Below are 517,007 nucleotides of genomic sequence, written 5' to 3' on the forward strand. Positions count from 1 at the left end.
CCTTCGATGCAAGGAAAGTCTTCCTCTTGGTGGGATGCACAGGGATAGTTAAGACTGGAGGCAGCAGTGCCAGGTAGAGTGGCTTTCTCATGAGGATCATCAGCATCAGGGGTAACAGCATGGTGACAAGATGAAAAATTAAAGGTATAAGAAATCGAGGGGCTTATTCTAGAGCATTCATGAAATTGCTAAGAATACTGTGAGTCAGGTTAGTTTCTAGCAGTAATAATATGGGCTGATGTTATAATAATTTGGGTTAAAAAAATGAAAGTGTAATCTCATTTTTATGTCATAGGCTTTTTAAGTCATGAGGCTGCCAACATAAAAGACATGCCATTGCTTTAAAAATGTGTTTAACCGCCGGGCACAGTGGCTCACGCCTGTAATCCCAGCACTTTGTGAGGCCGAGGGGGGCAGATCACGAGGTCAGGAGATCGAGACCATCCTGGCTAACACGGTGAAACCCCGTCTCCACTAAAAAATACAAAAAAAAATTAGCCGGGCGTGGTGGCGGGCGCCTGTAGTCCCAGCTACTCAGGAGGCTTAGGCAGGAGAATGGCATCAACCTGGGAGGCGGAGCTTGCAGTGAGCCGAGATCGCGCCACTGCACTCCAGCCTAGGGGACAGAGCGAGATTCCGTCTCAAAAAAAAAAATGTGTTTAACCTGCATTGCCAATGAGTATCGTTAATTGTGTATGTATAATTATTAGGTATAAACACGTATTTCTTATGTATACATATGCACTAGAAATATTCATTGACTGTTTTCCTGCTTTGCCAAATCAGTGACACCCAGTCTCTAGAAGTTATTGTATATGCATACAAAGCACAAACTCACAATAAAATTGTTTTCCAACTCTTTCTAGAAAATGTTTACCAAAAAAATACACTTTTCCTTCTCTACACTCACACGAAAATTAATCGACATGTCATACTGGTAAAATTAAATTTTTGTGCTATCTTTTTTAAGAGGGAGTTTTACATTTAAGTTGTAGCCCTGGGTCAAAGGTAATAAAACGACCAGAGAACACCACATTACTTTGTATCTCTTCTAACACAGCTTTTCGTTCACAGGCTGAGACTGACAGTTTCAAGAAGACAGTGCATCAAAAAAGCTCTTGGAGGAAAATCTCCAGTCTTTCAAACTACACTTTACTGTATTCATTGATTTATGTAATATATAAAGAGATTAATGATAAAAATAATTTGCATATTTTAAATATGTAATAGGGTTTGAGAATATAGCTTCTAAGTTGAATAGTTGTTTGATATTAAGCAACAATTAAAAGCTAGTAAAATGAAAATGAAATTCTCTTTAGGCAACATATATAGGCTTGGGAAGGAGTAACATTATGCATAACCCCATGATTAACCCAAATCTTTTAATATTCATTAAGATTCCCAAACCAGAGCCAAGAATAATTGGTCTATAGTTGCTTCTCCTGGCTATCTTATTATAACATACTGCATTTATCTTCATTTATCTTAAATTCCTGTATTATAGCAGAACTTATAGATATTCCCACTGGGATCCTCAAACTCTTAATTTGTTTACATATTTTGGCTTCTTTCCAGATTTATGTGAATAGTAACTGATCCAAGAAACAAACAGGCGGAAATGTCTTTGAATAACATTCTTTTACCATCGGGTCATACATACCTCCATTCAGTAAAACAGGCAACTGAATTCCTGAACTGGGCAGTTCAATAATACATTTTTGAAACTCAGGTGGGATTAAAGAGAATGGTGCTCTATTCAAACAATAAAAGAAAAAAGAACTATGAACTTAACAAGGTCTTAAAAACACACACAGGATGAAAAAAAAATCCTCCGAACTATTGAAGAAAATTAGGAACACAGATTTTATCGTCTATTTCCTCATCCTCAAAGGGATGTTTTTTATCCACTTAGGCTGAAGAGCTTGCTTTCAACCAAATTAAGAGCTCAGATGTGAAGAATAGGAAAGGAAAAAAAAGGAAATAAAAACCTGACATACCAATAAACCAACCAATTTCAGTTTCAATAGCCCATTTTATAATGAGGTAGAACAAAGAACATAATGGATAGCGCCAAATGGCAAAGCTCCAGAAAACTCATTCAGTTAATCTTACTAGTTGCTTTGCCAAACCTTATCCAAATAACACAATTATTACAGTCTGCAGACTAGTGGAAATTCTTACAAAATTGGCCTCTATCTAGAATCCCAAATCATGTCTCCAACTCGAGTCACAACCATCTCTGCGATTGTCTTGTTGAAGCTTTTGCCTCTGGGCTTAACTGCAATTTTGCAAAATGGAAAATAAGTGAATGCATCCAGGTAAAATTCTGGATATAGATTTAAATCGAGCTTTTTAATCCTTAAGAACAGTCCTTCCTATATGTGATCCAATTCCCTAAAAAATTATTCAAAGTAGATGGACTATTATTGGTCCAAAATTGTCCTATGTTAGAAATGTTAGAATTCCAGTTTGGCTTCCAGTGTGCCCAGCGATCACGAGTTCTTAATCTCTGCATCTGCCTTTTTGCAACTGTCATATCAAAAGGTTGATACAGACCTACCTCGTAGAGATCCTGCAAGGATTAATTAAGATTAAATCGAAAGAAAAAAATGCATTTGACAAGCCAGGCTTCATCAATGCTGCTAAACAGACCCAGATGTTTTAACAACTGTTCAGATTATTTGGTAGCATCCTAAGTAGAGAATTAATTTGCATAATACATCTCAGCTGTGAAGACATTGTTAAATGATTCCAATGTTTCAGATAAGGGAAAACAACCTGGCTCCACTCTGGCCTCTCATCAAACTAGGCACCATTCACCCCAAAATTTTCCTGCTGACCAAACATTGGTAACATATGTGATTAAGAGAATCCCAAGACAAAGAAAGACGTTATACCTTCTCATTCCTAGGCACTTCTCTGAACCTTTCTTTCTCCTGTAAGGATAAAAAGATTTCAACTCTCTTTCATGTCTTGCTGTGGTGCTGAGGCACAAATGGCTACATGCATCTCTTGTCCATCAAGAAAGTGCTTGCTTCCATGTTTTCATCTTCCACTTTCACTATCCAACTGTATCTCATCATTCATTGCCTGAGGAAATCCCAACAACTTCAGAGCTCACAGAGATAGCACTGATAATAATCTTATGTACATTATCAGTCTTCATTGGTTTCACCAGCACATACAGATCCAAGGATGTTCTAAAATATGTCTTTTGGGGATGGAGATGGGGAAAGGAAGAGTACTGAAACACTGAAAAGTAATGGGCTTTACTCATTTTATTTCTCTTGTTATTAAAGAAAAAAAAGGTCTCATCTTTGAGAGTCATTAGTTTAAGGGATCTTAAAAAAGTATGTTTTTAAATATTGCATAGCATACTGCTCACAAATATAGGCTCTGGGGCTCAATAACCAAATTTGAATCTCATTCCTCCCACGTGCTGCTTGGCTAACTCTGAATAAGTTATTCAAAATGTATGTACCTTTGTTTTCACATCTTTTTTTTTTTTTTTTTTTTTTGAGAGAGTCTCGCTCTGTTGCCCAGGCTGGAATGCAGTGGTGCAATCTCGGCTCACTGCAACCTCCGCCTCCCAGGTTCAAGCAATTCTTCTGCCTCAGCCTCCTGGGTAGATGGGATTACAGGCACACACCACCACACCCGGCAAATTTTTGTATTTTTAGTAGAGACGGGGTTTCACCATGTTGGTCAGGCTGGTCTCGAACTCCTGATCTTGTGATCTGCCTGCCTCGGCCTCCCAAAGTGCTGGTATTACAGGCGTGAGCCACTGCGTCCAGCCGGTTTTGACACCTTTTAAATGGTTATAGGTGTACTACCTACCACATAAAGTAATTATGAAGAATACAGAAGTTATGTGCAAGTAAAATACTAAGAACAGTTTTGGGAACATAGTAATCATTCAGCAAGTTTGCTATTTCTATTACTTATTATTTTAAATGCCCATATATTTAACTCAATATAATCTCATATCCAAGAAAGTTTCACCTCTTTCAAAACCTTTTCACAAACACTCAGGTCTATCTTTCTCCTTTAAAAACTATTGAGTAGGAAATGAGTGATCCTCAGAACCTTCTAGTACTTTGGGATCATTGCTCTAACAATTCTTTTATAAGCATTCTGCTTTAGCAAATGTGTGTCTCTGGATATGTCCTAGATTTGTGAAGGCAAATATACCTCACATTGCCAAAGATTTTCTTTTGTTACCAATTGGTGTGCAATAAAACTACTCAAAACTCAGTACTAGCAAAATGTATGAGCATTTATTTGGCTCACACATCTGCTGGAGGTCAACCTAACTGGGCTAGGTGGCTCTGCTGATCTTAGCTGGGCCCTTCATCCATTTATGGGTTATCTGGAGTTCAGCTGATGTTGGCTCTTGACTTCCTTCCGGAGGCAGCAGGCTAGGCTGGGCATGTTCTTCTCATGGTGGTGGGGGTGGAAGCAGGAGAGACAGTAGAAATACAAAAGGTCTCTGCAGGTCTAGTCTCAGTGGCACACTGACATTTCTGACCCACTGTACTGGCCAAAGCAGGTCACATGATGAATACCAAAGTCCTGAACAAATATTTCTCCAGAAGGCAATGGGAAGAAAAGATTATTTCTGAGCAATAATTCAACTCATTACAGAGATTAAGTAATCACAATACTTCTCTCCACTGTGCCCAAGTATAGGTTTTATATCCTTAGCAGCCACTATAATTGCTAACAACTAGGAGAAGAAGAGGAAATCTATTTAAGACTTCTGGTTTCATAATCAAATATATATATATATGGTTATATATATATGTTTATACATGTAATTTTATATATATATGTGAGTACTATAAAATATATATATTTACATACATAGGTATATATGTGTATATATATATATATTTAGAGAATATAGATCTGGACTTCAAATTATATCTTTATATAATATAAACCATCACAACGTTATATTCTGAGAATGTTACATTTAGTGATTCAATTGTGACTGAGTTTGAAAAAACATGTATAAACTAAAAAAAAAGAAAATGCCATTAGATTTTAAATCAATAATTTATTTACATTTTGTTTTGTAAAAACAACATATTTAGAATCTTTATAGTACTTTTCAATGTCACCTTAAAAATATGCATATGCTTCTTACAATTTTGAAACTGAAATTAATAAGAACATATATAAATGCAACTATAATGCCAACCACCACCTACACAGCTACTTCTAGTCCACTGATTTTAAGCCATACTAACAAATCCTATATCAATTAAAATGCTTCATTATTCTGTTTTCAAATTAAACTTTCTAAATAACTTCTATCTTTCTTCTTGCATATGGTTGACATTTTAATTAAGATGTTAGATTTATGCCTCTGTGAATTTGTAGTTTCAACATTAAAACAAAGTCAAATTTACAGATTTTAAGACATTCTGTAATTTGATTTTTATAAGATGATCACTGTATTTACATAAAGTTGAGTTATAAGTTAGGGAAGAAAAAATTTCTGTTAAATTAATGTAAAATACTTACAATAATAACCATAACAATGACTCTGAGAGAATATAGGGAGCTGACTCTTACCTGTAAATGAGTATACTTGCAACAAGTCATCTCAAATTGAGCACTTTTATGAAAAAAAATAGGACCTCTACCAAAATGTCATTAATCAAACCATTACTCACGCTATGATGAACTCCTAAGACGACTAACTTTAATTTGCATTTAACTAACTAGCGTAAGTTTAGAAAGAAAACCATTTTGCAACAAAATTTCCCACAAGTGGAAGCATTTTCAGAAACCTTGAAGCATAATCACTATTATTTTTTAAGAGATTTTGGAAAATAAAGTGAGAATAGACAGCTTTTACTAAAGTAAATTTACAGAAGCAGTGATGAAAATGTAACTGTAAAGTTACCTCTGGATCTCTCTTTTTTTTTTTTTTTTTTTTTTTGAGACGGAGTCTTGCTCTGTTGCCCAGGCTGGAGTGCAGTGGCGCTATGTCGGCTCACTGCAAGCTCCGCCTCCCAGGTTGACGCCATTCTCCTGCCTAAGCCTCCTGAGTAGCTGGGACTACAGGCGCCCGCCACGATGCCTGGCTATTTTTTTTGTATTTTTACTAGAGACGGGGTTTCACCGCATTAGCCAGGATGGTCTGGATCTCCTGACCTCGTAATCTGCCTGCCTCGGCCTCCCAAAGTGCTGGGATTTCAGGCGTGAGCCATCGCGCCCGGCCAGATCTCTTAAACAACAAAATAATTTCTCTTTTGGCCAATACTTCTATTCATTCCCTTAACTTTAGCTACAATTTCTTTATGCTGGGAAGGTGGCTGGAAAGCCAAAAGCTCCAGGACTTTCACCTAGTCCCTGGACATAAGTGTCCCACCCTTCTTGTCCATTTCGCCAATGTTCATTCAGTGCCTCTGGCTTATATATCACGTCTTATATATCAGACGTGGCTTATATATCAGATGTCTTTGCCAGGGGTCATTGTTAGACAGGAATATAAGCTTAACACTTATTATCAGTCTTCCTTATTTTAAGCCCAAACTTTTGTTACTATTCAGTCACATGATTTTGGCAAGGTAACTAAGATCCCTGAGCTCCAATTTCCTCATGAAAATAGTGAAGGATGTGCAGATATATATACATATAAAATACATATACATAAAACATAAAAATACATATATACGTACGTATATACATATATGTGTGTATATACGTACGTATATACATATATGTGTGTATGCGTACGTATATACATATATGTGTGTATGCGTACGTATATACATATATGTGTGTATGCGTACGTATATACATATATGTGTGTATGCGTACGTATATAAATATATGTGTGTATGCGTACGTATATACATACATACATGCATGTACATATATACGTATATATGTATGTACATAATGTGTATATATGTACGTACATACATATATGTGTATATATGTACGTGCATACATATATGTGTATATATGTACGTACATATATACGGGTATATATGTACGTACATACATAGATATGGGTATATATGTACGTACATACATATATATGTATATACATGTAAGTATATACATATATATGGGTATACATGCATGTATATACATATATATGGGTATACATACATGTATATGTATGTATGTATTTTTTTTTCCCAATGCTGTGAATTGCTTTGCCTGCTATGAAGGACCAAATGCTATTTTTTCCAGGCACAACTTAATATTTTATTAACTAAATTATACTAAATGTTACCAGTTGCCTAGGGTAATGTCATAGTAAGTACTCTGAGATAAATTCTTGTCTGCTGTAGGATTCCTTAAGCTGAAGTCTATGTTAACTCAGCCAGCACTCCAGCGATCAGGGTGATTTTGCTGTGCCACAAATATGCCCAGTTTACTGCATTCTTCTTCAAGGCACTTACCCTCTCTTTAAAGCCTTGATAACATTTCCCCTTCTTCCTTTATGAGCACTTTCAAAGTCTTAAACATTTTCACCTGATGACTTCAACAGGTGCATGTTGGGGACTTGGCAGCTGTGGTTTTCGTCACACACACAGCCGACATCTGAACAAAGGCACAGACATTCCTAACCACAATCCACACATTGCTTACCTATTTCCATCCTCAAAAACTTAAATTAATGGATTTTAAATTTCTTAATATTCCTAGAGAGAGAAAAAGGGCAGGCCCAGGAATTTAGATACAAGCCTACATTCAAATAACACATTTCAATTAGGAGAATGTAAAATATAAACTCTCCTACTATATATATACTTGAACACTAGAGGGAAAATCACCCAACATGTTAAATAAAAATTCCACAAGGTAGATATTGTATAGTGTATCTTTAACTGAAAACACTTCATGCAACTTTTATAGTTTCCACGTGCAGCCTAAGCCCTAATCTGTTTCAATAAAATAAATGTATGTTGGCTGGGTATGGTGGCTCACACCTATAATCCCAGCATTTTGGGAGGCCGAGGCAGGCAGATCACTTGAGGTCAGGAGTTCAAGACCAGCCTGGCCTACATGGCGAAAACCCTTCTCTACTAAAAATACAAAAAAAAAAAAAAAAAAAAAAAATTAGCCAGGTGTGGTGGCAGGTGCCTGTAATCCCAGCTACTCGGGAGGCTGAGGGAGGATAATTGCTTAAACCCAGGAGGCAGAGGTTGCAGTCAGCTGAGATTGTGCCACTGCACTCCAGCCTGACAGAGGGCGACTGCATTTCAAAACAATAAAAAATAAAATAAATAGAGTAAGTGTATGTATAGATTAAAAGTCACCTCTAATGAATTAAAGGACACCCATAATTATAACATGCAAGGGAAAATATTAATATTTCAGATGTATATACCAATGAAAACTGGAAATAAGAACTTGATTTTAAAAGGTAGCAGTATCTGAATTGAAATAACTAATTTAACTCTATGATGTACAATAGATTCTCTACCTTATAGAAGATAACTAACCAGGGATTGACCAGAATCACCTACGAAACTTTCCAGACACTTTTAAGTTCATTCAGAAAAACTAGAGACCCTTTAAAATAATGTAAGTCATAATTATAGTTCATAAACCAAAAATAACATACAATTTAAAAACAGAAAAGAAGGAAATGACATCTGTTTTAGGGATCTTGAGTAATATGTGGCAAATGGGGAAAATGCTAGAAACAAACAGTTCCGTTCCCTGGTATCCCACTCACCCTTTTTTATTAAAGTGTAGACATTTTTAACACAAGACAAAAAGACAAAATATCACCTGGTGACAGGACAATTATAGAAGTGAGAATAATTCTGAAGTTTATCCATTAGCTTCATAATAGTGTAAATTATTAATTAACAGTTAGGATAATAACTGAAGTTTTCTAAATTCTCATTCCTTGAAAGAATAGCTCACCCCATCATTATTTCTATTTGACCGTTCATGTCTCTGTGGAAAGATTCATTTGAAGGCTATTATTTTCCACTTATCTACTATTTTTTTCTGGTTCAGGCAATTAATATTTGTCATACACAAAAGTATTCTTTATTTCACAGATATAAACATTAATCTGCTTTATAATCTAAGCATCACATCCTACAAATTATAGAGAAGATATAAAAGACAACTGAAACATTCTACCACACACAGCAGCGGGGGCACAAAGCACAATTAAGATACGCAAATAGATGTTTTAGAAAATAGGTAATTTTTTGTGTTCTTCATGCTATCAGAAGCTGACCAATGAGTCCAGAATTTCTTTCCTTGATTAATGAAGCAATAATGATAGCACCTTGCCTTAAACTCTCCTGTAGCTTCTGATCATCCTGAAAAGAAAGGATAAACCAGTAATATTTTAGAAAAAACATATGCCATGTGTTAAGTTTGATAAAAAGCCACTTTTCAAGATCTGCTGCGGTCTGGATTTGGCATTTTAGAAACTCAGACTCTAGCCACTGTCATGGACACGGTTCCCCGAATAAAGAGGAAATACTTTCACAAACACTTTTCATTATAGACCAAAAAATATTTGCTTAAGATGCAAGGAAAAACACTGACACAATTTCAAATGCTAACAGAAAGAAAAGATTATTTCCCCTTAATCCAATTTCTGACAACCTTTGGCTCTTCACTGAAGTGTGAATATTTCATCAATGATGCAATCCTTTTCTTCATCTTGTTTCTGAGTGTTCTCCAACTTTGTTATGAACTGTTTGTGAGTACCGGTATAGGGGGGAAAACCCTGCTTGCTGTTTGTAAAGTAAGAATCGGGAAAATTCAAGAAATGAGTTATTTTACAAGTTGCTAAAAAGTGGTTTTGCCTTTGAAATCATATTGCCTGTAAGAATCCATTTATTCTAATTATTTATGAGAAGATTATAATGTGAAGGGAAAATAGAAACAGAGCTAATATCTTTCAGGTCTCTGTGTTGTGAATTGTGCTATCTTTTAAAAGAGGGATGTGGTAACCAATCTCTAAACTCCAGAATCATCCTTAATGCCTTATCCCAATATCCAATATATTACTAGGACCTATTGTAGCTCCTTCCTATTGTTTCTTGCATCCATATACATTGAGATAAGGCATTAGCGATAATGCCGCTCAAACTGCCACTGCCAGCATAGCACCTTCTGTCCTCAATTACTGGAATATTCTCACAGATAGTCCCTCTAAAGTCTTGCCCTCTTATACTTCATTTCCCACAGGGAAGTCAAAATACTTATTTTAAAATATAGATCTGATCACATCAGTATCCTGACTAAAATCCTTTGAAGACTACTTTTAAACCTCAGGATAAAGTCTGATCCCATTACCTGGTAATAAAATGTCTCTTATCCTCTCGGCCTCTTCTTGATATTCCCCTAAAATTACTCAATTCTCCAAGCCACATAGAACTGCTTAAGATTGTCCAAACAAGCTGTTTTTCTGAGCTTGAATATCTTTGGGCCAGCTAATTCCTTTGCCAGAAAAGCTTTCCCACACCCTTTCTAGCTTAGCTGACCCTAATTACTCTTCATGGTTCAACCTAGGTATCAGAGATTCTTGAAATCTACCCTGACTCTATCCTCCAGTCCAGTTTGGGTGAAGTGACTCTATGTTTCCACAGCTGTGAATTCCTCTAGCACACCGAATTTTATAGTCTTTTTTAGTTGACCATCTATTTTACCAGATGATGCATTTTTTGATGTAAAGAATTTTTCATTTTATCTATGAATATGGAACACTTTGCTCAATGCCTAACACATGGTAGCACTCCATAAATTATAACAAATTCAAAGCAAAAGAGGTTCTGATTATGATAGACATATCACCCTTTTAGTTGAGCTCAGTTGTTGACACGGACTGCAATTGCTTACCTTCTTCACTCCTATTTGCATATTTAGCCTAAAGCCTGGCAATAGTACAAAATAAATATATTATTGAAGCCTCACCACAACCATTACATGCTCCCACCACCCTATGTCTGGGTTCCTCAGCTATGAGGATGACGGTGAGAGGCCATCTCTGCTTAAAGTGCTCTTTTCTATCAATTTCCTTGATTGTGTTCTGAGGGGTGGAGCTGGAGAAGATCTGCAAGATGCTGAATGTCAGCTACTTCACTTCTTGAAAGCGGGTTTTATACGACATTTTAAAATTGGATTCAAACACCATTTTGGTTTCCAGAATATCACGATACCTAAACCACATCTAAACAAATCAAAAAACTATATATGTTTGGACTTAAAATATGATTGATTTATATGAGAGATTTCATCTGTGTCACATCATTCATAAACATATAAATAAATATTCTAAAATGAGCAAATACAAACCAACTATTGATATGCATTTGTCATTCTTAATGATCAATTAATTATAGTGCTGCAGGGTCTATAACACACATCTATTCCTAAGTCTCATTTATTAAATTGAGACATAACACAGATGATGATAATTAAGGTTCCTCTTTCAAAAATAAACAGAACAAGTCTGTCTCTATCACCCCGTTGAAACCAGTTTATACTTGTTATAATGAAGGCAGCACAGTAACAAATGAAGAAATTAAGGAAAAACTGTTTAGGATCCCAGGGCTAGAAAAATCACATTTCTATATCTTACAATAAATCATCTATGTTCATTTTGATAGCTCCATAATGTACATATTTTTAGTAAAGAATTTAAGATGTCCTTTTAAAGATTAATTTACTTCTTCAATTTTTTACAGGCTTCATTTTCAAAGATTAGAATTGAAGGACAAGAATCTATGTCATTCTACTGAACATTTGTTTTCCCTCTCTGCCTGAACTCATTTGATCATTCTACCCTTATGAAACATGGAAATTTAAAAACTGATTAAGATGGTTAGACACACATATATTCAGGAAACTCTAGTATGTGAAAAGATTAGATAGTCACACAATTCATGGATATCAAACTCATCTCAAAATTTCCTATCTCTAGAACAGTATTAACACAGGAAAAAAATGCAAACCCAATGTATCTTATAAAAGCACTTCTTGCCTCCAGCAAACATACAAAAAAAATGGTTTTAATCCTTGAGGAGAGTGGGGAGCAGAGGTGCAATACAGGAGATCATTTTATTATTCACATACATAAGTGTGTGTGTGTGTATGTGTGTGTGTATATACACATTATTTTGTGAGTTCCAAATATTATATAATAAACATTTAAAATGTTTATTAAACTCAGGTAAGCAGGGTCCATATGAACAGTGAAAAATCATGCTGATAGTATACATTCTTGAAATTATGTGAAAATAGCATTTATGTATTCCTCCCAAAAACCTGTACCTCCAGGCTAATCATGAGGAAGACATCGGAAAAGTTCCTGTTGGAGGGACATTCTACAATATACCTGACAAGTGCTCCTCAAAACTGTACAGGTCATCAAAAAACAAGGAAAGTGTGAGAAACTGTCACAGCCAAGAGGTGTCTGAAGAGAACTAAAAGTAACATGGGGTACTGGAACAGAAAAACACATTAGGTAGAACTATGGAAATCTCACTAAACTATGCACTTTGTTAATAATAATACATCAATGTTGGTACATAAATTGTAACGAACACATATTAATAATGGGAGAACCTGGGTGTGAGTATATGGGAACTCTCTGCGGCATCCTCTGAATTTGTCTGTATATCTATAAACTGAAGCATACTCCTTTCAAAAAGATATTTTTTAATTGATGACTATTTACAAATGTTATGTTCCGGATTACAAAACCTGAGTTACAAAGGCAATTTATTTTTGCACACTGGACCATTTATATATTCCTTGAAAAACGTACAATATTCCTTTAATAAACTATGCAGTTGGGAAGTCAGATTGCTGCTATTTATATACAGCCTTGACAACTTAAGTGATCTTTGAGCAAACAGCTGAAGTTGTACAGCTCTCCATTTTTTTCATCTAAAAATGGGATAACATTTTTTGTGGGAACTTAGATAAGACATGTAAAGCACTGATACCTAGTAAATATTCAATAATAATAGCAGTTAGAATTATTACCTTTATGAAGTAAACTAATTTCAGCTATGATAGAGTAGGGTATATCACCCTCTCACCATATATAGCCATTAAATCTGGAAAACTTATGTGAGAATATTTTTTGCAGGTCTTGGACAGTAACATATGCATGTCTATAATCCTTGAAAGAAGAGCCTCCTAACATTCTCCCCAGCTGTCATGCTGAGAGCTTTTTTCCAATCTACAAAGAAGAGAAACAGAACCCAAGGAGAGCATAGCAATCTCTCTGGGTAGAAAAGACATAGATTAACAATTTAAAGCTGTCAAAGTGGCTTGTATTTCTGCAGGCAGCATGCCTGACAGGAAGGAATTGCTGAGAACTCCTAAAAATCTGCTAAAAATTCCTTCAGTCCTTGGCCAGCTCCTAACTGTGCATGCCCAAGGAGAAACTCAACGAGGCCTAGCAGAGAATAACTGCTGGAAAGTTGGAGAGCTGAGGAGAGATTTTTGAGGCCCCACTGTGCCAAGGAGCAGGAGGTTAAATCTGAGTCCAGCTAGAATGAAGACGCCTTGGTGAACACCCATGGCTTTCAGCTGGGATATCTGAAAAGCCATGACTACAGCCTGGGTATAAGGCAAAACTGAATCCGACCAGCCCTAAGAAAGCTTCAACAACGTCCACAGGATCAAATTGATTCAGCAATACAACTGCTTGCTAGAACAAATTTCATATTCCTTAGAGGACATTAAAATAATCTTGAGCTTTTATAATGTTTTGCACTCAAAGTGTGGTATCAAATATCACTAGATAGGCAAAGAAGCAGAAAGCAAAGATGCAGAAAAAAAAACACCCATAATCAGGAGAAAAAAATAATTTAAGCAGACCCAGAAATGAGACATACATTGGAATCATCATGCAAGGATTTCAAAATAACTATGCCTAAGACACTAAAAAATAGAACTAGAGATAAAAATGTTGATGAAAAATGGAAATTTTCAACATAGAATCTATAATAAAGAGAATTTTACAATTATAAAATGCTTGAAATTAAGAATTAATTGGACTAGTTTTATAATGAATAGGCAGAGCAGAACACAGTACAAGCAATCTTGAAGATAGTAAAAAAAAAATTTGTTTTATCATCTTGTTCACTTCATAACAGTGTCAATTTTGTTTTAGAAAATTTTGTTGCCCAGGGTAGAGTGCAGGTTGCCCAGGTTGATCTCAAACTCCTAGGCTTAAGCAATCCTTCTACCTCATCCTCCCAAAGTACCAGGCTTATAGGTGTGAACTATTACAGCCAGCTTCACTCTTTTTCTTGGTTACAACTATATTATAGCAAAAATAGAGACCAGCTAAAAAGGGGGAAAACAGTATACTCTTCAGTAGTCCGCTTTCTTAACATACTGGGCGGGAAAATATAAACATGTTGACAGAAGTTATTTTTGGATGATGGCTTTATGACAATATTATTTCTTCTTTCTGCTTTGCTATATTTTCAAAACCCCCACAATGAACACATTTTATTCTTGGAGGAAAAACAAATTATTTTAAAATTTAGTTTTAAGACTGTTAAATTCAGGGAGCTAAACTTGATTTGTTGTCATAGAAAATCAATAGTACTGAACGTTGTCCAAATTCCGGGAGCATTTCTCTCCATAAATATTTTCAAAATCTATACAAAGAAAACCTTTTTTGCTTGAAAATTCAAGGCTTCAGTAAAAGGCCCCTAAAGGAATCATATTAATAATTCACAAAGTCTTAGCTTTCTTCTTAGATATTAAGAAAACTATCTAAAAGTAATAACAAAAAAAGTGTACTTAATTTTACCCAGCATGTAACAATTGTTCACTGAGATCTTAAAGAGTTTCATAATAGCTGTGTTTTAAGACTATTAGAAGACAAAAACGCAATATAATATATGCATTTTTAATTTTCTAAATTATCAGACTGAATTATTTAGGATTAAAATTCACCATGAGTTTTACCTAGAAACTTATATTTAGCTATTTCTCTACCACCTATAATTTCAAGTTTAGGATGAAATACACCATGTTTGGGTGAAAGATGCACAAAAGAAGAGCTCTAATTACCATTATCTTTTAAACATACAAGGTAATTCTAAATTTAGTCATAGTAATGAAGTCGTGTCAATAAAGTCCCACATGCCAGTCTTTGTGTGCGTTTGTCTTTTTGTTGTTGACTTGGTTCTTTTGTGATGACTATATCCAGCATCAAGTGAAGTCTTGATGAAACTTTGATGGGACTCCTAAGCCTTTGGCAAACTTGTGGGAAATCAGGAAAAGCAGGAGATTTTCACAGAAGATTGGAAATGACAGTGGCACCTCTATAACTCATAGTGGCTCTTCAGTTACATCCTTCTCCACCTCCCACCTCAAAATTTGAGCAAGGAAAGGCTGAAGTAATGTAAATTACTAATATGTAGCACCTTGCAAGTGTATAAGTGGTCAACTTTATATGATGCCCATGTCCTCAAAAATCCTTACTTACTAACTGTCCCTTTCAATTTTCTCAAAGGATAACTTCGGGAGAAACTATTCCCAGAGTACTTAATATTGACAAGCTTTTTTAAAAAGTATATTTTGAAACAATAAATCCCATAATTGAACTACACACATATCAGCATTTGAATTTAAAAAGTGTAAACAAACTTATAGTAGGCTGTTAGAATCAAATTTATGTGGATTTGGTGGAATGCCATCTCAAAGAATAGCAGGAAAAGCTATGATGTAATTCTCCTCTAAATCTTTATGGACAAGCTGAAAGGAAATCTCTTGGAGATACCTATCCTCTATACACATCACTTCTAAAGAACACAATGTACTCTGCTAAAAGGAAAACTATAAAGTTAAAATGTATGCATATGTATTTAGGCTTTAGATGTCTCAAGAGATTACACAATGTTTCTTTAAGGGTAAACATTTACATTGTCTCAGCAAATTCCATACCTAAAACCTAATTCAATTTCCATGAGTTACAAAATCTCCTGAAATTCAGGTTGCTCATAGTTTGATATTAATACCCTTCTTCCATCCTTGTTTTGGAGAACTTATGCAAAAATTATTATTTAAATGTCACAAAATTTCAAACACTAAACAAAAATGTACTAGCTATATTTACATCTAGTCATAAATATACACATCCCTATCTCTGTACCATATACAATATACAAAAACCACAAGTGTTAGACTTACTAAACCTTCAACAGACTTGTTATAAGATCATTAATATCAAATCAAAATAATTTGAAGCTAAATTTTCTTTTTGTAAACATTTTGCTGATATGGAAGAAAAAACCTAACGGGGGCACACTGTCCCCTAGTGGAGATGAAAATAACTTTTCAGTGTATGTCAATTGCCAAAACTGCAGGAAAAAGCGATCACCTACTGATAGGGTGTGAGAAAAACAAAACAGCCTCCTCCGAATGAGAAACATTTTCCTCTTGCTCCTGTGAGTGATAACAAATGCCTCTCAAAAACTTAGATAATACTAATGAAAATGCACTTGGGTTTACTGATTAACATAATCATCGCACAACAGTTTTAGTCTTTTTTATTTTCTGTGTCTAGAAACAGGGCCTTACAATACAGTAGGAATTCAATAACTGTTTTGGAAAGAGATAATTAAGAAAAAAGGATTGGGAAGCCAGGTGCCATGGCTCAAGCCTGTAGTTCCTGCTACGAAGGTGGCTGAGTGGGGAGGATCACTTGAACCCAGGAGTTCAAGGCCGCAGTGAGCAATGATTGTGCCACTGCACTGCAGCCTAGGTGACAGAGCAAGACCCTATCTCTTTAAAAAGAGGAGAGGGAGAGGGGCAGAAAAAAAAAGGAAAGAAAAAAAGGAAAGGGAAGGAAAAAACAAAGGAAAAAAGGGAAGGGACAGGAAGGGGAGGGAAGGGGAGTGTAGAGGAAGGCAGAGGGAAGGGGAGGGGAGAAGGAAGGGGAGGGAAGGGGAGGGGAGGGAAGGGGAGGGAAAAAGGAGGGAGGGAAAAGGGCAGGAAAAACATAAGGAGAAGGGAAGAGGGAAGGGAAGGGAAGGGAAAAGGGAAGGAAAGAGGGAAGGAGAAGGGAAGGGAAAGGTTGGTCAATAAAATTCAGTAAAACCCTGTAAGGCAGCACCGATACTTTACGGAGCAGGAACAGAGAGTAGGAAAGACACAAACTACAGTGCTCAGAGCCAGATTGCAGTGAGGAAAAATGTAGACAGCCAAAAGGCATCAGACATCTGGCCTGAAGAACAAACAGTTCATTATTGCATCCAATATTTCTAGATCTGGGACTTGTGACACTGTTACATTTTATTTTCTTAAATCAATCATAAAGTAAATTCCACAACTTAATAAAATTGAAAAAGCAGTGTCATATACAACATCCTTTTTAATTAGCAAAAAATGTTTTGATCCTACACAACTCACCCAGCAATTACCAACACCTGCTAGTTTTCTATTGTCATGCTCCAACCACTGTAAGCCTACATTAACACCATCCTATGCCTGGACTCCTCCAGGATGCTCTAACTGGTCACTTCTGTCTGTTTTTGGCTACTGCTCCAACCTCCCTAAAATAGCCACCTTCACTCTATCAAACTCACAATTTTCAGCTACTCCTGTTAGCTTTCAAGGTCATCCACTATCAACCTAATCAACCCTTCTAACTGCAATTCTCTTTCTTTTACTGTTCAGAATCCACTTTTGTTGCCATCCCAGTATAATCATTATTATTTCTGCCCCCAGAAAAATGGTTTCCCAGTAACTGTCTAATTGACATCAATTTTTAAAGACTCAGCTGTAATGACTACCTCTTAAGATGTCATCTATTTTTTATTGCATATCAGTAATTTATGTTATCATAGTTTTTCTCAAAATCCCTAATGTTTTTATTTGGTTTGCAATCTACAGGACTTAATTTCTCAGCTAAATCGTAAGATACTAAAAGATAACTTTTCCAAATTCTAAACTCAAACATAGTACTATGTCCACAGTAGGCACTCGGTAAATATTTATTAGTTAGAATAATTGGCTAATTAACTCTATAAAGAGGTGACCTTTTAGCTTACCTTAAGATATCTTTGAAATATCGAACGTTTTAGGCTGAGACAATGGAGTTTTCTAAATATACAATCATGTCATCTGCAAACAGAGACAATTTGACTTCCTCTCTTCCTATTTGAATATCCTTTATTTCCTTCCCTTGCCTGATTGCCCTGGCCAGAACTTCCAATACTATGTTGAATAGGAGTGGTGAGAGAGGGCATCCTTGTCTTGTGCCAGTTTTCAAAGGGAATGCTTCCAGCTTTTGCCCATTCAGTATGATATTGGCTGTGGGTTTGTCATACGTAGCTCTTATTATTTTGAGATATGTTCCATAAACACCTAGTTTATTGAGTGTTTTTAGCATGAAGGGGTGTTGAATATTATTGAGGGCCTTTTCTGCATCTATTGAGATAATCATGTGGTTTTTGTCATTGGTTCCATTTATGTGATGGATTACATTTATTGATTTGTGTATGTTGAAACAGCCTTGCATCCCAGGGATGAAGCCAATTTGATCATGGTGGATAAGCTTTTTGATGTGCTGCTGGAATTGGCTTGCCAGTATTTTATTGAGGATTTTTGCATCGATGTTCATCAGGGATATTGGCCTGAGACACAACTTTTTTTGTTGTGTCTCTGCCAGGTGTTTGTATCAGGATGATGCTGGCCTCATAAAATCAGTTAGGGAGGAATCTCTCTTTTTCTATTGTTTAGAAGAGTTTCAGAATAAATGGTACCAGCTCCTCTTTGTACCTCTGGTAGAATTCGGCTGTGAATCTGTCTGGTCCTGGGCTTTTTTTGGTTGGTAGGCTACCAATTATTGCCTCAATTTCAGAACTTGCTACTCAGTGATTCAACTACTTCCTGGTTAGTTTAGTCTTGGGAGAGTGTATGTGTCCAGGAATTTATCCATTTCTTCTAGATTTTCTAGTTTATTTGTGTAGGTGTGTTTATAGTATTCTCTGATGGTACTTTATATTTCTTTGGGATCAGTGGTGATATCCCCTTTATCATTTTTTTATTGCATCTATATGATTCTTCTCTCTTTTCTTCTTTATTATTCTGGCTAGTGGTCTATCTAGTTTGTTAATCTTTTAAAAAAAAAACAGCTCCTGGATTGAGCAAAGTCTCGGGATAGAAAATCAATGTGCAAAAATCACAAGCATTCCTATACACCAATAATAGACAGAGAGCCAAATCATGAGTTAACTCTCATTCACAATTGCTTCAAAGAGAATAGAATACAACTCAGAAGGGATGTGAAATACCTCTTCAAGGAGAACTACAATCCACTGCTCACGGAAATAAGAGAGGACACAAACAGATGAAAAAACATTCCATGCTCATGGATAGGAAGAACCAATAACATGAAAATGGCCATATTGCCCAACGTAATTTATAGATTCAGTGCTATCCCCCTCAAGCTACCATTGAATTTTTTCACAGAATTAGAAAAAACTACCTTAAATTTCATATGGAACCAAAAAAGAGCCCATACAGCCAAGACAATCCTAAGCAAAAAGAACAAAGCTGGAGGCATCATGGTACCTGACTTTAAACTATACTACAAGGCTACTGTAACCAAAACAGCATGGTACTGGTACCAAAACAGATATATAGACCAATGGAACAAAACAGAGACCTCAGAAATAACACCACACGTCTACAGCCATCTGATCTTTCACCAACCTGACAAAAACAATCAATGGGGAAAGGATTCCCTATTTAATAAATGGTGTTAGGAAAACTGGCTATCCATATACAGAAAACTGAAACTGGACCCCTTCCTTATACCTTATACAAAAATTAACTCAAGATGGATTAAAAACTTCAACGTAAGACATAAAACCATAAAAATCCTAGAAGAAAACTGAGGCAATACCATTCAGGACACAGGCATGGGCAAAGGCTTCATGACTAAAACACCAAAAGCAATGGCAACCAGAGCCAAAATTGACAAATGGGATCTAATTAACTAAAGCACTTCTGCACAGCAACAGAAATGATCATCAAAATATACAGGCAACCTACAGAATGGGAGAAAATTTTTGCCATCTATCTGTCTGACAAAGGGCTAATATCCAGAATCTACAAGGAACTTAAACAAATTTACAAGAAAAAAAACAAACAACTGCATTAAAACGTGGGCAAAGGATATAAACAGACACTTCTCAACAGAAGACATTTACGTGACCAACAAACATGTGAAAAAAAGCTCATCACTGGTCAGTAGAGAAATGCAAATCAAAACCACAATGAGATGCCATCTCACGCCAGTTAGAATGGCGACCATTAAAAAGTCAGGAAACAACAGATGCTGGAGAGGATGTGGAGAAATAGGAACACTTTTACACTGTTGATGGGTGTGTAAATTAGTTCAACCATTGTGGAAGACAGTGTGGCAATTCCTCAAGGATCTAGAACTAGAAATACCATTTGACCCAGGAATCCCATTATTGGGTATATACCCAAAGGATTATAAATCATTCTACCATAAAGACAGATGCACACATATATTTATTGTAGCACTGTTCACAATAGGAAAGACTTGGAACCAACCCAGATGCCCATCAATTATAGACTGGATAAAGAAAATGTGGCACATGTACACCATGGAATACTATGCAGCCATAAAAAGAATGATATTATGTCCTTTGCAGGGACATGGATGAAGCTGGAAACCATCATTCTCAGCAGACTAACACAGCAAGAGAAAACAAAACACCGCATGTTCTCACTCATAAGTGGGAGTTGAACAATGAGGACACATGGACACAGGAAGGGGAACATCACACATCAGGGCCTGTTGGTGGGTGTGGGACTAGGGGAGGGATAGCATTAGGAGAAATACCTAATATAGATGACGGGTTGATGGGTGCAGCAAACCATCATGACACGTTTATACCTTTGTAACAAACCTCAACATTCTGCACATGTATCCCAGAACTTAAAGTATAATTTTAAAAAAAGAAATATCAAAGGTTTTAGATGAAGGCTACATTGTCATGAAAATAACACCATAAAAATAAAAACCTTATATTTGTACTTGGGAACTGGAAACAGTGTCAAAAACTAGGAATTTGTACTCCATGATTCTTCCTCCTATGAAAAAACACCCAGTCTAAGAAGTAAGTGTAAGGGACACTGATAAATCTATACTAACACACCCAAGTCTGGGGGATAAGGGCAGACAATGAGGCAGGCATTCTCTTAAATGGGGTGGCTGCATAAATAGAAAGCTATATACCAGCTGTTGTTAGGCAATGGATACAATTTCCAGAACATATGATAACTTATAGGAGGGATAGAAAGCTTATCCTAGAGTTACTTCTCTAGTTAATGGTCCAGGTGTCAGTAGAATAATATTGATAATTTCTCAAGAAGCAGAAAGACTGGTTAGATTTGTTCACATAACATTTAGTTTCAAAATTTTAAATTATAAACTTAATGCAAAAAAAAGAATAAAATGGGCCAATTCAAACATACCTTCTTGGCAGAAACATGGGGCAAAGAAAAGGATCATTTAAAGGATATTTTTGACTAGTTAAAAAGACCCCTGGTTAATGACTATTAGGCTTTTGAATATTGGTTAATGGGTAGATAGTTAGTATCCAAAGTGTTAATCTCAAAGTTTCACAGTTGTTTACCATTATGTTAGAAATTATTTCCTTCCAAGAAGGTGGCCATGAATTACAACCTGCAAAAATACTTCTGTTCTGAATAGAGTAGTGCCAATTTTTATCAGCCTTAGTTAGCAAAATCCTAGCCTGGCAAAGCTCCCTCCCAGAATCAAGAGCAGAAGCAATCCTTTCTCAAGGTCACAGATGGTAGAATTATTGCCTATAGAGATTCTTCCCAATAGGGAGGTAGAACAAAAATCAACATATAGATGAAGTCATTCTCCAGGTGGAAAGAACTTTTAAGAATCATTACAATTAAATGTCTCTCTGAAATGATGCTTTTGAGTACAACTAGAAAACATGTTACATATTTTCTGATTTTCAGTCTCAGGAAGACTAAAGAAGATGTTTCAACTATAGAGGTGGGCACAAAGTAGGAATAATCTTGTGTCAGAAGAGTTCATGTGGATATTAAATGTATTTTGAATTAAAAATCTCATTAGAGGCTGGGTGCAGTGGCTCACGCCTGTAATCCCAGCACTCTAGGAGGCCAAGGTGGGCAGATCACGAGGTCAGGGGATCAAGACCAACCTGGTCAACATGATGAAATCCCATCTCTACAAAAAATACAAACAATTAGCCAGGCATGGTGGCGTGCGCCTGTAGTCCCAGCTACTCAGGAGGCTGAGGCAGAAGAATTGCTTGAACCTGGGAGGCGGAGGCTGCAGTGAGCCGAGATCACGCCACTGCACTCCAGCCTGGGCAACAGAGTGAGACTCCATCTCAAAGAAAAAAAAAAAAGAAAAAAAAAATCTTATTAGAGGTAGTGTACAACTTATTTTATCATCAAAACTGTATTATATACATAGAAGACAGACTTGAAATGTCTAGAACTCAGGAGAAAACAGTGAAAACAGTGACAGAAACATCAAGGCATTAATTTAAAATATAAGGGAATCCTGGAGAGAAAACACAACAGATTTTGTGGAAGTCATTATACAGGTGTAGAATAGGTGAGGTCAGCAAGATGGCAAAATGGGAAGTCTTCTCCTCCACCAACCTCCAGAGAAAGTTCAACTAGCAACTATCCGCAGACTGGAAGAATATCTTTTTTTAAACCCCAACACTTGGAAACAAGACTGAGACACCAATGTGGTCCATAGAAACGAATGAAGTTACAATGAGAAAGGTAAGAAGAATGATCTCACTCCAACTATGACATCCCTCATCCTCCTCTAAGATGGCACAATGCCAGATGAAAAGAATTTCCCTGGGTCCCCACAGTTTCTATGAGTTGATGGCAGGGGTGTGAAATAGAGACAGTCATACCCATCCCTACCATTCTGGCATGCTTCCTAGAAAGCCCACTTTGGTTTTATTATTTCATAGAAAACAGTAGTGAAAATGTCATGACTACACCACTTGGGATCAGGTAGAAACAAAGGAGGCAGAGGTCCTAGTGATCATGTCACAGATCTTGGTGGTACCTCTGTGTTCCTACCACTGATGGTATCCAATTGCAGATATCAGTCAACCTCATAACCCACCCACAAAGCTGAGCTGGTTGCCTTCAGAAGCCTGATGGGATGTTCAACAAAACTTGAGTCCTAGACATCGTAAGTCATCCTGCCCAACCTCAGAGACCACCCCAAAGATCCTGTACAGGCAGAAAGGTGCCCACTTCCTTCCATTTCAGAAACAATGAAGAGGCTAAATTGGCTTGACCCAGGAAGCCAAGCAGCACCTCTATGAAGCTAAAAGTCCTACCCAATGACCCCATTCAGGAAAGAAGAATCCTACTTCTTTAGATTTTAGAGAAATGAATGGACTACACCAGTTTGACCCAGAAAGTCAAACAGTGGCTCCAGTAAGCCAATAAGCCCTCCCAACAACTTTGCACAGGCAGGGAGACTTCCACATCTGCACATCTCAGAGAAGTGTAGCCAGCTTGACCCAGAAAGTCAAGCAGTGATTCCACTCACTGTAACCCAAAACTCAGGGGTTCCACCCAGCCTAAAAGCCCACCCAATAACTTTCCCATTTCCAAAAATTTGGAGAACCATAAGAGCTAGACCTGCTTGACCACGGAAGTCAAACAGCCACTCAATTCTGCAAAAAAAACCCATCCTGTGGCTCCACCTTGACAAGTAGTCAATTGTCAACCACGCATTTCTAAAGAGCATAGCCTCTCTTCTGACCTGTGCTGAGCAGCAATTCTGCCTAAACTTGGAGTCCAGCCTGCAGCCTTGCCCAGCTATAGATCCCAAAGAGTTGAATTGGCCATCCAGGGAGTGTATCTTGTGACTAGTCTGACCAGAAGCTACTACAGTATCCAGCCAGAAACTATGCCTAATAGCAGATCCCAGCCACCAGACAGCAGAGCCCAACCAGTAGCCCCACCTGACATTTGAGCAAAAGGTGGTGACTCAGCCAACTGGAGAACTCACAACAAGTTCTACCCGTCTGGGGTTGTTACCAGCTGGCCCTTCCAGAATCACAGTCTAGGCTACATAGTGAAGATCTATCCCTGCTAAAGAACACCTCTTAGGCTAGAAGAGGGGGCTGCTGTCTCAAATGTACAGACAACAATGCAAAGACATAATAATTTAATAATTATGAAGAATAAGGGAATCGTGACACCTCTAAAAGAAAGTAATAAAGCCCCAATAGTCTACCTCAAAGGAATGTACATTTATGAAATGACTGAAGAAGAGAATTCAGAATAATACTCAAAAAAGTTCAGTGAACTATAAGAATATACAGATAGGAAATTTCATGGAATTTGGAAAACAAAGACTTGACAAAGAAATAAAAATAATTTTTAAAAATTAGATAAAAATCCTAGAAATAAAAAATACAGTGACTGATCTGAAAAACTCAAAAGAAACCTTCAACAGCAGACTCAATTAAGCAGAAGAATCAATTAGCTGGAAGACAGAACATTTAAAATTATACAGTTAGTGAAGAAGAACACAAAAGAAGAAAGAAGGCTATAGGAATTAAGGGACAGCAGCAAAGGACCGAACATTCACATAATGGGGAACTGCAGACGGAATAGAAAGCAGAAGGGCCAAAAAAAAACAAAAACATCTTCAAAGAAATAATGGCTGAGAAATGACTTTCTGGGGATGCATGCCAACACCCAAGGACAGAAAGCATAGCGGTCTCTAATCAATGCAACCCAGAAAGAAGTTCATCAAGGCACATAATGAACTATCAAAATCAAAAAATAAATAAAATTCTGAGAGCAGCAAGACATAAGAAACATATCACATACAAAGGAATGACAATGTGACTATAAGCAGATTTCTCAGCAGAAACCTTGTATGCCAGGAGAAAATGGGATGATATATTCAAAGTCTTAAATAAAAAAAAAGACAAACAACAAAGAATACTTTATTCAGCAAAGCTATATTTCAGAAATGAAGGAGAAATAAGAAGTTTCTCATAAAATAAAAGCAAAGGGAGTTCATCACTGGCATACTCATAGGAACTGGTAAAGCAAGTTTTTTAAACTGAAACAAAAAGCTGTTAATTAATAATATGAACTATAAAAAAGCAAAAAAAATCAATTGTATAAGTAAAACAGTCATATTCAGAATACTCTAAAACTGTAATGATGGTAAGACCTAGTATGAGGGTTTTATACTAGTATGAGAGTTTAAAAAAACACTACTAATAAATATAGCTAAAATTGTCAGGGATACATATTATACAATATGAAAATTCTGACATCAAAAATATAAAATGTAGAGGAGAGGATAAGTACAAAGTAGAGTTATATGCAATCAAAGTTAGTTTTTCACTTTGAAATAACTGGAAATAGACAGTTATAAGATGTTCTACATAAGCCTCATGGTAACCACAAAGAAAAAATATTCAGTGGAAATACAAAACAAAAATAAAAGGATTCAAAGCATGCTAGCACAGAAAACCATTAAATCACAAGAGAAGAAAAAAATACAGTATCTACAAAATAACAGAAAACAACAAAAATGGCAGTAGTAAATCCTTACCTATCAATAATTGCCAAGAACATAAATGAATTGAATTCTCTGAGACACAAAGTAACTAAATGTGTAATAAAACAAGATCCAATTATAGGCCTACTAGAGACTTACTTCACTTTTAATGACATACATAGACTGTAAATGAAGGGATGGAAAGGATATTTTTTGCAAAAGGAAACCAAAAGATAGCAACAGTAGCTATACTTAGACAAAATAGACTTTACACCAAATACATCATAAAGAGACAAAGGATATTATAAATAATAAAGGGTCAACATAATATAACAATTATAAATACATATGCACCCAACAACAGAGCACTTAAGTATATGAAACAAATATTAAAGATCTGAAAGGAGATATACATGAGAATACAATAATAGTAGGGGACAACAATATCCCACTTTCAACAATGAAAAGATCATCCAGACAGAAAATTAACAAGGATATATTATACTTGAACAATACTTTAGACCATATGGACCTCACAGACTTATACAGAACATTCTGTCCAACAGCAATAGAATACATATTCTTCTCAAGCAGATGAAATATTCTCCGGGATAGATCTCACATGTTAGAGCACAAAATAAGCCTCAGAAAATTTAAAATACTAAAATTATATTAAGTCTCTTTTCTGACCACATAGTGTAATATATAATTAGACATCAATAACAGGAGAAATGGCAGAAAAATTATAAATGCATGAAAATTAAACAACATGCTACTGAAAGACCAATGAATCAATAAAGAAAAGAAAAATTTGTTAAATATTTTGCGACAAATAGAAATGAGAACACAACAGCAGGCCTTAGGAGAAAGTTTGTAATGATAAATGCCTACATCAAAAAAAGAAAAAAACATTTCAAGTGAACAATCTAGTGTTACATCTCAAGAAACTAGAAAAAGACAAACTCGGCCTTAAGTTAGCAGAAAAAAAGTGGTGATAATAAAGATAAGAGCAAAAGTAAATATAAGAGATTAGAGGACAACATAAAACATAAATAAAACTAAGAGTTGGTCTTTGGGAAAGATAATTAACAAACCTTTAGGCAGAGTAAGAGAAAAGAGAAGACTCAAATAAAATATAAATGAAAAAGGACACATTACAACTGATAACACAAAAATACAAAGGGTAAGAGACTACCTCAAACAATTATAAGTCAATGAATTGAGTAACCCAGAATAAATGCATAAATTCCTAGATACCTACAAACTACCGAAATTGAACCATGAAGAAACGGAAAATAAGAAAAGACCAATAACAAGTAAGGAGAGTGAATCAAGAATAAAAAGTCTCCCACCAAGGAAAAGTCTAGGACCTGAGGGTTTCTTGGCTGAATTCTACCAAATATTTAAAAAACTACAAGAAAATAAACTGTATTACAAAAACATTACACTTACAAGAAAAGAAAATTGCAGACCAATATCTTTCAGGAACATAGATGCCAAAGTCCTCAACAAAATACTAGCAAACCGAACAACAAATTAAAAGGATAATCTACTATGACAGATGCAAGGATGATTCAACATATACAAATCAACAAGTGCTGTACCTCATATTAACAGAATGAAGGAAAAAACCATATAATCTCATCCAGATGCAAAAAAAGCACTTGACAAAATTCAGCATCCTTTCATGTTAAAACTCTCACATTAGGTATAGAATAAACTTACTTCAACACAATAAAGGCCATATATGGGAAACATTATGCCACAGCTAACAGTATAGTTAATGCTGAAGCCTTTCTACTAAGTTCCAAAACAAGACAACATGCCCACACTTACCACTTCTATTTTATAGAATATTGGAAGTCCCTCCCATAGCAACTAGCCAAGAGAAAGAAATAAAAGACATCCAAACAGAAAAGAAGTGAAATTCTCACTGTTTGCGGATGACATGATCTTATATATATATAGAAAGCTGTTAACAGTTGAAAAAAATACACATATACAGTAAGGTTGCAAAATACAAAATCAGTACACAAAACTCAGTAGCATTTTTATATACTAGCAACAAACCTGTGAAAAGGAAATCAAGAGGACAGTCACATTCATGATAGCTGTAAAAATATTTGGGAATAAATTTAATCAACAAGGTAAAGACCTATATAGTGAAAACTGTAAAACACTGATAAAAAAATTGAAGACAACACTAATATATAGAAAGATATCTCATGTTCACATATTGGAAGAATTAGTATTGTTAAAATACCCCTTCTACTCAGAGCAATCTATAAACTTAACACCATTCCTAACAATATTCTAATGTCATTTTTCATACAAATAAAAAATATTGTTAAGTTCATATGGAACTGCAAAAAACCTTGAATAGCCAAGGCAGCCACGAGCGAAAAGAGCCAAGCTGAAGGCATCACAATACCTGATTTCAAACTATACTACAGAGCTATAGTAATCAAAACAGCATGGTACTGGTTAAAAAGAGGGAGAGAGAGACATACACAAACACACACAAAGACCAACAAAACAGAGTAGAAAGCTCAGAAAGGAATACATGCATATACAGTCAATTGATTTTTGACAAAGGTGCCAAGAACACATAATGTGAAACGGATAATTTTTTTCAATAAATGGTGCTGGGAAACCTAGATATCCACATTCAGAAGAATGAAATTGGGCCCTAATCTCACACCATATATAAAAATCAACTTGAAATGCACTAAAGACTTAAATACAAGACCAAAAGCTATAAAACTATTAGAAGAAGACAGAAGAAAAACTGCACAACATGGGCAATGATTTCTCAGATTGGACTACATAAGTACAGGAAACAAAAGCGAAAGTAGACAAGTGTGATTAGATCAAACTCAAAAGGAAGCAACAGTAGGAAGAGACAATCTACAGATTGGGAGAAAATCTGTGCATGCCATATACCCAATAAGAGGTTAATATTTAAAATATTTAAGTAGCTCAAACATTTCAATGGCAAGAAAACAAAGCAAACAATTAAAAAAAAATTAAAAACGGCAAGGGACCTGAATAAACATTTCTCAAAAGAAAAAATACAAACGGCCAACAAGTGTATGAAAAAATGCTTAACATCCGTAATCACTAGAGAAATGCAAATTTAACCTACAATAAGATATCATCTCACACCTGTCAGAATGGCTACTACCAAGAAGATAAAAGATAAGAAATGTTGGCAGGATGTGAAGAAAAAAACTCTTGTGCACTGTTGGTAGGAACATGAATTAGTACACTGTGGGAAACTGTATGGTTGTTTCTCAAAATCTAAAACTAGAAATACCACGTAATTCTGAAATCCCACTTCTGGATATCTACCAAAAGATTTAAAATCAGTTTTTCAAAGAGATGTCTGCACTCACTCCCATGGTCATTGCAGCACTATTCACAATAGCCAAGTTATGGGATTAATATAAGAGTCCATCAACAGATTTATTGTTTAAGAAGATGCAGTACATATACAGAACAGAATACTATCAACCTTTAAAAAAGTAACTGTCATTTGCAACCACATGGATGGAAGTGGAGAACATTATGCTAAATAAAATAAGCCTGACACAGAAGACAAATATCACAGGTCCTTACTTATATATGGAATCTAAACAACTGAATTAGAAGCAGAGTAGAATTGTGGTTCCAAAAGATGGGGTTAGGGGAATGGGGAAATAACAAACACAAGGTATAGAAATCTCAGACACGAGAAATATGTTTTCCTTTTTATTTTTTAGTTCTATTGCAATGTGGTGAATATAGTTAATAATGGGAATATTGTACATTTCAAAACTGCTGAGTAAATTCCAAATGTTCTCACCACAAAAAATTAAGTACTTGAAGAGATGTATATGTTAACTAGATTGATTTAATTATTTCATATTGTATTCATAAATTATAATATCACTTTTTACCCCATAAACTTATATAATTAAAAATTGCCGTGGCTGATGCCTGTAATCCCAGCACTTTGGGAGGCTAAGGCGGGAAGATTGCCTGAGCTCAGGGGTTTGAGACCAGCCTGACCAACATGGTGAAACCCCATCTCTACTAAAAATACAAAAATTAGCCAGGTGTGGTGGCATGTGCCTGTAATCTCAGCTAATCAGGAGGCTGAGGTAGAAGAATTTCTTAAACCTGGGAGGCAGAGGTTGCAGTAAGCCGAGATTGTGCCACTGCACTACATCTTGGGCAACAGAGTGAGATGGTGTCTCTCAAAAGGAAAAAAAAAAAGTCAATTTACTTAAACCTTTTTTTAAGAAACAAAATACCATTAGTTGAACTAAGTTAAGGATCTGCAGATAGATAGCTATCATTTGGGTGCCTTACAAAATTAATAAAAGAACAGCAAAAAAGAAGTCATATTTAGAAGATACCTTCAAATTTAAAGAAAAAATTCAATAACCTCCAGCAGATGATACAGATTGCTTTTAACAGACAAGAATGACTGATGTGTAACTTTTCTAGAATACTAAGTAACAAAAAACAATGGAATATGGGAAAAGTAGTTACCTAAGACTCCTGGCTGTCAGAGAAACAAAAAAAGAGACATTGTACTATGTGCAAGGACTTTGAAAGTAGTGCAATTAATGGAACCTTTCTTGGTAGGGGGGAACTGTTTAGAAACTAGAAACTTAATTTGTCCAATGATGAAATAAGTAAGGTTGTAGGAGCAGGGAGAAGAATGGGAACTCCTTTATTCATTCAATGACTATATTTCAGGAACTTACCTGATGCCAGACTCTAAGCTATATATAAAGATATGAATATATAGACTTTTTTTTCCCCTGATGGAATATGTAGTTAGGCAAGACAGACAAATACATAAATACAGAAATGCATTCATAATAAAAATCTATGAAAAACAGACCCATTAGCATCAAAATAAATACAGCATTAGAATTTTCAGGCACAAAATACCTTTTAAACTACGTAAAATATTTAAATAAATAAATATAAAATCAGGAAAATAAGAAAGCAAGACAAGTCTCTCTCAATGAGAGTCTTGAAACATAAAATAACAAACAGAAATGAGACCTGAAATACAAAAGACAGAATTTTTGTAAATGAAAAGCATTGTTGAACATAAAGAAAAAAGAATCTCAAAAGCAATAGATTAGATTCAGTTGCAGAGAGAATTACTGAAACTGGAGAAATAATTAAGGAAATTACTCAGAATATATATTAGACAATGAAATGGAAAACAGAGTAGGAAGTTAAAAGATTTGGTAGATACAATAAGAATGTCAAATATATATTTAATCAGAATCCCATAAAGGGAGAATAAAAACAACAGGCAAAAAAATAATAATTTATGGTTGTAAATTTTCCACCAACTACAGAACAAAAATTCATCAAGGAAACCTAACGAATTTCAAGGTGGATTAAAAAAATCACAAAAAGTAGATAAATTGTAAGGAAACTGAAATACTAAGTAGAGACAATCTTAAAGCAACTAGAAGGAATACATCAAAACAGACCAACAATTAGCCTGGCAGCGTCTCTCCCAAAAATAATGGTAGCAAGAACACAAGGACAGTATTTTTAAAGTGCTAAAATCAACAGCAAAAACTACACCCCCCTCAACAAAGCTATCAAACTAGAATGTTTACAACACTCCCCCCTCCACACACCAACATTATTTTTCAAGATTAGAAATAAAATACTGCCTCCTTCAAATAAAATATGAAAGTATATCCTTAAAATCCCTTCTTACACTAAAGTCTGTAACTCACATGGAAGGAAAATAATCTCTGAATCAAGGTCTAAAGAGCAGGAAGGCATGGAAAATTTAAAAATGATTTTAAAATAAGTACATAAATCTAAACACAGTAGTCTCTAGAAAATTATAAATAAGTAACATCTAAATATAAAGGATATTTAAAAGAACAAAATCAAAATACTGGGTAAGAACAGTAGCATAAAAGTTAGGAGGTAACTGATCAAACTTGAAATGCTCTAAGATTCATAAAAGTGTTGGGAAAGTAAAATACTGACTTCAGATTTTCAAATAAATGGGCAAAGAAAAATTTTAAGAGACTGCTTAATGTATAAAAATAGGATGTGAAACTTCTAACAAGCAGAGAGAAATTGGAGTAAAAACAAAGGGGATCTCAGGTGGCTAAAGCAAATGGAGACTCTGAATACTTTCTCCAAAAATAGTACTGAACGAGATCAAAGTAGACACGCACACATACACACACACACACACACACACCTTTGATACCATTTAAGACAAAAAAAAATCCCCAAACTTCAAAGTAACTGCAAGTTAAAGAAAATAAGAGAAAACCAGCAAATCTCAATAAGCAATTTCTCCTTCTCCTGTTCTGCCATAAATGTTTGTGTGGCAACTAAGGGCAAACTGAAAAAATATGAAAAGAAAGAAGGGAGCTACTGATGAGTATAAAGTTTATTTAAAATCACCACCAAAAACAGTAATTCTGACTTAAATGTGAAAATACTAAAACGTGTGAATAACCAGCAAGACTTCAAGGAAGGGACTTAAAATTATGCTTGATTTGGCAGACTTCTCCTGGGGAAAACACACACACACAACAAGGGAGAAGAAATATTTGGCAACAGAGTAATGAAGAGGAAAAGAAAAAAAATTAGGTTCCTGAAATATGAAAGACAACCAAACAACTGGAGGACACATAACTCCTTTCTCCACCATTAAATAAGATTAACTAAAGAAGCCAGATTCTGCTACAGTGACAGAAGAGAGCAGCATTGAATTAGGTATCGTGTAAACCCTAGTCAAATCCACAAGAAATTAATAAGAGAGAACTTAATAAATGTATAGTTATTACATAAAATAAAATTCAGTTACCTCAGTTAATGACTCCCCTGCTCTCCAAAAAATAATGAGGCAAAAGACTAAGGTAACACTCCAAACTGAATAGCCTTTGACTATCTGACTTTCAAAACTATGTTAATGTTTCACGCACTCCAAAAAAATAATTAGAATCAAGCAGGATGGGGTAGGGATACTCCAAAATCGATTAACAATATGAAATGAACCAAAATGTACTATAAATAAAGAACCAAACTGAAGAGGGTGGCCCTAACTAAATTTGGAAATTAGTATTTTGATTCAATATTCTAAGACAAAGAACTATATATAAAACTATCATACTCATTAGTACTATTGTTTTCTAAGAGATATGGGTTAGCAATTCTGAAAGTATACTATGTGTATGCTATGTTGAGTAAGATATATGTTAGAGAGATGGATTACATATAAGAAAAAGGAGAGCTAGAAAATTCTATGATGTTGGACTGAAAAATCGAGATATCAACAAATGGTTTCTTTTAGCTAGATTATAAATTACATACGAATACACTCAGTTACAAATGTAGAAATAGGTATAGAAGAGTGTTTCTGTGTCTAGAAATAGATATATTTCCTAGTCCTGTTCACTTTGAAAGGGCTTACAAATTGTGACATGCAAGGTGCAATGAGCACCCTTAGTGCTCAGGATCTTGGTTTCTAAATACCAATTTTTAAAAAAAGAAATTTAGGTTTCTTGGAGAAATTGCTCATTTCAAGCCTGAATGAAGAATAAGATGAGTCTGAAATATCCTTTGGTGCCAGAATGTAGGGACACCCTCAAAATCTGATGAGAACATTGTGAAGGACAACATAAGGCAACATGAAGGAGCTCCCATTCACCACATGTGGGAAAACTGGAGCAACAAAATCATGAGAGTATGGAACAGAATCCATAAAATAAGACTAATACTAATGAGTTCATTCAGATAGATTAGATAGATAGAAAGGGAAAAAGAGCAGAAAGACATAGATGGCACAAAAGGTAAAGATCTTTATTGGAAAATTCCAATTAATACATTTGGAAAGAATGATGGGAATAAAAAACCACTAAGTGACAAGCAACACTATATAAAGGTTTCCAACAAGAATCATTGATGCATGATAAAATTATCGTGTAATGGTATGATTAAAAATCGGGATATTTACATAGTTTCCAAATATTTTACCATAATTATTAATTATAAAGGTAGTAATATATTTTCAGTGGAGAAACCCAGCAGATGCCACTTTAACCAAGTGATCTAGGTTAATATCAGCAGTGAGACAGATATCATGTGATCCCTGATATGATGCACTGAGAAGGATATAACACTAATTCAGTGGTATTCTTGCCTAAATGCATTTATTCATGAGAAAACAGCAGAGAAATCTAAATGAGGGACATTATACAAAACAAATCAGTATTTGCCAAAAGTACAAAGTCATGAAAGACAAAGAAAGAATGAGTGGTCGGGCGCAGTGGCTCACATCTGTAATCCCAGCAATTTAGGAGGCCTAGGCAGGTGGATCACCTGAGGTCAGGCATTCAAGACCAGCCTGGCCAACATGGCGAAACCCCATCTCTACTAAAAATACAAACATTAGCCAGGCCTGGTGGCACTTGCCTGTAATCCCAGCTACTTGGGAAGCTGAGGCAGAATTGCTTGAACCCAGGAGATGGAGGTTGCAGTGAGCCAAGATTGCACCACTGCACCCAGCCTGGGCAATACAGCGAGACTCGGTCGAAAAAAAAAAAAAAAAGGAAAGGAAAGGGAAGGGAAAGGGAAGGGAGAGAGAGAGAGAAACAAACAAACAAACATTCCAGAATAAAGGAGACCAAGAAGACATGACAACAAAATGCAACATGTGTTCCCGGATTGAATCCTGGATCAGAAAAAGCGTATCAGAGGAACAAGAACAAAACATGAATAAGATTTGTAGCTTACATAACCGAGTTAATCAATGTTAACCACCTGACAGGGACTCCGCCCAGGTACCATACAAAGCAATCTGGCTGAAAGTCTTTATGTGTCACTCTAGAGACCATGTTTTCCTGTTTGTTGTAAAGAATCATCATCAGCACTGAAAACCAGGCCCTGCTGCTTTTTTAGCATCTAGAGCTCTCTCAGACCTGGGCTGCAGACTTCCACATGTATTTTTCTGATATAGACCTTATATACAGATTTTTCCCTTAAAAAGATGTCAACTTGGAAAATGATGGATTTTAAAATGGGTTAACCATTAAGAAACATGCTTTCAGTATTCCTTTTGTTGTATCTTCCATGTGAATCGGTTGTTTCTCTCTCTTTATTCCCACTGTGAGCTGGTTTTCATGTCTCAAGTGAAACCAGGTAGTGTGAATCTGTTCCAGGCCAAATCTGCAGCATCAGGGGTGAGTTCTCTTTGGAAGCGACTCTGAACTGAGCACGTAGTCATATCTACATGTGGAACTCTGGGTAGACGAGCCTTCCTTTTCTTTCCTTCAGGCATTTGCTTTTCCTTGTCTTCTGTTACAGAGGCTGAGTGAGGCAGGAGTTCTTTGGCCTCTAGACCTTGGCCAGGCCATCTTGCTGTCAGGAAGGATGGAAGAGCAAGCCTCCCTCCAGCAGCCCTGGCTGGAAACCTCTAGGCTCTGCTGCAAAACTGCACACACCTTGCGGGAGCTACGTGCACCCCAGTACATCATCAGAACCAGGGAGCACATCCTTGCCACTTGGAAGTGGCTTTGGCAGCTTCACAACTTCCTTTCCCTCTTTCTAATCCAGGTTGTACAATCCAAAGAGGAATCCTCTAACATTTCCTACCAACCTCATCTGCATTCCCACCATCTTCCTTGTAAGAAAGGCCTCACGTGTTTGACCAGAATCCATTCATGCTGCAGTTACTCAGGTTACTATTGCCCATACACGTCAGTTCCAGAGTCCTCAGCCTTGCTCCTCCAAATATGCAACATTGCACTTGTGTTATTGTAACTTACTTCCCCACCTTTGAGTCCTAGAGTGACTGTCTCCTAAATGTACCAAGACATGAGTAAGCTTTAAAACATAACAGGTCAGTGTCAAGATGGTAAGAAGCTTCTGTGTTCTAATGTAATTACATATCCCAAAATCATGCCATTAAGATCATCCAACTAACTTCCTTTCCTCAATAAATCTTCATCAGGTTTTTGAATTGGCTCTTAGAATGTATCCATTCATTAAGTACTTACAAGGTCTCGGCTCCATGCCAACCACTGTTCTATATCAACTCTTCATGAATTGGTCTCTGAATCCAGCCAATTTTGGGCGCACCACCCAAGGAGAAGTTTTACTTCTGTCTCTCTGAGGTACAGACTGTGGAAGGTGGTGGTCTTACCAAGATGGGGCCGACTTGTGTAGCCTTTTCTCACAGGGAAGAAAGCCAGCCAACCAAGAACACATCTTACTTGGCCTATGGGACATACTGTGCCTGCACTGCTCCTACACGTGACTGCTGGCATTGAGTTAGACTGATCTGAACCCTAGACAAGGAGCCAGAAAACATGCATCCAAGCCCTGCTACTTAAAAATTGTGCTCTTGAACAGTCACTTAGCATCTCTTCTTTGACTGCTTGTCTTTAAAAGAAAGTACAGAGGCACAAATACCAATCCCAGTGTGTAGCCTGCTTCCTGAGAGTCAGCACAAGTGAGATAATCTGTGAATCAATAAAATGTTGGACAAAGGAAAGAACTAGGACTGCCTGGGATTCCTTTTCATTGATAGTTAAGATGAATTCATGACTGTTAGCTGTGACGTCTGCAGTGTCTGAGGATGACTGGAAACAAAGTTTCCCAAGGCATTGCTTTCTACCATGTCAGCTCTGAAGAAGTTGGCTAAGGAAAACTAAATCTGAAGTATAAATCCTAGCATCATGGAGCTCAAATGGACAAGCTTTTGTTTTTAAGACATTGATTATTCTAACCTAAAGACCTCCTTGGTTTAGGGATACGAAGCCTGGGCAGTAGTTGTGTCCTCAGTGGCCCTTACTCAGCTGAGGGAGAAAGGAGGGAACCTGTGAAAACAGATCAGAGATAGGAGGAGGATGAGGCTGCCCTCATCCTCAGACAACCTCTGCCCCATTCACTCACTTGTTTTGCCCGGTCTCCGAAGGAGTCTTTCTTGGTGCCCCAGCCCCACAGCCAGCTCCATGCTCATTCCTGTCCCCAACTTCCAGCCTTGATTAAAACCCACATTTTCCAACCCTTGACCGTCCTAGATTCATCACTTAACTGCTTGATAAGACTCAAAACAATTTCTAATTACAGGGAAGGCTACTATGTGCACAGATGGTAAGACAAGGACTGTGCCCTCCGTATCATGTGGGTCCTTTGCCCAGCCCTGGGCAGGCACACAGTAGGATCATAGAAAGTGGGTGCTGAATTGAATCACACATCTCATTGGTAGACCATGTTCATTTTCAGTGTTTCCATTAAATCTAAAAATCTGAAAAAAAAATTAAAAAAAATGCAAAACACCAAAATCCTTAAACAGCTAAGAAATAAAAAAACAAACAAAAAAGAAAGCAAAAAATAAGGTGAGATATACAAGTCCAAATAATTTTCCAATTTCAATAAATGTAAACAGACAAAACTTGAAGTGAAAACACAGAGATTGTCAAGATGGATTAAAAACCAAATGTAACTCTATGACCTTTATAACAGTCATACCTAAAACACAAGGACCCAAAAGTCTGAACGTAATTTAAAAGGATATGCCAGACCAGGTTTGCACCAAAAGAAACTTTGGTTCACTATATTCACCAGAAAATATAGACTTCAAAACAAAAAGCAGTATTATAGAGTGTCACTACAAAAGTTATAAAAAGTTTAATTCACCAGAGGCCGGTTTTGGATGTTAGGAGCAATGAAGTATGCTTTGGATAAATCTGAAATGCCAGGAAGACAACTAAGAGAAGGTATCAAGTAGACAGCTGTATATGTTGAGTCTGGAACGTGGAAAAGAGTCATTTGCAAATAAAAGGTGTTTAAATCCTTAGAAGTGTGCAAGAATTCCTAAGGATCACACAGGAGTGTCTTAAGAATCTTCAGCATTTAGGAATCTAGTGGAAGTCAAGCTGGCAAGGAGTGCAACAAGGAACAGACACATTTTATAGAAAGAAATCAGGACACTGTTGTGTAATGGAACCTGAGATTAAAAAGCCATAAAGAAGAAAATGGTACCTTGTTAACCATTAGTATTTACAGAGTATTACTAACAAAGCCCTTCTCCTTGATCAAACTGTAATCAGGCTCCTTTAAGCCCTTCAGGTGTTGACCTTGGTCAGGTCTGTATCATCCGGTTTTATCAGGAATCTTGTTAAATTAATTTAGCAAAAATTCTCCACCCTCAATGTCTTATCAACCTCAATATCTGATCAAATTTCTCATCCCCCACCATCTTCCAGGTGCTATCTCATCACCCTGGTCTGCCTTCAATAAGAATCCCATCAAGTGAGTTTAACCAGAATCACCCCTTACCCCTAATGTTTCTCTTAGTGACTGTAAAACATTAAATCCCATCATTGTACTATATAGATGTCAGTACTTAGAGAAGGGTAAACAAATTTATGGTAGGCTTTTAGAATCAAATTTATGAGGATTTTGTAATTTCTCAAAGAATGATAGAAAAAGCTATAACATCATTGTTCTCCAAATCTTTATTTCCACCCACTGGCTCCTCGTCTTGTTCCTTGGCTATAAATCTCTACTTTTCCTTGCTGTATTCAAAGTTGAGGCCAGTCTCTCTCTCCTACTGCAAAACCTCATTGAAGTCATCCCTTGAATAAAGTCTTCTTTACTATCTTTAACAAGTATTAAAATAATATTTAACATTACAGAAAAAAGAATTGGTTATAAAGAGATAGACAATTGTTCTTAATAGATGATGAAGCAAAGCAACATGACTAATAATTCTGAAAAGATAAGGATTTAAAAAATACATTATTTAAAGTGTATCACAGAACCTGGGAATGTAAAGAGATAATGATAAGGTTGAAAGTGGTACTGGATTTCTCATTTTACACAAAGACAAGCCAATATATATTAAATCATCACTGATCTTAAGAAAAAAATGTACATAGAGAACAAAAACAATCAGCAATAGTATAAAACAAGCTTATGTCTTACAAAATCACTAGGGATAAAAGGTAATAAAATTTGAATAACTTGTCCAAACTCACATAGGTAATGACTGAAAAACTCAGAGTCCAAACCAGAATTGAAATCTAGAGAGTCCGACCACTTCATAGCTACATTAGAAATATACTTATCTGAGAAAACATGCTTTTAAATGATTATTTGAAGTTTAGATTTATTTGTTATTTTATGCAATTTTATATCAAATTTAAAAATAGAATCCCTGTCTTGAGATTTTAAATGATTTGGCAGCAGAAAATTGGCTGTGTGGTCTAATACACATTCACACCTCCATAGCATGTATAACTTGCTTTCAGGAATAACCCCTCCACCTCCCAAAAAATAAAAAAAATTACCTAGTTAATTTATGTTTACAATGTGAATACAGACTAATGAGAGAATCAAATCTCTTGGATCAATAATAATAAAAACCTTAACTTGAAAATTGGGACACTAATGATTCCCGAATTTGCAATATCCAGACAAAAGGTAGAAGTAAGCGTTCTTTTTTAGTGAATATTGATGGAGGAATAAAAAAAGACTTCGTAAAACAGATGTAATGGACATAAAGCAAATATTTATTGAGTCAAAATGTCATTTTCTCTTATAGTTTATATTGTCACACATATGCATTACAAAGGTAAGCAGGAAGCCTTGTCAATTTCAGGAACTGTCATGCCATAAAATGATAAGCCACAGGGAAAAACAAATACCAGAATCAAGTTGCTAAAGCAAAGGCAAAAATAAAAATTTAAACCAAAACATACATTGATTTGACTGTCATGGTTGGTCAGGTTTGGCATGATCCCTGGCAGGATCTGTTTTATATTGAGAAATGATGAACATTTGCTTTCTCTGCCGACATGTTTTCAGTGAGGTGTAGGACATAGGAAACGCTAAGGAACATTTAATTATTGCTCCAGCATTATAATAAACTGAAAGAGATCTGGGGAAAATACAAATAAGCAGCACATTACAAATCTCCTGTGGCACCCTGGAAACCCTACAAAGGAAATGTTAACATGTTTACCATTCACTCAGCCTAGAGCATAATTCTCCAGTTTGCTGGATATACTAATTTCATAAAGAATAATTTAGCTGTTATATAGAACACGCACAATCAAAAGGAAAAGAAGGGCTAGGGCTAACAAAATCTTTCTTCCTTTTAATTGTTTATTCATTCTGATTGGGATTGGAAGGCCTTTAAAAGACAAATATCTGGCAGCTATAAATAATTAAAATACTAGCAAAGAGCAATAATAATTACAAGAAAGAAAGAGTCCATCTTGATTATACACATTTCCAATGAAAAGAATGAGAGACACCACTGAATACTAAACTTAGAAAAGAAAAAAACAATTGATAATCTTTATAAGAACATGTTATAAGACAATTAAAAGTCAACATGTTCATAGGAAGTTCTTATAATTACACACATCATTCTTATAAAAACATACTCCTCTTACAGAATAAAATATTTATTTCTATAACATGAAAAATGAAAGGACAACTTGAACTGAGAAACCTATCCCACTCAGATTTGTTTTGTTTTAATGTCTTACTTGGAAATAAGTCATCATGGCAGGGACAAAAATGAAGTAAAAACATAAACTCATCTAGATTATCTATGAAAACTGTAGCTTACACTGACATTATTTATGCTATTATACTCCTTTTTAAAACAATGGTAAGAGTTTAGGAAGAAAGGGTGGGAGAAGTTTGTCTAATTGGTATGGAAGAAGCCGGAGGGCTTGCTCTTCTTATTTTCAATAATCAAAGCAGGAAGAATATACTAATTTACAATAATTATTTTCAACATGAGGTGATAACTACTTTGTACACCCCTTTATAGCATGTTAACCTTTCTGCCACTCATGAGTTATATGGCATATAGAAGGAATCAAGTAGGTGTTTTCAGAAGGAAGCAAAATAGATTTGTTTAAAAGAATAGTAAAAAGTGTCTTAGTTTTACCTAGGCACATTTTAGGTATGAGGTTATAGGGGCACAAAAGCCGATGCAAAGAACTTTTAATATCTTATAGTTTGGCTGCTTATAATAGGCTTGTTAATCAAAAAAGCTATGAGAAATTATAAATATAATTGATATTTGCTATAGTTTAATATGCTTGAAATTTAAACACCCTAAGACATGACATTAAGCTTATAAGTGCTCATTTTTCTTCCCTTCAAAACAAAATAGTTTTCATTTCCTTAGGTCTAATGTGTTGCTAATTTCCAGGGTACATAAAACAGCAGGAAATCCATTTAACTTGGAGAAGAGGAATATCAAATATAGATAAGCCATAAGAGACTCAAATTTCAGATAAGTCCAAAGGCAAACTATGTTAGAATCATGAGAATTTGTCATGTCAGGAAACAAAATCCAAAAACTCCAGTAACTTAAGTTCTGTCCAGCAACATTCATTTTCACATTAACCACAAGAAGCCAAGGATAGCTTTCAAAAAATAACTATTTTATAGCTCTTAGCAGGGGACCACCCAACATGCTAGGCCACCCAGTAAATAGCATGTAATAGTGATGATAAACTCTAAGATATGGGTTGTATGCCAAATTGTATGGTGCCTAAGAGGCATGGGAAGAGGTCATTACAGCACATTAAACTCTGGAAATCCGTGAGTCGAGGATTTAAGGGAGATTCTAAATTCGTGATTGTTTAACCGCTTTACTTACAACTTTTCATATTTTAGAAAAACAGCTAAACAAACAAAAATATGGAAAGGTTTTCTCCAACACCAGCCATTTTACAAAATAAAATTTCATTTAAAAATGTGAATTAAATTTAACTTAAACAACATTCATCCTATTTCTTAATTGCTACTCATCGCTTTTCAAAACCCACTCAGACATCCATATTGACATTTAAAATAAAATGCCTTAGGTTGATTTCCTATCTTGGCTATTGTGAATAGAGCTGCAATAAACATGGAAGTGCAGATATCCCTATCACATACTCATTTCCCTTCCTTTGGATAAATAACCAGTAGTTGGATTGCTGGATCATATAGGCTCAATTTCTTTCTTTTTTTATTTTTTTTTTGAGGAACCTCCATACTGTTTTCCATAATGGCTGTACCAATTTACATTCCCACCAATGGTGTGTACGAGTTCCATTTTCTCTGCATCCTTGTTATTGTCTTTTTGATAATAGCCATTCTAACTGGGATGAAATAGCTCATTGTGGTTTAGATTTGCTAATGATTAGCAAGTTTGCACATTTTTCCATGTAATTTGTTGGCCATTTGTATTATTTTGAGAAGTGACTTTCAGATTAATTTGTAGTATATATATATGCAATGGGATACTATTTAGCCATAAAAAAAGAATGAAATTCTGTCACTTGTGGATAACATGGATGATCCTGGAGAATATTAAGTGGAATAAGTCAGGCATAAAGAGATAAATGCTACATGTTCTCACTCATATGTGGAAGCTAAATATGTTGATTTCATAGAAATAAAGAGTAGAATAGTGGTTACTAGTGGCTGGGATCTACAAAGGTTGGTTAGTAGATACAAAATTACAGCTAGACAGAGGGAATGAGTTCTAGTGTTCTATAGCACTACAGGGTAACTATAACTAACAATAATCTATTGTATATTTTCAAATAGCTGTAAGAGAGAATTTTGAATATTCCAACACACAAAAAAATGATACATGTTTGAAGTGCTGGATATGCTAATTACCTTGATTTAATTATAACACATTGTATACATGTATCAAAATGTCACATTGTACCCATAAATATGTACAATTAAATGTCAATTAAAATAATTTTAAAATAAAAAAATATATATAATCTCCTATTTTCATTGAGGAGTGGAAAGAGGAAGACAAAAAAGAAAGAATAGCTTTTTTGAAACCAAATCACGCTACTTTAAAACTGTGAATAGGCCAGGTGCAGTGGCTCACGCCTGTAATCCCAGCACTTTGGGAGGCAGAGGTGGGCAGATCACCTGAGGTCAGGAGTTTGAGACCAGCCTGGCCAACATAGTGAACCCCCATCTCTACTAAAAATACAAAAATTAGCCAGGCATGGTGGCGCACGCCTGCAATCCCAGCTACCTGGGAGGCTGAGGCAGAAGAATTGTTGGAACCTGGGAGGCAGAGGCTGCAGTGAGCCGAGATCATACCACTGCACTCCAGCCTGGGTGACAGATGGAGACTGTCTCAAAAAAAAAAAAAAAAAAAAAAAACCAACAACAACTGCAAATAAACACAAAGCAGAATTTTTGTTCCTTTAAATATAATAAGTTCTCAATTTCTCCCTTGCCCCCCAGTCATAAACAGTACCAAGCATAGTCTCTGTCATTTACTATGGGGCCATTTATATAGCATACAATTTATCTAAAAACAGCTTGTTTCTTTAATGCAACCCAATAGAATAGTTTAGAAGCTGACTAAAAATAAATTCAATGAGTCAACTAGAGAGTAATCACCATAAATTTGAAGATAATGTAGGAAAGCTAATAGCCAAGACATGGTATACTCTCAATTGACTAGATCATAAGTAAAATTATAGTAATGGACCCCCCTCGTAAATAAGCAAGTGTCACAAATCCTAAGTATATCTTTGAAAAAGAAATCAATTATTTTTTAATTGTATGAAACAGGTTGTCTAATGGGTGATGAGTTCAAAATTTATCAAAAGGCCAGTATTTTATTGTTGTAAGAATTTATTTTAAAAAATTTTCAAGAAGCTCGATCAAGATGGTAACCTCAGGACACATGCCTTTGTCATTTTAAATCCCTACAAATATGTATTGGTGGTAGCAGTGTTAGATGTACAATAGAAGCTTGCCTACACACACACACACACACACACACACACACACACACACACACACACAAATACATACATAATGATACTAGAAAAGAAAGGTGAATTCTATGATGTGACTAAGAATTGTAGAATTTCTGAGAAATAGAAAAAAATAAAATTAGACTGGAAACAGAAAACACAGACAAAAACATGCACAAGGTAGGGCTCTATAAAAGCCAATACTGGGTTTATTTAAGCTTTGGAGAGGCGGGCAGGAATCAAGAAGCAGAAAAATATCCTGTGCCAGTCTTCGAAGTAAGTACCAATAAAGCTATATTCTTAGCAGTCAATAGGCTCTTCCCCCATTCCCTACCTGCATTAAAGAACTGGCAACAAGTATGTTTATCTACTGTCTAATGAAATCATGTGGGCACTTTGTCCAGAGAAATACCAGTGTCTTAGGTTTCTGGGAAATCCTAGAAGGAAAAAGGATTCCCATATAAAGGAAACAAACTATCAGGATGCAAGGCCCAAATGTCTCACATGTTGTTTGTTCTCTCACCCCAGAACCACTGAGATATACTTTGGCTAATTTCAAAGATTAACAACAATCAAATGTGTATAAAAGGCCAATACCATGAAAGGAAGTCAGTGAATTTAACAAATATTCAAAGAAAGTGTTGGTATTTCAAAAAATTAAAAAATGTTCCTAATATAAGGTCCATATCCAAATGAGAATTAAAAGTCTTTCATGTCTAAAATATCTAGAATTGCATTTGGAGATACTGAAAACTAAAAATATAATCACTGAAAAACTCAATAGAAGACTACATAGCAGAATGAGTACAGGTGAAGATAAAATTAGTGAGCTGGACAACTGACTCCAGGAGTTCTTCCAGAATACAGACAAAAAGGAAGACAGAAATACAGATGACAGATACAAGAGTTCCAAAAATGACTGATAACTTACATGATGTGCTTATGAATGAAAGGAACATCAGAGTTTTGTCATAGAAAAATGAGCAACAAAAGGCAAAGAAATTTGAACTAATGATTGATTCCCAAATTTGTACAAAGAAAAAATAGTATGCTACAAGACTCAGAAGTAAATGCCATTTATACAATGAAAATAATGTGAACAGTGAATACTGTGTTAAGTAAAAGTTGTAATAATATGCAGACAATGTTCTCTCACAGCACTACATTGTGAGAAAGAAGTATGTATACTAGGCTTTCAAGTTTCATTCACATATAAAAATCAATCAATGTGATTTAACACATTATGAAATTAAAAACCAAATAATATAAACTTTTAATTAGATGCCAAAAAGCATTTTGCATTATTCAACAACCATCCCTATGAAAACAAACAAAAACTAAATAAAGGAAAAGAGGGATGAGAATCACTGTTTTATCAAGAGTTTCCCTTAAAGTTAGAGAAAGAAAAATGATGACTGGTGTCACTATTGAATGTATCCTTGTACTTGAGTTGTAGGCTAATGTAACAAGAAAAGAAAAATAAATAAGAAGGTTAAATATTAGAAAATAAGAATTAAATGTAACCTCCTTTTCAAACATAAAAAGGTATAAAATAAGTACTAATAGAGTATAATAAGTAGTTGGGTAAGAAAAAAAATCAACTCACAAAACAATGTGAGCTTTCCTATGTAAAGAGAATAACCTATTATAAACTTTAATGTCCTAAAAATTTCCATTCACAAAATTTGGTAGCTTTGAAAACACTGCAAATAACTAGTTATAAAATATAAAAAATCATAATCACAATAGCCAAAACAAAACAAAAACCCATAAAATAGTCATAATGAAGTATGGAAAGGTGTCAGGTAAAGCATGGATATTGCCAAATTAAAACACATAAATCACCAATAAAAATTAATAATTGCATCTCAAGACAAGTAACCTGACTATAGTTTTGGAGATACAAAAATAATAAATCACAAAAAGCTACTCTAATGGTAAATCTTATTCAGCATTTTAATAGCTAATGTTATTAGTATTCTTACAATGAATTTTTGTTGACTGATTAAACGTCAAATGTTATGTTAATTTTGGTCCCAATTTACACTAAGGAAGTAATTAGTTCATGCAATTTTTGAGGCTGCCATATTCTTTGACTACAGCTACAACGGAATAAATTTTAGTGTTCTCAAGTATTATGTGGGTCTTTGAGAAGTAACCACACTGTCTTCCACAATGGTTGAGCTAATTTTTACTCCCGCCAACAGTGTAAAAGTGAACACACACTGGGCCCTGCTGGAGGGTGGAGGAGGGAGAACACCAGGAAGAACTGAATGTATACTGGGCTTAATACTTAGGTGATGGGATAATCTGTACAGCAAACCACCATGGCACACGTTTACCTATATAGCAAACCTGCATATGTACCCTCAACCTTAAAATAAAACTTGAAAATTAAAATTTAAAAAGTATTACTTGAGAAAAAAAATAAAGATGTAATTTTATAATTTAAAAAAATTCATCTCAACCTCCCCAAATAATACCAGTGATCAAAAGTCCTATTTTTTCTTCTTTTTTCAAAGAAAGGATGCCTGTAGTTAGGGAAATCTGAAGAGTTTTTAAATGAAAAACCTGCTAATCTGGGTTAGAGATAATCTGTGACTTTCAGGTAAGAAGAACATTCAGAGAACATAGGGCTTCTAATAGAAGAAGGATAAACCAGAAGATAGGTAACAAAGCCAAAGAAATAACTTGACAAGAAAGCTGAACTTTGGCCAGAATATAAAACATGGGAGTTATTAGTGATATGAGGTAGAAAGGCAGTGGGTGACAGTAAAAGAATCATCCATACCATTTCCAAGTTGTTGGCCAGATGGAAAAATTTGTCCCTAATAACAAACCACTTCAGTAGAATTCTGTAATGGACAAAGTTAGAAAAAGCCAAATATGTTGCAATTATAACAGATTATGATAATTATGGAAACAGAAAGCAAAGTTACTAGGGCTAAGGTATAAAATGAGTAGAAGAAAAGAAAGAAGAATATAATAACAGAAGCAAATGATCCCAATAACAGAAAATTATTTTTACTTCATGATTAAATGCATAATATATAAATTATTTCAGTCTTACAGTTCTGTTCCAAACAAGAAATGTTGGTATGTATTGCTTCAAGTATTGTAGCTAAATCCTAAGAGTAAAAGCATATGAGCGAAAGATTCAAAATTTCAGTAATCCATCCAATTTTAATTAGTATTATCACACCCACTATTTTCAGGGGAAAATGACATTGATTTCTCTTGCCACATCACACATCATGCTCTCCCTTTCTCTCATCTAACCTAATTAGCTCATTTTCAGTCCTTTGAATTTAACATGTCCTCATGTATGTTGCCTCCTCTCTTGAATGCTCTCTTCTACCTTCAGATCTCTGCTTGGATACAAAAGTTGCTATTCATTCTGTTCCTCTGCCTCAGCAAAGTCTTTCATCTCCTGCCTAGGTCAAATCAATCCTCATTATATCTCTCCTTTTTAGCACATCTGTGTCCCAATTTTTTGTGTTTGGATGGAAAATTTGGTATTCATTCCATTCCTCCTCCTCAAGAAAGTCTTTGATCTCCTGCGTTGGTCAAATCCATCCATCTTAGGCTCTCATTGTCTCTCTCCTTTTTAGCACGTCTTTGTCCCAATTTTATGTGTTAGTGATTCTCTTCTTGCCTGAAGCTTTATGCCACAATACCAGATATCATGTTACATCATCTGTTTTTGCTCAGAATTCCATCCTGAATATGTGTCATGTTACTGAAACCTGAGGAGCTGCTCAGTACATATTTTATTGTCAAGGAGAGGGGAGCTAAGCAAGATTTGTACAGATTTTGAATAAGTAAAAGTATAAGGAATAGAACCTCGGTTTCTGGAACTATTTGTTGCTGAGTTTCTGCAAGTGTTTCAGGATGCAACTTTTTTGTCTTTTCCTTTAATGTTTTCAATTCATCTCCCTTCCTCCCACCTTTTCCTTTCCTCATTGGTATCCAATTATAATGACCAGAAAAGACATTTCTATTTATGGGTTCCAACCCTTCTGACACATAAACATTCCAACTCACAGGATTCATTCTTTCCTGGTTGGTGCCCTAGCTTCACAAGAATGAGGAAGCACACAAATAAATAACTATCGAATTTTTTAAAAACTTGTTCCCATTCTACCTGGGATCATCTCAGATTCCATCCATAGCATGCCTATCACACCCCTCAAGAAAATCCATTGTCCTGACCAAACTCTTGATAGGAGTTATGTGTAAACAATAACACTAGGATGTTAAAAAGAGTACACATTTTATAATTTTTTGTTAATGGGAATAGATGACATTCTGCTTTTTAAAGCAAGACTTCATAATTTGTTTCTTTAATCATACAATACTGGATATTTTCCAGGCAGGAAGAAGTAAGCAAAAGTGAGAACAAAGAGTATCTCTAAATAAAGTCTCCAGAAAATCTTTAGTTATATCACAGAAGCCACGTCAAGCTACAAGGCTGGCTGGGAAATGCTATTCCAAATAAAAACTGAGTTTCTATAGTGAAGAAAAAGAGAATAACCCAGCAGACTGTGTCTTGAGTTTTATTTAATTCTTAAAACAGAATTAAACAATAAAAGGAAAAATTTCATTCCTCTGTTCTATACTATCCATTCCTAAATTGAGGAATGGATTTCCAAAGGGCAAGAGTCAACTCTGTAACACTGACTCCACCCCTCCTTCTGTCAAATTGCAGGATTTGGAAGGCTTCCTGGAATGTTCTCTTTTCCTTTTGTACACTAAGTAGTACATTTATTTATGGCAAGTAATGAGTAATTAGTGTCTATATCCTATTTTTAAAATTAGGTCCAGATGAATATCACTTGGAAAGTATTCCTAGAAGTTTGGGCTTTAAAGATGATGAAGTTTCCTTCTGTAGACTGAATATCTGTGTCCCCCAAAATTCCTGTGTTGAAGCTTCATGCTCAGTGAGATGGTTTTTGGAGGTAAGGCCTTTGGGGGGTGATTAGGTCATAAGGACAGAGCCATCATTACTGGGATTAGTGCCCTTATACAAGTGACCCCAGCAAGTTCCCACACCCTTCCACCATGTGAGGACACACTGAGAAGATGACCATGTATGAACCAGGAGGCAGGCCCTCACCAGACACAGGGTCTGCCAGTACCTTCACCTTGAACTTGCCAGTTTCTACAACTGTGAAAAAACAAATTTATGTTGTTTCTAAAACCACCAAGTCTATTGTACTGTTATAGCAGCCTAAACAGACTAAAAGAAAATTGGCATCACAAAGTGGGGGCTGCTGTAACAAAACCAAAAAAAGTGGAAGAGACTTTGAAACTGGATAATGGGTAGAGACTGAGTTTTGAGGTGCATACAAGAAAAAGCATACATTGCCATGAACAGACCATTAGAGGCAATTTTAGAAGGAAAAGAGGAAAGCTATAGAGAAAGCTTTAATTTTCTTACAGAATAAGTGTTCCTGAATACAATGTTGATAATAATAAGGAAGGGAAAAGTAATTCTAATGAAGTCTGAGATAGAAATTAGAAACATGTTATTGGAAACTGGAGGAAAGGTGATTCTTGTTATAAAGTGGCTGCCCCAGGTACAGCTCCAGTGGGCTGAAATGTGACCTGGGCTCTGGTGGAAGCCCACTTTGGAGTACAAAGCTAGCACATTTTGACAGCCATGTGCAGAGTGCCCAGGTGTCAAGGCTTTCTCCACCTAGATTTTTCTTTTTTGAACAGGGTCTCACTTTATCCCCTAGGTTGGAGTGCAGTAGCACAATCTTGGCTCACTGCAGCCTCAACCTCCTGGGTTCAAGCAATCCTCCTGCCTCAGCCCCCAGGTAACTGGAACTACAGGCCGCACTACCATGCCCAGCTAATTTTTGTAGTTTTTGTAAAGATGGAGTCTCACCATGTTGCCCAGGCTGTTCTCGAGCTCTCGAACTCAAGTGATCTGCCCATCTTGGCCTCTCAAAGTGCAGGTGTGAGTGAGCCACTGCACCCAGCCACCACTTAAATTTCAAAGGTCATCAGGCAGAGCTTCAGGCTTGGGATCCCACCCATGGAGAGTCACGGTATAGGACCGAAGCCAGTAGGGCAAAGCCTAGGCAGTGAACCACTATAGGGGAAGAGGTACTGCAAACAGCTTCCATTAGGGCAATGCCTAGCAGAGATGCAGTGGGTGGGAATACCGAGAGCCTTGGGGAACCACCTCCTGCCTGGCAAAGCTATAGGGGTAAGACTGCCAGCTCCATGGGCCTAGAGAAAAGAATATGGAACCAAAGAGTGATCTTGAGCCTTATGAACTAATGGCATTTGCCTTAGGTTTTGAACTTACATAGGACTGGTTACTCCTTTCTTCTTTTCTATTATCCGCTTTCAGAGTGGTGATGTCCATCGTATGCCTGTAACATTATTGTATTTTGGAAACATATAACATGTTTGTTTCACAGGTTCCCAGCTAGAGAACAATTTGCCTCAGGAGACCTTGACTACAGTGATGAAGACAGGATCTAAACAAATGAGTCTTAGATACATAATGAAGAAAGCATATATAGAATTCTCTCGTTGAAAGAGAATAGAAAGGATTAAGAATGACTCAGGACTTTGTAAAGGGAAAATAGTACTCAAAAAAGTAAAATTAGAGAAGTATATGTTTTAATGAGGTTAGAAAGAGGTAGAAAGTGGAAAAAGAGATTGAGTAAATGATTTCTTCATATGAAACTAAAGTCTATAGTAGGTTTTATAATACCATTGACTCTTGAACCACATAAGCTTGAACTGCATGGGTTTACTTACATGCAAATTTTTAAAAAGGAAATTTACTGAAAATTTTTTTGGAGATTTGCAACAACTTGTAAAAATTGGCAAACATTGTAGCCTAGAAATACCAAAAAAATAAAAAGTTAGGTATGTCATGAATGCACAAAATATATGTAGATGCTAGTCTCTTTCATCATTTACTATAATAAAATATGCCCAAATCTATTGTAAAAAGTTAATATTTGGCTGGGCATGGTGGTTCATGCCTGAAGTCCCAGCACTCTGAGACGCTGAGGTGGGAGGACTGCCTGAGCTCAGGAGTTTGAGACTAGTCTGGGAAACATAGTGAGACCATGTCTCTACAAAAAATACAAAAATTAGTCAGGCATAGTGGCCTGTGTCTGTAGTTCCAGCTACTTGGGATACTGAGGTGGGGGGATCACTTGAGCTTGGGATGTCAAAGCACTTGAGGTCAGGAGTTCAAGACTAGCCTGGACAACATGGTGAAATCCCATCTCTACTAAAAATAAAAAAAAGTTAGTTGGGTATGGTGGTGCATTACTGTAGTCCCAGCTACTTGGGAAACTGATGCATGAGAATTGCTTGAACCCAGGAGGTGGAGGTTGCAGTGAGCTGAAATCACACCACTGCACTCAACCCTGGGTGACAGAGTGAGCATCTGTCTCAAAAAAAAAAAAGGTAAAATTTATCAAAACTCAATGCACACAACCACTTACAGACAATACACAGCACCACTTGCAGTCAAGAGAAATGTAAACAAATTTATAGTATTAAGCTACAACTGCATAAAATTAAGTGTAATACATAGTATACTACTGTAATAATTTCATAGCCACCTCCTGTTGCTATTTCAGTGGGCTCGAATGTTGCAAGTATCTGCTTAAAATGCTGTGTGATGCTAATCATCTCCACATGAGCAGTTCATCTCTCTAGTAAAATGTGTTATGATAGTAAAAAGTGATCTCCCATGGTTCTTAGGTATTTTTCATCATGTTTAGTCTAATACTGTAAACCTTGCATAACACCATGGGAGCCATACAAAGTACCACTGATGATGCTGGAAGTGCTCTCAAAAAGTTAAGAAAAGTCATGGCATTACCAAACAAAAAAGCTGAAATGCTTGATATGTACCACAGATTTAGGTCTGCAGCTGAGGATGCCTTCCATTTCAGAGGATTCATCTTGTAAAGAAAGAGATGAGGTAAACTTACCATATCAACAAATACAGTATTGTAAATGTCCTTATGATTTTCTTAACATCTTCTTAACATCATCCTTATGATTTTCTTTTTTTTTCCGAGATGGAGTCTCGCTCTGTTGCCCAGGCTGGAGTGCAGTGGCGCAATCTCGGCTCACTGTAAGCTCCGCTTCCCGGGTTCACGCCATTCTCCTGCCTCAGCCTCCCGAGCAGCTGGGACTACAGGCGCCCGCCACCACGCCCGGCTAATTTTTTGTATTTTTAGCAGAGACGGGGTTTCACCATGTTAGTCAGGATGGTCTCAATCCCCTGACCTCGTGATCCGCCCGCCTCGGCCCCCTAAAGTGCTGGGATTACAGGCGTGAGACGCCACACACGGACCTTATGATTTTCTTCACATCTTTTCCCTAGCTTACTTTATTGTAAGAATGCAGTATATAATACATACAGCATACAGCAGGGGTCTGCAACCCCCAGGCTACAGACCACTACCAGCCCATAGCCTGTTAGAACCTAATGATAAATGTAATACACTTGAATCATCCTGAAACCATCCTCCCACCGACCTCTGTCCATGGAAAAATTGTCTTCCATGAAACTGGTCCCTGGTGACAAAAAGGTTGGGGATTGCTGGCATACAAAATATGTATTAATCAATTATGTTACCAGTAAGGCATCCGGTCAACAGTAGGTTAGTAGTCAAGTTTTTGGAGAGTCAAAAGTTTTACATACATTTGACTGCATGAGGTTCAATGCCCCAACCCAATGTTGTTCAAGGGTATAATAATCAATAATCAATGATCAAGAACACTTGCTGAAGTTTCAACAGATAAGTAAAAACAAAAATAAGATTAAATGATGACAGAAATGACCTAAAAATATGGGCAACCCTGATATTTCTAAGACTTGCTTTTGTAAATTATAATTGAATCACAGCCAGATCATGTACAAATTTATTAATTGTCAAAATATTAGAAATGCTCCTAAAAAGTGCACACAACTAAATCTAATCATAAAGCAAAGGTAGTGTGAAAAGACTTAAGTGAATACTATGTAATTTTTTTCTGAAAAATACAGAAACATTTTATATTATGATCACTTACTCATATACCTGTTTTGTTGTCTGGATTTTTGTATCATGTTTCCTTTAAGTGGAACACACTATATTAAATTCATAAATAACTAACACTAGGAATCCTTGGCCAATATCTCAAAGCCATATTATTCCAGTATTCCTGGAGGAAGCAATGGGGAAGGATGAATGATATTCTAACTTTTGAAGATCATGTTTACATCAATTGTTACATGCTCTTTGAATTGCTCACAACAAAACAGAAAAACTTTGCAAAGGTTTTTAAAACAGGATTAATCTAAAATGCATAGCCAGAAGGTTTTTAATAAATCTAAGCAAGTATAGTGTCAAGCAAAATGTTAACATATACCTTTTTGAAGACCTCTGCTTGACTGGTCCTTGGATGTTTTGTGGTTAGGTAAGATTTTATTACATAAACTGTATATTGAGCCTTTATGCCTTATAATTATGTTAAGTGTTTTTTTGTGAAAGTTTCTTCAACTTATTTGGAATTTTGCTTCCTCAGCTGGCAGCAATTAGACCCAAAGACCACCAGAAATAATTCTTCAATCCCTTTTGGAATCCACAAACTTGTTATGAACACTTAAAGAAGCAAACAGAAACATTACATTCTGATAAAAAGGCCAGAGGGAAGGTTATTCTTTTCCCTTAAAAAAGAAAAATTATGCTTATAAATGATTCAAAAGCCAAAAAGAAATAATTCTACCAAGGTATGCAACTTTATCTGAAATCAGAGCCACCTTATGCAGAATTCTGTACTTTGAAAATAACAGCTCACACAAATTATTGACTACTTCTTGCCCAGTCAGTACATTCATCTAACAAAGCAATTTCCATATGAGCAACCACAAACAGTTGGGGCTTCAGTTGTTAATCTCCCATGAAAAACTATTTCCATACTATTTTTAACTTGCATATGGTAGTGATTATCTGTTTATCTCTGGAGCATGAAAATTCTTACAGTGTCCTTTATTATGTATTTATGTACCATTTTCCCTTCCATGTCCTTGGCAGATGGAAGATTCACATCTTCCTCCCAGGAACAAAAGTAGAGAGCCATGTTGCTTTCTTTACAATTGGCTTCTATTCTGTCTCCCAAATTCTCACATTATTGGGACTACTTCTTAACAGCTTTTCAATTTTCCCTTCTTAGCTAAAAAGTACAATTGTGTAATACTTGAAACCAACTAATTTGGAAGAGTAGATGAAATGCAAAATGAAGTTCATAATTCACTTTGACCACATAAATATAAAATCAAGTATTACATCTTTTACTACAAATTGGAAATTGATATTTTAAAAGTTTAAAAATCCATTCAAGGTATTTAAATGTAGATCTGAACTAAGATTTCTTGCATGCTTTTTATCAAGTTTGTAAATTAACTCATTTAATATACTTAATAACCATGAGATAAGAACATTGTTTCAGTTTTGTGGATGAGGAAAATAAACTTCACAAAGATTAAGTATCTCATCCAAGTTTAAAAAATAATGGTCCTGAGTATTACAATCAGTTCCATCTGAATTCAGAAAACTATTCTTTTTGTGACAATGTTGTATCCATTTTGAAGTTCAAGAAGGACCCAATTACAAACTAGACTGACTTCAAATACATAGATCCTGAAACAGAGTTACAATACAAATTATTGCCAACAATTGCTAAATATCACACATTCTTAAGGAACTCATAGTTACTGTTGGGCACAAACATCTTTATTTCCAGCTGTCTCCATTACGTTAAGTATGTGGATATAAGATCTTCACTAAGATGATTTCCTGAGAGAAAGAAGGTGCCCACTGTTTATTGGGGTGAGGTGAGAGTAGTAGGAAGTTTATACACATATACACGCATACACAAACATTTTGTACACATAGATCTCTTAAAAATGAGATATGTATCTTTTAAAATTTATGTCTAGATTATGATATCTAAAAGTATTCCCTATATCTGATAGCTTTGAGCTCTATAATGTGGGCCAAGTTTAAACCCATTAAGATAATTTTTTAGAAACTATATTAAAAACAACAAAATCAAGGTCATATTTCAGAAAGTAGAACTGAGATGCTCAACTCTTGCAATCTAATATTTCAACCTTTTTGATGTGGTTAACCACGAGCTATGGGCTCAATATTTGTGTTGCCCAAAATTCATATGTTGAAATCCTAAGCCCCCAGAGGCAGGACCTTTGGAAGGTGATTAGGTTATAAGGGTAGAGACTTCATGAATGGGATTAGTATGCTGCTTAAAGAAGCTCCAGAAAGCTGCCTCGCTTATCTTCCATGTGAGTAAATAGGCAGGAGCCACTGTCTATGAACCAGGAATCAGGTCCTCACCAAACACTGAACATGCCAGTGCTTGACCTTGAACTTCCCAGCTTCCAAAACTACAAGAAATAAATTTCTGTTGTTTATAAGCTACCTAGTGTATAGCTTTCAACAGCCCGAAAAGACTAAGACACCTCAGGAAAGAAGTAGAATAAATGGATGAAGGAAAATATTTTATCTTTATTTGATATATTGCTGTATTTTGAAAATTATTCTCTAAAAAATGGGCTCATGTATTAACTTTTTTAAAAATGATAATAGCAACAAAGGCAGCATTCAAAATTAAACATTCAAAGGAGGGTTGAATTTTAGAGACAGCTACACAAAATCTTTTATTAGCATATGATTAAGAATACTATATAATATTTAAACTGATTTTCAATTATCTGATCCCAACAAGACGTTTAACTTTTCTTTCAATTAGACTGATCCTATATTTTAGTTTTTATTAGAATATCCAATATTTTGATGGTTTTGTTTTTTTCTAAGCATTTCCTACAGAAAACTATCTTGGGAATAAACTTAATAAACAATTCAGCACCAGACTTAAAGACAACTATAACCTTTGCTTTTTTATTACCACAGTGTATGCAGTACACAAACCATGATGAATTGTACAATAAATGCTTGTAATTATAATTTTATACAAAATATGAGCACTGAGTGTTCATTAAACTAGTAATGCTTCATTAAAACCTAAGAAAATGTCCTATAGGAAAATATTTTACAGCATAAGCTTTATTCTTTTTTGAAGTGACAAGAAATAGATAACATAAATATTAAGACAACAATAAAACCAGCATGCTGTGAAAGTCAGCGAAGTTAAAAGATCATAAACTATGTCAACAATTTATATGTACATATATGTGACTTATTTCTCCATCCGAAGGCTTTATAGCTAAAGATATTTATGTGAAAACAAGATAATCATTTCTAAAGAATGTATGCTGTTTACTTACCACCTACAATAATAAAATTTCAGGTAGAACAATTGATTTACAGCTGAATTATCTACAATGCCTCAAGAAGAGAATTTGTCTGTGCAAGGATAGCACTGGCAAAGGTACTACATCTCAAAGTAAAGGGGAAAAGCTAAAATTATCTTTTAGTATGGCCTGTGAAATGTAGAAAATTTGAAATACCTTCAAAAACTGTATACCAAGAATATTTTAGAATCATTTAAAAGCTTTTAAGTGAACATGAGAGGATATCCAAATTATACTGCAAGTCTACATTTACCTATATTAACCTATGTTTCATGTTTTATCTACCATCAATTAGAAGTGAGCTTGTTGTAACTGCAATCCTATACAAGCTCCAAAGCATAAAAACAGGGAAAAAATGTAATTTGATGGCTTTGATATACTTTTCTCATTATATAAAAATGTCTACATCTTATAAAATTAAAGAATAGTGTAATTTTCTTTAAAATTATCTTATACTTTGACCAATGGTAGAGAGTAAGAATGAGTTAAAATAGCTATTAAACATTGTAAAGGGCCCATTTACCCCCCCACACATTATTTTTTTGTCTGTTTGTTTGTTTGTTTTGAGATGGAGTTTCACTCCTGTCGCCCAGGCAAGAGTGCAATGGCACGATCTCGGCTCACTGCAACATCTGCCTCCCAGGTTCAAGCAATTCTCCTGCCTTGGCCTCCTGAGTAGCTGGGATTACAGGTGCCCGCCACCACACCCAGCTAATTTTTGTATTTTTAGTAGATACAGGTTTTCACCATGTTGGTCAGGTTGGTCTCAAACTCCTGACCTCAAGTGATCCACCCACCTCAGCCTCCCAAAGTGCTGGGATTACAGGTATGAGCTACCACGCCTGGCCAATTTACCCCCTTTATGAGCTCACTTCAAATGAGAGAGCCATTAAAACTAATAATTGAGGAAGAGGCAGCGTGGAGTATTTGGAGGAATCCAACGAGGTGGAAACAGTAGTCTAGTCAAAGATCTGAGACTTAAGAACATTGTGACTTTGGGCAAATCATTAAGCTTCTTAATTTTCTTTTTTCCTTTGCACAGCAGAGGTAACAAAACTTGACCTGTACATCCCTGAACCTACCTGTTCATGCCAGAATTTGTCTAAGGTTTAAATGAAAAGTCTAAGAAAGTCCTCATCAAATATAACATTTTATGAAGTTAATTCTCATACACATTTTATGACTGATTCATTTGATATTACGGGGGGTAAAGGTAAATTTAAAACTTTATATAATGAGTTTTTCATATCTAAATAATATTAACACTAAAATATTAGGTTGGTGCAAAAGTTACTGTGGTTTTTGTGATTAATTTTAATGTTAAAAACTGTGATTACTTTTGCACTAACCTAATAATTTAAAATAGAAATGCTATCTAGAAACCAGAAGCTTCTATCTTTCTCTTTCAACTTGATTATACTTGCCTTCAGATCCCTTTTGCCTGGTATATAGTAAACCCAAGAAAAATCGATCAATAAAGGAAGAAAGGAAAAGAAATGTGTCTCTTGAATTACCCAGGCTCAACTCTGCCACATGATTTAAGAATTAACACAATTTAAATATTCCCAACATAGATACTTTATTTCTATTTTTGGTATTTAAAGATTAACCACCTAGAATTCCATCACTTTTCCAGAGCAGATAATCTGCTGCAAGATGCAGAAAAGTATCTTGTTTGATATACTCTATCTAGTTAGCCATACTTCCCACAGACATAATTAAATTTAAGATTACTAGTATCTTGCCACCATTAATATTTCTGTTAAAAAAAAGTCAAGTAAAATTATTCTTTTTGATTAAATATACTCAAAGGAATACTATACAAGATAGAGGAAAAATGAAAATGTAAGTACAATATTTATGTTATTATAAATACTACTGGTTTCTAATTTTTAGTTAATTATTCATTTAGAGACAAGAGTCTCACTCTGTTGCCCAGGCTGGACTGCAGTGGTGTGATCTCAGTTCACTACAATGTCCACCTCCGGGGATCAAGTGATTCTTGTGCCTCAGGCTCCTGAGTAGCTGGGACTACAGGCATGCACCACCATGCCAGGCAATGCCAGGCTAATTTTTTTTTTTTTGTATTTTAGTAGAGATGGGGTTTCACCATGTTGCCCAGGCTGGTCTCAAACTCCTAAGCTCAGGCAATCCACTGGCCTTGGCCTCCCAGAGTGCTAGGATTACAGGTGTGACCCACTGCGCCCAGTCCTATACTACTGATTTTTAAGAAGTATGGCGGTATATGCTTTAGTCATACAAATTATTACACAGACACATATGGATATAACATAAAAAGTTGAATCAACAGAAGCCCCAGATGTGATCTGTGAAATACTTCTGCAGAGCAGTTTGCAAACTATGGCATTATATAATCCTTTTTATCTCAATCTTGTATAGAAAGCCCTTTCTAATTCACAGGAGACTTTCATCAGGTTTGAATTTTTTGCAGACAGCAGTTTCAATGGGTATCAAAAATTCCCCAGCATCTCCTGTATATCTTTTCCAGTAGTCCAGAATGATATTTATAAATTTCTGCCATTTCTTACCAATAAAATACCTTTTAACGGGTCATGAAATACTAAGAACTATTCATTCATTTATTGTTTATCGAACTCTTTTTTGAGCACCCAGTATGCCCCAAGCACTAAGGATAAGCATGGAACATTTCATATGAAAAAGAAACCAAAGCACAACACGTGCTTGTGAATGCCTAAAACTGACTAATGGACCTGATATTAAGAACCTTGCCTAGAGTAAACCTTCCCCACTTGTCTAAGATCTCGTTTCCTGTGTCTTCTTCTTTCCATGTTGATTGGCATCTTGGACCAGAGGTCAAGAAACTATTGCCCTCTGACCAAATCCAGGCTGCCTCCTGTTTTTTATAATTCAAGTGCCATTGGGACACAGCTGTCCATTCATTTATGATTTTTCTATGGCTGCTTTATCACTGCAATTGTATTTGAGCACCCCAAAACCCCTATATCTTCCTAAATCCTTTATAGGAAAAAGAAAACACCAATTTATAAATAAATTATTTTGAAAACTAGGTTTTAATATACACATTCTGAAATATTTAATCAACACTCAGCATCTGATTTGTATATAAATTATCAAGAACCATTTTTTCCATCTATTCTTCTGTAATTTATGCAAATAAACTAAAAAATAGATCCTAATTAAGATAACAGCTGTTCAGAAATTTTGATTTAGTGTTCAACAAAACTAAAAAATCTGAAATATTAAACACAAGATAATTTATGTGAGCTAATATGACTATTAAAACATTTCATTTTAAAGGGCATATCAAGAAGGCATCATATTATTCTATCATTCGCTGTAATTCTTATCCTTCTCAAGCTAGTAATCATCAGTGTGTTAGAAGGATTCTTTAATCACTACATTTGAAACTGCATAAGACAAACTCAAGCCAAACATCTGTATGAGTGATTTTATGCAAGCCTTGATCTTCCACTCAGTATAATATATGCATGTACTCATCTACCAATGTCAAACATTCAACTTGTACATTATTCTTTTTCTGGCTTAAAGAAAAGAGAAGTTTATTTTCAGAGGCTGGGTGTCAAGCGCTCCTGTGGTGCTCCTTGGGTCAGACTGTCCTCTATCCTGTCACCCTACTATCCCAGATCATTGTCCTCACACACACTGTCATAGATGGCCCACCCTCATGGCTGAATTTCAGCCTGTGAGAGAGAGGAAATAGGGGAAGGGGAAGGAGAATCACCTTTCTCTTTAAGAAAACCACCAAGAAATTATACACATTATATGTACACGTGAACAGAATTTAAATCAAATGGCATAGCTAGCTCCACAAGTTCTGTTACCTAAGAGACATAAACAAGAACGGATATAAAGGGGCATCTAAGAGCTCTGCCACAGATACGGACTGGCTTCTACATTTGAACTAAAGCAAAATAATTTTCTTCTTTTCTTTAGTTTTAATTTTAGGTTCAGGGCTACATGTGCAGGTTTGTTACATAGGTAAACTTGTGTCACAGAGGTTTGTTGTACGTTATTTCATCCCCTAGGTACTAAGCCTAGTACTCAATCATTTTTTTCTGCTTCCCTCTCTCTGCCCACCTAACTTGTACATTAATTTAAATAATGGACCACACTTAATGTGAAACAGTTTCCTCTTTCAAGAATAAAGTTCTACATTATTGTATTAAAGAGATTGTGCAGGAAGAGAAAAACTTTATTTACAATTTGAGTTGCTTGGTAATTTGAATATAAATGCTGATAAAACTTTTAGATGTTGAGTTATTCTTGGTCAAATAGATCTTCCAAAGTAGTTCCCACTTCTTTAAGTAAAATCTGTGATAAGGGTTTTCCTAGGTTTGTATTTACACACTATTATTTTAAATTCATTTGGACACTTTCATAGCCTATTGAAAATGCAACACCTAAACTGTAGTATAGATCTGTAATAATTCTCCCCATGAGAATAATATATAATTTAAAATTCTGTCCTGTGTTAAATTCTAATGAGGTATTAATCAATTTTGCATTTTTAGAACACTAATGCGTTATAAAATAAATGGCACAAAGAGTAATGAATCTCAATGCTAGTTCACCTATAACTTACTTTCTTCATGTCCAAATAAAGTTTGTAATAACAATTCACCAAGATGATTTAAAGGTGAATAATAAATGCCAGAAATAAATCAAGAACAAAATAATTATAGTAAAGACTTGTAACTAGGTAGGGTTGGCAGTTTTATACTGTATTCAAAGCTCACAGTTGACAATGTTGGAAAAAGAAAAATATATTTTATCGTCTTGTATTTGGCTGAGTTATTGCAAACAAGGTACTGAGAACAGTTCCTGGCACAGAGTAGGCAGTACCCAAAGTCTGCATCACAATCATTACCACCATCACCATTATTATCACATCTTAGAAATAAAACAAAAACAGAAAACCTCACCTGCAGACAATTTTCCTCTCTGGGAGTGAAGCAGTTGAGAGTACAAGAGATGAGACCATATGTTTCTGGAGATTTACAAGGTGAACATTTCCACCATTCAGGAAAGGTTTATCACAAGACACTCAAGGAATAAAAAACTTACCTTTGGCACAACAATGTCAATATTAAAGTCAGTGGAAATACAGGGCAAAGAAAGGGAGGCAGTGAAATCTATGAAGAGATGTATTTAAGCCAAGGGTAAGTAGGATAATAAGTATCCATAGAGACCAGTTTATGATCACCTGGAATGAGGTACCAACAAGGTCACTGCCTGTACAACTGCTACTCATTCCTCAAAGGAATCCTAAAATGCTGGATACCTAATTCTGACTGAAGAAATATTAATAAAGTCTATTGCTCTCTGACAGGGGAATGATGGAGATATTGGTTTCTGTAGTTATGTATAAAGCACTAGTGTACCAAGTATCACTCTCTCTCAATGGTAGCACAACACATTAGCAATGGAAAGAGCAATGGAATAAGAAGATACGGTTAGATGTTTAAACTGTAAAATGCAGGGCAATTTTCAGAAAAGACACTTCTAGAGGGGTACCATCTGGAAAAGTATGGCAGTTGTCCTGCCAAGTGGTAACCAACACCTCAACTACATTGGTCACAACAAAAACAACAACAAAATAAAAGAAAGGTGGGTAATGTCAAAAAAACGGAATTAGAATCCAGAACATTTGAAGGGGTATATTAACAAGATGGGGGAACAGGAGGTCCTCACGCTGAATTCGTCTACAGAAACAAATATTTGACAGGTATCTACAGACCAAAGTGCCTATGTAAAGCTTTGGAATTCAGGTAGAGGGAAGGAAATTCTAGTGGAGCCAAAGACCCAGGAGGACTGCTTTAAGAAGACAGGCTTATACATTGATGACAAGCCCACAGACCTTGATACCAGCTTCAGAATAGAAACAATGTTGTTCCTGTATGGAGCAGGCTCCAGCCCCACTCCTCCCCAGTCCTGCCAAGAGCCCCTTTCACCAAAAATCCAGGGATGCGCCATGCCCATTCATGCCTGCAGTAACAGGGCCTGCAAACCTTAGGCCCAACTGAAGTTCCTGAAGCAGTACTGTGACCTGACTTCCAGCTCCATTCTACTTCAGTCCAAGGCAGTCCTACCTGTCTAGAGACATGCCCAAGGGAGCTGGGAGAAGTCATATGCAGGAGTTCAGTCAGGGTGGTGGGAAAAGTTGTAAGAAAAAGTTTTAGGGAAAGATGCAAGCCTTCTTGGAAGGCCAGAAGGTTTTGCAAAGCTTCAGGGAAGGATGAGCTGAAGGCAGCTGTTCTTACCCTGGGGCTTAGGGCGTAGGTACAATGGAATGTAGAGGAGTTTATCTAAATAGCTTGTTTACTCAAGTTGTCCTAAAACCGACCTTTGATCATTCACATGCAGGACTGCTCTCTACTGGGTGGGGGGAGTCAATGATATTTATTCCCCACAAATTGTGTTTGCTCCAAGCCTTTGTCATTAAATCTGTACTAAATAAATGCGAGCGGGGCTGGCTGATGGGGGCTGCATTCTCAGCAGCTGCACTCTCTCAGCGGCTGCTGGACTCTCCCGTCAACAGTGCAGAGCTAAGCAGTGTGGTCCTCTAGCTGCGCTGTCAGGTAAAATACCTGTGTCAGTGTACTTCTTTCATCTGTTGCTCGGCCAGACTCTGTGGGACAGACTCGGCAGTGATACCTATAGGCATTCCAGGTAACAGATGTGCCAATCTCAGATCCAACTTTAACCTCTGAAGTAGAACAAGCCTCCAGGCTTATCTTGGCCAGGAGGCTGTTCTACCCACCCAGTTATCCAGCAGGAGTCAAAACCATAAGTGCCCCAGGAATTGGCCTGCCAACCTCAGACCTGACTGCTGTCCCTGAAGCAGCATAGTGACCTAGGCTCCATCCCTGTTCTACCATAGTCTGGAAGCAGTTCTACCTATTTAGGGACATGCCCAGGCAGAAGCATGCTCACAAACCTGAAGGAAGCTACACTAATCTGTGCCCCTAGTAATAGGCCTGCCAAATGCAGATATGAGTGAGGAACCTGGCACAACCATAGGACCCCACTCCATCTCACCCAAGTACAATTCCAGAAACAGTCCTACCAGGTTAGAGAAGGCCTGTACCTGCTGAAAACAGTCTATAAAAAATGAAAGCACAAACACCAGTGCAAGGTTATACAAAACATGAAGAATGAGGCAAATATGACACCATCGAAAGAAATTAATAAACCCTCAGTAACCAATGATAACAAAATGAAAATTCATGAATGACTTGACAAAGAATTCAAAATCTTTAAAAAGCTCAATAAGCTACAAGAGAATGTGGATAAACAACTTAATAAAACTAGGAAAACAAGATATGAGGAGAATTAGAAGTTTAACTTATAAATAAAAACTATCATAAAAAAAAAAACAGAAACCTTGTAGCTGAAGAATATAATCCCTGAAATAAACAAACAGAGATCTTTAACAGCAGACTCCAGCAGAAGAAATAATCAGTGAGCTCAAAGACAAGTCATTTAAAATTACTCACAGGAAAAAAAGAAAAGAAAAAGATTTTTTCTTTTCCAATTTGATTAATGAAACATCATCAAATTAAGCAGCATATTCATTAAGGGAGCACCAAAAGAAGCAGAGAATGAGAAATGGTAATTAGCTTTTTCAAAGAAATAATGACAGAAAACTCCCAATGTCTCGGAAGGGAATTGAACATCCAGCTCTTCAATGTAAAAAGAACCTCAAGTAAGTGGAATTAAGAGGTCTTCACCCAGTCACATTACCATCAAATTGTGAGAAGTCAAAGACAATGAGAGAATTTTGAAAGCAGCAAGAGAAAAGTGAGTAGTTAAATACAAACATCCATATGACTATGACTGGATTTCTCAGCAGAAACCTTTCAAGCCAAGAGAAAACGGGAAAATGTAATCAAAGTACTGAGAAAATAAATTTTTAAACCTCCAACAAACCAAAAAAAAAAAACCTACCAACCAAAAATATTATATGCAGCAAAGCTGTCATTCGAGAGTGGAGAGATAAAGACTTTCCTTTATCTCTTTATCTCTTTATTTGTTCTTTCCAGACAAATAAAAACTGAGGAAGTTCATCACTACTAGACCTGCCTGACAAGAAATGCTAAAGGGAGTTCTCCAACTTGAAACAAAAGACACTAGTTAGCAAGATAAAAACAAATGAAAGTATAAAACTCACTGGTAAAGATAAGTATATAATCAAACTCAGAATATTAATATTGTAATGGTGATAACACAAATCACTTTCAACTACAGTATACAGTTAAAAACAAAAATATTAAAATTAACTATAGCTATAATAATTTGTTAATGGATACAATATATAAAAGATATAAACTGTAACATCAATAACCTAAAATGCATGAGAAGATGTATAAAAGTGTAGAATTTTGTATTAATCCAAAGCGAAATGTTATCTTAAAAGAGACTGTTATACCTATAAGATGTTTTATGTAAGCCTCATGGTAATCACAAAGATAAAATGTATAATAGACACACAAAAGATAAAGAAAAAGGAAGGCAAGCATACCACTATAAAAACTCATCAGATCACAAAGGAAGACAAGTCAGGGAGAGAGGAACAAAGGAATTACAAATCAAGTCAGAAAACAATAGACAAATTGCAGTAGTAAGTTCCTACCAGTCTGTAACAACTTTAAGTGTAAAGAGATTAAATTATCTAATCAAAAGACATAGGGGCTACACAGATTTTAAAAATAAGATCCAATTCTACGCTGCCTGCAAGAAACTCATTTAGGAACTCATTTTCAGGGTGAAAGTGAAAAGATCTGGTAGTTTTGAAAATGGGAGTTCCTCTGCACAAGCTCTCTTGCCTGCCTGCTGCCATGTAAGTTGTGCCTTTGCTCTTCCTTTGCCTTCCACTATGATTGTGAGGCCTCCCCAGCCCTGCAGAGCTGTGAGTCCATTAAACCTCTTTCCTTTATAAATTACTCAGTCTTGGGTATATCTTTATTAGCAACATGAGGATGGACTAATACCCTCACCTTACCTTTCAAAGATGCAAAATCCCTGGCTTCAAGGAACGCATTTCCCTGATGCAGGCCACATGCTTTACCTCTATCCCTTCTATACACTCCCAGGGATTAACCCCCAAAATCAAATCTCCCATCAGTAGCCTGATATAATTATGTGTGGTTATAATACCTTCAGTTTAACTTATCAGTCACAAACAAATCCTTTGTTGAATGCCTCTACCAAGCACAGTCTTCTTATAACTGATGTCATTTATGCACTTACTTATCTTTGTTCAATAAGTAAAATAACTTATTGAAGAAAATCAGTAAGTTCAAGTAAATGAACTTCCTCCCTTTTAAGAAAAATTTGAAAAGGATGTTTTGCTACTTAAAGTAAGTTGTACTCTAAGCTCTTTGAGGAATTAAAACATGTCTGACATTTTCAGTGCCTATCACAAGGTCTTGGCACATATTATGGATTCAAACAATATTTGTTCAAAGGATAAATAAAGGCATATTAACAGGTATCCCAAGCATTCTACCATTTTTATTCTGACTTGCCTAACCTCCTATAAAACTTGATATTCATCCATATTTTATAAATATTCTAGTACCAACTATGTGTCAGGATTTTCATCCTGTTTATTAATACAATGATGATTTGGTTCCTACCCTCATTCTTACAACTTGTAATATTTCAGATTTTTCAGCCTTAACAAATTTGATGTTGAAATATATTCCATGAAGTATTTCTTAATCACCTCAAACTATAATAATCAGTCTCTTCCAGCCCTCAATATTGTCTATCCCTGAACTGCCTCATACAGCTGTTATTTATATACATACCTTATTTCTCCCAATGTAATCTTATATAGGATGTTAAAAATTGTTTTACATATAAACAAACATGTATACATACTATACATATTCATAAAATAATTTCAGCATAACTAGACATAATTTTCTCTTCCTCTTAAAAGTACAACCTCCAATTTCTCAAAAAATCAAAAATACAACTGTGACATGAACTACCAACCACACTACTATTTATCCAAAAGAAAGGAAATCAGTATTGTTAGATATCTGCACTCCTATGTTTAATGCAGCACTATTCACAACAGCTAACATGTGGAAATAACCTAAATGTCCTTCAACAGACGAATGGATAAAAAAATGTGGTACATATACACAATGGAATACTATCCAGCCTTTAAAAAACATTGAAATCCTGTCATTTGCAGAAGCATGGATGAACCTCGAGGACATTATGTTAAGTGAAATAAGTCAGGCACAAAAAAAGGAAAAACTATATGCTCTCACTTGTAAGTGAGAGCTAAAACAATGAGCTCATATAACAAGTAGAGAGTGGAATTTTGGTTATTAGAGGCTAAGGAAGGTAATGGCCAGGGGAAAACAGGGAAATGGTTAATGTATAGAAAATTACAACTAGATGGGAGAATGAGTTCTATAGTAGGGTAAATAGAGTCAATAAGACAGACCAAGTCCGTGATAATATTATGGAATGCATTAGCTATTATAATTTTTGCATATATTTATAAAGTTAGGTGGATTTTAAATGTTCCCAACACAAAGAATAGATAAAAGGCTGAGCTGATGGATATGCTAATTGCCCTGATTTTATCTTTACACATTCTATATGTGTACCAAAATATCACTCTATTTCATAAATATGTACATTATGTATTAACTAAATATGAAGAAACTGTATAAAACCTCCACAAAAACTTACAAAAAATATGTTTTCTACTCTGAAATGTAATTTGTATTTTCATTGAATTTATTTTGTTTTTATCAACAATAAAATATTCATGAATCCTAGCCAATAAACATATTTAGAGTATGATTACAAAGTAAAAGTAGGGTACTATGAATATACATATGGTTTGTTTCACCAAGTCACCATAAGCCAAGTTATTAGTGCTTTGGAAGGAACTGGGTTGACTCAGATTCTATGGATCCCAGGAATCTATATTTTAAAATACTTTTCAGAGGAGCTATAAGTAAACAGTTTTGGCTCCTCTTGGTCAAGTTCACATGTAACAGATTTGAATAGTGAGGACGTTGAAACATTTTCACTTTATCCTGCCACTGCATGGAAAGACAGACCAATTCCATGATAATATTACAGAATGCACTATCTAGAAAAGCGTTCTAGAAAGAAAGGACAGGAAACATGCATATGTCCTTTTCCTGCCATGACCATTAATTTCTCATTACGGTCTGAGAAATTCTAACAATACACATTGGAAACATGAGGAAATGAAGGCCATTATCTTGTACTATTTCTACAAAATTTAGCATTCAAGCATACTATCACTTATATTTAAAGAGATATTATGTAGCATGCCTCTAAGCTAAATTCTGAAGGTAACTAGCAAGTTGATTCATAAAAATTACAGTTAAGTTCTAATTACGTCTATATAATTGATAAAAACTATTGGCCAGGAGCGGGGGCTCACGCCTGTAATCCCAGCAATTTGGGAGGCTGAGGCGAGCAGACTGCCTAAGCTCAGGAGTTTGCGACCAGCCTGGGCAACACGGTGAAACCCCGTCTCTACTAAAATACAAAATATTAGCCGAGCGTGGCAGCGGTCACCTGCAGTCCCAACTACTCGGGAGGCTGAGGCAGGAGAACTGATTGAACTCGGGAGGCGGAAGTTGCAGTGAGCCGAGATCGCACCACTGCACTCCAGCCTGGGTGACACAGCGAGAGTCATTAAAAAAAAAAAAGAGAGAGAAAAGAAAAAAAGAAACTATCATTTACCTCCTGATAGATACAGCTTATTTTTTTAACCTCATTGAGACATTATGTGTACAACGAAACTGGTATTCCTCATTTTACATAGTCATAGTATTTTTGTAAAATCATTACTTAACCCTTTTATTCTTATAATTGAACAAAGATTTTAAATGAGCAAAATGCCTTTGTAATAATGTTAGATTTATCAGAAACTATAACTGAATATTTAGTGGAATAGGATTTATTAGTTTTATTTTTCCTCAATGTAAGAATAATCAGCAACTTTCTTACTTTCTAGTTTTTAAAATTTATTTTAACTATTAAAATATAACATTTCCTGTCTAATTAAGAAGAATAGATATCCTCAACATTAACCGAACAGCTATGCATTGGAAGATGTTAAAGGGATGCTGGGGATAAATCATCATTTTGAGGATGCTAAATGATAGGACTGAATTTGAAAGAAACCCATGACACTTTGAAAATATGAAGCATGGCTTTTTAATGATTGTTTTCATCCCACATCAAAAATGTGATATGAAACAGGAAATCCATGCTATTTTGCTATTTTTAGAATTAAAAAACACTACCACGATATAAGAAAAAATGAGTAAGAGTTAAGCCGATAAGTCAGCAACATTTACTGAGCACCATCTGCTATAAGAAAATATGAAAGATGCCTTGTCTTAGTCCATTTTGTGCTGCTTAACAGAATACCAGAGACTGGGTGATTTATAAAGAAAAAATTATTTCAGTCCTAGGGGCTGGGAAGTCCAGTACTGAGATGCCAGCAACTGGGAAGGGTCTTTTTGCTGTGTCATCCTATGGCAGGAGGGCAAGTGACAGAGTGGGATACCAAACGAGTTTTTTATAAGAAACCCACTCCCATGATAATAAACCCTCTCTGGCAAATGGCATTAATCCATTCATAAGGGTAGCTTTATGGACTAATCACCTATCATTAGGCTCCACCTCCCAATGCTGTTGCATTGAAGATTAAGTTCCCAACATAGGTTTTTTGGAGGACACATTCAAACCATAGCATGCCTGTTTTGCAGTCACTAATTAAAAAATCAAATAGTTTCTTTGTCAGAATTTTGTTAACACACCAGTAGGATTCACTGGTAGACTGATAAAATGAGACAATGTAGATGAGATGGGTACTATGTACCTCAATGACTAAATGAGTCAAAGATAATAAATCATTATTCATTAGTGTGTTGCCTCTTCTAAAGCAGGTAATATTTCAGTTAATGACAAACATAAGACAAAGGAGCTTCAAACTAGAAACCATCACCTGAAATCATCAATTTAGCAAAATCTATTTCTTAGAAAAAGTACTTATTCAAAATTGACCTCAGGCTCAAAATTGAGATAATTATATAAAGGAAATGTAGGTTGTGATGATTTGTTTTTTCAAGCAATAGTAAACAAAGGCACTCTGTTCACAGAGGAGCAGAAATACTATGTTGCCTGTTCCTTGCTACAATCAGAAGATAACACTATAGTTATTATGCCCATCTCAATGATTATTATATTCCTAATTCCAAAACATTCATTGTAGATGGGTAGAAAAACATTTTAAAGTATATTTTAAAAAAATAAAATTGATTATCTTCTTCCTAGACATTTTGAAGTGTATTTCTTCCATACGCTTTCTATTAATATATTTACATTCATGTACATACTTTACAAATTGAAAAAATATTGTACATATTGACTGATCTTCTAGTTTACCATATATTAGTTAGATTATTTTATAAGACTCTATTTTAAGAAAAGTATAACATAAAACATTTTCAACGTAATTTTTCTAGAAAAATACTAGTAAATATTGTAGGAAATTACAATATACTACCATGTCTTGGGTTAAAACTATGTGCAAATTATACACAATAAAGTTATCCCTGACTGAAAACATAGTGAGCAAATAAAAAAATTCACTCCAAAATTTCATGAAATTAAAATTTTAACGAAGTTGAACAACATATTCTTCAAACATTTGAGATTCTGAAGAAACTCAGAATGGCAAAGAATCTATGTCCCATTCCTCCATAAATAATTTTTAAATCACCACAAATAGAGAATGATTATATATAATCAATGTGAATGTGGTAAATAAAAGGAACTCTGCATTTTAAAAGTGTAAGAAAATATGATGGAAATGTGAGACCATGTAATTCTAGCATTTTATGTATAAGCAGATAAGTATTTTACAATCAAGATAAAACTGGGAATAAAATTAACAAATATGTGAGATGTTAATTTGATGTACATTAAATGTGTACAGAGTATTATAAAATATACTTTATATGAATTTATAAGTTACATAAGATAAACGACTTTATTTTAATAGAAAAAAACAGTAATTTTCCATTTGAACTATAACACACTCAAGAAAACGGTAACTACCCCCCAGTGAGGGTATAAAAATGTTATATTGGGACTTCTGTTGGACGAATACTTAATTTGCCTTACTGTGAATTAAAAGTGTCATTCCCATTGTTTAAAAGATTTTCTGCTAATTATCTTATTATTTTCCATAAGTATTTATAAAATGAATTAGTATTAGGACTGAAATGTTGTGAAACTGAGGTTAAAACAACAGAAAATACTTTAATCGCTGTTTTTCTTTTTATAGTTCCTAATAAAGCAATTATATACTGATTTTGCCCTTAGTATTTCAACATGAAAGGCAGGGTCTTGGTTTAAAGTTATGAATATGATTTTAAGATTATTCCCAAAGCCTTTAGGCGGTTCGCAATGTAAAATAGGACTTTTTTTCTGTAGCACCAATACAATGAACTCAAAAATCCTGTAATATATAAAGTTCTCAAAATATCTTAAGAAATGTGAATTTGTTCCATTTTTTCTCTTACATGAGTTTTTAGTTTCTAATGTACACTTCTTAGGGGGCTCAATGTATTTTTCAGAAAGAAAGCCAATGTTGTATGTTGTTCAGCATAAATTTTACTCTGCATATTATGATTAGCCTAACTGTGATATCCTTAATTGATAAAAAATGAATATTTGGGATTTTCTATATTTGGAATTCCAACTTTTAGGGCAAAGAACCATGTTGCTCACAGCTTGTCTTTTATTTATGCTTAGCTTTACATAAAACTAACAATGCCAATTTTGGCTTATCAAATTGAATAAAAATTAAAGATTATTACCCTATCAGAAAGATTCACTGCCAATTTCTTTTCACAATTTATATATAAATTACCTATGAGGTATTTAAACTATTATTATGACATCAACACAACATAAATCAAGGGTCAACAAACCACAATCTGTGAGCAAAGTCTTTCCCTGTGGCTTATTTCTATTCAGCTCATGAGCTAATAACTTTTTTCACATTTCTAAAAGTTTTTTTAAAAAAAGAAATAAGAATATATGATAGAGTATCAGTAGCCTATGAACTCTAAACTATTTACAATATTACCTTTTAGAGAAAAGGCTTGCTTCCCTAGTTTAAATAATTTACTATATATTTTTAATTCAAAAGCTTGAACTAACTTTCAGAATGTATTTACTGAACAAAGCAAAGCAAACTGCAGGTAAACACACAAACATAAATATCTACCAAGTCCTATTTCCTATACTTTTGTCACATGAAGTGACCTAATTTTTTTCAATATATCACATGAAGCAGGCAGGTATTACATAAAATGTTTCACATTAACTTAATATCTCAAATAATCTCATGTCACTGATATCATGAGGTCCATTTTACAAAGAAGGAAACTAAACCTCTGTGAGAGTAACTTTTCTTTAGAAAACTAAACTGTTCACTTTTTTTTTTCATAAGCAGCATTATCTTTCTACCTCTTCCCTTGAGATAAACTTTAGGAAAGGCAGAATCAAGTGTTGTATTTTAATTTTTTAATGAAAATAATTTGTTTTGTGTTTTATGTAGCAGACCATAGACATTTAACTACTTAATCCAAAACTACAATTACAGACTTTCATTAGAAACAAGTGTATCAGGAAAGCCTTTCATTGAACAAATTGTTTGTAATGGCTTGTGGCTCTCAGGTCATCTCGTATGGTCAAGTAAACTACTAATAGGCAGTAGTATTAAATAAATAACCTGACGTTAGCAGCGGTTGTGGCCTGCCTCCCACTCCTTGTAATGTGGTAAACAAAAATGCAGTTTTTGTTTCAAGAAATTTAAATATAAATACATTTATTGAACACTGAGTAAGTTTTCAATTTTTGTTATTTCTTCTTAAAAAATGGGACACATGGGCAGAGCGTGCAGGTTTGTTACAGAGGTATACGTGTGCCACGGTGGTTTGCTGCACTTATTGACCTGTCCTCTAAGTTCCCTTCCTCACCTCCAACCCCCCAACAGACCCTGGTGTGTGTGTTCCCCTCTCTGTGTCCATGTGTTCTCATTGTTCAACTCCCACTTATGAGGAACACTGGGTACATTTTAAGGACTTGATTTCCCTCATGAATTATATGTTAAATGTGAGGAAATGCTTACAGAGAAGAGTATATCATATATACTCCGAGTAATAAAACTAAACTTCTGTTACACAATTCTAAGAATAAAAAATGTGTGCCCAAGTATTAGTTATAAAAGTCATCACTGTTAAATTTATGTCTTCTTGGACTTATTTCCCAGATTAGAAATGAAAATTACATTTGATCTTGTCTTGTTCTTGACTGTACAACAAAACATGAGTCTTTCCAATAGTTATCCTTGATTAATGCTTTTAAATACTATTAATTTTATTTTACAGGTGATTCAATCTTCAAAGTTTGACAAATATCGTCAATATTCAAGATGGGTCTTTTTTTTTTTTTTTTAAGACAGAATCTCACTCTGCTGCCCAGGCTGGAGCGCAGTGGCACAATCTCGACTCACCACAACCTCTGTCCCCCAGGTTCAAGCAATTCTCCTGCCTCACCCTCCCGAGTAGCTGGGACATGCACCACACACCCAGCTAATTTTTTCTTTTTTTTTTTTTTTTTGGATTTTTAGTAGAGACAGGGTTTCACCATGTTGGTTAGGCTGTCTTCAACTCCTGACCTCAAATGATCCGCCTGCCTTGGCCTCCCAAAATGCTGGGATGAGCCAGGGGTTAGCCGCCACCCCAGGCCTCAAAATGAGTCCTTATTACATTTGAATACATCAGTACTGCCACTTTGTCTGTATTGTTTTATTTATTCCTTTTACCACAGCTGTGGGCCAGCTATCAGTGTCATAAATAGTCTACATACATCAATTGTCTTATTTTAGAGGTGCAAAAATTTCTGCATATCATATTCCCCCATATTCAAGCAAGAGATCAGTGGGCTGACATCACTGAACAGGCTACACACTGGTTCAGACATTAACTCTGGTGGGTCTTATTTGCAGTTAATTCATGGACAACATAAGTCTATGCAGGTCCACTTACCCAAGGATGTTTTTTCAATACAAGTTACACCGAGTGAACTCGCCTCTCTTGCCTCCCTTCTGCCTCTGCCACCCAACACAGTAAGACCAACTCTCCTCTTCTGCCCACTCAGCATGAAGATGATGAGGATAAAGACCTTTATGATGATCTGCTTCCATTTGAGGAATACGACATATTTTCTCTTCCTTGTGATTTTCTTAATAACATTTTCTTTAACTTACGTTATTGTAAAAATATAGTATATGACACATATACAAAATATCCATTAATAGACTGTTTGTGTTATCGATAAGGCTTGCATTCAACATTATGCTATTAGTAGTCAAGTTTTGGGGGAGTCCAAAATTTTATGTGGATTTTTAACTGTGCAGTGGGTCAGCACGTCAATTCCCACATTAGTCAAGGGTCAACTGTACAAACTCCTTACTAGGCATGTACAAAAGAAACACAATAATAGAGGGATACTTTCAAATATAACAAACAAGGGTTCCTTAATCTCAGTTTGGGAAGCACTGCTATCCAGGATATGGCAGGGATATAAGGGGAAGTCAACGGGAGGGGTCAGCATAAACAAACATGATTAAGGCCAATATGGATACTGGATACATTTCATGAGGACTACATCTTTTTTATATATATATTAAGCCAACACAAATGCAGCTAAACCCTGTATAGACTTACTGAGTTATTCAAAAGCAAAAAAAAAAAAAAAAAAATACGCTATTTAATTACACTATCTAGAATCTTAAAAAGAAGTGTGTTTGGATAATTGGCCAAGGTTCAGACTTAAAAATAGCTCTAGGGGCAACACTCATTTTATTTCACTTGCTTTAGCTAATAACTGTCACTGTTCTATCTTAGACAAGACTTTCTCAAGTTTTGGCCACACTTCTACTTTGCAGTCAATTTTTGTGTCTGGTACAGACATTGGCAGCTTTTTCAAAGGGCTGTGCCAAAGGGTTAACGTCTTTTCTGATAGTGTTCATGAGTAAAGGGAAGAAAATCTAAATAGGCTCCTAGTCTTAAAGGTCAGGTGGCAGAAATTTTGACCAAACTCAGAATTTCCCTCTGGTGACATCTCTGTAACTTTGCTCCATACTTCTGCCTCTCCCACAGGGACCAGATGCTGGAATTTTATCTATGGCATCTCAGAAGATCAGAGAAAAACTAAAAGACAAGGCACAACTTATAAACAAATTTGTAAAATAATAGGTCTACATCTAAGAAAATTCCATTCTACGTTATGCTGAATATTTTCACCTCCATCAAAATACAGAGGTTTCATGGCAAGAAATCCAGTCTTCATGTTAAACGATCATAATAGCATATCTTAAGAAACCTTTTTGGGGGTCCCATAACCCTAAGAATCTGCTGAAAGCTGTGGATGTTGTTGTGGAAAAGTATTTGCATTAGTAGAGACAATTTTTCATACATTTTAGGGGGCTCATAGATCACCTGAAATCAAGCCAGCAACCCCAGGAAATTTTTGATTCAATATAAATAGCAAAATACAGCTCCAAAGAGGTGACATCTTTTGCCTAACACAGCAGAGCATGTGAGCAGCAATAACATAGTTTTTTTGTTATTGTTGTTTTTTGTTTTTTGTTTTGTTACTCCCAATCTAATGGCCTGAAGAAAGCCCTTAACTTAATTCCTTTGGTAACAAAGACTTCAAAGTAAGTTGCAGGAAGTTTTTCAGAAGGAGAAGAAATATTTATTGTGTTTTTGAGGCATTGGGAAATCTTTCGGAACACAAATGCTGCAATTTTTTTTTTTTTTTTGCCCTAAAGAGCCAAGAAATGAAATTCATAAGCTTATTGCTATTCTGATTTGGAAGGACAAAAGTGAGGAAGATAAGCAACTGGAGTTAAAGAAAGTACCTGGAAGGACATCTGAGAGCTGGGAGAAGGTTCTCATATGGAAACAATATGATTCTGCAACAAGTCCGTATTGATTAGGATAAAACCAAGTCATCCCGAACATTATTGCAATTATATTAACGAAATATTAAATTTCTAAATCAAAAAATGAAAAGTGAAAAATAGCTTTTTTCACTATTTTGAGCTATTACAATTGCATAAAAATTACTGTATCCTGAAATTTGAATTTCATATTTTGAGGTTAATAAATCAGCTAGTATTTTTTTAATAATGATATGCCTTATGTTTAAAAGCTAAGAAAAAAGGGACTATTATATAATTCCATTTGCAAGGACTTTTCCATAGTGACATACATCCCAGAAATACCTTCACCTACTCCAGGGGTTTTAAACTGCCAAATAGGTCCTACTGACTGGCCAGCATAGCACGAAGGTCTACCTTAAACATTCTGCCCCCTCTCTGTCCCTCACTCTACTTAAATCAACTAATTTGCAGTTTCCCATGCCCTTGAACATACCATGCTTGCTTCCTGTTGTGTCACTCTGATTTCCCTTTTTCTAAATGTAGATATTTCTTTTTTTTTTTATTTTTTTTGAGACCGAGTCTCACTCTGTCGCCCAGGCTGGAATAGAGCAGTGCAATCTTGGCCCACTGCAACCTCCACCTCGGGGAATCAAGCGATTCCCCTGCCTCAGCCTCCTGAGTAGCTGGGACTACAGGCACGTGCCACCACGCCCAGCTAATTTTTTTTTTTTTTTTTGTATTTTAGTAGAGACGGGGTTTCACCATGTTGGCCAGGCTGATCTTGATCTCCTGACCTCGTGATCCGCCCACTTCGGCCTCCCAAAGTGCTGGGATTACAGGCGTGAGCCACCGTGCCTGGCCAAATGTAGATATTTCTGTTCATTCTTTACATCCCAGAGTAGGAATCACCTATATTATGAGGCCTTCTCTAAAACATTTTTCCTTTGTACCACCCTTTTATTTCATATATTATACATTATTGTCATTATATACATTTCCCCTTCTGAATTCTGTTTCTAGGAAGTAGGAACCCCGATTCCAAACACAATATGTAGCAGCAAATATTTATGAATAAATTTCTAATGAAATTTCTAATGAAATTTCTAAATGGAATACAGTTACTTTAGGAAAATAACTCAAGATATTAGAAAATATTAATAGAACAGGGACAGGTGGAAATTTTCTACCCACTGGACTTTTACACAATTTTACACTAGTATTCTCTCCCTTAAGAGATGTTTTTTATATCTAAAAGATGCTATATGAACTTCATGTATTGTAATTGAATCTACAACTGCACAGAGTAAACTAGTATATTATTAATGTGACAACCCAAAATTTTACTTTTCAAAAGTATCTTAATGGGTATAAAGATACTCTTAAAACAGCATAGCTTTCCTTATATATCCAATAGTATCTATGCTGGCATTTGTTAGCTATCAGCTAAAGACTTTTCTTCACCCTTCTCCATAACAGTAAAGGGTGGTTGAGACATGGCTGCTGGCTGGGGATTGTACTTCCCAGTCCCCTCTGGCACAAGTGTGGTCATGTAATTAATCCCTCATTGCTAATAGAATCCAAGCAAGAATTATGTGACTAACTTCTTCTTTTGTGTTTTGTTTTTATTTGTTTTTTAGCTATACTTATTTTGCAATTGTCTATAAACCGAACTGATTTCCATAAAATACGTGACAATTTCCATTTAACTTGCCTAAGAGGATATCCGTGGCCAAGGCTTCTGTTCTTTTCACCACCACTTAGAGTGGTTACAACCAATGACTTTGAAAGTTATGCATTAAAAATTGGGAGAGTGGCCGGGTGCGGTGGCTCACACCTGTAATCCCAGCACTTTGGGAGGCTGAGGTGGGCAGATCACCTAAGGTCAGGAGTTTGAGACCAGCCTGGCCAACATGGTGAAATCTTCTCTCTACTAAAAATACACAAATTAGCCCTGGTGTGTGATGTTCCCCTCCCTGCCATATCCTGGATAGCAGTGCTTCCCAAACTGAGATTAAGGAACGCTTGTTTGTTATATTTGAAAGTATCCCTCTATTATTGTGTTCCCCTCCCTGTGCCCATATGTTCTCATTGTTCAACTCCCACTTATGAGGACAGGCGGTGTTTGGTTTTCTGTTCCTGTGTTAGCTTGCTGAGAATGATGGTTTCCACATAGATGGTTTCCAGCTTCATCTATGTCCCTGCAAAGGACATGAACTCATTCCTTTTTATGGCTACATAGTATTCCATGGTATATATGCACAACATTTTCTTTATCCAGTCTATCATTGATGGGCATTTGGGTTGGTTCCAAGTCTTTGCTATTGTGAAAGGTGCTGCAATAAACATAAGTATGCATGTGTCTTCATAGCAGAATAATTTATAATCCTTTGGATATATACACAGTAATGGGATTGCTGGGTCAAATGCTATTTCTACTTTTAGATCCTTGAGGAATCGCCACACTGTTTTCCACAATGGTTGAACTAACTTACACTCCCACCAACAGTGTAAAAGTGTTCCTATTTCTCCACATCCTCTCCAGGATTTGTTGTTTCCTGACGTTTTAATGATCGCCATTCTCATTGTGGTTTTGATTTGCATTTCTATAGTGACCAGTGATGATGAGCACGTTTGTTGGCTGCATAACCGTCTTCTTTTGAAAAGTGTCTGTTCATATCCTTTGCCCACTTTTTGATGTTTTTTTTTCTTGTAAATTTAAGTTCTTTGTAGATTCTGGATATTAGCGCTTTGTCAGATGGATAGATTGCAAAAATCTTCTCCCATTCTGTAGGTTGCCTGTTCACTCTGATGATAGTTTATTTTGCTGTGCAGAAGCTCTTTGGTTTAATTAGATCCCATTTGTCAATATTGGCTTTTCTTGCCATTGCTTTTGGTGTTTTAGTCATGAAGTCTCTGCCTATGCCTATGTCCTGAATAGTACTGCCTAGGTTTTCTTCTAGGGTTTTTATGGCTTTAGGTAGTAACACTTAAATCTTTAATCCATTTTCAGTTAACTTTTGAATAAGGTATAAGGAAGGGGTCCAATTTCAGTTTTCTGCATATGGCTAGCCAGTTTTCCCAACACCATTTATTAAATAGGGAATCCTTTCCCCATTGCTTGTTTTTCTCAGGTTTGTCAAAGATTAGATGGTTGTAGAGGTGTGGTGTTATTTCTGAGGCCTCTGTTCTGTTCCACTGGTCTGTATGTTTTGATAGCAGTACCGTGCTGCTTTTGTTACTGTAGCCTTGTAGTATAGATTGAAGTCAGGTAGCATGATGCCTACAGCTTTGTTCTTTTTGCTTAGGATTTTCTTGGCTACACGAGCTCTTTTTTGGTTCAATATGAAATTTTACGTAGTTTTGTCTAATTCTGTGAAGAAAGTCAGTGGTAGCTTGATGGGAATAGCATTGAGTCTATAAACTACTTTGCGCAGTATGGCCATTTTCACGATATTGATTATTCCTATCAATGAGCACGGAATGTTTTTCCATTTGTTTGTAACCTCTCATTTCTTTGAGCAGTGGCTTGTAGTTCTCCTTGAAGAGGTCCTTCACATCTCTTGTGAGTTGTATTCCTAGGTATTTTATTCTCTTTGCAGCAATTGTGAATGGGAGTTTGCTCATGTTTTGGCTCTCTATTTGTCTATTGTTGATGTATAGGAAAGCTTGTGATTTTTGCACATTGATTTTGTATCCTGAGACTTTGCTGAAATTGCTTATCAGCTTAAGGAGTTTTTGGGCTGAGATAATGGTGTTTTCTCCATTGTCTCATATACAATATACACATACAATCATGTCATCTACAAACAGAGACAATTTGACTTCCTCTCTTCCTATTTAAATACGCTTTATTTCTTTCTCTTGCCTCTTTGCCCTGGCCAGAACTTCCAAAACTATGCTGAATAGGAGTGGTGAGAGAGGGTATCCTTGTCTTCTGCCGGTTTTCAAAAGGAATGCTTCCAGCTTTTGCCCATTCAGTATGATATTGGCTATGGATCTGTCATAAATAGCTCTTATTATTTTGAGATATGTTCCACCAATACCTAGTTTATTGAGTGTTTCTAGCATGAAGAGGTGTTGAATTTTGTCGAAGGCCTTTTCTGCATCTATTGACATAATCATGTGGTTTTTGTCATTGGTTCTGTTTATGTGATGGATTACATTTATTGGTTTGCATATATTGAATCAGCTTTGTATCCCAGGGATGAAGCCAACTTGATCATGGTGGATAAGTTTTTTAATGTGCTGCTGGATTCTGTTTGCCAGTATTTTATTGAGGATTTTTGCATCAATGTTCATCAGGGATATTGGCCTGAAATTTTGTTTTTTTTGTGTGTGTCTCTGCCAAGTTTTAGTATCAAGATGATGCTGGACTCACAAAATCAGTAGGGAGGAGTCCCTCTTTTTCTATTGTTTGGAATGGTTTCAGACAGAATGGTACCAGCTCCTATTTGTACCCCTGGTAGAAATCAGCTGTGACTCCGTCTGGTCCTGGGCTTTTTTTGGTTGGTAGGCTATTAATTACTGCCTCAATTTCAGAAATTGTTATTGGTCTATTTAGGGATTCAATTTCTTCCTGGTTTAGTCTTGGGAGGGTGCTATGTGTCCAGGAATGTATCCGTTTCTTCTAGACTTTCTAGTTTATTTGCATAGAGGAGTTTATAGTATTCTCTGATGGTAGTTTGTATTTCTATAGGATCAGTGGTGATCTCCCCTTTATCATTTTTTATTGTGTCTATTTGATTCTTCTCTTTTCTTCTTTATTGGTATGGCTACTGGTCTATTTTCTTAATCTTTTCCAAAAACCAGCTCCTAGATTCACTGATTTTTTGAAGGGTTTTTCGTGTCTCTCCTTCAGTTCTGTTCTGATCTTAGTCATTTCTTTTGTTCTGCTAGCTTTTGCATTTGTTTGCTCTTGCTTCTCTAGTTCTTTTAATTGTGATATGAGGGTGTCAATTTTAGATCTTTCCTACTTTCTCCTGTGGGCATTCAGTGCTATAAATTTCCCTCTAAACACTGCTTTAGCTGTGTCCCAGATATTCTAGTATGTTGTGTCTTTGCTCTCATTGGTTTCAAAGAACTTACTGATTTCTGCCTTAATTTTGTTATCTACACAGGAGTCATTCAGGAGCAGGTTGTTCAGTTTCCACGTAGTTGTGTGGTTTTGAGTGAGTTTCTTAATCCTGAGTTCTAATTTGATTGCACTGTGGTCTGAGAGATTGTTTGTTATGATTTCCATTCTTTTGCATTTGCTGAGGAGTGTTTTACTTCCAATTATGTGGTCAATTTTAGAATACGTGTGATGTGGTGCTGAGAAGAATGTATATTCTGTTGACTTGGGGTGCAGAGTTCTTTAAATGTCTATCAGGTCTGCTTTGTCCAGAGCTGAGTTTAATTCCTGAATATCCTTGTTAATTTTCTGTCTCATTGATCTGTCTAATATTGACAGTGGGGTGTTAAAGTCTCCCACTATTATTGTGTGGGAGTCTAAGTCTCTTTGTAGGTCTCTAAGAACTTGCTTTATGAATCTGGGTGCTCCTGTATTGGGTGCATATATATTTAGGAGAGTTAGCTCTTCCTGTTGCATTGATCCCTTTACCATTAGGTAATGCCCTTCTTTGTCTTTTTTTTTCTTTTTCTTTTTCTTTCTCTTTTTTTTTTTTTTTTTTGAGACGGAGTCTCGCTCTGTTGCCCAGGCTGGAGTGCAGTGGTGCGATCTCAGCTCACTGCAAGCTCCACCTCCCGGGTTCACACCATTCTCCTGCCTCAGCTTCCCAAGTAGCTGGGACTACAGGCGCCTGCCACCACACTCAGCTAATTTTTTGTATTTTTTAGTAGAGACAGGGTTTCACCATGTTAGCCAGGATGGTCTTGATCTCCTGATCTCGTGATCTGCCTGCCTCAGCCTCCCAAAGTGCTGGGATTACAGGTGGGAGCCACTGCACCTGGGCCGCTTGTCTTTTTTGATCTTTGTTGGTTTAAAGTCTGTTTTATCAGAGACCAGGATTGCAACCCCTGCTTTTTTTTTTTCTTTCCATTTGCTTGGTAAATATTCCTCCATCACTTTATTTTGAGCCTATGTGTGTCTTTGCACATGAGATGGGTCTCCTTAATACAGCACACTGATGGGTCTTGACTCTTTATCCAATTTGCCAGTCTGTGTCTTTTAATTCAGGCATTAATCCTGTTTACATTTAAGGTTAATATTGTTATGTGTGAATTTGATCCTGTCATTATGATACTAGCTGGTTATTTTGCCCATTAGTTGATGCAGTTTCTTCATAGTGTCAATGGTCTTTACATTTTGGTTTGTTTGTGCAGTGGCTGGTACCAGTTTTTCCTTTCCATATTTAGTGCTTCCTTCAGGAGCTCTTGTAAGGCAGGCCTGGTGGTGACAACATCCCTCGGCATTTGCTGGTCTGTAAAGGATTTTATTTCTTCTTCACTTATGAAGCTTTGTTTGGCTGCTTATGAAATTCTGGGTTGAAAATTATTTTCTTTAAGATTGTTGAATGTTGACCCCCACTCTCTTCTGGCTTGTAGAGTTTCTGCTGAGAGATCTGCTGTTAGTCTGATGGGCTTTCCTTTGTGGGTAACCTGACCTTTCTCTCTGGCTTAGCATTTTTTTCTTCATTTCAACCTTGATGAATCTGACAATTACGTGTCTTGGGGTTGCTCTTCTAGAGTATCTTTATGGTGTTCTCCGTATTTCCTGAATCTGGATGTTGGCCTCTCATGTTAGGTTGGGGAAGTTCTCCTGGATAATATCCTGAAATGTGTTTTCCAACTTGGTTCCATTCTCCCCATCACTTTCAGGTACACCAATCAAATGCAGCTTTGATGTTTTCACATAGCCCCATATTTCTTGGAGGCTTTGTTCCTTACTTTTCATTCTTTGTTCTCTAATCTTGTCTTCATGCTTTATTTCATTAAGTTGATCTTCAGTCTCTGATATTCTTTCTTCCACTTGATCCATTTGGCTAAAGATACTTGTGTATGATTCATGAAGTTCTTGTGCTGCGTTTTTCAGCTCCATCAGGTCATTTATGTTCTTCTGTAAACTGGTTATTCTAGCTAGCAGTTCCTCTAACCTTTTTTCAAGGTTCTAAGCTTCCTTGCGTTGAGTTAGAACCTGCTCCTTTAGCTCAGAGGAGTTTATTACCCACCTTCTGAAGCCTACTTCTGTCAGTTCATCAAACTCATTCTCCGTCCAGTTTTGTTCCCTTGCTGGCGAGGAATTGTGATCCTTTGGAGGAGAAGAGGCATTCTGGTTTTCGGACTTTTCAGCCTTTTTGCACTGGTTTTTCCTCATCTTCATGGATATATCTACCTTTGGTTTTTGATGTTGGTGACTTTCGGATGGGGTTTTTGTGTGGTCATCCTTTCTGTTGATGTTGATGCTATTGTTTTCTGTTTGTTAGTTTTCCTTCTAACAGGCCCCTCTTCTGCAGGTCTGCTGGAGCTTGCTGGGAGTCCACTACAGACACTGTTTGCCCACGTATTGCCAGCAGAGGCTGCAGAACAGCAAAGATTGCTACTTGCTCCTTCCTCTGGAAGCTTCTTCCCAGAGGGGCACCTGCCAGATGCCAGCCAGAGCCCTCCTGTAGGAGGTGTATGTCGACTCCTGCTGGGAGGTGTCTCCCTGTCAGGGGCGTCAGGGACCCACTTGAGGAGGCAGTCTGTCCCTTAGCAGAGCTCAAGCATTGTGCTGGGAGATCCGCTGCTACCTTCACAGCTGGCAGGTAGGAACGTTTAAGTCTGCTAAGGTGTGCCCACAGCTGCCCCTTCCCCCTAAAAGTCACCTTTCTTTAATTTTATAAGTCTATTTTCTTACACATTCTCTTCCATACCTAAATTTAATATTTATAATTTTTCTCTACACATCTCTCCCAACCTCCTCCAAGAAAAAAAAAAAACATTTTGGACATTTTAAATTAATATCACCTGTAAATATTTATGATTACATATGATAAAGGAGAAATACTAAGAGATGAAATGATCTGTTTAGATTATAAAACAAGCAAACTAGCAACAATACTAGAAGCTTAATATATTTACATTTGTCTCACAAACTAAACCCAGATACTTAAATTTTGGCATCTGGGAGAAAGCAGCCACATTTATAAAATATGTTCAGTTATCATCAGTTCTAGGAACTAGGTCAATAACAGACACATGTTCTTGTCATTGGAAAATAATATAAGACCATATATGCTTCAGCAGCTATGTCTGTATGGAAACACCACACATGAGGAGAAGTCAACAATTAACTAACTCTCATATATTCATTGTCAGATGGAACCCACATGCAAATGCAAATTCAAAAACAGCCTTTTCCTTATAAAATACTTAGAACAAGATTGTAAAAACACCATAATTCCCTTCTTCCACCTTGCTTTCTCTTTTCTCCCCCACCCACTCCCAGTTACACTGTTATAAAAATTATCAGCACCCAAATATTATAAAAAGGTGACATAGCTTATGTTGGTACAACTGGTCAGATGCACTTCTACAGAGATCATGGCTTGGTGTACTATAACACTTCATAACCCTTTTCAACCTGTAAAATCTTCCGGATGAAAAGACTGTGGAGCTCTAGCTACTTTTTCTTCACTCTTGCTTCACTTGAATAGCTCCAAAAGCCTACATTAAGTTTTCCTTATTTGAAAGAAAGGACAGAATTCCTCTGATCACATTCTGTCTAAACATGAACATTTTATGGCTACCCCTTTATTCCTTACCTCTTAAATGTTATAACACCATTGTTGGTACACAAAGTCAAACCTGTGAGGGTTTTTTTCCAGCAGACTTTGTTAATTACACCAGTTTAACCTGTTTTCATTTGTACAGTCTTAGACTAAAGGTGATGTAGCTGATAAATATTTATTTAAATGGTTCTTTGTGACAGCATTAGGATTAGATAGTTGCATGAAGATTCCTAACACTACTGGTACAGCCTAAACTTTTTTTTTTTTGAGATAGAGTCTTGCTCTGCTGCCCAGGCTAGAGTGCAGTGGCATGATCTCAGCTCACTGCAACCTCTGTCTTCCAGGTTCCAGCGATTCTCCTGCCTCAGCCTCCCAGGTAGCTGGGATTACAGGCTGGCATCACCACGCCCAGCTAATATTTGTATTTTTAGTAGAGACAAGGTTTCACCTTGTTGGCCAGGCTAGTCTCGAACTCCTGACCTCAGGTAATCCACCCCCCTCAATCTCTCAAAATGCTAGGATTACAAGTATGAGTCACCACACCTGGCCAGCCTAAACTACTTTTAACAGGCTATAACGGAAGCACATTCTTAATTCTCATTTGTTATCAATTGGTTAAAAATACATTGTCCTACTCGAGAGTCTCCAGAGCCTTCTTACCAGCTACTGTGCCAAGTGTAAATTCTCCTGATGACTTTTCAGGACTCTTACATCACGATCTTGCCAGGTTTCCACTGCTCTCAATATGAGCCCAGCACTACTCTGTAAAAACATCCTACTTCTGCCTACCCCTTCACCCATGCCAATGCCCTTCTTCTTGCTTTCTTCCTACATAACAATACCATCCTAAGCTTGTGTGCAACCTCTTCAAGAAAGCTTTCCCCTTCTTTTCCAACCTACTTTTTTTTTTTTTTTTGAGATGGAGTCTCGTGCTTTCGCCCAGGCTGGAGTGCAGTGGTGCGATCTCCACTCACTGCAAGCTCTGCCTCCCGGGTTCACACCATTGTCCTGCCTCAGCCTCCCGAGTAGCTGGGACTACAGGGGCCTGCCACCATGCCCGGCTAATTTTTTGTACTTAGTAGAGACGGGGTTTCACCATGTTAGCCAGGATGGTCTCGATCTCCTGATCTCGTGATCAGCCTGCCTCAGCCTCTCAGAGTGCTGGGATTACAGGCGTGAGCCACCGCGCCCAGCCTTTCCAAGCTACTTTCATCACCAACTTCTCCAAATTTGTAAGGCCATAACACAAATTGGCACTTATTTATACACTATTTCCTACCTGTTTGGGTTGAGCTGATCCAATCTTGTCATCTAATTCATAAACTCTGCAAAGCTCAGGAAAAATCTCATACTTTCTTTGGATATTTTCTGTCAGAAGGTGCCTATATATAAGAAGGTGATCAGTACATTCAAATATATTAAGAAATTAAAATATCTGCCCCAGGTTTTCCGAGATGGTCTATCCAGTCTGGAATAAAGGCCTTGGGTCCAAATTGCCAGGTCCATTTCTTATAAATGTGTCTCCATTACCCTGGTCAGTGTAGTACAGTATAAAAGAAATGGGCTTGTGAATATTCCAACTTTCTGCTTATCAGCTGTCTTATTTAGGCACACAAGTCAATCTCTGAGCCACTGACACCTTGGAAAAAAACCAAGGATAATAATATTTACATTTCACGGACTTCTTTGATTTCTTTGAATGTATTATGCATACTCCGCCTCAGGGCTCTTCCCTCTGCCTAAATATTTCTTTCCCATCTATTTACCTAGTTAATCCCTATCAATCTATTCTTAACGAAGTTGTCCTGACTCCTCTCTCATCCCACCCTATTTATCTAATGAACTTCTTTCCTAGTAGAGACTGTAACATGCTAGAAAAAACAGAACACTTTGTCTTATTCCTCATTGTATTATCCTGCGCTCTGTGTAAATACGCAAATACTTGTTACTGAATATTTTTTCCCTTCCCCTTTCTTCTTTTTATGTATGATTTACTTTTAGCCTAAATCCTGTTAAGTGACTTTTCTTATTCTTTGATGTGTTTCTTGGCAATTGATTATGGTCACCAATCACTATGTAATAACTTGATGTATAAAAATGTTTTTAAGTTACATAAGAAAAGTGACAAAATCAGCCAAAAAATACAAACATGGGTCAATATTTCCTTTGTGTGAACTGGCTAAATAGATAATTCATGTTCATTGCCAAGTTAGTTGCTCACTTTGATACCAATAAATACTTCTTACAACTTGGTTTGCTATAAATGTGTTTTTTAAATAGTTAATGTTAAATTAAGTGCATAGGGACATATAAGGAATATGACATATCTGGAATCCTTTATACACAAACCAGTATTAATGGTACTAAATTGAAATAGATTTATATGATGGATAAAACTATTAAATTTATAGTCCATATTTTCATACCTAGCATCAGTGTTTTCAGTCTAATTAAGTCTGAATAAATTAGAACCTAAAATGACATAAGACACTGAGTGAAGTAAAACACACACACACACACACACACACACACACACACACACACACACCATTAACATACCATTGAAGAGAGAATGGACATTGATATTCTCATGGTAACAATACATTTATGGCCAAAACAAGAATTCCAACTCCATTCAACCAGAAATATTAGGGTATCTATCTAGAATTCTAAAAAAGGGAAACTCAATGGCTGTACAAATAAATTGTCTTGTTCAATGTTAGCCAGACTGACGGTTACGTTAACAAATACACATGCTAAAAGAAAAAGAAATGTATACTATATGGCTTTATTTACACAAGCATTAATGAAAGTAAAGTCTCTCAACAAATGAGGTGATGATAACTACTCAAGCAATTACAATTAGATTTGGCTGAGTGTACCTGAAAAACCAATGGTCCCTGAAGGGGCTTCTCAAAATCACAACCCTACACTCTTAAGGAATTGTAGTCAATGTCAAACTCTATGGGAAATTTTGTTAGGAAAGTTTATGAATGTAAGATTTTTAGGAAACTGAAATCCAACTGTAAGAAACAAGAACTTCATTCTCCTTAGCTGGCAGAATTGAAACATCACACCTGTCTTACATAAATAAAAAATATCATGGAAATTACATATTATTTCCACTCCAATACCTAGCTTATATCTTCCAATACCCAGCTTACATCTTCCTTAACCTATAAAAGGTAAGATATAATTAAAAGGGAAGAAAATATGACAGGGGAAGTTTAAAAAGTACATGTACTACACTAATAAATGGAAATTAAGAACAAGAAATGATGAAGTCAAAAAATTGTTCCACTTGAAGAAATAAAAACAGAAAAAGCTCCAGCTATACATTTGTTTACCTTTACATTCTGTCTAATAAAGGCTCACAATTAAACATTGCTAATCATAATCTAAAACTGTGTGCCAGAAAGGTGAATACCAAAATGGAATATTTCTCAAACTGGTGAAGTGATTGTCCTGTTTTATCGTTTTACAACATATTAAGTATTCATAGGAGAATGCTCTTGGACAAGAATGTAGGCAGCTTAAGCATGAAATTGTAAGGCTTTAAATTCAAGAAAAAAATATATGCATTTAATGAGACATTGTCCAGCTAACTCACAGCGTGAGTCTGTTGCCCAGGAATAACTGTACTTGAAATGAAGTTCTTTTTGTGCTATGCTGTATCACCATTTCACTAGTGCCTCTCTCATCGACTATATCAGGAAAGAAAGTCATACACCACTTCTGGACAACTGGCTAAAATGAGGTTATTTCCAACAACAGTTGTTTTGACTACTTAGACAATGGAAAACAATTCCCCTTAGATCCAGAAAACAAGAAGCACTCACTGTATTGAAGGAAAAGGAAGAGGAACACAAATGATAATATTAAACTATAAATAATTTAGATATTCCTGTTGATATAATATACTGAGTTTAGGAAGCTCTATATTTTTCTGTGACCAGCAGCTAGCATTTCTAATTAATCTATTAGGTTGGTGCAAAAGTAATTGCGGTTTTAATACATATTAAAGTGAATTTTTAGGCCCTAAATAAAAGACGATTATAAACAAATAAAATATAGAAGTATAAATCATAATCCAAAAGTAGGATGTGATTTTTTTTAATTTATAGAATTGACTGTCATAGCTCCTTAACAGTGTTATTTGCCCATATTCTTCTGTTTCTCTTCCAAGGGCAGAGAGTAAACGATTACAATTACACATAATTGATCAGCAAATTTAGAAATGAGCTGCCAGAGGAGAAATATTGGAACCCAGTGTGTTCAGAATTGGTGGGCTCTTGGTTTCACTGACTTGCAAGAATTAAGCCGCAGACCCTCGCGGTGAGTGTTACAGTTCTTAAAGATGGTGTGTCTAGAGTTTATTCCTTCTGATGTTCGGAGTTTCTTCCTTCTGGTGGGTTTGTGGTCTCGCTGACTTCAGGAGTGAAGCTGCAGACCTTTGCAGTGAGTATTACAGCTCATAAAACGCAGTGCTGACCCAAAGAGTGAGCAGCAGCAAGATTTATTGCAAAGAGCGAAAGAACAAACCTTTCACAGTGTGGAAGAGAACCCAAGTGGGTTGCCATTGCTGGCTAGGGCAGCTTGCTTTTATTACCTTATCTGTCACACAGGGGGCGGGGGAGAGAGGGAGCAGGCTCGGAGCATGGGCATGGTGGGCTGCAGGTCCCGAGCCCTGCCCTGCAGGGAGGCAGCTGAGGCCCCGTGAGAATTCAAGCGGGGTACAGGTGGGCCAGCAGTGCTGGGGGACCTGGTGCACCCTATGCAGCTACTGGCCCAGGTGCTAAGCCCCTCATTGCGCAGCGCCGGCAGCCGCTCCGAGTGTGGGGGTCCCTTCAGCCCAGGCCCACCCGGAACTTGCACTGGCCTGCGAGCGCCCCGCTTAGCCCCGGTTCCTGCCTGCGCCTCTCCCTCCACACCTCCCCACAAGAAGAGGGAAGCCGGCTCCAGCCTTAGCCAGCCCAGAGAGGGGCTCCCACAGTGCAGCAGCAGGCTGAAGGGCTCCTCAAGCGTGGTCAGAGTGGACGCCAAGGCCAAGGAGGCACTGAGAGCGAGTGAGGGCTGCCAGCACGTTGTTATCTCTCACCAGTATCTTGTGAAAATTATTAAAGGATAGATTTTTGGCAGAAAGACATTATTTTTAAATCTCTTAGTAGAAGCACCTGTATAGCAAACATTTAAAATGTTTCTCCAACCTTTTATGTAACTCAACATTGACTGCTCATCCCTTTATGATTAAAAAGCTAATTCGTATTAAAATTTACACAATAAAATATAAACGTTACTTTTTTTAATACTACTTCTCTTTCTTTTCACCTATCTTGTGTGCTTTTAAATGTATCTTGTTGATTTTTAAACTCAAAATTTTTCCAACTCACTAAATAGGTCTAAAAGTATTTTCCAAGAAAATTTGTTTAGAACAAAGAATGCATTTTCTCTTAAAAATAAGTGCTTTCTCTCAGGCCTGTAATCCCAGCACTTTGGGAGGCCAAGGCGGGTGGATCACGAGGTCAGGAAATCGAGACCATCCTGGCTAACAAGGTGAAACCCCGTCTCTACTAAAACAAAAAACAAACAAACCAAAAAAACAAAAAACAAAAATTAGCTGGGCATGGTGGCGGGTGCCTGTAGTCCCAGCTACTCAGGAGGCTGAGGCAGGAGAACTGCGTGAACCCAGGAGGCGGAGCTTGCAGTGAGCCGAGACTGTGCCACTGCACTCAGCCTGGGCAACAGAGTGAGACTCTGTCTCAAAAATAAGTAAATAAATAAAATAAAAATAAGTGCTTTCTCTCAGAGGTTCTGCACATTGACACTTCCAGTATATATTTTAGCAGGTACACTTGCTCACTGATATCCCTCTTCGACCAATCTTTTTGATAATTGTGATATAAATATTTTCCAGTGGTTTAGACATGTAATAAAGGCAAGCTATCCTACAAGTAGCTATATTTTTCCTCATTTTCTATTGAAAATGTCATTTCAGTTCCCTATGGTTCACCTCAGCTTACGAAAGCACGCTTTCTTTGCTTCCTTCCTCAAACAAGCAATGTGACTGCTGTTCTACCTCCTACACATTCTTTACTTGGTAATTACAAGAAATTCTTTCCCGATTACTTGCCCACCATAGATAAGGCAGTAGAGACACTGCAGAGTTTCCCCTTTGCCATCATACAAGAAGACTGAGCAAAGTACAAACTAAGGAGCTTGGTGTTCATTGTTCTGAAGTTGGGTCTGCATCTAGAGGGGAAAGTGCAGCTATCAGTCAGCTGCTGGGGTGGGCTCCATCCTCACAGCAGGAACAGTCAAAAGCAAAGTGGCATGAGGATTGGGTGGCAAAGGAAAAAATGGTAAAGAGCAGAGGGCCCGTGTGTCCTGCAATACAGGGAGTCTAGAAGGAAATTTCTTGCTGTAGTTACAGTCCAATCAGCCAAGAATATGAGCCTTGAAGAGACAACATTTGGTTATATGTCATGTCTGTCAGGTTATTTAAACAGAGGGTTGCCAGTATTGGAGTACTGAATAAATGCATGCTGATAATATACATGAATAAAGACTTCTTAGTGGGCGTGCTTTTCATAAATTATTCATGTGTGATCATAAATACTCAAACTGTGAAACTACTCTCTCTCCTATGTGATCCTTAAATAGTTCTAGAATAGGCATGTAGGTAATTGACAAGATACTTAACATGGTACTTTCAATCCTAACTCATTTCAGGAACATTTGAATAGGACATGAGGGATCCTGGGGTGGGATAGATCTTTTAAGAAAAATCAATTTAAGTATCAAGAAGCCATCAACACACACAAAATATAATAGGAATGCCTTTCTCCCTAAGAAACTAAAACTGTCTTCTTACATATTAAAATCCATGATACCCATGAAGCATTCCATGAAACATACTTTGTTTTCAACTGGAGAAATCCACAGTTCTCTATAGTTTTATCACTACAATTTTAAATGTGTAGTCAATATTTAACATTTTAAACTAATTTAGACACATATTCTTTCATGGTTAATTAATTTAATGACCTGCTCCAGTGATTATCAAGGTCGTTTCATGTAAGCATTATCTGAGAATCTTGCTGATGCCTGAGTCCTAACCCAGACCAATTCAATGAAAAATTCCAGGGTTAAAGCCCAGATTTCACTAAGTTCATCCAGGTGGTTCTAGTGCAGGCTAGGAGTAAATTCATTAATCAAGTGCCATATCTACCCCTTCTAGGGAATATGCTAATTGGTATTCTGGAAAAAAGTATTCCATTGTTTTATGTTTGAGACCTAAACCTAGAACAATCACTATACTTAATAATATGGCAAGCATTCTTTTAGTGAGAGAGAATATGACAAGTATTGCTACTCTCACCACTACATTTAAGGTAGTTGAGCAAGTCCTAGTCAATGCTATAAGAAAGGAAAATGAAATAACATATGGAACATGTTGAAGGATGAATGAGATTGTTACTCTTTGCAACCTACTACGTGGACCACTTAGAAAAACTAATAAATAAACCGTTAAAACTAATCAGAGAGTATAACAAGATGCCCAATAAAACAGCAATTTATAAGAATCAATGGTACTCTAATTTAGCAATATATATTTATAGAATATGATAAAATGAGAGAGCACTCACAAAAGTAAGAAGCTATGTAGGAATTAGTTAACAAAGTATTCATTGATCCCTACAGAAAAAATGGTTACAAGCCTTTTAAAAGGCATAAGGAACAGAGAATAGATTGAGATATACCACGCCACTGAATAGAATATTAACAGCCATGATCTACAAGTTAAACTGTGCTTGTATATTTAATATAATCTGAATAAAAATGTAAACTGTATTTGTTTAAAAACACTGATTTATAGATGGCATTGAAATAAGTAGCTTACTATATTGAGAAAAAACTGAATTCTTACCTAAAACAACATAAAAATTGGACACCTGATGGGTTAAAATTTCCAAATGTGGAAGGTAAATAAATGATAACATATATAATAATGTAGGAGAATACATTGCCTTTGTGATCTGTGAGGAACAACTTCTTTAAACACTTCAAAAAAAAATTAACTACAAGAAGCCAGACCAAAAAGGCCACAAACTGTATGATTCCATTTACAAGACACATTGCAAACATGCTTTCAGTGCAAATAGGTGATGGCCCAATAGCATCATCCTGATGTAACTCAGAACTGGGCTCTAGAAAAACCTCAAGGATGGGGGGAAAATGCAAGGTTCAGGATTGCCAGTCTTCATTTTATGAAGTCAGGGTCAACAAATCTTTTCGGTAAGAGGTAGATAGTATTTGTGGACCAGATGGTTTGTGTCACAACTACTCAATTTTGCTGTTGTAGCATAAAAGCAGCCCCATAGACAACACAAACGAGATTGGCTGTATTCTAATAAAACTCGTTAGAGAAATAAGCAAATGGCAGACTTGGACCATGGGTGTAGTTTGCTGACCCATGCAAAAAATCCACTTCCAATTAAAGAATAATTACAAATTAATAGTCGCTGGTCTTTTAAGCATATTCATAAGGAAAAAGCATTAAATGATGAAGACAGAGAAACTGAGTTACAGAATTAGAGGAAGTACCCAGTTCTAATTTTTTTTTTGGCAGAAAGTACCTAATCAACTACAAAATACTTAGCTGTCATAATTTCCATTTTTTCAAAGTAGCACATGGATATTTACATGGAATTCTGTAAAGATAAGTCAATGGATTCTGAATTATTTAGAAGAATTATATCTTTCAGTTAATATATTCCAAGCAGAGCTTCAAAGGAACCCTTACATTATTCAGCAAAGAGCTCAATTTAAGATCAAAATAATCTATAATTTCCATCCTACTCTTTGTCAGAGAGAAGGGGTTAAACCACTAACCTGCAGATATTTCCACACATTATTTTCACCAACTAGAAGATATACCTCAGGTCTCCAACTGAGAGAAGGGTAAGATTTTGTTGGTTTTTGAGCAACATCTGGAAATTCGTCATAGTTATACACTCATATGGCTCAGTGGAAATGTACTGTACTTTAGGCAGTCCATGGGAACCAATGAAAATGGTTCTTAGAGGCAAAGTCTTAATATTAAAGTTAAATAAATTTGCACATATACATAAAGTTTTAAAACTGGACAAATTTGAAAGTATGCTGGTTAGAAGACTTAAACTGATCAGCTTTAAACATAATATAAACCCAAATCACAGTACTCTCTAAAGTATTCTACCTTAAAATAAGCAAAATATTAATATTAACTACTATAAATACAGTAGATTAAAAGTCACAATCTCTCACTATACTGTTTGTTTCAGTTAAAGTGATTCCACTTTTAACTACATTTTTATATACATTACTTGTTTTTAAAATAAATAATCTTTCAAGGGAGTGAATATCTATTTTAAGTGCATGCATTATTCCAGCTCACTCTTCATCTCTAATGAAAAAGTTAAAAATGCCAGATGCACAGATTCACACTCTTCTCCATCTTGTGTCGCTGTGACTATAACCACTGAAGGGCCAGAGAACTGTGAGAACAATTTGTTTCTGCACAGAATCTCCACACCTACCTTTGTTTGCTTTGTAAGCTCTCCAGTCTTTCCCCATTATATTATTCTTTTAAGTATATTTCTATGCTAGTCTACAAAGTGGCAATAATGAGAAAACAATGTCTTAATAATTATGCAAATTATGTATTAATTATATAAAAATTTGAAATTTAATTTTACAAATGAAGCAGGGAAAAGGAAAGATAAATTGTGCTTGAAAAAGATTATTATGGAATGCAGAGGCCCAAAGATTTTGGCATTTCTATTGGATCTCTGAGCTTTTATCTGAAATTAAACTGTATAAATGTCTCTCCTATTGATGACATTACTAAGCATTTCAGAAAATGGTGGAAATATTTAGGAGTCATGAATATCTAAATGTAGCCTTAAAAGACACTGGCGAAAAGCTTCTTATTTATTGTGGGAATAGTAGGCCCCTAAATTGCCAATCTTTTTCTCTTATGAAGAACTGTGGTTAGAAGAAGTTACAGATGATACACACCCTGAAGATATTAAGCTCTATATTCCATCTTCTCTACAAACAACCTTAAATCCGACTGCCCTTCAAAGCTACATTGTATTAAGAGAATATGGTTCCAACTATCTTCTTCAGTAATAAAAATGCCATTAAAATAACAAAATATTTAAAGAGAGAAGACCAAATGTCAGTTTAATATCCTAGAGGAAATTATTTTTCCTAAACATTATGCGTCATTCTACACTTAAAATTTGTTGAATGTTTTCTTATCAGTCCCAATGCCTCTGAACTCTGACACCAACCAAAGCGATTCACCAAAGTAGCTACATAGATAGCAAACAAGGACATAAAGAGATGTTCAATCTCGTTAGTAATTTTAGGGAAATACAAATTGAAACCACATGAGGTACCATTACACACCTATGAGAATGGCTAATATAAAAACAAGAATAGTAAGTGCTATTGTAGGCATGAAGCAACTCTCAATTATACATTTCTAGCATAATGCAAAATAGTAAAATTATTCTGAAAAAGTAAAACAGTTTAGGAGTTTTTCTTAAGAGATGGGTTCTCACTATGTTGTTCACACTGTACTCTAACTCCTGGGCTCAAGCAGTCCTCTCACCTCAGCCTCCGCAGTAGCTGGGACTATAGGCATGCACCACCATACCTGGCAAAATTATTCTCCTAAAGTTAAATGTGCACTTTTCATATTATTCTCCACTGACCCTCCCAAGTGCTTACTCTAGAAAAATGGAAACATATGATCATATAAAATATTTAATAACGGAACATGAATGCTGCTACAAGTATTATTTATAGTCACAAAATCTTGAAACAAAATATCCTCCTATGGGTTGAGTAAATCATTATATGGTATATCCATAAGAATACTATTCAGCATTAAGAAAAACCTATTGATATACGCAGCAACACAAATTAAGCTCAAATGCATATGCTAAGTGAAAAAAGTGAGACTCAACTCAGTAAGTTACACATGGTTTCAATGCATTTATATGACATTGTTGAAAAGCCAAAACTATAATGACAGAAGAGAAATCAATAGTTGGCAGGCTTTAGGGGTGGGGAGAAAGTATGACCAAAAAGAAACATGATGACAGAATTTTTGTAGTGGAGGAACTGTTTTGTACCCTAGTTGTGCTGGTGGTTGCTCAATACATTTGTTGAAACTAATGGAATGGTATTCTAGATAGGTAGATTATTATATGTGAGTTTTAAAACTAAAAAAAAGTATTACATATAAAATAACTGAAAAGGAATGAAGTATATAATATGTCCTATTTGATATAAATTCATTAATTCAACTTTTTGTAAAACAGTGCAACATACAGAATCGTAATTTTGTGAAACAGTCACAATCAAGGTTGCGGAGATCAGATAATCAGGTAGGACTAGAGATATTCACCTGGGGGGTCATCTCCATGTAGATGAAGAGAATAAATGTAATAACCCAGAGAACAAAAGAACATACGTATATGTTTCTACCAAACACTATACAAAACTAAAAAGTTTGAAGGAAAATGATTAAAATACCAAGAGGAATTATTTTTATTTTTACTATTTCTAAGGCATCTTGTTATAGTACTAAGAGCAATTAATTGTAGGAAAAAATAATTCTCTAGAAACAAAATATTCTAATTAACATTTTTCTTCACAATTCCAGTTTTCTTTTTAAACGGAAGTACACAGGAGCAAACAGCAATAATTATATACATTATCATTTTATAAAACCAACTATCTTCTTACATAGGCCACCAAATGGATGGCTATTTTCCCTCTGGAATTTCTGTGAGCCTAATATAACCACTGTGGTTCTTCCAAGCTTGAGAATTATTAAGCAAATTCTATTTCTATCTTTCTGTACACCCTCTGTACCAACTTCTTCCAGAAAATCAAGAGGAAGAAGATAGCTTCAATAAAGTATAAACACCAGAGAGATTAATGAAGATTTCTTGGCTGTTGTCTAAAAGAAGGCAAAAAAAAAAAAAGAGAAAAATGGAAAGTTTGACTAGAATTTAAGACACTGGAATATTTTTAAAGGCAACTACGTGGTCTTTTCCTGATTGATAGAGAGTTCTGGATGCTGAATTTACAGGGGGAGTGCTTATTTGTAAGATTCTGGCCCTAGCTCAGTCAGATGTATTGCAGGACAGTGACAGATGGAAATGACATACACAAATGACCATACAGCAATTACTGTGATTCATCTGCTGGCATCTGGAGATTGGTAAAAGTGAGTTATTAGCGATTCCAGTACCATATGAAGTACAGTTGTTGAGCAGAACTTCTAAAGATTTATGTCCATAATGCTTCAGAATTTAAAATAAAGAACTAGTAAAACATTAAGATTAAAGAAACATTTATGCCTGCACAAATTCTTACATGAATTACTGAGAAATGGTGGGATAAACCATGTTGGTTCAGTTTCAAGAAACAAATGTAGTATTTATATATTATTATCAAAAACGTTTTATCCTCTGAACTAAAATCATTTCACTGTATCTCTCTTAGACTGCTTTTAAGTTTCCTTGCTAAATAGGATATTATATATTCAGTTGAGGGCAGACTATCAGTGACTTATTTTTATATCATTATAGCTACCTCAGGATCTTAAGAGTATGGATACATAAAAACATTCAATGAATGTATAGAAGATACATAAATCTACCAAGTCAGACAATAATTAAATGTTAATAGTGTCAACATAAGCATTTTTTAAAAGATAAATCTAGTATACGAACATCATGTATTAATTGTGTCTTTATTATGTTCCTATCCCTGTGTGAAAAACACTGAGTGCACTTCATCGCTTCAGTATCAAACCCCCATAAATTTGGTTGAGGCTCTATTTACTAGCAAGAAATACAAAGACATGGAGAGATAAAGAAATAGAGCAAACTGTGTATGCCTTTGGAGTGTTTCAGGCACACACGAATCTTATCTCAATTTAGACACTGTTGGAAAATCAAATTCTAATTTCATGGTAAAGCAATCAGAAAAGTAATACAGAATAATGAACTAAAATATTTTTACATAATTCAAATATGTCCATATATTTTACAGTTTCCTTAACAAGTATCAAGTATTTTTTGTCCTGCTCTCTGAAACTCTAGCATTGAATTTCTTTTTGTTCTATTCTTCACAGGCATTCTATCCTATAAAAATTTTAAAATGCTGCATTTTTAAAAAGTAGTTCAACTTTATAAATGATAGACAAAATAAAGCCTCTCTAAAGATGTCCATTCTTAAATTCTAGAATCCATGAAAATGTTGTCACGCACAGCAAAAGAAGTTTTGCAGGTATGATTAAGTTAAAGATCTTGAAATGAGAAGGTTATCCTGGATTATCTTTATCTGAGTGGGGCCCAACATAATCACAGGATTCCTTATAAAAGGGAGGTAGATGGGTAAGAGAGAGAGGTGTAACAATGGAGGCAGAGACTGAAGTCTTGTGCTTTGCAGAGAAAAGGGTCACAAGCAAAGTAATGCAGGCAGCCTTCAGAATCCAGGAAAATAAGGTATGGAATCCTCCACTAGAGACTTGAGAAGGAATGCAACCTGGCTGACACCCTGGATTTTAGAACTTGTGACCTCCTAGAACTATAAAATAATAAATCTGTTGTTTGAAGCCACTGGGTTTGTGGCAATTTGTTACAACAGCAACACGAAACTGATACACTGTGGCATACGTTATTTGTGCAGTAAAGAACACCCAAGGGTGTCTGCAGAAGTCTTTTCTTAGTTATAGTCAACAAACCATGATGTTCATTTATGTCAGCAGATGATTTTCCAAAGAATGACCAGCAATAGCAGGAGCATCCATTATATTTTGTTACATTACATTCATTTTAACATGTATTTAATGAAGAAATCTGTTTTCTGAGCATCAGCAATAACATCATAAGGTTGTAAGTCAAGAAAAGGTTTTTTCCTAATTTGCTAGGTTTGTTAGAACTCTATAAGTCACGGAGATAAATAAAATTTTATTTCAGTGGTATGCTATGATGATAATTTTGTATATATTCTTGTACGATACAGACAAGAGGTCCTCAACCCAAGTTGCATGTTAGAATTACCAGGATAATTCTAGAAACAAACTCTGTTGCCCAATCCTACTCTGAGAGATTCTGATTTAATTGGTTTGTGGTGGGACCCAGGCATCAGTATTTGTTAAAAGCCCTTTTGGTAATGCTAATATACAGATAGGGCCGGGAACCAGAAATATAGGTACAATTTAAAAATATATACTACACTATATTTTCCATAACTCTTAATTAGTAACAAAACTTACTTGACGGAGTCAAAATGTTAAGTTATAATACATAATATAAGAAAAGCAACAAATATATTATATGAGTGTATTTGTTACACTTTTTTAATAAGATGCTATCCTTTATAGATAATGTAATGGTAGTTTCATCGATCTAGGCATAAGTGGTTGCTAATTTCTCTAATCTCATTACATGCGCATGTGGCAAGCATTATGTTGTTCATTAATTTCGAAATCATACAATGGAATATATTCATCTAACAATATTTTCTACAATTTTATTCTGGAATTGACTGAGGTTTCACTGTGAAATGCCAATTCTCCAATTGTTACAGTCAGCTTTTTGTCAAGAAAAACAGAAAGCCATAAATTCTATGGTAAATATTTAAGGAAAGAAGTCCTTTATAAAATATAAATATAGCTTATTGGAATTATGTCTACGTATGTTATCTAATGAAAGTCAAAATCGAAACATTCATAAAACTAATATTTTATTGAAAAATATCAAAGCTGTATGTGACTAAGATGGCTGAACTTGCATCTCCAAACTGCTATGGTGCCTTATTCTTGTGCTTTTATATAAAAAGGAAAATCTGTTATGATTGTGTGTTTCACAGAATGGCAAACAGATGTGATATACATGATTAGAAAAGCTACACTGTAATTTTAGGTACAATGTTTGTAAAAAAAGCCATGATATAAAGATGAAGACTTTAAATTGATAATATTTTTTCCTCATAACGTTTTTATCTCTACTACAGTCAAAATTTTTAAAATTCTAATTTTAATTCTATTGAAAATTTTGAAAACACAACTATACGATTAAATAATTTTTATTTTATATGTACCACTGGAATGTGATACAATGTAATTATTTTAAGAAAATGTATTTAGGACTTTTAGGAAAAAAATTATATACTAATTATAAACCTTTGAAAACTACTTCCTTTCCAAATGAATTTAAAATACATCAATATCCATAATCAGTGTTCATTAAAATGTTCTAATAAGATTAGAATCTGTTTTATCATTCATTAGCTATCACCACAATCAAATTGAACAGGTGAAAGAATATTTTCATGATGTTAAACAGGTCAAATTATTGAATTTTGTTACTCTTTACGTGACTCATTTATCAAATCTCCAGCTTCAAGGTATAAACAAAACACATATGTAGTATCGAGTATACCAAAACAAACAAAGACGCAAACCTAATGACATGAAATTGATTATTTTCATTGCTATAATCCTAATCATCCTGTCAGAGCACATTTTTTCCAAAATCACATTCTCTTTGAAAATAACAGAGCACTTTTCTCAACTTAAAAAACAGCATAAATTATTAAATTAATTCAAGGATATTTCACAACATATGTGTAATTATTTCTCTCCACATATATAACAGCCTCTAAGACACTTTTATGCTTTAAAATAGAAATATTTGGTGATATTATAAATACTGAATATGAGAAACAAAAAAGGACTATATTCTTCAACAATTATAAATTGTTTCTTAAATACAATCTTTTAACAGTAAATAGGTTACAGGTTTTTAAGCTGTTTAATATATAGTTCATATATATACATATAAACAATGTAATTAATCTGTAATGAGCAACAGAACCATTATAGCTATATCATCAATATTTATTTCTAAATTTATAAACCTAATATGTAATTGCTAGAAAGGTTAGTAAATATTTACCAGTGAGCAATAAATAAAAACATATGTAATACGTAGTCTGCATTTGCTTTATAAAATATCTCTTTGCATCTGGCTGAAATACGTTGTTTAACATTGTTCTATAACTACCCAACTAATTGATGCCAGGCAGCATTAATAGGGATAAGAAAAATATTTTGTCCTAGAGAAACTATATCAACTATTATATAATTTTAATAGTAATAATTTTACTAATAATTTTAATTAGTAAAGTTTATGAAATATAAAAAGATTTATTAGGAATTTGGGGAGGGCTGGGGATGTTGGTAAATAAGCCACAGTAAAATTCCTTGTTTAACAGAAAATGAATTTTTAAAATCACAAAAATATAGATTGTCACCGTAGTTTGTAAGCATCATTTCAAGAGCATCCTATAATAACATCTTGGTCCATTGTTACAAAGGTGCTTTATATCCAAAGTGTTAAATAAGTGAAGTATTTCATAAATTATCCAAAACAAAACTCCAGTGTTAACCTCAACAAAATCAGTTAAGAACGAGGAACCTAGATAGGTCTGTACAGAGCATCTACACAATCCTCTTATTATAATAAGAGAAACTGGAGCCCAAATAACTGTATTTGTTTTCTTCATAACCAAGTTATCAGCCCTGATTCCCCAATTCTCACTTTGAGGCACTGCTCCCCCACAGCAATTTTAACCAATCAGTTAGAATCCACCCAAAGTTTAATTATGACTTGTGCCAAGTTTGTCATCATCTTACCTTTTTGGATTTCTTTTACCTAACCTGTGCCCCTCCACTTTGAGTGTACCCTCATAGAATGCGCCAATGACGCTGAGTTGAAGTAACAAAAATGCAATTAAGCTACTTTCTGCAAAGGCCCAAGAAAAGTCTATCTGTAAAGACCTTTGCACTTTGAGTAACAGAAAATACTAAATCACAAGGGCTGACTCAAGGCTAAAAATGACTACATCTATTTCAAAATTCAAGTTCTTTACAATCAGAGCACCAGTTTCTCACCTCAAAGATCTGGGGTAACTAAAGACCCCAGGGAACTGTAACTAAATGATAAGGTAGCTAGCTCTTCACATTCACATGTCAATAAGTGGTAGAGAAAAAAAACAAAATAGGAATAATGGCAAAAACAATGCCAGCAAAGGAGTAAATGAAAAGCAATCCAAAGTCATCTCTAGTCCGTAACATGCTCATAGTTGATGTTCCTAACATGGGAAAGTGCAGGTTTCCAGGTCTGGGAAAAGACCATGTTCCTGCATAGCCCAAGTTTCTGCTTTCTGAAGGGCTGTCTCTTGTTTGTTTTCCCCCATGGCCATACTGAGAAAAGTACTGTGGAGAATGCCTTTTCTGGGAGCCACACAGTTATCAGCTCATTTTGTCAGAGATGGAAAGCCTGAGAACTTGCCTTATGGACTGAACAGTCTCAGGCTGTTACCAGGATTAGCATTTCTTTGGATACAGATTTCTCATAAAAATTCAGGAAGCTTCTAGTATGTCTGAATCTAGTCAAATCTATGGCCTTATAACTATAACTAGTGAGTTGCTTTAGAGTCCTTCTAGACTCTGGACACTCTAGTGTTTCACAGGCATAGGGCTCTAAACTTGTCTATTCTACCATCCTCAGTGTAATGGCCTATGGTATAGGCAATTGAAAAGATGACCCCAAATTTCATTTATTACATACAATTCTGCCCCGTTGATAGAACAGAGAATGCTCAAAGGAAGGTGCCTAAGAGAAGCCAATAAGGTTAGGTTTGGTCTTTTCCCTGAAAAGGTTTGGTATTATTTCCTGAAAAATACCCAAACTGATGAACATTGCCAGCACTAATTTTAGTTTAAGGTACAAAATTAAACTGTTTTTCTTTATAAATTACCCAGTCTTGGGTAGTTTTTTTGTTTGTTTTTGAGACAGAGTTTTGCTCTGTCATCCAGGCTGGACTGTAGTGGCGTGAACTCGTCTCACTGCAAGCTCCGCCTCCCTGGTTCAAGCGATTCTCCTGCCTCAGCCTCCTGAGTAGCTGGGACTACAGGCGCACACCACCACGCCCCGCTAATTTTTTGTATTTCTAGTAGAGATGGAGTTTCACCATGTTAGCCAGGATGGTCTCAATCTCCTGACCTCATGATCTGCCCACCTTGGCCTCTCAAAGTGCTGGGATTACAGGCATGAGCCACCACGCCCGGCCTGGTATTTCTTCATAGCAGTATGAAAATGGACTACTACACCAAACATAATCCATTTTTTCAGTAAATTTTTATAAATGCATTTCATGGAAACATACAATATTCTAATTAGCAAAGAAAATATAAAATACTCTCATACTGCTTCTTCTCATATTTCATATTTATTTTGTAGAACAAATCTGCTTTTCATATTTTATTGATATCCCACCTGTCTGACAAGTATCACATTTAGTAAATAAAGTAAATGACTTCACTATGAACTAAATATCTAACATGAATAGAAAGTCATATTATTCTTAATAAAAACTCAGAAGATACTGTTTGAGAAATACATTTTTTGCTGCTTCTCAATGGCAGAGACACCCCAGGGCAATATAATTCAAAGGCACATGCTGTTTATTGAACATTTTATTATAAAACAAATAGAGTTTCCTTGAAAGGCACACAAAGGGAAAGTCCTACAGTGCCTCATCATACTTCCTATAGGCATTCTCAGTAATTTTACTTATGTTATCTTTTGTTTCCTCCAAATGTTTAGGCAGATTGGGTTTTTATAGTTTTGGTATAATTTTGTTTGTTTATTTAACAAATATTTCCCATGTTTCTCATAATCGTCGTTAGTGATTTTTAATAAACTCATACTCTACCACTGAGGGTATACATCAGCTTATTTCACCATTCCTATAGAATCTTTTAAGTGATTTACAATGTTGTTTTGGACATTTTTGTGGATTTTTATGAAAACTTAAATGGGATAGACTGGCAAAAGTAAACTAAGTGGTTCTAGGTACCATAGACTATTTTAAGACAGACATATCTCTCCATGTGTATTAGTCCATTTTCATTCTGCTGATAAAAACATACCCAAGACTGGGAAATTTACAAAAGAAAGAGGTTTAATTGGACTTACAGTTCCACATGGCTAGGGAGGACTCACAATCATGGCAGAAAGTGAAAGGCGTGTCACACATGGCAGCAGACAAGAGAAGAGAGCTTGTGCAGGGAAACTCCCCTTTATAAAACCATTCAGATTTCAGATCTCATGAGACTTATTCACTACCATGAGAACAGTATGGGGGAAACCACCCACATGATTCCATTATCTCCCACCAGGACCCTCCCACAACACTTGGGAATCATGGGAGCTACAATTCAAGATGAGATTTGGGTGGGGGACACAGCCAAACCATATCACCATGGCTCATTTTACTAACCCACACCATCATGTTTATAGTAGTGTTATTATAACAAGGCATAACAACGGTGGTGGCAATAGGCATAGAAAGAAAACTCCAATATTTTTGTGTGTGGCTCCTGCCTGGCTTCTCCTAATCTGGATAACCAAGTTTATACTTTGGATGACCATTTCTTTAGTTTTGTCTGAAGTCAACTGATGATTAAGAGAATAATAGTAATTGCAATATGAGAACCACTTGAAATATGTATTTTATATTCCACTAGGGGTTGAAAGTCAGGCAAAAATAAATTTTCTAGGTATCAAGTTCTAACAGAAATACCACTGTATAATTTAGCAGCATGGTCAGGAGGCACTGATTGGAAAAGTGAACAAGGGAAAAAAGTGGCAGTCAAATAGTGACTTACCTATGATAGAAATGAATAAGGAGGCAACTGTAAAAGAACGTTTACCTAAGAATTCCATTTCTTAGATTTCTGTTTTGCAGAAATAAACACACATAAGCATGACTGTACATATTCACACATCTTAATGTTCAGAGCAGTACCAATAGACCATAATATAGTTTATAGCAGCTAAAATAAATGATAAATTTAGATAAACTGGCATTGAAAGTCCTCCAGGACATACAAATCCATATGCATACATACATATATAGACAGATTTGATAATGCAAGTAAATTTATCTAGGTAGATATCTACTAAAATGTTAGCAGTTACTTTCTTTGGAGGATATTATGGACTGAATGTATGTGCTCCCTATACCCAGTTTAAATATTGAAACCCTAATCCCAATGTATTAGAGTTCAGCTAATCCTATGGTATTTGGAGATGGGTCTTTTGGAAGGTAATTAGGTCAGAAGGGTAGAGTCCTCATGACCTTCCTAAAAGGGAGAATAGTACCCTTGTAAGAGGCTAGAGAGCTAGCTAGCTCTTTTCCGCCACGTGCGTGTACAAGAAGTCAGTCTTAGCAACCTGCAAGAAGGCCCTCACCAGAATCCAACCATGCTGGCACCCTATCTTAGACATCCACCCTCCACAACTGTGAAAGATAATTTTCTGCTGTTTATAAGCCACCTAATCTATGGAAATTTGTTATAGCAACCTAAAATGAGTAAGACAGAGGGGGAATAGAATTGAAAGGAATTTACTGGTTGATACATTTATTATTTTTCAAGAAAAATAAATGTTACAAATGATAGGCTACTTAGTCAAATCAAAATAATAGACTATCAAAAAGAAGTCTTAGCCTCAGGATATAGTACTACACAATTTATATGTTTTAAATAGTTTGAGTCCTGATTTTTTGTAAGCTCAAAAATAGAATTTGTTCCCAGAGTTCCCAAATATACACAGAGGATATAGCAGATATAACAGAGCAAAATCTAGAAAACTCAGAGGAGGAAAAATACCAAGGAGAGGATTTTGTCCCACCATCAATGGATTCAATGCATTCAACGTTTGTTAACCTACGTGGAAAGTTTGCTGAAAGAATCAGACAAGATCTAAGATTAACATTCACATTTTAGGCATATAATTTTAATCTTTGCTCATGTGCAAAGATGAAAATTAAGTATTTAAGTGAAAGTTCCTCTTTCAGATTCATAGTCTCCATTTTAATAATTTTATTTTTATTAAAAGTCTCATGTATGCTTCATGAAAAAGAAAATATTTTTAGTATCCAATATTATTCACTAAAAACTGAAACAAAGATAAGGTTTTCTTTCCTCAAGTATTACCCCCATGATACCTAAATTATTGCCTATCAAAATACTTAGGCCCATTAAGCATATGTACTACATTGTTCCTGTCTGTTCCACTCATATGCATTTAATTAGTCATGGTACACTAAAAACATAAACTCAGTCTTTAGACAAATTTCTAGGGGATTTTCTGTTCCTAAAACTTGAATATTTCTGAATTGTGTAACAATATGTATATTTACAGTTTTCTGTTTAGACAAAAAGACATTTTATTAGCATTTCAATAATCCATGCTAGCACAAGTATCATAACAGAGAAAACAAAGGAACTGGGACATTTTTCGGAATCCTTTTCAAGTCTAACTTTTGCTTGTCAATAAAATATTCTTGCTATTTCATTTTTCTGTTAACCTTAAGAGATCCAAGGCAACTCAAGAGTTTCTCAACAAAGAGCATGTATCGACAATGTGTATAACACAATTATAAATGTCCTGAAGGAAATAAAAATGTAGTAAAAGAAAAACATCGAAGGCTTCATGTGAAGAAAAATGACTGTGACTTTGTAGATCCAAACTCAAATTTGGTAATTTTGAGGGAATATGGGATTGGTAAGAATTAAATAATTCCTTGGGAAAAAGGGAGTTGATGGGGAGGAGACATGGATTTGAGATGATGGGAAGGCAAATCTCCCTTACTGAAGCAGAAGCAGGAATAATGTAACGAAGAGTCTAGAGATTTGTGTGGTTTAAACAGAGAATTACATTGATGATGAATAAAACATCCTTAAAGATTAGGAAGTGCTAATACCCAGGAAGAGTGTTTCAGGCTGTAAGGTGATCTAGTTTGTGGTCTTACATAAATGAGGACCTGAACCAATGCCAGGACAGTTTGTATGAATTTGGGTGAATTTTTTTTTTTTTTTTTTTTTTGAGACGGAGTCCTGTTCTGTCACCCAGGCTGGAGTGCAGTGGTGCGATCTCAGCTCACTGCAAGCTCTGCCTCCTGGGTTCACTAATTTTTTTGTATTTTTAGTAGAGACGGGGTTTCACTGTGTTAGCCAGGATGGTCTCGATTTCCTGACCTCATGATCCACCCACATCGGCCTCCCAAAGGGTGAATTCTTTATTTCAATTCCTAAATAACTTTGTCCTATTTTATAGTCAGAACAACGAGAACAAATGTATGGTGTGAGCAAAGAGATGAGGTGAGGGAGTACATTAAATAGATGACTATTAAATACATAGTTCAATGATAAAGATAGCAGTATAGTTTCAAACCATAATTACTGATTGAAACAGGTGCAAAACTATTTGGAGAGTATTTTTAAACAATGCATCACATAGTATTGTAGTTATTAATATCAAAGACTTAGAAATCAGACTGGCTTGGGATTCTATTCAATGTCTGCCTCTGCTAGCAGTGTGAGATTGGACATACAACAGAAACTCTCAGAGCCTTGTTTTTCTCACCTATAAAATAATAATTCCCCAACATGTCCACTGTAAGCATAATATCAGGTTAACCTAGAGAAGTCAGTTCATTTCAGGAACACAGTAGGCCCTCAGTAAATAATACTCATCAACAACCCAACCTTTCAAAAGCAGTATAATCCATATTAAATGTATTTACTTTTATGTGGCTTTCAAAAGAAATGTGCATATACAATAATTTGAAGAGCAGCATGGGAACTCTGTCATCATTCCAATCCAAATGTATTTTATTAATAACTGACTAGTATACAGCAGGTCTCTAGCTCCTTGAGAAGTTGCTTAACAAGTTCCAAAATATAAAACAGCCATGTTTTCAGCTCTTCTAGTCAGAATAATTGAAAATAACAAAAAACATAGAAGAAAAAAATAACTTAAATGCAGATTGGATGATCCATACTCATGCAAACATTTAGTATGTTCCAACATCATTCGATGTCTCTGAAGACTCTGGTAGATATAAACACACATTAAAAAAAACCTCATGCACATTTCAAAGTTTCCAATTTCCTCTCTCTGATTGTTACATGTAGATCATCAGGACTAGAATAAATCTCAGCAAGAGTGTGACTCAGGCTATCTTACAACCTTCATTGGCAACTGGTATATTAACAAAGGAAGTATTCCCTTAAGCATGAATAAAATTACTGCAACTCTAGCAGTCTGAGGCATCACAGAACTGGGTTGGGCACAGCAGAGCCATTTTGCTGTAACCCAATCTCATTTGATATTCACAGAGCTAAAAAGTACACAAGAAAAATTCAGAATGTACGGTGATTTCTACCCAGATGGCAATATTATCTGGAAAGTGATGGCTGCATATTTACCATTTGACAAGTGAAAAGCATTAGCCAGCAAGCATCTAGATAGTTGAGCAAGAGCTACCACATAGCCACATGTGAGGAAAATCTGAATCAGGAACAAAGCCAAAGGCTAAGTCTTACCAAAGAATGAATATTCATGATGTTGCCAAGTACCACACAGGTTACATTAAATACAACTGTTATAATTTCATACTGTTATTCTGCCTGACAGCAACATCAAAGATCAAAATAGAACATGATATAGGCTAATTCATTGTGAATGTGTATTTAGTTAGTATTAAGAAATGAGTTAGAGACTAGCAGTAATCACAGAGGAATAGTTCTTCTGAGTGGGAAAGAATATTGTACAGAAATAGAATACAGACCACACAGAGAATCCCAGGTGAAAATATCCAAGGTAAATAGCAGGTTTGAGAAATCCTCTACAAATATGTCATTGCTTTAGTCTTTTAAAACTGAATATGTTGATACCCATCTTTCTTTTTCTCAATTCTCTTAACAAGTATTTATCTCAGCTCTAAAAAATCCAATATTAGATAATAGTAGAGGGACATTTACTGATAGTAAATATTTTGAAATCTCTCATACAATAACTCTTTGGTTCACCATAGTCTTACAAGATCAAATTTAAAACTTCAAACACAAAAGGCTACACTTTCAAACATGAGACTACAATGAAAATTCATCCAGATTTACAAGTGTCAAGCCAGCTTGCAGACACATAAACCAGATATCTACTAGCATGTGCCTATACCTGCACAAGTGTCTGCCTTAATTTTTCCCAAGGTTTCATTTGAAGTTGTCCAGGCAGAGCTAAACTAGAAAGCTATTTTCAATTGCTAACTTTTAATAGAAGACAGTTAACTTAAAAACATTGCTTTATTTAATGTGTAATGCACAAAAATTGAGACTTGAAGCTGTTTTAGGTAATAGGAACAAACGAATTAAGTATGGTAAATTAGGTCACCGTGTTACAAAATGAAAAGAGTAACTATAACGTAACAATACGCATTCATCAATAGATTTATTCCATTTGGCTTCGCTGTATAACTGAAAATAAAAAGTAATCTTCCAAACAACACAGGTCTGATTATGCTATTCCTCCCGTTGAATTTTCAAAGATCTCCCTTGTCTTTAGAAAGAGCATATTTTAATGTGGCTTTCGGAACTAGTAATTTTTTTTCAATAGATTTTTTGCAGAACAGGTGGTATTTGGTTACATGAGTAAGTTCTTTAGCGGTGATTTCTGAGATTTTAGTGCACCCATCACCCAAGCAGTGTACACTGCATCCAATGCGTAGTCTTTTATCCCTCATCTCTCTCCCACCCTTTCCCCCAAGTCCCCGAAATCCATTGTATGATTCTTATGCCTTTGCATCCTTATAGCTTAGCTCCCATTTATGAGTGAAAACATGACGTTTGGTTTTCCACTCCCCAGTTTTTTCACATAGAATAATAGTCTCCAGTTCCACCCAGGTTGCCATGAATGCCATTATTTTGTTCCTTTTTATGGCTGAGCAGAATTCCATGGTATGTATGTGTGTATATGTATATATGTCACATTTTCTTTACCCACTCATTGATTGATGGGCATTTGTGCTGGTTCCATAATTGGAAAATTATCCAATTGTTAATTGTGTTGCTATAAACATACACGTGCAAGTATCTTTTTTGTATAATGACTTCTTTTTCTCTGGGTAGATACCCAGGAGTGGGATTTCTGGATTTAATGGCAGATCTACTTTTAGAAGAACCAGCAATCTTACTCTCATAGTGTAAAGCAGAGGTTTGCCGAGTATGTTCTAGAATGAAGACCCCCTTTCAACTTCTGAAATGCTCGCAGACCATACCACTAAGCTGAACTTCCAGGATTTATCAGTTGAAAAATGCGTAATTATGAATTTAGAAATACCTTTAAATTATCTTCATCAGTTATAACACCCATATATTTGAACATAATTATTTATTCCTTACAGAGAATTCTGAGAGTAAAATAGATTTGCAGACTTTGATAATGGTGGTGTGGCTCATGGTGTAGGAAGCACTCCTAAGGTGAAAGAGGAAGGAATTAAGAATTGCCTCGGCACTGTGTTTTTACTGTTGTAGCTCCGAAGGATAGCACAGTGCTTGCACAGAGTGCGCTTGATACTTATTTGCTAAAAGAATGAACTAGTGAATATCAGAGTACTAGTCTTAGCTATATTGGACTTTGAGGCTTTGTACCGGTTGCTTCCTTTAGTGAAATGTGCTACCCCAAGGTATCTGCATGGCTATTTCCCTCAGCTCCTTCAAATATTTGGCTAAATGACATCTTCCTAATGAGGCAAATCCACATCTGGGATCCTCAATGCCTCCTCCCTTACCTTATTCCACTTTATTTTTCCCCCTAGAAGTTATCACAGTAATTCTCTTACCATATAAGTTTCTTTTGTACTATTTTTACTCTGTCTCCCACTTACAGAATGCAAGATGTACAAATGCAGAGATTGTATGATTTGTTCACTGGTGCAGTCCAAGCTTCTAAAACAATGCCTGGCATAGTGAATTTTTTAACGATTTAATCTTTGACAAATCATTCCATCTTGGTGTTTCTGATCTTTCTCTATAAAAAAGGGATGAAGTCTTCCCTGCTCAGCTCAGAGTGGTTCAAAAAACAAGTGGATTTCTCATTAGTAAATGAAATCCAATGATAGTTCTTAAATTTATACTTGTAACTTTTCCACATGGGATGGTGCGGGTGATAAGGTAAGAGAACAGAGGCATCCTCTCTCTGCTAGATGCTTACTGTTTGGGTGGACGTGATAGTTCACCCCTTAAGAATATATATATTCTATTGGTTCTGTGTCTCTGGAGAACCCTGAGTGATATGTAAGGTTCTGAGGCAGCCTAAGTTGTAAAACACAATGTTAGCGACATGGCTGCTTAGAGATGCACAGATAACATGCACAATCTGATGTGATTTCTTAAGGAATCTAGTTTCTACTGAGGTATTATTGACACTACAAATTGCACATTTCAAGTGTAAAGCTTAATGATTTTGACAAATACATACAACTGTATATCTGCCATGCTGATTAAAATGTAGAACATTTCCATCATCTCTCTTGCCCTTTTCCACTATTCTGATTTCTATTACCTTAGTTTTGCCTGTTCTAGAACTTCAAAGGAATAATACAAATCTTTCTTAAATGGTTTCCATCGCTGAACATGTTTGAGATTCAACTTTGTTGTCGTATGTCTGTAGATTTGTTTAACCTCCATATTTGTATTTCTGATCATCTTGAGTTTACTTTTGCATTAGGTGATAGGTAGAGATGGAAGCTCAATACCCTCTAACAAACGTTTCCAATTCTATAACAATTTGCTGAAATGACTTTCCTTTTCCTATTGAATCACCTTGACACCTTTGTCAAAAATCAGTTGTCTATATATGTGTGGGTCTATTTCTAGACTATTTTAATTCCTCTACTTATTTTTCTCACACCAATTCTACACAGTCTTGAATCTGTAGCTTTACAAGTCTTTAAATCAGTTGGTATGAGTCACCTAATTTTTTCATTCTTTTAAAAATTACAGCTATCCTACACTCTTTGCATTTCCATGCAAATTTGAAAATCAGCTTGTCATTTTCAAAAATAAATGCCTGTTGGCATTTTAATTAGACTTGCATTGAATTACAGCTCACTTGGTGGAGAACTGTTATCCTGTCAATCCATGAACATGATATACGTATCCATTTATTTAGGTGTTATTTAATTCCTCTCAATGGTATTTCATACTTTTAAGTATAGAGATCTTGAACATTTCTCTACACTTATATTCCTCTTTTATGTTTTATTATGCTACTATAAGTGAGATTGTTTACCTTTAATTTCCAATATTTGTTTGTAGTATATAAATTTTTTATATTGACCTTATATTTAAGAAAGCAATTTCTCTAAAATTAGTTAACTATGGGACTTTTTCATAAAATTCTTACTAAACACTTGTGAAATTAACATTTTACATAAATTACTTCTAAGGTAAATTTGCTTCAATAAACAAGTCTTCATTTACATTAGTGATACACTCTTGCTCTCAGTCTCCTGTAGTTTAAAAAATATAAATATTGAGATAATAATTTCACCATATTTTAAGTTTCTGCTCATATAAGCTTGGGAAGAAATCAAATAAATACTTAAGTATAAATACCATAAATATAAAAGGGATTAAATGTCAATTTTATCTGTGTGTCTGTGTGTGTGTACATATAGGTATGTATACACACACTCAGGCATATATATAAAAGTCTTTACAAATCAAAGAGACAGCACTGCTTTTGCTGAAGCGGGACAAAAATACCTCAAGGCACAACTCCTCCGTGCGCTTATCCCCTGCAGTGTAAACAGGGCCAATTCAATGGGTATTGTTTCCTTTACTTAGGCAGGATGATTTCCCTCAACTCTTAAGGAATCCAGGACTTTCCAGACCATTTCATCAGCAACCTTCTTCAACCAAATAGCTGTGACTCTCATTTTTTATACATTTTGGCTGATATCACGAAAATTGAAAACACCAATGGTGAAAGTTTACCAGGACCAGACCATTTAATACTTAACATAGAATTAAACACACTTACCTAAGACAAAAAAAATTATTTGCAAAACAGATGAAAAACTAGAGTGACAGATGAGACAAAGAGGCTTTTAAATCACATGAAGATTCCTCTGCTAGTCCCGGAGGAAACCTAATCTAGGCCTTTTAGTCCATATTGTGGGCAGGGGAGAATGTGAACTGAGATTTTAATTCATTAGACATAACACTATTGCCCTAGAACACTGAAAGATAAGGTAGCCTTATACGAGTAGATGAGACATGGTGCCATCTTTGGCTCCCTTATGACCTGAAACCTACTCTGCTTCCTCAGAGCTTTTACACACACAGATACTTTTGTTACCACTTATGTTCCAAGTTTCATACTCCCTTACTTAATATCCATATGCCTTTGTCTCTTAACTGTCCCCTAAATTTGACTATAAAGCCTCTAACAAAGTAGCATGGCAAGAAACTAAAATCTGTCAACACAAAGTTACTAAACATGTATCGGAAAAGAGAAAACCTATGGAAAGTATTTCCCTAGACCCAGAACAATCTGAGTGCCAAAGAAAGCTAACTTTGGATTTACACCTTGTATTATGTTTTATTTTGCTGTATTGCTTTAATGGTAAGATTTTTCTTACACAAACCAATTGAATTGCAGTGTATAAATTATACTCTCAATTAAGGGTCAAGATGGAAGGTAATGAAGACAAAGACCAAACTGAATGATAGAGTAGTAGGATCTATATTAATACTCTGGAAACCTGTGTGAACTTTGGAAATTATGCTCCGGTGAGTTTAAAACCTTGTTTTTGGTCTTTTGGTTTTTTTTTTTCTCTTAACATGAAGAATGTGACATTTGGATGGATATTGTTGGGAGGTGGCTTCTTGGAATCACTAGCATAAGAGAGTGGAGTGGAGACTTTTGCAGCTTGAAACAATTCCCCAGATCATTCTGATAGGTTCCTGCAATACCACCATTATTGCCTCATCCCACCAAGAATCATGGTGGTAATTTTTTTAAAAGCATGAAAAACTCTGTTTACAATGTTCTTTTTATAATATACAATTCAGAGCCCAACCCAAATCAAAGTAAACCACACAATGATGCCTTGAAGCAAAAGTAATTAAGATGTGCAGATAATTAAGGTGGGCATTATCAGAAAAGCAGTGTTACAGCTTTCTAGTTCCCTCTGGAATGTATCCCACCAAGCCAATTCTGGCAGTGAAACAAAGCAAGTGTCAAAGAACTATTCCTCCTAAAACCAAGTATTTCCATTGAGATTTTGCCTTTTTTTAAAAAGGGTTGATATTTAAGTTGACTCACTCTCTTAATACTTCACTGAAAGATCTGCCCCTCTCTTCCTCACACCACTGTAGCTGATTGAGGTAGCCCAGGAAACAATCTATCTGTAACTTAATGATACTGCAGCCAATATTAGATCTAACTGCACTGAGACAGGCATTTCCCAGAAGAGCTGGGAAGGGCCTCAGCTTCCCCCATTTAGAAGTCCTGGGAATCCTTAGCTTCCCTCTGGCCAGAAGATAGAGTCTAAGAAAGTGCAGCAATACCTGAACTAATCAAGCAACTTTAATACCTTCCTCCCCATCTCTGGGGCCAGGCTGTGGCTGCTCCATCAAAAAAAGCTTCTTTCCTTTCATATGACTTCTTCTCAAGGAATCTCATTAGAAGACTCTGATCTCCAAGTGCCCTCTCACCCCTGCACTTCCATTCTTGCCATCATGATTACAGACCATCTGCTCAGGTCCATTTCTTGCTCTGCACTCATCCAGAAGAACTGATAATAAAGACTGTCGTGTTTTCCAAGCACAACCAGGCCAGATTCCTTTGTTCCTCTGCATCCAAAGCTGAGGAAAGGCCCTGCCAACCCCCCTTCCCCACAGCATCCCATCCCCAAAAAGCCAAAGAGAGAAGATGGGACCATAAAATAATCTGGAGATTAATAGAAACAAGTTTGCTTCTTAGGATAAAGTGAAAGCTCACTAAATATTGACAGTGGAACATGGCCTTCATTTTATTTTGTACATGTATATATGTAGTATATGTGTATATACAAACATGTGTATAGAAATATAGAACATATATATGTTGTCTTTTTTACTTTAAGAAGCTCTTCTGCTAAAGCCTCACTGAGCATGTAAGCACAGTGGTGCATCTGAGGTCCTAATCTAGTTCAGTCACTTATTAGCTTATGCATGTGAAGTTAGTTGAGTTTCTGGGCCCGGGTTCCTCACTAGCATATGACAGAGCTAGCAATTCCCACTTCATGTAGCTATCCTAAAGTTTCTATAAGAGTTTATACAAAAGTGCCTGGTGCACACCGTGCTCAAAAAAATATATGTCTTCTTTCCATACTCTATGAATGGCTGATTTTCATGAATACCTTTCATTTAGCAGCTTTACTAGGCTACTTATGTGAAGAAAATAAAATATACAATCAGAAATAGTGAGGTTATCTTCGGCTAGGATGACAGAAGACACACTGTAGATACTAACAAAAGTGCATTCAAGAGAAATGTAGTGTTTCTGAGTAATGTAGCTAGCAAATTCAAAGACAAACAATGTCAGAGAACTTTTAGACTTTCTAGAACACATTATAGTATCTAGAGAAAGACACTCAGGTTTGAAACTTCAGAATTACAGGACTCACTCATAGTCTAAAACAAAAGAACCACCTTCCCTAATTAGGTGAGAAGGCCTATTTCTATCACATCAAACTTTCTGGTCCCAGGAAAGCAATAATCACTCTCAGTTTCATTTTTCCCTAAATAACCAAGATAGTGAAGCCATCTAGATCACTCTTAGAGTTTTGCTGCCGTTTCCATACTAATGTGTTTTCATAACCTAATGAGGTATATTATTTTCATACACAAAATAAGCAAACCCTGTTGATTACTCAAATGCTGACGCTCATGTTTTAGTGAAACACAACAGGTGCTTTGTTCATCTGACAACATGTTGGGAAAAACCCTTAAAAAAAGAAAAAGCTATCTACCCAAACCCAGGTCAAACAGAATAGGGTAAACATGATAAACATGGCACACCTACATCATGAATACACCAGTGTGAACCTGAAGAATGCTGGAGGGCAAGAAGGAAAACCGAGTTATGAAACCAAGCCACACACCTGGGAATCAGGGTGGAGAATGAGGACTAGGTTGATAGGGACACAATGGCTTTCCACTGTGTACAAGTATATGTGATTTAAGTTTAAAACCACGTGAATACACTTTCTCAAAAAATAAGCTAAAAAAGACAAATGTACTTGAAACCCTGAAAAGAATCAGTAAATTTTTTTCTTCTTTTTTGAGTCAGGGTCTCTTCTGTTGTCCAGGCTAGTGTGGTGGTGTAATCAATCATGGCTTACTGCAGCCTCAGATTCCTGGGCTCAAGCGATCCTCTGGCCTCAGCCTCCAGGGTAGCTGGGATGACCGGTATGCACTCCCATACTTGCGCAGCATTTTTTTTTTTTTAAGAAACGGTTTCATCATGTTGCCCTAGCTAATCTGAAACTCCTGGGCTCACGCAATCCTTCCTGCCTCTGCCTCTGCCTCTGAAAATGCTAAGCAAAAATTGGTAAATTCTTTCATCTGAATTTTATATAATATAAAGTAGTAAGAACTGTAGAACTTCCAACACATAATGACTCCATCCAAATCTCTGCACTAGAGGCAATGTGGGGAAAAGCAAGAGAGATCAGATTGTTACTGTGTCTGTGTAGAAAGAAGTAGACATAGGAGACTCCATTTTGTTATGTACTAAGAAAAATTCTTCTGCCTTGAGATTCTGTTAATCTATGACCTTACCCCCAACCCCGTGCTCTCTGAAATGTGTGCTGTGTCAACTCAGAGTTAAATGGATTAAGGGCGGTGCAGGATGTGCTTTGTTAAACAGATGCTTGAAGGCAGCATGCTCCTTAAGAGTCATCACCACTCCCTAATCTCAAGTACCCAGGGACACAAAAACTGCGGAAGGCCGCAGGGACCTCTGCCTAGGAAAGCCAGGTATTGTCCAAGGTTTCTCCCCATGTGATAGTCTGAAATATGGCCTCGTGGGAAGGGAAAGACCTGACCGTCCCCCAGCCCGACACCCGTAAAGGGTCTGTGCTGAGGAGGATTAGTAAAAGAGGAAGGAATGCCTCTTGCAGTTGAGACAAGAGGAAGGCATCTGTCTCCTGCCTGTCCCTGGGCAATGGAATGTCTCGGTATAAAACCCGATTGTATGCTCCATCTACTGAGATAGGGAAAAACCGCCTTAGGGCTGGAGGTGGGACCTGCGGGCAGCAATACTGCTTTGTAAAGCACTGAGATGTTTATATGTATGCATATCTAAAAGCACAGCACTTAATCCTTTACATTGTCTATGATGCCAAGACCTTTGTTCACGTGTTTGTCTGCTGACCCTCTCCCCACAATTGTCTTGTGACCCTGACACATCCCCCTCTTTGAGAAACACCCACAGATGATCAATAAATACTAAGGGAACTCAGAGGCTGGCGGGATCCTCCATATGCTGAACGCTGGTTCCCCGGGTCCCCTTATTTCTTTCTCTATACTTTGTCTCTGTGTCTTTTTCTTTTCCAAATCTCTCGTCCCACCTTACGAGAAACACCCACAGGTGTGTAGGGGCAACCCACCCCTACAGGATGACCGGTATGCACTCCCATACTTGCGCAGCATTTTTTTTTTTTAAGAAACGGTTTCATCATGTTGCCCTAGCTAATCTTAAACTCCTGGGCTCACGCAATCCTTCCTGCCTCTGCCTCTGCCTCTGAAAATGCTAAGCAAAAATTGGTAAATTCTTTCATCTGAATTTTATATAATATAAAGTAGTAAGAACTGTAGAACTTCCAACACATAATGACTCCATCCAAATCTCTGCACTAGAGGCAACCAAACTCCATCAGCAGAATAGGAACCTCTGTTTCCAGCCTCTCTGAGTAAACAGAATCTTAACTTCTTTGATTACCAGCTAACATACACAACTAGCCTAAACACATTCACACTGACCAACCCTTTGTAATTTTTTACTGGAGTGCTGCTCTCTCCCAGACTTCCAATACATTGAGAAGCATTGACCTGGACCCCTGACGGCTAGTTGAGGGGTCTAACTGGACCAGTGGTTCTCAACTCTGGTTGTACATTACAATCACCTGGGGATTTTAAATGTCCTCCCACCTACCCCTTCATGCTCCCTTAAAAATGATCAGTCACTTCTGCAAAACTCAGAAGGAAGCTCCACTCTTTACCCTATCAGTAGTTACTAAATAAAATCTGCTCTCTCCACTTTAATCAATGTCTGCCTTTGTTTATCTTTAATAGTAGTTAATGCCTTTCATATGTGTAAAGGTTATGTCCAAAAACCTTAATTTAAAAAAATCTGTATCAAAGAATAAAATTTTCCCAATAAAATGGATAATAAAAGAATTAAAATATCTAACTGCTTTTCACACACTATTTAGAAGAATTCTAAGTACTAACTCTGCGGGATGAGCCCTCCTCGAAAAAATTAACCCCACAGTCATTTTTTATTACCATCAAAATAAAATTCTCCTGAATCTCATTTCTATGTAGAATCTGCATGTTTCCTGTGCATATGCTCAAACCATAAGTTCACTTAAAAAAAAAATTCAGTAAAGAATTTTCTCTCACTTGAAGTATCTTTACACTGGCTAGAGAATTCACTACAGCAAATTCCTTAATGGTGTTTCTGGTTTCCAGATTTTGTGACTAACATGGACTGAAAAAAATCAGACATTCCACTCTAATTTATTCCAAAATTATTGCCTTCAGATCTGTAAGCTTTTTCTTTTTTTTTTTTTTTTTTTTGAGATGGAGTTTTGCTCTTGTCGCCCAGGCTGGGGTGCAATGGTGCGATCTCAGCTCACTGCAAGCTCTCCCTCCTGGTTTCCAGTGATTCTCCTGCCTCTGCCTGCTGAGTAGCTGGGATTAGAGACAGACAACACCACGCCCAGTTAATTTTTGTGTTTTTAGTAGAGATGGGATTTTACCATGTTGGCCAGGTTGGTCTCAAACTCCTAACCTCAGGTGATCCATCCACCTTGGCCTCCCAAAGTGCTGGAATTAAAGGCGTAAGCCACTCTGCCCGGCCAGATCTGTAGACTTCTAAAAGTGACTTTGCTTCTACGGACGTTACTGCTTTTCTCCAAAAACATAAACTTCAATCACCTCTCAGGAGTTCTTGTGCAAGAAGCAAAGTGGTTATGCTTACATACTAAGTGACTTAGTCTTCATCAAAGTGATTCCATTGGAAAACATTCTCTCACACCAGAAATTGGAAATGTTAGACTACAAACCTCAAATCTATATAGTATTTCAAAAGTTGTATTACACAAAGAGTAGTATTTATTTACAATAATAGTAACATCGACAATGATCATGTGGGAGTACTACATGCATGATCTAAATTAAACTTTCTCTGCAAGGCATTCACATCCTACAAATTCAAAACATTGGAATGACGTGACACATAAAAGTTCAATTAAAAATATATGTTGCTGCCTAATTTGATTTTTAGACATATAATTAATCAAGCTGCAGCTACCTTATAATGTTTTAATATTTTTTACAAGTCAATGAAAATCTGTTTACAAGAAATTTAAAGTCACAAAACTTCTCACAAGGCTTTTTATAAAGTGTAAACATTGTGTACATTTAAATGCTTAGTATTGTGAAAGAGTAATAAATTGGCATATCATCAATTCCCTTAAGCAACAATGCAGACCTAACAGACAATGAATTTTCACACGGTAATGTGGTGAGAAAACATGCAGAAACCTGAAACAAATATCTAATACATAGATATCAAAAACTGTTCTTGCTTAACAGTCTACCACATACACTGAATTCTTCTAATCCAAAAGGAGTCCTATTCTTGTTCATTTATGTTATTTTTTATAGAAGCATTTTTCCTTAATATTTTTGAGCTATGTCTAATAATGAAGAAAATTGCAACACACATATGAATACATAAAAATATCAACTTCACTGCAAGGAAAATAAATTAAAACAATAGTCACATATTTCACAAGATGAAAGGAGAGATCAAGGGTACACACACACACCATTTAGTTTGATTCAATTTCATAAAATATAGCATTTGAAATTTCTAAATTTGTTGCATTTACATTGAAATAAAAACATATAAGCATTGTTCACGACAGGAGACAGACAAATTCCTAGGCAGACAGGGGCAGGTCCCCAGTGAAACTCTACCTTCAAGCCAAGGACAGTCTAAAGCCTGGAAAACCAAGCTACCAGTTACAGATAGAATTCATAAACCAGAGTGAGAACCTCCATCGCAGTCTTACTCTCTCTCAATTTGTTCTTTTTGAACGATGTCTTTTAGCCAATCAAATGGTATCTTTTCCAAGCCCAACCATAAACGAAATGGCACACATTCCCCTATTCTAAGCCCATAAAAACCCTGGACTCAGCCTCACAGATGGCTACCCACTTTTGGGTCCCCTCTTGCTGTCGAGAGCTTTTCTTTCACTCAACAAATTCTACTCTCCCTTACTTTGTCTCCAGTGTCCCTGTATCTTATTCTTCTTGGGTGTGGGAAAAGAACCTGGAACTTGCCGAACCGTGGGAGTGAAAGAGTTGTAACACTCCTGCTCGCTGAGCTGCAGGGCAGTGGGAATTAAAGGGCTGTAACACTCTTGCCCACTAAACTACAGGAGCAAAACAGCTGCAACTGTATGTTGCTTGCATGTGTAAAACTTTTGAGCTCTTAAATAATTGTATTATTTGCAAATAATGACTGATTTGTTTCTTACTTTCCCATCCTTTATTCTTTTACTTCTCTTTCATCTGACTGTGCTAGTTAAAGCACCCAGTACCAGGTTGAATAGAAATGGTGATTATGGCCATTCTTTTCTTGCTCTTCAATTTAAAGGTAATGTTCCTAACACATTAAGTTTGATGTTAGATTTAGATTTTTGGTGTATAACTTTACCAAGACATTATAATTTGCTAAGAGTTTATCATGATTGGTGCTGAATTTAATCACATCTCCTCTCCAACTATAGAGATGATGTCACTAGCTTTTAATTTGAATATATGGTAAATTATTACAGTTGAATTTTTAATAATAAACTATCTCTGAATCCCTGGGATAAATCAGTTTGTACTCATGTTTATGAATGATACTAGCCTACAATTTGTAATTTATTAACTTTTACCGCTATAACTTGAACCTATAAAAACATAAATAATTTAACCACTATTCTGTTCATGTTTTACACACTTTCAGGAATACACTATCTATAGTATAAACAGAAACCAATAGAGTAGTACATTAAATGAAAAAGTACTACTACTCAAATCTATGATGTCCTTATACAGCTTATAAGTGTTTGTTCATATTTGCACATTACATACTGGTCACTCAGCAGTCACTGAGGGCCTACACTAGACCAGGCACCATTCCAGTTCTAGAAATAAAGTGATAAACCAGACAAAAACATCCTGTCTTGTTTGGCCTCCTATTCTAGATAAGGAAGTCAGACAATTAGCATGAATAAGTAAAGGATTTTGTGCCAGATTGTGTTAAATTGTTATAGAGAAAAAGCATGAAGAATGACAGGGAATACTTGAGTGAAAGATGGGCAGGTCATTTCATGCTCAATGCAAACTGAAGCACATCTGGAAAGACACGAATGTGATAAAGGAAGCCAAAGCTAAGCATTATGATGAAAACAGTATAAACAAACTATTTTTTGTGAAAAAGACAATTTTGTCAAGGCTGACAGATATGGTAGAGTAGTAGTTCTCAGCCCAATCCCTCCTAATGCAACAAAAATAAGAAATGATGTCTATGATGTGACCCACCCTTTCCTTCCTTGCCTAGGGAATATACTGGAAAAAAGATGAGACAAATGGGTATTACTATTAGTTATTTTTATTAAAATAAATCCCAAGTTTTAGAATTATTTTTAGTGTATGTAACTTACAGTATATTTCACAAGTGGTTAAAAATAACTAGGTTGGTAATATTTTAAGGGTCTTATCTAGCTGCGCTTTAAGGTCCCCTGAAAATCTGACCCTTTATAATTCCACAGTTAATTAGCAAACAAATATCCACATTTTATATAATTTGGACACAAATCTTTAGTGTCTTTATCTTACTTATTTGCTAAAGAGGAAAGCTGCCAAAAATAATAAACATAATGACCTATTGTTTGGGCGTATCCAGCATCTGTTCCCCATCCTGTGGGGAATGTGCCCCACCCTTATTCTCGTTCATGAAGTTTGGGTGGAGCTGACCTGGATCCAGGTGTGGACAAGTTAACTAGGCCTGAATGATAGAAAGAACACTCACATGGGCCACAGTAGTTGAATCTGAAAATGAAGATATATTTTACAACAGGCTTAATCAGAGTTAGAACTATGGTTTTTAGTGAAAATATTGGGATAGAGGCATTCTCTTTCCACTGAGTTTACAAAACATAAAATATAAAGTGGGAGCAGTATATTTTATAGTACATGCTTGATATTACTTAGAAAACCTCCCGAGAATAAAGAACCAAATTATTGGGTATAGATAGGGATGAGGAAGAGACTGATGAGAGAGGAAATTGCCCTTTTACCATCTGGGTTTGACAAAGCCTGAAGCCATTATCTTAGAATTTTTTCAGTTATATTTTTAAACCACTCTGTGTTGTGTTTCTGACATTTGCCATTAAGAAGTCCCAACTGATAAACCAATTAGCTCATCAATTAATTCAATTGGCTTAAAAACCACTCTGCCTGGATCCTCCTCCAGTAAATTTAGCTGAAACTGACATGCATGGCTGCATTTTAAATCATCATAAAATTTTATTCAGGAAGCAAAATACTGGAATCCATATAGCAACAAATCTACATAAAGATTTGACACACGTATTAATTCATGTTACAAAAACAAAGATCACTATATTCAAAATTTTAAGGATACTGGTTAAAAATTGAGATGAAATTTAAAAATTGCGTATCTATGTTATTTAGCAAACTGTGGTGAACATGTATTTCCTAGCTCATTAAAAATTGTCACTCTAATCACCTAAGTTATAATTTTGCAATTTACACATTTTAGTCTACATTTTCCTTTTTAAATTTTTAAATGAATTTGGCATGTTGGACAAAAAATTTTTACACACTTCCATCTACAATGTCATAAGCATCAGAAAACTATATGACAATTGAATTGAGGAAAGGTTAATCTGAATCAAATTAATATCCAAACAATATAAACCAATTAAAATTCTGAGATTTTGCAGCAATATGAGTAGGACTGGAGGCCATCATCTTAAGTGAAACAACTCAAACAGACACTCAAATACCAAGTTTTCAGTTATTAGTGGGAGCTAAATAACGTGTACACATGAACAAAGAGGGGAATGATAGACATTGGAGACTTGGAAGCAGGGAAGTGGGGTAAGGGGGAAATTGATGAGAAACGACATAATGGGCAGAATGTACACTATTCAGATGGTAGATACACTAAAAGCCAAGACTTCACCACTACACAACATACGCATGTAACAAAATTGCACTTGTTCTCCCTTAAATTTATACAACAAAAAAAACAAAACTGAGAAGGCACAGAGTCAGCAATCATTTAGCCACCATACCTAAGTCAAACTTTGGAATTTTGAGTCAAACTACAGAATTTTGAGATAATTCATTCAAGTTTAGCACCAAGTAAAACTGAAAAGTCATATAGAGATAGTTCCCTGTCTTCATAAGCTTTGATAAAGCCAAGGCATCTGTAACAGTAGAATCAAATGTAGTAACTTCTGTGACTTTCCTAAGATTTTTTAAAAATCATAACTTGGTAACGTTTTGGATTCTTACTGATTATTTTTCTTTACTGTATATTTTACATCAGAGAATTCATAATTCAAAGACCTAGAGGAGATATCTCTCCACGATTCTTAACACATATGCTTTCTTATTAAGCCCCAAATACAGACCAGCTGAAAAGATCTTTAATCTCAATGCAATATACACAGCACTTGGCAAGACAGAGGCTTGCAAACAACTGTCCCACAGGCAGCAGAAGGCAAAACAGCTATTCACCATTACTTATGTTCTTGAATTCACAACAACGGCCACATTTGCTATTGCTCAGCTAACCTCACAGGCCTGAGGAGATAATTAAACTCTAAATAACAAAAGGCATGCATTTTTAACACCCAATTAACCTGATGTAACCCTGATTTACATGACTTGAGAAAGTTACTGGTGAAGAAAATCCATGTTCTCATGATGTTGCTGGCAAAGCCTGGTGTTCTCAATTCATTAGAAAAACTGAAATTATGATATAGAAGGTACAACTGTAAAAAATACGAATGAGACTCTGAAATTATATTGGCCAGGTCACTTGTTAAAAATTACACCCCCCACACCAGTTGTGTTTATGCAGTTGCTTAAACTGGTAATTTTTAGGCTAAATACGATACCTTCATTATTAAAATTGCTACCAAAGTTCAGAAAGATTTGCCACTGAATGTTTTAATGTTTGCTCTATAATCAGCATGCTTTAGAAACCTTATGTAACCATTTTCATCTAAAAAGTCAGACTCAAGGATCATGCTTATTCCTTTCTCCATGGGCTAGAACTGGGAAGTGAGTAACTAGATTTGAGCAACTTCTTATCTAGGGGCTTTGGCTTATTTCCTCTTACTACAGTGAGAAAATTACAAGCAAATGTCTGCTAATGCTGGACTTTTTTAAACTATAAAAGAAAAAAAAAAAGATGATCCTCCCTAAAGAGCCAAAATCCTTTAATATCATCAAAACATCTTAAATACGAAGCCAGAAATTTAATAAAGGGATAAGAGAATTAAGGTGGTGAATATGGCACAATTAAATGTAAATCTTAGTAATATTTAATAAAACATATTATTCCTACTTAAAATTAAAAACCAAACAGATCAAGTCAGAATCCAAGATACCTAACCAGTAGACAAGCAAGAAATGACCTGACTCTTCACTGAAAGGCAACTAGAAATAAATAGTATAATGCAGATAGGTGTATTCTAAAACCACAAATGCATACCTTCATACATTAAAAAATTGTATGTGGCTTAAGATTTAGTGACTGGTATATTTTCACAGAAGCATATCCCCAGTGGAGGGTCAAAATATTTTTTTTGTTACCTTACTTTACAGTAAGAATGGAGCATAAGGTTGGCTCAGACCAATGATGTAAATACATACCAGTAGGTAATATATAGTTTAGTGGTCCATATTTTAATACATTTTATATTGTGCTGATTTCAGCTTGCAAGCCTATGAACAAAATTAAACTTCCTTTACTTGCGTCCTAACTTCAATACTTCTAATACAAAAGTATTTGTGGTAAACAAAAAAAAGCAGTATGTTCAATAGTGAACTTTTAGTTTCTTGTGTTTCTGAACCCCTCTTTTGAAAGATTTGTCTGTACATAAGATCTGTGGCCTAATTATTTTTATTGTGACTTAGAAAGTTTTGAGCCATAAGTACAAATTCTGAACCTTTTTTTAAAAAAGAACATAGTAAAAATTAAATGATTACAAGGTAAAATTTTAGCTGAAAAAAGTGGCAAATTCTCTGTGGTACTCTTTTTGAACACTATTTCTTTATATTCCTCCTTACAAAGTGTTTTAGAATGATACAGTGATTACAAACATACATATAAACAATGATAAAAGCATAACAATCATGAATAGTGTCTGTGTGAAACATCTGTGTTTTTCCTGTCCATTAAAATCCAGAGTCTAAAAGGAATTACTGTAGATATGTTTATTATTAAACCAACTCATTTCTAAACAGCATTAGCACATTGTCACTTTCCATTCAGTAAGAGGAAGTTTGAATCTTAATTAAAGTATACTTCCTTACCAGTTGTCAAAGGTGAGTAATGAGATGGATGAAAAACTAATAAATCTTGCTATTTTCTATAAACAAAACCAAATGCCAAACATTACACACCTTTCTGATTCTCCGTGAAGAAAGTCCTTTTATAATCCCATTGTGATCAAAATCAGAAACATTGATAGGATTCTCAGAGACTATAAACACATGACCTTATTTTGCAAACTATTCTCTTTACTGAGTGGGAAAGAAAGTAAGGGATTTTGCATATGACCAAATTCTACCACTCTTCCACTCTCATTCCTGGAAAATGGTTCTTGGACAGATAGCTCCTGATTTTGGAAATCACTTACCTTTGCTCTAAAATGATATACAGCATCTATTAGGCAATACGCTGCAAATGTTTCAAAGCATTCAGTCTTATTGTCACTGACTTAGAATGTCAAATCTTTAAAATTAGGTTGACTTCACATTTCTCCTACCTAGTTTCATTTCCTACCCTTCATGCTTTCAAGTCCTCAAGCATGAACGTGATGCTCTCCAATGGATTCCGTTAAACACTGCAATTTCACAGTTCCTTGTACAGCTGCTTATGCAGTTTGGATAATTAGTGTTGCATAAAGTGAAAACAAACAAAGATATCTCCCTCACTCACATATTATTCAAGGAAAGTCTACATAAAACTGCTGCAAGCAGGATACACACATTTTATTTCAATGCACTAAAATAATGCCATGTACATTAGAAAACACTCAGTTTTGCAAAGCCTAATTATTCAGTTTGTTCTTTTAGACTATTTGTCATGCCATTATTTCTTCACTATTTCATTACTCAAAATATCAGAAACTGGACAAAGACTAAAATCAAATCCCATTTTAAATTTTTCATTGATATAAGTAATAGAGCAGGAGTTTTACTGAGTAAATAGTTATAGGAAATCAGATCAATATCAATGAAGTATATCAGTGTTTTCCGTAAGTCCACAACATGTTTTCCTGAAGACTACCAGTAGGATTCCACTTGTCAAATTGCCTTCTTTTTGTTTCTATTCCTCTTGACTTAATATACAACTATCCCCTGGAAATACCTTTCTACAACCTCTGAGACACAGCACCTTTTGTATTACATGCTTTTACTGTATGCATCTCAACTTTCTCAATTGCAACAACACTATTTTCTAGCAATTATTTTGTAACACTGACTTCACTAACCTGAATCAAAATAATATAGCCTACCTATGCACCCCCATTAATATGATGCTTTAATTAAAACATAAAACTCATAAAGTGTCAAAAATAATTCCTTTTGTTATGACATGAGTTGGGATGGTGAGGAAGTCTCACAAAAACAAGGGATAAGGGATAATTTTTTAAAAATAACTTATACCTCTATTTTTGCCAGTTTAATATGTCTTAAGTAAAGCTCCAATCTCCTCTATTTACATACTTAACACTACTTTCATTGATTTTGCAGTGTTCTATACTGAATCTCCTTTCAAATACATGAGTTGGAAAAACAATACATTAGGTAAAAAAAATTGCAGTCTGTAATTTCATAATTTCAAGATAAAGCATTTAATTTTCTCACTTCATAAAGATCTTCTAAATTATGGTGTCTCTATGGAACCTCCCTTTATGACACACAGAAGCTGCCCTGCACCAGGTGAGAGAGCATGGCAGGCGGGGTGAACATTAGCCGTCCTCTTCTCAACTCCTCCTATACTATTGTGTGTCCCACCCTTATCAAAGAAGGCTATCTTTGGCTAATTCATCTTAAAAATTTGGTAGAACAAGGTAGAGAATAAGTGTATATCACCCATTCTTCATATGTATGCCTGGGTAATTTTGAAGGATATCATCTCCAGGTATATGAATTCCTTGAGGACTGAAACCTTGTTGGAAGTTCATACTACCCCTTAGTGGCTGGCACATTATGTTGTATATAATGACATTGGGCACTTAGAAAATAAGCTGGATGTTTGGACTTAGAATGAATAGAAAGATTTGAGTCTTTCCATGCCAATAGCATTCCCACAAACGTGGTGAACATTCCTAAAATCCACCAAATTTTCTGTGAGAAGTGTGGCAAGCACCAACCCCATGAAGTGACACAGGGCAAGAAGGGCAAGGATTTTCTGTATGCCCAGGGGAAGTGGTGTTATGACAGATAGCAGGGTGGCTCTGGTGGGCAGACTAAGCCAATTATCCAGAAAAAGCTAAAACTACAAAGAAGATTGTGCTAAGGCTTAGTGCATTAAGCCCAGACCAACCGCAGATCTAAGAGAATGCTAGCTATCAAAAGATGCAAGCATTTTGAACTGGAAGGTGGTAAGAAGAGACACGGCCAAGTAATACGGTTCTAAGTGTCTTTTTTTTTTTTTTTTTGAGACGAGTCTCGCTCTGTTGCCCAGGCTGGAGGGCAGTGGCAATCTCGGCTCACTGCAGCCTCTACTTCCCAGGGATTCAAGTGATTGTCTTGCTTCAGCCTCCCCAGTAGCTGGGATTACAGGTGCTCCCCACCACAATCGGCTAATTTTTGTACGTTTAGTAGAGACGGGGTTTCACAATGTTGGCCAGATTGGTCTCGAACTCCTGACCTCAGGTGATCTGCAAGCCTCAGCTTCCCAAAGTGTTGGGATTGCAGGCGTGAGCCATGGCGCCCAGCCCTAAGTGTCATCTTTTGTTTTATTATGAATAAAATAAAATCTTGAGTTTACATTCACACAAAAAAAGAAAGATTCACACAAAAAAAGAAAGCAAATCTAAAACACAAAATTTTAGGTTGTACCATCTGAAATACAACCACTACAGAATGAGATCTTTTAGGAATGTATATAAGAACACGCTACTAAACAAAATATTCATTTCATTAGATTTTTTAAAAATTTAAGTTTGGTATCTAAAAGCATATGGCCATTTTATAATCAAATACAGAAAGACAAATTTTAGTAACTTGAGAATGGCCACAAGGTTACTGAAGAACAAGAACTTAAAGCTATGGCTGAAGATGCCCATTTCAATATTACATCCACATTTTTTTCACTTACATGCAATTTCCCTCTCTTTAATAAAAATTAGAAAATGATATAATTGCACCAATGGGTTTGATATGGATCTGATCCAAATCAAGCTCTTTAAAAACAATTTTACAGATAATGTAAAAATAAGTTTTGCCTTTCTAACACCCTATGCCCTCTTCCAGATATTATCACTCTACATGCAATAAAAAAGCATATACATATATACATGTGTGTATGGATAGATACATGTATATAATTTGTATGCTTTTTTATATTTAAACATGTCTAGCCCTATTCACCCTATAAATCCCTTAATCTTAATGGGGGTGAGTAGCAAGAAATACTTAGCCTACAATATCTGCACTCCAGTGTTAGTGTGGTAGGCAGCATTTGATATGGTTCCCAATGATAACCCTTGTGTAGTCACCTCCCCTGAGTGTGGGTGGAGCATAGTGATTTGCCTCTGGCGAACCCAGTACAGCAAAGGGGATGGGATGTCAGTCGCTGATGTCACAGAAGACTGTGACTTCCATCTTCTGGTTCTCTCTTGCATTCTATGATGTTTCCAGACACTCTGTGCAAAGAACAGAGGCAAGCCTCCAGCCAGGAGCTCATGAAATCATGAACTGAGGCCTCAGTGCAATAGCTCATGAGGAAATGAATTATTTCAACAGCCAGGTGAGTGAGCTACTTGGGAAAATTTCCAGGAGAGCTTTGAGATGGTTGCATCCTTGATGGAGACCCAGAGCTTGAGGACCCACAGAAACTGCGAGATAATAAATGTTGGGTTATATAGTAATAGCTAACAAATGCACTGTTTAAAGAAATTCGCTCATTAAAAATTTCCATGGCAGTACCCTCCTTAAGTTAGAGGATGCTTCTCTTCATTTACATACAGAAAGTAGCTTCTTTTATCCAGAAAAAAAAAAAAGGAAAGATCTGGGTGCAAACATACTGTCAGATAGAAATAAAACCTACTGTTCAATACATCAGTAGGGTGACAATAGTTAACAATCTACTGTACATTTCAAAATAGCTAGAAGAGCATAACTAAAATGTTCCTAGCACAAAGAAAAGATAAATATTCAAGGTGATGAATATCCTGATTACCCCAATTTTATTTTTACACATGATGTGAATGGATCAAATTACCAAATGTACCCTGAAAATACGTGCATTTTGTATTGACAAAAAAATCTGTAGCAGAAGGTGTGTGTTTAATATTGCATTTCATTTACATATATCTAAGTAAAACAAGCTTACCGCCATTCTCTAATGAGTCTGCCAAGTAAGCTAACCAAACTCTATAAAAACAATTTTTTTCAAAATTACAAATTTTTGAAAACATATTTTATGACCTTTGTATTTTCCCAAAGAATGACTAAGTCTAAACAATAAAAGTCAAAACAATATTGAAAGTGAAAAATATCTGGTCTCATAAACATTCCCACATCAAAAAAGCCTGATTACTTTGAAGAGGGTATTATGGGTTTCTGTAAACAGATTTGGTGTTGCATGTTTGGTACGTCTGCCATATGATTCGGTGCCATGGAAAGTTTTGTGTGTTTAGTAAATAATTCCCATTTAAATTCCAAGTAATTGTTCATTGCAGAAAGTTGAACTTCTAAGTCTAACCTCACCCATGATTACCATAAAAAAAAACAGTGTTCTGCTAACCGACAGCATACACCCATTTGTTCTCCAAAGGATCATGCATACTTAAAGGATGATTCCTCTATCTAGTGGACACAGAGTAAATGCGGACCTTTGAGATGAAAAAATGGATGTCAGTGGTACCCTATACATTCAGATCTTTAGGACCAAAGCTGTAATAGAAAACTGTTCCTATATCATTATCAGTTGACCTAAGGTAATTACAAGGAGTTTCACAATCAAGAATGTTTCTTGGATGTCCTTTACAGTGCACAGAAAACCTTCAAAGCCCAGACAATAGAGAAGAACAATTGTACTTACGTCATCGAGTAGAGCAATATGGTTTATACTTGTGATACAAGACCAATACATACAGCTTTATATAATTTAATTTTGTTACCAAAAATATTTATTTTATTGTTCTATATCCTATTTTGGAGATTTTTATAATAATTCTCACAAATCTTTTACAAATTTTTTTTTAAAAAAACAAAAATGTAGAGAACTGCTTTGGTAACTTTCTTATTTGTATGTCTCCTAGATCTGCAGTCGTAGGAACAAAAGAAAACGTAGAATTCAGGCTAAGGGAGAGGGTAAGAGAGTGCCTCTGCTTTATCCCATGGCTTCTCCGTGGCTTGGTTTTTGCAGGTCTGCCAATTAGTGCCATCCTTTCCAATGTCCCCATCCAATTAAAATACTGACTAAGCTACATTGCTTTCAAAAGTTCTATTTCCCACTATATTATAAGTAAGTGAAATGACAGTTTAGTGGGGAAGAAATAAGAGAAAATGATGGGCTAAAACGATACACACTCCTTACCATGCTGCCACATTTAATATGCTCCTCAGCCTTCTTCTGATGGATCCTAACTCCCCCACTGTCTTCCACTGTACTTTGATCAAGACGTCTGACAAAAGAACAGTTCCCTCTCTGAACTCTACTAAAATATACACACCGTAATGAATAATTTCTCCAGGAAAAGAAAGGAAATAATAGTTCAGGTGAAGTTTGTGGTCACATATGGAAAGGAAAGAAAAACCAGGCTCAGTTCCAGAATGTCTGTGTGTCAGAGTGAGATATGTATGTATAACGCATCTCTGGACACAGCCAGCACCACCATCCTCTGTCTCCGCTTTCTCATCCAACATAGGCTTTAATGTGGAAGTTCTGACATCTGCATTTTACAAATGAAGAACCTGGGGCCTATAAAACTTACACTGCTTGTCCGAGGTGATATAACTAGTTTTTCCAGTGTGGAGGGCAACAGACACTAGCTCAGTGAAAGAAACAATCAGTTATAATAGTTTATGGGAAACTTTTAAACTTTGAACCTATGTGCTTCTATTGCTAAATCCCTAAGCATATAAAATGCACAGGTTAAAGATAAAACTGCTTACAGCACTTTAGATATTTTACAGGCTTTAAAATTTTTACTGTCACAGAAGTTCACATGCAAAATTGAAAAATATATAGTTGCAAATATTTGCATTAAAAAGTCATTATAGAGGTATTTTCACATTTCAACAAAATTAAGACTACACACTCTAAGCTATTGGCTTGAACTATTCATGCCAGAAACATTCTGTCTCTGTAAGTTCACTGCTAGATCATCAAATACAGATTTTTAGGTGATTAGTACAGGTTCCTCAAATATAATTTTGTATCATGGATCTTAATGATGACTTGCACAGCAAAGTTTGCTTAATAATGAAAAGTGAATAATATTTTACACATAGAATTATTTAAGATTATACTTTAAAGGGACTTAGTCTAATTTAATTTTGTTACCAAAAAATTTCATTTTATTGTTCCATATCCTGTTTTGGGGACTTATTTATAATAATTCTCAACAATCTTTTACAAATTTTTTTTTAAAAAACAAAAATTTGGCCAGGCGCGGTGGCTCACACCTGTAATCCCAGCACTTTGGGAGGCTGAGGTGGGTGGATCACCTGAGATCAGAATTTCAAGACCAGCCGGGTCAACATGGTGAAACCCTGTCTCTACTACATATACAAAATTTAACTGGGCATGGTGGCGGGCACCCATAATCCCAGCTACTTGAGAGGCTGTGGCAGGAGAATTGCTTGAACCCAGGAGGTGGAGGTTGCAATGAGCCGAGATTGTGCCATTGCGCTCCAGCCTGGGCAACAAGAGAAAAACTTCGGCTCAAAAAAAAAAAAAAATTACAGAACTGCTTTGGTAACTTTCTTATTTGTCCCTTAGTCTATTTTAAGTATTAAACTATGAAAGCTCATTTTAATTATCCATAGTCATGTCTATAGGATTATTTTAGAAAGAGAGATAAGGCCTGGTTTAAATTCGTTCAACAAATTGTGAAAGCAAGCTTTATGTTACACTTCTAATCTAGAGCAAAAATTTTAAAACATTCCAAATTATTTTACATGAGTTACTGAGCATTGGATAAAGTCAGAAAACTTTATACTACGTATAAATGGCCAAGCCAATAATATAATCCATAAGTCTACATTTAAGCTATCTACAAAGAGGTTATTTTAAGTGATAAATTTTCTTTTTGAGTTTGCATGTTAAATCTGAATTTCAAGTAAACATCAAAGGTTTTTTTAATTCAAGTATGCTCCATGTAACATTTGGGACATACGCTAAAAATTATTGTTTATGTGAAATTCAAATTTAACTAGGCATCATATATATAACCTGGCAACATTACACTTTACTGGAAAGTCAACTACAGTGCAGTGCATACAGACCCTTTTGCCCTAGCCAAATGAGAGTTCCAGGGATTATTTACACTCTCCATTTTCTGATTGAGATTTGCCTCAATAAACTCTACTTTCTAACTGCACTATGTGACAATAGTAGTGTTTGTCCATGACTCCTTTAGACAACATGAGAAAAAGAACAGATTTTTCCCACTGTAATAATCTGAGTACAAACAAAAAAGATTTTTTTTTTGAGACAGGGCCTCACTCTTTTTCCCAGACTGGTGTGCAGGGGCGGCAACCTCTGCTCACTGCAACCTCCGCCTCCGCCTCCCAGATTCAAGTGATTCTCCCACCTCAGCCTCCCAGGTAGCTGGGACTACAGGCACCCACAACCATGCCTGGCTAATTTTTTAACTTTTTTGTAGAGACAAGGGTTTCACCGTGTTGGCCAGGCTGGTCTTGAACTCCTAACCTCAAGTGATCCGCCCGCCCATCTTGGCCTCCCAAAGTGTTAGGATTACAGGCGTGAGCCACCACAAAGAGAGAATATTACTGACCATGGATACAGATCTGAGTTCTGTTACTCTACCCGTTATCTGTCCTCGGGCAAATATATGTAACTCCTTGGGCCTTGGCTGTCCTGACTTCAGTAGCCTCCTACAGCATTAACATTTTGCAATTCCATTATCCTACGTGAACTAAAATTTGCCTAGTTCTTGATAACTGAGGTCATGCTTGCATATTTTGGAAGCAGAGGAAACAACAACCTTTAAGTTAAAACAAAACCAAGGGATTAGCTAAAAGATGGTCCTTATATTTAATTAAAATGTATAGTTTCAGAAGAAATGTTACCCACAGGTTAAAAATGCAGCCGAAATAATTTCATAAACAATAGCTGTTATTTGCCACCCACAAATAAGTTTAAATACCTGTCATTCACTGGACATTCAGTACCAAATTACTTTTGAGACCACTAAAAATAGCAGTGGACCGTTCAACTTGCTAGACTCTTGTATGGTACCTCCAAGAAACTCTAAAGTAGTCACAAATCCAATGAAAGCTATCTATGCACAAAGGACAAATCCACAGATTCTCCAAATTTTTAACCCTAATTCTATTTCTTAATAGATTTTCCAAATTCTTTGTTTTAAATAGCATTTCTCTGCACAAAGAATCTGTAATGGTAGCTCATTGTGCTTTCAGTGTAACTAACATGCAGCTATTAAAGACAGTGACAATGAATGCATTTCTTTAGTTAAGTACCATGCCCTCTTATAATCTGAATGCCAGGCAGTGCTTTCAAATGATTAAATAACCTGTTTAGGGAGATAAACAATTGACTACCAATATCTTTAACATAACATAAAAGTAAATAATCTTAAATTACACCAGTGGACAAGGAATCTGGCTTTGTAGGGTTGCCACGTAAATATAAGAATTTTATTAGATTTGAAATTCAAATTTCATATTTGGAACAAACTTAACAAAAAGTATTATATATTTGAAATTCAATTTTAACTGGGAAAATCATACTTTTATTTGATAAACCTGACAGTTCTATTTGGGATACCTAATATGAGATGTTTGCTCATTAGCATTTCCCCAATGCTAATAGTTTTATTGGTTTCTATTTTTTTCCTAGAGGCAAGAGGTTCTACTATTATAGCACACACATAGATGAGTAACTTTCCAGCTGTAATTTCACTTATCAATAATATCCTCCTGCTTTTAACAAATCAGATACCTACCATTAAAACTAGTCTACAGAACATACATTCGGAAGATAAACATTTTACCTACCTGTGGGTAAGATATGAGAAGCCCATATAACAAAATATTTCTTTCTTTTACTTCCTTTGCAAATTCTCTAATCTGCATTAGGTTTTCCATTTTCTGACTGGGAGGTACTAATTTAAAATCAAGAAAATGAACCTGCAAAATATAAAAGACAGTATTTAGAATATCATTCCCTTCAACTTTCTCTGGAGGGAAAAAACATTAAAGAAGCTCAAAACCCATATGATTACAATATTGCAATAATCTTTATTAACTTTTGTTAATCTCTAGTTATGCTTCAAGCCATACTTAAGATCGATGAATCCTCCTTTATAAACACAGATGTAGTAAACACTCAGAGAAAACGAGGTTGAAAAACCAAATGCTGGGGAGGAGCCAAGATGGCCGAGTAGGAACAGCTCCGGTCTACAGCTCCCAGCGTGAGCGACGCAGAAGACGGGTGATTTCTGCATTTCCATCTGAGGTACCGGGTTCATCTCACTAGGGAGCGCCAGACAGTGGGCGCAGGTCAGTGGGTGCGCGCACCGTGCGTGAGCGGAAGCAGGGCAAGGCATTGCCTCACTTGGGAAGCGCAAGGGGTCAGGGAGTTCCTTTTCCGAGTCAAAGAAAGGGGTGACAGACGCACCTGGAAAATCGGGTCACTCCCACCCGAATATTGCGCTTTTCGGACCAGCTTAAAAAACGGCGCACCACGAGATTATATCCTGCAACTGGCTCTGAGGGTCCTACGCCCACGGAGTCTCACTGATTGCTAGCACAGCAGTCTGAGATCAAACTGCAAGGCGGCAGCGAGGCCGGGGGAGGGGCGCCCGCCATTGCCCAGGCTTGCTTAGGTAAACAAAGCAGCCGGGAAGCTCCAACTGGGTGGAGCCCACCACAGCTCAAGGAGGCCTGCCTGCCTCTGTAGGCTTCACCTCTGGGGGCAGGGCACAGACAAACAAAAAGACAGCAGTAACGTCTGCAGACTTAAATGTCCCTGTCTGACAGCTTTGAAGAGAGCAGTGGTTCTCCCAGCACGCAGCTGGAGATCTGAGAACGGGCAGACTGCCTCCTCAAGTGGGTCCCTGACCCCTGACCCCCGAGCAGCCTAACTGGGAGGCACCCCCCAGCAGGGGCACACTGACACCTCACACGGCAGGGTATTCCAACAGACCTGCAGCTGAGGGTCCTGTCTGTTAGAAGGAAAACTAACAAACAGAAAGGACATCCACACCAAAAACCCATCTGTACATCACCATCATCAAACACCAAAAGTAGATAAAACCACAAAGATGGGGAAAAGACAGAACAGAAAAACTGGAAACTCTAAAACGCAGAGCACCTCTCCTCCTCCAAAGGAACGCAGTTCCTCACCAGCAACGGAACAAAGCTGGATGGAGAATGACTTTGACGAGCTGAGAGAAGAAGGCTTCAGACGATCAAATTACTCTGAGCTACGGGAGGACATTCAAACCAAAGGCAAAGAAGTTGAAAACTTTGAAAAAAATTTAGAAGAATGTATAACTAGAATAACCAATACAGAGAAGTGCTTAAAGGAGCTGATGGAGCTGAAAGCCAAGGCTCGAGAACTACGTGAAGAATGCAGAAGCCTCAGGAGCCGATGCGATCAACTGGAAGAAAGGGTATCAGCAATGGAAGATGAAATGAATGAAATGAAGCGAGAAGGGAAGTTTAGAGAAAAAAGAATAAAAAGAAATGAGCAAAGCCTCCAAGAAATATGGGACTATGTGAAAAGACCAAATCTACGTCTGATTGGTGTACCTGAAAGTGACGGGGAGAATGGAACCAAGTTGGAAAAAACTCTGCAGGATATTATCCAGGAGAATTTCCCCAATCTAGCAAGGCAGGCCAACGTTCAGATTCAGGAAATACAGAGAACGCCACAAAGATACTCCTCGAGAAGAGCAACTCCAAGACACATAATTGTCAGATTCACCAAAGATGAAATGAAGGAAAAAATGTTAAGGGCAGCCAGAGAGAAAGGTCGGGTTACCCTCAAAGGGAAGCCCATCAGACTAACAGCAGATCTCTCCGCAGAAACCCTACAAGCCAGAAGACAGTGGGGGCCAATATTCAACATTCTTAAAGAAAAGAAATTTCAACCCAGAATTTCATATCCAGCCAAACTAAGCTTCATAAGTGAAGGAGAAATAAAATACTTTACAGACAAGCAAATGCTGAGAGATTTTGTCACCACCAGGCCTGCCCTACAAGAGCTCCTGAAGGAAGCGCTAAACATGGAAAGGAACAACCGGTACCAGCCGCTGCAAAATCATGCCAAAATGTAAAGACCATCGAGACTAGGAAGAAACTGCATCAACTAACGAGCAAAATCACCAACTAACATCATAATGACAGGATCAAATTCACACATAACAATATTAACTTTAAATGTAAATGGACTAAATGCTCCAATTAAAAGACACAGACTGGCAAATTGGATAAAGAGTCAAGACCCATCAGTGTGCTGTATTCAGGAAACCCATCTCACGTGCAGAGACACACATAGGCTCAAAATAAAAGGATGGAGGAAGATCTACCAAGCAAATGGAAAACAAAAAAAGGCAGGGGTTGCAATCCTAGTCTCTGATAAAACAGACTTTAAACCAACAAAGATCAAAAGAGACAAAGAAGGCCATTACATAATGGTAAAGGGATCAATTCAACAAGAAGAGCTAACTATCCTAAATATATATGCACCCAATACAGGAGCACCCAGATTCATAAAGCAAGTCCTGAGTGACCTACAAAGAGACTTAGACTCCCACACATTAATAATGGGAGACTTTAACACCCCACTGTCAACATTAGACAGATCAACGAGACAGAAAGTCAACAAGGATACTCAGGAATTGAACTCAGCTCTGCACCAAGCAGACCTAATAGACATCTATAGAACTCTCCACCCCAAATCAACAGAATATACATTTTTTTCAGCACCACACCAAACCTATTCCAAAATTTACCACATACTTGGAAGTAAGGCTCTCCTCAGCAAATGTAAAAGAACAGAAATTATAACGAATTATCTCTCAGACCACAGTGCAATCAAACTAGAACTCAGGATTAAGAATCTCACTCAAAACCGCTCAACTACATGGAAACTGAACAACCTGCTCCTGAATGACTACTGGATACATAACGAAATGAAGGCAGAAATAAAGATGTTCTTTGAAATCAATGAGAACAAAGACACAACATACCAGAATCTCTGGGACGCATTCAAAGCAGTGTGTAGAGGGAAATTTATAGCACTAAATGCCCACAAGAGAAAGCAGGAAAGATCCAAAATTGACACCCTAACATCACAATTAAAAGAACTAGAAAAGCAAGAGCAAACACATTCAAAAGCTAGCAGAAGGCAAGAAATAACTAAAATCAGAGCAGAACTGAAGGAAATAGAGACACAAAAAACCCTTCAAAAAATTAATGAATCCAGGAGCTGGTTTTTTGAAAGGATCAACAAAATTGATAGACCGCTAGCAAGACTAATAAAGAAGAAAAGAGAGAAGAATCAAAGAGATGCAATAAAAAATGATAAAGGGGATATCACCACCCATCCCACAGAAATACAAACTACCATCAGAGAATACTACAAACACCTCTACGCAAATAAACTAGAAAATCTAGAAGAAATGGATAAATTCCTCGACACATACACTCTCCCAAGACTAAACCAGGAAGAAGTTGAATCTCTGAATAGACCAATAACAGGAGCTGAAATTCTGGCAATAATCAATAGTTTACCAACCAAAAAGAGTCCAGGACCAGATGGATTCACAGCCAAATTCTATCAGAGGTACAAGGAGGAACTGGTACCATTCCTTCTGAAACTATTCCAATCAACAGAAAAAGAGGGAATCCTCCCTAACTCATTTTATGAGGCCAACATCATTCTGATACCAAAGCCGGGCAGAGACACAACCAAAAAAGAGAATTTTAGACCAATATCCTTGATGAACATTGATGCAAAAATCCTCAATAAAATACTGGCAAAACAAATCCAGCAGCACATCAAAAAGCTTATCCACCATGATCAAGTGGGCTTCATCCCTGGGATGCAAGGCTGGTTCAATATACGCAAATCAATAAATGTAATCCAGCATATAAACAGAGCCAAAGACAAAAACCACATGATTATCTCAATAGATGCAGAAAAAGCCTTTGACAAAATTCAACAACCCTTCATGCTAAAAACTCTCAATAAATTAGGTATTGATGGGACGTATTTCAAAATAATAAGAGCTATCTATGACAAACCCACAGCCAATATCATACTGAATGCGCAAAAACTGGAAGCATTCCCTTTGAAAACTGGCACAAGACAGGGATGCCCTCTCTCACCACTCCTATTCAACATAGTGTTGGAAGTTCTGGCCAGGGCAATTAGGCAGGAGAAGGAAATAAAGGGTATTCAATTAGGAAAAGAGGAAGTCAAATTGTCCCTGTTTGCAGATGACATGATTGTATATCTAGAAAACCCCATTGTCTCAGCCCAAAATCTCCTTAAGCTGATAAGCAACTTCAGCAAAGTCTCAGGATACAAAATCAATGTACAAAAATCACAAGCATTCTTATACACCAATAACAGACAAACAGAGAGCCAAATCATGAGTGAACTCCCATTCACAATTGCTTCAAAGAGAATAAAATACCTAGGAATCCAACTTACAAGGGATGTGAAGGACCTCTTCAAGGACAACTACAAACCACTGCTCAGGGAAATAAAAGAGGATACAAACAAATGGAAGAACATTCCATGCTCATGGGTAGGAAGAATCAAAATCGTGAAAACGGCCATACTGCCCAAGGTAATTTACAGATTCAATGCCATCCCCATCAAGCTACCAGTGACTTTCTTCACAGAATTGGAAAAAACTACTTTAAAGTTCATATGGAACCAAAAAAGAGCCCGCATCACCAAGGCAATCCTAAGCCAAAAGAACAAAGCTGGAGGCATCACACTACCTGACTTCAAACTATACTACAAGGCTACAGTAACCAAAACAGCATGGTACTGGTACCAAAACAGAGAAATCGATCAATGGAACAGAACAGAGCCCTCAGAAATAACGCCACATATCTACAACTATCTAATCTTTGACAAACCTGAGAAAAACAAGCAATGGGGAAAGGATTCCCTATTTAATAAATGGGGCTGGGAAAACTGGCTAGCCATATGTAGAAAGCTGAAACTGGATGCCTTCCTTACACCTTATACAAAAATCAATTCAAGATGGATTAAAGACTTAAACGTTAGACCTAAAACCATAAAAACCCTAGAAGAAAACCTAGGCATCACCATTCAGGACATAGGCATGGGCAAGGACTTCATGTCCAAAACACCAACAGCAATGGCAACAAAAGCCAAAATTGACAAATGGGATCTGATCAAACTAAAGAGCTTCTGCACAGCAAAAGAAACTACCATCAGAGTGAACAGGCAACCTACAAAATGGGAGAAGATTTTCACAACCTACTCATCTGACAAAGGGCTAATATCCAGAATCTACAATGAACTCAAACAAATTTACAAGAAAAAAACAAACAACCCCATCAGAAAGTGGGCGAAGGACATGAACAGACACTTCTCAAAAGAAGACATTTATGCAGCCAAAAAACACATGAAAAAATGCTCATTATCACTGGCCATCAGAGAAATGCAAATCAAAACCACAATGAGATACCATCTCACACCAGTTAGAATGGCGATCATTAAAAAGTCAGGAAACAACAGGTGCTGGAGAGGATGTGGAGAAATAGGAACACTTTTACACTGTTGGTGGGACTGTAAACTAGTTCAACCATTGTGGAAGTCAGTGTGGCGATTCCTCAGGGATCTAGAACTAGAAATACCATTTGACCCAGCCATCCCATTACTGGGTACATACCCAAAGGACTATAAATCTTGCTGCTATAAAGACACATGCACACGTATGTTTATTGTGGCATTATTCACAATAGCAAAGACTTGGAACCAACCCAAATGTCCAACAATGATAGACTGGATTAAGAAAATGTGGCACATATACACCATGGAATACTATGCAGCCATAAAAAATGATGAGTTCATGTCCTTTGTAGGGGCATAGATGAAATTGGAAATCATCATTCTCAGTAAACTGTTGCAAGAACAAAAAACCAAACCGCATATTCTCACTCATAGGTGGGAATTGAACAATGAGATCACATGGACACAGGAAGGGGAATATCACACTCTGGGGACTGTGTTGCGGTGGGGGGAGGGGGGAGGGATAGCATTGGGAGATATACCTAATGCTAGATGACGAGTTAGTGGGTGCAGCGCACCAGCATGGCACATGTATACATATGTAACTAACCTGCACAATGTGCACATGTACCCTAAAACTTAAAGTATAATTAAAAAAAAAAAAGAAAAAAAGAAAAACCAAATGCTAATATTCTATTTCGCTTACAGTCAAATACATAAAGTATGTGCATTTTCATCAAATCATTCAACTTAATCGTAATTTTTAACTGGGTGAGATAGAAATACAGTATTACATCTACTAAGAAATTAATAATACAAATAAAATTCAAGAAGAGTGATTATCCAGTTAAGTAAATTAAGTTTTTTAAAAGAATCTCTTTCAATGTGATCAATAATTGTCGTCTCTAACATATAATTATTTCTTAAACTAAGAGGGCTTTTATAGAGACTATTTTTAAGCAGTTAGGTTTTTCCTGAAAGTATTCTACTGATCATTTTTAAAACATTTTAAAAATTTTTACTGATACATAATACTTCTACATATTTATGGGGTACTGTGATATTTTGTTACATGCATAGAATGTGTATTGATCAAGTCAGTATATCTAGGCTGACCATCATCTTGAACGTTTATCATTTCTATGTTTTAGGAACATTTAAAGTCCTCTTTTCTAACTATTTTTAAATACACAATACATTAACTCTTGTCAATCTTGGCCAGGCATGGTGGCTCATTCCTGTAATCCCAGCAGTTTGAGAGGCTGAGGCAGGCAGATCACTTGAGCCTAGAAGTTTGAGAACAGCCTGGGCAACAAGGCGAAATGCTGTCTCTACAAAAAATAGAAAAGTTAGCCAGGCATGGTGGCATGCGCCTGTAACTCACTACATACCCACATGCCAGCTGGACTAAGGAACAATGCCGCTGCTTAATGTTAAAAGTCTCAACATACTATTTAACTTTTTGAACTACAGAATTACCTTTGTTACTTAGATGCCATCTACAAACTGACTTATTTCTATGTTATCCCATCAAACCAACTACTTAAATTACAGGAAAACTTTAAGACATTAAAGAAACATAGGAGAAGTATTTACAAATTCTTTTCATGAATTAACTTAAACACAGATACAGAACTCAACCTTATGAAATGCATAATTAGGTTAACAAAATTCAAGCATGAAGAAGTAGATGCATCTCAAAATTCTCTTTACCAGATGCAAAGGCGTGATGATGACATGAAAACAGAAGACAATCTCCTGCAGATGTTCTTCCTAATACCATGAAACTTAAGCATATACTTTACATAGTGCTACTAAGTTTGAACTTCTAAAATATACCAACTACTTAGGTGTTCTAGGAAAAAAATTCAGTTGGTACAAAATCACAATTTTAATTTAAAAAAACAGAGCTGTTTTATATAACCACAGCAGAGGGTTGCAAAATGGTAACTCAAGAGAAATGTAAATGTTTTTGCCTTAATAAAATAAACTTACAGCCTGGACAGGCTTGCATCCATTTAAATACAGCCAAACATTTCATATAGGTTGAGTACTGCAGATTTGCTTATAGATACACATCAAGTAGATTTTTTTTTGTCTTTTTGTACCATTCACTAATTCACTAAATAGAATTACAGTAAAACAGTATTTCCCATGCAGTGTGACATTTCTAACAGTTCTTTCTCACATATACATAAAAAAGATAAGCCTATCCTTCTGCCCCCCACAAAAAAGAATATCTAATTTCATTTTAATGAAAGGTAGCACATTTACTCATATAAACTGGTAAACTGCTTAAACATTTAACATGTGGTTAGCCTCATGGCTTTGTGGGTGGGCGAGGTTTCCGGCTCTCGGTGTTTGGAAAAGGCTCCTCTGTGCATTTTGTGTCTTTACACTCAGCTCTACGCAAGCTTTATGTTTGTCTAGAATTCATTTAATATATTCCTGGTCCCAGATGAATTCCAGTTAACTTTTTATATTTTAAAATGGGATTTTTTACTTCTGAGAACGGATACATTAATTAAAGGACTATAAGTAAGTATCCTGCACGATGGTCTTTAAAACCCCACATTTAACACTTTCGTCTCATTGCAGAGTCTATGTTCACAATAAAAGGCATGCGAAGGGAGTCAGGATTGGTGGTATGAGGGGAAATAGTCTCTGTTTATTTCACTAAGAACCAAAGCTTAAGTATATACCTAAATAATGCACTGCTTAATGCCCACCAAAGTGGAAGGAAGGATGGTCAAAATGAAACTTCTTATTATGAGTTAGAAAGAATTGGTAGATAAACCAGAGAGATTCTTTGAATCTACATAATAGCTGCAAAATTATCAACATGTACATAAAAAAGTAAATTGTGTTAATAAAACCCAAAATCTTCAAAACATCACTTTTCAAAAGAAATATAATGAATCTAAAAACTGATGACACCAGCCGATACTAAACAGGTCAAAGTAATATTTGATCTGAAGGATTAGAAAAGATTTTAGAAAAACTATCTTATTTCAACTATTTAAGAATTAGATTCCATTAATTAATTTAATAAGCTACGCTTAAAATAAGCTTCTAATAGTGAACCACTTCATTGTAGAACAAAATTAAATCAGAGTCATCATCAAAGTCAACTCATAATTCTGATGAATAGAAACTAAATTATAAACTATCATGGAAACTCAAAGCAAATGTTTAGCAAGTCACTGGTAAATCTTCACAAAATAAAATACAGGCAAAACTAAATGGAGAAATAATGGCATTTAACAAAAGGTAGTAAACAAAACACATTGCATTAAAACATTAACCATACAAAATATTTAAATGTTTCTTTTGATTCAAAGAATTAAAAAGTAAATGAGTTTCATAATATCAGTACAAATGTTACATAAGTATACACTGTTTCAAATCCTTATTCAAAAGATCAAAGTAATGAAACCAGAAACTCACATTTTAAACAGTTAATAGGAAAACCTAACTTCAAAAGTATTTTAAGTCATAAAATAAATAGTTTTTCAAATTATTTTACAAGGTGGTCTCTCTTACAAGAACATACTTTAACACTGTTGTATTATGGCACAATTATCTCAACATTACATACATCTACAATTACCTTAATTAACATCTGTAACAAATTTTAGAATCAAAAGTTAAGAACAATCCCACTGATTAATATAAAGCATTGATTTGTTTAGCTAACTATAAAACATAATTCTATGTTCATTTACTTTCTCCAAGAAAACTGTCAGAATATAAATCACCAAAGTTACCAAAAAAAGCAGGTATATGCTTCTCCAAAATTTATCCGAGTTTACAATATCATATTTTAGTGAATTGTCAAAATTTCATTTTACATTATAAAAACTAATACTGCTTAAGCATCAATCTATAATTATTATTAAGGTTCTCTGCAGGCCATGTAGGCATGCATTACTTGTCATTTTTTTAAAAAAATACTAAACAGTTTTACAGTTTACTTCATAAATAAAGAGGACTTCTGCATTTAGGCCAACTACTACAAGTCCATCATGCTACTTCTCATCTATAAGAATTGATTCTGTTTTATGTACCTACTTTTGCAAGTTTTTTAAAAATAAATATATTTAATGTGTTCCAAAGGCAAAGTAATCTTAAAAAAACTTTTTAGAAGATGAGGTATTCAGAATACACAGAAAAAAAAATATTCAAAAACATGACCAAGATGCCTGTAAGGCAGGTATACACTGTATCCAAGTCATATTAGAAAAGCCTCCACCAATTCATCCTGTGCCTTCTCTTAGGTGCAAACCAAATCATTAAAAGTCTTGGTAATTAGTAATTATTTAATAATCTCAGGAACAATGTTTTGGCAAAATAATCTTAGGTTTCTTTGAGCCCAGGAAATAGATAATCTAATAATCAAAATCAATGTAGATATATAAGATTAACATCTTATACATATTTATTCTGAATTTGTCATTAAAAATGTGAAAATATATGAAGAACTGTGCTAAGAAATGTAAAAAGAATGACCATAGACAAAAAATATAATAACAAGAAGTTACAGTTACAGTGCTTCCAATGAAAAACTGGAAGGTCACTTTTGCTTTACTTTGTTGGGATATTCTGGATTAAAATAAAATGCCAACTTAACATTTTATTTTGAACAGATTTTTTTTTCCATGAAGGTACATCATGTGATAGAGCAGACCCAATTCAATGGTCGGCCAAATAAAACACAGTCTACAAGTGCACTGTACACTTGAGTAGACATTAGCCATATACTGTTACATTTAAATTCAAATTTATTAGTATTAAAAATAAAACTCAGGTCATCAGTTTAGCTATATTTCAAGAGGTCATAGCCTCAGTTAGATAGTGGCTACCACATATAAAAGAAATACAACTTTTTGTTAATTTTCACATAGGCAGATAAGATTGATAAGTTTACACAACGTGATGTTCTGAAGCATACATTAGTTATGGAATGACTAAATCTATACAATATACATATGTATGGCCTCATAGTTATCAGTTTTGTGGTAATATTTTATATCCTCTCAGAGTTTTTCAAGAACGTATTAATTGTAGTCAGACTGTACAATCAATCTTTTATTCCTCATTGAAGTGAAATTTTATAATCTTTGACATTTCCCTAACCCTCTACTATCTGCTGCCATAGTATCAACTCTTTCAGATTCCACATGAGCAACATCATTCAGTATTTGTCTTTCTGTGCCTGGCTTACTTCACTTAATATAATGTCCTCCAGATTCAGCCACGTTGTTGCAAATGCCAGGATTTCCTTCTTTTTCATGGCCAAAGAGTATTTAATTGTGTTTGTATCACATTTTCTTTATCTATCCATTTGTGGACACTTAGGTTGATTCCATATCCTAGCTATTGTGAAAAATGCTGCAATGAACATAAGAGTACAGATGTCTCTTTGAAATAATGATTTCATTTCCTTTGTATATGTAGCTAGTAGTGGGGTTGGTAGATGATACATTAGTTCTATTTTTAATTTGTTAGGAATCTCCATACTGCTTTCTATAATGGCTGTGGTAATTCACATTCCCACTAACAAGGGAATGTATGGGTTCCCTTTTCTCCATATTCTTGTCAACACTTATCTTTGTCCTTTTCATAACAGCCATTCTAATAGGCATGAGGTGATATCTCATTGTGGTTGTGATTTACACTTCCCTGATGATTAGTGATATTATTTTTTCATATACCTATTGGCCATCTATTTCCTTTTCAGACACGTCTATTCAGGTCTTCTACTGTTTTGTTAATATCTTGTTTTCTTGATATAGAGCCAAGTTTTTTTACATAATTCTGATATTAAGCCCTTATGAGATGTATCGTTTGCATATGAGATGTATGTATAGTTCGCATATGAGATGTATGGTTCCTCTCATTCTGTAAGTTGTCTCTTCATTTTTCCTCAGCTGTGCAGAAGCTTTTAAGTTTGATGTGACACCAATTTGTCTATTTTTGCTTTCGTAGCCATTACTCTTGGAGTCATACTAATAAGTCATTGCCCAGATCAATGTCATAAGGATTTTCTCCTATGTATCTTCTAGTAGTTTCATAGATTCTAATCTTACATTTAAATCCCTAATCCATTTGGAGTGGTTTTTGTATATGGTGTGAGATAAGGGTCTAATTCCATTCTTCTGTGTGTGGATATTCAGTTATCCCAACAACATTTATTGAAGAGATTGTGCATTCTCTATTGTGTGTTCTAGGAAATTTTGTCTAAATCCGTTGGCTATAAACATGGGATTTATGGGCATTCTATAACGTTCCATTTGTCTATGTGTATTTATATACCAGTACTATGTTGTTTTGGTTACTGTATCTTTGTAGTATATTTTGAAGTCAGGTAATGTGATTCCCTCCAGCTTTGTTCTTTTTCCTCAACACGGTTTTGACTATTCAGGGTCTAGCAAAAGATTTTCCAATTTTTTTAGCCCTTCAAAAAAACTCACTCTTAGTTTCGTAGATCTATTCTACCATTTTCCCACTATTTCATTCATTTCTGCTCTATATTGTTTCCTTCCTTCTCCTAACTTCAGGCTTAGTTTGTTGTGTTTTCTAGTTCCTTCAAGTGAAAAGTAGGTGAAATGAAATATTTCTTCATTTTTGATGTAGGTGTATGTTGCTATCAACTTCCCTGTTAGAACTGCTTTTACTGTATCCCATAGATTTTGGTATGTTAGGTTTCCATTTGTTAGTCTCAAGGAATTTTTTAATTATAACTTTAAATTCTTCATTGACCCTCTGGTTGGTCAGGAGGATGTTTAATTTCCATGTATTTGTGAATTCTCCAAAGTCCTCCAGTTCCTCATTTCTAGTTTCATATTTTGTAGTCAGAAAATATTATTTGGTATAATTTCAATCTTAAGTATTTTAACACTTGTTTCATAGCCTAACATGATTTACCCTGGAGAATATTCCATGTGCAGTTGAGAAGAGTGTGTACTCCTCAGCTGTTCAACTCTTGGACTGAATATCCTATGTATGTCTGTTATGTCTATTTGATCAAGAGCATAGTTTAAGTCCAACATTCCCTTATTGGTTTTCTGGTTAACCTGCTCATTGCTGGTAGCAGATGTTAAAGTACCCTACAATTATTGCATTGCAGTTTTTCTCTCCCTTCAGATCTATTAATATTTGCTTCATATTATATATTTAGGTATTCCAACATTGGTTGCATATATCACAACTGTCCTATCTTCTTACTTGATCCCTTTGACATTATATAATGACTTTTTATATTTATTTGCTAAAAGTATATTTTACCTCATGAATACAGCTACTCCTACTTTTTTGTTGTTGTTTCAATTTGTATGGGACATCTTTTTCTATCCCTTCACTTTCAGTTTGTGTGTGTCCTTACAGGTAAAATTAGTCTCTCTTTGGCAGCATATTGTTGGATTTTTAAAAATCTATTAAGCTACTTTATGTCTTTTGATTGGAAAAATATACTTACATTCAAGATAATTATTGATAGGTACAGACTTACAACTGCCATTTTTGTGCATTGTTTTCTAGTTGTTTTGCCAATTTTTGTTCCTTTCTTCCTCTATCTTCCTTTGTGGCCAAGTAAATTTTTTTAGTGTTATGTTTTTAATTTCTTGCTTTTTATTTTCTGTGTATCTAATATAAGTTTTTGCTTTGTGGTTACCATGATGCTTACAAAAACCACATTAAATTGTTTTAAGGTGATGAACACTTTGATTTTAACAACAAAAACACTACACATTTACTTCACTCACTCCTCCATATTTAGTATTTTTCATGTCACAATTTTCATATTGCATATCCTTAAATTTGTTACTATTTTTAATAGGTTTGCCTTTTTGCCTTCAAACTAGTGATAAAAATGATTTACACACAACCATTACAGCATGAGTATAGTGGATTTCACTGTATACTTTTACCAATAAGTTTTATATTTTCAAATGTTTTCATATTATTCATTAGTGTTGTGCTTTTTTTGGCTGAAAGGATTCCCATTAGCATTTCTTGTGTATCAGGTCTGGTGGTGATATACTCCCTCAGCTTTTGTTTGTCCAGGAAAGTATTCATCTTTTCTTCATTTCTGAAGGACACCTTTGCTGGGTACACTATTCTTGGCTGACAGTTTTTTTTCCCCCTTTTCAGCATTTTAAATATATCCTTTTGTTTTTTCCTGGCCTACAAGATTTCTGCCAAAAAGTCTGCTGCTAGCTATATTTGAATTCCTTTATGTTATCTGCTTCCTTTCTCTTGCTGCTTTCAGGATCTTCTTAGTCTTTGATTTTTGATAGCATTATTATAATATGTCTTGGAGAGTCACCTTATTTGGTTTAAATTTGATTGGAGACCTTTGACATTTCTGTACCTGGATATTTACACTGTTCTCCAAAATTAAAAACAATTGTTACTATTTAAGTAAGCTTTCTGTCTTTTTCTCCTTCTTTAATGCCTGTGACTCAAAGATTGGCTCTTTGGATGCTGTACCATAAACCCTATAACCTTTCTTCATTCCTTTATTTCTTTCTTCTTCTATTTATTTCAAAATAACCTGTCTTCAAGTTCAGGTTCTTTCTTGTGCTTGGCCAATTCTGCTGTTGATGCACTCTATTGCATTTTTCATTCCCTACATTGTATTTTCACCTCCAGGATTTGATTTTTTGAAAATTGTTTCATGCATCATCTAGTAGAAGCTAAAAATATTATTTCCATCTGATTATATTTCACATTCTGGTCACTGTTTTCTTCATTGTGTTGAATTGTTTCTCTGTATTTTCTTCAAGTTTGCTGAGCTTCCTTAAAGTTTTGAATTCTTTGTCAGAAAGCTCACATGTCTCCATTTCTTTAGGGTCAGTCACTTGTACCACATTTTTTTCATATGGTCATGTAATGTTTTCTTGATTGTTCTTGATGCTTTTGGTCATTTGTCAATGTCTGCACATTTGAAGAAGTAGATACTTATCCAAGTCTTCACAGATAGGGATTTGGCTTTGCCTGGTATAGCTCTGTAGCAGGTGTGACAATGCCAGAAGCCTGGGGCTCACTACATCAGTTGTTGCACTGGAACTGGCCAGAAGCGAGGGGCCACCTGCTGCTGCTGAGTGCTGTTCAGAGGACTGACACAAGTCTGGTGGTGGTATAAGATGGAGATTGAGTTTACCAAGAAAGACTGAAGCCTGGGGCTCTGGGGTCCCACCTAGTGCTGCAGCTGGTCTAGAGGCTCAGTCTGCAGTTACTGGCTTGAAATACAAAGCTGTGGGGATCACCCTGGTGTTGAGTATTATTGTGGTGGGCCAAGTGTTGGGGTTCAAGGTAAAATCTTATGCTCACTTCCTTCTTTTTCCCTAAGTGAACAATGTCTCTTCCCTATTCCATGCTGCCAGAGTTGGGGAGGAGTAACACAGGTAACAAACTGTCCTTCCTACTGTCTTCAATGCATATTTTCTTACTACCATGCTACAGCTAGGTACTGAAATCTCTCACTTGGTTTCTTTAGCCCTTGTGAACGTATTTTCACATGTGGATAGTTGTTCAAATTGATGTTTCTGGTGGTGGGGTGACAATCAGTGGATAATCCTGCTTTGTCATCTTGTTCCACCCATCCAGAACATGTTATCATGGTAAAAAGTGTTAATGGAAAGGGCTTGTCTAAACAAAAGCAGTGCTTATATATTATGATTTGTGGTCATATATCCCATTAAATATTTTTGATCATTAATTTACACATCCATACTGCAAAGGAATTTTTATTCCTACCTAACGTTACTACTTAAAATCCCACTGTGAAAAATTAGATCTTGAACAGGCAAAATTACACAGTCTAAGCTAAAACAGACTGAACTTTTTCTTATTTACATAAAAAAATTTCCAAAAATGTGGATGAATATTAAATGTGTAAAAATTAAACACTCAAAATTTAGATGAATCCAGTTTCTGTTTCTACCCAAGGGGGGAGTACTAGGGATGAAATTGTCTTTCTACCTCAACCAACTTTTAAAAAGCAAACTATATAAAACAATGTTTTTTAAAGACATTATACATGATACAATGAAGAAATAATCCCTAAGAGACACAAAACAAAGTGAGCTGTACATGTACCCCATCCTACTGCCCGCAAGAGAGTTTCAGGACATGGTACATGGAGGAATCCAGATTTCATTTCTTTTAATTGAGAGATGAAGTTAAGAATCTGGGGAGACCAAGGTAGACAGAATAGAGTCACAGGTAGAGTACCAGAGAGGAGAGAGCTTCACAGTGAGAGAGCTCTATAGAACATCAGAATATCTTCCTCATACAGACAGCAGAGAACTGATCTGTGCACCTATGTGAGAAAATTAGTCAAAGGCCTAGAAGGAACAGTACTCAATGCACACACAGGGTTGGAAAAATTGGCAATAGCCATGAGCCATACTAGAAAACTTCATAATTAATATGGTTTAAATTTCCCTACCAAAACTCACATTAAAACCTAATTGCCACTGTAACAGTATTAAGAGATAGGGCCTTTAAGAGGTGATAAGGTCATGAGCGCTTATGAAGGGACTAATGCCTTTATCATGGGAATGGATTAGTTACTGCAGAAATGTGTTCTTGACAAAAAGAATGAGTTCAGCCCACTTCTCTCTGCCATGTGCACTTGTTCTCACCTTCTGCCCTTCCACTAAGGGATGATCTTCACCAATTGTCAGTAGCATGCTCTTGGACTTGCCAGTCTCCAGAATCATGAGCCAAATAAATCACTTTTCTTTATAAATTGCCCAGTTCATGTTATTCTAACACCAGAAAACACAGTAAGTAAGACAATAATTTACAGGGCATTAGGTTGAGTATAAAGAAGGGTCTTCCCTCAGTTGTGGGAAATAATTATCTCTACACTAAATATACTAGTCCTGCTGAAAGATCAAAAAAACAAGACCTAAATGGATCAAACTGTTTTTAATTACTTACATCTGGAACAAAGCTCATATTTATAAGAATACAAAAACATCCATCACCTAAGATAAAATTCACAATGTCTAATAGCTTAAATACCAAACCTTTTAAAAAGCAGAAAATATGGCCGATTATGAGGAGAAAAATCAAACAAAACCAACCCAACTGACACCAATATTAGAACTAAGAACATTAAAACAGTTATTAAAACTATGTTCCATTTGTTCAAAAACTATAGGAAAGACTGAACATATTAAGCACAGATGTAAAATAGACCTAACTCTAACTTCAAGAGATGAAAACTAAAACATGTGATATTTTTAAAACCCCCACTAGAAATAATTAACAGAAAATTTGATATTAAAGATTAGTAAACTTGAAGACACAGCCATAAAAACGATTTTAAATTAAACAGCAAAAAAAAAGAAGGCAAAAAGAGGAAATTAAACAGACCACCAGTGAGATATGGATCATATTTAGTCAGCCTAATAAACAGGTAATAAGAGTTGCCAGTAAGTTGGGAAAACAACAGAAAAACATTTGAATAATTAATGCTGAAGACATTCCTAATTGAATGAAAATGTTAAAACCACATATCAACACATCTTAAGTATGCACGCAAAAAAGAAAAATCTTAGGCAAAGAAAGGAGGAAGACACTGTGACCCATAATGAGGAGATACATACTTCCTTTCAATCTAACCCAGAACTGATAGGCATCAGAATCTTCAAAGATATTATAATGGTTTTTGTAATTAAATCACATATATTCAAGAATTAGAGAATATATTAAAAAGGACCTAAATCAAACTTCTAGAGAGGAAAACTACAGTGACTAATACAAAAAATACTGTTGTTTAAAATTCAATGCATGTCTGCACACATAAGACAGTACAATGATGTATACCATCTCAGCACATGGATGCTGAGCTCAATTAAATGGCCAGCCAGAGCAAGGGAGCATCTGTTTGGCACATGCTTTCATAATCGGGTACAATCGTAATGCACATTTGAAGAAGCAGATACTTATCCCAGTCTTCACAGATGGGGATTTGGCTTTGCAACAATAAATGAATGAGTGAAATATCAAATTCTGTTGACATACTGTAATATTAGCATTTATTTTAAGTTTGAAGGTAACTTTTGTTCTACTTTATATTTATGACAAGGGTAGAGGCTATTCACTTTCAGGCTGCTGGGTCCGTTTAATTGAAAATGATCAACTGCAAGAAAAAATGCTTCTGTACCTGTTAATATTATCAGTATTTAATAGGGCAGCCAGTTTACTATATAATCCAAATAAAAGGAGACAGGAAAAAAGAACAATTATCACTCATAATATTTTATTTCAAACTTTTGTTTTCAACTTAACATTTCTAAATGTTGCACATATAAACTAAAACAGCAATTTAGTGTTCATAATGTAATTTTTGGTTTACTTAATATAGTAGCGATCCATTTAAAATTTATTCTGGGTTAAATAAAGGATGCTATCTCCAACAAAAAGTTTGAATACCACTCCCCAAATTTAATTTTTAAGAGGAAAATGAAGTCCCATTTAGAAATGAGAAATACTTCAAAGGTTAATACTACTGTTCAGGACACATACAGAAAACAATTTAAAATAAGACATAAGCAGTCATTTATTGACACAATAAGATGCTTCATAAAAACTAAAAGCAGGCACTTGTAAGTTAGACAATTTTGAAATAAAAAACGTTTTTCTAAAAGGCAAAATGAAAAATTTTTTAATTGAATTCTACTAAAAAGATCAAGATAGTAAAATGCATGAAGTTTAAACTTATATACTGTAAATGTCATAAAAACTCACAACTACTATTATTCTCCTTAATAGAATGTAGCCATTACTTGAGTTGCAATTTTTATTATTTCCTCATATCTGCCTCCTTCTTTTCTGCAAGTCATCACAAAGCACCTCGTTGTAGAAGACAGCACTAGAACAGGGTACGATAGGAGACAACATAACTTGGAACATCAAGTCATGTTCAAATGAACAAATGTTTCTGAATATCTACACATGCTGACTTCTCAAAGGAGAAGGGATATGAGCACAAAGGTATTAGGGAAGGATTGCAAGAGGAAATGTCACTCAAATTTTTAAGGAGAGTTTGGCAAGTAAACAATTAAAAAAAGAAGGTGTTTCAGGTAGAAAGAAAAACTCATGCAGGAAACACATCTAAGTCAGGTCACAGGGTACATGTGGAGAACTATAAATAACTTAGTATTTCCAGAGGGCAAACTACTCAATAAGGAAATGAGAAAGACAGAACAGTAGAATTAGGGAAGAGCCAGACCAGGCCAAGGCTTTATGATCTGAGTTTTGTCCATTAAGAGATGAGAAGCATCTGAAAGTTTTCAATAAGGAGAGTAACTTGGTAAATTTATACTAGCAAAATCTCTCACGGTGGCTATGGTAAGCTCATTTGGAAACAAAAGAGAGAAGTTGAGATGAATAGTTCAGAGAAGGAAAAAGACTTTCAAACATTTAAACTGCATGCATTTGAACATTTCTATCAAAACTTTGAGATAGGATGACATGTAGGGATAAAAACACGTAAGTCAGTGTATGAGTAATACTTTAAATCGTGAGGCTTCATGACCCAGAGAGTGCATGTCTGTTAAAGAAATGCCTAACACATGCAGGATAAAGGTACTAATAACTGTGGCAAACTAGGTCATTTCAGATTGAAAATCTATATCAAAAATCAGCAAAGTATGGGTCAAGCCTGGTCTGCTGCCTATTTTGTAATACAGTATTCCTGGAATACAGCCATACCCATTCTTTTACATATTGTCTATGACTGCTTTGACATGAAAACAGCAGAGTTGATAGTTGTGACAAAGACTGTGTAGACAGGCCACAAAGCCTAAAATATTTACTATCTGTTTCTTTACAGGAAAAAATTGCCTATTCCTAAAGTAAAAGAAGGTATCTTAGAGCCAGGCAAAGAAAGGGCTTGAGTTACTTCTTTAAAATGAGAGCATTCTACTAAATGATTTTCAAGATCCTTTTCCCTTGTAACAAAATAGGTTTGTACTATTCGAAAAGGGCAAGCATTGGCATTACTCATGAACATTATGTGATACAGTGAAATGATCACTAGGCTTAATTTTGAACTGGGGATAATGCTATCTGTGATAATCAACTCTCAGGGTTGCTCTGAAGACTAAAGCCCTGGGATCATTCATTTTAAAAGAAAAGAACGGTGACTCATCATTTCAAGCTTTTCAGTAAGTGTCTGTTATTACTAACATTAACCTAATTATACTAATAATATACATTAGCAGGCCACATTTGCTGGGAGGGCTCTGGAAATTATAAATGTATTTGAAGTTCCATCTCATATCAATGGTAAGAGCAAGAAACACAAGCTCATAGTTGGATTTTTGATAGTTGAGGAAACAACTCAGAACTCAGTCATTCTATAAATACATTAACTAAGAAAATTTAAATCTAGAGGCCTCTCACTATATTCTCGAAGTGGAAATACTACTCAGTAGGCAGAGGAGTCATGCTGGTGACTTTAGCCTGTCCTACTGTTCCCAAATAAGTTTTTCAGTATTGACTCTGGGACTACCTTGACAACACTTGCTACATTCCACCTTAGCAAGTAAAAGTAGAATTAAGCTTAAGTATTGAGCATTTAAGTAAAATTAAGTTCCATAATTCCATAAAACAAAATCTCTGGTACCCAGAAAATTGAATCATATTATACTTTTCAAAAGTATCACACTTAAACTTATTGCTAACAGGATTCAAGCCAAAAAAATCTGAATCTAGAAGTTTCTGGCACTGATTCCATTAGCTTTCTATACTTTCCATACAAGAACAGTTCAGGCTTTCCAAAACCTGCAAAAGTAATCTATTTTTAGGTGGCTACAGATCTTAATCCTAAGGCAACAGCATATAAGCCTGGTAATATTCTTACCATCTTCCTGTCTGCCAATAATTCAACCAATAGAAAAGGTTTTTTTCTGTTTTTATTTTTCAGAATATGAAGTATTACAGTAAAAAGGATTTCACTAAAAAAAATCATCTACCATACAGACACTATAGAAGGCTTGGAAAAGACATTGTAATATAAAAGATATATTTTAAATTGTGTCTATCCCTGGAACTCTATTAAAATTCAATATTAAGAAAGTCACAAAGGAGTCTAACTTGCCTTTCAAAGTAAGCTTTAAGAGCTTTCGTGCGCGCGCACACACACACACACACACACAAACTTTTGAATATGAATAAAATCTTTTTAATTATACTTTGCCAAAAAATCTGGGATCTTCATCTGCCTATTCAACCTTAAAAAACAAACCACAAAGTTCCCTCTCTAATCTTCCGTATCTTACTATCATTCGCCAAGTTTTATGAGACATAAAATTAGAGGTTATACTTCTTTTCTCTCATTTATTTAAGCTTCAATTCTTAATGCTTTAATCTCTTAAATGTATCTTGATTTCATTTTGTTCACTCCCACTAAAACTATCTGCCTTTGTTTTGCCTGCTATAACACATACCATCGACCAGATGGCTTATTAACACCAGAAATTTATTTCTCACAGTTCTGGAAGTTGGAAGTACAAGATCAGATTGCCAGCATCATCAGGTACTCATGAGGGCCGTCTTCCAGCTTGCAGACTGCCAACTTCTCATTGTGTCCTCAGGTGGTGAGAACAAACCCTGACTCTTCTTAAAATGGCATTAATCTCATTGATGAGGGCTCTACTCTCAAGATCTAATCACCTCCCAAAGGACCCACCTCCTAATACCATCATTATGGGGGTTAACCATATAAATTTTGAGGGGACACAAACATTCAGTCCAATACACTAACCTAGTCCTCACTACCACTATTATTTCTTGTACTATTGTACTGCAGTAGCCTCCCAACTAAACCACAAATTTTTCTGCTTATTTTAATCTACTTTCTGTCCTGCATCCAGGATGTATAAAATGGAAATCTGATCACATCAATTAATACTAGGCAGTGCTGCTTTATAGACTTCAAACTTAGAAGGCCCAGCTCAAACTCAACACTTTACAATCTGCCATTCCTTCAGTTTCAGACACACTCAGTGGCTCTTTCTAATTCCAACCACTCTATGTGCTTCTTTGTCCATATAGAAATGCCAGTCCTCTCACTCCTCACAGAGTTGGACCCTGCTCAGTCTTCCAAATCTTGGCTTCCTCTCACATCCTTAAGATGACTTCTCCAGGCTAAATTGCCTCTTTTTCAAGCACACCTAGCTAAATTTCTCAAACCTTAGATGGTAGATAGAAGGGAAAGGGACCAGGGAATTTGTCAACTCCCAGTCACTAAAGTACTTTCCTGGCTAACTCTGGTCATTTTAAGTAAACTCTTATTATGAATCCTTATTTTAGAAAAAAACAGACCAATACAATTATTTCCTTAATATATAATAACCTGGAAAATTAGCTTATATAGAATATTTCAGAAATCTAAAGTAAGATGCTGTTTTTTTAAAAAAGATTATATTATCAAATAAGCTCCATGTAGGCCAAAATATCTATCGCACAGACATTAAATCAATACTATGTGAATCCATATTAAGTAATCTATTAGGTAAGGGAGAGAATAAGATCATTCCCTGCCAAGTGCTAACTGGATAGTATATATAAAATAAGTTTAAAATGAATTGGTAAGAAGAAACAGTGTGAGCATTACTCAATATGGAGTCATTCTCAGATGGAAGGGCTTGGATAGACATGAAAGGATAGATTCACTGATGAAAAAATATTTTGTAACAGTTACTAAGCAGAAAGAAAAAACAATGAAACACAAAAATGGAAAATTTAGACTTAATCTGTAAAAATTGGACATAAAAAAGGAGGATAAGAAATGGACAAATACAAGAGAAAACATCAAAATAACCTATGAGTCTTGTGATAAGAATTAACATAGAAGGTCTCAAAAATGGCTTGAAATAGGAATACCATATCACCTGATTCATGTTTAACATGACTGTTAAAACCTAAATTATTCTGCTAAATCTACACATTAAAATCATGCATAAGAGCATATGAAAGCAAAAAGACTTCACAGCATGTTCTAGTATAGAAAATATTTTTAGAAAAAGAAGCCATTTAGGTCTGGGCACAGTGGCTCATGCCTGTAATCCCAGCACTCTGGGAGGCCAAGGTGGGTGGATCACTTGAAGTCAGGAGTTCGAGACCAGCCTGGCCAAAATGGTGAAACCCCGTCTCTACTAAAAACACAAAAAATTAGCCAGGTGTGGTGGCAGGTGACTATAATCCTAGTTACTCAGGAGGTGGAGGCAGGAGAATTGCTTGAACTGTGAGGCAGAGGTTGCAGTGAACTGAGATCATGCCACTGCATTCCAGCCTGAGCCACAGAGCAAGACTCTGTCTCAAAAAAAAAAAAAAAAAAAAGCCATTTAGATGCCATCAAAGGCATCCCACTCTGTTTACAGATCAGGATTTTGAACTAAATTCAAAAACATTAAGTAACTTGGACAGGTTAAGAGACACTTGTTATTTGAAGACCTAGTACTTGTGCCTTAAATCTTAACTCTAGATTTGGTATCCTTACCATGCTCATTTTACAAGTTACATTTATACATGAAGTAATGCTCTTTTAAATATTATAATAACAAAGCCATATTAAAAGGCATACTTAAATTGCATTAAGTTTAGGTATTAATTACAAAATATAACCATTAACTTTAATAAATGATATTGAAAATACAATATTTGGTTCCATCTTTGTAAAGAAATAGCATGTGAGAATTAAAGCTAAAGTCTATTTCCATTATTTAAATAGAAGTCAATAGCAAAAAAAAAAAAAAAAAAAAAAAAACTAGTGAGAGAAGTTGCCAGGCATCTTTTTAAAAAACTGAATGACCACATAAATTGTTCAAATTTCTTACCTAGGGCTACGATCAATGTGAAATGCCTAACAAAGTCTAGTTTCATTTATTTTGCCTCCTGTGCATTTCATCTTAAATGTTATAAACTGATTTACTAGAATAGCACTGGAAAATAAATTCACAATCTTGCCAATCTCAGTCATCTGACCAACTTGACAAAACTACTTAAAATAGGGAAATAAATAGCAATGCCAAACTCTATGCTTAATCAAGAAAAATTTACTCATAAAACTTAGACAAAGTCCTCTGGAATTCATTTTATTCACACATTGCTTCAGAATTCCATTCTATCTGAAAATAACTTACCATTAAAAGAATGAATACTAGCGAGGTATGCCCTATGAGAATCATTTCTTTACACATCAGTTACATGTCCATCACAACTAATCTCAGGGAGTATTCTATATCCCATAACACAAACTTTCCATTAACCATTTAGTCATAAGCAAAGATCTCCTAAAAGTTACAACAACACCGTCAATTCTTTCTATTCAACATCTCCTACTAGAATGATTTCATCATTCCTCATTTTTGTGTTAGAAATGAATCCATTCATGACTGCAACTAGATAAAGGTTCCAAAGGTATTTTTAACCAGTATTTATTTAGGTTTTCTCATTGATTTAGGCAGGAAATACCTGAGACTTACTACATCAGCAGAAAACGCATGAAAAAATTTATAGAATTTATACAAGTAATTGTATTTCTGCCACTGGAGCAGTGTACAACTATGAAAGAGAAAATTTTAATATCTCTTAAGTGCCAACATAAAAATTCAGTATATAATAAAGCTATAGTTTTTCTGATTAAAAAAAAATTGGAAGAATCCATAGGCTACAGTAGCAATAAGGTTGAGACAGGAATGGAACAGGGATTTGGACTGGCCTGCTCTTAAAGTCAATCATTGGTTATTACACATACACACACACACACACACACACACACACATTCACACACACACTATTCATTTAAAAATGTAAACTATCAGGGACCTGAAACAGATAATAAAAAGTAAACCCAATATGGATGCAGTGAGAACTAAAATAGCCAGCTCTTTTGTTTGATATGAACTTGTGCCTTGAAAACACATTTTCCTAGTCTAGTAATAATAGAGTTAACAGAGGAATAAGCAGGTAAGTAAAAGATGAGAAAGATATGTCTGGGATCTGGTATTAAATTTAACAGCATCATCGATTTTTATAACAAATTCAGTAAGGCTCAGTACCCTCTATGAAGCTAAAGTAAGAAGCCATTAGCACACAGAAGGAATCACTATGTTTTTTAAATTGTCATTTTTTATTAAGAAGGAATATTAAACACATATATGTGTGTATATTTTTACTTTTTCCATGCTATTACTTAGCACATTCATGAGAACATAAAAATAACAAGTATATATGATACACAGTAATACACTAGATTGATTCAGTTGCTGGCTCTGCCACTGGTGAGCTTTGGAACATTCTGGAAACAATTTACATCTGTGACAGTTTCTCCAGATGTGAAAATATCAAGTGTAAATGGATGATGACTTTCTTTTCTTTTCTTTTTTTAATTTGCTGACCTGTTCAAATACTAAATATTTTCAAGTATTTTAAAGATAATTTATTGTAATGTCAATAAACTACTTCCTAATAACTAGAACTCAATTCAATACTTTTGAAGGTTATGTTTCTCACAGTATTAAAATTCCCCCTGGTAATTTATGCTTTTAGCTAAAGTAAATTCATGAGATTTTTAACTCTCATAAAACACCAATAAAATCATTGTATATACAAGCAGAGAAAAGCAAAGCTCTCATGTAATTATCTAGATAATTACAGTAAAACTTTTGCTATGGAAAATGCGATTAACTATTTTATCAAGTAAAATTAAAGAGTGTGCTTTATATTTTGAACTTAGATTTGTTGCCAATTTCTTCCCACTTTTAACAATTAAACACTTATTTGGTACATATTATATGAACTTGCTGTGTTTCTTTAAAAAAGCTTTAAATAACAAAATATTGCCCACTATTTTATCCAATAGTAGAAAAGGATATTTTGGGAAAACCTTGCCAGAACCAAATACATAAGGAACTTTATTTTACTTTTTGGATGTGGGAAGGTATTATTTGTGGTTTTACATAATACCGCTAAAAAACACATATAGTTCGTTTTTTTCTCCTGAAATCTCCTTTATCACTGGGTAAAAAAACAGCTCTCTGATCACTAACTTGTAAGCAAGGAACCCAGCCTACAGTTCAGATTCTTACGGCCTATAAATCTTGTTTAATGTAGTTAAAAATCTATTCTTTTTTTTTTTTTTTTTTTTTTGTTGGGGGGAGATAGAGTCTCGCTCTGTCACCCAGGCTGGAATGCAGTGGTGCGATCTCGGTTCACTGCCCCCCGGGTTCCAGCGATTCTTCTGCCTCCGCCTTCTGAGTAGCTGGGATGGAACTACAGGCACCCGCCACCACACCCGGCTAATTTTTTGTATTTTTAGTAGAGATGGGATTTTACCATGTTAGCCAAGATGGTCTCAATCTCCTGACCTCGTGATCTGCCCACCTCTGCCTCCCAAAGTGTTGGGATTACAGGCTTGAGACACCGCGCCCAGCCAAATCTAATCTTTTTAAAGTGATTTTTACATGAGAAATTTTATGAATTTACCTTTTAGTACTGCAACACATTTACTATATTACTTCCTTTTTCTAAGAATGTTTTCATCATTACTTAATGAACAAAAACACTTAAGAGTAGAAAACAGAGAACTGGATATGTCCCATGTTCATATCATATCTTTTGTGACAGGTCACCACCCAAAAAACTTTTAGAAAATCCTTTTGGAAAAATGCAATCTGACAGAGGTGGTAGCAATACTACACACCCCCGTAAATGCAACGAACAGAAGGCTAACAATAACTTCAGTCAAATCAGGGCAAAAATTGAGCTCCTCGACAACAGAGTATAGACTAAGCATTTAGAAAAATCACATATGAAAAAAGTTTCAAACATAATTCTGATAGAATTTTATTTTTACAAAAGAAAGTGCTGGTTTGTAGCATTAGATTTTTCTTCTTAAGACATAAGGGATCTAAACTTGTAAAATTCCGTTATGCTGACCAGTCTCCAATTAAAAAAAAATTTTTTTCACCTAAGCAGGGATATTCTCTTAGTATAAGATGTGGTGTTATCAGGCAAGTATTTCTAAAAGCTCACAGTTAAAAGACTGCATAGAATCATAATGTCATACTAACATACAGATTCATTAAGAACAGAACATTTATAATATGACCCACACGACAATTTCAGGCCACTTAATGCTGAAATCTGCTTTACTTCAAGTAATCAATATCACCACCAGTCTCTAAATGGTTTGGGTCTGTGTTCCCACCCAAATCTCATTTCAAATTGTAATTCCCACATGTCAAAGGCGGGACCTATAATCCTGATGTGTCAAGGGAGGGAGGCAATTGAAACATGGGGGTGGTTTCCCCCATGCTGTTCTCGTGATAGTGAGTTCTCCTGAGATCTGATTGTTTTGTAAGTGTTTGGAAGTTCCTCCTTCATTCTTCTCTCACCTGTCGCCTTTTGAAGAAGGTGCCTGCTTCTCCTTCCACCATGATTGTAAGTTTCCTGAAGCCTCCCCAGCCATGTGGAACTGTGAGAATTAAACCTCCTTTGTTTACAGGTTGTCCTGTCTAGAGTAGTATCTTTATAGCAGTGTGAAAACAGACTAACAGATGATGGTAAAAATCTGTAGAATTCTGAGAACTCAATATAATTACAATAAAATAAAGTTACATCTAGCAAAACATAAGTATTTTATTAAGTTGGTCAAAGTAATATTGGCAGACTCCTTAAATCATGCTAAATAGCATAGAAATGAGAACTTCTCAAAAGAAGACTACATGAAACATATAAAAATAAAGGAGAATAATGACTGAAGAGATGGTCCAAAAATATTTCTAATATCAAAGGATTAATAATGAATATTTTTAGAAATCTAGAAGTACCCTAAAAATATTTTAGAAAAAATAACCACCTCAAAGCTGGGTGCAGTGGCTACGTCTGTAATCCCAACACTTTGGGAGGCCAAGGTGGAAAGATTGCTTGAGCTCAGGAGTTTAAGACCAGATTGGGCAGCACAACAAGACCTCATCTCTACCAAAAATTAAAAAAATTAGCCAGGCATAGTGGTGTGCACCTGTACTCCCAGCTACTTAGGAGGCTGAGGCAGGAGGATCACTTGAGCCTGGGAGATGGAGGCTTCATTGAGCTATGATCACAGTATACTCCAGCTTAGACAATAGAGTGAGATCCTGTCTCAGTCAATCAATCAACCAATAACCACTTGAAATGAAGCATATCACAGCATACTATTATATAATGTCTACAAGATTATACAAAAAGCTTAATTTTGCAAACATAACCTAAAGGATTTTAAGAAGATAAGACTATTTTAATAAGTATCTTAGTTCTTTTAAAAACAAAGTCTCAATTTTTTTTTTCTGCTCTTCATGGTGAAAATTTGTTCCCTTCTGTAAGTGGATCTTAGAATAGTAGCCTCTTACTAGTGCCAATTTATCTTAGCTAACAAAAATTTCCCACGTTAAATAATCTCTAGCCCATTTCACCTTTCATTAGAGACAAAAAGTTGATCTTCATGTAGTCAAGATCTCTGCAGAACCTAAAAATAAAATCCAATTATGCTAGATACCAATGTACCAACAACCAAGCACCATTAACTATCCACTCACTGCTTAACTTCTTCCAGGAGAAATAATATAGATGAGGTTCAAAGTTACATGACCCTTTAGAATATCTATTGAATGACAGATACCAGGGAATTCCAAAGTATTTTTATATACTTGAGAACGTAAGAGACAATGGAGGTTTCATCAGTATTGTATGCTGAAACAAATTTCTACCACTTAAACCTAACCCAATGTTGTTTTTGCCAAATGCCCACCTAAGTTGACATTCAGCCTCATTTTTCTTTAAATATCTGTTCTTGTAGAGTAAAAAGTGATGACGCTGCAAATGACAACCTTAACTAGTCTCTCCATTGAAAAGCCTCATAAATGTCTAATAGCCACAATTTTACTTGGCTACTTCAGATGGACTGAAATTGGAACTTGAAGACCCTTGTATAAGAAAAAGAACCGTTGTAAACCATTGCAAATCTCAGCCAAGACAAAATGGCCTTTAAACATTTACAATAAATGCACTGAATATCTGTGGAATCACATAACTCAAAAATAAGAACAGACATATTTTTCTATAACTTTGATATCATTTTGTAATATATTTTCTGATGAATAAAACCTACTTGTTTAGGGAAGCAAGTGATCACACTCCTTTTGACCATTCTTTTCAAATTTTAAAGTTTTTTAACAAAAGTCTTACATTTAAAAAAAAAAAAAAGCTTGTGGTAGGGCCTCTTTCTTGGTTTAATCTTCCAGAAAAGTTAATTCAGACAGAATGACAGAGAACACTATAGCCTCTGAAGTGCCTGATAGGCAATTTTCCAATTACAAACATATGTATACATGTCTGCATATGAATTTGCACATGCAAACACTCTATGTATGTATGTGTATCAGTAGTTTTCCCTCTTACTAATGAGCAAACTGTGATATATCTAGATTTAAGACTTTCATTTTACTCTTTTATAATTATCATATTTTCCATACATCTATTAATTTGGTGCACATTTGAAATGTTCTGCCAAATTTTCATTAATAGGAAAACTGAAATTGCTTTCTGGCCATTTTTGGTGAAGGTGGTATCAGAAGGAAAAAGGATGAAGCCTGATCAGTCATATTCACAATCACTGACAGGACAATTCAAACACCCAGACACTATTCACTTGCCTCTCCATCCAAGAAGCCAGCATTACTTACTGTACCCTTTCTAGTGATTTGCTCCATCCTATGGATACAGATTCTAGACATAATCTAGTGACACATTTTTCTATTAAGGTAATAATGCTCATAATATCACCACACTAAGTCAGCCTATGCAATGGGAAAGTAACAAGCATACCTCAAAAATATTGGGAGTTTCCCTCCAGACTACTGGAGCCAATAAAGCAAATATCACAATGAAATGAGTCACAAGAAATTTTTTATTTCCCATGTCATATAAAAGTCATATTTACATTATACTATCATCCGTTACGTGCACAATAGCATTATGACCAAACAATAATATACATATCTTAAATTAAAACTGTGTATTGCTAAAAATCCTAATGAACATTTGAGCCTTCAGCGAGTCCTAATCTTTTTGCTTGCATAATGGCTCCTGACTGTTCACGGTGGTGGTTGCTCAAGGTTGGGTGGATGTGGCAACTTCTTAAAATAAGACAACAACATAGTTCGCTGCCTAGAGTGATCCTTCTTTTCATAAAAAAAATTTCTCTGTAGAATGGGATACTGTTTGATAGCATTTGACCCACAACAGACTTTCTTTCAAAGTTGGACTTAATCTTCTCAAACCCTGCCACTGCTTTATCAACTAAGTTTATATAATATTGTAAATCCTTTATTGTCATTCCAACAACGTTCACAGTATCTTCACCCGAAGTAGATTCCATCTCAAGAAACCACTTTCTCTTTGCTCACCCATAAGAAGCAACTCCTCATCCATCTAAGTTTTATGAAATTGCAGCAATTCAGTCATATATTCAGACTCTACTTCTATTCTCTTGCTATTGCCACCACATCAGCAGTTACTTCCCCTGTTGAAGTCACATCGCTCCAAGTCTTCCATGAGGTTTGGATTATGACCCCCCATGAATCACGAATGTTCCTAACGGCAACTAACAGGGTGAATCCTTTCCAGAAGGTTTTCAATTTACTTTGCTCAGATCCATCAGAGGAATCTATCTAGGGCAGTGATAGCCTTACACAAGGTATTTCTTCAAAAATAAGACATGAAAATCTAAATGACTCCTTGATTTATAAGCTGACGAATAAATGTTGTGTTAGCAGATATAAAGTAACATTAATTTTTTTATACTCCATCAAAGATCTTGGGTAACTAGGTACATTGTCAATAAGCAGTAATATTTTGAAAGGAATCTTTCTTTGTGAGCATTAAGTCTCAAAAGTGGGCTTAAAATATTCAGTAAACCATGCTGTAAGCAGATGTGCTGTCATCCAGGTTTTGTTCTTCCATTTATAGAGCACAGACAGAGAGTAGACTTAGCATAATTCTTAAGGGTCCTAGGATTTTCAGAATGGTAAGTGAGCACTGCCTTCAACTGAAAGTCACTAGCTGCATTAGCTCCTAATAAGTGTCAGTCTATCATTTGAAGCTAGGCATTGACTTCTCTGTCCATAAAAGCCCTACCTGGCATGTTCTTCCAATAGAAGGCTGTCTCATCTACATTGAAAAATCTGTCATTTAGCATTGCTATGTTCATCAATTATCTCAGCTAGATCTTCTGGATAACTTAGCGCAGCCTCAACATCAGCACTTGCTGCTTGACCTTGCACTTTTCTGTTATGAAGACAATTCTGTCTTTTTAAACCACATGAATAAACTGCTAGCTTCAAACTCTTCTTCTGTAACTTCTTCACTTTCTGCAGCCTTCACAGAATTGAAGGGAATTAGGGCCTTCCTCTAAATTAGGCTTTGTATCTTTTGATTGAAAGTGACTGACACAGGACTCTTCCTTTCACTTGAACACACAGGGGTCATTGTAGGGTTATTAATTGGCCTGATTTCAGTATTGTTTTGTTTCAGGGAATAGGGAATCTCAAAGAGAAGGAGAGAGATGAGGAAAACAGTCAAAAGAGCAATCAGAACACACACAACATTTATCAGTTAAGCTTGCCACCTTATACAGATATGATTTGCAGTGTTCCAACACAATAATAGTAATATAAGAGATCACTGATCATAGACTACCCATAGCAGATATAATAAAGATGAAACAGTTTAAAATATTGTGAGAATTAGCAAAATGTGATAGAGACAGGAAGTGAGCACACACTGTGGGAAAAATGGTACCAATAGACTTGCCAGACACAGGGTTGCCAAAAAACTTCAATTTGTAAAACATGTATCTTCAGAGTGAAATAAACTGAAGTATGCCTACGTTCAAGTATTATAAAGGGATAATGTTCTGATTTAAAATAAACATTGTACAATATTTTAGCATACAGACTTTTAATTCTATTTTAAAACTAGTTGTGAGAGACATGTACACCCTAACTAAAGGGTTATCTTTTCTCTTAGCTTGGTACAGGAACAACAGAGAGCCAGACAATTCTGCCATTCACTGGGACACACGAGATGGAACTCAATAGAAGTCAAGAGAAAACTAAATTCAAATATTTACAGAGGCAATAAAAAAGCCTAGGATTGAGACACAATAGCAATGAACAGAAGAACTAACAGTTCAAAACTGAGGGCTAAGCGCAGTGGCTCATGACCGTAATCCCAGCACTTTGGAAGGCAGGAGTATTGCTTGAGGCCAGGAGTTCATGAACAGCCTGAGCAACAAAGTGAGACCCCATCTCTACAAAAAATAGAAAAAAAAATTAGCCAAATGTGGCGGCATACACCTGTAGCCTCAGCTACTCAAGTGGCTGAGCTGGAGGGATCACTTGAGCCCAAAAGGCTGAGTCTGCAGTGAGCCATAATCATGTCACTGCAATCCAGCCTGGGCAAAAGAGTGAGACTCTAACTCAAAAAGTAATTATAAGAGAGCCTATGTGCCTGTCTTTGTGCATTTGGTGGAGGGGGACAGAGAGAGAAACATAAAAGGAAAACTCACAGGTGGCAGATTCCGATTTGGGTGCCTGTAGAGCCACAGCTGTACTACCATTAAGAAAAGAAGTCAACTTACAGAGAATGCGCTTCTGTGATATATCTGATAGGCTAAATTTGAAAGGGGAGTACTCCAATGGAAGTACCTAATAAAATATTGGGAAATAGTGAGACAACTCAAGATGGCTGAATAGGAACAGCTCCCGTCTGCAGCTCCCAGCAAGATCCACGCGGAAGGCAGGTGATTTCTGCACTTCCAACTGAGGTACCTAGTTCATCTCATTGGGACTGGTTGGACAGTGGGTGCAGCCCACAGAGGGCGAGCTGAAGAAGGGTGGGGCGTCGCCTCACCTGGGAAGTGCAAGGGGTCAGGGGATTTCCCTTTCCTAGCCAAGGGAAGCCATGACAGACTGTACTTGGAGGAACAGTATACTCTTGCCCAGATACTGTGCTTTTCCCAAGGTCTTTGCAACTGGCAGACCCAGAGATTCCCTCCAATGTTTGGCTCAGTGGGACCCATACCCACAGAGCCCAGCAAGCTAAGATCTATTGGCTTGAAATTCTCGCTGCTAGTACAGCAGTCTGAGATCGACCTGGGATGCTTGAGTTTGGTGCTGGGAGGGGGCGTCCACCATTGCTGAGGCTTAAGTAGGCGGTTTTATGCTTACAGTGTAAACAAAGGCACTGGGTGGTTCGAACTGGATGCAACCCACCAGAGCTCAGTGAGGCTGACCGCCTCTCTAGATTCTGCCTCTCTAGATTCCACCTCTCTGGGCAGGGCATCTCTGAACAAAAGGCAGCAGCCCCAGTCAGGGGCTTATAGATAAAACCCCCATCTCCCTGGGACAGAGCACCTGGGGGAAGGGGCAGCTGTGGGCGCAGCTTCAGCAAACTTAAACGTCCCCGCCTGATGGCTCTGAAGAGAGCAGTGGTTCTCCCAGCCCAGCATTCGAGCTCTAATAATGGACCGACTGCCTGCTCAAGTGGGTCCCTGACACCCGCGTAGCCTGACTGGGAGATACCTCCCAGTAGGGGCTGATGGACATCTCATACAGGAGAGCTCTGGCTGGCATCTGGTGGGTGCCCCTCTGGGACAAAGCTTCCAGAGGAAGGATCAGACAGCAATAGTTGCTGTTCTGCAGCCTCTGCTGATCATAGCCAGGCAAACAAGGTCTGAAGTGGACTTCCAGCAAACTCCAACAAACCTGCAGCTAAGGGGCCTGATTGTTAGAAGGAAAACTAACAAACAGAAAGGATAGCATCAACATCAACAAAAAGGACATCCACACAAAAACCCCATCCGGAGGTCACCAACATCAAAGACCAAAGGTAGATAAAACCACAAAGATGGGGAGAAACCAGTGCAGAAAGGCTGAAAAGTCCAAAAACCAGAATGCCTCTTCTCCTTCAAAGGATCACAACTCCTCGCCAGCAAGGGAACAAAACTGGATGGAGAATGAGTTTGACAAACTGACAGAAGTAGGCTTCAGAAGGTGGGTCATAACAAACTCCTCCGAGCTAAGGGAGCATGTTCTAACCCAACACAAGGAAGCTAAGAACCTTTAAAAAAGGTTAGACAAATAGCTAACTAGAATAACCAGTGTAGAGAAGAATATAAAAGACCTGGTACAGCTGAAAAATGCAGCACAAGAACTTCGTGAAGCATACACAAGTTTCCACAGCTGAATCGATCAGGCAGAAGAAAGTATATCAGTGATTACTTAATGAAATAAAGCGAGAAGACAAGATTAGAGAAAACAGAGTGAAAAGAAATGAACAAAGCCTCCAAGAAATACGAGACTATGTGAAAAGACCAAATCTATGTTTGATTGGTGTACCTGAAAGTGACGGGGAGAATGACACCAAGTTGGAAAACACTCTGCAGGATATTAATCAGGAGAATTTCTGCAACCTAGCAAGGCAGGCCAACATTCAAATTCAGGAAATACAGAGACCACCACAAACGTATTCCTCGAAAAGAGCAACCCCAAGACACAGAATCGTCAGACTGATCAAGGTTGAAATGAAGGAAAAAAGGTTAAGGGTAGCTGGAGAGAAAGGTCAGGTTACCCACAAAGGGAAGCCCATCAGGCTAACAGCAGCTCTCTCAGCAGAAACTCTACAAGCCAGAAGAGAGTGGGGGCCAATATTCAACATTCTTAAAGAAAAGAATTTTCAACCCAGAATTTCATATCCAGCCAAACTAAGCTTCATAAGTCAAGGAGAAATAAAATCCTTTACAGGCAAGCAAATGCTGAGAGAGTCTGTCACCACCAGGCCTGCCTTACAAGAGCTCCTGAAGGAAGCACTAAACATGGAAAGGAACAACTGGTTACCAGCCATTGCAAAAACATGCCAAATTGTAAAGACCATTGATGCTATAAAGAAACTGCATCAACTAACGGGCAAAATAACCAGCCAGAATCATAACGATAGGATCAAATTCACACATAACAATATTAACCTTAAATGTAAATGGAATAAATGTCCAATTTAAAAGACACAGACTGGCAAATTGGATAAACAGTCAAGAACCATCAGTGTGCTACATTCAGGAGACCCATCTCACATGCAAAGACATACATACACTCAAAATAAAAGGATAGATGAAGATTTACCAAGAAAATGGAAAGCAAAAAAAAAAGCAGGGGTTGCAATCCTAGTCTCTGATAAAATAGATTTTAAACCAACAAAGATAAAAAAATACAAGGAAGGGCATTACCTATGGTAAAGGGATCAATGCAACAAGAAGAGCTAACTATCCTAAATATATATACACCCAATACAGGAGCACCCAGATTAATAAAGCAAGTTCTTAGAGACCTACAAAGAGAATTAGACTCCCACCCAATAATAGGGGGAGACTTTAACACCCCACTGTCAATATTAGACAGTTCAACGAGACAGAAAATTAACAAGGATAATGAGGACTTGAACTCAGCTCTGATACAAATGGACCTAATAGAAATCTACAGAACTCTCCACCCCAAATCAAGAGAATATACCTTCCTCTCAGCACCACATCACACTTACTCTAAAATTGACCACATAATTGGAAGTAAAACACTCCTCAGCAAATGTAAAAGAATGGAGATCATAACAAACCATCTCTCAGACCACAACGAAATCAAATTAGAACTCAGGATTAAGAAACTCACTCAAAACTGTACAACTACATGGAAACTGAACAACCTACTCCTGAATGACTACTGGGTAAATAACAAAATGAAGACAGAAATAAAGATGTTCTTTGAAACCAATGGGAACCAAGACACAACATACCAGAATCTCTGGGACATATTTAAAGCAGTGTGTAGAGGGAAATTTATAGTACTAAATACCCACAAGAGAAAGCAGGAAAGATCTAAAATTGATACTCCAACATCACAATGAAAAGAACTAGAGGAGCAAGAGCAAACAAATTCAAAATCTACCAGAAGACAAGAAATAATTAAGATCAGAGCAGAACTGAAGGAGATAGAGACACAGAAAACCCTTCAAAAAAATCAGTGAGTCCAGGAGATGACATTTTGAAAAGATTGAGAAAATAGACAGACCGCTAGCCAGACTAATAAAAAAGAAAAGAGAGAAGAATCAAATAGACACAATAAAAAATGATAGAGAGCATATCACGACTGCATCAGCATCATCCTGATACCAAAACCTGACAGAGACTCAACAAAAAGAAAATTTTAAGCCAATATCCCTGTTGAACATCGATGTGAAAATCCTGAATAAAATACTGGCAAACGATATCCAGCAGCACATCAAAAAGCCTATCCACTGCAATCAAGTCGGCTTCATCCCTGGGATGCAAGGCTGGGTCAACATATGCAAATCAATAAATGTAACCCATCACATAAACAGAACCAACAACAAAAATCACATGATTGTCTCAACAGATGCAGAAAAGGCCTTTGACAAAATTCACAAGCCCTTCATGCTAAAAACTCTCAATAAACTAAGTATTGACGGAACGTATCTCAAAATAATAAGAGCTATTTATGACAAACCCACAGCCAATATCATACTGAATGGGCAAAAACTGGAAGCATTCCCTTTGAAAACTAGCACAAGACTCAGTTTGCCAGTATTTTATTGAGGATTTTTGCATCGTTGTTCATCACGGATATTGGTCTAAATTTCTCTTTTTTTGTTGTATCTCTGCCAGGCTTTGGTATCAGGATGATGCTGGCCTCATAAAATGAGTTAGAGAGGATTCCCTCATTTTCTATTGATTGGAATAGTTTCAGAAGGAATGGTACCAGCTCCTCTTTGTACCTCTGGTAGAATTCGGCTGTGAATCGGTCTGGTCCTGGATTTTTTTTGGTTGGTAAGCTATTAATTATTGCCTCAATTTCAGACTCTGTTATTGGTCTATTCAGGGATTCAACTTCTTCCTGCTTTAGCCTTGGGAGGGTGTATGTGTTCAAGAATTTATCCATTCCTTCTAGTTTTGTAGTTTATTTGAGTAGAGGTGTTCATAGTATTCTCTGATGGTAGTTTGTATTTCTGTGGGATCGCTGGTGATATCCCCTTTATCATTTTTAATTGCTTCTATTTGATTCTTCTCTCTTTTCTTCTTTATTAGTCTTGCTAGTGGTCTATCTATTTTGTTGATCTTTTCAAAAAACCAGCTCCTGGATTCATTGATTTTTTGAAGGGATTTTTGTGTCTCTATCTCCTTCAGTTCTGCTCTGATCTTAATTATTTCTTGCCTTCTGCTAGCTTTTGAATGTGTTTGCTCAAGCTTCTCTAGTTCTTTTAATTGTGATGTTAGGGTGTCAATTTTAGATCTTTCCTGCTTTCTCTTGTGGGCATTTAGTGCTATAAATTTCCCTCTACACACTGCTTTAAATGTGTCCCAGATATTCTGGCATGCGGTGTCTTTGTTCTCATTGATTTCAAAGAACATCTGTATTTCTGCCTTCATTTTGTTATTCACCCAGCAGTCATTCAGGAGCAGGTTGTTCAGTTTCCATGTAGTTGTACAGTTTTGAATGGGTTTCTTAATCCTGAGTTCTAATTTGATTGCACTGTGGTCTGAGAGACAGACTGTTACGATTTCTGTTCTTTTACATTTGCTGAGGAGTACTTTACTTCCAACTATATGGTCAATTTTGGAATAAGTGTGATGTGGTGCTGAAAAGGATGTATATTCTGTTGATTTGGGGTGGAGAGTTCTGTAGATGTCTATTAGGTCCGCTTGGTGCAGAGATGAGTTCAAGTTAGGCAATACCATTCAGGACATAGGCATGGGCAAAGACTTCATGACTAAAACACCAAAGCAATGGCAACGAAAGCCAAAATTGACAAACGGGATCTAATTAAACTAAAGAGCTTCTGCACAGCAAAAGAAACTACCATCAGAGTGAACAGGCAACCTACAGAACGGGAGAAAATTTTTGCAATCTACCCATCTGACAAAGAGCTAATATCCGGACTCTACCAAGAAGTTAAACAAATTTACAAGAAAAAAACAAACAACCCCATCAAAAAGTGGGCAAAGGATAGGTACAGACACTTCTCAAAAGAAGATATTTATGCAGCCAACAGACACATGAAAAAATGCTCATCATCACCGGCCATCAGAGAAATGCAAATCAAAACCACAATGAGATACCATCTCACAGCAGTTAGAATGGCGATCATTAAAAAGTCAGGAAACAACAGATGCCGGAGAGGATGTGGAGAAATAGGAACACTTTTACACTGTTGGTGGGACTGTAAACTAGTTCAACCATTGTGGAAGACAGTGTGGCAATTCCTCAAGGATCTAGAACCAGAAATACCATTTAACCCAGAGATCCCATTACTGGGTATATACCCAAAAGATTATAAATCATGCTACTATAAAGACGCATGCACACCTATGTTTATTGCGGCACTATTCACAATAGCAAAGACCTGGAACCAACCCAAATGCCCATCAACGATAGACTGGATTAAGAAAATGTGGCACATATACACCATGGAATACTATGCAGCCATAAAAAATGATGAGTTCATGTCCTTTGTAGGGACATGGATGAAGCTGGAAACCATCATTCTGAGCAAACTATTGCAAGGACAGAAAACCAAATACTGCATGTTCTCACTCATAGGTGGGAATTGAACAATGAGAACACTTGGACACAGGGTGGGGAACATCAAACATGGGGGCCTGTAGTGGGGTGAGGGGAGTGGGCAGGGACAGCATTAGGAGAAATACCTAATGTAAACGACGAGTTACTGGTTACAGCATACCAACATGGCACATGTGTACCTATGTAACAAACCTGCACATTGTGCACAGGTACCCTAGATCTTAAAGTATAAGAAAGAAAGACAGAAAGAAAGAAAGACAGACACACAGAAAGAAAGAAAGAAAGAAGGAAAGAAAGAAAGAAAGAAAGAAAGAAAGAAAGAAAGAAAGAAAGAAAGAAAGAGAAAGAAGAAAGAAAGAAAGAAAGAGGCAGGCACAAGATAAGGATGCCCCCTCTCACCACTCCTATTCAACATAGTATTGGAAGTTCTGGCCAGGGCAATCAGGCAAGAGAAAGAAATAAAGGGTATTCAATTAGGAAAAGAGGAAGTCAAATTGTCCCTGTTTGCAGATGACATGATTGTATATTTAGAAAACCCCATCATGTCAGCCCCAAATCTCCTTAAGCTGATAAGCAACTTCAGCAAAGTCTCAGGATACAAAATCAACGTGCAAAAATCACAAGCATTCCTATATACCAATATCAGACAAATAGAGAGCCAAATCATGAGTGAACTCCCATTCACAATTGCTACAAAGAGAATAAAATACCTAGGAATCCAACTTTCAAGGAATGTGAAAGAGCTCTTCAAGGAGAACTACAAACCACTGCTCAAGGAAATAAAAGAGGACACAAACGATTGGAAGAACATTCCATGCTCATGGATAGGAAGAGTCAACATTGTGAAAATGGCCATGCTGCCCAAAGTAATTTATAGATTCAGTGCTATCCCCATCAAGTTACCAATGACTTTCTTCACAGAATTGGAAAAAACTACTTTAAAGTTCATATGGAACCAAAAAAGAGCCTGCATTGCCAAGACAATCCTAAGCAAAAAGAACAAAGCTGGAGGCATCACGCTACCTGACTTCAAACTATACTGCAAGGCTACAGTAACCAAAACAGCATGGTACTGGGTACCAAAACAGATATATAGACCAATGGAACAGAACAGAGACCTCAGAAATAATACCACACATCTACAACCATCTGATCTTTCACAAACCCGACAAAAACAAGCAACGAGGAAAGGATTCCCTATTTAATAAGTGGTGCTGGGAAAACTGGCTAGCCATAAGCAGAAAGCTGAAACTGGATCCCTTCCTTATGCCTTATACAAAAATTAACTCAAGATCAATTAAAGACTTAAACATAAGACCTAAAACCATAAAAACCCTAGAAGAAAACCTAAGCAATACCATTCAGGACATAAAGATGGGCAAAGTCTTCATGACTAAAACACCAAAAGCAATGGCAACAAAAGCCAAAATTGACAAATGGGATCTAATTAAACTGAAGTGCTTCTGCAAAGCAAAAGAAACTACCATCAGAGTGAACAGGCAACCTACAGTATGGGAGAAAATGTTTGCAATCTATCTATCTGACAAAGGTCGAATATCCAGAATCCACAAGGAACTTAAACAAATTTACAAGAAAAAATCAAACAACCCCATAAAAAATGGGTGAAAGATATGAACAGACAGTTCTCAAAAGAAGACACTTATGTAGCCAAGAAACATGAAAACATGCTCATCATCACTGGAAATGCATATCAAAACCACAATGAGATACCATCTCACACCAGTTAGAATGGCAATCATTAAAAAGTCAAGAAACAACAGATGCTGGAGAGGATGTGGAGAAATATGAACGCTTTTACACTGTTGGTGACATTGTGGAAGACAGTGTGGCAATTCCTCAAGAATCTAGAACCAGAAATACCATTAGACCCAGCAATCCCATTACTGGGTATACACCCAAAGGATTATAAATCATTCTACAATAAAGACACATGCACACGTATGTTTATTGCAGCTCTGTTCACAATAGCAAAGTCTTGGAACCAACCCAAATGCCCATCAGTGATAGACTGGATAAAGAAAATATGGCACATACACACCATGGAATACTATGCAGCCATAAAAAAGGATGCATTCATGTCCTTTGCAGGGACATAGATGAAACTAGAAACCATCATTCTCAGCAATCTAACACAAGAACAGAAAACCAAACACCACATGTTCTCACTCATAAGTGGTAGCTGAACAATGAGAACACATGGACACAAGGAGGGGAACATCACACACTGGGGCTTGTTGGGGAGTGGGGGGCTGGGAGAGGGATAGCATTAGGAGAAATACCTAATGTAAATGACAAGTTGATGGGTGTAGCATACCAGCATGCACATGTATACCTATGTAATAAACCTGCACATTGTGCACATGTACCCCAGAACTTAAAGTATAATTTTAAAAAAATGTTGGGAAATACATGGCTGAAGCTTAGGAATCAGATTAGAGCTGTGGAAGTTAATTTGGAGTCATCTCATCCAAAGACAAAAAAAGAGGACCATACTATTAAACAGAACTAACTTCACATGCCTGATCAGGGCCTAGCAGTGTGCTAGAAACTACATTTTGCATTCATTCACTTTCATCCTTATAACAACTTAAGAAGTAGAGTTATTAGCCTTGTTTCTACGTCGAGGAAACCAAACCTCAGAACAATTAAGTAACTAGACCAAGAAACAAGTGTTCTGAGTTCAAAGCCTTTGTTATTTTCACTACATTGGACGGCCTCATCACCATATCTGGGAACACGGAAAAATGAAATTTCTAAGCAAGTAAATGTGGAGAGAGGAATAAAAGGCCAAACACAGAACTTTGAACTTATCTCTATCCTACAGAGCCTCAGAGGCTTCCAACATTGGATATATTCCATATTGTTTCTAAAAATCTCAATGAAAGCTTGTGTTCTATGAAGATCAATTACATAAGAAGCTTGGGTTTCAAAACCAGATGCAACCATGAAAGTTATCTTTATGGTATATGACCAAATAAAGAGGCCACTGAATTAATTAAATCTCCCATAGTTGCTAATTTGTTACTACTTGCATTACTCAGTCAAGAGTTATTTATATTGCAAATTATCTTTATTCTTTATTACTAATCCTACCTGACAAGAATTAAATTCCCACAGTATGGGATGGGCCTGAGCTTTAGGAACTTCGAAGCTGCTAGGCACTTCTGAGAATTTATGGTCTGGAACCCCTTCACACAGCAAAATGCTACCAACTATACATTCTGCTCCTCAGCCAATTTAGAGGACTTGGGCTCTGATTTTGTTCCTTCCTGAGTTTACTCTCTGATAGTCCCCTCTGCTATATAGTTTAATGGGCTAATCAAATAAATTCTGCATTAAATGTATACTTTTAGATTTTCATGGAAAAATCTCCCAAAATTTTTCATAGGCCATTCTTCCAGGAATTCTCTTTAATTCGTGTTCTACTTTTGCTTTCGGTGGAACAGAGAAAATGAAACAACCCAAGAATCAGCTTTCTTCCACGAGGTTTTTTCCTCACATTAACATCTGGAATGCTTCCCTAATGGTATTCTGATAATATATTAAATAAAGCTGTTTTACATATCCAAACAACCAGTTGACTTAAACCGAATACTTTGCCATTTTAGTGAAGGAAAAAAATATGAAATTGGTTGCTGGGTTGAAAAAGATTTCCAAACCTGTCAGTTCAACCAAATGATTGCAATAATAAAGGCATTCAGTCATAGAAGTCATAGCTAGAGAGTAAGCAGAGGAATCCACAAACAAGAGTTTCTTTTGAGTATGGGTCAATGCTCTCAATTGGATGAGTTTTTAAAAATATGTACATTGAGTTACAAAGAAGGAAGCATAAGTTTGAGAAAAATCTGCATTAATTTCACTTACTGAAACAACAACAACAGGATATAAAATGCAAAGACTACTCTCTTCAAGCATGCTCAGTAACTTCTGGGTTTCTTGAAAATCAGAGGTTGTAACCTAAAAGACCAGAAAAATAAAAGGATATGAGAAGACGTTTTTAAATGACTTAAAACTTATTTCAAGGAATAAATGGAGAGATTCTGCATAACATTCAAAATATTTATCAAACTTAGTTTTTAATTTAGAAACAATTTTAAAGGATATCCATAAAGTTATACATGTCAAATTTTTATCTACTAATTGAGTCAAACCTGCCTCTTATTACCTACTTTGGACCAGGTACAAACAAAATTGAAAATATTGTCCAAAATACCACTCTTCTCATTATGGGAATTAGCTTGTTGAAAGTATTATTTCTCTTTCAAAGATAAAATCTCCAAAAATGTGTAGAAGAACTCATCATAATATCATATATAAATATTTAAGAATCAAATTAGTTCTCTTCCACATTTGTTCATATCCTTAAGTGCCTTCAATCATTTGAATTGACTTACATTCACACAAACAAAATTGTAGCATTGATCTAAGATGATTTGCTGAAGATGTCTGCCAGCATGACCCAGAGCCTCAGATGTGACTTTTACATGCTAGTAGGAAAAAACAGAAATGAATTCACAAATTAGATAGACCAAACATAAACATCTTTGTTACAAAGGAACACATAATTGCTAGAAGGCCCATAAAGCCAAGGACCATATATTTTTTAAAAAAATGAAACATGCTGAAGTTCATCAGGCTATCAAGAAATAGTCATTTGAACTAGGCTATGAATAATGCATATTTTAGCAAACAAGGATATAGAAAATTGTTTCACATAGGAAAAAAATATGGACATAAACAGAATATATTCTGGAACAGGCTAGTAGTCTGGTTTATCTTATACAAATAAATATTGAAGAGCATGTTGAAGGACTAAAAGAGAAAGGGTGCAGTGATGATTGCAGGTATCTGGAAGCACATAACACAGTTTTAATACAGGGAATAGACTTCACTAAACCTGAAATAACTAGAAATGGGGAAAGCAGTAAGAAATCATCACAACAATATAAGTGAGAGAGAATTAAGACTTAAACTACACAAACTATTCCTAAAACTGTCGGGAACTTACTTCTACTACTATAAGTAGTCCGAGATTAGATTAGATTTAGAGAAGAACACATATTATGCAAACTTTCCTAGTAAGATTTTTTATTCCATATAGTTTAATATTCTAATTAGCTTCTTTTAAGATTTTTCTATCATCACAATATGAACAAAAACTTAAGAATTACTAGACAAGGGATCTGTGATATCTTTGCTATAATAATTCCACAGGAAATCACATTTCAGTGATTCTTACTGGTATTACATTTAGAATGCTTTACATTTCATAGTTCTAAAAATAATACAGTGCTGTTCCTTGGTGAAACATCAAACTCTGTAACTCTGTACATTATCTATTTAGTAGCTTAATTTGCTATAATTTTGACAAAATACTGGAGAATGAGAAAGGAAAGTTTTCAAGGTCTTAGCTTTACTCTAGAAATTAGTTGGCTATTAAATTTTAAAAATTTTAGTTCAGTTTAAAATTCATATTGAGCATAAAGCTCAAAGATTTTTAAGAAAAAAGCCAAAAAGTCCATAGTCATCAACAATATATTAACACCACAATAAAAAAAGAAACCAGTATCCATTCTGCGATAGTAAGTTTGATCAAGTGGTAACATCTAGATATTACAGGGAGACAATTTTTCAAAAGTCCTTCATGTATTCAAACATTTTCAAAGGCATTAACAGCTAACTTGTTCCATACTTCCTTTGCAAGGATGTTTGTACAAATTGCAGAGATAGAGATATTTCTTCCTAGAACAGATTTATTTTCCAGTAAGATGGGGACATCTCTCTCTCTCTGGATTAGGCTTACTTGGCATTCCAGAGTTATCTCTTGAGGAGCAGATGGGCTGATTTGCCTGTATAAGGCCAGGGTTTCCTACTATCAAGGTTCTTTTTAAAGAACTCTACTGCCCAGCAACAACTAACTCTAATTGCATCTCTCCATGGAAATTGGAATTCAGAAAAAAACCGAGTGCTACATTTTTGTTCTTGCTACTGCTGTGGTTATAAATGGTCTTTTCTCTGACTCTGTAGTCTCAGATCTTCCACCAATATCTATGATACTGTGTCAGGCTGACTTATTTGCATGCAAGTAAGGTATAGTCTCACATCCTGCCAAGTTTCTGACTTCACAGATATGAAATAAGGCAACCATATCACCAGATCTTAACTTCAACAAAGATGCACAAGTGAATTCTGAACTCAGAAAAAAAAAAATCTTACTTTAAAATTTCCTTCTGCATGTAGAGAATGAAAACATGAGAGATATTCTGATTCAGTTTTTTTGAAGTATTAAAATAAATTTCTTTAGGACAGAGCTTAGGATCTTTGAGGACAGAAACATTCATGTTTTTACCACTAGCAAATGTTTAATAATTTTAAAAACAAAAACAAAACTTTGCCACCAGTTTTTTAAAGAAAAATATCTTGTGTCAAGAAAATAGTGTATGTTCTTAAAATGAACAATGTGGGAAAGTTCTTTAAAAATAAAAACTCACCAAAAAATACTACATATAAATAATTACTCTGAAAGGTAAGTATCATTCCAACAATTCTCTATGAATAATATATGTAGTAACCAGGAAAGACAAATGAAGTATTAAAAGTACGAATGTTGCATTACAATAGAATAATATGCATGTCATTTTAAATTATGTAATTTTAGTGAATGAAAACCAAATGTAGTAAAACCAAAAGTGTTGCTAAATTTTAGATAATTCATTTCCAGGAAGTTTAATTTCTAAAGGTTAAGAAGAGGTGCCTTGAGCAGGATAAAGACACTGCACTCTTAATGACAACTCACTTCTTTTTGTAAGTCAGTATTCACTGACTTCCTTCTGTGAGAGAAGGAGATAGCACATTTTAAGTTCTACCCATAGTCTAGGTCTGGTCAATCATGCTGTTTTAAATCTAAAACGTTTATTAGATTCTTATTCTATTTTGTGGCCATAATTAACATTAGACATTATCTACCTTCAAGGAAAGTGACTTAACAAAATTTTCCCCAATTCTAAATTTTTCATTTTAATTCACATTATTAGATGAATATGGGCAAGTAGTTGGTTGTTTTGGAGCAATTTTTTTTTTTAAGAAAAGCCGTAACATTTTTAGGTTCCTTGAGTTTTTGCTTAAGAATAGTTTATCTAGGAATAAAAATTTGGTTCATACTTTCCCTCACAGATCTGCAATCACTGTGCCACTATTTTTAATTGTTACATGTTTTCCTTCTGCTTCTTATATTCCATTTGTCATTCAGCCATTTTCCATTCATTTTCTTGGATTTCAATGTCAAGCAGTTTCCCCCACCTACCCCGCCATTGCCCTTCCAAGTACGCATAGTTGTTACATTTGAGGTTTTTTTCTTTTATCTTTATTACCAGAGAAAAATTTGGCTCGTGGTGATAGTCTTGGATATCACCTTCATCCCCTCGGATGTTTGTAGATAATCCTCCATTATATTTGGAATGAATACTGTAGATATATGAGGTTGGACTATCCTACGTTTTGCTTGTTTATGGGTTTTGCATCTTGATGTCTTCCTGAAGTATTCTTCATGGGGAATTTCCAAATCAACCACAGTAAGTTTTATTACGAATTGTTATTTCTCAACTTTTCCTGAAAATATGCCCTTTTAGATCAAATAGAATTAGTTCAAGGAAACTTTCTTTTAGCTTTCTGAAGAATTTATTTATTTTTCTACTTGATACATGAAAAGTGTCCACACATTGGCTGCCTTAGTCATCTAAACACCTACTCTACTTTAGCTACCATTTTTTTAAATTGGAATATGCTGCAATTATCTTGACTTTTCTCCCCTCAGTTATCTGACTTGCTGTATTGTTTCTCTAAGCGACTAGTTCTTTAATAGCGCTGCTTTCATAATAATTTTGTTTCCTATTCAATCACTGTTAATCTCTTACAATGTTGTGTTTTCAATTTTTAACCTTGAATTCAGATTCTCACTGAGTTCTTCTACAGAACAAAAAGGTATAATTTGGGAGAAGGAAGAGGTCTCAGGTTTTATCCAGGTTTACTTCTTATGTGCATTATAATTTTTTAAGTACAAATTGTACTTTTCCTGGTTATTTTCTATGAATTAGAGTGTTAAAACAAAATCAGACACTGATAATTTTCTCTGTCTCTATGAGATGCCACAGAAAATTGAGATATTTTCTACTTTTAAAGGATTCTCCTTGGCTCTCACACTTCAGCTTCTCAATCTGCTTCTAAGTTAAAAATAAAAGAATTATCTTAATGAATCAACTTTTGCCCCCATTACAAGGTCTGGGAGATCCACGGGCAGGGTTTAGAAGACATCAGCCAGATTATCATCTGCACTTACTTTCTTGACTGTTACTTTTAAAAATGTATGCATTAAGTGGGGCCCCTCATGTTTGTTTGGCTACTGTTAATTTTGCTTATTTTCTATTGTTTTTAAAGCAATGGAGAAGGAAGATTTTATGAATGATCTTTATCATATTTACCTGGCTGTCACTACTATTTTTAAGTACTTTAAGGAATTATTTTATTTTTATATTGTACATCTTTAGACAAAAGGCAAGTATTCCCTAACCATTAAGAGTATTTTAAGTATTCCTAGAAGAGCTTCATTTTTCTCATTAAAAACATGTAACTTTATATACATATTACATGTCTGTGTGTGTAACTCCCATTAGATTAAATCTAAAATAGTGACTTTGACATTAAAGCCCTTCATAGTCTACTTATATTCTACCTATTCAAATCCTAGCCACCCATTCCACTCTTCAACACAAATATTCTTAAACTCTAAAGAAATTTTTCTCTATTGTCACAAATACTGGGCTCATTCATACCTATGACAACTTCGGCCCATATTGACTTCAATATCTACTTGCTTCTTCAAAGCTATTATGTATTTCTTAAACTTTAACAGTTAGTAAGATATACACTCTTAGAATATACAATTGTAGGCCAGGCGCAGTGGCTCACGCCTGTCATCCCAGCACTCTGGGAGGCCGAGGTGGGTGGATCACCTGAGGTCAGGAGTTCAAGACCAGCCTGGCCAAGATGGTGAAACCCCCGTCTCTACTAAAAATACAAATATTAGCTGGGCATGGTGGTGGACACCTGTAATCCCAGCTACTTGAGAGGCTGAGGCAGAGAACTGCTTGAACCTGGGAGGCAGAGGTTGCAGTGAGCTGAGATCGTGCCACTGCACTCCAGCCTTGGCGACAGAGTAAAACTCCATTTCAAAATAAAAAAAAAAAAGAATGTACAATATAGATATATGGAAAGCACAATGCCCAGCCATATAGTGTTATTGTAATTGTAATTAAAATATATTTGTTCAGTTACATGATACATTTAAAACTGCACTTAAAGTCATTCTTTAGCTAATGCCCATAAACTAAGACAGAAATGCATACACAATATTTACATAAAAGTTATCAAATATTAGTATTTTTGTACTCTTGAAAAACCAAACTGCAATTTTTTTTCTTCTTGAAATTGAGACTCTTAATAATTGTTTCCAGCTCAGTGTAATTCTTTTAGTCATACTGCTTTCCTCCCAACCAGAAAACAATCAGTATTTTCCATGCTTGAGTAAAGAAACTTAGATTTTACCTAAATATAGCAAAGGTATCTGTGACACTTTTAATCAACAAAGACCACAATAGACAACGCTATTAGGTTGTTTATATATAAAAAAAAGTCCTAAGCATCATCATATGCTGTCATTCCTGATGTTTCCACACTCAAACACAACAAATGAAACAATCTGCTGGCTAGAGTTTCTTCTGTAAATATTTTGGTTCAAAGGACATTTAAACAAAATTTAAAACAACTTCCAATGTGTTCAGTAAATTAAAGTACGACAACAAAAAATCAAACTTTCCTTACATCATAACAAATAAGAGTTTAGGAAAGATTTACCGTAAACTAAATGCAAACATCTGTGTATTCACAATATTAATACTATATAAAGCATGGATATTAGGAATAAAGATGGATTGTCAAAAAAGTTTTCATCTCAAAAAGCATTAAGGCCTAACTAAGGCTGAAAGGTTTTGGTTCAATTCCCATGAGTCAGAAGTTCAAATATGTGTTTCTGAAAAGTCAATCATCTTTTTACAGAAAACGTTGGCTGGGTCATCTCTGAGTCTGAATCTTCCAACTTCTAGCCTCTCTACCATTCAAACAATGGCACAAGTGACTTGTAGAGAGATGTATTTTCTTTCCACTCTGTGAACATGCCAACAATTATCCCTTTTTGCCTTTCTAGCATTCAGCATTTACTATTTCTTAGAATAAGCTTTTAAGCTTTTCTTTTTGTATGTGTGTGCATGTGTGTACTAAAGAGCATGGACTCTGGTACCAAGATCCCTGGGTTTGAATCTATCTCCAGAACGTCGTTGCTGTGTGACTTTGGGCAAGTTACGTAAGTCCTGTGGCTCAGTTTACTCCTCAGTAAAATGAGTACATCATAGAATTTATATGAGGATTGGCTAAGCTAATATGTGAAGGGTAAGAGTTAACTTTTCCAAGATGTCTTCTCTATAGCTTGTCCTCGTAGAAGGCTTTAAGGAAGTCAATCCTGGTAGAGTTGTAAGCTAATAAATAAATTGGGTTACCAGTCGGCTAGGTTATATAAGCTACAGGCTGCTAACCATGAATGGTAAGCTGGTGGATCATAACAGTGGCCTTCCACTTCATGACCTGCCACCATAGGACTTAAACCCTAGCTAGCTGGTCATACTAAAGCAGGTTTGATACTCTCCCAATCCTAGATGCTGGGTAGGCAGAATAGTACTATAACCAAGGTTCTGAGACATTGCACTGCTATTGGATCCCTATCTCTTATCACACAAGGAAAAGGACTGGTGCTTCCCTCACTATGCAACTTAAAAGTCACAGCACAAAGACTGGAGTCTAACATTCAGCCCGGAAGATCCATTTGCAGTGCTACATAGTGCAGTGGACACTGCCTCTGTCTGAGTCCAAGGACATTTCCCAACAACTACTGTTCTAGGAAGTCTGAAGTCTAATGTGTGTACTGTCAAGTCATTCATCTTTGAATATATGTAAAGACCCAGTAGCATTCATGTTTTGGGTCACCTAATGCACACTGCTATATTAAATGCTTGCTGTTATAACTCTACTCACTTCTTAACTTCCACTTTTAGAGGACCCTTTAAAACATATCTCCATTATCCCTTTACATTTAATACATTTATTGAGGCTTTATAACTTGCCAGAATCTACGCTAAATACTTTCAACAATTATCTTGTTAAAACTGCATAGTACACCTATGCACGGGCAGGTATTATCATCATCCTCATGTTATAGATAATGCAGTACAGGCACAAAAGTTTGCATAATCTAAGATTACACAGCCAGTAAGGGGCTAGCACTCAGACTCAGGTCTGTTGGAACTCCCAGGTCCACATACATAACCTCTAAAGCACACTGGACATCAGTGTTACTCTAGGTACTATTACCTTGTCACAGACATCACAACACCCTTACCCAGAGAGGAGTAATTCTACATGTCCCAAAGTCAACTCCGGGGGAAGGGGTGTCGGGGAGGAACATGTATTCTGGAGGAAGTCAGTTAAGTACTAACAATCTTAATTGCCAGTATACACATTCCCTTAACTGTGATGTTTCTGGATCCTGGATAGTGTAGAAAGTATTTAAGAAGTGTCCTCCAATTTCAATCTTCAGATTTGATATCAAAGTAATGTCAAGTGCTTCTGACCCACTGCATTAAACGTGTGCTGAGCAGTTGGTGGTAGAAGACATTATTGTGGTAAGTCTTCCTTTGTGCATCCATCTCTCACTGTTAAAACTCATGTTGAAAGCCAACTATTGTTCTAATGCAACACTACAAGGACCATGGAATGGAAAATGACAAGCTCTAAATTTAACAAACCTTGAGCACCTGACACAAAGAATTTAAGGCTCCCGTTTTTTGTTTTTCTTTTTTTTTTTTTTAAGACAGAGTCTTGCTCTGTCACCCATGCTGGAGTGCAGTCGTATCATCTTGGCTCACTGCAACCTCTGCCTCTTGGGTTCAACCAATTCTCCTGCCTCAGCCTACCAAGTAGCTGGGATTACAGGTGCTCACCACCACGCCTGACTAATTTTTGTATTTTTAGTAGAATGGGACTTTCACCATATTGGCCAGGCTGGTCTCGAACCTCTGACCTTAGGTGATCCACCCGCCTCGGCCTCCTAAAGTGCTGGGATTACAGGCACGAGCCACCGTGCCCAGCCCCGTTTTATTATGCATCCAAAGTTGGATAGTATCAACACAAATTGTAAAGCTGCAAAATACCACCCTGCTTTTCTTTCTGTCGAGCTTTCATGACAGATTATACTATAACTAAAAGACAGTGTGTAGTAGATGGGAAACGACTGGCATTAACTCATATATCATGTTTGGCAGGCATGTTCTGTAACTATTAGTGGAAATCACTAATGATATGTGAAAAAGATATAAACAGTAATATGATCCCTTTATATTTATTAGTAATGCATAAAACATTTGCAAGCTGAGAACTGGCAAGTTAAAATGAACAAATCCTATCTGTCTTAATTAAAAATAAAACAAGGTCACAAAGAACAGAGTATCTTAGCCATTGATGGATTAATATAATTTCATTCATTTGACCAATATTTATTGATAGCTACAAGCCAGACACTAAATTGTATACTGAGACCATGTCAATGACTAGACAGGTTTCTGCCCTTAAGAAGTTTATAGCCTAATGGGAAAACAAAATAAATTTTAGATGTGTATTTCTCGAATTTCAATGTCTATGGGAATTTCTGAGAATCCTGTTATAAATGCAGATTTTAATTCTTTTAGATTTGGGGTAAAGCTAAGAATAAACATTTCTAAGAAGCTTACAGTTGATACTGATATAACTGATGCCTGGATCACACTTTGAGCCAGCAAAAGGTTCTATCATTTGAATCCACATTAATCTAAAAGTCATCTCTCATTTTGAGTAGATATTTACTGAGGAGTGTGTCCTCATCTAGCAAATGAAAGAAAACTGCAACCTTACTGAGCCAAAGCCATTGCCTTTATCTTTATTACATATATTGGTATGGCAAACATAAATGACTAAAATTAAACAATTCATTAATTCAACTTTTTTCCCTCAAATTCTTGCTAAGTTTACAACGTAATTTAATTTAAATGCATAAAGTTTTTATTTTTCCTAAGTAATAAAGATTCTGTCTAAATGTACAGTCTGCCTCCAGAATCTGTTGGTTCCACAGTTAAGGATTCGAGCGTGGGTCAAAAACATTTGAAAAACAAAACTAAACAATAAAAATACAAATTTATAAAAATACAGTGTAACTATATAGCATTTATATTGTATTAGGGACTGTATGTAATCTAAAGATGATTTAACATATACAGGAAGATGTATATAGGTTATATGTAAACGTTATTTCATTTTATGTAACGGATTAGAGCACCCATAAATTGTGGTATTTGTAGAGCAGAAAGGTAGGTCCTGGAACCCCCATATAAATTGAGGGACAACTGTATATAGAAGTATAATTGCAGCCTGTTTCCATATTAAAATCATGTGATGAGAAAATGACAATCACTTAAATGACATGATTGATATTGTACTGCAAATGTGACAATTGTCTAGATAAGAAATATTATCTAGACAAATGTCTAGATAAGAAATATTAAAAAGGTTCTCAACAACCTCCATTTTCCACCTAGTTTTTACAAAATGATAGAAAATAAAGAAAATTAAAATCAGCTATAATTTGTATGAATAGCTTACCGAAGAGTCCTTTCACATGTAATCCCAAGAAAATCATGCAATAGTCTTTTAAAGAATATTCAGACACCATCCCAATATTTGTTCAACCTGAAAACTGCCATCAAACCCTATGTAATAAGCAAACTATTTTTCATTAATGTATACTCCTCTTGTATGAGAAATATACTTGCAATATTTATACATAAAATTTCCCTCTCATACAACTTTCCCATTATGACTTATGAGGAGCCTGTTGAATATACATTGTTTAGCTTAGAGGTTCAAAATATTTTAAAAATACTAAGGATAAATTACATTTTGAACAAAAACTCGATCATGTGACTTGTTTCAGAACTAAGTATATACCATATAATATTTTTTAAACAGTACATTTCTAGACAATATAGAAAAATAGATTCAAATATGTAATATAGAATCTTACGGTAGAGTCTACAGAATACATTTTAAAAATATTGCTTATGGCTTATTTTCTTCACTCCACTAGAAGGTCCCCTCTGCAGTGCTCATTTCTGCAACACTGTCTTTCTTTCCTGACAGAAGGCTGCTCACCACCAATTTCATCACTGTTGCTAACTCCAGCTCATCTAATCTCTGCAACATCTGCTACCAGCACCTTCTCTTGCCTCCTTTTGTGAACATAGTTTTTTCTTCTGGTTAGAAAATCAGTTCGAACTTCTTGAGTTTTGTGTTTTAAACTCTTCTCAACTGTTCCGATGATTGATGGATGGCCCAGAGGCGACCTCTTTATCTCCAGCAACATATTTGGCTGTTGGCCCGGTAGAGAGGTACTCCAGAAGCTTGCTGGTTCATCATGCTCTCATCTTTAACCACAACTATTTATCTGACTCCTTCCATCTCCACAGCACTGTGTGAGGGATCAGTGATAAGAGACGGTGAAAGACATGCGCAAATGGATAAATAATAAGCAGGATATGTAGAATGACACAACAATTGATGAGTAATTTAGGAGATCCAATAACTAAAAAAAAAAAGACTGGGGACAAGTTCATGGAAAGAGTAATCAACTAAGCCTTATAACATAAAATTGACAAATAGAGAAGGCATGCAATCCAGTAGAATAGAGTGCAAAAGAGGTAGAAGACTAATCGTTTCAAGACATGTTGAGCCACAACAGCAATAACATTGTGACAAAAAACGTCGGTGTAGACTGCAGAAGATCTTCAATGACGGATCAAGCTGTATAGACTTTTTTTTACCCTCATATACTGAATAGTCATTTAAGGTATACAGTGCCAACGTAAGAGAGAAAGGTAAACTTTTTTTAACACAAGTTGTAGGCCTTGGAAAGAAGTTTTCCAGTAACAAGATAACACGATAATGTACTGTGGTTATAAGCTCAAAGTGGTATATTTGATTCAGTGTTCCCAGAACCACCAAAACCTTGGAACCATTGTTTAGCTAAAGCTACTAGAACAACAGAATAACCTACTCTGTGGCATTGTAAAGTAAAATTATACTACACACAAATACTTGACATAAAATACATTTCCAAACTCAATTATTAGGGATAACATAAGCACAAAATGATGCTTTGCAAACATCATGTATCCTATAACTGGAGAAAAAAAATTAATGACATGAAGTGAAATGACTGAGTTCTGAAGCTACATCTCAATTTAAATAGCATAAGCAATTTAGTATACAACATTCTTCAAAATCAATTGTTGAAGGTTAACTATAATCTACATACAAAAACAACTTTGTCAACTTTTTGTACGGATTTTCCTTCTAAACATATTTACTTTATGTGTAAAATCAAAAAATTTCCTGAGTTAAAGGCTAAGACTTGACTTTATGAATACATGCCCAAAAATTGGTGGTGGCTGGTTTCTGTTTTTATTTTGTAAGCTTAGTATAATGGTTGTCCAGAACTTGTAAGCAATGACCTCATTTCTAAGCGGACAAGATGCAAAAGACCATTTTTACAGATTAACCATCTGGTTCCTTTAGGAAGAGTAATATTTCAACAGGTTCCTGTATTTCAAGAATATAAATAATTAAAAAGATGAAGATATGTGAAATACACAAAGAAAAAAATAGAGAAAATAGCATTTAAAGCAAATTATCCTAGCTCCCTCAATTAATATTTTAAAACCATGACAATCAGTTATTAATATAAATTGTTAATTTTATTTAATACAACATCAATATAATTCATACCATCTTCTTCAACTAGGTGGTCTATCATTTTGGAGTTTCTTTCCACCTCTGGAGAATTGCTCAGGAAATCTGGCTAACATACCAAATAAATCAAATGGATTTAATGAGATGGTTTTTGGCTAGTTTCTATATTCTTGTATACACATGCATGTAACACATAAATGTGGTGCTGTTCACAGTTAGAGGCGCAAGAGAAAAAAGTAGCTTTCCAGTGTTATTTCATTGTTATTAACTATACAGTATTCAGGTGCAAACAAATGAAAATCCTGTATATTCACGCTAAAATATAATATGTATCAAAATAAGCATAAAATAACTGTTTTGGATAGGTCTTAGGATGCTGCTGTGGCTTAATTTGCTCTGTTTATGTTCTCTCCGCTTTTCTTTATTGCATGTGCTAGTTTTGATGTGTTGTTTGACTAATATGTCATACGGTGAATTTACTGAGGTCTATAACAAAAGGCATGGATCCATACACTGGACACAACCTTGAGGGCATAAGGGAAAAAAAAAAGAAACTAAGTACCATAGAACAGCCTCAACAAAATCAGAGCATGCTTTACACGTGATTTTCAGTTACACCCTGCTTGTCATTTGTGATTACTCAAAACAATAATTAAATTACGTCCTCCAGGAAACAGGAAGGAGTGGATAACCAAAATACATGAAAAGCCCCTACAGTCCCTGTTTGTTCAGAGTATAGATCAGCATTCTTTAGGAGTTCCATTCTTTTATTACAGGAATGAATATTGGGTTGAACACGCTTATATGCATTTAGAGGTAATGTGATGTATGAAAACAAGTACTGCAGAGGTTTCCTCTGTAGAACTGTACTTTTAAGAGGAGCAGCCACCATAATCTTCTTGTAAAGGTAAACTGGATCATGTCATTTTCAAATAAAGTCTTCTCTCACTTCATTTTCCCCTTAAAACAATATATAAATGATAATAGTAGCAACGGTAACAGTAGAAGTGGTAAACTCAACATAAAAAGCCTACAAGGCTCTTTCCTTGTCTCTTGCTACTCCCACTTCCACTCCATTTGCATCTCCAACCACAGATGCTTTCTTTCTGTGCCCCAATGAAGCTCTTTATGTGCCTTTCACATACTGTTACTTCTGGTTTGTTCTTTAAATAGATAATTATTTATTGCCCTTAAAGACTTAAGTTAAATACCACATCTGCCAAGAGATTTCACTTACTGCCTTCCACTCCCAATCTAAGTCACTTTCTCTGGCTCTCTTATATAAGCACAGTTATGTTTTCCTTAGAATATTCATCACAATTTGACATTTTAATTTGCATTCATTTACTTTTTATCCCCAACTGGACAATATGCTCCTTGGAAATAGGAAATCATACTTGCTCAGTTCAACTCCCTGTATCTAGTGACTATATCATGACAGGCATTTATTATTTGGTAAATAAACTAGAGAATTTAGGAATAAAAGACTAATCATATCTTCCCACTTATAAATTCCTTACTACCTTCAGTTCAGTATATAGTATAAACTATTTTTGGATATTTACTGAAAACTGGGAAGAAGTGAGAGAGGTCCCTTTAAAACTGTCTACCACCCTGATCTATCTCTGGAGAGCTCTATCTTCAAAGCTGGTAAGGTCTGTGAAATACTTCAAATTGCTGAGAAAAACGGAGGAGGAAAATAGCAAGACTGATAGCAAAGCCTTGTCCTTTAAGAATCAGTAAAAAGTGCCTGTGAATGGGGGGAGTAGGAGAGGTGCCTCTCCCCAAGTTAGCTCTTTACTTAACTTTTTAACAACCTCTTCCAGGTATTTGGTGGGTATCATTAAAGTTAGATGTTTGGTTCACCTGTAAGGTATGTTGCAAAATTCTAGTACAGATAATTACAATAAACATACCCAATCTTTTCCCTTAATTTCAAAGGAAAACATTTTTTCTTTTCATGTTAACAAAACAATCCTCCCATTATGTGTTGAGCAGCTCCACACCCACACTGATCTGCCCTACAGATGCCAGGATTTCAATAGTGGTGACTTCATCCTTTTTACACATTCCTTTCAAAGTAGGATGAAAGCTTTGAGAGGTGAAAATGTTAGAATACGTTGCATTTTGTATTTGTAAGTTATAAGCTGAAAAATGTCATGAGATAAATTTACCTTTATAAGGGAAGGGAAAAAGTATATAAAACTACATAAATCCTTTCCTAAGGGGATGTCTTTCAGACATTAGGTATTAGCCCTTTGTCAAACTTAAAAATCTCAGTCTTTTATCTCACCTTTCCTTAGAAGAATATTAATTAGTAGAGACCATTTTGAATCAACTAGCATCTATATTCACTATTGACATGACCTCAGGCAAATCAAACTGCAAGTTTCCCTATTTCCATTTGTAAAATAAAGGGGGAAATCATAGGGTTATTTTTTTTCCATTTATATATCTTGTTTGAAAGAATGTCTATTCATATCCTTTGTCGCTTTTTTTTTTATTTTATTATTATTATACTTTAAGTTTTAGGGTACATGTGCACAATGTGCAGGTTAGTTACATATGTATACATGTGCCATGCTGGGGTGCTGCACCCATTAACTCGTCATTTAGCATTAGGTATATCTCCTAATGCTATCCCTCCCCCCTCCCCCCATCAAAGGGTTATTTTAAAGAGAAAAGAACTGCATAGTACTGATACAAACAGGAGACACGGAAATCCCGGGTAGAAGAGGACAGTCCCTGGTGAGGGCCACACCCTTAGGCCTGGGTACTGTGGCCCAAAGTGAGAACATGCATTCCTGTTTTCCCACTCAAATGCTGCTTTTTGGCTCTCCCTGCCTCCCATCTTGTACCCATAAAAAACCCCAAGCTCCACTAGCAGAGTGATGGCAGAGGGGCAGCAGAGTGGAACAGCAGGGGCCAGAAGAGAAGCAGCAGCTGTCAAAGAGAAGCAGTTTGACTTCAGAGGGACAGCTTGAAGGTGGGACTTCAGAAGGACGGCTTGACGGTAGGACCACAGAGAAGAGGTCAGCAGGGGATAGCCAAACTCCAGGGGAAGACCACCTTTCCACTCCATCCCCTTTCCAGCACCGCATCCCACTGAAAGCCACTTCCACTCGTCAGTAAATCCTCCACATTCACCACCCTTCAATTAACTGATGCAGCCTGATTCCTCCCGGACACCGAACAAGAACTCTGGTACCAAGAGGGCTGGTGCAAAAGGTTGTCATCCTACCCTCCACTGAGCTGTTAAACACTTAAGCTGTTTGTAGACAGCAAAGGTAAAAGAGCACAATGTAACACACGTCCTCTGGGGCTTCAGGGGTCATGGATACCCTGCTAGATGTAGCCATGGAGCTGCATGAAGTTCTATTCCTGCCATCGCGCCCAGAAGGACTTGTCCTGGCCTCTGTACCTGCTCACCTGCATGCTCCCTGTCCCATGAGAGGTGGAGAGCTGTGGGCTGATTAAATGAGCCAACCCCTTAGCCAGTCCTGCGAAGGGGCCAGGGGAACTGCCCATTTCAGTACTACTCCTGACACTCCATAATCAGTGTTGTGGCTGTTTTTGTTTTTGTTTTTGTTTTGTTTTGTTTTTGAGACGGAGTCTCGCTCTGTCGCCCAGGCTGGAGTGCAGCGGCGCGATCTCGGCTCACTGCAACCTCTGCCTCCCGGGTTCACGACATTCTCCTGCCTCAGCCTCCCGAGTAGCTGGGACTACAGATGCCCACCACCACGCCCAGCTAATTTTTTGTATTTTTAGTAGAGACAGGTTTCACCGTGTTAGCCAGGATGGTCTCGATCTCCTGACTTCGTGATCCGCCCACCTCGGATCCCAAATTGCTGGGATTACGGACGTGAGCCACCACACCCGGCCTGTTGTGGCTGTTTCTAAGAGAAAGCATTCTCTTAAGTTTGTGTGGCATAACAGGTTTTTAAACTTTTAATTCTTTTTAACCAAATTTAGAAGTCAGGGAAGGCTTAGCAGGAACGATATCTCCTTTCAAGGTGAACCAAGATTCTCTGAGTAAAATAACAGGACACCCAAAGTTCAGTTTTAGAAGTTCTACATTAGCTCCTCATTAAAAAAAAATAAAAAGTCTAATTTATCTCCAAAAAGGAAGATATTAAATTAAGAAATTTTTGAGGAATGGTGATTTTCTTACTTTTGAATATATGAATACTTCTTAGTTTTATTATATGAAGGAAATCCCTAACTTCAAGCCAAACCTAATTTTTTAAAAATTCCAAATTTGCTATGTCTGTCTATATTTATAGACGAATTAGATACTTGAAATTAAAAGAGAAATTTAAGTGATCTTTAAAAATTATAAATGGCCAGGAGAGCACACGAACAATAAAGGGGAGAAAGATTCTGGAAACCTAGAAATATGATTTTAGTCTTTGAATCTCTGCAGACCCTTCATAAAAACAGAAAAAGCAAGGAGGATATCAAAGCCAAAAACCTATAGACATTATCTACTATAAAACCAATATTTGGGAGGCTGAGGCACGAGAATCATTTGAACCTGGGAGGCGTAGGTTGTGGTGAGCTGAGACCATGCCACTGCACTCCAGCCTGGGCAACTGAGTGAGACAGTGTCTAAAAAAAAATAATATTAGTGGGTAGGGATAAATTGGCAGCACATATAAAGACACACACAGTTTAAGAAACTGTAGAAAAAAATGGGAGTAAACCAAGAAAGACAGAAAACAACAAAATCATCATCAGATACTTTCTGGATACCTTAGCAGGCCATTCCATTCTGGGAATAGCAACAGAAACTAGGAGAAGCCTTTGTAGGCTTTAATTCAAAGTTGAAAACAAGGAAGCCACATGAACGTTCTCTGCTAGGGATAACTGGGGGTCTGGGTCCAAAGCACATTCAAAACCAATAAACAGAAGCACCGTAGTATGTTAAAGCACCAGCCTGAGAAGTCTAGATGGACCAAGGGAGGTGCACTAGGAATAAAGGAAAGAGAAAGTACAGGCAAAGGACGGCCACGGAGGTGTTATTTTGACTCATCCCTTCCTCCTAAAACTAGATAAAACTCTTCTACTTAAAAAGGAACAATAGGGCTAGGTGCAATGGTCATGCCTGTATTTCCGCCCTTTGGGAGGCCAACGTGAGAGGATCACTTGAGGCCAGGAGTTTGAGACCAGCCTGGGCAACATGTGGAGACTCCTGTCTCTACAAAAAGGAAAAAAAAAATTAGCTGGGCATTGCAGTGTGTGCCTGTGGTCCCAGCTACTCAGGAAGATGAGATGGGAGGATCGCTTGAGCCCAGCAGGCCAAGGCCAAGGCTGCAATGAGCCATGATAGTACCAAGACCCTGTCTCGGAAAAAAACAAAAACAAAAACAAACAAAAAATATATATATATGAATGACAGAAAGAAAGAAAAAAAAAGACTAAACAGCAAAATAATGTACCTACAGAAACCCATGCACATCAGAAAGACCCAGTCATAAAATAAATGAAGACTGTAACCCAATATTTAATAAGCTAAAAGAAATTAAGAAAATGACAGAACTATAAAAGTCAGACTTGGAATAACTTAGAAACAAGGCGAGAAAATTTAAAAAATATTTCAGAAATGAAGACTAAATTAGAAAAAACACAAAAGGTAATGACTGAACAGAAATAAAAGACGGGAAGTAAGAAAATTAAAAAGAAATTAAGAGATTAGAAAAACTCAGGAGAATGTAATAGCTGTGGATGGCCAAAGAACATGTAAGCTTCATCCAACAGGAATCTCTGAAGAAAACTGAAGTAACCAAACAGAAAAAAACTAAAGAAATAATGTCAAATAAAAAGATTCGAAACTACACAGAAGCATCCACTATGTACCTAGCAATATCAGCCAAAATGACTATAATTAAGAAAACTGTAGTAAAACAAATGGACTTTAAAGGAAAAGAATTATTTGAGCATCCAGGCAAATAGACTAAATCACTTATAAGACAAAGAAAGTCAGATTTTCATCACACTTGACCAAAACACTTTATGACAAAAGAAAATAGACTGGCATATTGAAGATACTCAACAAAAAATTACTGAATTAAGATTGCTTTTAATCTAGCCAAAACCACCTTGAAGATTTTGAGCAAAAGAATAATTTTATTCACATCGAAGAACTTGGGAATACTGTGCCCATGAGCCCTCACTAGAGCATCTATTGGAGGATTAGTTCCAGAAAACCAAAATGATTTTTAAGGTATCAACATAAGGATTGTAGTGGCTATCACATATATATTTACTTATATGACTAAGAATAAACAATTGTTTAAGGGAGATAGTAGGTAATGACATGAATGTAAGAATATATACAGTAAGAAAGTTCACTGTCATCTTTCAGCTATAAACTTTAAATTAAAGCATACTAATTCAAATTAGATTCTTTAGAAAGGAGGAGGTAGAAGACACTGGTTAATTTGTTAATTTTAACAACTCATGTATCCAGTACAGCACTGAAGTATGGGAACTAACAGTCTGTACTATCTAATACTGTCACACCACTCTGCCAACTTATCACTGAAAGTTTAATTATAGTTCAAATGCATTGAAAACGTACTGCATGCCAGATGCTTCTCTAAGCACTTTAAATATATTCATTTTATTCAACTCACCCAGCAACTTTAGAACATAGATGTTATTAACAGTTTCAATTTACAGATAAGGAAATTAGGAAACAGAGCTAACATCCAAAGTGCAAGCAGTCTGATAACAGAGCCTGTTCTCTTTCCAACTGTGCTATCATGATAAAATTACACAGCTAATGGGCATGGTGGAGGCTGAGGCAGGAGAATCACTTGAACCCAGAAGGTGGAGGTTGCAGTGAGCTGAGATCACACCACTATACTCCAGCTTGGCAACAGAGTGAGACTCCATCTCAAAAAAAAAAAAAAAAAAAAAAAATTACACAGCTAAAATCAACTTTTACCCTCTACTTTTGATGAGAATTATGTACGTTGTCAAAAGGTCATCACATATTGAACATAAACTTGGATTAGAAGTTATATATTTTAATGAAAACAGAAATTAATTAAAATGTACAAAAATAAGTGTGGCAAAGAAAATACTTGAAAGTTGTCATAAAAATGATTAATGGCAGTGCTTGGTGGTAAAATTATAAAGAGTTCCTATAGACACCCTCACACTTATTGCATCTTCTATTTGCCTAGCCCTAATATTAGATATGAGTTTAACTAGGAAGTTGGTCACTTCACATTTACTCGCTTTTCCAATATCATGATTATTTCACCTTTTGTCATCATGTCTCTTATTTCCCCCTCCCTCTTCATAATCTCTCTAATCTTCACAGAGTCTACAAACTTTACTAAGCATCTAGCATGTGCTGGCCACTATGCCTCTTAAGACAAGTCTCAGCCTTATGCTGGGGAATGCAGGCATCAGGCAGGGCTTCCTAAAGGTCGTCACACATGGACACTGGAAAAAAATCCACAAAAGGAATGAAAAGGGGGATGGAGTATGTTTCAGATCCTAAGTGCTGGCAGACCAAAGGATCTCATTGAGGCAAAATAATAAGAACATTATGATTAAGGGATTTTTATGGGTTTTTTTCCAAGAAAGATATCTTTATACTATAAAAGTTTTTGGCAATCAAAGTTTATCAAACTCAGTCTTTGAATACTTACATTTAATTCACTTTTCAGCACTTCTTCAAGAAGATGACCTACATGTTTGTTATCTTCTTCTGTATCCATAACTACACAAATCTCTTGGGAAATTCTCTCTGAAATTAAAAAAAAAAAGTTTTAAGTTTCAAACAAAACATGTAACAAGGCCCTAGGATGCTGAAACATAAACTTACCTGATGTTCTTAGCTGTTGACCAAGAATAGGGAGGTTTTGATTTCAGGCCAAGTGGAGTAATCTGTGTACACACTGAGATGGCCTTGATTCAGTTTACTACCCAAGTCCATAAACCTATCCATTGAACACTTTGTGGGTGAAGAACCAGCCATTGTGCAACTAACAGAAATAAGATATTTTAGGATGCATTCGGAAGGGAGTAGAGGTGACAACCATTTGAAGTTCAACAATTCAATCTTTCCATGTTTATAAGGAGTCTCCCAGAACCTAACAGATTTCCACTTCTTAAACAGATTCACTCTTTAGGCCATAGGTTATCTCCTGTGCACAGATTCAATGTGCCATCCAGTGCCTTGGTTAAGTACATTGTGTTCCTTGACATTCCTCTAGATTTTCAATTCAGTACAATTAAGTTCCTGTTTTGACTATTGCACTAACAAGTAAAAACAACTGAAAGAATTTTCTTCACATCTGGAAGACTTGAGATGGTCCGATTTAAAATTTATAAACTATGTAACACAGTGATAGTCACCTCTGGAAACCCTGGATGCATTCTTCCAAAAGATATGAAGTCCTCCTCTATAGCAGGCAAATCAGAAGGTACCCTGATTCAAGGTAACTTGACCTCTTGTTATCATGATACAAAGTTCAACCATGGGCTGAAATCTGAGTAGAATTTTTCTTAATCCACATCTTTCTGTCTTATAATTAACAGCGGTTCTTCAAAGTTTCAGGCATCCTATATGGAAATTGCCTATATAGCTGCCAGTTAAAGAGCCATTACATAGCATTATATCATGGATAAAGAAAACAAAGCCTGATTTTAAGATAGGATTCCTGAATCAAAAGTATGTTTGATTAACTTTTGACCCAACTGCTTCTTACCTGAGCAACTCTGTAAAATAGGGCCCATATAAATCACTGATGTAGCAATAGCTACTAATTATTTCAAGCAAAGCTAGGGAGAATAGGTTATTGAAAATAATACCACCAGTTAATAGCACTGCTATTACTACCTCCTACTTAACAAGAATATTATGCATTCCAGGAGCTATATGGTATATATGAATACTAATGCTCATGATGACCCTACAAGATCAGTATCATTCTGAATCTATGTAACAGGTTCAGGAAGCTTGAATTCAGAGAAGTAATTTGCCCAAGACTACAGGGACATGAGTAGTAGAAAAAGGATTCAAATCCAAAAAAATAAATCTGTAATTCTAAGTTACGTGGTGCTAATAAAAGTCAACATAATTAAAAACACAAATGAATGTTTTAGACAGTAAATGCTACAGAACATCATTGTGGAGAGAGAAACTGGAGACAAGATCAGATAACTCTATAATACAATGAGCTAGGAGCTCACTCTTGAAAGGGGAATAGATTTTGCTTAGGAGTGGGAGAAAGGAGCTTTGCAAACAATCAAAATGATAAGAAGGAAACAACATTTTAATGTGTATTGAGGTAGGTAGTCACATAAACGTAGTGTGACCAACAACCAAGAGAATTACTTGAAAGCTATATTAGTTTGTTTTCACACTCCTGATAAAGATATACCAGAGACTGGGCAATTTACAAAAGAAAGAATTTTATTGGACTTACAGTTCCATGTGGCTGGGGAGGCCTCACAATCATGGCAGAAGGTGAAAGGCACATCTCACATGACAGCAGACATGCGTCTGCTTATGCAGGGAAGAGAAGAGAGCTTGTGCAGGGAAACTCCTCTTTTTAAAACTATCAGATCTCATGAGACTTACTCACTATCATGAGAACAGCATGGGAAAGACCTGCCCCCATGATTCAATTACCTCCCACTGGGTCCCTCCCACAACACATGAGAATTCAAGATGAGATTTGGGTGGGGACACAGCCAAACCATGTCAAAAGACATAAAATGATTTAGTAGTGAGTTCTAAAGTGGGATACTTAGTGAGATCAAATCAAAGGGATCCCTTGCTGTCTTGGACACTAGAGTGTCCTAGGACTTTCATTTAGAAGTTAACTCATAAAAGCAGTGGCTTTTGAAAACAGAGTTAACCCAAACTTATACATCATGAAATTACATGTTTAGAGAAATCTGGGCTTTGTAATATCTTAGGCTAAGGCCCCAACAGTTTTATTTCTGAAAGCTCCTCATGAAAACATTAGGACAATCAAGAAATTTAATGTACAAAGTAATCTGCAAATGCAACAATTAATGTGATGGTGCCACAAACATTTATATAAATTTGTAAAATAATGCATAACATTAAGAATAATTTTTAAATACAAAACAGCATATGTAGGTTTTCCTTGCCTTGTTTCATCATATATCCCTCTTTATAAAATTCTAAGCGCTACCCAACATGTGTACAGTAATAAAACTGATATATTACTACCAACTTACAAAAATGAAATATTTTTAAAAAATGAATTCAAAATCTATTTGCTGGCCAGGCACAGTGGCTCACGCCTGTAATCCCAGCACTTTGGGAGGCCAAGGTGGAAGATCACTTGAGGTCAGGAGTTCAAGACCAGCCTGGGCAACATGGTGAAACCCCATCTCTATTAAAAATACAAAAATTAGCCGGGCATGATGGTGCACTCCTGTAGTCCCAGCTACGCAGGAGGCTGAGGCAGGAGAATCGCTTGAACTCGGGAGGCAGAGGTTGCACTGAGCCAAGATCACGCCACTACACTCCAGCCTGAGTGACGGAGTGAGACTCTGTTTCAAGGGAAAAAAAAATCTATTTGGCATTTATCCTATGCCATGTTTCAGTTACCCTAAATAGAACACATTTGTTGTTTAGGAGTCCTTCATTGCCACATAAATTTTTACCATCATTTCCACAAAAACATCTGTTGAGTTTGGTATAGAAATGACATCTTTAAAATAACAAGCCTTCCAAATGAACATGATTTGTCCCCTGTGTCCTGAAATCTTTGTTTCAATAGTGCTTTGTAGTTTCCAGTGCAGACCCCTTTCATCTTTTGTTAGATTTATTCTTGTTTGTTGACACCACTTATAAATTGATTTTTAATTTCCTATTTGTTGTTATGTATAAAAATACATTTTGATACAGACCTTGTATAGTCAGTAACCTTGCTACATTTACTTATAAACTGATGTTTTATAGATTTTAACTTCTTGGTATATACAAACATGCTGATGAGTGATAAAGTTTTATTTCTTTCCAATCTATAATTTTATCTGATAATGAAAAATTTTAAATATTGGCTCTATGCTCATGGAAAAAAAAGTTAGCCTGTAATTCTACTTACTTATAAGGCCCTGTCATATTGTCATTAAGTAATTATACTATTCGCACATAATGAGTTGGTAAGTGTTTTTCCTACTCTCTAGAAAGTGTGCAAGATTGGTGTCATGTCTTCTTTTGAGTGGTTTTGTAGAATTCACTGGTAAAAGCCAACTGCTTCTTTGTGGGAGAGCTTTTAATAAAAATTCAGTATCTTAAATTGATGAATGATTATTCACATTCTCTATTTTCTGTCTCAGGTTAGTAAGGTGTATTTCCCTAAGGATGTGTTCATTTCATCTAAATTCTTATTAACAGTAGCATAACGTTGTTCGTAACATCTTAATATCTGTACAATTGTATTGATTCTTTTTCATTTCTGATACTGACTGAGCATTCAATATTTTTCATAATCACTCTTGCCAAGGTCTTACCAGTTTTATTACTGTCATCCGAGGAAATCATGATTGATTCTGTCTTATATGTTTGTTTTCTAGTTTATGAGTTCTTAACATTTTCTTCAGTATTTTCTTCCTTCCACTATCTTTTGAGTTTTGTTTGCTGCTTCTCTTTTTAAAAATGTTTAAGTTGCTGACTCTCTTCCTTTTTTCTATTTATATTTAAGGCTCTAAATTTTCCTCTAATAACAGTTTTAGCTGTATCTCAAACACTGTGATATTTTCACTCAATTTAAATGACTTCATATTTAGTTTAAAATATTTCATTCCTTTTCACTCGCTTTCATTTAGAATCATATTATTAGAAACATCTAATTTCTATTGTGGTTTCTTATTTCCTCTATGGATTATGTAGAATTTTATTGTTTTTATTAGAATGCTGTGTAACAAATTACTATAAATTTGGTGGTTTAAACACCACCCCATTAAGTAGTTCACAATGCTACAGGTCAAGAGATGGAGGAGGAGAAGGAGAAGAAAGGGTGACGGAAAAGGTGAGAAGGGAGTACATGCACAGAAATGATAAAGTAAATGAGGCAAAATGTAAACAACAAGGTAGGTAAAAGACAGGGAAGCTATTTGTGTTATTCCTGTATCTTTTAAGTTTGAAAGTTATTAAAATAAAAAAGCACCCTCTCCTAAAAACAAAAATTAAGAAAAAATATGTGAAGCTATATTAATAGGAGACTTTAAAGTTCACCTCTCTTAAGTGAGCAAAACATAAGGATGTAGATTCGAGGTAAAATAACATCATAAGAAATATGGTGGATCTGTTATTGTGTTGGTTTCTATATTGTCAGCTAATCTCAGCTATTTGCATTCCACAGTGGTCTGCATCTGACAGGCCAATTTCTTACAGTGTCTATGGACGCAATCAATATGTCCTTTACTACTAATGATAAATTCTCAATCTGTCTACATTCAAAGATTAGACCACATACAAAATCATCATCAATTTCAACTGGTTGCACATCAGAATCAACATAAATATCTTGTTTTCCTTTTATATTTTCAAATACATATGCCTAGTGCACATCAAACAAGATACTAGCCTATATTTTTGTCCAAAAGTGATTCTGATGTATAGCCAGATTAAAAACCTCTGCTTAGCTATTGCACTGATTTTTTATGATGTGGGGATTACAAAAGGGTCTATCATATATAGAACCTTTATAAATATGGTTTCATATATATGATACAACATTTATATTTTATATATGTATAAATAGATAGGATCTACTGATCTACCATATATATATATATAAATGATACTATCTATAGAGATCTACCTATTCATACCTATATTGTATCATATATGTATTTTATATGTTATGAAAGTTATTTAATAACTTCCCAACTTAAAAGATACAAGAACACAAATAGCTTCCCTTTTATCTACCTAGATTCACTAATATATCACATATATATCATATATGATATATATGACACTATAAAGATGATACTGTATCTATGGGTATAGATACGTAGATCTATATATATAAAAATGATACTATCTATGTGTATATATATATCTATAGATATACTATATATGTGTGTGTGTGTGTGTTTATATACAGTAGGATACATACATATCCTACTATAGCTTATTACCTGAAATGGAATAATTTTGGGGGTAATTTTCCAGTTGTCTTTAATCTTCTGTGTGGCAATAGGAGGATGGTGAGTTTAGTGAGATAGAGCTGCATTCAGTCGCCCATTGCACAGAGACTTTGATATTTCTGATATAAAACTATTTTAAAAACCCAAACCCACACAAATACTACTCTTATCTGCATGTCTCACTGGGTTTTACAATTAAGCAATCTCTAACATTTATAAAGGTGATATTAAATAAGGTAACATATTTAATAACTACAGATATAGGATACTTGATAGGCATTCAATAATATTTGTTAAATTGAGGGAAATACAATTTTTAAAATTTTAAACAATTTCAATTCTATATTGGAACAGATGCTGAAAGTAGCATATTGATACTTTGGCAGCACTTTGCATATGTGAAATGAGAAGAGACCAAAGAACGATTTCTATGCAGAGTCAAATTTTCTTTTCTTTTCTTTTTTAAAAGATTATTAGGAAGCACACATCTGTAAAAGGACAAATCAAGGGCAAGGAGATGGACTTGAAAAGTCTTTTCATTTATTGATGCCTTCAGTGTGTCAGGCATTGTCCACTCAAAATTGAATAAGAAGTGACCTCTGCTATTAGTGAATTTTCCAACTAGTACAATGATTTTAAGATTCATCCCTCAGTATAATAAAATATTGTCATTTTAAAAATAGACATATATAAGGGGAAGGCAGGAGATGTGTGTAAAAGACTACACTTGGAGATTTTAATAAGGATTAGATAATGTGTAAAACTATTTCTAGTGCCTGGTACAAGAAAACACCTAATAGATGACAGAATTATTGCTGTTATGGACACATACATTCAATAAGAACATAAATTGAAATAACTTTGTCCGTGCAAAATATGATCAGTTTCTGACTTCAAATTAATCTCTTTCTTATGGTCTTAATATTTCAGGGTTTGGTAAACAATCCATATCAACTGCATCCCACTAAGGCTTTGTTTCAAATTTCACCAAACGTGCCATAATCATATGTGACAATGGAATATACATTTTGAGTAATACACCCATGTTGGCATCTCTGATTTGCTTTAAAACAGATGCCCACTCGTTCTCATTGTTTACATCTTAGTTTATCTACTAGGATCTAGGCTGAAGCATTTTATGCAATTGCTACTGATAATTTGAAAAGCATGCTGCACTGACAATCTTAATTGTGGATGGCAATTAAGATTGTCTCAAAAAAAACAGTAATGACTGTACTTGTACCACGTGTTTGGAAGTTCAGAATAGAAAAAATATATAACTATGGGAGCAGGGCTCCAATAAATTAATTTAACCTCCTCAATCCCAGAGTTATTCGAGGATCCCCAAACTAAATGAGAGGAGAAAAGGCACACAAAATATTTAAAATTAATTTTTTCATGAAGCACAAAATTCTTTCCAAACATATGATTAATACTGATAATTTTCTCAAAGAAAACAAAGTACATAACAACTACCTTGAGGTTAATGAAATCAAAACAAAAATAGAAGCCTTCAGAATTCTTAATCTTCTGTTTTATTAATAAAGCACTTCCTAGAAAATTTCAGAGGTTGAAGTAAAAATATTGAGGGGAACCACAAAATCATTTTACAACCCAGAATTGTACAAATATAATAATCTAGTCTTTTGTCTCTCCCTGAAAATAGACTGGGAATAAATTATAAATTATTTAGATTTAACATTAAATGATACATGACCTGTCAACTTGACTGATATTAGACTGATATTAGCCTCTGAGTTTTAGTTTTTACACTATCCTATTTTTTAAGTAGCTTCTAAAAAAATTCCTAAAAGGCCAGTGGCAGATGGCAAAATATTGATGTCATAACAAGTAAGGTGCCCCCAAAATAATTTCAACATATACTCTGATTTATAATGAATAACTCTTTTTTTTGTCTACAGCATTTAAAGGTCACATAGTTTGATGTGATTTAACAGAGAGAAAATTCATGCCAGAATATAAGAAAGTCTATAGACTTATATTGAAAACCGTAAGCACTAGTTAAGAAGCCCAAATTTTTCTGTTAATACCTCAGTCAATGTCTGAGAACCTCTAAATGGTAAAGGTATGTATATAATTGTCAGTTAAAATTATGTTGGCCAGGCGCGGTAGCTCACGACTGTAATCCCAGCACTTTGGGAAGCTGAGGTAGGTGGATCACCTGAGGTCAGGAGTACAAGACAAGCCTGGCTAAGGTGAAACCCCATTTCCACTAAACATACAAAAAATTAGCTGGGCATGGTGGCGCATGCCTGTAATCCCATCTACTTGGGTGGCTGAGCAGGAGAATCGCTTGAACCTGGGAGGCAGAGATTGCAGTGAGCCAAGATTGCACCACTGCACTCCAGCTTAGGCAGTAAGAGTGAAACTCCATCTCAAAAAAAAAAAAAAAAAAATATAAATATATATATATATATATATATATATATATATATATAATATTTAAAAAAAAAAATATATATATATATATATATGCCAAAAAGAAACAATGTACAACTTAATTTTCCTGGCTCTGATGGTTAATTTGTGTATCAACTTGACTGGACCACAGGGTGCCCAGATATTTGGTCAAATATTAAGTGTTTCTGAGAAGGTGTTTTGGGATGAGATTAATATTTAACTAGGTAGAATGAATAAAGCAGATGGCTTTTCACAGTATAGTAAGCCTCATCCAATCAAATGAAAGCCTGAGACATCCACTCTTCAGATTTTGGACTTACCAGCCTCCATAAGTTCATGAGCCAAATGTTTATCTGTATTCATATCTATATCTCCTCTTTGGTGTTTCTCTGTAGAACTTACACGGGCAAATGTCTAAGCATTCTTCACCAGATAACTAATAATTCCCAGGTTCTCATCATAGGATTCCTACCTCTTCTCATGCTATACAAAGCAATCAACTTATACCTTACTCATCAATTCCTACCAATTTCCTGAACCAATTTCCTAATTCTCCAATAAGGTCCACCTCAAGTACCATCTGTTTTAATAACTATAGCCTGTGTTTTAGATGTATTTTGGTGTGTATGTGAGTTGGCTAGGAAAAGGAATGCACAGGCAACAATCATCAAGGAGACTTTCAAAACTACAAAAATTCCTATTTCTAATACATAAAAGTATCTCTCTCAAATATATATCAACACAAACCCAGCATTCTCCTTCTACTCAGGTAGAAATCACTGCAGTATTGAATCTAAGTATTCCTGAGGAAAGGCTTTTCAGTATAGGGTTTCAGAAAAAAACAAAGAAATCTATATGTAATACAACCCTTGTAAGTTTATTCAGAGCTGATATCTATGCATTATGCACCAAAAGAGCCATACCAGTTCCTTATAGCCAATAATCATTTCAATAGTCAGCAGATGCATTATGATTATTTAGTGCTCATGTCATACTATATATTTTTAATACTGCCTTTGCTTTTTATTGTGGTAGATACTTTTATATATTTTACCTAATGATTACAATAAAGCAGTATGAATTATTTTCCCCATTTTATAGATCAATAAAAGGTGTCTATAAAGCAAGTAAATTGCCCAAGTTCACAGGCATAAAATTGTCAACTTTAAGATTTCTAGCTGAAATCTATGTGAAGTTAGCATCCTGAAAGATTTTTTTCCTCTAACACTGTTTTGTGTTTTGATTTTACTTTGATTATAGTTTCTATATTACAGTATATTTTTTGTCCTTCTCTTCCACAAGATCACAAACTCCTGAACTCTGCTTATGATTTCTCAGTATCATCCCAAGCTTTGGAACACAGTACCAAGAAGATATTCAAGACTTATTTTCCAGGCTCTGTACTAGGATCATGAGTAACACACATTGTTATGGATTGAACTGTGTTTCCCCCAAAATTAGCATGTTGGAATCCTACCCACCAGTATACCTCAGAACGTAACTTTATTTGGAGATATGGTCTTTAGGGAGATGATTAAACTAAGATGAGGTCATTAGGGTAGGCCCTTATAGGAAAAAGAAATATTGGCTGGGCACGGTGGCATGTGGTGGCTCACACCTGTAATCCCAGCACTTTGGAAGGCCAAAGCGAATGGATTGCTTGAGGTCAGAAGTTCAAGACCAGCCTGGCCAATATGGCAAAACCCTGTCTCTACTAAAAATACAGAAATTAGCTGAGCGTGGTGGTGTGTGCCTGTAATTCCAGCTACTTGCAAGACTGAGGCATGAGAATCACTTGAACCTGGGAAGCAGAGGTTGCAGTGAGCCAAGATTGTACCACTGTACTCCAGCCTGGGTGAAAAAAAGAAAGGAAGGAAGGAAGGGAGGGAGGGAGGGAGGGAGGGAGGGAAGGAAAGAAGGAAATAAATATGTACACAGACATCTACAGAGGGAAGACTATGTATAGACAAAGGATGAAGAAACCACCTACAAGGCAAGGAGAGAGGCTTTAGAAGAAATGAAACCTACCAAAACCTTGATCTCAGACTTCTAGCACCCAAAGTTGTGAAAAAATAAATTTTGGTTGTTTGAGCCACCCAGACTTGGTACTTTGTTATGGCACCACAGGCAGACTAATATATACATTTCCTTACATCAATTTAAATAAAAATTGGTGTTAAACAATGACTGTTTAAAAAAGAAGACAGAGGTAGAAAGATCAAGAAATTATCACTGAATTCTTATTTTAGAGAAATAAAAAATACAAACATTTTTCTTTCAAGCCAGTAACAACTATCAATTAAGTCAAGCTAAAATATTTATTTTAAATCTATATATTCTAAAAAAAAAATAAAACAAGCCTTAAAAAATATCTTTAACATAGTGTAATTCCAACTTTATTAGGATGTAACATAACAAGCTGATGATGCAACCCAAAGAATTACAAAAACAAAAACCCAAAATTTGTAGAAGGAAAGAAAGATCACAACTAAACAAAATAAAGACTGAAAACACAATACAGGCTGGGCACAGTGGCTCACACCTGTAATCCCAGCATTTTGGGAGGCCAAGGTGGGTGCATCACCTGAGGTCAGGAGTTTGAGGCCAGCTTGGCCAACATGGTGAGACCCCCATCTCTGCTAAACATACAAAAATTAGCCAGGCATGGTTATACATGCCTGTAATCCCAGCTACTCAGGAGGCTGAGGTAGGAAATTGCTTCAACCGGGGAAGAGGAGGTTACAGTGAGCTGATATCGCACCACTGCACTCCAGTCTGGGCAACGGAGTGAGACTCTGCCTCAAAAAAAAAAAAAAAAAAAAAAAATCCCCAAAAACAAAAAACAAAAACAAACCAAAAAATACAAAGATCAACAAAATGAAGTTTGGTTGTAAACCACCCAAAAATAATAATCATCATCAATAAACCACTAAACAAAAAAAAGAGCCACCAAATAAAGTGAGAAACAAACAAGGAGACATTATAACTGATACTACAGAAATACAGAGGATGATGAGAAATTATTATGAACAACTATATGCTGATAAATTGGAACACTTAGAGGAAGTTGTTAAATTCCAGGACACATACAACCTACCAAGATCGAAAGAGGAGGAAATAGAAAAACTTAACAGATGAATAATTATTAACGAGATTGAATCAGTAATAAAAAGTCTCTCAAGAACGAAAAGCCCAGGACCAGATAGATTCACTGTCGAGCTCTACCAAACATATCAAGAAGAACTGATACTAATCCTCCTCAAACTACTCCAGGAAATTGAAGAGAAGGAAATTCTTCCTAACTCATTATTTGAGGCAAGCATCACCCTGATACCAAAACCAGACAAGAATACAACATAAAAATAAAGCAGAGACACAAAACCCCCGAAGAAAACATTAGCAAACCAAATCTAGCAGCATATCAAAAGATAAAACACCACAGTCAAGTGGGATTTTTCCCAGGGATGCAAGATGGTTCAACATATGCAAATCCATAAATGTGATACATCACTATCAACAGAATAAAGGCCAAAAACCATATGATCCTCTTAATAGACATAGAAAAAGCATTTGATAAAATTCAGCATTCCTTTTTCACAAAAGCTCTCAACAAATAAGGTATAGAGAGACATACCTCAACACAATAAAAGCTATATGTGATAAACCCACAGCTAGCATTATACTGAATGGAGAAAAGCTGAAAGCCTTTCCTCTAAGAGGACAAGAAGAGGATGCCCACTTTCTCTACTCCTATCCACCACAGTACTGGAAGTCCTAGCCAGAACAATCAGGCAAGAGAAAGAAATAAAAGACATCCAAAATGGCAAAGAAATTAAATTGCTGTTCTATCATAGATGACATAATCTTATATTTAGAAAAACATAATGACTCCAACAAAAAAACTCTTAGAATTGATATTTAGTAAGGTTGCAGAAAACAAAATTCAACATACAAAAATCAGTCATATTTTCATATACAAATAACTAGCTGAAAAAGAAATCAGGAAAGCAATCCCTTTTACAATAGCTACAAAAAGTAAAATAAAATACCCAGGAGGCAAAGGCCTCTACAACAAAAACTACAAAACGCTAATGAAAGAAACTGAAGAGGACATTAAAAAATGGGAAGACATCCATGCTCATGAATCAAAAGAATATTGTTAAAATGACCACACTATATCCAAAGCAATCTACAGATTCAATACAATCCCTATCAAAATACCAATGATATCCTTCACAGAAATAGAAAAAAAAACCAATCCTGAAATGTGTATGGAACCACAATAGATCCCAAATAGCCAAAGCAATCCTGAAAAAAAAGAACAAAGCTAGATGCATCATACTAACCTGACTTCAAAATACACCAAAGCTATAGTAACCAAAACAGTACAGCATTAGTTTAAAACAGACACAGAAGACAATACAATGAAATAGAGAACCAAGAAATAAATCCACATATTTACAGTCAACTGATTTTCAACAAAGGTGCCAGGAATATACATGGGGAAAAGGACATACCTTTGACAAATGGGAAAACAGGACATCCACATGCAGAAGAAAGAAACTAAACTCCTATCTCTCATCATATACAAAAATAAACTCAAAATAGGTTAAAGATATAAATGTAAGATGCAAAACTATGAAAATAACTGGAAGAAAGCAGAGGAAATGCTTCAGGACATTGGTGTCAAAAAGCATTTTATGGCTAAGACTCCAAAAGCACGAACAAGAACAAAAATAGAGAAATAGTACTTACTAAAGGAAAAAGCTTCTGCACAGCAAAGAAAATCAACAGAGTAAGGAGACAATCTGTTGAATACAAGAAGATATTTGCAAACTTTCATTCAACAAGGTACTAATATTTAGCATATACAAGGAACTCAACAGCAAAAAAACAAGTAATCCCATTAATAAGTAGGCAAAGGACACGAATAGGCATTTCTTACAAGATGACACACAAACGGCCAACAGGTATATTAAAACAAATGTTCAACATCACTAATCCTCAGGAAAATGTAAATCAAAACCACATGAGTTATCAACTCACCCCAGTTACAGGGCTATTATCAAAAACACAAAAAATAACAAATGCTGCAAGAGGATGCAGAAGAGAGGGAACTCTTATACGCTGCTAGTGGAAATTTAAATTAGTACAAGACCTCTATGAAAAACAGTATGGAGATTTCTCAAAAAACTAAAAATATAACTACTATGCTACTCAGCATATCAAAGGAATATATGTACCCCAATGTTTGTTGCAGCACTCTTCATAATAGCCAATATACAAAATCAACCTAAGCATCTATCAATGGATGAATGAAGAAAATGTGGCATACTACACAATGGAATACTACTGAGTCATAAAAATGAATGAAATTCTGTCATTTGCAGTAACATGGATAGAACTGGAAGTCATTATTTTAAGTTATATAGGCCAGGAAGAGAAAGACAAATATTGCATGTTGTCACTCACATAATGAAAGATAAAGAAAACTGATTTCTTAAAGATAAAGAAGAGAATGATGACTAACAGAAGCTGGGAAGTGTAGTGGAGAAAGAAATAAAGGGAGGTTAGTGGGTACAAACATACAGTCAGATAGAAGAAATAAGTTTTAAGGTTCAATAGCCTAATAGGTTGACTATTCGTAGTTAACAATATATTGCATATTTTACAATAGCTAAAAGAGAGGACGTGAAATGTCCTCAAAGTAAAAAAAAAATGTTTGAGATGATTGATACCCTCAATACCCTGATTTGATTACACATTGTATCAAAGTACCCATAAATATGTATAAATACATACCAATTTTTAAAAATCAGATTTTCCTGAACTCTAATGCAATAGGCACATGCATTATTTTCTCCTTACTTCTGTTTGAGAATATAGATATACATACATTTACTTATTTCCATCTGGAAGTAGAAAATTTCAATTATGCACTTTATGGTAGATGAAACACGGTGGAAATGTACTTGTTACATGCCTCCCTAATCACGCAACATAATTCTCATTGACAGCTGCTTATCTAACACAACATTAGCCATTGTGTACCAAAATCAAAGTCATACATGTCTCTCATTTGCATAGTTATATTAATCAATTATGAGTTAACAATACTCTCTTAACCGTACTCTAAATCTGATGGCTACAGATATAGAACTTAAAAGTTTTGGCTGCTTCACTGGTCCACAATGTACTAGAGAAGACAATATCCTCAAATACCAAAGACAATTAGTATTTATTGAAGCACATATGATATTAATCCAGAACTTCTCAGGAGGTCAGTTGTCCTTTTGTGCAGGACTCTTCAATGCTATAGCTATGTACTATTAGGTCCAAGTGGAGGAAGTAAGAGAAGACACGGAGGCTTTTCCAAGCAAAATATCTTCCTCTTCCTCTACTTCTTTCAAGGAGTTGATGGTAGCACAGAGGGAGGAAGAATTAGAATTCAAGCCATCTCCCCTGAAGGGTGCATTAAGGAATACCTAGTTTGAAATTCTGAATGTCAGAGTTTTGACTATATCCATCCATCTGCCAGACTCCTTTTAAATTTTCTCAAATTTCAGTCCAGTTGTAAGTGCAACAGAATTTCTTCAGGGTTCAACTCCCTGATTAATGTTATTTGCAAACTAAATATAGCCACTTTTCATTTGAATACATGATTCAACAAAATGTAGTTATATATAATGTGGTTTCATAAATGTTCAATTCCAGTGTTATTCTAACTAAAATCTCTCATAAGCAAAATGATGTATAAATCTCAAAGTTCATAAAAGAGGCCAAAACCCAATCAGTAACACAAGTATCTTTAAAAAATTCCTTACTTTCCTTGAACATTGGATCTCTTGGTATATAGAAAGTATACTGTCCTCTATAGACAGAAAATGGATGTAATCAGGGGTCTTTTGATTTAATTTCACAAAACAGTAATACGTAAAGTTTCTAATACACACAGCTTCTGCTTTACCATATGACAGACCCACGACACATTAAGGAGCAAGGAATATGCATATGCCTGTATCAATTAATCACCTCTAGTAAGAATGGTATTTGTATTTTACAAGAAACTCAGTAACAATGGAAGAAAGGCAAACAAACACTAAGGTAGATCCTCAAGCAGGTGGGCAAAATATCGAGAAATCTGTCTCCAATTTTCTTGGAAACACTCAACACCATGCAATTCTTCCATCGAGCCTCATGGTCCACTGTACTGACCTCTTGAGTCAAAGTTAGATGTGCCTCCAGAAATAAGAAACATATCAAATCCAAAAGTAGCCATTTCCAAAAGATGTTTCAAGTTGTAACCATTCAAAGTAAGAGCAGTGGCTTCCATTATTCTATTGCATTCTTTGAATCAAAAGCCAATCTTAGAGTCTATTCTCTGTCTCACATGAAAGAATTTTAAAATAATATTAAAGAGAATCACCACTATTGAGTCCTGATATCTCTAAGTTTCATCTGTAAAGGATACTCAAGGTTTGTCTGAACACCTTGCAATAGGAAGCTATTAGACTAGGAAAAGGAAGGCAGGCAGTAAATAAAGGAAGGACAACCAACAAGGCATTACTACAATATAAATGGACGGAGACAACAAATAAAGACATGCAAGAAAACCATACACGCCCACACTGAAAGGTCAAAGTGGTCTTCTGAAAAGCTAACACAGAAGCTAACTGAGCATGTTTCAACTGGAGGACAATGGCACATAGGCAGATTTTTAAAAGACACTTAATATTATCAGATCTTAACCACATTTTTAAGTGAGTCACTGAATATAGGATGAAGTTTCCTACCTTAGAACTAAAAGTAAGGACCAGGCATGTGACATCTTGTCTCCGGCACATGTTTTTACATGTAAGTGGTATAGTCAAGCATATGACTGTTTTCTAACTAAATGATAGCTTTCTTTCCCCTTCTTTCTTGCCTATTAAACTCCCTGCTCCTTAAAACTATTCCACGTGTGTCCATGTCATTTTTTCTAATTCAACTCAAAATGAAAAGCCTGGTGTTCTCTACTCATCAGAGCTGTATCAATACCATACTTTTTTTTTCTTTTCAAAGTATATATTCTCTAAGTTAGTTGAGAGAAAAGTTAGAAGGAAAAGCAAAGTTCCAAGGTTGGTGACTCATGAGGATATTTACCAAATGTACTATTTGCTTTGAGCATAAATATCATCATTTGGGTTTTTTTGGGTTTTTTTTAACTACCTACATCAGAGTGAAGTGTCAGTGGCTGGCTTTTGTCTGATATCAAGTCTTATTTAACTAGTTGCTTAATACCTCAATGTGACCTTCAAAAGCGACAGATTTACTTGTATATGCTTAAATTACTATTTTGCTGACAACAAATTAAGGAAATGGTAAAACTAAAACAAGTGAACTCTACTTTTCCTAATCCTGACCCAAATATTGAACTTTCCAATTTACTTTTTTTTTTACAGTAAGATTTCAAGGGGAACAAACTGCTCTTAAATCCTGTTGCTGCCTTCCTGCTTTTACTAATTCAAGTTTGACACAAATGTTCTCACAGATTCACAAAACATACAGTCACAGTATTCTTTGAGAGAGTGAAGAACAAAAAATATTATGTATAAAGAAGTTATGGTGTTATTCTGAAAATTCGGAAAATTAAGTGTCATACTCAAAGCCAGAAACATCAAAACTTGGGGTTACTATATACATAATCTTAGCTGTCACTTTGCATTGTCCAAAACACATGACTAACAACATAAATGGTGTTATCCCTGGGTATTTAACAAGAAAAAGCCTGATGAGAACATACCACAGATGCGGAATGTTGTCTGGTCACAGATGTGGAAAACCTGATTTAAAGTTCCTCATCTTTCCAACTTGATCCAAGGGATTCAAAAACAAACAATCTTGCACTTCAAATGCCATAATTTTAAGTAAAAAAGTTAAAGGATCGCTAAGAAATCAAGGGACTAGTTTCTGCATATGCATAAAACACACTCCAACACAGTATTCCTAGTTCTCAGCAATTCTGAACCAAAGGTATTCTCATGTGATTTTATTCATTGCAGTCAATGCCAATTAAAAGTATATTTAGCTACTTTCAATGTATAAATATAAAAGAATTTAACTGCTCTTCTATCGGTATAGTTTTTCAGAAACAAATAAAATATGGCATGAGGATAACTTGACAGTTGCTAAGTACTTATTGAAAGAAATCTACCGGTATCACTTATCTGAATAAGATGTAAGTTTCTGAACCAACAAGAATTTCAGAGAAAATCAATTCAATTTCCTTAAAATACCTAACAAATGGAAAATATTACATAATAACTGGAAAAAAGATTAACTAAAGCCAGTTAAAACCAAAAGGGATGAAATGGATTTCCAATTTTACCTATTTTTCCTCTTTTTTAATACACACAACCATATATGAAAACAGGCACCATGAGGCAGTTTTGTAGCACAAGTTTACTTGGGTTTGTACAAGTATAACCAAGAAAGAATAAAATAAAATGTTAAAAGTACTCTTTAGCCACAATATTGAATATATTAAGTAGATGAAGAATGGAGGTAGAAAATAAATGCAATAGTTTATTTAGAAATTCCACTGGGGCTTTTCTTAGAAACTCTTAGAATACTGACCTTCATGCCAGGATATGGTCAGCATACTAAATCAAGTGTGGGTTGGAACCGTTTGTATGGCTTATGCAAATCTATATAAAGTATGTTACCACTGGCATCTGTTACCACTTTAATCATTTGGGTTCATCTGAGCATGCAGAGCAGACTTGGGTGGGCTCAACCAGCTTGGGCAACAAAACTACAATACCTCTTTGTTAAGTGGATATTTACAAACTTATCAGTCAGTCCAGTGTCTTGTTGTACCAATTAATCATACTACTCCGTAGAAAATTGTTTTAAATTTCACTCACAGTAGAAGCCTGAATGAGTTAAACATTAAAGAACAACAACCAAATCCAACCCTCTGCCTAAGAAAAGGGATTATGACGAATACTTTTTTATACAGTTTTAACAAATTTGTAATTAATTATATTTTAATAGACTCTGAAAGACAAATGAAACTACCACTTTCTATACATGTTTCTTCAAATAGTTTACCATAAATGAAAATACATATAAACACACTGATGCTAAAATAAATTAAGCTTTAAAATTACCTAAAAACATAAGATAAAAATCAGATTTGGAGACTTGCTATCTACCACAATTTGGAGATTCTAGTCAAAAGCATGCCTTGAAGTTAGCAAACCTACACCAAATACCAATGAAAGAATATTCGTTTTTCTCCTAACATCAAAATTCCCATACTAAACCAAAGATGTTGACTTGAACATAAATTAAGATGGACCAAAACACACAGGCTACTTTGGTGACAAGTAAATTTTGGAGTACAAAATGTTCTTGCAAAACATGAGACATGATATTTATCCTAGAAATGTTTTCTAGCACCTGAAAACAAACTAAGTAAACAACAAAATAGTTACTTTAATAGAATACAATTTGTTGACCAGGAATAACTGTTATTTGAGAGAAAAAACAGCTCAGGAAGGACACTTAAAAAAAAACAAACATGAAGCACTCATCACAGAACAAAAAAAGTTCCATCCTAGAAAGGAAATCTGTTATGTCTAGATAATGAACATCAACTACCAGAACTAACAACAACAGAAAAAAAACAATTAAACAGTACCCCAAATCATTTTAAAACAATTATTTTGATTTGGAATTTTATTATTTTTTCTGAGCATGTCTAGAAATCTGTCATTACAACATTATATGCTTTTCACACACCTGTGATGCCAGTAACAAACACTTTCTAGAAGACTGTACTATGTGCTTAGGAAAACACTGGGAGAGAAAATTTTCTGTCTTACTTATAGGATTATTCTTCATCACACCAGCTGAAGGTATAGTTTTCAACTCAGAGGAATCAGAGCTAGGCAAGCTGAGCTTTATAAACCACTGATGTACTCACCCAAGAGAGAGCTCTTGAATCCAGCATCTGCTTTAGCAGGCAGCAGGAGTAGCTATGTGAATCAGAGGTACAAAATGGACATATCCTAGAGTCGAGTCAAACTTAAAGACAATGTAGACCTGAGCTTAAATAATGGATCTTGCTCTTACCAACCGTGTGACCCAGAGGAAAGTAACCTAGGTCAGGTTTCCCAACTGCAAAATGAGAGCAATGTATATATCTTACAGCGTTATTGTAAAGAATAAGTGAGATAACATATAAGGCACCTAGCATGAGTCCAATGTCCTCCAAGTCTTGGTTTTAAATCTTGACAAAGAATGCTCAAATACTATACCATTTCTATGTTTTAAAAGGAAAAAAACAATGATATAGTGATAGATATTCTAGTTCCCTATAAGCATGTGTCAGGAGCAGGGAGAGTGGTAAGGCAGGAGAGAAGGGCCATAAATTCCCTTAGATTCTAGGGAAAAACTGCAGCTGCATCTGTTAGCCTATTATGCAATTCAATTCAACTAAATGTTAGGGGATGCAACATAAAAATTAGACATTCTTTCCACCTTCATTGAATCACAATCTAAAACAGGTAATACAGTGTTGCAGGCAATGCTGAAATCCAAAAAGTTCTTAAAACCATAATAAACAATTGTTTTTATATAAATTTGCAGGCAAAATCAGTCCTGAACTTGAACTGGCTTAGAAGCTCTATAGCCTTTATTACTGCATTTAGCATAAACATTTATGCATCTTAAATTTCACCTTGTGGTAGGATACAAAATCCCACCTTTGGGTTTGTACTGGAACTCTACCACTGGCTTTCCTGGGCCTCCAGCTTGCAGCTGGCAGATCGTGGGACTTAGCCTCCATCATCACATGAGCCAATCCCTCAAAATAAATCTATGTATACATCCTATCTATATCTCTGTATATCCTGCTGGTTCTGTTTCTCTAAATAACCCTGATTAATACACTAGGAAAATGCCTACAGGTAAATATACAGCTCTCATAGTATGCTATATGCTCTGTTATATTTTGGAATTTTTTTTTAATCCAAGAGTTCTCTCTTTCCTATGCCCAGAGAGGCATTTCTACTATCAGAGACAATTTGAATACAAGTCATAAATGGAGGGGGTAAACTCAGGTGAGCAAACAAGCATTTGCAGCTGGGAGAGCATCGTAAGACTTAAAGCTCTTAATGCAATAAAGATATTATAACATGTGATGTACTGCAGTAGCTTCTAGAAGTACAAATTATTCCAAATTCTAAGACATATATAGCCCAAAGGTTTCAGATAAGGGAATTTGTACAATCTCTATTTAAGGGAGGGAAAAAAAGGAATAGAAATATAAAAAGATCAAACTGCCTAAGGCAGAGACTTGTGGTTAACATTCTCTTTCCCAAGTCAGCATTTGCTTTAGAACTCTCAAATACCCTATTATATGGAAACAATAACACTACTATAATACAACATCAAGTTCTTGAAGAAATAAGAGATAGAGATAAAATACATAAAATGCTTCAAATAATGCCCAGCACAAAGTAAGTGCCCAATTAATGCTGTGTAATAGTAATAGTGCCTAGGAAAATACTTTGAACATGGTTAATTTTGTGTCATAAATTATGTGTCATAAAAATGGTTAATTTTATGTGTCAATTACATCTGGCTAAGGGATCCCCAATTAGCTGGTAAAACATTATTATTGAGTGTGCCTATGAGGGTGTTTCCAGAACAGATTAACATTTCCATTGGAAGACTTAGAAGATCATCCTCACTGAAGTGTGGGAGCATCATCCAATCCACTGAGGTCCTGAACAGAACAAAAAGGCAAAGGAAAGGCAGATTCTCCCTTCTAAAGCAGAGACAGGTTCTGGGTCTTCTTGGGACTCCGACTGGGATTTACACCCTTGACTTCCCTTGTTCTCAGGCCTTTGGGTTTGTACTGGAACTCTACCACTGGCTTTCCTGGGCCTCCAGCTTACAGCTGGCAGATCGTGGGACTTAGCCTCCATCATCACGTGAGCCAATCCCTCATAATAAATCTATGTATGCATCTTATCTATATCTCTGTACATCCTACTGGTTCTGTTTCTCTAAACAACCCTGATTAATACACTAGGAAAATGCCTACAGGTAAATATACAGCTCTCATAGTAGGCTATATACTATATTACACTTTGGAATTTTTTTTAATCCAAGAGTTCTCTCTTTCCTATGCCCAGAGAGGCATTTCTACTATCAGAGATAGCCTTGAGTACAAGTCATAAATGGAAGGGGTAATCTCAGGTGAGCAAACAAGCATTTGCAGCTGGGAGAGCATCGTAAGACTTAAAGCTCTTAATGCAATAAAGATATTATTTAGAAATAAACCTATAAAAGACTGAGGAGCAGCCTAGAGGAAGATGTCTGGAATTTAATGTACAAACTAATCAACCAGAGCTCCTGTTAAAATGTATATTCTGACTGAATGAGGTGGGGCCTGAGATTCTAGTCCTCAGGTAATCACAATGCTGCTGGTCTAGAGCATTTACTGAGAGTAGAAAGGCCCCAGAGCAGTGATCCTCAAAGTGTACCAGAAGCATCAGAATCTCCTGGGAAGTTATTAGATATACAAACCCTAAAATATAAGGAAACTAAAAGTTTGTTGACCTAAATGAGCTGTTTACACTAGGCAGGTCAGATTTATCTTTCCTAAGAATAAAAGTAGAACATGTTTTAAATACTTAAAAAATAAAAGTAGCAGACCAGAACCTATTACATAGACAAAAGCCATTTCTGCAAACAATTTCCAAAGTCATAGCCCCTGCAATAACACTTGCAGTATAGGTTTTTACATTTTTAAGAAGCCTCTGATAATATATAGGCCAAGTATTACAATTATATTCCTCAGTCGAACTACCAATTGTTGACAAAAAAAAAGTCATTGCTATTTTCCTACGTAGTACATACAAAGCTCTGTGAAGAAACCAAACTGAGTTTTATATTTCCTTGTGTTGAGGACACGACCGACCACATCATCATTCAGCCGACTTTTCCAGAGTAATGTTTACACATTGCTTGGTTGATATGTAAATATGTCAAGATTTTGATTTATAGCTATAAATGGTCTGTTTACATACACACAAACAGATGCATAAGTTATAGTACATTAATAGTTTAAAACAACATATCCTTGAAGGACAAAGAACTTGAGGGTAAACAACAAATACATTGTCATGATCAGAGAAAAGATTTTCATTTTCTGAATGTGAAGTCTGTTGATGGTTAAATAGGGTTTCCCAAAATTTTTTAATAAATTGATGCACTCAGAATGCAGGTTCAGTACATTTTTCTACTTCGAAAAAAGTTTGAATTTGGAAGTTGACCTCTCAATGAAAACCTGAGCATGTAGTTCTAGCCATAATCTATCCTCAAAGAAATCAGTTACTAACACACTGTAAAGCATCACATGTGTTTCAGGATTGGGGTGAACATCTCCGATTTTGCTAGGAGTCCATATTTTAAAATAGTGGTTCTCTATCAGTGGAGATGTTTTTATCCCTAGGGAACATTTGGCAATATCAGGAAACATCTTTGACTGTCAAAACCAGGGGAAGGGGAGTGAGGGATGGGTACTTCCAGCAGCTTGTGAGCAGAGGCCAGGCGTGCTGCTAAACAACTTGTAATGCACAAAACAGTCCACACAGCTTAGAATTTTCCAGACTAAAATGCCAATATAGTGCCAAGACTGAGAAAGCTGACTTAAATAACAGGCTACAAAAATACAGAAAGACTGTCCCTAATGCATCTTAATTACATTCCTTGCACAGTGTTAAGCAAAATAACAAATGCTTGTTGCTTATTAAATAAACTACCTCTATTTAGCTGGGATCTTTGAGTCGGAGATGAAAAAGAACTAAAAAAGAGTTATCACACATATGATATCTACAATTACAAAATTGCAGTCATTGTCAGAACCCAAAAGAAATTTTAAAAATCACCCTGTCCAGCCTAATTTCTCCAGTTAGGAAAAACAATGTTTCTCACATGGAAGATGCTATCTAATGTACCGACACGACACTGTTAAGGGGAGAGGGCAGTCCTCTTAATAGTAAAAATGAGGTGAGACCTTTACAAAATTATTAAAATCAGGTTTTGCTATTTTCCTTCTAATAGTATCAATGTCCCATACTTCCCTCAAGTTAATAAAGTATTTCCTGTATAAAAATTAAAATCAATGTGGTATCATAGTAACTGCTATTTCTCTAGCATGAAACACATAAAATGTAATTATTTTCAAAAAACAAATCAGAGACCTTGGCCTACAGGCTTTTCTGCTTTTGAGATTGCTGGGATTTAAACTGTCATGAGAAATTCCGAACTGGCTTACATTTTTGAAACACAGGAACTGACAGTCATAAGGCCAAACATACCCTTAATAATCGATTCAGCCGCATAGAGATCTCGTTTGTAGGTCACCTAAAGGACAGATAAACTTCATTAGACTTAACAGAGCAGGAAGGAATGTGCAAGCAATAAAATAATGCCCCCAAGGAAATTCTTGATTTTTCAGAAGCTATAAACATGTAATACTGACATTTTCTCAATTAGAAAAGCATCAGCAAATTCACATAAAATATATTCTATTTCTACAAATGGCTGATTTGTTTTTAAATCTTTGAATAAATTAAGATATTATGTGGCAGTTGTTACCGAAATCTTAATGTAACTCAAGTATTATACTTAAAGAAAATGTGGTAGCATTTAAACAACAGTATTAACATGACTGCATAAAAACGAGGTTTTATACTAGAGAAAAAAAGGTAGGGTGGAAGTCTCTGTATAACAAAAAAGTCACTGAGTTACATTCTTAGCTGAAATAATTCTGAAAGGTCAATTTATGTTAAGAGGGACTTCCTTCTGAATTACATATATCCGTATGAACCTAGATAAGATTCACCTTGTAAGATTTTTATTAAAAATGTGGCTAAAATAGAAAGAGCCTATAGGGTACCACTATGTGTCTAAGAACAATGATGATCTTTCCTTAAAAATATGCAACCTCTTGGGAGGCCAAGGCAGGCGGATCACGAGGTCAGGAGATCGAGACCATCTTAGATAACACGGTGAAACCCCGTCTCTACTAAAAATACAAAAAATTAGCCAGGCGCGGTGGCGGGCGCCTGTAGTCCCAGCTACTCGGGAGGCTGAGGCAGGAGAATGGCGTGAACCCGGGAGGCGGAGCTTGCAGTGTGCCGAGATTGCGCCACTGCACTCCAGCCTGGGCTACAGAGCGAGACTCTGTCTCAAAAAAAAAAAAAAAAAAAAAAAAAATGCAACCTCCTCATAATTGTAATCTGTTCCTTGTAATGTAACCTGCCAACATGGCATGTGTCTGTCCTATGGCAGATACTTCACAGACCCCCATCCAGTGAGCTCAGGTACAGAAAATGTAAGTGCATTGTGTTGCAGAATTAATTCTATATCACAGAGCTGAAATACATAGTAAATAATGACACAGTATAAATAAGCTTTTATAAGGTCTTAAAAGCTACATTCAAGCACCTAGATATTTATGATGCAAGTGTTCTAAAAACCCACTTTGAGAAATTCCTACCATATTATTACCTCACCATGCCTAAACTCAGCTGAAATAGCACACAGAAGCACAATCAAATAAAAGAGAGAAAAAATGAGCTGAACTAGGTGAGTGCCAGGTGTTGGGTTGGAATTTCACCCACACAGAACCTTTCCTCTTCTTCAGGTGGCCCCTGAGGCTCTAGTGAGCACAGTCTGAAAACCAGCAAATTAGAGGATTGAAGTTCTTTCTCATCACTACAGGACTGATTTTTTTAAGTAATTTTTCATTATAGAGTGTTGTGCAAGGTCAAAGGAAGACTACTGATCATGCTAACAGAACGAAAGGAACTTCAATACTCATTGTCAGGGTGTTGGGTTTTTTTAATTAAAATAAGGACAACCCATATTGCTGTAAAAGTTAGATGGAAAAAATGAATAACCCATCAATTGAGAATTACAACATTTTCCAGTCATACTGCTTTTGAAGTACGTTAGCTATGTAGGAAAAAAATAAGGCTAAAAGTACTTTAAAATTCACTAGTTTTGGTTGGCATGTGCTTGTTTTAGAAATACTATAGCATTTCACATTTTAATAGATTGGTTGAATTGCTTGAACAACTTTTTATCTGTGTTATCAAGTTAGCTGCTACTTTATTTCTGGATAGTAAGGTATAGTTTTGGTCCAGGATTTACCTGCCAGGATAAAGGAATAGCAGAGGAATCTAATTTGGATAGAAGTGCAGTAGCCCACTTCACTAAACAAAGTTTCTGTACAAATCTAGTAGTTAGCTAATCTGGAGGATAAAAATTCCAATTTCATAGGCACGGTAAGGTAATAATACGGTGGGAATTTCTCATTCCTATCACGTCTACATGTTGTTCTTGTTTCTGTGTTGAGACATAAAATAGTAAAAAAAAAAAAAAAAAAAAAAAAAACTTTCAGAACACAGCCAGTTGGCCACTATCTCCAATAATTTAAGGTGACACATAAAGTTCTCCCATCTTTCCCTTCACAATAAATAGGCAAAACTTACATTTCAAAGATAATAGAATGTTTATTAGGTATAGATTTTTCAGAACTTATTTCCTTACCAATCATATACATATAGAAAATATTCTTTTCTGGATACCTATATAAAATGCTGGATAACTATATAAAAATATCTGAAGAGAAACAATGTCACCATATTGTGTTTTTGAAATTACAAAAACCAAATAGAGACTACTTTGTTTCTTTTGTTTTTAAACAGATGCTGAAATACTTGGACCTTAAAAAAATGTATTCCCCAACAAAAGGAATCCTCAAAAGTCATTCATTCCAATAATATTGTGATTACACAAAAACTTCAGAAACTCCTAAAAAAGCACATTCAGACAACGGAACACAGTGGTTAAATTTCTTCAGTAACTGGTTATCAATCTTGTATGGCTTGAAGATGGTTTTGACATTTAGAAACAAGATGTCTGTTCAATTAAGCCTGTACAGTGTAGTAAGAGACCAAGTTAATTAAAAGTAAATGGGGTCACAAATATGGTACAACTCTAAATTAAAGGGACTCAAGTTGTTATGCAGACTAGATGAAATCTCATCAAAATAAGAGGGTTTACTTGGGCCTGTCAAAGCAAGACTACTCCAGGAAAGCATGACAGCTGATCCCTACTCCCAGAACCAGTTCTGTACTCCTCAGTGCTTATCGCCCTGGTGGGGGTAGTGGGGTACCGTGGCCATTTTCTACCCTGCATGGTGTGTTGAAAGAAAAAAAAAACTGATATTATCTCCAGACCCCAGAAGAGCTAGCACAGGAAGGTGACATCAAGCCAGAATGTTTACCTTTTACTTTTACCAAAACGTATTTATAAAATACAAAATACAGACCAGCCTGGCCAACATAGTGACACCCCGTCTCTACTAAAAATACAAAAATCAGCCGTGCATGGTGGCAGGCACCTATAGTCCTAGCTATTTGGGAGGCTAAGGCAGGAGAATCACTTGAACCCAGGAGGCAGAGGTTGCAGTGAGCTGAGATCTTGCCACTGCACTCCAGCCTGGGTGACAGAGCAAGACTCCATCTCAAAAAAATTAATTAATTAAAGAAAATAAAATACAAAATAATCCTCCTAGGATTTCTGGTGGCAACTGAAATTCTACTACTGAAATTCTAGTACTACGTGCAGTCCTCAGAAATTTCAAGTCAGTCTTTAAACCAATGTGAAGTGAACTCCCTGACTTTTCAGGGGAAAGGGAAGGTGTATTGTTCCATGTTTCAGGATCTTCCTTCGCCTTACACTGTTACATGGTAATAAAATGCCTCAATTATGTCCAAATATGTCTTTTACTGTCAGATTTTTGAATCATGTTTCAAGTACATGGCCATGCCATCTGAGTCCAGTACCAGTTTAGCATAATTGTACTAGAACTTTTCAGATACATTTTTTTTTAAAAGGCAGCATCTTTGGAGTTAGTGTAGAATTAGGACACTAATTTCAAAGCATAAACTCCATTGTTGTGTAAAACAAATACTCTCATCATACAAAATAAGATCACAAAATTAAAGTAAAAGCCTAATGACAAATCTTACAATGTTATCAAAAGGGGTTAAATAATTAGCTATGAAAATACCAAAAAAAGAAGTCAAAGATGAGACAAGAGGCAGAAAGAGAAAATAGGGACCCTGAAAACAACAGCAATATTTGCATTCTAGCATCACCTCAGTTAACAGGGAAAAAAATGTGATACCAAAAAACAAACAAACAAAAAACGCTTATAACGTCTATCTGTAAGACATTTTCCCCAATCCAGAGCACGACAGGACTTTTAGGGTCCAAGCTCCCTTTGAAGCATGGCATTATTCAAATCTCATTCATAAGAGTAGAGCTCTCTACTTCCATTCCATGTGGAAAGTGATGCTATGATGCTGATTTCTAGTGGGGGGATCGCCCTTTCAGCATGTGTTTCCCAGGACTGCTACAGTGAATTACTACAAACTGGCAGACTTCAAACAACAGAAATTTGGCTGGGCGTGGTGGTGGTGGGTCACGCCTGTAATCCCAGCACTTTGGGAGGCCAAGACGGGCAGATCACAAAGTCAGGAGATCAAGACCATCCTGGCCAACATGGTGAAACCCCGTCTCTACTAAAAATACAAAAATTAGCTGAGTGTGGTGGCAAGCGCCTGTGGTGGCAAGCACCTGTAGTCCCAGCTACTCGGGAGACTGAGGCGGGAGAATTGCTTGAACCAGGGAGTCGGAGGTTGCAGTGAGCCAAGATTGTGCCACTGCACTCCAACCTGATGACAGAGCAAGACTCCGTCAAAAACAAACAAACAAAAAAATTTATATTCTCTCACAGTCTGGAGACTAGACATCCGAAATCAAGATACAAGTAGGACCCTCTGAAAGCTTTTGGGAAGAATTCTTTCCAGCCTCTTCCTAGCTTCTGGTGATGGCTGGCAACCCCTGCCATTCCTTGGCTTGCAGATGTGTCACTCCAATATCCACCTCCATCATCACATGGCCTTCTCCCTGTATCTGTGTCTCTTCTATTCTTGTACAGATATTAGTCATATTAGCTTTAGGGCCTACCCTATTCCAGCAGGACCTCGTCTTCACTTGATTACATCTGCAAAGACACTATTTCCAAATAAGGTCACATTCACAGGTGCCACGGATTAGGACTTGAACATACTTTTTTAGAGGACAGTTGAACCCACAACAATGTCCCTAAAAAGGGACTCACCAGTGGAACCAAGAGAAGCACTGTGTGGAAAGGCCAATCAGGTTAGCGTGCACTGATATTTGTTGCACATAAAAGGGGAGCAGAGCATCAAGATGTACCTGAGGACTAACACTCTTGCTGGAGAGAACAGAGAAATATAAACACCTCACCAAAAAGGAAACACTGAAGATGGAATGTAACATTCAGAGAGTAATGTGCTGCTTCCTTTTCATCCACAGATCTCAAGAGTGCTTTACAAACTTGATGAGGGCTCAGAACATGCAAAAGAGGTAAATAATCACAGCTCCAAAGATGTCAAAAGTGAGACCAGGGATTATTGACATGTCAGTAGCAATAAAACGCCTTAGAGTTTCCGCCTTTTTTCTTGGTCTTCAAATTAGGTCTGCCAGACAGCCAAAGGAGTTCTAAAGAAATGTGGGTCAGGACCTTTAATGAAACATCTAACTGGTAATTGCCAAAAATCCTCATAAATATCACTGAGCCATATATAGAAAAGGATGAATAAAATGTTTGCCTGCTGGGTTGATGATAGTTAACCCAGCAGAGGCAGACATTTTAGGTTGTCCTTAAATGAAGAGTAATATTGCATAAAATTTCTTTACCGCATAAATTTTCTCTACCAGGCAATACTTCAAACATGTCAATATTTTGGAGTCTTAGAATTCAACATTTTAAGTATTTAAGATTATCCTGAGACAATCTTAGCATGCAGTGAGGCTGATCATGTTACTGTGCAAAATAACTGATCAACTTACAGGGCTTTCTGTTTTAAAAATCAGTAAGGAAATATGCTTATAGACTCAATTAGAATGAATCTTTACTAATCAGATTTTGATGGATGTTTCATAAAGATTTCCAAAGACTGCAAGCAATATTTCAAAAGCAGCAATATGTATTTCAAGATTATGAAATAATCTTATTTCCAAATGTACTTATTTCTGATTTCCAGACTCCTATTTCCAAATGTCCTGTTCAATTCAACTAATGAAACAAAGAATCACACTCTAAACCATCCCTGGCCTTGATAAGAAGCTGCAGTATGATAGTGCCATTATCTTGTTTGCAATAAGTATTCTATTCCCTCCAAAAGAGGTTAGGCCAGGTGTGGTGGCTCACACCTGTAATCCCAGCACTTTGGGAGGCTGAGGCAGGCAGATAGCCTGAGGTCAGGAGTTCAAGACTAGGCTGGCCAACATGGTGAAACCCCGTCTCTACTAAAAATACAAAAATTAGCCGGGTGGTGGTAGGCACCTGTGATCCCAGCTACTTGGGAGGCTGGGACAGGAGAATTGCTTGAAATTTGGAGGTGGAGGTTACAATGAGACTGCACCATTGCCCTCCAGCCTGGGCCAGAAGAGTGAAACTCTGTCAAAAAAAAAAAAAAAAAAAAAAAAAAAGAAGCAAGTTAGCCATTAAAAGAACTGGGCCCTGCCACAGGAAACAGTCTAATTCCTCACAGTGGGACAGAAAGTGGATCCAGCTACCACCCCCACTGGGTTGGAACTGTTGCAGATATCCTTTTAACCCAGTTAAGTTGGAGCAACCACCCAGGGCCTGAAAGGAAATGTTGATACTGCAGGCAAAGTTGTAGCTTTAATCAAACTGAGTGAAGAAAAAAAAAAAAAAAAAAGGCTATTGATATGGTTTGGATCTGTGTCCCTGCCCAAATCTCATGGGGAATTGTAAGCTCTAACCATGGAGGTGAGACCTGGTGGGAGGTGACTGGATCGTGGGGGCAGATTTCCGCCTTGGAGCTGTTCTCCAAGTGAGTGAGGTCTCGAAGTGTCTCACTCCTCCTTTGCTTTCTGCCATAATTGGAAGCCTCCTGAGGCCTCTCCAGAAGCAGAAGCCACTATGCTTCCTATGCAGCCTGCAGAACCATGAGCCAATTAAACCTCATTCCTTTATAAATTACCAAGTCTCAGGTATTTCTTTATATTAGTGTGAGAACAGACTAATAAAGCTATCTACAGAGAGGAAGAAAAAGAAAAAAGTGAATAAACCAATCTCACAGGTTAAAATGAGATGTGTCTGAGTAAATTATCTCAAAGTGAATTTTCTTGAAGCCAAGCAATAGAAGGGATACTACACATTGATGGTTCAGTAAACCCGTGAGACTCCCTTAACTCCTACTCAATGCACTACTGGTTTTAAATGTACACACACGCAAACACATGAAAGCACAGAAAAGAACCCAAGCAAGGTATCATCCCTCTTACCTTCCAGAGGTCAGGTGATCCTTCTACAAGTTTGGCTTTAGTGCAACAGTATTTTAGGGCCAATTGCAAACACTCAGTTCCAAATTCCAAGTCATAGTCACTACACTGGTGTGGAAACAACAACAACAACAATTAAGCTAAAATGCGATTTTAAGTAAAACCAAGCCTTTTATTTCATAATCCATTGCAAACAAAGGAAGGGCCTAGGGGGCTCAAACTATTTAATCAGCTACTGACTGAGTTATAACATCCCCATTAGCTAAAAGCAAAACAGGGAATAGGAATACTGCAACCATCACGTGAAGCAAAACAAATAGTGAATAGGAATAGTGCAATCATATGAGTTTTGAGATTCCTCAGTAGTTCTAGGCGTAAAAAAATGTAATACTTTGTTTCCTTTGCTTATAAGTTACCTTTCCAAACATGTTTATAAAATGCCTGAAGGTATGGCTGAGGATTATCATATCTTAACTGTTGATAAATATATATCTACAAAATCTAAATCTCATATCTTGTATTTATATCAGGACATTTGCAGGTCATAGTTCTCTTGTTTTAGTAATTAAAATATCAATATATCTTTTAATTATTTACATTTTGTTTATAAACATGGAAAATTTAGTCTTTCATTGTGCGAAAAACTGTAAACATATCTCATAAATTCAGTAAAAATAAAACATTTTTTGGCATTTTAAGCAGAGCCACTAAAATAACCAAGTAATAATACAATTCAGCTGAACAGTACTCAGGGTACCTATCCTGTCTCCAAGTTCTATTTTAAGTACCAGATATATAAAGGTAAATGACACATGTATTATGCCCTCAAGGAACTCAGGTCTAGAAGGGGAGGCTGGCATCTAACAAGCAGTTTGTAACAGAACCTGATAGATGCAGCACTAGAAGAATGTCTAGAGGTAGCTCAGTGGATAAAACACTTAATTCTATGTGACGGCATCAGGAAGGCCTATCAGAGGAAATGGCTTGATCTCCAACAGCAGAATAAAATTGAACAAGGAGGATTATGTTTAAATCAAAAGGTGCTTTGCAAAGTTACGGAGGTTTGAGACATTTGGTAGACTAATTTTTTTTCTTCTTTTTTTTTTGAGACAGAGTTCTTGCTCTGTCTCCCAGACTGGAGCCACCATGCCCAGCTGAGACTTATTTTAGAAAGCATATCCATGTAAGGATTGCACAAGGCAACAAATATGAATATGGCATCAAGCACCCCTTGCCAAAGCTATTTTATTATCCTTACATGGAAGCTACTGAAAGAATATAAAACCTCTGGGACCCACAGTCACAAAAGGAGTTCATAAACATGTGCAGTCTCCTCTCTTGTGATCTCCTATTGGGTGCCCATAACTAATATTATTTGAAGGAGATTCTCATTAGATGTATATTCTAAATTCAAGTCAATCGCTAAATAAAATTAAGTTTAAAAAATCAATAGTGGTGATAAAATGAAATCATAAAACATAGTATATTAATCCAAAGGCCAACAGAAAAGTGAGAAAAAGAACCAAGAACAGGTGGAACAAATACAAAGCAAGTAGCAAGATGATTTTAGACAAGAAAGTTAATGAACGAGAGAGGGTATTGCACAAAATGTTTTGACACTTGTGATTCACCATGGGGGGGTTATAGTTATAATGATATCATTGATCACATGAGAAACACACACGCAAACAGACAGACACTGAAAACCATCTGCCTCCCTAGACTTGGCCCCCCGAAAACAGTGTCTAACAGCCTTCTGCCAAGGCAAAAGCCCTAAGGACACTTATCAGAGATCCCCCAAAAAGCAAGGTCCAGCCCAGTTATGCTATAGAGAAACACACAGTCAACACGCCCCAAGTAGAAAACTCACCAAGTCTAACCAGTCCCCAGCTAAACATGAGCAGAAAACCCATATTTAACTGTCACCCAAGGAAAGATTGTAATGTGAAAGATCAAAATGGCAAAAATAAAGCACTCGAGAAAATCGAAACTGCAATTTTTTAAAAACTATTAATAGATCTAGGAAGATAAAGAATTTTAAATCAGGTGACGGGGTAATATTTAAAAAGGCAGAAAAGGAAAGAGTCGTGTGACTCATCGACAAAGTCAAATACCCAAATAAAAATATTGAAATTTCAGGAAAAACAGAAAAAGATAGACGAAAACAACCAAATAATTCAGATATTCCAAAGATGAACAACATTGAATTTCCAGATTAAGAGAAATTATAGAGTATGGAAGCTAAGGGGTGAAAGTATGCCAAGCCCACTTAACGAAAACTATCTTACAAACAAGATGTAATCCAAATGAGTTGGGACTTCATAGAAACAATACAACTTAGAACAAAGAAGCAAATTAATCACAATTCTTGGGGTAATGATTTTAAACATAGAATTCTACTCCCAGGAGAGCTATCAAGTTTGAGGGCAGAATATGAACTTTTCCTCACATTCAAAGTATCAAAAGAATTTTATTATCCATGCATTGTTTTCTTTCCTACACTTTTTAAGACTTTAAATATTAGGTTCATAGCAAAATGGAGCAAAAGGCAAAGATTTCCATATACCCTCAAGCTCCCACATATACACGACCTCTCCTACTATTGAAACCTTGTAAACATAGTGGTATGTGTATTAGCATCAATAAACCTACATTGACACATCATTATCATTCAAAGCCCGTAGTTTAATTACGACCCATGCATTGTATTATACATTCTATGAGTTTTCACAAATGTACAATGATATACGTCCATCACTGTAGTTATTGTACAGAGTAGTTTCACACGACAGTGAAATTTATCTGTGTACTATCTATACATACCTCCGGCCCCCACAACCCCTTGCAACCACTCATCCTTTTAATGCCTCCATAATTTGTCTTTTCCAGAAATAAATAGCTGTAATCATAGAATATTTAGCTGTTTTACATTGTATTCTCTCACACCAAAATATGCATTTAATTTCCCTTTTGGTGACTTTATAGCTAATTTCTTTTTAGGAGTGAATAATATTTCATCATCTTGATGTACCACAGTTTGTTTATCCCCTCATCTAAGCTATTTATGTTGGTTCCAGTTTTGGCAATTATGACTAAAGCTGCTATAAACATTCACGTGCAGGGTTTTAATGTGGACATAACTCATTTGGGTCTTATGGTAAGAGTATGTTTTGTAAGATGCTGCCAAACTGTCTTCTAAAGTGACTGTCACTTTGCATTTGCATTTTAAGTTTTACATTTAGGTCTGATCCATTTTGAGTTAATGGTTGTGACAGGTTGAAAGTGTGTGCCTAGATTTATTTTTGGCATGTGGTTGTCTAGTTGTTCCAACAACATTTGGTTGAAAAGACAGCAAATCTTTGCTATATTGTATATTGCCTTTGCTTTTCTGCCAAAGACCAATTGATTACATTTATGTGATTCTGTTTCTGGGGTCTTTATTTCATTCCATAGATCCATTTATCTATTCTTTAAGCCAGCACCACACAGCCACAATTCCTGCAACTTTATACTAACTCTTAAAGTCAGGTAGTGTCAGTCCTCCAACTTTATTCTTTGCTTTCAATATTGTGTTAGCTATTCTAGGTCTTGTGCCTCTTCAGATAAACTTTAGAATAAGTTTGTCAATACTCCAAAATAGCTTGCTGAAATTTTGATTGGGATTGCATCAAATTTGTAGATCACGTTGGGGAGAAATTACATCTTGACAACTTTGAGTCTTCTTATCCACAAACATGGGACACCTCTCCATTTATGTAGTTCTTTGAAGTCTTTCAGAGTTTTGCAGTTTTCCTCAAAAAAGGTTTTGTACATTTTGTTAGATTTATGCCCAAGTATCATTTTGGGGGTTGCTAACGTAAAGAGTAATATATTTCTATTTTCAAATTACACATGTTCATGCTGGTACAAACGAAAGCAATGGGCTTTTATTCCCTCGTAGCCTGCAACTTTTCTAATACTGTCCCTTAATTCCATAACTTCTGTCAATGCTTTCAGATTTCCCATACAGACAATCATGTCATCTGTGAAAAATTATTTCTTCCTTCCCAATCACAATACTTAGTTCATTTCCTTCTCTTATTAGCTGGAAATTCCAGGCCAATATTGAAAAAGAGCACTGAGGAGGCACATCCTTGCCTTGTTCTTGACCTTACCAGGAAAGCTCTTGATTTTCTCACCATTAATAATGTTAGCTGCAGGTGTTCTGTGGATATTTTTTTAAATCAAGAAAGATCTCTATTTCTCGTTTTCTGAAATGTATCATAAATGAGTGTTGTATTTTGTCAAATGCTTTTTCTCTATCCATTAATATGATTATATGATTTTTCTCTTTCTGCCTATTGATGTGATGAAATACATTAGATTTTGAAAGTTGAACCAGTCTTGTGTATCTGAGATAAATCCCAGTCAGTTGTGGGGTTTTGCTTTTGTACATTGTTGAATTCAGCTTGGTGATATTTTGATAAGGACCATGACATCTCTACAATGATGAGAGAGATTGATCATAGTTTCCTTGTAACACCTTTTTTGTATGGTTTATTGAATTAGGGTAATTCTAGCATCACAGAATGAGTTAAGGAAGTATTCCCTTTGCTTCTATCTTCTGGAAAAACTATAGAGTTAGTATAATTTCTTCCTTAAAAGTTTGGTAGAAATTACCAGTGAACCCACCTAAGTCTAGTACTTCATATATTAGGTGGTTAATTATTGACTCAATTTGTTTAACAGATGTTGCCTTATTAAGATTTCCTAGTTCTTCCTGTATGATTTTGGGCTATTGTGTCTTTCAATGAACTGGTCCATTTCACCTAAGTTACTAAGTTTTTAGGCACAGAGTTGCTCATTATACTCCTTTATTATCCTTTTAATGTTCATGGGATCTATAATAATGTCCGTGCTTTCATTTCTGTATTAATTTGTATATTCTTTCTTAGCCTGGCTGATTTATTTTATCTTGTCAAAGAACCAGATTTTGGTCTGGTAGATTTTTCTCTACTGACTTCCTATTATCAATTTCATCTATTTCTGCTCCAATTTTTATTTGCTTTCTTCTGCTTAATCTGCTGTTCTTTTTCTAGTTTCCTAAAATGGAAGCCTACATGACTGATTTTAGGTCTTTCTTTTTTAACATATGCATTCAATGCTATCGTTTTTCCTGTAAGCACTGTCCCTGCTGCATTCCAAAATTTTGATGCGTTCCATTTTATTTCGTTCAAAATATAGTTCTGAGATTTCTTTTTTATGTGTGTTATTTAAGAGTATGTTGTTTAGTCTACAAGTATTTTTGGATTTTCCAGGTACCTTTGTTATTGATTTCTAGTTTAATTTCATTGAAGTCTGAGAGTAGGCCTTGTGTTATTTCTGTTCTTTTAACTTTGTTAAGGTGTGTTTTATGGCCCAGAAAGTGGTCTATCTTGTTGAATGTTCCATATGAGCATGAGAATAATGTGTAATCTGCTGTTTGTGAATGAAGTAACTAGATGTCAATTTTACTCAGTTGATTTATAGTGTTACTGGGGTCAAGTATGTCTTTAACCAAGTTTCTGCCTGTGGATCTGCCCATTTCTGACAGAGGGGTGTTGAAGTCTCCAAGTATAATAATGGATTTACCTATCTCTTCTTGCAATTCTATTAGTTTTTGCCTCACATATAAGGATGGTCTGTTGTTAGATGTGTACACATTAAGCACTGTTTTATATCCTTGGAAGATTGACCCTTCTATCATTATGTAATGCCCCTTTAGTAAATGTCCTAGATTTTGCAATATACTTTTACAACTAATCTGTGACCACTTTCCAATAATGGTGTGCCACTTGGTGAATAGGGCAAGTGTCTTATAAAATAATCCTAATTACTCCCTCCCATCCCTTAGGTCATTGTCATTCATTTCACTATGTAAGCACACAATCAGATACATCGTTGCTATTATTGTTTTGAACAAAGTTACCTGTTAGATTCAGAAAAATAAATTTTACCTTCACTGCCTCCTCAACTGAAGTTTTTCCTTTATGTAGATCCATGTTTCTGACCTATATAAATTTCTGGAGAAGATTTTGAACATTTTTTTACAAGGCAGGTCTACTGGCAAAAAATTTCCATTTTTGTTTGTCTGCTAAAGTCCATTCCTTCTTTACTTTTGAAAAATAATTTTGCTGGGAACAGAATTCTAGGGTGGTAGGTTTCTTCATGCAAACATTCTTTAAATATTTTATTTTCTTCCTGCCTGCATGGCTACTGAAGAGAAGTGAGATGTAATTCTATGGGTAAGGTGTTTATCTTTTCAGTATATTTTTCTTGTCTTTTGCTTTTGTGTAGCTTGAGTATAATATGCTTAGGTGTAGTTTATTTGGAATTTATACAGTCTGGTATTCCTGAAGCTTCCTGGATCTTTGGTTGGTTTCTAACATTGATTTGGAGAAATTTCCAGTCATTGTTACTTCAAATACTGCTTCCATTCCTTTCTTCTTCTGGTATGCTCATTATATGTGTGTTATGTGTTTTACAGTTGCCCATGATTCTTGGATATTCTGTTATTTCCTCCATCTTTTTCTCTTTGCTTTTCAGTTTTGCAAATTTCTATGAAGATATATACTCAAGCTGAGATAGTCTTTCCTCATTCATGTCTAGTCTACCGATAAGGCATCAAAGGGATTCTTCATTTTTATGATAGTGTTTCTGATCTCCAGCATTTCTTTTTGGTTCTTTCCATTTCCATCTCTCTGCTTACACTGCCTACATCTGTTCTTGTTGCTATCTACTTTAACCATGAGAGTCCTTGTCATATTAATCATAGTTGTTTTAAATTCCCAGTTGGGTAATTTCAATGTTGCCATATCTGGGTCTGGTTCTTATGCTCACTATTTCTTATACTTCGTAAATTTTCCTTGATAGCTGGACATGATTACTGGGTAAAAGAAACCAAGGTAAATCGGACTTGTACTTTCACTTTCTCAGTTCTCTGCCTCTCCCCAGAGGATGACTAGAGTGGTATGGAGTTGAGTGGGAAAGGATGGAGTTGGGTAAGGACAATAGTTTAGGCCTTTATAAGACAATTTTTGAGGGTGGGCCTCCTCGTTAAGAGCAGAATGCTCTAGCATTTTTCAGAATGGTTGTTTCCCTTCCTCCATAGGAAGCACAATAAGATTTTTCTCCAGTACCCATTTTAAGAACCTGGTCAAGCTCCTGGAAGTAAAACTCATAAGACTGTGGGGGCTCCCCTTTGACTGGGTCCTCCTGAAGCTAACTCACACTTGTCTATACTGAGTCTCTAGCAATTCTTCAATTATAATGTAGGTTTTCCTACCCTGTCACTATTTCCCAAGGAGATTTCTGCTCTGGTAAATTGTGATTTTCTGTAGTCACCTGTCTGTCTCTCCAGTTTTGAGGACAGCAATTTGCCCTGTGTCCTCACCCCTCTGAAAGATATGAAAAGTTTATTTTTCAATTGTTCAATATTTTACTTGTTAGGAAGGAGTAACAACTCCTAAGCTCCCTACATGCCATGCAGGAAACCAGAAGTCCCCCATGCACTCTTTTTCAGGAAACTATAGTAGGACATGGTAATCTATAAAATTGAGAGAGATAAAATGAGAAAATGACACAGGATACAGATATTCTATACAGAAGAGGAACAAAGGGAGTTGCTAGGACAGTGGTGAAGAAAAACCTCAAGATGATAGCTGTGCAGGTGGCAGAATAAGAAGCCAGGTAGGAGGGGTTAAGAATGAACAAAATCTCTCTGGAAGGTCTCAGAAAAAATGAGTTATCTCTGGGAGACAGAAGAGGACAGGGCTGGCATGAAGACTTTATTTTTGTACCCTTTGCCATGTACACACTATTCTTTTATTACTTCTTGCCCAAAAAAGTTATATTGTCATGTTATGTAATGTTTAAATTATATGTCTTATGTAGTAAAACATGTTATATTCCTGAAAAACATGCTTATGAGTTATGGTTTTGTTCCTGAACATATATATGGTTTTGTTCCTGAACATATAGATTTAATCAGTCTCATGTTCTGGTGGTATTTAAGTTACAGATCATTTAAAATTTAAACAACTGGCCAGATGTGGTGTTTCATGCCTGTAATCTCAGTACTTTGAGAGGCCAAGGTGGGACCATCGCTTGAGGCCAGGAGTTCAAGACCAGCCTGGGCAACAAAGCGATTCTCTACAAAAAAGGTAAAATATTAGTCATGTGTTGGGGTGCGTTCCTGTAGTCCAAGCTACTCAGAAGGCTGAGCCAGGAGAATCACTTGAGCCCGGGAGTTCGAGGCTGCAGTGAACCACAATCACACCTCTGCATTCCAACCTGGGCAATGCAGAGTGAGACACCATCTCTAATAGAAAAATATTAAGTTATTTAAAAATCTAAACACCCGATTGTAAAAATAATACCTATGTATTATTGCTATATTATAAAATTTTAGATCTGGCTACCATCGTGATAAACACAGGGTATTCGTTTTCTTACATGCCAATCAGCTTAGTTTTTTCTAATAGTAATTTAAAGCAATGTATAAACTGTACATTACAACTCATAATATGTCCTTGAATAGGATTTGCTTCATAAAAGTGTACATGCATTCTCATGAATATGAGGCACCATTACCAATTGATTAAGAGCATGGACACAGAAGTCAAATAGACTTGGGTTCCAACCATGGTGTTGCCATGTAACAAGTTGTCAGACTCTGGACAAGCTATTCAATCTGCCTCTCAGCTTCTTCCACATTGGGGAATGGAAGATAAAAGTTATTATAAAAAAACAAACATAACAGCACATCTGATGTACCTGGTATAGTGTCTAGCTTATGACAAGTTCTTGATAAAATCTAAATAATCATTGGTTATAAATGTAAATTGTTAACCCTAAAAATTGAGGTTTAAATGTTACCAGATGCTAATCAGTAACATCTGATGGTTGTGTAGAGGCATTCTACTTTCTCTGCAGGGAGATTGAGGGTTGCTCTGACAATATGCATCATCTTCTCCTTCTGCTTTTTCTTATATCTAATGTCCATTTAGAAAAAGGGTAGATTCATTCATGTTGTTAAAAATAGTGGGATTTATTTCTTTTGTGGCTAAGTAACATTCCAGTGGGTGCACATGTGATCACATTCTATCTATTCATCAATGGACACAGGGTTTTTTCCATATCTCGACTACTGTGAACAATGCATCAATGATGTTTCAATGAATATGGGAGTGAGGTGCTTATTTCATTTCCTTGGGACACATCCAGAAGTGAAATTGCTAAATTATATGTGAGTTCTATTTTCAATTGTTTGAGGAACCTCTGCATTGCTTGCTTTAATGGCTATACCAATTTATATCCCCACCAACAGAGTATCAAAGTTCTCTTTTGTCCATACCCTCACCAACATTTGTTATTTCTCTAGTCTTTTTGATAATAATCATTCTAACAATTGTGAGATGACCCTTGTCTTCACTTGAACAACTGGTTTATGTAATCAACCTGGAAACTTGGCTTTACTTCTCTCATGGCTCCTCTGGAATTTTCATTGTCAACACAGTCTCTAACTGGAAGCTCCATCCGTCATCTCTCTTACTTTCTCCTAACCTAGCCCTTTTACCTCACTGAGGCATCCAACCCCGTGAAACCTCCAATTGCTCTTGGTTAGAAAACCTATTTTCTTAGACTACTCTTATCAACAAGGAGACTATGGTTAATGGCATGAATAATTTTATTAGTAGCACCCCAACTCTCTTGTCCATCCATTAGATCTTCTTTACAAACCCTAATCTCAAAATCACGTAATCTGTTTTACTATCTTAACTTTTAGCTTATGCTTTTATCAGTCACACATGCACATGGTTTAAAGACCCAAATATCTCTACAAGGTCAGTTATGAAAAAAAGTCCAACCCACTCCCTTCACTCCACTTTGTCCTCCCTGTAGGCAATCATTGTTCATATTTAACTATTCTTATATTTTTCTCCATATGTAACAATTTTTGCTGAGTAACAAATATGTACAAAAAAACCTCAGTGGCATGTAGCAATAAATTTTCACTTCTCACTCACACAGTTGTATCATGGCTGAGGTAACTCTGCTCCAAGCTACAGGGCTGTGAGAGCTCTGCTCCTTGGGTTTACTCTGCAGCTCAGACTGGAGGGGCAGCAACCAACCAGACCATGCCTTCCTTAAGGCAATAAAAGTAGCAAAAGAGGGCAAGTCCAACAGCACAAGCACACATTTGGCCCTCCACCTATATCAATCACATCTGGTAAAAATCTCACTTCCAAAGCAAGTCAGGCAAGCAAATCAAGGAGAAGGGAAACAAACTTAATTCACCAGGAGGCCACTGCAAGGGCACAAAAGTAGAATACTATTGCTGAGGACTGAAGAATTGAGACTAATAATTTACCTTTCATTCTGTATCTCTAAATTACATTCTTGTGATGCTGTCTCTCGACTTTTCCATCTTGGCTATCATCCACAGAAGACTTTTGTCCTTCTTCCCAACTTCATCTCAATATACCCTAACACTTCCCATTCCCCACCCTTTCAATATCATAATTTTGGTTAAATCAGTATTGAGTGTTTAAATCAGTGGCTATGTAAACACAACTCATAGCTGAGTCATATATTATTAAAATTTGTTTCCTATACAACTCTGTTGCCCTGGAATTATAGCTTATCTTTTGTTTTATGTGGTTTTCTGTATGCTTATGACTCATTCAATGCCAAACACTTAGCTATTCATTTAAATCTACTCTCAAGATGTTCAGACACAAGGTATTGCACCAATTTTATATTCCTGAAAAGGTCACCCTTGAAGTCCTCTGATCTTTTCCAACAGACTTGTTGTCTTCTCTGCCAGTCATTCAGCCATCATCCTAGGAACTCCCTACATCACCGTCTTGGAAAGAGTCTTCATCTCTCTCCCAACATGGATCCCCTAGCTTCTGTATCCCGTGCAGTCTGCTTCCTTGATCGACTCATTTTGCAACTCTGATTTTGGAGGGTTAGAACAAATTCTCCAATAGCTTTCTGTAGAGTGATTGGGTTAAGGTGTTTATGGGTACCTCTGAGGTTAGTATTTTTAGGTCTTTCTTCCTACACTGGACAGACTGCCCAAAGAAAATTCTTCTAGTCTCCAGTCTGGAAAAAAAAGCCAAGCCACGAAGATAGCAGCTGGCTGAGTGGGAGAAGCAGCCATGGGCTTTCCTATTCGGCAGTCAGTAGGCATATGGTTGTTAGTCACTGTTTCTGGCAACACACTCAGTCCTTCTACAGCATCCTATGTTCTCCCGGTATAGACAGAGAACTTCATCACCACCTGCCTCTGCTAGGGTGGTCATAGATTAGGAAAGGAGATTTAGAGATCAGACTGCTTAAACAGTTTTCAGCCAACCCTCCTTATTTTGTCCCCCTTCATTCCGTTCCAGAGGTACCTGGTGCTGCTAGGTCCTGGACTTTGAGAATTCTACAGCAAACAGTTTTAATTCCTAGCTTGCCCCAACTATTTGCTTGTAATTTGGCCTTCTCCAAGCTGCATCTGTTAGTACTAATTCACTTGTTTTCCAGCTATTCTTCATTTGTCATTGTCACCTCTCCTATTCTTTTGAGGATTTGTCATTTTTAATCCCTTTCTAGTAGCTTTAATGAGGTTTGAGTTATGAGCAAAATTAGGTAACTGCTCAGTTTGCTATCTCTACCCAGAAACAAGAGAGAAACAAGATAATGTGCATTCTAATTAGATAAATATTCCAAATTGTCTTCCATAAAAGTGGTTTCAATTTATGTTTGCATAAACAATGTATGAGAATATGGCAGGGTTATTAACATGAGGTAAATGAATATGACTCAGAGGGACTGGAAAACTTCTGAAAAAATAATGTATATATAATGCAATTATTTTTCTGAGAAGGGATTCTACAACTTTCAGAGGTTTTATAACAAAAAAAAGTTAGAAACCGTTGTTTTATGGTAACCACATAATGGTCCACGGCTACAGATAATCTGATTACCTATCCTTCCAGCCTTAACATCATTCACAGTATTATTTCTGCTAGGCAGCCTGGGAAGTTTGCCCAACCAAGAACAATATATACATTAGAGTAAAACTAAATCAAAGGTATGCATGCACAGGTTTCTCACTCTGCAGTTATAGCCCCATGCTCACAATGTTTCAAGTAGAAACAAAATAGACAATCTTACAACTAGGTAAACAATGAACACCTGCATCCGATTTATCACCTAAAACTCAAACTTAAGCATTTTGCATATATTTACATTGTTTGAATTATGCAATGTATTTTGGGATTTCATGAGAGACAGTTATCCAAGCAGCTTTGTTCTCATATCAGTCATTTTATGAGTAAATAAACAATTTCAGACTAAGTCCATATGAGGCTGATAATATAGCTACAACCATCACTCTTCCAGAAACAGTATGAATGATCTGGCTAAGGATAAGATTTCTTCTTTGAGTAAAATTATTTAAATGGGCAGAGACAATTATATTCACGAGAAGTTTTCAAATGCCTATCAGTGGGGAAAAAAATAAGCTTATCAGTTTATTCAAATTTTTCTAGCCCCACCTAACCAAAAATCCATTACAAACTTAGAGGCAACACCACCCATATCTATCAAACACTGCCTAGATAATTCTTTTTCAGAGTCCAAATAATTGGGGGAAAGAAGTAATACAGGAAACAATGTTATCAGTAACCCTATAACTGTCTTTTTAGACATTTCTACTGACCTTCATATCAAACTATTAAAAGCTAAGAATCTCCCTAAAATGCTTTACCCTATCATAACTTATTTGATAAACTCATCAAAAGTGAGACAACAAAAGAAGAAATTAAAATATTTCCCTAACACACGAATTATTAACCTTATATGACAACACTGAGTAGATATATCACATGTGACATATCTAACCCCAATGTAAATAACTTAGGGAAAAAAAATCAAAACTATCACCATTCAACCCCAAAGGAAAGGTGTGGTTTATATTCATACAAGGAGAACCATTACAATGCTGTTGGCCATAATCTCACTAACAGGTTATGAGAATCTGAAATAAGTCCAAGAAATATAGGGAAGGGAGGGCCCAGATCCAGAAATTGTTTTATTAGCAACAGGACTGGTGACATCATTACTCAAGTTGGATGATGTAGCAGAAAGAGTAGGTCTGTTGGTTAGTTGGAGGAACCAATTGGATTTAAGTTACCCATAGGACAACCACTAAAAGTATTCATAGGCAGTTAAAAATATATGCCCAGTATGTATTGGAGAAACATGAAAAAGAATAACTGGAAAACTGAGGAACGTCTATCCTTTTCCGAAGAAAATATTTATGGAAAATTTGCCAGGCAATATACTAAGTCCTGAGAAAGATGGTGAGGCTTAGGAAAAACCATACAAGCAAATGAAATAAAAGGCACTGTAAAAGAAAAAACAAAGTACTGCTGGCCAACAGAAGAAACTAAAAGAGACAAGAACATTCTACTCTGGAGCCAGAAAGATCCTAGCCCTGATGACACCTCAATTTTGGACTTTTAGCCTCCAAAATGCGAGATAATACATTCCTGATTTTAAGTCACTCAATTTTGAAATCTTTTTACAATAGCCCTAGGAAACTAATATATTACCCCTCAAAAATGAACACAAAATACCAAATCTAATATACGTAATATTGGCTTTGGAAGCTGGCACCAGGAGGCAAAGAAATAAAAGCGGAAGGGAAACCGTTGTTATGTAGTGGCACAACTTTGGAAGGGCCTGTGATGACTTAGAAGATAATTTAATCAATTTACTAACTTGGGCAAGATAGCTTTCAGAAAGAAGCCTGAAAGCATGAACTGGCATCTTTAAGGTGAATATGTTAAGGTACCACACAAATGAGAAGGCCTAAGAACTGGCCAGTTTGTAAACAAATTTGAAAGGAATTTGAGCCCAGAATATGACAGCCTAGAAAAACAGAACTCTAATCTCCCATTTTCGCCAAAAACAATTCTCAAAATAAGAAAATCCTGAGGGTGTAGATGAAATCCAGGGCTCTGGAGGCCAATTCCAGGAAGCAGAGAACTGGGACTTAACTAAGGAATAATCACTATTTTTAGGGTAAGGAAACCTGACAACATTTGTTGAGCAGGATTTCAAAATTTCTACAGACCAGTGATTGGTATTTGCTTCCTATTCTTACCCCATTTGAGGGAGAGTATTCAATGTGATTATTCCATATAAGTTCCACAACCGTATATTGGGTATATAGTGAACAGTGTATCAGTCCGTTCTCATGCTGCTATGAAGAAATACCCGAGACTTGGGAATTTATAAGGAAAAGACGTTTAATTGACTCACAGTTCCACATCACTGGGGAGGCCTCAGGAAACTTACAATTATGGCAGAAGGTACCCCTTCACAGAGTGGCAGGAGAGAGAATGAGAGCAAGCTGGGGAAATGCCAGATGCTCATAAAACCATCATATCTCATGAGACTCACTCACTATCATGAGAACAGCATGGGGGAACCGACCCTATGATCTAATTACTTCCACCTGGTACCGGCCTTGATACATGGAGATTATGGAGATTACAACTCAAGATGAGATTTTTGGGTGGGGACATAGCCAAACCATACGAAATAGAAAACTTCATTTTTAATTCACAAGTCTCCAGATAAAGAGATGCTGAGCATGATGGTGTGACTAGATGAGAATTTAAGGGGTCCTGGGATATTATGCAGCATATTTAATGTCAAAGGGATATGACCTAACTCTATACACTTGCCCTTATCTATAACCTTTGCCAGGTAACTTTACATTTTTCCCTACTAAGGGGTAAAATAAATTTCCCCACCCCTTGATTTTAGGTTTGGTCATATGATTGTCAATAGAATGAGGAAGAAGTGACAGTATACCAGTTGCAAATCTAGGCTCTAAGAGGCCTTGTATGTTTCTATTCTTGTACCTCTGCTATCTCCATGAGAAGAACATGGTTGGATAATCTGCTGGTCAAAGAAGGATGAAAACAAACTAAAGCAGAGCCATCCTGCCAAGTCCGTTTATTGCCAAGTCCACTCCAAATCAGAGAACCTCAGCTAATCCACAGAGGCATGAACATAATTTGTCAGTAAGCCACTATCTTTTTGTATATTTTATTACATACCTTTTGTGTAACAAGAGCAAACTGATATAATTGCTTAAGAAGATGTTTAAGATTAGCCAAAAATGAGAAAGCATAATGAACAATCCATAGTAAATTAATGCAATCAACAAAAGTAAAAAACTACAGATACAGGAAATAGAAATCAATCTCAAACATTGTGCAAAAAAAAGCACATCACACAAATATATTACCAGTGTTATTCTATTCATAAACACATTCGAAACTAAGCAGCTTTGAAAGCACCTACATACGTGGTAAAACTGTAGAGAAAAGCAAAGAAATTAACAGAAAATTAAGGACAGCAAATAGGAAGGAAGGCAACACAATCAGTAACACGGATGCAAATAGGAGGAAGCAGAGAAGATGTCCATGCACTGGCGACGTTCTATCTTGTGAGATGGATCATGACCACAAAATGAAACACCTCTTATTTGTCTTTAAATCAGTTGACCAAATGGATAGGATACATGCTGAAGAATGTGTTATTGCACACATACACACAAAAGCCTTCCTGACAGGGAATGGACTAAGGCCTTCATGTCCCTCCCTCACTGGCTGAGAGCTAAGATGTGGTCCCCTAGTCAAGATGAACTCCATATTACAGACAGCTGCAGACTGGTGAGCCACTGTTTAAAGGTAATAGGTCAGGATGGTCTGACGACACTAGAAAACAAACCTCCTCAGCATCAAGAAGTTGAGATCATTTCATTTGTTTTCAACAACTACAAAAAATGGGTAACCACACAGCCTAATGAACCAGTTTGCTGTTTCTCTAAACATTCTGTCGATTCTAACATGGGCCAGCAGAGAATGTAATTGGCAAACACCAACTCCTCTGGCCCATCACACCTGACTTTGGGCACTGGCCTTTGATGCAGTTAGACCTCAGCAACAACACACTGTATTCAAGGGCCACTACTTTGGCCCTTGCCACCTTGAAGGCACCTCTAGTACAGATGGAGGGAAATAAATTGTACATTACCATCAACAAGGTCTGGAGACTACACTCTTTAAATCACTAACATCATTATCTGCTCATGACATAACAACACAACTATAAAAGGCACTGACAAAAATGAGATGAAACCAGAATTATCTCAATAGTGAAGATACCCAAAACATGGAGTCTGCAATCTTTGACTAAATTTATCCACTTTTGCTCCCATACTTGGAACATCAAATGAGATAATGTACTTGTAATGTTTTACAGTTGACTATACTACAGATATTGAGTACTCGCCCTGTCCTCATCCTTTTTTAAGGAAATGTCTAGATGACAATTCCTGCTAAGGATGGTGCAGCCTTGTTTCTTGTCATTCCCTGCCTGCCACTCACCTCCACTTCTGCTAATTCGGCTACTGATGTAGACTTATTCTGAAAGCAGCAAACTTTTTGCTTCTGTTGAATTCATAAACACATTTCAAAACTAAGCACTGACCCATCAGATAATCAATGACTTATAATCTGGATGAACTGGTTGGCAAAGATGACTAAATCATGTTCCATCTGCAAGAAATTTGAACTACAACATAAAGAATTCACAAGTTGAGAAAGGAAGTCAAACCTTAAATGCTATGTACTCCTTCTTTGAGCTGGAGAACGATGGAAACTAAAGCAGAAATTACACGGAAACAAACCATAGATTAGACAGATTAAGCAGTTGGGAAAATTAAAAATAGATTTGTCATAAGGAAGGAAAAAGCCTAGAAATAACTCAGGTCTCAGCAACTTGCCAGTTGCCAATTATATTTTTCCAATAACATGTCTTTCTTCAAAATGGAGTCTCTTTTCCTTGCAAACACAAGAGCTACTCAGGAAGATTCCATGGATATTGGACTGTTTCAGGAACAATAAGAACTATCAGAGGCAATCATCTCAAAACACTCCTGAAAGAGTGATGACTATATAACTTTGACAGCATCACTGACAACCATTTGTAAATGTGCCAAAGTACCAAAAAACCTTTTCCAAGACAAAACAAGGAATTATCAGAATGAAAGTTTGTATGTATACCATTTAGATATTCCATTCACAGGACATTTAAAATCTCCATAATGGCTCATCATCTGCTTGAACTGTGATGGAATCTTGTGATATGCATAATGGTCTTAAGATACCCTATGAAACAAAGGATTTGATTTTTAACATTAAAGTGCACTGATACAATGGAATCCACCACCACACAACTAACATCAACAGGAATGATATTTATTCACTTTAGAATAGCATCTTGGTTATATGTAGTAAAATTGGCAACACAATAAAGGGATAAGCTATCCAAGAACTACTGTTAAAAACAACCATCATGCATAACAATCATGGTCTAGTAATACGCTTTATTAAAAAAGATTAGAATGTTTTAACATATGTAAATATGCTTTAAGTAAGAAAATCTCAAAAAAAAAAAAAAAGCTCAGTGACAGTACTAAGGCTGAAACATAGGACACCTATCTACCTCCAACTCCAAGTCCTCTGAAAGAGCTATATATTCCCTCCCTGGATAATAAATATTTCCTCAGTGTTGACATTTATTCCTTGGTATTTAATGTAAGCAAAAGCATATTCTCTCCCAAAGGATTATCATGATATTAAACAGACATCTAACAGACACAAGCCTAGATCAAATACAAAGACAGGGGAAAAAATAAAACCCAGCTTGCTGATTAGCTTTCACTGTGATGATATCAAGGCTAGGAAACATATGTAGATATTGAAGGAGGAAATCCCTCTTAAAGTAGATGTCATGGAATAAAATAGATCATCTGTCCTACAAAGCCAGTCAAAGAGCTCTGTTCCTCTAGAGAATCCTCCTGTGAGCAGAGGATTTAATAACCATCAAGTTCATTATGAGCTAAAATTATCTTAATTTGTAGGCACTGGGACCACAACAAAAACTGAAGCAATATTCCTGGAAAAAAGTGATGAAGTTGATGTTAAATAACTTTTTAAAAATTCTGTGTATATTATGTTCTGAAGTTAAAGAGATTCAGTACCTATCTACTACTAGTTCTTGCCAAATCCTATAGCATTTGTTAAGTAGTTGTGTGACTCTCTTTTTCGCCAATAACTATAATCCTTGTGAAAGATCTCAGGATGATTACACTAGAGACCAAATGTTCTCTCTTCATCATCCAAATGTATAGCAAAAAGGTACAACAAACTTCCTTCCCTGATATAATTCCAAATTGGACCAATTTGGGAGCAATTTTGTCAAGAGCCTAAATACTATCAAATCACAAAAATGCTATTTGTATTTTCACTAGCCAGTACTCCTTTTCTGGCTGTCCTGATGCAATGTATAAGAAAAAAGTAGGAGATTGGGTCTTACCATCTTTCCATGTTAGAACAGTGAAAATTAGTGTCTGGAGTAAGACATGCTAGCTCGTTTTTGCCACAACTTAACTTTTTGTTCTATTTTTCCCCAGGAGAGTAAAAATATTTCATAGGATCTTTACCAACACCTGCCTCAAACAAACAGTTCTTTTGCTTTCTCTTTTCTCAAGAATGGAGATATCTTCAACTCACTCCAGGTAAAACTGATTATCTTCAAGTAGAACTCAACCTTAAAAAAAGCTAAGGAACATGGCTGGCCCTCACCCTTTGTTCAACATGCATCCTGTGCAGACAGGTAAAGAGTAAATCCAAGGCCGGGCGCGGTGGCTCACGCCTGTAATCCCAGCACTTTGGGAGGCCGAGGCGGGTGGATCATGAGGTCAGGAGATCGAGACCATCCTGGCTAACAAGGTGAAACCCCGTCTCTACTAAAAATACAAAAAAATTAGCCGGGCGCGGTGGCGGGCGCCTGTAGTCCCAGCTACTCTGGAGGCTGAGGCAGGAGAATGGCGTGAACCTGGGAAGCGGAGCTCGCAGTGAGCCGAGATTGCGCCACTGCAGTCCGCAGTCCGGCCTGGGCGACAGAGCGAGACTCCGTCTCAAAAAAAAAAAAAAAAAAAAAAAAAAAAGAGTAAATCCAAGACCACAACTGTCAAGGAGATACACATGCTCTTCCCAGGGTAAGATATTCCTACATTCATACATTCAATTTATTAAAAATGTTCAAATTAAACTGTGGCTTTTATCTTAAAATTGATGCTTATTAAGAAAACCTATCAATATAGGCACTGAAGGGGGAAGGAGCTCCTTGCTTTAGTAATAAAGGGGCAACATGCAACACATACTCCTTCTGCTTGCTTTGCATGGAAGTGGAAATACACATCTGATCTAGGTGTGTCCCCAACACCAACTTGCTACAAAAAGCTAGAACATAGTCACCACCACATATTGTCTTTGCCCAAAGCTAAGAAAAACCCTCCATGATTTTACTTTCTCACTTCTCCATGAAATGCAGATGAGATTTCCTGTTTTTGTTTCTCCTTTCATCATATCTAATGCTTTTAAAATCTACATATGTATTTCACTTTATACTAGGTGACATTAATGAACCACATGTCCATTTATTACGGAATCTTTAGGGAGATAACATCTTCTGATTTGTCCAGGATACTTAAGTCTTTTTATTTTCATGGTTTCTCCTCCTGTAGTTTGTTGTTTTATTTTTTTATTTTATTCAGTCTTCTGAAAAAGTCGAGAATCTTGCCTTTGTGCCCAAATGATTTATATACCTGGACGTTTCATTACGCAAAAATTCTAATAACTAAGCACACAATCTAAGTAGTTAACTACATTCTAAAACTACCAGTCTTGCTTTCAATTTTCTGTATATGAAAAGCACTATATAAGCACTAAAATTATGTTAAATCATAATATTGTTAGAAATAAATTAATAAATGGTTGCTTTCTTTAAAAGAACCACAGATAAATAGCTATCTCCAGGGTTTTTGGGGGGTTTGTTTTGTTCTGTTTTTCTGAGACAGAGTCTCACTCTGTCACCCAGGCAGGAGTGCAGTGGTGTGATCTTGGCTCACTGCAACCTCCGCCTCCCAGGTTCAAGCGATTCTCCTGCCTCAGCCTCCCAAGTAGCTGGGATTACAGGCACATGCCACCACGCCCGGTTAATTTTTGTATTTTTAGTAGACATGGGGTTTCACCATGTTGGCCAGGCTGGTCTTGAACTCCTGACCTCAGGTGATCCACCCGCCTCAGCCTCCCAAAGTGCTGGGATTACAAGCATGAGCCACCATGCCTGACCTCCAGTTTTCATAATGGAATACTTACTACTGCATTTTGAGAGAGAATATATGGCAATTTGGGGTTTCTTTTAAACATGATAGCCTGCCAACTATCAAATAACAGCACACAGTTTGGGCCATAGGACGAAACATGGACCCTTTGAAAATTGCTTTCTTGACTGTACATAACACCTGGACTTAAATCATTAAGACAAGTAACATACTATAAGTCCACAATGGCAAAATTCATGAAACTAGAAATCTTACCAGGAAACTTATTATTCACAAATGTCCTTAAGGTACAACTTTAAAATGAAATAAAACTTGGGGATTTTTCCATAGGCAATTTTAGTTACAGATTATATCCAAGAGGCAAGTCGGGCTTGTTCAAGACCCCACACTAAAACTAATTTGGTGGTGGCAATAGGAGCTAAGATAATGAGTTTTTTCCTTTACAGATGACTTCATTGCTAGCATTTCTACCTGTGCCTGACAAATGGAAGTTACAAATGAAAGGCTGCCCCTTGAAGAAACAGCACATTCAAATTACATTCCAGAAATATCAAAATAGATTCTTATTAAAATTGTAAGTGAAGTGCATGGCCCTGGAAGCCACAAAATATATTCCCCTCTAGATTATCTGGTAATGTATTATCTGTAGGAATTTTTCATCTGAAACTGGCTTTCAGAATACAATCAGGCCTTTGATTATCCAAAGAGTGTGCACACTCAAATATTTGACTAAGAAACACAATTAGGAGACACATTTACGTCAATCTGAAGGTTTTAAACTACATATGTGAAAAACAGACTCCTTACAAGTATTGTATCAGACCCTGCCTAATCTTTGCCTCTCATCAGTAAATTGCAGTTACAATACAAACACGTAAACAATCTTCTACACACACAAACACAAAAAGCTGAGGATTCATGGTCAGAGTAGGCCTTAAATTATATATAAGTAATCTTTGATTAATTACAAAAGGCCCAAATAAAATGTAGTTCTCTTTTGGCTGCAATCACAAAAGACATAAAAAGGAAAAGAATAGAGGAACCATGATGTTGGTCACAACTAAAAAGAATACTACCTGAAGCCCTGTGTGATTTTCAAATCCAATTAGGCCACATAATATTGATTGTTTCAAACATTTTCAATAATCTTTCCTAAATTTATCTCAAAAGGTAAATCTAAGTAACTGAGAATCAGGAGCTGAAAATCACGGTATATCGCTTCCTTCTAGCTTGCTTTCTTGTAAGTGATAAATTCTCTGGAACTAACTTTGAAGATCACAATGAAATGTATTCATTCATTACATAGCACACACGTTAACAACTACGACATGTTAGAGACTGTGCAAAACAATTAGAACCAATTAATTGTATTCTTAAAGTTCTAAGACACATACAGAATTTATATTTTGTAAGCTTATGAACACTTCATTGTTATCCAAACTGTACGACACAGCTTAGCAGAAATGAGTGGATTCCATTCTCCAGAAGAATATTTAAAACAAGATCGTCAAGACATATGTTTTTTGTTTCTACATATAAGAAAATTGGAAGTCTCGCAGCTTCGTCCTAACAAGCTGAACTACTGAAATATGAACCACTCCCTCTTATATCCGTAAGAGAAGTGAGGTCATAGGTCAAGCTGCTGTCCCCAGAATCATAGAGAAAAACAGGCAGATTCAGAGAATCACAACATAATGAAAGCAGAATCCACTGGAGGAACAAGTGCCTGCATAGGGAAAGCTCAAATGTAATTGACAAATTCCTAGAGACCTAGTGTGGGCAAGTCTGAGAGTTAAAAACTCCGGGAAAACCCAGTCACAGAGGAGGGCTCCCATGCTTCTGTGAGTTTTACCTCCAGGAGCTTGATCAGGTTCTCATACTACTAATATGGGAGAGAAATTTCTTCCTGCTTCCAGCAGGGAGAAGGAAAATAAAAAAAATTGTTTTAAATACTCCAGAGGCTGCTCTTCTTAGCAAGGTCTACCCTGAGGAGACTCTAGTGAGCCAGAGCCTAAACTGCCAAAGGTTTTATCAGAACATAATGAACCTGTGGGAAACAAAATACCCAACTCCAAACACCCAGCCCTCCATGTGGGAGAAGGGACACACCCACATACCCAACTCCAGCACACTCTAGCTATCCTGTCCCATTTAAGGATGAAGGAAAAATTAAGAAACATGTTTTTTTGTTTTGTTTTGTTTTGTTTTTTTGAGATGGAGTCTCGCTCTGACGCCCAGGCTGGAGTGCAGGGGCGCCATCTCGGCTCACTGCAAACTCTGCCTCCCGAGTTCACGCCATTCTCCTGCCTCAGCCTCCCGAGTAGGTGGGACTACAGGCGCACGCCACCATGCCCGGCTAATTTTTTGTATTTTTTAGTAGAGAGGGGTTTCACCGTGTTAGCCAGGATGGTCTCGATCTCCTGACCTCGTGATCCGCCTGCCTCGGCCTCCCAAAGTGCTGGGATTACAGGCGTGAGCCACTGCACCTGGCCAGAAACGTGTTTTACAAGGCATAGGATCACTAATACACTGTGATCTAATCATAGGACTATGGAATGCTTTCCCGCCCCCACACCTTGCCACATTACTAAGGGTATATTTACTGCAGATCCTTCTACCCAATACACTATATCTTTCTGTTAATAAAAAATTACAAGGCATATTAGAAGGCCAAAAAACACAGAAACCAGCTTAAATAGAAGGAATAAGATAAGAACCACACAGCAAGAATGTAGGAATTACCAGATATTAATAGAACATTTAGAACTATGATCAACTACATACAAAGGATTCCAGTAGTTAGACAGGATGCAAGAAGATGGGCAATTTAAGTAGGTAGGTGGAACTCTTAAGAAGGAATCAAAAAGAAATGCTAGAGATCAAAAACACTAATAGAAATGAAGAATGCCTTTGATGGGCTCATTAGCAGACTGAAAATGGCTGAGGAAGAATCTCTGAGCTTGAGGTTATCTTAATAGAAACCTCTGAAAGTGAGAAGTAAAGATAATGAAGACCAAAAAATTCAGAATAGAATAATTAAGAGCTATAAAAGGTGTAACATACAAGTATAATGGGAATATCTATAAAAGAAAAAAATTAACTGAAGAAATATTTGAGACAACAGTGACTGATAATTTCTCCAAATTAATGTAAGATAGCAAACCACAGATCCCAGAAGCTCAGTGAACACCAAGCAAGGTAAATGCCAAACAATTCTACCTAGGCATATTATACTCAAACTACAGAAAATCAGAAAGAAGCCAGGGGAATCAACACCTTACCTATAGAAGGGCAAGGATAATTACATCTGTCTTCTCACAAACCATGCAAGCAGGATTGTTGAGTAATATTATTTTTTTGGTGGGAAGGGACGAATACCTACCTAGAATTCTATCTTCTGAAACTATACTTCAAAAGGGAAGGAGGAATAAACATCTTATCAGACAAAAATTGTGGAAAATTGTTGCCAATAAACCTGCTTTGCTAGCAATGTTAAAAGGAGCTATTTAGAGGGAAATGATACAGGTCAGAGACTTTACATAAAGAAGAGATTCAGAGAAAAAAGGTAAAAACTCATTTTTATTATTCTTAATTGGTATAAGAAAGTTTGTTCAAAATAACAGCAAAATGTATTTCTTCTTAAATGTGTACATATACATGCTTATCTATGCTTATGTATAAGTGAAATTAATGACAGCAATGATACAAGGGCTGCAGGGAATGATAAAGACTATTTTCTTATAAAGTACTCACATTATTATAGTGTTATTTGAAAATAGAATTAGTTGTAAATGTGTACTAGCAACTATGGCAAAAACTGAAAGAATGTAATGGGGGAAAGCTATTACTGAGAGAGAAAGAAGAAAACACAAGTCACAAAATGTTCAATTAAATTAAAAAACAAGGCAGAAAAACACTGGAAAACAAAAATAGCAAGGACAACATATATAAAATAGTTTAAAAATGTAGTCAATATTAACCCAATTATATCAATAATCACATTAAATTTCAATGATCTAAATATACCAATTAAGAGAAAAATTGTCAGACCAATGTACAAAACCCAAGTCTTATCTACAAGAAACTCACTTTAAATATAAAGACACAGAGGTGAAAGTAAATGGACGGAAAAAAAAACCACGCTAACATTATCAAAAGACGGTAGGAGTAGCTAATTTCACACACAACCAAATTCAGCACAATGAGAATTATCAGGGATAAAGATTATAAGATCATAAAGGGGACAATACTCTAAGAAGACATAATAATCTTCAATGTGCCTGGACCTAACAAGAGAGGGTGAAAACAGGGTAAAACTGATAGATGTGTAAAATAACTAGATGAATAAACTGTAATTGGAGACTTCAAAACCTTTCTATCAGAAATGGACATACTCAATGCAAATACACACAAAACAAAAGCAATAAAGACATAGTTGACCTCAACAGCACCAATCAACAGAATAGAATTGATATCTATTGACTACTTCATCCAACATCATCAAAACACATGTGCTTCTCAGACTCATATGAAGCATTCACCAAGAAAAACCACTTCTGAGGCCATTAAAAACCCTTTAACAAGTTTAAAAGAACATCTCAATAACAGAAAGATAGCTTAACATTCCTGAAACACTTGGAGATTAAACACCTCTAAATAATACATGTGTAAAAGAAATGAATTTTTGAAATTAATGAAAATTAAAACAGAACTTAGTAAAGTTTCTGGATGCCACAAAAGCAGTGCTTGGTGGGAAGTTTATAAAATTAAATGCATGTATTAGAAAGAATAAATTATCTAAGCTTCCACCATGGGAAACCAAAAAGAGTCAATTAATTCAAATGTAAGTAGAAGAAATCAATAAAATTATAGCAAATAAAATGGATGTAATGGATCTGTGACATCAGCAAGATGGCTGATTAGAATTTCTTTAGCTTCTCCCCCAATTTCACAAACAGAAATCTAACTAGCAATTATCTGCAGACAAAAAAATACCATCCTGAATATCCCAGAACTTGGCAGTGGACCACAAAAATGAGAAAAGTCACAATTGAACTGCTGTCTTTGACTATACTACCACTGCCCCAAGCCAGAATTCCCTGGGCACGATGGTTTCTATGATGTTTGGAAAAATGAGTTGGTGGCAGACATCCACCTTCCTCACTATTCTAGGACTCTTCACAGGGGCTCACTCCTGTCTTGTCTAGAAAAAAACATTGGGAGTACCAACATGGCTGGACCACTTGAAGTCAGTTAGAAACAAAAAATGGGGTTGAGGGCCACCAACTCATGGATCTTGGTGGTTGCTCTACATTCTGGCCAAGGGTGGCACCACACCAGATAAACTAGCCAACTGAAGTGCAGTCCATGGGTCTTCCCATCTGAAATCCTTAGGCAGCTTCCCGCATAGCCCAGGTGTCCTCGTTCAGGTCAAGAAGCAACTACAGGTCAGCGATTATGTGCACAGGGGGCACTTGGGCCCACCTAATCCTAGTAATAGAGAAGTAATCAAACTAAGCCCTGGTGTTCTTGTTATATCCTCCAAGGTAGGAGGTACCAGCAGGTTAGGGAATACCCATAGAGGGAGAATCTGGACCCACCTAACCCTAGCTGCAGAGCTGTTACTCCAAACTTCAGTGCTCTGCTTAATTTTAACCTAGAAAGCAAGCCAAACTTCACACATACCTGAAGCATAGCCTCTGGTCCTGCCCATCCTATGCGGCAATCCCATAAGACCTCACTCAGCCTTGGAGTCCTTCACACAATCCTGCCTAACTACAGATTCTGGTACTGCCCAGAAAAAGACGACAATCCACAACTCTGCCAAATCACAGATGATTGCAGAACTCAGGTGACAGCCTCAACTGACGACAAAGTTGAGCCAGTGATCTTACCAGAGCACAGTCAGCAATACTATTTAACCTCAGAGCACAGGAAGCAACCGAGCCCAATTAGAGAAGCTGACACCAAGGTCTGCCTCTCCTGTGTTGTCATCAGTGGCCCCATCCAAATTCCTAAATACTAAAGGTCTATTACAAAAGAACACCTGAAATAAATGGCTATCTCCTCAAACACATAGGCATCAATGTAAAGGCATGAGAATTATGAAAAATCAGGGAAATATCATGCCATCAAAGTACACAAATAAAGCTCCAGTAATAGAACCCAAAGAAATGGAGATGTGTGAAATGACTCAAAAAGAACTCAGAATAATCCTCTTAAAGACGTTCAGGCCAGGTGAAGTGGCTCACACATGTAATCCCAGCAATCTGGGAGGCTGAGGCAGGAGAACTGCTTGAGTGCAGGAGTTCAAGACCAGCCTGGCAACATAAAGAGACCCATCTCTACAAAAAAAAAAAAAAAAAAAAAAAAGGAAAAAGAATAAAAAAAAAAGAGTCAGGTGTAGTGGTATGCACTATGGTCCCAGCTACTCAGGAGGCTGAGGCAGGAGGATAACTGTAACTTGACCGTGGGAGGTCAAGGCTGCAATGAGCTGTATTTGTGCCACTGCATTCAAGCCTGAGTGACACAGTGAGACTCCTTCCCCCACCCTCTGCAGACAGAGTTCAGGGAACTACAAGAAATACAGATCTGAAATTTACTAAAGTGTGGGAAATAATTCATGAACAAAATGAGAAGTTTGACAAAGAAATAGAAACAAAATCCAAGATAAAGACTACAATAACTGAACCGAAAAATTTGTTAGAAAGCTTCAACAGCAGACATGATCAAACAAAAGAACAGTGAACTCACAGAGAGGACATCTGAAGTTGAGCAAAACAATAACAACAAAGAGAGAAAAGAATAAAGAAGGCCTAGGAGAATTACAGGACAGCATCAAGCAAACTAATCTTTGCATAATAGGAGTTCCTGAAAGAGGAAAGAAAAAGGCCTGGAAAGCATATTTAAAGAAACAATGGTTGAAAATTCCCAAATCTGGGGAAAGACAACAACCATATACAGGAAGCTCAGAGATTACCAGTCAAACCCAGAGAGGGATTTGCCAAGACACATCTTAATCAAATTATCAAAAACCAAAAGAAACAATATTCAAAGCAGTGGGCGGGTAAGAAACGTTATTCAAAGAAGCCCCAAGATGGCTTTTAGCAGATTTCTTAACAGAAACCCCTCAGGCCAGGATAGAGTAGGATAATATATTCAAAGTGCTGAAGAAAAAATACTGTCAAACAAGAATACTTTGCATGGCAAAGTTGTCCTTCTGAACTGAAAGATAATTAAAAATTTTCCCACAAAAATAAAAGCTCAGAGAGTTTGTTGCTAATAGGCCTGCTTCACAGAAATTGCTAAAGGAAGTTTAAGTTGGAAAAAGGCTATGAATTAATAACAAAAACCATGAAATTAAAAATCTCAATGGTGTAGATAGTACGTAGTTGCACTTAGAATTCTCTAATATTGTAAGGGTAATGTATAAACCAAATTAATCCCTTTTAAAAGAGTTAAAAGACAAAACTATTAAACACAACTGTAGCTGCAGTAAGTTGTTAAGAGATACAAATTATTCTTAAGTGTAAATTTTGACATCAAAATAAGAGAAAGGGAGAGTGAACGCACAGATTTTTTGTATGTAATTAAAGGCAAGTTGTCACCTTAAAGTAGGCCTAGTATAAAAATATTTTATGTAAGCCTTATAACTACAAAGCCAAACCTATATTATAGCTGTACAAAATATAAAAAGAAAGTATCAAAGCATACCACCACAAAAAACTTCATAAAACCACAAAGGAAAAGAGCAAAAAAAAAAAAAAGGAAAGAAGGAACCTACAAAACAATCAGAAAACAAAGTTACAAACTGGCAGTGGCAAATCCCTATCTGATAATAATTAGCTTGAATATAAATACAGAAAGTTCTCCAACTAAAAGGCAAAAGTGGTTGGAGTAAAAACTAAACAGGATCCAACCATATGCTGCCTAAATGAGATTCACTTTACTGTTAAGAACACAGACCGAAAATGAAAGGATGGAAAAAAGACATTCCACATGAATAAAAAACAAAAGAAAAGAGGGGTAGCAGGGTAGCTATACCTATAAAATAGATAAAGTCAAGGCCCACAAAGAGACAAAGAAGGTCATTCTATATTAATAAAGAGGTTAAAATAGCAAGACCACATAAAATTCATATATAGGCATTCAACCTTGGAGCACCTAAATACATACAGCAATTATGTACAAATCTGAATGAAGAGAGAGATTGCAATACTATAATAGTAGGGGACCTCTATATCCCACTTTCAAAAATGGACCGACCATTGAGAAAGAAAAAAGAAACACTGGACTTTAATTATACTTTAGATCAAATGGACATAATGGACATGTAGAGAACATTCGGTCCAACGGCAGAATACATTCCTCTCAAGTGCACAAGAACTATTCTCCAGCACAGATTACATGTTACACCACAAATCTTAAGTTTAAGAGGCTTGAAATCTTCTTAAGTATTTTTTCAGGTCACAAAACCATAAAACTAAAAGTCAGTAACAGTTGAAATCATGGAAAACCTAGACATATGTGGAAATTAAGAAACATGTTCTGAACCAACAGGTCACAGAAGAAAATCAAGAAAATAAAATCAAGAAATACCTTAAGACTAATGAAAATGGGAACACAACATACCAAAACTTATAGCATGCAGCAAAGAGTCCTAAGTGGCAAATTTATAGCATTAAACATCTATATCAAGGTAGATCACAACCAAAATTTAGAAAAAGTAAAGAACATCCAGGCAGAAGTAACTGAAATAGAGTCTAGAAAAACTACAGGAAAAAAAAATTGACAACTGTTTTTTTGCAAATTAGAAAACTCCTTAGCTAGACTAGGAAAAACCAAGACTACTCAAATAAGATCAGAAATTAACAACGGGACATTATAACTGATACCACCAAAATACAAAGGATCATAAAAGATTACTAAAAACAATTATACTCCAACAAATCAGATAACCTAGCAAAAAAACATACATTCCTAAACACAGACAACCTACCAAACTGAATCTAAATAAACCAATAACAATTAAGGACACTGCAATCAGTGCTAAGTTTCCCCCAGAAAAGCCCAGAACCAGATATCTTCACTGTTGAATTCCACCGTACATTTAGAGGAAAACTAATACCAATTCTTCTCAAACTCACTCCGCCCACCCCAAACAGAGGGGATATTTTCAAACTCATTTTACAAAGCTAGGATTACCCTGATACCAAAGCCAGACAAGGACACTACAAGAAAACAAAGTTACAGGCTAATATCCCTAATGAACATAGACACAAAAATTATCAAAATATTAGCAAACCAATTGGGAATGACAGTAAGAGGAGCAAAGAAAAAAATATTAGCAAACCAAATTAAAAACACATTTTTTAAAAAGCATTCACAATGACCAAGTGAGATTTATCCCTGGGATGCAAGGATAGTTCAACATAGGCAAAACAATAAACGTAATATACTACATTAACAAAATGAAGGATAAAAGTCATATGATCTTGATACATGCAGAAAAAATATTTGACAAAATACACTTCCATGATAAAAACTCAATGGTTTAGGTATGTAGGGAATATATCTCAACACAATAAAGGCTATATATTACAAGCCAATGGCTAACTAACATCATTCTCAATGGCAAAGAGTCAAAAGTGTTTCCTCTAAGATTAGGGATGAGACAAGAATGTCCACTCTCATTGCTTCCTTTCAACATAGATTATTAACCTGGCTAAGAAAAAAAGAGGGTAAAAATTACTAATACCAAAATGGAAGAAAGGGCATAACTGCAGACTTCATGGACATCAAGATGATAAAGGAGAATTATAAACAACTCTAGGCTTACAAATTTGATAACCTATAGGAAATGTACCAATTCCTGGAAAGGCATAATCTAAAATTCACAGGAATAGAAAATCTGAATAGATGTAATGTCTATTAAGGAAATTAAATCAATTATCTTTCAAAGCAGAAAGCACCAGCCCCCAATGGGTTCATCGTGAATTCTAGCAAACTTTTTTTTTTTTTTTTTTTTGAGACAGAGTGCTGCTCTGTCACCCAGGCTGGAGTGCAGTGGCATGATCTCGGCTCACTGCAAGCTCTGCCTCACAGGTTCACGCCATTCCTCTGCCTCAGCCTCCCGAGTAGCTGGGACTACAGGCATCCGTCACCACGCCGGCTAATTTTTTTTTGTATTTTTAGTAGAGATGGGGCTTCACCGTGGTCTCGATCTCCTGACCTCGTGATCCGCCCGCCTCGGCCTCCCAAAGTGCTGGGATTACAGGCGTGAGCCACCGTACCCGGCCTCTAGCAAACTTTTAAGGAAGAAGTTATACCAATTCTCTACAATCTCTTTCAGACTATCAAAGCAGAGGGAATACTTCCCAACTCATTCTGTGAGGCCAGCCTTACCCTAATTCCAAAAACAAAAAAAGACATTATAAGAAAAAAAAATAACTACAGACCAATAGCTCATGAATATATATTCAAAAATCCTCAACAGAATAGTAGCAAATTAAATCTACTGTATAAGAAGTACTATACACCATGACCAAGGGGGATCTATCTCAGGTGTTTAAGGCTCATTTAACATTCAAAAATCCATCAGTGTAACCTGTAATAACAATAAGCTGAAGGAGAAAAAAAATCACATGATCATATCAATAGATGGAGAAAACGTATTTGATAAAAATCCAACACCCACTTATGATAACAAGTCAGCAACCTAGGAATAAAGGAAACTTTTTCAACTTTGTAAAGAACATCTGGAGGAAATCTACAGCTATCATCATTCTTAATGGTGAGAACTCAAAGCAGTCCTGCTAAGACCAGGAATAGGGCAAGGATTTCCCCTTTCACCATTCCTTTTCAACATCATACTGGAATTCTTAGCTAATGAAATAAGATAAGAAAAAGAAATAAGTATTCTGATTGGAAAGAAGTAAACTCATTTTCACAGGTGACATCACTGTCTATGCAGAAAATGTAAATGCATCAACAAAAAGAACTGGAGTAAGCCATTATGTCAAGAGACTGACACTTCCAGACTTCAACAGTTACTGTAAAGTTACAAAAATAATGTAATCAAGATAGTGTGATATTGGTTTAAAAAAAAGTAGGTCAAAGGAAAGGAAAAGAGAGCCCAGAAATAGACCCATATGAATACAGTCAACTTTGGAAAAGGAACAAAAACAATATAATAAAGCAAAGAAAATCTTCTCAGCAAATTGTGCTGAAAAACTGGACATCCAGATGCAAAAAATAAAAGTCTAGAAAGACTTTACATCTTTCACCCAAGTTAACTCAAAACTGATCACAGATCTAAATATAAAATACATAACTATAAAACTCATAAAAGGTAACAAAGGAGAAAAACCAAGATGACCTTAGGTATGGCTATAACTTTAGGTAAAACCCTAAAGGAATGATACATGAAAAAATTGGTACACTATACTAAATAAAGATTAAGTTTCTGCTCTGTAGAAGACACCATAAAGAAAATGAAAAGATATGCCACAGACTGGGAGATCCTATGCACAAAAGATATGTGGTAAAAGACTTATCACAAACATGCAAAGAACTCTTAAAACTCATCAATAAGAAAACAGCCCAAATAAAATAATGAGCCCAAGACCTTAAAAGACACCTCACCAAAGAGGAAGTACAAATGTTAAATAAGGACATAAAAATGATGCTCATAGGTCATTCAGGAAATCCAAGTAAAACAATAAGATAATAGTTCACATAATACAAATGGCCAAAATCCACAACATTAACTATCAAATTGCTGGCAATAATGTGGAGCAAAAAAAAAAAAGAAAAAAAAAACGAAAAAACCAAAACCTCTCATTGTTGGCAAGAATCCAGAATAGTACATCCACTTTGGAAGACAGTTTTGCAGTTCCTCAGGAAACTAGATAAACTCTTACAATATGATCCAGCAATCTTACTCCTTAATGTTTACCCAAAAGAGTTGAAAATTTATACTCACTCAACAACCTGCACAGATATTTACAGCAGTTTTATTTATAATTTCTAAAGCTTGGAAGCAACCAAACATTCTTCAGTAGGTGAATGAATATAGAAACTATGGTACATCCAGAGAATGGAATATCATTTACTTCTAAAAAGAAACTATCAAGCCATGCAAAAACATGGAGAAACTTTAAATGCATATTACTGAGTGAAAGCATCCAATCTGAAAAGGTTATATACTGTGTGATTCCAACTATAATATTCTGTAAAGGCAAGCTACGGAGACAGTAAAATCATCAGGGGTTGTTAGATGTTGGGGGAGAGGGAAGGTAAATACAGCAAAGAAAATTTTTGAGGCAGTGAAATATCCTATGTAATATTATAATGGTAGATACATGTCATTATAACATTAGTTCAAAGCCTTGAAACATAGAACACCAAGAGTGAACCCTAGTGTAAACTATGAACTCTAGGTGATAATGATAATAATGTATCAATGTAAGTTCAATGGTTTAAAAAAAAAACAGGTACCACTCTGGTAGGGGATATTGATCATGGGAAAGGCTATGCACACCTAGAGGGAAAGGGGCTATAAAGGATCTCTCTGTACCTCCTCCATCTTGCTGTAAAATTGCTCTAAAAAAAGTCTTTAAAAAATAAACAATGTTGACTTTTAATTGCCACTACTTCTTGCCTATCCATATTTGCCTTTCATATTTAATTGAAATGAAAAATTAAAATAAGTGAATAAAATTACCTACAAGTCCTGTTTGTTGTACAGAGCTGCCCTATTTTTTCAGTGTGTTACCAACTGCAATCCACAGAAAGTACTGTTTATACATATTAGGTGGGGAAATGCTAGGTTAAACAAATTTCAAGTTTATTTTAGGGACTTTAATTAATAACGTGTATTCTGAATCCTCAAATGTGGGATATTATGTCTACCACTTCCCAAATATATTTTACAATAAGACTTATCTCAACAATGAATATCTTAGAGAATAGTGTTCCATGTAACAGTCTGGGAAGTGATGGTTTAACCTTTCTTCCTAAGAGCAGCTAGAAAAATTAGCTTTTCCACTATTTCTGTAGAATCTGCTGTCTAACTTCCCTCCCTTTCCTTGTCTGTATTCTATTTCTTTCTCTAGTCATTTCTTCCCTCCTTCCCTCTTTGCTCCCCACTGTGGAGTGTGTCACAGTCTTTCTTTCTGGCAACCTTTCTATTGGTTTCTCACTCTGTGCATATTGGTCTCTGCTGCACATACTCTATTTCTGTACCTCCTCCACATACACAGGCACCTACACACTTTATAAAACTCTAATCATGGGTTTCATGAGAACCATAACATCTAGGTATTAATAATCAACCCATATTTCACAAGTGACCCTCTGATTATGTGTCCTAACATTTTATTTTCAGTTCCATAAATGAAGGTGTATGCTTCAATTTATTTCAACATCAATGTTACTGTTTCCAGAAATCTTGTGAATAAGAGCTTAAACATTACCTAATAAATCAAAAAAATAAACCACTAATTCTCTCTAATGTGAAAATAATATATTTCATTTGAGAAAATGACATGGGAGAAAATATGCTAAGTTAAGAGACCAGGTAAATCATTATTCTAATGATAATTAAAAGGTCAAAACAGGCACAAACTTATATTTTAGGAAAAGGTATTCCCAACTAAAGGAAAGAGACATTTAAAATATTTGTATTTAGTACTGAAATATAATTTTAAATAAGCAACAATGGATGTGGCATGTAAAAGTCAATAACGAAGCTTTGTGTATTTGGCTCTTATTTCATGTTGATAATCCTCATCTCAGGAATAAATGAGAATTAAAAACATGCACAAGGCCGGGCACAGTGGATCACACCAGTAATGCCAGCATTTTGGGAGGCTGAGGTGGGCAGATCACCTCAAGAGGTGATCTGAGCCCAAGAGTTCAAGAGCAGCCTGGGCAACAGGATGAACCCTGTCTCCACAAAAAAAAAAAAAAAAAAAATATATATATATATATCTATATAGATATATAGATATACATATATAGATATATAGATATATAGATATACATATATAGATATATAGAGATATATATACAGAAATACAAAATTAGCTGGATATCGTAGTACGTGCCTGTAGTCCCACCTACTTAAGGGGCTGAGGTGTGACAACTGCTTGAGCCTGGGAGGTAGAAGTTGCAGTAAGCCAAGATGATGCCACTGCAATCCAGCCTGAATGACAAAGTGAAATCCTGTCTCAAAAAAATAAATAAGTAAATGACACATGCACAAAGCCAAATATGTGAAAATCAAATAATAAGTTACATTTTACGGGGACTGAATCAGCAGAAATGGCTTAGTAAGCAGTTCCAAAAATTCATTCATAAAAGTCGTGAGAACTTTGGAAAAATGATCAAAATCATTTTTTTTTAAATAAATCTGAAATTAACCTAAAGCATGCAACATCTAGGGGATGTTTATTCAGGTATAAAACACTGAATCCTGGTAATAGTTGAAGTTGTAGCAGTTTAATTAACCTTATAACAAAACCACTTCCTCTCCACCCCCCAACTCTTCTGAATCTGAAGGGAGCCTTGAAAACTGGCATTGTACAATTACAGTAAAACCGGAAGCCTAGTAGCCAATGAAAAAAGCAAAATAAGGTTGGATTTGCTCCAAGTCCCAGTTCCCAGATAACTGCCATATTCGACCTGTCTCAAAGTTCCCTGCAAAATCTATTTCCCAATATATGTTTTTAGTTGATCTGACTCAGTTTCCCACTGCAGCATTTTCTTGGAGGCATTTGCAAAAACAGTCAGTGGTAATTGTTTAACATCACAGTTGCATTAGATGGTGATCACAGTTGAGGCGCACAAGAAGCTACCAAAACACTTAAAAGGAAAATCTGGGGAATGAGATGTTCATGGGAGACTTTGAAAACCTATTCCTGGAAAACTAGAAAATGCCACATACGTGCATTGGGCTGCGCACATGCCCAGGAAAGACCTCAGAAAGCCATATGCTCTCACCTCTGGATGACCACGTGTCTCTGCACATGTACAAAGTGAGGACTAAAGAAGAGTTATCAATAGCACCTCTGAGCTTTAAGGGTGTAACCCTACACATGCATAGAGCCCTTAGGCAAAATATGGGACAGTTATTAGTTCCGGTTATTAAAGGAAATCTGTCTAACCAATGGCTGACCATCAAGCTAATCTAGAAGAGATTTCAGTAATCATATGTAACAAAGAAAACAGACTTTATGGAATTAGCTCAGGAAAGCTGTTAAACAGCAACAACAAAAAATTAACACTAAATCCTAGGGAGAGGAGATCTGATTTTTAAAGTTGTCATATTGTGTTAATGAAAATGTTCGGTTTTTAACAAAAACCCAAGAGGTATGTAAAGCAGCAGAAACATATTGCCAATATAGAGGAGGGAAAAGCAGTCAAGAGAAACTGTCCTGCAGAAACCTAGAATTTTGACTTATTTAAAATAACGTGGGCCAGGTGTGATGGCTCACATCTGTAATCCCAGGGCTTGGGGAGGCCAAGGCAGGTGGGATCACTTGAGGACAGGAGTTACAGACCAACCTGGACAACATAGCAAGAACCTATCTCTACCCAAAAAAAAAAAAAAAAAAAAATTAGCTATGTATGGTGGCATGTGCCTAGTCCTGCCTACTTGAGTGGATCACTTGAGCCTGGAAGTTCAAGGCTACAGTGAATTATGATCATGCCAACCTGAGCAACAGAGACCTTGTCTATCAAAAAAAAAGAATGAGCCTATTTATGGTATTTTTCTAATATGTTCAGTCAACTTAAGGACTTAAAAGTATGAGAAAGTTGCCTTATCAACTAGAAGATGTTAATAAAAAGGTATAAATTATTTGAAAAAGAAGAAAAAGGTATAAGTTCTGGAGTCAAAGTACAATGCAAATGACTAGTCCACTAGATGGGCACAACAGCACGCTTGCTCAGTCAAAAGAAAGAATTGGCACACCTGAAGATATGTTAACTGAGATTATACAAACTGAGGAATAGAAGGACAAAAAAAAAAGATCTCAGATTATCAGTGGATAATAATGAAGCATGCCAAAATAATCATAATGGGAGAACCACCCAGAAGGACAGGACAGAGAAAGGAGCAGAAATAATTTTTGGTAGTAATAACTAAAAACTGCCCAATTTTGATGAAAAAGTGTTAATCTACATATCCAAGAAGCTCAAACTACAAGCAGGATAAATACAATCAGGTCCGCATATAAATGCATAAAAATCAAACCATCAAAAGCCAAAGGAATCAAAAAGGGAATCTTGAAAGTAGTAAGAGCTACTCATCATGCACAACATTCACCAATAAGATTAACAGCTTACTTCTCATCAGAAGTCATGGAGGTCAGAAGGCAGTGGGGGATGATGTTCAAAGAGCTAAAAGATAAAAGACTGTCAACCAAGTATTCTATTCCAGCAAAATAATCCTTCAAATTTGAAGTAGAAATTAAGACATTCCCAGGTAAGCAAAAGCTGAGAATCTGTTGCTAGTCAACCTGTGCTACAAGAAATACCAAACGGAATACTTGAGGCTAAAATGAAAGGACATGAGACAGTAACCTGAATCTACATAAAGAGGACCAGTAAAAGTAAGCACATATACAAATAAGTAAATATAAATGATCATATAAATGTACTTTTGGTTGAACCCTTTTATTGCCCTGATTTATATGACAACTATAGAGAGCAATAATATAAATATTAAAAGGTAAACAGTGTATAAATATGCAATATATGTGACAACACAGCACACAGGAAAGAGAACACAGTATTGCTGAATCTTATATTGTTTAATGAAAAAATGAACTTTTATGCTAAAAATTTTCAGTTAAAAAATATGTAGGATATACAGACATACTGGAGGCTATACTTGACCCTCAAGCTGTTAGTTTGGCAACTCTGCTAAAATGTCACTCTCAGTCCTTTAGAGTTTTTGAAGAGGTACAATTATCTTTTTATACATGGAAATTGACTCTATAAAAGTATAGAAATCTGCTGCTACAACTAGAACATTTGTTCAGGTTTTATCCTCCAGAGTCCAAATGATTTCCTTTAATTCTTTGCCTCATTAAGTTATAAAAGCTTTTGTTTACTCATTGCTGAATTCACTTATAAAAACATTATTTCTCAAAGTCTCGTTGTAGACGTAAGTGTTCTAAGGTGTTATTTAGTAAACGCCTGTAATAAACTGATACACCAAAATCAGACACACTGGAAAAGATAATTTTATCTCAAATATAAAACTGTTTTCATAATTTCTCCAAATGTTTCCTTCTTATAAGAACAAAATAATTACTGAGTGGCTATTATGTGCCAGGTGCCATTGCTCAGCCCTGAGGATGACACAGTGAACAAGATAAAGTCCCTGCCTTTGTGGACTGCATATTTAAAAAGGATAAAGGTAACAGACAAGTAAAAACAAACTAGATAATTACAAATAGAAATAAGTACTATGACGGAAGTAAAAGAATATTAGAAAAGAAATAAGAGGAATAACAACAAAGGCTCCATAAGAAGTTTATATTTAAGCTGTGATCTAAAGGGTTGAAATTAAGCCAGAGGATAAGGAAAAGAGCTGTGTCAGTTGAGAAAAAGATGCGGTCAGTCAGGCTTGTAATGTGCTAAAACCACAAGAATGTTACAGGTTCAGCACCCATTCTGTTCATGCAAGAAAGTTCATAGCAAGAGAAAAAAAAATGATAAGAAAAGCTAAGATAATTAGCAGAGGCAATAGCTAGTGTTTGTTGACTACTGCAGCAGGCTGAATTATTTGTCATAATTTTTTTATTTCTCTGTGGTAGAATAATGTACTCACACCCTTGTCTTGTCTCATAGATGTGAAGTATACCAGCTTACTGTACTAATGTTTGGCTTTGTCACAAGGCTTACTTGGCCCAAAGGAATGTGAATGGAAGTGGCAGTGTGCACATTCCATGCCTAGTCCTCATGAAAAACCACATATGTTGAATTAATCTCTTGCACCTCCACTACTATAAAAACCTCACCAACGTAGCTACCTCCCTTTCAGCATAGGATCCAGGAGAAACAGTCCTGTGTATAACCCTCAGTAAAGGGCCAAGCACAGCCAGATCTGCAGCTATAAGCAAAGCCACCCAGTCAACTCCACCCTAGATCAACAAACACCAAGTCAACCCACAGACAAGTGATTAAGAATTACTGTTTTATGCCATGGAGTTTTGAGAATATTTGTCCATAATAACTAATAAATACTTCCAATATCAGGCATAATACTAGATGCTTTACATAGGTTAGCTCATCCAAACTTTCCACCAAACTCATAAGGTAGATATGACTTTCAGCCCCATTTATCAGACAAGGAAACTAAGATTGACACCTTAAATAGACTCCTGACAGTTATATAACAAGCAGGAAAACCAAAAAGCCCAACCAGTCTAGTTTCAGAGTTCTATGACTCTATTACTGTGATATTCCCCTTTTTCCTAAGTGACTAAAGTCTTATTGCATTATCAAAACATTAGTATCAGTAAGTATATCTTTGTCCTATTTCAAGTCTACCACTTACAGAGTGAATAAAAAATAAACCAAGGACTTGTGTTATCAGTTGTTCCTGCCTCAGTCAAGATCCACTTTACCCAGGTGCAAACTGAATAGAGTTCTACCATGTTTTGATGCCACTTTAAATAATGCCACTATTTTATCGTTCAGAAAATATAGTCAAGAAGCAGTCAGGGATAGGAGAATTAGCAATATGGCAGAACAGGAGGCTCCAGATTCCCCCTTCACCCATAGACCCAGTGAATAGACATCTACTCACAGATGAATTCCCTTACATAAAGTCAGACATTAGTCAAGTCTCCTACCCAATAAGGCAACTGAGAAAACATCCACACTGGATGGGCAGAAAAAGCTGAGGCACACTCAGGCACAGATTCTTCCATAGGCACTGTACCATAAAATTGAAAGAATTCCCAGCACCCAGCTTCTCCCTGTGGAAAAGAGGGTTTGAACCACATATAGCACCCTAACCTAAGTTTCCTTATGGCTAGGCTCTTAATTCACCAATGCAGGGAGTGAAGAGGATTAAAGACTCTCCAGACCACAGGAAAAAAAATGGTGGTTTTCTACAGGCACAAAAGCACTTCCAGGGGCCTCATCCTCTGAGAGCAGTGCAGAGAAGGGACTATAAATAGCTCCCCATTTCTCTCTGGAAGGAGATTTACGACACATTCTTCCAGTGGCTACTTGGCACAACCCAGCTTCTAAGTAGCTTGTATCAAGGAGATAAAGGGTCAGCTAGATAATACCTTGCTGGCAACCTGAGCAGCAGATCAGCACTTCCCAAGCCTTCTTCCTCAGCTCACTCCAGCTATTAACTCCAAGTCTATTAATTTATCCTGAAAAGAATTTGTCTGTCCATTGAATGCTCAACTTTTACTGCTTCCACTTCAGAAATTGCATCCTAAACTTCTTAACTCTTCAAGAGGAGAGCACACATAAGCAAGTCTCTCTAGACTACAGAAAAAAGCAGCAATTTTATACGAGCAAACAAGCATGTCCAGGGGCTTAATCCCCTGAGAGTAGAGAAAGGGCTCAAAAACTGCTGCTCCCTATTTCACCCTGGAAGAGGTTTACACACACATTCTGTGCCTAATTTTTCACAGCTGCCGCCCTGAGGTAATGCATCCTATAAATCTAGCTCTGGAAGCAGAAGGGACTAGGTATATGAGCGTCTCCTGAAGAGGACCAAACCAAGAGGTAGTCTTAGACATGAAAATATAAGGGCTACGCCCTTTGGGAACAGTGCAGAAAAAAACTCTCATTTTCTCTGGAAGGTGGTTGCTGCACACTCTTTCATTGGTTAATTAGTGGTCTGGCTTCTAGTCCACTTGCATCTGGGAGCTAACAAAGAAGACAAACAGTAGCCTCTCAGCAGCCTGAGCCAGGGCACTGCACATTTCCTAAAGCCTTTCCTCTGGTTCACCCCAGTGATTACTTCAGGTCTACCCACTCTTCTTAGAGTTTATCCATGCACCAAGTGCCACACTTCTAGAGCTAGCTCCCACCCAAGGGACTGTCTCCTTAACAACCTACCTCTGGAAGTCAATGGGGCTTTGTATTCCTGAATAGTCCTAGACCACAGAGGACAAAGAGGTGGACATATAACAGGACCCCTTCCAGCAGCTATCTCCCTAGTATCAGAGGGTGCAGCTTGAATGTGAGTACAATATTTGTAACATATCCTCTCCCTAATTTGATGCAGAGAATGGGAGATAAATATGCATGCTTAGCTTCATCATGAAAATAGAAGAAACTAGAAGACCATCCAACACCTAAACCTTTTCAGCTACATCTAGAGGGTCTTGGCTTCTACCTTCCAGGTATCAGAGTACTGCCAGGATGTGGCACATCCCAACCTCCTAAAGGTCCACAAAAAACAGACAGCAGTCTGCATAAACATGAGACTGAGAGGTACCTTAAAATCCTTGGTCAGATGAATTAGAAATCCTCTCACTATATGAAATTAGTCTGACAAGACAGGCAGATGTTTTACCTAATATGCAGAAAACAACAGTGTCAAAGAAAATGAAAAAGCAGAAATATACGTTCCAAATAACAGAACAAGATAAATGTCTAGGAAATGACCTGAGTGAAGTGAAGATATGTGATTTACCTGACAGGGAATTTAGAACAATGGTCATAAACATGCTCACCAAGGTGAGAAAAGCAATGCAAAAACTGATAATTTCAGTAATAAAAGATAAAGTACAAAAACAGGTCAAACAGAAATTAAAGGTGAAGAAAATAACTGAAAACGTCAATGGAATCAGCAGCAGACTAGATCGAGCAGAAGAAACTCAAAGTGAACTCAAAGATCACCAGAAATCACACAACCTAAGGAGCAAAAGGAAAAGAGAATGAGAAAGAGTACGGATTACTTATGAGATTTATGGGACACCATCAAGTGGAAGAACGTATGCATTATCCACATGCCAGAAGAGAAAACAGAAGAAACATAAAACATATTGAAAAAAAATAATAACAAACTTCCCAAGGCTGGAAAAGGAGATAGAAATCCAGATCTAGGAAATCCAAGAGACACTAAATAAGATGAATCCAAAGAGACCATATCAAGAAATATCAGAATCAGATGGCCAAAAGTTAAAGACAGAATCTTGAAAGCAGCAAGGGAAACCCAAGTTGTTAGAGACATGTGAGCCCCCATAAAATGATCAGTGGATTTTTTTCTGCAGAAACTTTTCAGGACAGGAGGGAATTAAACGATATTTTCAAGAACTTAAAAAAAAAAATGTCAACCAAGAATAGAATACCCAGGAAGCCTATCTTTCAAAAATGAAGAGGTAATAAAGACATTGTCATACAAAAGCTGAAAAAGTTGATCACCAGTAGACCTACCTTATAAAAAATGCTAAAGGGAGTTCCTCAGCTTAGGGAAGATGACAATAATTGGTAACATGAAAACATATGACTACATAAAACTCACTGGTAGAAGTACATTGTCAAATCCAAAACACTAATACGGTAATGGCAATAAGTCAGTTATATCTGTAGTACAAATGTTAAAAAACAAAACTATTCAAAGCACCTAAAGCTGGAATAATTTCTTAAGGACTACAAATATTAAAAAATATAAATTTTGACATCAAAAACATAAAACATAAAAGGGAACTAAAAGTGTAGTTTGGGTATGCAATCAAAATTATCAACTTAAAATAGCCTGTTATAAGATGCTTTATGTAAGCCTCAAGGTAACAACAAAAGCCTATCATAGATATACAAATGATTTTTTAAAAAGTGATCCAAAGCATACTACTACAGAAAACCATCAAACCACAAATGAAGCAAGCAAGAGAGAAAGGAACCAAGGACCTGTAAAACAACCAAAAACCAATTGACAGAATGGCACTAGTAAGTCCTTACCTATCAATAATTACTTTGAAGCTAAATGCACTGAATGATCTAATCACAAGGCGTAGAGTGTGGCTTAATGGATAAAAGATCCAACTATATGCTATGAGAGACTCATTTCATCTTAAAGAACACTCAGACTGAAAGTGAAGGGATGAAAAAATACATTCCATGCAAATGGAAACCAAAAGAGAACAAGAATAGCTGTACTATTTTCAGAAAACAGACATTAGGCCAAAAACTGTAAAAACAGACAAAGACGACAATTACATAGTGATAAAGGGGACAATTCATCAAAAAGGATATAACAATTTTAAATATATAGGCACCCAATATCAGAGCATCTAAATATATAAAGCAAACACTAAGAGATATGAAAGGAAATGAATTGTAACACAGTAACAGATTTCAATACCAGAAATCTGGTATTTAATAAATGGTACTGGGAAAACCGGCTACCCATATGCTGAAAAACTGAAACTTAAGCCCTTCTTTAAACCTTACACAAAAATTAACTCAAGATGGATTAAAGATTTAAACCTAGGTCCTCAAACCATAAAAACCCTAGAGGAAAACCTAGGTAATACCATTCAGGACATACGCATGGGCAAAGACTTCATGACTAAAACACCAAAAGCAATGGCAACAAAAGCCAGACTTCACAAATGGGATCTAATTAAACTAAAGAGCTTCTGCACAGCAAAAGAAATTATCATCAGAGTGAACAGGCAACCTACAGAATGGGAGAACATATTTACAATCTATCCATCTGACAAAGGTCAAATATCCAGAATATACAAGGAACTTAAGCAAATTTACATGAAAAAAAAACAAACAAACAACCCCATCAAACAGTGGGTAAGGATATGAACAGACACTTCTCAAAAGACGACATTTATGCGGCCAAACATATGAAAAAAAGCTCATCATCACTGGTCATTAGAGAAATACAAATCAAAACCACAATGAGATACCATCTCATGCCAGTTAGAATGGCGATCATTAAAAAGTCAGGAAACAACAGATGCTGGAGAGGATGTGGAGAAAGAAGAAAGCTTTTACATTGTTGGAGGGTGTGTAAATTAGTTCAACCATTGTGGAAGACAGTGTGGCAACTCCTCAAGAATCTAGAACCAGAAATACCATTTGACCCAACAATCCCATTACTGGATATACACTCAAAGGATTACAAATCATTCTACAATAAAGACACATGCATACGTATGTTTATTGCAGCACTATTTACAATAGCAGAGACTTGGAACCAACCCAAATGCCCATCAATGATAGACTGGATAAAGAAAATGTGGCACATATACACCATGGAATACTATGAAGCCATAAAAAAGGATGAGTTCATGTCCTTTGCAGGGACATGAATGAAACTGGAAACCATCATTCTCAGCAAACTGACACAGGAATAGAAAACCAAACACCACATGTTCTCAATCATAAGTGGGAGTTGAACAATGAGAACACATGGACACAGGGGAGGGGAACATGACACACCATGGCCTGTTGGAGGGGTGGGGAGCAAGGGGAGGGAGAACATTAGGACAAAAAACTTAGATGGCGGGTTGATAGGTGCAGCAAACCACCATGGCATATGTATACCTATGTAACAAACCTGCACATTCTGCATATGATCCCAGAACTTAAAAATAAATACAACAAAAAATTTAAAAAAAAAATAAATGTGCAAAGGACCTGAATAGACATTTTTCAAAAGACATACAAAGGTCCAGATATATTTGAAAAGAAAAATGCTCAACATCTTTAAATAGAGAAATGCAAATTCAAACCATAATGAGATATCATCTCACAACTGTTACATTTCATTTGATAACAGCCAATCTAAGAAGTATTGGTGAGGATGTGGCAAAAAGGGAACCCTTGTACTTTGTTGGTAATATTGTAAGTTAGTACAGCCACTTTGGAAAACAGTATGAAGTTTCCTCAAAAAATAGAATTATTATATGATCCAGCAATCCCACTTCTGGGTATATATCCAAAGAAATTGAAATCGATTAATATGTCAGAGATGTCTGTACTCCCAAATTCACTGCAGGACGTCACATTAGCCAAGATATGGAAACAACTTAAGCGACCAAAGGTCACAAGGATTTAAGTAACATGGCACACACACACACACACACACACACACACACACACACACACACACATTGGAGTACTATTTCAGCCTGCAAAAGACAGGAAATTGTCATTAGCAAGAATACGGATGAACCTAGAAGACATTTTGCTAAGTAAAATAAGACAGGGACAGAGACAAATGCTGTATGATCTCACTTATATTTGTAATCTTAAACAGTTGGCCAGGCGTGGTGGCTCACACCTGTAATCCCAGCACTTTGGAAGGCCAAGCAGAGAGAATTGCTTGAGCCCAGGAGTTCGAGACCAGTCTGGACAATATAGGGAGACCCTGTTTAAACTAAAAAATACAATTAGCCAGGCATGGTGGCACTGCCTGTGGTCCGAGTTACTCAGGAGGCTGAGGTGAGAAAATTGCTTGAGCCCAGGAGTAGAGGGTGCAGTGAGCTATGACTGAGCCACTGTACTCCAGCCTGGGTGGCAGAGCAAAGCCCTGTCTCTAAACATTAAGTAAAAATAAAAACAAAAGTCAAATTCATGGAAGCAGAGAAAAGAATGGTGGTTACCAGAGGCTGGAAGGGTGAGATGTTGGTCAAAGGGTATAAAGTTTGCTAGACAAGAGGAAGAACTTCTGGTGATCTATTGCATAGCATGATGACGATGGTTAATAATACATTGAATATTAACAAACAGTTTAAATTTTAATTTAATTTGTTGGCAGGGTGTGGTGGCTCACGCCTGTAATCCTAGCAATTTGGGAGGCCAAGGCGGGTGGATCACCTGAGGTCAGGAGTTTGAGACCAGCCTGACCAACATGGTGAAACCCTGTCTCTACTAAAAATACAAAATTTAACCAGGCGTGGTGACACGTGCCTGTAATCCCAGCTACTCAGGAGGCTGAGGCAGGAGAATCACTTGAACCCGGGAGGCACAGGTTGCAGTGAGCTGAGATCACACCACTGCACTCCAGCCTGGATGACAAAGTGAGACTCCATCTCACAAAAAAAAAAATAAAAAAGAATTTAATTTGTCCTCACTACCAATAATTCAGGTGATGGGTATAGTAATTAGCCTGATTTCATCATTCCACAATGAATACACACATCAAAACATCACATTGTACCACATATATATATACAATTATCAAAAAAATAACCAAACTTATAAAAGGAATCAAGCAGCTATACCATAAAAAATTGTTTTACTATTTATCATTTAAACCTGATAGAAAAAAAAATTGAGTTCAGTTTTTAAAATGTCCTACTGAAAATAACACTGTCAGGTCACATTGTAAGGACACAATTTGATTGTGACAATATTCTCTTGGAAACAAATGATGGCAAGAATGTTCCTTTTATCAAAAATAATTTAATTATTTTATCTGTATTAATAAAGCCATAATAAAAACTGGTTTATTGAAAATGCAACATTCAATATGTAGCTCACTTTTATCACGTTATTCTGCTTTGTATTAGCACCAGAACATGATACAACATGATTTGTAATACGGTTGAAAACAAAGGGCATTTATGCACTCCACAATCAGAATCAGGTATGCAGTAAGTAGACTAGCCTACTTCTAATAAAAGAAAAGTCTGACTTTCTAAAACTCTTAATTCCATTTAATATTTTGTGGTAGGGAACACACAGACTGCACAAAATGATGTAAACTAATCAGCCTAATGAGGCTTTGGACACTAAAAAAATTTTAACTTACAAAGAAACTTGAGATTACTTTAGAAGAGAAAAATAGGAGTTCATTTTAGCTCTTCTGAGCAATGATGGACATAAAATTTTTCCTTGCAGTTTTTATTATTATTATTATTACCCCAAAGACAACTGTGGCTAAGAAAAGGGTGTGTTTCCAAGAAAGGAATTTAGTGTCATTAAACACATATACTTAATGGGAGGTTTCCTGAACCTCCTCACTGAAATGCAGCCATCAGAAAATAATAGAGTTAGTCATCTTTTTTAATATATATTTCAAATACATTTATTCCCCTAAGGCATGTATGTAAAAAACATATTAAACGTTAAAACTAAACAGCAAAGTTAAACCAGAAAGATGAAAACCACACAAATAAAGGTAGACAATATGCTATAAAAATGTACAGCCAAATATACTCCCAACTAATCAGCAAGAAAATATTCTTTAACCTTTTCATATTAAGTAACCAAACCTAATCAAAAAGATATTTACATGAGTAACTGTATCTTTTATAAGCAAGTATCAAAATGTATCAAAATAAAGCATGTCCATGTCGTAAGAATCAACTTCAAGAAACCTAACAGGTATTGTAATCCGACTAACTTATCTTGTTTTTGCCATTTAATATATATTAACCTCATGTAACTACCTTCTTAACTAAAAATGGGAATATCACTTACCAATCACTATTGCTTCTACTGAGTGGATACTCAATGAACTAGTTTCCCTTTCCCTTGGCATAAATCAAGAATATCTCTTTAAAAGCAACTGTTTCTTCTCCATCATAATTTAAGACATCATTACAGTGATTGACCCGGCAAATGTCTTCACCGCTACAACTCATCATGTACTTTAACTGCATCATTCCATCAGTACAGTCTGTTCTGGTTGTTCATATCTCATGCCTATTGCGCTCATGTAACCAAATGACCATTGGATGTCTTTTCAGTCTCTACTCGATGCTTTCTGGATAATCATTACTTTACCCAGCCCTTTACTTGTTTCTCAAAGTCAGAGTTAGAAAGTGTTTTAGTCCAAACTCCTCAGTTACAGGTATGGAAGTAGTCCCAAAGAAATTAAAGTCTGTGACCATTACTGCTTAAGACCACTTAGCTAGAAACAAAAGGTAGCCATGTTGGACTCCCAACATCCTCATTTGTTCTGGCATCTACCAACACTGACTGATAGAACAGGCTTGAACTAGAGTGGTTTGGGTGTTGAGATAGCAGGGTGGCAAGGCAGGTTATCCTAGCAAAGGGGCCGCCCACCAGCACAGTGACTTGAGTAGGCATCTGCTGATGGTTCTCATTCATTATTACAGTATAAAGATCTGTGTTCACTGATTACCCCATATCACTGCAAGCTCTTCACTACTGTAAGTAATTGTAAAAGATCAGATGATTTGATCGGTGATAGTAGTGACAATACCTTTTTACTAGTTTGACAACTTACATGCCCTAGCTAAGCTAAGTAACGAAGCATAAGTGGAACTGGAAAAAAAAAAATTACAGAGAAAAATTCTAGAATGCTTTCAAATTTATCCCAAAATCATGAAAAAAAAATGTATGTTTATAAACTTATCTAAAAGTATCTACATAGAAATACTTTACTAGGCACTGAACAAGTTAAGCCAAACAATAAAATTATTAACATGTAAGTTGTGTTAATTTTTCTATCTCTACATACTTCCTTCTCAACAACCCAGCAAGGAAGGTACTACCTTCTTTCTTGGGTAAAATACCACAACTCAGAAATATAGCACATCAACAACAATAAATAAACTCAAAGCTGTCTGATTCCACATTTCCTGCTCTTATAATGACTGTGGTGTATTAAAGATAGCCACAAATGCTCTTGGAGGTGGGGGAGTATCTGGTTTTCCTCTTTTTAAACACAGGCTGGCCTCTGACTGCTCTGCTTTATGTGGTACAAAAGCAGTGATGATGTCTGTCTGAGGTCCGGCTCAGGCTATAAGGAGACAGGCAGCTTCTACTTTGTTCTCTTTGAACGCTGCATAAAGTTCCCCAATTCATTTTTCAACCTGCTGTTAATCACAGCCAATAGAGACTACATTTCATATTCAGGATATTTTTCAGTTCTGGGATTGCCATTTTTTACCCTTTCCACATCTGTCTTAAATTTCCTCATACATTATCTCAACCTTTTCCTGTAGATTCATCATAGTTATTTTAAACTACTCTGCCATTTCCAACATCTGGGTCCTTTTCTATTGACCTATTTTCTTAACATGAGTCACAATATTTAGTAAGTTTTAACTACATACTGAGCACTGTAAATGATGTTTTACATTTAGAGATTCTGTTAACTTTCTCTGAAGGATGTTGAGTGTGTCCTGAGAAGTGGTCTTCACTCCTAAAATGTGGTTCTCTGGGATATCAATGAAAAGCCAAAGATGTTTATCAAACTCCTATTAATATAGCAGGATTTGAACTCCAAACTGTTTCTCCTCCACCTCAGCAACTGCTGAAGTATCTGTTTTTCTCTTTCCATCTTCCTATGGGAGCTGGATGCTTTCCCATGGGTCCCTCAGGATATCGCCCCCTGTGTACACAGTTCAGGAGTCAGCAAAGCCTTTAGGGGATATTTATTTATTTATTTATTTATTTATTTATTTTTGAGACAGAGTCTCGCTCTACCACCCAGGCTAGAGTGCAGAGGCACAATCTCTGCTCACTGCAACCGCCAACTCTCGGGTTTAGGAGATTCTCATGCCTCAGCCTCCCAAGTAGCTGGAATTACAGGTGCATACCACCATGCCTGGCTAATTTTTGTAGTTTTAGTGGATACAGGATTTTACCATGTTGGCCAATCTGGTCTCAAACTCCTGACCCTCAAGTGATCTGCCCTTCTTGGCCTCCCAAAGTGCTGGTATTACAGGCATGAGCCACCATCCCTGGTCAGCTTTAGGTGATTTTATAGATGTGTGCAGCCGCCCTCCTCTGTGGCTCCACTATTCTAGGATATCCCCCTCAATTCCCCGCTACCTTGGCAGCTGCAAGCTCCTACTTCACAGGACAAAAAGATAGTAGCTGTCTGCCTTGTCACTACAGGAACTGGGAAATGACCTCAGGAGAAAAGCTATCATTCAGCATTCAGTCAAGAGTCATAAACGCCACAATAATCTCAACAGGAAAGATTTCATATAAGGTGTTAACTATGGTAGTTTTATTACTAAGAAGGAATAAGACAGAACTCAGAGATACCCGAAGTCTGAGGGGGAGTACCCAATGAAGGAACATACCCTCTCCATATCTGAGCTGCAGCCCACCGGATGGCAGGGAAGTTTCATGGCTTGAGGTGGGCCAGAGTTGGTGCGTGGTCAGCAGGCCAAGGCTGTGTCAGAAACCGCAAATGCCTGGCAACCTGGGAGTCCCCGAATGGATGGCCAAGGAGCCTGAGGCTGAACACAGAATGACAGACTGGCCTGACAAGCTGGAAGTATACTGCTGGGGTACCAGCAAAATGAGGCTGGCAGGCACAGAGCCATAGGCCAGGACTGGCATGCAGGAAAATCTCCATGAGGGTTTACACAGGCAGAAGCTGGCAGGCAGAGAACAGCAGGCCAGACTGGCAGAGAAAACCTGCTAGAGAGTAAACACCACCGAGTGCCACACACATGGCCATGGCAGCTGTGGAGCCAGCAGGGATGGAAACATGCCAGAATCAGGAACAGAAGCCCCCTCCTCCCACAGCATCCCTTTGGCACCCTCCAGTGATGAAGCTTAAAAGATGTCTTAAGCAAGGGAGATGTTTACAGGGTCCAGCAGACAATGACGGGTGGATTTGGAGCTGGGAAGCGATTAAGTGGTACAATATATAAAGGTAGCTCTTACCCAGTACAATTACCTTTCACGGGCTAAATCCCTTCTGATTTTTGCCTATTTTTACTCTTCACTGCCTTTATACAAATAGGTCAAATCTATCCTGCCACCCCCATTCACCCCATCCACAAAATATATATCACAGTTTATAATTTGTATCCAGAGGGTTGGGCATGCTATTCTGTCATTACTAGGAATCAAAAACCTTGAGTGATGACTTGACACAGAATCTGAAGAATACTATAAGCAGAAAACTCCCACTATTTCACATTTCAGAGTAACTACTTGAGGCAAATGTACAGGTATCTTGGCATTCAACAGTATAAATTCCACTTGTCCAAAATATTCTGAAAAAAACTGCTTTCTACTAGTTCTAAAAAATGAAGAAATTGATTAATGTCAAAAGCATTCAAAATGACTCTTCTAAATTGTCCATACAATGCAAAATTACATCTTTAGCTCCCAAACTGAAACATCAAGTTTTTTCAAGATATTAATGCCCACAAAGAATGTCAGTAAAATGACAACTTTGAAATAATGTAAAGAAAAAAATAGATTTTTATTTGTTAAATCCATAATGTCTAAGTTCTTGTTGAAGGGCATGTAATTTTGTAGTGTATGAATGCAACAAAACTATTTCAGACCTGACTAATTTCTACAAAAGTAGTTAATGAAAATGCTTGCTTTAATATTAGTAGTTAATAACCTTGATGTTGTGTTTTTGGTTTGTGTTTTTTTGAGACAGAGTCTCCCTCTGTCACCCAAGCTGGAGTGCAGTGGTGCAATCATAGCTCACTGTAACCTAGAACTCCTTGGCTCAAGGTGATCCTCTGCCTCAGCCTCCCTCTTGAGTAGCTGGGAGCACCACCACACCCAGCTAATGGAAGTTTTTCATTTTAAATTTCATTTCTGCCCCCTAAATAATGGCATCATTACTAGTACACATGTAATTCACAGCGTGATCACAAGTACTGTCGTCATTGAATTGCTTGGTAGTCAACAGTTGTCATCGTTGGAAGAATGTCAGAGCATTGCCTGGATACTGGTGTGCATAGCTCTTGCTATATACATGTAGCCAGCAGTTTTAACTGTCTGTTATGTCTAATTCTTTACTGTCCATCTGTGTCACTTCTCAACTTCGTTCTAACTTTTGTCCCCTCCTGACCATCCTCCAGAAGTGAGAACCTAATTTAAGATGCAGATTCTTAAAGATTACGATATGCCTTTCAGTTAATTTTTATTTACTCAGGAGAGGGAGCCTCCCTTGCCAAAGTCTGTAACAAAAAACAGGATTTTAGAAGATAAAACAAAAATCCTTTGACAGTGCCAAGAGGACCTTTTAACTACTGCTTATGAGATAATAAGTCTTATATGCCTCTTCTCTAGTATTTTATTCTCCACTTTTAACTTTCTTACCAAAAAGGCACAAACAGTAATTTTGTGCCTTTGAGATTTCCAGTAACCTCTCAGACTAAAGCCTTTTTACCCCAGAATCCTACTTTTCCAATACAACACCATGAACTCAGGACAAGCCACAGGAAGGAAGTAACAACTCTATTATTGTTGTTGTCCCCACTCTAGCCTCTGCTTCTATGTCCTCCATTTTATTTTTTGTCTCCTGTTGTTTTGTAGACGTTTACAACTGGACTTCATCCACACTGCATTTTTATAAATTGTCTAGCCTAAAGACAGATGTTCACGTCTTGTTAAGACATGATTCCTACGGAACAAGTGTGAACTAGGATAAAAGTATTTTTTAGAAAGTAGTATTGATCTCTAAGGATTCTACAGTAAGTTCAGTTTTCTATTCTGTAGTACATGAGGAAGATAAATTGTTTTTAAAGCATGCTGTATTTTATACTATTAAAAAGTCATCAATTCTCATAGTAACATTCATTAAACATCCATTAGATTTGGGACACTATGCTAGATAATAAGACAAAAGGAAGAAAGAAAATATGATCAGAGTCAATTACATTAAGGAGTACTTTATCACTCCAAATAACCAAAGCAATCTTGAAAAAGTACAAAGTTGGAGGTCTTATACTTCCTCATTTCAAATGTTACTATAAAATCACACTAATCGAAACAGTGTAGTAGTAGCAGTAGTAGTAGTAAGTAGTAGCAGTATAAAGACAGACCTACAGACCAATAGAGTACAGAAATGAACCCCCACATATATGTTCAAATAATTTTGACAAGGGTGCCAAGACCATTTAATGGACAAGAAACACTCTTCAACAAATGGTGCCGGGAAAACTGAATATCCATATGCACATGAATGAATTTGAACTCTTACATCGTGACATATACAAAAGTTAACTCAAACTGGACCAAAGACCTAAATATAAGTTAAAGCAAGAATTATAGAAATCTTAGAAGACAACATTGGGGCAAAATCTTCATGACTAACCTTGGCAGTGATTTCTTGGATATAACACCAAAAGCATAGGCAACAAAAGAAAATAAATTAGACCATATCTAAATTTAAGAATTCTGTGCATCAGAAGATGTATCAATAAAAAAAGCAATCTCTGGAATAGAAGAGAATATGTATAAATCATACCTGAAAAGGTTTAAGACCTAGAATACATAAAGAACTCCTAAACTCGACAAAAAATAACCACCCAATTTTAAAAGGAAAAAGGAATTGAATAGTCATTTCTCCCAAGAAGATATATAAAAATGGCCAATTAGTAGATAAAAAGATGTTCAACATCACTAATCATTAGAGAAATGCAAATCAAAACCACAATCAGATACCATTTCATCCCCATTAGGACAATTACTTTGTTTTTTTTAAAGTAACTGTTGACAAGGATGTGTAGAAACTGATTGGAAACCCGTGTGAACTACTGATAGAAATAAAAATGGTACAGCCACTATGGAAAAAGTATGGCAAATCCTCAAACAATTCAAAGCAGGATTGTCATACTTTCCAGTATTTCCACTTCTAGGCATATACTTAAAAGAACTGAAAGCCGAGACTCCAACAGATTTATACACCCATGTGCATTAGCAGCATTATCCACTATAGCCAAGAGGTAGAAGTAACCCAAGTGTGTCCATTAACAGATGAGTGGATAAACAAAATGTGGTATGTACATACAATGGAATGTTACTCAGCCAGCCCAAAAATGGAAATCCGACACATGTTCCAACACAGATGAACCTTAAAGACATGATGCTAAGTGAAATAAGCAGTCACATACAATGATTACATGAGGTACCTAGAATAGTCAAACTCAGAGTCAAAGTAAAATGGGGATTGCCACGAGCTGGGAGGGAGGGGAAGAGGAGTTACCATTTAATAAGCACAAAGTGAAAGTTTTGAAAGATAAATTCTGAAGATGATGGTTGCACAAAAGTGTGAATGTACTTAATGTCACTGAACCACACGCTTAATAATTAAAATCGTAAATTTAGTTATATATTTCATCACAAGTTTACAAAGTAACTTTTTTTTTTCTTTAGACAGAGTCTCGCTCTATCGCCCAGGCTGGAGCGCAGTGGCTCTATCTCGGCTCACTGCAAACTCCACCTCCCGGGTTCACGCCATTCTCCTGCCTCAGCCTCCCGAGTAGCTGGGACTACAGGCACCTGCCATCACGCCCAGTTAATTTTTTGTATTTTTGGTAGAGACGGGGTTTCACCATGTTAGCCAGGATGGTCTCGATCTCCTGACCTCGTGATCCGCCCGCCTCAGCCTCCCAAAGTGCTGGGATTACAGGCGTGAGCCACCGCGCTCGGCCTACAAAATAACTTTTTAAAAGAGTGCATGTCTCAGTCTACTCAGACCACTATAACAAAATACCACAGACCGGGTAGTTTACCAACAATACTTATTCTCACAGCGTGGAGGCTGGAAAGTCCAAGATCACTGTGCCAGCAGATTTGATGTCTGGGGAAAGCATCTTCTCATGGTGTCTTCCCATGGCAGAAAAGGTGGAAGGGCAAAAAGGAACACACACAGTGTCCTCACATGGCAGAAGAGGTAGAAGGGCCCAACAGCTCTGATGCCTGGGACATTAATCTCATTGAAGACAGAACCCTTGTGGCTTAATCACCTCTAAAAGAGTCCTACTCCTAATGTCATCACGTTGGGATTTAAGTTCAACATGTGAATTTTGGAGGGACACATACAAACCATAGCAGTCAGAGAAGAAATTATCCATGCTTTGAAAATATGTATATTTAACTTTATAAAACAAAGGAGAGAATTATTTGCCTGGACACCTGAGGTATGAGAGAAAGTTATTAAATACAGGCTACAAGATAATGAAACACTGTATCTCAATTTGTCATGTTAGAGAAATTCTGATTGTATTAAGTTTAAGAAATTAGCAGCTTAGAATATACTTACTAAAATCTAAGAAAGATTTAAAGAATGATCTGCGCATTTAACTCGAGATATATTTATTTTACTCTTCCTTTTTTTGGCTTGATAAGGCTTGTCAGAGGTTTGTCTCAGTTTTTCTGCTTTTGATAATCATTTCTCTTCCTCCAACACCAACTTCATCTCCCCTTCCCCATCCCCTACAGATACGTCTTAATTAAAACATAATACTATGCCCATAAACTTGAAAATATAAAAGAACAGAAGTTTCTAGAAAAATATACAAAGGGTCAAAATAGGCAGGAAAAAAGAGAAAGCCTAGATATTCAATAACCATTATGGAAATTGAAATGTTAATTATCAACTACCATCAAAAGGCTGCTCCTCTGCCCTGCCCTACCAACCCCTAAAGAAGCTCCAAGTTTAGAAAGTCTTAATGAGGAGCTCTATTGGAATTTCAATAATGAGATATGACTATATCTTAAAAAGTTTTTCCCAAAAAGAGCAAACAAAAAATGACCCAACTCATTTTATAAGTTTGACACAGTTTTGCACTGCAAGTTAAGGACAGCAAATTATAAAAAGAAGAATTTCACTTACACAGAGGGAAAATATCCCAAATAAAATATCAGGTAGCTAAATCCAATAGTCTGAAACATTGCAGCTAGCAGTATTCACCCCAGAATCACAAAGATAGCATTATAGACTTACTGATTTCAAACTAATTCACATTAGACAAAAAGAAAAAAGTAACATGATAGCTACATGTAGGAAAAGAATGAGATTTCAAAAAGCACAATATCTATTTGATTTTTTTAGAGAAATAAGCCTTTTTAGAGAAGTGAAAATTAAAGGTAGATTAAATTTGATAAAGTCTTTATCAAAAAAAGAAAACCTGCATCAAGCATTATACTTAAGAAATGAAACAGTCTCTTTAGTGATGGAATCTAGAAAAACATACCCCATTACTGCAACATGATACTGGAGGTCCTGACCAAAGCAACAAAGATAAATAAATAAGGACCAGTGGGGAAAAAAACACAAATATGTCGTTATTGCAGACAATACAATCATGGGAGTAGAAAACTTACAATTCAAATAGAAACAACACCAGAGTTCAATAAATTTGCCTGCTATAAGTTCAATATACCTGACAGAAAAATACTGTAAGAGCAAATGTCAGTTAGAAAACATGATAGAAAATAACATATTAGAACAGATAAAAACTAATCTAAGAAATTACTAATATAAAGTAAAAAATCCTTCAAAGAATGTAACAGATCTGAATGAATTATACTATCTTCACAAATAAGAAAATTTAAAGACATCAACTTAATCCCAAGATCTTTTTCAGTTATAAAATTTACTGAGGGTAGAAAATAATTATTGGAATACAGCCTTTACACTTACGTGCCTGAAAGTTAAAGTTGTGTCTTTTTACATTAAGGCATAAAATGTGAGCATCTGAGCCTCAGGTACTTATACCCAAAAGGTCATAATAATAGTGTCCATCCTAAAAGCACTGGACACAAAAGACAAATATCTTAAAAAATAATTTCAAATCTAAAATAAGTTTGATCAATTGATGAATGAATTCTTAAAAGTCAAAACATTCTAGCATCCAAACCCAAGGTTGCACTGTAAGTTGGTATGTGTATATTGCCTTTTGTGCCAGGCAGATAAGGAATGGAGGCATCTGAAGAACTCTCCATTCCATTTTCTATGAGTCCTGATTGAGAAGGAAATCCCACAGCAGTGCGTTGCATGCTTGTCTTTATTTCAACTAATGTTTTCAGTGTGTAAAATGTTGTGTAGAAGCAGCAGACTTGCAGGTTGCTCAGTGAAATTGGCATGATACAGATGTGATAGGTAATGTTCAATGATGAACTAATGCTCAACATTATCTGCCATGTAATCAATGTGCAGTGTGGCCTAAGCACCACAAAACATCCAGATTTAAAGCATGAATTCTCTTGGGTTTCAAGATTGCTTATTTCCTGAAAATTTTGGTAAATTAAAATCTGCCCATCAAGCAAATCAGGGAGTAAATTTTGTCATGGCTTGATTTTTATTAACCATCAGCCAGCCCACATAACAAATGTTGAACAACAACCTGTTGTTGACGTGTCTCCCAGACTGTGAGAGACATACCTAGATCAATTTATAATATTAAAGAATTCCAGTAAAATCTTCCAACTGGAGGAAACTTAACATAAGATTTCAAATTTATAGAAAAGTTATAAAGGTCAATATCAAGTGTATCAGTCACATCTTGTTCCCTGCCTCAGATTCCCTTGGTCTCATCTGTCTCCTAGGCTCCCTCCACCAGAGTGACTAACTGCTTGTGGGCCCTCATGGTCCTTTAACTGAGGACAGCAGCCAGAGTCTCTGATTTCTACCTATAGCTTCCTCTGGAGACAGAGAACCATGATACAGGTCATAGGATCTGGCTTCTCCCTGTGACTGAAGGAGCTAGGAGTTCACTGCCTCTGGGAGAAATGCTAACACAGAGGGAGATGTCAGATGAACTCTCAGTCTTAGAACAGGACATTGGAGGTAACAATACAACATTTTTGGATAAGCCTGTCTGGATATGTCCCCATGTGATGAAGTGACCAGCTGTGTTTGTGAAATAATGGCCAGATTTGTAATCATCATCTTACATCAGTACTTAAGCCTTGCCTAAGGCTCTATTTGCTAGGGAACCTGTGCTGAAACGATAATCTTGAAAGTAATTAACAGAAAATGAAACAATGTGGTAGTATCACAGGAGACAGTGAATAATGAACCCAGAAATAAATCTACATAAAGCAACATAATAGAGGCACAAATTAGTCAAAAAAATGGATGATTTTATAAATGATGTTGAAAAATCTCTCTTTATAAAGATGAAAAAGGCAGGTGCCCTGTATCAGAGAATATTTTAAATGACCTCCAAACAAACTTGAGGCCTAAGTGTGAAATGGAAAATAGAATAAAATACAACCATGATACGGACAAGAACTTAAACAAGACCTTCAACTCAAGATTTGGCCACAAAGTAATATATTAATGTATTAAAGACAACACTGACAAACAGATTCAAATATATTTGTAATGTGTAAGACCAAGAAAAAAATTGTACCTAGGATGTATACAAAACCCTACCACATCAACAAGAAAAAGATAAGACACCCAGAAGACAGTGGACAAAAAACATTAAAGCATATTGAAATGTTAGTAAGTGCTTTACTCCACTTAGACTGCTAAAACAAAATATCTCAGACTGCATAGTTTATAAAAAGAATTTATTGCTCATAATTCGAGAGGCTGGGAAGTCCAAGATCAAGGCTTCAGACCCTGTGTTTGATGAGGACCCATTCCTGATAGATAGCACCTTCTTGTTGCATCATCACTTGGCAGAAGGGGCAAACAAGCTCCCTCAGGCCTCTTTTCTAAGTGTACTAATCTCATTCATAAAGGCAGAGCCGTCATGATCTAATCACCTCCCAAAGGTGCCACCTCTCAATACTATCACCTTGGTGGTTAGGTTTCAACAGGAATTTTAGGGGAAACACAGACGTTCAGACCATAGCAATAAGTAACACAAACATGAACAAACATACAAAGCTGCATCCTCACTAGCAATGTAGTTCAATTAAAACACAAATCAATATACAGCCATCAAATTGACAAAAGCTAGAAAATTAAAGATCATTAAAAGCTACAGAAGATGTGGCTGAAACTATAACCACTGCTAACCTTATATAACTATATTTATTAGTCTTATAGAAACTCACAGAAACTTACAGAACTAGAATCACTTCTAAACTGCCATACATATGAACTGAAAACAGATAAAAGTAATTTATGCTTTTAGGCTAATGGTTGAGAATGAAATTTCTGGGGATAGCAAAGAGTATACTCAAAGAAGATCCCAGCCAAGTCACCAGATCATTTTTTCTACAGCTCTTCATAATTTTTCCAAAATGGAACCAAAGAAAATGACATGACTATATGAACCTACCTAGTAGAATAATTGAGAGAATTAAAAAAAAAAAGGCAAGAGGGAGAAAAATAAAAAAAAAAAAACATGGGAAATATGACAAATAGGAAGACGCATGACCGTGAAGAGATAAACACTTTCCAAGTCCATCACCAAGATTGTCAATTTACTTCCTCTGATGAAATACCATAAACATATAGATCATGTTTTCATTAATAACTGCGATGTGCCACTTTGGTACTGTGGTTTGCAACTGACTTGTGTAAGAAACAATGGTTTGCAAATACTTTCACTAAAGTAACAAGTCAGCTCTTTCTGACTCAAAGCTTCATCTTTAAATCCCTACTCATTTCTCTTTATAAATCATTTTTCTTCATATGTTCTTTCACTCACCCTCCTGAGGATCTTTTCATTCCTTGCCCCTTTCCTCAAATCTCCATTTGTCAAAATTTAAAAAAAAAACTTATGCCTTCTTATCTCTTTCTACTATACCCCTTGCTCCCTGTGCCCACTGTGCCCCCTATCCTAAAACTCAATGTGACATGAGGTTTCCCCTGAGGCTCTTCCTTATCTGCAAATCCAATCCAGGCACAACCGAACAACTAAGCAAAAACAGCCAGGGAGGAAGGCAGGAAAGGAGAAGAAATGGGGAACTACACTGTAAAAACTGAAATAAAACTTCTGAGAGTTGTAATGCTTGGTGAATATAAAGAAAAGACACTTCATAAAATTTCATCTTTTTGACTTGTTCCTGTTAACTCAGTATTTAAAACCCAAACTTGTTGACAGTACGAGATACAAGTCTTATTTATTCTAGCATGTGGGGTACATTGGTGAATATAAAGAAAAGACACTTCATAAAATTTCATCTTTTTGACTTGTTCCTGTTAACTCAGTATTTAAAGCCCAAACTTGTTGACAGTACGAGATACAAGTCTTATTTATTCTAGCATGTGGGGTACAGGCAGGCTATGAATTATGAATGGGAATTCCTGTCATATTTCTTTAATTTTATAGCTATTATATTCAGCTACCCACAGATAAGCGACGGGAATCTTTAAAAATGCGGGGAGGGGTTGTTTCAATTAAGTTAAACAGGCACTTAAAAAATACACCTTCTCAATCTCCATTATAAGATTAACACTTAAATATTACATGTCTCCATCGTCAAGTCTAAGAAATCAAAGCAAAAGGTACATAATTAACACCCCAGAGACTGATTCTGTCACTGGCTGAATCCTGCTGTATCTTTCATGAATTTTCATTCAAACCTAATTGACAAATTACCTTCTAAAATTCTCTATGTACAAAAACCTTGTGTTAGAATCAAGGCCAGGTCTCTGAACAATAAAATTCAGAATACCATCTGTGAGCATAACACCAATTTTCACAGGAAATGAATTTTAAAAAGCTTCTTTGTATAATAATTTATTATTTTTCCTCAAATTGCACAGAAAAGAATTTCACATTTGAAGATTCAATAAGAATCCACTGGACCAATCCGTGGGCTTTTCTTCATGTTCCTGAAGATCGCATAGTTTCCACTCTTGAAATTTGTATTATTCTTTTGTTATTTTCTTTAGAAATATTTTCCTTTAGCAAACTCCTAATGTGTCAGTAAAAATTCTCAAGGATGAAATAGTTTTCGTCTCCAATCTTAATAAAATAAAACTGAACAAATACCTAGTTACATGGAAAAGCCCAAGATTCTTTGAAAACAAACACATACGAATTTATGTATCTTAAGTAAAATACAATAGATTTTGACTTTTAAATTATCAATCCAGACATTGGCACTAGTAGCATTTTGGTTTTCACAAGTGCCATCAACCTTTCTGATTTTGTGTGTGCACTTACACTTACAAACAGGCATATATAGATTTTATATAGTTGTTATTACAACTTTATATATTAGTTTCTCAGTAACACTCTAACATCAACAATTTCATGATCAAATTCTGCAAAAATAATTTTTAGTGACCCTTTAAAGCTTCTATTAATAAATGTCACAATTTTATTGATCTCTAGAAATAAAGGTTCAGTAAAAATGACCACACTTATAAAAATGCTGCAAATCACCAACCTTACACACGGATCTTTGCCCATACTTCCAATAATTTTTCAGATGAATTTCTTAGAGATTTAAGGGGATTTCATTAATGTGTATGTACTTAATATATGCACATATATAACTCACATCAAATCTGTTTATATAACTGGCATTAGTGTTAACATATAAAATATGTGTCTACATATATGTATACACATGAAATTCATCCAGCAATATTTAAGAACCTAATCCATGCCATAAACTCTTCTAGGTGCTAGAAATGAGACTGAACAAGACAAAGTCCCTGTGTAGCAGGAAGAGCCACAGACAAAACCTCTCAGACACCAAGTTGTAGAAGGAAGGGCTTTATTCAGCTGGGAGCATCGGCAAGCTACTGCCTTAAAATCTGAGCTCCCCGAGTGCACAATTTCTGTTCATTTTAAGGGCTCCCAACACTAAAGATTTCACATGAAAGGGTCGTGACTGATTTGAGCAAGCAGGGGGTACATGACAGGGGCTGCATGCACTGGTGGTCAGAGAGAAACAGAACAGGGCAGGGAGTTTCACAATGTTCTTCTATACAATGTCTGGAATCTATGAATAACATTGGTTTCTAAGTTATGAGTTGATTTTTAACTACTGGGTTTAAGCCAGGCAGGCCCAGGCCTGGTTTCGGGCCTGGCACCAGGCTGCCTGTCTTTGGTTTTACTTCCTTGTTGTTTTTTCTTAAAACAGGTACTGAGTATAAAACAGTATAAAATAATATGAGACGGTCTTTCTCTTCCTTCACCTGCCCTCACAGAACTGAGGTTTTAATAGGAAAGATACACACCAAAAAAGATATATCAGGTAGTGATATCTAATAAGCAAAACTAAAGCAGAACAAAATAAGTATGATCTTTTTTTTGCCCCCAAGATGGCAGATAGCAGGCAGTATTAGCGTGACTAGCTCACTTGGAAGGACAGAATAGGGGGTAGAGATTCACATTGTGATTTTTTTTTCCCCCAAGAACCACAATAGGAACTTAACAGGAAAAATACAAAAGAATCCACAGACCCTTTGAAAGAAGTGGCAGGCTGCAGCCTACTCTGTGAAGACAGATGAAAAACTCTAAATGTCCAGAATGTGAGAGGGGGAAAGTCTGCCTCCAATCATACATCCCCACTGGGGAATCTGAAAATCCAAACCACAGCAGAAGCTCTTAACCCTACCCAGAGCTGGACTGGATTTAGGGAGTGGTGTGAAATATAAAAGTGGAAGCAACAGCAGGAAGTCCCTTGCAGGCACTCCCAGTCTCCAGCACTAGCCAAGGGAAGCCATTCCTGACTATATTTCAGAGAAGCCCTCAGGGAAGTTAGCCAATGAACTCAGGGAGGGGTTGCAGGGTGAAAGAAGCTCACAACTGAATTCTGTGATATAATCTCAAGTGGGGATAAACTCCCTTGAACAGAACCCAAGGGTAAGCTGGAAGTGTGCCACAGATAGGAGTGCAGGATCTGGGTGCCCAGCCTTGTGGGGAGATGGGGAGGGACATGGCCTGAAAGCCATAGTTGCTATTTCTGCAGGGAAATAAGCCAATGTACAACCAAGGAATCTCAGAGTCTGTGTCAGTCCCCTGCCACCTCCATCAGAGCTGAACCCACTGCTGGGAGACTTGAATACATCATTGGATCCCTTGCAGACATTCCCCAGCACCAGTCCAGAGTCTGGTAGCCCCACTGGGTGGCTAGACCCAGAAGAGCAATATCACTGCAGTCTAGCACTCAGGAAGTCCCATTCCTAGGGAAAGGGAGAGGGCACTACATCAAGGAAACACCCTGTGGGACAAGAGAATCTAAACAACAGGCCTCGAGTCCCAGATCTTTCCGCTGGTGGGAAGTTTCTTACAGCAGAGACATAATTGCAGTGCTGTGCAGTAGGGAAAGTCTGCACCTCTACACCAACAGGCAGGCAGCCTCTGTAATCATGAAGGGTTTTGGAGAAGGGGTCCTTGTCCTCTGCCCTCCCCCACCTGCCACCCCATACACCACACTGCAGACACAGCTGAGGCTTCTCCCACAGGAATGCAGTGTGAGTGCACCTACCAACAGCCTTCCTGGAACAATTCAGGGTGATTGCACTCCCACAGAAGGGGCACTCCTGGATTCAGGCTTGCATGAGAGGCAGAGTCACAATTCCTCCCTACTTGGAACATCAACATTCCTACAGATGAAAAGAGCTGCCTGTTTGATATGAATAGCCAGAACACTGGAACAGGAGTGAGGCTATGAGGTAGATCGCTTTCCTGCTGGCCTGGCAGGGGAGCTGAGGTAGCTCCCACCCTTCATCTAATAAATCTTCAGCATGTCTAATTGAGAGCTCCCCCAGCCACCTTTATCAAGGCTAGGACCTCTGCCCACCATTGAGTATTACATCTACTCACTTGCCTTAGCTACAACTGGTACCTACCAAAGGATACCTCCCTATTGACCTGAAGCCTGAATCAACTCAGTAAATAAAATACTGGAGAAAAATTAAACTGTATACCACAACAGAATGAGATAAGCTTCAAGAGATTCCTGCCATTCAAACCCCATAGGAGACATTCAACTTGCCCACACACCAAGTACCCAACTCCTACAATCAGCATCTGGGAAAGCCAGTGCACAAAGATCCTCTATAACTCAGGAACTCATGCAGCATCTTCTCCCCTAAAAGCACCAAAAATCAAATTAGGCTGTAATAAACATTAAAGTCAGATCCTTGAAAGGGGAAAAAAATAAATTAAAAAAAAACCCACAGTCCAATCAAAAAATAAATTCAAGAACAATTTGAAGAAATAGTCTACCCAAATAAGAAAGAATCAGAAAAGTAATTCTGGCAGTATGACAAAACAGGGTTCTATAACAACCTATAAAAGAACACACTAGATCCCAAGCAATGGATACAAACCAAGATGAAATCTCTGAAATGCCAGATATAAGAATTCAGAAAGTTGATTATTAAGCTATTCAAGGAGATACCAGAGAAAGGTGAAAAACAACTTAAAGACTTTTTTTAAATCTATGATATAAATGAAAAAAATTCCAGAGAAATAGATATCATAATGAAAAAACAATCAGAACTTCTGAAAAGGAAAGACACACCTAGGGAAATACAAAATGCAGTGGAAAGTTTCAACAACAGACTAGAAGACGCAGAAGAAAGAATTTCAGAGCTTGAAGACAAAGCTTTTGAATTAACCCAATCAGACGAAGTAAAAAAAAAATTTTAAAAAAAGAACAAAGTCTCCAAGAAATATTGGATTACCAACCTAAGAATAATTGGTGTGCCTGAGGGAGAAATGAAGTCTAAGAGTTTGGAAAACTTATTTGAGGAAATAATTGAGGAAAACTTCCTAACCTTGCTAGAGATCTAGACATCCAAATACAAGCAGCTCAAAAAACTCCTGGGAAATTCATTGCAAAAAGACCATCACCAAGGCACATAGTCATCAGGCTATCTAACGTCAAGACAAATGAAAGAAATGTTAAGAGCTATGAGAGAAAAGCATCAGGTAACCTACAAAGGAAAACCTATTAGACTAACAGCAGATTTCTCAGCAGAAACCTTACATGCCAGAGGGATTGGGGTCCTATCTTTAGCCTCCTGAAACAAATAATTGTCAGCCAAGAATTTTCTATTCAGCCAAACTAAGCTTCATAAATGAAGGAGAGATAAAATCTTTTTCACACAAACAAATGCTGAGAAAATTTGCCACTACCAAACCAGCACTACAAGAAATGCTAAAATGAGTTCTAAATCTTGAAACAAAAGCTTGATATATCACAATCGAACCTCCTCCACATAAACCTCACAGGGTCTATAAAACAATAACATAATGAAAAAAAGGACCTAGGTAAGAGCTAACATGATAAATAGAACAGTACCTCACATCTCAATAGTAACATTGAATGTAAATGGCCTATATGCTGTATTAAAAGACACAGAATGGCAGAATGGATAAAGCCAACCAAGTATCTGCTGTCTTCAGGAGACTTACCTAACACATAAGGACTCTCACATAAACTTAAGGTAAAGAGGTGGAAAAATACATTGCAAGCAAACCAAATGGAAACCAAAAGTGGGCAGGAGTAGTGATCCTTATACCAGAAAAAGGGATACATGATAGATGCTGCTACTTTAAGATTATAAGATTATCAGGTAAGACTTCTTTGAGGAGGTGATGTTTGCTACAGACCTCAATAGAGAGTGGAAATAAGCCAAGTGTGGTGGCTCATGCCTGTAATCCCAACACTTTGGGAGGCCAACGCAGACGGTTCACCTGAGGTCAGAAGTTTGAGACCAGCCTGGCCAACATGGTGAAACCCCATCTTTACTAAAAATACAAAAAATTAGCCCGGCATGGTGGCGGGCACCTGTAATCCCAGCTATTTGGGAGGCTGAGGCAGGAGAATCGCTTGAACCCAGGAGGCAGATGTTGCAGTGAGCCAAGACTGTACCATTGCAGTCTAGCCTGGGCAACAAGAGCGAAACTCCATCTCAGAAAAAAAAAAGAATAGAAATAAGCAGTTTAAGATCTGGAAAGAGTGACCTAGGCAGAGGAAGAGCAAGCATGTGGACCATTTTTAATACATTTATATGCACAGCCTTTTATGATCATTCGTTTGAACAAATATATACTTGGTGTTAGTAATATACCAGGCAGATTGCTAAGAAGAAGACAGATACCATCCCTGCCTTCACAGGGCTCACAGCCTAGCAGAGGAGTTTGACATTTCACAAATGACTTCAAGTAATTATTCAATTGTAAGTCTGATGCTGGGGAGAGATGAAAAACAGGCACTAAAAGAACACAGAACGGGTCAGCCTAACCTGGTGTGGCCAGACAGAAAAGAATTCCTTGAATAAATGATAATTACAGGATAACTAAATAATAAGCAGCAAGGTAGAAAGTAAGGTTCTAGATAGTGGGAATCTTGTATTTGAAGAATTAGAGTAAGCATGGCTAGAGCATATATAAGGGGGCAAATGAGATAAGCCAGAAGAAACAGGGAGAAGAAGCAATCCAGCCAGTCAGCATATAGAATGGCAGTTAGACATCTGTGACCTTCCAGCACCATTTGAAGAGGAAGAGTTATCTATAACCTAAAACTGCACACCTTTTATTTTGCCACATTCAACAGTGACCATGGATCAGCTTGCAGTGAGTTTCTTCTAACTGACTAACTTCATATGACACCTTGGTTACAATTGCCAGATATCTGCTTGTGATGGTTAATATTAGGTATTAACTTGATTAGATTAAAGGATGCCTAAATAGCTGGTATTGTCTCTGGATGTGTCTGTGAGGGTGTTGCCAGAGGGGAGTGACATTTGAGTCGGTGGACTGGGAGAGGAAAACCCACCTTCAATGTGGGTGGGACAATTCAATTGGTTGCCAGCACAGCTAGAACGAAGCAGGCAGAAGAAGGTGGGATAAGCTGGCTTGCTAAGTCTTCTGGCTATCATCTTTCTCCTGTGCTGGATGCTTACTCCTGTTCCCTCTGCCCTTGGACATCAGACAACAGGCTCTTCAGCCTTTGAAGGCTGCACTCTCAACTTCTCTACTTTTGAGGCTTTTGGACTTGAATTGAACCACTACCAGCTTCTTTCTTCCCCAGCTTGCAGACGGCCTATTGTGGGACTTCACCTTGTAACTGTGTGAGCCAATTCTCCCTAATAAATTCTCTTTCATATACACATATATCCTATTAGTTCTGTTCCTCTGGAGAACCCTAATGCACTGCTCAGCTCCCAAATGGTCAACACTATTATGTATTTTCTGCATGCATTCCTCAAAAGGGACAAATTCCAAGTCTTCTCATCACATCTACCAGTCTATCTGCATCTTTCTTCACCTACTCTTTCCTCCTGTCCCCATGGATGAACTATCCATATTCCCAGCCAAGGTCAACTTCAATACCACTAATGCAGTAGGTCCCATCCACTCTCACTTTACCACTGTCTTCTCACTGTGGAATCACCCCCATCAGCATAACAGTGTGCTGTTTTATCATCCACCTGAAAAAAAAATCAAACTTAATCTATAACTATTCAGCTACCTCCTCCCATTTCTCTACTCAATATGTATAAAAGTTCCTCCAAAAATCAGCCCTTCTATTCTTAGATCAATTCCAACAAGATTTTCATATCCACCACTCCCATCAAACACTGGTAATCTCACATTTCAAATGTTGATGTACAGTTCTCAGTCCTCACTTTTTAGAAATCCTAGGCAACATTTAACAGAATGGCAATTAGACATCTGTGACCTTCCAGTACCATTTGAAGAGGAAAAGTTATCTATAACCTAAAACTGCACACCTCCTTTTACTTTGCCATGTTCTACGATGACCATGGATCAGCTTGTATCTGATTCAGCTCAATCAGAAAGTACTTTCTGCATTAAGTTTCTGGGATACTACCCTCTAATCCTTATGGCCACTCTTCTATCCCCTTACCTAATTCTTCCTCACCTCCTATAGCAAGTTGACTAAAGCACTAGATTAGTTGCTCAAACTTATCATCATTGGGAAGTTTCTGACAAGCTCAATATCTGATATTCAATAACTATTTACTCAATGTGCAAACAAATGACAATAAAATTATGTAAGTACAGCAGCATTTCCAAAACATGAAAACCAGAAGCAATCCAGTAATATTAAAGAAATTACTTGATTTTTAAGTTACTTACTTTTAACTAAAATTTTGATTAACAAAATGTCTAAGGAGCTGTATAGATAACTTACCATAGTACATCTGAGACTGCTGTTCTTAAAAAGACTGGCTTATAAGACAGGCCCTCAGCCAGCATCTGAGAATTAACTGACAAGGGCAAGTCAGTGTGCCTGCCTAGACTGTTGGTATCAACAATATGATTTATGCTGAACACCAACTTTCCTTCTGGAAATCTGGAATTTTTGTATGTGCCAAGCAGAGGATATCCAGATGACCAATCGAACACCCTGGGCATTGTATCTCTAACAGCCCTCCCTGGGCATAAATGTCACACACAATTTGCTGAATTTTCACTGCTGGAAGGAAGGTGTGCTTTGCATGATCCTTCAGGAGAGGGAGGGAAAAGAGCATCTAGAAGCCTGCAAACGGATCCTCAACATTCTGCCTGCATCTCTCTCTTCTGATCCAGCTCTATAACCTTAATACTTCATTGTAATAAGTCTTAGCCTTGAGTATAACTATACGCTCAGTCCCATCAGTTCTGGAAATTCTCCAAATGTGGAGGTTGTTTGGGGAACCTGACATAACAGCAGCTTATTCAAAAAGCCCAAATTCTTACCTGCTGATATGCTTCATAAATCACATCAAATAGAAAAGCTTGGGGCATTTCACTTGCTCTGTGTCTGGCACGTTCTAGCGAGTAGTCTAAGCAACCATCAGCAGATGGACTGACGACAGTAGATACAAGAGGTCGAATGGCTCCTGCTGCCTGAAGAACAAAGAGGCAAAGAATATATTTCACCTACAAGCCATTTTAAAGTGAAATTCTGAATTCAGTATCTCACTTTTGACAGATCTTATTCATACCTTCAACAAGCTACCTTAAGAAAACATCTGAGTAAGTGTGATTGGTTCAAAAATGGTTATTTCAGGTAAAAAAAATCAATTTTGTAGTATTACAGTTCCATACATTAAGGTGAAATTTTCCTTCATTATAAGTTCAAAATCCTTCTGATCACAGGCCATTGAAGTCAACACTAAAAAAAAAGATGCTAAGATCCAATTGGGTGTTCCCTAAAGATGAAGGAGGCAGAGAAAGACTATCATGAAATAATTGATATGGATTGCAAATTAATATTAGTATACCCTCAGGAGAGTTACATATTAGATACTTAAGGAAATAAACAAGTTCTCCAAGATCCCCTAGATGAGACTCAATAACCCAAACAATGTGGGTTGCTCTAATTTGTGTCTTGCTCTAATTCACAAGGAAAAACAGTTCCTGTCAAACACAGTCTCCATGCAATGCTTCCTCAGGCAATACCCATTGACTTCAATTGCTATGATGAAAGTTCTCTCAATAATAGTTGCATCTGAACTTTAGAAGAGACATTTCATGTCTGACAATTTTTCCCTTTATCTTTTTTGGAGTCCCATTGTAAGACAGTTTTGAAGGCCATTACCAGAAGAACTGCCTTAGTGAAACCGCTTTAAAATATAGTTCAATGGTGGGCAGTTAACCAAACCTTATATTTACTCCAAAACATCCTTTCTTCCACACAATTGCTACATGGGGATGATTGCAGCATATGAAATTAGTGCACAAGTAAAACAAATGTCTTCTTGATGAGACCAACATCTGAACAAGATAGATAGTCCACACATTGGTTTGCAAAAGCCAAGGGACTGGCTGAAAATCAAAGCAAATGTATGAGCCAAAGAGACGGTTTATAAATTGTGTCACACCTTCCAGTGCCTCAAGCAGAAATTTGGAACCTAGGCATAAAAACAAAAATGAGGACACAGGGTGACAAAGAGGAAGTAGTATCCAAATAGGTGAAGGGTAGGTCAACTGGTCAAGCCCAGTACCTATCAGTAGAGCTAGAAGATAAGACAGGAAGGAAATGCATGTACACACAAACATGCATGCTGCTTTAAGAAAAAAGATTCCACTGAAACTACGTATATTTTTGGAATTCTATATCAGGGCATGAAGTTAAAAAATACTTAAGAGAACATGAGACATCCAAAATGCCAATGCAAGGAGCTCTGCAGACTCCGTCCTCATTGAAACTAGTGAAAAGTATTTTAAGAACCATTAAAAGCCTCTGAAAATTGTCCTAAGGACATTCAGCAAATGAAGAAACATTTATTCCAGAAAATCTACTACATTTTGGTAAGAACAGACTCTGTAGTACTCAAGCCGTGACCCGTTTCTTCTTCTATACTCCAGCCAGCTCAGTGTAATGGATGCTCTACTCAGAGTAGGTATGGCTAAAAAGATACGGCCCCCTCACCCCAAGTTCCCAGTATGAAGGGCAGACTGCCAGCATTTCCTATGCCCCTCAGCACTATGGCACAGAGGCTAAAATCTATGCAAGTGTGGACACGAGGTTGAGGCCCACCTCTTTCACATAGTTCCCACCCATGCCCCAGAATACTGGGGCCCTGATCACTCTTTTTCCAGCTCACACATACGGCAGTTTTCATACCAGGGGAAATAAAAGACCAGAGTCTTCTACTGCCCTCATGTAGATCACAGAGTAGGGAGTTTACTCCAAAAAAAATAGTGCACTGTGCCCACCCACAGTTTTAAAGCAGTGATGTGGTGATTTTTCCTTTTTTTTTAATTTTTTTAAATTTTATTATTATTATACTTTAAGTTTTAGAGTACATGTGCACAATGTGCAGGTTAGTTACATACGTATACATGTGCCATGCTGGTGCGCTGTACCCATTAACTTGTTATTTAGCATTAGGTATATCTCCTAATGCTATCCCTCCCCCCTCCCCCCACCCCACAACAGACCCCAGAGTGTGATGTTCCCCTTCCTGTGTCCATGTGTTCCCATTGTTCAATTCCCACCTATGAGTGAGAACATGCGGTGTTTGGTTTTTTGTACTTGCGATAGTTTACTGAGAATGATGATTTCCAATTTCATCCATGTCCCTACAAAGGACATGAACTCATCATTTTTTATGGCTGCATAGTATTCTATGGTGTATATGTGCCACATTTTCTTAATCCAGTCTATCATTGTTGGACATTTGGGTTGGTTCCAAGTATTTGCTATTGTGAATAGTGCCACAATAAACATATGTGTGCATGTGTCTTTAGAGCAGCATGATTTATAGTCCTTTGGGTATATACCCAGTAATGGGATGGCTGGGTCAAATGGTATTTCTAGTTCTAGATCCCTGAGGAATCGCCACACTGACTTCCACAATGGTTGAACTAGTTTACAGTCCCACCAACAGTGTAAAAGTGTTCCTATTTCTCCACATCCTCTCCAGCACCTGTTGTTTCCTGACTTTTTAATGATTGCCATTCTAACTTGTGTGAGATGGTATCTCACTGTGGTTTTGATTTGCATTTCTCTGATGGCCAGTGATGGTGAGCATTTTTTCATGTGTTTTTTGGCTGCATAAACGTCTTCTTTTGAGAAGTGTCTGTTCATCTCCTTCACCCACTTTTTGATGGGGTTGTTTTTTTCTTGTAAATTTGTTTGAGTTCATTGTAGATTCTGGATATTAGCCCTTTGTCAGATGAGTAGGTTGCGAAAATTTTCTCACATTTTGTAGGTTGCCTGTTCGCTCTGATGGTAGTTTCTTTTGCTGTGCAGAAGCTCTTTAGTTTAATTAGATCCCATTTGTCAATTCTGGCCTTTGTTGCCATTGCTTTTGGTGTTTTAGACATGAAGTTCTTGCCCATGCCTATGTCCTGAATGGTAATGCCTAGGTTTTCTTCTAGGGTTTTTATGGTTTTAGGTCTAACGTTTAAGTCTTTAATCCATCTTGAATTAATTTGTCAAAGATCAGATAGTTGTAGATATGTGGCATTATTTCTGAGGGCTCTGTTCTGTTCCATTGATCTATATCTCTGTTTCGGTACCAGTACCATGCTGTTTTGGTTACTGTAGCCTTGTAGTATAGTTTGAAGTCAGGTAGTGTGATGCTTCCAGCTTTGTTCTTTTGGCTTAGGATTGACTTGGCAATGTGGGCTCTTTTTTGGTTCCACATGAACTTTAAAGTAGTTTTTTCCAATTCTATGAAGAAAGTCATTGGTAGCTTGATGGGGATGGCATTGAATCTATAAATTACCTTGGGCAGTACGGCCATTTTCACAATATTGATTCCTCCTACCCATGAGCATGGAATGTTCTTCCATTTCTTTGTATCCTCTTTTATTTCATTGAGCAGTGGTTTGTAGTTCTCCTTGAAGAGGTCCTTCACATCCCTTGTAAGTTGGATTCCTAGGTATTTTATTCCTTTGAAGCAATTGTGAATGGGAGTTCACTCATGATTTGGCTCTCTGTTTGTCTGTTATTGATGTATAAGAATGCTTGTGATTTTTGTACATTGATTTTATATCCCGAGACTTTGCTGAAGTTGCTTATCACCTTAAGGAGATTTTGGGCTGAGACAATGGGGTTTTCTAGATATACAATCATGTCATCTGCAAACAGGGACAATTTGACTTCCTCTTTTCCCAACTGAATACCCTTTATTTCCTTCTCCTGCCTAATTGCCCTGGCCAGAACTTCCAACACTACGTTGAATAGGAGTGGTGAGAGAGGGCATCCCTGTCTTGTGCCAGTTTTCAAAGGGAATGCTTCCAGTTTTTGCCCATTCAGTATGATATTGGCTGTGGGTTTGTCAAAGACAGCTCTTATTATTTTGAGATACGTCCCATCAATACCTAATTTATTGAGAGTTTTTAGCATGAAGAGTTGCTGAATTTTGTCAAAGGCCTTTTCTGCATCTATTGAGATAATCATGTGGTTTTTGTCTTTGGCTCTGTTTATATGCTGGATTACATTTATTGATTTGCGTATATTGAACCAGCCTTGCATCCCAGGGATGAAGCCCACTTGATCATGGTGGATAAGCTTTTTGATGTGCTGCTGGATTCAGTTTGCCGGTATTTTATTGAGGATTTTTGCATCAATGTTCATCAAGGATATTGGTCTAAAATTCTCTTTTTTAGTTGTGTCTCTGCCCGGCTTTGGTATCAGAATGATGCTGGCCTCATAAAATGAGTTAGGGAGGATTCCCTCTTTTTCTATTGATTGGAGTAGTTTCAGAAGGAATGGTACCAGTTCTTCCTTGTACCTCTGGTAGAATTCGGCTGTGAATCCATCTGGTCCTGGACTCTTTTTGATTGGTAAGCTATTGATTATTGCCACAATTTCAGAGCCTGTTATTGGTCTACTCAGCGATTCAACTTCTTCCTGGTTTAGACTTGGGAGGGTGTATGTGTCGAGGAATTTATCCATTTCTTCTAGATTTTCTAGTTTATTTTCCTAGAGGTGTTTGAGGTATTCTCTGATGGTAGTTCGTATTTCTGTGGGATCAGTGGTGATATCCCCTTTATCATTTTTCATTGTGTCTATTTGATTCTTCTCTCTTTTCTTCTTTATTAGTCTTGCTAGCGGTCTATCAATTTTGTTGATCCTTTCAAAAAACCAGCTCCTGGATTCATTAATTTTTTGAAGGGTTTTTTGTGTCTCTATTTCCTTCAGTTCTGCTCTGATTTTAGTTATTTCTTGCCTTCTGCTAGCTTTTGAATGTGTTTGCTCTTGCTTTTCTAGTTCTTTTAATTGTGATGTTAGGGTGTCAATTTTGGATCTTTCCTGCTTTCTCTTGTGGGCATTTAGTGCTATAAATTTCCCTCTACACACTGCTTTGAATGAGTCCCACAGATTCCGGTATGTTGTTTCATTGTTCTGGTTGGTTTCAAAGAACATCTTTATTTCTGCCTTCATTTCGTTATGTATCCAGTAGTCATTCCGGAGCAGGTTGTTCAGTTTCCATGTAGTTGAGTGGTTTTGAGTGAGTTTCTTAATCCTGAGTTCTAGTTTGATTGCACTGTGGTCTGAGAGACAGTTTGTTATAATTTCTGTTCTTTTACATTTGCTGAGGAGAGCTTTACTTCCAACTATGTGGTCAATTTTGGAATAGGTTTGGTGTGGTGCTGAAAAAAATGTATATTCTGTTGATTTGGGGTGGAGAGTTCTGTAGATGTCTATTAGGTCCGCTTGGTGCAGAGCTGAGTTCAATTCCTGGGTATCCTTGTTAACTTTCTGTCTCATTGATCTGTCTAATGTTGACAGTGGGGTGTTAAAGTCTCCCATTATTATTGTGTGGGAGTCTAAGTCTCTTTGTAGGTCACTCAGGACTTGCTTTATGAATCTGGGTGCTCCTGTATTGGGTGCATATATATTTAGGATAGTTAGCTCTTCTAGTTGAATTGATCCCTTTACCATTATGTAATGGCCTTCTTTGTCTCTTTCGATCTTTGTTGGTTTAAAGTCTGTTTTATCAGAGACTAGGATTGCAACCCCTGCCTTTTTTTGTTTTCCATTTGCTTGGTAAATCTTTCTCCATCCTTTTATTTTGAGCCTATGTGTGTCTCTGCACATGAGATGGGTTTCCTGAATACAGTGCACTGATGGGTCTTCACTCTTTATCCAATTTGCCAGTCTGTGTCTTTTAACTGGAGCATTTAGTCCATTTACATTTAAAGTTAATATTGTTATGTGTGAATTTGATCCTGTCATGATGATGTTAGCTGGTGATTTTGCTCGTTAGTTGATGCAGTTTCTTCCTAGCCTTGATGGTCTTTATAATTTGGCATGATTTTGCAGTGGCTGGTACCGGTTGTTCCTTTCCATGTTTAGTGCTTCCTTCAGGAGCTCTTTTAGGGCGGGCCTGGTGGTGACAAAATCTCTCAGCATTTGCTTGTCTGTAAACTATTTTATTTCTCCTTCACTTATGAAGCTTAGTTTAGCTGGATATGAAATTCTGGGTTGAAAATTCTTTTCTTTAAGAATGTTGAATATTGGCCCCCACTCTCTTCTGGCTTGTAGAGTTTCTGCTGAGAGATCCACTGTTAGTCTGATGGGCTTCCCTTTGCGGGTAACCCAACCTTTCTCTCTGGCTGCCCTTAACATTTTTTCTTTCATTTCAACTTTGGTGAATCTGACAATTATGTATCTTGGAGTTGCTCTTCTTGAGGAGTATCTTTGTGGCATTCTCTGTATTTCCTGAATCTGAACGTTGGCCTGCCTTGCTAGATTGGGGAAGTTCTCCTGGATAATATCCTGCAGAGTGTTTTCCAACTTGGTTCCATTCTCCCCGTCACTTTCAGGTACACCAATCAGACGTAGATTTGGTCTTTTCACATAGTCCCATATTTCTTGGAGGCTTTGTTCGTTTCTTTTTATTCTTTTTTCTCTAAACTTCCCTTCTGGCTTCATTTCATTCATTTCATCTTCCATCGCTGATACCCTTTCTTCCAGTTGATCGCATCGGCTCCTGAGGCTTCTGCATACTTCACGTAGTTCTCGAGCCTTGGCTTTCAGCTCCATCAGCTCCTTTAAGCACTTCTCTGTATTGGTTATTCTAGTTATACATTCGTCTAAATTTTTTTCAAAGTTTTTAACTTCTTTGCCTTTGGCTTGAATTTCCTCCTGTACCTCGGAGTAGTTTGATCATCTGAAGCCTTCTTCTCTCAACTCGTCAAAGTCATTCTCCGTCTAGCTTTGTTCCATTGCTGGTGAGGAACTGCGTTCCTTTGGAGGAGGAGAAGTGCTCTGCTTTTTAGAGTTTCCAGTTTTTCTGCTCTGTTTTTTCCCCATCTTTGTGGTTTTATCTACTTTTGGTCTTTGATGATGGTGATGTACAGATGGGTTTTTGGTGTGGATGTCCTTTCTGTTTCTTAGTTTTCCTTCTAACAGACAGGACCCTCAGCTGCAGGTCTGTTGGAGTTTGCTAGAGGTCCACTCTAGACCCTGTTTGCCTGGGTATCAGCAGCGGTGGCTGCAGAACAGCGGATTTTCATGAACCGCGAATGCTGCTGTCTGATCGTTCCTCTGGAATTTTTGTCTCAGAGGAGTACCCGGCCGTGTGAGGTGTCAGACTGCCCCTACTGGGGGGTGCCTCCCAGTTAGGCTGCTTGGGGGTCAGGGGTCAGGGACCCACTTGAGGAGGCAGTCTGCCCATTCTCAATACTCCAGCTGTGTGCTGGGAGAACCACTGCTCTCTTCAAAGCTGTCAGACAGGAACACTTAAGTCTGCAGAGGTTACTGCTGTCTTTTTGTTTGTCTGTGCCCTGCCCCCAGAGGTGGAGCCTACAGAGGCAGGCAGGCCTCCTTGAGCTGTGGTGGGCTCCACCCAGTTCGAGCTTCCAGGCTGCTTTGTTTACCTAAGCAAGCCTGGGCAATGGCAGGCGCCCCTCCCCCAGCCTCGCTGCCACCTTGCAGTTTGATCTCAGACTGCTGCGCTAGCAATCAGCGAGACTCCATGGGCGTAGGACCCTCCAAGCCATGTGCGGGATATAATCTCCTGGTGTGCCGTTTTTTAAGCCCGTCGGAAAAGCGCAGTATTAGGGTGGGAGTGACCCAATTTTCCAGGTGCCGTCTGTCACCCCTTTCTTTGACTAGGAAAGGGAACTCCCTGACCGCTTGCACTTCTCGAGTGAGGCAATGCCTCGCCCTGCTTTGGCTCGCGCACGGTGCGCTGCACTCACTGTCCTGCGCCCACTGTCTGGCACTCCCTAGTGAGATGAACCCAGTACCTCAGATGGAAATGCAGAAATCACCCGTCTTCTGCGTCACTCAGGCTGGGAGCTGTAGACCGGAGCTGTTCCTATTCAGCCATCTTGGCTGCAGCCGTGTTAGGGCCACTCATGATGCAGTTAGCCACTGGGGTTGATGTGGTGATTTTTCACAAGTAGAAGACAAAGGATGTGAGAGTAGAGAGCTATGAAGCTCTCCCAAAGGGAACTCACTTTATTTGGAAATTCAAACCTAAGTGTACTCTCAAAAGAGATCATCATGGTAAGCAATTAAAAGAATGCTGGAGATACATGAGCACAAAAAGCTAAACTGTAGGACAGTCAGTTTACCAGTGAAAGCCACGGGAAAACAAAGCCAACAAAAGCTCTCCTGGGATTAGGAACAAACCTCAAAAACTACCCCTGCAAAGGGGCTAGAATTTAACTGAGACTACAAGGGATATATGCCCAAGGCATTATCAAAAATAAAGGTGAGCAATTAGCACACAATGAGTGTAGCTTAACAGCTAGGTGAGATATCAAAGGCAGACAATATAATAGAGGTCAGGGAAGGAGACAGTCAAAGAGAGCCCCACTGAAACCTTTATCATTCTAGGATGACTATATAATACTCAAGTGTCCACCCTCTGAAAAAGCAACATCAGAAGCTTTTCCCTGTGAAAGTAAAAGACATCACTAAAATAGGCCAACCAAGTCATAAACAAATAAGCAAACAAGTCATGCATCCAAATAGGAAAGTGATATCCTCCAGGGATGGGGTGGGAGGGGAAGGGCAGGCAAGAGGAACTGCCTATGAGAAGGCCCCACCCATATATCAAACTTAGCAGATAAAGACCTCAAATCAGAATCAGCTATTATAAATACATTCAAAGAACTAGAGGAAATTACACTTAAAGCAGTAAGGCAAGGTATGACAATATCACTAATGTTAAGCAGTTTAAAAATACAGAAATTCTAGAATTGAAAAGTATAACTATAATGAACATTTATAAAGGAGCTCAGTGACAGGCTTGAACTAGAGAGGAATCAATGAACTTACACTTAGATAAATAGACGTAATACAATCCAAACAAATGAGAAAAAAAGGATGAAGATAAATGAACAGAGCCGCAGAATAAAGGACACCATTAAGTACACAACAATTTTGTATTGGGAGTACCAAAAGGAAAGATGAGAAAGAAGCAGAAAAAAAAAATTCAAGGAAATGACTGGTAACCTCACAAAATAAAGGAAAAATTAGTCTTCAAGAAGCTCAATGAAGTCCAAGTAGAAAAATCAGAAAAAAATCCACATCTAGACACATCATAGTAAAAGTGCTGAAAACCAAAGTCAAGGAAGAAAATCTTGAAAGCAGCTCAAGAAAAATGATTAGCAAGAGAACATCAATATTAACAAGTGACTTATCAGAAACAATAAAAGTTAGATGGCAGTGGGGTAATAGTCACTAATAGGAAAAATATCTCATATCCAGCAAAACCAGTATTTCACACATGAAAGCAAAATGAAAACACTTCCAAAGAAACACAGAATTTTTGCTAACAGATTCATCTTAGAAAAAAGTAGCAACAAATGTTCAGCCTGAAGGACATTTGAAGACAGTAATTCTAATTCACATTAAAAAACAAAGTGTACCAGTAAAGATAATGTAATTATAAAAGACAATATAAATGTATGTTTCTCTTTATATATTGTTTTTAAAAGCAATTATGGAACCTGAGAGTTCCCTGACCCCCCCTCACAGGACCTGCAACAGGAGTGTGGCTCATCTGTTTGGCTGCCATACACTCAAACCCCTTATGGGATGGGGAGCACCCAGATGGGCAGGTGCAGTAGCCAGAGCGAGCGCTTTTGGGCTCCAGCCGCACAGTAGCGTCTAGGGGTGGGTACCCATGACTCCTAAAGCCCCAGTGGGCATGCATGTTACAGTGCTCCTTTAGCTCTGCCGTCCACAGACAGCTTAAATGTTAACCAGCTCAGTGCCCTCTTGGTATCCAGGTCCCTGTCCAGTGTCCAGGAAGAATCATATCATACATGAATTTGAACGTTGGTGAATGTGGGGGTTTTACTGAGTGGTGGAGGTGGTCTCGGTAGGATGGATGGGGAGCTAAAAGAGGGATGGGGTGGGAAGATGATCTCCTGGAGTTTGGCTGTCCAGTGGTCAATCTTCTCTCTGACCACCCCCAGCTGAACTCCTCTCAACGTTCAGATGCTCTTTTTCTTCTTCTCTGCCGTGCTGTTCTGCCATTCTGCTGCTCTTTTGTCTGTCTGCTCTTCTGCTCATGGAGCCTGGGGTTTGGGGCTTATGTAGGTACAGGATAGGGAAGGTGTGGCAGGCCAAAAGGCAACATTTGGGTGTGAAAACAGGAAAGTCTGTTCCCATTTAGGACCATGAGTTTCTAGGCTTGAGGATGGGGCCTTTGCCAGTGAACTGTCTTCTTCTACCCAGTATTTCCCTGCCTCCTATCTGTATAAATTATATTGAACAATAGATACATAGATAACTGATTAGTCTATAACATATTGAACTGTGTATATTTGATGAAAACAGCAAAAAGGAGGTGGATAGGGATAAAGGTGTACTGGATTAAGGAAATGACACCAGATGGCAACTTGCACCAACAGGAACAAATTAATTAAAAATGACAGGCAAGGAAGTTAATACAACAAACTCTATAAATACATACTTGCAGCTGGGTACAGTGGCTCACACCTGTAATCCCAGCACTCTGGGAGGGAGAAGCAGGCAAATCACTTGAGATAAGGAGTTTGAGACCAGCCTGGCCAACAGGGGAAACCCTGACTCTACTAAAAATATAAAAATTAGCATGGTATGGTGGTGAATGCCTGTAGTCCCAGCTACTTGGAAGGGTGAGGCAGGAGAATCACTTGAACCCAGGAAGCAGAGGTTACAGTGAGCTGAGATTGTGCCATTACACTCCAGCCTGGGCGATAGAGACTATCTCAAAAATATTTTTAATTTAAAATAAAAAAAAGATATATATATATATATATATATATATATATATATATATATATACACACATATATATATGTATATACACACACACACACTTGCTCACTTTTCATCTTCTATAGATAGCAAAATATAAACTAATAATTATTAGGTTGGTACAAAAGTAATTGCAGTTTTTACCATTACTTTCAATGGCAAAAAATATAATGGATTGTTGGGTTTCTTACATAGATATAATATGCACAATAACAGAACAAAAAAGAGGAAAATAGAGCCATGTAATTTTTAAATATCTCACTGGAATTAAGGTAGTAAATTCTGAAGCAAATAAATGTTTGCATGTATACTGTAGGTCCTAGAGCAACCACTAGCAATGAAACTCAAAAAATTAGAAAATATAAAGGAAATAAAGTATTACAATAAAAATTTTCACTTACTACAAAAGAAAGCAATAGGAGACATGAAAAAAGTAAACTAGCAGACAAATCTAATTATATATTAAAACGAATGGATCAAAAGGCAACAACTGTCAAACTAAATTTTTTTTTAAATCTATCACATGCTGTCTACAAGAGACAACTATGATTCAAAGACACAAATAGTTTGAATTTAAAAGATGTCCAAAATACAAGCAAATATGAACAAAGCTGAAGAAATAAACAATCCAACAATATTTGGAAACATCAATATTCTACTTTCGATAGTGGCTAGAACTAGGCAGATCAACATGGAAACAAAAGACTTGAAAAATACTATAAACCAAATAAAACTAACAGACATCTATTAAACATACCACCCAACAACAGCAGAATACCTATTTGAAGTGCACATAGAACATTCTCTAGAACAGACCATATGCTGGACCATAAAACAAGTTATAAGAGGATCAAAATCATACCAAGTATAGTCTCTTAGAATAGAATAAAATTAGACACAAAGTTGGAAACTAATTTATTCTTTTCTTTCTTTGTTGGGGGAGGCAAGGTCTTGCTCTGTCCCCCCAGGCTGGAGTCCGGTAGCACAATCACAGCTCACTACTGCTTCAGCCTCCTGGGCTCAAGCAACCTGCCAGCCTCAGCCTCCCAAGTAGCTGGGACTACAGGCATGTGCCACCCCACCTAGCTAATATTTGATAGAGACAGGGTTTCACTATGTTGCCCAGGCTGGTCTCAAACTCCTGGGTTCAAGCAATCTGCCTGCCTTGGAGTCCCCAAGTGGGCATGGAGCAACCATGCCCAGCCAAAGTTGGGAATTTAAAGTATGTGGAAAATTAATACTAAAAAAAAAAATGAGCCAAAGAAACCACTAGCAAACTTGAAAATACTTTTAAATGAAAACACAAACAATATGAAAATGTATGGGGTACAGCTAAAGCAGCCCTTTGAGGAAAATGTATAACTGTAAATGCCTATATAAAAAGATTCTAGACAAGTGTAATTTTTCACCTTAAGACACTGGGGGAAAGAAGAACTAAAATTAAAACAGACAAAGAGTAAACAAAAGAAATAAATTAGAGAATAGAAAAAGAAAAAAAGCCAAATATGGTTCTCTTATAAAATAACAGTTGAGGCTGGGCGTGGTGGCTCATGCCTGTAATCCCAGCACTTTGGGAGGCCAAGGCAGGTGGATCACTTGAGGTCAGGAGTTTGAGACCAGCCTGGCCAACATGGTGAAATCCTGTCTCTACTAAAAATACAAAAAATTAGCCAGGCATGGTGGTGCATGGCTGTAATCCCAGTTACTCGGGAGGGTGAGGCAGGGGAATCACTTGAACCCAAGAGGCAATGGATGCAGTGAGCTGAGATGGCGCCACTGCACTCCAGCCTGGGCGACAGAGCAAGACTCCATCTCAAACCAACAAAAACAGTTCACAACCTTTGACGAAAAAAAAAGGCAAATTAATAAAATCGGAAGGTAGTGACATTTCTATCAACCTCAGAGAAATAAAAAGGAACATAAAACTACAAACTATATTCCAGCAAATTAGAAAAGTGATAAAATTAACATATTCCTAGAAAGACAATTAACCAAAATTAACTTGATAACAGAAAGTCTGAATAGACCTATAAAAAGGGAATTGAATTAGTAATTTAGAAATTTTTCACAAAGAAAAGCCAAGATCCAGAAGGCTCCACTGATGAACTATGCCAAAAATTTAAAGAACAGTTAATACTAATTCCTCAAACTTGTCCAAAAAATAGAGAATGCTTCCCAACTCATTCTGTAAGACCAGTATTATCCTAATACCAAAAACAAAGACTGCACAAGAAAAGAAAGCCAATTAGGGATATTAGTTTGTAAACAATGCAAAAACAGATGCAAAAATTCTCAACAAGATACCTACAAACCCAATTCAGCAACATATAAAAAAGCGTTATACACCATGACCAAGTGGGATTTATCCCAGGAATACCAGATCGGTTCAACATATCAAAAAAAAAGTCAATGTAATAAACCATGTTAATAGAATAAAGGACAAACATATGAACATGTCAATAGGTGCATAGAACTCATCTGACAAAATCCAACACCCCTTTGTGAGAAAAGCACAAAAATTAGAAACAGAAGAGATCTTGCTCAACCTGAAAAAGAGTGTTTGTGAAAAATCCACAGTTAAGATCATGCTTACTGGTAAAATACTGAGTGTTTTCCCTTTATGATCAAGAGTAAGCAAGGAAATCCACTGTTGGCCATTTCCAGTAAACACTGTAATGGGAGTCCTAGCTAGGATAATTAGGCAAGAAAATGTAATAAGCTATCCAAAAGAAGTAAAGCTATCTCTATTTGCAGATTGCATGATCCTGTATATAGAAGACACTAATGAAGTGTCTTCTAACTATTAGAAGAAGCGAGTTGTCAGCAAGGATACAGAGAACAAGCCTAGTATACAAAAAAAAAAAAAAAATATATATATATATATATATATATATATATCAGTTTACTGCTAGCATATAGAAATACAACAATCCAAAAATGAAATTTAAAAAATTCACTCACAAAAGCATTGAGAAGGCCACTTAAGAGTAAATTTAGTGAAGAAGTTCAGAAGTTACTACAAAAACTCCAAAAAAATGTCCTGGCTTCTAATGGCCAATGTCTCTACTTAGCTACTTTTACCCATTCCCTCTCAAATACGTCTCTACATTTAGTCTTCTTCTTTCTGTCCTGCCTCCTCAATTTCCAGACTTCCATTTAATTATGCTTATTAATATACAAGTATGCCATGACTTCTGCCATCATTAAATCAATTCTTTCGATATATATCTTCTTCCAGCTAATAACAAGTTTCTTCACACAAGTATAAAGCCCAACTCTGAATTATCTGTATAAGAGCACATCTCCAATTTCTGTCTTCCTATGCTTTCTGGAATCTATTTCAATCAGGCCATTATCGCCACACCACCACAAAAATACATTTAACCAAGGTCACCAATGACCCCCACGTTGCCAAATCCAATTAATAGTTCTTAGTCTTCTTGAGTGTTTGTTCACTTAGTTTTCAGAAATCATTCTCAACCACACCCTCTCATCTTCCCAAACTAACTCCTAGGTCCTTACTTTCTCAGACTGTAAATGGTAAAGTATTCCAGAGCTGCATCCTCATACTTCTCTATTGTTAAATGGGAAAAAACTTAGACAAGTTTGCATTTTAATCGAGCTTGAGCAAACAAAACCAGCAAAACAAAAATGACTTGTGAATCACACGGCCCTCCAAACCAGAGCAGTTTTGGAGAACTCCAATAACATAATCTGACAGCATTTATAGGAAATGGAAGTGCTGTGTAGAGATGACTTAATAAGTAACAGCTTAATTTAAGGTTACAGGTCCTCCTGCAATTAACTAATGCTCAGCTCCTGAAGTTAAACTCTATATTGGTTTGGTCTGTTAGGCTTAGTTCAGGAGCCTAGTCGAAGTCAATGGCCTCCTATAAATTTTATTTAACACAATCTACAGTCATTCTATTAATGACCACATGAAGTCCCATGACTTTAAACACCATCTACATGAGAACTTCCAAACCTATATATCCAGCCCAGAATTCTCTTGAATTCTGGATTTGCACTTCCAAATGCCTGTTTAACATTTCCACTTAGTTCAAAATGCATACCTCTACTGCAACAAATTGAACTCAAAGTTTTGGTATTACCCACTCCACAGCCTCCAAACCTGTTCCTACAGACGGCCATCTACACAAACATGAACTCTATTCTTCTCGTTATTCTTGCCCAAAATCTTGAATGCTGTCCTTGATTTCTCCCCCACTCTTATAATTCAGCCCATCAGTAATCCAGTCCCTGTCAACTTCAAAGTATTCCAAATCTGCCCACTTCTCACTGTCTCTGCTATCCAAGTCCAAGCCACCCATCCTCCCTCTGAGATTAGTCCAGTAGCCTCCCAATTGGTATCTCTTTCACTCTTGTCCTTCCACAGCCTATTCTTCACAAAGCAATAGAACAAACCTGTTCATGATGAGTTAGATCATGTCTCTCTTCTGTTCAAAATCTTCCAAGAGCTTTCCATCTCAAAGAACTAGTCAAGTTCCTTCCATTTAATTCAACTTAAATAACGCTAAAAAATTCAGTTCCTCATTTCCACTAGGAGCATTTTAAGTACTCAATAGCCACATGTGACTAGTAGCTTAGGTACTAGACAGTGGAGTTAGCCTATTTCCATCACTGCAGAATGTTTTATTGGACAGCAGTGCCCTAGAATGTTCACTCCATGACTGCTGTCTCTCCAGCACCTAGAAAAGTGCCTAACACATAGCATGCACTCAGTAAATAAGGGTTACATTAGTGAATCAGTGTTGTAGGTCTTAGAGATACTGATTAGGCCACACAAAGAAGTCAAAGTGTCACTAGGTAATACACATATGTCTTCATGATATTTTATACAGCAGCAGCATCTGAAGAAATTTCAAGATGAGGTCAAACCAAATCCCACTCCCTCAGTAAGACACCTAACTTGCTTCGATAGAAGCACCCTGTATTTGTAGTCTATGAACAACAATGCAAGTCTCATTCATGCCACTTAATAGCTGTGTTATTTGTAACAAGTTCATCTCTGCTTAATTAATATTCTTTTCTATTAAATGAAAAATTTTAACCAGGTATTTTATTTCAGGCCCCTTCAGCTTTAGTACTATAATATTTTATGAGGAAAGCCCCCACATGTCAAAGCTTCCAATCCAACAATTCACTCTAAGTTCTCTCAATAGCCATCATACCCCTACAGAGTAAGAGTTATGTGGTGGCAGTTTCCCAAACCAAAATAGAAATGTCAGCCTTACAAAATGGCAGAATATTATATCATCACCCATGCAGAAAACATCCATCTCAGTAGAGCGCATGGGCAAACAGTAGTCTTACATTCTTCATATTTTTGTCCTGCTTTCACACAGCTACCTAGTTCATATGATAGACTTATATTATCTGAAAGACCTAGACAACCATATTCCAAGCATTATGCTTTGCATAATGAGGAATACGCAAAATGCAATCCTTGCTCTGAAAGGGTTCAGTTTTGGTGGGAGGGAGAGGGTAGATGCACTCCCTCCGGAGACCAGTTATTAAATGCTGAAGTGCTACAAATACACTGTGAACTCGTTTCCCTCATCTCAGTTACTTGATGAATATAAGCCATTAATAAATTGCTTTTGATATTTTAACCTCACTTCCTATTATGAAAACTTCCTAATAGTTTCTCAATACTATATTCACTCATTTTTATGACTTTTAAAGAATTACGTAGTTTAAATAAAAACTTGAACACCCTCTCATACACCCAGCCTCCTCCCCTACCCAACAAACAGTGAAAAGCAGACAGGCTCACAATATTCTCTTTCCACCTGGATACTCCAAGTAAGAATCTCTTAATTACTCTATCTTTTCTCTAAAAAGTATTCTTGTACTTCTTTAAACATTTCTTGACCACTTTTTTTGTACTATGTATAAAGAAACAATCTTGTTTTAAGGATTTTAACAAATAAGATAGATCTTGTCAAGGATCTTAAAGTCTCATGAACATGACAGATTAGGAAGCCAACAACTATAAGATACAATAATGCAAAATATTGGGGGTGGAGAGCCCTGAGTTCCAGAGCAAGGTGGGAGCCTCTAACCTCCTGGAGTGGTTCTCAAATACTTGCTGGATGGATAAGTGATTGAACAAACTACTTCTTAGGAAACATTAAAAATTACCTAATAGTTTAGAATGCATATATACACAGCAATATTAATATAAGAAAATTAAACAACAGAAGTGGTTTATGAAGTATACTTAAGAACAGCAGGGAAAGGGACTTGATCTAGCAGTATGAAAAGTTATTAGAGAGCTGTCTCAATAGTGACTAAGACAGGGTACGAAAACAGACCAACAGCGTGGAAGAGAGTCCCAACAGACCCATGCTCACATAGAAACTCAATATATGACAGAAGTGGCAGTGCAGGTCAGTGGAAAAGGGGATAATTATTCAATAAATGGTGCTAGGCAAAGACTTACCTTTGTAGCAAAAGATGAAAGTGAAATCAACCCCTACTCAATCTGTAAACTCCAGAAAGAGATATCCATGTAAAATTCAAAATTATAACACATTTTTTAAAAATGGTGAATATCTTCATGACTTCAGTGTAAGAAAAAAATTTTTAAACCAGGCAAAAACAAAAACCATAAACGAAGACATTAGTGATTTTAAGTATATTAAGATTAAAAAATGCTTATTTATCACAACACATTGTGATTTTTTTAAGCATTCCGGATGAAAGAAAATAGTTATAAAACACAGCATGCACTGGCCAAAGTATTAGTGTCCAGAATATATAACTCCTACAAGTCAAAAGCTTAAAAATAAAAATAGGGTAAATTCTTACACAGGCGTTTCAATAAGAATATTTAAAGCCTATAAATATAAAAAGATGCCCAACCTATTAACAAAATGCTAAATTTAAACCACAAAGAGAAAGCATTTTCCAGTAAATAGACTGGAGGAAAGTCTAACTATATCAAGTAGTGGTGAGGACTAGGGCAACTTGAACTTCTTTTACGTTACTGATGAGTATAATTCAAGACAAGTTTGGAAAATAATTTGGCATCATCTAGTAAAGCTGATAACCTACACATGTCAGAACTGTAGAGAAATCCTTGCACATGGGCACAAGATATATAATAATATCCATACTAGTAATGTTTACATCAGCAAAAAATTAGAAAACAAATGTCCATCACCTGTAAAATGAATTACGGTATATACAGTAGTGATTACGAACAAACTATAGCTGAGTAGACTTATATGAATACATTTCCCCAAATACACTGTGCAAAGTAAGTATGCTGTCAAAATATATGCAAAGCATGTTTTAAAATCATATAAACATAGCCAAAACATTCTTCAGGAAAAGATGTTATACAACTAAAGAGAAAAGTGAGACAACAAGAAAAACAAAGTTTGGGTAATGTTTATTCATTGGGGGGATTAAATAAGACTTGGGAGGAGATAGTTTCAATGTGACTGGTGATGTTCTAACTATACCAGTAGTAGACACAGAGGTATACAAAGTTCTTCAGTAGTTTTTTAAAATTCAGAATGTGTATTCATGGGTTCCCACCTTGATTACCAAAAACTAGCTTCAAGAGCAGAAACCATCCATATTTCAGATACAATTATGGCAGGATTGGTAAATTCCACAAATTACTAGGTTCTTGTCTATGAAAGCCAGAATATCAGATGGGAAAGTTGTACAACAAGAAGAGAGATCAAAGCAAAAGGTGACAAAAAGCTTCAGGCATCTTAAACTAAAGGCCCATGAAAAGAGATCACAAGTGAAAATAACTTCTTGGCTGACTCCATCCCTTGCCTTGCCATCTGCTATAAACAGATACAGAAAATGCTCACGTTAAAAGGCATATATTCCACAGCTGTCTTTATGTAAGAGACTTCTGTTCACAAACAAACATGCAATGAAACCTCAATTTTGTGATGTTTTCTGAAATTCAAAGTATCAAAATTATGACAAGTATAAACAAGTTGGTTAGTGGCCTGCAAGGCACATCTCCCTGAGAAGCTTGTTGTAGGAGGCATCATTCCTGACTTATCAAGTACAAATGTCTCCTCAAGTACCAGTAATAAGCCCTGAATGGAAGCTTAAGGGCTCAGCACCAGCCTCAGTGATTACTTGTCTCTCAAGCTAATCTATCACCATATTTCCACATGTCACTGTATGGAAATCATTGATACAAATCATAAAATGTGGAATAATAAACCCCACCTCTACTGTTTGCTTTATTGTATAATACTATGATGCATCCATACAGCAGGCACTAACATGCATTTCTCCTCAGGCAACTGCATTCTAGCTAATTATAACAATGTACAACAGAAATCCTCCAACCATATAATTATGATTTTAGTTAGGCAAGTTGTCTTTATTGAAAGGCTTAATCAGTGTTTGCAGAACGGCATCTCTAAAGCTAATCATTGGGAATTATAAGATTGAATATTTCACATATTTAATCATAGAATACTTCTAATCTCCTTCTGACAAATAAATTGAACTAAGCTAATTTGTCCAATATAGAAACAGAGATATCTTAGAAAAATCTTTATTCATATTACTGTAGTACACCACTAAAAGTGGATATGCAGCAAAAAGGAATAGAGAGGCCTTCATTTTACATTCTACCTATAAATTCCTAAAATTTCAATAGTACCATTTACCCTCATTATAACATGATTGGGAATATACTAGGATGTTAAACATTATTTCATGTTAAACCATAGATACTGTCATCTGTCTTTCACCTACCCTTTTCCCAACTTCCTTTGAAAGTAATTCATAGAACGGAAACATAGAAGTGGGTAATTTGAAATAATTAAAGCAAAGCAAAAGCTTTTTCACATAGTAGCTTCCCCAACATCAAAAATAGATCAAGTTCCACCTCATTCCCATAGCACCTCAGAGAATAGGTCAGTCCTTGGTCCAGGCAATTTACCCTTTGTCGAAATAAACCTGGGTTTCCTTACGAACCAGAACTCACTGCATTCTCACAAGTAAAATTTCTTTAGATCCAGGATTTAAACAAGTATCAAAGTTTCTCTAGAAGACAATACTATGGTATCCAATAAGCCAGGAAAAAAACATTATCTTATCCCCATGCAGAAGCCAGGAAAAATTATTATCTTACCCCCACACATGAATAAAGCCTGACCTGAAGTATATTGATTACAATGGACAAGTACAAGTGATTATTAGCCATGGTGAATCCTACTTAATATCACATTTCCAAATACAGAGTTCAAAAATCTGCCAACTGATCAGAGAAATGCAAATCAAAACCACAATATGGTAACACCTTACTCCTGCAAGAATGGTCAAAACCAAAACCTAAAAAAAACAGTAGATGTTGGTGTGGATATGCTAAAAACGGAACACTTCTACACTGCTGGTGAGAATATATAATAGTACAACCACTACAGAAAACAGTGTGGTGACAAGATTCCTTAAAAATCTAAAAGTAGAACTACCATTTGATCCAGCAATCCCACTACTGGGTATCCAGTCTGAGGAAAAGAAGTCATTGTACGAAAAAGATACTTACACATGCATATATGTAGCAGCACAACTTGCAACTGCAAAAACATGGAACCAGCCCAAATGCCCACCAGTCAATGAGTAGATAGAGAAAATTGTGATGTATGTGTGATGGAATACATTCGTATGACATGACTGATAGAAAACGTGTGACATACATGTGAAGGAAGACGTGATATGTGTGTAACTAAAGATGTGTGGCATGTGTGATGGAATACGCTATACGTATGTGACACGTAATGGAAGATGACACATGACTGAAAGCACATGTGACAAAAATGTGACACATGTGTGAAAGACAAATGTGACATGTGTAATGAAAAAACAACTGTGACATGTGATGGAAGACACGTGTGACACTGGTGACATGTGTGACATGACTGACATGGAACTGACACGTGTGAAACATGTGCCAGAACAAATGTGTAACACATGTGACACATGGGACAGGTGGGAGAAAACACATGACATGGAAGACACACGTGTGAAATAAGACACGTGGACACACAACTGACAAGTTAGAGATGCGTGTCTGACACATTAGCAAAATGCCAATGACACGACACATTATCAAAACGTGATGGACGTGTGACACGACTGACACGTATGTGATACGAACATAACATGTAACTGACATGTACACATGACCAACACAACATGAGGGTGACACAATTGTGACAAGTCACTGACATGTAACTGACACGTGATGGACACGTGTGACATGACCAACATGTGTTACAGGTGACTGACGTGTGTAACACGTGTGACATATGACAGATGTGACAACTGACACGTAATGGACACGTGACTGACACGTGTAACGTGTGATGTAACAGACGTGACACGTGACATGTGACTCATAGTTGACATAACAGAAACATGACTGACACATAACATGTGAACATGTGACATGATCAACACAACATGTGATTGACGAAATGTGATGTGACCAATTTGACTGACATATGAGACGTGACAGATTACTGACGTGTGACACGTGACACGTGACCAACACGTGTGTGACACGTGACACATGACTGACATGTGACTAAGACGTCACCGACAAACACGTGACTGACACGTGATACATGATTGACATGCGACCAACGTTTGAGACATGTGACTGACGCGAATGACACGATTGGCACGTGATTGGCACGTGACCAACACGTCACTGACATGATTGGCACGTGTTTAACATGTGACTGACGTGATCCACAAAGGATCAACACGTAATCATCACGTGATCAACACGTGTGTAACACGTGACCAACGTGTGACCAAAGCATGTTTGACGTGACCAACACAACTGGCAGGTGATTGACACGTGATTGACACGTTTGACATGTGACTTACATGCCATTGACCTTACCACCTAACCAACATGTGACTGATGTGATTGACACATGATCAACACGTAATCAACATGTGTCACAGCTGATCGAAATGACCAGGGCATGATTGACACGTGAACAATAACATTATTGACATGACTGACAGGTGATTGACATTATTCGCACTTGACTGACACATGACATGTGAATGACACAATTGACACATGATCGGCCTGTTGCCAACATGACACGTGATCAAGACATGATCTACATGTAATAACGTGACTGACACGTGACCAACACGTGACTCACACGTGACCAGTGCATGATTGACAAGACAAACACGTGACTGACAGGTAATTCACGTGATAAACACATGATCAATACGTTATCAACACGTGTGACATGTGACAGAGGCAAGACCAGGGCATGATTGACATGTGACTGACACGTGACCAACATAAGTGATTCACACATGATTGACGTGACCGAGGTTTGTGACACGTGACTCACGTGTGCGATTGACATGATTGGCACATGACCTATATCATTGGCACGTGATTGGCATAGGTCCAAAATGTGACAAATGATCGACATAAGTGACACGTGATCGTCAAGTGATCGACACGTGTGGCACGTGACTGACGTTGCTACAGCATGATTGACACATCACCAACATGACTGACACGTGACAAACATCACTGAAACATGGACAGCTTTGTGACACGTGACATGTGACTGACACGATTGGCATCTAATCAACACGTGGGTGACACGTGACCAACACTTAACCAATGCCTGACATGTGACAAACACGTGATACGTGACTGACACTTGACTGACACGTGATTAACATGATTGAAACGTGACCAATACGTTTGACACGTGACTGACGCGATTTACGTAACTGGCATGTGTCCAACACGTGACTCACACGTGATCAGCACATGTCCAACAAGTGACTGACACATGATCGAGTCGTTACTGACACGTGATCATCACGTAATCAACACGTGACACCTGACCAGCCCATGGCCGGAATGTGATTGACACTTGACTGACACAATTGACATGTGACCAACACGTTTAGGACAGGTGACAAGCGATTCACAATTGGTGCATGACCAACACGTGACTGACACATGATAGACGTGATCGTCATTTTGGGTCAGCACGTGACATTTCACCAATGTGTGACCAAAGCATGATTGACACATGAACACGTGACATGACACGATTCACACGACTGACATGACCAACACATTTGTGACACTAGACACGTGATTGACAGGATTGAATCGCACAGGTCCAACATGTGACTGACACGATACACATACGATTGACGTGTGATCAACACGTGTGACACGTGACCAACACGTGACCAGAGTGTGATTGACACATGACTGACATGATTGACGTGACACATTTGTGACACGATTGAAGTGATTGGCATGTGACACCTTTGTGACATGTGACAAGTGACAAGATTGGCACATGTCCAACATGTGACTGATACGAGATTGACAAGACGTTTGATCAACACATGTGACTCGTGACCAACGTGACCAGAGCATGATTGACACGTGACTGACACGAGATTGACATGAATGACATGACACGTTTGTGACATGTGACAAGCGACTTACACGATTGGCATGTGTCCAACACGTGACTGACCCGATCGACACATGATCGACATGTAATCAACGTGTGACACGTGGCCGACGCATGACCAGTGACACGTGAGCAACACGTGACCAACATGACTGACATGACTGACATATGATTGACATGTAACTGACACGTTTCTCACAAGTGACAAGTGGCTGACATGCTTGGCACGTGACCAACACGTGACTGACACTTGATCGTCACGTGATCAGCACGTGTGGCACATGACAGACACCTGATTGACACATGACTAACACGTGACATTGACTCATGATCGTTATGTGATCAACACGTGTGTGACAGGCGTGTTATGTGACCATATGTGACACGTGACTGACATGGCTTACATGTGACACGATTGACACGTGACTGACGCATTTGACATGTGACTGACTCGCGAATGACATGATTAGTACGTGACGAATACACAACACGTGATTGGCACGTGATCGGCAACGTGTATGACATGACTGTCACGTGACTGGAGTGTGATACATGACCAACACGTGACCAACATGGTTGACACGTGATTGACATGATTGACGTGATGACACGTTTGTGACGTGACTGACACGATTGAAACATGGTTGGCATGTGTCCAACACGTGGCTGACACAAGATCTACACATGATCAACACGTGATTGTCACGTGATTACCTGTGTGACATGACCAATGAGACACGGAACATGATTGACACTTGACCAACACCTGATAGACACGTGATTGACATGATTGACACATGACCAACACGTTTGTGACACACTGACCTGGTTGACAGGCCTGGCACATGACTAACAGGTGACTGACATATGATCGACTTGTGATCAACACTTGTGTGACACATGACCGACACCTGATTGACCCATGACCAACATGTATAACACCCGAACGACACGACTGGCACATGATTGACACTACTGACACGTCGACACGATCGACACTTGACTGACACATTTGTGACACACAATTGACACGATTGGCATGTGATCAACACAACCGACATGATGTGATCGAGTCATTTTTGACACGTGACTGACACGTGTCCATAACCAACTTGTGAGATACATAACCAACTCGTGTATGACACGTTACACGTTTGTGACACGTGACCAACACCTGTGACGTGGCACATGACCAATATGTGTGATGGAAGACGTGGACACATGCCCAACATATGCCCAACACATGCCTGACACGTGTGTGACATTTATAAAAGTTATACCTTTGTAATTACAGTTTTAATTACAAAGGATACAACTGCTAAATGAAGAGACACAGGGTGAGGTCTGGGGGAATCCTAAAGCTTTTATGCCTTGTCTCCATGGAATCAGGGTACACCACCCTCCCAGCACAGCCCTGTGTTCAATAACCAGGTAGCTCTCCTGGACCAGGGTCCAGAGTTTGAGGTTTCATGATAGAGGCATGACTAATTCAATCACTGGCCACCTGCTTGAACTCAATCTTCAGCCCCTTTCCTGTCCCCAGAGGCTGAGCTGGTTCAAAGCCTCTAATCACATTACTTCATCTTTCTGGTGACCAGCCCACTTCCTAAATCATGTTTTCTCATTAGCATAAGCTCAGGTATAATCCAAGGAGCTCATAAATAACAGACTCTCCTGTTACTTCAGCAATCCCAAAGATTTAGAGTCTTCCTCCCAGGAACCTGGAATAAAGAGCAAATTCTTTATTATTCAACAGACTGAAATGCACTTTTAATATGGGAATTAGGTAGTCACAGGTGATTTTGGAAAGAATGGTCAGAGGAAAAATTAGCCAGACTGCTATGATTTATAACATAAATTAGGGGTATGCAAGGTGAGAAGTGTGTAAGAAGTTGATCACCAACAAGAGCATAAAATGACTAGAGGTGCTGGAGTACAAAGCTGAGGTAAGAAGGATATACCAGTAACTTAGAAAATGCCTTCTTCCACCAGGAGCAATACTTAGGAGGTTGCTTTGTTGATGCAGTCTCATTTGAGTCATCCTATTGTTAGTGTTCTTAGAGTCAATGTAATATTTAACGTGTTGGTCCTTCTTAAAATTATTCTCACTTACCTTTGATTTCTCCACATTCCAACTTACTTTACTCTTTCCAACATTTCCCTTATAACAAAGTCCTCATTGCCACTTCTTTATCTGACTTAATTACGCAGAAATATACAAGTCCTTCTGACTTAGAAAAGATTACGGACCTCTAATTTTGGTAATATGGTAGACTGGGTATCTTGAAACACCTCTTTCATTAAAAAAATATATATATAGGAGAGAATTTTACAAACAGCCTTTTAAGAGTATGTCTGGACTCAAACAATCACCTAAGAGTAAAACAACCTGATAGTTAGCAATCAGAGAAATAAGATGGCAGAGATGCTTTCAGTTAACAAGAGGCTTTAGTTTTAACAGATGAGGAAGAATGAGGACTAAGACCTTGAGCGTGTGCTACTTGATTAGAACTGTAATTTCCACACTAAGACCCATAAAAGGGAAAGTCCCTCATTTAAAAGGTAGCTGGGGCAGGGGAGGAGAGACACTCACAAGTGAAGGAAAACAGCAAGCAAAATTATCTTGGCTTGGGATCTTGAAGGGCAGGGACAGTTTTCCCTGAGAAGTTACAACAGTAAGCTTGGTTTCATGTGAGTTTGGAGTTTCATTTAACATTACCACAGAATCTATAAAACTTCAAGCCAAGAATTAATGTAAAGTTGTTCCAAGTTAGTAAAGCCCCTGGGATTTCTGGCAGAAGGAACAAAAATCCTTGCCTCAGAAACACACCCTTATCCCATGTTTACAGAAATCCTGATGATAAAGTCTTGCCAAACATGGGCTTACAATCCAAATTATAAAACAAAGGAGGAAACAAATTATGAACAAAAGTAAACAGAAATGAAGAGTTAGTGAATTAAACGACCAAGAAGTACTATTGGCTATAGTGTATAAAGTATTATGTTCAGAGCTTAAAAGGCAATAGAAGATAAAAAACAGAAAGGAGATTAATCGTACATGATAAGGGACAAAATGGGACTCCAAATAATTTTTAAATGTTTGTTTTAAAAGTCCTTAAACAGGATATTAGACAGAGCTAAAAAAAAAAAAATGAGAAATTGGAAACAAGTTACCTAGGATGCAGCATACAAAAACAGCAATATGAAAGAGAACTTAGGACACATGAGGACTGGATAAGAGTGTATCATATATACAGTATACATAAGGTAAGGGGAAAAGAGTTGTCAGGACCAGAAATGGGCAGAATCAATATTCAAATTAGATAATTATTCAGATTTTTCTAGAATAAAAATATGAATCAATGTTCATAAAGGACAATAAATCCAAAGCAAGGGAAAAAGTCTATACAGACACATCACAGAGACTAAACAACACATAGGAAAAATAAATTATCTAAGCATTCAGAGAGAAAAGGCAAATTACTTTCAAAGGATTACAATTAGGTTGGTTAGACTTCCCAAAAGCAATATTAAAGCCAGGAGACAGTGACATAACCTAATTTCAAAATAGTGAGGGGGGGAAAAAAACAGTTGTAGACTTAGAATTTTATACCCAGAAAAACTATCATCATTAAAGTAAGACAGAAATAACCCTGATGGAATTTTGCTCCCGAACTTATGGAAGCCATCTTGCCTCCCTGTAGGGCCTGACAATGTAATACAGGCAAAAAGAAAAACTGGGTCCTTGTGATGCTTTTGAGCTCTACAACCTTAATGCCAGCCTTAATCGTGGATATCTGAGTCTCTTGAGGCATTCTCTTTACCAGTTTAAGTTTTTTTAATTAAGCAAAATGGAAAGTCAGTTAAAATAGAGTTATTGTTAGCATACATAACCCACCCCTCCCCCTAAAGATAATCACAGTGTAGCTTGTTCAGAAAATGTGTGTGAAGGGGACCTTTAGGTAGAACCTGAAAATTAATACCTAGGAAGAAAAAATAATCAGTTAAGGAGTCTGTAGAAAACTATCTAAGACAACAAAAGGCAATGAGTTAAAAGCAGGCCTGGAAAACAGTCTGAACGGTGTGTGACTGCATTTATGTTTTTATGATAGTAAGTCAGTACAGTGAGAGAACTGGCAGGACATAGTGCCTGGAGTTAACTGAGAATACTGGGACACTATCCTAATTGTTTTAAGAAAATCTAAAACAAACCAAAAAGGTTACAGGATGTCTGCAATGGACAACTACATGACTAAGAGCAGACTCTTCCAGATTAGCTGAATCTAGCCTTGAGCTGCTCTTTTACAGCTTTCAAAGTTGTAGATAACCAATAGCAATGCAAAACAATTCTTGCCTATAAACATGCAAATGAATTTTGTCTATTGGAGTTTCAACTGACTCCACCATAAAAAAGCCAGTTTTCTGTTTTAATTCACTTCAACATACCTTTTTACTTTGTATAAATAAGTGCTTTTCTGGATTCAACTTTGAACCAGTTGTAACATCTGTCTGGTTCTCTCATTAATAAACTTGAAAAAATTCTTAAACATGGATGTATATAAAACTCATGATTTTACCCTTTATGTTTTAACACCAACAAAAACAAGGCAATATTTCTAAAAGAAACTGTATTTCTGAGGTTTCCTTAAACAAGTTGTAAAGTTTTGTTCTGAACCAGCTTCTTAATCTAATCAGAAAATTACAGATTTCACTGAAATATACTTTGTTTCATTTAAGATGCATTATGTGATTAAATCTTACAAATTATATTCTAAGAAACAATCTAATAGGAACTCCCTCAAATCTGCAAAAAGTAACTGCTATGTATTTTAATATGTTCTATTAAATCACATGTAAGACAATGATATACTTAGCATATTAATTGGAGCAAGATAAAAGACTTCTTTTGCCTTTTACAACATACTCTCAGAAGACTCACTTTATGGACAATATCTCAGAAATACTTTCTGCTTATTACTCAACAACAACAAAAAAAATTGCAAATGTGTGCAATTGTTATAGTGAGCTTAAGTGAATTTTCCAAAAGGTAACACAGGCAAAAAAAAAAAAAAAATTGTGTATAATATGCGTTGCAATGAATGCCCATCTACCAAATTGTATTGTCATCCCTAAGAACTCTTCCAAATGTGCAAAATTTACTCAAATTCTTAAGTTGTAAATCCTCTGCTTCTTTATGCCTTCTCACCACCCTTGCAACTGATTACCTTGCCTCTACCACAATTGAGCTGTCTGGAGAAGAGGAAGGAGTCAAGGGGGAAGCACAAGATCCAGGGGAAAGTTTTGTGGTCATTAATGGTTCCTGGACCACAAGTTTCACTACCTTAAATACCATTTATCCTTTTGTTTAAAGGCAAATCAAAATATTTCATTTGGTCTATGAAATTCTTACACAGTTTTAAATTTAAAGTGAAATTCATGTTGCAGAAGGAAGAGATGAAGTTAGGGAAAATTTCCTACGGCAATTCAAATACACATGGGTTATTGAAGTTATAGACTGTCTTTCCTAAATAGGTTTTAAAGGGGAAAAAAAAAAAAGCTTCTGGGCACCCAGATGGCTAGGAAGGCTTGCTTCCTGTTGGCCTATAATCTTAGAGGAAACTATTACATAGATGTTATAATTCATCTTAAAATAATACCCTTTAAGCACTTATTATTAATACCCTTTAAGCACTTAGTATTCTAATAGCTAACATAATTTCCAATCCTAAAATGACCTTACAAGTATTATTTTTTATATTTTCACAGGTAGGGAAAATGGACTCAGAAAGTTAAAAACACGACATCACTAGTAAATAAAAAGACAGATTTGGACCTAGGTCTGTCCAACTTCATAGCCTATTTCTATTATATAATACCATCGCTTGGCAATAAATTTCACTAAGTCTCCAATTTAGACTGCAAAAAAGTTTAGTATCTATTACCATATTTATATAATTTTACTTGGTAATAGAAGGAAAAAAATAAACATGCTCCAAAGATTACAATAGGTCTTTTGCTATCCTGTGTTTATTTTGGTGAAGCAAATGGAAACAATTGTCATCTCAAGATGATTTACTTTAAGGTCTATGAAAATCTTATATAGTATATACTAGAAAACAAACCACTTCGAAACTAACACAAAATTGAGTACAATGGACCATATTATACATATCCTTTACTTCTGAGAGATTTCTCTGGCATTTTTAATATAACTGCCTTTTAATTTTCATTAAAGTTTCATTTATATCTATACTGTAATAACATTAATACATTCTTCTCCAAATACCTCATATCACATTATGGTAGATGACTATAGCAAAAGATATGTTCCAGAACAGTCTCAATCTATAAAGTTACTACAACAAATCACCATAACATCTTTAGGTCATCATGCACATTTTAAATAATTTGACATTTAAACAGAATTGAATCAAAATTCAGCAAATGAACCACACTACAGTGCTTGTCCCTTCTATCTAGACTCAAGAAAAAAGACTTACCCCGTGTTCCTTAGCAGCTGTGACAACTTTAAGAAGGACACCTTCCTCAACAAATGGTCTCACAGCATCATGGATAATCACTACTTCTGGCTTAGAGAGTTTAGAGTTGATCTGATCTTCTGCCAGTGCTTTTAGTCCATTGAAAATTGACCTGTGGCGGGTCACTCCAGCTTCGACCAGTGAGATGCGTTTATGCTGATACTTCTGAATAATACTTTTCATTACTTCCATGTTCTCTCCAGTTACTGCCACAACAATGTCCTTTATCCAACATACTCTAAAAGGAAAGTATATGTACAATTCGTAAATTAATTCTTAGACAACTAAAGTGAGTAACAGAAAATTGAATCACTAGTATTGGTATATTTAAATAGGGAGATTAAAAACTGCAAGTTAATAAAACAGTTTTATGCATTCTCGTTAGGTCCAGTAAAGAGGCTGATGAAAAAGAATCAGTGAGCATTTAACACTATAGCTCTAGATAGTGTTTCATATTACATAGAATATCTTACATGATATAGTAAATGTACATAGTATATAGTACTACCAGATGTCATTTTTTACTTAAATTTGAATAATTAGAATATAGATTGTATGAAAAAATAGTCTATAGTTGGGATATGCTTTTAAATTTTTCCAAATACTTTTCCCTTCAATGAGACAATTGAAAGCACTTTTGAGATCTAAAAGTTGACTGTCTCTTTCAAGAATTCCACCAAGTTGGCAGCCAACCACTTGAATACCAACAAAGCTGGAAAACTTAGCTAACACAAGCCTTGCTAAATACGTACCTTAAATGGGAGAAACCGTTATAATTAATATTGTAGCAATAAGGTTTAAGTAAAGTGGAAAAGCTTACAATTCATGAAATAGGATTGTTCTATTGAGTCATATACAAAGCATAAAGCAATGTTTCTCTTGTAAAACATTTTCAAGACAGAGTCTCACTCTGTGCCCCATGCTGGAATACAGTGGCACCATCTCAGTTCACTGCAACCTCTGCCTCCTGGGTTCAAACGATTCTCGTGCCTCAGCCTTCCAAGTAGCTGGGATTACAGACACCCGCCACCATGCCCAGCTAGTGTTTGTATTTTTTTAGTAGAGATAGGGTTTCATGATGTTGCCCAGGCTAGTCTTCAACTCCTGACCTCAGGTGACCCACCCACCTCAGCCTCCCAAAGTGTTGGGATTATAGGCATGAGCCACCAAGCCCAGCCTGTAAAACATTTTCTTGAGGGACCTACTGACATACTAGACTGCAAGTAGTCCACATTAGTGAGTTGCTGCTGCATTAGAGTCTGGCAGACTTGTCTGGAACACCACTGCTAATGGAGGCAAGCATCACTGTAGAGTCAATATACCACAGCCCAAAAGCCCAAACCAAGACAACGGTCTCTGACCCATGATACGAATTCTGAACAAAGACTTAATTTTTAATTCTTAGCCTATGAGATCCTATACTTTCATGCTAAAACAGTTAAGTCTTTAGAATATTTTTAAAGATATGGAAGGGCCTGAAAATTACTGCATAAAGATTACCTTTACTGAAAAATGAAGTTAACATTGGGTTGCCTCACCCAGTAATGTCTCCTACCTCTTGTTATCGAACAGACCCTTTCCACAACCAAAAACCCCATTCTGCCTGTAGCTAAAAGAAGACTACACTGATGAACAAAACCAAGAGCTACTTTATAGGTGATACTGCCTTTTCATTTTAAGCCCATTTCTTTAATATTTATTGAGCACTGAGACATTATCAGCATCGGCCGGGCATGGTGGCTCATGCCTGTAATCCCAGCACTTTGGGAGGCTGAGGCAGGTGGATCACTTGAGATCAGGAGTTCGAGACCAGCCTGGCCAACATAGTGAAACTCCGTCTCTACCAAAAATATAAAAAATCAACCAGGTGTAGTGGCACGCAACTGTAATCCCAGCTACTCGAGAGGCTGAGGCAAGAGAATCACTTGAACCCAGGAGGCAGAAGTTGAAATGAGCCAAGATCATGCCACTGTACTCTAGCCTGGGCGACAGAGCAGGACTCTGTCTTTAAAAAAAAAAAAATAAAAAAATAACTTATCAGCATCGAGGATACAACAGAAATAAGCGCTCAGAACTTACAGACATGAAACAAAAACACCGATCAACAATTGCAAGCTGTGATTAAACACAATGAAGAAGTCCACGTTCAAGACAGCATGTAGGCTGAGTAGCTAAACAGTCTGGAGGAGACTTTGGGGGCATTCTCCAAGAAAAGGGAGTTTGCACTGAGACACAAGGGATGGGTGGCAGGTAAGCAGGCAAACAGGCTAGGAGAGAAGGAGAGAGGACTGGTCCAAGTAAAGGCCATGGCAAGGTCCTCATGGGCTGGGAGGAAGCGGAGCTGGAGTTCCCCGAGCAAGGAGAAGGCCCCATGCAGAGCCTTGGAGGCCCAGGCAGGAGGTGGGCAGTATCCTAGGGGTTTTAAACTTTAATCCTAAAAAGAGGATAGGCAGCCATAGAAAAGCTTTAAGCAGGTGAGTGCAGTCAGGGCAAAAACCAATACTCACTCATCACATTCTAATAGGAGTTTTTGGTAAACATAATAATGAACCCAGAAAGATGTGCACTTTCTTACTCATGAAACCTGTGACTATGTTACCTTAAATGGCAAACAGGACTTTGCAGAGGTGATTAAGGATTTTGAAATATGGAGATGGTCCTGAATTATCTAGGTGGATCCAACGTAATCACAAGAGTCCTTATAAAGGAAAGGAGGTCGCAGGAGAGTCACTGGAGAAGATGTGATGACAGAAGCAGATGTCAGACTGATGCAGGGCCTCAAGCCAAAGAGCATGAGTGGCCTCTACAATTTTATTTTTTGAGACAGAGTCTCACTCTGTCACCCAGGCTGGAGTGCAGTGGCACAATCTTGGCTCACTGCAACCTCTGACTCCCAAGTTCAAGCAATTCTCCTGCCTCAGCCTCCCAAGTAGCTGGGATTACAGGCACCTGCCACCACACATAGCTAATTTTTGTATTTTTAGTAGAGATGAGGTTTCGCCATACTGGCCAGGCTGGTCTCTAACTCCTGACCTCAGGTGATCCACCCACCTCAACCTCCCAAAGTGCTGGAATTATAGAAGTGAACCCCATGCATGGCCAGCCTCTAGAATTTAGAGAAAGGCGAGGAAATGGATACTCCCCCAAATCTTCCAGAAGGAATGCAGTTTTGCCAACACCTTGACACAGCTCAGTGAAACTAAATTGAGACTTCTGACCTCCAAAATTGTAAGAGAATGTGGTTTTAAGCCATTCAGTTTGTGGTAATTTTTATAGCAGCAATAGGAATCACAAGAGCATAAATTTTACTCTGGCTGCAGGGAGGAGAAAGGATTCAGCAAAGAGAGAAAGGATGCAGAGAGACCAGGTAGGAGGTGGCTGCTGTAATCTGGGCAATGCAATGATGGTCGCCTGGGTACCAGGTGGAGCTTGTATATGGCGTTTTAGAGATAGTCTATTCTAGAAGTAATCATCTACATGAGTCAGGAAGAAAAAGTGGCAAAATAATACAAGTATCACATAATAATAGCCAATATAAATTAAGCACTATGTCTTAAGCATTTTTTATATTTTAGCTCTTGCAATCTTTACAATACTTCTACACGATCTCTCATACAAGAGACAAAAAGATCCGAATATACAAAGACATTACATTACTTTTTTCTATACTACCATCTTATTCTAAAAATGAAGCAATAAGAAATTTTTACCATTTTTCAAGATAATACAACATTTCATTTTATTTCCTCTTCTAGAATGTAGGCTCCATATAGAGACAATGTCTGTTTTGTCCATTGCCTTACACCTAACTCTTAGTGGGTGCTCAGTACATTATTTGTTGAAAAAATGACTAGTCAGTCTCATCTACTGGGGGCAGTATAACATCTTACAACACAGCATAGTCTCAAGGACTGTGAAAACAAAGGAGGCTCTCATTACCCTGACTAGCTACAAATATATAAATAAATCTAAGAATGAAAACAGCATTCCCTATGCAGTGTGATTTTGTTGATAGTTTTGTTTCTAGGTATTTGACCCTCTGCTCTGGTTTCTAGGTCCTAAGGCTCCTTGAGAGCTGGGATTACTTTCATATTTCACACACCTTGGGAGGATGTTTATCACAATCAAAAATAATTCACTTCAGAACTCCAAAGAACAATCTGTAGTAAACTGTACAGGCAATGAAAGTGATTCTGGAATAAGACTAAACGTGGGTTGTTCTTTGTTTTGTAGCCCATTTCCTAGGCCTTTCATTGCAAATTTAGCAACTGCAGAACTTAGACTGCACTCACAGTTTCAAATTAAAGTTATTAGCAAGTGGTGAGTGACAGTTCTTCAATCCCTCTTAAATGTGGGATTTCCCAAGATTCTGGCTCTACTGCCACGGCTGTGACCCAAACGGTCATCTCTACCATAATTTACTGCACTAGCCCCTCAGCTGTTTCCTCTTACTCTTCTTAACCCAATACAATCCATTCTCACCACTTCTGGATGATCTTTCTCAAGCACAAATCTGAGGTCATCCCCTGCTGGCTCTCGAGCAAGACCCTTCAAGACCTGACCTCAGCCTACTTCATGCACATCACTTGGTCTCTTCCATGCCCTCTTACTCTCATACCCAACTACTCCCTGAAGGGAAGGCATCTCTCATACTCAGGTATTTGCATGTGCTGCTTACCTGGCCTCTCAACACTGTCCCCATCCCTCTCTCCTCCCTAACTGCCCCTACTCCCCGCCAGCCCTGCCCGAGTCTTTCATACTCATCAGTTCTGACTTCAGAGATGGCTCCCTCCAGGAAGCTTTCCCTGACTGCCATTCTGCATACAACATCCCTGCTTCTCAGCTTGCAGAGTGCTTATACACGTAGAGTCCTAAGGACTATACTGCACTGTTTATAACTTTATCTTCCTCACTAGGCTGCCAACTCATAGAAAGCAAAAACTATGTCCCAGAACTTAGCACATACTCAACTTTCAGTAACATAGTAGAAATAACACCTAAGATATATGGAATGTTTGCTAGGTACCAGGCAATCAATGTGTAGAATATTTCGCCTGCAATATCTCAATATCCATATCAGCTCTATAAAGCACATTATCATCATCTCAGCTTTACACATGAGGACACAGGCAGTAACCTGCCCATAATCACACAGCTCAGAAACTAAGGGACCAAGCTGTGATCTCCAGTCTGACTCTGGGGCCTATAACTTTAGCCTCTGTAAATAATGCACCAATACTGTCTCTGAGAGGAAGGTGAAAAATCCAGGAGAGAAAAAATCATTTTGGATCATTGCATCTACAGCACTTCATTTATATTAAGGTTGAAACACGTAATATTCCTGCTTTTATAGTCAAAAGCGCTCAAGTTTCTTATAATTTCTTGTAACTCAGGCAGAAGTAGGCATTCTTTCATGTGTTCCTTTAGTCATTTAACAAACATCAAGTATGTATCAAGCATTTGTCAGGCACTATACTAGATACTGATGAGTCAGTAATGAACAAAGACTGACAGAATTCCTAACTTCTCAACCACATGTCAGTAAGTATCTGTTAAATAAACAGAGAGGAGAATGCTTGAATAATTAGGCATAAAAACTGCTCTTAGATTTATAGAAAGCTACTAAAAGTATTTCATATATACTTCAGCTGTTTATTAGTGTGACATGTTCACTTTTTAATATAGGAGTTATAAGTATGTGTTCAACTAAATAAGTAGTATTTTTAAAGGAAAGATTACAACTTGTCCTCTAAACTATTCACCTGTCACTTTTCATAGTATATTCTACCAGAAAAAAATGGTTAAACTTTTAAGGAAATCAGTTTGCTACTTTTTAAAGAAAATTTACATTGACTTAAATGTTAAAATATGATGAAGAATTAAGAGGCAGATAGGATAACATTTGACATAAAGTAGTCATTCAAGTATCTATTCAATGAATTAACTCCCAATTTTACTAGATTGCCTTAAAATAACTCAAATTCTCCATTCCATCAGACAGAAAACAGCCAGAGTAGATGTAAATAATTACAAACAGACACTTATGGCCTTACACTATTTCAAACAATTGTATGAGACTCTAAACAGAAAATGGCATTTTAAACCAGTATTTCTCAAACTGCCAATTTCGGGTCCCATTAGAGTGTCATAAAATCAGTTTATAGTAAGTTTTAAAGCAACTTTGTTGGGTAAATGAAATGGAAATAGAACAGAAAAATTAAAATGCGTAGCACAGAGATAGGTTGTTTGCATGAATTTTCTTTCAAATGTGCGTGAGTATATAAGTAAATATGCATTTGTCACTGAGCCATGAGGCAAAAACGTAATTCTTGTAACAGGTCAAAAAAAAGTTTGGAAAACACTATTTTAGAACGCTCTTCAGAGACAATAGGCTTATAAAGCTATTTTGGTCAGCAACCAAGCATACACCCAGTACTTGCAAGTCTTTATAAGTACTGTTTGTATTTCTAAGGATTTATTCACATTCTTTTCTAGTTATAGAACTAAAAGTCTTTTATAGTATTAAAATTTAATAATGTAAAATCATGGGACTTAAAAAGACCTTAAGTACCTCACACAGTGTCTACCGATCAAATATTTGCTGAATAAAGAGATCTAGCTTACCTCTTAACTGAGGACAAGTCCACACCAAACCCTCAGCAGCCTAATTCTGTCAAGTTCTCCTGAATATTTCCTTTCTAGCACATTCCATAGGCAAATAGGAACCTAGCCTTAAGCTCTATTACACCTACAGACATTGAGGAAGAAATATAATAACTCAAAAGTTATTTTCTCCTGGAATAACAAATATTGCTTACAGGAATACTCGGCCCAGACAGTTTTAACAGATCTATTGGGAACAGAACATTTTAACAAATGCTTTATGAAACAGATGGGAAAGATCAGGCCCTGTTAACACCTCTGAAAGCCCTCTCATCTAGTCTGCAGAGTTTGGCTGCAAGGGGACAGTGGCAGCTGCTGCTCATTTCCATGGCAGCCTTCACGGAAACTTGGCCTCTGGATTGTACTATGGACATAATTCATAGATTTCTATTTCTCCATACTGACCCTGACGTTTTAGCAGCAAAATATTGAACTGGCATGATGGGGCTGAATCTTGGATTACCTTTGCAATGTGAAGCCTTCCTACTATGGCCCATGAAGGCTCCCGGTTGTCAGGCCTCAGCCTACCTGCCTTAGACTTACCACTTATTTTGAAGGTGTTCCATGCGGTCCTTTGGAAATGTAACACTGACCTCTAATCATCTGACCTGTACAAAATACAAGTCCCATGACTCAGACTTGACCCTTTTATTAAGGAAGCCTTGAGACAAAATTTTAAGTCAAATTCATCTAACCACACAACTAAAAGCTTTCCTTTCTCATTCTGAATCTCTAATACAGTTAATCACTAAGAGCTATCAACACTAGCTACTAAATATTTCTCCTGTCTTCTCTACTCCATTCCTGTTATCTCAGCCTAATTCAAGTGATCAACCTTGTTCATCTGGACTAACATTTATATCTTTACTTGTGTATCTTGTTCAACAGAATTTGCTGTGGTTTTCCAAAATCTAGGACAGCATATGTAAAAGTACACAAGAAAACAAATCGAATAAATGGACAAAAGTTTTTTTAAAAAACAAAGTTAATATACTGAAACACAGACTATGGAGTCTTAAACAATAATGAAATATAGACTTTCATTGATTTCCAAGCCCAATCTCAATCTGAAGATTTAGTTTCCATAATATAAACACATACAGATCTACAAAAGTGATTTTTCTCCCCAAATTTACCTGGAGTTGTCTGACTCAAGGAGACTAATTCACTCTAGCCAAACTGAAAATATTCTGAAACATGAATCAGTGCCAATAGATTAACATACAATGATACACACAACTATCATAAGGTCTAGAATACTTTTTAATCAGTGGAACAGCACATTTTCCTGTAGAAGATTTATAGGGGAGGCCGAGTTATAACAAACTTTGACAAGCATGAAACCATCTAAAGGAAAGTTATCTTAAGCATTGTCCTCCACCTAAGAGAGCTCAAAAACCTCATGAACTATGAGGAAAGCCCTGCCAGACCTTGTTCAAATCCACTGTCAGGAATTCCCAACCCCTACCCAACTCATCACCAAGTCTGAATAAGCATGGCCGAAGTTTGCCTTTCTTAATCCCTTTTGCTGTAGTTGTCATCTTAGTCTATTTTTCAGCTATTCCAGGTTGACCACCCCCCTACCCCAACACACACACACACACACACACACACACACACACACACACACACACACACACCCCATGACACTTTCCTTGTATATTTAAACCAGAAATTAGATTACTGGCAGGAATTTTTGCCTCCTACAACAGATCCAGGGAATACATTTTTTAAAACAGTAAAATCTAGATACATCAATTGATAAATTGTGAGTGAATGTTATGGTTTAATTGTCAGCTTTATGCCCCTGCCAATAACACCATTGTCATCTGATTTCTTGGAGCAACATTTCCTTATAGAAACTCAGGTCACAAAGCGATAGTTATCTAAGTGATTAGTACCCCTAATCTCAGTTTCTTGTTAGTAAAAGGCGAAAACTAAGATTCCCTTTAGTTTATAACCTGGGGTTCAACAATTATATTTCAGTTTGGTTAAAAAGCCAAAACAACTTTTGAAATCCTAGGAACATTTTTAATCAACTTCTGAAAGGGTCTAGTTCCCAGCATAAAGTAGAAATGAGTTGTTATATGTGATCCTTCCTAGTAATAGCCATATGCACAATTCTGGACTACCATTCTTTAAGATTGGAGTATATTAACCTATACACACATTCATGTATACTAATACATATGTCTATACATGTACATGATGTTTAATCATAATATACAAATATATCCACAAACAACATAATCTTGATATGTTAAATACTTAGCTTGTAAATCTCCATTTTCTCAGAGCCTTTAGCCAACATGCCTCAGATACTGGTGGGTTCAGAGGTACTTTTGAATCTCATTTAATCTGATAAGTAGTTTTCTAAGCAGTTTCAATGGCGCAAAGTAGAACTTGGCTAAACTAAAACTGTTCTGATTTTGACAAAAGGAAAATGGACAAGCAATCTGAAGTTCCAGTCAATTCACAAAATGGATTTTCTTTCAATGTCTCCTCCAACTCCTTGATTTTAGAAGAATAGCTACTTTAATATATGGCATGTCTGAAAAGCAGAAAACTTCCTTGAGTCATCTATCTCAGGCACTAAGGATCTCACTGTATCAAAATGTAGTCTCTCTTAATTTCCCCACTGCCATAGAGTACCGAACTCAAGTCATTAGCTGTGCTAATTCTCAGCCAGAGAATAAGCCTCAGTATCTGTTAAAGATCTGGGAATTTTACTCTTCCTTTTGAAGGATTCAATCAGGTGTCCCCTTTTCATTGTTCTACCCCACCTCCAGAGATACCCTGTGCCTCTGATGTCTATACTTTTTCAAGGTCGTATAACTTTAATCATCTTACTTCCTGAGAAGTAAGTTCTACCTGAACTGAAGTTCTACCTGAAGGCTTATGTTTTAGCTTTCCTGGGTTCATTAAATCTGATTAGGTTACCACGCGCCTAGCTCTTGAGTTTATTAGTACTTATCTGCTGCACTTCCTCTCATTCTCCCTTCTGTAGCCATACATTTTTAGCTCCTTTAGATGGGTCAAGGAAGTAGTGGAAACAAATGTATGTGTAAGTGGCAGTCTTTAACTAGAGGCAAGACTAGCCATGTTTCCTTACATTTCCCTATCCCAATTTAGGAATTTGGGGCCAAAGTTCAGAAGTTTCTACCTTCTCTTTTGCAGTCCCCAATTAGTTCAAAATTCCAAAAGACAAATCAACCCATAAGAGTTATTTTCAATGGTAGTTTGAATTTCTTAGGTGAGATATTAAAAAATTACAACTTCTCAACCCTCTATTAGTGAGATAGCAAAAGTTTGGGCAAAGAATATCCTTACTTATGAGGGGCAAATAAAATGAATTTTGAAGTCAAATTCAGGGCATCAATTTCAAACTATACTATAAGGCTACAGTAACCCAAACAGCACAGTATTGGTACACAATAGACACAGACCAATGGAACAGAACAGAGAACCCAGAAATAAAGTTGCCAAAAATAAGCAATTTTTGGGAAAAGGACTCCCTATTCCATAAATGTTGGTAGGATAGCTGGCTAGCCATATCCAGAGGAATAAAACTGGACCCCTACCTCTCACCATACACAAAAATTAACTCAAGATAGATTAAAGATTTAAATGGAAGACCTCCAACTATAAGAATCGTAGAAGAAAACCTAGTAAACACCATTCTGGGCATCAGCCTTGGGAAAGAATTTCTGACTAAGTCCTCAAAAGCAATTCCAACAAAAACAAAAATTGACAACTGAGAGAAAATTAAACTAAACAGCTTCTGCACAGCAGCCAGGTGTGGTCACTCACACTTGTAATGCCAGCACTCTGGGAGGCCGACGCAGGTGGATCACCTGAGCGCAGGAGCTCAAGACCAGCCTGCCCAACATGGCAAAACCCCATTTCTACAAACAAATACAAAAAAAAAAATTATCTGGGCATGGTGGCACGTGACTGTAGTCCCAGCTACTTGAGGGCCTGAAGTGGGAGGATCGCTTGAGCCCAGGAGGTTGAGGCTGCAGTGAGCTGAAATCCTGCCACTGCACTCCAGCCTGGGTAGCACAGTGAGACCCTATCTCCAAAAAAACAATAGAGCTTCTGCACAGCAATTGAAACTATCAGAGTAAACAGTTTTTGCACTCTCAAGCAAAGGCCTAATATCCAGAATCTATAAGGAACTGTAAACAACTGAACCAGCAAAAAACAAATACCCACATTAAAAATGCACAAATGACATGAACAAACACTTCTCAAAAGACAACATCCAAGTATCCAACAAACAAACGTTCCACATCACTAGTCAGAAATGCAAATCAAAACCACAATCAGATACCATCTCACACCAGTCATGATGACTATTATGAAAAAGCCAAAAAAAAACAGATGCTAGCAAGGCTGCAGAGAAAAGGGGAACACTTATACACTGTTACTGGGAAAGTCAATTAGTTCAATCACTGTGGAAAGAAGTTTGGAGATTTCTCAAAGAACTTAAAACAGAACTACCATTCAACCCAGCAATCTCATTAGTGGGTATATATCCAAAAGAAAACAAATGCTTCTACCAAAAAGATGCATGCACCATGTTCATCACAGTGCTATTCACAATAGCAAACACAGGGAATCAACCTAGGTGCCCATCAATGGTGGATTGGATAAAGAAAATATGGTACGTATACACTATGGAATACTATGTAGCCATAAAAAGAACAAAATCAAGTCCTTTGCAGCAACATGATTGCAGCTGGAGGCCATTATTCTAAGCAAATTAACAGAGGAACAGAAAACCAATTACCACAAGTTCTCCTAAGACGGAGCTAAACAATGGGTACTCATGGACATAAAGATGTCAACAACAGACACTGGGGATCACTAGAGGGAGGAGGGAGGGGGCAAAGGTTGAAAAACTATTCAGTACTACACTCATTACATGGGTGATGGGATCAATCATACCCTAAACTTCAGCATCACACAATATACCCAGGTAACAAATCTACACACACATTCCCTCTGAATCTAAAATAGAAGTTGAAGTTATAAAAAAAAAAATCAAATTTGGGGTATCACATACAGCCCTTGAAAAACAAGAAATGACATTCTCTTAGAATAACCTAAATGATTGACAGTGGTGACACCCATTATTTTTCTTATTTGGGACAATGAGAACTGTGCTTTCTCTTTAATAAGCAAAAAGCATGCGTAATTTCTCAACAGAGCAAAAAAGTAGTCTTATAAGGCATTTTATACTTCCATGTCCTTTTCCTTATTTGAATTTGTATAAATTATCTTTTTTAATGAAGTGACTTAAGACTTTTGGCCCCATACCCTAAGAAAACTATCAACAGTCTGTAGGGCTGATCTTTTACAGAAGGAAGTAAGGGCTTTCACTTGGCAAATGGCCAAGCAGCACCCACACACTGCTATAAAGCAAGCTTTCTAAGGACTTCCTAGGATATACCCAAAATATAATCATGTTCCATAAGCTCTTCAGACATAATAGTGATAAAAATGAGCCATGAAGTATTTCAGAATGAAAATTTTGATGAGTTACTATTGCTATTAGGATTTTCTGACTGCTGTTATCAGTTAAGTAAAAGTAGAAGACAAACGTTTTATTTTCCATAAACAAGGCCTTTCCAAACATTATTTTCCTTTAAAAGTGAGTGTATTAGTCTGTTTTCACACTGCTATAAAGAACTGCCCAAGATTAAGTAATTTATAAAGGAAAGAGGTTTAATTGACTCACAGTTCAGCATGGCTGGGGAGGCCTCAGGAAACTTACAAGCATGGTGGAAGGTGAAGGGAAAGGAAGGTGCCTTCTTCACAAGGCAGCAGGAAGGAGAATGAACACAGGAGGAACTACGAAACACTAACAAAACTACCAGATCTCATGAGAACTCACTATCAAGAGACCAGCATGGGGGAAACAATCCCCATGATTCAATTACCTCCACCTGATCTCTGTCCCATGATTCAATTACTTCCACCTGATCTCTCCTTTAACATGCGGGGTTATGGGGATTAAAATTCAAGATGAGATTTTTGGGTGGAGACACAGCCAAACCATATCAGTGAGATTTTTAGTGTCCGCCTATCTTAGACTGCCTCAGAAGATGCAAAAAATTAAAGTTAATGCAAAAGTTTTCTCCATGGGAGAAAAGTTTAGTGTAAAAGTGACTATAATCCCCATAGCTAATTACCACGCAGATAAAGATCCTGCTGGCCAAGACCCATTGTGTCCCACAGAAATGCCTTCATATATGAGCTATGTTGTCACAATGTTCATGGCACTGGAATATTATAGGTAAGTGGTTCATGAAATGGTTTCAGGGACCCCTCTCCCCACTACCCAGAGAAATGGAATAAAGTTAGCAACTGGAATCATTTCAAATTTTGAGTTTCAGATGTAATCATTGGGCAGATTACCTAAATCAGTGATTATGGCTTTTTACACTTCCATTTTCCAAACTCCAATATTCAGAAAGTAAAATAGTCATATGAGAACCTGAAACTGCCTTTGTGAAAATTATAACTGAGGAAATTAGGACAGTGAAAGATCAGTCCTAACTAACTCCATCTTGCTTCTAACCATTAAGCTCATTCCTTGGCATAGGCCGAACTAACCTTGGGAAGGAATTTAGTTTATGGTTTGACTCTGGAACAAAATTGATAATAGCCCTTTCCCAAAAAGACCCCTTTCTTGCCTGGGGACCAGTCTGCCTTCACAGGACTAACAAATTAGCTACAAGATTAGAAATTACAGTTTAGGGGTCATGCATCCTCTGGCTGCAAGAGTCTGAACCTCTCCAAATTGCTCCTGGGGATAACATCACTATTGTAAAACCTAAGATCAGTGCTTGAGATATTTTATAGACCCTTCACTCCATGAATCAGCTGACACCACCCAACCCAGTAATCTGTCTCAACCAGTTCTGCGATCCCACCCAGAAACAGAAGACACCAAGAAAACCTCACATAGACCCCCTATGATTCCATCTCCAAACTCATCAATTCGCACTCCCCACTTCCCGAGCCTCTACCCGCCAAATTATCTTTTAAAACTCCGATCCCGAAATGCTCGATTTGAGTAATAATTTTTGAGTAATAATTTTTTGAGTAATAATTTGATATGAGACTGATTTGAGTAATAATAAAACTCCAATCTCCCGCACAGCCGACTCTGCGTGAATTACTCTTTCTCCATTGCAATTCCCCTGTCTTGATAAATCCGCTCTGTTTAGGCAGGGGCAAGGTGAACCCGTGGGGCGGTTACAAAACAACTTGAACCTTTTGGCTTTTGAAGCATGTGTGAGGGTTTGCGTGGGGCTCCTTTCTGGGGAACGTGCCACTTCCCTTGGACTAGAACCTCACTAGCTTGGTTTTCAAAACCTCCTGCAAAGGCAATGTATGCTAAAGGATGACATCTATCTGGAAATGCAAACGGTTCGCATCAATTCAAGGCTTCACAAACTACCACAGCTCCCCACTGGCTTCAGAGAAGTTCAAACACCTTAGCAAAATTATGTGGATATTTGTAATGCCGCTGCTTCCCACCCCTGCACCCTCGCCCCAAGCTCCACCTCATTACTCAGTGCTAAAAGCAAAGTAAGTTAATATTATAACATACCCCTTCATTTCACTTCCTCAGCTCCTCACGACTGTTCCCCTAGTCCTCCTTATCCCATTCCCTGTCTCCTTCATTTCCCCAACTAGTTAACTTCAGTGCCCTTTCTAAGATAAAGGGGGTATGACCTCAAATTCAGGCTTAAAGCCCTTTCCACCATTGAAAGGTTATTAAATTCTGCTCCTCTCCCCTCCTGCAGCACCTAGTAATTAGCGCAGCCTGTCTCACAGAAGGTGCTCAGTAAATGAATGAAAAAAACGAACACACGCCCTGGAAACTTCAGTGTGCACGTACAACTCAATCCACGCATGCGCGGAGGCAGAGCCCCAGGACCGCGAGACTATCCGCACAGCTTCTCCTCAGGCCCCACAGCTAGAACCCCAAATCGCCTAGTCCCAACCCATGCACTCTCTAATCGGCGCCACACGACGGGCCTTCCCCACAACCTCATCTGCTTGGGGACGTAAAGGGCTCTGTGGGGGAGCTGCAGCTTTCGTGCCCATCTGTTAAAGGCCAGAACTTCCCATCTCTGAAATGCGGGAGGGAACAGAGCTCAAGCTTGAATAACTGAGCGCGGCCCGGCAGTCCCCCAAGTGAAGGTGCTAGCGCTAGAGCAGCGGCAGGGCGGGGAGCGGGAGGCCGGGCCCCAGGGAACCGCGGGGCGCGCCCGGCGCCGCATTACCTCTCCAGGGCCTGTAGGGTGTAGCTGATGAGCGGCCTCTCCAGGATGGGGCAGAATTGCTTCGGGGTGGGGACCCCCATCCTCTCCCCGCACCCCCCGGCAGGCAACACAGCTGCCACGGCTTGCGGGTGGCGCCCGGGCTCGGTCCCGGCCACGCTCTGCAGGGAGGCGGAAGCCGTGTGGTCCGCGCCGCGCTGACCACTCAGGCAAGGACCCGGCTCCGCCGGCCTGGCGCTGCCCGGCGGCCCGGCCTCCATGGCTGCGGGCGGAACGGCGAGCCCCGCTAGCCTCGGGCCGATGCGACCCCGCGCTGCTCCCACCCTCGGCCGGGGTCGCGGGGCGAAGGGCAGACCACGGAGAGGGACGCAGAGCGCGCAAGCAGAAGGCGCCCCCCTCAGCCGTCGGAGCCCCGCTGTTGCTGCCCCGCAGGGGACGATCCCGACAGCTACGGCAGCAGCTGAGGCTGCCGATCTGCCCTCGCGGCTCGGCTGCGGCCTCCGCACCCGGTCCCAGCGCCTGCGGGAGGGCTGACTTGCCCGCTCTGCGCTTCCCCCGGGCAGGCCCAGCTGTCGCCGCAAGTGGAAATGTCAGAACGCCCTACATATCTAAAGATCGCAGATACTCAAGGGCCATGAGTATGCAGGAGAGGTCAGGCCTCTGTCCCATCCCTCCCTGCTTTAAAATTTCGGAAGAGATTGGGATTCAAGTCACAGGATGGGACGTAGGGTGCGTATGCACCTCGATTATCTGAATTCCATTAAGCTCTGGAGGCTTCCTGGTTCCACCTGGGGTAAAGACAGATGGATTAGCAAGTGTTATTGTGGCACATCAATAATCCAAACTGTGGTGGCTCTCAAACTTGTCTGCACTTTGGAACCACCTGGGGAGCGTGTCCTGACACGCTCAGAGATTGGGATTTAATTGGTCTGGTGAGCACCGGACTTTGGAATGTTTTTAAAGATCCTCGGGTGATTCTGATGAGCAGGCATGTTTTGGAACCATAGGGTCAAAGCAATACTAATTGCTGAACAATCGATACACCTTATGTCATTTAGTCCCCAGAAGAACTCAACTATTGCCATTTCCCTTTTTACAAAGGGGAAAAGACGTTAAAATGGTTAATTTATGTAAGATTGCACAACTAATGGCAGAGGAGCCTTAAGGCCCTCATACAGAAGTAGGCCAAAGTTGAAGAATTCCAGGCCTAAAGCATATCTTACCTTATTTAGTACTCTTGTTGCTGGTGAGGTTTACCATGAAAGTATAGTGAGAATTTGGAGGAGAGCACTATTGTATTAGGTCCCTGGAATGTAAACTCCATGCAAGCAGCAACATTTTTCTTTTGGCTTGGGTTGTGTGTGTGTGCCCAGCTCCTGGAATGTAACACAAGCTTAATATGTATTGAATGAATTGCTGATTAAATAGATTAATGATCATTAAAGTGTATAATCATCAGTAATTCAGTCTTAATCCAGTGGCTTATGATTAATAAAAAATAATCTTTTTAAACACTGGAAATGTTATCTAGTTGTAGTATTACAATTTTTATTTTTACCTGTTTTCTTGAGAGCATATAAAAATATGTTTTCTGCTTTTCCTTTTTGTTTAGTCTTATTGAAGGCATTCTTTCACTTTTGTTACTTTTATTATAATTAGCATTTAGGTCCTGTGCTAGTTGGTTTCTTAACTGAAAAGTGGGTGCCATAATATACTTCCTTGTAATTTTTATTGCTATCGTTCCTTTCTAATTTGATCTCGAGGTCTCTCTCTTACGAGTGGCCATAAGCCAGAACAGCCACTCTTCAGGAGAGCCCTGGCCCAGAGAGGAAAGCTAGGTTCTGGTGTGCAGGTGAGACGCCAGAGGAGGCAGCACACAAAACATGTGAAATAACAGGCGCATTTTATTACTTACAGATTCACCAGAGAATAAGCCTGATGGAAGTCTGGAGATAACAGGACTCCCAACCAGCAGGTGGGGTGCAAGAGAGAGGACCTGTGGGGCTGTGTTAAGGTCCAAAGGCTTTATCCCTTAGGCTTTCCAGAGGGGGTTGTGGATTGACTAGTTTAAAGAAAACACCAGCAAAGGGAGAACTTGACTCTGGTGTTGACCATTGGGTTTTATCATGGTTAGCAGCTGTTGGGTTTTTGGTCATGGAATGAGGAATAAGTGTTCTATATCACAGGGAGGGGAAGTTTTAAGTAGGCCACAGGTGACGTGATACAACTGGGTTTCAAACAGCTTATATCAGGCCTAAAAATGGATGCCCAGGCAGCAACTATATTAAACAAGTTTGGCACAATACTTGACTTCATAGCGCCACTACCACACCTGTATCAAGCATTTAAATATCTGTTGACTAACTGGGTGGATAAATAAATGAGTCTATCTATGAGAGCAGGAAGGCAAATCGAATTAGTATTTCTATTAATATTGATCTTTAAACCTCCCTTTTTAATCTAAAGGTGGAGTTGTTATAAAGGTATTCTTCCTTTACTTAATCTTGAGTGAAGAAAAGTAGAGTAATAAAGCTCTTGTTATACTAATTGCTATAGAATAATTTTATATAATTAAACATTGACAAATTTTAACTAGAATCTTAGTTTTGTTCTTAGAGCAGATATATCAATTTAGATCTTCCATGAATCCTTAGATCCTTAGATCTTATATACTGTATATTAACAATGTCTAGCAGACCAACTTGTAGAGAAAAAAGGGCACATTAAAGTATTCATTCATATACGTAGTATGAAGCAACATTTTTCTCTCTGTCCTTTTTATATAAATATAATTAGTTCCATGTTTTGCATACTTTGGGGTAACAGATGTAGCTTCCTTGTTACTTAATACCAAGTTATAGCAGCCACAATATGAGAATATCTTCTCTGCATCAGGCATGTGAAAGTACATACCCTGAAAAGTGAACTCCTCTGGGACCCATTGGTAATAACAATTCTAAGATATCACTTGAAGAGTTTAGAAAAAATAAACCCCAACTGAATCATGAGGCAGAGCATGCAGAGTTGGAAGTTCCTGGAGTGGTTTCCATTTTGAGCTTCCAAGTAGGCAAAATAATGACTCCCCAAAGATGCCCATGCTCTTATCTCCAGAAGCTATGAATATGTTACCTTACACTGCTAAAGAGACATTGCAGATGTGATTAAGTGAAGGATCTCAAGATGGAGGGGAGTAGCCTGGATTATCCAGGTGGGCCCTGTGTAATCTCTGGCATCCTTATAGGAGAGAGGTCAGAGTTAGAGAAGGAGGTATGAGGATGGAAGCAGCCATCAGAGTGCAGAGGGGTGGGAATGTAGGCAACCTCTAAAAGCTGGAAAAGGCAAGGAAACAGGTTTTTCTCTTAGAGCCTGCAGAATAATATAGCCCTGCCACCCCATTTTCAGATTTCTGATATCCAGAACTGTAAGATAACATACTTGAGTTGTTTTAAGCTGCTAAATCTGTGGTAATTTATTATAGCAGCAAGAGGAAACTAATACAGGCTTCACACTGAGGAAGATTCTCATTTGGACTATAATCTGCAAATGAAGTTATACGTAGTTAGAAATGCAGTAATATGATTGAAAAAATAAGGCACTGTTCATTCAACTTTATGTCTCGTTACTAGAACCCCAGTATTGACTTTTAAAATAAATCCTTTGTCTTGTGAATTTAAAAATGTATTATAAATGTTTAAAGCATAACTTTGTTAAATGTATACCACGATTTCATAACCTGGCTTTGGCATGCCTTTAATTTTTTAAAGTAGACTAAGTGTAGTTTTAGGTTCACAGCAAAATTGAGAGAAAGGTACAAAAATTTCCAATAGCTCCCTGCCCCACACATACATAGCCTCCCACATTATTAACATCTCCCACCAGAGTGGTACATTGGTTACAACTGATGAACCTACAGTGACACATCATTATAACCCACAGTCCCTAGTTTACGTTAGAGTTCACACTTGGTGTTGTACATTCATTCTATAGGATTGATAAATTTACAGTGATGTGTATCCACCATTACAGTATCATGCAGAGTAATTTCACTGCCCTAAAATCCTCTATCCTCTGTCTATTCATGCCTTCCTCTCCTCTAATCCCTGCCCAATCCCTGGCATCCAATTATCTTTTTACTGCCTCCATGCTTTTGCCTTTTCCAGAACATCATATAGTTGGAACCATACAGTATTCTTTTCAGATTGGCTTCTTTCACTTAGTAATATGCATTTAAGTTTTCTCCATATCTTTTCATGGCTTGACAGCTTCTTTCTCTTTAACACTGATTTTTTTTTTTTTTCTGGATGTACTGTGATGTATTTATTCACTCACCTACTGAAAGACATCTTGTTTGCTTCCAAGTTTTGGCAATTATGATTAAGCTGTAATAAACATCTCTGTGTAGGGTTTTTTTTAATTTTATTTTAAGTTCTGGGGTACATGTGCAGGATGTGCAGGTTTGTTACAAAGGTAAACGTATGCCATGGTGGTTTGCTGTACCTATCAACCCTTGACCTAGGTATTAAACCCAGCATGCATTAGCTATTTTTCCTAATGTTCTCCCTCCCCACTCCCCATCTCCCTACAGGTCCCGGTGTGGTTCCCCTCCCCGTGTTCTGATTATTCAGCTCTCACTTATAAGTGAGAACATGCGGTGTTTGGTTTTCTGTTCCTCTGTGCAGGTTTTTATGTGTACAAAAATTTTCAATTCCTTTGGGTAAATACCAAGGAGAAAGATTGCTGAATTGCACGGGCAAAAGTATGGTCAGTTTTGTAAGAAACGGCCAAACGGTCCTCCAAAATAGGTATACCATTTTGCATTCCCACCAGCAATGAATGAGAGTTTCTGTTGCTTCACATCCTCACCAGCATTTGGTGTGTCAGTGTTCTGGATGTTGGCCATTCTAATAGGTGTGTAGTGGTATCTCAGTGTTGATTTAATTTGTATTTATTTGATGACATATGATGTTGAGCATTGTTCATATGCGTATTTGTCATGTGTATCATATTTGGTGAGGTGTCAGAGTCTTTGGCCCACTTTTTAGTTGGGTCATTTGTGTTTTTATTGTTCAGTTTTGAGAGTTCTTTGTTTATTTTGAAGAACAATTTTTTATCTGATATTACTTTGGCAAATATTTTCTCTGTGGCTTGTCTTCTTATTCTCAACAGTGTCTTTTGCAGAGCAGAAATTTTTAGTGATAATGAAGTCCAGCTTATCAATTGTTTTTCATGGATCATGCCTTTGGTGGTGCTTTTAAAAAATGATCACCTAGGTTTTCTGCTATGCTATCTATTAGGAGTTTTATAGTTTTGTGGGTTTTTTTAGGTCGGTGATTCATTTAGGTCAGTGAGTTTTGAGTTAATTTTGTAAAGGGTATAAGGTTTGTCTAGATTATTTGTTGTTTTTGCATGTAGATATGCAGTTGTTGCAGCAACATTTGTTGAAAAGACTGTCTTCGCTTCATTTTGTTGCCTTTGCTCCTTTGTCAAAGATCAGTTGACTGTATTTATTTGAGTCTAATTCTGGTTTCTTTATAATGTTCCATTGATTCATTTGTACATCCTTTAGTCAATACCACACTGTCCTGATTACTGTAGCTTTTTATATGTCTTGAGATCCAGTAGTGTCTGTCTTCCAACTTTGTTCTTCTTCAATATCGTGTTGGCTATTCTGGGTCTCTTGCCTCTCCATATAAACTTAAAAATCAGTTTGTCAATGTCCACAAAATAACTTGCTGGTATTTTGATTGGGATTGCATTGAATTTATAGATTAATTTTGGAAGAACTGACATCTTGACAACATTGAGTCTTTCTACCCACAAACATGGAACATCTTTACTTAGTTCTTTTGTGATATCTTTCATCAGTTTTGTACTTTTTCTCATATGGATCTTGTACATGTTGTCTTAAATGTACACCTAAGGATTTCATGGGGGGGTTAATGTAAATAATACTGTGTTTTTAATTTCAAATTCCACTTGTTCATTACTGGTATATAGAAAATGACTGACTTTTTTGTATTAACCTTGGATCCTACAGCACTGCTATAATCACTTATTAGTTCCTGCCGTTGTCTTTACTTTTTAGTATGCACAGAAGTGCACAATAAATGGAAGTGGCTCTCATCTTTATATCTGAAATACCCAAAACTTACTTTTTTGTTTGTTTGTTTGTCTTTACATGTTAGTATACCTCTCTGGAATACTTGTCTTAGAGATTTCTTTTATTAGAAAATTTTAGTTTCCAGTGGGTTAATTTTTTTAGTATTAACTCAAATATAATTAGCACTACCAGTCATACCCCTCCTCCCCAGCTACACTTATTGTTTTAGTACCCTTTCTTGAGATTAGTTGGGGTGTTTCTCATCAGTACTAATGAACAGCTTAACGGTTCATCCTTTAACTCCACTGAAATCAGAGCCAGAAGAAATAAATTAACATTCTACCATGGGCCATCCCCATAATTTCTGGCAGCCTATGAATTCTAATTTCTGTTTTGCTATTGTGTATCTTATGTAAATGGTACAGTCTATTAACCTCTGACCTTTAACTCATTTTTATACATAAGAAAGGTGACACTCAGAATTGAGGTCTCTCTGCAGATAATGCAGACTAAACAATACCACGTGACAACATTATTATTATCTTTTATTTTCATAATATTTCTTGCAAAGTTATTGTCAGTTGTCTCTACCATCCACTCTGCTTTTCCTGTATAGCTGAAAAGGGAAGCAATGGTGAATATTTAGCCTTAGGACTGAATTAATGATACTAAAGTTTAACTTTTCATAAGAAGCACCTGGAACAATTGTTTCTATGTAGTATTTTTATATATTTTATACAATATAATTTATATAGTATATATTATATAATAATCTTAGAAAATATATTCCTGGCATCTACTGACAGAAATTTTGATTAAATGCCTCCAGAGTAGAACCAGGAATCTGAGTTTTGATACACCTCCATAGATTCCAGTGTAGTTATCAGCCAGACTGAAATAAACACTGAATTTAAAAGAACTATACCCCAACTCACTTTATGTTCAATACATTTAATTTCAGTACCCAAAGCAAAATGCATGTAATATATTAAAATACCATATAAAAATTGCATAAGAAATTTATTTTAAAATTGCATAAGAAATTCATTAAACTGTTTCATTTTCTTGTTAATTTGTAAGAAGGGAAACACAAGGGAAGAATATTTAAGTACCAGAACAGAATGATGGAAGAGAAACAGAAAACCAGATCATCCCCTGGTATTTCTACAGACCTGTCATTCTGTGTGTGTGTGTGCACTTAGAATTCATTTTGCCTTGTAAAAGCTGTCATTTAAACACAGTGTCACCTCTGAGAACCATCAAAGGCAGTATCCTTGACCACAGCTTAAATAGAATAGGAATTGTTGCCTGAAACTGCTCTGAGCACAGAACTAATGCATGCAGTTCAACTGAGGATGCCACATTACTCCAGAAACCAAAAGAGGGTAATGACCCCTTGCACAAGGGACAATGTAACAGAGATAATATCTTTGAAAGTTTTGTTTAGGAAACAAATCACTAATCTAGAGATGGTGGTGGCCAGCCTTAATAATCTGTGGAAGGGAGGAACATATGGAATCATTAAAGAAAAGCAACAGCTAGAAAAGGTAGATTTGTCATTTCTGCAAGAAACATATTGACAACAGCTGTTTATATGCATTTTAACCTTGACTCATTGCTAAAAGAAGATTTAAAGAAGAAAAAATTTGGCTTTAAGATGAAAATGGTCCAAAGGAATTCAAAGTCATATCTTTTATCTGAGGGATAAGAAAAAGAGAATGCGGACGTTGTTCCTTGTGACCACAGCCACCACCCCCATCAACTTGCCAAGCACAGAGTAAATACAGGAAGTGAGCTGTCCAATAGTCTGAATTTCAGACATCATTGCCTTATAGTGCCTTACCCATGAGGGCACCACATCTTTATCTTAAGCAAATTGAAAGGGACTATGGTAGGGTAGAAGCACAAGGGGTAACATGGAGAAGGGAGAGAGAAGACTGCAACAGTCTTTTCATATAATAATATAGTCTCTTCAGTGATGTCCAAAGGATGTAAGGATATAAACAAGCTTTTGATTTTTGCAAAAAGAATGTTTCATTGCTCTCCAGCATGGGACACTCACTGGGATAGACCCTCCCTCCTCCCCCACGAAAAAGAAGAAGAAAAAAAGAATATACAGAGTTTGGGAAGATGCTGTATCATCTACTTAGGAGAGCAATAAACTGTACTGTTTTGGACAATAAGTACTTAGTGGTGACAAAAGGACAATATTTTATGTAGAAGTAACTTGCAGCAGACAGTTAAGAGGAATAAATGAGGACACTGTGTTGTCTTTACTGTACGTGAATAGAAATAAGTTAAATAGAAATTAAGTACTTTCCTTTGTGACCATTGCTACCACTAATTGGCTTAAGACATAAATGAAAGAATAAATGAATAATTGAACGTTAAACTTACCATTGAATATAAACTTAAATCAATAAAGAACTATTTACATTTACTCTTCAGAAAAATTAGAGTGCTTGAAACTATTCACAAAATAAAAAGTTTGTTTTGTTTTTAAGTTTGTAAAGACTCTCTCACTCCAACTTCTTATGTCTTTTCACCTCTCCTACCACTTATCCTTGAAAGAATTCAAGATCTTGACAAGTGATTAAAAAGAAAATCAGAAACTTCCCCCTTTGTCAAATCTTCCTTAGTAATTATTCTCTCTTAACTTCATAAAAATATATGGTTATTAACTGCTATAGTACAATAACAAAACTATACATGAAACTAACCAACACTGGTCTTGGGCAAGTTATCAAATTTCATTATGCTTGTCTTGGTTCTCCTGGCCTCTTGCCTTTCTATAGTCTTTTTATTTTTCCTCACTACCTCCTGAATTGGGTATCTCACTATCAGCTCTGCTGAACCGGAATTCACTTGTGTCTTTCATCTACGAACTTAATCCTGCTAGTCCTGACCAGGACAGGCAGCTTCACTTTGTGAATGGGCCGAATCTTGCATTTGTCTCATTGCCTAGAAAACTGTCTTACTATTCATGGGGTGTACCCACCACTTGCAACCTTTTTCCCAAACTTAACCTCATTGACCCGGGTCTTATAACTGGCTCCTTCTTGGGATTTCACATCTCTTTAGCATGAAGTAAAACACAACCCCGGTTTGACTGACTAGGCTTGAGTCATCAGAGGGCTGACTTCTGATTAATTGGCCGAAGAACTGCTATGAAAGGATTAATCACATACAAACAGGTTGTCACCCCTTGACTGGCTTTAATTGTTATTCTTGTGACTTCTGATGCCTGGGTCTCCCTGGGATGCTCTACAGCCTGGCCTTGGCTTACTTCCCATCCCCACCAGCCAGTGCTGCTAAGATCTGAGCTTGCTCATGTTATGACCCTAAGGCCCTCCTGTCCCTACTTAATCTGGCTGTCAAGAAAAATCTAATCTTTTCATTTATCTTCAAGAATAAGTAGTTATAGTTGTTTGAGACGTCTCCACTTTAGTAAATATCAGAACCATAATTGCTATGATTTGAATATGTTCCTTAAAGTTGATGTGTTGAAAACTTAATTGCCATTGCAGCAGTATTAAAAGGTTAGGCCTTTAAAAGTTCATTAGGTAATGAAGGCTTTGCCCTCATGAATGAATTAATGCCATCATCATGAGAGTGGGCTCCTGATAAAATAATGAAAATTTGGCCCCCATTCCTTTTCTGTCTTACGTGCTTACTTCTGCCTTTTGCCCTGCTGCTATGCAGTAACAATCAACCAGATGCTGTTACTGTGTTCTTGGACTTCCTAGCCTCCAGAACTGTGAGCCATATAAACTTCTATTCTTTATAAATTACCAAACCTGTACTACTCTGTTATAACAGCAGAAATGCACTAAGACTATAATCTAAAGGCTTGATATTCTAACCCTGGAAATTTCCAAGGCCTGGGAATAATGGCAAGAAGTCAAGAAATATACCTTACACATGAGCCAGTGAAAGACTCATCTTGAAAATAACTCATACCTTATATTTGAGGGGATGATCAAGGGTAAATATGCTCTGTAACTGATAAATCAGTTAAGTTGTGGAGAATAAAAACTATAACATTTACAACTTTTTTCAATTGTCTATTGCTGTATAAAAAACCGTTTCAAAACTTAGCAGCTTAAAACAACACCATCTTATTGCTCACAGTTTTATGGATCCAGATTTTAAGCAGCACTAAAGGAAGCAGCTCATCTCTCTTTCACATGGGGTTGGCTAAGGTAGTTCAAATGAAGCTAAAGGAGGATCCAAAATGGACTCCTTTATAGGTTGGGGTCCTTGGTGTTGGATATTGCCTGGGGCACCTTAGTTCTCTTCCACATGGTATTTTTCTCCAGCAGGATAGCCTGATCTTCTTTATATAGTGAATGGTTTCTTTAAAAAACAAACAAACAGATTCTGCCAACGCCTCTTAAATTTCATGCCCCAAACTAGCACAGTGTCAAATCTGTGTCATTCTGTTGGTCAAAGGAAGTCACAAGTCCAGACAGAATTCAAGAAGAGGGAAAGTAGCTGCACATCATGATGAAAGGAATTTTTACAGAAAATGAAGGAATTATTAATGGCCATCTTTGCAGACAATCTTCAACAGGCATTGAGGTGGTTAATTTTATGTGTCAACTTCACTAAGCACAGGATGCTCAGATAGCTGGGTGAGCATTATTTCTGGGTGTGTCTGTGAGGGTGTTTCCAGAAGAGATTAGCATTTGAATTTGTAAGCTGAGTAAAGCAGATAGTCCTCTCCAATATCGTGGGCATCATCTAATGTGTGGAGGGCTTGAATAGAACAAAAAAGTGGAAGAAGGTTGAATTGCCTCTCTGTTTGACAGCTTAAGTTTTACATTAATCTTCTCCTAACATAGGTCCTCCTGATTCTCAGGCCTTCAGACACAGACTGGAATCTAAAGCATTGGCTCTCGGGCTATCCACCCTTCAGACTACAGGACCAGCTTTCCTGGGTCTCCAGTTTGCAATCAACCTACCCTGGGACTTTTCAGCCTCCATAATTGCCTGAGCCAATACTTTATAATAAATATATATCTTCTTATTGGTGCAGTTTCTCTAGAGAACCCTGACTAACATAGGCACCAAACATCCATTTTAATAATCCACTTGTCTTTAGATCACAGCAATATCTACTCAAGAGGTACAGACTCCATTGATTTCTGGCCACAGGAGGGCAGAAGAGTCAATAGGTTATTATTTGGCCTTCCAGGAGAGGGAGATGTCAAAGAAATTCAGAGTGATCTGTATGGCTGTATCTGCTCTTTGGGATCATTTATTTCTACAGGCTGTTCACTTTTAAGGTACCAATAGCTGTCAAAAACCCTCCTTTGCCATCATAAAATCCCAAAACTAGGGTTGAAATATTGGCAAAGAGAGTATATGTTTAAGAAATTGTTTCTGATACGGATGACCCTGCTTTTATATATCCCAAGTGATATACAAAGAACTGATTTTCAAGATGTGACAACATTTAGGTCTCACTTATAAGTGAAGCTCTCCTTAGGACCATACTGTATGGATTAACACTTTATTATTAGAAGGAGAAATGGTAGCAGTGAGAAATTCTTCATATTTGTAATTTTTTCCATTTTTAATTTCAACCACACATATTAAATGTAACTTTAATCAGAGTTAAAACCATGTCACATGATGATCTTAATTTACAAGTCAACAAAACTACAAATATGAAGAAATATTTGCAATAACAGATTAAAAGCAATTAATTTCTTTGAAAGTCAATGAAAAAAATTTTTTTTTCTTTTTTGGAGATGGAATCTCACTCTGTTGCCCAGGCTGGAGTGCAGTGGTGCGATCTCAGCTCACTGCAACCTCCACCTCCCGGGTTCAAGCGATTCTCCTGCCTCAGCCTCCTGAGTAGCTGGGATTACAGGCACACACCACAATGCCTGACTAATTTTTTGTATTTGTAGTAGAGACGGGGTTTCACCGTGTTAGCCAGGATGGTCTCCATCTCCTGACCTCGTGATCCACCCACCTCAGCCTCCTAAAGTGCTGGGATTACGGGCATGAGCTACCACACCCAGCCCCAATGAACAATAGAAGGTGATTTTTATTACCTCAAAGCTGAAAGTTATAAGCTCTGAGTATTATAATTTTTTGTGGCCATCTACTTTAAGAGAGAGAAATGTCTACAAAATGATATGAGCTTTTTTTCCTCTACCTACAGTTGTATACTGAGCAAAGCAGGAATTTCTGAACATTAAAACTACGCTATGTTGGAAAGGGAGCCAAAAAGCTCGATATCTACTAGAGATGTACAAACTTTCTTTAACAGAAGTCACCTGCTTATCAGTTTTTGATAAATAACCCACTGGCAGTAACAATAGGAGAAAAACAATGTATTTTGCCTAATGTTCTATCATGTGGACATGGTGTCCCACTTCAACGACTTGTTTATCTGAGTTAGACCTCTCATTTGAAATCATGGGTGCCATATTTGAACTGTTAATTGCTTCTTCATATCTTGGGACTGGAACTGGATTAAGAGTCCTATCTTATAGGAGACTTCTCCCTGCTTACAAATCCTCTGAAGAGCATAAGTAAATGTGTCGGCCAGAAATAATGGAAGAAACCATCAACAAATGGGGGGAAATCAGATAGAGTCATGGTGTCACTTTCACTTTTGCCATTGCCTGCTGTATTCCAGCTTCTGATTCCACTGCAAATGGAAGCAAAGAAAGCTCATATAGTAATAACAGCAACTAAGGCAACAGTAGTTTTACGTTGATAAGCTAGAGATTTTGAAAGTAAGAGGCTGGCACATAAACTAGATTAGTAGTTCTCAGCTAGGCTACACATCAGAATCATCTGTGGGGTTTTTACAGCTGCAGATGCTAAATCAGAATCCAAGACAGGAAAGTGAAAGTGCTTATTCCAATGAAGACCTTTGTTGATAGTCACCATACTAGATTATCTACAAAGCTGGAAAACCTGGTCTAATTTAACAATTTCTAATTGATGAAGGTGAACAGAGTGTGGTATAATGAACTGAGTACTGAATCAGGGAATAGGTCTAATTTTACTCTGTGAACAGACTTGTTGAATAATTTTAGCTTATTACATGTATCACATTTTAGGCACAGTATTATATGTGTACATCAATAATTCTTTCAGTTCACAATGCTTTGTGATACAAAGGTTATTCTTGCTCCTTTTTTACAGATGTGAAACCTGAAATTAGTGATTTGCCAAAGGAAATGATGAGCTGTGATCCCAGGTCTGTCTAACCTATACTTGTCTCCAAACGGTAGGACAGTGTTTCCGTTCTCTCCATAGTGAGATTCAGCCTCTTTAATGCCTCTTTTAGCAAAATATTACAATGAACTCTTCTCCAATGAACAGTGAGCAATGTCTCCTTGAGCAAACTTTCTTGGATGAATTGAGATGAGGCAACTGAAGAAGGCATTGAAAACTATAATATTCCTTAGAAATTAAGATTTCTTCTCATCTTGAATAATGGCTCTTACATCATCCTAAAGTATAAAATACTTTTTTTCTGAAAATACTTGTTTCTTCATTTTATTACCTTACTTCAACATTTTCCATTATTACAAAATGTTTATTTCAAAAATTGTCTCAAAAATTTTCCGACATAAGCCACCACAATTTTTCCTCAGTAGAAGTGTAATATAAATAAATTGAAATCAAGTTTTCTCTTCATTATAAAAATATTCCCCAAAATTGCATGGTAACTCAATTTTTAATCAAATTTGTTGTTGAATTTTGGAAAAGCTTTTTTAAAGTCTTAAAGTTCAATTAGTTTTTCAAAGAGCCCTAGTATAGCACAAAAACATCATTACTCTTATAAAAACTATATTTTTATTTCCCTAGTAATTTGCCCTGGCAGACTCGGGGGTCAAGGACCTGGTGTTGCAAAATTCCAGTAGTTACCATGTCCAGAAGATATACTGTAAATTGTGCTTCCAGAAGTTGGGTCATACAATGGTACAAATGGAAACTTTGATTTATTATTTTGTTGCTTCTTGTTAACTAATTTTAGAAGACTGAGAGTGGGGGTGTCCATGCTTTAGATCCTTCAAAGAAGGGATTAATGAAAATTTGTTGTTGCTTTTTGGTAAAAACTACTCATTGAGCTAACAGCTAAAAAACTGAATTTCAATATTACCATAAATTTGAAGACAAAATGTTTCCTTGTGGAGGAGGAGTTTGGGCAAAGTATAAATAAGTAATTAAAATTGTGCTCAACTAAAGAGTTTATTGTGGAGGGAAAAGTGATCTCGTGTTCATAAGTGGAAATTAAATGTTTTTATAGAGTGGTGCAGTTATTGCGACAGTGCAAATTATATTAATAGCTAATAGAGAATTCAAATAAAATGTTTCTAAATTATAAAGGCCTACCCCTTTTAATTGAGTTTTGTGTGATTGTCACATGAATGAAATAAAATCTAAGTGTTTCTCATTTTTTCTGCTGGAGCAGACATTCATTTGTTCAAAATGTTCTCACTTTTATCATTGGCATTCAAGCTTTTTGATGGTCAGGTTGTCCAAAAAGCTGAAAAGTGTAACCCAGAAACAGACTGGTAGGAGTGACTATGAAAACTTGCATCTCACTAGTGTTTAATAGAGACATTCATAATTGGAATCTGAAGATCAGATTTTTCTAGATTGCTGATTATCCACCCAAAGCTTAACAGACACCCAGAACTTGTTGCAAGTATACCTACTCACATTGACTGTCTTTCTTTTAATATTTGTTTAAAATTTATTGCCTATTATAACAGTGATCTCCAAAGAAAGATATGTATGCTTTCAAGTATATGCAAGATAATCCATTAGGCTACAGGAAGTAAGGAGTAAAGCTTCTATTTATATGTGCTTTGCATTTCATCCCTTTTAAACTTTTAAATTTTTTGAGTTTTGTTATGTATTTACCATTAGTGTTAAATACGTGTAGCACACACAGTAGCACATGCACACTACTTAAACTTTTTTAAAAATATACTGCTAGTACAGAGTCAAAATTTTCAGTAATGGAGATGCATGTCCAACAAAGTTTATAGCTAATATCCTATAGTTCTGTGCTCATTTTAGCTCTTAAGTAATGACTGAATCTTCCTGAACTCAGGCTATCTTTATGGTATTAGGTCAGTGAGGAGATCCCTCTGAGCTTTTGTTTCCTCATTACATACATTATATAAGATGTAGTGATGATTTATCATTCTTCTAAGAAGAGTTTTGTAAGAGATAAAGTGTGACTCAAATATGTATGGACACCTTGAGAGCAGAAAATAACTGAGTTTTGCATCACTTTCACAGTAGCCACCAAATAGATGTTTAATAAATATATGAATAGAGGAAAGAATGAGGGTCTATCTGTCATTAACATTCTTATGGGAAAGAGCAGGATGTGGTTATAAATGTAAATGATTATAAGTAGAACAAAGTAAGTCTTGTTTCATCCCTGGTGCTGTGATTTTTGAAAAACGTCATTCATTTTTGCCAAGCTCAGTTTCTTACTTAAATTGGGCATCATAATATTATTTTAATGTCCTACCTACACGACAGGGTTATTTTCAAAATAAAATGTATGTGAAAATCTGTCATGACCTCTAAAGAAAATGTAATGCTAACATTGGTTATTGTTTCTTATAGTTATATCATCTTCTCCTGCTGAATTGCACTTGATTGGAAGGGAGGGTCCCTCACTACCTTGAGCTTTTATTACATTCCCCTCAGTGTCTAATTGAGCTTTATATAGAATGAGATCTTTAAAAAAAAAAAAAAAAAGCTTATTAAGGAGTGGTGGGCACCTTCTGTTTTCAAAGCTGCCCTTCCTTTTCAGCAAAAGGTAGTAGTGTTTGAGGGGTTCCAACAAGTATCAACTTGTGTAGCCCTAAGCACTTTTTATCAATAAAAAGGCAAAGCATGAACTAGAGAGGATGCTTGATTTATACCTGTCTAGGCAATCAACCTGCCACCCACAGAAGTGTTGGAAATTTGGCAGTTAATCAGCAAGGCACTTTTTGTGCTTTATTCTTTACTGTTGATCCTTTGTTTGTTCCATAATGGTGTCCTTAGTCATTTTGTCCCATAATAAAAGCTCTGTGGAACTTTGTCCATACTCTACAGCATCTTCAGTGACAGAAGAGCGCCTACCAAATGCTTAGTGAATGCAGGAATTAACCCATTAAAAGTAAGGATATGTGTACTCATTCAAAAACTTGAGGGATTTACCCAACCCTTCTTTTAATTTAATTCAGTAAAAGTTTTCCCCAATTTCCTTCTTTTTCTGGAAAAAGAGTGAAAAAACTAGAGTTTGTGTTAAATTATTTTCCAAAGTTTTAAGCTTCTTCCTTATTCAGATTACATTGCAGTTTCTCTTCTGTGTCTGTATGTATGCACATTTGTTTTAAATGTATATAATAATAGACATCCTTTTGATTAAATCTCAGTCTTATTTATGTTCCTATTTTTCTGAGGACTGTAATTTTAGTTTGAGGAAAATAAAAAAAAATTACTGTGTGTTTGAGCATAAATACATCCATTCTCAAAGATGTGCCTTTCTTTGGACTAATTAGGCTTTTTTCCCAAATATATAACCCAAGAAAGTGTTTTACAAACAAACTAGAGAGGTTATAGAATGAATTTTAAAATTTAACCATTCAAGGTACCATTATATTTACTTTCAGAAATTGTGAATTTGAAGATTTGAAAATAATCACATTTCATGCACTATTTAAATTTGCTTTGCCTAAGACTCAAATTTTATGTGCATTTTTTTTCTCATTCTCCTAAATAGCACTTTTCTGAAGCAATTGATGATTATCTCCACAAGTCTTATAGGGTAAGAATACTGAGATGTCAGAGTTATATCCAGTTGCTCAATTGACCAAATAAGTTCCTTTTGCTTTTCTCACCCTGCCTGTCTCCTGGGGTTCACTTACAGAGGGGTCAATTGTCCAAAAGGCAAGGCGTAAGACATGGGGAGAGACAAAGTCCTAGCTAAAGAGAACTAGGAAATTAGATCCCCGATAGTCAAGAGTTGATATAAAAAAGCTCTTTTCACAAAGAACTTCCCATTATTGTCTCCTTGACAGACTGGAGAGTTCAATTTGTCAAGATCTGTTGAGTTGCATGCAGTTGATGTAACCTGACAGCTAGCAACATGTAGGGGTCTGGTGACCAAGCCAAGACATTCAGAAGCACAGACTAAGTAGAGATGACTCTTTTTCTAATCAACTGGAATTATATTTTTCAGAGGTTTCTCAGTCTGTTGCACATTAACAGCATGTGTTAAGCACATTTTGTGGTTTATAAAATTGTAATTATAGAAATGAATTCTTTTGGTCACAAATTAATTACAGGAAAAAGTAATGATGAAGGCTTAACTATTGATTCATTACATCTCTTAAGACTTCCGGGATATTTCACAGGCAGATTGATGTAGTTCAACCTCTTTTTGGATGGACAGCTAACTTGGGTTTAAGTAGAACTTAATTTAGATTCAATCTGTAAATATTCACTTATTACAACAATGCAGTGAGAATCTTTTTTTTAAAGCAGCACATTCTACTGTCATTATTAAATATATGCATAATATTCCCCAGAGGCTTAAGAGTATAGTCAGACACACAAACACACACACACACACACACACACACACACACACACACACACACACTTTCAACATTCTAAAAAAATAAAATAAAATAAGATTCATGCAATATTTGAATCTCAGCTACCAAAATTTAATTAATAAAATAAATTGAATGAAGCCAAAGTACCAGATTTCTAGATGTTCTTAATGTCACTTATCTCCATTATAAATCTTCAAATACTATTAGTACTTCCTTTGGGACAGAGTGGATGAAAAGGGAGAACAGATTGCTAGTAGAGTCAGGTGGTGCAACCATAAGCATGGTGGGCAGCATAATTACAGTTCTTAAAGAAAGTATATACAAGGAGCACTGCATAACTGTTACTGGAAAATCACATTGATCAACTGACCAGTCTACAACATCCTCCACTATAGATGGGGCACCTCCTTGGACAAATATCCTCAGTAAACAGAAGACAAATATCAGTTTTGAATCACCAAGGGTTCTACATATATTGACTTTGATTGCCAAACAAGGAATTATTTCCTTGTTTGTATTTTCCCCATTGTAAATACTTGAATAATATTTGCTACACTCTCTATTTCCTTCATTGCACTCATTACCATTTATTTATGTTCTTATTTGCTTATTTGTCTCCTACTCTAAGTGGTAAGATTGTCATTTTTCTTGGGGAGGGAGATACATTTTTATTGAATTATAATGTTCATACAGGAAAGTACACATATCACTAGTGTAGAACTCAGTGAATTTTTACAAATTGAACACATCTGTATAATTGGAGTCTACATTAAGAAATAGAAAACAAACAGCACCCCAGAAGTCTCCTGGTGCTATCTCATAAGTTGCTATATTCCAAAAATAAGCATTATCTGATTTTTAACAGCTAAAACTATTTTCACCTGTTCTTAGAATTAATATAAATGAAACCATACAGTACGTACTATTTTGTGTCTGGCTTCTTTTGTTCAACATAATGTTTAGGAGACTCATATTATTGGGGTAGTCATAGATCATTCATTCGTAATGCTCTGTGATATTACTGTGTATAAATATACCCCCAGTTACTTATCCATTCTATTGCTGATGTGCATTTGGGTAATTTCCAGTGAGAATTATTCCAAATAATTCTATAAATATATGTTCATTAAAAGGATTTGTTTTTGGTGAACATATGTATACATCTCTGTGGTGTGTATCAGCAGTGGAATTGTTGAGTCATAGAGTATGCGTATGTTCGCTTTCAGTAGATATGCCAAACCGTTTTCCAAAGTGGTAAAACCAATTTCCACTTTGCCGTCAGTGTATGTGTGAAGGATTATATCTATTTTCTTCACAATTGTATCTTCTGTACTTGTCATAGTGCTTAGTACATGGTAGGCACTCAAGAAGTCTTAGATGAATCAACTCAATTGATATGTCAACAGTGGCTAAATGACTATGGCCATTTCATTGATCTTTTCAAGCTTGTAAGGAGCCAAAACAACTTTATAGCCCAATTTACAATTTTGCCAGAATCTTCCCCTAGATAATTAGTACCTTGAAAAAAAGACTTCCTCACTGAAGCTTTTTTTGTACTCAAATGGCTTACTCAATGGAATAAGCAGTATTCATTTGATAACATAATAGAACATACATATGTTAGCACAGTAAGGCATTTTAACCTCAAATCTCCTTCCTCCTCATTATACAGCTGAGGATACAGAGGGCTGGGCACAGTGGCTCATGCCTGTAATCCTAGCACTTTGGGAGGCTGAGGTGGGTGGATCATTTGAGATCAGGAGTTTGAGACCAGCCTGGCCAACATGGTGAAACCCTGTCTCTACTAAAAATACAAAAACTAGCCGGGCATGGTGGTGAGCACCTGTAGTCTCAGCTACTCAGGAGACTGAGGCAGGAGAATTGCTTGACCCCATGCTGTTGTTGTGATAGTGAGTGAGTTCTCACAAGATCTGATGGTTTAAAAGTGTGTACCACTTCCCCCCGGCTCTCTCTCTCTCTCTCTCCTACTGCCATGTAAAGAAGGTGCTTCCCTTTGGCCTTCTGCCATGATAGTAAGTTTCCTGAGGCCTCCCAGTCATGCTTCCTGTTAAGCCTAAGTCTCAGGTAGTTCTTTATAGCAGTGTGAGAACAGCAGATTTAACACCAGGCAGATTTAACCCAGAGAAGACTACCTCAAGGCCTCTAATGATCAAACTCCTAAAGGTCAAAAATAAAGAAAGGATCCTACAAGCAACAAGAGAGAAGAAACAATATGCAATAGAGGTCCAATATGTCTGACAGCAGACTTTTCAGTGCTGTCTTGTAGCCCATTATTTTTAATTGGTGACAACTTAACACTGATTCCATAAACAAACAAACATGGATAAATAAAACTAATAAAAACTCTACACTTTAACTTCTTCCCTTTGCTTTTTAACTTTTTGTTGTTTCTCTTTATGTCTTATTATACTGTCTATGTCTTGGAAAACTATTTTAGTTTATTATTTTTGATTAGTTCATCATTTAGTCTTTCTACTGAAGTTTAGTAATTTACACACCACAGCTACAGTGTTATAATATTCTGTATTTTTCTGTGTGCTGACTATTACCAGTGAGTTTTGCACCTTCAGGAGACAGTGGCATGACATATTTAAAGTGCTGAAGGAAAAAAAATTGGAAACTAGAGTAGTATATCCAGTGAAAATATCCTTTAAGCATTAAGGAGAAATAAAGACCTTCTCAGACAAACAAAACCTGAGGGATTTCATCAATACCTGAACTATCCTACAAGGAATGCTGAAGAGACTTCTTCAGTGTGAAAGAAAAAGAAGTTAATGAGTAAGAAGATACAGAGAGAGAAATACATGAGGCAAAACTGATAAACTGCAACGAGATATAAATGAGATAAACTATTATCATTGGATATTTTAACACGCTTTTATCAGAAAAAAATCCAGCAGGTAGAAAATCAGTGAGGACATAGATGAACTTAATCCATTTATTGGACTGCTTCATCCAACAGCAGCAGCTTATACATTTTTCTCAAGCTTACATGAAAGATTCACCAATATAGACCAGATGGGGGGCCATAAAAAACACATTAACACATTTTTAAAAAATAGAAACCATAAAATTCTGCTCTCAGACCACAATGCAATTAAATTAGAAATGAATAACAGAAAGATAGCTGAAAAATCCCAAAATGTTGAAGATTAAACAAAATACTTCCAACACAAGTCATAGAAGAAATCTCAAGAGAACTTTAAAAATATTTCAAATTAAATGAAAATAAAAATATAACTTATCAAAATATGTGGGATGCAGTGAAAGGAGTGCTTAGAGGGAAATTTACAGCACTGAATGCATATTTTAGGGAAGACAAATTATCTAAAATGAATAATCTAACTTTCTGTCTTAGAAAACTAGAAAAGGAAGAGGAAATTAAATCCAAAGTAAGCAGAAGAAAAGAAATATTAGAAGTGAGGGCAGAAATCAATGAAATTGAAAACGGAAAATCAATAGAGAAAATCTACACAACCAAAAGCTTATATTTAAAGAAGATATTTTAACAGTTCTGTACAATCTCTTCTAGAATATAGAAGCAGAGAAAATACTTCCCAACTCATTCTATGATGCTAGCATTACCATAATATCAAAACCAGACAAACATATTATAAGAAAACTACAGACCAAATAGCTGTCATGAACATATATGCAAAAAATCTCAAAAAAATAGAAAATTGAATTCAACAATGTATAAGAAAATTTATATACCACAACCAAGTGGGATTTATCACACATATCCATGGCTTATTAAACATTTGAAAATCAATTAATATGATTCATCACATCAACAAGCGAAAAAAAACACGTGATCATATCAATAGATGCAGAAAAAGCATTTGACAAAATCCAACATTTATTTATGATAAAAACTCTCAGTAAACTAGGAGGAGAGGTGAGCTTCCCCAACTTGATTAAGAATATCTACAGAACACCTCCAGCTAACATAATATTTAATGGTGAGAAACTCAGCCTTCCCACCAAAACCAGGAACAAAACAAGGATGCCCCTTCTCACCACTTCTTTCAACATTATACTGAAAATACTAGCTAATGCAATGAGACAATAAAAAGAAATAAAAAGTATACAGATTGGGATGGAAGAAATAAAATTGTCTTTATTCATAGATAACATTGTCATCTATGTAGGAAATCTGAAAAAATGGAAAAAACACTTGCCTGAGGCCAGGTGCAGTGGCTCATGCCTGTAATCCCAACACTTTGGGAGGCCGAGGTGCATGGATCACCTGAGGTCAGGAGTTCGAGACCAGTCTGGCCAACATGGTGAAAACTTGTCTCTACTAAAAATACACAAAATTAGCCAGGTGTGGTGGCAGGCACCTGTAATCCCAGCTACAATCCCAGGTGTAATCCTCAGCAGGAGGCTTAAGCAGGAGAATCACTTGAACCCAGGAGGTGGAGGTTGCAGTGAGCCAAGATAGCACCACTGCACTTCAGCCTGGGCAACAAGAGCAAAACCTGAAACGCCCTCTCATAAAAAAAAAAAAAATCCCAACGAGTTATTTTGTGAATATTGACAGACTCATTCTAAGGCTTATATGGAAAGGCAAAAGATCTACAATAACCAACAAGATATTGAAGGAAAAGAACAAAATTGGAGGACTGACACTACCTTACTTCAGACTTACTATAAAGCTACAGTAATCAAGACGACATAGTATTGGTGAAAAAAATGGACAAATAGGTCAATGGAACAAAGTAGAGATCCCAGAAATAGAACTACGTAAATATAGTTGACTAATCCTTGACAAAAGAATAAAAGCAATAAAATGAAGCAAAGATAGTATTTTCAAAAAATTATGCTGGAACAACTGGACATCCACATGGACAAAAATGAATCTAGACACAAACCTTACACCCTTCATACAAATTAATTAAAAAATGTACCATAGACCTAAATACAAAATGAAAAAGTATAAAACTGCTAGACAATAATAACATAGGAGAAAACCTAGGAGAATTAGGGTATGGTAATGAATTTTCAGATGCAACATTAAAGGTATTATCCATAAAGAAATAACTGATAAACTAGAATTTGTTAAAATTAAATACTTCCTCTGATCTGTGAAAGAGAATTTCAAGAGAATGAGAAGACAAGTTACAGATGAGGAGATAGTTTTTTAAAACGATAAAGGGCTGTTATCCAAAATGTACAAAGAATTCTTAAAATTCAACAGTAAAAAACATAACAATTCCCCCTCCCCCCACAGAGTCTTTTTTTTTTTTTTTTTTGAGATGATATCTGGCTCTATTGCCCAGGCTGGAATGCAGTGGCACGATATCAGCTCACTGCAACCTCTACCTCATGGTCTCAGGCCATCCTCCCACCTCAGCCTCCCAGATAGCTGGGACTACAGGCACACACCATCATGCCTGGCTAATTTTTGTATTTTTTTGTAGAGACAAGGTTTTGCCATGTTGCCCAGGCTGGTCTCAAACTAATGAGCTCAAGCAATCCACCTGCATTCATCGCACAAAGTGCTGGGATTAGAGTCACAAGCCACCATGCCCAGTCAATGACTATTTTTAAAATGCCAAAATTAGATATCTGAATAGATAACTCACTAAAAAAGATATACAAATGCCAAATTGGCATATGAAAAAATATTTTGCAACATATATCATTTGGGAACTGCAAATTAAAAAAACACTGAGATACCACTACACATTATTAGAATGGGCAAAATCCAGAACACTGACAACACCAAATGCTGACAAGGATGTAGAACCACAGAAACTCCCATTCATTGCTGGTGGGATTGCAAAAATAGTACAACCACATTGGAAAACAGTTTGGCAGTTTCTTACAAAAGTAAACATACTTTTACCATAAAATCCATTAATCGCACTCCTTAGTATTTACACAAATGAACTGAAAACTTTGTTAACGCAAAGAGCTGCACATGGATATTTATAGTAGCTTTAATCATAATAACCAAAACTTGGAAGCAACCAAGGGGTCCTCAGTAGGCAAGTGAATAAATAAGCTGGCACAATAAAAGTACTTCAGTACTTAGTGCTGAAAAGAAATGAGGTACGAAGCTATGAAAATATGTGGGGGAGACAAATGCATATTACTCAGTGAAAGAAGCCAATTAAAAAATGCTACATACTTTATGTTTCCAATTATATGCTAAAAAGGCAAAAGCATGAATACAGTAAAAATATCAGTAGTTGCTAGGAGTTAGGTGGGACAGAGGGCTGAACAGGTAGCAAACAGAGGATTTTTAGGTAAGTGAAACTATTCCGTATGATACTAAAATTTTGGACACGTCATTATACATTTGCTAAAACCGATAGAATGTACAATACCAAGAGTGAATCCTCGTGTAAAGTGTGTCAATATAGTTTCAGCAGTTTCATTTATTGTAACAAATGTACCACTTTGGTGCAGGATGTTGATAGTAGGGGAGTTTTTTTGTTTTTTTGGTTTTTGTTTTGTTTTGTTTTGTGTGTGTGTGTAGGAGAAAGAGAATATAAGGGAACTATCTGTACTTTCCTCGTGATTTTGCTGTGAACCTAAAATTTCTCTTTAAAAAAATAAAGTTCATTAATTTTTTAAAATGCAAACAAACAAAAACCCAGGGCTGAGCAGGTTGTCTACATTCCTTAATGATAGAGCAATGCCATACTGGACCTCCAGTGAATGGCTTATTTGGTGCCTCCTCATGGTATCTAGCCAGCCTTACACTAAGCCAGTGGGCCTCACTTTGAAGTGTCATCAGAATCACTTGAAGGTGTTGTTAAAGCATATTTTTTTCAGAATCATTTTCTGATTCAGTGTGTCTGGAGAGGGACCACAGAATTTGAGTATTTAACAAGTTCTTACTTGAGACTGAGGCTTCTGATTTGGAAAGCACAGTTTGAGGACCACTGCTCTAAGTAATAGGGGATGCATTCTTTTCAATCCTAGTCCCCTTGTCTATGGGCAATGTCCTTCCTCAGAAAAGATTTTAAGAACTCAGACTTCATATAAGCACATTGTACGCTACCTCTACATCGTTTTCCTGTGGTTTTAACTAAGTTTTTCTTCTTGTGGATTATGCCTCCCCCTTCAGTATTAGGTTCAGGATTCTTAGTCTTTATAAATAAAACCAAAGTCAAAATATAATGCAATTGAAATAGAATATGTTTCTCTTCTATTTCATTCTATTTCTATTTTCAATTGAAATAGAAAAATTTAGAATATATTTCTATTTCAATTGATATATTTTGCCTTTGGATTTATTTATTTCAGTTGATACTACAGAGAATCAATTTAACCACAGCCAATATGACAGTCCCTGTCACATAATAACTATATCATATAACCTATGGTAATAAATAATATGCATGATTCTTCTCCACAAATAACACAGTTTAACCAAAATGAAGAAATGGAGGTAAAACAATGACTTTTATCAAGTCTTTGTGGCTCAGAGATGGGGTTAAGAATAGAATTTGAGAATACTTTCTGCTTCTCTGATCTTATTGCTGACACATTTTATGGGCCATGTTCTGTGTCTCTAGAATTAAGCTAGATTTTGTGTAAGAGTAAACTGTTTACTCACCATAGGTCATTGCCAGGGGCCATTAAATCTCAGGTCCCATTTGGAGTGGAAAAAGACAATTTATTCAAGAAAAAACAAATTAAATTATTATATCATGGCTAAAGTAAAGAGCTTGTTTACGCTCTGTCAAGGTTCATCAAGTTAAAAGAATATGTCAATATTGTTGCCTTTTTTGGCTGTGGCTTGGAAAATAATTTACGAGCATTATTGAAAGAAGTTTAGGACCAAGAAAAAAGGAGTAAAACAATCATAATATAACTGCCTGACTCAACTAGCCCTAAAACCCTATTTGACATATGAGAACCATATCAAAGAGAAGATGAATCAATGAGACTTTCACAAAAACCTACTTTGTTTTATCCACATTGTTGAGATTTTTCTGTTTTATTAGACAATGATTCTTTGTGTGAAGGACAGTGTGTATGCACTGTAACTTGTCATCTGTCTGAGTTTCAAAACCCTGCCTGGGATGCTGATTTTACCTCCTTAAAAGGACTGAATTACAGAATTAAGAAATACAATGGAGAAGTGGGAATGCCACACTGAGTTGAGATAATGATCCTGATAAAAAATTGGGAAAGCATGTTAAGAAAATAAGGGAAAATATCATCCACATGAAAAAGGCTTTTCAGATATCCCCGACACATGCTGTATTCCCTCTTCTAGCAAACCTTACCAACACCTAACCTTTCTATTGATTAATTCACAACTGCCTATTTAGCAGTCACCTATTACAAAGGGATCCCAGCCAACCAGGTCTCAGGAGTTGACTGCATGGCCCAGCATCGACAGGAAGGTGCAGCTGCGCCAGGGCCTTCTTGCCATGGCTTGTGGGACATTTCCCATGGTGGGAAGAATAAGACATCACACTTCTGGCCATCTTGCTATCTGAGGGTCTCAAAAGTAACAGCCCCAACTTCCTCACCTACTTGAGGATTCTATGCTTTGGAAAAACAAGAATAACATTCTTCCTTGTTAAGAAGGTATCAACCTATTATTAAAGAGCTGCACAGATGATACACAACATGGTCTACCCCTCCAAGAAATTCCAATCTAATTAAAGGAAAAAATGTTGCACCTAAAGCCTAGTGCAATTAAGAGCTCAATTATGTGGCTGAGGTAATATAGGCAATAGATGATATGGTCATCCAGTAATAATAATAACATTTCTATTTCCATTCCCACAGAGTTTGGTTGTTATTCTAAGGTTTACATGTACTGTTGTAATAGCAACTGCTTACTAATCAAGCCTGGTTTAATCTTTATATAATGATGGGTTTTCCTATGGAAACAAACACAAAACAGGAAAGAAAAAAGCTAGATACTATTTCAAAATTATGAAATTATACTTTATTTCTCATATAGAAAAGAAAAAAGAAGCAAAGTTTTTTCATCTATAGACACAAACTTTTAATGTTCCCAGTGTGCCTTCTTCCTTTTCCAATATAAAAAAGACACGAGTGAAGAATTAATATTCATATCAAATGAAGCCATTAATTGAGGATATAAAGTTTCTGAAGGCTATCAGGCAAATTTGCCAAGCATATAAAGAGTATACTGGTATAAAAATGGTTTATTACCTTTATACCAGGAAACTATGCTGAAAGAATCTTTAGCAACAAAGCCTCTATTTATACTTCTTCCAAATAGCCTCTTGTGATACCAAGAATAAAATATATTTCCACATATAGCAGGAAACATTTTCCTGGAATTTTGCCATTGCCTTTTGGAATGATATTAAATATTTTATTTTCATTCAGATTCTCTTCCGGATTTTACTCCATAAAACCATCTTGGCATGTAGAAGAAAAATATATGTCAAAGAAACTAGTAAATAAGGGAAGGATTAATCAGGTCATGATGATAGGAAACTATAATTTGTACTGTTCAAGTGCTGATGGCACAGATCACTCAAGGGGAGTAGTAACAGTGACTTGAGAAATGTGCCAGAAATGCTTCGAAATATAGTTCAGATAGACACTATAAAATCTTATGCATTTTCCAAAATTATATGTGGTTTATCATTTTCAAATAATGTAGCCAAGTTTACTTGTTTCATATTCTTCTTCCTTTATGTTTGCCTTAATCTATTCAGGCTGCTATAACAAAATACCATAAACTGGGTGGCTTATAAACAATAAACATTTATTTCTCACAGTTCTGGAGACTGGGAAGTCTAAGATAAAATCTGCACTAGCAGATTTGATGTCTGGTGAAGGCCTGTTCCCCACGGATGGAAACTCTAGTTGTCCTCACATGACTGAAGGGAATAGCTAGCTCTCTGGAGTCTGTTTTATAAGTTCAGTAATCCCATTCATGAGGTTAGAGCCCTCATAACCTAATCACCTTCCATAGGCCCTATTTCCTAATATTATCACATTGGGGATTCGATTTTAATGTATGAATTTTGGGGAGACACAGACATTTAGACCACACCAGTATCATTATTATTTTTTAAGCTTTAATAAACTATTGAAGTGTAGGGAGAAAATTTGTATTCAATTTTGTCTCATTCAATATCTGTTTTTAAATGTGTATTTCATAATGTACATAAATTAATATGGTTATATAATTATAAATAAATGAATAAAAGATACACGGGGAGAGGTGCCCAAAATTCCTTTATTCTTGAGAAGAACTTGTTTAAAATAATTAGACACGACCTTAGGGAGCAACAACCCATCAGTTAACATCAATAATAAAAGGAAAAAAACAGAATAAAGCAATAATATGAACATTTAGGATTGGATTAATATATTTTGTTGGCATTATAAAAAAACAGGAATGAAGCTGCATTTGTTTCTTTCGTAGAAGAAACAGACAAGCGGGTGAGCCCTGAAGTGATATACTGGTGATATACTGGTAAAGTAAGCAAGAACAGTAAAAGAATAAATGTGTAAAAATGTTTCTTATATCAATTTTTGTGTTACACAAATACATGAAATAAATGGGAAATGACAACATAGCCAAGAAAAGAAAGCTTAAGATGATTCAAAAAGAAAATAAATAAAGGCATGGTTACAGTAAAAGAAAAACTCCCTCTTGGAAAACTAACACAAGGCCAAAGCTTTTTATCTTTATTTAAAATTAAAAAGATCAGTCCAGAATATCCTCCAAAAGATACTTCGATATTTCACCTCAAATCTTCCTTTCTTTTGAACTCTTCCTTCTTTCCTCTGCTTCTCACTATCCTTCTCTGAGCCTACTTTCTGCAGCCAGGACTTGGAGAAGATAAACTCCCTATTCAAGTGGACATTTTCCCTCACTCAAATAGCTAATCTCAACTTAAGACACATAATAATAACAGCAGTAAAAACTAATGATATGAGCTCTTACAAATGTTAACTCTTCTAAGGTAGACATAATTATCCCTTTTATAGATGAGGAAATTCAGGCATATATTGCTCAAAGTAATCAACTATTAAGTGGCAAGGCCAGGATTCAAATCCAGGTATCTGGCTTCAGTACCTATACTCTTCACTACTATGCACTACTATCTAGTAATATGCCAAATAAAATACAAGTAAGGTTTCCATGAATTTCTCATTTAAACTTTTCTTTTTTTTTTTTTTTTTTTTTTTTGAGACAGTCTGGCTCTCTCTTCCAGGCTGGAGTGCAGTGGCGCGATCTCAGCTCACTGCAAGCTCCGCTTCCTGGGTTCACGCCATTCTCCGGAGTAGCTGGGACTACAGGCGCCCGCCACCACGCCCGGCTAATGTTTTGTATTTTTTAGTAGAGACGGGGTTTCACCGTGTTAGCCAGGATGGTCTTGATCTCCTGACCTTGTGATCTGCCCGCCTCGGCCTCCCAAAGTGCTGGGATTACAGGCGCGAGCCACCGCGCCCGGCCTCATTTAAACTTTGTGTGTGTGTTCTGATTCCTAAGATTCCAGCATTCTAGAGCCTTTATTTTGATCAAGTAATATTACCATAAATGGATTAAGCTTAACATATGGCCTCTGAAGTTAAGGGAGTGAAATAAGAGGAAAAGGGAACTATTCCAGTTACAAAGTTGTTATTTCTATGCAATCAGATGTAGGTGAAGAAGAAATTGCAAAGTTGGCAGTGCTTTTTCTCCTTTGCACATCTAAAGACTGCTCGGCAGTGTAACCACGAAGCAAAGCCTGGCACAGCTGTTCATTCTGTCTCATCATCTTTTATCTATGCAGTACTTTCCCCTTAGAGTGAGTATCTGAAATTCTGAAAGCCGCGTGCTTCATTTCCCATCATTCTACACCTATGCCAAGTTTCAAGATTGGCTTTGATGTGTATCTAAAGTGGCTTGGCACACTGCTGTCATCATTCCCTGCATCTGTCCCACTCTGTGAAACTGTGATGTGATCATCACTGTCCCACGGGAGGAGACCAGCTGCATGTGGAACCCTAGCGATGTCCTTCTACAACTCTGTGTGGTGCATGGGTCATGATGATGATTGCTGGAGGGTACAAAGTGAATGGGTTACAGTTACATGTTTTGAAATCATGTAGGAGTTAAGCAGCTACCCTACCTCTAAGCTATAAACCTTCCACCCTAACGTTTTAGTTCTGGCTTTTTACTCTCACCAAGGATTGCAATGGCAGCCAAACTTAAAATCTCCAAGATTCAAACGCTTTCTTTTTCTAGGATAAGGAAAAAGCCTAGCATAGTATTTATTTGTGTTCTAGATAATGCCTTTTGGTGAGTACTAACATAGTTGATGAGTCATTGTTCTCAGTTAATTTTTCATGGATTTATAAAGTATATTGTTTCTATTCAATTAATGTCTTGTTCCAAAGCTTGAGTGACCATTTTGAAATAAACCCTCAAATAGAAACTGTGCATTTAATCATTCACCAATCACTGCACATTCTAATGACATGGTTGTTATTAAAACCTCTAATAACATTAATAACAAAAACAAGCAGCTGCCAGGTGTGGTGGCTCACACCTGTAGTCTCAGCTACTGGAGAGGCTAAAGCAGGAAGATCACTTGAGCCTAGGAGTTTGAGGCCAGCTTGGACAACATAGCAAGACACCTATCTCTAAAACAAAAATAAAAACACCCTCCCCAAACAGCCAAACCCTATCCCGACTCTAGAATGTAAACAAGTGAAAAATCCTCAGAGTATACAGGGATCTATGCTTAACATTCTCCTGTTTTTCATAGGCTACATGATGATACTGTGAAAAAAAAAATCCTCGGTTTTTATGTCTTTTTTGGCTTTAATTTAGGTTTATTTGTTTCTTGAAGGACTTGATATCTGACCTCAGTGTAAGACATTCAAAGCTCTCAGAACTTCTCCCAAATTTTCTCTTTCAGATTTCATCTCAAGTATAAAGTAATGAAGTGAGAAGATTGATGTTGAAAGGGACCTTGGAGGGCATTTTAATATCTACCTTTTGAAATGAAAAACAAAATAAAACAAGAGATTCTATAATAATTCAATGCCAACTGAATGCAATACACTCTTTCAGATGTTGCAAAGAAAGGTAAGCCCAAGGCTGATCTGTAGGGTTACATTCACCAGCTCCCAGCCAAGGGGGAGCTCTGGCAGGAGGTCAATTGGGAGAAGGAAGGAAAGTGACAAAGTTATTACTCCCCTGGCCCCCTCGCTTTGCAGGTTCCTCTGACTGACCACAGCTCACTGCTTCTCTCCCTGTGTGCTCTCACCTTCCAGGCATCACCTCAACTCATCCCTCATTTTTGTTGGGCTTGGGGGTGGTGACAGCTTTGCTGTTGCTGGCCCTGGGCTTCTGTGCTCTGCCCTGTGCTTTCCCCATCCAGACTTTTATGATTAGTTTCCTTGTAAATAAGTCCTCCCTAACTTATTCTGAGCGTGCCTTCTGTTTCATTTTGGAATACTAACTAAAATAGAGATGTCAACTCAGATTTCAGGAAGCTTACATTTTAGCTTAATCTTCCAAGGCCATTCAGGAGAGCAGACTTGAGATTAGCATGCCACTCTCTTAACTTCTGAGAGATGATTTAAGAAGCCCCATACAGCCCATAGGACAGCTTCAACTATCCCAGCAAATCGGCAGGTATATACAGTTTGGCAGGTACAGGATATTTCTAAAATTTGCGACTAGCATTTAAAAATTGGTAAAATTTATAAAAAACATTTGGATTTATGAGGGTATTTGGCTGTGTCTGGGAGTAGATTTGGAGCTGTTAATACAGCTTTTCTACAGTCTCCACCATTTTGCCTTGCCTTACTCCCAACCTATTGCTCTGAGTAGGTATTGAGTTTGCAAACCTTGTCTTAATATATTTTCTCTTCTAGAGATGTTTGTATGTGAGAGGAATCAAAAATTTTAAATAATAAAAATAATATTTTAATGGTAGAAATTAGGTATCTGTAGTTATGGAAGAGCTGCAAAGGGGTGTTTTGTTTTGTTTTGTTAGCCAGGAAAAGAGAGCAGCAGGTCTTCGGATAGCCTTGAAATTATAGGGTTTGAAGGCTCCTAGTCTGGGCAGCAGTCCTCATGGACTGTGGCTTTTCAGAACTCATTCCAGGGCTATTCTATCATGTTGATTGTACATCCTTACAAGCCTTTTTTCCCTGTTATCAGCATTTCCCAGCTCTTCACTTCAGCTTAACATACAGCTACTTGGTATCATGGTCATCTTCCCATTGAACATGCCTTTCATTACTACTGATAATGAAAGAGAGAATAAAACACAACAGAAAAAGTCTTAACCTGGAATGTTCAGTAACCACACCTGTTTTGGTTTAATAATATTAACTGAATCATAAATGTCTTAACTCTAAAAGAACACAATGATCAAAAAAGAGCCTTGTTCCAGCTCCAACATCTGCTGGAGGCATTTTCTTGGATTTTTCCCCCATTATATGGATTGAGGAATGGGGAAATAATATATATTTACCCAAATGCAATTCAAGTCTTTAAAAAATTATTGCCCTCAAACATATGTTAATAGCTGAGAACCAGCTTAACTTATAAAATAACAGCATGGCTTACATGATAGCATTGGAATCATCCAATGTAATCCATAAAATTTTCCATATTATTGGAGATTGCTTTCCTGAGACCTTACCATATGCAGCCAGGCAGATCATTCTATCATCACAGGCCCCCCTGCAGAGCAAATTGATTACAATACCATTATTCGAAATGTGTATAATTATTTTAAAATATCTTTCTAAATAATGGATAGAAGCAATATTTAGTGGCCCAGATGGACCAGTCTCTACATATTTTGATTGTTTAATTTTTCTACAACTATTGCCTTTAAACTCATGCCATCATTAGCAATGAAATGGCTTCACGTAATACATGGAAACTAACATGAAACAGGAATTTTTATCTTTAATATGAATACTTAGAAGAAGACGGGCTGCAAAAAGCAACTTATGAGTACATGAATAGTTAATAATCAAAGGGAAAAATCTCTATAAAATTTCTAACAATTTGAAACAAGAAGATAGGTCCTTTTCAAGAAGTTATGCTAAGATTTTGTCTGCTTACAAATAAAGGTTCAGCTCTATTTGACAAGTTTTACAATCATAAAGAAAGGTGTCTACCTACTGAGTACAGTGTTCACTATCTGGATAATGGCTACCCTGGAAGCCCAGTCCCCAGCAATATGCAATATACACATACATGTAACAAACATGTACATGTACCCCATGAATCTAAAATTGAATTAAAGTAAATTAAATTAATTTTAAAAAGAAAGTTTTTTTCCACTATGCTTATTATTATTTGCTGTGGTTTATCTCAAATGTTTGTGGGGATATTAGCAATACCTTCTGACATATACTGTTCTTGTTTTAAGTCCAGATAGTACAATTTAGGTGATGGATCACAGCAATGACACATATAAATTTTGCTCAATAATGGGATTATATGTATTTGCCTTTACATTTTGCCACAGGACATTTGTTCTTTTCCTAATTGGATTGCCTTTTGCACACCAATGTGTTCTTAGAACCTAAAGGATACAGACTAGGTTTTCAACAATTACTAAATAAAGGAGTAGATTAATGAATTTCAAATACTATAAAATATATTGACTAGAAGTATCACTATCTCACCTATAATATGTAATATAATTTTTAAAATAAAAACTTTCAACAAAATATAACATCATTATTTTAAAATAAAACCCAATTCTCATTATATGTTCCAGCCACTTTATAGTATTTTCTCTAGAAGGGAAGAGGTAATAGAGTAGTAATAGAGTTTTTTAACAGAGAAAAATCCTAATCTGTTTTGTACAGAGTTTCCTCACCTTCTCCCAGATCCTTAACATTTTCCTGGTGTTGGATCAAGTTTGGACTAAGAGTAAGAAATGCCTGATAACAAGCTACAGTCTTAGCCCTCCTGAAGCTGGGTCTCCACTTTCATTCTATATTGCCTGCCTTATTGGTTATGATAGACCATGTCAACCTCCATAACAAGTTTGACCAAAATGTTATTGCAAAAGTTCACATTTGAGTGCGCTGGGGACAGAATCAAAAGTAGAGAGTAGCATGAATCAAATCTGCCTTTGTGTATGTCACTGTGACTGTAAATATGACCATATTGTTTAAGACAATAGAATGTGAATATTTCAGAGAGGGAAGATACTTTAGACATTATCTAGTTCAACTCTCTTAATTTACAGATGAAGTAAGTGAAGCTTTACGAAGCTGAATAAACAAGTGCAAATTCACCCAACAAATTAGTAGCCACAGAGTCTAATCCAGATCCCAGATCTGTTTCCAAGTTCACATGTCTTGAAAGTCACTTGTATAAAGTTACTACATTACAAAATTGCAGATGAGTCCAGTTGAAAACTTTGTTTATTATTTTTTAAATGTCAAACTCAGTCAAAGAATAAATGTAAACTGTTATTAGTATAAAAAGTAGACAAAGGCTGGGCACAGTGGCTCAGGCCTGTAATCCCAGCACTTTGGGAGGCCTAGGAGGGCGGATCACCTGAGGTCGGGAGTTCGAGACCAGCTTGACCAACATGGAGAAACTCCGTCTCTACTAAAAATACAAAATTAGCCAGGCATGGTGGCGCATGCCTATAATCCCAGCTACTCTGGAGGCTGAGGCAGGAGAATCACTTGAACCTGGGAGGTGGAGGTTGTGATCGTGCCATTGCACTCCAGCCTGAGCAACAAGAGTGAAACTCCATCTGAAAAAAAAAAAAGTAGACAAAATTAATCAACTTAGGAAAGAAAGTGTCAATGAACAGGCAAAGTTGCAATCCTTCACTAGATTATTAAATGCATTTTGCAGTTTTTTTGTCTTAGGTTTACAATAAATAAATTTGAGGCAAGAAAGTTTTGTAAAGCCCTTTGAGCTTAAGAAAGTAAACCAAAAAAAGCAAAGAAATTATTTTGTAATTTATAAACCACATTTGAAAAGTGAGGGAGGAAGTAAAGCAAACAATTATACAGGAAGTTGAGGTCAGTAAAAGTGGTAAACTATTTAACATAAAATATAGCTTTGATTAAAGATTGTAAAGGATTGTTTAAAAGTGCTGGTTAGTGGATGGCTGGGTTCAGTGTTTTGGCTGTCATTGAATGCCAAATTTGGGTTAACATCTCAATGAATAAAAGGAATTGAATGATCGTTTTGTGACAAATTTGCCAATGTTGTAAGGTTAAAAAAAATTTTAATTTATATGAATTTAATGACAAATATTTAAAAAGAAATTTATTTCTTCTGAAAATCATGATGCCTATGTTTTTATAGTAACTTATGTTTAAGCCATATCAAACTCTTTTTTTGTCCATTTGTTTTTTCTTTTGGGGGAGGGGGTTTGACATTTATTTTAGGTTTGGAAGTACATGTGAAGATTTGTTACATAGATAAACATATGTCATAGGGGTTTGTTGTACAGATTATTTCATCACCCAGGTATTAAGCCAAGTACCCAATAGTTATCTTTTCTGCTCCTCTCCCTTCTCCCACCCTCCCTGCCCAAGCAGACCGCAGTGTCCGTTGTTTCTTTCTTTGTGTTCATAAGTTCTTATCATTTAACTCCCACATATAGGTGAGAACATGCAGTATTTGGGTTTCTGTTCCTGCATTAGTTTGCTAAGGATAATATCCTACAGCTCCATCCATGTTCCTGCAAAAGACATGATTTTGTTCTTTTTTATGGCTGCATAGTATTCCATGGTGTATATGTACCACATTTTCTTTATCCAGTCTGTCATTGATGGGCATTTAGATTGATTCCATGTTTTTGCTATTGTGCATAGTGCTGCAGTGAATGTTTGCAAGCATGTGTCTTTATGGTAGAATGATTTATAGTCCTCTGGGTATATACCCAGTAATGGCATTGCTGGGTCTAATGGTAGTTCAGCTTTTAGCTCTTTGCAGAATCATCATAGTGCTTTCCACAATGATTGAACTAATTTACACTCCCACCAACAGTGTATAAGTGTTCCCTTTTCTCCACAACCTCAGAAATAACAATCTGTTATTTTTTAACTTTTTAAGAATAGCCATTCTGATTGGTGTGAGATGTTATCCCACTGTGGTTTTCATTTGCATTTCTCTAATGATCAGTGATATTGAGCTTTTTTTCATATGCTTGTTGGCTGCATGTACATCTTCCTATGAGAAATGTCTGTTCATTTATTTTAATGGGGCTGTTTGTTTTTCTCTTGTAAATTTGTTTAAGTTCCTTATAGATGCTGGATATTAGATCTTTGTCAGATGAGTAGTTTGCAAATATTTTTACCATTCTCTATTTTGTCTGGTTACTCTGTTGACATTTTCTTTTGCTGTGCAGATGCTGTTAAGTTTAATTAGATCTCACTTGTCAATTTTTGCTTTTTTGTGATTGCTTTTAGTGTGTTTGTCATGAAATCTTTGCCCGTTGCTATGTCCAGGATGGTATTGTCTAGGTTGTCTTCCAGGGTTTTTATAGTTTTGGGTTTTACATTTAAGTCTTTAATCCATCTCAAGTTGATTTTTGTGTATGGTGTAAGGAAGGGGCCCATTCTTCACTCTTCTGCATATGGCTAGCCAGTTATCCCACCACCATTTACTGAATAGGGAATCTTTTCCCCATTGCTTGTTTTTGTCAGCTTTATCAAAGATCAGATGGTCGTAGATGTGTGACCTTATTTCTGGGCTCTCTATTCTGTTCCATTGGTCTATGTGCCTGTTTTTGTACCAGTAACATACTGTTTTGTTACTGTAGCCTTGCAGTATAGTTTGAAGTCAGGTGACATGCATATCAAACTCTTGATCAGTTTTAATAACAATAAACTTTGGTTTAATATGTCTGTGCCACTGATAATGCCATTCAATTTAGACATCTGTCTCAGATTTAAGTACCTAATCCCATTCCTAAAAATGAAATCAGTAATACAACACTATCGGTCTCCGAAAGTGCTGGGATTACAGGCGTGAGCCACCATGCCCAGCCTGCAAACAGATATTTTTAAAGGTTTTATGTCCATGTTTGGCTTAGTTCTAGCATACTATATATTAGTCATTTGCAGTTACTTAAATTAGAGGAAAATATTTTAAGTTTTTTCATAGGAAATCTCCCAAACTGTTTTGCTAGTTAACAAAAAATAAATCCTTCAGCAAGTGAGCCAAATGCAGATGATAAACTCAGTTTAATTTGCTCTGGAAATAATTATGCATTCAGTTTGGTATTAATTCATTTAAATCAATTCTTGAACCTGGAAACCAAAACATTTTCCCTTTGAGACTTCAAGATTCCTGCAGTTGTTGTCACCCTATAGCTCTTCAAGACAATTTGCAAAATATGCAGGAAAATGCACGAAATGTGAAATTAGCTATTACATTAAGAATGATGCACCAGTGGAACTGAAAATGACATTGACAAACACAATGTCTTTTGGGATATCTATTTCAGTAGGTCTCTTTGCAGATGCAACAGAGTTTTCTGGTGACCAAATGTCTACCTAGTTCACAAATCTAGACTCATTTCCATTCAACATAGAGCTATATTTTAATAGGTTCCAATGAAACCAAGATGAGAGTCATCTCTATCGGCCTTTGAGGGAAGGAAACATTCTAACAAGAGAATGCTGCTTTCTCACACCGAGCATCCTAAGTCACCTCCCCACTGAACTCCTTCTCAGTTTCTTCAAGGATTCCATCAAAACCTTGCCATGCATTTCATTTTTTATCAGTATGATATGATCATATAAAGCATATAAATGCTGAATTTAGGGCATGGAGTTAATTGCCATTTTAAGATTAAAAAGTACTTTTTAGAGTTAAATATAATCTAAATCATGTTTTAATTCCAAATATAATGAATTATATTTTGATATCTAAAATTTCATGGTGATGGCAAATGGAGAAAGTTGCAACATACTAAATTTAAGCTTTCAAAAGCTTTAATTTTATTCAGAAATTTGGAGGTTTTCTGATTTGGCTGCTGCTAAATATTATTATCTCTACCCACAACTTCTTAGTATAACCGTTCCACTGAGCATCTATTAAAAGCATCATGCTCAGTAAACAGATCATGTTACATAGTAAAAACAAAATTCTAGCAATATAGTAGATATTCAGTAGTGATTTATAGGATGGATGATACTGCAAGATCTCCTGGTAAAACCTTACTCATTTGATAATAGAGCAGAGATGAATTAAGGCTCAATGTCTTTTATTTAACACACACATTCTAATTTTGGTTGCTTTTCAAAAAATATATAGTAAAATAAACATGGCCAACAGCATGTTGCCAGTTATTGGTTGGTTGTAACTAACACAAATTAATAAATATAAATGATCTGTAGTTAAAATATTAACTTTTTTGCAAATAGATTTTTTTTTTTGAGATGAGTCTCACTCTGTTGCCCAGGCTGGAATGCAGTGACGATCCTGGCTTACTGCAACTTCCGCCTCCCAGGTTCAAGCGACTCTTGTGCCTCAGCCTCCCAAGTAGCTGGGATTACAGGCATGTGCCACTATGCCTAGCTAACTTTTGTATTTTTAGTAGACATGGGGTTTCACCATGTTGGTCAGGCTGGTCTCAAAATCCTGGCCTCAAGTGATCCGCCCGCCTCAGTCTCTGAAAGTGCTGGGATTACAGGCGTGAGCCACCATGCCCAGCCTGCAAACAGATATTTTTAAAGGTTTTATGTCCATGTTTGGCTTAGGTCTAGCATACTATATATTAGTCATTTGTGTATATGCTGTTAATTTTTCTTTCATTCTTGTTATTGATATATATGTCAATGTATACTTATCTATAAATATCAATATATTTGTCTATTCATTTGTCTATGTATCTGTGAAACCATTTGAAGAAGTCCTTGATGTATAGTGGCCAAAGTAAATTTAATAAATTAGTAATTCATTAAATTTAATATGCTTATTAAGTTTAATTAAGAACACCTCTAAATTTCTATCATTTCATGGATAGATATTATGAATGTAAACTAGAGGTAAGAATGTGCTAAGATTATCATAATCTACCATTTTGAGATGATAGTTACTAAGGTGATAGTAAAATTATGCAGTTTATTAGATTGGAACGCATGAGTTAACTGGAAATAAACCACAAAATATAATTAGCAGTTGAGACACATATGATTTTTAGTATTTTAAAATAATAACTAGAAAGCTATTCTTTCTTTTGGCTTTTAATTTTTACTTCACTGAGACACTGATTTTATTCTAGGCCTTTCTTATCGACTGCTGACCTTTTCCTGTCATTTGATGTTAAAGATGATACAATGAATGCATCATCAATGTAACATGGCCTGAAACGGATCAGTAAATTGCATGTGATCGTTAGAAATAGATCTAATTTTTGACTTAGCAGAGACTACAGAAGTCTTATTTATAAGCTTCTTTTATTACATTTCTTTTTTCTTGTATATTTATGGTCCATTTGCTAATACACTATTAGGAATCAAATCACTGAAGATTTCAGCATTTTATTATCACCAAAACCTTTGTTTTAGTAAAGCACAACAACATAGTCTTCTTGATTGTGAAAAGCTGTTGTCAGATCAAGTCCTTTTTACGCCTCAGATCTTAGGGCACACTAATTCTTGAGGCCATCTCTAAGGTCTTCTGTAGAAGGTGCTGTCTTGTTGAGAAGGAAGAAATGGCCAAAGTGTCTGTATCTGAAATTTTCTGCGTTATCTTAAATATCCCACATTGAGGATGGACAGGTAAATTAGACATATGAAACAAGACATATTTAGTATATTCAACCTATATTTATTATGAATTTTTCATGTAGTAATATGATGATATAATATGAAGTAATTTAAGATCCTTATTAAGACTGAAAGAGAAATCAGTAGTAGGCTATGATTTGTTTCTTTATTTGGTGGTATAACAGTTAGCATTATTATAAAATCTAGAGTTTTTTTTAGATGCTTCTGCTTCTCACAGGGAAGCAACAATATTAATATTCTTGTTTAGCTTAGTATACTATATGTAATTTACATGTGATTTTCAGACTAGCAATTACAAAAAGAACAATCTACTACAAAATAATTACTAAGGAGTCTTTCGTGCTCAGCATCCCAAAAGGGAAAACCCAGAAAATATTACCAATACATCATGAGCCTCTTTGGTTTTCTTCATTTGGAGTGATGAAATCAATCATTTGATTGAATTGACACAACAGTCCTTCAACTGTATAATCTGCTTCAAGACACTATGTTGCTCAATATAACAACATGCCAAAATTGAAAACACTCAAAAATTAGCTTTTGTTTCCTTTGTTTTTCATGTTTTTGGTTTTCATGTTTTTGGTTTGTGGGCCATACAATAGTATTCAATGTTCTCCAAGATAAGATACTGATTTCTTCACAATTCTTTCCTTTCTCAAATTTAGCTGTACATTGAGATCATCTGGAAAACTTTAAAACCTGCTGATATTTGAGCTCTACCCCAAGAAATTCTGATGTAATGTGGATGAAAACCTGGGCATTGGGTCTCATAATATCTCCTCCGGGTGATTATAATGAGCAGCAGACTTGGCATCCACTGGTGTATGTAAATTTGATATTCTCATGACTACTCATTGCTGGATTGACACCCAACTTTTGCAACCTCCCATTTACTGAAGAGATGGACTCCCTGTCTCCCTCTGTCTCCTCTCTTAGAATGATACTTCTGTCAAAGCTTGAATGTGACTTAGAAAAAAAAATAGCAATTACCCTTATACATTTATTCTACAATTTTTGCACCCTTTATACATGTTAGAGGCAACAACAATAACTTTTAGCAGTGTTTATTTTTGTTAAAAGAAACCAATTGAATTGAAGGTCAAGACACCTTCTGATTGCACAGATTAAACAAGAAAGTATTACTTATTTCAACTTTACAAAGCATCTTATTGATTTAAAAAGATCCATACTATTGATAAAGTTCACCATGAACATATATGTAATAAGGAGACTAAAATATTCATTTTACATATCTACAACATGTATTTCATATTTCTAATCAACCACAAATCATATAGGAAAATATTTAGGTCCATGAAAAAGTTTCAAAACATTAAAAAATTAAAGTTTTGAAACAAATCACATGTGAAAGCTCATTAAATAATAACATTGACAAATAAATAGTTAATCAGCTTTACTTATTAGCTGCTGCCATGCATTTCTGGCATTCCATTCCAAGCGAGGGTCAGCATGCAGGGTATAATTTCATACTATGCGACCGTAAAGAGCTACAGGGCTTATTTTTGAAGTGAAATGTCACAGGGTCTTTCATTCTCTTTCAAAGGAAGATCACTCATGGCTGCTAAACTGTTCCCATGAAGAGTACCAAAAAAGCACCTTTCTGAAATGTTACTGTGAAGATTCATGACAACATATTTTTTTTAACCTGTTTTGAAGGAGTTTTGTTTAGGAGAGGGGATGGGCCAGTAGATGGAGGGTATCTGAGAAGCCCTTTTCTGTTTTAAAATATAATGATTCACTGATGTTTATAGTATCAACAGTCTTTTAAGAACAATGAGGAATTAAAACTACAGGATACGTGGAATTTAAATGCAAATTGCATTCATGGATATACCTACATCTTGAAAAACTTGAAAAGGAAAAACTATTCCCAAAGAAGGTCCTGATACTTAAGACAGCTTGCTGGGTTTGATCAAAGCAGAAAGCATATACTTTCAAGTGAGAAAACAGCAGTGGCAGGCTTGAGTCTTCCAAGCAATCAAATCTGTAAAGCAGATGGTTACTAGTAAGTCTAGTTATGGGAGTCTGAGTTCTAACTCATGCTGTGCTTGCTGGATTTGCTGGCTCTTTTCCGCTCTCTGTGATGCTGGACTGGCTTGGCAGGTGACATGCTCTCAAAGTTGTGACTGGACTCGTTGTGCTGCCGGGTGTACCTCTTGCACTTGCAGGCAGTGACTACTGTGATTTTGTAGGTGCGTGTGCTGCCATCTTGGCACTGCAGCTGGATTCTCTGGGTACGGGTTTTGTCATTGACACACCGCCACTCCTGGGAGCTCCTCCTGCTCCAGTACTTTGTTCCATAGCCTCCTCCAATCCAGTTAGGGAGCACTGGCAGGGGCAAGCACTCGCCAGCACACACCAGCTCCTTCAGAGGGCTGATGCTGGTGCACTGGCCATCAGAGATGTATTTGGTGGAACGCAGTTCCCGGCAACCCACTTGAACCCGAGCTGCAGGAAACAAAAAAGAATGTGCATCAGAGAAAAAATGCAAATGAAGACCTTTTAAAAAGTGATCTGCAATGACAAAAATAATAGGCAAATGATAGCAAATTGCCAAATAGAAAGTGAGCACCTACTTTATTTTCACAGTGAAAAAAATCTGTCTGGATAGTATAGGGACACTTTCATGAAAATCATCAGTTTACATGGCTATAACTTTTTTGGGAAAAAAAATGTAGGCCTGATTGTTTTTATATATAACATTAGCTAATTGCTTATTAGAGTGTTTGAAAATCCAATTTCCTTAGTCTGACTCTCCAATAAGGGGTTAGCAGCTCTTCCATTTATGTGTAAATATTCATTATTCAATGAGTTAAGAGTATACTTTAATATTCTCTTTCTCAAGGGTCATATTGGCTAATGTCTGCAAGTGTTTTTAATTAGGCTTTTTAAAAATCTGTTGAGAAAAAATGTGATAGCCATTTAAATATTGTGTATAATGCATATGCTCTCGGTAATATTTTATTTCAATTATAGACTTTAGCTGCAGAGACTCAGACATACATGTGTACAACATCTGACATTTTGCATATCAAACTTAATAACTATGTTTTAAACATAAATTCCCAAACTATCTTTTAAAAAATACAAACAGTAACATGTTTGAAATGTAAAATGCCACTACAACTCAAGACTCAAAGAATATAAAAGCCCCTAAATCAGGAACGTATGGTTGCCATAACAACTTGGCTACATTTCCATGAATTTTATGGCAGAAAAATGCCTAACATGTCTGATTTACAACTGCAAAAGGAACCACGGTGTTCATTTCCTGAATATTGGTCATGGCAAACTTTTTGTTTTAGTTATTTGGATTTGATAGGTATGTTCTCTAATTGGCTGTTTCTTGTTACATGCCTTATGTAATTAAAGCAAAAATTAATCTTTAAATATTTTAAGTTTTCCTTACCCTTGCTTTGTTATCTAAACTTGAGGAGAATTGCCTATAACAAGCTTGAAAAGAAATCAAGGCTTGCCAACCAGGAAAAAAAAAAAGGATGTTTAAAAGTACAGGCTGCTGACATTTTACAAATAAAAATGATAAGGGACACTGAAGTGGTTCCACAAAAAGTACTGAAAGATACGTCGAAGTAGAACTGAATCAGGAGTTTCACTTCATCTCTGTATGCTAGTACTTCTGAGGTAAGAGATATAGCTTAAGGGGAACGTGATAGTTGTGGAAAAACTTATGTATATAGACATGCATGCATAGAAATCTAGAATTGTGGGATTAAAATGTAAAGCGTAAATTGTTTGGTTGGACAGTGTGCTCAGCGTGCCTGATTCTGCCTCCAGCTCACCTTCCTGCAGCTGCCTCAGGAATGCACCTGGAAATAGCCAGAAATAATTTTGTCTCGTCAAGCTTTCTGTTCCTGTGTATATACAGATTTGGCATTTTTGCAGTGACAGTTCATTGACAACGAATACCCACCACATTGCTCAGTAATCTAATAATAATCAGATATGTCCTGTGTACTTAAAAGCAACCAGCTTCGTGAAAGTTAAAACATCCTAGCTTTCTTAGACATTAACAGTCAAATTTGCTTTGACTTTTCAAAAGTCAAAACTACTTTTCGTAGTTGAATGGAGTGAAGAAGGAGAGGCAAAAGATTTGTGTAAGATTTCCTGCGCAGTGTTTCTCTCTCTCTCTCTCTCTCTCTTAAAACCTGATTATTAGCATATGGCCTCTTCTAAAGGAAAAGATAGAAACAAAAGTTAGGGGTAATTTGAATCCCCCTAACCAGTGGTCAATTAGTGTGTCAACTAAGCTGTTGTTTTACATCTCTTAAGTTACAAAAATGTCCCCAGTCTGTCACAGAAATACACAATTATCTAAATTTTGAATGGGACAACAAGGAATTATTTTAGAAAAATGTGATTCTCCAACATTTTTAGTTTATCCCTCTTTTACATTGAGCATCATCAAAACTTTTGACTATCTCACTAGACATATTTTAGAAATCCAATGTAAACAAATTTTTTCTCCTGGAAGCTTCCTTTTTTCCCTTGTGATTCCCTATATTTATTTGTGGATGGTAACTAATAATATATATTAGTTACGTTTATACACTTTACCAAAATTGCATATGCCCTGAAATAAATTGACAAAACAACCGGAACTTGAGCTATCTAAAACAATACTTTTTAAAATGGTCATTTTGCATGATTTTGACAAAACAATAGTTTAATTCCTGGAAATGTTTTCTTTGTGGATGTTTGATAAAACTTCAGTCTGTGCTTGCACTATTAAACCACTGTTTTAGTTAGGTTAACTTTAAAATCACTACCTAGGGAAGAATGCCAACCTGCACATGCAGCAGATTACTCCCAAATTGTTTCACAACATATATACGGTTCAGGTTAGTTACCAATAAAACAATTCTACAGGAATGTGAGCTAATGCTACCAGAAAAGAAAAAAAAAAACTGTACAAGTAAAACACACTTACTGTTCCGATCCAGTCCAGTGTTACTGAAATGCCTGCCTCCATTTCTGGCTTGATTCAACGTGCTGTTGCTGCTGGGGTGTGCTGGAACAGGTTTAACCACATGTGAATAAAGGATTTCTGTGGCATCATTTTTAAAAGCCAAACAGCTTTTCATTAGGATGCATGCAAGGGGAAGGAGATAGAAATGAATGGCAGGAGGAAGCATGGTGAGTAGAGGATTTGCTTGACTGAAGAGCTGGTTAATTCTTTTGCTTCTGCTTCTGCACTGTAACTGTGAAATTCCTCCTCAAGCTTCCCTTTATATATCCATAGAGGTTTGGCGTTCATTCAGGTGTAAAGTTGTGTAGAGCTTCAGAGTGAAAACACAGAGAAGGGGTGGGATCCCTACATGACCCTGCAAAAGAATTTTACCAATGGAAAAGAAGACTGCAGAAAAGGAGGAGCTTGGTATACAAATTGCCTGAAATTTCAGAGTTGGACTTCATCACTTGTCTGTGAGCCGACGCAGGCAGGCGTATTCTATATCAACGACAGACTCTCCTCTGCCATTTCCTTTCCTGAATCTAGTTAACATTCGGGTTTAATTTAAACGAAAATACATCGCTGTTCATTTGAAGAGACTGGCTTTCCCACAGTTGTTCTGTACTTTCCTCAGATTTTAGAGTATTTGGGTCAGAAAGGGAGTTCTTCCCAGATAACAGGAGGAATTCATGTGAGTTTAAATATTGCAGGACTTGCATGAAGCACCTAGTTAGCTAAACATTGCTTTCTCTCAAGAAGCAAACCAATATTTTTTTTTCCTTAAAGTAAAAGGCACAGAGCTAAAACCTGCCCCCTGGACATGCTTAAATAATGCAGCTTTGATCTACAAGAACTACTGTGCTGCTAGGTAAATTATTGCCAGGGGTTTTGTGTGGAGAATAATGAGCATAGTTCTGTCTACATTAAAGTAAGTAATACTCATTTTTGTCTTAAAAATGTGTCACAAGCATTAATATCCATAGCATTGTTTTACATAAAGCCATTTGTGACAGACTTTTTAGCGGATTCAAAATAATTTTTTCTAGATTTTTTCAGAACACAGATTCTACTCGTATTTACTAAATATTTTGCTCATTACTTCCTTTGACTCTGCTGCCCAAGTAAGAAACCTATTTTTCTGAATTACTTTACCGGCACCCAGAACACGTGTTCCATTAATTAATTATAGGCCACTGATGATCCCTTTAAAACAATCATAAAATTCTATTTCATCATGGGACATCTCAATTGGAATAACTATTCTGAATCATCTTTTCAATTATAAATCCATTTTTGTCCTTTGTGTGGTTACCTAAATCACCTAATTTTGTATCTCTTTTCTGTATAAGCTTTTGTCCCTTGTAACTGCCATTTGCCTATATGTCTGCCTACCTGAATTTCTCCATAGCAGCGCTACTGGCATTTTGGAAGAGACAGTTCTTTATTATTGGGGGACCATCCTGTGTGTTTATCAGCATCCCTGGCTTCTAACGACTAGACGCCAGTAGCACCCCCCTAGTTGGTAACAAAAATAACTCCAAACATTGCCAAATGACCCCTACAGGGTAAAATCACCCCCAATTTAACCACTAATTATCTATTCATCTATCTCACTATAAAAGAAAGTAAAAATAAGTATAAAGGAAAAATATTATAATACCAAGAAATTATTGTTCTTTTTTAGGACAGAAATGGTACCGTAGTTTTGTTTTAAAACAATGACTGCTTCTCTATTAGAAGTATATACTGGAATATCCTTAGATGAAATGATTTTATATCATCTTTTACATTATATGGAATAAGCTAGAATAAGCTTCAAAAATAATATGAGGAGGTTAGAGGTGTGAGTGGCAAAAGATTAATTATAAGTTGATGGTTGTTACAGTAGGATGGTAAAGTATTATATTCTGTTTATTCTTGTGTATGTTCCAAATTCTACATAATAAAAAGTTTAAAAACCAGAGTCAGACAATCAGTTTAATGGACGTATACTTCCTACTAACAATATATCTCTATCCTACGATTGGATAGTCATTTATTCTAACATCCTTCCTGGAAAATCATATGTCAGTTTATTTTGTGCAAATGGAGATTACAGGCATCCTTCTAAAATACTAACTATGAAGAATTTCCTGCCCTACTTATCAGGGGACTTGATGTTAATTACACAAAGCATGTTAATATTAATCATTGACCTACAGACCCAATGCCTAAAGGAAATTAAAAGGTCAAAATAATCTAATCTGTTCCTCACTACTTTTTCTTTTTCTGTGTCAGAAGCAGGAGATATTTTAATTGGAATTTAATTATCGGGTTGGGCTAATGAGGTTGACCAAATTCACGCACAGTTATTAAATCTGCTGCACCTAGTATTCTGAAGGCTCAGCCTTAGGATATCACCTCAGGCAGAAGCAAAATTAGAAGAGAAGGCAATGTCGTTGTGCATGTGGACAGGACAAACTCAGAGTTCTTAGGCCCAATTTACCCGACAGACCCCTAGAGAACTATTTTGAGGCTGGGTGCAGTGGCTTCTGCCTGTAATCGTGCACTCTAAGAGGCCAAGACAGGAGGATCACTTGAGCGCAGGAATTCGAGATCAGCCTGGACAACATAGTAAGACCTTGTCTCTGCAAAAGTAAAATAAAAACTAGCTGAGCATGGTGATTCATGCCTGTAGTCCCAGCTACTCGGGAGGCTGAGGCAGGAAGAACGCTTGAGCCTGGGGTGTTGAGGCTGCAGTGAGCCATGATACCACCGCAACACTCTAGCCTGGGCAAGAGTGCGACCCTGTCTCAAAATAAATGAATAAATAAAAAGAAAGAAAACTACTTTGCTAAAATAGAAATAATCATAAATTTAATACTTAACAGTTATTCTGATCAGTTTAAAACAGCTCCATTAAAAATAACCACAAACTATTGCTTCTCGGCCTTTTGGCTCAGATCAAGTGAAGGATAACCACAAACTGTAATAACCCAAGAAGAATGGATATAGATGTTTAATATTGAAATTGATTCTTTCTCATCTTCAGGCATTAGTATGTACCTGTTATTCCCTTTGCTTATAACACTCTTCCCTCATCCTCTTCCTTGGCTAATCACCTACTTTTCCTTCCAGTCTCAGTTTAGATGGCAATAGCACTGAGAAAACTTGCCTTGTCCTCTCTTCCCTCTATCTGCTCGTCTCAATCCAGCATACATGTGCCAGAGCAGCAACTTGCCTGATGACTTGGCAAGACTTATGAAAGAAGAACCATTTCTATCTTATGGGTATTGTGGAATAAGTGGTTAAATTAAGTATTTAGGAAATGTAGAAAAAATATTCTTTCATTAAAAAGAGATTGGCTAATATTTGTGGTAGGCAGTCGCTAAGATGGCTCCTAATGATCCCCTTCTCATGATATTCACATCCTTGTAGCAATCCCCTTTTCTTCAGTGTGGGAAGAACTTAGTGATTAACTTCTAATTAGTATAACATACTAACATGATGAGATGTGACTTCTATGATTAGGTTTTCAAAAAACTATGACTTCTGTCTTTCTGGCTGCTCTCACTCTCTTGTTTGCTTTGGTGGAAGCCAGCTACCATAATGTGTACTTCTCCATAGGAAGGTCCATGTAACAAGGAACTGATGCTCATAACCAACAAGCAACTGAATGAGGGCCTCAGCCAAACAGATGAGAATTCCATCAACAATGACATGGGTGAGCTTAGAAGCAAATCCTCTCACAGGCAGATGAGGCTGCAGCCCTGTCCTACAACCTGAATGCAAACTTTAGGAGAGACATCAAACCAGAGGCACCCACAAGAACTATGAGATAATAAATGTTTGTTGTTTTAACTAAGTTTTGGGATAATTTGTTATATAACAGATAATCAGTACAATGTTATTTGTAATTAAGTCATTTTGTGAATAATGCTAGGGCCTTGAGAGCATCAGATGTGGAATCATTAGACATGGTGACTGTGCATCTTGCCATCTTTGGGAGAGTGTTAAGACTTATTTTCTGTTCTCAGCTGTGCATCATTGCAAGAAAAATAAAATACAAATAGGAAATTTTGTTAAAGACTTATTTTCTAGTCCTCAGCTGAGCCATCAATGTGGTGGCATTATTAATAATCATATAATGGTATTAGAATTACTACTAGCAGCTTGATTTGTAAAAGCTGGAAACTAATTTTGATTTTCTAAATAGTGTCATCATATGACTTGGAAACTGAATTTGAAAATCTGAATTTGGATCTGAAATTGCATCTTAGTTCTACCATTTACGATATGTATGAACTTGGATATACAGTTGACCCTTGAACAACACAGGTTTGAACTGTGAGGGTGCACTTATACTTGGATTTTCTTCCACATCTGCCACCCCTGAGACAGCAAGACCAACCCTTCCTCTTATTCCTCCTTCTCAGCCTACTCACTATGAAGACAATGGAGATGAAGACATGTCTTATGATGATCCATTTCCACTCAATGAAGAATAAATATATTTTCTCTTCCTTACAATTTTCTTAATAACATCTTCTTTTCTCTAGCTTACTTAAGAATAGAGTATATTATATATATATATATATATATATATATATATATATATATATATATATAAAACCTACAAAATATGTGTTAATCAACTGTTTATGTTATTGATAAGGCTTCCAGTTGACAGTAGGCTATTAGTAGTTAAGTTTTAGGGGAGTGAGAAGTTATATGTGAATTTTCAACTGTACAGGGGTCAGCTCCCTAACTTCTGTGTTGTTCAAGTCAGTTATACTTTCTGAAACTCTCCTAGTCAGTTTCTTCATCTACAAAACATGACCACGCTTACCTACCTCACAGAGGAACAAAAATATATGAAAATGTCTAACACAAAACCTGGCACAGAAGAAATGTGGAAAAAATAGCCATTTAATATGAATCTAGGAGCATGGTTTTATATTATAGCCTTCAAATAATAAACATGAGTTTGGAAAGACTAGAGAAGTCTGAACGAAAATATGATTACCCTATTTAAGGTAAAGAACAAAAAGTTAAGAGAAGGGAGATTTGTTTAGCCCAACAAAGTAAGAGATAATGGATAAATGTCATTAGGCTTAAAAAAATTAGTCTAATCAATTGTTTTTAATTTTTAACAGGGGATGCGTCTGAATACAACAGTACCATTTATCTCCAGGGCATACGTTCCAACATCTCCAGTGAAAGCCTGAAACCAGTTCCAAACCTGACTGGCATCATTTGGAACACGTTTCTGTTCGTCTCTCCCATACAGAAATTTAATGCCTTTTCCATCCTAATTAAGCGCTTATCATGTACTGCGGCTGTAACTTGTGCAGTTTGAAGGGCCACAGCAAAACTAGCAGGAATTTTTTTCTTCTTTCATGGATCGAACGTTCTTTCTTACCATAGATCTTAGCAAACTCGGCATATGATTTTTTTTCTTTCTCTATTAAGTTGAAAACTTTCACCTTTTCACTTAAAGGAAACACTTTACGGCTTCTCTTTGGAAAACCCGAATTGCCAGCATCACTACTCTTGTGCTTTGGGGCCGTTATGAAGTAAAATAAGAGTTCCTTGAGCACACAGCACTTTGATGCCCAACAGGTGATCTGATAACCTAGACGGTCACTAAGTGACTAATAGTAGGTGGTGTAGACAACGTGGAGATGCTGGACAGTGGGAAGATTCACTCCCTTGGTGAGATGGAGCAAAGATGGCATGAGATTTCATCGCGCTACTCAGAACTGTGTGGAATTTCAAACTTATCAATTGTTTATTTCTGGAATTTTCCCTTCAGTGAAACCAAGGAAAGCAATATCACAGATAAAGGGGATTTCCGAATATATAAACAAAAAGCATTTACTGAATACAAGAATAAACTATTTCTGCTCCTCTCTGGCTTAAAACTATTCTGAGAGTTCCCCTTAAGAGGATAGCACCTGTTAAATGGAAAAGTGATTAGCTATTATAAGTTTAGAAAAAACACAACAAACTACCATAGAATCTTTATTCATAAAAATCCTTAAAACGAGAATGAAATAATCACTTTCATTCATTTCATACTAGCGTGTATTGTGCCCAGTCTTTTTAAATACGGTGTCATCCAGGCAAAGCTGAATGAGACATGAAGCCTACCCTCTCTTCCTGTTCCAGAAAGCTCCTGGTTAGAATTTTACTAAAGGAACTCCCCTTAACGTACTCTTCCTGTAAAATTTTCTTTCTTTCTCCCTCATCACCTTCATTAGTTGTCTCTTTATTTGTATTTTGTTTGAATGCTTGCTGGTCTTAATTGTTGAATATAATGTTTCATTTATTATAAACTGCCTCACCATGAATAACATTAATTTAGAGAACCCAGCTTACAATACCCTGTGTAACCTGATAGAAAACCCAAGTGAAAAATCTCAAATCCAATAGACAGAGATCTAGATAGGGTTCCTCCAGTCTCCACACTATTGACCTCCGGGCTGGAAAGTTCTGTTGTGGGGGATGTTTAGCAGTGTCCCTGGGCTGTACCCTCTAGATGCCAACAGCACCTCCCCCACCCAGAAATTTCACAAGCAAGCACTAGGGAGTAGGTGAGGACAGCAGGGACAGGGCTTCCATCCGATTGCACAAACTAGCGCCAGTAGGAAGTTGTCCTTTTTACTTCCATTTATTACACTGCACAGTAGGAATCAATGCCCTCATTGTGTGCGTTCAGTCCAACAGTCCCTAAACTAAATCTGACAAAGGCTGGCAGCATATTAAACATTCTGCCCCCAGTGGTGAATGCAGATTGGAATTAGTTTTGTCCCACCAGCCTAATAATTGGTCTAAAACAATGTTTCTACTGGGAGCCTGTTAGATATGCAAATTCTGGGCCTCACCTCAGACTTGAGTCAGAATCCCTTGGGCTGGAGCCTAGGAATCTGCGTTTTAACAAGCTTTCCAAGTGATTCTTAAGTATGCTAAAGTTTGAAGTAAACTGTTATAGGATACACGCATGCCCTCATAACTGTGGCCTAGACTCATGATCCCCATGAGGGTTGCCTAGTCTATTTAACTGGGCCTGTGCTCCAAATACTTCCAGTTTGCAGAATCAAATGGAAGCCCTGCCCTGAAGCTCTGCCCTCAAGGCCCAAACCCTAACCCATTTCCTTCTGCTATATTTATTTCTCCCTAGGGACTGGATACTCTCAGTGTCCCTCGGTCCTGATTAATGCTTTGTTTCACAGAAATGGACACCGAGAACCATGAAAATTACTACCTACAGTAGTACTATCACTCACTAGAAATTCTGGAAGCCACTTCTGATTTGCTCAGAGGTGAGCGTTGATCCAGATTTAGGTAAAATACTTGGATCGTTGTGATTTTGATTATTGTCCACCAGACTTAATGACATCCCACAGTCAAATTGGGCTCCTAGCCCTGGCCACATGCAGTGTTGCATCACTCTTCCCTGAGGAGTCCCTTATTCAAGTACCAGCAGGCTTCATGGCAAGGCCTAAGTCAGTTATGATCTTACATCACTGGTAGATACTTGGGCTTAGAGACTTTACGTATGAAGTTCCCTGGTATGTCAGGATGCTGGAAAACCCAAGAATTTAGTAGGATTTGGCCCAACGATGCCACAGTCTTTCCTGGAAAAAAAAAGTCCTTGCAGAAATTTTCAATTTCAATTTTCATTTTTTTAAGTAAAATAATTTGCTTCCAAGTTATATACAGGTGGAATCTGTGGTGTAGGGCAGGGGTCACCAACCCTTGGGCTACGGACCAGTATTGATCCATGGCCTGTTAGGAACTGCACCACACAGCAGGAGGTGAGCGGCCAGGGAGTGAGCATGACCACCTGAGCGCCTCCTCGTGTCACATCAGAGGCGCATTAGATTCTAATAGGAGCACGAACGCTACTGTGAACTGCACGTGTGGGGGATCTAGGTTGCATGTTCCTTATAAGACTCTAACTAATGCTTGATGATCTGAGGTGGAAGAGTTTCATCTTGAAACTATCCTCATCTCCAGCTCCATCCATGGAAAAATCATCTTCCAAAATGGGGTCACGGTGCCAAAAAGATTGGGGACTGCTGTCATAGGGGGTTTCACAGCAACAGCATAGCTGGACTGAAGGGGTCAGCATTGGGAAGGAAGGAAGTTTGACTCCATTGATTGGAAAGTTAGGTTGGAGCAGATTATTGACTACAATTTGCTTTGCATTTGAGAAGTTTGGACATTATTTGTTAGATAATGGAGAGCTATTGAAGGATGTATACGTGTATATGTGTGCTTTTATTTTTCTTCTCCCAAAGGGAAAGCAGAGTATAGCCTCCACCCAGGTCAAGTGATAGAAAATTTCCAATATCAGCTGAGCACAGTGGCTCACGCCTGTAATCCCAGCACTTTGGAAGGCTGAGGCGGGCGGGTCACCTGAGGTTAGGAGTTTGAGACCAGCCTGGCCAATGTGATAAAACCCTGTCTCTAATAAAAATACAAAATTAGCCGGGTGTGGTGGTGCATGCCTGTAATCCCAGCTACTCAGGAGGCTGAGGCAGGGGAACTGCTTGAACCCAGGAGGTGGAAGTTGTGGTGAGCCGAGATCACACTACTGCACTCCAGCCTGGGAGACAGAGCGACACTCCATCTCGAAAAAAAAAAAAATATAGAAAATTTCCAATATCCAGAAGTTCCCCTCCTGTCCCATTCTAGTAACTACTTCCTTTCTTCTCCCTAAAATAAACCACTCTCCTGATTTCTGACACCAGTTATTACTTTTGACTGTTTTAGAAATTGATGTAAAAAAGCTAACTTTTTTTCACTGTTGTGTAGTATTGTATTGCATGAACACCCCACACTTTATTCATCCAGTCTACTAGACTGCGTTGATGCCAATTGAGGCTATTATGGATAATGCTTCTATAAATGCTCCTGTACCTTTCTTTTATGTATGTGGTCATACATTTTTGTTTGATATATATCTAGTTGTGAAATGGATGCAATATAGGGTGTGTGTGTGTTCAACTTTAGGAGATAACACCAAAGAGTTTTCCAAAGTAATTTTAATAATTGAAATTTCCACTAGCCTTGACAGATTTGAAACAGGGACAGCATCAACACTATTTTTGGGACGCTTAATCCACCTGCAACGTGTAAGATGGTTTAGGTGTGGTTATATTAGAACACAAGCAGGGGAAACATTATTGTGAGAGCCCAGGTGAAAAAGAATACAATCTTGAACTTGAAGGAGAGAGGAAAGGCTAGGACAGAGATTAGAGATACTGTGTAGTTTAGAATGGTAGGTAATTGGAGAGGGAATCATATGTGAAAATGATGTTTTAAACCTGAGTGAATGGGAGACTATAGTGTCAGGAGAAAGATGACAATAATGAGTGTAGGCTGAGTTAAGACGAGGTTAGGTTGCTGATGGGAATCTAAGAGAAGGTGTCTAAGAGACAACTAGAAACTGTAGTAGTCTGTTTTCATGCTGCTGATAAAGATATACCCGAGACTGGGCAATTTACAAAAGAAAGAGGTTTAATTGGATTTGCACGTGGCTGGGGAAGCCTCACAATCATGGTGGAAAGCAAGGAAGAGCAAGCCACCTCTTACTTGGATGGCAGCAGGCAAAGACAGAGAGCTTGTGCTGGGGCATTCCTCTTTTTAAAAACATCAGATCTCGTGAGACTTATTCACTATCACAAGAACAGCATAGGAAAGACTTGTCCCATAATTCAGTTACCTCCCACTGGGTCCCTCCCACAACATGTGGGAATTCAAGATGAGATTTGGGTGGGGCACAGCCAAACCATATCAAAACAGAGCTCAAGAATTTGTCCGGGGTGGGGAGAGCATTAGGGAAAAGACCTAACGCATGCTGGGCTTAATACCTAGGTGATGGGTTGGTAGGTGCAGCAGACCACCATGGCACACGTTTACCTATGTAACAAACCTGCACATCTTGTACATGTACCCCGGAATGTAAAAAAATAAAAGAAAAGAATCTGTCCAGCTACTGAAGCAATTTCATGAGGATGCTTTTCTACAACATTATTATGATAGACCTTGGTTTAGAAAACTATTATACTGGTTTAAGACTTTCCTTTATATATCTACAGTCACCTAATCACGCTCCTAGATATTAAAATTTCACACCCTACGTTCAGTAATTCTCAAGTAGGATGAACTATTGTATAGATATATTTGTACAGGCTTATAAAATGTATGCCCTGTGTTTTAATGAAACCATAGGTAATACACATTTCTCCAATTTCCTTTTATGTTGCCCATTTACCTATTGGCTTAGTCCAAGTTTTCATCATTTGTCTGAACTGCTGTCCTAACTTCTTAGCTCATCTCTTGCCTTCCCAGTCTCATCATCCTAAAATGTACTCTCTGCAATGAGAACCAGAATGATCTTTGAAAAATGCATATCTGAACATCTCATTCAAAAATTGTTTGTTCCCTTTACTTGCATAATAAACAAACACCTTCATGAGCCAGCTACTCTGATTTCTTGCCACTCTCTTACTTATAGTTTGTGCTTCAGTAGTAGTTTCTCATACTCATGACTCTATGTAATGCTTTCATGCCTCTGCATATATTGTTCCTCCTGCCTAGAACACCATTCCTTCCTGTAAATGTTGTCACCATAATTCAAAATTCTGCTCCTTGAAGTGTTTTTAAATGTATAGACTTAATTAATCAAGCAATGAGAAAGAGAGACAAGGGCAACTGGAGCAAAAGGAAGCTTTTCTGAACATGTGGAGTATGGATCTATGAGAATTAGGTACTGTAATTTAAAATAATGTGACGACATTTCTTTTAGTCTCAATACAATTGTGTGATTTACTTTTCCAACCCTAACATACTGCAAAACATATTTATGGTTAGTAAAATAATTTAAAATATAATAAAATGAAACATTAAGATAATGGGGAAAATGCAGATTTTTTAACATAGAATATTTAATTTGTGAGGCTTGAAAGAGAATACTGCTTTAAATTTTCAAATTTTCTGAACAAATATTCTTCTTCATGCTCCCACAGCAATAACAAGAAAATTAAAAAGATTACTGAACAATAAACTTATTTAAAAATGTATTGAACACATGCAAAAGTGATTATGTTATAAAAAAGACTGGTACAGATTTCTACCTTTTTTAAAACTGAGATTATATAAATTTTGGAAAATAACATGTACATGTTGTAAAAAATGTAAATAGTTTACTCAGTAGAAGGATAAAATCCACCTCTTCTCATCCTTCTTCCAATGCCATTCTTCAGAGATAATCACATTTAAGAATTTCTTGTGATGTTTTCCAATATTGTCTGCATTTATAAGCATGTTTAGGTACATATACATTTATACCTAAACATGCTTATAAATGTGTACATACTTATACATGCTTATAAATGTATGCATGCTTATAAATGTACACATACATATATATTTTACATTTTTATATGGACTGGATCATGCTATACATATAACTTCTCCAACTACGTTTTACACTTAATAATCTATATTGGGTATTTTCCCATATCAGAACATACAGATTTACCCCATTCTTCTTAACCCCTTCATTGAATGAGTTGTATGGATGTACCATAGCCTATTTATCCAGTTCTCTGTTGATGAATATTTAGAGTGTTTTCAGGTTTTCTTCTTTATAAATGTGGTGGGATATTTTCAAAACCTAATAGTTTTGAACTATTAGGTTGTTATCCCCCTGTTTTCTCCATTCCTTTATCCAAGTAGGTGGGGAGAGATAAAGAGTGGGAGTGGAAGAGTGGGGTGAGCATGCACACTTCATGAAAGACCAGAAGCCAAGCCTGTTTACTGACAGTGTCCAGACAGAAGACTAGGCTTCAGAAAGGCATGGTAAGCACATTCCTTGATGATTCCAAGGACCCAGAAGGATATGTAATTCCAGCACCTCTGGACCTGAAAGGACTGTGCAGACTGGGTGTGGACACCTTGGCTGTAACCAATGGGGAATGATTGCTCATGATCACTGTCTGTAGGGACCTCCCCAGTGCCTTGGTCCTACTGGACAAAACTTTGTAAAGTTCTTGGAGAGTGGCTAGGAAAGGAGGAAGGGGAAAATAAGGGTCAGGGTTCTAAATGAAATTGATTTTAAAATATAAAGAAATGCAATTCAAGTTTTCGGTTTTTTGTTAATTTATTTTGCACATCTAAGCTTCTTGACTGGAATTCATACCATCTTCATAAACATTTGCAATTTTCAAGATACCAAGATTATTTAATATATCTTTATACTTAAAGTCAAACTTTAATTTTGGAGACATTTTATCCATAAGAGCCTAAATCTTTTACATTTATTAAAGAGAAAATGTGGGCCGGGCACGGTGGCTCACATCTGTAATCCCAGCACTTTGGGAGGCCAAGTGGGGTGGATCACTTGAGGTCAGGAGTTTGAGACCAGCCTGGCCAACATAGTGAAACCCCATCTCTACTAAAAATACAAAAATTAGCAAGGCATGGTGGCGTGTGCCTGTGAACCCAGCTATTCAGTAGGCTAAGGCACGAGAATCACTTGAACCTAAGAGGCTGAGACTGCAGTGAGCCAAGATCACACCACTGCACTCCAGCCTGGGCGACAGAGTGAGACTCCATCAAAAAGACAGAAAGAAAGAGAGAAAGAGAAAATGCCCATTTGAAATGGTGTTCTTTTATGCTGACACAGTTACCTGTGGAATTTTTGGTTATCCATTCTTTTATTTAAAAAAGAATTTCAACAAAAATAAACCATAACTTTACTAGAGTCTCAAGTTGTTAGATTTTTTTTTTTTTTTTGAGACAGTCTCATTCTGTTACCCAGACTGGAATGCAGTGGCGCAGTCTTGGTTCACTGCAACCTCTGCCTCCTGGGTTCAGGTGATTCTCATGCCTCAGCCTCCTAGTAGCTGGGATTCCAGGCTTGCACTACCACGCCCAGCTAATTTTTGTTTTTTTATTAGAGACGGGATTTCCCATGTTGGCCAGGCTGGTTTCGAACCCCTGACATCAAGTGATCCTCCCACCTTGGCCTCCTAAAGTTAGGGGGGATTACAGGAGTGAGCCACCGTGCCAGGCTTGTCAGATTTATTATACCACTTTGATCACTTTGTTTTCACACTGACATCAAGCAATGTCTGAAACACATATGAAGAGACAAGATTTAATAATTTCTTATGAAGAGAAAAAAATGCTTTATGAAGAAGTAATGCCTGCATTAAGACTCTTACTTTTTTGTTTGTCCTTGCTTTTACTTTTTTTTTTTTTTTTTTCCTTTGAGACGGAGTCGCGCTCTGTCGCCCAGGCTGGAGTGCAGTGGCGCCATCTCTGCTCACTGCAAGCTCCGCCTCCCGGGTTCACGCCATTCTCCTGCCTCAGCCTCCCGAGTAGCTGGAACTACAGGCGTCCGCCACCACTCCTGGCTAATTTTTTTGCATTTTTAGTAGAGACGGGGTTTCACCATGTTAGCCAGAATGGTCTTGATCTCCTGATCTCATGATCCGCCCGCCTTGGCCTACCAAAGCGCTGGGATTACAGGCTTGAGCCACCGCGCCCGGCCACTTTTACTTTTAATTGATACTTTTACAATCTTTATTGAAGGATTTAATCTTGTTTAAAGTTGGCAAAAGATTAACTCAATTAAAAATCTCATGGAAACAATTTAACCATTATTCTCTAATTTAGAGGCATTGATTAAAATTGTTTTCAACAAGGAAAGACAAAAAAGGATACTTAAAATGTCTTATAGCTTAGAACTTTATGATGTCAACTCACACTTTATATGGTCTTTCAAACCTAATTCTCCAGCATGTTTATATAGCACTTGGGGGCTGTCGGCCCACCAGTGCTGGGGAGGCCAGGCTTCTCTGACAAACAGCCAAAGAACTTGAAACAGGCTGTAGAAAGTCCACTCCTGCCAGGATAATGCAAGCTGTTTAGTGACCATCTAACTGTTCTGCTAGTTTTTTTGCCGTACTTGGTAGTCCCAGGAATCCGGCTAGCTTCAGAAGTTAAGCAAAACAAAATACAACTGTGCACAGCCACATCCGAGGGTGACTCTGTCTCCAAATATCATACAAGTCCATGGCTGAAACACTTGAAAGGCTTGTATCCCTGCAGATGAAATCTTTATAAGATTGAGTCTTTAAAGACAACCCTTAAGCACATAAATATTGTCATTTACAGCACCGTTTCAGTGCTATTTTGCCTTTCCCATTATAAAGGTGGCTAATGCACATGATAATTACAGTTCCTTAAAATTTATTCACTCCTGAGCAGATCAGCTCAGAAATGTTGGCACAGTTTCAGGATTCCCGCTTGCCAAACACCCTTTGATCCAGTGAAATCATCGTATGATTCAAAACAAGGCCTACAGCCTTTCGAGAATTTATATCTTAAATCCTCATCTTCGTCGCTAACCCCTCCATGTTCGATCTAAAAAAAAAGAGTTTTCCTTATCAGTGACAAAGAAATAAGATTTTTCCCTGTGGGATTCATAATATGCTTTTTTTCTCTTCATTTACTCATCATTTGAACTAACTTACATTGAGTGCTTCTTACGTACTAGAGACTGTGACCTGCCCTGCAGTTATGGAACTAAACTACCTCCCCTAAACTGCATAAGGCAGAGACGGTCAGTTAAGCAGATAATGCTTTGTAGTGCTTTAACAACAGGGTCAAGGGAAAACAGAAGTAGGACCCAAAGCCTTTTGGTGAGGGCCAAACAGATTCCAAGTAGAGGTGAATGCTGAGCACAGCATTGGGAATAATAGCAGCGGGCAGATGGCAAAAAGAAGTAAGTTGGGTGTTCAAGAGACAGAAGAAATAGTATGTGCACACAGATCTGGCAGTGAGAGAAAACGTGACCAATTTTAGAGAAAATTAAAAATGCTTTGCTTGTCTTGAAAGACCTCCATGGAGTAGCTAGAAAAGAGGAGGGATGGATAAGCACACCAAGATTTTAAATCACCATTTTTTGCCCTCCAAAGAAGTTTGAATTTTATTCTAAAGTCAATGTGGTCCCTTAGAAGAATTTTGAGCAAAGATGTGACATGACCAGTTTGGGGTCTTAAATAGATAATTCTGAGGAACTGTAGAAGAAAGTTAAAGACAAAATATTTAGCATAGAATGACCATGTTTCAGTTCACATTATGGAGCACTGAGAAGCTATCTGGCACTGAAAACAGTGCTGGACAAAAAGCTCAGAGGTTGTGCCATTACTTCTGTCGATCAGGACTATTATAAAGAAAGAAAAACTAAGGAGAAGGATAAAGGGAAAGAAAGAAAGAAAAATACGGGGAATGGAGAGCCAGAGGGAGAAGAGAAAAAGAGGGAAAAAACTGTGGAGGTCATTAGAAGTAAAGCTTACTGTACATCATAGGTCTCCAGTCAGAGATGAAAGAGGGCCAGGGAGGACATAAGATATTTACATGGCATTCTATTTCTCCAAAAAAGAAACAAATTATTCTTTTATTCACCTTAATATGCCAACAATGTTGCATCAGTTACTCTTTCTCATCTAGCCTGTTCTCAAAATAATAGAAAGGTATTTGAGAAATTTCTTCATACCTTCCATGATTATGATTGAATACATATCAAATTGATTTCATCAAAAAACCCCTGATGGCTCTCTTTCTGTCACACATGTCTTAAATCTACCAAGAACTATTATCAGCTCTCCCCTCAAATTATATCCAGGGTCCAAACACTTCTCACCATCTTCATTACTACCTTGGTCCAAGACACCATTATCTTTTAACTGGTCAATTTGAAAACTTCCTCTTACCTGCTTCCACCCTGTAGGCATCACTCCTTTATTCATCATCCTCCAGTGGCTTTCCATCATCTTATCATAATCTACAGACTGTGAGTGATCTTGTCCCTTGCTACCTATTTGTCCCCATCTCCTCCTACTGTCCCCTCTTCTCACTCTTATCCAGCTACGCTGGGCTTCCTTTTGTCTCAGATGTACAGTTATCCCAGGGGCTGGGCGCAGTGGCTCACGCCTGTAATTCCAGCACTTTGGGAGGCCGAGCTGGGCAGATCACTTGAAGCCAGGAGTTCGAGACCAGCCTGACCAAAATGGTGAAACCCCGTCTCTACTAAAAATACAACAATTAGCCAGGTGTCATTGCAGGCACCTGTAATCCCAGCTGCTTGGGAAGCTGAGGCATGAAAATCACTTGAAACTGGAAGGTGGAAGTTGCAGTGAGCCTAGATTGCACCACTGCACTCCAGCCTGGGCAACAGAGCAAGACCCTGTCTCAAAAAACAAACAAACAAACAAACAAATACAGTTATTCCAGGGCTTCTGCGCTAGCAGCATCACTCTGCTCAAAACATCCCTCCCTTGGATATCTGTTGTCCGAATGTCACTATATCTGAATGGTTTTCATGAAGCCATCTTAAATTAAAATAGCACACCTCACCATTCACATTTTTCTTTGTTCCCTTTGTTTTGTCTCTTCTCACCTCACACCTTCTACCAGATGTAAACTCCTGAAGGAGGGACTTTAGTTTGTTTAGTGTTGGTTCCCACATGAAGAAGAAATTACCTGGGACAAAATCGGTGCTCAATATTTCTTGACTAAATTAATAAGCAAATGGATGAATAGAATTGTCCCCTGAATAGCACTTCTTTTTTGCTTGATGTTTCTAAGTAACCATTATTATTTACAAACGTTATGGCAGAGAGCTCAATCCCTTCACTTTGCAAACAGAAATTCAAACATTGCCTAAATCCTAGAGGGTAAACATCTTTAGTATGGAAACGAAAATGGCAGTTATTCAGCAGTGGTTTTAGACTAAAGTTTAGTAAACTGAACCAGAACTTAAAATATTTTTAAGATTTCCAAATAATCTGGAATGAGCCAAAGTTCTGTTCCCATGAAAATGGTAACTTTTCTAAGGAAATAACATCTTTGAGATGGGACAATTCAGAAATACTTAAGGACAAAGTAAATTTAAACATCATCTTTATATGCTGAGAGATAACCACTGTTACATAGGTGTATCATTGAAAATTTTGTTGACATGATATTGAATTGAAAGATTAATTAGGAAGAGTGTTTAAATAAAACCTTGGCAATATTTACTCTTTTTATCCATTATTTTTATTCATGTATTCCATTTATTTATTTATGTGTATTTTTCTTTTTTTGAGACAGAGTCTTACTCTGTTGCCCAGGCTGGAGTGCAGTGGTGTGATCTCAGCTCACTGCAATCTCCACCTCCCAGGTTCAAGTGATTCCCCTGCCTCAGCCTCCCAAGTAGCTGGGATTACAGGTACCCGCCATGACACCCAGCTAATTTTTGTATTTTTGTAGAGACAGAGTTTCACCATGTTGGTCAGGCTGGTCTCGAACTCGTGACCTCAGGTGATCTGCCTGCCTCGACCTCCCAAAGTGCTGAGATTATAGGCTTGAGCCACCATATCCAGACTATTCCATTTACTGAATCAAATTTCATAGCTTTCTGTATATCGTATGTACATCTTTTTATCGTATATACATCGTAAGTTTAATCACAGCTATTTTGTGTTTTAGCTTGCTGCTGAATTCAGATTTTCTTACATTACATATTCCAAATGTTTGTTGAACTGCTTTTGAACTCAATAATTGACTTTCTACTGACCACAGTAATAATATTTTTAATACTTTTTCAGTTATCTCAATGTTTAGTGGTAATCACATCATCTGTCAATAATAATAACTTTGTTCTTTCCTTTTCAATATTTATATTTTTGTTTCTCTCATATATTGTTATTTATCCCTTTGGTTAAAGTTTTCCATCAATGTTAAAATCTATCAGCAATGATGGGTTATCTTATGTTGTTCCTGACTTAACTTGGAATGATTCTAGTATTTCATTTAAACTTTGATGTCATAGTTGTGTTTCAAATAGACTTTTTAATTACCTCTCTTCCCTTGATAATTTAAATTACACCTAAGCAAAGATCTTTGTGTATAAATATTTGTATTTATTTTCCTTAAAATGGATGTAATGATGCTTGATACATGGTGCCAAACTGTTTTCAGTGCTTGCTGTACACATATACCTGCAGTGTGTAAGTCCCACTCTTATCAGCATTTAGCATTGCCAGTGTGAAAACATCCCAGAATTTTAGTTGATAAAAATTTGGGGGCTTGGTGAGATGGCTCAGGCCTGTAATCTCAGCACTTTTGGAGGATGAGGACAGAGGATTGCTTGAGCCCAGGAATTCAAAACCAGCCTGGGCAACATAGTGACACCATATTTCTACAAAAACATACAGAAATTAGCTGGGCATAGTGGCGCATGCCTGTAGCCCCAGCTAAACAAGAGGCTGACGTGGGAGCATCGATTGAGCCTGGGAGGTTGAGGCTGCAGTGAGCCGTGATCACTCCACTGAACTCTTGCCTGGTTAACAGAGTGAGACACTATCTCAAAAAAAATAAAAATAAAAAAATAAATAAATAATAGATAAGAAATGTTGTATGTTTAGATTTTCATTTATTTGCTCATTATTGTATTTGGCTAGTTTTTCACTTACTGATTAGCTATTTGTATTTCCTCTGCAAATTCACTATTATTTTAATTTCACATTTTGATTTCTCTGTGAGTTCTAAAAACTTGATAGAGAATTACTTCTTGATTATTGTATGTGCTCATTTTAACACATTTGTGAATAATGCCAAGCTGTTCTTCAGAAATACCAAAATAGACAGTCTTCAGCCACATGTGAAAGTGCTCATTTGTTTCAACCACCCCAAAACTGAGAATATTTTTTAACTGAGTTGCCAGTTGAGTAGGTGAAGAGTACATATGTTAAATATTTAATTTTCATCTCTGAGATTGTTAATGAATGGGATCATTTTTCATGTTTATCATGAGTTTTTTTTCTTTCTTATTTGCCTCTTCATCTTTAAATCATATTTATTCTTTCTCTGGATGTGTAAAAGGTCTTTGCCTATGAGTTATTAATGCTTTATCATAAATAGAAAATAATTTTTCAGTTTGATTTGCTGCTTAATTATGCTTATAAAATTTTTTGTTGGTTTGTTATATTGAGTATGCTGGTGCCCACCCCTAGTCCTCCAGTCCAGTCTCACCTCTTATTCCAGCCACTGCTGTAATGTTCAGCTTCCTCCTGGCTTTGCCTGGTTTCGGTTGGGTGCAATCTGAGTGCATCTGCTTAAGCCCCCTGTCCCAAGCCTCCTGCTTTCTGCTCTGGGGTTTATCTCACCCCACAGTAGGATATCTCCCAAAATTCACTTGTACTCATTGGTGCAACCTGAAAATATGGAGGAATCAACATCCTTTGGTCACTGCCACTATTGACTATTAAGGCCTGGGAACAATGGAGCTTCTTCTTTATTTCTTCAAGTGGATCTTCTGAGTCTTCGCAGAACATCTTAGGGCTAGAGTAACCTGACGCACAGAGGGTGGCCAACTGAACAATGCATCCTTTTGTTAACTTTTTCTGCTAACCTATCTCCCTCCTTCGGTGACTCACTCCTGCTGTCTGGGATCATATTTCTAAATAAACTACTCACACATAAACCTTTGTCTTAGACTTTGCTTTGAGGCTTAGTTGTGTATCCTTTTTACATATAAGGTTTGTCTATGTCTCTGTGTGGGCATGGGTATGTATGATCACATATCTCAATCATGCATTTTATGGTTTCTGACTATAGTTTCACAGGTATAAGGCTTTCTCTGTCACCAGGGTCAGATAAATATGTATGTACATTTTAATTCTTTTGGTATAGAGTACAAGGTCATGATCTGTTTTGTTATATTTCCCAAACGATTAAGCAAGATTAAAATAAAGCCTATTGAACATCTGGCCTTTTCTCACTGATTTTTGTCAGTTAACATTTCAGTTTCAGGAGAATTACAGATTTATAAGAGACTAATCTCCATTTTCCTACTCTTCTTCACACATGTTATGATTATGACTTAATTAGCCAAATATACGTAAATGTAAAGATCCACAGTAAAGGAGCAGACGCTTTTTCTTGGTTTACTAACTGGACTTAACAGCGACTGGTGACACTCCCTATAGAGGCCTGTCACAGCAGAGTAAATTGCCATTCCCATAAATGGGACTTGCCTTCCCATAAATCTTAAATAATTGGGGTTATATCCTAATTCCAGGAGAAGTAGCATCAGCAATGTAATTGCTTCAAATTATGGGTATTTTTAGGGGACACAAAATTATCTAGTTTTTTTATTTAGAAAAAATTAAGCAAACCTACTTATCAGCAAGGTGACAGCCACATGAGGATGGGGTATAGGAAACAGACAGTACACTAGTGTTCATGATTGGTGTCACTGCCTTAATCTTCCCAATATCTCATTAAATAAATAAATAAACCTGTTGCCCCACAATCCTGCACTAAATGTTTACGTGTACAGAAAGCTGTTTCTGGCCTTCACATCTGTGTCACTGAACTTTCAATCCACTCCTGTGATGGTACTACCAGAGATTTACTGAGGCTTTTAAAACATGTTTTAACACTGAACAGAACACATTAGAGAAATGCGAATCAAAACCACAATGAGATACCACCTCACACCAGTTAGAATGGCAATCATTGAAAAGTCAGGAAACAACGGATGTGGAGAAATAGGAATGCTTTTATACTGTTGGTGGGACTGTAAATTAGTTAAATCATTTGGAAGACAGTGTAGTGGTTCCTCAAGGATCTGGAACCAGAAATACCTTTTGAGCCAGCAATCCCATTATTGGGTATATACCCAAAGGATTATAAATCATTCTACAATAAAGACATATGCAGATGTATGTTTATTGCTGCACTATTTACAATAGCAGAGACTTGGAACCAACCCAAATGCCCATTAATGATAGACTGGATAAAGAAAATGTGGCACATATACACCATGGAATACTATGCAGCCATAAAAAACAATGAGTTCATGTCCTTTGCAGGGACATGGATGAAGCTGGAAACCATAATTCTCAGCAAACTAACACAGGAACAGAAAACCAAACAGCGCATGTTCTCACTTATAAGTGGGAGTTGAACAATGAGAACACATGGACACATGGAGGGGAAAATCACACACTGGGGCCTGTCAGGCAGTGGGGGGCAAGGGGAGGGAAAGCATTAGGACAAATACCTAATGCATGCAGGGCTTAAAACCTACATGACGGGCCTGGGTGCGGTGGCTCACGCCTGTAATACCAGGACTTTGGGAGGCAGAAGAGGGTGGATCACCTGAGGTCAGGAGTTCGAGACCAGCCGGGACAACATGGTGAAACCCTGTTTCTACGAAAAATACAAAAATTAGCTGGGGGTGGTGGTATGTGCCTGTAATCCCAGCTACTTGGGAGGCTGAGGCAGGAGAATTGCTTCAACCCAGGAGGTGGAGACTGCAGTGAGCCGAGATTGTGCCACTGCACTGGTCGACAGAGCAAGAGAGCAAGACTCCATCTCACAAAAAAAAAAAAAAAAAAACCAGGAACAACAAAAAACCTAGATGACAGGTTGATGGGTGCAGCAAACCACCATGGCACATGTACACCTATGTAACAAACCTGTACGTTCTGCACATGTATCCCAGAACTTAAAGTAAAATTAAAAAAAAAAAAAAAAGGAGAAAAGAAAAAAGAAACCAATGGACAGAACAAATCCCTTCTCAATATTTTCCTTTTTCAAAAATGTGTTGGCTCTTCTTGTTTACTGATCCCTCTTGTTGAACTTTAAAATCACGTTGTCAAGTTCACCCCAAAACGTGGTAGACACAGAGATGCACCCCCAGATGCCACGTCAAGGAAGGGCTTGTTGCCCAGCTGCTGGGAGCACATGGACAACTTCCAGCTGTTGACTCCTTCAGGGTCACGCACTTCCAATGCCACTTCCCTTGAGTAAATGTGCAAAGTGGTAGTGAAGAGAATCAGTCATTTCAGTAGACCTGGGATGACTCTGGTGGGCAACACCTGTTCCCAAGCTCCTTGCTGGTTTGGCCGAGGCTTTGCTGGGTCTGCATCTCAACTTCACTTTTCCTTCCGCTCAATCCTGTGACTTCCCCCTTCTTTACTCAGATGTCGATCTCTAATCAATGTCTTATATCCTAAATTCCACCTCCACCTCTTTCTTTGAAGAATTCAAACTGTGACAAATTTAAACAGTGCCAAACCTATCTATCTAAAAAGATACTTTCTTTTAATACTTAGTTTTTCCATTTAGAAATACAGTGTCTCTAAACGTATTCATCTTCTTTTACATTTCTTAGCAAACCTTGCTTTATATAAGTTTTACAGATTTGTTTGTTTATTTGTTTTTGAGACAGTCTTGCTCTGTCGCCCAGGCTGGAGTGCAGTGGCACAATCTTGGCTCACTGCATCCTCTGCCTCCCGGGTTCAAGGAATTCTGGTGCCTTAGCCTCCCGAGTAGCTGAGATTACAGGTGCCTGCCACTAGGCCCGGCTAATTTTTTTTTTTTTTTAAGTAGAGATGGAGTTTCGCCATGTTGACCAGGCTGGTCTCGAACTCCTGGCCTCAAGTGATCTGCCCACCTCAGCCTCCCAAAGTGGTGGGATTACAGGCATGAGCCATCGTGCCTGGCTGGTTTACAGATTTTTTAAAGAGTTTTCCTGGTTTTTTTATATTGGTTTTTATTGGTTTCTGCATTATAAATAGAACTCTTTCGTCATGTCATCCATGTGATCCATAATGTTATGTAATAAAACTTTTTTTTTTTTTTTTGAGACAGAGTCTCGCTCTGTCACCCAGGCTGGAGTGCAGTGGTGTGATCTCAGCTCACTGCAACCTCCGCCTCCCGGATTCAAGCAATTTTCCTGCCTCAGCCTCCCGAGTAGCTGGGACTACAGGCACGTGCCACCATGCCCGGCCCTTTTTTTTTTTTTCTTTAAGTAGAGACAGGGTTTCACTGTGTTAGCCAGGATGGTCTCGATCTCCTGACCTCATGATCCACCCGCCTCAGCCTCCTAAAGTGCTGAGATTACAGGCATGACCCACCGCACCTGTCCATAAAACATATTTTAACAGTAACTTCAGGGAATTCACTTACAAAATACGCTTATTTAAAATATTGTTTATATTTTTTTCTATCAAACTTTGTTTTTCTCTATTATAACTTTTGCCTGACATAATGAAATTATAAACCTCATATATCAAAGCGATTTCATTCCAGCTTTCTACATTCTGAGAGCAATTTCAATAACAATAGCAGCAATCTATTGAGTACCTCTAATGTACCGGGCAACAGCACATCAATGCTCTGGTGATATTATCTATAATCCTAGCAGCCACCCTGCAAGGCTGCATTATAAACGACACTTTTCAAAGAATGTGTGCACCTTACCCATTATCAACAGCTAGCAAGTTATTGAACCAGGAGTCAAACCTAGGGGAAAAAAATCTAAAGACACTTTTCACAGGCAACATAACCAAACTGTGCTTTCCCAAGTTCTCTTACACTTTTGTCACATATATCACACACACACACACACAAATGCCACGCGGAATTTCTGACTGCATATTCTTTGTATACCATTCAAACAAAAAGAAGCTTATATACTCAAAAGTTAAATTCCACCTTCACCTTACTCCCTTCCAAATACTCTTCCTTCTCCAGGGGTAGCAACTATGAATAATTTTTATAGAACATGTAAAGAAAGTCAACTTCATTCTCCTTAAGTTCTATATTGTATCTCATAATGTATCTGTGCTGTATTTATTTAATTAGCACCCTAATGGATATTTGGATTGTATGTAGTTTTTAACAATATTGAAACTTTGTAACTTTTCTTAACTAAAAAACCTACTTCGAGTATTTTAATTATAAAAATAATATATTGCTCACTGAGTTGGCGAAAATAAATATTGAACCAAATAAAAGAGGCTGTGAGTTTGCTTTTGCCAAATTTGTTTCTGTCTCTTTAAACAGACTTTGTATTTAGTAGGAAATTCTCAGAGTTTCTAGGCATGAGGAATTACAGAGAATTCCCAATTATGTATCCTATTGGTTATATCATTAGGAATGGAGAATATTGAGGTCCAATATACATGATCACACTGACATTTTGCTTGGTAGTCTTTTTATAGCCCAAATTATTTAAATCCCAAAACAAAATATATTTATTGTAGAAAAATAGAAAAGGCAAATAAGTAAAATACTTTAAATCACTAAGTAACTACTGTTAAAACTTTGGCTAGAGATCTTTTAATAAATCTTATACATTATGTATAGATACATGAATTGTTTACATATCCTATGTAAGATCATGTAATTTGTATTAACCATTTTTTAACTTTATGCAATAATATGTCTTGAGATCTTTGTGCAAATCATGATTAATTTAAGTGGAAAATGAAACCTTGTGTTCTCTTTTTCAAGAAAACTGGGATGCCACTTCCATAGCTGATAAAGTACAAGCAGAGTGGAATGTTTAAGCTAATGTTTCTCGTTCTTTTATTTTTTTCCTATCTCTATGTAAACACTTCAGCCTAGCCTCAAGCCTCCATGTCCTTACTTGTATTAAAATTGGACTCTACCATAATTGTACTTCATTTTAATGGACATCCAACTTTTATTTGCCACAAATTCCATCGAATCATGTTTCTTCTTATGTATGTTCTCTAGCATATATTTGCATACTCTTGAGCAATTTGTTGATTTGTCAAACACTTCAGTATCTTGTGACTGCTTTCTAAAAGCCTGTAAGGTTTCTTTAGTAGTAGTGATGGCTTGAAACTTCTATGTCAGAAGTTGTTCCAAACTTAATCACTCCTCTATAATTGTCTAATTTTAGTGCAAATTAAAGAGACGCATAAATCACTTTTCTTAACTCACAATTTCCACCTGTGGTTACACACAGCTTGCCTTGTACAGTTGTGCATGCAGTACACTGAACAAGTCTAGGGGTTACCGTTTATACTGCAGAGATAGATAGATACATACCTACATATACATGCATACATACATACATCTTTCCAGTAGATAGCAAAGAAATGCCTCATTGTAATAAAAGCAGGTTCCTATGACAATTTTCAAACCGATGATAAGGGGCACATTTTTCTAATCTGCATGGTAACAGATTGAAGAGATCAGTTGTAGTGAGCAGATCTCATACTATCCGGGAAAGGACAGTTTGGCTTTATGATCACAAGTCTGAGAAAGAAGTATATTTGCTATGTATCACACTCTTTTATTTTGATTATGCTCTGCCTCATTTTGTTGCAGTTGTTTGCAGTCTCCACCACATATGGGACTGCAGCAACCGCAATACTAAACATGTAATATTCCCCTTCAGGGGGCTTGAGTGCCAGCCAGGTGGTCCTGAAGGCCAGAACTGAACTAGGCAAGGTCTTGATACCTCAGGCAATTGGGGTGCCAAAACCAAGGAGAGTTGAAGCAAATTACTTTGTAAGAAAGGTCTTTAACTATTATAACTCATACAAATACACATACAGACACCCACACACATATATATACATGCATGTATGTATATATGTAAACAAAATATTCTCATCTTACACTAATTTATTTCACTACAAAATTAACTAATCTTTACCATATTTTTGTCCCTAAAGACATTCTATCGTGGGAATTTAATGGTTTAGAATGAAGGTTTAGCTGTATGCAACGCAAAACCAGAATCACAGTGACTTGTTTAAGGTTAATTTTTATTCTCTTGACTTGAGTAACACAATCTGAATTGCAGACATCACTTGTGCTAACATATCGTTGGACTTAAAATTTAGTCACATTAAAAAAAAATAATCTAGCCCCACAGCCACAGCTAGCTGTAAGAATGTCTGGAAAATGTAGTCTTTGTTCTGGGCCACCATGAACCCAGCTGAATATTTTACTGCTAAGGACAAAGGGAAGAATGAGTGAACTCTGCCCCAGGCTGTGCTCAATAACCTCATGATTCAGTCCAGAAAAGAATCCTAACAACCACTTCTCTAGTGGAAGCTTCTTGCTTTTTTCCTTAAAATAGTTGATCTAATCCTTTTATAATGCTTCTCAAAATTGAATTGAAAACGCAAGTAACTCAAAATGGGAAATCAAGTTTTGTGAAGTTTCTTTACTTGAATCTATTAGCTATCATGACTTGGTCCAACATATTCATTAGAATGGTCCAAAAGTCATCATTCAAATAAATATTTATTGAGCAATAAGTTGCTTACATGAATTCTGAAAAACATATCCAAAAAAAGTAACAAGACTCTCAATATTCATTTATCTATACATATAATTTCATCCAAATCATCTGAATCAATAAATATTAAGGAAGAAATAGAAGCCAATTTACCAATGTTATTTCTATCATGAAAATAATTATGTATTTCTGACTTGTGTAATTTAAATTTTCTTATAAGATTCAGAATGTAAGGCCTTTACTTTTACAAACAAAAATAAAACAAAAAAGATAGATGAATATACGAACAATCTTATAGCCAGGAAATTTTTCACGTAAGTCATTTGGATAACGTCTGATAAAGTGAAACATGTTTTTCGTGAGAATAAACCTGTCTTTAAAGATAGAGAACAATAAGAATAATACAAAGTTAAAATAGAATAAAAAAAGAGTTTGAAATGAACTTCAGAAATTCATAACACACTGTCTATCATAGGGAATTTATACATTCGCCCCCAGTTATTTGAGGAAAGGCCTTTCTTGATATTGTTGGATCCATCAGTGTGCGTTGAAGGTGAATATTGATGATAGGTCACAAGAAAAGGTTCTCAGGAACTGAGTGACAAAGTATAGCTCTCTACCAAATTCACTTTATGGGATAACGTAGACGGCTTAAGCTTTTGTGAATTTTGCCGATAGGCATTTTAAAATTCTGGATCATGATAATACAACACGCTGTATCAGATGACTTTCATCCTGAGGCTCTTTATGCCTAACAGGACAACGACAAATTAATATACAGTATATATTTCTTCCACGTAGTCTCACGAAGCCTGTACATATTTCTTTAAGCAGAATAAATATGTGCATTTTCGGACACTAGCATTTACTTTTTGGGCAAGACATATTCAGACAGTAAATATATGCCTTTCTTGGTTAAAAATGAAATCTTCCAAGGCATACCCCAACCAGATTGTGCTGAATGTGATAATTTGCACACTGAGTGTATCCGCCCCCATTCCTTACTGCCCATTTGCATATAACATTTACTGACCCATGAGCACAGCATTCCAGTAAACCCACAATGTATGGGAGTTCAGTGAGGCTCAAAGTACAAAGTAAACGTGTAATGTCTGTTACTCAGTAAGTAGGATGGCAGTGGGGGGAAGCTGACACTTTGCTTTTTAAACCCGAAGTTACTTCCAACAGAGAAAACAATACCATGTCTTTCTAAGAAACACTAACAATCATATCATATCTTTTCTTCCTGTGTTACCAACCACTTACACTGAAAATGATGACACAGAAGGAAATGGAAAGACTGGGCAAGTCTAGCTACTTTTCTTTGTAGTTCTTCCTTTCTCACCAGTATGCCAAAGGCAGAGAGTGTTGGCAGAATGAGCATATATATCAAGAAGTGAAATGAAAGCAGTTAGGTTAGTTTTGTACAGTGTTTACACTCTCCTTGTAAGAACAAAATGCATACGCACATACAAGCTATAATCTATGAATTGTGGTAATTTCTGTAATTCTGTATGTAATTAAATGTTTTTATATTTCCATTTAAAACTGACATATCATCTTTAAAACTGATATAAAGAAAAATGATAAAATTCATACTCGAATTTTTTAATTTAAAAATTCATAAATTTAAAATTTTTCTTTACTTAGAACAACATGAAATGGCAAGAAAAAACACTCGTGAAAAGTTGAGAAAGGCTGCAGAAGAAAGGAAAGAGCTTTATATTTTAGTACCTTCAATGGAAGTATTCTACTTGAACAAGTGGACTCATATTTTCATTTTGCACTGGGCCCCACAGTGTATGTAGTTCTTGTGTGGGCTCCACTGTCTCTGTCACTGCAGCCTCTACAATATGACTTAGGCATTGTCCTTTTTATGTCATTGCTAAGTCTGACTCTCTGTCCCTCCTACCCCTAGGATTTATAAGTCACCTGGTTCCTTTGACAAATTCTTTTTCTGCTTAATCTAGCTGGGGTGGGTTCTATTTTTTGCAGTTAAGCACACCGATTGATAATAAAAATAACTAAAATTTATAGATTATTACTGTATGATAGTACATATTCCCATAATGGTGAAGTATACACTATTATCTATAATTTACAGACAAGAAAACCTAGGGTTAAAATCAAATAAATTGTCTGAGTTGAATAGCTAATGCATTCAGGGCCAGGATTCAAACCCAAGAAATCTAACTCCAACTCCGTGTGGAGCCGTGTTTATGTTAATGTTTGTCCTCCTAAACATTGTTGATCCCTATGGCAAGAATTTTACTAAGTTCTAAATAGGCACAGTGCCACCTAAACAAATAGCCATTGTTACAATCCGAGACAGTAAATGTTTAAGTATTGTTGCTGAAAACATAATTCTTAGGGAAGATCCAATAAACTGCCTTTTCTGAGAACCACTTTGGTGGTGATAGAGAATGTTCAATGGCTTTTACATTTCGGGGAGTTGCTGTCCCTGGGTTTCATTTCCCTGGATTTTACCTTTCTGAATTTTACAAGATTTTGCCAGCACATGATAACATTGATTAGAAAAGGCAGACAAAGTGAGAAAGTTAGATAGCTTGAAACAGGAATAATCACCTTTTTTTTTTCTGTTTATCAGAGGTGCTAAAATAGCTTTCCCAACAAGTCTTTTTCATGCTGCTTATGCTATGGTTGCCCTATGGAAGTTCACATAGATATCCTGGCAGGATAAAAATTTTGCAATTACAACTGATTCTTGAGAGTTCTTCCCAAATAAATGAGGGACCATAAAGGTTGAGATTGATGGAATGTGGGAGCTTGAACAATACTTACCTGTACATCATTTTGCCATGAGTCCCTCAGTCTGTGAAAATTAAATCATTCTGACTTAGGGACGCATGTCATTTTAGTTTTTAATGTTTTCAAATTTTGCTGATAAAAGGTAACAGAGACACGGTACTTTTTTAAAAGCATGCAATTTACTATTTTTTTAAAAAAAAAGTTATGTAGGCTAAACTGTGTGCAAGTTAAAACATTACAACCATAAAGGTGAGGATCACAGGACAAATATTTCTCTACCAGCTATGAGTGGGATGCTGCCTTTGTGATTTATTCTAAAATAACAAAACAGTCTGAAACAATGAAGTGTTTCTCTACGCTTCATGAATATATATTAATTCAGTTCATGACAGAACAAGTCATTGGCTGCCTCTGCCAAACAGCCAAGAGGGAATGATTGATTATTTTATGCAGAACCTCACAGGGTCTAAAGGTACTTGAAATCTGTGGTAGACGAAATGCAAAATACTGCCAAAAAATGAATGTAACTCTTGAATATTATCACAATATTTATATTGATGACCAGAAGTACTTGAGAATTAATAATCACAAACTCCCCAAATCTACTACAGATATCCATATAAAAACTATGTTTTCATTACTTCCTTAAACAAAACTATTATTGCCTTTAAAGTATATACACACTAGAAAATAGATTTGATTAGCTTCAGTTGCTCACTTCATACACGCTAGTGGTTTACTGTTTTCATGAGAAAATGTTTTTACCATAAGCTAATATGAGCAAACAGCTTATTTTGTTTACAGTCAAATATGGAAAATGGCCCTTCCCAAAAAGTAAATTGACTTAACGTTTTTATTTACTTAGAATCTGAAATCATATCTTTGTGTAATTAGGTAACCATTTATTACTAAACTCATTTTTCAAATTTCTGGCTACTTAAAATTATTTTAGGGGAATGAGATTGCTGACACTTGCCTCTATCCACAAATATATTGTCTTATTTTGGCCCCTAAACATAGATCTCATGATACGAAATGAGATTTATTTAAAGGGCATTCACAGGAAGCAGGAGTGGAGGACCGGGGAGGTTAAGAAGGCAACAGGCCAGCACAGGCATGCACTATGGCAGTGGCTGCTGTAGGCAGCAGGGGTGAGGCTGCTAGAACCTCTGAGAAACAGCATGCCCACACTCTCTACTTGAGGAACAGCTACTGTCCTCCCTCAGTGCATGCAGGGTTCCCTGGGCACAATTACTCCCTCACACTGCAGGGCTGATGAGGCCCCTATGCCTTCAGAAAAAGCTCTGGCTAGTAGTGCCAGTAAAATACAAAACCAGATTCAATTCGGATTTTATGTTTATTTTATTTTTTTGGAGACGGAGTCTCACTCTGTCACCCAGGCTGGAGTGCAGTGGTGCGATCTCAGCTCACCGCAACCTCTGTCTCCCGGGTTCAAGCAATTCTCCTGCCTCAGCCTCCCAAGTAGCTGGGACTACAGGCGTGCACCACCACCTGGCTAATTTTTGAATTTTTAATAGAGATGGGGTTTTGCCATGTTGGCCAGGCTGGTCTAGAACTCCCGCCTCGGCCTCCCAAAGTGCTGGGATTACCGGCATGAGCCACCATGCCTGGCCTGAATTAGGATTTTAGATAGCACTCCTGGCACGTGCTTGAGGCGGGGTGCTGTCAGCATGAGTTCGAGCTTGCCCAGACCTTGCTGCCCCTGTTGTAGCTAAAATCAGAGGTGGCCTGAAGGGAGGTGAAGCAGGGAACCAAAAGCATCTGCTGCCCATGGGTATTCTTTATTTTAAATAAAGAATAAATCTACCACCTACACCAGTCAGAACACCACACATATTCATCCTTATGCATCTTCATTTTTCTAGTCAGCACTTCTATTGTTAGTAATAGTTCTCCACACAATCTCCTCATAATAATCTTTTCATTTGATTCTGTATAGTGCCAGCTTTGCTTAAGCAAATTATATCACAGGTTACTTACCTTTTGAATTCTCTCAAGTCCTCATAGGTTTGTTTGTGCTATTTTCTTGTCACGCTGTGATCACAGATGCTTCATGCACTACCAGAGTATGTTAGTCCAGGCCCTCTAAGAAGCAGGTTCCAAGACAGGACTAGCTGTGCAAGAGATTTATTAAGGCAATGTATTAGTCCATTTTCATACTGCTATGAAGAAATACCCAAGACTGGGTAATTTATAAGGAAAAAGAAGTTTAATGCACTCACAGTTCCACATGGCTGGGGAAGCCTCACAATCATGGCAGAAGGTGAAGTAGGAGCAAAGGCACATTTTACAGGGTGGCAGGCAAGAAACCATGTGCAGGGGAACTGCCCTTTATAAAACCATCAGATCTCATGAGACTTACTCACTAGCACAAGAACACCATGGGAAAAACCCACCCCCATGATTCAGTTGCCTTCCACTGGGTCCTTCCCATGACCTGTGGGGCTCATGGAACTACAATTCAAGATGAGCTTTGGATGGAGACACAGCCAAACTATATCAGACAACATCTCCTCCTTTGTGGAGGGGATGGGAAGGGGCAGGGGAGTGGGGACTGGTCAAACCAGGATGCAGCCTGATCACAGGTAAATGAGAGAGGAAAGGAAAAGGGAGGGTAGAAGTGTCATTTTTATTGTTGTTTTAGTTTAAAATATTTAATTGACAAATAAAAATTATATATATTCAAGGTGTGCAACATGATGATTTGATATGTATACACATTATATAATGATTGCTACAGTCAAATTAATTAACATTTCTGTTACCACCTATAGTTACCATTTGTGTGTGTGTGTGTGTGTGTAGAGAACACTTAAAATCTACTCTTATCACATTTCAAGTACACAATACAGTATTATTAGATATAGTCACTGTGCTGTACGCTAGATCTCCAGAACTTGTTCATCTGAGAGATGAGCAGAGCCATGGGGGAATCCACCTTCGCAGGAGTCCAGCAGCCTGCAGGAACTGTGCTGGGTAAGTGACCCTACCACTCCATCACTGGCTAGGAACCACTTATGGGAAGCATGGCCTCCATGCAGACAGGTATGGAGTTCGTAGTACCACAGCTGGGCTCCTCGCAGTCCCAGATCTGTGAGGCTCACTTTCATGGCTGGCCACTAGACAAGAACTTTCACCAGGAGAGACAGAAAAACACGCCTGCTAAACATACACTCATTAATGGACCGAGTACCCTGTTTAGAGATAATTTTGAAAATGCTTAAGGCACATATTCATGAAATTTAAGCAACTATGATATCTGATTTGTAAAGATATTTTGGAGCAGGGAAATTTTATAACATTTTTTCAAATCACAGCTGCTTAGACATCAGCTTATTTCAACAGCTCCTTAGTTTTCTTGCAGTGAACTGATGAGATATAGTAACAGCTACTTCGTAGGGCCACTATAAGAATCATATGAAGATAATGCAGGTAAAGCTCTTAGCATAATGCTGCCAAATAGTAAAAGTTCAATTAATAATACCTATTATTGAACTACCATTAAAAACTAATATTAATATTAAGCTATTGTTGAACTACCATTAAGTTTAATCAATATTAGCTACTGTTGAACTACCATTAAAAACTAATGTTACATGTATCCATATAAAAATCACCTATTTTCTGTATGAATCCTGGCTCTGCATTCCTGAGGAAACACACATCTCCTTTCCCATTGCTAAAAAAAAAAAAAAAAAAAATACTGAAAGGAACAGGTCACCAAGTTTGATCTTTTTAGTTAAAATGACAGATCTCTGCAGTCATGAATGTGCAACTCTCAATCTATCAATTCTGTTTTGTCATCTGCTGCTGCCAAATAATTCACCCCTAAAACTTAGTGGCTTAAAACAACAAGCACTCATTATGTCTCAAGTTTCTGCTGGTCAAGAACTCTGAAAGGGCTCTTGTGTCAAGTTCTCACTTGGAGTCGCTCATGTAGGTGCAGTCAGACGTTAACTGGTCTTGCAGTCATCTGAAGGCTTGATTGGTTCAAGAAGCTCCATTTCAAGGGTGGCTCACTCATTAGGCTGGCAAGTTTATTGGAGGCCTCAGATGCTCTGCACAGAGCTGTTTGAGTGTCTTTTCAGCATGATTGCCAGCTTTCTCCAGAGCAAGTGATTTAAGAAACAAAGGTGAAAGTTGCAATGACTTATATGACCTAATGTCAGAAGAAACACACCATCACTTCCATTGTATTCTGCTAGTCACACAGAGTTAGCACACAAGGCTATGAATACTGGGAGGCAAAGATCATTGGGGCCATCTTGCATTTAATGTATATATTAATATATTCTACAGAATATAGATACATATAGTATCCAGAAGAAACTATGTTGTGATTATAAGAGTGCTGATTGCACTGGAGAATACAGACAAGAACCATCTTTCAACAGAGCTCAACTAAGCCTTAGTTTTTCACTTGTATACACAGGCAACTGCCACCTTGTGATCTGCCTTACTCTTTTAGGAAAGGTATAAAGCAAAGGCTAGAAATAGGCAGCTTTCAAGCAGAATTCAGCCTAAAGTCAGATTCAACTTGGCCTAATCAGTGCATTTAATGAGTAATGAATATGTAATCAAATGCCTTTAGAATAGTATTGGGTTCTTTACTTTGCCACCACCCTCTGCAGTCTTAAATTCTACAACTTGTATATTATCTGCCTAAGCCCTAAAGGCACTTGCAATCTCTGCCTTAAAGAAACTGAGGGCCAGGTGCAGTGGCTCACACCTGTAATCCCAGCACTTTGGGAGGCTGAGGTGGGTGGATCATTTGAGGTCAGGAGTTTGAGACCAGCCTGGCCAACATGGTGAAACCCCATCTCTACTAAAAATACAAAAATTAGCCAGGCATGGTGGCAGGTGCCTGTAATCCCAGCTACTCAGGAGGCTGAGGCAGGAGAATCATTTGAACCCGGGAGGCAGAGATTGCAGTGAACTGAGATTGTGCCACTGCACTCCAGCCTGGGCAATAGAGCGAGACTCAGTCTCAAAAAGAAAAAAAAAAGAAAGAAACAAGGAAACTGAGATAAGAAATATAAAGAAAAGAGCATGTGGGTGGGGTAGGGTTGGGAAGCTACGAGGGACTGACAGAGAGCTCTTGAAGCAGCTCCCTCAGCCATCCTCCTTCCCCATGAGAGTATTATGAGAACAAATAAAGGTCTTGGCAGTATCACTGAGGATTTAATGTAGCCAACGACAGTATTCCTGAGAATGAAGTTTGTTAAATACTAAAGCAAGGCCATGGAAACTCCTTCTCAGGAGGTCTTTAGAAATAGGAAAGATTGTAATCTTTCTGGAAGAATTTAGGTGTGGTTTTTCTTGGGGGTAAATGGGTTGGTTTATATAACTTTACAAAGTTTCCTATATTAATTTTTGACCCCCGTCTATGACTTTTTAAAAAGTTACCCCCCTTTCTTCCTTTCCCTCCATGCCCCAAAGGCCCCTTGGGTGCAGAGTACATCATGACTTTATCACGAAGCTCATTATTTCCCTCTTCTGGGAAATGGGAGACCACCCATGCTGGCAGTGATAGGCTGCCACCTCAAATCTGCATATTTGGCTTGCTGTAAATTGTCTGTCATTTCATTTTGCCATTTGTAGAATTATTTTCAAAGTCTGGTCATTAGTATTATTTTTTTAAAGTCTTTATTATTTTGTATCTTTTTCCAAAAAGAATTCCCCATGCAGAAGTATTCTAACTAACTTTTAGTATATCCAATAATATATGTATATTTTTAAAGCTCAACACTTTCAAGGAAAGAAAAAAAGTAGTCTTAATTTATGCTTTATCCAAGCCTCATCATTTTCAATGTGTGTGTTCTCATGTGAAGAAATCCAATGCTTCCAACATATTCTTTCAATGTTATGTTTTCTTTTCTAAACAAACAACGTGATGATCAATTTCAATCTTATGCCCAGGCTTCTATACAAGTGTGTTTTCCATTAAAGTTCATCATAACTTTTCCCAATGTGTTTCTCAAACAAATCAAGATTCTTTTATCCCTACATAGCTAAATAGTCTTGATTTAATTTGAGAAAAATGTTACATATCAGAGGTCAACAGAAATTGTAGATGTCTGAGTGCCACTGTTAAAAATTTTATTGCACTAATAAAAAGATACTATATATATCACCTTTTATATACAAAATCTAGAAATTCCTTAACTCCCTTTTTCCCTGTGTGGTGCTATAACTTTCCATGTGTTCACACAAGGGAGTCTCACCTTTTAAAACCACATTGTTTCTTTTTTTAGTTTTTCCAATTATGTACTGCAAAATTTCAAACTTATAGCAAAGCTGAAAGAATTTTACAATGAGCACCCATATGTATATTGTCTTTTACTATAACCTTACCAATACCTCTTTACCACATCTAGGCCCATTTTGGTTAGTATAAAACCATCACCGCTTACTCCCCATAGGCTAACACACAGGTTACCTTGAGAATCTTTGCTATGTTGCTTTATATCCCCACCAGACAAGAAAATTTAGACAGGCTTTATATGCTGTGGTTCGAATTACAATGATAGCAGATTAAAAATAATGACTGCAATGGATTAAAACACATCAAACATGAAGGGATTTATGAATTTATAATAAAACTTTAACAAAAATTCACTGGTCTTCTTGGAGGTTGGTTAAGTCCCAACTTATAATTCTGAAAATAAATCCATAAAGGGAAAAAATAAAGCATTTGTTCTTTTTTCCTATACAAACTGTATTTCTGGGTAGTTAAATCACAGACAAGAGAAAGTTATTCTTAGAAAATGATAGCTAATAAATGCAGGCAGAATGAAAGAAGAGTCACAATTGTACAACCCCTAATAAAATAAAGGAACTAGACAAACGTCAAAGGCTGCTAAAACCTTTAAGGGAAAGAAAGGTTAATAGGAAAAGTTATAATGAGATCATCAGGCTGAAATCTCTTGAACGCACTGATCTTTTGTGTGTGTGTGTGTGTGTGTGTGTGTGTGTGTGTGTGTGTGTATGACAGTCTCGCTTTGTCACCCAGGCTGGAGTGCAGTGGCAAGATCTCAGCTTACTGCAACCTCCACCTCCCCGGTTCAAGAGATTCTTGTGCCTCAGCCTCCCAAGTAGCTGAGATTACAAGCATGAGCCACCACCCCGGCTAATTTTTGTTTGTATTTTTAGCAGAGATGGGGTTTCACCATGTTAGCCAGGCTGGTCTCGAACTCCTTACCTCAGGTGGTCCTCCTGTCTCGGTCTCCCAAAGTGCTGGGATTACAGGTGTGAGCCACCACAACCAGCCCACAGATCAATCTTAATATTGATAGGGACAGGAGGCAGGGAAATTCTGGGCAGAAGAGGGCCCCCGCCAGGGCCCTACCTGCAAGCCAAAAAAACTGAAACCGTGGCCCAAAGTGAGAAGTTACATCCCTGTTTTCCTGCTCGAATGTTGCCTTTTCCAAAACCACCCATGGCCCGCCCCACCCCCCATTCTGTGCTTATAAAAACCCCAGAACTTAGCGGCAGAGAGAGAAGCAGCAGCTGGATGTCAGAGACTATAGCTGGACGTCGGAGAGAAGCAGCTTGACTTTAAAGGGACAGCTTGACAGCATAACCTCAGAGAATAATCTGGCCAGAGATAGCTGGATCTCAGGGGAAGATTACCATCCCTCCCTGTCCCCTTTTCAGCTCCCCTTCTCGCTGAGAACCACCTCTATTGGCAATAAAATCCTCCGCAGTTACCATCCTTCGTGTGACCTCATTTCTCCTGGACATTGGACAAGAACTCGGAAACCACGAGTGTGGATGCAAAAGGCTGTCACACTTGCCCTTTGCCCTCGCTGGTGGAAGGCAGCCACCTCACGCAAAAAGGCAGAGGGCCCACTGAGCTGTTAACACTTAAGCCGTCCGTGGATGGCTGAAGTAAAAGAGTGGTGTACCACTCCCTCTGGGGCTTCTGGGGTCACGAGCACCCCCCAGATGCTGCCGCGTGGCCAGCACAAAGTTTGCTCTTGCCGGGGCTCAAAAGCACTCACCCCAGCTCCCGCAGCTGTTCACCTGCGTTCTCCCTCCAGCGAGGGGTGGAGAGCAGCGGGTCTGAGTGAGTGGAGTTCGCCCCTGCCAGCGCGGAAGTGGCCGGCCAGTTCCAGCGCCTGCGCACTACAGTTCCCACCTCATTTGCTCGCACGTTCCCTCCCACGAGGACTTGAGAGCTGCGGGATTAGTAAATGAGGTACCCCCTTCACTAGTCCTACGAAGGGGTCAGGGAAATATCTTGCTTCAATATCACTAAAGAAGAACAGAAGACATTGTGGGTCTTCTGAATGATGTAGTACGCAAGGCTATCTGTAAAGTATTCCTCCCTGAAACAATTGTGCTAGAATCCAAATCAAGCCTCTGAAGAGGTCTAACTCCCAATATACCAAAAATACAGGCAAAAAGGACATAATAAGTAGTAATGAGGAATCAAGCAACCAAATGCAGAAGATAGGACATTATACAGGACCAATGAGCTGATTTATTCAAAAACTAAAGGACATTAAAATGGGATAGGGTGGTAAGTGGAAGTAGTTGAAAAGAGACTTAAGAAACACATTAACCAAATCCTAATTATGGACCTTGTTTGCATCTTGACCGAAACAAACCAATTGTAAAAAGACATTATTGAAGCAATTGAAAAAATTTGAGCATGAAATAAATATTAAATGATATTGGGTGATTAATACAAGTATTTAGTATTTAGTTATCTTTATCTTTTAGAGTTATAAGCAAAACGATATGGCATTTGGGATTTGTCTTAAAATACTCCAGGAAAAAAATATGGATAGATAGCTAAAACAAGATTAGCCATGTATTATTCTCTCTGCCCTTACATGTTAGAATTTTTGCATTAAAATAAGAAAGAATAGAAAAAATGTTATCAAGATTGGTGATAATAAAGAAGGCATGTGAGGAGAAAGAATAGAATAAGCAAAGTTTCCTTAAGCTTTAAAATATCTGCTGTACTTACTTAAAAAAATAAGTTGGCACATAGGAAAATGTTGAAAAATTATGTAGGAGTCCTACCGTGTATATGCGTGTGTGTATGTGTGTGTCAAGGGGTTCCTTCAATTGCATATTAAGGATTCAGTAATTTATTTTGTAATAAATGTGAATCCAGTAAGGAATTTTTCACTGAACAGTAGTGCAATTAACCCTGTTTTGAGAAAAATAAGTTATCTTAAAAGTTTTGCAGTTAACCAATATTAAGTCACTGGAGCATAACTTAACAAAAAGAAAATAGTAAGATTTGCTTGTTTATTTTTGTACAATATAATAATATTATAATCATGGAAAAGTTTCCAAACTATTATTCACCTCCAGAGATTCTGAGATGTTCTGTACTTTGTCCATCCTTCTCAAACCCTAACATTAAGGTGAGAATCTTCATTTAAGGGGGAATAGATAAAATGGCAGACTGAACACAGAGAAGCAAGAGGTCCCATATCAACAAAGGGTGAGAAGCAGAAGGAAATAAATGCAGGAGCTACCATCAACCTCCAATACCCAAAGCCTTGCTATTTTCCCCACTGACAAGACATAGAAAATGAAGCATCAAGGTCATCAGGCCCAGACAGATTCTTGACATCAGCTAGAGCACACAGAATAAGCAGCTGGTCTATTAGATCTAAAGCTAGAAAATCAAGGAGAAGAAATAATGAAGCTCTCCATTAGGATTTGTAGACATCAAGTTCAGATAGCATTCAGCTACTCTGTCGGCCTCCTTAGACAAACAGGAGTTTTTCCCAAACATGGAAGGCTTCAATGACTCATTTCTTGTGAATGGTTAAACAAAGCTTCACTGGGTAGGTCACTGCAAGGAGTCCCAGAGAAATCTGGCCACAGCTTCAAGCTTCGCGGGTGGTCTTATGGAGACAGCAGGGAAATGAGGTCACACAGTTTAGGGAAAGCCTCCTAACAGAGACGAAGATTGGAAATTGAAGAACAGATACAAGTCGCAAGAAGAGGTGGTATTGATGAAGTGGAATCAGAGAGGGCCTAGCGTGAGAGCTGCCAGGTGGGCTGATCTGGTGGTGGGAGAGGCCAGGGAAGGCAGGGAACCTAGGAAATGCAGAAGGCAAGGAAAAAATGAGGGGGAAAAAGAGAAGGTGGGAGCAAAAACAAGGGAAGTTATGGGGAGAAGAGCAAAGAAAGAAAGTACAAAAGTGGGTGTTGAACCAGCCTACAGAGCCCCTTTGTATTTGTACATCTTTAATATATAACACATTTACACCTAACAACCAATGTAGCTTGGGAAGAATAATATCAAGGTATAACATCAAGGTGAACTCAAGTTGCCTTCTCCCTGAGATATACCTTTTTAATGAGATATTAAACTGGATTCTTTTCTCAGAAGTGAACAATATTCTTTGCCTAAGTATATAGTAATATATCATTATCTATTATTCAAAAAAACAAATGTAGAAGCACTTTGTTAGATGTTTGTTTTCATTACTTGCTTAGGTATTGGTTTCTATATCAAAATATGTCATATGCCATCTCCCATCTCTCCCCTGCTTGGACCATCCAGCAGTGTGAAGATGGCTCTGCCCCAGTAAAGGAGCTGGGTCCTTCTAGCCTACTTGCTTCATTGTGTGTGTGCTTCCAAAAAATGGAAGAGGGAAAAACCCTCTTGTCTCTGCTGTAGTTCCCAACCCCAGACACTCCATTCCAGTGTCTTCACAATCTTTATTTCTTTCTTACTGGACTTTACAATATGAGTCCATTTACCTGGCTTTGACTTTAAATATTTGCTAGCCTAGGAGTAGCTTTAATGCTGTGCCTAGAGCAGAAGAGAAAAGGAGAAGCTGACACAAATTACAGAGGCCTGGTGGTCTTCAAGGGGGTCTAAGCCCAAGTATGATGCATATCAACAATGGGATTTGTAGCAGATTAGTCCTTGCTGGGAAGACCTGGGAAATTTTGTCTCCTAGGTTTCATTCTCCTTCCTGTCTGACTGCTGCTAGTTACTTTGGTTACCCGCCTTCATCTGACCCAGAACTCACATCTAAGAGTCATTCTCAATCTCAGCTGCCTCTCCTAAGAGTCCACTATGAGACTTTAACAAATACTGTTGCCAAGGTCCTGTCCTTAGCAATATCATTGCAACTGGCTGTGGTGATGCCTGGGCTTTGGGATCTTTTGAAGCTCCTCACTAACTTTATTGTGTAGCAGAGATTACAAAATGCTACCATAACATCTCTCAGACCTCTGGTTGCTTAAGTGGTACTTCAATCCAACAATCTCCACTCATGTAAATCAGGAAGAGGGAGTGGGCTATATTGTATCTAAAGTGCCATTTACTAATAAAATAATAAAGCTAAAAATGATAGAGCCAGTCTATTAGTATGCATTGAAAAAAAGTAGCATTACCTTAGACTTTTCAAATAAATTAACAAGCCATCTGGACTGAATGACCTATTTTGGATGCAAGGAAGATGTTTATGTTGCACTTGGTTTAATGTGGAAAAGGAGCATAGGAAGACTGAAATCAGAAATGTGTGGTGTTCATAACAGAAAGTCAATGCCAGATCCAATTCTAGAGTATTACAAAGTACATGAAGAAAAGATGTCAAGCATTGGATAGAGAAGGAACAAGAACTATAGCAGTGAAATGGGGACCAATGATCAGGAATAGAAAGTAGAAAAGGCAAGAAGAGACAAGTACTAGATAGCTCCGATTAATTCTAGTGCAAAGAATATTGCACAAAGCTACATCTGCCCACTTGTGCTGTGCAAGTATAATTTAGTAGCTGGCTGTTCACAAGTCCTAAAGAAAGGTAGTTTATTTTGTTTTCTTTCAAGCACGTTGTATCAGTCAGCATAGGCTTACTCCAATACTCCAGCCATGCCATTTTTCCCACTGACAATAGAAAATGAAGCAGCTGGGCAGCGTGGTTCACGCCTGTAACCCTTGAGGGGCTGAGGTGGGAGGATCACCTGAGGTTGGGAGTTCGAGACCAGCCTGACCAACATGGTGAAACCCCATCTCTACTAAAAGTAAAAAATTAGCCGGGTGTGGTGGCGGGCACCTGTAATCCCAGCTACTCAGGAGGCTGAGGCAGGAGAAGCTTGAACCTGGGAGGTGGAGGTTGCAGTGAGCTGAGATCACGCCACTGCACTCCAGCCTGGGCAATAAGAGCGAGACTCCGTCTCAAAAAAAAAAAAGAAAGAAAATGAAGCATGTTGCAGTAACAAATAATGCCTCCCCCACAAAATTTCAGAGGAGCAAAACCACAAAATGTCACAGTCACAGACCACGCCCATTGGGAGTAGGTAAGGTGGAAAGGGCCTCTTTTTCCAGTAGTCACTCAGGAGCCCAGCCTGATGAAGCAGCCACCATCTCCAAGGCAGTCCAGCTTCATGTCACAGCAATAAAAATGTCCTGGAGGGTCTTGCACTGGCATTTAAATGCTCCAGCTCAAAAGTGCCCCAACTTACTTCTATTTACAACTCACTGGTGACAACTAGTCACCTGGTCCCGCTCAACCAGAAGGAGTCAAAGAAGTACAACTTAACTATGTGCCAGAAAGTGAGAAGGACCAGAAATATGGCAAGCAGCTCGAATGGTACCATGCTTCATTGAGAAAAAGTTAGCTTTTTGTTTTTCTTGCTTTTTATGGAAACATCTATGGATAAAGATATACCATGTTGTATAACATTTTTTTACCCACTAAAATGTAATCTTCATGAGGGCAATAATTTTTTCTGACATGTATGTCTATGGCTTAACCTAGGAAAGTTCAAACAAATATTTTAGGGTAAATAAACTTGTGAAAAGTAAGCACAGACAAAAAGAAAAGAGCTAGGCACAATGTTATCATTTATCAGAATGATTACTATTAATATTAATATTAAAAAGTATTCATAGATTACTTACTATTCATGATGTTAAAAATCACCATGTAACAATGGAACAGAATAGAGAGCCCATAAACAAATCCACACACCTACAGTGAACGCATTTTCAACAAAGGTGCCAAGAACATACGCTGGGAAAGAAACAGTCTCTTCAATGAATGGTGCTTGCAAAACTTGAGATCCATATGCAGAAGAATGAAACTAGACCCCTATCTGTTCCCATATACAAAAATCAAGTCAAAATGATTAAAAAATTAAATCTAAGATCTCAAATTGTGAAACTACTACAGGAAAACGTTGGGGAAACTCTCCAGGACACCAGCCTGGCAAAGATTTCTTGAGCAATACTCCACAAGCATAGGCAACCAAACCAAAAGTGGACAAATGGGATCACATCAAGTTAAAATGCTTCCGCACAGCAAAGGAAACAATCAACAAAGTGAAAATACAACCCACAGAATGGGAGAAAATATTTGCAAACTACCTGTCAGACATGGTATTAATAACCAGAATATACAAGGAGCTCAAACAACTCCATAGGAAAAAAATCTAATAATCCGATTTTAAAATGGGCAAAAGATTTGAATAGACATTTTCCAAAAGAAGACGTACAAATGGCAAACAGGCATATGAAAAGGTACTCAACATCATTGATTGTGACAGAAATGCAAATTAAAACTACAATGAGATATTATCACATCCCAGTCAAAATGACTTTTATCCAAAAGTCAGGCAATAACAAATGCTGGCGAGGATGTGGAGAAAAGGGAACACTTGTACACTTTTGATGGGAATGTAAATTAGTACAATCACTATGGAGAACAGATTCCAGGTTCCTCAAAAAAACAAAAATAGAGCTATCACATGACCCAGCAATCCCACTGCTAGATATATACCCAAAAGAAAGCAAACCAATATACTGAAGAAATATATGCACCCCCATGTTTGTTGCAGCACTTGTTCAAATAGCCAAGATTTGGAAGCAACATAAGTGTCCATCAGCAGATGAATAGATAAAGGAAATGTGGTACTTATATGTAATGGAGTACTATTCAGCCATAAAAAAGAATGAGATTCAGGCATTTGCAACAACATGGATGGAACTAGAAGCCATTATGTTAAGTGAAAGAAGCTAAACACAGAAAGACAAATGTCACATTTTCTCACTTATTTGTAGGATCTAAAAATCAAAACAATTCAACCCATGGAGATAGAGAGTAAGAAGATGGTACTAGAGGCTGGGAAGCATAGTTGTGGGGGGAGGGAGGGAGAGGCGGGGAAGGTTAATGGGTACCAAAAAATAGAATGAATGAATAAAACCTAATATTTGATAGCACAACCGGGTGACTACAGTCAATAATAATTTAATTATACATTTAAAAATAACTAAAAGGCCAGGTACAATGGCTCACACCTGTAATCCCAGCACTTTGGGAGGCCAAGGCAGTAGATTACCTGAAGTCAGGAGTTCAAGACCAGCCTGGCCAAAATGGTAAAACCCCATCTCTACTAAAAATATAAAAAATTAGCTGGGTGTGGTGGCAGGTGCCTGTAATCCCAGCTACTTGGGAGGCTGAGGCAGGAGAATCACTTGAACCAGGAGGGAGAGGTTTCAGTGAGCCAAAATTGCACCATATGTAGCCCGGATAGAGCAAGACTCTGTCTAAAATAAATAAAATAAAAATAATAGAATAAAATAAATAAAAATAACTAAAAGAGTATAATTGGATTGTTTGTAACACAAAGGATAAATGCTTGAGGGGATGGATACCCCATCTTCCATGATGTGATTATTACGCATTGCATGCCTGTATCAAAACATCTCTTGTACCCTATAAATATATACACCTATTATGTACACATAAAAATTCAAATTTTAAAAAAACACCAAGCAAGAAATTTTTATAGCTAAATGATTTACCAACTACATTCAAATGATGCTGTCACCACTTCCTCAAATCACTCCAGGAGTCTTATCCTAATTCAGATTAAGTATAAATTCTTTCATTTTAACCACAAGTAGCCAAGTCAGCCTTGAAATTTAAAAAGAAATTTGGGGGAGGTACAAAGAAGATGGACTTGCCTTATTAGATAGACTTGCAATAAATAGAGCAACATTTTGTGCTCCTGTACCCGGATGGGAAGTCTTAATCATTTACGTTGACATGAATTTTCCTTAAATCTATACATTGAATGCATTTCTGGTCAAAATTCCAGTAGGACTATTTTCCTTATGAAAGTTTTTTATTTTAACTTCATCAAAGTCCTAACTTCCATAGGTCACCAAATCTTACCCAAAAAGTCTTTGACATTTGCTAAATAGCCAGATTCCGCTACACAAATGCTCAAGACCATTGAAACCTGGTGGTGATTTTGTGAAGAAATAAAACCAGGTGGGGATAATCACCATGCCACCATGGGAGAGGATACAAAGCCCAGTATTCTCTCCTACCCTGGAGCCACCCTCAGAGTGTAGCGATGGGGACTCTAGGCATGAGGTCCTTCCCCCTTCACCAGGCCCCAGGACCCTCCCAACTACCTGCTGGACCTTGTGATCAGTTAGAGAGATGTGCCCTTGGAGTTCAAACTGAGTCTTCCCCCAAGAGTCTTGAGCCCAGAGTCTGAGCTGCACAAGGGCAGAATCTGGCCATTGTGTGGTTTGAATCCAGCAAGGAAGCCCAGTATTACAGACAGGATGACAAGTGACATCATATGGTGACTGGTATAAAAAAAAAGAAGCAGCCATCACCACAGGAATAGTTCTAGTTTTGTGGCCTTGCCTAGGGGGCTCTGCATTCTGGATGTTGGTTGCCTCTTGTGGTCATAAAGAAAACATAGCTTCTTAAATAAAGTTGCATGTGCAAGACTCAAAGGCAGAAGGCTGGCAGATTAGCCCTGGCCACTCATCCCCCAAAACCAAGAGCTGAGCCTCATTCCTGCTGTCTCATTTCTACATCCCAGAAACAGCCACCTTCCAAGCTCATGATGGAGTTTCCTTAAACTTCTCCTGAAGAGAATTAAACAGAAACCAGGTCAGGATGTTCTGAGTAGACCATTCATGCCTGAGGGGTCTCTTGGACCCCTTAGAGCTTTTCCTTCTAGTGAGGATCCTCCATGGACTTGGGCTGTGCCCAGGATTTACCTGGGGTGGACAGGTAGGCACAGGGTGACTGTTAAATTCCACAGGATGAATTATTAATGTCTTTCTCATCTATGGTTAGTTTCTCCTGGTTTTCTCCTGTTACAGATAATCCTGTAATAAGGTTTTTTGTTTCTGTTTTTTTACCTAGGGTCAGCACACAGTATGGAGGATAAAAGCATGGAAGCCAGGTCAAATGGGGCGGAGGGGGGCGGTAACTGCCTGTCTCTCTTACTAGTTGTGTGACCCTCGACCAGTTTCTTAACTCTCTGTCCTTCAGTTTCCTCATCTGTAAAATAAGTCTAGGTTGGAAATCTTGCAGATAATATACCGATATAAAAGGGCTATTGCCACTCTAAATGGCCTTCTGGTGGCAAGAACAATGCAATTATTACAGGGACTTCTCAGACGGATCATGACATTAACTCTAAAAAAGGTAACTATTCTGTTTCAAGTTCATCTCTGGCAGAACAGAGCCAGATTCTTATTTTTTATGTTTTCCAATTGGTAAGTATCACTACAGTTATAAAGGTTAAAATGACAATTGTAACTTCGGATACTTCTGATGGAAGATGGAAGGGGGCAATAGCTACACACGTTTATTTATGAAAACCACACAATTTATTAGCTGTATTAGGTACTATAGCAACAGTCTGCATGCAGCATCACAGCTTTCTATTCTGACAACCCCATTATATTCGCTGTGAGTGGAAAAATCTCATAGGTTTTTATTGTTGTTGTTGTTTTTACTTTGTACATAGCTATTTGCCGTATCAACTTGCTTCTTTAAATAGACTCCTATAAAAATCGCATCTGAGCAAGGTTTTAACTCTTGATGAAACAGACTTGTTGGGTGAATGGTCTGTCTCAGTGGCATGAAAAAGGGAACAGATGTTAGAGCCTAAGCTGAGTGAAGACAATGTCTGTGCAGTGGGTCCACATTGGGGATTCAGGGCCTCAGCACGGTGCAGGGAGCAACCCTGTGAGTGGAAGTGAGTAGGAGCACAGGCGCAGTGTCAGAGTTCAAGCCAGGTGAGGAGAACATTCACGTGGAAGCAGGGCATCCCGGTGGGTATAGCAGGGTGAGGAGGGAGGTCCAGGCACACGAGTGTGGACTGTCAGACTCCACCTGAATGAGGGCAGCATCAGCTTAGCAGAGGAAACTGGCATGGTGTATAGACCAAGAAGGGAATGTCTTGGCAATGCAAGCTAAGCAGGCACAGGGAGAGATGGGTGTGGGTATTCATGCAGGGGCAGGATTGTTGTAAAAAGTTTGAGCCCAAGAAAGGTAAGGAGGGTATCCATGGAAAGGGGATACCCTCAGCCCTACAAAGTGCTACGATCACAAGGGTGAGACACCATGCCTTAATTAATTAAAAAAATAATAATAAAGTGTAGTGCTGTCATCTGATTTCAAACATCGCTTTAGAGTGGGGTGAACACACCTCAACGGCACTGTGATGACAACTAAGCAGGGTCCGTGCTGGGTGTGGGAAAAGGGATAGCTAACCATCGTGGGCACACATTACTCCATGTTCTATGTAGTTGTGATGAGCTGGATATTTGTGTGCCCCCAAAATGCATATGTTGAAATCCTAACTCCCAACACAATGGCATTAGGAAGTGGGGCCTGTGGAAGATAATTAGGTCATGAGGGTGGAGCCTTTGTGCGTGTGATTAGTGCTCTTACAAGAAGTGCCAAAGGAAAATATCTTGGGCCCCCAAAATCACTAAGGAAAACTCAAGCTGGGAACTGCTTAGGGCAAACCTGCCTCCCATTCTATTCAAAGTCACACCTCTGCTCACTGAGATAGATGCTTATCTGATTTGCCTCCTTTGGAAAGGCTCATCAGAAACTGAAAAGAATGTAGGCATTTGTGTATCACCTGTCTGCGACCTGGAAGCTCCCTCTGGGCTTCGAGACTTCCTGCCTTTGCTTCAGGTTGTCCCGCCTTTCCAGACCAAACCAATGTACTTCTTACGCATATCGATTGATGTCTCCCTAAATGTATGAAACCAAGCTGTGCCCTGACTACCATGGGCACATGCCGTCAGGACTTCCTGAGGCTGTGTCACCGGCTCATCCTCAATGTTGGCAAAATAAACTTTCTAAATTAACTGAGACCTGTCTCAACTTTTCAGGGTTCTCAGAAGCAACATGAGAGCACTCTCTCTGTTCTCCACCATGTGAGGATCCAACAAGAAGGTGGCCATCTGCAACCCACAAGAGGACCCTCACAAGAACCCAATCACGTTGGCACCCTCATCTCGGACTTCCAGCTTCCAAAACGGTGGGAAATAAAATTCTATTTTTTATAATCCACGAGGTTTATGGTATTTGGTTATAACAGCCCAGACTCTCCTAAGAAGGTGACCATGGAATGTAGGCCCTCTACTTTCTCTCAAGGGTGACATGTCAGTATGTGAATCCTGGAACTGTGATGGCTATGTCGTGATGCGGAAAGGTAACCTGAAAAGAGAGCCAACTTAGAAGAGTGTAGGATTTAAAACTATTAACAGCAGAGATTTAGAGCTCTGGCCATGATTGTACGGAACCTAAAACTGCTCTCTCTTTAAACTACTTGCTAATGGAGGCAAGACACTCCTTTATTATTTAAACAAGTAGATCTTGGTGTTCTGATATTGTAATAAAAACATTTGAATTGGTAACATACCTTTACTCCAAAGTTAGCGCATATCATTGCCAGTGAGTCTGCTAGCAGCTCTGCACATGGTAAATAGGAGAGACTTATATTCTGGGTTATTGGAAACAACAGGTAGGATTATTTACAGATAAACAGTGTAGAAATCGGAGCTTGGAAGCTTCCTCTTAACCGGGAGAAAGCCATAGCCCAGCTTTACGATTTCCCATTGGGTCTCATGTGGGACTACAGACAAGAGCCTCAGGGTCATTCCACCAGTTAAATAAAGTTTCTTTCTTTTTCTTTTTTTTTTTTTTTTTTGAAAAGGAGCCTTGCTCTGTCACTCAGGCTGGAGTGCAGTGGCACAATCTTGGCTCACTGCAACCTCCGCCTCCCGGGTTCAAGCAATTGTCTTGTCTCAGCCTCTCTAGTAACTGGGACTACAGGCACCTCCCACCACGCCTGGCTAATTTTTTATTTTTATTTTTATTTTTTATTTTTAGTAGAGATGGGGTTTCACCATATTGGTCAGGCTGGTCTCAAACTCCTGACCTCAGGTGATCCACCCACCTCAACCTCCCAAAGTGCTGAGATTATACGTGTGAGCCCCAAACCTGGCTTAAAGGAAGTTTCTTTATTTTTATTTATTTATTTTTTTTGAGACAGAGTCTTGCACTGTTGCCTGGGCTGGTGTGCAGTGGCGCAATCTTGGCTCACTGCAACCTCCGCCTCCTGGGTTCAAGCAATTCTCCTGCCTCAGCCTCCCGAGTAGCTTGGATTACAGGCGCAGGCCACCACACTGAGCTAATTTTTTTTTTTTTTCGTATTTTTAGTAGAGACGGGGTTTCACTATGTTGGCCAGGCTGGTCTCAACTTCCTGACCTCGTGATCTGCCCACCTCAGCCTCCCAAAGTACTGGGATTACAGGCGTGAGCCCAGCCAGTGAAGTTTCTTAAATGTTCATAATTAATACAAAGCATAAACTTATTACTACCATAGCTATATAGTTTAGGTGTGATCCTTATATAAGTAACAAAATGAAGTTAATAAAAAGAATTTTGTTCAAATAAGAATAATATATGAAAAAATGAGGCAAGATTAAAAAAAACAGCTGTAGGGTAAGAAGAATTGAAGCTGGGGAAGCTAGAATTTCTTAGCAAAGCAACTGTCAAGTTTACCAGTCTAATAATGTTCTTGGTAAATTTTCTTGTCAAACGACTTCCGACAGACAATTCTTGAACTTTTAGAGAAAACATAAAAATACCAAGAGATTATGTCAGAGAACAGCATAAAGTTGATAGTGGAAATAATTTTCACTGTGGGCCACACCAAGACAAACAATTAGGGAAGTGCACATGTAATTCTTTGAGCCATTAATTTGTAAATGACAAAGATCGGAAATAAGGGATTTTCTTCCCCCAAGAGACATCCTAGTTACTAAAGCTGTGATACAAAATATAACAAAAGTCAACAAAAGGAAATTGAAAAGGAATGTATGTAATTACAGCAAAGACAGGATGCATGATATTTTTCACCACCTAATATTACAATAGGTAAATGGATTAGCTAACTATACAATCTGACTTAGAAAACACAGAAAGGATTATTTAAAATAATGCCATATAAATTCTTAGTTGACTTCCTTTTGTCTAATGGTATTCACACTTTAGTGACAGTATGTTAAAAGTTTATGAGTAAAAGTAGGAATGCAGTAAAATATTTTTAGACCACCTACAGCTAGCATACATTAAATTATACAACACATTCTTTTCAATAAATGGCCTTTTTATATCATTCCAGTTACTGATAGAAACTGAAAACAGGGTTATGACATTTAATTAATTCACAAAATGCAGCTGTTCTTCAAGTTTTTGGCAGCTGTCCAATAATTTTAATGAAAAATTTTTAAAAAAGAGAATGAGGAAAAAAAATTCCACCAGAAATAACTTCAATTTTTCTATTAGTCCTTAATATGATGGAAAAGGTCAAAAGATGCCAGCTCTGGGCAAGTATTACCACAAAAATTAGAATCAATATGGGCAGAATATAGACCCAAAAAATGACATGTAAATTTGAAAATGCAATGATATTGCAAGCTACTTCCACAAGATAATGTTACCACATCACTGACTTGGTCAGACTCTCGATTTAAAGTAGAAAAATCTAATGCAAACCAGCTTCAACCCAAAGGGTAGTATATTGACTTGCATAACTAAACTACAGTAAACAAAGGTGTGGAGCTAACTAGAACGAAGGACTCAAATACTATGAGAACTGATCGTCTCTTGCTCTCTGCATTAGTTTAGTTTTCTTCTACTGTCCATCCACTTTCTATGCTGGAAGATGCATGGCTGATGGCAGCTTCTAGGCTCATGCACTACTGAACCTGGAAGACCCATGCTTAATGATAAGACAATGGAAACATTCTAGGGAAGGATTTTAAATGGCCTAGCTTGTGTGGTTGACCAAGAGTTGTGACTCAAGTTTTATGGTCCACTTCAGTCCCCACCTTTAGACAAGAAACTGTGACTGGGAGGTGGGCCATGTAGTTCCTATTCTTATTGGCTCAGTTAACAAATCCTCTCATTATATGGATAAGATAGAAAAATGAATACTGAATAACAATACATATAGAAGAAATTTGAATTAGCATTAATTAGAGAAAGAGTAGAAACATCTGTACAAAATCATCAGGTTGTAAAGCAACCCGTAGAATGGAAGAAAGTATTTGCAAGTCACATATCTGACAAGGGTCTACCATTAAGCATCTATAAAGCACATTTCCAACTCAACAACTAAAAGACAACTCAACTAAAAAATGGGTAAAGGTCTTGAATAGACATTTCTCCAAGGGAGATATGTAAATGGCCAACAAATGAAAAGATGCTCAACATCATCAGTCCCTAGAGAAATGCAAATTGAAACTGCAATGAGTGTTGGTGAGGAACTGAGAAGTTAGAACCTTCACACATTGCTGGTGAGAGTGTAAAACATTGCCATCACTGTAGAAAAGAGTTTGGGGGCTCCTCAAAAAGCTAAACATAAAATTAGCATACAACTCAACAGTTTCTTAGATATATGCCTAAAAGAATAGAAATAGGTATTTAAATGAAGACTTGTAAACAAATGTACTTAGCAGCACTATTCATAATAGGCGAAAGGTAGAAACAACCCAAATGTTCACCAACTGATGAGCAGATTAACAAAATCTGATATACTCATACAATGGAATATTATTCAGTCATGAAAAGGAATGAAGTACCAATACATGTGACAATGTATGTGAACCTCAAAAATACTTTGTCAAATGAAAGAAGATAGGCATACAAGGTCATATATTGTATAATCACACTAATATAAAATGCCCAGAATAGGTAAATTCATACAGACAGAAAGCAGAACCTGCTACTCAGGGATAGGCAACAGAATAAAAGAGCAGCACAGGAAGGGGAACTTGCAATTAGGCCATTTGAGGTCCTCTCTGTTTCACATGTCAAAACAACACATGATATTAATTTTAGGCCTTATGCCACAGAGCTCCACTGCAAATAATAGACTGCTCCTTTCTCCTTAGTTCCAATTTGAAAAACCTGGGGGGGATTATTCTGCTTAGACCGGCAAAGGTTGCATGCCTACCCTTAATGCCAGGAGTATAGCAAATTATGTTTGTCAGCCTAAGTGGGACACAGAATTGAGGATGAAACAGTGCCCCCAAAGAGGACATTCTCTTTTCAAAAGACAAGGGGGATCAAAAGGCAGCATAATTCCTAACCACCCTTCTTTTTATTTCTCTCCCTCCTTTCCCTCACAACTGCTTCTCTATATTAAACTTCCTTTCTCTTCCCTTGCCTTCTCTTCTCATCCTCTTATCTTCTCATTTCCTCTCTTCACTCTGTCTCTTCTTTACAACCCTCTTTTCTGTTCCTTTTTTCTTCTTCTCTCTTTCTCCTCCTTCTCTTCATTTTTGTTCTATTCTCTGTCTCTCACTCTCTTTCCTTATCCCTCTGCCCACTTTTAATAGTGCATTCCAACAAAAGCCACCCACAGTCATCACCTACACAAGTTTTAGGTGATCTGGTGGCCTTCAACTTCATTTCTACTTCTTCCTGAATTATTCAGAACACTAGATAAATGGTAAATAATTGGATAGAGCCTGCATTCGCTGCTAATCTGTCTCACCTATCCAAATTTATGAAAAATTGTCAAGTTCTTGGCAAGTGTGAAAACAGATTTTCTTTCTTTGTTATAACTACAGATGAATTTATGAAACAAAAATTATTTTCTAAAACTTTAGAAGCCTTGAACTTGCTCTGCTAAAGTCTCTCAATACCTTTGCATTTTTTATGAAAAAGATTTCTTTTGAACTACTTTCCAACATGTACTGCCTCTAATTAAAATGATTATTGAACTTTACTCTGCTATTTGCTTTGTGTGTGAAGGTGGTAATGAAAACATCATTAATTAGAACGTAGCAGAGGAATAAAGGCCACAAGGAGCACAAGGAAGATAGTTTGGAATTATGTATGAAGGCAACTGAAACACTTCAGGCTCTGAGGAAATAATAATAATCCATTTGATTGCCAGTCTATATCAAACAGACCAAATACAATTAAGGTAGGTTTAAAGCTATGGGTACTCAGGCTATTTGCTTCCTAATGGTCATTCCTTAGAGACTGGTCTTATTCACATCCCCCAGTGCCTGGCAGAGTGTGTGGTTTATGGTAGGAACTCAGTCCATTTTACTGCCTGCCTGTCTAAATCAATAATAAATGAAGGGTGCCAGGTTATCTAAAATAGTTTCTTCATACAGTTAGAACACTTTAAATCACTTGATGGCCCATGTCTGGCCACACATGGTGACCCAGGCTTCCTGGAACTGGTTTGGTAGTCTCTTCCTGCCACTGTAGCTTGTAGATGAGAGCAACAAAGACTCTGCTACCAAGAATCCTGAATGCCACTGCTAACAGAGATCAGCTGCAAAACGATTCCAGGACATCAAGGAAAATGACTTCCAAGCTGATTCTTCTTTCTGAAATTTACCTTAAAAATTATGGGAGTATGGAGAAGAAAATCCCAGTATCCTCAAATGCTGAAGTTAAAAAGAATCAGAGAAACCCACCTGTTAATAGATAGTGAAACCCATGTGTTCACAGATAACATCCCAATATTTTTTTTTAGGAAAAACCGCATTACCTTTACTTGGTTAAATGACAAAATAACCAAGTAAATGAGTCAAATAATTCATTTATCAGAATAATCAAAATGAGTCAAAATAACTCGGAACAAATTAATAACACTCAGACAGGAGATGATAGACTGAACCCTAAGTAAAGAAAACTTCCCTGTGGACTCACATTAGTGATGGGGCAAACATTCATGACAAAGCTAGTAGTTCTTTCCAAGTCTCTTTTATTCTTTTTGGGATCCTCAGTTCTAAACAACCCAGCCAATCCAGTCTATGTATTCAAAACAGGGTCTCTCACAGAAGGGTGGGTGGGCGCACTTCAAGCCTAAAGGAGAACAATCCGAGTCATCCTAATGTGAAACCTCGTGCTCCTGTTTCTACCTCAGTCTGAGTACTAACATAAAACTCTGGCAGATGAAAATCTTTCTTTTATCTTTTTAAGAAAATTAACCTTTAGTAGTATAATCCCAAGACCATTTCTACTTATTTATTTGGAAAAATAGAAGGTAGGGACCACTGTTTATCCCAAGACAATCTATTCCATGAGACAAAACAGGAAGAATCATTGTTGTGACTTTGAAAAATATAACCTTTAAAAATACTTATATTTGGAAGCTTTAAATATTACATTGGTTAAAAACATTGTTAATGGAACTTTCTTTTTCTATCTGTAGTGGTTCAACTTCTGGTGAGAGTATATGCTGATAGAAAATCTAGAAGCCATGGCTTTTAGGGAATTAAAGTAGCAAAATATGATTGATTTGCAAAGATTTTGAAAAAGGGAACTGGAACAGGAATAAAAAGGCAATGAGCTCCAGAAAATAAGCTACCCCCAAGTCAAGATAATCTACTACTAAAAGTAGATCTACCATTCAATCCAGCAAATCCCACTGCTGGGTATCTATGCAAAGGAAAAGGAGTCATATCAAAAAGACATCTGCACGTGTATGTTTATTGCAGCACAGTTCATAATTGCAAAGATATGAAACCAACCTAAGTGCCCATTGACCAATGAGTGGATAAAGAAAATGTGGTATATATACACCATGGAATACTACTCAGCCATAAAAAAAAGAATGAAATGATGTCTTTCACAGCAACTTAGATGAAGCTGAAGGTCATTATTCTAAGTGAACTAACTCAGGAATGGAAAACCAAACAGCGTATGTTCTCATTTATAAGTGGGAGCTAAGCTATGGGTACGCAAAGGCATACAGAGTGATATCATGAACTTTGGAGATTCAGAAGGGAGAGGATGGGAGTGGGGTATGGGATAAAAAAAAACTACATACTGAGTACGATGTATACTACTTGGGTGACAGATGCACTAAAATCTCAGACTTCACCGCTATACGATTCACCCATGGAACAAAAACCACTTGTACCCAAAAGACTATTGAAATTTAAAAACAATTAACGATAATCCAGAAAGAAAGTAATAAAGTCCTGTGAATAATCATTAAGGAAGGAATATCTGGAGATAGTCTGACTAGCTGTTTGACCTCAAGAAAAATTGATATATTTCACGTAATGATTGTGCTTTACACTGTCCCCATGTCTTTTAAGTATGTAGCACATTTGCAAAGCTTTTCATAAACAGGTAAGAAAAATATTTTATTGTTTTAACTTTTAGTGCAGCTTTGTTATATAGGTAAACTCGTGTCATGGGGGTTTGTTGTACAGATTATTTCGTCACCCGGGTACAAAGCCTAGTACCCAATAGTTATTTTTTTTTCTGCTCCTCTCCCTCCTACTCTCCATCCCTGAAGTAGGCCCCAGTGTCTGCTTTTCCCATCTTTGTGTTCATGAGTTCTCACCATTTAGCTCCCATTTATAAGTGAGAACATGCGGTATTCTGTTTTCTGTTCCTATGTTAGTTTGCTAAGAATAATGGCTTCCAGCTCCATTCATGTTCTGACAAAAGACATGATCTCTTTCTTTTTTATGGCTGCATAGTATTCCATGGTATATATGTACCACATTTTCTTTATCTAATCTATCATTGAATGGCATTTATGTTGATTCCATGTCTTTGCTATTGTGAATTGTGCTGCAATGAACATTTGCATGTGTGTGTCTTTATGGTAGAATGGTTTCTATTTCTCTGGGTATACACGCAGTAATAGCATTGCTGGGTCAAATGGTAGTTCTGTTTTTAGCTGTTTGAGGAATCACCACACTGTCTTCCACAATGGTTGAACTAATTTACACTCCCATCAACCGTGTGTAAGTGTTCCTTTTTCTCCACAACCTTTCCAGCATCTATTATTTTGAGAAAAATATTTATTGACTTGGTAATAGTATACATTCTGGCAAATGATTTTTTAAGTCAACATTCAACTTAGATTATTTAACATTAAAAATATTTGCTAAATTATCTCTTATGGCAAAAAAAATTATTTATTTTTACGTTTGAACAGGAGGCTGCATGCAGATGGCATTCCAAGAGTAAATCTGTCTTTCTAGATTTAAATAGTAACCCAGAAAGTGGTGGGTAAGAAATTTTGTCAAATTTTTACTACATAGACTAGCAAGGATAAGGATTATTTTAAGAAAAGCTGAGTTTGACCAGAGAGATGTCTTTTTTGGGTCTTATGTATATTTGTAATTTCAATTTACGTAGCATATATATATAATAACTAATAATATATAATATAGATATCTACATAGCCAATTATCTCAAAACATAGCTGCTGAAAACAACCAATATTTATTATCCTCCTTTCTGAATGTCAGGACTTTGGGGGTTGCTTGGCTGGGTGCCTCCGGTCAGTCCCCCACCAGGCTACAATCCAGGGCAATACTGTGGTTATCTCAAGGTTCCCCTTGGGGAGATCCACTTCCAAGCTGCCTCATCTGGCTATTGACAAGCCACAAGCCCTCTCTGGCTGTTGGCCAGAGACTTCAATACCTTGCCATGTGGGTCTCCCTGTAGGTCAGCTTAAAACATGGCCACTGGTTTTCCTCAGAATGGGCTAGAGAGCAAAGAGAAGGGGCTCAAGATAGAAACCACAGTCTTTTTATCACCTAATCTCAGAAGCTATATCCTATCCTTTGTATTCTGTCCATTACATGTGAACAGAATCCAGCCCACATGCAAGAAAAAAGGATCACACAGGAGTGTGAAAATCAGGAGGCAGAGATTACTGAGGGCGTTGTTGAGGTTGTGCACACGTGCACATGCATACATGTATGCATATACATGTATATGATCATGTATACCTACTCATACATACACTCACATTTAAATACACACACATGCATGTGTGTGCACATACACATATATATTTATGCATGCATGTATCTATATATTTCTAGAGTATTTATGCTTCAAATGCCTGACTCTTGTATCATATGTGTGATAATATGTGACATTCCTGCTAACATTCACAAGACTTCTCTGTCAGTTTAGGCAGAGAATAATTGTCAATAATTATCACCAAGTCTAAATTAAGTGAAGTGAGGAAAGGCTTTGTAATTTCAGTGGCTTCTGGCATAACGGAAGTTAACTTCTGTAAGTTATCTGACTTTTCCATTCTGTTCCATCTCTAATTTCAGGCTAGAGGTTTCTGTCCTTGGCTCCATGATTTAGAAGGGCTGCTCTGGCCCTCCTCACTGGAGGAGAAGGAGTGCCCACTGGAGATCTTACCCTACGCTGAAATGATGGGCATGTGTTCCCCTAGACCCAAGGGATAAGCAAATGGTGGCTGTTTATGAGGATAGACAGAGCTTAGACATGGGGACCCATTATTCTTGGGAGGAAATGTGAAATCACACTGAAGCTGTACTGGTTTGGAATTGAAAATTATTATTATTGTTATCATTTTAGGTAAGCTGAAGTTGTGTCTAACAGCATCTAGCTTTTCCAGACAGTGTAGGAATGTTTACAAATCTGAACCACTTTCTGTTCCTATACAGGTAGGTATTTGGAAGATTGTGTGCAAATTTTGAAAGAGTTGAGGTGCATATGGAAGAAGTGGAAGTGGCTGCTTTCCTGAAAGAGCTTAAGAAAAACTGCATGTGAACAGTGTTTCTTCAGAACCTTGATGGCAAAATGTCACATGGGTTGGAGTAAAGCAGTGTTTCTCCTATCAGCTCAAAACCCACCACCACTCTAATAATCAAAAACAAAAAAGTTGATACTTAGAAAATCAGGTGATAGCATCCTGGGCATGGATCCTAGAGACTAGCAGAGGACACTTGGGCTTAGAGAAATGAAGTTTATTTCAATAGTCTGAAGGGCAGCAGACATTAGCAAGGAAGAGGAGGGAAAGAGAAGACAGCTTTGCAGGATGCTGCAAGATGACTTGAGGCTACCCATTGGTGACTTCAAGAAATAAATGGCAAACACTTTATAGATCCAGCTTGCAGTGCTTTTCATTGGCATTTGGATATTAAAAGTTAAGCAATGAATATAAAAGACAAGTCACAGAAAAAAATACAAATGACCAATAAGATTTGGAAAGATCATAAACTTCCCTAAATAAATATAAACCAAAACATTGACATTAAAAATTTCTCCAATTAGATTGGAAAGTTCAACAAAATTGATGTCAAATAGAGAAAGATACCCTATCCAGAAAGGGGCATTATCATATATGATCCAATAATCTCATGAAGGAATTTCAGCTACTGGAATAGTAATCCAGGTATGCTAAGACATTTGTTACAACATTGTTTGTCAGAGTAAAAACCTGGACAACACAAGTGTTCATCAATGGAGTAGTAAGTAAGTAAAATGTAAGATACATGACAATGGAACGTAATGCCACAATTCAATTTTGTAATTCTATGTACACTCACTTGAAAAGATGGAGGTTGATGAGATGGTAAAGAGAAAAATGAAGGATGAGGAACAAATTACATGGTTTAATCTCATTTAAAATCCACCTATATACAGAGAAGCAAAAGTTAGCCTACCACAGTTTCACAGATGCTGGCAAAAGATGATATTTCTGGCTTAGAGACAAAGGATAGCTTATTACTCATGGTAATAGCATAGATAGAATATTAGTATTTCTACCAGTTCTCCTACCCACAATTTCCAGAGGGCGATGTGAAATGGGCCAGGTGATATGAGCACATAGAGTGGGTTGTGTTACAGAAGAGGAAATTTGAACTTAAGGAAGCCAGACCTTTTATACTGGGCAGTAAGTTGCCTCAGCTTATCTTTATAATAAATGAGGGAGACATTATCTTTATTATACTGCTCAGTTGAAAAAAAAAAAAAAAAAACACCTACTTTTTGCTCTGAAGGTAGACGCTATATCTACCAAGGCTGTAGGTAGACACTGTATCTTCAAAGGCTGTTTGCTATACAAATATCCTTGAAAATGTAGTCCTTACCAAAGGCAGTTAGTGCCTTTGCTTATGTGCAGTAACAGGAGAGACTCCTGGAGAATTTTCCCCCAATATTCCATTGTTATTTGCATTTTATGTAAACAAAAAAAAGAATTGTAGCTATCAATTAAAATGGGATGTTCTTTTACCTAAAATTATAATAATGAAAATTTTGATAGCTTGGTCATCGAATATCATAAAAACATGTATTTTTATAAATTTTGAATATTTGTTTTTTTAGAGATGGGGGTCTCACTCTGTTGCCCAAGCTGGAGTAAAGTGTGTGATCATAGCTCACCACAGCCTTGAACTCCTGGCCTCAAGTGATTCTCCCGCCTTGGCTTCCCAAAATGCTGGGATTATAGGCATGAGCCACTGTGCCTGGCCAGATATATCTTTTTATACATGTGATATAAGAATATGTATGTTGATTGCGGCCGATACATTGTTTATTCTATGCTCATTTCACACAGTAGAAAATGAGTGATAATGATCATTGTATCTAATAAATATTTTTCACTCACTTAGAAAAACAATATCTAGATTGATAACTGGAATTATTAAAGACAAAATTAGAAAGAATTATTTAAATTATGTAGTTTTAACGATAGCCATCACATGCATAATTTTTTTCTCACACATTTTTCACTGAAAACTTGTTCTTAAAAACTTATTCTATATCAATACAAGAATCTTTTACTCTGTAAACAATACACACAACCTGTCTAGGAGAGTTAATCAAATAATAAATTTTTTGAACTGAACTTCCAGCTTTTACTGTTGAAGAAACTGAGGCCCAGAGACATTAAGTGATTTGAAGGTGGCCAACAACTAGTTGATGTCAGAGCTGAGACTAAATCCCACATGCCCTGACTTGGAGCAGAGGGTTCTTTCTTCTTATCCAAATCCATGTACATGATATGATAGAGCTTTCAAACTGGGATATGCATACCCCTGCGGGCAATGGCAGCAAGCCAGGGAGGTAAAGCCACAGGATAAACACAGGGTGTCTTGCTTCAATGTAAATATTACACAAAGATTTGAGGAGAGTTTGGGGAACTGCTTTATTTTTATATTAAAACAAGATTGATTGTAAAGAAGAATGCATATTTTACATGAATTTTAAAAATTTCAGGCTGGATTCCTCAGGCTATAATCTTACCCCATGGAGGTAAAAGTTCTCTCTGCTCACTCTACTGGGAGTAATTCTTTTGTAAAAATTTCATGTCACCAATGTGAGAATGTCTGGGAAGGAGCTTTTGTCCAAAAAGTGCCTTCATTAACCTCCATCCTTGAGATTCCATAATTAAATTTGCTTTATTTTAGCCTTCGTGATCAGTTAATTTTTTCTTGAAGAAGGAACACATTAAGACCTTATAATAAGTGAGTTTTGAGTTCCTTTCCTAAGAATAAGGTTTTTTTCAAAATTACCTTTTTAATATGGGGTAAAATGCTAAAAAAATAAGAATAAAAATTTTTAATGTGATTTTAGTAGAAATTAACTGGTGACTAGTTTACATCTGCAAGATGCTCTTTAAAACTATTTTGCATATGGTTATAAAGTCACATTTGTGTAATGTAGAAAACTGAACAAGTATTGTGCATTTCCATTTTTTCATGTAGCATATTCGTGAATAATATCTGCAATGCTATAACACATATCAACAGCAAAAATGAGCCAATGAATTATTATATATGCCTTCTCAGTGGACCATTTCTCTCATTTGAGTTTTATTTCCAGGATAGAAACTACTTAAACAATAGTTCTTAGATGATTAATCCCTCCACAATAACTTGGAGAGCTTTTACCCCCACCTCAGCCCCAAATACATATTAGAACTACTGAAACAATGTGTACTTGATTTCCCCACTGAGACATTTTTTAATGCTTCATTTCAACACCAGCATTTTTTTTTAAATGCAAGTAGCTTGACCCATTTCAGAAAGCTACATTTGATTCCTAGATTTCAGGTTCAAATTTGGAGCCAAGAAACCAACTCGTTTAATCCAGTCAACATTAATTAAGCGCAGTCCGTTAAGCTCTGGCAGAAGAGAGAGATGTCTTAAACAGGATCCTGCCTCCAAAGTTACCCAAGCTAGAGGGAACAAGCCTCATATAAATAAAGTCACAAGATAATCTATACTAGAGGTTCCAATACAGTTACAGGAGACAGAAATTTCAAAAAACAAAAACAAAAAACAAGGTTGGAAAGATTGGCCAAATAGTGGCTCAATTTGTCCATTTTCTGCCAGAGAAAGGATTTCTCAGCTACTGAAACAATATGTACTTGTTCTTAGCCAATGAAGTCAGTAGAGAGTTCCTTCCATTTTTCTGTGCACCTGGACTCTTGAGGAGCCTTAATTCTACCACCCCCACCTTCATCCCAGGTGTGGGTCTATGATGAGGCAAGTAAGGCAGTGGCCTTGGACCCAGATGTAAGAAGCACCAAAAACTCAGCATTCAAAATAAATATTTTTTTTTGTTTGTTTTTGAGACAGCGTGTCCTTCTGTCACCCAGGCTGGAGTGCAATGGCTGGATCTTGTCTCACTGCAACCTCTGCCTCCCAGGTTCAAACTATTCTCCTGCTTCAGCCTCCCAAATAGCTGGGATTACAGGCGCATGCCACCATGCCCGGCTAATTTTTGTGTTTTTTTAAAATAGAGACAGGGTTTCTCTATGTGGGCCAGGCTGGTCTAGAACTCCTGACCTTGGGTGATCCACCTGCTTCAGCCTCCCAAAACACTGGGATTACAGGCTTGAGCCACCGCACCCGACCTCAAAATAAATATCTTAATGCAATATTAAAAAAAAAAAAACAAAATGTATGCAAATAACATGCATAATGAACAAAATTTCAAACTTTTAGAGACACGATCAGTAGTACTGTCTTTTTTCCTCTTGCGTCAAGATCCACAGCGACTCTGCAGCGCACCTCTTCACCCCCAGCCCGTACATGAGGCCAGGGGTCCACACACACACACGTCTAATTTCCAGAAACCTAAATTTCCTGATATTCATATCTCGAATCAAAGTGATGATTACTGGGTGACTGCCGTTGAGGCGCTCTGACCTCCTCCTGGTCCCGGACATAGCTGACCCCCGCTCTCCGGCATCCACCGGACGCATCACCATGAGCAGGGGTAACACGCGTGTGTCCGAGGCACAAGGGTGGGTGTTGCAGGGCCACACGCTCAAACGTCACAAAAGTCAGCGTTTGGCTTCAAATATTTCCCAGTGTGGACTGGCTTTTAGTCAACGGGAATGCGGTAACTGTTGGTAACAGAACAACGAGCTGTGCACCAAGCCAAGTCTCTCTTCGGTGCCACCGGCGGGCGAGGCCGGATTAATCACCGCTGCTTCGGCCGCCCATGTGTCCTGATGTCCTGGGACCCGAACCCCGTGCCCCGTACCTTGCGATGCTGGCGCCTACGGAGGGCATCCGAAACTGCCCTACAGAGCAGTCGCCGGGTAAGCGGCACCTGCCTTCCCAAGCCATCAGCCCCTTTGGCCCCCTGCCCCAGGGCCCCACCTCCTGCCTGAGGACTCCAGGCAGGTACTGAATTTGGAGGGGAATTTCAGTAGCCTGAAGACGGAGATAGGTCAGATTTCAAATTAATTGGTTAACATAAAAGGAGAACAAAGAATCCAGCACAAAATTGGGATGTGAACAGCTACGAGCGGTGGCGAACCCCCCTCAGCATCTCTGCCTGGGCTAGAGGTCCTAATCCCCTGGGTGGGGTTTGAGGACTTCCCAGTCCACACCAGTAGACTTACACTGACCTTTTACCACTCAGCATCTGCTGCGTATATAATTATAGTGGTTTGCAGATTAAGTGAAACGGAGATTAAGTAAATTTCGCAGTCTTGATTCTCCAACAGGGGTGTGTGTGTGTGTGTGGATGTGGGTGTGGGTGTGTATCCCTAATATATTGTTCCCAGCAAGGGCAAATCAACACCTTGAAGAGAAAACGTTATTTGATGAGCCCTACAAGCAGAGTCGAGAGCAGTTAAGATAATGATTAAAAGAATATTTGGATATTTGGGTGGGGAAAAAAAAATCTCAGAATTGTGCCAGGTAAGACCTAGCAAGGCTTTCTGGAGTTCTCTGACTCATCTGCAAAGATGGGGGGCTGCTGTGATTAAACGAGGCCGAGAGTTCTGTAATGAATTGAAAGCTCTTCACACTAAGTCCTAACTTGTGCCTGCGTGTTGCATGGAGGTATAAGAATTTATCATCAGAGAGGGCATTTTCTTCTATAGGTTTTAATACTGACCTTATTCTTCTAGGATTTAATAATCCTGCCATTTTCAAACATTTTTTTCCCTTTGATTCTAGATCCTCAGGCATCGGGTGGTGGAAGAAGCAGCTGCTGTTCTCCCCATGCTAGAACTGTTCACATCCCAATTTTGTGATGGACTCTTTTTATTCTCCTTTTAGGTTAACCAACTAATTTAAAATCCGACTTTTCACCCTCTTCAAGCTACTGAAATTCAGGCCTCTAAATTCAGTACCTTTTCTGAGTGACATCCTCCACCAGCCAAAACAATGTTGTAGATTGAAATTCTACCTTCTTCAAATGCTCCTCTGCCTCCTGCTGTCCTTTTCTTCTTCTACCTCACTTGACAATCATCCTCCTCTGTCTCCTTTCCATCATGTTTCCCTCTCCCTTCTCTCCATGTAGACACTTCATCGTGATCTTCCTTGGATCCCACTCTCCTCTGGTTAACTGACTTATCAGATCTGCACAGCTGCCCTGATGAGATCTCTGATGAGTTCCACATTTACCCTTGCAGCTTTCTGGTGGGCGCCTTGACCAGTCTGTTCCACCAGGGCCTCAATTTCAGCATTTCTCAGCTGCATCTGTCTTCCCTCCCATCATCTTTCTCATCAAGTCATCACATCATCATCATCATCACCTGTGACTTCCCTCGTGCTAATTCTCTGCCTCCATTTACTTGCCAGTTCCCATTCATTCTCCCTAAACACACCCCATGTCATATCTGTTCACTGCTCACTCACACCTGCCCCCACCCTGAGGGGGCAGGCTCATTAGCTGGCAGACTTTGTTTCCCAGAGGCAGTCTTGCTTCCTGTCTGCAGTTCTCACTGCACACCAGGCCCCCATACACATCACTGCTAGAGTCATCTTCCTGAAGCCTGGCTTTGTCACATGTTTTTTCTAGTTCAAAAATCCAGTAATATCTTCCTATTGCCCCAGAAGTGAGCATAATGCTGAATCACCCAATAGTTAGTTCTGTGCTTTCAGGGTACCAACAAAGCAAGAGCACTAACAGAGAAGGAGGAAAAGTGTTTCTGAAACAATTTGATATTGGATATTGTGTAAAAGCATTGACATTGTTATCCTGGGAAAAATCAGAATTAGACTTTCTCACATGAATTTTACCATACAGTTACTTAGAATATATATTTCATATATATGTACATATACATGTGTTTATATATCATATAAAATTAAATGATGTTAAGTTAGAGTTCTCAAGGCCTGAAGAAGTTTTCTCCAGGCACTGATTAAGTACACACTTCTGAGCCTAAATTTCAAAGTTGACATAAATAATATGACCCCAACCCACCTTTCTTAATTTATTTCTCACAACTGCCTTCCACATGCCTTTTACTTCAGCCAAAGGCTGTACAGCCCCACATACCTTATACATTCTTCTGCTTCTTCTGTTTTGTGCGCTTACTCTCCTCTTCCACCAACATCCCATTTCTAATTTCACCTCACCTCTTAAGGCCCAGCCTGACTGTCGGTTGTGCCCTGAAATCTTCCAGCGTGTCCAGGCTAACAGTACAGGTGTACTTCATTTCTACTGTGCTTCACTGTATTGTACTTGCAGATACTGTTTTTTGGGGTTTTTTTAATGTTACTATCGTAATTGCTTAAGGGACCACGAACTGTGCCCCTATAACATGGCAAACTTAATTGAATTCCTTTAGATGAGGGCATATAGTACTAGTGAAGCTGTGTGTTCACTGGGAACTGGAATTGTTCCACCATGGATTCACTGAAATGTGAATTGGAACATTTTCATGTTTCTGGGCACTTTGATATTAATATTTTGTACTGGATTCATGCAAAATTATTGATTGGAAAGAAACATGCTGTGATAAAAACTTGTGTAAATAAATAATTATGATAGTGATTTACATATTATGCTGATACATTCAATTTCCCTTTCACCTCACATTTTTTGAAATTTGATTTAAATTTTTAAATATTCATTCTATGGCTAAAATTTTTAAAACATGCATTACTTTCTGATTATCAAATTAATATGTGGTTATTGTGAAATACTAAAACATCACTAAAAATATATATTGCCTAGAAAGTGAAAGTCCCTCATGATCTCAAGTGTTGACTTTTGCTAGTAATTTGAAGTGTGTGCATTTTGTATTCATATAAATATGACTTTTAACAGAAATATTGTTACACATATTATACTGCCAATTACTTTTTATTTATAAATATGTTTTCGATATCTTTAGATGTCTAGATATCTGTCTGTATTATTAGAGTTCTCGGGAGAAACAAAACAATAGGATATATAGAGATATATAGAAAAAGACTATTATTATGAGGAATTGACTCACTTGATTACGGAGGCTGAGAAGTCCCACAATCTGCTGTCTGCAATCTGGAGCCCAGGAGAGAGCCAGTAATGTAGTTTAGTCCAAGCCCAGAGACCTGAGAACTAGGAATGCTGATGTCTGAAGGCAGAAGATGGATGTCCTAACTCCAGAAGCAAGCATGAATTCACATTCCTCTGTTTTTCTGTTCTATTGGGGCCCTCAGTGGATTGGATAATATCCACCCCTGTTGGCGAGGGTGATCTTGTTTACTCAGTCCACTAATACTAATGCTAATCTCTTCCAAAAACATCCTCAGAAACACACCCATAAATAATGTTTTACCAGCTTCTGGGCATCCCCTAGTCCAGTCAAATTTATATATAAAATTAACCATCAGACCACTTCTCTATATTTTGAAACTACTTCACAGTATTCCATTGTGATGTCACATGTCAATTTAACCTGCATTCCAATTAGTGGGGACTATTTCACAACCACAGAAAATGTATGCTGAAATAAGCAGTGATAATCACATTTGTCTGGGTGTATGCACCTGTGTGTTTCTGAGTCCTGGAGGTAGAATGGCTGGATCAATTTAAAAGCACATTTATAATTTTAACAGATGGCTGCCAAGTTTTAATTCTTCTTTGGCTGGGCTATAACCACCCCAAACACTATGCAAAGATGTGACTGACTGTACGTAGTAGAGGCTGATAGTTGACATCTTTAAGTTAAAATACCCAGATGAGGGCTGGGCACAATGGCTCACTCCTGTAATCCTAGCACTTTGGGAGGCCAGGGCAGGCAGATTGCCTGAACTCAGGAGTTTGAGACCAGCCTGGCCAACATGGTGAAACCCCATCTCTACAAAAAATTATTCAGGTGTGGCAGCGTGCACCTGTAGTCCCAGCTACTTGGGAGGCAGGAGAATTGCTTGAACCTGGGAGGCAGAGGTTGCAGTGAGCTGAAATCACACCACTGTACTCCAGCCTGGGCAACAGAGCAAAACTCTCTCAAAAAAAAAAAAAAGAAAAACAAAAACAAACAAAAAAAACAAAACCCAGATGACAATGTCTAAGCCTGATCCAATGGGTTTTTCCAAGCCCCAGGTCGGCTTGTGTAACTGGATAACAAAGCACCCTGATGGCAATGCCTAAACCTGAGCCTATGAATGCTCCAAGCCCCTAGATTCAGCTTGCTTATTAACAAGGCATCAAGGGAAGTTCAGGACTATACATTTGCAGCTGCTCTCCATCACTAGCGTACCTATCTTCCTCATTTCTTTAAATATGTTCATTGCACTAAATATAACTCCTGTTAAAGTCCTCTACCAAATAGCAAAACCACTGTCAAAATTTCATATATCACCCAGAAAGATTTATAAGTCATTATAACCTCACCATTCATAACAAATCCCAGCTAAAATTCGGTGATTGTTTTGACTCTGATAATTACAATGTTTGTCAGATTCCAGGATTGCAAAGATTATACTTTTCACTTTTGTCATGTCTTGTGAGCTCTACTTTCTCATGGAAAATTACAGACAGACTTTACTTTTTTCATATTATTTTAGGTCATGTGGCCTATTAACATTATTTTATAATTTAGCAAAGGACTTTAAGAAAAAAAAGTAAAGCATTTAAATAGCTGTTGCTAAAGTTTTATTTTTAAAACAGAGCTATGGGAATAAAAGCTGCTTCTCCACCAAAAATTCTCACAGCATGAGTATGTTAGCAACTCATGAGAAACGAAGTCACTGCTGCTTGCCAAGCAAGGGAAAATGTATTTATTCATTTGTTCAGAGAAAAATGACATGTATTCATTCATTTCACATTTTCTGAGAATTTACTGGGTGCCAAGCATAATGTGATAGGCACAAAAAAGAATGTCCTATAATAACATACATTTTATCCTACTCTCTCCACCTCCAACCCTGATACTGCATGAATTCTCTATAGGAAACCTATGAAATACTAATTCTTCATGTTCAAAGAATCATTTAAAAATAGTTCTTTAAAGACCAAATTACCTTGCCTCATACAGAATAAAAAAAACTTGCTTTTGGTGTATACGTACACATACATATTTTTTTCTCTCTGATTAAAAATTATTTAAACATCTGTGCCCAGGATTAAGGATAATGAAATTCAACCACAAAAATGAGTAAATAATATATAATTGTAGCCTTGGAATTTATCAGTTTAGAATGGTTACCTCCATATTCACCTTTCTTTTGATCTTCTTGTAGACGTTATTGTTACTGACTGCAAGTGCCTCAGCACTTTTGTTCATTGGAATGTAGTTTGACAGATTAATTATATGTTATCAGGCAGTTGAAGATCAGCTAAAGATATGTGGCCACAGGAGGGATGCTGATGTCTTTGAGCTGTTCCTTTCTAAAAAGTAAGTGTACTTAACATAAAAAATGAAAGAGTATCATGTTATCATGATCATGTTAAAATGTTTCACAGATTCAAATGTTATTTTCCATTTTTCCCCCTCAAGGACTGGGTAGGACTCCAATTATTTTACCACTTCCTGGAATCCACAGTTTTCTATTGGAGAGACAAGATACTGAAATTGATTAAAAAAAAAAAAATTATGGAGACAGGCTGTTTGAATCCCAGCTCTGTCTCTTCCAGCTGGGTGATCTTGGGTATGTCATATAACCTCACTATTAGGATTGTCAGATTTAACAAATAAGTATATAGGACATCCAGTTGAATTTGAATTTCATAGAAACAACGAATATAATTTTAGTTAGTATAAATATGTCCCACATAGTAGTTGGAAAATTCACTGTTTCCGTGAAATTCAAATGTAGCCCGATATCCTGTATTTTATCTGGCAACGCTATTCCCTGGGCATAATTATACTACCTCATTCTCAGGGTTGTTGTGAAGCTTAGGTGAGTTAGTAAAAGTTAGTCAAAGTTACTGGTACACAGCAAGCACTCAATGAGTATTAGTATGGTTAACATTATTACTATTATTAGGAATCATTATACCACATACTATGATAATGAACTCCATTATACTACAACCTCTACCAATCCCCATACCAGTTTTACTGGTAAGTAGAAAAATCCCTCTCTTATATCAACAGACCACTTTGATTCCACTCGAACTCCCCAAGGTGGCAGACAACAAATTGGGTTTTTCTATAGAGTAGAATGAGATAGAACCCAGGTATGAGAGGAAAAGGGAGTTATAAATAAGATTAGACTCTGATACCACAGTTCTCACTGGCCGATAAATGACACTGAAGTTTGCATTTTAAGCACAATGACCCTATTCCTACATTTTGTCCCCCTTACTTTGTGCTTTTTAATGCCTCTGAATTCTGTGTATTATTTTTAAATAGGCTTGACGTATTTTTGCTCATATGTAATCTTTGGAACTCAGCTTCTTGTAAAGAAAATGCCTTAGTTTATCAACAAATTTAATCACTTATTTCTAGTGATTTGGGGAAATCCTTTATTATTAAACATATTTATTTTATTATAAATAAATATGTTTATCAGTACAGAGAAAAGTGTTTACCTTTGTAATGGCTCTGAATCTCTTGGTAGTAAAGGAATAAATTGATAACCAGTTTGAAATGTTTAAAAATATATTTTTTAGTATGGAACAGGTATGGTAGAGCATTCTGACACATTTAAGGTCATGCTTTGAGCCTCTCGATATAGGTCAGTTAGTTTTAAAATAACAGTAAATATTTCATGTGGTCAAAAGATTGCATCTTTCATGATTTTGACAATTGTATACTATTGATCACTACAGTAAGTAGATAATAAGAGTAGCTTTAAAATACTAGAAATCTGAGATATTGATCACCTGACAGTAGATAATTAATCGACTCCTTGTGAGAAGGATAACACCTTTTACATTTTAAGGACACTAAGTTACCATTTCATCCAGCTGTGGACAAAAACTATTTCCCAGTCCAGATGCCAATACACTGGTATACTGAGTTATTTACCAAGTTTCTCTTGACTCTGGGAAATGGAAAGCATCTTATCGATGTGTTCTTGAGTGATCATGGAGAACATACATTGTAACAAGATGTTGATAATTATTGTCAGCATGAGTCATAGCCATCATTAGTAGAATTACCTCTCATTATCCTTTGACTGGCCTCACCTTATAATGTAACAGCCCATTATTGATTTAGGACAGGTTTATGTGCAGAATAAACCCTTCTGACGTGAAAGAGTTAAAGTACCCTTGAAAAGTGAATTTATATGATATCAGATGTGGGCTCGTAAAAGTTTTTTAAAAATTAAATTTTAAAAAAGAAAAATGAAAATGAATTTATTACATTACCTAATCAATGAAAATTCAACATTGATATTACTGCTACAAGAAAAAATTAATGACAGTAACTTGACACAGTTAATACTTTAAAGTTTTAGTGTATTAAAACAACTTTCGCGCCACTGCACTCCAGCCTGGGTGACAGAGCGAGACTCAGTCTCAAAAAATAAAATAAAATAATAAAATAAAATGAAATAACTTTTATGGGAAATCCTCTGAGTGGGGCATGAGATACTCTGATGTAGCCATGTAATGATTTCTTTATTATTTATCATAGGAACAGATGAAGTTAATGTACTCTCACTATCGCCCCATGTAATAGTTAGGGTGCCCCAAGGTCCAAGTACTCTTTCCCTGAAATAAGCTACATATATACAGTGAGAGAGGAGAATGAATTATTATTTGTGCAAATTTCCTACTAAAAATTGCTTTGAGGCCAGACGTGGTGGCTTACGCCTATAATCCCAACACGTTGAGAGGCTGAGACAGGTGGATCACCTGAGCCCAGGAGTTTGAGACCAGCCTGGGCAACATATGAAACCCTGTCTCTACAAAAAATTAGCTAGGTGTGGTGGCATGCACCTGTGGTCCCAGCTACTTAGGAGGCTGAGGTGGGAGGATCGCATGAACCTAGGAGGTGGAGGTTGCAGTGAGCCGAGATGGAGCCACTGTACTCCAGCCTGGGCAACAGAGCCAAACCCTTTCTAAAAAAGAAAAAAAAAGTTGTTTTGGAAGAGTCTGAAATACTTAGTTGTGCCAGGGAAGTGCTCAAAAACTAATGGTACATATCAAAGAGACACACAATTCTGCTTGAAATGTCTTTTATAAGGGAGAATTTGATAATTGTTTTAAGTGATAAAGGATTAAGTAAAAAACTCTTGAAAATTCAGGGAAGGTGGGGAGGAGAATGAATGAGATAGAAGAGGAGGGAACAGATGTTCATTACAGAAGAATAGCAGCTAATAAATGTTAAAAGAATAAGAACATTAGGAAAATCATTTTTTATAATCCCAAATCTATTGGCTCAGGTAAGGATCATCAATTGAAGCTAAAGCTATTGAGTAAAGAGTTGTCAGGGAGCAAGATACACACATGATCTCAGATATTTGCCTCATGTATGACTTTCCAATTATAAAATTTGTACTTTTACAGTGGCAAGAACTGGCAGATACCCTCTTAACCAAATGACTGAATTTAGCTTCATCAAGAGTGGGGCAGACTGACGTCATTTGGATCCTTATGTGATTCAGTAATTACCACCCATGTAATTGAGAAGTAGACGTGATCTTCCTTGCATTTGATCAATAGGAAACAATCCAAAAAATCAATAATGTGAGACATTCTACCAGACAATTATCCTGGACTCTCCAAAAAGCTAATGTTTTCTGGTTTTTTTGTTTGTTTGTTTGAGATGGAGTTTTGCTCTTGTCACCCAGGCTGGAGTGCCATGGCACGATCTCGGCTCACTGCAACCTCTGTCTCCTGGGTTCAAGTGATTCTCCTGCCTCAGTCTCCTAAGTAGCTGGGATTACAGGCATGTGCCACCACACCCAGCTAATTTTTGTATTTTTAGTAGAGACGGGGTTTCACCATGTTGGCTAGGCTGGTCTCAAACTCCTGACCTTAGGTGATCCATCCACCTCAGCCTCCCAAAGTGCTGGGATTACAGGCATGAGCCACCATGCCCAGCCCAAAAAAACTAATGTTAAGGGAGAAAAAGGAAAGAAGATGATTACCTTTAAAAAGACTCAAAGGTTATACCACCCCAAAATGCAATGCATGAATGTTAATGGGATACAGGATTTAAACAAACCAAAAAAAATGTAGGAACAACAGGGAAAAATTTGAACATGAATGGCATATTAGATTACATTACTGAATTCAATTTCATCTTCTTAGGTGTGAGGATGGTATGGTGGTTGCACAGGACAATGCCCTGATATAGGAGATACACATGCTGAACTCCTTAAGCTAAGACACCTGCAATAAGCCTGCAACTTTATTTTCAAATGATTCACCGAGAAAATTATCAACCAATAAATATATAAATTAGATAGATAGTATGAGCATGTGACAATATGTTAAAAATTACGATGGTTATACAAGTGGTCATTGTACTATTCCTTCTTTTCTCAGGTTTGACATTTTTCAATATAAAAAGTTGGCAAAAAAAAGGTTTATTTTGTTTAGAAATGGTTGCATGCTTTCAAAAAATGTATGTTTTTATAAAAATTAGAAAAATATTAGTCCTTCAGTGTCCCAAGGTTAAAAATAATTGTGATAAAATTTTGCCATAAATGAATTAATATCTGTAATAATAATAAATATTGATATTTTTATGCTTTGAAAAGTACCTGGCACACAATACGTGATCTATAAGCATTTGATAAATAAACAGATACGTACATGTATACTTACTTGGGTTCCACAATTTCTGCCCTGAGAAATAAGAGATCCAACTACTCCAGGCCACATCAATCAAATGGACCAACTATCCTCAGACAGTGCCCTCTCCCAAACCCACATCTGCCCCTTTGATGAGTGAGCTGCCTTAGCAACAAGAACCAAGACCACTTGGATAGGTGGAATCTCACACAGTTCAAGAGAAGTGGGTAATATTTTAATCCTATAATTAATAAATAAAGGGAGAATAAAGCACTTCACACAGTGTCTGTCTCTTGGTGTCCTGCAATTTCCATCTGAGTCCAGTCTGGCCAAATACTTCAAGGTTATTGCCCCACACTAATAACCCCACAGACAATATTGAAGCAGGACCCAGCTACATTTCCCACATTTACTTGAAAGTACAGTATCAGCTTCACTTTTTTCCTTTGTCCTCTCCCCAGTAAAACTTGTTTTGAATTAAGGTTCCAATAAATTCAGCCATAATGAGGTGTAAATTTTTGCTAATGTGATAAAGTGCTCCCTTTCAAGTATCAGCTTCAACTAGCTGACAAAATCTTAATCCAAGTGAATGAAGTTATAATGATGGAATTTCTGAAATAAGCAGGTGAGTGTGCCAATAATTTTGAAAGGACAAAGAGAGGCCTTTCTAGTTACTACGAAGCCATACTAACTACATGCCCAGACTTACCTATGTGTGAACTAATTGTTGCTAATGTTCACATTTTTTTTTTCTTTCCAGGGAACTGACAGAGGTCATTGATCTTTCTAGGTTTAAAAAATTAAAATACTTATGGCTTCATCATAACAAGGTAGTGTTTTATTTTATCTTTCAATTACTAAAATTAAACTACTATCTTAATTTTGTATTCCTAATAGAGCTAATCTTTAAAAGTATTAAAATTTTTGCTTAAAATTTAAATTGAGCTAAGAAACCCATATAAAACATATATATCTGGTACATATATATATATTTGGTATACATACACATATACACACATGAGATACATTGAATAAGGGCAATCTGTGAGGTGCTATCAAATTGCAATTTTACTTTTGTCTCCCACGTCCTATCAAATCCACTTAGTGGAAGCTATTCCTACTTGGGCTCCTGAAAGAAAACCTGGGCAGCCCCATAACCTTTTTCATCTCTCTTAGGTAATACAAAATCTTACAGCCCATTGAGTCATAGTCATAGTCCCAGTTCATAAATGAGAATATAATAGCCAACTGTCAATCTTCAATCACAAATAAGATATGCCCCCATCTATATCCAGCTATGGCTGACTGCAGAGGGCCACCTGCCTTCTTTATTAACTAGAAAGCCATGGTTGGCTGTTTTCCTTCCTTCTTATCTCCACTTCAGCCTTCTCCAGGTTTGGTATGGAATGGGGTGGTGTTGTAGTAGCAAAAAGGCAAGGGAGAAGCAAAGTTCTTTGCTTTGTACCCTATAGTACTAACAGATGTTCAAAGTTGATCCTTCCCGTTATAGCTTATTCAGAAGTTCCTCTGCTAGGCCTCTCCAACACTGACTCCTCTTCACTGGCCACTCCTGGCTCACCTCACCTTTATCCCAGGGTTACTTAAAACTGAGGGTCTTTTGGCCTTGGCAAATCACCCTCACGTGCAGAATCCCTTATACAGTGCCCCAGGTCAACGTACCTAGTCCTCAGACTCACATATCTTTGTCCTGCAATCAGAGGCCAAGAGGGTTGGTACATCCCAGTTGCTACCAGATATGGTTTGGCTCTGTGTCTCCACCCGAATCTCATCTCAAATTGTAATTTCCACATGTTGAAGGACGGACATGATGGGAGATGACTGGATCATGGGGATGGTTCCCTCCATGTTGTTCTCATGATAGTGAGTGAGTTCCCACAATATCTGATGGTTTTTAAAGTGGCACTTCCTCCATTGCTCCCTTTCTTACCTGCCACCATGTAAGATGTGCCTTGCTTCCCCTTCACCTTCTGTCATGACTGTAAGTTTCCTGAGGCCTCCCCAGCCATGTGGAATGGTGAGTCAATTAAACCTGTCTTCTTTATAAATTACCCAGTCTTGGGGAGTTCTTTATAGCAGTGTGAAAATGGACGAATACAGAGAATTGGCACTGGCAGAGTGGGATACTGCTACAAAGATAACCTGAATATGTGGAAGTAACTTTGGAACTGAGTAACAGGCAGAGGTTGGTGGAACAGTTTGGAGGGCTCAGAAGAAGACAGGAAGACATGGGAAAGTTTGGAACTTCCTAGAGACTTGTTGAATGGTTTTGACCACAATACTGATAGTGATATGGACAATGAGGTCCAGGCTGAGGTGATCTCAGATGGAGATGAGGAACTTATTGGAAACTGGAGTAAAGGTCACTCATGCTATGCTTTAGCAAAGAAACTGGTGGCATTGTGCCCCTGCCCTAGAGACCTGTGGAACTTTGAACTTAAGAAAATTATTTAGGGTATCTGGTGGAAGACATTTCTAAGCAGCAAAGTGTTCAAGACATAACCTGGCTGATTCCGAAAGCATTCAGTCATATGCATTCACAAAGAGATTATCTGAAACTGAAACTTTTATTTAAAAGGAAGCAGAACATAAAAGCTTAGAAAATTTTGCAGCCTGACCATTAGGTAAAAAAGAAAAACTCATTTTCTGGGGAGAAATTCAAGCCAGCCGCAGAAATTTGTGTAAGTAAGGAGGAGCCAAATGTTAATAGCCAAGACAATGGGGAGAATGTCTCCAGGGCATGTAAGAGATCTTCAGGGCATCAAAGGCCCAGGGCCCCGCTGCTCTGTGCAGCCTCAGGACTTGATGCCCTGCTTCCCAGCCACTCCAGCTCCAGCTGCTAAAAGGGGCCAAGGTACAGATTGAGCTGTTGCTTCAGAGGGTGCAAACCCCAAGCCTTGGCAGCTTCCACATGGTGTTGGGCCTGCAGGTGCACAGAAGAGACAATTGTTGAGCTTTGGAAACCTCCACCTAGATTTCAGAGGATATATGGAAATGCCTGAATGTCTAGGCAGAAGTCTGCTGCAAGGGTGGAGCTCTTATGGAGAACCTCCACTAGGGCAATGCAGAGGGGAAATGTGAGGTTGGAGCCCCCACACAGAGTCCCCACTGGGGCACTGCCTAGTGGAGTTGTGAGAAGAGGGCCATCATCCTCCAGACCCCAGAATGGTAGCTTCACCGACAACTTGCACCATGTGCCTAGAAAAGCCACAGGGACTCAATGCCAGCTCATGAAAGCATCTGTGGGGGTTGTACCCTGAAAAACCACAGGGGCAGAGCTGCCCAAGGCCATAGGAGCCCACCCTTTGCATCAGCATGCCCTGGATGTGAGACATGAAGTCAAAAGAGATATTGGAGTTTTAAGATTTACTGACTGACTGCCCCACCTGGTTTCTGAATTGCATGAGGCCTGTGACCCTTTGTTTTGGCCAATTTCTCTCATTTAGAATGAGAACATTTACCCAATGCCTGTACCTCCATTGTATCTTGGAAATAACTAAATTGCTCTTCATTTTACAGGTTCATAGGTGGAAGGGACTAGCCTTGTCTCAAATGAGACTTTGGACTTGGACTTTTGGGTTAATGCTGGAATGAGTGAAGACTTTGGGGAACTGTTGGGAAGGCATGACTATGTTTTGAAATGTGAGAAAGACATGAGATTTGGGAGGGGACAGAGGCAAAATGATATGGTTTGGCTCTGTGTCTCCACCTGAGTCTCATCTGAAATCGTAATCCCCACGTGTCAGGGGAGGAACCTGGTGGGAGGTGATTGGATCATGGGGGCAGTTTCCCTCATGCTGTTCTCATGATAGTGAATGAGTTCTCATGAGATCTGATGGTTTTAAAAGTGGCACTTCCTCTTTCATGCTCTTTCTCACCTGCCACCATGTAAGAGGTGACTTGCTTCCCCTTTGCCTTACACCATGACTGTAAGCTTCCTGAGGCCTTCCCAGCCATGTGGAACTGTGAGTTAATTAAACCTCTTTTCTTTATAAATGACCCAGTCTTGGGTAGTTCTTTATAGCAGTGTGAAAATGGACTAATACACTATCCAAGCTGATTTAACTTCCTCAGGAAGTGTCAGGCACCAGGCCACCATGCCCCCAAATGAGGGAACATGTCTCAAGATCACCAAGTGTGGCTGTTGAAGTTTCTCTTAAAGGCTAGGGTTAAGGAGGCAGTGTTCTCCCACCCCTCCCTCACAGTAAGGGCCTGAGTGTTGGAATCAAAGCTTTATCCAAGCAAAAGAGCAAGACCGAACTAAAATTCAAACCCAGACAATCACTACAGTAAGCTAGTGACTAGGTTGTTTGCAACTTTCAAAAATTCATCTTCCGACAGCTTGTATTTGTTCATTATACAGTATATTGATAACCCAATCTTAGCATTTTGAATGTAGACTTTCAAACACTAGCTGACAAAAGAAATAATTTGAGTTTTCAGTAGTCATCTGCCTGTCAAGTAGTAAGTCCAGATCTCAGCACTGAATCTGTAAACAGCCATGTTTATAACAATATTTCAATATTTTATTTCATTCTTAGTCTTTTTAAACACCAACTAAGTGGAAAATGGAAAATGAAAGTGCTTTGGTATTAACTATAAGCATAAATCTCATAAGCTTGAAATAATTTCTAGGAGAACAAACACAAATACCTTCAAGGCCCAGGCAGCTAACAGCTGGAATGGAAAGTGCACACTCCACTTTAGGGCATACAAATTCAAAACACTTTTAAAAAAACATACTGCTGGCTGGGCACGGTGGCTCATGCCTGTAATCCCAGCCCTTTGGGAGGCCGAGGCGAATGGATCACAATGTCAGCAGTTCAAGACCAGCCTGGCCAACATGGTGAAACTCCGTCTCTACTAAAAATACAAAAATTAGCTGGTTGTGGTGGCGGGTACCTGTAATCCCAGCTACTCGCGAAGCAGAGGAAGAAAATTGCTTGAACTCGGGAGGTGGAGGTTGCAGTGAGCCGAGATTGTGCCACTGCATTCCAGCCTGGGTGACAGAGCGAGACTCCATCTCAAAAACACACATACACGCACACACAGACAGACAGACACACACACACACACACACACAGCCAAAACTTGTCCTCGGTCACAGTGCGCGACTTCTGTTAGAAAAAGATGAAAATCATCAGGCATGGCAAAAGTGACTAATCTGTTTTTACTGTGTGTTCCCATGGTGTTCAGTGGTGTCCAGTTTGGAGGGAAAGAGCATGTACCAATGTCTAGAAGGGAGAGGTATAATTAGGGATTTTATAATTTTTTTGGAATATTTCTGGGAATGGATATCATCTGACTTCCAACTACTCATTGAATATTCACAAAATGGACTTGCAGATGCACCTGCGCTTAGAAAGGGATCGCATGCACCATCAACTGTTTTACTTTCTTTTGTTTTTGAAGGGGTGGGGCAGGAAAGGAATACAACAAAAGGCTGAATTTTTTCTCGTGCTTGATTATTTACATGCAACAAACTATATTATTTCTGTGAACCCCAAATATCTGAGACAGGTCTCAATCAATTTAGAAAGTTTATTTTGCCAAGGTTAAGGACATGTGCCCGTGACAAAGCCTCAGGAGGTCCTGACAACATGGGCCCAAGGTGGTCCAGGCACAGCTTGGTTTTATGCATTTTAGGGAGAGGAGACATCGATCAATTTTCCACCTGTGACCTGAAGGAGGCTTCCAGGTCATGGGTAGATAAAAGACAAATGGCTGCATTCTTTTGAGCTCCTGATAAGCCTTTCCAAAGAAAGCAATCAGATATGCATCTATCTCAGTGAGCAGAGGAAGGACTTTGAGTCCTGTGTGTCCTTTGTCCCCAAAGAATTTCCTTCTGGACAAATTGTGAGAGAGGTGTGTAGCTTTTTTATCTTAGTAGCTATCTTTTTTAGGAATAGAATGTGAGGGAGGTTTGCCCTAAGTAGTTCCTAGTTTGATTTTTCCCTTTGGCTTAGTGCTATTGGGATCCTGAGATTTATTTTCCTTTCACATTTCTAAAATCACTATCACTTAATTTGTTCTTTATGAAAGAGACTGGTTTAGTCCGTGTAGTACTGAAAGGATTTCATACCCAAAACAGCTTCTGAGTGGTTATGGGATAAGTAAAAAAGCTAATGTGAGTTTTCTTATTGATCAGTAATTGACTGGGTGCTAAGCTGCCTAAGTGTTCATACTCCATCAAAAATTAAAGTCTTATTCAGATCGCAAACTCTAACAGGCATATTAACTATTATAATATTTCATCAAAGTTCACATATAAAATTTTAATTATGAGTTTTCTTTAAAATCTAGATTATACTAGCTTGACCACTAAGAGGAAACTATGCCACTGTAGAAATGATATAGAGATTTGTGAAAAACATTGCCCTGAGATATGAATATATTTAGAGTCATAACACATCAACACATTGTTAAGAATGATCTGAAATCCTGACCAGCATTATTCTGACATTAGTGAATATTTTAGCTACCCTCTATTTAGGAATAAATAAGGCAAAAGGAGAAAAATAAAGGGAATGCATTTTTTTTGTTTATTCACTTATTCAATCCACAATATTTATTGAAGTATATGAGGTCATTATTTGTTGTCCATTCGTGTCTATTCTTTCCTTCTTCCTGTCCAACAGAATTCGGATTTGAGTTTTGGTACATACTCCTCCTCCATTCTAAATAGGTGGCCCCACTTAGGTCCATGGGTGGATCCTGAACTGTCTAAGCCAACCAGAATAATCCCACTCTTCTGGCAGGTGATTAGTCACTGAACAGGCATCTAACCTAATTGTAACAGACACATAAGGGCACATTTGCTGGGAGGTTCCTGGGAGAGGCTCTCTTATTCCTAAAAGGGAGTACTAGAAGAGTACTTTTGCTTCTGGATGTTTTCTTACCTGGATGTGAAGGCAGGAACTAACTATCCTATGAACTTGATGAAGCCAGCACTTAGAGAAAGGCAGAGCCCAGAGATTCATGGAGATGCCAAGACTAAGGCTATCACAACTTCTGCACGTGGTGATATGAGAGAAAATTAATGATGTTTCTTTATTTGCCAATTTGAGTTGGGCTTAAAAGTTACTTGGAGCCAAAAGCATCCTATTTGGATATAGCTTATCCTGTACTTGCATTAGGCTGCTACACAATACAACAATAAATGTGATTACCCCTGCTCTAGTGATAAAATTAGGAAGGGTAAAGGGAGTGGCTCTGCTCCTAGCAAGTACATTGTATTTGATAGCTGCCTGGAATGAGACAACACAGTTGTCTTTGAAGGCAATGAATGTAATTTGGTAAATTTGAAGCCTAGTATGCTGGAAGGGTGCATATTTCTTCAAATCATTATCTAGTGGGTGATAAAACTTGAGCTTCTGGTCCAAACGTGAACTAGCTGATGAAAAAGCACAAGTTTATTTCTAAGGACCTCCAACATCCTAGCTTTCCTAGATTTGCTTTGGCAACTCTAGTTCTTTCATTATGCTCTGTGAGGGCTTGTTTAGCTTCATATTGCATAGATATTCATTAGTGCTGCATCTCCTCCTTTTTGAGATCATGTTTTCCTAACACCCGCTGACATAATTAGTGGGAGGCAGCTGCTCTTAGGTCTAAAGTCTCCCTTCCTCGTTTCATTCTCTAACAAGTCTGACCCAGAGAATTTCAGGTCCATGAAATTCATTCTTTCCAGCCTCTCATGAAAGGTTGAGTTAGGCTCAGATAAATTACCTAAGTGACCTATATTTTACACAACAATTTATATGGCACATACATATAATCTTCTGACTTTGCTCGTTACTTCAAAAATTTTCTTTTATGGATGTCCAATAATGACTATGCATTCATAATATTGGTGCCACAATGTTAATATCCTTCTATTTCTGGAAGTACGACAGTAGCTTGGTATATTACATTTTGTCTCAGATGAAGAACCTGTCTAATGCCTCACCAAGCAAGTATTCAAAATGGAATCTGGGTTTCTGCTGTGCAGCAAAAACCAATGGTTAATGCATTTTATAAATTCAGTTTACATAAAAGGACGCTTCTGGCGAAGTCATTGTTTATAAACATCATTATCTAAAGAATAATTGAGATATTTATAATAACATCACTCACACTGACTAGAGAATGGTCAGATTTGGAATAAATGCTTTAACATTAGGACAAATACCTAATGCATGCAGGACTTAAAACCTAGATGACGGGTTGACAGGTGCAGCAAACCACCATGGCACATGTATACCTATGTAACAAACCTGCACGTTCTGCACACGTATCCCAGAACTTAAGGTAAAATAAAATAAAAATAAAGAGTAAATGTTTTAAGAAATATCTTAGGCTCAATCTTCGATACTGTTATGATTTCCTAGCTCCTAGACATGAAGCGCATATTGAGAATTCAGCAAATAGCACAAATTTATGTATTTTAGGAAGGAATATTGGTTTATAAAATTAGCAAATCATACTTTGGAAATTGAAATAATTATTTTTAATGTGCGGTTATAAATATTTGATAAAGAATTCTTTGAATGGCTGTACTTTTTCAGGTAGCTTTACAACGTGCTTTGTATCATGGAATTTCTGTTGGCCTCTTTAATCAGATTTATTTCTATATTAAGTTTGGGTATATGTATTTGTTTATTCATTTATACATACAATACCTTGTTCCAAAAAACTATTTAGAGCAGTACAAACTCCACTGTAGAATGTAAGAGCTATTAAAAAAACAAAATGAATTAGCATACATTCCATATATTTTGGGCTCTTATGTGTTTCTGTTACCTTAGGGCAACATGAATTATATCCTTTGTGTCAACTTTGTTGAAAAAATTATATTTTGCTCCATATTTTAAAACTTCTTTAAAAAGCAAATCAATATAAATAAACTAAATAACACTTCACTGCATGGTTGTGAAATTTGAAGATATGTACAATACATATCTAGTTATGTTTTTAATGATTTAACCAAAAAATATAACCTATTTTTCGAAACAGCAGGTACAAATATTTTAGTATGTTGGAAAAGAGAGGGAAAAACATGAGAATGAAAGTCTGGATTGGTTAAAAATAGTTACTTTTGAATATTTTTAAGGTATGGACTGTGTAAGTACCGTATATTATATTTTAAACTAAGATAGAAATGAATGCATTGTTTTAATTTATTGGATAAGAACACCATAAAAATAAACTTAGAAATTCTTAAAATATATTGAAATGTTTCTTTTTTACTCCTATATAATTTAGGGTATATTATTAAAATGCTTCCCAACTAATGTTTCATGTTCTATGTAAATTTAGTAAATATTGGGATTTCAGTACTAAACATACAATAACATACTGTTTTAGTTAACACATAAGTACAGAATTTTTCAGAATTTCATCATGTCGTTTAATCACTGGTCTATGTAAGGGACTTTGCCCCTACGGTTTTTCAACCTTGCTACTATTGCGTTTTGACCTGGATAATTCTTGGTGGTAGAGTCTGTCCTGTGTATTTCAGGATGCTCAGCAGCATCCTCGGCCTCTACCCATTAATGCCAGGAGATGCCCCCCAGGAGTGGCAAACAAAAATATTTCCAGATATTGTCAAATGCTCCCTGGGGGGCAAAATTCCCCCCACCTCCACTGAGAATCATTCAATACAGCAGACAGAGTGATCTGTGGAAACCTAAGTGAAAACATGTCACTCCTCTGCTCAAAACCTCTGGTGGTTTTCTGCTACATTCAGCCAAGTTCTTACAGTAGCCAACAAGGTCCTGTACACACTGGGCCTCTGGTTCTCTGTCTGACCTTATTACCTGCCATCTCTTGCTGGCTTATTCTGGTTTAGCCACCCCAGGCACTGGGGTGTGCACTGGACCTGTGCACTGGCTTGTCCCCAGTGCTGTTCCTACAAATATTGCAGTGGCCCTCTCCCTTCCTGTGATCAACAGTCTATTCAAACATTGCATCCTCCACAAGGCCTACTCTGTCCAACCCCACTAAAATGTAACACTACTTCACTCTACCACTTCCAACTGATGGTGGTGGCAGACCGTCTGGAGCAGTTGCTGCCATTATACCAGCTGCAGCAGGGAGGTATGGACAGTGGCAGCAGGAGCAGCTCTGGGAGCAGCAGTGGTGGCAGTGGGACCCCTGTGCCCTGCATCCCCAAGGCAGCCAACTGCACCACCTCCACCCTCGCACAGCCAGGCAGGACCCGCTCCCAGGCCCAGAGCCTCCACTGTGGCCTTAACCTCACTCCTTGCTGTGTCTTGGGAACCTGTGATTACCCAGCTGAAGACACAGCCAGGAAAACGTGGAGGGGAGGTGGAAAGGCCCTGGAGCCCACCCGAGAGACCCCACCAGAGCCTGCCACCCTGGGAGCTGCTGCAATGGGGCCAGGCCGAGTCACCCACTGGTGGAGGAGCAGTGTGGTTGGGCACGGAGTGGGGGGCAGAGAGGAGTCCCAAGGCAGAGCTGGGACTGAGGTGGTGCCATGCTCCACGGAGATAGCAGGAGCTCCCCAGGCACAACTACAGCTGCCCAAGCCATGGCTGCAACCTGGGCACCCCTGTGCTCTTGGGATCTGGGAGCAGGCAGGAGCCCCATCCTCCTAGGCACAGCTGCAGCTGCCCAAACTGCTGCTGTGGGCCCAGGCATCTCCCTGCACTCTCGGGGACCCAGGAAGGCCCCTCTTATGCCTGCAGGCTCAGAAGTGCCTCCTCCTACTGTCTGGCTTCTCCCTGCTGTCAGCACCCACTCCAATAACAGAGTAAAGTTGATCCCAAGCCTGGGCGCTGTCACAACCTGGCTGGGGGTACACACACTTGAGGCAATGCTGGTATGCCAGCCCCCTGCCACCTTGGCCCCCTCCAGACTTTGGGCGCCAAGAAGCATGGGAGAGAGGCTAAAGGGGAGCTGAAGGCAGCTCGGCACTGGCCTGCAGGTGCCCCTTGGCATGAACAACCTCAGCTCCATGAACAGCGGCAGGAGGCACACAGGTTCCTGGGCAGAGGGGGGCAGGTCCCCAATGAAGCCCCACCTTCAAGCTGGAAAGGGCCTAAAGGCTGAGGGCTGGGGTGCCAGTCCCATGGACCAGAGTGAAAACTTGTGGTACCTTTTCTGGGCCTGCCCGTGGCTGCCCATGAACCAATCAGCAAGCACTTCCTCCCCTCTAAGGCCCATGAAATCCCTAAACTCAGCCAGACTTGAAGAGACAACAGGACGACCAGCTGCAGAGAGGAGCTATCTTCTCTGCTGAGAGCTGGACACTTGTTGGGGCACCCTTGCTATGGACAGGAGCTGCCCACTGCAGGTCTTCTCTAAGGTGTTCTATTGCTCAGTAAATCTCCCCTTTGTCTTGCATACCCTCCAGTTGTCTGTGTACCTCATTCTTCCTGGATGTAGGACAAGAACTCGAGACCTGCTGAATGGCGGGGCTAAAAGAGCCATAACACAAACAGGGCTGAAAACACACCCCTTGCCTGCCACGTTGTGGGTGACAAGAAGGAGAGAAGAGAGAAGGGGAGAAGAGAGGAGAGAAGAGCTGAGGCCCTTTGGGGAACCCAGACCTAGGAGCTCCCCAAGCCAGGGCTGTGACACCCTCCTTAGGGTTCTGTGGTTCCTGGCATCTTCAAGCTTCTAGGCACCACACTGCATTCCCCAGTGTCAGTCGTGGAAGCTGCTTTTGATACACCTGGCCCAGCCACAGCCTCACAGGAAGCTGGTGCCCATGCCAATCCCTGGAACTGCCTGTCCTGCCACAGCCGGCTGGACCCCACACTTGCTCACACACCCCTCAGTGCTCTGTGCCTGGCTCACTCTTGACAGGCATGGGATCCAAGCTGGTAGCAGGAGCTGAGCACAGCCTTCCAGGCTGAGTGGGCAGAACCAGCCCAGCAGGCCAGAGCAAAACTCAGGCAAAGGTGCCACTGGCCACAGAGGTTTCCAGCTGGTGAAGCAATACCCCAAAGATCCCGCAACACGATCTCCAAGCTTCATTTTTTTCACAAAGCACTTATCAACTTAGGTCATAATATATAGTTTACTCATTGTATGTATTATTTATTTAATCTTTCCCTACTACAATAAGAGCAGAGAATTTTGTCTATTTTCTTCATGGCTGTTCCCCTCGAACTTAGCACGGAGTCTGGCACATAGTAGATGCTCAGCAAATGTTTGCTGAGTGGAAGAATGAGTAAATAAAAACTCTAATATTTTCTCATAAATACAATATTTTCATTTTGTCAGTGAATCCAAATGGCATGTAATTGGTCACCAGTTATAAATTTGAGGAAGGCAAGTTGATAATATTTTGTTTCGTATTTTACTTTTTGTTCATTTGAAAATGTCAGTTTCTGTTTATTGGACATCATGGCTAAGAATATTTCTTTGCATGAGTACTAGTTAAGGTAACAGAATTTCCATGACAGAAGCATGCTTTGGCCGATTTAAGCAGAAAAATAATTTATCGAAAAGATATTGGATAGATATTATGGAGCTTGAGAATCAAGTTCAGAAAGTTCTCAAAATCAAAGGGAGCCATGGTCAAAACCATGTCACAGAACTACTTTCCACAAACACTGTTTGTGGAAAAACAATCAACAATAGAAGCAGTGGCTTGTACTGCTGGTGTCACCAGCACCAGCCACTGGACACATCCGCTGTCACCACTACCACCATTTCCACTGCTATGGAAAGCAATATTTTTTCTCTACATCTCTACCATCACCAGAATTAACTTTCAACTGTCTCCGCTTCTTTGCATGAATAGCTCTTGATTAGAAGTTCAGAGTGGGTGCATCAAGGTCATGAATCCATGCCCTCCCTGCCAGAAGTCTGGAAAAGCAAATATCTTGTTTAATGGGGTGTAGTTTCTGATTGCCACCAAGACTCATTAGATAAGAAATTCCTTGAATTGTGGGGAGGAGTTTTAGATGCTACACAGCCAAAAAGTTATAACTGTGTCCCATATTTTATTAATGTTTAGAAAGATAAAAATAAAAGGAAATATATCTGCATTAATGATTCCTGTTAGAGTACCAGAAAAGGATAGTTATTAAATTAACAGATGTTTTCAGGTGAGGTGGCTCATGCCTGTAATCCCAGCACTTTGGGAGGCCATGATTAGAGGGTTGCTTGAGTCCAGGAGTTTAAGACCAGTCTGAGAAACATAGTCAGACCACATCTCTATGAAAATTTTTTAAATTAGTCATGTATGGTGGTGTGTGCCTGTAGTCCCAGCTACTTGGGATGCTGAGGTGGGAGGATGCTTGAGCCTGGGAGGGTGAGGCTGCAGTGACTGTGATCGCACCACTGCACTCCAACCTGGGCAACAGAGTGAGACCCTATCTCAAAAAAATAAAATAAAAAAAGGTGTAGAACTGAGAACTGAAGTATAGCAATGGTTCTATCACTAACCAGCTAATAACATACGGCAAATCACATAATATCTCTAAATCGATGTTCTTCTTAGACAATATGGGGTATTTATTCTTTCTGACTGCTTCCAGGGTTGTCATGAAAAATAAATGAGATGACAAGTGTAAAGTACTAATCAAAGAAACTTGCACACAGTAGTCACAGAATAAACAATAAGACCCAACCTCCTTACTCCTTTTCTTTATGTTGTTCTTAACATAGCTATATAAACATATAATATGAATTGAAAGAATTGGCTAATTCTCTAAGTTAGCAAGGGTTGGGCACATCTGCTCTCACTTGTCATTTCCCAGTTGCAACAACTTTCAATTCTTTTAAGTGATCTTTTGTTACTTATCAGCTTTTCTCTAAGTCACTTGCTGGTATTGCTGCTACTTTTTGATTTTTCTCTTCTAGAAAATAGCTATTGAATTTTCACTAAGGAAATGAGCATTTAATTCTTTCTCTTTCCTGCCCTCACTTCTACCACACACATGCATACTTTCTTTTGCCCATTCTCCTGATGTGGTTGTATTGTAATTTTGGTTAAATCAATATTCACTGGTATATTGTTATGACAAAGTATGCTATTCAGAGCTAAGCCATGTATTCAGCTTTATGTTTTCCTTGATTATACTTCCTTCAATTCCCCGGAGTTTATATTTGTTTGACTTTTTTGTTAGCTTTTTGTTAGGAACTGAATTGTGTCTCCCTCAAATTCATATGCTCAAGCCCTAATTCCCAGTCCCTCAGAATGTGGCTGTATGTGGAAACAGGGCATTTAAAGACGTGATTAAGCTAAAATGGGTCATTAGGGTGGGACCTAATGCAATATGACTAAAATCCTTATAACAAAAAGGAGACTAGGACAGAGAGAGCCAGAGACTAGACATATGCACATAGACAGAGATCACATGAAGACACCAGAACCAAATGGCCACCTACGAGCCAATAATAATAAACTTTTTGAAGCCATTCTTTATATTGATGACACTATTTGGGTTTAACGGACATAGTCCCTGTGATGTTATGAAATATATGTTTAGTCCCAGTCCTCATTTCCTGGCATACAACTCCCCAAATCCTTGGAATCTTCAAAGTGATAAGCATCTTTTAGTATGCTAAAGAATTGAGTGATGGTTGGCAGCTCCCAGGCAGCTTCAGGATGGGGGCTGGCCATCAAAAACACTAAGGCAAAATTAGAAGGTTGGGACTTCTGCTTCCTGGAAGCCCTACTTCTGGGAGGGGAGAGGGCCTGAAGGTTAAATTGATCACCAATGGCCAATGATTTAATCAATTATGCCTATGTAATAAAGCTTTCATACAAATCCTAAAAGACTGGGTTCAGAGAGTTTCCAGATAGCTGAACACATGGAAGTTCCTGGAGGGTGGTACCCGGGGGGAGGGCATGGAAGCTCTGCATCCCTTCCCCCATACCTTGCCCTATGCAGCTCTTCATCTGTATCCTTTGTAATATCCTTTATTAAAAAAAAAAAAAAGTAGATGAAAGTGTTTCACTGAGGTCTGTGAGCCACTCCAGCAAATTTCAAGTCCAAGGAGGGGGTAATGGGGACCCCAATTAACAGCCAGTTGGTCAGAAGCACAGGTAAAACAACCTGGGGCTTGCAATTGGCATCAGAAGTGGGGTGGGGGAGCAGTCTTGTGGGACTGAGCCCCGAACCTGTGAGATCTGATGCGATTTCCAGGGAGATGGTGCAGAAATTCAACTGGAGGACACACAGTTGGTGTCTGCTGCATAATTAATTGCTTGCATGGTATGTGGGGAAAAGCCCCACACATTTGGTCAAAAAAAGTCTTCTGTGTTGTGTGTGAGAGCAGAGGAGAAAATCTGTTTTTTCAACTCAGTCCCCAAAGCTGATTTCATAAGCTAATAATAATGAGTTGTTATGAAGCATAATTTCAGGAACATTCAAAAGTTTTCTCAGATCACACATATCTATTCAGGGATGTTAAAATCAACAATTACAGCAACATTGATTATAATCTTCTAATTTAAAAGAAATACCCTGAGATGGCTAATATATTAATCTTTAGGGAGAATATAATAGTTTACCTCTGGAACACGCAGAAATGGGACTCCAGAGCACGTGAAAGGAAATGAAGTGTGTGCAGAAAAAGAGGACATTGGGATGGCCAAGGTTAAGAAGATGCCAGGAGGAGAAAACGGAATGCTGAAAGGAAGAGTGGAAGAAGTCAAGAACAAGTGCAGTTACTTGTGTGTGATGTTGCTTAGTGCCGGTGTTGGATCTTCTTTTTAGTTTGGATTGATTGGTAACCATATGAATCTATCTAGCTTCTGCTGAAAAGTTCTTTAAAAAACATAAGAACACCACCTAAGAGGTGGGGAAAACATAGGACAGTTCCTGGAACTCAAAACTAGCTTGAGAGATGGCAGCTCAGTTAGAGCAACTGTCGAGAAGAACCCAGAAAACTTGAGAGGTCAAGTTAGATCAGGTAGGTAGAACAAGGCAGGCCAGGGCTCAAACCAAGTCTGAGAATGAGCTGCGCTGGACAGTTCAGCTTCGTGTCCTGAACGTTAGTAAAGTGCAGTGGTTTCCAGCAGGTACTCAAGCCTGGGTCAAAGCCTACCCAGTTCTACCATGTAGTAGCTGTATAATCGTGGGTAAATTACTTAACCTTTCTGTGCCTCAGTTTCATCATCTTAAAATAAGATAATAATATGCTCCTTCCTAATGAGTTTATAGTAAAGATTAGTAAGGCTACATTCTGTTTATTTTTACAATTTGAAAGTTTTCAGAGATTATTACATTTCTTCTTCTTTCCATTTCTGGTCAAAATTTTTGGATGCATTTTAGACACCTTTTGGGGCTATTGTTGAAATACTAGGAATAAATTGATGCATCGAATATTTTCCAGTGCTCAATCTAATAAACTAATATACTGCAAAATATTTTCAAATTAGTAACTTCTGGATGGTTTAGACAGAAGTCTCCCCAAATTAAAGAGCTCAGTTATGATGTAATATCTGCCAATCTTTGGTTTGGGAGTCAGATAGACTTGGGTTTGAATGTTCACTCTGCTACTACTTATGATCTCTGGATCTCGAGAAAGTTGTTTAACTTCTCTGAGCCTTGGTTTTCTCCTAGGTAAACTGGGGATATGGGGGTCAAATAAATAACATTGGGCTTTTGTTGGGATTATATTGTATAGTGTCTGTGAAAACATCTAGCTTAATGCCCAGCTCATAATAAGCACTTAATCAATATATTTTCTTCTCTTGCATCTAAATCAGCATTTCTCAACTGAGAGTGTTTTTGCCTCCCAGGGGGCATTTCACAATGTCTAGAGACATTTCTGATTGGGACGTGTATGCTACTAGCATCTACTGAGTAAGAAGCCAAGGATGCTAATGTACAACCCCCAGGGTAGCCCCTGCCCCATCAACTCCAACGAATAATTATTTGGTCCCATATATGTGGTTGTTGTAGAGATTAAGAAACCCTGAATTCTTCCTTAATTTTAAATTCATGGTGGTATACATTTGTACCTAGTAGTACCCTAGTGATTACCTGTATGTATTTTACATTAAATATAAAAGCTCCCAGCTCCATAAAATTAATAATAATGGTTAAATAATAGTCATCTATTGAGCACTTGTTATGCTCCAAGCCTAAGCTAAGACATATGATTTGTGAAATGCCACACTTAATATAAATCCTACAGCAATCCTGGGAATCAGTAATATAGATTTCTCTAAATGGATAATAATAATAACATTTTACGGCCAGGTGCGGTGGCTCACACCTGTAATCCCAGCACTTCGGGAGGCCGAAGCGGGCAGATTATCTGAGGTCAGGGGTTCGAGACCAGCCTGGCCAACATGGGGAAACCCCCATCTCTACTAAAAATACAAAAAGTAGCTGGGTGCGGTGGCACACGCCTGTAATCCCAGCTACTCGGGAGGCTGAGGCAGGAGAATCGCTTGAACCCGGGAGGTGGAGGTTGCAGTGAGCAGAGATTGCACCATTGCACTCCAGCCTGGGTGACAGAGTGAGACTCCATCTCAAAATAAATAAATAAATAAATAGCATTTTATTTTAATAATAGCTGAGTATCAGGACAATAGCATATCTTATAATGTTCCTGACCTTAACAACTTGCTATCTTGCAATGTCTATTGAATTCTACCTTGAAATACTACCTCAATTTCCTCCACTTCTTTCTTCTCCTGCAACCTTTACTCTACTTTGGGCCACCACAAATTCTTCTGATTTAGGGAAACGCCCTCCTTATTCATCTTCTGCCATTGTATTTAATATCCCCTGTAAATCGGCCATTTTCTTTCTAAAATCTAATTGGGCAATAACATTCTTCTAAACAAGATCTTTTAATAGCTCCCCAAGGTCCTCATGATTTGGCTTTGACTCCACTCCATCTCCCTTCACTCCCCCTTACCTTCACAAACACCGCAATCCTATAATCCCTATGATCATGGTCCAAGGATGTTAATGCTCGTGGGAAAACCATGATTCTATAATCAAGGTCAAACTGTCAGGTTTGTTAGTGTTCTTCTTGTTTTAATGAGCAACGCAAGAGAAATTAAAGTCTCAGCTAATGAGTTCTATTAATGTGTGGTTGGCAGGTAACTGGAAGAAGAGAGAGGAAAAAGTTCTGATTTCCACTGGCATTGTTTTCCTACGCTGATGTCAAGTGTGGCTATTATTAAAGCAGGGAGTGGTGAGAGGAAGAACAGAAGGCAGCGAATTGCTGCCAGGAGGCCAGTGGGAAAAGTTCGAAAGTGATAAGGAGCCAACAGGGACACTCACCTTCTGGCTTTGAATGGTTTCTCCTATCTTGGGGAAACACGGCTTCTCTCATGACATAACAAAACATTTGGTGAAATTACTAATGGTCTTCCAGGAGGAGTGCTGGCATAATTTGGTGGAGATGAGTCTGTGAACGATCAGATGAACAGCACATGATATGCCTTTTATAGCTTCATAATTTGTGAATGTTGCCAATATAAAAACAAAGTAAAGAAATTTCATCAAAGAAGTTAATTTTCAAACTTCGAATACAAATCTAAAAAGGCTTTTCTGAGATTTGAGAGGGGCATGAATAAAATGTCCAATAAATCCTCACTAAGTCAGATGGGTTGGGATCCTTTTTCTGAATCTGTTCATCAATGAGCAAAATATTTTTATTTAACTAATAATAATAGTTCCTGGCCGGACATGGTGGCTCACGCCTATAATCCCAGCAATTCGGGAGGCCAAGGCGGGTGGATCAGCTGAGGTCAGGAGTTCAAGACCAGCGTGGCCAACATAGTGAAACCCCATCTCTACTAAAAATAAAAAATTAGCTGGCTATGGCGGCATGTGCCTGTAGTCCCAGCTACTTGGGAGGCTGAGGTGGGAGAATCACTTGAACCTAGAACCCAGGAGGCAGAGGTTGCAGTGAGCTGAGATCGTGCCACTGCACTCCAGCCTGGGTGACAGAGACTCCATCTCAAAAAAAAAAAATTAATAGTTCCTATGATAAGCTTTAGAAAACACACAAACAAAGAATTTACAGTCAGGAACATATATTCTTGTATACATAAAGTACTAAATACTTGATCAATAACTCGTTCATGAGAATCTTTTCCCTGCTAGATCCTGTGTTAAATAGTAAAGGTATTATTCTTACATTTAACTTATTTGCAGTTATTAGAACATAACTGCTCCTCCTCTATGGCTCTACCATGTCTCAACTTCACAATGCAAATACATCTTTTAAATTTGATGGATGTTATAGAGTCAATACTAAAAAAAAAAAATAGGCGTTCTCCTTACAGGGTACCAGAATGATTTCTGACATACAGTTTAGCATTGAATACCCCATATTATGTATACAGTACCTAATGGTTCATTTGAGGAAATTCGAGAAAGTACTTTTTATTATTTCCATTCATATGGAATTTTGATTCTAACCTTAAAAGTAAGATGCGACTTCTTCACTATATTGTTAGGAGAGTAGGGAGGTAGAAAGGATAAGGTGCTGAAGAAACATGGTTCCTTTCCTTAAGGAACACCCAAAACTCTAGTGTTCAAGTGATTAACTGTACAAGTCAAAGTAAGCATTTGGGATGGTCAAGAAAATGGAGGTTCACGAGCATAGGAGTTGTCAGGAAAGGCTTTGTGAAAAAGGATGAACTCTGAATGATGAACAGGATTATACTGTGCCTTGCCCTCTAATTGCAGATGGTGACTGGTTGAGCTGTTAGCACTGCGCCTGATCTGGCAGAGCTGCCTCCTGTGTGTATTCAGATTACAGAGCCCATGGCTAAACTGAGATCTGTTTACTAGAAGGGCAGAGGACTAGAGAAGAGGAGATGGTTATACATGAGGCCATAAAGAAAGAGTCCAGGAAATCTGACTCAAAGTGCTGAAGCAGGTAGAAGTTTAGAGAAACAAAAAGTGGGTCAATAGGGCAAAAAGACAGTAAGTAGTAAGATACAAGGAGTTCAACCCTTGGTTTCAACAGATTTCTGCAAGTGAAAACGTACTGCGGCAGGCCACTCATGCACGGTTTAGTATGCCTTGCTGGCCGACAGCTAATCCTTAAAAATAATTTCGAGTGTACCAAGAAGAAAAGACATACAGGCAAAGGGAAATCATGACTCCTACAGATGCAGAAATGGCCTCGGCATAATCTAAGGGGAGAGCCCTTGGCACATGATAATATTAGGTGGTGGATATGTGGTGCTGGATCTAGTGAGAGTGTATGGAGCAGAAGTAGAAGAAATATTGTCAGCGCAAAAGGGCTAGGCCAGGTTACAGAGGTTTGGAAAGCCTAGCAAGCAAGTTTGGTTGAGATGTGGTAAGAGAGGTTTAAGTTAGATAAAAATATTCTTTTCATCACATTCTCCTCAAAGACAATCCAAATGTAACTTACAGCCAGACCAAAAGGTCACAAATAAGAATAGCAGAGGTCAAACTTTTATTATCTTATTATAATTAAATATATATTATTTATGTATATCAGGTTATTTATATTGATGTAATATATACAGTTATTATAGAAAGTATATTGTTCTCTAACTCTCATTTTTAGCTCCATGGAATAACATTTCTAACTAGAAACTATTGTCTGACAGAACTATATCTAAACAACAATGCAATATTTGAGATAGAAGGTACGTCTTAAATTCTCTGTTGATTTAATAAATTTTCAATTAAGTAATAACTTTCAACTATGGTAATTGCTAATGACAGACAAAAATCTGTTTTAACATTTCTGTTGAAAATATATTAAGAAATGTATTTTTTAAATGTTTTAATGTACATTTGATATTAAGAAATGTGCTATTAGATTACTTTTCTAATTTAATATTGCCATATATCTTATTCAAAATGTAAAATAATTTTAACAGGTATTTTAGACATAAACTAGGCATGTGGAAGCAAATTTTAACAATAGTTGGGAGCATTGATAAATACAAAAACTTTATAAATAGTCTTAAAATTTTTTATTGGCTATATGTTCTACCAGCCAAATTCCTGCTTTGACCCTGAATTAATTTTATATGCAAAACACTCTCAAAACTGATCATTTCAAGCCAGTTATAAAAGCATGTGGCATACCATGATCATGAAATACAAAGAAGCACAGTACAAAACACTTTTCTTTAATATCATATATCATAGAATCAAAATGTCTTAAATTTTAAGGCCCATCATGATGTCATGCACCGCTAAGAAAGAACATCTTGCCAACGAGGCTACGACATGGCTATCAAAAGGCACATCCCACTTTCATTTATGTTAAAAATGTGGGAAAATATACAATTTACAATCTATGAAAATGATTTGAATATTTGGCTTCCAGTTATGTACAGAAAATACTTAGCTATGCAATTTGGAGGAGATGAGTAATTTTTCCCTTGACTAGCATTATAAATCTAAGTAGCATTGACAAGGAAAAAAAACCCCAAAACTAAAACCAAACAAAAAGAAGAAAATAACCCCTCCAAAATCAATCAAACAAACAAAATCATTGCTACATTTTAAAAAGTAAAACAGGCCGGGCGCGGTGGCTCATGCCTGTAATCCCAGCAGTTTGGGAGGCCTAGGCGGGCAGATCACCTGAGGTCGGGAGTTCGAGACCAGCCTGGCCAACATGGTGAAACCCCCGTCTCTACTAAAAATACAAAAATGAGCTGGGCATGGTGGTGGACGCCTGTAATCTCAGCTACGTGGGAGGCTGAGGCAGGAGAATCCCTTGAACCCAGGAGGCGGAGGTTACAGTGACCCGAGATTGTGCCATTGCACTCCAGCCTGGGCAACAAGAGTGAAACTCCATCTCAAAAAATAAAAATAAAAAAAAGGAAAACAATGACAGTGGAAAGAAATTTACTCTTTATTCCCACATCACAATTAATTATATGAATTATGCCTTATTGTATTCTTAATAATAATTTATAATATATTATTAATAGTTATTCCTTCTTTAACCAGCTATCATATGTTTTCCTTTTTAGTTAGCATGTTAATTAGCATTAAAAATGTTTATTTTTATTTGCAATAAAAAAATAAACTGAAAAAAATGTTTAAAATCTTGTAAAAATATTCTGTTTTTTTTAGGTCTGCATTATTTGCCTTCATTGCATATACTCCTGCTACACCACAATGAGCTAACCAACATTGATGCAACAGTGAAGGAATTAAAGGGAATGCTAAATCTGAAGATCCTAAGTAACAATTTGCAATTTTATATGGCCATAAGTTAAAATAGTATTAACATAAGACATTTTTCCATTTATCAAGTTTAAAATTAGAGAGGCAATGTTTATAATTAAGATATTTAGGCTGGGCACTGTGACTCACGCCTGTAATCTCAGTGCTTAGGCAGGCTGAGGTGGGCGGATCACTTGAGCCCAGGAGTTCAACACCAGCCTGAGCAACATGGCAAAACCCTGCCTCTACCAAAAATACAAAAATTAGCCAGGCCTGGTGGCGTATGCCTGTAATCCCAGCTACTTGAGAGGCTGAGGCGGGAGGATCACTTGAACCCAGGAGGCAGAGGTTGCAGTGAGCCAAGATCGCGCCACTGGACTCTATCCTGGGTAACAGAGCAAGACCCTGTCTCAGAAAAAAAAAAAATTAGATATTCCTGAAAATAAGGCTAGATCTTATTGTCTTTTAAGATACGCTTTTGAAAAAACAACAGATAGAAAAATTTTTGTTTGTGAAATGCTATCTATCACATGGCTAATGAAAATGACAAAAGTAGCAAGAGGATTTACATGTTTAAATTTGTTTTTGGTTTTATCTCAAAAGTAAGTTTTAACACATATGATTCCATTTATGTAAGTGTCCAAGTAGGCACATCTATAGGGACAGCAACACCGAGAGGTAACTGTTTTTAAATAGATGAGTGTTGCCAACGGCCAAGGAACTGGGAGTTGTGACAGCTAGAGAGTAAAGGGTGTGGGGTTATTTTGGGGGTGATAAAACATACTAAAATTGACTGTGGTGATAAGTTGCATAACTTTGTGAATAAACCACAAACACACAAATCATATGTTTAAGCTGGGTGAACAGTGTGATACATAAAGTATATTAATAAAGCTGATACCAAAAAAAAAAAACTAAAAGACTTTTTAAGCTTTCAACTGGAGGCCCAGCAAACTTTATTCATATATATTGAATCACACCCAGTAAGGAACTAACCTATTGGAAAGAAGTGTGAGATGAGTCAAAAATAAATAAATAATACACCACTCCTACTCTCAATAAACTTATGGTCTTGAAGGGTAAATAAACATGTATACAACCACAATACAAGATAAAGGATTCTGGGTGTACTGAGGTAAAAGACCTACAGATCAACGAGTAGGTTTTCAGACTTTAGAGTTTAGAGACCTCTTTATAATAATGTAACGCAATAGATATATTTTTTAATTCCTTTTCTATTCATTTCTCAGAATTGCCTGAGACAGTGTTTTGAACAGTTGTAAGCTAGTATTGATGGTGAAAGTTCTAATCAGATAAATGTACAGAGAGTTACTAAGGTTTCCATATATTGTTAGTGTTATCAGTTATATCTACTGTACTGAGGGAAAATGATTCATTTGTTATAGTTAGATTCTTTAAACCCAAGTATTAAAATCACAAAATTACACCAAGTTCATGGCAATTTTATGCTTATTTTGGAGACGTGAGAAGGCTGCCTGCTGTCAGGAGTTTTTTTCACAGCTTTTGGATCTTCTGTGAAAGAATTGGCCTGCATATTTGAGTCACCTGGCCCCTGTCTGCTGGAAAAATGCTGCTATAATTAAAAGACTAGTTATGCTAGACCTAGAACACTTACCTTTGTTTTTCTATAAAATGGGCTGATAGCTACCTCTCAGGGTTGCTTCAAACATTAAGATAACTCTGTTTTTTTTTTTTAAGAAAACGTTTCTCACCATTAATGTTATTTTGAAGCAACAACAAAAATTGAAATTCTAAAAAAAGAAAAAAATTGTTTTATTGTGGATTATGTAAATCAGATAATGAAATAAATTGCATCCAGTCTCGAAATTCTGCTAATAGACTCAATAAAACGATATTTTAAATAATAATCATATAGTAATATGTTTGAATGTCTTTCCTGTTAAAAAAATGATTTATTATAGTCGCATTTAAATCTTTACAGCATCCTATGATGTGATTAGAATTACTCCCTTTAATCATGGAAATGAAAAGCTCAGAGATTTAACCAAACTCCTAAGGAGTGTTGAAACATAAACTCATGCCTTGTTTTACTTATCATTTATTTATTCATTCATTCAATAAATATTTATAATCTATTCATTCATTCATTTAATAAATGTTTATCACACATTCACTACATGACACTATTCTAGATAATAGGACTCAAATTTGAACAAGAAAGACCCAGTCTATACCTATATAGGGCTTACAAATTAGTAACACTCAGCCTAAATATTTCTTAGAGTCGAAGGGGTCTAATGCAAAATGATTTAATTTGCTACTTTAAAAACTCTATAATTTAAGGAAACTTGTTATAAAACAACATTTGGAGAGTGGTAAACAAGCTTACTCCCACAGTAATAAACAGAGTTATGCCCATAGTAATAAATAAGGTTATACCCTAAACAAAGGTGCCCAGCCCAGGACTGAATGGATCCTGAAATCCAGCCCATGCCCTGCTTGTCAAGGGTGTATGTGAGTGTAGAATTGTGCCAGGCATGAGGAGTGGGAATTTTCTAGTTTTTAAATACCAGCCTGGTAGTACAATGTCCATATCATTACCAGTCACAATAGTTTACGACCACTACTTAAAATCACAGTGACGTATTTCAAGTTACATAACTATAACTTTCCAGTTGAGAATCTTGTTGTGGGGTCATTTGTTTGAAATGGAGAAAATGCTATGTCCAATTACAAAAAACAAAAAGCATTTTCTAAAAATTCACATTTTGAACTCATGTTCCATTTTGGTTAAAGATATTGTATGAAAAATAGTTTGTATTTATTAGACAACTAACGTTATTTGTGCAGTCATGTCCTCAGATTAAGTTTCTATGAGCCTCATTTGCAATCACAGATTAGCTTTAGCTGATAAACTAAAATGAGAACTCTATGTATTTTCAAATGTAGTCATTTTTGTCTTTTTAAGTTGTAAATCCATATAAAATTATAAAGTGTTATTATTCCACTTAAATTACAAGTTCTTCAGAGGGTGAGAAAATAGCCTGAAGGGCAAAACGCTAATCCATTCTCAGCATCGCACCTTCCATTGGCATTTATGAGGAGAATTGCCAAGGACTGCCTAGGAGACGCATGGCTGAGAGCTTCAGGGAGGCCTAAACCAGCTGCAGAGTGTGAGGTCCTGGGAACTGGAATTCCTGTCTTCAGGCAGAGTCAGGGGGCCCCACCTCTTCTCTCTAGGCAGTCTACCTTTCCACACCCTCTCTTTCTAGCTCAGTTTTCCTCTTCCCTTCCCTCCTCCAAACTCTTTCTAAATCAGAATCCACATGTGTCAAAGACCCACTTTGTGGCTGATGGCTTTTATTAACTCCTGCCCCCTTTCCAGTACTAAGGGAAAAAAACCACCGCCACCAAAAGCCGCAGCAACAAAATGCTTAATCCACTCTCCTGTTCTAAACCTTCAGTTTTCTCGTTTCTTTCTAATTTTCTGTTTTATTAAACTCCACTGTTGGAAAGTATGCTTAAGACTCCTGCATGCCATAATTGTTAAGACCTGCTTCCTACCGGAGCTTCCAGGAATCAGCCTTGGGAACAGGGAGTTCCTCCTTTCGAGAGAGGGTCTCCATGTTTCCACAGGTATTGCCTTTAAACACTTCCTGCCGTTGTCTTCAGCAGTGGCCCCAATCCACTGCCCATGGCAAAAAGCCAGGGGAGCAGAGGGATTCTGGGATACGGGGAGGGACTAGGATCTCCAGGGTCCCTTCCTTTGAGCCTCTTTTCCTATAATGCCCTTCCAGGTGGGACCACCCCTCCCAAAAGACAAAACAATTCACCAAAGGAAAAGAACCAACAGTGTTTTTCACCACTGTTTGTCCTGAAAAAGAGGATATTCTGATCCCTCCTCTCTCGATCCTCTGCTTTATCGTAGTTTGCCTTTTACAATCAGGGGTGATTTCCATATTCAGTAAAAAGCACATGGTGTGTGGTGGCCACCAGATTTTTAGTTAAAACAAGATGGTGATTAACAATGGAGATGCTGACCTTACTAAGTAACCTTGACCCGGAGCCTCACAATCCTCCTATCTGATTATTGACAGCTGAACTTCCTTCCACAGGCCGTTCTCTATAGGCTTTTAACTTCTCCATGTCATTTTCTTTTTCCCATATATTAAAATTGGGATGTTGGTCTCTTATTAATTACATCAACTTTCTTCGAAGGCAGCCTTAAAAACATTGGGGTTCATTTAAATAATGATTTTAAATTCTGCTTTAAAAGTTTACAAAAAAATAACTGGAGCCAATTATTTAGATGGCTTTTTTTTTTCCTCTTCTGTCTCGATAATAAGTAGCTTCATACACGTGACTCCTGTAAGCCAAGCTTGTGCGGTAAGGTAGTAGAGACATTTTGATATATCATTGGGTAAATGTAAATTGCTTAGACTCAGAATCCCAAATTAAGATAAGCAAGACAGTGCTGGCGCCACTGAGGTATACTCTGTAAGTAGCCTAGAGGGAAGGTGGATTAAATAGTATTAACCTATTGAAAGTGAAAGTGTAAGCAATTTCTCTTCATGGTTTCTAAAAGAATGTGCCCATACATCATAGAAGGCTTTCAGAACATTCAGAAACAGGAAACTGATTTCACATCTTAGACATTTAATTTATGTTGATTTTAGCAGCATCAATCCAAAACTCATAAATCCAAAATGTTAAATGTTTAATAGTATAGAAGGAAAAAATAGAGTTAAAAATATGATTGCTTCTTCTAAAATTTAAGAGATAGGAAACAGTGAATAATAATGATGAAATGCCTGTCAAGTTATTTAACTCAATTTTTAAAGTTAATTTAAGCAGAGGATGGGCTAACAGTTCAGTTTTCTGATTTCGTGTCATTCAGTTTTTACTTTAGGATGAGATGAATGGTCAACCACAAGTCCATAGAGTTTTTAGTATCAATATGTTGCTAATAAGTAATGTAACAGTAGTAAATCCAAGTTTGGTGTTTTATTCAGCTGAAGCTAGTTTTTAAATTTCCATATAGAAGTTACTTAACCAAGGATTAGCAGAAAAACCCAAGAAATGAAATGAAATGGATAGTAATGTCCTCAGAGGGGAAAGAGAAGACGAAGGGTACACCTAGAGAAAACGTCATTGAAAGATGTTGGTATATTTTCCATTAACGTCATATGTAAAGGCAGACTCTACTTCCAGATGCTATAATGTATAACAGGGTTATGAGGTGTCAGATGTGATTCCCCAAGACAGTAACCACAAAGCAGACTTCTGTACTAAAGCATCTGTGACTTTTTCTTCCTTCTGAGTTCTCATTAGAAACAATTGTGTTTTGCTTTTATATCCTTGAAGAGGGTCCTTTTCTTTACTTTCTCTGGCTCGAACTACAATTCATGATCCCAATGGCTCTTTTATTAGTGGTTTAATATACATCTGTTCTATTCCCTGTCCTGCAGTTATAATTATTTGTTACCACTTTAAAATCCTTCTCTTTCAAGAATAAAATTCAGACCATTTTCTGTCATTTAAGAAATCTTGAAAAAAAAAAAGTTTTATTTTTCTTCTCATTTTCTCCATTACTTACATATTTCCTTTCTTTTAAATTTCTTTGTGGCTCCTGGCTCTACATTTTCCTGTATGCCTTTCCTCACTCCTGTAACTTTTGTTTATTATGTACCAGGTGTCTTCCATTGCCTGCTTTATGTCCCTCTAAAGCTCGCGTTTTCCACAGGGAATAGCTATATATAACGCTTTTATTAGCCAGAAAAAGTTGTGTTTATACAACAAATATCAGAATGCTTTATTACTACAGAGAAAACATCCAGATGATTGATTTTTTTTTTTTAGTTTTTATCTAGCTTGTTATCTTTTAAGCATGCACCTACCCCAATCTTCTTTATGTTACAAACTGCTCTTTAGAAATATTAATCAGTTTTTTCCGAGTTTCTAATGCTTACTATTTTCATGCCTTTATCAAACCTGTATTTTATGAATAGTCTACAACAGTACTCTTAAATTTCACATGTACATTAAGTGAGCTTCATTTTATTGAGTGAAGGAGTTGTGCGGTAGCTGGAGCTCTTTCTACTACTGCCATCTAGTGGTTCTCCTTATTAGGTGTATTTTCAGAAGAATTTCCTAGAAATTGCATGTAGGTAGGTGGAATCCGAATAACTAAAGATTACTGGCCAGGTGCGGTGGCTGATGCCTGTATTTTGGGAGGCCAAGGTGGGCGGATCACGAGGTCAGCAGTTCGAGACCAGCCTTGCCAACATGGCGAAACTCCGTCTCTACTAAAAATACAAAAATTAGCCAAGCGTGGTGGCAGGCGCCTGTAATCCCAGCTACTCAGGAGGCTGAATCAGGACAATTGCTTGAACCCGGGAGGCAGAGGTTGCAGTGAGCAAGATCATGCCATTGCGCTCCAGCCTGGCAACAAGAACAAGACTCTGTCAAAAAAAAAAAAAAATGCCCAACTGAAAATCATTAAAGTTTTATTTCACATTGTATTGAAAAAATATGTTTATTATCATCTAGGATGAATAGGGAAAATATCTTTTTTTAAAAATAAAGCCCTCACAACTTCTAGTTGAGGATGTTTAAAAACATAACTATGTGCTGATTCCCAAGGGATATGATGTCAAAAGTGCCAGGGCTGCTTCTGCATCCACATGCCCCCTTCTTCCAACCACTGCATTAGGAAGTGCGGTTTATCACACATCCTAGCACCTGCACACCAGGATCTCAGAACTGCACGTGCCTGGCCAGAGGTAGACAAGATGCAAGAGCCACTTCTGCTCAGCTCTGGTCCTGCTGAGATCTGAAGCTACTATTGACACATTCTGAACTATGAGCAATGGTGTGGAGGAAGTAAGTTCTATTAGAGCCGGGTGTTGTGTCTCTGCCTATCTTCACACATGCACCCTTGTGAACTTGGAGACTGAAAGAAGAGTACCAAGTGATATTTTAATAAAAAGTAGCCTCAAGACTCCAATAGAGCTGATATCTAGTTCTTCATTTACTAACTTATTTATGGACATGTTAAAAATTTCCCTCATTTGTTGCAGACTTGGGTCAATGATTTGATCATAGCCCTTAGCACAGTTCCTAGTGGATAGTAAGCACTTGGTAAATATTTGTTGAATGAATGAATTTAACAGATAGAAAAATTAACTGGTGCTCTAAGTAAAGGTTTAATGGGTCTATTGCTTGATATGGAGAAGAGCTTTACAAGTTCTTATGTTTTATACGAATCTCTTAATTTTTTGTATTTTATAAGTGATAAGTGAAACTGATTTTGAAATCTGACATTTTTATTTTGGATTCTTCATTTGCAGGTCTATACCAAAATCCTTTGTGCCAATATAACCTGTATCGTTTATATATCATCTACCACCTTCCAGGAGTGGAGCTGCTTGACCGAAATCGTAAGGACCCTTCCTTCTTGCAAAGAAATATTTGAGAAGTAGTCTTATAGCTCAGCGGTTTAAAAACGAAGACTACCTTTGAAAATATGTCTTTGTAAAAAATATATCTTTGAATAATTGTCTTTTTAATGGAAGTTTTTCAATTATTTATTTTTGAAAGACTTGCTCTCTAAAATTTGCCCTAATTTAGAAATTCATGTCTCTTTACTACTTTATTAGAAAGGCCCTCTAACTGAGCTGAGGAAAGTATTCCTTCTGGTCCTGGTTTTGACATTAACAGGTTGGATGCCAAATCGTTTACTTCCTGGCACCTTAGTTTCTTATCTCAAAAGTGAGGGAATTGGAATAAATCTCATAAGGCCAGTTTAAGTTCTAAAAGTCGTGATTTAAAAATTCTGTAAATATATATATATTGAAACATACAATGAATGATGACTTCTTTATGAATACATCTTCAAGATAGCATGTCAGATTTCTATAAGCCACATGCACACACACACACAATCAACCTCAGCATATTACACTTAACATTTTTTGAGGCCTATTTTGCCCCCAAATGCTATATTATCTATCTACTTACCTTTCTGTCTCTGCAGGTTTGAACATTCTTAATAGTTTATTACTGAGTAACCACTTTCTATAGGATACATCGGAAACTTATGGTTATACCTCTCCTTTCTAATAGCCTTGAGGAAATGAAAGGATGTTTCATGCTAAAATTTTAATCATCCTTGGTGATGTGTTAAAGGGTGTTTGGGATGCATTAGATTGAAGGATTAAGCTCTGTCTTGTGACATGTGGGGTGTATATTGAGTGCTTGTAAGATTATGGAAATAAGCGTGATAGCCCCTTTACAAAACAGTTTTGACAGGATGTTCTCATATATCATAGTTTAGATAAATACATTCTTGAAAGTGTTCAGTTCTATTTTGAATCACTCCGCCTATTTATAATGTTATGCAATAACATTACTTTTTGCATTTATCAGAAGTTACAGAAAAAGAAAGAAGATCAATGATTACCATTTTTAACCATAAAAAGGCTCATATCGTTCAATCAATAGCATTCGGAGGAAAAGTGGATGCTTCATGGGATCCTAAATCACCATTTAAGCAAAAACCAGCCCAGAGAGTACCTTCAGGTATTTCGTAAAAAAAAAAAAAAAAACAAATTTAATGAAATTAAAACTCCTCAAACTTTTGGGTAATTTGATTGTAATAATAACAACTACAATTTACAATAAACTTAAGTATCTATGTAATGGAATAATTTCTAATATATTTGCTAACCTTATAATACTTTTAGTCCAGTTAAAGTAGGTATGCAATTTTCATCCTCACTCATGCATGTGAAATTAAATGGGGTGCTGTGATAATAACGAGATAATACATTGAAGCCTCTATCCCAGTACCTAACACAGTATAAAGGGCTCAATAAATAAGCCATTGTTATTTTTATTACCACTAACATGGATGATTTTACCAATTAAGTCTATATAATTTTTGATAATATAGAAAAAACATGAAGAAGAAATAAAGATCATCTGCAATTCTACCATGCAGAAATAAGCACTGGTAATATTTTGATTATACTCACATACAGGGTCATTATATGCAAGTATAACTTGAATATTTTCAGGATGTTTCATTTGTAGGAATTTAATTTCATATTTGTAACAGAAATGCAAAAAAAAATAGGGGTTTAGTTTTCTCAGACAGCAAAGAATAGAAAGATAGGGTATCTAGGGTTAGCATAAAGTTCTACAATGTTGTCACTGTTCAAGGATATATCTGTCTTTTGTTCTGCTACTCTTAGTGTGCTTTATGATTACAAGGTGGCTGGTGTACCCCCAAGCCTCACATCTCCATTCCACGAAGGAAGAGAGGGTGGATAAGAAAAGGTGCAAAGGTAAAATCCTTTTCTTTATGACACTTCGCCAAAGAGACAACATACATTTTTAAAAAACCAAACCAATTATCTAGAAATAAAGGGGAAATTGAATTAAAAAATAGTTTGGAAGAAATTACCCAGAATGCTAAATGGAGAAAGAAAGCAATAGAAGATATGAATTAGATATTGAGAAAAGGAGAGACATTAGAAAGAGAAGGTCCAATATAACTTCAGTAATAGTTCCTGAAAAACAAATTATAGATAGAAATTGAGCAGAAGGTAATGTTTAAAGTGATAATGGCTGGAAATTTTCCCAAACTGATAAATAAATTCTTAGACTGACCAGACAATTACCAGAATTGGCAAAGAATTCTTAGATGCACCAGACAAAATGAATCCAAACACAAAAAAGACACATAACAACAACAACAACAACAAGAGTCTTCACCAAAGGCAAAACCATCTTAAAGCAGTCGGAGAGAAAACCCAGATGACCTACAAAAGAATAACACAGAGATTCACAACAGACTCTCCAACTACAATCGTGGAAGTCAAAAAACAGTGATCGAAAGTTTTTAAAATGCTGAGGACAAGTAATGGCCAACCAAGAATTTTATAACCAACTCAATTATTATTCAAGAATGAGCGAAAGGTAAAGGAAAAGAAAAAGAAGAATGAGGACAAAATTAAGACTTCCCTGAACTTTTTATTGTGAAAATTTTCTAACAGGAAAAGTTAAAGAATATTAAAATAAATATTGGTATATGCCCACATATATTCAACAAGTGTTCATATTCTGCTATATTTACCGCCCTCCATATCTGACGCTTTGCCTCTTTATTTAAGGACAGGTGGCCAGGTGCGGTGGTTCACACCTGTAATCCCAGCACTTTGGGAGGCCGAGGCGGGCAGATCACCTGAGGTCGGGAGTTTAAGACCAGCCTGACCAACATGAAGAAACCCCATCTCTACTAAAAACAAAAATTAGCCAGGCATGGTGGCACATGCCTGTAATCCCAGCTACTCAGGAAGCTGAGGCAGGAGAATCACTTGAACCTGGGAGGCGGAGGTTGCAGTGAGCCATTGCACTCTAGCCTGGGCAACAAGAGCGAAACTCCATCTTAAAAAACAAAAAAACAAGGACAGGTCTCCTCAGAAGACCTTAGAAGTCATTCCTAAATGAATGACTTACACTGCATTTGGCATTTCCAACTACAGTGTAAATTGGAAAATCAATGTATTGCCAAAGGATTAAAATGTTTCAGCAGCAGACATCATTACATTTCACTCCTGTCAACCTAAAAAAAGACATCAGAGAAAAATATCTCTTAAGATAATGAATTTATTTGGGAGTAAGCAAAAAGAATTATAACCCAGGATGCACAGCTATGGCAAGCCACAGGTGCAAGAGAGGAAGGGAAGGGAAGGGAAGGAAGCTTTTTATTTGGGAAAAAGTGGCCAGGCGTGGTGGCTCAAGCCTGTAATCCCAGCACTTTGGGAGGCCGAGGCAGGCAGATCATTTGAGGTCAGGAGTTTGAGACCAGCCTGGACAACATGGCAAAACCCAGTCTCTATTAAAAATGCAAAAATTATCTGGGTGCAGTGATGGCACCTGTAATTCCAGCTACTTAGGAGGCTGAGGCAGGAGAATCGCTTGCACCTGGGAGGTGGAGGTTGCAGCGAGCCGAGATCACGCCATTGCACTCCAGCCTGGGCAACAGAGGGAGATTCCTTCTCAAAAAAGAAAAGAAAAAAAAAAAAGAATTCACATAAGCCTCTTGGAAGCACAGTTCATTGATTCCAGAGGCCCAAAGCTACGAGTTCATTGGTGGAGATTCTGTTACTAGGCAAATGTTCTTTTGAGAGGATCTTATCTGAATTGTTGAGTCCTAAAGAATGTATAGTGATAAACTTGGTCATAGAAATGTGTGCATACATGAGAAATGTAGGTTATGACAAACATGAGTTGTGTGCAGGACACAAAATAATGTATTGTGGGGGTTATTTTGGAATGCCCTTGAGACAGGTCTTATCAGACATGCAAGCATGAGCTCTCCTTACTGCCTTCTGGCTCCAATTTGTTTGATTCTGACAAGAGTGATTTCATCCTGGTATCTGCAACTTTCACACTTTTAAATAATTTAGACTGAAAGTTTAAAAATAAGGACATTTTCCTGTTAACCATAATGTCACTCTCACACCTTAGAAAAAAACTGGTTTGTTTATATTACTTAAAATATAACTCGCCAGGCGTGGTGGCTCATACCTGTAATCCCAGCACTTTGGGAGGGCTAGGTGGGCGGATCACCTGAGGTCAGGAGTTTGAGACCAGCCTGGCCAACATGACAAAACCCCATCTCTACCAAAAAATACAAAAATTAGCTGGGTTTGGTGGCGAGCACCTGTAATCCCAGCTACTCAGGAGGCTGAGGTATGAGAATCGCTTGAACCCAGGAGGTGGAGGTTGCAGTGAGCCAAGATCACACCACTGCACTCCAACAGAACGAGACCCTCTCTCAAAACAAACAAACAAACAAAAAACCCATATTCACATTTTCTCAATTGTTCCAAAAAGGTTTCTACAGTGCTTTTTCAAACCAGAATCTAGTCAAGATTCACAATTAGATTTTTTATGCTCTTCAGTGTCTTTTAATTTAGAAGAGATTCCCTGGTTTTTGTTTCTGTTTTTTTTTTTTTCTTCCATGACTTTTTGAAGAGAACAGGCCAGTTATACTGTAGAATGCCTCAATTTTAAATTACTTCCTTAAGGTGTCATTCGATTTGTTCCTTTATTCCTAGTATTTCCCATAGAATGAAAGTAACATCCATAGGACATGTTGTAGGTGCAGAGGAGCATAGTGTAAGGCAGTGGCTTTCAGAGTGTAAAACAAAAATGGAATTCTAAGGCCCGTCAATCATCTGAATGACCCTTCCTCTTGGCCAAGAGCATTCCAAGTTAACCTGAAAAATTTGTTCAGGCCGTGAGGGAAGGGGGCTCCGGACATGCCTCCTTATACCCCCCTCCCTTTTGGAATTCAGGAAAAGCCAACCAGCATTAACATCAACACAGATATTAAGTCTGATAAATATTTACGGTTGTGGTGGCCGGCAAGATGGCCGAATAGGAACAGCTCCAGTCTGCAACTCTGAGCGAGATCCACACAGAAGGCGAGTGATTTCTGCATTTCCAACCGAGGTACCTGGCTTACCTCACTGAGATGGGTTAGACAATGGGTGCAGCCCACGGAGGGACAGCCAAAGCAGAATGGGGTGTCGCCTCACCCGGGAAGTGCAAAGGGTTGGAGAACTTCCTCCCCTATCCAAGGGAAGCCATGAGGGACTGTGCCTTGGGGAACGGAGCTATCCGGCCCAGATACTACACTTTTCCCATGGTCTTCACAACCCTCAGACTAGGACATTCCCTTGGGTGCCTACACCACCAGGGCCCTGGGTTTCAAGCACAAAACTGGGCGGCCATTTGGGCAGACACCGAGTTAGATGCAGGAGGTCTTTTTTCATACCCCAGTGGCACCTGGAATGCCAGAGAGACAGAACTGTTCAGTCCCCTAAAAAGGAGTCTGAAGCCAAGGAGCCAAGTGGTCTAGCTCAGCGGATCCCACCCCGACAGAGCCCAGCAAGCTAAGATCCACTGGCTTGAAATTCTCCTTGCCAGCACAACAGTCTGAAGTCGACCTGGGTCGCCCGAGCTTGGTGGGGGGAGGGGCATCTGCCAAAACAGAAGCTTGAGTAGGTGGTTTTCCCCTCACAGTGTTAACAAAGCCGCCAGGAAGTTCAGACTTCAGGACTAAACCAGGAAGAACTCAAATCCCTGAACAGACCAATAACAAGTTCTGAAATTGAGGCAGTAATTAATAGCCTGCCAACCACAAAAGCCCAGGACCAGATGTATTCACAGCTGAGTTCTACCAGAGGTACAAAGAGGAGCTAGTACCATTCCTTCTGGAACTATTTTAAACCATAGAAAAAGAGGAACTCCACCCTAACTCATTTTATGAGGCCAGCATCATCCTGATACCAAAACCTGGCAGAGACACAACAACAAAAAATTCCAGGCCAATATCCCTGACGAACATCAGTGCAAAAATCCTCAATAAAATACTGGCAAACTGAATCCAGCAGCACATCAAAAAGCTTATCCACCATGATCAAGCCAGCTTCATCCTTGGGATGCAAGGCTGGTTCAACATATGCAAATCAATAAATGTAATCCATCGCATAAACAGAACCAATGACAAAAACCACATGATTATCTCAATAGATGCAAAAAGGCCTTCAATAAAATTCAACACCCCTTCATGCTAAAAATCCTCAATAAACTAGGTATTGAAGGAACATATATCAAAATAATAAGAGCTATTTATGACAGACCCACAGCCAATATCATACTGAATGGGCAAAAACTGGAAGCATTCCCTTTGAAAACTGGCACAAGACAAGGATGCCCTCTCTCACCACTCCTATTCAACATAGTATTGAAAGTTCTGGCCAGGGTAATCAGGCAAGAGAAAGAAATAAAATGTATTCAAATAGGAAGAGAGGAAGTCAAACTGTCTCTGCTTGCAGATGACATGATTACATATTTAGAAAACCCCATTGTCTCAGCCCAAAATCTCCTTAAGCTGATAAACAACTTCAGCAAAGTCTCAGGACACAAAACCAATGTGCAAAAATCACAAGCATTCCTATACACCAATAATAGACAAACAGAGAGCCAAATCATGAGTGACTCCCATTCACAATTGCTACAAAGAGAATAAAATACCTAGGAATACAAATTATAAGGGATGTGAAGGACCTCTTCAAGGAGAACTATAAACCACTGCTCAAGGAAATAAGAGAAGACACAAACAAATGGAAAAACATTCCATGTTCATGGATAGGAAGAATCACTATCGTGAAAATGGCCATACTGCCCAAAGTAATTTACAGATTCAATGCTATCCTCATCAAGCTACCATTGACTTTCTTCACAGAATTGGAAAAAAACTACTTTAAATTTCATATGGAACCAAAAAAGAGCCTGTATAGCCAAGACAATTCTAAGCAAAAAGAACAAAGCTGGAGGCAACACACTGCCTGATTTCAAACTATACAACATGCCTACAGTAACCAAAACAGCATGGTACTTGTACCAAAACAGATATATAGACCAATGTAACAGAACAGAGGCCTCAGAAATAATGCCACACATCTACAACCATCTGATCTTTGACAAACCTGACAAACACAAGCAATGGGGAAAGGATTCCCTATTTAATAAGTGGTGTTGGGAAAACTGGCTAGCCATATGCAGAAAACTGAAACTGGACCTCTTCCTTACACTTTATACAAAAATTAACTCAAGATGGATTAGAGACTTAAATGTGAGACCTAAAACCATAAAACCCTAAAAGAAAACTTAGGCAATACCATTCAGGACATAGGCATGGGCAAAGACTTCATGACTAAAACACCAAAAGCAATGGAAACCAAAGCCAATATTGACAAATGGGATCTAATTAAACTAAAGAGCTTCTGCACAGCAAAAGAAACTGTCATCAGAGTGAATAGGCAACCTACAGAATAGGAGAAAATTTTTTCAATCCATCCATCTGATGAAGGGCTAATATCCGGAATCTACAAGGAACTGAAACAAATTTGCAAGAAAAACACAACCTCATCAAAAAGTGAGTGAAGCATATGAACAGGCACTTCTCAAAAGAAAACATTTATGCAGCCAACAAACATACGAAAAAAAGCTCATCATCACTGGTTATTAGAGAAATGCAAATAAAAACAACAATGAGATACCAACTCATGCCAGTTAGAATGGCAATCATTAAAAAGTCAGGAAACAACAGATACTGGAGAGGATGTGGAGAAATAGTAATGCTTTTACACTCTTGGGGCAGTGTAAATTAGTTCAACCATTGTGGAAGACAATGTGGCGATTCCTCAAGGATCTAGAACCAGAAATACAATTTGACCCAGCAATCCCATTACTGGGTATATACCCAAAGGATTATAAATCATTCTACTATAAAGACACATGCACACATATGTTTATTGCAGCACTATTTACAATAGCAGAGACTTGGAACCAACCCAAATGCCCATCAATGATAGACTGGATAAAGAAAATGTGGCACATATACACCATGGAATACTATGCAGCCATAAAAAGGATGAGTTCATGTCCTTTGCAGGGATGTGGATGAAGCTGGAAACCATCATTCTGAGTAAACTAACACAGGAACAGAAAACCAAACACTGCATGTTCTCACTCATAAGTGGGAGTTGAACAATGAGAACACATGGACGCAGGGAGAGGAACATCACACACTGGGGCCTGTCGGGGGCTGGAGGGCTGGGGGAGGGATAGCATTAGGAGAAATACCTAAAGTAACTGATGGGTTGACGGGTGCAGCAAACCATCATGGCACATGTGTACCTATGTAACAAGCCTGCACGTCCTGCACATATATCCTAAAACTTAAAGTATAATAAAATATATATATATATATTTTATACTTGTCTAACTCACCAGGCATGGTGGCTCACGCTTGTAATCCCAGCACTTTGGGAGTCCAAGGCAGGCGGATAATTTGAGGTCAGGAGTTTCAGACCAGCCTGGCCAATATGGTTAAACCCCGTCTCTACTAAAAACACAAACTTAGCCAGGCATGATGGCGGGCACCTGTAATTCCAGCTACTTGGGAGGCTGAGGCAGGACAATCGGTTGGACCCGGGAGTTGGAGGTTGCAGTGAGGTGAGATCGCATCACTGCACTTTAGCCTGCGTGACAGAGTAAGACTCTGTCTCAGAAAAAGAAAGAAAAGGAGGGAGGGAGGGAGGGAGGGAGCAGGCTGTGACCCAACCACCTTGGGCACATGTTCTCAGGATCTCCTGAGGGCTGTGTGATAGGCCATCGGTCACTCATATTTGGCTCAGAATAAATCCCTTCAAATATTTTACAGAGTTTGACCCTTTTCATCAACAAGGGTATGGTCCCCAATCCAGCAGCATCAATATCACTTAGAAACTTGTTACCAATTCTTGCCCCAAACCAGATTTACTAAACTAGAAACAAGTGTGGGACCTGAGAAGCTGTGTTTTATAAAGCCCTTCAGATGATTCTGATGTACACTCAAGTCAGAGATCAACCAATAGAGAGGTGGTAGTACCAGTGTGGGATTAGACTCCCTTGGGTTTGAATACCAGATCTGCTAATAATTATAAGTTTTATTTTGGACATTTGCTTTAGATTTCTGATTTTTAAAATGAGTATAATATCTTGCTTTGACTGTTATGCTTGATATGTAAAACATTGAGATACTTGATCTGACACATACCAAGTGTACAATAAGTTGAACTATTGTGTTAATCAGCCACTTCCTTGGTTTATGTAAAAGTCCTTCCTTTTACTTCATGTGAGAGGTGATGGCCCAAATGGAATGTTATTGGAGTAGACCATGCTGTGGTAGGAAAGGAGTCTTTAGATAGAAAATCTCCCCTCTTAAAAACAGCGAATGCACACAATAACAAACAATGCAAGGTCAGCCCCCACAATCTATTTTTCAGTGCTATAATTATTATTGGTGTGATCCCTACCTTTAGGGATCTACATTTCTTTTGTTTAACCAGATTGCTGGAAGAACTATAATCCTTTTTAAATTCTCTTTACTCCTTTTCATATTGAACCTCCAAAAACAAAATCAGGAGCAGAAAAGATAGGGAGAGTATTTTATTGCATTTGAAACTTTTTCTTCTTAATTAAAAGATATGTTGACTAAAGCCTCTAATAATCGATAGGACAATTATTATAAATCTACTCATTTTCCACAAAAGGCCGCTATATCATAGCAACTAAAAAGTATTTTTAGCCCAGAGTATGGCTTATTTTAGCATATCTTAATTAAGCAAACATTTGTAATAAAACTAATAAAACGCGCTATGTAAATTTTTAAAATTTATCCATATAGTTTTGCAGCTTCTATATTTGTTTTTTTATAAATCTTACCTTATGGTGACATTCTAAAAAATTATAAGAGTAATTCTAAGAGAAATATGAATTATTTTATTGGAAAGAAACTACACTTAAAAATGTTTATGAGGCAATTGTAAAGCCACATTTTGATTTTATTATCCTTCATCTGAAGTTAAGAAACCAATTATATTTCTAATATCTTGAGAAGCAAGATCAATTTTAAGTTTTCTTCAAGTCCCATCTATCAGTCCTTATCAAATAAGTATGGTTAAAAGGGTTGTACCAATTTTCATTACTGTCTCTGGGTTTTATTGCATGATAGCCAATATTCTCAGAACCAAAACACTTTGGGCTTCTACCTGGCTTTAAGAACCTGATTTGCAGATTTTTCACCAATTACCTATATGTAAATGTAGAAAGACATTAAGGGGTATTTAAAATAAAATACCAACAAGCTTTTAAAATGTCCATTAGTGGTCCAAAAGTGAAGCTGCCAGATTTCCACCATGTTTGCTCAAGACAGAGCTCCAGGTGCTGAGCCCAAGCTGGGGTATAGTGTCACAGAGCCTGGGCCTGGCAGGTGAGGCATGTACTACTAGGGAAGACAGAAGGGTAAGGCCAAAAAGGAAGACCAGGCAGACTATTTAACAAACAGCAATTCACCAAAGAGTGCACCAGTACAGACAAGGCAGGACACAATCCAGAGAAAACAGATAATTGAAAGGTATGAGCTGGGAGATCAACGGCTCAGGAAATCAAGTCTTGAAGACATTTCTGACTTTGGGTAGCTATGACATATCAGGCACACCCAGAAGAGTAAATGCCAACTGCTACCTATGCATGAAGGTTCAGGTAGGTATTAGAGGTCAATGTGAGATCTAGAGATTGTTTGGCATAGGGCTGAGCAACTGAGGGAGTTGTGTACAAGAATTTGTGAAGGGAAAAATCAGCAGTCAACAGAGCTTCCATGTTGCATAACTCCAGTGGACACTCTTTGCACAGAAAACATTTACTGAGGCCCCCCAAGAATTGTGCCATAAAGTAGCCCTGGGCCAAAGAGATAAACTAGAATTACTTTCTAAGGGAGATACCATATACAAAAATAGATTCCAGAGAGATTGAATATCTAAATGTAAATGAAATCAGGAAGTTCTGGAAGAAAATACTTTCATAATCCCAAAGTGAAGGCCAATCAAAGCCTCACACAAAACTCAGAGGGCATCAAAGAGAAATGTTGACAGATTTAACTACATGAAAATGAAAAACAATTATATGTATCCCATAAATATGTACAACTAGTATGTATCATAATAATTAAAAATAAAAAGCATCATATAGGAAGAAAATTAAAATGCAAAATTGGAGGAAGTCTTTATAACATATATAATAGGCAGAAGTTAACACTCATAATTTCTAAAGGACATCTCCAAGTCAATTTAAAAATCCCAGTAGAAAACAAAATAAACGACATGGACAAGACATATATACAAAGAAAGAAATGTAAATAATGATCAGCTTCACTAACGATCAAATAAATGGAAATAAAAACAATGAGATACCATTTTCATCCAACAAGTAGGCAGAAGTTTTAAAGGGTTGTTAAAGATGAGGGGGGAACGAGCACAATTCATGTTATTGATGGGAATGTAAACTCGTTCAACTCTCTTGGATGACCATATGGCAGTATCCACCAACATATAAAATGTGCAAACCATTTGACACAGCAACTAAATTTGATCTCTCCCCTACAGAAGTGCTTGCACATATGGACAAAGAAAAAATATATAGGTATAAGGCTGCATGTTGCAACATTTTTTATAATAGCAAAAGTAGTAGAAACAATTTAAATGGTCATTCATAGGAGAATGTTAAATAGACTATGGCACATTTGTATAATACAAACTATTCCATTATAGAATTAATCCATAATATATTTGGAGGTATTAAAAACACCTTGGCAAGGCGGGCAGATCACCTGATGTCAGAAGTTTGAGACCAGCCTGGCTAACATGGTGAAACCCCGTCTCTATTAAAAATACAAAAATTAGCCAGGCGTGGTAGCAGGCGCCTGTAATCCCAGCTACTCAGGAGGCTAAGGCAGGAGAATCGCTTGAACCCAGGAGGCAGAGGTTGCAGTGAGGCAGAGGTTGCAGTGAGCCGAGATCGTGCCACTGCACTCCAGCCTGGGCAACAGAGTGAGACTCCATCTCAAACAAAAACAAAACGAAAACAAAAAACAAAACCACACACATTGAAAAAATAGTATACTATGAGTAATAACAAAATTAGAATTTTGTCAACAAACAAATCTCTATGTATATATACATGTATGTGTGTGAGTACACGTGTGACATATAGGCTGGAAACATACATACAAAACTTTTAATAGTGATACTTAATAGTAATAAGAGGAAGTGGAAATTTCCCTTTTTACTCACTATTTTCTTTATTGTTTATATTCATTGTAAGTAAAGTATGCGCTTTTTGTAATTAAAAATGAAGACGAGAACAGGGAAATCCTGTCATTTTTTGACAATATGGATGACACTGGAGAGCGTTATACTAAATGAAATAAGACAGACACAGAAGAACAAATACTGCATGATCCCACTTATATATGGAATCTAAAATAGTCAAACTCATAGAAGCAGAGAGTAGAATGGTGATTGCCAGGTGCTGTGGGGAAGGGGAAATGGGGAGATGTTAGTCAAAAGGTACAAAGTTTAAATTATATTACACAAATGAATAAATTCTAAAGATCTTATATGATGTGACTATAGTTAGCCGTATTGTATACTTGAAGTTTACTAAGAGAGTAGATCTTAAGTGTTCTCACCACGTATACACAAAAAATGGCAACTGTCTGGCTGATGAATATGTTAATTAGATTGAGTGTGATGATTATTTCACAATGAATACGTATATTAAAACATCAAGTCGTACACCTTAAATATATACAGTTTTTATTTGTCAATTATACCACTAAAGCTGGGAGAAAAATGTAGAAAAAGAAAGAGCCTAGGATGATCAGAAACGCATGAGAGACTTTCGTTAGCCACTTGTGAAGGGAATAATGCTATGAATTCAAAGGCAGAGAGGCTTTGTGGTCGCTGCTGCTTGTGGAATGGCAAGAGGTGATACTGTGGGCTTCTCTGGCACAACAGGTGCTAGTAAAATCCATCTCTGTACGGGCCCTAGGCTTTCCGGAGGGAAATCAACAAAGCAGTGACAGTCTCTGGAAGACACCGTAAGAAATCCAGGTTTTGAGGACTAGTCTTGGAGCTTCAAAGCTAGGAAGATCTAGATTCTTGTGATCTAGTATTTGTTTATTCCGTTTCTTTAAAGTTAATGCTAAGAATCCAAATGGTTGAAATGTTCCTAAATATTTCCCCTCATTTGGACTGTTAGTCCATTTATAGATGCATGTGCCTTTCGGAAGAAAAGGGATAGGTTTCTGCATATCAGCCTCAATATCTTAATTATAAAAATTCCCACTTGGATTCCATTGGTACATTATAAATTGACTAAGCTTTCTGTTCTCAGGGTTTTGAGATTTGTATTGTATTAAAAAAATTTGCCCCAAAACCTAAGGCAAAACCCACTATATCTAAGAGAAAGTTTTGCTTTGGAGTTAGATAAAAAGGCATTTTTGACAGATTGAACTATTTGCGTAAAGAATAACTTGAAAACAGAAAGCCCTGCTTTATACTTTTCCTTTATAGCATTGTTCCACTGTTTTTAAATGCTGGATAAATATTTTAAAATACTAACTTTAAAATGTATTTTTTTTTTAGATTTTGCATTTGCAAATAATGTAGACAAGTAAGTAATTTTATCTATACATTTATTATCAGATTATTTCATAATTGTGTTGTCCCTTTACTTCATCTCCATTTCCTAAAATAGATTTTAATGAATTAAAAAATGACTCACTCTTCAATAGATGAGAAAAATTGCTAGGTCTTTCTGTGATAAATGAGTTCAAGCTCTGTATTAATATTTGACATATTTGGGCTTTTAATATTACTATCAAAGTCCTAAATAAGCAAAAAGATAATTTGATGCTTAAAAAAATAAACCTCGCCAGGCGCAGTGGCTCATGCCTGTAATCCCTGTACTTTGGGAGGCCATGGTGGGTGGATCACCTCAGGTCAGGAGTTCGAGACCAGCCTGGCAAACATGGTGAAAACCTGCCTCTACTAAAAATACAAAATATTGGCCTGGCATGGTGGCAGGCGCCTATAATCCCAGCTACTCAGGAGACTGAGGCAGGAAAATCACTTGAACCCAGGAGGCAGAAGTTGCAGTGAGCCTAAATCATGCCACTGAACTCCAGCCTGGGTGACAGAGTGAGACTCTGTTTCAAAAAATAAAAAAATAAAAAATAAACCTTAACTATTAGCTATTCTGAAAGTGGGGTTTTATATTCCTTGTTTAGCTATTCTCTAAATATGTTCAGTCATAGCAGTTATCATGTAGATTAACATTTTATATTCATTGGAATTTACATTTCCAAAAGCAAGCACCTCACTAATACTATGGAAGACTTTTCAAATTCATGAATACTGATGAATTTAGAGTCATCATTCTTTTTTTATTTTTTCACTTAAGATGTTTTTCTTTGGATACAGTATTGAATATTATCTCCATGTACATTTATAAAATATGGCATAATGTAGAAAAAAACTTAGCAATACAATGAACTTACAATAATAATATGCATAGATCTATAAATATTTTAACCATCTCATTTAACTGGTTTTAAAACATGACTGCATGAGTATGTGAGATCTAAACTGTAATAGTTGATCCCCAAATATGTTCAGATACTTTATTTATAAAATAAACAATATATACAATAAAAATAGTGTCACTTAGCCTGAAAGTCATTTGTCAGTGGAGCCCGCAAATTATTTGTTAGTGGTACTATACTACAAATAACACAGAAAAACATGGCATTGATTCATTTGAATAAAAATTTCATTTTGGTCAAATTTTCATTTTTGATTGCTTTTTTTCTGACATAATTGCTTTTTTTTTGCAGAACTGTGCTTGATGACCCAGAAGATGCTGTTTTTGTGAGGTCCATGAAGAGATCAGTGATGACTTTGACCTCTATGAACTGGGACACAGTTCCAACACGAGAGGAAAGGTACCTTGAAGAGGAAGGCACAGAAACAGCTCAAATGCTCACAGTTACACTGAGATAAGCCCTGGTATTTCTAGATATCTTAGTGGTTTTCAGTTGTATATTAAACTTCCCTGTGACTTAGCATATTACATACTTACAATGATATTATTTGAGACATCTAAATGTAAACAGAAACACCAATAATGAAAAATAATTCCTACATTTTAGGTTTTTAAATGTAAAGTTGTTTAAGTAAAATTGTGTACAGAAATGTATAAAATTCATAAGTGTTCAGCTCAATGAATTTTCAAAAATTGAACATGTTTATGTAACTGGCATGCTAGATCAAGAAATAGAACATTATCAGGACTCTGAAACTCCCTCCTTCCTGTACCAGTCACTACTCACCCTTCCAAAGTAATCATTGTCCTGATTTCTAGACAATAAATTACCATGTCTGATTTCAAAAGGCATATAAATGGAATCATAGAACATGAATATTTTGTGTCTGGCTTTTTTCACTTGACGTTGTAAGATACATCCATGTTGTTGCTAGAAGCAATGATTCTATCATTCTTACTGCTATATAATATTTCATTGTAAGACTATAACACAATTAACTTATCTGGTGTACTATTTTTGACTCTCATCTCTGGAGATATTTGCCAGTTCTGGCTAACAGTCTGGGTTTGGTGTAGCCAGAAACTTGCTCCTCAGGGAAAAAAAAAAATCCAAATGCTTTTAGCAGTTGCCTAGTACTGAGTGACAAAAGTGGACATTGGAGGTAACTCAAATTCATTACTGATTTTCCCTAAGGAGCTAGATAAAAGGCTTACAAAGGGCAGAGTGACATCTCCCTCTAGCTGATGGTGCTTGGGAAACACAGACACACTGTAGAAGTGGACTGGAATCAAACTAGGCAGGAGACGAAGGCCTAGAAGGAATAGTGAATTGACATTGAGAATCTACAGCCTCCATTCACCTGTGGGCACTTATCATTCTGTGCACGGCCAGAGTCTAAAAATTCAGATATGTTCCCTGGAAAAAGGTTGCAGCTAGAATAAAGAAAAAGCAAACATTTGACCATTCATGTAGGTGAGTGGCTGGTATCATGACAAAAGTAGTTGTGTGTGGCTTCCAAGATTAGGTGATAGAAAGAATTGAGGCATTCCCTTGCTCGGGCTTGGGCGATAATCCAAAAGACAAAAGACATAGTCCCAAAAATGTAATTCTGGAAAAAATAATTTAAAAAAAAATTAAAAGACATTTGTTTACATTTTTTAAAACGGATTTGTTTGAGAAACATTATATCTACAGAACATTTTGTAGGCCACTTTATACAATAAAATAGGCAATAATGACATACACATTTTTGCAAGCATAAGCACTCAGGTATACTAACGACAGTTGCACAGGTGTAAATAACAGTTATGAGCAAACAAACCATATTCATAAAGAAATAGGTCAAAAAGCAAAATGTATATCACAAATGCAGACATCCAAAAAGGACATCTCTTCATTTATTGAGGAAGTTTCAATGTTTTCATGCACACACACACAAAGCTTACACACAAAATCAGTGTTGCAAAAATATACTTTTGTGAAGTCAGATTTTTGAAAAATGTATAAAACAAATTATAACTCTAAGTCTTGACATAATTCCTGTATTGGAAATGGAGGTATAAGTTAGCAAATTACAAAAAGTAATGCTCACAATTTAAAATCGTGGACAAAAAACTAAAAAGATAACTGTACATATGAAAAAGTATATTATGGGAATAGGTTATAAGCTATTGGGATGAACTAGGCCATAAGAGTTGGCTGACTTTCACAATTATTTAAAATTTTATATATTTATTTACTTTTAATATTTTTATGTAATAAAAAGTAAAAGTTCTTGTCCAGCCATCCTCATGGGGCATCTGTCTGTCTCTCACACAGGTCACTCAAGTTAATGGGAAATAAAGAACAGGGGGCCTAAGTCTCAGGTTATAAATAATAGAAAATAAAAGATCTTCTGTGTCCAGCAGGGAAATAGATGAGAGGATGGGAGGGCAGTACTGGGTGGGGACAGGCAGGGGCAGAGCAGGAACCCCTCAACCCCGCTGGACCCTGGCGCTGCCCTCTGTAGGCCCCTCCTATTCAAGGTGCTTGGCAGGAATTCCCCAGCTCCCCTGGGGAAAGGGGGGATGGGGAGCTGGGAGTAGTCTGAGCTGCTGGGGGAAGAGACATAGACCATTCTTCTCTCCACTCATGGAGGTCTCAGATCGCGGCCAGGAAAATCTTCAGTTCCCCGGTGGAGTGGAAGGGGAGCTGCTGGGAGGGATAAGATTGAACTCCACCAGTAAGTCAGGAGACAGTCGGGGTCACTGAGAGCTTGGGGGTGTCCAATGTAGGGGTAGGGTAAGGGTGTGGAAGCTGAGAATGCAGGCACCCCACTCTGGGGCACTGCACTTTGCGGGGGGGTGCCCATGACTCTGGGGTGGGTGCAGCAGCATCACCTGGGGCGAGTGGGGCTGCTGTGATTCCAGTTTGGACATGGGCCTGGGGAACATGGGCCATGTTGGTGAAGCCGTGGGGCAGCTGCTTGTGGTGGATGGCATACACAGTGGCTGGCTGGGGGAAACCGCTCTGAGGGGACTGGGCAGAAGGTCCCGGTGGCAGAGAGGGCAGCATGCCTGTCAGGGCCCCTGGGTGGTACAGATTCTGCTGTGGCTGTCCACTGCCCAGGTGTGGAGCCACCCCCGCCTGATGCTGGACAGGACTGGGGGCTGCAGGCTGGTTCCCAGTAGGTGTGATAGCCGGCTGCAGCTGGTGGGCATGAAGCTGTGTGGCATAGTTTGGGTAAGCCTGGTGAGCAGTGACATAAAGGGCTTGGGGGGTGGGCTGCTCCACAGAAGGGTACTGAGGGGTGGAGGATGACACGATGACCTGGGGATGGCTGCCCAACATCAGCATGCGTGGGTTGCTTTGAAGCATGGGAGCAAACACCGGCTATGAGGGATAGTGGGCCATGGGCTGCATCATGGCAGGTGGGCCTGGGAGCTGCTGAGGGTTGTAGGGGATGTAGGAAGAATAGGGCGTGGCAGCCACCAGAGGTGAGCCAGCAGCCACCGTGGCGGGGCTGAGGCTGGCTGGTGTTGGTCCCAGAGCTGTGGTAGCAGGGAGCCTTTTGCTCCCCAGTACTTGCCCTGCTGCCCAGACACTGAATTGGATACAGGGTATGGATACATCTGAGGTGCCTGCACAGCTGGTCCCATCTGGATCTGAGGTGTGTAGGAGATGTACTGGGTGCTGTATAGCCCACTCTGGCCTGCCGTCAGCACTGGGATAGAGGGAGTTGAATGAGTCTGAGGCCCTGGAGAAGTTGGGATACTGGTGGATTTATTCACAGACAGCAGAGGCTTTGTGGGATTGAACTCCTTGGTATTGGGGTTCAACGTTGATTTCTTGTTCAGCAATAGGGCCCTCATCCTTGTCCTCTCCTTTGATGAGGCCAAAGGGGAGGCTGCCGGTTTGGCTTGGGCAAGGTGGTGGGGGCGGCTCTGGCCCCTCAGTGCCTCCTGCTGGTGCCAGGGGTGGTTTGTCCTCCTTATCCGATACAGACTCTGTCTTGGAGGAGACGGGGGACCCCATGGGCTCTGAAGTCAACAGACCATCATCCTCCTTCTCCTTTCCTTTGGCCTCCTCCTTTAAGGTCCAGGGAGGAAAAGGATCCAGGCTGTTCTCAGGGGAACTACTGGGCTGAAGATTAAACTGGGCCCCACACTTTCTCAGTTCTTCCAGATGGAATAGTTTCTGTTCATTCTGAAGACCAGGGACTTTCTCAGCTATCTGAGCCAGCTACTGGGGATCCAGGGTTCTCCCAGGTTCCGTGGTAGAGAGTTCTTTTACATCTGTGGGGGCCAGGGAGATCTTTGGAGAAGCTGAGGAAATGTAGCCCATTCCAGGATCTGAGACTGATGAGGTCACAGGGATGGAGGCTGAAGAGGTTGGCACTGCTAAGCCGATGGGAAGCTCAGGACAGGAAGGTGAGATTGGGGCAGGGGCAGCAGACCTGGGAGAACTCGGGGGATACATCCGGCCCACTGCAGGAGGAGGAACAGAAGTTTCTCCGGAAGGCCTATTAGTGGGCGAAGACAGAGTCTTGGCACCTCTCAGAGGCCTCTGTGCCTTTGGGGACATGTGGGAAGGGCCTCCATTGATACCACGGGCCTCAGAACCTGGGCCAGGATTGCTATTGTCCAGATGGCGAGGGCCACGAGGTGACAAATTGCTAAGGCCAGGCTGACTGCCCAGAGGGCTGCTGCGTCAAACTCCTCCCCGGGGACCTTCCTGGACTCGTTGAGGCAGAGGGATGATATACTTCCCCTTCCTGGATGCCAAGCTGGGGCTCTCCCGCCCCGAGCCCTGCCGCTGGACCGCCCTGTGCTTCTCCTCTTCAGTGCGCCCATCGTCGCTCTCCATGGCGATCCGCAGGTGGTACTGGGGGCTTGATTCAATCTCTGGAGCCAACTGGGCTGCACGCAGCTCTCACAGCTGAAACTCTTTCGAGTTGTCCTTTTCTAAGGGCACCGTATAAGGAGAAAGACTGCTGTCATAGGTGGTCTTCACACCGTAGTTCTCTTCATTGAACTTGAACATTTCATTGGGGTCCCATCCATTGGACATGTTGGACTCGAGGTCGTAGTTGTCGCTGTTGCTGTCACCCCGCTCCCAGCGCTGAAGCACCTTCTCTTTGTGTTCCCCATTCCCTTCGAGTTCATGGCGATGGCTGAATCGGTGAACTTGTCTTTAGTAGCGTAGTTGAAGTCAGCATTTCGGAAGTGAACAAGCATGACATCACTTGGCTTAAACACCATGGTGTCTACAGTGTCCTCCCGACGAGGGCCAGCTGCTGGCTCAGATGCTTTCTGGTGTACAATATCCTCTGCTAGTTCAAAATGTGAGCTCAGCGTCTTGAAGATACCTTCATAGGTGGTGCCATTTTTCACCTTTACATCACAAGTGGAGCCCACAACAGCTGTAAGGAAGTGCAGCATTCTGGAATTGTTGTAGACGCCTTCAAACACAGGTGACTGCGGAGGTCCCTTTCCTGTGCTCTGTCCCCTGGCGCTGCCGATGGCAGCGGCCCCCGGCCTCTCGTGGTGCTGCTGCTGCGGTGGCGGCTGCGTGGTCAAGATGCTTTCGGCTCCCCAGCGGAGCCCGCTCCCCGCAGCCGAAGGCCCCAGGCAGGCGGAGGAGGCTGCGGGAGGTCGCGGTGGAGCTGCGTAGGAGGCATGGCCTGTTGCGTAGGGGGCGGCTACTGGGGCTTGGACAGCTGTTGTGGCGGCTGAGGCTTCAACATGATAGCAGCGTCCGGAAGAGGAATTAAAAGGAAGGGAGGGAGAGAAAGGGCCGGGGCTGGGGCCCCGCGGGAGAGCATGGGAAGTGAGGGGGATCGGGAAGCCAGGCCTGCCATTGGCAGGCGGGGGGAGCCCCGAGGTGTCGGGGGCGGGTGGAGAGAACCCCAATTCTTAATTATATTTTGAAATGTTGATGCAGGATGTTTTTGCTCCTTAGTTCAGCTAAATCCAGGTTCTCGTCTCACAACCAGGAAAAATTAGGCATGCAGACATGTTGAAAGGTGAGGAGGCCAGAATTTATTAAGTGAAAGGAAAGCTTTGAACAAAAAGAGGGGTCATGCACGCAGGTTTCCACCTCACAAATTGAATGCCAGGCCACAACACATGAGTTGAAGAGGTCAGCCTCCTCCCACCTGTAAGGCGCGAATTCCTGGTGGCTCCACTCTATTCCACAGTGCTTTTGGGCCTCCAGTTCCTTGTGGGCATGCCCAGGTAAGACCCTGTGCAGGTTCCCTTATCTGCACAAAAACATCTGGCATAAACACTTGTGGAGCAGAGATTCTCCAGGGACCCTTCTTTATCTGCATAGGCATTTGTCTGCATCCGACCTCTATCAGTATTGCATCTTGATGAAGAGCTGCTTTTTTTTTTCTTTTAGGCATGGCTCTCCTTGTACAATATGTTTCCATTCATTCTTCTTTTTTTTATATTTTTATATTTGTCTTTTTTAATCTTTTCCCTTTTACATGAGATGATCATTTGACAAGCAAATGCTAGATTTGAAAGGGAAATTTCCAAGGATTATCCTTGTTAGGGCAGATTTCTCCTACATAGAACAGCTATGTAGCAGTAGCAAAAAAAAAAAAAAAAAAAAAAAAAAGCCGGGAGACCAGCCTGACCAACAGCATGTGGAGGGTTAGCCCAATTCTTAAAAAAGAAATAAAATCCGGGCAGGGTGGGTGGCCCAGGCTTCACACCCAGCCCAGCTCAGTGAAGCCATGTCGTTGTCTGGGATAAATACCTGGGGTTCGTTGTCTCACCAAGGAAATCCGGTAGGCAGACACAAGAAGTGGATTTAGGAGCAGACGTTTAATAGGCAGAAGAAAGAGAAAGGAGAACAGCTCTCTGTCTTGCGAGAGAGGGGCTTCCGAATGGGATTTCCAGCCCATGGCAGAGTGCACCGGATTTTACAGACAGGCTTGAGGAGGAGGTGTCTGATTTACATAGGGCCCACAGATTGGTTGGACCAGGTGTGACATTTATATAGTGCTTTGGGAAGCTGGCTAACCCACCCTAATCTTATTATGCAAATAGACTTTCCACTTGGCCGTGCCATGTTGTCTGCTCCCTACTGCACAAGTGGTTGGAAAGGAAAAGGGGAGATGGAGCCAGCATTTTGAACATTCCTAGTCCCAGGTGGCCTTTTCCTATTGGCACAGCTAACGGCATTCACCCTTGCAAGCTTCTGGCTTGCTTGTCTGTGTCTGCAGCTCGATTTTACAGGCTGCTCTTTATTAGAAAATAAAATAATTTGGGGATGCTTTTCATTAAAAGGAAAACCTTACTGAGGACTTCCTTACTCTCACTATCTGCCTAAGTTATTTCTTCTTAACACCTATATCATCAGGAGGCTGGGGAGGCTGGGGCAGGAGGTCTGAGGATGTAGTGAGCTAGGATCATTCCCACTGCACTGCAGTTTGGGTGACAGAGTGAGACCCTGTCTCAAAAAACAAACATTGGTTTGTGTCCTCTGAGATGCAAAAAGAAAGAAAAAGAGAGAGTAAGAGAGAGAGAGAGAAAGGAAAACCAACCAATAAAAAAGTTAAAATTCTCCAATGATGCAGCTATAAGAATGATTTTATGCCTTTTACAGTAGTAACATGGATGGAGCTGGAGGCCATTATACTCAATGAACTAACTCCAAAGCAGAAAAGCAAATATTGCACGTTCTCACTTATAAGTGGGAGCAAAACAGTGGGTACACATGGTCATAAAGATGGAAATCATAGATACTCGGGGACTCCAGAAGTGAGGAGACTGGGAGGGGGACAAGGGATGGAAAATTACCTGTGGGATACAGTGTTTGCTATGTAGGTATTAGGTACACTAAAAGCCCACTCCCCACCAGAATGCAGTATGCTCATTTAACAAACAAGCACATGTACCCCCTGAATACTAAAAAAAAAAAAAAAAAAAAAAAAAAAAAATCAGACAAATTGCTGTCTATAGGGAGCAAATGAAAATCAAGGCCCTTTCAAAAAAGGGAAGTAGAATGAGGAAAAAAGCTTATTGATCCTCTTGTGATTGATCGAGACCATACATCTAGATTGATCTCTATTCTAGGACTAGAAAAAATCTTCAGTGCACAGAGTTAAATACCGCAATGCTTTCTACAGTATTTTAAATCATCAGAGATTAGGAGCACTTCACTCAGCGGGGCTTGTACCACTAGAAAAGAGAGGCAGGTTCGTGAGATGCATCTGTCTCAAAATTTTTGTTTTCAATTCTTGTATTATCACTATGCATCCGGACTGGAACATGGACTGGAAATAATCAACACCTCAAAAATATGACCAGGCCGGGCATGATGGCTCACATAATCCCAGCAGTTTGGGAGACCAAGGTGGGAGGATTGTTTAAGCCCAGGACTTGGAGCCTGGGCAACAGAGTGAGATCTTGTCTCAAAAAAATAAATAAATGAATAACAGCAAACAATAACAATGATAATAACAAACAATAACAAAAATAATAATAACAATAATAACAATAAACAACTAAGTGGGAGTGAGCAAAGGTAAAAGGTAATTAAGATCACAATTAATTGTACTTAAAGAAAGTTTCTTTTTAGCCTGTCTCTGTCTGTCTGTCTGTCTCTCTCTCTCTCTGAGACAGGGTCTCCCTCTGTCACCCATGCTGGAGGGCAATGGCAGGATCACAGCTCATTGCAGTCTCTACCTCCCCGGCTCAATCCATACCTCTAGTCCCAGCTACTTGGGAGACTGAGATAGGAGGATCACCTGAGCCCAGGGAGGTCGAGGTTGCAGTGAACTATGATAATGCACCTGCCCCCATTCATTTTCTACGTGGTGCTGCTCTTTTTAAAATTCTTCTATGATTCAATATACATTCACAGGAGCATTCCCTTTTAAATTTTCCCATATTCTGTACCATGCTTCTATGTTGTTTGGAGTGCTCAGAATCTGTTCTGTATGCACTTATAGACAGACCACTAATTTGGCAGAAATGATATTGGTGATGGAACAGGAAAACTGTTGTGTAAGTGTTTTCCTGTCCTACTGTGCATAGAATTATTTTTGAACAAGTCAGTAATTTTACTGGCTTCTCCAGGCAAACACAGAGAAAGCTATTAAAAGCTCCTAGAATTTCACAGTTGGAAAGAATGCCAACGCAGACAAATTTCTAAACTCAAGTTTTTGTCATTGCTGTATTATGCGACCAATCCACTTATCTGATTTTTTTTTTTTTTGCCAAAGCATTGGGCTGATTGGAAAAAACAAACTTTATTGATAACACCTTGAAATTCACTTTTAGAAGGCTTGATCATACCTAATTCCAAATCTGTCATTATGGTTTGAGGATTTAGTTGGAATCCTCTTTTTTTTTTTCTGCAAACTCCACCAAATCTTCAAATAAGCATTTGTAAAGTGCTTCACTTTTTGAAGTCATTAATACATAAATGAATGGATAAGCTCTGTAATTTTCAGATCCAATAGGGGCATGAATAGTACCTATCTGATTAAAAAACAGTGAGGACAGTTTTGAATATGCCATTTGATAACTTACAGGTCACATTTGGCAGCCTTCCAAATTAACTGCCTGAGGAAAGTCTTGTGATTCACGTGAGTCCCTCAAATCTTATCATGAGTTCCTCAAACTGTTGATATACTGATTAATGCATAACTTACTGACATTGACAAGGACACTGATTTGTTTCTGAATCATAAGGTTTTGCTGATTTGTTTCTGAATTATGAAGTTGTATTGTCTTGCACCTAGAACATTTAAGCCTGTATGTTGACATCTGTAGCCAATGATGTTAACCTCTGTATTGTACCCTCCAAAGAAAAAGGACAAGTCCAATATGAGGAGTCCCTCTCCCTTCTCATAAAATTCCTTCTAAAAGCATTCCAACTTGTAACAGACTTTGGAACATGCCTAACTTTGTTGGTGTCTTCCCATGTCCATCCTCACATTCAGTTTCCAATAAATTTTTATCAAATTATTTCTGCCTCAACAGCCTTAATTTCGGTCAACACATCCATGAGCCAAAGTGAAGCATCTGCTAGTTTTTCTATGTTATATTTTCAATAGAAAAAGTCTATCGTCTTCAATAGTCAAATCGCTAACTAAGAATAGCTCACCCCTTAATTTTTTGTAATGCTGGAGGCATCTCAAAATCAGCAAACATCTTTGGTTCAGAAGATCTCTGAACTTGAATTTTTTTCGTTCTCTGATGAAGGGCGTATTTTTAAAAAGGCAAGCATGGTGTTATGTGTGAAGGGGCAGGAGTAGTACACAACTGAATAATCTGGCAGGAAAGATTTCTTTTTTTTTTTTTTTGAGATGGAGTCTTGCTCTATTGTCCAGGCTGTAGTGTAGTGGCCCAATGTCAGCTCACTGCAACCTCTGCCTCCCAGGTTCAAGTGATTCTCCTGCCTCAGGCTTCCAAGAAGCTGGGATTACAGGCACACATTCCCACACCCGGCTACTTTTTGTATTTTTAGTAGAGATGGAGTTTTACCATGTTGGCCAGGCTGGCCTCAAACCCCTAACCTCAAGTGATCTGTCCGCCTCAGCCTCCCAAAATGCTGGGATTACAGGAGTGAGCCACCGCACCCGGCCTCATATTTTTTGCTTGCATTTTCATTTCTTTGATGACCTTTGAAAAACTAGAAACATTGAAGGCAGATCTTCCCCACCCAATCCATTAAGACTCAGACACTAATCTCCTCTGGAAATTCCCAGGTACACTGAAAATAATGCTTTACCAGGTCGCTAGGCATTCCTTAATCCAGTTAAATTGACACCTAAGATTAAGTCCACAAGTGTACCCCTTGTTAGCTTGGCATCCATATGCATCTCCTTAAACCACACTTTATTTCCAAATAAGGACAATAACAAGGTAATAGTTCTGCCTAATACGCTGCACTATCCTGTGTACAACTGTAAATGCACTAATTGTGATTTGGGGGGTTTTAGATGTTAGGGATTTTTAACTTTAGGGATTTTGATCTTTAGAAGTAATAACATTTGGGATTATGGCATTCGGGATTGCATCTTTGGGAATTATGGTTGGCACTGCTCTTTCTCTCCTGGATCGCTTATATTGCGGGAATCCAACTGCCATGTCATTATAACATTCAAGCAGTCCTCTGGAGTGGTCCATATTCTGAGGAACTGATGTCTCTTTCCAAAAGCCAGTACAGTGCAAGGCCTTCTGCCAACGTATACTGCAGACACAGTTAAACTCGCAGATGACTACAGCGCTGGCTGTAAGCTTCACTGTACCTTCAAGCCAAAGACATCTGAAACCAGAACCACCCAGTTGAGCTGCTTCTGGATTTCTGGCCTGCAGAAATCATCTGAGATAATGCTTACTGTTGTTTCAAGCTGATGCATTTAGGGATAATTTGTTCCACAGCAACAGATAACTAATACAATATCCCACCGTAATCCAGGGTCCTTCGGTGGAGTCTCCAGCTAGCACTGAGAGGAGAGTCACAGTGGTTTCAAGGGTTCTTGAACAAGGCCACACCATCTGCAGCACAGAACTAGTCACTGTTTAAATAGCACATCTGGGCATGCTGCTGCATAGATTTTACTACTAACCGAAAGTCTGACCCTTGACCAAGCAGCTGTTTGACCAAAGCTACTCATCATGAACTGAGTACTATCAGATCCACCAAGCAATAACATTGGGTGGCAACAAGCCATTTCATGATGGAAATAGTATATTTGGCATCAGGTTTAAGGTGGCCCATAGTTGCATAAGAAGTATTAATTTTCAATCTGATTGAAGTAAGTTAAGGATGGGCTAATGTAATCTCTTGATTAACCACTAAAAGAATCATTTTCAAATGTGTAGTCTTTGATATTATATTCTTAATCCCACAATTACTGAAAATAAAACATTTACTCCAATTTAAAAATGTCTAAGAAATTTTACTTCATCTGGTAAGAGGTAGAAATTATTTTTCTTTTTACAAAACTGTGTCACCTGCATGAAAAAAAAGATGTGCTTTAGAACGCACTCCTCAATACTGGATATGTTATTCAACAATAAAGGGCTAATGAGTGGCCCTTCATTATTGTGAATGGGAAACATTGTATGAAATACCATTTCAGGAGAAACACAAAATAGAAGACATGATCGTTAAGTTACCTAAACCTCTGCCAAAATGGAATACATCATTATTGAGAGGGTATTTTAAATTAAGTTCTTTGCTTTAAACAAGAGATCCGGATGGGTGGCTCACACCTGTAATTTCAGCACTTTGGGAGGCTAAGGCAGGCGGATTGTTTGAGCCCAGGAGTCTGAGACCAGCCTGGGCAACATGGCGAAACCCTGTCTCTACCAAAAAAAAAAAAAAAAAAAAAAAAAAATTTAAATCCGGGAATGGTGGCATGCACCTGTAGTTCCAACTACTTGGGAGGCTGAGGTGGGAGGATTGCTTGAGCCTGGGAAGCAGAAGTTGCAGTGAGCTGAGATCGCGCCATTACACTCCATCCTGGGTGACAAAGCTAAACCTTTTCTCAAAAAAAAAAAAAAAAAAAAAAAAGAGAGAGAGAGAGAAAGAGAGAAAAGAAAAAACAATAACAACAACACAACAAGATGACCATTCAAACTGTCTCAAGTGGAAGCATATTTATTTACAATGGAATTTCTCATGACTGGGAAACAAAAAATAATGATATGTAGATCTACAGAGGGTTTGGCTAAAAGCTGGGGCTTTGGAATCCAGCAAATCTAGCTTAGCTGTTCCATTTACTAGATGCTACTTGGAAAAGTTAGTTGACCTGTCAAGGTTTTGATACCCTTTTACTTAAAACAATAATAGTAGTTACCTCATAGAGTCTCAGAGATTAAGTTAGATAATGTATGTCAAGTGCTAGGTAGACTGTCTTTCTTTAAGTACTCCATATATGTTAGCTATTACTATTATTCTTATCCCAAGGGCAGTTGTGCTCCTTGTGGACTGTACTTGGTGTTATGGACTGAATGTTTGTGTCCTCCCAAAACTCCTATGTTGAATTCTAATCCCCATTGTGATGGTATTTGGAGATGGAGCCTTTGGGAGGTAAATAGGTCATGAGGGTGGAGCCCTCATGAATTAGTCCCCTAAAAGAAGAGGCCAGAGAACCAGCTCACCCTACTTTTTCCACTTAAGTAACACAGTACTCTGTAGACCAGGAAGAGGATGTTCACCAAGAACTCAATCCTGCTGGAAACCTGATCTCAGACTTCCAGACTCCAAAACTGTGAGTAATAAGTATTTGTAGTTTTAACCACCCAGTCTATGGTAATCTGTAACAGTAGCTTGAATTGACTAAGACAAATGATCTATTAGTAGGCTTCTCCAGAGAAACAGAACCAGTAGAATACACACATTATCTAGAACTAGACATTCATTTTAAGGAATTGGCTTATGCCATTGTGGGGACTGGCAAGTTCAAAGTTTGTAGGGAAGCCAGAACTTCAGGTGTGAGTTGATGCTGCAATCTTGAGTTGGAAATCCACAGAACAGGCTGGCAGACTGACAGGCCTTTGTTGGGACTTTTTTTGGTCTGTAGCTGTTGGTGTTTCCATGTTTCCAGCTTCTTCAGCTCCAAGTCTGGGCTACATGAGGCAGGAAGAAAACCCAGAGAACTCAGCAGGTGTTGCTACGTGGAACCCTGGGTCCAGGATCCCTAGCCAGTCTACCTCCTCTCCAACTTTCACAGTCTTCTTATATTTGTTTTATATACATTTTTTCTGGGGTTTTAGCTTTCCTTAGTGAGAAGAATAGTGAAAAGTGTGTCTACTCCACCTTCCCAGGAGCAGAAGTATTCAGATTATGTTTTAAATGTAGCTGAATGTTTCCTTTTGTGGTTTCTGGGTTTAGTATAGTTATGAAGGCCTCCTTCATGCTAAAGTCATAAAGAATTCTCTCATGGTTTCTCCTGGGATTATTTTTTTCACATTAAAATCTTAACCATTTGGAATCATCAGATAAAGTGGTTTCGTGTGAGTACTTGAATTAGCTAGCTACATTGCTCTGAAATGGTCAATTATGTAGCTACCTGATTTATTCTATGCAAAGTATGATCACCATTTGCCTTTGGCTATTTATAAAACAAGGACTTTAAAGGATATATACAACCAGCACTTCGAACCAGGCTAGAGCTACCTTTGGGGGAAAAATCTGCTCATCTACTGAAATAATTATGAGAGAAGAAAATTTCTTTTTACTAAATTAAGATATTGTCTTTGTCCATAGAAATGATGCTTCGATATTATCAAAGTTTACATAAACATGCCCTATTCCAATTTTAAATAAAGTTTTTTTTCAAAATAAACATCTGTAAATAGGTGGAAAAACACTTTGTGTTCATTTTCTTTCCAACAAAAACAACTGCAATCTGTCAACCCAAAGAGTCAAACTCTGTAAAATATTTAAAGAGATTTATTCTAAGCCAAATATGAGTGAACATGGCCCGTGACACAGCCCTCAGGAGGTCCTGAGACCACGTGCCCAAGGTGGTTGGGGCACAGCTTGGTTTTATTTATTTTAGAGAGGCATGAGACCTCAATCAAACACATTTAAGAAATACATTGGTTTGGTTCAGAAAGGCAGGACAACTCAAAGCCGGGAACTTCCAGGCTATAGGTAAACTTAAACATTTTCTGGTTGACAATTGGTTGAGTTTGTCTAAAGACCTGGGATCCATAGAAGGGAATGTTCAGGTTACAGATAAAGGATTGTGGAGACCAAGTTTTATTGTGCTGTGAGGAGGAATCTCTCAGATAGCAGACTTCAGAGAGAGAGAGAGCAGGTTGTAAAACGTTTCTTATCAGACCTAAAGGGGTGCCTGGCTCTTAGTTGATTATCTCCTGGATCTGGAAAGAAAGGAAGGAAAACAAAGGGGGAAGGGGATTCTCTATAGAATGTGGATCCTTTCCACAAAACACTTCGCAGGGCAATTTCAAGGCATAGCAAGGAAAATATATTTTGCGGTTAAATATTTTTTCCTTGTCTCATAATGTTATGCCACAGTCAGATTGAAAAGCGAGTCACAATATACAGGGTCAAATAAAACCCATCTGATGAGAATCCATGATTTGTAGGGCATGACTCCCCAGACCCCTTGGGTAGGAATTTGGACAAGATAAATAATCAGAGGTTAGTCCTTAAATCTAATTTGAAATTTGAACTGCCATTGTTAATTTTCTAAGAGAATATAATCATAAAATTCAAGTTATATGCCTTCATTTTTCTTTTACCTGTATTTGTATGTATTTAACTTTTGAAATTTGCTTTTGTTTTCTAGTTGCCATGTTATTAATAAGGATTCTTTGGTTCTAAGTGACAGAAATCCAAATGGGAAATGTATTTGCTCATGTAAGCAGACCTTGTAAACCCCAAGTGTGGACTCTGTCAGAGCCCACTGGATTCGACAGCTCAAATAAGCGTTTCCTCTCTGTATCCCTGTCTCGCTGGTGTCCATTTAATAACTGCATTTTCAGGTGCCTTCACATGTCAGGGGTCATGGCCTCAGTTCTGAAGCCAAATCCTTGTACTTTACAATCTCTCCAAAGGAGAAACAAATAAAAAAAATAATAAAAGCCCCCGTTCTTCAACTTCAGGAATGAAAAAAAATCTCTGGGAATTGCTCTGATTGTCTTCATTGTGACCAAGGAGGCCAATCACTGCTGGCAACAACCATAAAACCACCTAAAAGGGAAGAGCCAGTTTCCACTCAAGAAGGGCACTAATTTGCTTCAGAAGTGGGGGAGACAGGATCCCCAGAAGATGAAAACACTGCAAGAATATCCACTATAAGAATTTCTGGCCAGGTGTGGTGGCTCATGCCTGTAATCCCCGCACTTTCGGAGGCCAAGGTGGGCGGATCACCTAAAGTCAGGAGTTTGAGACCAGCCTGGCCAACATAGTGAAACCCCTTCTCTACTAAAAAAAATACATAAATTATCCCATCATGGTGGCAGGCGCCCATAGTCCCAGCTACTCAGGAGGCTGAGGCACGAGAATCTCTTGAACCCAGGAGGCGGAGGTTGCAGTGAGTTGAGATTGTGCCACTGCACTCCAGCCTGGGGGATAGAGTGAGGTTCTGTCTAAAAAAAAAAAAAAAAAAAAAAAAAAAAAAGAGAGAGAGAGAGAGAGAATTTCTATGATGTTTTATACTCAATAACATTAACACTCAAGTAAACTCATATATATGAAAGTTGAGCAAAAACAGTGATTTTTTTTTTTAAGGGCCTTGGGAATATCCATTACACCCTGTAAAATAACAGCTTGTCTTCAACCCTGTATGATCTTCTGGCTGCAGGGATACTACAGTGAGGTTAACATGTTAAGAATGTACAATGTACTAGTTAAAACTGCAGACCTCGCCAAGCACCAGCTCTACAATTTTGGATAAATTAGGCAACCTGTTTAAAGTTCCTCATCTGTGCTACTGGATAAAGTCTAATTCACAGGGTCATTGTGAATATTATACAAAATTATTTCAGGGATAGAGTAACTTTCACTGTTAGCTATTATTATTATCTACTGAATTAAAAAGCAGAATCTGATTTCTTAAACTAACTGGCCAATTCAATATTGCATTACAATCAGCTCTAGGTACCAGAAGTATTGGAATAGTAAGAGTATTCAAAATCCTTTAGGTCCTATTTTTGTTTGAGAAGAGTTTTTTGATAGTATATTGAAAGCAATTCAACATGGGAAAAAAATAAGTTGACCATGTGTTCTGTTGGTATCATAATGGAAAATGCTGTTTTAGATAATTTATGATAATCAGAACCAACCCCATTTTCTGACCACCCCTTTCTTAACATACATCTAAGGAAATTTTTGATATTGATATGGCTTATGCTTGAATTTCTCTTTGTCCAATGTTAAAGTTCCTATTCATGCCAGCTCTGTTAGTTCTGATTCATTTAGTAATTCATGACAATAAAGGAGAAAAGTACCTCTACTTTGCCACTGCTATTTATTTTCCTAATTCTGTTACCAGGGCGGTCCAGGAGATACAGCTGAGGAAGCTCATTATTTTCTTAAACAGCTTTCTTTTTTTCTATTCTCTTTTACTTAAAGTCCTTTTAAGCCTGCTTAAAAGGACTCCTTGTGGTCCAGGAGTTTCAGGACCCTTCGCCAATTACTACAGGAAGATAAGGCCTGAGTGAAACTCAGCAAACCAGAAGCAGAGACTCCTTGCTACCTTTAGATCATTAGCATATCATTATAATGCTAAGCTTCTCACCCAGAGGAGAATCGCTGCCTTTTCTGAACGTGGGGTGTATGGAGACACGTTTATGATGTATGCCAGTACATCTGGAGTTCCTCTCTGAATATGCTTACCTATCTTCCACCCAACATCTAACTCCTTAAAGTTCCCCAGCTTCCCACAGCTTGGGAGGAAGGTGTCTTTAGAGCAAGAGCTCTCTCCTTTTCCATTCCTGGCCAGGAATAAAACCTGCCTGCCTTTTTTCCCCCAAATGTATGTTCTTTTTTGCAGCTAATGCAGAGCAGGGAAATAACTCAGTTTACTGGCTGACAATTTCTTCTGCTTTTCCACAACCCTCCATGGTATGCAAAGACAGGGGCCGTGCCCTCTTGCCAGAGTCCTCCACAGCATGTGACAGAGTGGGGTGAAGAAAAGGAGAATTGATGGTAACACAAACATTATAAAAAATCACTAAAATCCGGGAACTCAGGTAAAAAGCATGTCAGTGGGAGAGCGAGGGCTGGGAGGGCTCCTTTACTACCTAAAGATAAATGTTCATCAGTGTGTGTATAGATGAAGTACTTGGATGAATGATTTTATTTTTTTCGGAGGGAGGCTTGTCATGATTAACAAATTCAGTCTAAATTCGCTTGCTGAATTCCTAACCAGTTAACCCTCAACATTGAATTTACTCAAAGTCATCCTAGAGCCAGCATGGTATAGGGTGTGTGTGGTATAGGGTATATGTTTGGGCTAGGAAAAAAATAATGGAGTGTCAGGAAGATAAAAATCCACAAGATAGGCCGGGCACAGTGGCTCACGCCTGTAATCCCAGTGTTTTGGGAAGCCGAGGCAGGTGGATCACCTAAGGTCAGGAGTGTGAGACTAGCCTGGCCAATATGGTGAAACCCCATCTCTACTAAAAACACGAAAATGGCCGGGCGCAGTGGCTTATGCCTGTAATCCCAGCACTTTGGGAGGCCGAAGTGGGTGGATCACGACGTCAGGAGATTGAGACCATCCTGGCTCACATGATGAAACCCCGTCTCTACTAAAAATGCAAAAAATTAGCTGGCGTGAACTGGGGAGGCAGAGCTTGCAGTGAGCCGAGATTGCACCACCGCACTCCAGTCTGGACAACAGAGTGAGACTCTGTCTCAAAACAAACAAAAAAAAGTACAAAAATTAACTGGGCGTGTTGGCGGGCACCTGTAATCCCAGCTACTCAGGAGGCTGAGGCAGGAGAGTCACTTGAACCTGAGAGGCGGAGGT

General features: G+C 37.3%; 3 protein-coding genes, 2 long non-coding RNA genes and 2 pseudogenes across 15 annotated transcripts, besides 7 other annotated features; 4 read left to right on the top strand and 3 right to left on the bottom strand.

Moving 5' to 3' along the window:
- Positions 5,040–339,053, bottom strand: CRPPA (CDP-L-ribitol pyrophosphorylase A). 4 transcript variants are annotated; one of them, NM_001101426.4, is made up of 10 exons: positions 338,581–339,053; positions 323,576–323,852; positions 293,607–293,756; positions 226,038–226,142; positions 218,936–218,981; positions 195,644–195,741; positions 176,435–176,527; positions 175,905–175,997; positions 133,581–133,712; positions 5,040–9,314 (listed from the first exon to the last, which is right to left on the bottom strand). In NM_001101426.4, the coding sequence occupies exons 1-10, from the start codon at positions 338,835–338,837 to the stop codon at positions 9,210–9,212; spliced, it is 1,356 nt and encodes a 451-aa protein (NP_001094896.1). In that variant the 5' UTR covers positions 338,838–339,053; the 3' UTR covers positions 5,040–9,209. The 4 variants fall into 4 exon arrangements, 3 of the variants coding, with proteins under 3 accessions (NP_001094896.1, NP_001094887.1, NP_001355126.1); NM_001101417.4 differs by lacking the exon at positions 293,607–293,756; NM_001368197.1 differs by lacking the exon at positions 226,038–226,142.
- Positions 9,286–9,486: a silencer, noted in NCBI's record as "peak6410 fragment used in MPRA reporter construct". NCBI's record gives its function as "represses an SCP1 promoter by STARR-seq MPRAs in K562 erythroleukemia cells {active_cell/tissue: K562}" and the evidence as "EXISTENCE:reporter gene assay evidence [ECO:0000049][PMID:32103011]".
- RPL36AP29 (ribosomal protein L36a pseudogene 29) lies at positions 126,430–126,798 on the top strand (annotated as a pseudogene).
- CRPPA-AS1 (CRPPA antisense RNA 1) lies at positions 128,001–188,119 on the top strand. Of its 2 annotated transcripts, none has more exons than NR_038947.1 (5): positions 128,001–128,118; positions 153,417–153,494; positions 154,824–154,867; positions 183,742–183,826; positions 186,372–188,119. It is a non-coding gene; the product is annotated as a CRPPA antisense RNA 1 (long non-coding RNA). The 2 variants fall into 2 exon arrangements; NR_038946.1 differs by lacking the exon at positions 153,417–153,494 and adding an exon at positions 179,414–179,611 and having other exon boundaries at positions 154,824–154,928.
- Positions 132,755–133,256: an enhancer, noted in NCBI's record as "NANOG hESC enhancer chr7:16254865-16255366 (GRCh37/hg19 assembly coordinates)". NCBI's record gives its function as "activates a minimal SCP1, AML or CMV promoter by ChIP-STARR-seq in naive H9 embryonic stem cells {active_cell/tissue: H9 hESC(naive)}" and the evidence as "EXISTENCE:reporter gene assay evidence [ECO:0000049][PMID:30033119]".
- Positions 217,946–218,146: a silencer, noted in NCBI's record as "peak6411 fragment used in MPRA reporter construct". NCBI's record gives its function as "represses an SCP1 promoter by STARR-seq MPRAs in K562 erythroleukemia cells {active_cell/tissue: K562}" and the evidence as "EXISTENCE:reporter gene assay evidence [ECO:0000049][PMID:32103011]".
- On the top strand, positions 338,201–388,890 carry LOC105375168 (uncharacterized). 6 transcript variants are annotated; one of them, XR_007060220.1, is made up of 6 exons: positions 338,202–338,497; positions 340,495–340,552; positions 351,848–351,902; positions 369,177–369,346; positions 378,675–378,831; positions 388,135–388,890. It is a non-coding gene; the product is annotated as an uncharacterized LOC105375168 (long non-coding RNA). The 6 variants fall into 6 exon arrangements; XR_007060223.1 differs by lacking the exon at positions 378,675–378,831 and having other exon boundaries at positions 338,201–338,497; XR_007060221.1 differs by lacking the exon at positions 388,135–388,890 and having other exon boundaries at positions 338,201–338,497; positions 351,848–351,932; positions 378,675–378,905.
- Positions 338,644–338,703: a silencer, noted in NCBI's record as "silent region_17981". NCBI's record gives its function as "represses an Ori minimal core promoter by ATAC-STARR-seq in GM12878 lymphoblastoid cells {active_cell/tissue: GM12878}" and the evidence as "EXISTENCE:reporter gene assay evidence [ECO:0000049][PMID:35858748]".
- Positions 338,724–338,863: a silencer, noted in NCBI's record as "silent region_17982". NCBI's record gives its function as "represses an Ori minimal core promoter by ATAC-STARR-seq in GM12878 lymphoblastoid cells {active_cell/tissue: GM12878}" and the evidence as "EXISTENCE:reporter gene assay evidence [ECO:0000049][PMID:35858748]".
- On the bottom strand, positions 378,996–383,253 carry SOSTDC1 (sclerostin domain containing 1). The gene is made up of 2 exons (NM_015464.3): positions 382,979–383,253; positions 378,996–380,478 (listed from the first exon to the last, which is right to left on the bottom strand). The coding sequence occupies exons 1-2, from the start codon at positions 383,181–383,183 to the stop codon at positions 380,063–380,065; spliced, it is 621 nt and encodes a 206-aa protein (NP_056279.1). The 5' UTR covers positions 383,184–383,253; the 3' UTR covers positions 378,996–380,062.
- Positions 419,408–419,908: an enhancer, noted in NCBI's record as "H3K4me1 hESC enhancer chr7:16541518-16542018 (GRCh37/hg19 assembly coordinates)". NCBI's record gives its function as "activates a minimal SCP1, AML or CMV promoter by ChIP-STARR-seq in naive H9 embryonic stem cells {active_cell/tissue: H9 hESC(naive)}" and the evidence as "EXISTENCE:reporter gene assay evidence [ECO:0000049][PMID:30033119]".
- Positions 429,467–429,968: an enhancer, noted in NCBI's record as "NANOG hESC enhancer chr7:16551577-16552078 (GRCh37/hg19 assembly coordinates)". NCBI's record gives its function as "activates a minimal SCP1, AML or CMV promoter by ChIP-STARR-seq in primed H9 embryonic stem cells {active_cell/tissue: H9 hESC(primed)}" and the evidence as "EXISTENCE:reporter gene assay evidence [ECO:0000049][PMID:30033119]".
- LRRC72 (leucine rich repeat containing 72) lies at positions 444,340–499,083 on the top strand. Of its 2 annotated transcripts, XM_011515057.2 has the most exons (10): positions 444,340–444,557; positions 450,010–450,083; positions 455,142–455,211; positions 474,875–474,956; positions 476,404–476,514; positions 483,828–483,917; positions 484,906–485,058; positions 485,733–485,825; positions 497,589–497,616; positions 498,839–499,083. In XM_011515057.2, exons 1-10 carry the CDS (start codon positions 444,468–444,470, stop codon positions 499,002–499,004), a joined length of 957 nt encoding a protein of 318 aa, XP_011513359.1. In that variant the 5' UTR covers positions 444,340–444,467; the 3' UTR covers positions 499,005–499,083. The 2 variants fall into 2 exon arrangements, with proteins under 2 accessions (XP_011513359.1, NP_001182209.1); NM_001195280.2 differs by lacking the exon at positions 485,733–485,825.
- Positions 500,763–504,431, bottom strand: LOC317727 (ataxin 2 like pseudogene; annotated as a pseudogene).

The sequence above is a fragment of the Homo sapiens genome, chromosome 7 (assembly GCF_000001405.40).
Source record: "Homo sapiens chromosome 7, GRCh38.p14 Primary Assembly".
Taxonomy (NCBI): domain Eukaryota; kingdom Metazoa; phylum Chordata; class Mammalia; order Primates; family Hominidae; genus Homo; species Homo sapiens.

Excerpts from the sequence above, each read along its gene's own strand:
- CRPPA (NM_001101426.4), bottom strand. The coding sequence starts at position 338,837 with ATGGAGGCCGGGCCGCCGGGCAGCGCCAGGCCGGCGGAGCCGGGTCCT. Across the intron at positions 176,528-195,643 it reads TGCTGAAAAGTGAATTAAAT|CATGTAAAAGTCACATCTGA; the intron begins GTAAGTATTCAA and ends TTTTCCTACTAG. Across the intron at positions 175,998-176,434 it reads ACAATTTTGTTTGTGTGAAT|GTTACAACCTCTGATTTTCA; the intron begins GTAAGTCAATTC and ends CTGGTCTTTTAG.
- SOSTDC1 (NM_015464.3), bottom strand. The coding sequence starts at position 383,183 with ATGCTTCCTCCTGCCATTCATTTCTATCTCCTTCCCCTTGCATGCATC. Across the intron at positions 380,479-382,978 it reads CACTGGACTGGATCGGAACA|CTCGGGTTCAAGTGGGTTGC; the intron begins GTAAGTGTGTTT and ends TGTTTCCTGCAG.
- LRRC72 (XM_011515057.2), top strand. The coding sequence starts at position 444,468 with ATGTCCTGGGACCCGAACCCCGTGCCCCGTACCTTGCGATGCTGGCGC. Across the intron at positions 450,084-455,141 it reads GAGCTGTTCCTTTCTAAAAA|GGAACTGACAGAGGTCATTG; the intron begins GTAAGTGTACTT and ends TTTTCTTTCCAG. Across the intron at positions 497,617-498,838 it reads TTTGCAAATAATGTAGACAA|AACTGTGCTTGATGACCCAG; the intron begins GTAAGTAATTTT and ends TTTTTTTTGCAG.